This window comes from Nothobranchius furzeri, chromosome 3 (assembly GCF_043380555.1).
Source record: "Nothobranchius furzeri strain GRZ-AD chromosome 3, NfurGRZ-RIMD1, whole genome shotgun sequence".
NCBI classification, from domain to species: domain Eukaryota; kingdom Metazoa; phylum Chordata; class Actinopteri; order Cyprinodontiformes; family Nothobranchiidae; genus Nothobranchius; species Nothobranchius furzeri.
This window is the reverse complement of record NC_091743.1, coordinates 68,554,644-69,066,439: the sequence shown is the minus strand read 5'-3', so window position 1 is coordinate 69,066,439 and position 511,796 is coordinate 68,554,644. Positions and strand designations below refer to the sequence as shown.

Sequence of the window (511,796 nt, the reverse complement as noted above, 5' to 3'; positions counted from 1 at the left end):
AAAACACACACACACACACAGAGTGATGCTCAACTTGCTGCTTCAGAATTCCCCACAGGTGTTCGACTGGGTTCAGATCAGGAGACATAATTGGCCGTTCAGTCACCTTCACCCTGTTCTTCAGAACTGCAACAGTTGCTTTAGATGTGTGTTGTGGATCATTGGTGTGTTGGAAAAGTGCACGACGACCAAGTGCATGGTGTGATGGCAGCATCTTCTCCTTCAGTAGGCAATCAGTTTCATCAAATGATCTGAGTTGAACTCAGCAGGTTTTACAGCGTGGAACACTGGACCAGCTCTATACCCTTAGGGGGCCCCTGGAGGGTGCGTGGGAGTTCGCCCAACCTATCTAACTGTGTTTTGTGGATTTGGAGAAGGCATTCAACCGCCCCCCACCGAGGGCCCTGTGGGGTACTGCGGGAGTATGGGGTACCAGGTCATCTGATACGGGCTGTTAGGTCCCTGCATGACCGGTGTCAGAGCTTGGTCCGCATTGCTGGCAGTAAGTCGAGCTTGTTTCTGGTGAGAGTTGGACTCTGCCCTTTGTTATCGTTTATGTTCATAACTTTTATGGACAGGATTTCTAGGCGCAGCCAAGGTGTTAAGGGGATCCATTTTGGTGGCTTAAGGGTCAGGTCTCTGCCTTTTCTAGATGATGTGGTCCTGTTGGCTTCATCAGAACGTGATCTCCGGCTCTCTGGAGTGGTTAGCAGTCGAGTGTGAAGCAGCTGGCATGAGAATCAGCTCCTCTGAATCTAAGACCATGGCCTTGAGTCGGAAAAGGGTAGAAATGCAGGATGAGGTCCTGCCCCAAGTGGATAAATACCTTGGAGTCTTGTTTACGAGTGAGAGAAAGATGGAGCACGAGATCAATAGGCGGATTGGTGCTGCATCTGCAGTGATACGGGCGTTGTTCCCAGTCGGGGTGATGTGGTGGCAGGTGAAGAGGTCCACTTGGTAGGAAGCTTGAGCTGAAAGGAGAGCGGCATAAAAGGGAACATACCTAATATGTTGAAGGTTGTCGCTCACAGTCATGAGGTGGACCAAAGTTGAGGTAATGTAATCCATTTTCATATTTGCACGTGTTAGCGAGCTAACACAATAACTTAAGATGAGATCTTCTATTATTCCGATAGCAGCTATCTTAAGGGCAAAGACTAGACGAAATAGAACAACATGTTTTTATCATTCAAAGGTTATGATCCTCCTCTCCTATTCCTCAAATTTGTATGGTCCACACAAGCTTTTTCTGCCTGTTGGTGGAGAGAATGACACAAAGGTGTGCTGCTGAAGCCAGTAAATTAATCACCACATCACCATTTTTTCCACTGGTACTAAATATAATTTTCTGTGCTAAATTTTCAAAATTTCTTGGTAAAATGTCCATTAAGTGTCAAGTTTGCAGTTCTGTTTTAAATATACAGGATTTTGTTCTCTTTTTCAAATAGTTTTCCATGTTTTATTGCTAAAGATGTTAATAAAATGAAGCTTTACAGAGAGTTACAGTGTTGCTGGATGACGACAGCGGGAGTATAATTCACAACACCTGTTCAAAATAGTTCAGTCAAAAAACATTTAAATAAAATAATTCATATCAGGTCAAAGGACACAGAGGCGTTTGCAGCAAAATTTGTTTAATAGAAATGTTTGTAAAAACAAATACAGAAATAAAGTTGTGAAAAATGATTGACAAAAATATGTTTATGTACAAATTCTTGCTTATGTAGAAAAAAACAGATTGGGTTCATGCTGTAACAGATTAATCACATTTTATTTTCTGTAATAAAAGTTGAGAAAATAAGAAGGCACAGGTGGTTTAGTAATATATATATATATATATATATATATATATATATATGTGTGTGTGTGTGTGTGTATATATATATATATATATATGTATATACACACACACATATATTCTGATTTATATCAACCAAAGCTACCTCATTATAGCATTCCAAATATATGTTTTATTGTTCAGTTTAACTAAACCAAGATGAAACAGTTAATTATGAAACCACACGATTTATAAATCATTTGAAGTAAAAAGATTTTTTTCTGTGGTTGAGAAATAAAAAACCTGGTGACATGGCATCGCTCTGCAATAGTGATATTTAAAATTAATAATAATAGATTTGAATCATATAGCGCTTTTTTAGGCACTGAAAGCACTTTCCATTATTCATGCACTCACACATTGGCACGCTGCGTGTGATGGTATGATACTACGTAGCCACAGACACCCTGGGGCGGTCTGACAGGTGAGGCGGTTATTCGTGCCATCGGTACCTCTGACCACCACCAAGTCGGGTCAATTTATTTATAAGTTGTTCTTAGATTTTGAAAATCTATCATTAGCAGTTTGCTAGATGGAAACGTGTAGGATACATCCAGGCAAAGTTTCACATTTAAACTTGTCTGCATAAATGTGTTTTAAAATAATTTATTATCTTAAAAAGTTAGTTGTACTTGGTAAAAAAATTATCTGAAGATTCATCCTATCAAAATTTGGATGAATCATCATCAATAATTTACATTAAAACATTTGATTTATTAAAACACCATCATGCCAAGTTTTAAATACTTTAATAGTTAAACTTAAATTGGACCCTTAAAACTTAAAAGGTATCATTTTATAGTTTTTTTAGTAAATTAATAATTTAATAGAAATTAAAGAGTTACAAAAAAAGACCAGTTGAGTTAAATTACAGGAGATTAAAATCCAATTAAGTAAAAAATAAAAAAAAGACCAAAGTTCTACAAAATGTAAAATAATACAAACATAAAAACAGGAATTAGGAAACATTTAGTTTTAAAAGGCAGCTGTCTTGGTAATGGGAGATGTCTGGGTCAGAACCAGGTGATTTCCTCTTTGATCTGGTTGTGTTTGAATGATTTTTACCAGCTGCTGCAGCTTAATGATCAGAAACTTGTTCAGTCATCAAAAGGAGCTCCATGTTCGTCAGAAAGATCCGAAAACAGTAAATCTGACTTTTAAAAAATCTATTTTAAAATGTTCTGATGCAAAAGTGATCTTTTTAAAGCCAGACTAAGAGACTAGTTTCTACCCAAACACAGCAATCCTCCCCAACTTCCTTCTCCAGCTTTGTTCTGGACGTTAAGCTCACTGGTTCTGGTCCGGTTAAGGTTGGTTTATGCTTGATGTGTCCACGAGGTTCGCACGGCTCTGCGCGGCAAAATTGCGTCATTTTAATAACCACGCCCTAGGAAATTTTCTAACCACGCAGACGGTCGAACACGGAAAAACATGGCGGACTGGCAAGAACTAGTTATGGCAGAGTTTGTAAATACAGACATTTGTATGATTGGGCTCTCAAAGATCACCGTGACCAACATGTTGTTAATAATTCTTGGAGAGAAATAGTTTGCACTGTCAGAAAAGACGAGGATGCTGTTAAAAAATGCTGGAAAAACATGAGGGACCAATGTGTGAAGGCAAGGAAGGGGAACAAACGGAAAAGCAGTGATCCTGGTGGAAACAAGAACTCCACCAATTCTAAAAGAGCTGAATTGGCTCTCAACTTTCATTAACAACTATAAACAACAGTAATTTCTACTTCTACTATTGGTGTAGTGTTGGATGCATGCCGTAGAGCTCCATGCTGCCCCCTACAGTTTGGGAGAATATTGGCTCACCACAGAGACAAGCCGCATGAACCATAAACGCTGCACGTTGTGAAGCGCGTTCCATCCGCGAGCCGCATCACCAAGCGGAACGTGAATGCGTCAAGCATAAACCAAGCTTTACTCCAGCAGCTGGTTTATGGTGCTGAAACACCCAAGCAGCAACGCTCTAATTCCGGCTTTAGTCTCGATCAGAGAAGGATGGTTTGTTTAAGTTCCCTTCAGTTTCCTGCTACGAGTCCAGAACTTCTGTCTGACAGGTCACCTGTCGGTCCAAACACCTGTCCATGCTCCCAGCATCCCCTCCTTCCTTGCTCTGTCTCTTAGCAAGATCGCTAGCGATGGCCAGCGCTCCTCCTTTCAGGAACCGAACAAAGTTCTCCCCAACCAATGGGCCAATGGCGTACAAGCCCGGGCCATCCGCCGCCAGCACCCTGTTGGTGAACGGGTCCACATCAATTGGGTTTCGCCGGCATGAGATGGGCTCATCTGGGTTGATGCCTAACGAACGTCCGTTATTGTTCAGGAAGGAAAGATTTGGGTGTGCACCGATCAGAACCAGCACCTTGGACACTATGACCACTGTCTCCTCTCCGGAGTCTGACACTAGGACGCACTTTCGGTCAGGTCGGATCGCCGCAACCCTGTGGCACGGGAAACTCAGGTACCCTGGATAAGAGGAGGGGGGTGTAAATCTGCTGAAAGATGTAACGAGAGGGTTCTGGTCATGTTCTGGTGTGGAAGGCATTGGTTGGTGCTGCTGCTGGGTCATCATCTGATGAACCTGGTGGAAAAAGGGAAGAAGGCAGAGATTAGATCTGTAGAAACAAAGATGATCAGGCTTTAGAACACAGAAAATGGAGGACAAGACTCACCTTGTGGTACTCCGGGTAGAGCAGTTTAGGCAGCTGGTTGAAGATGAGACCACGGTCAGAGACGGAGCGTCTGAAAGCATGGTACACAGGCGTGTTGAGATGGTGGGCAGCCAGCACAGCGTCAGCCGCTGTTAGTCCTGCCCCCACAACAAGGACTGGGTCTGACGACTGGTCTAGCTCGCCGCGGGAAATGGCCATCTCCAGCTCCCAGAAGGAGTGGCATACAAAGGGCAGGGACTCCCCCTCCACGCCGAGCCGGGCCGGGATGTCGTGTGTGCCTGTTGCCAAAACCACATTGTGGGCCAACAGGGAGAACGGAACCTCCTCTGAAACTGTGGAACCATCTAGAAGCAGGAGGAAAATGTTCGTGACTTCTTAACTAAACTTCAATCAAACATTTAAGACAAATCAGGATTTTATGTACCTCCTAGCGCCTCTCCCTCCCTGCGCTGCAGTCCCAGTATTCTCCAGCAGGGCGGCAATCCCTTCTGATCTCCAGGCTCTCTGGTTACCGAGGTAACAGTGGTCCCACAGGCAAAGCTCTGCTCCAGTGACATTTGGGTAACATAGTGTTGGTAGTAGGAGGCGATCTCAGCAGGAGTGGCTCGGTCATTTCTCACATTTCTGGAACAAAAACAACTTTTTAACACATTTAAACACAAAAAGAAAAATTATTATTTATTTTCTAGGTAAATTATTATCAGGAAAATGAGATTAAAATAGGAGCATAAAAACTAAGAGGCATATTGTTTTTTTATGGAAACAAATGTTGACTTCATGGAAACCAGGCAGCAATCAGCTGATTGGATAAACAAACACAGCTTCCATTACTGACGGATTCTTCTGGCAGCACATCATCAGAACATTTCCTAATCACATTTTTATTTCATAAATTATTTTATATTTATGAATGAATATTTTTTTTATTATAAAAACACGAAATCAAAATAGCATATTTTGTTTTCAGCACATGTTATAATCCAGGACATTTTTTGTGAACTTTTTAAAAAAAATCAGTGTCAGACCTGCGTTTTTCTCTCATCCAGTCCTTCAGCTTGAGCCCTGGAAGCTCCATCCAGTTGGCCAGGCTCAGAGTCAGCATGGAGCCCTCCATGGCCTGCAGGAAGCACACAGAATGAGTGTTACGTATGTACCTATGGTTCTATGAAACCCGGATAACAGACAGAGGGTGGTGCAAATCAGGTGTCACAATGTGAAAGTAGGCATCCTTCAGGTTGAAGCACGTGAACCAAAAGCAGCTGTAGCACGAATATAGTTAACAGCTAAGCTATGATAATCAGTAGGGCTGAACCCAGGTGGAAAGAACTCACACAAGCTACAGTGACACAGGCACGGAGCGGAAAAAGCGTTCGCTGCCGAACAATAAACGGCAAGGAACGAAGCTCGTACACCGCAGACATTGACATAAAGGAGAAGGCAAAGTCCCTTGTGCAGGGCCTTGAGTCAGGGTCGGCGGGTGCAAATGAGGGGCTGATAGGGTGGAATTAAGTTACTAGAAATGAAGCATCTGTGCTAAACTCAGCCTGATGTGTTTTATCTTCATCTCGCCGGAAGACTCCCGACTCAGCAAGTCCACAAAAAAATGCAAGAAGTTAAAAATGTGAAATTTTCTGCACAGAAGTTTTGACATTTATTACAAAATAAGTAAATCAAACTTATATCATTTAACATGTTAGTTTTGTGCATAAAAAGTTGTGAACTTATGATAAAAGCAGTTTAGTCTAAAATGAGCAAACAAGAACAAAGTGAAGTTCAGACATGTTTTCTAAAAACACCATCTGAAGTTTGTGTGTGAGAAGCTATTTTTGATTTGCTTTAACACTGCTCATGTTTGCTCTAAATACGGCTCGACAGAAGCCCATTTAGATTATTCTGAGTGAGAGAGACTAAATGAGTTTGTTCTGTGTGAATACAGGACTTCATTCTTCCCATTTTTTGAGTTTGTGGAAGTTCCTTTCAGATGTTTTATTTCCCAAACCTCAATTTTCCTCACATTTACAGAAATGTGTAATTAATAATCAGGAATTTCAGCTGCGTACATGCCAGGCTCCTCCAGGTGGGCCCTTCCCCAGAACCAGGTGAGGAATGGCCCGCTCGGGCTCATGTCGCCATTCCAAAGGAGATGTGTGGTCCAATCCGAAGTCGCTGTCGGGCAGCAGCAGCGCATCAAAGAGCACCGCCACCGGATTGGATGAGCGCCCTTCCAGCCCCTCGCACAGGTATTCCAGATCCTAAATAGACACCACAACAGGAGAGTTGACATTTTAGTGAACAGAAGATCAGTGTGTGTGTGTGTGTGTGTGTGTGTGTGTGTGTGTGTGTGTGTGTGTGTGTGTGTGTGTGTGTGTGTGTGTGTGTGTGTGTGTGTGTGTGTGTGTGTGTGTGTGTGTGTGTGTGTGTGTGTGTGTGTGTGTGTGTGTGTGTGTGTGTGTGTGTGTGTGTGTTTTACCTGCTCCAGCAGCGACAAGTGAGGCTGCTCTGCCAACTTGCTGTTCAGCAGGGGGTTCGGGTGCCAGGCCTCGGGTGACAGGTAGGGGGTGTGACCCGACAGCAGGTATGACAGGCAGATCCCTGACGGGCCGTTACCTAGGAAACAAAGGGATAAAACAAAGGTGAGTCCTGGTGAGACTGTGATGCCGGTTCTAGTTACAAGAATAAACAATGATCTGGTTACACTCGCTGTGTTTCTACACCTTAGCTGCTGTAATTACACCTGACCAAGGTAATTTATGCAAAGTTTCCTTTACTCATATCAGATCTGAAGACAAGTTTGAATTAAACTCATAAAATAATTAGGGGACAGAAAATAGTTAAATCTCATTCAGCTACCAGGAAATAAATCAGTACATCTGGTTATAGCCAAGTAACGGGGGACGGAGGGGTATTGAAGTAAACTGGACATGAGAATGACGCAGCAGGTTTGAATGGATTTCACATTAAGCCAATGACTCAGCAGTTTCAGGCACACAGAGCAAATAACGAGAAGTAAAACCCTCTGACATCCTCACTGCTCCCGCTTCTAATGGCTCGCGTTATAAAATAAATTCAAGTACATTTTTATTTGTTTTAATGATTTTTCATGAAGTCTCATTTACTCTGGGTTTATTTACACTCCTCCTACATCCAACCACTTTCTTTACAGAGATGAGTGTGTCTCAGTCTAAAAGCCAAGGTCAGACACTTAAACATCCACAACAGGAAGACAGTTGTGCTCATCTTGAGAGCTGTTGCCCTTGGCAACCATCCCAACATGCATCTTGTAGGCTTTAAAGCTGATCACACTTACACTATGGCAGGTAAAAAGTCACAAAACGTGTGTGTGTGTGTGTGTGTGTGTGTGTGTGTGTGTGTGTGTGTGTGTGTGTGTGTGTGTGTGTGTGTGTGTGTGTGTGTGTGTATTACCAATGATAACTACAGGCAAGGGCTCTCCAGGTGTCCTCTCTTTATCACGAAGATCCATTTTACTGCAAAGAGAAAAAAAATTAGGGATGCACCGATATGAAAATTTTGTGCCGATACTGATATTCGATATCACTGTTATGGCCAATAACCGATATTTGCCAATACCGATGTGCTGACATTAATAGTTCTACAGCAAATTTTGTATAGAATGAAAATGATTAAAGCTGAATTTACGTTATGTACACACACCACACACATTTACGCTTCTGAAATGATTACAATCACTGTCACATGACTAAACTATTACACATCACCCCCCTCACCCTCTGAAACTGATAGACAAATGGAGACAAGATGGAAAAAAAAATTCGGTTGTTAATATCGGCCCAATTTTATTTATCGGATCGATACCGATGTGTTAAAAAATGACAAACTGCCGATACCAATATTGATGCCTATTTATCGTGCATCTCTACAAGTTATTCCTGTTATTCTGGTCTTAGATCTCATTCAGGTGAATAAGTAATGACAAAGTTATTGATAATGGTGAGAAAGTAAAGTTTCAAATGATCTCTCTCTCACACACACACACACCCTCATTTGACCTCAAAGTTAAAGGCAGCAGCGTAACCTCGACAAAAACAGAGATGTTAAAATTACAGCAACACTGAACCACAGGAAATGTGTGTGTGTGTGTTAGGGATGCACCGATGGATCGGCATTTGATCGTAATCGGCCGATAGCGCCCCTATCGGTTTTGATCGGAATTTTCAAAATAGATCAAAGCAAACCGATCAGGTAGGGTTGTCACGGTAACCAGTGTAGCGCTAAACCCCGGCTAAAAAAAAAAAAAGTTGACAATAATAACCGTCTTGTTTTTAAAAAACTATATTATCTTGGTGGGTTTACCGTGGCTGCGGTGTAGGAGCGGTGACCCTTACCAGCCACTGTATCATCTGCAGAAATTGCTGGCGGCACATGCACGCTTTGTTTACAACAAAACTTTCTTGAAGCTAAAGCTGAAATAATGGTCAAAGGAGGAGACGGCAGCGCTCAGGAGGACATTTATTATCCCTCAAAAAAGACAAAGTCGGAAGTACGGGCATATTTTAGATATTTGAAGAATGCCGAGGGAGTTTATAGAAGACGGGCGGCTATCCTGTTTGCAGCACAAGCAGAAAAAGTGTCTGTGAAAGGCAGCAACGCTTCTTATCTCATGACACATCTGCGTGACCATCACCCACAACTCTACAGTCAACGCAAGGCAAGTTAACGTTAGCGTTTTAGCTAAAATGCGTGATCCGAGGATTTGGGTTGAGGGAGAATGCAACGAGTCGCTATATAAAGCAGCCGCAGCGCCGCTACCTGCATATGTAACCGGGTCACCTTAGTCTAGGTCACACATATAAACCGTGTCACGGACACCCCCATGTTGAAATGACGCTATGCATTACGGGGCTTCCAGGGGCAGATAAGAGTTGGTCTCTCTCCGAGAATAATTATGAATTTAACAGTGATTACTGCCTGATGACATTTTCCCTAATCTGCAAATCTCACTGGTAAGGACACAAACCGAGGACAATATTTTCCTGAAATACGGATTGCTCAAGTAAGGGTAAAAAAAAAAAAGTATCTGATTAGAAGGCTACTTGAGTACTGAGTATCATCTGATCTAATATTTTTAAATGATGACATCAAACAGACATAAAATACGAAGTTATGGGCAAATATTGGTATTTTAAAGACTAAAGGGGAAAAATGTAAACAAATAAACAACATAATTACAAAATAACACATTTTAGGCAAAATTTAGACACAAACTGAGGACAATATTTCCTGACATACAGGGTTTATTTAATAGTGTGAAAATGTAGCACGTTTAAAAAAATACCGCGATAATACCACAAACCGTGGTAATTTTGGTCACAATAACCGTGAGGTTAAATTTTCACACTGTGACAACCTTAATACAGACCATTTTAGATTAGGTTACATTTCCTTTATTCCCAGATTATGTAGTTTGTAGCACTCATTATAATGTTGTAGAAAATTTCTGGCCAATCCACGTGATCGGTATCGGTGATAGGTATCGGTGATCAGCATTCTTTGATATCGGTATCGGTGATCGGCAGCAAAAAACCTGATCGGTGCATCCCTAGTGTGTGTGTGTGTGTGTGTGTGTGTGTGTGTGTGTGTGTGTGTGTGTGTGTGTGTGTGTGTGTGTGTGTGTGTGTGTGTGTGTGTGTGTGTGTGTGTGTGTGTGTGTGTGTCGATTTGAATAGAAAGGGTCTAAATCACGATATCCTTTTTCTTTGACAGATTCTTAAGAGTTTAAACCCTGGTGTGACTCACGCATCATTGTTGCTCAAAATTAATGCCACGAATTAAAATTTAAAACAAAGGAAAATGTGAATTAGTGGAGAAGCTGCCCCGACCCACATCAGATCAGATGGTTTCGTCCACCTTTCACAGCAGTCGGATCAGGTTTCACAAAGCGCTCCTCCTCTTCCTCAGTTTATTTTTAAAAAAGAGCAGAGAAACACCAGACAATCGACTCTTATCTAACAGTTCATCTTTGATGTTATCCTATAATGCCCTTTAATATTTTCCCTGAAAAGAATATGATCCAAGCTCCAGATTCAGATTATGATTCAGGCTCAAAAACAGCCCTGAGCTTCAATGTTTCTAAACGAGACAAAAGTGAAAGTGAGGTGCCATCATTTCCACTCAGGGGTCATTTACTCAGTCACTTATTTCCTGTTTCTGCTCCTGCATGTGAAAGCTGCAGCTGTAGGATGTTTTCTAGGTGGCGGAGAGGTTTATGTGCTGCTAAATGAGGCCAGCCATGATCTCATTCATGCACACGGTCATGCAAGGCAGGGCAAGCCCAGGGCAGCGGTGTCAGTTGCTTTTGAGAAACTGCCGAGTCATGCTTACAAAGACGAACTCAGACATGTGAGAAGAAAGCTGATGAGAGAAAATGGGAAGAAAAAAAAGGCCACAAAAAGAGGAAAAGATGTGAGGTTAAGACTGAGGAACAAAAAAGAGGAATGAAGGAATGAGAAAGCGAGAAGACGACTGGACGAGCGAGTTGGCACTAGAGATAAAAATCATTACATAAGCTCGGCGGAGAGGCTGGCGTCGAGCCCAGACTCAAGTGGGGTTTACATCCAGAGGTTACTGAACTCAGACATGACACAGGACTACGTGCAGGCCTAGTAACACAGTTTCCTTCTGGAATTATTGTGATCAAAAGTTTCCTTTATGCTTTGTGTGGAACTCCTGATCATCTAAAAGCTCGACTAACACCAGATTTACAGCAGAGCTTCTCAGAGTCAGAGGAGCCTTTTGTTTCCAGTGTTTATTCTACAACAAAGATGATTATTCTTAGTTAAAATAGGTCTGAGTAATGCATGCTGAACCAGATCCTGCACCAAACTGGAGATGATCTGAGCTTTGTATTTACTGTAAATCCTCTGCTTCATGGAATCATCACACACACACACACACACACACACACACACACACACACACACACACACACACACACACACACACACACACACACACACACACACACACACACACACACACACACACACACACACACACACACACACACACACACACACACCCCAAGTAAAACAACCGATGAGTCATGTAAACTGTGTTTAATTCCCTTTCACACACAGGTTCTTATTCTTGTCCTCAGGTGATGAACTCAGATCAGGAGGCTTTGAGACATCGTAAATTCTCGCTCTTGCAAAAACACAAAACCAATCAATCCAATCAAAGCTGGTCATCGTCCAAGATCCGTGACCTGCACGACAGGCGAATATTTCCCTGTGTTAAACATTTACCATCCACCACTGGCTGCCATCGCCTGATGCAAGACAAGACCAAATGCAGCTTCAGCCGTTTGCACAAAACTGAAATATGAACTAAATATGTACACTGCCCAGATGCATGCACAATAAAAACGATGACACTTAATGAGCGCATAAATTCCTGTCTTGATTAAACACACTGTACCTGAAACGTGATACACCTTAGGGGGCAGAACTAGATGTGGGAGCACAATGTTAAAATCGAAGCCCAAAAGAACCAAAACACCCCCTAGTGGCTGGCTGCAGTACATGTTTTAAGCCCCACCCCTCCATGTAAACTAATTAGACAATGCCCTGATTAAATAATAGAAAAAGTCTTTTAGATTTCCATTTTCAGGTATGGATTCACATCTTTCTCATTTCTCAAATGGATATATATTTTTTCTAAATAATTATGTGAAGCTTAAAAACTACCATAATAGTGTGCAGATGAGTGGGCGGGACTGTAAGACTTGTTCCAAAATCACAACATGGTGGAGATTTTAACCGCAATTTGGATGAACATAAATAAATGCATGAAGATGTCATTCAACTACTAAATTGATTGTTATTCTGAATTTATCCTTTAAAAAAATTAAAATTGTGGTGATAAAAATCTGACTGGTGTGAAGCTTCTGGGCTCATGATGTGCCTTCTATTCAAGGTTAAATATAAAAAAGGAATACCGTCATTTCCGTACTATAGAGCACAACTCAATATAAGCCGCACCAACAAAAAAAAAGGTTTTCTACACACTCAAGCCGCGGCACAGCAGCCACATGCAGGTCTCCGGCGCACAGCGCATGTATGGCCATGACATTAGATAATTAGACAGAAAGACGCTACACGTAGGTTTTTCATTGTTGTTTTAATTCAACAAAACAAATTTTAAACACGGGTGAACGTGTCTGCAAGTTTAGAAAAGAAAACAGCACTGATAGCATTCATATTTCTGGATGGTTATAAAATAAAAACAGAACTGACACGTTATTACAGGTAATTTGCATGCATGTTTAGAAGAAAAGAACAGCGCTGACAGTATTAATAAGCCCTGGATGATTAGAAAATAAAAACTGCACACAAAACATGCCTGGTTAGTAAATAAACACACTTGCCTACCAGAAAAAGTCATTCGCTCTCATCTTCCTCTTGCGCACTAAAGCCATTAAAGTCATCTTCTTCAGTGGCGGAGTTGAACAGCCTCAGAAGAGCTTCATCACCTTTTCTGTGGCGATGTCAGTGTCACTGTCCGTGTTGCTGTCATCATCCCTGGGTGAAGCTGGTTTGAATGAGTTCTTCCTGCTGCCGTCTCCAGCGCTGAACCATGGATTCATTCATGCCAAGCTTACGTGCGACAGCACTGTTTCCCTCCTTTACTGCCAGATCGATGGCCTTCAACTTAAATCATACTCATACGTGTAGTTACCATGATGAGGGGGTATGGATTTGAAAGAAATTCTTCGTCGTGCCGGCTGCTTGCATGTGCTAAATTAAAATGAGCACTTTCTTCGATTTCCACTTTTGACTTCCACCTGTTTCACTTTCTGCTAAAGCGCCCCCTGGCAGGTGAAGGAAAATCTTCAGTAAAGCCGCACCTCATTATAAGTCGCATGGTTCAAAGCTTGGGAAAAAAGTAGCGGCTTATAGTCCGGAAAATACGGAAATGCTATTTTTAATGGATATTCTAAGAAAAAAGCTAATTAAAATGATGTTTGTTGCATTTCTCTGCCTTATCTTTTATTTCTGGATGTCATCAGATTTAATCTGCAGATATGCAAATTATTTCTCCACTCAAATAGAATATACCTGTAAAACAGGTTCTCTCTCAGATACCTGGTATATGTGCTTTATTTTTAAACAGATACTCATCTCTTTTTACAGTTTCTAAATTTTGCTGATCTTAAAAAAATTCTAAATGACCCAAATAGCATTTATTTATTGAGTCAAAGGCCATCCATCAGGTTGTTCTTTAACAGAACCATGACGCAGCATTAATGCTTTTGCTCAAACAGGAAGAACGTATAGGAAGGTGTGCACAAACACAACACACCAGATCCCTGTTATGCAAGTTGCTTCTTTTTTTTGCAATTTAAAACTTATGCATGTGTCGACTTCCTCTGAGGAGAAAGACTGGATTAATGTGAAAATATCCGGATATAAAAGAACATCCCTCAGTGAGAATATTCTTGTGATAAAGAAAACCACAGGAAAACTGAACTACAAACCTACAGTTCAACTATGAAAACATGTAAAGTGCAGCAAAATTATCTCAAAGCTACTAATTAAGCCAACTTTGTGTTTTATAGCTGATTAACTTCTGATCCAGTTTCCTTGGGTCTTATCTGCTCTGTGACCTCGCAGGAAGCCATTAGACAAAAAGAGCCTTGAGCGTTCCAAGATCATGACTTCTGGGTTATTGATTTCACCAACGTGATGTTTTAAGCACTCAGTTCATCGAACCCTTAGGAGGAGTGCCAAACATGATGCTGGAGGTAGAACAGATTTATTATTGCTCCTGATTTTATTATGTAATTATTGAACTTAGTGCATCATCTCTGGAAGACGCTCCTGGTCTAGCGCTAGTGAGAATCACCACTCCAGCACTTCTAGGAAAAACGAATTTGTTTGCTGTTGGTGGAAGATGTTAATATTTTAGTCAAACACACCGCAGCAGGAGGAGGTAAAACACAACAGATTGTCACACTCCAAACCTTTCACTTGCAACAAAGCCTCACATTTTATGTAGCACTCTCTCCATGATTCAGCCTCAAACCTGCTCTGGCGCTGACCTAAAACTACCTCACAGCTGGCCGGCCCCATCCGCACCAGCCAGCCGGCTAATGACATTTTATTTATGACCACACAAGATCAACAAAAGGAGTTTCTTAGGACTCCAGTTTCCTTCTATACACACATACTCCTTTCTGTAAGTTCTTCGAAAATTTTAGCTAGTAAAATACCTGCAATTCTATGTTTTTTACTGGATTGTTTCTCAAAGTACATTTAATTTTTAAAAGCCAAATATACACTAAAACGCCACACAAGACTTGTGTTGCAATAGCAGCTGAACAAATATGATCCTGAAGCATCATCTTTGAAGGTTGGGTGTTGCCTTTGACCCCTGACCTTAGCATTCATCTCCTGTAACTCCAGCCTCTACAGTGCACACAGACACAAAACCAAACTAACTGGAAGTTTTTCGGTAAAAGTTCATCACAAAAATGTCAAGAATGAAAATAATGAGCAGTCGAAATTCTAGGAAATGTTAACAAAACCTTTTAAACAAACAGATATATTGCTGCTTTAAATATGATTACACACACCAACATGGTTCAGATAAGTGAACAATAACATATATAACACATTCATACGTGAGGCATAAACCTGGACTGTTATTTACAACATATTCGGTTGTGATCATTAGTTATTGATGATTTATTGGTGCTTTCAAATTTTGTGCTTTAAAATTGTGAACTTGCTGCAGTTAGATACAAATCGTGATTTATTTTAAATTGTTTTTACAAATAAACCAGAAGTAGGCTATTCCCTCTTTGTATTGCAACAATATTCCTTGACGAAGAAAGGCTATGGACTGAACCATTTGTGTAAATTTAGCAGGAAACCTGGCAGGAGTCCCGCTGGGTGGATGGGTCTGTGAGCTGACCACTCCTCCGGCTCCCACCCACCAGCCAGCCGGCCGGTAAACCCCATGACTCACGCCTAGGTGCCGTGAGCTTCATTCACATCCCCTCAGCCTTCAGCTGCTGTATAATCTGACCCGATGACGCCAAGCGGAGCCGGTGGGCCGCACACCCTCATGGCTGCAAGCGAGCGTGATAAACGACCGTTACTCACCGATACTTCCTTGTGACCCGGCTCCGTCCGCGTGCTCGACCGCCTCTCACAAAGGTATAAATCTCCCCTTTCTTTTATCAGCGGCTTCTCAGACTGTCATGTCGCAGATTCTTGCCTGCTTCTCATTCATCTTCCTCTTACGTCGGTTGCGCGAAGCTTCTACGAGCCTCGAGCAGCACGTTCACAATTTATACGGTCATTTCAGCTAAGCCCGCCAGCCAATCAGCGGCGGTCTCGCGCAGTGTGGCTCTTCCGACACGCCCACTCCTTCAGCCGCTCTGTCGTAACTGACAAAGATGGTTTATTAGGGAAAGATGGCTCAGACACGTGAGTAAAGTCTTATTTGGTGAAAATACTTTCCAGATTGTTTTAATTACCTGGAAAAGCAGTGGCTCATCATTAAGCGTCAAACGATTTAATTTTCTCCATGGTTAAAAATTGTGAATTATAATTAGTTGCTGAATAAAACAATCACCTAGTGTTTGGTGTAATTTGGATCAAGTGCAGATTCTCTCTCCAAAGGAGAACTAGGAGAGACCATTAAATCAGAACTTTAAAGGAGGGGTGTGAGATGTTTTTGCCAATTCGGCAATTACTTGCACCCTTGTGCAACACTCACTGGAAGCCTTACTGCGCACTTCCTCCAACTCTGCGAGTATTGGGATTGGGTCCTAGCCTAGCCTGAATCTTTGCACCCCAAAAATTTGAGATTTATTTATTTATTTATCTATTAGCACGCTGGTAAAATATAGAAACCATGCAGTAACTTGAAATGTTATATTTTACAAACAAAAATACAGCAAATTCCCCTTGATTTGATCCAGCTCACCTTTCCCTGCTCTGTGCACAGAGCTATGTGCTGCCTTCCCGATTGGCTGATATGCTGTAGTTAGGGTGCACTTCCATTGAGACACTGTCCCGAATTGTTGACTGTCTCCCGTTTCATGTTTAAATCTTGCATAAACTGATTGTGTGGTGAAAGCAGTGGTTGTAAATCAAACTAGGAGGCGGGACTTTAACGCATGTCCAGAGCGCGTGGAGCGTGCACAAGAACCTTCCAAACAAGATGTAGCAGGACTGGTTTGCTTCTCCACCAGTTAATTGGTTGGCCTATTGCCTTTGGGAGAGCTCAAATGGACAGCAGTGACTGTCTTCGCACTAGCTGTTAGCACATTGGTCCAAAAATGACATAAACACTATTTCTCCAAACAGAGGCTCTTTTAATAATAATAATGTCTTCGTCTTCGTCTTCCTCCGCTTATCCGGGTCCGGGTCGCGGGGGCAGCATCCCAATTAGGGAGCTCCAGGCCGTCCTCTCCCCGGCCTTGTCCACCAGCTCCTCCGGCAGGACCCCAAGGCGTTCCCGGACCAGATTGGAGATGTAACCTCTCCAACGTGTCCTGGGTCGACCCGGGGGCCTTCTGCCGGCAGGACATGCCCGAAACACCTCCCCGGGGAGGCGTCCAGGAGGCATCCTGACCAGATGCCCAAACCACCTCAACTGGCTCCTTTCGATCCGGAGGAGCAGCGGTTCTACTCCGAGTCCCTCCCGAATGTCCGAGCTCCTCACCCTATCTCTAAGGCTGAGCCCGGCCACCCTATGGAGGAAACTCATTTCGGCTGCTTGTATCCGCGATCTCGTTCTTTCGGTCATTACCCAAAGCTCATGACCATAGGTGAGGATTGGGACGTAGATCGACCGGTAAATCGAGAGCCTGGCTTTCTGGCTCAGCTCCCGCTTCCCCACGACAGATCGGCTCAGCGTCCGCATCACTGCAGACGCCGAACCAATCCGCCTGTCGATCTCCCGATCCCTCCTACCCTCACTCGTGAACAAGACCCCGAGATACTTAAACTCCTCCACTTGAGGTAGGACCTCTCCCCCGACCCGGAGGTGGCAAGCCACCCTTTTCCGGTCGAGAACCATGGTCTCAGATTTGGAGGTGCTGATCCTCATCCCAGCCGCTTCACATTCGGCCGCGAACCTACCCAGCAAGAGCTGAAGGTCAGAGCTGGATGAAGCTAGGAGGACCACATCATCCGCAAAAAGCAGAGACGAGATTCTCCTGCCACCAAACTCGACACACTCCACACCACGGCTGCGTCTAGAAATTCTGTCCATAAAAGTGATGAACAGAACCGGTGACAAAGGGCAGCCCTGGCGGAGTCCAACCCTCACTGGGAACAGGTCCGACTTACTACCGGCTATGCGGACCAAACTCACGCTCCTCTGGTAAAGGGACTGAATGGCCCTTAACAGAAAGCCACCCACCCCATACTCCTGGAGCGTCCCCCACAGGGTGCCCCTGGGGACACGGTCATAAGCCTTCTCCAAATCCACAAAGCACATGTGGATTGGTTGGGCAAACTCCCATGCCCCCTCCATCACCCTTGCAAGGGTATAGAGCTGGTCCACAGTTCCACGGCCAGGACGAAAACCACATTGCTCCTCCTCTATCTGAGATTCAACTATCGATCGGACCCTCCTCTCCAGTACCTTGGAGTAGACATTTCCAGGGAGGCTGAGGAGTGTGATCCCCCTATAGTTGGAACACACCCTCAGGTCACCCTTCTTAAAGATGGGGACCACCACCCCGGTCTGCCACTCCCTAGGAACTGCCCCCGATGACCACGCAATGTTGTAGAGACGTGTCAACCATGACAGCCCTACAACATCCATAGCCTTAAGATACACAGGACGAACCTCATCCGCCCCCGGGGCTCCGCCGCTGTGTAGTTGTTTGACTACCTCAGCAACTTCTGCCCCCGAGATCAGACAGTCCATCCCCAGGCCTCCCAGCTCTGGTTCCTCCTCGGAATGCGCATTGGTGGGATTGAGGAGCTCCTCAAAGTATTCCTTCCACCGTCCGACTATAGCCTCAGTTGACGTCAGCAGCTCCCCATCCCCACTGTAAACAGTGTGAGCGAGTTGCTGCCTTCCTCTCCTGAGGCGCCGGACAGTTTGCCAGAACCTCTTTGGAGCCGATCGATAGTCTTTCTCCATGGCCTCACCAAACTCCTCCCACGCCCGAGATTTTGCCTCGGCAACTGCCACTGCTGCACCCCGCTTGGCTATCCGGTACCTGTCTGCTGCCTCCGGAGACCCACAGACCAGCCACGCCCTGTAGGCCTCCTTCTTCAGCCTGACGGCTCCCCGAACCTCTGGTGTCCACCAGCGGGTACGGGGGTTGCCACCACGACTGGCACCGGCCACCTTACGACCACAGCTAGCAACAGCCGCCTCGACAATCGCAGAGTGGAACAAGGCCCACTCGGACTCAATGTCCCCCACTGCTCTCGGGACGTGGTCAAAGCTCTGCCGGAGGTGGGAGTTGAAAACCGTCTTGACAGGTTCTTCTGCCAGGCGTTCCCAGCAGACCCTCACTATGCGTTTGGGTCTGCCAGGTCTACGCGGCATGTTCCCTTGCCATCTGATCCAACTCACCACCAGGTGGTGATCAGTTGACAGCTCCGCCCCTCTCTTCACTCGGGTGTCCAAAACATACGGCCGCAGGTCAGATGATACGACTACAAAATCTATCATCGACCTGTGACCTAGGCTGCCCTGGTACCAAGTGTACCGGTGGGCATCCTTATGTTCGAACATGGTGTTCGTTATGGCCAAACTGCGGCTTGCACAGAAGTCCAATAACAAAACACCGCTCGAGTTCAGATTAGGTGGGCCGTTCCTCCCAATCACACCCCTCCAGGTCAAGCTGTCATTGCCCACGTGAGCATTGAAGTCCCCCAGACAATGGAGTCCCCTGATGGAGCACTATCTAGCACTCGTCCCAGGGACTCCAAAAAGGGTGGGTACTCTGAACTGATATTTGGCCCATAAGCACAAACAACAGTCAGGACCCGTTCCCCGACCCGAAGGCGCAAGGAAGCTACCCTCTTGTCCCCCGGGGTAAACCCCAACACACAGGCAGAGAGTCTCGGGGCTAACAAAAAGCCAACCCCAGCCCTCCGCCTCTCACCCGGAGCAACTCCAGCAAAGTAGAGTGTCCAACCCCTCTCCAGGTCTCGGGTTCCAGAGCCAATGCAATGTGTCGAGGTGAGTCCGACTATATCTAGCCGGTACCGCTCAACCTCTGCCACAAGCTCCGGCTCCTTCCCCGCCAGCGAGGTGACGTTCCATGTCCCAAAAACTAGTTTTCTTGTCCGGGGATTGGACCGCCAAGGCTCCCGCCTTGGTCTGCCACCCGATTCGCATTGCACCGGACCCTTCATGTTCCTCCTGCGGGTGGTGGGTCCACAGTTGGACGAGCCCATGTATCTGGTTCGGGCTGGGCCCGGCCGGGCCCCATGGGCGAAAGCCCGGCCACCAGGCGCTCGCTCACGGGCCCCAACCCCAGGCCTGGCTCCAGGGTGGGACCCCGGTAACCCTCCGGGCCGGGTACTCCGACTCTTCGTTTTAACCGCCATGAAAGATCCTTCGAACCGTTCTTTGTCTCACCCTTCACCTAAGACCAATTTGTCATGGGAGACCCTACCAGGGGCACTAAGTGCCCCAGACAACATAGCTCCTAGGATCATTAGGGCACTCAAACTCCTCCACCACGATAAGGTGACGATAAGGTGACGGTTCAATAATGTATTGAACTTATATAGCGCTTTTCTAGACACCCAAAGACGCTTTCACACACTCTCACATTCACACACTGCTAGTGATGGTAAGCTACATGTAGCCACAGCCGTCCTGGGGAGGTCTGACAGAGGCGAGGCTGCCATTTGGTGCCGTCGGCCCCTCTGACCACCACTAACACAGGCAAGTTGGGTGAAGTGTCTTGCCCAAGGACACAACAGCAGGATACCCCTGGCGGGAGCTGGATTCGAACCCATGACCCTCCGATCATGAGGCAACCCGCTCTACCACCTGAGCTACTGCTGCCCCGTTTTTGGAGGGTGTCTATAGAAGGCTGGAAATATTTATATTTTTTTACACAGAAAAACACTTAAAAATGACCCAAAATTTATTTAAACATGTGTTTCGGGTATCTGGTAATGTTTTGTGACCCTGAACAAGATAAAGCATGATTAAAAACATAAACAAATAACATCCGACGTTTTATTGACATTCTTTGATTCCTATTGTGATCATCACTGTGCTTCGCAGCTGTCTCCCAATCATAAGATTAAGCTTTCAGCTCCAGCCATGTGTTTAAATGTCTTTAATCTTCTTTCCCTTTTAGTTTGCCTGTCAGTGTGTGACAGAAAGTAAAAACAGTGTTTGCATGAATCCAGATATGTGACAGACGAACTTTACAAGGTTTTGTGTTTGAAAGTGTGACTGAAAAACAGAAAAGGATAAATTACTGAACTGTTTATTTATCATTTAATTATGTTTAATAATTTATAATGATTAACTGAAAATCTAAATCATACAAAAAGGATGAACAGTGATGCTCAGGGTTTAAAATAAAGTCACAAAATAAAATTAGAACGTGAGATTATGAGTAGTTTTCATTTATAATTTACACCTTATTTCCCTTTTCATGACCCATAATAAGGTGCTTATCCCAATTTTGGGAACCACTGTCCAATCCAAGCGACTCAGAAGGAGCCAGACTGTAAACCATTTAGCTTTTGTGGTATTTTTATGGATTTTAAACATGCTCATGATAAACTTTCAGCTCAGGTCTCTGTCTGGTGACATTTTGCTGCCTTCCAGCAAAGGTTGAGCAGCTCTGTTTGTTTTTCTACGATGACCTGGAGTTCTTTTTTTTTTCAACCCGAGCTCCAGAATCATGAGGACGCTGTGTGATGCGTCTCTTGTGAATCCTGTGTTTTATAGTTCAGACAGATAAAAAAACAATTCTTCTGTAAATGTCTTCATGCCATGTGATCAGAGCTGATAGAAACTTTGCTTGGAGCCTGTAGTGAGTGAGATCAGTGATCTGGTCTGCAGCAGCAGAGCCATACTACAGTTAAAGGTGCAATTTGTGCATATATAGTAAGATTTTTACAGGGAAATAATACCAAAACAGTCTCATGTTTCAATCATGTTGGAGGAAAGATTATACTGACACATATTTCATTCTCAGCCAACTGCGGGGGTTGCCAGTTTTTCTCCTTTCAAAATAAAGGAAGGAGGGACGTAGTTACAATTTACCATCAATGAGTGTGAGGTTGCCATGTCTCCTGCGAGCTAATACAGCAGCGCCGGCATTTGTAATTAACTGGTAAATAACAGCGGCCAGCAAAAAGCAGAGTTGTTAAAAGAACCGAAGCAAGTAAACAAGAGCAACCCAACAGTTATTTCTTGTAACTTCTAAGCCACGGCACCCTTTTGTTTTACTCTCATTTCAGCAGACTAGAGGCTAACATAGAGCTAACAAGGCTAACTGTGTATTAGAAGCAAATAGTCAGCTCTAAAAATATCTCAAGCCACTTTTGATAATGAATTGATATTACAGTGAAATGTGTGTGTGAAGTGAATAATGAGTCAATCGTGGCGTTTTACTTTCTGTAAAGAGTCATTCAGAACTCTAATAGCAAGCTAAAAGCAAGATGGTAAACAATCACACTTTCTCTATGACAGAGGCATATTACCATAATAAATGTAGTAAATGCTCCCTACTGTAAAACACCCAAAAGTGCTAACACCAGATATGGCGATGTATTTATACTTATCAACGTACTGTGTATGACCCGTTTCTGTTTGTCATCTAGAACCTTCTGGTTCTGATCCAGTAGTAAGAGAGTGAGTGTAGTAACCAAATTTGACCACAGGACGTCATTTGTATTTTATTCCTACATATTGCTAGCCTAGTGAACTAGACCAAAATCTTGCTTTGCAAAGTTTGGTCTAGGCACGCTCCATTGGAACCTCCGCAGCTCCTACCAGGACTCTGGCTAGCCAATCACAGCTCTCTAGAGGGGTTTCAAACACATACAGAGCTGTGATTGGTCCATAATGGTGGGCCAATCATAGTGCTCTGTCTGCTTAGTGAACAAATCACAGAGCTTTATCCGCTTTGTGGGCCAATCAGGACACTCTATATGCCTGGTGGGTGGGATGATGCAACAGAGTGAAACAAGAGTATGTCACATTCATTGTCCAGTGGAATGCGGAGATCATTTGAAAGACAACGGCAGAACCCGCCCCACAACCGAGAGCCGTCAATGGAGCATGGCCAGACTAAATAATACATTTATTTAGTCTGGCTTGCCAGGCTAACATATTGCACCTTTAGAAAGAAGTTTTTCATCCGTTTTTATTTTGCAGGTTCAGTTTGTCTGTTGGGATCCTGGTCTAGTAAAATGTATTGTGTTCTAATAAGTATTTTCATTCTTTCTTGTGATTTTTTCAAATAAAGCAAAACAAAAATAAACAACCTTTTCTCTGCACACACATGCATGAATTCATGTCTGTTTGGAGCTGAGCTAGTCAGCTGCAAATCTGATAAGTTATCAGTTGTAAAATCTGGAAGAGGAATGAGGAAAAACTCAGACAATGCATGAGTTTTGTCTTCGTTATGTGTCAGTAAAATACATTAAAAACTGTATCAGGCTGAGACTTGTTCTGAACTTGTTCCTACAGCAGAGTTTGAAGATGCTTTTGGGTAAACTCATCGCCGGTTTGTATAATCCCGTCTTTTGTCCGTCAGTGGGCTTCGGAGCGCTGACATCACTGGGATCTGCTTCAACCAGCAGAGATCACAGGCAGGATGAACAGATCAGAGGCAGACAAAAGGGCCTCCGAAGAGTTAAAAGTACACAATGCATTCCTCCTCAGCCTTTTTTCCAGGAACAGACAGCATTTACACAAGATGGAGACAGAATGAGGTATATCATGCAGGAAAGGATTTTAAACTTTGTACAGACAAAAGAAAACAGTGAATCAGCATCTTACATCTAAAAAGATGGATGCTTAAATCAACATTAATATGTTCTGTGTTTGTTTTATCCACACAGTTCAGAAACGGAACAATAAACCAACTGGTTAAACTCAGTGTCAAATTTTACACAAATAATGACTAAAACATTAAAAAAAAGAGTATCATAAAACATGATTTCACCTTTAAAATGGCTGAGGAAACTAGGATTTGTTTTCAATACACTAGTAAAAACAAAAACCACAAAAATAATTACCAAACAAAAATCTAAATGAGAAAATTTAAATTTTAAATAAATTATGTAATATGAATAATCCACATGTGACATTTTCTGGCAACGTCTGGGGGACTTTTTAGGTCAACTTCAGCTACTTTTTGTCGGGGGCAGTTTGCAACACAGAGCAGAACTCCTCCAGGCTTGTGTTATTTGTGGAGATAAAACGTCAACGTTGCTGAGCAAACAGAGTCAGTGAGAGTCTCGTTGCTGTCATCCAATCAGAGGCAAGATGTCCAAATATCAGGAAATAAGACTCCAGATTCTGCTGTCTGAAGCTACTTTCTGCTCCAGCTGAATTCTACATCCTCAAACAGGCACACTGGAGCTTTTTTCCCACAGAGAACAACTTACAAGGCATTCATTCATACAAGAGCTGAAAATGTATCAAAATATGAGTAAAGTTGACCTTTAAACCGTGGTGTTTTTATGGAAAACAACTTGTAAAACATTCATTAATTAAGAAATACGTATATGACTTAATTGAAATAATGAAAAAAAAACATATTTAAGGAGGGATACTATTATTTTATACAAAATTATGCTATTTGTTTGGCTTTTATAGCTTGAATCCTTGAATTGCTGTGTTTCTCACCATCGGATGAAAAACCAGCTCTAATACTACATGCTGAATCCTAATTATGACTTCAAACATCCGAAAACCTTCTTATTTAGTTTACTGTGATTTAGGTTTCGGTTACAACGGTCAGCACGGACGTGCTGCAGGTTTAGATAATGAGATTAGGATCTGTAATCCCAGTGTTTCTGATCACATGCTGTAACAGGTCTAGGATTTGACCCCTGACCTCCTTTTAGCTCCGCCACTCCCACCAGATCTCTTTATGAATCGAGGAGTTTGTTGACAAGTGGATTAAAATGTTATATAAGCAAAGTTATGTAAAAAGTTTTATTATGAAATGTGTTTATTTTAAATTATTTTTTATTCTACTTGCACTGATTCTTCTTCATGCTGAGACTTGGAGTTTTTTTATTTGTTCACAAACTTTAAAACGTGACTCTGAGTCTTAAATTTAATAAAAACTGAAGCTTTAACAAAGCTGGACTTTTACACTGTGGGTTGAAGGCCAACAGGGTGATTTGTTGGTAGATGGGTGTGAAAGAAACTTCTGATTTATTATTTTTCCCCACCCATGGAGGACCGTTGCTCAGATAGATTTGAGGTTTCAATTCCTGTTCTCTGTTGCTTCTTGAAGTGTAATACCACCCTTTTTTTCTTTTTATTACCAAAGTCTTAACTTGTAGATGTGATTGATGCGCTTAAGTCGTGTTGAAGGCCAAGCCCTACAGAGCCTTTATAATTCTGAGCTCGTGTTTCAGCAACTGCACGTTTTGTTTATTCAGCAATTCAAGGATGGCTGAGTGAAGTTTGCAGATGATGATATCAGAAATCTTCCCATGGGCTCACCACTCATGAGACAGGCCAAAAGGATCAGGTCCATACTGTGATGGGGGGGGGGGGGTAACCAAAAGTGGGGACCTTGGCAGGTTGATCATCAGCTACAAATCTAGCTCTCGGTATGTGGAATGTCAGGTGGGGGTAGAGACTGGGCTATTGTTTGAGGTTGGGAGTTTCCAGTTAGATACAGCTGGACTCACTTGACACATGGCTCTGGCTCTGGAACCAGTTTCCTTGAGAGGGGTTGCATACTGTACCAATCTGGCGGAAACCGCTGAACCCGTTGGTGAACACCGGTGGTTACGGATGCTGTCAAGCTGAAGAAAGAGTTCTATCAGGTCTTTTTGGCCTGTGGGACTCCAGAAGCAGCTGATAGGTACCGGTAGTCCAAGTGGAATGTGGCTCAGATGGTCATGCAGGCCAAAACCTGCGTAGGAGGAGTTCGGTGACATCATGGAGCAAGACTTCCAAATGGCTTTGAGGAGATTCAGGTCCACCATCCGGCACCTCAGGAGGGAAAAACAGTGTGTTGCAACACTGTTTATAGTGGGGACGGTATGCTGCTATCCTCGACTTGGGACGTTGTGGACCAGTGGGAGGAGTACTTTGAAGACTTCCTCAGTCCCACCAGCATGACTTTCAGTGAGGAAGCTGAGTTGGGGTAGCCTGGCAAGCCAGACTAAATAAATGTATTATTTACTGAATTTATTAATTTACAAACTTTGCAAAGCAAGAATTTGGTCTAGTTCACTAGGCTAGAGTTGGGGGACTTTGGGTTGGGCTTTCCTATCGCTGGTGCTGAGGTCAGAGGTTGTCAAAAAAGCTCTGCCCGGAGTTCCTTAAGGCTCTGGATGTCATAGGGCTGTGTTGGTTGATGCGGTTTTGCAATATCACGTGGACATCGGGGGCAGTTCCACTGGACTGGCAAACTGGGGTGGTGGTGCCCCTATTTAAAAAGGGGGGTTGCAGGGTGTGTTCCAACTACAGAGGGATCACACTCCTGAGCCTCCCTCGTAAGGTCTATTCAGGGGTTCTGGAGATAAGGGGCTGTCGGATTGTCAAACCTCTGATTCAGGAGGAGCAATGTGGTTTTTGTCCTGGCCATGGAATCCTGGACCAGCTAGTGGGTTTCTGGGGGGTGTGTGGGAGTTCGCCCAACCAATCTACATGTGTTTTATGAATTTGGAGAAGGTGCTCGACCGCGTCCCTTAGGGGGCCCTGTGGGGGGTACTTCGGGAGTATGGGGTACCAGGCCCTCTGATAGGACCGGTGTCAGAGCTTGGTCCGCATTGCCGTCAGTAAGACGAGTTTGTTCCCAGTGAGAGTTGGACTCCGCCAAGGCTGTCCTTTGTCACCGACAGGATTTCTAGGTGCAGCCAAGGTGTTGAGGGGGATCCGTTTTGGTGGCCTGAGGATCAGGATACTATAATGCACTATATGCTGGTTTGAGTAAGGCAGCATTGAAGCATTTACAATTGGTCCAAAATTTAGCAGCTATTTTTGACTGGAACAAGGAGCAGAAAACATATTACCACCTCGATGACCTCGTTGCACTGGTTACTTTTGTGTTATAGAGCTAAATTTTAGATCTTTCGGTCCTTGCTGCGGTGTGCTCCGTCTTACTGGACTGCGTTGTTGAAAAGGCATGTCCCATCATGGTCTCTTCAGTCGGCTGACTGGGGCCTGTTGACTGTCCCACATGCTAGCTAGGCATAGGTGCAGATGTAAACTGTTGATTAATTAGATGAATCAATCAATCAATCAATCAATGAGGCCCAGTCTGTTGTTTACCAGCTGTTTTTTGGAGGGATTTTAGTAAAAAATCGGGGTCAGATTCATGGGATCATATTTCAGTAAAGGTTAATTAGATTCCTTCTGAAATGCGTCTGGACTTTGAAACTTTAAAAGTGAAGGAATGCATCCAAGGTCTTTAATCCAGTCTAGCGTTACACATTCTGAACTAAATATTTCTTCTCCTCTTTCTGACTGATGCAGAAAAAACTGCTTCAGCTGAAGAGTATAAAAAACATCCTGCAGTTTACAGAAAGTAGAGCCAGCAGACTAAGATTAATTAGATAAATTATTTAACTACCTATAACTATGCTGGTTATTAAGACTCCAATGAAAGCCTCAGTGTTCCTCAAAAGAACATTTTGAACTGTGGGAATGCTGAGAAGCTTTGTGTTTCTTTACTTAAACATAGAGAAAAGATCAGCTGTCAGTTTCTGATCTTTACTTTTTTTAAAGAAAAAAGTTGTTTAATCCGTCAAAACATTTCTTAATTGTCAGTCAGTGCCAGCATCAGGGAGGAGTTTTCAACTCAACCCAAACGAGCAGAAAGAAACAAATAAGCTTCAGCCAGCGAGTCTTCACCTGTTACAGCAAGTCAGGTTACGACTCGTCATGACCTCCAGCCACTCAGATGCATGAAGACTTTACAAAGATTTAGGATTTTCCAGTTCAAGTCTTTATTTGTTTCATAGAAACATGTTTTTTTGTGGGAAGAGTTCTTACTTGAGAAGTCCTTCCTGTGTTTATAGCTATTCTGATCATTTCATCAGCTGATTTAACCCTCGGGTCGACAAATAAAATATTATTTTAGAAGTTTGTGTGTGGAACTTTTTAATGCCCTGCAGACTTGAATGCCTCTTCATGAAAGTTAAAGCCAGAGAAAACGTTCCCACACCCATCACCTCTCAAAGCGGTCTTCACAGAGATAAAAGGACAAAACACACACTCCCTCATGGTTGACCCCATGACCCCGGGGGAACATCTCACCCCCCCAGTCTCTCAGAGCGTTGAACTTGATGACCCTGGAGGTCCAATGCAATGACTCTAAACTAACTTAAGCGTAAATGAATAAAAGTAAGCATTTTTGCTCTCAGAGTTCCTCATTTTAGATCATCTTGAATGAATGAATGAATGAATGAATGAATGAGATGTTTCTTTATTTGGAGTTTAAAATCAGCAGCATTAGTCATTAGGACCTCTTGACTGGTGTTAATAAGACTGAAAACCTCTGAAATGATTTGAGCGTTTACAGATTGATGCTGATGACTGATAAAAGTTTAATTTACTGACTTGAATTCAAAGGTCCTCAGCAGCAAATGCAGCATCACACTTCTGACCCCAACAGAAGAATTTGTTTTGGAGCAAAAATGAACAGCCACGTCCGAGAAACATTAGAGCCTTTCTCTGTAAAAATGTGCAAATCTCTATACACCTTCTGCCCTTTCATTTCTACATCAAGACTAAAGCCTTTTTATTTGTTTGTGGCGAAAAGGTGATTTTACATGATAGTATCGTAATGTGGGTTATAATTACAGGTAAAATCTTTAAAGGTGTGGTTGACTGAAATTTTTTAAAAATGATTTCTTCTGATTATAATCAGTCACTATGTGTTTTTCATACATGCTGAACATGAAAATAGTCTCCTACACCTATCTCCTGCAGGTTTAGGTCTAGGTACTAGGATTAGAAAAGCCTGACAGATCTACGTCACACTGTCACTTCATCCATGGAATCACTGATCTTGACTCAATTCAATTAAATTCTTTATTCAGGACAATGCACATTAATAAACAATCAAATACATTGTATCGATCGTAAATGGGCCAGATTATAGCATAGTTGCTAATTTGCATCTGTAGTCCGTCAACAATCTAACTAAGTAAAACAAGTAACACTATACAGTTTAAAAACAGTCAGATATAAACATTCCATTAAAATAGACAAACAAAAAATGAGAATAACTAAAGATGCAAACATGTCTGGGAACCTTTAAGATGTAGTTTGAGGTGCTTTTTGAAGGTGCTATAAGTGGGAAACTCTCTGATATTCGCTGGGATGTTGTTCCAAAATTGACTCCCTCTAACGGACAGTACCATTTGTCCGAACGTCGTTTTCCTGTAGGGGTTCTGAAGGTCTCCTCTAGTGGAGGCTCTAGTACCATAGCCTTTGTCTGGTCTTAATTTTATGTATGCGGAAAGTGGAGGTGGAGCTAGTCCATTAAGTGCTCTGTAGATTAAACAACTATTTTTGAACTTAATAACATTTTTAAAATTAAGCATGTTGTACTTTGCCAGAATATTACAATGGTGATATGACAAAGGCTTTTGATCCAAGATTTTTATAGACTTTTTGAATAATATTTCTATTGGTTTTAAAAGTGTCCCCAGTGAATGACCAGGTTGTGATGCAGTAGTCTATATGAGAGAAAATCATGGAGTGCAAAAACATTGTAGCTGAAATTGTAGTCATTGAAGATCTAATTTGTTTAAATATATTTATATTGAATTTAATTGTGTTCATTGTATGTTTAATGTTTTTTAAAGGATAGTGTCGGATCCACGGTGATTCCAAGGTACTTGAACTCTTGCACCAGGTCCAGCTCTACCTCCCCCAAGAACACGTTGGACCGCTCCAGATTTATGGATTTTTTTGTGAATATCATTGCAACTGTTTTTTTATTATTCAGTAACAGGCATGACTGATGGAGCCAAAGCTGTATGTTCTCCAATGCTAATGTGAGAATAGATGATGCTTCCTGTATACTTTTAGCAGGTGTAAAAATAACCGCATCATCCGCATACATTTGGAAGTGTACATTTTTACACACATTAGGCATTTTTACTATTTCCGACAGGCCGAGGAAGTCAATATTGGAGTTGCACAATAGATGCTCCAACTGTTCACGTTTTGGTCTCATACTACGAATGTTCAAATGTCCACCTAATAAACCTTTTATCCTTGATTGCGGGTCCCAGACTACCTTAGCCTGGTTTAGAGTGCGGAATATTTTGGTGATCCTGTGCCGTTTGAGGACTGATTCCTGTGTCCTTTTGGAAATGTCTGTCTACTACCATCACAATAGGTGGCAGGAGTAGTTATTTTGGTGATATGGTGCCTATTAAATAATGCATTCCTTCTAGATGTTGATTGAGGCCCGGCTGGCGATGAATGAAGTTCGTCTGGTGGTAGTTGGGGTCTAGCTGGTGATGGTTGGGGTCCAGCTGGTATTGGTTGGGGTCTAGCTGGTGTTGGTTGAGGTCCAGCAGGTGGCGGTTGGGGGCCAGCTGGCATTAGTTGGGGCTAGCTGATGTTGGTTGGGGTCTAACGAATAATGGTTGGGGTCCAGCTGGTGGTGATTGGGGTCCAGCTGGTATTGGTGGGGGTCCAGCTGGTATTGGCTGAGGTCCAGCTGGTGGTGGTTGGGATCTAGCTGGTGTTGGTAGAGGCCCATGCAGCAGTGGTGAGGGACAGGGAAGAATGTTGTTTTAATGCTAGTTTAAGCTAACCGTTAGCATTAGCAACACCACCACATGGCAGAAGCTCCTCCATACTTGTGTTATTTGTTGAGATAAAACATCCATGTTGCAAATCAGTGGTAGAGTCACGTTGCTGTTATCTAATCTGGGGTGAGATCTCCAAATATCAGGATATAAGACTCCACAACCTACCGTCTGAAGCTCAGCTCTGATGAGGGCAACTTTTAGGTCAGAGAAATGGTGCACTAGGATCCGGCAACTGTCTTATTTTGAAAGGACACGTTCCGGTAATTGTTTGCAAGGATTCGTTAACCTCCGTGTTTACCATAGGTTATCAAAGTAGTGATGTGACATTCACAAACGAATCAAATCTTTTGAACAGGCATTCAAAGTGAACAATGAGAGCCGAGTCCTTGAAGAGAACCGTTCATCTTGTCTTCCAGGGATGCCCACCAAACCAATAGAGTGCTGTGAATGGATTGCTACAGATGTCAGTCAACGAGGCAGTCCATGATACATAGTGGAAGAAGTATGGAAGAAGACAAAAATCTATCCTTTTTTCTAAAAGACGTGTTGTGATAGGCCAGCCACACTACTGTTCGGGGCTGCGGAGGTTCCAATGATGTGTTGCTAGATTGACATGCAAAGCAAAATAATTTTGCAAATGATCAAAATCCTAGGCTACCAATCCACTGCTTGATTTCCTTCATCCTTTCCTCACTCATGCACCTCCTCCCCTTGAGGAGCAGGATTCTTCCCCCAGACCCGGAGCAGGAAGTGCACCTATGTTGGTCTCACATTTGGAGGTGCTGATCCTTATCCTGGCTGCTTCACGCTCACATAACGGGTTAATCTCAGTGTAAACTTTTCATCATTTTTAATTTTGTCAGCGTGTTTCTGACAAAACCTTTCCACCAAACCTTTCTGTGGTGGACTGGTCTGGTGACCCATGAAGCTCCGCCTCTTATCTGAACCCTGGAGAAAGGCTTCAGCGCTCATCAACCCTGAACAAAGACAATGCAAAACTTTTATTCAACAATTTTGTATCGTACAAATTTGGTTTTATAGCTAAACTCTTGACCTGCATAGATTAGATATCTGTGAGAAAACAGTCCTCTTGCACAATGTGGACAATAATCAGACTTATAACCTACTGTTTCTTATCTGACTCAACAGAAACTACACATCCTGTAATAAAACCAAAAGATAACATACATAATAAAGTCATAGCTGAAATTAGATTCACAAATATCAGGTCCAAAGACCCAAAGAAGATCAGAAATTTACCAAACATGTACTGTAAAACTAATAAACATTTTTTCTGTTAAATAATATATATTTTTATTTTAAATCACAGCCAAAGTTTTGTCAAATTTTACACAGTGGTATCAGTAACTTATTATGACCCACAAAGCAATCAGGGTCAATGATTAGACATGTTTATGCCTGAGATCTGAAAAGCTTTCCACCGCTGTGTTGTAATTGCCATGAATCTACGGGATTATAGAATTTTTTTGTTCTTATAAAAACTCAGGAGTTTTGCTTTTACTGTTTTTATTTTTCAGGTTTCTAGTTATTATTTTTTAGTTTCAGTTAAAACATTTTAGCTTTATTATACAGATTTTTTTTCAATAACTTATTTTTTTCAAATGTTTTCAAAATTTGTGTTTAGGCTTCAAACCAAGACATAAAAAGATCAAATTTGGCCACTGGTCCTATAAAGTGAGAAGCGGGTATTTAACATGTCTTTTGAAATGTGACATCACACCCCTGGCACCTCCTCATAGACCACTGTTGTGGGCTGCATGGTGGCGCAGTTGTTAGCACTGTTGCCTCGCAGCACAAAGGTTGCAGGTTCGAAACTCGGCTGCGGGCTTTCTGCGTGGAGTTGCGTGTTCTCCCCATGCATGCGTGGGTTTCCTCCGGGTACTCCGGTTTCCCTCACAGATCACAACATGCCCTATAGGTTATAAATTGTAAGTCGCTTTGGATAAAAGTGTCTGCCAAATAAATGAACATAAACAATAAAACAGTAAATGTTAAATTTTCAAGGCAGCTTTATTTTTAAAGCAAATTTCCTACGCAAAGGCTACTTAATGTAGGGTTCTACAACCCCCCAAGGTGCTTCACAATACAATTAGTCAATACACACATTCACACACTGGTGGGGGAGCTATGGTGTAGCCACAGCTGCTCTGGGGCACTGGGAGGTGAGGCCTGCCATTCACTGGTGCCACCAGTCCCACCGATCGCCTCCAGCAGGCAAGGTGGGTTGCGTGTCTTGCCCAAGGACACAACAGCAGCATGGTCGGAGCCAGGATCGAACCTGCAACCTTCCATTTTCTGGACAGCCTGCTCTACCTCCAGAGCTACTGCTGTCCCTAATGTGCTTTACAGCAGTAAGAACAGACAAAACCAACAAACTCAAAAATGAACTATGGAGTTGCATATTCTAAAACTGGACTAACATATTATCAATAAAACTTTGAGAAGAGAACTAAATGTGGTCAACCAGGAATTATTAAGGAAGTGAAAACAAAGATTAAGCTGAAATTGTTCAGGTTTCCAGCTGATAAAATAAGTCAAAGGCAATGGTTAACAGCCAATTCTAGTGGATAAATCATCCAGACAAAATCTTGACAGAATAAAAAGTACAATATCTGTCCTATTATCTAAAACTGTGAATTTCATTTTATGATCTAAGACTTTTATGGTCTATAAACTTTTAACATCATAGAGGCCTGAATATCTCCTAAGTGTTTGATCTTATTCTGTGCAGATCGTTGCAGAGACTGAATTTCATCACGGGAACATCCTGACCTGAATTTTCACTCCTATTGTTGTGGACAAAGGTTAATGACACAAGAGTGGGTTTCACATCCCATCAGTTGGTCATACTTTTACATTTGCCTAACAAATGTAAAGTGCTATATGAATAAAAATATATAATTATTACTATTATTATTATTATTATTATTATTATACTACATTATTTATTTTTATTTATTTATTTATTTTGCCTTTATTTAACCAGGTTGGTCCCACTGAGATACAAGATCTCTTTTGCAAGGGAGACCTGGCCAAGACACACAGAGCAGCAGCACAAGTTACAACATCAATACATTCACATTTAAATACATTTCCACATAAACTCAATTAAAACATGAACACACTGATAGTCTGGATTCCAATGACCTAATCAGTCTTAAATCCACTCAAGGAAACCAAATCCTGGATTTTTAGATCTTTCGGTAGTGAATTCCATGTAGATGGAGCAGCAAAGCTAAGAGCCGTCTTTCCCAGCTCTGTGCGAACCTTAGGAACAACAAATTGCAAAACTTCACTTGAGCGGAGTCTGAGCTGCTTCTGCTTTCTTGATAAAAGTGACACAACAGGAACAACATACTGCAAAAATCTGTGACTTGAGGAGACCAGACACAGGAAAGACTGAAGACTGCATTGCATCATTACCATGTATGTCACAACGTGGGTTTATCATTAAAGATTTACTAGAAAACAAACTTTGGTATGGAATATGAAACTTTTTTGAGGCGTAAGATGTCCCAGGAGCCCTGGTCAGGGCCGGATGATCATTGCAGGGGCTCCAAGTCAAAATAGTTTTATAGCTTAATCACAAACACTCATACCTGATGATTTTCCTGTTGTGCCTCACTCATTTGTCTTTCTTCCTCTGTCTTCTCTCTTTTCTCCTCTTTTTCTGTCTCTCTCTCTTCCTCACAGTGCTCCTGTCTTCTCTTCTGTCTGTACTACTAACAAAAATGTTGTCAGTCTGTGGGACAGTGGGGGCAAGAGTCTGCTGTAAAAGAGATCCCACTGTCAAAGTACAACAGAAAGTAATGCAGGATTATTTAAAAGATTATACAGTTTTTGAAAAGTTTGCAAAGACGAAATATCTGCATGTTTTTTGTTTGCCTTCTGTCTCCTTCCTCCTCTTGTCTCCTCAGGGCTGCATGACTTAATTTGTTTTAAAGTCGACCGTCAAGTAATGAAAATCGAGTGTGTGGTGTGTGTGGTGTGGGGGTGGGGGTTGTTCGCTGGAGTTTTTGACAATTAAAATTGCACCCACATTTTCTAAGTTAAACACATCTCTTTTAACAGCGGTAGTTTCTGCATCTATACTGCTCCCCAGCTGCTTCAGCCCTCTCCCCCCTCCCTCTAGGCAGCGGCCGCAAACTCACTGATGCGCCTGCAGCCTCTCAGAGTTCCTGCTGCTCTAAACATTAAAATAATTATTTCATTTTCTGTTCCTCACTTCTGATTACCTTCAATGGTGTCTGTTTGTTGCAACCACCAGGTACAAAAACTAACTTGTTTTTATTTGACTATTTTTCTGTCCTGTCTCTGTTCACGTATTATCTTCCTGCATCTCCTCTCAAAGAAAAACTGCTGCCTGGCTTCATATATATTCACCTTATGAGTTACTTTTGAACTCCAGTTCTAAAAGATCTACCGACCGCAAAAACAGCAGAGTGCGTGCTGCGCGCCGGCCGCAACACAGGTGTGGTGAGGTGCGTCACCGGAGGACAAAACAGGTGATGTGCCCCGCTCCACAGCAGCGAAACACATCAGGCACATAAAAGACAGAAAACATAAAAGGAAATGAGCCGACATGAACGATCTGTTATTAAATTTGTTTTTGAGGTGGCAACACCTAATTTGATAATGTTACTGTGGCCGTGCTCAGGACGCAGATGTCTGGAGCGCGTCAACGATCAGAGCTTTGCATGCGCAAGCTGGTTAAGGTTAGGATGGGGGTGAGGGGAAGGTTAAATTGCAAGAGGATAAAGGTCACAATTCGGTCAAATGTCCGTTTTAAGGCGGGCGTCAGATGCCGACACTCTGGCACAGCGCATGGCCTCCCAACGTCGGGGCTAAGTCACCTGCTGTCTTTTCCGAGGAATGCATCTTTTCGATCATTATCACGTCACAGCGACTAGTCTATAAGTCTATAAGTCATAAAATGTCACTACAGAGCAGTGAAGTTGACTAGTCGACTAGTTGATACAACCCCTAGCGCAGAGCTCTGATCGTTGACGCGCTCCAGACAGCAGCGTCCTGAGCACGGCCAAAGCGTCGCCACCTCAAAAAGTTAACACGCGATCGTTCATGTCGGCTCATATCCTTTCATGCTTTCTGTCTTCTATTTATGCCTGACGCGTTTCGCTGCTGTGGAGCGGAGCGCTTCACCTGTTTTGTCATTCGGTGAATTCACCACACCGGTGCAGCCCGCGCGCGGCGCACACTCCCGCTACTTTTGCAGTCAGATCATTTTTAACTGCAGTTCAAAGGTAACTCATGAGGTGAAAAAATATGAAGCCAGGTAGCAATTTTTCTTTAGGACTGAGAGGAGAAGCAGGAAGATAATAAACAGGCAGGACAGAAAAATAGTCAAATAAAAACAAACTCGTTTTTGTACCTGGTGGTTGCAAGAAAAATACATGTGAAAATAATCAGAATTGAGGAACAGAAAATGAAATGATTCACTGTTTAGATCAGCACTCAGCAGGGACTCTGAGAGGCTGCAGGCGCATCAGTGAGTTTGCGGCCGCTGCACAGGGGGAGGGGGAGAGGGCTGAAGCAGCTGGGGAATGCAGAAACTACCATTGTTAAAAGAAATGTGTTAACTTAGAAAATGTGGGCACATTTTAATTACTTGTCAACTTGTTTCTCCAATGTTAAGACTGCTGCACAAAAAAAGACTGCTGCTCGAGTGCGCCCCCATGTGGCTGTGGGCCCCTGGGCCTGTGCCCAGTTTGGCCATATTATAATCTGGCCTTGGCCCTGGTAAATGGCCAAATAAAATATGCCATAACAAAAAACAAGGGGTGACACGCCATGGTTGAAGGTTTAAATTAATTTATTAAATGAATTAATTTATAAGAAGCTTTTAAAAGTGGGGCTTTTAAAGGGGATTGACACCGGGCCCAGGTTTCTCCAATCACCATCAGCGACAGTCTCCTATTTTTCTCTTCGTATGAGAAGTTCACGTGTTTAAAGAGTCTTCATCTTTAATTGAAGCTTCAACAGTTATTTTTCGGTCTTTGGACAAATGTAACGAGCAAAGGAGCAAAAAGGACTCGTATAATTGTAAATTTGACACAAAGCTGCACACGAGGACTGCAGGGAGGTGATGAATACTGCCATTATGTAGTCATTGAGACCCGGTACTTGCTTGGTTTCTCAGCACAAAGAAAAACACAGAAGAAGCTAAATGTTTCATAGATCTGTGATATGTGGATACCAGAAATCCCCAACACCTCACGCAACAGGACAGACTGACACATGTGTTGCATCAGGGATAACATCAAAGCACAAGATTATGTTTAAGTGCCAGCTAAATCATAAATATGTCACATTTTTTCTGGACATGTACACAGAAGAATGAAAATAAACAGAAATATTATAAAAATGTATTTTTCTATTTTCAATAAATCCCTACTATGTTGCTGTAGAGGGCTGCGCAGTGGAGCAGTGGTTAGAGCTGTTGCCTTGCAGCAAGAAGGTCCTGGGTTTGCTTCCCGGCCTGGGGTCTTTCTGCATGGAGTTTGCATGTTCTCCCTGTGCATGCGTGGGTTCTCTCCGGGTGCTCTTCCTCCCACAGTCCAAAAACATGATTGTTAGGTTGATTGGTTTGTCTAAATTGTCCTTGGGTGTGTGTGTGTGTGTGTGTGTATGGTTGTTTGTCCTGTGTGTCTCTGTGTTGCCCTGCGATGGACCGGCTCTCTGTCCTGGGTGTACCCCGCCTGATTGCCCATTGACCGCTGGAGATAGGCACCAGCCCCCCCGCGACCCTACCTGGACAAAGCGGGTTCAGACAATGGATGGATGTTGCTGTAGAAGCTATTTGCATTACATAAAAACTTCTATAAATTATGCTTAAATATTATCTTGTTATTTGAAACAAGACTTTGTCCTTTGCTACTCTTTGCTGGCTGCTACTGGAACCAGCCACAGTTTTACGAACTGATTAATGATGACTTATTGTGTAAAAATGTTAAAACACGAAACAGGTGATGTTATTGGGAATAATCGGTTCAGGAAATTAGAAAATGCCTCTTGTCAAATTTATTTCCCATTTGACTGTTTAATGAAAAGTTATCATCCAGCTCAGTGCACAACACACTCAAGGAGTACAGGATCAGAAAGTGTTTTACTGCAGAGAAACAACTCTAAACATCCTCAGGGCAGTTTGGGCCTGACTTTTTTTTTTATCTTCAGCTTCCAGTAGAAAGAGAACTTTTTTTTAAAGATGTCAGCTTTTTGAAGAGACTTTGAAACTTCTTCATTTGAACAACTTTCAACATATTTTTAAAAATCAGTCAGAACTGCTGCTGTTCCTTCTGGTGTTGGTAGTTAAAGCAACCATATTTAAATCATCATCTCATAAATTCTGCAGAAATCTGTCTCTACGGCTCTGATTTGGTGTGATCCTGAACAGATCCGGACCCTCTGAGGTTCAGGTAGGTAAGGACTGCCAGCATTCAGACAGAGGTAGAATTCTGGGTTCCTACACATGCTAATGTGGCTTTAGCAAAACACTGAATCCCTGTTTGCATCTGAAGGCAACAAGCCGCCTGCAGGAAAAACGAAAGGTCAAACAAAAGAGAAGAGGTAGAGAATTAAAGAACTTAGTTTGGTATTGACCTTAGTGGAAGACCGTGCCCTGCCGTATGTTTAATCCATCAGACAAAAAGGCAGGATTCCAAAGTAAAAGCTGTGGCTAATCCATGATAAATACTAACATGTTAGGGTTTTAGTCTGAAAAGCAGCCACAGCTGCAATCAGGAGTGCAGCTAAGATCCAAATCACACACCTGTACCTAATTGATTAAACTGAGTTAATTAATCTTATAAATTATTCTAGATGATTGCTCCCAGAGACCATTAGCATTATAAAACTTAAGCTGTGCCTAACCAGTTCCTCTGAGCAGCAGGTAAACTGCACAGATGGTGACAGCAGTGGCGGCGGAGGTAAGCACAGCATTATAAACCGTGTTTGTCCTGATTTGCTCTCCCAGTGTCCTCTTTGTGTCCTCCAGACTCCTCATCACTGTCTCAGACCCCCACCGGTCCTCTGTCCCTGGACTCGGAAACGACGGCTGACCAGTTCCTGTTTCAGGCTGAGGTTTGGTCTCCAGCAGTTTTCTCACCGTTAACAGTTCACCCTCGACACGACCAAGGCCTTTTTCCAGTTGTCCCAGCTGAGGTGGGAGGGACTCCAGCAGGGTCTGGCTTCTCTGGCTTCCCATGTTGAGGGCTTTTAGGGCTGAAATGGATAACGGAGGAGGAGATCTGGTTTGCCCTTCCTCCCGAGGAGCGCTGCTCTGCTGTGTGAAAGCTTCAGCCAGAGCAACTCTGAGGCTGTCGATCAGACCTCTGAGCTCGTCCTGCTGGGAACGGTGGTTTCCAGCCTGGACTTTGAGGGCCTCTTGTAGGCTCTCTGGTCCTTTCTGGGCCTCCAGAAGTAGATTCTTCAACTCCTACAGAGACAATTCATATAATTTCTATGTAGGATCCCAAGCTGAGTGTCAGCAGTGGACTAAACTCACTCCATTACTGAGAAAATTGTTCTGAAATCCTTATTTTGCTTTCCTGTTGTTTGTTTTACCAGCATTAACTAACCCACAAGGGCATGTCAGTAATGACATATTTAGTTTTAACTGACATGAAATGCATCAACTGGACTGACTACACAAAAAAATCCAACAGATTCCTGGTTTTTGATTACGTCATTTCTGCTTTTAAGGGAAAAAAAAGCAAGCCTCTTTTACCTGAAGGCGAACACGGTTGATGTATGTTGACCCCATGACCCCGATCAGCGCTCCGAGCACAGAGCCGATGATGGACCAGTTCTTGGTGCGCTCTGCTCTTGTCCTCTCCTTCTCGTGGCTTTCCCTGACAGCTGCTGAAAACAAAGAGAACTTCTCCCTCTCTGAGCTCTCTGCGTTCTCGTACGTGGTTCGGAGGCGACGCTCCTCCTAAAAGAGGCGGCGTGAGGGATGAGTGTTTCTTAAATGATTACATCATACATACAGTACAACATAAATGAATGCTCTTCTCCTTCTGAACTCCAACCATGTTAATCAAAAATACTGTAAAACCCAAACAAACAGTTTTTCATGCTGCTAGTGTTTGCCTAGGCTAACCTGCAACAGCTTGTGCTCCAGTGTGGCGAGTTCCAGATAGTGAGCCTCCTCCCTGGATACTCTGTCTAGTCGATCTCTGACCTCCTTCAGACGAACCTGCAGGGCCTCCAGGCTTGCATGAGCCTCGCGAACAATCCCTCTGGCCACCATGAACGCCTCTTCAGCCTGAAGAGACACACATCTGCTGCTTTTACACAAATACTGTTTGCTCATGCTTGTTCAACATAAGATACTTCAAATTTTGTTAGTTTCTAGTGCCATCCACAAATCAGTGTAGATCTTAGGTCTGCTGACCTCGGTGACTTTAGTTTGAGCCACTCGGACCTCATTGAGGCCTACGAACTCCTCATATCTCCCCCACCAGTAATTCAGTGTGGCTGTGGCTGCCTGAGCTGACCTCTGACTCCACTGCCGACCAAACTCTCCAGCATGCTGAAAAAAAATGAGGAATGGAGGAAAAGAATGATGAATACAAGTTGCAAAGATAGCAAAAATTAACAAACAACAAAAATATATTTTATGTACCTGCAAGATTAACAGGGTGTATTCCTTTACCACCTCAGCTCTGCCCTTTTGTTCAGAAGTGGAGGAGTTAGTGGGTGGTCCAGGATGCTTCTGGGTGCTGTAGGCTTGGATCTGAGAGATTCTGCCAGGCTGGTAGTTCCGGGACAGACAGCATGAGCCCCGAGCCCAAAGACAGATCTGAGTTCCTCTGTAACTGAGACAGTCGAGATTAGATTAGATTAGACCTCTGTGACAGAATTTTAACACTCCAATGGCCTATACGGGGCAGACGTACTTCATTTGTCAACCAAAGAAGTTGTGTGTGTTACCACAGCTACAGGGTCAACTCTGGAAAATGCACCTTTAAAAACAAGAAAACGGTTACAATGTTTTCATTCTCTCACATTCAAATGGATTAAAATTTTATTTTCATTCAAGTAAACCAATTAGTTACAAGAGGGTTGCCATTTAACAAATCTATTGCAAAATCTCAGACAAAATTTAATAAATTTTCTTACTTAGTGTTTTTGTTGCTTTATATTATTTAAAGTTCTGAGATTATTCAGCACCAAATCCTTTACAGTGTAATTACTTTACTATAGGTTTTATAGAGTGTTTTTAAATAATCCCCTTTTTGTAGTATATTTTAACTGTTTAAGTCTGCCGCACCAAAACATCTATCTATCTATAAAGGACTAAGATTGTTGCGTTTTCATTCAACGCCTTTGCAGTGAATTAGTTGCAACTGTCCTCCAGCTGAAAATGTTCAGTAAAACAACTGACAACTTTCTGTCCAATTATAATATTCAAAATAAGCTACTCATATCTCGTAGAACAGCCTTAGATTTTTACTCTTTATTCACTGTAACATGACAATAACTAAAAAAAAAACTCTACTAAGACCTTGAAATGAACTTCATATTTATTTAAAATTATTTACTTCGGGTTACAAAATAAAAGACTCCTTTGCCTAATAATGGGTAAAACTGGAAGGCAAGCTTTGTAAACACAACTTTTAGCTGACACTGTTAACACGAAGGACTCAAAACTAGCAAGTGTTTGAAATTGTATCGGCAAAACATGAAACTGTTGAAACAATCTTCTGTACTTAGTGTATTCAGTTTTCTCCCTAGAGTTTTGTTGAATTTTCAACTAGCTTCCATTGCTAACCACAGACCTACCTCAGCATGACAAGTGCCACGAGATTTTCTGTGACATTGCCGGCTTAAAAAGCTAAATGTTAAAATAAATGCACCTGTTTGCCCCAAAGTTGCCAAGGCATTTAGATGCCTAAAATTGCTTCGTAAGAGAAATTTGTCTGAATCTTGATTATTGAATGAAGCAGTAGTTGGAAGTTTTATTCAGGCACATAACGAGGATTCTGTTTCCGGCACTTTGGGGTCCTGAGAGCGCGAAGTAGAACGACGGTTGACAGTTTATTCGCTGTAAAATTACATTTATTTTTATTTTTTCCGTGTTATATCACGTTGTGATCATGTCTGGAAGAGAAGGTGAGAAATTGTGTTATTTTAAAATGATCTGTGGTTAAAAACTGAGTGTTCACAGCGTTTTAAATCTTGATGTCCCGTTTTCAGAGTGGATTAAGCTAATATGCTAAAGCGACGTGAGCCGACCAAACTCAGTTGTAAATTTCCCACATTAACATTATAGAATTACAGATGTTAGCTAGATAATATCTACAAACTGCTGGTAAGTGTACACCAATCACTTGATAATTCGGCCTTGAAAATTTCTTGAAACAGCTAAACAATTCTCAAAAAAGGCTGAGCACGAACATGTTTAGAGATCAACGTGTGCTGTGACAGTGCCTTCTTGAATAACGGTCTGGTTTCCTGACTGATATTCTCTATTTTATTTTTCAGGTGGCAAAAAGAAACCACTAAAGGCACCTAAAAAAACCAACAAGGAAATGGATGAAGTAAGTATTGTTGTGCTTTGTTTTCACCTTTATAGTTATTCTAACTAAATGGTAAATGGCCTGTATTTGATATAGCGCCTTCTAGAGTCATGGAACCCCTCAAAGCGCTTTACAACACAATCAGTCATTCACCCATTCACACACACATTCACACACTGGTGGGGATGAGCTACGATGTAGCCACAGCTGCCCTGGGGGGCACTGACAGAGGCGAGGCTGCCGAGCACTGACGCCACCTGTCCCTCTGACCACCACCAGCAGGCAACGTGGGTTAAGTGACTTGCCCAAGGACACAACGACAGCGACAGATTGAGCGGGACTCGAACCTGCAACATTCCGATTACAGGGCGAGCACTAAACTCCTGTGCCACCGTTGCCCAAGAAAAATGACTGGCCCTTCAGCATCTCAAGAGTTCGCATGTTTTCAAATGTTAGCTGTTGAGAATCTGGTGTAAAACTTCAGTTATTCTTTTTTATTATTATTATAACAGATGGTTGTAAACAACAACTTATAATAAATGAGGCTTTTTGTTGATGAGACGTGCTGTCTTCAGCAGCATCTTCTGCAGCAGAACCCCAAAGAATTTCCTTTAGTTCTTCACAACAAGTGCCTCAAACATCTGAACTTTTTAACATTTTAATATAACTCCTATGTTTATTTTGTCAGAGAGCAAAGTTAATAAACTTTTATAAGTTTTAAATGATTCTAGAAAGAACTTTGCTATTAATGTTGTATCAATTTATGTCTGCAGGATGATCTTGCCTACAAGCAGAAGCAAAAGGAAGAACAAAAGGCCATGGAGGCAATGAAGGCTAAAGCCTCAGGAAAAGGACCTCTAGGTGAGACCAGTTGAGAGGAATGCGGATGCATCAGTCTCTTGTGTCCTTGGAAAGATTTGCTATTGTCCTGAGATTTGTAATCTCTGATCAGTTTATGTGCATCCTGCCTTATTTGTGTTTTCAACAAAGGCAGTTCTGGTGCCATTTGACATGTTTATGTGTAAATATGACATGCAAAAACACCACTTTAGTTTCACTACATCTAATAACAGGCTCGCTCATCTTGATTAGACTCGTTTGTTTCAGGGAAAATTGTATTTGTACAGTTTTTATCTCTTAAACAAAAATGATAAAAGTTCTGCCCTATTTCATTTAAAAATGAAGCATGTTTAAACTCAAAAGCTCAATCGCAACTACCCTGAGGAATTTACATGTTCTTATACAGCTTATTTTAACCACAGCACATATATTTTTTCCCCTTGCAGCTAGTGGCGGGATCAAGAAGTCGGGGAAGAAGTAAACTCTGGACATGACTCTTCTTTTTTTGTTTTTTTTGGATTCCTGCTTGACTTCCTTTATGACTAAAACCCTCAGTTAGATCAGCTCTATTGAACCTGAACCTGTTCAGGCTCAGAATTTGTCCTGGTTCTGAGTTCTTTCAGCTCTGAAACCATAACAGTGATTGACATCATTTTGAGGAGTGTAAAGACGAACAGCTGTTAGCCGAAAGACAAAAAATGACTCCCTTCTGATTATTTACTAGAATTTAGCTCATATTTTAGTCAGACAAAAATCTGCAATAGAAATAAAATAAAAGCATTTGCACAACTTGCTCAAATGCATAAACACAGGTCATCCCAGTTGTGTTTTCTTTTCTTTTTTGTTGTGTTGTAAAGGGAGAGATGTCAATAAAGATTTTTTTTGTATTTGCTGCTCAGTTTAAGTATTGGTTTGTTGGAAGTAAAAAATGACAAATCTATCATTCTCAGCCTTATTAAAAGCCTGTTCTGAAGCAGTGTTACCCAGAATTTGTCATACCTGCATCATGTTAGCTACAGTTTGTAAGTCTGGTTTGGATAAGAGATAAAAATCAGTTTCATTTTGGGTTCATGCGCTGACATTGTTTGGTGATGCCTGGATTTCCTACAGCTAATGTAATGTTGGACCTGTTTTCAAACATCGGTTCTGTTGAGTGCTTGCTAGTGTATTTCCAGAACTTCCGGTTCATTCTCAATAACACATGCTGCGATCAGATTCACGTTCACTGAAAAGTTTCTCTTTAAGCAATCTCTAAACAATCCCCTTACATTTCTTCCTTGTTAAAATAAAAATGGAATAAAACTGCTTAATTTTCCAAACCTGATGATAAAATCATAGCATTTATTTAGTGAAGCAGGACAAAAGTATGTTAAAATTGAAGTCCAATGACTAAGTGATTAAAACGTACAAAAACACATTAGAATAGTTTATTATGCTATTTCACAAAGACGGGAGCTTCCCAATCATTCTCGACCAAAGGCATCTTGGGTATTGTAGTTACTTTTGGGTGTTTATTTATTGTTGCGCTTTTTAATTTAAGATTTAAACTGATTCTGCAACATCTTTCCATTTCAGTGTAAAAGTACACATCGAGTACTACATCCTAAAGTTTATAAGGATCTGATGTGGCATTTGAAAATAAAGTGCAATCAAAGTTGGTTATGAAACCGATTTTCAGCATATTCAATGGTGCATTTCTCAAAAACGGATTCTGCAACATCATTTCAGTGTAAAGGTACACATCGAGTACTAGTCTGATGTGGCATTTCAAAATAAAGTGCAATCAAAGTTGGCTATAAAAACAAATTTCACTATATCCAATGGTTTTATTTTCTCAACTGTCTGATTCTGCAACAACAGTCCACATAAGTCTTAAAGTACACATCGAGTACTAGATCCTGTCCGACTTTCATAAGGATCTGATGTGGCATTTCAAAATAAAGTGCTAACAAATGTGACTATTGTTAGGTTATATCCCCTGCTACCACTCAGCTTAAGGCTCAGATAATCACACAATGAGATAGAATAGTTATTTGATATCTAATAATCACTTTTGAGTATTTTATAATCACTTAAGATCCATAAGTTTAGCTGATTTTGTAATTGCACAATGCCATAAAGAATGCTGACGCTGTGACTCAATCATTTAATCATTGTATTGGAGTACACATCGAGTACTACGTCCTACCCATTTTTCTAAGTGTCACACAGAATGACCAGTGTGCGGATTCAAAAAGACTTTCCAGGGTGAGACAGGTCAGCTGTTATCCTGCATGCCTCAATGTCCTGGAGGTGTACAGGTGTATGGAGGTGTCTGCAGCCAATGACCTTCTCAGCAGAGCGTGCAACACGCTGCAGCTTCTTCTTGTCCCTGATGGTGGCTCCAGCGTTCCACATGGTGATTTCAAAACGAGACATAAAACAGTTTTCTTTTCATCATGGTTGCAGTTCTCTGTAGGCTAACCTATAAGCTGCTTGATGATCAAATTTCAGAAAGAACATTTTGAAGCATAATTGGATCCTGGATAAGGAATAAATATTGAATTTTACTAAGAAAGAAACACATTTAATGATGTTTTAATTTTCAGCATATTTATAGTTTTCATACATAATGATATTTTATGCACAATTCATATTTTTTCATGCAAGCTTTTACATGAAGCTGACAGCGTGACCTCTCCTTATTCTGCTCTTTCTACCTGTTCCGCCTTTCCCGGGATCCACTGATTCCCCTCTTTCCTATTCATTTTAACACTCCATGTCCTTACTTTTTTTCTCATTTCAACCATACTTTTTAATCCTTTTTTAAAACCCCTTTCATATTTGTGAAGCACCTCATGATTTTTATCTCGAGAGGTGCTATTTTCTTTCTTTCTTTTAAAGTAAACAACATGCTCTTGAACAGTGATTGTTTCCTGCTCTTCATTTAGCTCAAATAAAAAAAATGTTAAACATGCAGCTTTTCATTTCTCCACTTCATCTGAAAATAAACCAGTTATATTTGACCCAAACTGGAAATGGATCGTAGTAAAGCAGGGTTTACGTGTAGAAAATTCATTTATATTAGGTGTGTGTGATCAGGAAGGATGCTGGTTAGGATTCTCCTGATTTTTCCAAAGTAACAGCTTTAGGTCCTGATTTTAGGATTCAGACTGAATAAACTTTGACATTTTGTTTGTAAATAATCTCATTAAACCAACAGCTGGATTAGCTAAAAATCAAACAACAAAAACATTTTATAAATCTGACTTCAGGTCAGCAGCTCTGGAGGGTTCTTCTTCCCGTCAGATTATGGGTTTCGTTTCCTGTCTGACTCTGTTCATGTGTGTGTGTGTGTGTGTGTGTGTGTTTGCGCGCGTCCAGACTCAAACCACTCAGTTATTCCTCCTCAGTAAAATAAGAAGGAAACATCGACCTTTTATCAAAACAGTCAAATGGTGAGTAAAAATAATCTTTTAGCAAAAGTAGAAAAGAAAAAAATGAAGAATTTCAGATTTTTAGCAAAGTTTGTTTTTTAATCTGTAATCCTGCAGGTTGTATTTAGGATTTAAGCAAAATCTGATAAAAGGGATGAATGACTGAGTACTTTATACATTTTGATGGTTTTTGTTTTAGAAACACAAAGATTTTTATTAGATCGGTCAGTAAATTCTTCATTTTATTCCACCAACAAACTTTGTGTAAATGTATGTGATTTTTCTGTTATTACATTTTTTAGATTATGTCTTAATTAATATTTTAAAGTCACAAAGGGAAATATCTGACCTTATTCTCATGCATAAATGATCATTTACTGGTAATTAATCTTTCATTCACTTTAATAAATATATTTTTAGATTTCTGTTTTATCAGAGTGGATTTCTGCCCGTTTGTGTTTCTTTTAATTTTTGCCCTTTTTGCTTGTTTTGACATTTTCGGCCTCCAGAGTTTTGGATCATGGCAGGATTTATTGGACTAGTAGTTCTGGTTGGTGTGGCCGGGTTTCTGTCGGCTGTCCGATGTAATCCGGGCTGCAAAGGAACGGACGGTCATCCGGGAGAAGCTGGATCTCCTGGACGGGACGGACTGTCTGGGATGAAAGGAGAGAAAGGAGCGCCAGGTAACAACTTCCTGTAGTACAGAAATGTTTCTGCTACTGTGAACGTGTTTGAGACATGTAATCTGTGCTCATCATTCATAATTTATGTATTGATGATATACAGTATAATCTATGAATTCTTGGGTTAGAGTTGTTTATTGACTAAATACGTCTTTGTGTATTCTCAGGCTGATGTCAGGAGTTGAGAAATGATTTTCCTTCGTCTACACATTTTGTGTGTTTGTGTCCAGCTGTGTCTGTGGACGGTCCAGGGGATCAACCGGTCCTGCTGAGGCTCAAAGGGGACAGGGGGAGTCCAGGCGTGGTTGGACCAATGGGTCCTAAAGGTTTTCGGGGTCATGTAGGAGCAAGTGGTCTTCCTGGAGAGCCCGGTCCACTGGGGCAACATGGGAGGAACATCGGCGCGGGTAAGCACACGCGTGACTGACCCTCCCGTCCCTTTTTTAATCATAATTACAGTAAAGAACTGCAGAGTGGCCCAGCTGGGTTAAACACAAACGTTTAAATTTATAAGGTCCCAGTGAGCACCATAGTCAGATTTATTCTTTGAAAATTCCCCAAAAAACAACAGCATGCTGATTTTGTCAATAATACCTGGAGCAGACATTCCAACCGACTTCTTCCTTCTCTGAGCAACATAAAAACACTGACGGATGCCAGATCAGATGTCTGTCCAACGCTTTTCCAACTCAAACACAATTAGCGTCGTTCTGAGTTCAGGTTTACAGGAGAAACAGAGAATCTCAGCATTTATTTATTAACTCATGTTAACATTCAGGACAGCAACAACAGAGTGAAACATGTCCTCCATGAGATGGGTTCGTTTTTGACTTCCTGGTGTTTAAACTTCATTTTTAGAAACTCACAGGTGGATTTGAAATATTCCTCTTTCATTCAGAGCTGATTTTAACCCTTTAATCAGCTCCTACTCACTGGTCGGTGCTTTTGAGGAACTAAAATAGTCCATTTGGGATGTTTTGATTTGTTTGTTTGCTATTAAAAAAATCAAATCAAATCACTTTTATTGTCACGTCACATGTGCAGGTACACTGGTACAGTACATGTGAGTGAAATTCTTGTGTGCGAGCTTCACAGCAACAGAGTTGTGCAAAAATACAGTAACGTAAAAACATGTAAAATATAAAAATGGCTAATCTAAATATACAAATGAATAAAGTAAACAATAAGATAAGAGATATAAAATATATAGAGGCTGGTATGTGCAAAACAGTGGCATTAATGTACAGTATGGAATGTGTAATGTTGGAGTTTCAGTAGTGAGGGTGAGGTGTCTGTGAAGTGTTCAGCAGTCTGATGGCCTGATGGAAAAAGCTATCTCTCAGTCTGCTGGTTCTGGACCGGATGCTGCAGAACCTCCTTCCTGATGGAAGTAGTCTGAACAGTTTATGGCTGGGGTGACTTGAGTCCTTGATGTCCTTGAGTCTATTAGACTAGATTTTGGTAGTTTAGACCAATAACATTAAGAGAATGGACTCCTCTGTCATCTAAAACAGTAAAGAGAAACTTTAACTACATCATGTTTGTGTGTTTTTTCTTACCAGGTCAAAGTGTTTCTCAACAGGAGGCTCAATTTTCATCTTTCTCTGTGATCAGGAACGACAGCACCTATCCACCCTTCAAGGTTCTGTCTGACGCCAGCATGACCGTCATCCCTACGTCCTGATGAACAGAAAAAGCAATTTTCCATTTACTTACTGATTTGGGGGCAAACAGATGTTGGATAAAAATAATGCAGACTCAATGATTACGTTGCATAATTAAGTGTCACTTTTAAATGGATTTTCTAAATTAGTTCAGTGCTTACATAAAAGGGACTAAACATGTTTAACCTGCCAGTCAAAGACTTAAAAATGACCTCCCAACCTGAATCATCCCCATCGTCTTCCACCGGGACACAGATGGTTTTATTTGTCTGAATAATTGTTTCATATTCTGTTTCTTCACATAAATAATCTACTTTTCCAAACCCAAGCAATCATGAATGTTTAATCCAGCTGTTAACTTATGTTTTAATCCAAATAAACAAACGGGACTCATTTTTTGTGTTTGAATCAGAAAATCAGCTTCCAGAGTGTGGTGGTCAACAATCCCGGTGATTTCAACATGACTGGAGGAACCTTTGTGTGCAGGATACCTGGGGTTTACTATTTCACCTTCCACTCTGTTGCCAAGGTAACGCACCTTTGTTTTCCCCCTCATGCCTGTGCGCACGGGTTGATCGGAGTCAAACTCAGACATTTTTCTGCCTTCAGCTGTGATTTCTTTGTGTCTGCAGGTCAGCATGTGTCTGTCATTAGTCGCCGACTCAGCGGACGACAAACTCACTTTTTGTGATTACAACAGCAACAGGATTTATGAGCACGTAAGTTCCCAGACTTTCCTCACCTGTAGGCTGATGCTGCACAACGCCATCATGAGCCAGTCTCTTTATGCTTCAGATGCTCTCCGGCGGCGCGGTCCTGAAGTTGGCTGCTAACAACAAAGTTTGGCTGGAGTCCTTCCAGGACGAGCAGTCAGCATCTGACACACAAGACATCCGGGACAAATATATCATCTTCAACGGGTTTCTGCTGTTCTCTAATCCAGAATAAAGTTCATCCATACTGTAGCATCAACAGAGCCCAGCTCACGAATTCAAAAACGAGTACAGTTTTATCAGATTGTTCATTTTTCTGTTGCTTTGAATTCAAACAGCTCAGGATTTAACCTCTGGTGTGAAACACAACAGGTCAGGCTCATAGAGCAGATACTAAAGGTACTTTTGGATGTTATTTTGCTCCACTGAGCTCAGGTTTCAACTATTTCTTGCAGCTATTGGTACTGTTAGGCAGATGGATCAGAACTATCATGCTTCATGTGCATCCATTAAATTTTTTTAATTTCTATTTGTTTTGTGTTTATTGTTGTGTGTTTTTGTGTAGATCTGAACAGATAGAATCACATCTGTTTCACATCTGGAAAACAGCCGAGTCATTAGATCCAAGGAATCGGATGCTTTTCCTTGTTTAAGGCCCCTTTCACGTCTCATTTCTGCAAAGATGATCAGATCGTTTTCTGCTAAAATATGAATACAAAGTTCTCTTCAATACAGCATTTAATATTTAAACAGTTTATCAATAGAAATGCATAAAATGTGTTAGGGTTAGGGTCTCATTTTTGTGACCCGTGAGTTTCCAACTTGATTTTGGTCCTCGTCTGGAAAAACACCAACCTTCAGACCTTCAGACCTTCAAATCCGAAACTCATCTGGTGACTCATACGAGTATCTGAGTCACTTTAAAATGTCCTTCCCTCCTTCTCAACCTCCCAGTTTATCCCAGAAGTTTATTTTGGCCCTGCTGCTGGTGAAAAGTGGAGGAAGTGAAACATGTTTGGTTTCTGTTCTTCTTCTCGGTGAGTTTTGGCAACTTTTCAGACAAACTTTTCAATGGAACTTAAACATTTTTGCAATCACGTAGAAACTTCTGCTTCAGCATATTTACAACCAAAAATGAATTCAGGTATTCCTGTGAGTCCCTGACATTAATAATAGAAGTAAAAACTTGTATTTGATCATTTATTCTGCTGGTAGAAAAAGCCAAATCTGAGTGTGTCGACCCTTTGGGACAGATGTGTTCTGTTTATAAACCTGCTCTCCTGGTGTTTGAAGAGTTTTAAAGCAAATTGCATTTAAATGTGTAGAGCACAGATCTACATCACACTGTCATTCATGGACGCCCATCTTGGCTCACGATAGGGAAGGCTGCTGTTGTTTTAGCATCCAGGAAACAGCGGAGAATGCCCTGGCTAGTAGAAGCTAACCGTTAGCATTACTAACTCAACCACACAGCAGAACTCCACCAGGCTTGTGTTATTTGTGGAGATAAAACATCAACGTTGCAGAGAAAACGGAGTCAGTGGTGATCACACTGCTGTTATCCAATCAGCGGCAAGATGTCCAAATATCAGGAAATAAGACTCGAAATCCTGTCATCTGAACCATAGACATGAATGTGTAGACGCCCCGTTGGGCGCTGGAGAGCATAACAGCACCACCGCCATATTGGGCGTAGTCCTCACTCTCCAAACCCACCTGGAGTCATAGCAGAGTGAGCAACAATGCCTGTTTTTTTGTGTGCAGCATACAGTTGCAACAACTGGCTATTGAAAACAGATCACGTGGGATTACAATAGACTTTTCTTGCCTACCTGTTGGGATTTTATATTTAATTTTTTTTTATTTTATTTATAATGCCTTACCATACGTTAGATTTAGTTTAAAATCATAATATAATGTGTTTTTTTGTTGTTGGGTAAACACCTTCTTCAGTAGAAATAAATGATGCTCGCTACTACAGTCAGCCCAGTCCACGTTGCGTCTATGTCTATGTCTGTCTATGTCTGTGGTCTGAAGCTACTTTCTCCTCCGGCTGAAACAATCAGCATGTGACAAAGTAACCTCAAAGTGGGCAGAGTATAGAACATACTCTGACTGAGGCTATGCTTTTGGCTAGCTAGACTAGACAGCAGTTCAGAGGGCCAATCAGATTCCAGCAGGGGCCAATGACCCTGTGGCCCCACCAGTAGAACCAGTATTTTTAAAAACTCTCGCCCAAAAAGTCACACCAGTGCATTACAATAGTATTTAACCTGTTTTTAGACCTTTACTGTATTGTGTAAGAATGCTTGTTTAGTTTATGCTGCTGTATTTCTCAGACCGGGTTTAGATATTTTAGTTGTTTGATATGTTATAACTTTGGCAGTTCAACTCCAGAAGAGTGTAAATCTCCTCTGTTCAGAGACTTTCTGCAACTTTAAGCAACGCCTCAGGAAAGCAGAAGTTTGAGATCAGAAATCAGACGTGACACATATTTGGGCGGACTTCCTCCTGGGTTTCTCTTCTGCTTCATTTGAACTCCTGCAGAAAGTTTTCATTTGTGATCAGGTGAGTGTTTCTCATTTTACTACATTTAAAGAACATTCATGACTAAAATTATTTATTTGTGTAACAAAAAGATTTCCCTGAAGAAGAATCAGTTGATTGTGATTTTATGGGTACGATTAAAATTAAATCATGAGTTTTCATTGGGTTTCTCCTGTTTACAACTCCCCTTAAAACTCCCATATTTTTAGTCTTAATATTTTCCTCTTTTTTAACTTTTTCTCCCCGTCATCCTCTTTTTGTATTTTTGCACATATCCTAAGATATTTTTTCACCCTACTTCTCTTTTTTCATCAACTTTATTCTTTCATTTGACTCCCATCCTAAACTTTCCTACTCTCTTTTATACTTATTATCCCACTTCCATCTGTTTTTCTCTCCTCTTCTCTTTTTCTCTTCTCTTCTTCCTTCTCTCACATCCTCTCCTCATTTTGCCTTCCCTTATGTCTCCTTTCCTCACCAGAACCTCCATCATGCTGCTCCATTGTCTCCTCCTGGTGGGAGCTCTGCTCTCATTGGCTGTACCATTGCTGGTTGCCCAGGAGACATGTCCCTCTACAGGACTGCCTGGGATGCCAGGTTTGTGGATGTGTGTGAAACAGGGACGTTTAGTTTGAGTATCTGATTTTTGTTTTGATTATTCTGGACTCAGGTATTCCTGGACTTCCTGGCAGAGATGGTCGTGATGGAGAGAAAGGAGAGAAAGGAGAGCCAGGTATCAAAAACACACAGTTCTAACAAAAAGGCTTATTTTTCCACTGAAATTTATCTTTTACAAATAAAACTGATAAAAGTGACATTTTATGAAATACCGAATGTAAGAAAGCACGTTGATAATTTAGTGAGTGGATTTTAAAAAATACATTTAAATTTGCTCAACTCGTTTTAGATCAAGCTGTGAGCTTCTTGTCTTTTAAAGGTCTGGTTCACCAATAACCCATTTTTCACGATTAATTCTGATTACATAATCTGTCACTATAGGTTTTTCATGCAGGCTGAAAGTGAAAATAGTCTCCTACACCTATCTCCTGCATTAGCTTCTGATAAAAAACAGATGGTGAAACTCCAGGATTAGAAAATCCTGACAGATCTACGTCACACTGTCACTTAACATTCATGGACTCGCCCATCTGGACTCACAAAGGAGAAGGACGTTGTTGGTTTAGTGTCCAGGAAACAGCAGAGAACGTCTCGGCTACTATGAGCTAACCGTTCATAACGTTCATGATCACACAGCAGAATCCTCCAGGCTTGTGTTGTTTGTGGAAATAAAACATCAACGTTGCAGAGCTAACTGAGTCAGTGGAGGAGTCGTGTTGCTGTTAGCCAATCTGGGGCGAGATGTCCAAATGTCAGGAAATAAGACTCCAAATCCTGCCGTCTGAAGCTCAACTCTGAGGTGGCTCACTTTTAGTTCCTGGAAATGGTTCACTGGTATATTTTTGTCCCCAAGAACGACTTACAAGGCATTTCTGCGTACTAGAGACCAATGCAGATGTATTGATTAAACGATTGAACAACATTTAAGACTCATTAGTCGAACGTTTTAGTCACAAATCTGCGTGACACCAGATCAAACCAGTGATACTCATCTCTGTTGTTGTTTCCCAGGACAACAGTGGAGAGGCGGCCTCGGGTCTCAGAAGGGCCTGATGGGTGAACAAGGACCGACAGGACCTCCGGGTAAACGAGGTCAATTAGGAGAGCTCGGCGCACCAGGCACTCCCGGGGATGTGGGCTATCCAGGCGATCCTGGAGAACCCGGGTGATTAATAATGTCTGAAAATTATATTATAGTTGTCAGCTAACACACCTGAGCTTCACTCTGGCACCATCTACATTCAAATCAGGAGAATTCTAAGCTCAAATAATGTAAATGATCAGGAAGTTATTTATTTTCTGCCATTTTGATTGGATTTCATTCAAGTGAACCCAAATAGAAGAAAACTGAATGTTAAAGCACAAATGGACTTAGTTGCATCCTTATTTACCCGTTTGAGAACCAGAACCTTGTTTTGTTCTGATGTCTGTGGTTGCAGGACTGTCGGAGCTCAGCAGCAGGCAGCTTTCAGTGTGGCCAGAGGAACCGGCGACTTCCCAGAAAAATTCAGCATCATTCGCTTCACTAAAGTCATCACTAACATCAACAACGTCTACAACACGGCAACGGGGCGCTTCAGGTGAGGAGACGTGAAAAGAAGCGGTCTAATCCGAGAACCAAAGACTGGAACAAAAAATGTGCACGAATCCTCAGATGCAAACAAAGAATACAACTTATGGGTGAATGTCGAGAAGTGAGGAGGTGCAGACATCACTTGCCATCAGAGGACGAGATGTTGTGGGCTTGCATTTTTGACTAATTCAAGATGGCTGCCACAGTTGATCAAAATTGGAAAACATATAGATGACCACAAATCAATCTGTTTAACAAATATTGGTATAAAATTTGGTATCATAGTAGCTGAGAGTCATTCATAAAACTTACTTTAAACAGATCATATGAAGTACTGCAGAACTGCTTTAGACTGCTCCTTTTCCAGACTGGACCAAAAAGGCTTTAACCATCATTCCACCCTTCTGTCACACTGGAGAAAACCGAAGCTCAGTTTTGGCTGATTCAGATCAAACTGAGTAAAAAATGAATGACTTTAAGTCTGTGTGCTGTTCTTTAGGTGTCAAGTGTCGGGAATGTACTACTTTGAGTTTCACGCCTCCTTAGAGGAACGACTCGCAGTGCTGATGAAGCTCGACAACCAACTGTTGATACCGTTCAGTGACCACCGGCGCCGGAGACAGGTACAAACAGACGCCCGTTGTTTCAGAGCATTTCAACATAATCCCACATATGAGGGAGGGTACTCACCTGTGCTGATTCCAGGTGACTTCTGGAGGTCTGGCAGTCTACCTGTCAGCAGGTCAGGAGGTCTGGCTCGAGACTAAAGACTACAGAGGGATGACAGGGAAACATAACGGTTACAGCATCTTCTCTGGATTTCTGCTGCATCCTTACTGAGCCACAACATGTCTGACATCATAGCGACTGCACGACCAGGCAGACCAGCTGATCCTTTTCACCTTTGACACTGGAACTAAGGCCGAGTACATGCGAATGTGGCTTTTGTAAAACCAAATATCCTTCCTTGTTCATTTAGAAAAAAAAACTTGGATTTTCAGTTAAAAAGAAAAAAATATATATATATATATTTACATTTATCAGGTGCATTGTAAAGCACATTCATTGGCATGCCAGGCCTGTAGGTGGCAATAGTTCCCCAAATCTTTGTGGTCTTTGCAGAAAAACATTCTTTGGACATAGGATTACTAGCCACAGACTTAACGTAGACTGTGGTCTTCTACACAGAGCAGTATTTGTAATAACAGGCGAGAGCAAACACAGACGACTTTTGTCGCAGGCAGTGATGTTGCAAAAGCTAAAGCAAATGCTGACAACTCAGAATTTGCAAATTTCCACTTAGGTCTAAGTTTTTGAGAGTAATTTTTTGGGCTGTATGTGTTCAGTTTTTGTGTGGATGACAGGCTAAATCAGCTATGTGCACAGGGTCTTTGTTACTTTTCCTTGCCTCCAGAATAAACTAAATAAAACAAGAGAAAAGTGGGTGGGATTCATTGGACTCGTTCATTAAAGCACCTTTGTGTCATAAAGGGGTTTATAAGGTCAGCTCTTGTTGTTAGCTATGTGGAATCAACCTAAATTTGACAGTTTCTGAAAACAATAAAACAAACTCAAGAGCTGAGAAACAACAAGATGTCTGTGTGGTTTGTTTTTCTCACCTTAGTTTAATTTAACTGGCATCAAAAAAAATTTTAGAAAACAGATTTGGAAAATTTTTCATGTAACTTCGGTGTGTTGAAGCAGAGTTAAAACTGTTGTTTGATGCCCTCAGAGCATTAGCTTTGATGTTTCTGCTCTCATTTGTTCATTTATTAACCCATTTCCTTCCATCTAGTCAGGAAAAATTATTAGATATTAATAATTAAAATAAGATTATTATGAGAAATCTGAATGTGTTTTTAACCTGTAGACCAGGGCTATTCAATTCCGGGCCGTGAGGGCCGGTATCCAGCACGTTTTAGTGGTTTCTCTAGTCCAGCGTACTAGATTCAGTGGTTGAATCACCTTTGCAGCAGCTCATCAGGCTCTGCAGATGCCTGTTAATCACCTGCCGATTGAAATCAGGTGTGTTGAAGCAGAGTTAAAACTAAAACGTGCTGGATACCAACCCTCAAGGCAAGATTGAAATTGAATAGCCCTGCTGTAGATCAACAGAGCACAGTTTAGTCCCTAAACATTACTGAAGCATGCACTGAAATAAACAGGAAAGCAACACAAGAACCGAGGGCATATGGTTGAATTTGTTGAGGCAAAAACAGCAAATCCATCGTAATCCTTAAACGGGTGATGCTGAAAGTTTAGATCATGATTAGTTTCAGCTGATGGCATAAAAAAGATTTGTTTAGCAAAACTTAATGAATCGTCCAATACCCAGAACCAGGGGAAAGTACAAGGAACTCCGGGAAGAAAGAAGAAGGAAATTACACAGAGCTTCTCGGAACAACTTTTACTCACCGAGCACCGAGGAGACGAGGCAGAGCTAGAGGTAGCAGAGATTCTCTTTAAGAGCATCAAAGATGGATAGGATCAAAAATGAGTTTATCAGAGGGACAGCTCATGTTGGATGTTTATGAGATAAGAGCTGAGAGGCTAGACTGGGATAGACATGTAGAGATGGGCGTTAGTTGATCTACTGGCAGAAGGTTGGTCCTGCAAAGCAAGACCCCTTTAGAGGACCAAAGAGGACATCACGCTAACTGGTGGAAGAGTGTAGGATATAGAAGATGAGATTAAATGGAGCCAGATGACTTACTGGGATGGCACCTGAAGTGAAATGCTGAAAGGAATAGTAGACAGGTGTAGCCCAGTGTTTTACCAAGTTATGGTGAATTCCTACACTCTTCTGTCATTTAATGGACCATGCCTAAGTCATGTGACGTTGATCACATGATCAAAGGCCTGCACTGGCCTCCTCCCTGCAGACATGTGGGGGAAAGCCAAGTGACAGAGCTGTTGCAGGTCAGTACATCAAAAACCAAAGCTTTTCTTATCTCAAATGCATTTGTTTGACATTCACTAAGATATTACTTGACTCAGACACAGACAACTGTGAGCTGGAGCCTTGTAGGGTCATCATACACCATACAGAAGCTGGAATTGGTGAGTTTTAAGATGACTGTGTGTGTTTGTGTCATATTAGCAACTAGCATGCTAGTGGTTTGCATGCTGATAGCAAATGCAATACCATGTTTTATGAATGCTGTTTCAAACAATTGAGCTTGATCTTGTTTTTAAATACCACCAATGAACTCAAAGCTAAGTTCTTGTTTGCTATTTTTGTGGGATACTAACTTTGTCCAAGCTATGTAGTATTTATATAGCGGTATATTGGTTTGGATAAAGCTTTACTGATATTCTAAAATATTATGGGTTTGTATTGAATGTACAGTTCATGCACATTGATTTTAACACCATGTATTTATAAGAATTGTGTACACAAGAAACAAAGGGAAAAAGGACACCTTATTTGCAATAAGATGTCTTACTAGTCCTGTTTGTTTAATACAGGCCAGGTGACCCTTTAAGGGTTTAAGGATGGCGAGCTAACGATTGGCCAGGGGCCAGAAGACCTCTCCTTCATCTTCCTACTGGTCTGGTAGGAAGTTGTCTCAGACAACGTTCTGTCCACCCCCAACTCCTTAATCAATTCTTGGATTCGCACACCTCCCTTTTCAGTACTCTTTGACAAAGCACTTGGATAATTTTCATGGACACTCGGATCACATCCTGGACAATTAATTTGATGTGAATCCATTGGGTCTTCAAGTCCTGCAAAGGAGTGTTGACTATTCAGGGGATCAGACCGAAGTCAGAGTGTTCCTCTAGAACTTTCACTAGAACTAGAACTTTCAAAGTGCACTTTAACTTATTTATCAGTGCTGCAGCAGTGGAACCTGTTAATTTGTGTTTGTTTATTTTATTTATAATTATTCAATATATTGTCTTTGCAAACTATTTCAACGTGTTGTGTATTCTTTTATTATTGACAACCAGCTCCAGCAGTCGTTCCTGGGTTCTGAAAAAGTCAGTATACACTAGCCACACTTCATTTAACTTAATTCGTTAGTGCTTCCAAAGTGTTACACATGAGATTCCAAGGTCATCAGATAAAATATTATCCGACCATCCATTTTCCTCCGCTTAGCCGGGGTCAGGTTGTGGGGGCAGCAACCTAAGCAAAAAGGCCCAGACTTCCCTTTCCCCAGCTACTTGGGCCAGCTCCTCCAGTGGAATCTCAAGCTGTTCCCTGGCTAGCTGAGAAACATAGGTCTTCCAGCGTGTCCTTGGTCTTCCCTCGGATCTCCTGCCAGTTGGAAGTCCCAGAAAACCTCGCCAGGGAGGCGTCCAGAATGCATCCTAACTAGATGCCCAAACCACCTCAACTGGCCCCTCTGAATGTAGAGAAGCAGTGGCTCTACTCCAAGCCCCTCCCAGATGACCGAGCTTCTCACCCTATCTCTAAGAGATAGCCCAGCCACAATGTGGAGACAACTTAATTTGGCTGCTTGTTTCTGCAATGTCGTTCTTTCGGTCACTACCCAAAGCTCGTTGTTACACCCCAGCCCAGCTAGGAGGTCCAGGAAGGAGGAGCACAGATAATATCGGACTACCGGAATAACTGAAGGGAAGGCATGGTCACAAGGCATGGCCACTTCTTAGCAAAAGTATTTATTTAACAGAAATAGTCCCTCGACAGTGTTGAGTGCATAAAACATTACAAAGCAACATAGCAGAAATTTTAAGGAATAAAACTAAAGGAGGTTGTTAGAAAACACAACATATCTAGAGCCAGTGAGAAGAGCAACTAGTGAAGTGATCACAGAATGATCACTACAATAAAGTAAAGATCAGCAAGCTGTGGCAACACTAACAGACTTAACTAAAACCAACGGCAAGCGATAAGCTCTCACATTTTACCACAAAGAAGTCTAAAAGTATCCTAGTTCCAAAAGTATCAAGTCTAAGGCAAAGCTATCCAGCAGCAACGGAGGACAACAGACTGAATCTGAGACCTCCCCAACGGTAAGCTTCTTGCTAGAGGGCCGCTCTCCATGGTGCTGAACCTCAAGTTGCGGGATCTGGTATGTAGCCTCTTCTGGGGGTCGCTCTCCATGGTGCTGAACCAGCAGGAAACCGCCCTGAAATGGTCCACTGGGCCGCTGGACTTTTCATGTGGGGACCGCAACGCACAGGGCTCGTAACACTCGTGACCATGGGTGAGGGTAAGAGTGTAGATCGACTGGTAAATTAAGTGCTTTGCCTTTCGGCTCAGCTCTCTCTTCACCATGACAGACTGATACAATGCCCACATGGGCTGCATGGTGGTGCAGTTGTTAGCACTGCTGCCTCGCAGCAAGAAGGTTGCAGGTTCGAAACTCGGCTGTGGCCTTTCTGCGTGGAGTTGCGTGTTCTCCCCATGCATGCATGGGTTTCCACCGGGTACTCCGGTTTCCCCTACAGATCACAACATGCTCTATAGGTTATAAATTGTAAGTCGCTTTGGATAAAAGCTTCTGCCAAATAATTAAACATAAACATCCTAGTAGACGCAGCACCAATCCACCTATTGTTCTCACACTCCACCTTGCCCTCCACCCATCCTCGTGAACAAGACCCAGAGATATTGAAACTCCTCCACTTGGGGCAGGACCTCGTGCCTGACCTGGAGGAGGCATTCTACCCGTTTCCGATTCAAGACCATGGTCTTGGATTTAGAGGAGCTGATTCTCATCCCAGCTGCTTCACACTCGCCTGCGAACTGCTCCATCAAAAGCTGGAGAAAACCGTCTGAAGCCAACAGAACCACATCATCTGCATTAAGCAGAGACCCGATCCTCAGGCCACCAAAGCGGATCCCCTCACCACCTTGGCTGTGCCTAGAAATTCTGTCCATAAAAGTTATGAACAGAATCTGTGACAAAGGGCAGCCTTGGAGGAGTTTAACTCTCACTGGAAATGAGCCTGTATCTAACAGCCCGTATAAGAGGGCCTGGTACCCCGTACTCCCCCACAGGGCCTCCCGAGGGACGTGGTTCAACGCCTTCTCCAAATCCACAAAACGCATGCAGGGTGACATCCCACACACCCTCCAGGACCCCTCTTAAAGTATGGAGCTGGAGTAAAATCTGCAGCTGTCAGCATGGACAAAGTCAGTATTTTCTAGAGCAATGGTCTCTAACCCTGGTACTGGAGATGTCCTATACAGCACATTCTAGTTGTTTCTCTGCTCCATCACACCTGCTTCAATGGCTGAAACACCTGTTCAGCAGCTCATGAAGCTCTACAGAGACCTGTTAACCTAAAATTAGATGCGTTGGAGAGCAGAAAAACAACTAAAACACGCCGCCTAGCAGAACTCAAGGACCAGGGTTGAAGAGTATCATTCAGGAGAACAGTTTAATGTTCAGATGAGACAAAGATCGAGTGAGAAATATGTATGAAGGAGGAATTCTGTAGCAACTGTCAGGCATGGTGGTGGTAGCTTCATGCTGTGGAACTGGTGCCTCTACAAGCTTAACCTGAACTCATCAAATAAATGCTTGAAACAGTGCTCCAGCAGGACAATGACCCCAAATATTTACCAAGAATTAACCGAGTATTATTGAAGATGTGTGATAATATTTGAGCTTCTATGTAAAATCTGCGTAATTTTTTTTTAAGTTTTGGGTTTTTAACCCATTTACTGCCACACCAAGAAAAAGCTAATAAATTCTTCTAAAAAGATCTATAAATTTTGGGTGATATAATTTATTTTTATAATTTCAGAGAAAAATGTTGTTACAATAATCATTTTGATAAGTAGTAATCATCTTAAATCCTGGGATTTATTTATTTTTGTTTGTTTTCAATGAAGTTTAGTTCAGGCTGCAGTAAAATATGGGGATTAAGCTGTTCCCTACATAGCAAGTTAAAACGTTAAAAGGACATTATGTATCGAACCCAAATGTAAATCTGAAAAACTGGATGAGAAGACAAACCCAAACAGAATCTTTTTTTAAAAAGTGTAAGAGGATCTGAGAACGAGAGAAAATGACCAAGCAGCACTTTTCACAGGAAGTTATTATCAAAAACAGCCATCACCAAGGTGGTTTATTTGTTCATCACTCAGATACTGCTGAGAAGATTAAATAATTTGTGGAACAGATACTCAGATCATCGCCTCTATTTCAGACATCAGACAGGAAGTTCAGATTAAAACAGAACAAAACGCTGATCTGGAGGAACCCTATTTGAACTTATTTCAAAATGCAGATTCATCATCGGCTTTTAATAAGGTGGAGTTTTCCTGGAGTTCATGTTGAAATATTTCACTTCTGCATATATTTAGATGGGGCCGAGAAAATGCTTTTAAATGACAGAAAGGGTCATATTGGGAAAGGGACTTATTGGGTCATGTAACTCACAGAAGAGCTAATAGTAATCCAAAATAAATATTAAGAAACATATTAAAATACGAGTCATTATGCAAATGGCTTTAGCAGATATAAACCCCTTCATCCCTTTATCTTGACATTGGAAAGACTGATGTTGTTTTTAAAGCAACACCGAGCCGTTTCCAGTGCCTTCACCCTACTGGCTGAAAGTGGAATTACAACTGTTGTGCACAATCCTGCTGCAGCTTGCTGTAGCTAGTGCTAACAACAAGCTAACACCAACATGAGTCAACTAATACTAAAATAACCCACAAATTTAAAAGATCCACACTGTTGGACAAAAAACAACAAAGTTAGGTCACAATAAGTCCATGATTTTTGTAGCCTCTTTTAGCTCCCTCAAACTAGCGTAGGCCGTGCCAATGTTCACACATGCATCCATAACATTATTCTCTTACTTTTACTACCAGGCTTTGTCATGATGCCAACAAAAAGCAAATTTCTTTTTCTTCTTCTTGTACTTTTAATTGACAATCGGCAAACAGAAAATGCTAACAGTCGTTAAGCAGGTAAAGAGTGCCCCCTGGAACACCTACCAGCTCCACTAAATGATTAAGAGAAATATCTGGCCAGCAGAGTAGTGGCAAATATGAAACTGGACAAGTTTCTAACCAAACAATCACTGAGATCAATGTTAAAGCTCTAGCTCAAAGCATAAAAAAACTATCTGTTGTTATGTAACATGGCAGGATTTAGAGGCTTATTTCCCGATAGTTTTACGTTGACGGTTTATCTCCAGCTAGAGGAGAAGCCTAGAGGAGTTCTGCCATGTGGTGAAATAGCTAATGCTAGCTGTTAGCTTCTACTAGTCGAGACGTTCTCCGCTGTTTTTGCTGGACACTAAACCAACAACAGCGTTCACCGTCGTAAGTCAAGATGGCTGAGTCCATGAATGCTAAATGATAATGATAAATGACCTGCACTTGTATAGCGCCTTTCAGAGTCAGAAGACTCCAAAGCACTTTACACTACAGTGTATCATTCATCCATTCACACACACACATTCACAACTGGCCGTGATGAGCTCCGATGTAGCCACAGCTGTCCTGGGGCACAATGACACCGGTCCCTCCGACCACCACCAGCAGCAGGCAAGGCGGATTAAGAATCTTGCCCAAGGACACAACAGCAGAATTCTCTGTGGGGATTTAACCTGCAACCTTCAGATTACTGGACAACCCGCTCAACTTGTTGAGCTACTGCTCTAGTGTGATGTAGATCTGTCAGGATTTTTTAAGTTTCACCGTCTATTTTCTGTCATAAGCTAATGCAGGAGATAGGTGTAGGAGACTATTTTCATGTTCAGCCTGCATGAGAAACTCAGAGTGACCCATTATAATCAGAAATAATCATTAAAATTTGTTTTTCAGTGAACTGCACCTTTAATCTGCAAGTTGTGTTTTCTCTGAAACGGTTAGAGGACATAAATTCTCTTCCACTCTGACACCAGATGTTCCTTCATGCTTCCAGAAAATGACGTCCCAACTTTAACCCTCTCAGGCTCAAAATAAGTTTTGATAAAAGGACGAACAACTAAGTCCTTCAGGGGTCCTTCCAAGTTAAAAAATGCTCATGAAATACGTATGTGGAGCAACCAGGTAGGTTTTAACGTTGCAAATCTGCAACACCTGCCTCCAGAAGGTTAAACATTTTTAAAACATAATTTTTTAACTGATGCAAACAATTTAGACCTCACCATGATCTACTTATTGGAGGTAAGAGAAATTAATAAAAAATCTGACTTGCTTACTTTTGATCTTTTTTTTCGAATTGACCCAAATTGCATCATAAATGTATTGTTTGGATTAAATTTCTTTACTTTTTACAATAAAGTATCAAATATCTGGACATTTGTACCCTCCAGAGTTTCACTTCCTGTTTGAGCTGCAGCTCTTTCTGCAACGCCCGACAGCAGCTCTCCGTCGACTTATTGCTGCTCTGCAGGAGCAGACTTCTTCAGAGATGGTGAGACCATTTCATCTTATATAAACAAGAAAAAGTCTTTGAATGTGCCTTAGAAGGATGTTTTGGGTTTCCTGCATGGCATTTATTCTGAGTGTTCTCTTTGTTAATAGAAATGTTAAAAAGTAGATATTTACCCTTCATTCAATGATTTGATGTGTTTTTATTTGAGATTAGAGGAATTCGGGACAAATCTGAGAGGTTTAACAGGTGATTGGTTCAGATGAGCCATTTTTAAATGATATAAAAGTTTTTTATAACAGGTTTTTAACTTTCTGTTTAATCAAAATGCAAAACAAAAGGGGAAAGCATAAACTCAATAACATGAACTACAGTAAATATGAACAAACAGAATAATTTCATTAAATTTTGGTTTCTACTAAACTATTTGTTTTATTTGTATATAATTTTATTTATTCTCATGGTAAAACTAGTCTTTGTGTCCAGGCCCTCCGATGGCTGACCTGTGTCACTGCAGCGTTCCTCCTACTGGTTTACTTGATCCCAGTCCAAACGCAGATGTCCTGCTCCGAAGGCTTTCCTGGGATTCCTGGGATACCCGGTTCCCACGGATCCAACGGGAAAGATGGCCGAAAGGGAGAGAAAGGAGATCCAGGTGAGTGCTTCTGACTTTTCCATCTTCTTCTCATGTTTTATTCTTCGTGTTGCCACAATGTCTCACTGTCAAAGTGTCTGGTTTTACGTGAATTAGTCACTTTTAGAAGTAGCTTGAAATCATCGACATATATACCTTGAAATACAATTTACAATAAGTCTGTTATTTTCCCTTTTTTGAGTTTTATTTTAGTTTCAGATACTTTGAAATCATAACGCTACGGTGGCCCAGAAGGTTCAATTAAATGCAAAAGCTACAAGACATAACAAAGAACTTATATTAAAATAATTCTAATGAACCTAAAAATAACTTCTGTTTCATTTGTACTTTGCTTTTAGGTTTTGATGTTGAGGTTGTTGTGTTTCACTGAATCTTCTGGGCCTCCGTAAAAGTGACCAAAAACCAAATTTTAACCTCCAAAGTCCTTTTCAGGTTCAGATCTGACTTTCCAAAGGTGCTCGTGTCTTTGACCAGGTGAGGCAGCTCAGCCTATCAGGGGCCAGAAAGGAGTACCAGGTCTGCAGGGCCAGCCTGGACGGCCCGGTTTAAAGGGGGACGTCGGTGAGCCTGGGCCGAAGGGAACTCTGGGTCGGAAAGGAGAGAAAGGAAGGCCGTTCAACCCGTCCAACCGTCAGAAATCCTTCTTCTCCTACAAACGGGAGATCTCAAGTTTACCAGAGTTAAACAAGAACATTAACTTCAACAGGTCAGAGTGAAGTCTGATGGGGTTTACAGCGAGGAAACATGTAATCAGGAAAATATTTACTCATTTAATTGTATGAAGTTTTGATACATGAGAAGTATCCTGACAGGTTAAATGCTCAGAATGAAAAAGGAATAATCAAAACCCTTTGTGTCTTGGTGTGGGCGTGAATAAAGTTAAAGCCAATTAAAACCTGCAGAAATTGTTTCCTACAGAGAGATTTTGCCCAACCTGCAGCCACAGTTTCGAGGGGAAATTCTGGAAAACGGGACGTTTGTGAGCAAAATTCCAGGCGTCTATTTCTTCAGTTATCACATCTCAGCAAAGAGCAGAGTGAGTTTTTGCAGCATTTTAATTAATCTAATAGCACAAAAATGTCAGAAAACGTGCTGGGATGGATGAGATGACTGATGTTTCCATGGTTACCCAGGTGTGTGTGAGGCTGATGAAGAACAGCGATGGTCACATGACCCTGTGTGACGTGTCCGAAGGTTTCCTGGTCATCTCCGGGTCGATTCTGCTGCAGCTGGAGGTCGGAGACACCGTGTCACTGCAGACGACCAAGTACAACAACATTGTGACAATGCAAGGAAGCACCAGCCACACTTTCACTGGCTTCCTCGTCTTCCCAACAGCCTAACCTGACCCTGAAACAAAATCACAACATTACTTGGACTTTCATTAGAATAAGTGTGAAATAATTCTGTCCTGTAAAAGCAGAACGATCATTTGAACTAATAAAGGTTGGATCAACATGTTTTATTCTAATACGTGGTTCTTTTGTCTAAGCTCCAGTACCTTAACTTTTTAACATTTGTTTAAATTTAAAGAAATCTGCTCAGACTCATATACCAGCTTAGTGGCCTAGTGGTAGAGTGTCTGCCCTGAGACAGCCCTTCATTGTTCAATGCAGACATAAATAAACTGTCAAGATCTCCCGCAAAAGCCCTCATCTCTAATTCATTGATTTAAGCACAGGTCATTCAAACATTTGATTTAAACTTATTCATTCATCACATATGATTATTTAACTTATAAGTTGTAATGCCTTGTAGGATTCGTGTGGATTCACTTTTATTCAGAGTGAGGAATCCAGCAGTCTGACTTTTAGCAGAGAGATTAGGCTTTTGCGGGAGACCTTGACAGTTTATGTCTGCATTGAAGAAGAAGAAAATATCATTTCTATAGCGCCTCTCAAGATAAAAATCACGAGGCGGTTCACAAAAACAAAAAAATGTAAAAATATAAAGCATTTAAAAAATGTTTAAAAACTATATTTAAAATGAGCAAAAATAGGCAATTGTGATTTAAAAAAAATGTTAAGAAAAGAGAGAGTGAAAAGGAAAGAGGGAAATCAGTGGATCCTGAGGAAGGTGGAATAGGTGGGAGAGCAGAATAAAAGAGAGGTGAAGAAGGTCATACAAAAGCCACTTTGAACAGGTGAGTCTTCAGCTGCTTTTTGAAGGAGACCACTGAGTCCACTGATCTCAGGCTCAGTGGGAGAGAGTTCCAGAGTCTGGGGGCCACAGCAGCAGATGATCTGTCACCTTTGGTCTTTAGCCTGGTGCTGCGCAACCAGTAGGCTTTGATCACTGGACCTCAGGGACCTGCTGGGGGTGTAGGGACTAAGAAGATCACCAATGTAAGAACAATGAGTGAGCAAAAGGTTGATCTGTGCCGTGCGTCTGGATCCTCCAGCTGGTGTAACCTTGACTTTGCAGCACTGGTGTGCATGAAAGGTTACTGTGTCAATTCAATGGTGAAAATTGACCCTTTTGATAAATTACATTGCCAACCACAGCCTTAAGACGTGTATAAAATGCCCAAGTCCATACTTATGAGAGCACGATGTGAGCACCTGTGTGCATTCATGCGCTTGCATATGTAAGGTTTCTCTATATGAGCATCCAATAGTGTGTGAGGAGCCACAGATCTGCCCCCCAAAGGTGTAGGAGATGGAAGGAGCTCTGGAAGGAGCTCCAAGCCCCATCCAGGAACTGCCCAAAGAAGGGTGCTAGAACGATGGGAAGTGACGCCCTCCAGTGACGTCAAGTTGGAACTACACTCTGGTTGCATTTAGAAGAGAACATTTTAGCTTTTTTTTTCTTTTATCTCAGTGAAGCAGGAAAATATTCTCATCTTAATTTTTGTTCTCTTGTGGATAAATGATAGAAAAGAGTAAACTACATTTGTAAAGTTACAATAGTTACGCAGTAAAAACCCTCATTAGCATTAGCAACTGGGGAACTCTCTCTTAACTGCTTAGTTAAAAATAAAAAATTGGATTCAGCATTTTAGATTGCAGTTTAATTTTATTATCAAATTTACAGTACATCAGAATTTAGTTTCACATTAAAAACACACTCCCTAATACAAAATGAGAAGCTTCTCCCACCAGCAGTACAAAGTTTCTTTCAGACAGTGAGGAGGTTTAGGACACAAAAACAGACTTTCCTCAACATTTAAACACAAACTGAAAACCTGACCTGATCCTGCCGGTCTGATCAGCTAATCAGAGATCTGAATAGCTGGGTCAAAACGGATCAGAACCAAACAGATTCAGATTCGTTCGTGTTACAATTCAGGATGGGACGGATGACAAATACGTTCCCAAAACTCTGAACTCTGACTCAGTCTGCTGAGCAGGACAGGAAACAGCAGTTGGAAGGCAGCATAAACAGTCCCGATATATGGCAACATTAAAGGAGCACGGAATTCTGGGAGCTGAAGTTCAATAACAAAAACCAAAACAAAACAAAAATTTCAGTAGTTGCACAAACTTTGACTTTGATTTTTAGAGTTAAAATGTGAACTCCAGTTAAGACCTTTTAATTCACAAAACCTTAAAGCAGTTGTATTCATTATTGGCCGGTTTCTCGGGGCATCTTTGTTCCTGACAAACATCCAGTAGGAAGGTGCTGCGGTATTCCAGTTTTTAACAGTGTTGGTCATTTAGAGAATTTTCTAAATTCAGTTCCACATTAATTGAAAAATAAGAGACAAATATATCGAGATCCTTAGTTAATAGTATTAAATGTGGTAAGTGCAAACTGATTTCACTCCTAATTCCAGGGCAGCAGTAATCAACTCGTTAGATTTTGTTACTCAACTTTACAATAGATTCAATTTACCTTTTTGTTTCCTGGATTTACAGCAAAACAAAAACTGTTTTAGAGTTAAAAGATCCTGCGTTTTTAAACTGACACCTTTTTCCGGAGCCGTTAAGGAATTGTACCAAACATCAACCATCTTCCAGAAAAACTCGATTTTTTTTCTCTGAGATGAAGAAACTCAGCGCAGAGCTTTTTGTTCAGCAGCAGCGTTCTCGTTGATTCACAGTGCAGCTTCTGTTGTTGCAGTGCATCATGGGACGGTGACGTTAAACGGAGACCCTGGGATGTGATCGTCGCCCCACTTGACCACCAGGATGTAACTGCCCCGCTCCTTCAGCAGGTAGCTGACGTTGTACTGCAGGTTACCCAGGTGTTTGACTAGGACCTCCTCACAGGGAACCTGAGGGCCGTGAACGCCCACCAGCAGCATGTTCTTACCTGAGAAAAAGGGTCAGCAGGTTGAATTTAGATCTAGATGTTTTAGCTCTGATGTTTTAGGAAAGTCTCTTACCAGCGTTGCTGCAGTCTACCGAGAAGCTGCTCCTCTGACCCACAAAGGCCTTGCTGAGGCCAGGTCCTCGGCTCAGAACTTTGCTGGCATCGGAGTCTCCTGGTCTGGGCACGGAACTCTGAGTGAGGCTGCTGCTGGACGAACGCACGGCCGGATCCAGAGTCAGGGTGGACGTCTCACTGGCGTTTGTCACGTTCACCAGCCGAGGGCCTGATGGTGAAACAGTAAAGCTTTACGTTGTTTTCTAACCAGACCAAGTAGCTTCTAGCAGCTGTGGTGTCCTGGTTCTGGAGAAGACTGGACTGTGTGACCTTCATCACCGTACCTGTGACTCTGGCCTTGAAGGGACTACCAGAGATGTGGTTCGGCCCACCATATTTGATGCTGATCAGGTAGTTTCCAGGTGCCATGGGGGTGTAGTGCACTTTATAGCCTTCTGGAATCTCCTGGCAGTCCATCTTAACTTTAGACGGACCCTCGATCGTCACAGCCAAGGCCCCGGGGCCCGCTTTAGTGTTGTTGATGATGAACTCTGACTGAGTACCTACAAGAATCAGACAGCTTCTGTAAAAATCAGCCTGAAGGTGTTTGGATTCTGTTCACTCGTGTTTTGGTCTCTGTAAAAGGTCAAAGGTCAACAGCAGACAAGTAACCCACCTGTGGTGCCTCGCTCCAGTCCAGCTCCATATGCTGAAACCAGACCGGGCTCTCCAGTCTGTCCCGGCTCTCCAACCCGAACCTGGAAAGGACTTCCTGGAATGTGAGAACCATTGAATTTCACGTCGATGGTGTGGATGCCGTTCTCCCTCGGGATGAAGCGAACCGCATATTTATCTATAAAAACACCCAGAGCGCATCGATTAGTAGAAAACCCTTTAAGCTACTCTTTTTGGTACCGACTGGACCAAAAACGGACCTCTGTCCAACTCTGTGACTACACACTCCTCCAGAGCTCCGGATGGACTGTGGACTTTGGCCTCCATCTTGCCCTGCGCTCCATTCAGACGCACAGCAAAGGATGCTGGGTGATTCACTTTGAGACCGGATTCCTGCCGAGTGGCACACACAGTCAGAGTCTCAACCTCCAACAACAACAAAACGTCAATAGAAATAATGTAGAATAAATGGTGGTGATGAGCATGCTGACACCCCATCCATCCACCCCACCATGACAGAGGAGCTGTTAAAAGCCTTTAAATGAAACACAAGAGAAACACCAACAGATCCACACCAAACAGGAGCGGGGATGAACAGAACCAGGCAAAACGCTGAGAGATGATGTCACAATCAGCTGATTCTAACCTGTTTTAAATAATTAAATCATGTTGCTTATAGAGCTAAAATACAAAATAAAATGTATGAATTTCATTAGTCAATTTCTCCTCATTATTCTAGCCAACAACAATAAATATCACTTTTGTTCTACGTCCTAAAACTGTTTAGCGGTTTTATTTCTTGTAGTAAATATTAAATGACAAAAAGAAAGTAGAAAATATGTTTGTTTATTTTTACATGAAATCATTAAAAAATATTTCCTCCACACATTTTTGATCGTTTTCTGTGGCACGTCTCTCGGCTCAACCTGTGCTTTTGTCTGGCTGCGTTCACGTCTGAGGTCAGCTGCATAAAGGAAATGATTCCCGTCACCATCATCAGATTTAACTACACCGATCGGCTGCATCAGGCTGCTCGTCAGGCTTAGTTTGAACAAGTTTGCTGCCGATTTATTGGAGTTTTAATAATTTTGATGCAACCTTGAGCCCAAACCACCAGAAATGACAGGAACATCGGTTTTCGTTTCCTTTTTTATGCAGCGGAGCCTCTGACCCCTTTGGAAAAAAGCAGGAATGTTTTGGGTGTGGAGGTGTCTCCTCGTGCCTCACCTGAAGGCCGGCAACAGTGAGGCGCCGGGCGTCGTTCACCGGAGCGACAACAGGAACCAGGTAGGGGCTGTCTGGGATGTGCTGGTCATTAAACTTCACCGAAATCTCATAATCACCTAGAGAGGAGGCAGCGGGAACATCAGGAATGCCAGAAATCTTAAAGTTTAGGAAAAGCTGGAGGTGTTTTATCTACCAGGCTCTGTAGCTACATAAGAGATGCCACAAGATCCGTCTTTACGGTCGTCGAAGGAGATCTCAGCCCTGCTAGGACCCTCCACCGCCACGGACAGACCACCGGCTCCCGCCTCCCTGGTCCAGATGCTAAACTCCGCTGGAGGGTCAAGGAGAGCAGAGAGATTATTATTGTAACGTCCAGTAATGGTCAGTTTTTAGGTACAGTTTGACCATTCAACATCTGGTCAAAAAGGAGACATGAGACTGCATGTGTTCCCTTTAAAATCAGCCTGCCTTCATCCCATCAGCTGGAGCTCAGAGCCGCTCTGCAGCTCTGAACACATGATAACGAATTGTCAACAATGATGTTCTCTCCTTAAGGTCCAAGCTTCCCTTACCGTCCTACAGGATTCCTCATGCCTCCAAATAAGTGAACACTCGCAGCTCGGATCAGTTACTAAATCAAAGAATGATTTCCTAATTTAAATATGAACTTCTAAAACTTATAAGCTAGATAATCATTAAATAAACGTTTGTTTATTGCTGCTTATAATAATAATAGTATAATGAAATGTTTTCATTAATCTGTGCTCAATGACTGAAGTTTGAAATTAATGTTATGTTATGTTATGATTCCCTATCCCAGCCTGGGTGGGACTGCGACCGGAGAAAGCCGCTGAATCGTTCCAGGAGTCACTGTGCTCTCTAAATCCTACGTCTGCGTCTGATGTGTTTTTGATCATAATCAACTTCATAGCTTAACACAAACCAAATTCTTTTACATCCAGAACTCAGCTCTCCTAGATACGCAAGTTCTGATAACATCGCATTTGTCGAGAGGAGTCGTAAGCTTGGAACTTTGGCTGAGATTCAGACTCTGGCACAGAAGGTTGATTCGATCAAGGAGCGAGTTGACGGATCAGCGCGGATTGGAAAAGGATTAATTACGCCATTATTGGATTCAGAGGGGTTGAGGACCAACGGAACTTTAAGACAGAGAGGAAATTATCTCTGTCAGGCCCCAAAACAAGTTCTTATCTGAATCTGGTGCCCTTGAGCCTGTGAGGCTGAAGCTACTCCCCCTCAGAAGAAATGTGGAATGCTGCCGTCACCATGGCAACTGTCTCCCTATCCCAGCCTGGGCGGGACTGCGACCAAAGGCCGTTGAATCGTTCCAGGAGTCACTGTGCTCTCAAAAAAACCAAAGACCTCCCTCCCCTGTCCAAACGGAGGTGACGAGCGCTGCTCATCATGGCTGCATGTACTGATGTGTGGAGAGTCCCCAACCCTATTGCCCCACCTAGTGGACACTTATGTTGTGTGATGTCTGTTGCATCTCTGTCTGAGGTGTTTTTTTGCATAGCAAAGCTGCCCTCCCTGTGGAGGGTAACTCTGAAGTGCCTTTTTTTCCTCCACATGACTCAATCCTCATGTAAACCCTCTGATCTCTATTAAGGTAGCGCGACTCGGGTTACGAATGACCACAGTCACCAATTCTTGTCATGTGTCTATGCCTATGTATGTCTGATCTCAGAATTGTGTGTACTGAAACTCTAATTTCCCTCTGGGATTAATAAAGTATCTTTCAATTCACACAGGTTCATACATCACATCTAGTTCCATCCATCACAGTAAATGTTAGTTAACCTGTCATGTTTTGTTTGTAAAATAAATTCTCACTTTTATAAACCTGACTCTTTTCTGAATCAAAACAAAGTGTGTACAATCCCTTAATCAAACAAAGAATCCTAGAATCTTCTGATTAAATACAGTAAAGACCAAGCAGGTTGATATTCTATATTTAGATAGAGTATCACAGCTTATAAGTAGAGGTAATATATATTGAGCTCTTAAAGCACTCAATTTACTTAACCCTACAATATTCAACAATAAAAAAAATAAATTCCCTTAATCCATTTAAGCTTCTTGAAACCCAGAATTTCCTGCTTCTTTCAGAACCCGACTGGAGTACCTGCTTCGCCTGCCAGCGCTCCCTCCAGTCCTGGACCTCCAGCTGTGACCTTGGAAGCGCCTCCCTCTCCCAGCGGCCCCACAGTGAACTGGAAGGGGCTGCCCGGCACATGCACACCCCTGTACTTCACGCTCACTCTGTGCACGCCCATCTCTGTGGGCACGAATCGGACACAGTATGTATCGTTGCCAATGGCAACCAGCTCAGCAGGCTGCCTGGATCCAGACGGCGAAGTGACTTCTGCAGTAATGTCCTGCATGTCAGCAGCTGTAAAGAAGCAGGAAGTCGTTTGTTCTCATACTTGGCACACAACCCGCCATAACATTATAACCTGTCAAAATAAACTCCGCCTCCTACCTAAAGGTCTGCTCTGAGTTGTCAACAGCAAAAGTTTCATGCAAGTTTTTTGTTTAAGCCACTATTAAACTGTTTCTGCAGAGCGGCATGATAAATGGATGAAATACACAAGATGTGGCAGACTTATTCATTTATTCCTTTGATTTGTGCTAAAAATCTAAATGGAAATGTTTAAGCCAGGATAAATATGAGGGGGGGGGAAGGATGTTGAATCATAAAATGGAAGATAAACAGTAAAACATAATAATAAAAATAATAATTACTAGGACTTTAATCAATGTAATGTGAAAGAAAACATATTTGAGCATTAAGAAATATTCTGAGCTTTTTCCACATTTTCTAAATTTGGAGACACGTTCAAATTAAAACAAAATTTTTCAAAAAATGATTAAAGCAGACAGCTGTGGGAGGCAAACCTGCTGCAAACCCAGAGATTAGAACGCACCCTCTACACCAGTTCTACTAGCTGAACCGAGGGCATCAACAACCCAAACGCCTCTCGCTGCTCTGACTCCTCCTGCTAGAACCAAACCAGAAAGGCCAGAAATGAGGCGGACCCGCCCCGGAGAGAGTTTCAAATCCTGAGCCGCGCGACGGCCGTATCCTCCAGACCACCAGAGGGAGCAGCAGGAGTGGAAGGAAGGAGAGGGACAAAGGTGGGGCCGAGACGAGACCAAGAGGAACCAACTTACTGGGGGGAAAGATGAAAGGGAGGGGAATGGAGAGATAGATAAGAAAGATGGGGAGAGAGAGAAGAGGATGAGGAGAGGCTGAGGAAGAAAAGATGAGAAAAAGAAAAAAGTTAGACAGCAGGAGTGAAGACTGAAACAAGGAAAAGACGAAAGCAACAGAGAAGTGTTTCAGACAGAAAACGAGGCTGAGAAGCTCTGATGTTCGTTCGGATCAAATCAGAGCTCCTGGTTGTAATCAGCTGTTTTGCCACACCTCTAGATCTGTGTGTGTGTGTGTGTGTGTGTGTGTACCTGGTATCTTCAGGTTGAGATCACACACACTCCCCACACCAGCAACAGATGGCCCTTTCTGCCGGCAAGTGATGCTCTCACGTATGCGCCCTTCACCAGTCACCCGCACTGTGAACGGACTTCCTGTTGGCGAGTAAATGAATGTCAGAAAAAGATTCTCCATTTTTTATTCTCGACTACCTGAAGAACGAGCGCATGCTGTTTAAACCATTTGTCTGAACCTGGGACGTGTTCCTCAGCGAATCGGACAGAGACGATGTAGTTTCCAGGTTCGGTGGGACAGTAGGTGATTCCGCAGGTCCCATCCTCCAAGTCTTCAGTCTGGATGTCCACCTTACTGGGACCTTCGATGGCCAGAGCCAGGCCACCATAGCCTGCACACACACACACACACACAAACGCACATCAGGGGTTTGCAGCGCCGCTTTAGTGGCACTCAGCTAGGCCAACTGGACTGACCGGCCTCTCGCGTGTCCACCACAAAGCTGGAGTTGTTGAAGGTGGTTCCCTGAATGAGGCCGTTGCCGTGAGCCTTGACGCGCCCGGCGTCGCCGATCTCAGACTGGACCACCATGATGGTGATGGGACTGTTGGCGACGTGCCGCCCATTCTTCAGGATGCTGACCAGGTGCTCTCCCACCTCCCGGGGGATGAAGGAGATTCCTGGGAGGAGAAAGACCAGAGATGAGACTTGGGTGAGAAGAGAGCGGAAGAGAAAAAAACTAATCTGGTACCGATGTGATTGTTGGGCATCCTCTTCAGCAGACAGGGCTCATCGCGTCCGGACGGCGCCCTGATGCTGGCGGTCAGCACACTCAGGTCTGTCTCATTAATGTCCAGGAAGTAGTCAGCAGCAGACCCCAGTTTGACCTGAGAATGCCGCTGGTTGTCCTCTGAAAGCAGAAAGACTCACATCTATGAAGCTAAACTCTTCACCACAGAAGAGATCCGGTGCCGTTTCTGCGTTCTGACCCGTTATCCTGGCGGTGAAGGGGCTGCCGGCAATGTGCTCGTCGTTATATTTAACCAGGATGTTGTAATCTCCGGGCAGAGAGGGCAGGTAGCAAACACTGCATGTCCCATCCTTGTTGTCCACACAGCTGATCTCTGCTTTGGACGGACCCTCGATGGCCAGGTCCAGACCTCCTGGAGAGACACGAAGTTCAGATAAAAGAGTAAAGTAAAAAAAAAAAACTGCAAATATTCTTGAATATTTTAAAATAATTTCATATAACCAGAGTAAATCGGGATTTAAATAAATGTAAATTAAATGAACTACTTAAAAAACCCATTTGATTTCTGTCCTAAGGGTCACAGACCAACCTTCAGAGGCGTCCTCTGTGTAGACGGTGAAGGTTGCCAGCTTGTTGGCGACGCCGTAGCTCAATCCGGGCCCGTAGGCCGTCACGCTTGGACTGCTGGCATGGTTCACGTAGAACTGGAGCGGAGACTCTGCAACACAAAGCGGCCAGAGTTTCTTTAGGATGACATAATTGCACCTTTCTTGTCTAAAACTAAGAATCCAAACTTTTCTTGGATTTGTTCTGGCCTGGCCGACCTGGTATGTGTGTGCCGTTGTACTTTATGTGCATCTCATGCAGGCCGGCCTCGGTGGGGGAGTACTGAACAGTCACCGTCCCGTCCTGATTGTCTGTGATCAGAGGCTGAGCAGATTTGCCTGAAGGCATCACCACTTCACCTGAGAGAGACGCAAACCAAAGGAAGCAGAGCTAAGTCCAGCTGGGAGAACTGGGACTGTTGATTTGTTCATTTGGAGCTTCTGCTCATTCATCTCTTTGCTTTAAATAATTTATACCTGAAACTTAGTTTTCTTATTTAAAACCAGCTGCATAAATGACACGGCTAGTTTAACACCTATAAAGGAGGATTTTACCAGTGACTTCTCCCTTCCTGAAGGAGAACGGGATCACCATGTCGAACGGTCGGAAGCCGCTGCCGTTCACGCTACTGCTGACCGATTTGTAGTTTTCCGGCATCACCTGAAGGAAGCAGACGGAGTTCAACAGGTTTACCAGATTCTCAGTGACCGCAATCAAACATGCTGCATCCAAGCCCCGCCCACTCAGCAGCATCCTAGGAAGTGAAAAGCAGTGTAGCAGGAAGGAGGAAGAAGTGTGATGATGGTGAGAAACCCTGTGAGGCAGCCACAGTGATGAGCGCACAAGGAAATTATAAACCCAATTCCCACGTCACCCTTAACTCAGTTCAACGTTACAGAGTTTTCGAGCCGGCCACTCGTAACTTTTTAACCACTAAGAACCTTGACAAGCTGGATTATAAAACCTGTTGCAAGCTACACCTGAATGCAATGCTCCTTCAGAGTAAATGCTGAACTTACTGACCCTTCAGGGTCCCGCTGACGCTGTCAAACACCTGTCGCTTACCTGGAGGCAATCCCAAGACTAGTCTGTTGTACCGTACGCCGTTTCACCGGCTCCGGTACCAAAGGGGGGTCCGATGACCTGGCATTCTGGATCTACATCGGAGGTCTCCGCAAGGGTATGTAGAATGGCAAGATAGCGTCTGAATGTGGTTTTGAAACTCCGACTGTAGTTTAGAGCAAAACATTCGCTCCCACACAGAACTAATGATTCTCCGAAAACGAGAGTTCTGATGACAACATTCCACATTACACCATCCATCTTGCCTCATTCACCTCTAGATCCATTCATCACACAGAGTGTTTAGAGTTAGTTAGCCTTATTTTAAATTGTTTAGAAATAAAACTACTTAAACTTTAAAACTTGTCTCTCTTGCTTTGGACTCTGGGTCAATACGAAGTGTTACCTAATCCCTGCAATGAAAAGTTCAGATTTTCTGTTTAACGTAATATTCAAAGATACATCAAATTAATTTCATATTTTCTATGGAATCTCACCTTTGACGGTTTATCACATAAGATGCAACTATTAAATCACTACACCTGCAACATAGTGCGTGTGTGTGTGTGTGTGTGTGTGTGTGCGTGCGTGTGTGCGTGCGTGTGTACGCGCTGGAGTACCCAAGACTGGAAGCCAACTCCAGGGGAAGCTGCCTGTTTTTGTTGGGGCATCTGCTGTTGCATGATGGGAACTTCATCAGTAGCCTAAGGACATGACAGTAAGTATTACTACATTGCTCGCATGCGCACACACACACACGCACACACACACCCACACACACGTTCATAGCTGATCTGATCAGGAGAAAGAACTGAACTGCTTTAATCCTGGTTTAGACCGTTTGCCGTCATTTAACCAGCGGCACGATGAGTTTTATAAACAGATCAAATAGGACTGTGCAGAAAAAGTGATAAAAGCATCAGATAGGTGAAGATTGTTCAGGACCCGATTTAACCAGCAGAGGTGTTTGGTAAAGCACGATGGAACGAGGTTGTTGCACCAACAAGAACAAGCAACATGTTTAGATTCTCACCATGACTTTAAACGGGCTGCGGGGGATGTTTTCCCCTCCAAACCGGACGTAGATGACGTAGTTACCGGGCGCCAGTGCGGTGTAGAAAATGTCAAAGGTGCCATCTTCATTCTCAAACACTTCAGCCTCCACTTCAGTGCCATCAGGCTGAACCACCACACAGCTCACCTTCCCCTTCCCAGCAGCCTTAGCGTTCACCACGAGGCCCAGCTCCTCCCCGATGGCCACCGTGGGACCCACGCCTGGACCTGACAAGATCAAACTTTTAGATTTTGCGTTTTCAGCGTGTTTTCTGTCAGACGGCGTGTATGTTTTGTTGGTTTACCGGTGACCGTGCACTTGCTGGCGTCTCCAGTAGGCGAGGCACGGACTCTGTACGGCGAAGCGGGGATGTCGTCTCCCCCGTATTTGATGACGATAGTGTAACGCCCGGTGCGGTCGGGGATGTAGGACACAGTGTACATCCCTGCTCCGTTGTCATGGATGCTGGGCTGCTTCAGTTTACCGTCCTGGTCCTAAAAAACAAACCCAGCTGAAACATGTCTTCTTCCAGGTGTGTGTTTAATGCTGCATCATGAGTGTTTGGTACCGACCGTGATTTGGACGCTCAGCTGGCCCTGGCCGGCGTCTCTGGCATCGATATCAAACTCGACAGGGAAGCTGGCGGGAACGCCGTTGGTCAGACCCATGCCGCTGGCTCGCACTTTACTGGCATCATGAGTCGGCAGAACTCTGAACTTAAAGGGACTGAAGAGACACAAATAAAAATGAGGAAAGATTCAGATTTCTTTAGTTTCATTTTAGCAAGTAAAATATTTAGGTATTTTGTTTATGTTCTTAATAAAGACGCATCACATAAATCATCCAGTGAGGAGATAATGGACAGTTTGATCGGCTTAATCTAATCATATAATCTGAAACTCAAAATTCTGGAGGGGTCTTTGGGTCGTGAAAGCTCCATTTACAAGCAGCTTAAAAAAATGTTCTGACCATTTTCCAGCTCGGTCATTTCATTTTAGGAATCATTACTTCATAAACGACGAATAAATAATACTTTTGTACTTTCTTTCAGCTGAAGACCTAATCTTCAGCTTCCTTACCTGTGGGGGACGTCCTCATCTGCGTACTTGACAGAGACGAAGTAGAGTCCCTCGGTTGACGGTGTGTAGGACACCGTGTGAGTGCCGTCACCATTGTCCGTCACCTCCACCGGCTCTGGGACTCCTTTAGGAGCTGTGATCACCACAGCCAGAGGGGCCTCACCAGCCTTCCTGCAGTCCACAGTGAAGGATTGTGGGATATTTGCCCTGACCCCTGACCCTACGCCTGGGCCCGACACTTTGACTTTACTGGAGTCAACCACATCTTTCACCGGGACCTTGAACGGACTTCCTGGATGGAAACAATCAAAGCATTCTGCTTTTAAAGCCTTTTGTTTACACAGCAGAGTAGCTTCATTGCATCCCAACCCTTATCGAACCACTCGTGAAGTTCTAAGTGCTGTGTAACCTTCTCTAACTTAAAATCAAAGAAAAGAATGATAAATGGGTATTTCTTATCAAAATTTTGTCCCGTTTTAAATCTGCTCATGTTCTGTAGTCAGATGGAAGAGATTCGAACTGGCGGTCTGCACCTCCAGCCAACAGACAACATGGCGTCTTTATATTAAGCAAAGTCTACAAAACTCAGCTGGCAGCCAAATATCTTCAGACACATGAATGAAACCTTTATCACTCAAACTGACTTTTACAGATAGAATTTTTCATCTTCAGCACCACAAGACTAAAAACCGCTCAAAAACAACCAGATCTTCTTTTGAGAGCAGAAACGTTCCTATAAATGTTTCCCACTGAGCTCAGAGGAATCCTCACCTGGGATGTGTTCTCCTCCGTAGGTGATGTTGACATCGTAGAGGCCCGGCATGAACGGGACGTACTCAACGCTGCAGCTGCCATCGTTGTTGTCTTTGCAGGTCATTTTGGACTCTGACGGACCCTCCACGGTGATGCCGAGCCCACCAATCCCTGCTCCCCTGTTAAAGGAGCAACACGCAGAAGTGTTTAGGAAAGGATCACAAATGCCAAAAAGCTTCAGAATTTATTTGTGAACATTAAACCCGCTCTGAAGAACCTGGTGGTGATGCTGAAGTTGTTGGGTTGGTCCGTCAGGGCCTGTTGGAGTCCTGGTCCGGCAGCGACCACCCTGCTGGGATCGCATCCGTCACACACAGAAACTCTGAATGGACTCTTAGGAACCGGAGTGTCGTCGTACAGAACATTGACACGGTGGAGACCTGAAAGATCCGGCAGAACAAAGCTGATAAATACAAAAAGCATCAGAAACAAACAGGTTCCCAGTCTGGTCTCAGCTGGTACCGTTCTCGAAGGGAGTGTACTCCACGCTGTAGGTCCCGTCGGCGTTGTCGATGACCTCACAGTTAGTCAGCGTTCCGGATGGGTTCTTGACCTCTGCCTTAATGTGGTCACCTCCTCGTCGGGTCAGAGGGCGAGCGTCCACCGAGAACTCAGTGGTGGCTTCTCTGAAAATGGCTGGAAGGAAACGACAGGATGATCGGTTTAGAGGTCCACCTAGAGACCAGCTTACACAGTCAAGTCCCACTTAACCCAGTTCAGTTCACACTGATCCTGATGGACCGTACCGCACCTTGTCCCTCCACACCAGGTCCAAACACTTTGACTTTGGAGGTGTCGACAGCCGGATCCACCGTGACTTTAGCAGGGAAACCGGGGACGGCTTTTCCTCCATACTTCAGCATCAGGGTGTACATGCCGGAGGTCAGGGGGACGTAGGTCCCCGTGTACGTCCCGTCTTTGTTGTCCACTACCTCCGTCTTCGCTTTCACACCTGGAACAGAAACAACACGGCAGTCAAATCAACTAATGTTTCAAAAGTAAAAAAAATGCTCATTTAGAATAATGATTAAAATCCTCATCAGGACTCGTGTTCTGGAGGCAGGTGGGCCTGACTAACCCCCTTTCCATCCCGTTTTTGGTGGAACTGAAGATCTGGTTTACCTGAACCCAGTCCAGAACCAGTAGGGCTACTGGGAGAGTCTGGTACTGCTTCCAGGCTGAGCTGGCCCGGTCCAGCAAGAGAGCAGTCCACGTTCAGAACACTTATCTCTCCAACCTCAAAAAAAAATTAAATTAAATAAAAAAAATGCATCACAAGATTAAAAAAAACCAAAACAATTTCACTACAATTATGATGATCTGCTAAATAATTTATATTATTATAATTTTTTATTTTTAGATACTTTCATTGTTTCAAACCAATTAAAAACATCTCAAGACCGTTTTAATCCAAATGCACTCATGAGGGACCTCACCTTTGCCCTCTTCAGACCGGAGCCTGAGGCCACCACCTTGGAAGGGTCAAAGGGCATCTGGATGTCAGCTCTGAAAGGCGAGCCGGGGATGTGGACATTTTCAAACAGAATGTTGACCAGGTAGTCTCCGGGCTCGGTGGGAAGGTAGGAGACTGAGCAGGTCCCGTCTCCATTATCAGAACACTCAATCTTAGCCTCGGTCGGACCCTCCACGGTCAGGCCCAGACCTCCGGTGCCAGCACCTTTGGTGTCGATGGCGAACTTGGCTGGGTTTCCCACCAGGCCTCCCTTCAGACCGGGTCCAGATGCCTTCACCTAGAAAAAAAAAACAAAAAAAAAAACAAAAACAACATCTCTCATTTTTAATCGTCCTCATATTTAACAAGAATGCCAAATCCTGGAGGTTTTCCAGACACTAGGAAGTCCCAAGAGGATTCTGTATCTTCTGTGGATTCTCTCTAGAAGAAGACAAAATCACTGGGATGAAGGATGTCCTGGACCTGGTACCTCCACAACCAGACCTCAGATAAATGGAAGATTGAGTGAAAACTGTGATAGTGAATTTTTCGGGGGGGGGGGGGGGGGGGGTAAACAAGTAGATAAATCCATCTGTGTCTCTTTCCCAGAGGGTAAAAACTTATTATTTTTATATCTGTCCATAAAAGCCCATCATTGTTTCCCAGGTGTTCATCTCACCTTGCTGGGGTCTGGAGGCAGGTGGGCCTCCACGGGGAAGGGGCTCCCAGGTATGGGGTGTCCATCATAGGAGACGTTGACAGCATACACCCCTTCTTCTGTTGGGGTGTAGTGGATCAAACTGACGTTTGCGTTTCCGGGTAGAGGTTCTGCCTTACAACGAACAGCTCGCTGGCTCGGACTCAGCTAAAAGACACAAGAGGTTTTTTTATTTTCAGTGTCTCATCGTGAAGATGGGGTCAAAAGGTAAACCAACGACTCACTATTTCCACCTCCAGGTGACCTTGACCTCCTGCACCTTTGGTGTTCACCTCAAACTGCTGCTTGTTGTTCACCTCCACCCCTGAGGAGTCAGAGTGATCAATCATATTTCAAAAACAAGAAACGCGGTTTCAGTGAACCAGACCTTCAAAAATAAATCAACTGAAACTTTGAAGCTTAACACTTAGTTGGACCTACTTCCATCCAGGCCATCCACGGCAACCTTGTTGAGGTCCAAAGGAGCAGCAACACCAACCATGAAGGGACTCCTGGAAACTGGATCTCCTCCAAATGTCACAAAGATGGTCATCTCCCCCTGCGGAAACAGATGTCGTGATGCTACAGAAATCAGGATGAAAGGTGCTGCTTTGGTCCAACAGAGCTTCAATACAGCAGGATATGGAGGAAAGTACTAAACCTGTTAGAGAGGTGGAGGTTGTTTGGTGTTAAACTCCTTTTTCAGGTGCAGAAACATTTGACCAACCAGCCAAAACATTATAACCACTCATAAATAAAGGAAGGGACCTTCTGCCTATGTAACCCTTAAAGCCCCAGTAATCAACCTACTAACTGATAAAATCTGACCCTTTTCACATTTTAAAGCTATGCAGCTACACTGATGTCAGTCCGATTTACCTGTTGGGCAGGTGTGTATTTGACAGTCTGAGAGTAGTCATAGTTGTCGATGATGTCAAAGTCTTTGACGGGAGAGGAGAAGGAAACATCCAGCGGTGCTTTGCCTGCTCCTTTGGTCAACACTGTGAAATGAGTCGGCTTCCCGCTCTCTACACCTGGACGGGTAGACGGGAGAGAGAAGGTTCCACATTCAGACACAAATCACCAAAACCCAATTCCTCTAAACTGGTTTGGATCGAAACCTTCTGACGGACCTTTGCGAGCGAGTCCTGGTCCTTCCGCTTTCACCTTTGATGCATCGTGGGACGGATCCACTTTTACGATGAAGGGGCTGTAAGGAACTTCCTGTGTGTGAACGATTCACCAAAGTTTCAGTCGAAAATTTCAAACCCTTTGTGATGAGTGTGTTTTTTATTTGTTTGCACCTTGTCAGTGAACAGAACTTTAACGGTCAGTCTTCCTGCAGCGGGAGGGACGTATTTGACGGTGACCGTGTCATTGGCGTTGGGGATGATGTCAAAGTCCACGTCAGCCTCTTTGCCGCCGAGCGTGCTGGAATCCCACTTAATGCCCACGCTGACGTCACCTAAACACAAATTAATAAAAAGATCAGGGGAACTAATCTCAGGGATCTGCCCGAAGGATGCGCTCGAGTGTTTAAATGATTGTCTCTGGCAGAAACCAGCAGTGCTGCATGTTCCAGGAACTCTCACCTGAGGGAAGATCAGTGTTGGGAACGTTACTTAAAGTAATTAGATATAGTTACCAATTACTTTGTCAAAAAAGTAACTCGGTTACTTACAGAGTTACAAGATTATAAAAGTAATTAATTACCAAGAAAAATAACTACTTAGTTACTTTTTTCATTAAAGAATGCAAGAAACAAGGGCTCCCCTCTCAAACTTACTTAATTTACTATAAATTACTACAATAGTGTAATATAAATGACCAATGACTGGAACATAATAAAATGTATGTCCAAATGTTTTTTATAAACCTGCATAATTTAAATAAATAAGCACTTAAAAGGAGGAACTACTAACAGGAACATTACACTTATCTGGACTATTAAAAGGTCACTGTGTGATATTTAAAGGGACCATAAGGAAGTTTGACACTCAAAACATGTATAGAAATAATAAATTTCTTCTTCATACATTCTCCAGCAATGCCCTGGTCCTGTAGAATGAGCCATGGCATTTTTTACTGTGATTGCCTGTTTTTATGTAAAATCACAGAAAAAGAGAACTGCTCAGGTCGAGCAGGCTGCTTCATGCGCGTTCACGCTCAGGCATAGCCCGTAGCATTTGCTATCCGTAGATTTAGCAGCAGAGAGAGAGGCAGTGCCAACTCAGCAACTTTGTCGCTGTTCCTAATTCTTAGTGACAAACCGATCTACATTTCTGAGGACCCTTAGCTACTTTCTGTAGAACTTTCTTCTAGATATTTCCTGCAAATTAGCAACAAAAAAGCCATTTTCGCTCTGAACCGTTCTTTGGACTGACGTTGTTTCAGCCATCATCAAGGATATAAATGTTACAGATAGATTGAATGTCGCTGGCGCTTTAGCTCACCCAGTAAGGTGTCTGACTAATGCAGAAGACCTGGGTTTGACTTCAGTTGTGAACATAATGTCATTTTGAGTTTTTACATTTATATTTTTTTTACAGTAATAAGACGGCCAAATTTTTACTTGAGACTCGCCGAACGGCATTGAATTCACGGAAAAAAAAAGAAGTGGGTTCAACTTTCATTTTGGAACAATTTTTCAAGCAAGGGAAGGGAATGATCTGGGCATGCAGGCGGACTGACCCATCATAAACCTTTGTCGGCTGTGCTGAAGAGAAAGGTCCAGAACCAAATTATTTAATTAATTAGCTTTGTGTTCTCCTGTCCTGTCCTCCGTTACCCAAAAAAAGAACGCCGTTAGTAATGCAGTTATTTTAAACGGCATTATTCCCATCACTGGGGAAGATGGACTCTTTTTCAGGACAGGTGTGTGGTTACTTAACTAAACAAAAACTTACAAACTCCAAGTGATGAAAGAGGTTTGGTCTCAGCACTGATTTCATGTGTCAGAGGAAGGAATTGCTTTGAGTCTCCTTTTGTTGTAAACCAGGCGCACACGTCTTTAAATATGACTTCTAGAAAACAAGGGCAGCAAAAAGCTGAAAAGCATGAAAGGCAGCATAAAACTCAAACCAAGTCCTAGAAGGACTTTAGGAAACTTTAGAACCCAGGTCTAAAGTGGATTTACACAGCTGTTGATATAGTTGCATTTTTTCCCTTTGAACACAACAAAACAAATAAAACATTTACCATGTTTTATATTAATTAAGGACAATCCAAAAGGCTTCAAATGAAGGTAACTGGAATTCCTTGATTTCTTGAAGATGTTTGGCTTCTCATCAGAGCAGCTTTGTAAATGCCAACTGGAATATGGGAGAGTCAAGCTTACAAACTGTAGCTGTCTATTGCTGCTCAGCAAGCAGAAACTACCTATGAGTACCCCTCCTCCCTACCCTCCAATGAGTCGTTAGCCTCTATTGTGTGGGAGTCATGATTAGACGCAGGAGGGTGTGACCTAGACTTAAACGGTTTAGGAATTAGATTCAGAGCTGCATTGTAGATGCTGGAAAGGTGAAACCTGAGGCCGCCTCCTCTAATGTACTAAAGTAATGTTCAACTTTTTAGCCAAACATCCTAATTTTTTTAGAATGTTTTTTTATATTTATTCATGTTTGTCCTGCTTAGTTGTGTTTCAGTAGGGTTTCTGAACCAAAACGATCTACAGGTCAAAGACTGATAGGGTATCAAAACAGTCCTCAGAAGAACGTGTGTGTGTGTGTGTGTGTGTGTATGTGTGTATGTGTGTGTATGTGTGTGTATGTGTGTGTGTGTACCATCTCCAGCTCCTGAACAGTCTACAGTGAAGTGTGTCGGCTCGTTGGCCTTCAGTCCGCTCCTCTCCACTCCAGGACCGAACACCTTCACCATGTCGGGATGACTTCCTTTCCCCACATTCACCTACATTACAAATAGGAAGTGACATCATTTGAAAGTATCAAGAAATTCTTAGATAAAAACTTCACACCTCAATAAATACTTGACAGTCTGATCAGTTAGGACCATTATTATTATTAGTTGTTGTAATAAAATCTAAAGCTTTTATGGTTGGAAGTTTAAAAATTGAATGCCGTTTCTTTGCCAAATTTTTTTTAGTCCGCTTGCTTTAAGGAAATCATTTCTACGGTTGTACCTTTTAATTCATTTTTATCAAACATTTCATAAACTTTATAAAACGTTTTTCTTTACAAAATTATTTAGTCTGATCCTTAAAACAAAAACTGCAAAAAGGATTGCACTTACCATGTTGATCCATTTCTGACATGTTTTTTTTTTTAGCTTTTATAGTTAAAGAAATTATCGTGGTTATTTAATTTAATTAAGATTCATGTAGTTTCTCAAGTTTTTCATGAACCAGCGAGTTCTGGACTCAAACCCGACCGGAATGACCACCAGCCTGTAGTGGCTCGTTCTGGTGTAAACATTCAGGAATCTATAAACATTCTTCCTGTTTACAACATCTCATAACAGAGAAGAGTCACTGATTTAATTCTGATCAGACCCAAACCTTCTCAAGACTCACCGGTAAACATCTTTAGTTTGATGATCTACAGGAATTAAAACAAGATGGAAACTTGTTTGCATTCATGGCTGAATCTCCTCTAATGGTGGCATCCGTTTAAGCTCCGATATTGGCTACATAAATATGATTTTACCCTGAAAATACAGATCAGAACCAATTTTTAGATTTTAACCTCCAGAGACAAAAAGTTCAAATTTAAGGACTTAATATTTCATTCTGTCTTTTTCCAGGGACATACATTTTATTGTTTTTTTATTTAACAATTTAATTGTTGCTTTTTTATTAATAATTTCAAAACTGAGTTTTTTCAATAAATATGGTTTCACTAAATTCCTAGTTAATGAAATAAAACCTCGGGTCTCTGGTGGGTAAATCATAAAATCAACTAAAAAACACAAAACACACACACAGTGTAACCTTTAGATTAAATGTCAGAATTTATTAAGGAATCACTTTGATTTAACCATTCATTAAATTACAGTTAATGATTGGAGTCAAACGGTTAGTCAAACATTCATTATCGCACAAAAAGCAGCAACAGAAATAAAATGTTAGGATGTGTTTTAGAGCAGGTCAAAGGTCAAACTCATGTATCTAAAGTGCCGGTCTGAAAAGGACTTTCAGTTCATCAGCCGTTTAAATGATTTCACCTGAGAAATGAAGTTAATTTAAGTCCATGATTGGTTTTGATTTAATTTGGAATAAACTATTTATTTTTAACCAACCACAACAAATCTAAATATTTATAACAAAACCAAAACAAATAACATGGTCTGAAAAGGAACATACAAACATTCCTATGCCCTCGTCACGTATTCATGTTTAACTCAAATATTTATCAAATTACTGTTTAAACTGGTTTTACATGTATCCATTTGCTTGCATTAAAACACACACCCACACACGATTAGAACATAGCTCCATTCACTTGCATTGATCTTTTTGTTATTCTGGGGACCCATGAGCCAACCAGAAAGAGAGGAGGAGACTTAGGATGTTACAATCCCCATTTATCAATAACAGAAAAGTCAACATTAACCAGATTAACACTGCCCTAATCAATAGAATCCCATGCAACTCACATTCCTCCTGTAATGGAGGAAAAAAGGTACAAATATCCCCAAATTCCCTTTCCAATGACCTAAATTGAGCCATTTTTGTTCCACCTCAAAACTAATTTAATGAAATGTGTTCCGAGTCGCTGATTTCCGGCAGCTCAGGGTGTGACGTTTGGTTTTTACCCAACAATGAAGTCAGAGAGCAGATCTGTCAGAACCTGCTGAAGTAAAAAACCTAAACCTGATGTAACACCAGCTAAACCTGGAATCTTCAGCAGGCTTTAATCAACAAATGTTTTCTGTAAAAGTCCTCCTGCCTGAACACCACCGCACTTCTACATATTTAATCAACTCATCTTTCAACACAAAGAAAACCTCTGCCAACTCTTGATTTCTGTTGGTGTCAACACATAGTCCTGATAAAAAATCTGAGGTGTTTTTTTTTCTTATTCTGCAGGTGAAACCAACCAGCCAAGGAGCATCTGATGAACTGATTAAAATAATGAAAATAAAACAGTGAAGAAAAATACAAAACTAAAGGTGGATCTATTTCAGAGTCATTAGTAAATGTAGAAAAAAAAAAACCTTCACACTCCAAACTGTTAATCAGAAATTCAAAAAAACTTAATGATAAACTGAATTGGTAAAAACTTCATGAGTTACTGATAAAAAAACAAATTTCGGCCCCATTGATATTTTCCAAAAATATTTTGTGCCAGCCGATTAGAACAGGAGCTAAATGTTTTCAAGGAAACGCTTAACGGAGTGTAAAGATTTTCATTCAGCAGTCAAAAAACAAACACGTGCACACAGAATAGCATGGAGGGCCTAAAGTGACAAAAAAATATTGTATTTAATATGTTTTTGGAAGAGTGGTTCATTAAAATTGGACAAATACATTAAGTTTGTCAAATAAAAATATTTACGCCATATTTATGAATTATTTTATAGTTTGTGAACATCCTGCCCATCAGTCAGTGGGCAGGGCTAACACATAAAATAATCAAGTGGTTGCCTTTAAGATTTTGGAATGACAGGATTATTTCATAAGCAGGTGAGATTTTTTTTTAAGACAGCAGATAAAAGTGTGATTAGCTGAAACACAATCCATTAAAGACCAGATTTATGAGAAGGTGCCACAGCATTTGATCAAGATATCAACTAGGATATCTGTAGCTGTTTTATTAACCAACCTGTCTTAAGTCATAATAGAATTTTACACGTTAAGTGATGTGAAAGCAGGGCGTCCCGGAGGAGACTCCAACACTGATGGGTCTTAAGTGGGAGTGATAGTTATTAAAACTGATTCTTCTTAAAAAATGTAAAAAAAAAAAAATACTTAAGACAACTATAGTCTAAAGCTAAGCACTTCGCTTGTGAGGAGGAAAAGTGTCCTTCTCTCCTCATCCAATAAGATGTAGAAATGCATCCTCCGAGTTTATTCTACATTAAAGAGATTTTTAAAATTCTCACTTTATCACAGATTCTAGATCAGTGATTTATGATTCAATTTTATCAGTCAGGTTTAAAATCTCACTCACTTCTCCATAAAAGGGAGCTGCCATGTTTGAGACTCCACCCAGAGCAGTCATCAACATTAGCCCCTCCCACCGAATTTTCTAGGTTAATTGATAATAAATTCATGAACACCACAAACTATGAAATAATTAGGATTGTTGAAAATTAAGTTTATATTTTAATGTACGAGACATAAAAAATGCATTTGTTTTAAATTGTAATTTAAAAAAAGTACCAAATACTTTATTCAATTATTGTATTGTGTCACTTTTGGCCCCAACAAAAAAAAATAAAAAATAAATAAAAACCTCCCTGATCTGAACATTTAAGCTTTCTAAAATTTGGGTTTTGGATTTTTGTACAAATGCTGACAATCAGAAGGTAAATATTGATTTAGGTGGATAAAATTAATCTGCTCTTTTTCAGAAATATTCAGCCGAGTGAAAAACAAATTTAGAGTCAAAATACAACTAAATACACAATCAGTGATTACATTTATGGAAATCTTCCATAAGAGACAATGAGACAAAAAACACTTTTTTTTAGTTTTCAGAGAGAAGAAACCAACAGATGTACAGAGGTATTAATTAGTACAATCAAATAACAAAAAATAAAATTATTCCAACACATGCTGTGTTAGTTACAGGTTTCTGATTCTTGATTAAAACAATCAAATTTAGACGGCTTTTCATTTAGGATGAACAAAAAGATGAGAAATACTAGATTTATAATACTTATCTTTAAAAATTCATTTGTAAATCTCCCATCACGTTTATCGGAGCTTAAAACTGTAACTATTCTGTTTTATTCAAAGTTTAAAATCTAGAGATGCAGCTTCATTTGAACAAATGTATCTAACTCATCCGTTTTGAGATTGTTCTTTAAAAATGTAAAAGGTGAACCAGTGGTGTCCAACCCTGGTCCTCTAGGGCTCATATCCAGCACAATATAGTCAAAACACTTGATTCAACGGTTGAATAACCTCTTCAGCAGGTAAGTGAGTCATGATGGGTGATGACTCTGGAGCACCAGGATTGGACATCACCGTGTTAAACACCCAGGGTGTGTGTCTCAGTAGCTGAACCTCTCCTCTGTGTACGTTGTGATGATAATCAGAGGTTTTTTCGTTTTTCTGACTACATTTGAACATTTCTGCTCCGATTCAGAAACTTTGATCCTTTCTGCTTTAATTAAAATCTCTGACTCTACAACCTTGGTGCTTCCTGCCTTAATCCCGTCCTTTAATCTAAACATTTTAATTCCATTTCCTGCAGTAACTGGATGCTGTGATTGGCTGCTTACCCTGAAGGGGCTGTTAAGGATGCTGACTCCTCCCCAGGTGATGGAGATGGTGTGTTTGAGAGAGGAGGAGGGTGTGTAGGAGCACTGATAGACTCCATCACCTTTACTACGGACCTTCACCTCCACAGGGAGCCCGTCGGCGTCCTAATTAAAGAAAAAATTACAAACAAAGCCACAATTACGATTCTTATTATCACAAAACTTTTTTGGATCAGATTCTTAAATCCAAAGATTTTATCTTGTTTAGTCCATTTAAAAGCTTTTTTATTGAAATCTAAATTGAACAAAAATTTAAAACTAAACCTTTTTTTTTATCTAAACACATTTTGTACACTCTTGTATCCAAGTGTGAAATACATCTGCAGAAGAACCGTGTTAGCCGTGTTAATGTGGATTCACACCTGGGCTGTAACTGTCAGAGGTCCTTTCCCGGCACCTTCAGCCTTCACGGTGAACTCGGCAGGTTGGTTCGCCAGGCAGCCGGTTTTCTCAAGACCGGGGCCATACGCCCGAACCTACAATAACAATCATATTCTTCAATTTTATTCTAAAACAGATGAGGTCACAGGCGGGGTCAGGACGCCAGTGTGGGTCGTGGAACACAAGAGTGTGGTTTGGTCCAGCTTGACTAACAGACATGATCCAAAGACAGAAAAAAGCTTTTATGAATCAACGTTGGTTTGTTTTCGCCGGGGATGTCTGGAGTCACAAGTCTTTCCATTTTGTGGGTCAGGGAGCCAGAAGACAACTAACCTTCTCAGGGTGGTTGGCGTCATTGTCGGGGATGATGTAGGCCATGAAGGGGCTGTGCTCAATGTCCTCCTCATCACAGGTCACATGGACCGCATATTCACCAGCTTCTGTTGGCCAGTAGCGGACGTCGCATGAGCCATCGTTCTGGTCCTCACACTCAATTTTAGCCTGAGAAGGCCCTTCGATGGCAAAACCTTCAAACAAACCGCAGATCGGATCAGGTGGAAGTCTGGGCGACCTGAGAAGTTAATCCCGTTCTGCAACTCACCCAGAACTCCAACATCAGTGCCAATGGACTCCACTACAAAGGAAGCTGGTTTACCCACAATGCCTCCCTCCAAACCAGGACCCCAGGCCCTGATCTGCTGAGGCCCCGCCTCCGGACCGACTGCCACATCAAACGGACTGAGAGAGAGAGATAGAGAGAAGGAAACGAGTGAAATTCTACCCAAGTTCTGTGGCTACTGATGTGGCAGTAAACCATGTATGCTGAACATGTGGCTTTTACGTGTGTGTGTGTGTGTGTGTGTGTGTGTGTGTGTGTTTTCCTTCTTCCACCCTCTCACACATCAAATCCACAGAGCAGCCCGTAGGATTATGCCCGTTTTTCATCCAAAAAGAAACAAACTTCACACCAAATTAGAGATTTTCTGCCTGAACTTCAGATAAATCACATTTCTCTGGATTTTAAACTTATGCCTCATGCTACATCTCCAACTCCTGCAGCTGCAGGGAACGTGATTTTACATGAGAGGATAACGTTTTATTAACAAGACTGTCACCTACCTGGTGAAAAAACTCCACACCAGGTCATAAATCTGCAGCAGGGCCCAGCTTGAAGCTGGTCCATTAAACATTTTTATTCTATCCATAATTTAGTTTTATGAATCCGAGCCAGTGGGAGCTTTCCTCCTGGTGACGTTTCAGTCCTGGATTGTGACTGAACTGTTGGTGTTTATATGATTCATGTCTAAATTACATGTTGCTGCTCAGAAGGGGGAGTTGTGCGTGATCACAGGACATGAAGTCTTCATTCCTCTGCAGATCCAAACAGATGAGATGAGGTAATGTTCTGAGCTAATCCTCACCTCTTTGGGATGTGCTGACCCCCCCAAGTGATGGAGACTGTGTATTTGCCAGGACTGCTGGGGTAATACTCGTAGGAGAACACACCATCCTGACTAGAGAGCTGCTTCAGCGGCTCATCGATTGCCTCTGAGAGAACAAACAAAGTTTTGCTGCTTTAGGACAAACTGGCCCAGTTTCAGATCGCCTCCACACCAAGTTCACTTACTGGGTCCTTTGACAAGCACCTTCAGGTCTCCACTTCCAGCATTCCTGGTGTCCACTTTAAAATCTCCAATCTGCTTCACCCTTAACCCTGACGGCTGCAGACCGCGACCTGTTGCCCTGCAGGCGCCTGGAGCGCAGGCTGAGAGACAAAACCCATAAAATGGTCAGACATTAGCTAAATAAAAAGGTTTATATTAAATGATTTTGGAGGAAAAAAATGATGAACCAGGTCCCACGTCCACGCTGAAGGGGCTCCGGGGGATCCCCATGCCCCCAAAGGTGACAGTGACTGTGTGCGGTCCGGCCTGCGTCGGTCGGTAGGTGCAGCGGTACACGCTGTCACCTTTATCCTCCATCATCACCTCCACGCTATTCTGGCGGTTCTGCGGGTCTCGGATCATGGCCGTCACATCTCCTGTACCGGCTCCTGTCAAGGAAAGAAGATGGGGTCACGTAGTCTTTTCTTCTCCTCCTCCCCATCGAGTAACGTCTCCTCACCTGCAGTGTAGATGTCGAAGTAGGTGGGTTTATTTGCGACGTTGCCCACAAGCTCGATTCCCGGACCCTTGGCCGTGACTTTAGAGGCATCGCCCGTCGCCTTGTCCACATTCACCTCAAACGGACTTTTGGGAATCTGCTGTCCTGCAAACAGGACCGTCACCTGGAAAACAAACGAGATTCTTTGACTATTAAACTTCAGGTGGAATTTCAGCGGACGACTCATTTTCAGATGAAACTCAGATTTAGTTGTTTTTAGCCTCCAGACGGAGGCACTTTTACCTTGTGAGGTCCCATGACCTTAGGAACGTACACGACGCTGTACGTCTTCTTTCCCTCGTTAGGCTCAGCCTTCAGCTAATTAATGCAAACAGCAAAATGGCATTAGTCAGCTCATGTCTACAATGGAATTTAATTTGTTTAGAGCTACAAAATCACTTTAACTCCAAACAAAGTATTTATGCTCCACTGTGATTATGTTTCTTACATTGTTAAGATGTGGGTAAAAATGGTAAATAAGTGACAATTGTTAATGACACTGGTTTATTCAGACACACAGCAGGGGTGTCGGACCAGAATCAGGCGTTTACCTCCTCTCGGGTGCCATCTGGATGGTCCAGGTAGACAGTGACTTGTCCCTGACCCGCGCTGAACGTGTCCACGGTGAAGACAGCCGGACGGAGAACCTGGTTTCCAGTCGGCTCGATACCTTCATCACAAACAGATCCAGTCAGCTTCAAAGGGTCTAAAATGTTCTGATCTCATGAGCTTAGGTCCTAACCAAGCAAAGACGAATTTAAGGTCAAATTCAGCTTGTTATGAAGATTTAAAACCAGTTTAGGTTTAATCAAGCCTAGTAGAGGGTCAGGTTTAGTAGTCTTCCACTGATTGTTTTTAGATGTTTTAAAGTAGTGTGAAGAAAAACAGGATGACTGTGGTGTGTGTGTGTGTGTGTGTGAGAGACAAGTGAGGGCAGCTCATTGTCCACCCAAACAGCAGCTCACTTCCTTACATTGTTGGACCAGGTTTCCCATTACCAATCACATCTGCTTTCACCTCTACAATGGTTTTATTTCCTGCAGGAAACTTAATTCCGTGCAACAAAAGATCTTTTAATTTAAAGATTTTGAAAACGTGTTTTTCTTGGGCGTTTGGTTGTGATGGTCATGGTTCAGAGTTCAAGATATGGGAAAAAAAAATGTAGTCAGCAGCACTCTAATGAAATGAAATTACATTCTCTTACCCAAGAGAACATGGAAACAAGTGTGTGTGCATGTGTACCAGGTCCATAAGCGCGGGCCTTCTTTGGGTTGAGCTTGGGTTTGAGTGGAGCTCCAGGCTTTAGTTTGGCTTTGGGGAACTGAGACAGGTAGGTCATCACTGACTGTTCATCCACACTGGGGTCGATAATCTCCTCTGGAGCAATCACCTACAAACCCCAACTCGCTCTAATTAAATGTTACGGCAAGAAAAACATCTCTAAAAGGCGTAAGCAGAAGAGACGCAATAGTAAAGCCTCTGGTTTGCGAGACCTGGGAGGGAAGCCTACCTGTGGGATGCCCAGCCACTCATCAGCGAGCTGCATGGCTTCAGTGGCATTCTCTACTGGTTTTACTGGATCCCACGTCTCCCAGTCCGGACAGAGACCTGAGAGGAGAGACCAGTCAGAGCTCAGCATCGACACACTGCCACAAAGAAACAATTGATAAAAACTAGTCTTCTGTTCTGCAGGATTTCAAACCTGGAGCACAGCTGTCCACCAGTGCTCCCAGTGCCTTCCCGTTCCTCCAGTCCTGACTGAAGTTGTTGATCGGCAGATCGGGAACTTTGTGTTGGATCCAGCCCAGCAGACGCTGTTTGGGGGTCTTTGACTCTGCCTGAACAAGACAAAATTATACGTTTTTCGTGATTGTTTTTCTTCATCTGGGTGAATTTTAGGTCAGACGAGATTCCATTACCTCTGCTTCCTCACCCTCCCACATTGGCATGGATATGGAGTAGTGCAGGATCAGAGTCCAGACCAGACCCAGGATCAGTTTCAGGTTCCCATCTACAATGGCTTTAGAGTCTGAAGACAGAAAAACAGATCTCAGGTCAGAACTGAAAATGTTTGACACCAATTTAATCTGAACACATATGAAAAAGCAGGTATTTTTATGCTTCTCAGCATCTTTTGGTTAATCACAGATCATTCCTCAGATGATGCCACTTGTATTTGACAAACAAAAACCCTATTCAGCAGAATTTAAGTCTAACCAGAAAACAAAGCCACCAAATCTTCCTTTAGGGGTAGGGTTAGGACACCCTCATGTCCACGCCACAAGCAAATCTCTACTAATGAAAATTAAAAATATGAGTTTTAATGATAACTGACCCACATAGGAAGCCTAAGTCTCCTCCCTTTCGGGTCGGCTCATGGGTCCCCGGAAGAACGAAAGCAAGTCAACGGGGCTAAAAGAGACATTTTCTAATCTGCTTTGTTTTAGACCCTGGATCTCACACATGTTGTACTTCAGTTTAAATGAAAATTAAATGGGGGTTTCGACCACACCAATCACGTACTTTGAGATTTATCAGCTTGTAAAAGTTCATATTTAGCATGACTACAAACGAGACGTCCGTACGTCACATATATATATCCTCACCACAGAATCTCCTCTCCCCTAGCGTAGCCGCTACTCTCCTTGTGGCTAGATTTATGGTGGCTCTTTCCTCCTGAAGGCTGAACTTACAACCATTTTCCCTTTGATCCCCCCCCCCCCCCCCCCGTCTGGTTTGGTGACATCACTTTGGTAAAGCGCATTTGTAGTCCAGGACTAACTTTCAAACAAAACTTTAAAAAAAAACATTTCATCCTGTTCGAAAATACGCGTTTTCTTGGCTTCAAAATGTGTCTTTAAATTTCATGGCATGTGAAATCCATCGTACATATTATAAATTATTATGAATTATAAATAAGTTATAAATATATGTTAATCAAATATATAAGCGAAATGAGAATATAGCATTTTTAGCCCCTTTGACTTGCCTTAATTTTTAATTCTTTCGGGGACCCATAGTCCAGAAGTAGATGGGTGTGACTTAGGCTCCCTTTTTGGGCCAAAATAAGACACAGCAGTTCAGAATAATTTCAGAAACCAATGAACTCAGATCAAATCCATTCTGGTTTTTTAACCTTTTAAAACGAGTCTCTACCATGACACCTAATTTTAGCGCAATATTTATTATTTTTACTTTTGTAATTTAATGCCAATATAGAGCTCTGGGAGTTGACGTCACTTCTCCCGGCATGCAACAGTTCAAATTGAAACGGCGCCATCTTGGCAGGTAGAAGCCCGCAGCTGGGCTATTTGTTATTGTCAGAAAACTCAAACGGTAAACATGGTGGATTCCTGTTGTATCCCAGGATGCCAGAACAGACGCGGACGAGATAAGGGAAGTGCCTTCTACAGGATTCCCCAAGATTGGGAATGCCGCAAACATTGGATCATTGTAATAAAACGCGCTAGTGACCGGGCTAAAATGAAACTGTGGGATCCCGAGAGTAAAGGTTTTCACTTATGCAGCGACCACTTCATATCAGGTACTTAAACGTTTCCTCGACTGTGTATGGTATTTATTTTAAATGCTTTTATTACGATTCTTAGTGGGCTTCCTAAAATTATTTTGGCGTGGCTTTTTCTGTCTTATTACTCATAGCAACAAGTAAACATCACGTAAAACGTTGCCTCGTGTTTCTGCGTGCTGCCGTTTACGTGTCTTATGATCACAGCAATTAACCGGCTAAGCTGTATTTAATTTTTAAGCAATGGTTGATCAATTGTCAGATCACACATAAAAAGCACTTTGGATTGCTATTATCCATCTCACCGAGACAGATCTCAGACAGATCCTGAGACGCTCCTGCCTGATATATTTATTTTATTCACGGAAGAAAAAGAAAATCAGACTAGTGATTTTTCTTGGCGCTCAGTTTATACATTCAAACAGCACAGCACTCTATTTAAACTACTTGCATTTAAATACGTTATTTGTGTTTTTGTTTAATCAGTTTTATAAATTATAAATGCCAGGGCATCTATAATCCGGTAAGAGGTCCGCTCTGACAGCTTCTGGCATTTTTAAAAAGTATCCCAGGGGCATGGTAAGGGTCGGAGATGTTTAGTCTAATTTCTGACTATATACAACGATTTCCTTGGTTTTAAAGTGTGAAGTAAACTCCGACGGAGTAAAATCCAAGCTGATCCCGTTCATTTTGTTCACCTTTGTTGCCTGCCAACATGGCGTCTACTCTGAGAACCACGTGACGTCCGGAGCTCTATTCTGCATTCATCTCACAAAAACAAAAGCAAAAAAATTTCTGCATGGATTCCCAGTTCACCACTGAGTGAAAATCAAACAATTTATTTACTTTTTGCCTGCACAGCAGCTGGTTTTCAAAGTAAAAGCTCACCCACCAATCGTGCTACAGTTCTGATTGCTGCAGCAAGACAACTTGACAGGTTTACTGGTGCGATCGGCAGATCTGCTGCGAGAAAATTCTTGATCCAAATGGGTTTCATTAGCTCAGGTTTAGGCTGCTGCTGCCTCGCCCCTGGTAACACAATAACTCATACACACTCACACACCCCACCCCCGGTGGAATGACGTAGCGTAGAAAACATCCAAGAGGGTTTACGACATCCTGATCCTACATTTCCTCTCCATACGCTTTCCTCTCTTCTAATTCATCAGTGTGACATCCACCTTTGAGTTTTAGTTGTGTGTGTGTGTGTGTCACTGTGAGCCAACATCCCGTTAGTGTGCAGGAGTGACCTTTAACCCCGAAACCTCCCAGAGCTGAGCTCAGTCAGCATACTGACTAAACTCACAATCACATAACACTTTGTGGTTTTTGATCCAGTCAGTTGCACTAGTGTAGTTTATGGATGTTTGTTTACTTATTTGGGCTCCAAAATCACAAACTTAAGTTTGATTTTATTAAAGCTGGATGAGCAGTCTTTCGATGATAACTGAAAATGAAGCATTTGGTTTCGTCAGAGCGGTTTTGTTTTGAATGAATCTTTGTGGACATGTCTGAGGCTAATGAGGCTGTCGCCATAGCAGCCTATTGTTCACCCTAAGGTCAACAGTTTAATAGTGGTGTGTGTGTGTGTGTGTGTGTGTGTGTGTGTGTGTGTGTGTGTGTGTGTGTGTGTGTGTGTGTGTGTGTGTGTGTGTGTGTGTGTGTGTGTGTGTGTGAGTAATGTTCTCCGTGGCATCTAAAGTGTCCAGATCTGTGTTGAGTTTCCGGCTTTAATAATCTGTTCCTGGAACCCCAATTTCTCCACTTCATCAGGCCCTCCATCCTTCTCATGTGACCCAGACTTAGCTCTGCATCTAAAGGTGGAGGTGGGGGGGGGGGGGGGGGGGGAGCATCAGGTTTAAACCTCTACCCATCATAGTCTCTGGTCTGATCTCCAACCTGTCATTTAGTTGATTTAACTACATCTACAGCCAGCTTTTAACCAGCTAGTGGCTGATCCATTTTAGAACCAAATCTGTTATTTTCCGTTTCCACCCAGCATTTACTACAGCAGAGCTCAGCTGAACATCAGCTGGCTGCAGCCTCCTTGACCCACACATCCTCACATTTACCATCACAGATGCCTCTCAGAAAGCTGCTGCTCCTGTAGATACCAGTTGATTTGTTGGCTTGTTGCTACGGAAAACAACAAGGTGGTAATGTGGGTGAAATAAGTGGGAGGGGCAAAGGAGGCAAACCTGAATGTGTTTGAGAAGAAATGGAAAGTGAGATGGAGTGTGTGTGTTTGTGGGTGTGTATATAAAGGTGAATCAGGCTGGAACAAAATGCCTCTTATCAGCGTGGCACACCCTGTTCTGCACAGGAAGTTACAGAATCAGCCGACAGCAGACTCAGAACCTGCTCTGCAATTTTACTTCAATCACGCCTTTAATAAACACTGGGAATACTAGTATTACACCACCAAAAACCAGCGGAGAACTTAGCAAATGTTAGTCATTCAGGAAAAACATAATTTCTGAGAACAAAGTTCTAATAGACTTCTACTCTGGTTTCCAGTTTTTCCTCTGGACTGCATTCCTGATCAAGTCTCCAAAACATCCCAAAGCATTTGCAAAGGGTCTGAATTTCCTAGTTTGTCGGATGAATTTGGTGTTACTTGAGCTCTGAATGTTTTCAAAATATCAGGAAACCAAATCCAGATTAGCCACTGAGCTCTGGTGTGTCCAGAATCGAACTCAAATAGTTCTTCGGGTTTTTTTTTCTGCGACTTTGAAACAAAAACTGTGGAAAAAGAATGAGAACAAGGAAATGACAGTGTGACAGATTAAAAATAAAATTAACCTTTTGTTCTGATCAAGTCAAAATGTTGAAACAATTCAAGATAAAACTCGTGACTAAAATGCATGAATTTCACAATCTTTTTGCAGTTTAAACAAATGCAACTGTGTCATATAAACAGTGTGGTCAGCAGATATGAGGCTGTGGAAACCATCCCTCTTTATAGCTCTTTTCTTATGTTTTAAAATCTGCAGAAGCAGGTCGACATCTAGGTCATAACACAGAGTTTCTGCTCCATGACTTCACCTCCACAGTCACGACTTCATCTCACGCACAGATGTACCAACGAGCATGATCACTCACACGTTCAGCTTCCTGCACAACAAATTTACAACAGACTCAAACCAAAACAAAAGTCTGGAGTCAATTTTCAGGCCAATTTTATTCTGAACACAGCTTAAAAGCTAGAGGGGATGCTGAAGATAAAGTGTGCAGAGTTTAAACCCTTCTAAATAAAAGCACTACCTGCCATCAACAGGATGGAGAACTACTCAGGATTTAACCGATCAAAAATTGATTTTTTTAGATGTGAGATCTGAACACTCACTCCACTAAAAAATGGATCTCGGATCAGATTCTGCTTGATAATCTATGTAAAGGACTTTATTTCCTTCAACCTCATTTTCTGTTTAACCAAAATCTGCATAGATTGAAAAAAAAAAAAAAGAATCAAACTGTTGCTGGACATTAAGCAAAGCAGTGATGAAACTCTTATGAATCAGGACAGAAGCTGATTCGTGTTTCTCTCATGCTGGGAGCTTTAATAAACCTGCAGAAAAGATTTGAGCTGAATAAAAAAAAATGAATTTGTACCAATATCTAAAAACCACGTTCATAGAAATCATCTAGTTAAATGTGCAAATACTCCTCCAAATAAAAAATTCTATCAAATCAAAAGATGATTTAGTGAACACGCCATTGCTAAACATCTAATTCTAAAAATCCAATGTTTTCCTGGTTCCTGAAATCATGAAGGTTCATCACATTTTAAACAAATTCAACGTGGAGTTGTTTTAACTTCGGGAAATTTAAAAAACTGCTTCCTGTTTATTTTAAATATGTATCTTGTAGTTTGGGATGCAATTATATTACACATTCTGGGTAGAAGGGCCAATACCAGTTAACCTCAAAGGCACAAAAATATTTTAAATGCCCCCCTAAAAATGTACTAAATGATCTGGCCGATCATGCCGAATGTTTGCAGATTGAAATATTCAGACTTATCTCTGGGGCATCTTTAACTTTCATAAAGTAATAATTTACCTGCTGATGACACAAACAAAAAAAGACTAAATGATTGTTTTAGAGTCAGATGACTCATGCACCAGCATCTCAGAGGGGGTGATTCCAGCAGAACTGCTCAGATTACAGCCAGAAACCCAGACGAGACGCCTTTAATGTCTCTGATTTGAGTAATGAGTGGTGAGAAGGGACTCAAGAGTGTGTGTCATTCTGTTCCCGACTGCCTTTAATCTGGTTTTGGTTGGATGCAAATAGCTGCAGGGATGAAGGAAGTTAAAGGATGATCAAAGACTGAGGAAGACTTGGTCTCCAATCTCAGAGAGGTTTTCACAAGGATCTGAAGTGAGCGAACCAGAAAAGCATTAAGGAACACGGAGAGGGACCCGTACCGAAGCAGGAGCTCAGGTTTCTGAGGAGGCGAGGGTCACACAACTTCCAGAACAAGCTCCAGAACAAAAGCAACCAGAACTAAAAAATAAAATAAAATAAACGCCTGATGCTTGAGGAGCCACAAGAGTGCACTAATGGGGCTGATTCTGCCCTGTCATTAACATCTGGCACGATGTTCTCATGAATAAACAAACACACGGCAGCGTTTAGCCCGGTATGTTTATGTTTATGTATTTAGCAGACGCTTTTGTCCAAAGCGACTTACAAGTGAAGTGATAATCGGCATGTTGCCCTTGAGGCTAACAACAACAACAACAACAACTTGACATCAATCATGGAGAGGAGGGAACAAGGAGTGGAGGGTGCTAGTTAAGAAGATGCTCTCCAAAGAGCAGCGTCTTCAGGAGTTTCTTGAAAATTGAAAAGGAAGCCGCTGTTCTGGTAGTGCTTGGTAGGTCATTCCAGATTTGTGGAACGATGCATGAGAGAGGCTGGATTGTCCTGAGCGTGGTGAAGGCATTGCCAGCAGACGATCCTGTGATGACCGGAGCGGCCGGGCTGAGACGTAAGCCTTTGCAAGAGGATTCAGGTAGATGGGAGCCGTACCATCTCGGACTTTGTATGACCTCATCCTGCCGGTTCCCAGGATATAAGGTCATCAGAACCAGACCCAACATGCAGGAAGGAAGGGTGAGACATGAGATTGAAAAACCTGTTTAATAAAAGATTTAAAAAGCCATTATGTAAATTTGATTTCATGCAAACCGATGCCAGAACTAAGTTTCATATTTAAATCATGATCACACGCCATGTTTAAACAAAAGGCTGTTCAAATGCTGATCCAAGATGGAAGGAAGGAAGACCAGAAGAAGAAAAGCTAGAGGAGGATGTTTGTAGCCGAGCCAGGCTGCAGGAGGTTCACCGCTGTGATTATCATCCAACAATCTCACTAAACCACTGCAACCACACAAACGTTTGTACTTCTGTCGCTGACATCATGCATTCCTCAACCGCATGGCAAAGACCGGCAATGAGGCTCAAACATCTGACACAACTGGTTTTATTTCAAGGGCCAAATCCCAGGGGAGACTCTGGATCAAACTTCTCCACATAGTTTTGTTCTGAGCATTTAGTGGATTTAAAACCTTTGAGAAACAATCTACTTCCTGTTGCAGTGATGAGCCATGCAGCTGATTTGTTGAGGACAATTATTTTTATGACTTAATGGGATGAAGAACAATACAAAGATGTTCCCAGATAATTAAAGCGAACATTCACAACGCTAAAGACCTAAAGGCAGAAATGCACCAATACTGGGTTTTTAGGGCCGGTACAGATTCACATTGTGACCCGTTTCGATCCAAAAGACAACATAACATAACATTTCTGGAAATTAAGTCAAATCTGCTACTGCTAGCATGAGTTGGCTCTAGCAGTAGCACCAATACCAGGATTAGTGGAGAGTTCACAGATCAGGAAACAGTCAGATTTTTGGTTAGTAATTGTGCATTCAGGGACCAGAAAAGATGATAAAAAAAATATAAAAAAAACATCTGAGTTGGAGATTGGCTGTTCACTGATCAGTGTGCTCTATGACCAATTCCAATCACCAGACAATATTTTGGTGCATCTTTAGATGAAAAAGCATAAAAACCCTGCAGGTAGAAATGCTCCATGTTCCTCATCCAGCAGGACATTTTCTGCTGACAAACTAAAGTCAAAGTAAACACATACTCCTTCAAATACACAACTTTTTAAAAGTGCTGTGAAGTTTTTTGATATGTCTAATTTAGATTAACCAATCAAACATGAGCTAGAACTTAAGAAAACTAGGAATTCAGGAACATTCCCAGCAGCTCAAACAAACAAACTGCATAACATCTGTCCTGCTCATCATCCGACACCTTCCCGGCGCTGTGATCATAATCATCCAAACCTGACCACTATGTCTGCCGCTTTCCCCAGACGATACGAGTTTGCGTTTGTTTGATTTTCACCCTGGATATCAAAGAGACAACGCACAAAGAAACCAACAAGAATCCTGCTGCCACCAGGTGACAACTGCATGACTGGAGGTAACGAGCTAGACAAAAACAACCAGCTCCCCCTGGGGATTTAATTCCATCTCCACCTTACTTTGGGCAAACAGGCGGGAAACACTGTGGACAGATTGCCAGTACTGGTAGAAATCTAAACAAAAATTGTTAAAAGCCTAGAAATCTAAAGATATCTCAGCAGAAGCAAAATATTTTGTTATGCAGGTCGGTCTAGCCATGCTCCAAAATAACCTAAGCCCGAACAATTTTAGGTCCAGCCAATCAAACCACTCTACGTTTCTAGAAACTTAGGGTGTGCTTAACGTCAGATGTGGGATGGAGAAAAACTACTAAGATGTCAGGTAAACGTTGGAGCAGATAGAGGTAATCAAGTCATTTACTTCAAAAGAGGACACATTAGATTCTTCAGGGTTGGTGTGACAAACTATCCCGACCGATCTCCGTGGTGGTGAATACATCACTTTGTTGCTCGGATTTGTCTTGGTGCTGTCCGACTGCATGCATGCAGACATCGTTTTAAAGACAACCATCGATTCTGCCTCACAACTGAGCTCCGTCTACGAGTCGTGGCCAGACTATACATATTTCATATAGGATGGTTTACCAGGCTAAAGAGTGGATAAAGAGCTTGATTTGGTCGATTAGGAGTCCAACTGATGCTGAAACAGGTTTATTTCATGAGCTGCTGCTGTTTATTTCACTAATTAAACCCATGAAGGTTTCAATGATTCAAGCCCTTTTGGACAAATTCAATAATGTGACTACAATTAATATTTCAACCTTAGGAAAGAGTCAGAAAACCCCATTAGGGAAGTTTAACCCAGTAAAAAGCTGGTGCATTAAGATTTCAACTCCACAAAGATGCTTGTTCTGCAGAGAAGCAGCGTTTGCCAGAGAGCTGGTCTAGATCTGCTATCACTGGTTTCCAGCATTAAAACAGAAGCAGTGTCTAAACACCACTGATGTGTGGGCAAAGGAGCCGAATGTAAGACATAAAGACAAATTACCACAAGAACCATTCAAAATAAAAACCCTTTTAATGCAAAACCTGCAGTAAAATCAGCTAAATGCATTTATGGGGTTTAAAAAGTTTTGAAGGAAAGTTTCCCAGCTCAGTCACACCTGAATGAGGCTTTTGGCAGAGAACTGCAGGTCAGACAGGAATGTTAGGTACAGGTGTTCTCAGGCTGGACCCCAGAAAATCCACCAGTCTGCAGAAAGAGTTTGGAAAAAGAATTAACCAAATCTAATTTCTAAAACAAATGGAAAGTTGTTCTGCAACTTAAACATGATGTGACGCTTCTGTTGGTCCACCAGCTGAACCATGAAGCCAATTGAAACGTTGTGTCGTAATGGCTGTAATAAAGTCCCAGGAGGACGCTTCCGTCATTCAATGAGAAAATGCTTAAGTCCTTCAAGCCTTAATTTGCTTATTATTCCAACGCCACTTCTTAAAATTCCTCCCAAAACCAGCAGCTGTCGTGGGAAACCAGAGCCTCCAGCAGCCTGAAGACGTTCCCAGACCGGATCCTGGTCTGAATACGAAGACTGAGATATGGTGTTGATTTTTGGATCCATCAGAAACGATGATGATGCAAGAGAAGAAAAGGACTTCTGATCAACATTCAGAAGATAAAAATAAAGTCTGAGTAAAATGATTTCCATTCTCCAAAGATCAGGAGGCGACAGGTCCAGGAGGGAAATCTCAGACATCTTTCCTCAGTAAAAATTTCCCAACTCCTTCTGGAGGATTCCAAGGCATTCCCGCACCAGGATGGATGTATTATAATCATCAGGCTTTCCTTCCAGTGGGAAAACCTCCAACCAGTTCAGCTGACTGAGCTTCATCCAGGTGTCAGAGCTCCTCACCTGAACTTTCAACGTTTTGCCTGAGGACGACTCTGGATCTTAATCAGAATCTGAAAGATCACGCCCAAGGGTAGGATGGATCAGCTCCTTCATCCACAAAACTGACCAGATCAACACCATTTTTACTGCAGAGGAACGTACCTTATGGAGAAACGATGATGTGAGCAACATCCGCCCAGATACCGAAGTAGTGCAAACCCATTGGTTTGCATGTAAAGTTTGTTGCTACTGGCCGTTTAATTAAAATTTTTACCACTGAAAAATGTATGTGCATGGTTTTGGAAGATGTTGTGCCATTTGCTGTTGTCCAAACAACTGAAAAATAAATCAAATTTGTGGCTGCAAAGGCGATGTTTAGAACATGCACCTCGGAGCATAAAGAGTGTAGCTGCGAGTGTCGATACGGTTTTCATTGCCTCTCCAGAGATGAGGAATCCAGAAGGATGTGGCTGGAAAACCACCACAAGTTTTATATGTGCCTTTGTTTAATTGTGTTGTGAAAAACCTAGAGGGGAATACCCACATCTTACGTTGTTGTTGGGATATGACAAACCTCTGCGGTAGAGAAGCCGGGTAGTAAGACCATTTAACAGCAGTCTCATGAGAACAGGTAAGATTTCTTGTGTTCAACTTTCTGAATAGTTATAATGCAACTCTGAATAGTTATAATGCAACTCTGAATAGTTATAATGCAACTCTGAATAGTTATAATGCAACTCTGAATAGTTATAATGCAACTCTGAATAGTTATAATGCAACATGCATTGAGACTGCTGTTATTACCCTGCAAGAGCCATCCTGATGCAGAAGCTAAAACCCAGGCTTGGTGACGAGGGATTTAAGGCTTTGACTCAGCTCTACATCTGTTTATATACAAGATTGTGTCCCACCGCTTTCAACAAAACACGACCAACCTTCTTACAATGCAGGTACTGATTAGCTCCAGAACTTAAGATTATTTATTGCATCGCTGTAGCCAACTAGCTAAAAATGCTACAGTGTGTTAGCTCCCACCCCTCTGCTGCAATAGATAAAGGACTGTAAAGGTATCCCATTTGAGCTGCGATAGCTGGTGTTAACATGTTTTCTGTCTCTACAAGCCCATAAGATTATTTGCGTGAAGGGATTGCATCATCTCAATGTAAACGAATGCGGACTGGAAGTTGCCCGCATCAAAGCCTCACAGGCCGTAAGAATAACTGATCAACAATCAGGTCTGACTTTAGAGGAATTCACAACAAATCAGGTAAAACCAGCTATGTTTTTTTTTTCCCTGAAGGTACCCAAACGCCTCTTGGAGCAGGTCTGAGGTTATGTGAAACCACCTCTTCATGGCCACAAAGCGCTCCAGATCACTGCAGCCAATCAGTGGATTTGCTTACAGACGTCTCCGTGACAACAGGTGGAATGTGCTTTACTCCTCCGACCTTGAGAAGCTTTTCACTGTTATCAATCACTCCTCCATGCCTGTGTGTGTGTGTTTTCATTATAGTAACAGGGAAAACAAAGTGACTGAAGAGTTTCAGCTCATTCTAGTTTCTGTGAAAGAGATTCTGCCTTCATTTTCAACAAAAATGACTCGCCTCAGCTGAGAGAAAAAAATAATTCTACAAAAGGTTCAGGAATGACTTGTCACACAAGGGAGAGAATTTAGATCTGCACAAAAAAAAATAAAGGGACAAAATGCAAACTAATGGAAACACATCTCACGGAATCTCTGAAAAAGAAATCACACACACACACACACACACACACACACACACACACACACACACACACACACACACACACACACACACACACACACACACACACACACACACACACACACACACACACACACACACACACACACACACACACACACACACACACACACACACACACACACACACACACACACACACACACACACACACACACACACACACACACACACACACACACACACACACACACACACACACACACACACACACACACACACACACACACACACACACACACACACACACACACTTTATTGTTCTCTCATAACTTGATTTCTGGAGAGGAATTCCTTTCAAACCAGAGTTTACTTTTCCTACTCCTTCGAAGTGACCTTAAACACCTCATTTTTAATCCAGGCTAATCTCCCATCTCTGTCGAGTTGACCCTTGCACATTTTTTCGTGAGCTTTTTAAGCACCAGAACAAGCACATTTATAATAACACATCCTGATAAAAACTCTTGACCAAGTCGTGTAAAAATCGTAAGGAAAAGTAATAAAATAAAAAGTCATGCCAGTTTTAGAATATGTTTGCAGAAGGTTTAGATTTCCCAGCAGTGACATCAGGCAGTCCTTTCCCACACCTCATCCGGCTCCACCCTTCTACTCTACCCTTCCCCTCACGGAGGTGAAATATCCAAAACGGGAAGTGTCCCAGCATGCCCAGTTACAGACCTGGAGAATCACAGAAAAGATGTTCCACTTGTTACAGTAAATTCCCAGAATCAGACGGACCTCTAGTCAGAACGAAGCCACGCCCTTCAGAAAACCTCTCCAACATGTTTTATCCGAGACAGTTTAACAACATCTGCAGGATCAAAATGTAAAAAGTGTTGTGACCGATGACTGGTGAGTTTAAATGCATCAGGAACTAAAGATAAAGTAATGAACACAGATGAACGTGTGAATACCTTATTCATAAGAGCAAATCACCCCCCTACCAGGGTCTTACTCAACCCACACTTTATTAAAACACGCCAAAAGGAGAAATCACCTGGCGGACCAAGAGAGAGGACGTGATGCTGACGTCTTCAGACTTTCTCCGGAGAAACAACCGGTTAACAAAAGCACACGCCAACATTGCAGAGGCTAAGCAGTCAGGAAGTGAGCCTTGATGGCCGCTCTCGTGGTCTGCCTGTATTGGTTTTGTTCTACATGTATTGCGTGTGCAACCTTGGACAGGCTGTGCTGCAGACACACATTTCTACGCTTCAGGTCTGGGGCATTGACAATAAAGTTGACCGATTCTGAAGCGTTTTCGGAAAGAGGAAAGCGGCTCTGAGATGTGTGGTTTCATATTGGCTCGTGAGTGGCTGAGCCAGCTGGAGATGTGTTGAGTCGGCTGCAGTCCATTCCACACAGCCATGTAATACGGTACCAGCAACGTCAGTGGGTGCCCATTAGCCGATGGGAATGGCTGATTAAAAAAAAAATGTATGACAGAGTTTTAACCTGAAGCGGGAGCAATAATGACCGTTTTAGACTGAATTTTAAAATTTTGACTAAGCCGCACTAAAATATAACAAGAAAAATATAAAGATAACAGATGAGCCAGTTGAGGTGGCTCGGGCATCTGGGAAGGATGCTTCTTGGACGCCTCTCTGATGAGGTTTTCCGGGTACATCCAACTGGGAGGAGACCCAAAGTAAAGACCCAGGACACGCTGGAGGGACTAGGTCTCTGCTGGCCAGGGAATGCCTCAGGATTCCCCAAGAAGAGCTGGCCCAAGTAGCTGGAGAGAGGGAAGTCTGGGCCTTCCTGCTTAGGCTGCTGCCCCTGTGACCCGACTCAACGCAAGCAGAAGAAAATGGATGGATGGATGGACTAAAAACCAAAACAACTGTTCATGTCTACAGCACTATTAGACACTCATTTATACAGTTGATTTGGGGGTGACTTACTCTTTTAGATAAGGTAAGGTCCAAATTTAAAATAAATATTCTTATAAAGACTAGAAAGACCACAATTCACTTATTAAAATGTAAATTATTTTTTAAGCGACCAAAAAAAATTCTCGTGTGTGTGTCCGTCCCACCCAGCCAGTCATTTCCTGATGTGGAAAAATAATTAGCCCCTCCCCAAAGCTCCTGGCTGCTGAACGCCCTCTGACCTCGTCTCCATTTCATCACTTTTCAGGCTCAGAGCTTGAAGTCAAACGTTTTTCCTCCTCAAATGAAAGACTGAAAATTCAGCAGATCTGAGGAGGAACCAGCCGCTGTGGTCTCAGAACCTTTAGGCCGCCGAGCCTCTGGAACAGACGAGGCGTTGGTTTGGCTGAGACTCATTTAGCTCCATCTCAGATGTTTCAGGTCTTCAGATTAGAGATCAGCCTGAAACACAGCTACTGTTCTGGTGAAAAACAAAAAAAAATAATAACGCACTCTAATCCAGAACAGTTCTGTTCTCTTTATCGGGTTTGCTTGTGGCTACTGAACTGATCTTAAATGTTTTACCGCCATCTTTTAACTCCCTCTGAGGACCAGAGCCACCCAACTGATCCAGACTTCCTAAACTTTGTGTTTTTTTTTGTAATCACCAAATGCATTCTATTCTTGTTTAATTTTTTTTTTTTTTTTTTTGCTGCACTTTGATCCAAGTTTGACTTAATTTCACACCAAGAAAACCTGCTGGAGAAGATTCAGGAATCTCAAGACACACCTGGATTAGTCTACAGGCAACTACAGGTAGATGATGAAGTCATGTGAAAAGCACTGCAGGTTACTCATAAGAAAGTGACTTGTTGACTGAAGGTAGATCTGTTTAAACACAGAACGAGGCTGCATTCACCGTCAAGACGTGTTCTGAACAGCAGGGTTTGCTTCCATTGAATCTGTGGGTCTGCATCATTTACAGGTGGGCATGTGCACAAATTTAATGTCCGACACTTCACAGGAAACCTCAGGGTTGGGAGTAAAAATGGGATTATGCAGCAGCTGGTGCATTTAAGGATCAACAGAAACCAGACAGCAACTCTGCGGCACAATGTCAATTTTTAAACAATAAACTGGATGCTTATTTTGATTTTAACCCAAATAAACTCATCATTGCTTTCTGTGATCCAATAGACCAGCAAACAAGGAAAAAAAAAAGGAGCCAGCCCCAAAAAAAGGAGGATGGGGCCCATGGCTTTTGTTTGTTCTTAAACTCTTACAGGACGAGTTGGAGCAAATCTGGTCCTCAGAGGCTCATGAAGATCAGAAGCGTTTGCCTAAAATGATGGATGTTGGGGATGTGCATGGGAGAAACATGAGAAAATATTCTCACAAAAACACAAACAGAAGACTCTGGGAGCTCCTATTGGCTTGCAGGTGGCAGCGAGAGGGGAAAACATCAGGAAAGGTCAATAAGAGGGAATTTTAAAACAAAACGTTCTGTTAAAAAGAGACAAGTCTGATCTAAACATTCTATGATGCTGACAAAGCTTCACCTCCAACATTTGTTCATAAACACACCAGAGAAAACCAAACACTCTTTGAATATCTAAAGAATGCAGCATCATTAAGACTTCAGTCCTGACAGACGTGCATCGACCTGCACTGCCGAGTTTAATCCCCAAAACTCTAGACTGCAGCAACAACCTGGACAGAAAATCTCTAATCCCATTTTACTCATTAAGAGCACCTGCAGAATTTGGTTTTCCACCATAAGACTGAAATAAAAATGTCCTTAAAAGCGACAAAATTAAAAAGCCAGATCAGGGAGTCCTCTGGCTGTGGGAAAGCTGCTCAGCAGGACTTTCTATCCAAAACAAGTTAAAGTCCATTTGAAAATGTGTCCCCCTCAACAGTGTTTTAGACAGCAGTCCATGAACGCATCATTCCCTGTGAATGCTGGGAGATGGATCATTTCTTCTGTTAAACTTCTACAGACATTTTTCAAAGACTGACTTATCTTTATGAACCTTGTCATTTTATTAATTTGTCCCATTAGTTGAAATCTTGGCACGTAGGCCAAAACAAGTACAAGATAGTGAAAATGTCATTTTTAACTGACACAAGAAATCAAATTAGACGTTTTCTCATAATTTATGTATTTATAATAAAATGATTATCTAATATGTTTAACCAAAGCAAAAAGGAAGCTTCACGTTTATAATAAACCGTCCTGTGTGGAAAGTGTGTGACAAATTGCTTTGATAAAAATTTAAATTTGAATATAAAACCAAAATTACGATGAAAAAAAGAGTAAAGCTCAAGAGCCAAACATCAAATATATTTAGCTAACTTGGGCCTTCAGTTTGGAGAAATGCTCATCATTATTTCCACTTATAAAAGTCTAGCTATTCGAGTAAATCTCTTAAAAGATAAGTTAAAAGTTTATTTTTCTACATGCGATGAGCTTCAGTTCACCATTTATGGTTAAAAAAAATCCTGGAGACTGAAGAGAACGCTTGGAAAACAACTCCTGATTGTTGCCTTTATTCCAAACTCCCAAGTAAAGCCTTTGGTTTTAAAAGGCAGTCGGAAATGTGGACACATTCGGGTACAAATCCACTAAATGATCAGTTTTGAATGTTAAGATGTTTAGATTTTAAACTTCGGCGTCATTTGCCGTAGTGTGAAGTGCTTAAACCCCCGGATAAAGTCTGACTCTGGAATTTGGACATTTGTTTCGGTTCGGACTCACCTATGGAAACCAGCTTGATGTTCTCCCGCTCCAGAAACTCCAGAGCCACCGACACGTTCTCCAGCTTCATCTGCCTGAAGTTGGGCCTGGAGTGATATTTCCTGTACATGTTCTTCTGGCTCAGGACCTCCAGGAGGGCAATGAGGCGGAGGCCGTCGCCCAGGTCCAGCTGCAGGTCCGCGATCCGTTTGTTGACGCACTTCAGGTGCTCGTTGATCCAGCGCGTGAAGGTGTTCTGCTGGATCTTTTTCCACGGAGCGTCCTCCGCCAGGTCCTTCTCGGTGACCGGCATCTTTCACCGCTCCTCTCAGCAATTTTCCTGTAACGGTTCTTGTTCAAACGGAGGCAAATAGTGGTGGAAACTGGGCCGCTGACCGAGCTTTGTCTTCCCGCGGTGCTACCTCGGAGTCGCCTCAACTTAGTTTGAAGTTTTTCCTTCGACTCACCGAGACTTTAAACAACACTGCTGCGTTCATGTCAGCTCGGAATTCTCAGAACTATTCTTATTGGTTCAGACGTCAGCAAATTTTTACCCAGGCTGCCTCGTGGAGGTTTTTGTTGCTCTTAATAAATATGTAGTTGCTTTTTTCTTTTTAAGTTTCTAAATTTAAAAAAATTATGAATCAGATAGTCATTAAACCTTTCAAAAATTCTTTAACATGTTCTCCAAGAAAGAGATTTGTGTGAAAGTTACTTTACATTTCCAATTTAAATTGTTTCTAAAATATGTTAATTTAATAATAATCTGCCAGTCTGTTTTTTCCTTGCTTTTTAGGCCAGTCAAGAGCAAGATTCTCCTGGCAAGAGGTCAAAGGTCAAGCTTTATCACTATGCCGCTCACTTTATCAGCAGACAAACTAAAATCATGTCACAGAGTTAGATATTATTTTAATGAGTTAAGTTATGAGACAAATCCCAAAGAATATGAAAGCATTTGACAAATTCTAGGTTTAATAAATTTAGCAGATTATGGTTGATTTACTTTTCACAGTGAAATCTGTTAAAAAATAAATCTTAGATTTTATGTGTGTGTGTGTGTGTGTAATCCCTTGACATGTTTGGACCTAATAAAGATGAGATCATCCTCCGTCTGAGTGATTGATGGGAGTTTGTATGTCGAGACACTCGGCCTGATGTCTGAGGACAAACACACCCATTCATGTCTGGACCTGAAATCATCTCAGGATTTCTTCATCAAGTCACCAGAACAAATTCTGTGGTTCAGACGGTGACAGATGGTGGAGATGACTAATGACATCAGACGCAACAGGTAAAATATTACAAAGCACCTCTGTACGAGGAGACACAAACAATAAAAGCATAATTATTGTTAAATTTGAAGCAAATCTACGATTTTTCTGTATTTTTCACTGAACGTTGCTGCAGCTAATATGATAAAACAAAAGAAAAACCAGTCACATTAGTGTCAGTCTAAAAATACTAATTTATTCAAAAACACGTGTGACTGCTCGGTTTTAATGACCTTTGCAAGGCAGATGCTTTATTTCAATACATGAAACACTTTAATCAGATTTATAAATTTTTATTTTTTATTTTATAATCACAACTGTTCATCTGTTTTTTTAAAACACCAACTTTGAAGTTAACATAATTTTTTATCCTCTTAAATAAAAAATCGTTTTAATGTAGATTTTTATTTTAATCACCATTTTACCAAAAACAGATCTATTCTTTGCTCTTTTTTAGTGTAACTAATGTACTGAAAAAAAACATAAGTTACATTAGTTTAGAAAAATATTGACAATTACAACTTTTTGCTCAAGTCCAAAAAAAACTTTTACTATTCCTAAATATTACTTATTTTTTACTGTTTAGTAATATTTTACGGCTAAAAACCAAAGTTTTAAAAAGTCCTCTCTTAACCGGATACACTTGCATCAGAATGAGGTTTTTAAACATGGCTGATGTCTTCCCATTGGCTTAAATCTAGATTATTAAATCTTTCCAGGTAAAAATCTGAGCAGCTTAGAAAAAACTCCCCTAAAGAGAAGAACCACTTCCTGTGTGTGTGATAGAAGAGGCTGGAGGTCGGTGTGGTGGGTCAGCTTGCTACAACTTTAATCCAAATGTTTCTCTGCATATTCATTACATCATTTCCTCTACACATACTCCCACTCCAACCCCTCCCCAATCAGATCTCTAAACAACTTTAACAAAATAAGTCTAGGTGCACATCATTCAATAACATTTTATTTTACAATTCTCTCTGCACTTTAGTGTTTTTTTTTCTCTTTTGTTCGCTGTCATTTATTATTATTATAATTATTATTCTTTTTAAACACTGAGACGAGACAGAGTACACAGACGATGACAAACGCTGCTCAAGAGTCCAAATGTGTGAACCGACACACACACAGCTCGTTAAGATTAAAGTCCGTTAAAAAAACATCTTTCAACAGAGGCCTGAAGAGTTTGAGTTGATCCCGTTTAGCTCTTATGTCTACTCTGGAAGAAAACAAAAAAATTCTGACATTTGAAGGGAAAAAGCTTCAAGGAAGACTGAAATGAGCGAAGTCGATGAGTGAGGCACCGAAAACAAACCATTTGGTTCATGTGAGGTGGGATGGATGACAACATTCAGAAAACTGATGAGGGTTGTTTGATCAGGAGTGGTTTTCTGTGATTACTCTGGAGTTATCCTAAGCCTTGCTCATTAACATGGCAGCAGGGGAGAGTCCATTTCACTTTTTCCACTCAGCATTTAAGCTAGTGTGTCCAAACAAAAAGGTCCAGAGGAGTCAATTCATTTCTGACTCTTAAAAATGATAAATGACTCACCCACTCATTTATTTTCACCATCATCCTCTGTGATATTTTAATATATGTCAAGAAAATGTGCTTTTTCTTGCTTTTAAAGCTAAAGGTTGAAAGAAGTGTTACTTTTTTGTCTCATAAGACAATAATCTGAATATTTTTATGTTAAGATTAAAAAACCTTCACACGTTACCAATCAATGTTGGAACAACTGGACTCCAGTTGATGAACAAGGTGAATTGAAGGAACTGAAAAGGTCTAAAAAGACAAAAACATGCCATTAAAGATCACCATCCTTCTAACTCGTAACACCAACAGGCCTCAGTCAAATATTCCAAGTGTGTGAGATCAAGTGGTCACACCTAAACTGTGGTGTTTGTACATCAGAAGCACTTTAAACATGTTTTCTGTGCCCCTAAGCTGAAGAATAAAGGGGAAAAAAATCTACTTTTCTTTTATTTTACTTCAAGTTTCAACCCTGAAAAAGAACGTAAAAAAATAAAAACAGTTCGCCTGGTCTAGTGGAGCAGAAGAGCTCTGAGCAGAACCAGACTTCCCGAAGCCGCCGGCGTTTCCAGCAGACGGTTACTGATGAAGACTAACCAGCAGCCTGGGTTCATGTCTAAACGATGTGGGTGTCCCTTCTCTTGCGTTTGAATGAACAGATGAGTGCTCCGATTAACCTCGGTACTGGTAAATAAAAACTACTTTACCAGAAGAGGAGAAACAGAATATGGAGGACTGAATCATTAAACTCGACGCATGTTTATATAAAGCAGGAAAACACAAAGAGCTGTTTCAACAACCCTGTGTTTAAGATGATGGCTGAATGTTTGACTGTGTGAGGCTGCTGGGAAACATCGAGTGGGTCCGTTTCAACGTCACATCGAGTCGTTTTATTTTTCTGTGTGAAGAAGCTCCCCCTGCTGAAGAACGCTTCTTTACTTGAAGAACAAAAACCCAAATTGCCCAACAACAACTCAGAGAATAAAAACGACAACAAAAATCCTCAGAAAGCAAAATAAACCAGGAAGTATCAGAGTCCTCTGTAGAAACCACAACCTTTATATTCCCTCTACAATTATTTACAATTAGACTTTATACAAGTAAAGCAGTGGTGCCATCCTCACAGCGCTCTGTGGGGTTCAGGTGGAGCTGCTCTTGGAGAAGTTAGGGTAGAGGACAGCGGCCGTCACAGCGACCATCACTGCGATGACCGGCATCCAGGGACTCCAGCCACTCTGTCGGAGAAGCAAACACGCAGAAAAAGAAAAAACAAATTAATCTACAAATCTTTCATCTGAATCAGATTAAAACCATGGCAGTTCTTCCTATGAAGCTACAGGATGAAAACTGTTGCTGTCTCAAACCTCCACCTGGTTTCCTACAGAAGCTTTCAGAAGGAGGATGAGAGGATTAATAATGTAAACAGAATAAGAAACACCCAGAGGTAGAGAAAAATTAATCAGATGAGACAACAGATGATATTTTCTCTTTGGGAATAGTTTTATTAAAAACAAAATAAAAGCACTGATTTCATTTACAAAATGAGATCTGGGTTAAACTTGGAAACTGATCTTTGAGCTTCAGTATAACATGAAACTTTGTTGGGGCTCAGAATGGTCCAGGAGGCCTGAAAATACCCTTCGCCAAGTATGGATCAAGGGTGCAAAAGGGGTGTGGTCAACTTCCGCACTTGAGGATCGAGACACCCTACACACTCTCACCCCTGGACTGGAACAGGCAATTGAAGGGCGCAAGTGTGGTAGTGTGAGTACTGGTATTGGGCCTAGCTTTAGCAGTAGCCATTTAAATTCAATTCAATTAAAAGTTTATTTATATAGCGCCAAATCACGACAATGTAGACAATGGCTATGTAACTCACGCTAGCATTGTTCTGAGGTTAGTATTACCACCACCAATATTTTTATTAGAGATGCACCGAAATGAAAATTCTTGGCTGAAACCAAAAATGAGGAAATCAAGGCCATAAACCGAAACCCCAAAAGGATTATGTCAATAATTAGAACCATAGCATTTATGGCTACGATGTGTACTAACCTCAATGAAATCAAGGCATTGCATTAAATCTATTACAAAACCATGAAAATATTTATTTAGCGCTGACATAACAATGCACAATATAAATTAAAACTAAAAATGTTTCACTTGACCACACTCATGTATACATTAAATAATAATAAGTTATAAATAAATAAAATAAGAAATTATAAATGTAAAGGTTTATAACTCAAATACCTGCTGAGGACTTTAAAATGAACCCTTTATGATCTAAAGTCACAATATTGCGTTTAATGAGCTACAGCTGCAAATATAATCCCTCATGAAGTAATTGCTTCACACCAGAAGATAGTGGAGATGTGAAACTTCAGTTTGAGCAACACTTTGGGTGTTTCTGTTGAAATTTTCAGAGTTTAAGAGGGAAAACCTCCCCCCATCAGGAGACTATCGACTGAGAAGGGAAGAGGAGGTGAGGAGCAAAGCTCACAGAGGGTGAATATTATTATATATTAATGAGGAGAAACTTACAGGTCTGTTCATTGTTGTCAAAGCTCTTTGTCGTAATGGCTGACTCTGATTCTGAGTAAAATTCATCCTCTGATGGAGATCTCATCCACTGAGGAAGAAAGTGGCGCTGCAGCTGAATGCAGCAACAGTCTGTGTGCTTCGTGAGAGTAAACGTGCTTCACACACATGATCCAAAGCTTTTTTTACCGTGTTCAGGACATGGTGGGTGTAGAAAGGTTGGTTAAAAACAAAACTAACAGTGACAGACGTAGTGGGAATGTAAAAGAAGAAGAAAAAGCCGGGCAGACGCGGTAGACGTGAAATCGAAAGTAAAGATGCGTCATGATTTATATGAATAGTGATAATAAAACAGCATTACTGTTTTTATGAAGCAAAGTACAAATTTCCACATGAGGGCGGAGCAAGATGAGCTAAAAAGGGGGTTCACCTGACGGCGTTTTATATATTGTTGAAGTTAAAGTGGGTTAGAACATATTAATTTAGGAGTGTGTGTCTAAGCTAAACCAGCTTTTCTCAAAACGAACCGTTTCTCTGGGGCCATTACAACATTACTAATTGATACAGGAAAGCATGATGGAGACAGCTCAGACTTTGGGGTACATCTGACACCCTACGTTGCCTTTACAACAACAACAATGTAAGAGTGATTTTTTTAAGCGACGGTTCAGGTTTTGTTGTCTGGATGAGATTAAACAACCCATGTAAGAATCATGAGTCAGAAAGCAAACTACGACGAGTCGCTGTAAACGGATGGAAATAAATAAGTAAAGCGTGTTTCCTAATAACCTCCAGGTATCTGCTGAAAGTCATCCAAGATCCTTCTTCATGAGAACTGATGAAAACAGACGGGCTGAATATGGTTTTTGTCCTTTTGGGACGTGTTCTGTCTTCCATATAATCACAGCTCAGGATCCAGCTCCACTAAAGCTTCATAAAAATCCGCCCGCACCTCTGCGTCTTCCAGGCTCCGCTCATTTATCGCGGATATGAGGAATGAATACGACTCAACTCTGTGTCGACCTTTGTTCAAACACACAACAGATGCGCTGCTGCTGCAGAAAACAGCGTTTCAGAAAACCACCACGATGTCATGACAAACACGAGATCTCTCCTCATCGAGGTGGTTATGACCATCGGAAAAGCAGCAAGTCGTTCACAATAAAAACAACATTTAATGTAATAAAAGAAAAAAAATAGATTTTTGGGACTGAAGGGGGGAAATTAAATGAAAGAGATAAGCAGCCTGAGGAGAAAAACAAATAATTAAAGACCAGCTTTTCCTTTACTGCAGAAACTGGACACACTGGATGAGACACTTTCAAAAAAGAGTGAACACGATGGACACATGAACCGGTTTAAACAAACCAAACCTGTAAGCAGGTAAATTAGGAGGAAACACAGCAAACAGCATGCAAGGAAATGCATTAAATGTAAAAACTGAAGCATCAAAACCTGAAGGAAGACAAAGAGAAAACTGAGGAGTGTTTGAGGCAGGATGGTAGGAGTAGTTAGAAACAGAAGATCAGTCCGAGTTTAACCTCACAGCTACAGGGACATTAAAACTAGTTTATGTTCTAGTAGGTTTAATTCTCATGTATATATTATTTTTTATGGAGGCATAGAAACTAAAACACAAACCAACAAATTTGGCTTTGGTCTTTTTAAAGTCTATAAAAAAGGGAAAATCAGCAGAAAATCGTCTCATTCGTCACCCACTGATTTTCTGACCAGGGTAAGATGAAATGCTGACGCTACAAAAATCATTTAGGCTGTAAGAAACGATTACTTGGATATATATTTGTCATATTAAATCCATGTTTTTTAATCTTATCATCATAATAATGAATAACAGGCTCCACCTGGATCACCACCTGTCCTGCGTATCTAGAGCCTTAAGAGTCCATCGGATCTGTCTACAGGCCTGGCACTTGAGATTAAATCGGCTTTGATTTATTACAAAGATTAGCTAAATATCTGTAAGATTAACTGAGTTTTGGGGCCATTAAATTTGGTGATGGCAGTTAGCCACAACGGCCATTTTTAAAGGTGCATGTGAGAATCTGACTGTAAATGAGATATTTTGTTTTCACTTTAGCGGCTCTGTGCACAGCAACGCCCGTCCCTCTTTTTTTATTTATTTATAATCAGAGAAGAAACAACAGAACAGACACAGAAGTGTGACTGATGAGCAGACAGACATGCAGTCAGAGCTGATCAAACCAGCAGACGAGGACCAGACGCATCCATGATGAAGACAATGTTCAGCCTGGAGGAGCGTGAGGAGGTGAAGGGAGCATCCTGCTAATCAGAAATCAGGGTTTCAATCCGCCAGTCTGGTTTTTCATACAAAAACAACATAAAAACACTAAACTTTAATAAACTTGATCTCAATGCTAACAGCTGAGGGAAATTATTTTCATTTTTGCTGTTTGTGGAAAATATGGACTAAACCAGATCTTAAATCTTACCAGATTATGTTACAATAGTCTGGACAGAAGAGTAAATCTCTTCATTGGTTTTAGATTAGAAAATAGAAAAAGATCTTCAGAAAAACTTAGTTACGCATTAACTGTAATAAATCTGTGTTTTGCTCTGTGTTTTAGATAAGTTGACCACAGAAAACCTGAGGGTGTTTGGATACATTTCTCAGGAGTGCTGACAGTCAGAAGATCAGGACCAGAGTCTGACTGTCATTTTAATCTGTAACCCCGAATTCCTCCCAGAACAGGGCATCAGCTTCACCTCCATCATCACTCCTTCCAGAGACGACAGACAAGTGGCAGCAGCAGAGACAGATTGATGTCATGTCGGTGTGTACCTTTCTACCATAACTGGCCGAAACACCAGTAGAGCAGAGCCAGGACAAGGCCCATGAATATGGCTTGGACAGGCTGCAATATGGATGGCTAGAGGGAGGAGGGAGGGATAAGAAAAAATAAATAAAAATCAGCTGGCAAATTAACCAAAAACAAACACAGAGGATGGAGCAGCTAGAGGAGGCAGGAGGAAGGAAGAGGAGGACAGAGAGCAGGTGACTTTCACGGCTCTTTAAAGAAAAAAAATCATGAATTTAACAAATGAAGAGAACAAAAAGCTGAGAGCAGAGAGAAAAAAGAAAAGCAGGAGTAAAAAAGGCAAAAGAAAACAGAAGCTGCTCCGCCTCATTGAGTCATTGGTTTAAGTTTCTGACAGGTTATTGATCAGGTTGGGTATCAGACAGGACAAACATCAATGTGAAATAAAATCACCACAGCTGGTGGAGTATGGAGGAATTTTACCATAAATGTTTAATATCTGGAGTTTCTGGGATGTTTTTGTGCACTCAGAGCAGGAGGCCTAGTCAGTTACGGTTAATCAGTAAGGGACAAAAGGCGTGAACTGGGTCAGAACCGAGGGGCCAGGAACAAACCCAGAACTTCATCTGCACAAAACTTTAAATAAAATCAAACTTGCTTAATCTCAGAGCCTCAAAGTTCACATATCCATGTAATATTTGGTATTTGTGAAAAGGTGCGTGTGTGAGTGAGAACTCACAGAGGTGGTCTTGTCCTGTAGCAGCTTCAGGCTGCTTCTGCACTGCTCCAGCTCCTCGTGGATGTTCAGCTTCTCCTGCTCCGTCCTTTCATAACGCTGACGAAGGTCCAGAAGCTGAGACTGAGTTTCTTCATACTACACAGACATGAGGATCCCACGCACACGCGCGCACACACACACGCGCACACACGCACACACACACACACACACACACACACACACACACACACACACACACACACACACACAAAGTTAAGTTTAGGTTCTGGAAAGAGGTAAATAAAGTCAGTGTGTGTCATCTCTTACAATGCGATATGTGTGTGTGTGTGCGCGCGCATATGTACCTCTCGCTGCAGTGTGTGTGTTCGGGCCTGGGCCTGGTCCAGCTGGCTCTTTAATCTGCTTTCATCCTGCAGATGTTGGTTTTCCATTGAACCCAGCTTGTCCTGCAGAACCTCCTTCCTCTTCTCCAGAGACTCCAGACTGCTGCTGAGGACCAGACTCTGCTCCCTGGTGCTGCACGCACGCACACACGCACACACACTTAGCCAAGTGATCTTATCTGCTCATCTCAACCAGCCTACAATAACAACATTACACTTTTGACCTTTACAGGAGAATTTTAAACAAAAATCAGCTTCTTCTCTGACTCTTATTAAATACTTTATCTAAATGAACACAGATTTAAAATGTTGCAACCTGAACACCATCTCAGCACAGAGGAGGAAGCAGACAACAGCTGCATCATTTATCAGCTCTTTTTAGAACACAATGTGATGTTTTCTCCCCAGAGAGCTTCAATCAGCTCCTCACCACCACCACCTAACCCTCCTGAACCAGCTGAACATCACATTTCCTCCCATCATTACCGTCTTCAGCACATTCTAGAAAGCTGAATCGCTGATCTGTGAACCTGGAAACTGCACAGCTCGACCTGCTCCAGGTCTCATACGTTGATTTACTCTGGAATCTGACAACTTTGTACTAAACTTGATAAAAAAAAATTATGGAACGTTTAAGCTCTTCATTATTCTGAGAGAAACAACCTGCAGGTCATACAGTGATAAGCTATCTGTGCTCATTTAACGGTGGAAAACCAAAAACTACAATTGAGACAAAAAGTAAAAAGATTTGTGAATAAAATGGAATCTTTTAGCAACCAAAGACCAGTTTAAGTTATGCCGATTAGCAGCTGATGTAAAAGCTGTGTGTTGCAGCTGTTTTGTCCCACCTCAGGGCTCTCGGTGAATGCATTAAACACTTCTAAGTAATCCAGAATTATGGATTAAATATCTAAAGTGCTGCTTTCACCTGCTCAGTTCAGCCTCCAGGAGGTGCAGTTTATCTGTGAGAGTTTTCCGTTCACTTCTCAGGCCGTCGCAGTCCTTCTGCAAGGACAAACACCGCTGCTGCAGGGTAACACACTCCACTGAGACACAGGAAAACAAAACCCAGGGTCAGTATTTATTAAGACAGTTTAAACTTGTTTAAGCGTGGGTTTAGCTGCTCACCTTGCAGCTGGCTGGCAGTGTTCTGATGCTGTTGCTGCTGCATGAAGGTCTCCTGCAGCCGGCTGATGTCCATCTCGTACTTGGCAGCTGTGGTCCTCCAGTGTTCCAGCTCAGTGCGGACGTTACCCAGGTCTGCCTGCAGGGCAGCGATCTCTCGCTCCCGCTCAGCTGTGGCCGCCTCCATGGCGTGTCGCAGGACGAGAATCTGATGGAAGAATCACAATCCTCATGAATAAACCAACAGACGACAAGTCTTTCTCTGCACAAGGGGATATCTGGGAGTCAAATACCTCCTCCTGGGCGGAGTAGAGCTCCTCTCTGGTGCTGCAGATGGTGCTCTCCCTCTGCTCCCTTAGTGCCTCCATATCTGCCTGCAGCTTCTCAAGTTGAGCTGCACGCGTGGCACATGAGAGTACAAGATGTTACACATGCCCACTGGTTGTTTTCTTCATAAATGAGTGTGTTTTTACTAACTCTGAAGGAACTGGATCTGTTTGGTCGATTCCTCAGTCAACTTGGAGTTACTCCTCCTCTCCTCCTCCAGCAGAGCTACACGACAGCAGGATCACAACATCAGACAGATAAAAGTGGAGCAACAATTCAACCGCAGCGCTTTGCTTTGTTTAATTACCTTGTAGCTCTAGACATTTCTGCTTGCCGGTGTTGGCTAATTCCTGGGCATCTAGAAGTTCTCTGTGGAGGTGGTGGATGACCTGCTCCGTGTCTCCAGGCTCTAAACCGGCCCGACTCAGCTCAGCTAAAAACAAAATCAAATTTCATGTTAAAACCCAGGTGAAAAGGTTTCCCAGACAGCGCATGGAGTCACTACTATAAGAGGACGATGCTTACTTTTAAGCTGAGCTACTCTGTTCAGTGGTTCGTTCAGCTCCTGGTCGTTCATGTTACCATCTGAAACACGTGGGGAAAAAAAAATGTTTTCAAAAATCTGAATCCCAAAAATTAACTATTTTTTACCATAAATCTAAATCTAAATATGATCTACCTTATAAAGCGTTTCTACATAAACTAGTTACTCTGACGGCTGTTGATAAAGAAAAACTGCTGAAATAAAAAACATTGAAACCTTTTGGAAACGAACCAAGGGAAGGTAGCTGTGGCTGACCTGATGTGTCGTCGCTGCTACGATCTTTGCTGGGACTCAGAGTGTCCGACATGTCTGACTCTTTGGCATCCATCTGATTCGCTGTTCAGACACAAAAAGAAAACGCTTCACATAAATACTGAAATCTGTACAAAGTTCACTTAAGGATTTAGTTTTTACAGTGCATTTATGTTTTTGAGTCTGACGGTTTGTTGACGTGACTCAACGGTTAAATCTGATCTTTAACTCATTCGCTGCCAGCTGTTTCCTGATCGGTAAAGCCCTTCACTGCCAGCGTTTCTCACCGTTTTTACGTTTTTTTAAGAGTCACAGAACGTTGCGCGCTAGGATGATGTCGACGCCAAAACAACCAAAACAAAGCCGAGACTCACCTCTTACATCAGGAAGAATCCGCGCGTTGCAAGCTTTATCCATTCTTTCATAATCTGTTGTTGAGTTGGGATCGGCAGAAGCTTTTCCGGTTCGTGCCTCACTTTTTTTACAGCAGCGGACCAAAACGATCTCCTAACACATGGATTTTCTGCTTCCTGGTCACGTGACGTGTGACGTATGCGGATGAAGATCGGCTTTAGAGCTAGGCTGTTTGTTCTCACGGTGCGGGGGCTCGTTTCGACGCCCACACAGTATTAAAATGTAAATGACGACTGGCAGTGAATGAGTTAACTTTTGTTTATTTCCTGTTTAATGTATGAGAAGTTTTAGGTGCTGGTTTTAGTTAGGAGAACTTTTGAAGGAGAATTTTGTAGATTTTCCATCACCTCAGGTCAATGATGATTTAAACCGTCAATGTTAAAAGAATACTATGGATTTGTTCCTATTTTTAAATAATTTTCATGAACCATTATGTGCTAAAATGACTCTTACAGGTTTAATGAAATCTCGCTCAGACCCTTTCTGTGGCCAGAATGTTGCACTTGCAACTTCGGGCTGGTGGCTGCCACCTGTTGGGCTTGATACATTTAGCTGACATGCCTGGTGCTGCAGTCGGCTTCCAGCATGTTTCCTGCATATTTTAGATCATGAACACAGCTGATATGTTTGATTTAGTGATGATTCATTCCTCTAAAACAGGGGTGTCGAACATACGGCCCACAAACAGTTTAAGTCCGGCCCGCGAGATGGTTGTATAAATTTTATTTTCATACTTTACAATGTAGACTGAAAATAAACTAATTTTTCAATAAAAAGCCTGCTGTTCCCAATACGTTCACTAGATGGTGTAATAGGCATTGTGTTAAGCAAGCAAGCCGTTTATCCTCAGCCAGAGCAAGTACATCAACCAAGTGCAACGGGTGTTCTGACGAGCTACTTTGTTTTGCCCCCGATATCTAATCCGGTGTCTACATTTTGTGCTTCAGCCCAAGATGTCTCTGTCAAAAAGGAGAAAAGTGGACACAGAGTGCAGATTGTTCCAAGAAAAATGGACATCCCCCTATTTTTTCATGGAAGTGAACAGAAAAGCTGTGTGTTTGGTGTGTTCACAGCATGTTGCAGTGCTGAAAGAATATAATCTTCGTCGCCATTATGCGTCTTCATGACGAAAAATATGACAAATTTGAAGGACAGCGGAGAAGAGAGAAGGTGAATGAACTGTTGGCCGGACTGAAGAAACAGCAGTCTGCGTTACTCACAGCCGAGATATCAGTGATGCTGCAGTAAAAGCTAGCTACGTACCTGATTGCTAACGAAATTGCAGTGACTTCAAAACCGCTTGGTGATGGGGAATTTGTAAAAACGTGCATGATGAAGGCAGCGAAGATTGTGTGCCCTGAAAAGCGCCAAGCTTTTGCAAATATCAGCCTGACCAGAAACACAATGTCAGACAGGATTTCTGATATTTCAGTGGATTTGGACTGCCAATTGAAGGAAAAAGTAAAGTCCTTTATTGCTTTTTCAGTTGCTATTGATGAAAGCACGGACATTACAGATGTAGCTCAACTGGCGATTTTCATCTGCGGAGTTGATGACACGTTGACTGTCATCGAGGAGTTTGTTGAGCTCGTGCCCATGACGGATACAACAACAGCAGCTGATATTTTCACTGCACTCGTTGGAGCACTGGACAGGGTCGGAGTGCAATGGTCCCGCGTTGTAAGCCTTGCTACAGATGGTGCGCCCTCAATGACTGGGAGAAAAGCAGGTTTTAATTTACCGGTCTGTCCCACTTGGAACTAGATTTTCCTCAATGTGGCCCCCTGAGCTAAAATGAGTTTGACACCCCTGCTCTAAAAGCTAATGAAGGCTGAGGAGACATTTCAGCAATTAGCTTAAGGTGTTAAAAAGACGAACACACAGCAAGGAGATGAGCCACAGAGAATTAATAACAGACACTAGACTAGAGGGTGTTAAAACTAAGCAAAACTGACAAGTGTGCCTTCAATGAGCTGTAACTAATAAAAGCTACAGATTTACATTCATGTTTGTGGGTTTGGCAGACACTTTCATCTAAAGTGACTAACACAGTGAGGAGGAACTAAGGTGGGTTGTGTCTTGCCCAAAGACACAACAGCAGAATGACTAGGAATGACCTGGGATCAAACCCCAACCTACATTTGTCTTCTTGTAATCTACCACTGTAAAATCTTGTTTTTTCCAATTCCGCCATCTGTACAAATTAAGAGCCATTATATCTAGGAAAAATTTGGAATCAGTTGTTCATGCCTTCATCACATCTAGGCTCGACTACTCGAATGCAATTTTGCTGGGTGTCAATAAGTCAACCCTTGCCCCACTTCAACTCGTTCAAAATGCAGCTGCTAGATTTCCAACGCGTACTGACAGGCGCCAGCATATAACACCAGTTCTCAAATCCCTCCTTGGTCTTGCCCCAGTGTACTTATCTGATCTTCTTTCAATTTATACTCCTGGTCGCACACTCAGGTCCTCCAGCCTGTTGCTCCTCGAGGTCCCGAAAGCGTGTTACAAATCATGCGGACAAAGATCTTTCTCTGTCGCGGGTCCTAAACTGTGGAACGAACTTCCAGTCACAGTTCGACTGGCATCCACCTTGGCAGATTTAAGTCTAAAGACACACTATTTTACCCTTGCTTTTAATAGTTAGCTGTTAGTTTGGTTTTTACTACTCTTATTTTATCATCCATTGTAAGGTTTTTATTGGTACTTTTTTATCGGCTTGTCTATTTTATTGTTGGTTGTATTTGTAAGGTTATGAAGTTCATGGTTTTCAACTCCATACAGCTGCCCCCTGGGCACAATAACACCGTGTAGAAAAACCAAGGTCGGATGTTCCTCAGACTGTTTACATTCCAGGAGAAGAGTCCGAAAGAGAAGAAGAAGCTTTACTTAATCAAAGTACTTTATTTGTGATTAAAATTATTAAGCAAAACAGATGTTGATCAATAATAATCAAGTGAATGATCTGTGAAATAAATATGTCATGAGTTATGTTTAATGAAAACAGGACTACGGCACAGACATACTGATCCTCATCTCCATAGAAACGCATGACACATTGTTCCAACCAATCAGAGCTTTTGGCTGCCGCAGGAGAATCTGGTGTTGACTTCAAGTGTCCAATCCACTTTACTCCAACTTATCAACAATTCAGAGATATAAAACAAGGCAACGCCATTTTAAGTCAGTTCCATTTTGACTTCAGTTCTATTCACCATCATCTCTCGTCTCTCGTCTTCCTCCGCTTATCCGGGTCCGGGTCGCGGGGGCAGCATCCCAACTAGGGAGCTCCAGGCCGTCCTCTCCCCGGCCTTGTCCACCAGCTCCTCCGGCAGGACCCCAAGGCGTTCCCGGACCAGATTGGAGATGTAACTTCTCCAACGTGTCCTGGGTCGACCCGGGGGCCTTCTGCCGGCAGGACATGCCCGAAACACCTCCCCAGGGAGGCGTCCAGGAGGCATCCTGACCAGATGCCCAAACCACCTCAACTGGCTCCTTTCGATCCGGAGGAGCAGCGGTTCTACTCCGAGTCCCTCCCGAATGTCCGAGCTCCTCACCCTATCTCTAAGGCTGAGCCCGGCCACCCTACGGAGGAAACTCATTTCGGCCGCTTGTATCCGCGATCTCGTTCTTTCGGTCATTACCCAAAGCTCATGACCATAGGTGAGGATTGGGACGTAGATCGACCGGTAAATCGAGAGCCTGGCTTTCTGGCTCAGCTCCCTCTTCCCCACGACAGATCGGCTCAGCGTCCGCATCACTGCAGACGCCGAACCAATCCGCCTGTCGATCTCCCGATCCCTCCTACCCTCACTCGTGAACAAGACCCCGAGATACTTAAACTCCTCCACTTGAGGTAGGACCTCTCCCCCGACCCGGAGGTGGCAAGCCACCCTTTTCCGGTCGAGAACCATGGTCTCAGATTTGGAGGTGCTGATCCTCATCCCAGCCGCTTCACATTCGGCCGCGAACCTACCCAGCAAGAGCTGAAGGTCAGAGCTGGATGAAGCTAGGAGGACCACATCATCCGCAAAAAGCAGAGACGAGATTCTCCTGCCACCAAACTCGACACACTCCACACCACGGCTGCGTCTAGAAATTCTGTCCATAAATGTGATGAACAGAACCGGTGACAAAGGGCAGCCCTGGCGGAGTCCAACCCTCACTGGGAACAGGTCCGACTTACTACCGGCTATGCGGACCAAACTCACGCTCCTCTGGTAAAGGGACTGAATGGCCCTTAACAGAAAGCCACCCACCCCATACTCCTGGAGCGTCCCCCACAGGGTGCCCCTGGGGACACGGTCATAAGCCTTCTCCAAATCCACAAAGCACATGTGGATTGGTTGGGCAAACTCCCATGCCCCCTCCATCACCCTTGCAAGGGTATAGAGCTGGTCCACAGTTCCACGGCCAGGACGAAAACCACATTGCTCCTCCTCTATCTGAGATTCAACTATCGATCGGACCCTCCTCTCCAGTACCTTGGAGTAGACCTTTCCAGGGAGGCTGAGGAGTGTGATCCCCCTATAGTTGGAACACACCCTCAGGTCACCCTTCTTAAAGATGGGGACCACCACCCCGGTCTGCCACTCCCTAGGAACTGCCCCCGATGACCACGCAATGTTGTAGAGACGTGTCAACCATGACAGCCCTACAACATCCATAGCCTTGAGATACCCAGGACGAACCTCATCCGCCCCCGGGGCTCCGCCGCTGTGTAGTTGTTTGACTACCTCAGCAACTTCTGCCCCCGAGATCGGACAGTCCATCCCCAGGCCTCCCAGCTCTGGTTCCTCCTCGGAATGCGCATTGGTGGGATTGAGGAGCTCCTCAAAGTATTCCTTCCACCGTCCGACTATAGCCTCAGTTGACGTCAGCAGCTCCCCATCCCCACTGTAAACAGTGTGAGCGAGTTGCTGCCTTCCTCTCCTGAGGCGCCGGACAGTTTGCCAGAACCTCTTTGGAGCCGATCGATAGTCTTTCTCCATGGCCTCACCAAACTCCTCCCACGCCCGAGATTTTGCCTCGGCAACTGCCACTGCTGCACCCCGCTTGGCTATCCGGTACCTGTCTGCTGCCTCCGGAGACCCACAGACCAGCCACGCCCTGTAGGCCTCCTTCTTCAGCCTGACGGCTCCCTGAACCTCTGGTGTCCACCAGCGGGTACGGGGGTTGCCACCACGACTGGCACCGACCACCTTACGACCACAGCTAGCAACAGCCGCCTCGACAATCGCAGAGTGGAACAAGGCCCACTCGGACTCAATGTCCCCCACTGCTCTCGGGACGTGGTCAAAGCTCTGCCGGAGGTGGGAGTTGAAGACCGTCTTGACAGGTTCTTCTGCCAGGCGTTCCCAGCAGACCCTCACTATGCGTTTGGGTCTGCCAGGTCTACGCGGCATGTTCCCTTGCCATCTGATCCAACTCACCACCAGGTGGTGATCAGTTGACAGCTCCGCCCCTCTCTTCACTCGGGTGTCCAAAACATACGGTCGCAGGTCAGATGATACGACTACAAAATCTATCATCGACCTGTGACCTAGGCTGCCCTGGTACCAAGTGTACCGGTGGGCATCCTTATGTTCGAACATGGTGTTCGTTATGGCCAAACTGCGGCTTGCACAGAAGTCCAATAACAAAACACCGCTCGAGTTCTGATCAGGTGGGCCGTTCCTCCCAATCACACCCCTCCAGGTCAAGCTGTCATTGCCCACGTGAGCATTGAAGTCCCCCAGCAGGACAATGGAGTCCCCTGATGGAGCACTATCTAGCACTCGTCCCAGGGACTCCAAAAAGGGTGGGTACTCTGAACTGATATTTGGCCCATACGCACAAACAACAGTCAGGACCCGTTCCCCGACCCGAAGGCGCAAGGAAGCTACCCTCTTGTCCCCCGGGGTAAACCCCAACACACAGGCAGAGAGTCTCGGGGCTAACAAAAAGCCAACCCCAGCCCTCCGCCTCTCACCCGGAGCAACTCCAGCAAAGTAGAGTGTCCAACCCCTCTCCAGGTCTCGGGTTCCAGAGCCAATGCAATGTGTCGAGGTGAGTCCGACTATATCTAGCCGGTACCGCTCAACCTCTGCCACAAGCTCCGGCTCCTTCCCCGCCAGCGAGGTGACGTTCCATGTCCCAAAAACTAGTTTCCTTGTCCGGGGATTGGACCGCCAAGGCTCCCGCCTTGGTCTGCCACCCGATTCACATTGCACCGGACCCTTCATGTTCCTCCTGCGGGTGGTGGGTCCACAGTTGGACGAGCCCATGTATCCGGTTCGGGCTGGGCCCGGCCGGGCCCCATGGGCGAAAGCCCGGCCACCAGGCGCTCGCTCACGGGCCCCAACCCCAGGCCTGGCTCCAGGGTGGGACCCCGGTAACCCTCCGGGCCGGGTACTCCGACTCTTCGTTTTCACCGCCATGAAAGATCCTTCGAACCGTTCTTTGTCTCACCCTTCACCTAAGACCAATTTGTCATGGGAGACCCTACCAGGGGCACTAAGTGCCCCAGGCAACATAGCTCCTAGGATCATTAGGGCACTCAAACTCCTCCACCACGATAAGGTGACGGTTCAACTTATCAACAATTCAGAGATATAAAACAAGGCAACGCCATTTTAAGTCAGTTCCATTTTGACTTCAGTTCTATTCACCATCATCCTAAAGAAAAGCGCAGCCTGGCCAGATGTGTTTTCTTCTTTAAACTAAGAACTGTGAAGCGGGAGATTTTCGTCGTTTAACAACCAGACGACGTCCTTTCAAAATAAGAGCACCTGCTGACGCCGACGAACGGTACCGGGGTCGACCCTCCAGACGGGCTTTGAAACGTTGTGATCGCTGCACCGACAGCTCCATCGTACATCCGAGGTCTCCAGACCTGGCATTTCCTGATCTACCTGGGAGACCCCCACTGGGTACGTACACGGCAAAATAGCGGCTCATGTCATCACTTTATAAGCCTCGTGATATCTAGTCATAACAAAGACGACCAGATTCTTTGACGTCAGCCTAGAGAATCTGAACCAGACACACACACACACACACGCACCAACACAACATCCGAATCCATTCTCATCCATCACAGAGTAGTCCTGGTAGATTGTTTAGAATTTATAATTCAGAAATTAAAGATTCTCAAACGATCCCATCTCTCTCTCTTTTCTTGTCTCAAAGTCAATACAGAGTGTTTAATTAAACTCCCTGATGATAAAAACAGCCTACTCTTCTGTTTATAAAAAGTGAACTACTAACAGTGTATTAAAATACAACTTTAGATAGTTACATCACTTCAATTCCGTTACATATTTCATAGTACTGTTTTATGTTTTCTATCTCTGTTATTGTGCGACAGTTCAGCACTTTGGTCAGCCGTATGGCTGTGTTTTTAAAGTGCTATATAAATAAAGGTGGTATGGTATGGTACCAGATTCAGTTTATGGTTCTAATGTTTGTTTACTAACGATTTGGCCCCTCGTATCTGTCTGAGCTGCTCATCCCATACGTGCCCCCTGACCAAGTACTCCTGTAAGACCAGAGGGGAAGTGAGCTTTCTCATTTGCCGTCCCAAAACTTTGGATGAACTTCCACTTCATGTGAGGCAGACCTCTTGTTAGCCCGGTTTAAAGCAGCCCTGAAATCACATAATTTTAGTCAAGCTTTTGGACATTTATTATTTTAATTGATTTGCCGTGTCAATTTTGTGATTTGTATTTTATTTTTATGCGTTCTGTTCTTATTGTTCAGCACTTGGTCAGCTGCCGTGCTGTTTTAAATGTGCTATAGAAATAAAACTGGGCTTGTTGAAACCAGTGATCCTCCGATTACTGGACGACCTGTTCCACCTCCTCGCTGCCGCCCCAACAGCAGTTTTGTTTTCAGTTTTTTTTTTTTGTAGAAATGCACAGATTTAGAGGGCAGGTCATGATTTCTGACTTGTTCAGCTTTGACCTGCTGATAGATTAGAACTATAATTTACAGAATATTTAGTTTAAATTCGATTAACTAGAAAGTCCTGATGCTGGATTGAAAAACTTTCAGGAATGAACATCTCTCGGCACTCAGCTCTGGTGTGACAGCTGGTTTAAATGGTACAGCGTTTGCTTCAAATGGGAATTTTTTTAAGCTACGAGTTAATTTAAATGGATGAAATTTAACCTGGAATGGCTCGTGCTCTATATAGCCATCAGCTCAAATCCTTGTGAACGCCTTCAAAAAGATAGAATTTCCACTCTCTTAGTTCTGTAATTTTTACCTTTTAGTCGATCAGGACTGGCCAGGATGTTGTCTTCTGTAGTTTGGTTGTTTTGCAGGTGGGAGTCCATAACTTCTGCAATCATGAATACAAAGTAGAGATGTGTTTTTATGTTTTAACCAACAATTTTACACAAGTTTCTTGTATTCACACAAGATATTTCTACCTAAATAATTATGGTTTATTAAAACGCTCACCATCAAAGTTGGCCAGTTTGTGTATTGAAGAGCTCACAGTCTCCTTCAGCTGCTTTACAGCTGCAAAGACACAAAAATCAGAGTATAAAAATTATCCCATTAAATATACTTTGCTATTTTTTCATGATTTCATGCAGAAATGTTGAAGGTTAGTATCAGGATAAAATAAATCAGCAATTATCACTGTGATGTCAATAAATGACAAAAACAACCAAAAAAACCTGCGGTGAGTTTATGAAATGATTAATTAGCTCTTGTGGATCGACAACTGATGAAATCAACAATGAGATTAACACCTGCAGGTAGACCAGATTAGAGATTATAAATGAGCAAAACATCAAAGTCTAAAATGCAGCAATACTATTTTTAATTGTCTAACTGATGTCATTTTTGCCCATCTTCTCCTAAACGCTCAGTTCACAGATTCATATTTACACTAAAACACAAATGACACCAATTGGTAAATATTGGAGCTCAGTAAAGTGGTGACAAGGCGAGAGGCCCAGACTTCCCTCTCCCCAGCCACTTGGGCCAGCTCCTCTGGGGGAATCCCAAGGTATTCCCTGGCCAGGTGAGAGACATAGTCGCTCCCCCGTGTCCTGGGTCTACCTTTAGGTCTCCTCCCGGTTGGACGTGCCCAGTAAACCTCACCAGGGAGGCGTCCAGGAGGCATCCTGACCAGATGCCCGAGCCACCTCACCTGGCTCCTCTCGATGTGGAGGAGCAACGGGTCTACTCCGAGCCCCTCCCGAATGACAGAGCTTCTCACCCCATCTCGAAGGTGAGCCCAGCCACTCTGCGGAGAAAACTCATTTCAGCCGCTTGTATCCACGATCTCGTTCTTTCGGTCACTACCCAAAGCTCATGACCATAGGTGAGGGTAGGAACGTAGATCGACCGGTAAATCGAGAGCTTTGCCTTCTGACTCAGCTCTCTTTTCACCACAACAGACCGGTACAACGCCCGCATCACTGCAGATGCAGCACCAATCCGCCTATCGATCTCACGCTCCAGTTTTCCCTCACTCGTGAACAAGACCCCGAGATACTTAAAATCCTCCACTTGGGGCAGGACCTCATCCCTGACCTGGAGAAGGCATTCTACCCTTTTCTGAACCAAGACCATGGTCTCAGATTTAGAGGAGCTGATTCTCATCCCAGCTGCTTCACACTTGGCTGCGAACCGCTCCAGCGAAAGCTGAAGATCATGTTCTGATGAAGCCAACAAGACCACATCATCCGCAAAAAGCAGAGAACTGATCCTCAGGCCACCAAAATGGATGCCCTCCACACATTGGCTGCGCCTAGAAATCCTGTCCATTAAGGTTATGAACAGAATCGGTGACAAAGGACAGCCTTGGCAGAGTCCAACTCTCTCTGGGAACGAGCCCAACTTACTCCCGGCAATGCGGACCAAGCTTTGACACCGGTCATACAGGGACCTAACAGCCCGTATCAGAGGGCCTGGTACCCCATACTCCCAGAGTACCCCCCACAGGGCCCCCCAAGGGACGCAGTCAAACGCCTTCTCAAAATCCACAAAACACATGTAGACTGGTTGGGCAAATTCCCATGCACCCTCCAGGATCCCCTAAGGGTATAGAGCTGGTCCAGTGTTCCACGGCCAGGACGAAAACCACATTGCTCCTCCTTAATCTGAGGTTCAACAATCCGATGGACCCTCCTCTCCAGAACCCCTGAATAGACCTTACCAGGAAGACTCAGGAGTGTGATCCCCCTGTAGTTGGAACACACCCTGCAGTCCTCCTTTTTAAATAAGGGAACCACCACCCCGGTCTGCCAGTCCAGTGGAACTGCCCCCGATGTCCACGAGATATTGCAGAGCCGCGTCAGCCAACACAGCCCCACAACATCCAGAGCCTTAAGGAACTCCAGGCGGATCTCATCCACCCTTGGAGCCTTGCCACAGAGGAGCTTTTTATCTACCTCAGTGACCTCAGCACCAGAGATTTGAGAGGCCAACCCAAAGTCCCCAGACTCTGCTTCCTCACTGGAAGACGCTTCTGTGGGATTGAGGAGATCTTCGAAGTATTCTGCACACTGATCCACAACGTCCTGAGTAGAGGTCAGCAGCACACCGTCCCTACTACAGATAGTGTTGGTAGTGCACTGCTTTCCCCGCCTGAGGCGCTGGATGGTGGACCAGAATCTCCTCGAAGCCATACGGAAGTCTTGCTCCATGGTCTCACCAAACTCCTCCCATGCCCAGGTTTTTGCCTTGGTGACCACCCGAGCCACGTTCCGCTCGGACTGCCGGTACCCGTCAGCTGCCTCTGGAGTCCCACAGACCAAAAGAACTGATAGGACTCTTTCTTCAGCTTGACAGCATCCCTAACCACTGGTGTCCACCAGCGGGTTCGGGGGTTGCCACCACAAAAGGCACTGACGATCCTGCGACCACAGCTCTGGTCGGCCGCCTCAACAACGGAGGCACGGAACAGGGTCCATTCAGACTCAATGTCCCCCACCACCCCCGGAACATTTTGGAAGTTCTGTTGGAGGTGAGAATTGAAGCTCCTTCTGACAGGAGACTCTGCCAGATGTTCCCAGCAGACCCTCACGATACGTTTGGGACTGCCTGGTCTGACCAGCATCCTCCCCACCATCTGAGCCAACTCACCACCAGGTAGTGGTCAGTTGACAGCTCTGCCCCCTCTTCACCCGAGTATCCAAGACATGCGGCCGCAGGTCAGATGAAACAACAACGAAGTCGATCATCGAGCATTCATTTTGCAGAACTAATCCAGCAAAAATCTATAAAAGGTTATAATATAGAGAAAAATTATGCTGCGCTAAAAATCTATTAAGCACTCAACGGATTCTTGAACACTAGTAAGACATCAGCCAGAAATCTGGCTTATCGATTTCTTTGTTTTCTTCGGAAGAATAAAGTTGGTGATTGAACGTCCAATCCTTCCACAACAGGTCATTTAGGGTCAACAATCTCCAATAAAACAGACATGAATGTGAACAAATCGTTCAGGCTTTTGTCTGACTGTGTAAATCCACGTTAAAACCATCAAAGCACCCCTGCAGTATTACCCTCCCTAAAACAGGTTGCACCTGTATGTAAACAACAATAAAAGGTGTCGTACTGCTAAATTTGCTGTTTTTTAAAAACGTGTGTGTCTTAGCATCCAGAAACTTTAAATACATTCTCTTTGTCCAGCAATTTGTTGTATGAAACTATAACTATTTTCATATATATTAACTATCTGCACCCAAACATTACAAAGAAAGTTTCCTCTCCAATAAATAAAAAAACAATTCTTAAGTTTTAATAAAGAAACACGATACTGGCCCTTAGACCAACTCTCTTCCTTGTTGACTTCTGTTTTGGTGCTCTTCCTGACAGCAACGAGCCTCCGTAGAGCAGCAGGTAGAAGATAAAGAGTGTGTATCTGTAAACATCTGAAGGGCATGTTTGTACTCACGCGGACACTCAATCAACTGTGGGGTTCTAGGTGAGTCTCCTCCACTGTTGTTGACATGACAGTTGTCTGACAGAGACACAGAGGACCACAACCATCAGACTGGAGCCGGGCAGAACTTAGACCTTACCGACTCTGCTCATCAGTACCAGATAGAGCTGGACCTCAGACACAAACGTGATCTTTGTTTGAAGCAGGGCTTCTTAATCTCATTATTATTTGTATGATAGTATAAAAATTTTAAATCAGAAAACAAATTAGTTGAATGCTGATCTTTTACATTCATACATACGTTTGTATAAAGACTAGGGGTGTAACGATACATGTATCATATTCAGAGTTCAGTAAGGGACAGAGTGTACCAGGTTCCCCCACAGACATGTAACATTAATTTTACCCAACAACACATGCAGCTGTGTCCCAATTCAGAGGCTGCATCCTTCGAAGGACCCGACCTACCCGGTCTAGGGAGGCTGGTGTCGGTACCAGACACCAGTCCTTCGTTTACTGAAAGTGAGCGACTGTGAAATTTGAAGGTCTAGCCTTCAGATTTATCCCTGCCCTAACATTGGCTTAAGTATCATCGCCTAGCAACCATGACAATGTTAAATAGAAGTTCATACTTAGCAGTGATGCAGGCTGCCTCTGTCCCCATTAGGTCTGGAGGCAAAATAAATAAAGTATTTTGAATTGAATTGAACTGCAACTACCAACAGATCTGTCCTTTCAGCAGACAATGTGGACAAATTCATATTTTTATCAAACATGTGATGGTTGAATGAACCTGATCAAGGCTACAAGCTGGAACTCCTGATGCTGCATTAAGAAAATATAGAAAGTTAATTTCCTAAACTTTTCAAAAATTCTGCCTGATGTTTCTGTTACAGCTGAGAAAATCGAACCGTGACATTGAAACCGAGGTATGTACCAAACCGGGATTACCCCTTCTTTCCACCGGAGCCGTCAGCAGCAAGTTACTGCAGCAGCACGTCTTGCTCGCGTAAGCTGCTGCTTGGCCCTTCCCACGAGACGCGAAGCAGCAGGGGAGCAGCTGTCACCGACAGAGCACGAAGTCACATGAGTGACTTCGTCAGTAAACACAACAACAAGCAGGAGAAAATTACAACATGGTTTGTGTTTTATGTTCTGTCCGTTTTATAATCGCCAAAACGGACCTGAAACACAAAGGAGACCGCTAGCTAGGTGATAACTTCTCACGGGGCCGCACAGCTAGTCACTTTTTTTTAAAGTAAAGTAACCGGAAGGCAGTACGTTTCTTTATTCTGAAAATCTCGGGAGCTTCGCTCCGTTTCCGCATCCGATTTCCTGTCTTTCCTTCCCCAAAAATGTCGAACTTGACCCGTTTCAGAGGTGTCGCGCGTAGAAAATAGAACCAGCGCGTAAGGGCCGTGACATGCTGCTCCTGAGACGCGGCCGACTCGCGCTGCTGACGGCTCCGGTGGAAAGAAGGGTTTACAGGCGTGCCGTTACACCCCTAGTGAAGCTCTCAACATTGTAATTTCCTGGACTGAAGAAGCAGAATCATAATAGAAAGATTGAAGCATAAATCCCAAACAGTAATGTTTTATGAGTAATGCCACAGTGAGGACAATGAGACAGATAAAAGCAATTAAAGCATGGCAGTGCTGACGAATTATAGACAGACAAAAACTAGATGGACAGACAGGCGCTGGCCAGACAGATGGGGAAGAAATCAAAGATAAAAAAGCAACAACTTGTTTCCGAGAGTAAAACACGGTGGTTCTGGTACCAGAACTCCTGCCAGAACAACAAACAACTGCAGACTAGCCAACCGTTTTACATTGAGATGTCTTTTGTGAGCGTGAACACTGAAACTAATTCTCAACACCCAAACATTATTTGCTTCACAACTGAAACAAAGAAAAGCATGAAGGGATTATTATTATTAATCACGTTTCTTCTGGACAGAGAACTCAAACAGGCAGCCTAATAAGCAAACCCGTTTCTTATATTTACATTTCTACTAAATTCCTCTGGAACCAAACTTTGTTCCACCTTTTAAACATGTTTGTTTTTGAATCAAATACATCACTGGTGATTAACATGAACTCTTATCTAGTTTTCTACATTTGTTTTTAACATAAATCAAATTAACAAACAATCCCTAGAAAGAACTCAAATATAACATTGATTCCTTCTTTATTTGAAAGCATAAAGGGCTTATTGTCTTTCATTCTGAAGACAAAAACGTGCTTGATATTTTATTCTGTTATGACAATTAAACTAACTACCATCAGTATCTGAATCCCGCTCATCTTCGTCTTGGCTCTCAGCCGTCTCCAGGTTCAGTTTGTCTTCGACAGGTTCCTCTACGGGTCCACGGGAGACCGTGTCGACATCTGTCATGTGACCAGATCAGACACACACCATTTTGTCGGAGGCTCTACCAGCTACACACATGCACAGCACAAAGTCTAAATGATGGAGGGCTCCTGAGAAATGTGGCTGCTGTGGCAAAGTGAGCAGTGAACAGTCACCTAAAAGGATGGCGTCGACATTCAATCACCAGGAGTCAATCAGTGACCAAAAGCTTCTTTAATTTCCCCAAGAAGAATAAACAAAAGCAGTGGACAGTTTGAAAACTGTGGAAACAACCCAGACTATCAAACAAGCCCATTAAGAGTGGACAACACGTCCCCACGGACAACCCTTCTCAGACTGAAACACACCCAGTGGCTAAAATAAATGACTGTGTTGTTTTAGAAACGCAAAACATTCCCAGAGACTTCGAAAATCCAGTTAGATTGATTTTAGCGACATGGTCACACTCACAGCTACGTTTTAAACCCACTTAGTGGGAGAAAAAGAACAATTTGTCTTTTTTTCTAATAAACATTCATGTGGACGATGACTCTGGCCTCTTACAAAGCTTTGTGTTTTTGACTGGTTTTTATTTAATGTCTAGTTTCTATATTTAATTGTTCTGAAGCCTGATATAATAAAATATTCTAATGTGAAGAGGAAACATTACTCTAAAACAAAAAACAGTTCTTTAGATCTTTAATTAAAAACATAAAATGGGGGGAGTTTGTGTCTCTCCAAGCCTGTAAAACGGAGTCAACACACTTTCAGGTGTTTGTGGATTTATCTGTAATCTCTTTATGAATCATTTCTTGTCCTATTCCTGGAAGACAGGCTGAGTGTGAACATCCCACCACCTCCAAGATGAAAACAGAAGATGAACGACCAGAATCCCACCGTAGGAAACAAATGAACAAAGAAGAGCTGCAAGAACGGTGAGCAACAGGAAAAGGAATATCATGCAGCAGGGTGGCATGCATCGTTAGTGCAGGATGAACGTGTGAAGTGAACGGCCACAGACACACAACCTTTGTCTCACAGCAGACTGGAGACACGTGGACTCACCAAGACTGTTGTTCTCTTTAATGCTTTTCTCTTGTAGCTGTTCTAACCGCACTGTAAACAACAGCAAAGTAGTAACTTACAGAAGTAGATCTGATGAGACACTGCTGATCCAGCTTCTGATCTACAAGTATTTGTCTTCATAGTGTCACATAGCACAGTGTTTCCTAACTGGTCCTCAAGGCACACTGTCCTGCATGTTTTCCATGTTGTCCTTTTTAAACATCAGTGTTTCCCTGCTGCCAGACACCTGACTTAAATGAATGAGGGATTAACAGGCATCTGCAGCACTTGATGTCCTCCTGAGGAGGCAATAAGGTGTGCGGAAGCACGGGAAACATGTAGGTCAGTGTGCCCTGAGGACCAGGGTTTGGAAACATCAACATGGAGGACATGATTCACTTTGAGGTTAATTATGGAAATTATGATAAAATATATGATTAAAGGTTGGATTAAAGAGGTTAGAAGTAAGGACAAAGTAAATCTGTCAGGGTAACTGTCTGATGAACTAATTTGTACCTTGGAGGGCCGCGAGTCTCTCGTTTGTAAAGTCGTTGTCAGCCTGCAGAGCCTCAATACGAGCCTGGAGAACCTGCTCCTTCTCCTCCATCTCTTCAATTCGCATCTCCATCTCCCTTTTCTCTGTTGCCCCCTGCTGAGTCAGCTCCTCCTGCCTGCCCTCGGCTGCCTGGAGGAGAAGAAAAGGAGCAGCAAAAATCAGGAAGGGGAGACGAGTGTGAAGCAAACCAGAAATAAAACAAGCAGATGAAATAAAAAAGAAAAGAGTTGTTTTGAAAGATAAAAGAAAGAAAACATGAGGTAAGAAATAAAATAATACATTTTAGTTTTAAACACACAAACAAAGCTTTCAAAAGACGTTTCTATGCTGACTTAATTCTCGTTAATCCTGACCTGTTTGTTTAGGTACCTTAATTTTGTCAGTGAGCTCTTTGATCTCGTTGACAGCAGCGTTGTATTTGTTAGCCAGCTCCCTCAGCTCCTCCTGGCCCCTCTCTGACATCTCCTTCAGGTGGGTACACTCATCCTCGGTGTTACTGAGAGCGCGCTGCAGAACGTAACAATTTTTTTTTATGAACAAACAGCAGCTGTGGTTCAGTGACACAACCATGTGGTTCAACCTATGAATCCTCCACAGCATCAGTGGGTGAGACAGAGACATCACGCTGCCTCTAATTAGCTCAAATTGTCTTTGTGGGGAATGAAAAGTGCTGCACCTCTACATGAGTGCAAATATGGGCATTAAACTAGGTTGTAAAGCAGTCTGCAGAGGCTAGATGAGGTTAAAGGTTATGTTCAAACTGCCGGTCTTAGAACTCAAGTCTGATTTTATGCTGAAATGCATTTATCTGTTTGTTCCCATTGTAACTAAAACAAAACAGCAATTAGACTCGTGTTATCAGTCTACAGCACTGAAGAGACCCCAGGTACACAAGATGTGATGTCACACGTGACTAGCTCTGTTCATGCGTGCGAATATGAATGCTGCACATGTTGGTGTGTTTATCAGTTGTGCTATCAGAGCTGACAGAATCATGACTACGTGGTGAACAGAACCGTGTTTGTTTATTGTTTACATTTATGATTTTTGCCTCCTCTGGTGAAGATTTGAGTCGCCAGCCAAAGATCAGGGATGTGAAAGGTGGATGTAACGTGACATGAACGTTAAGACTGAGATATGTACCTGATTAAGGATCTGATGTGAAAGCGGCTTAGATTTGAAAAAGTCAGATTTGTGACACTTTTATTTGCTGTGTGAATGTGGCTATTAACCCACCTCAACCTCTGACAACTTCCTGACCACCTCAATCTTCTCCTGCAGGACTCTCCTCAGAGACTCCTTTGCTGTTGTCTCATAGTTGTGTTTGTCCTCCTGAAGAGCCAAGAGCTCCTTACGGATCCCTTCTTCCGTCTGGGACTGTGAGAGAAAACCACACATCAATACTGAATGGTAACATGCTGATTTGAGTGAGCTAAATGTTTGACTGTGTTCACCCATCACCTTAGAGTACGCCTGTAACTGACTGCCCATCACTTCCAGTCTGGAGAGGAGGCGGTCCTCATCGATCAGAGCCTGGATGAGACAAACTAGTTACTGTGGTTGAAAACTTCTCATTTAATGAACTTGAACTCCAGACAGAAAAAGCATTTATTTTAAAGACAGCAGAGAACAGGTCTACTGAGGATAAACCCTTACACTTGGTATCTGTTTTGTCTGTAGGATGTAGGTGAAGAAGGAAGGTGACCGTTTCCTACCTGCCAGCTGCTCTCCGAGGCCTCCTGTGTGGTGCTTAGCAGGCGCTGCAGAGTGGCCAACTTCTGCTCCAACATCTGTTCTCTGTGTAAGGCCTCCTGCAGAAACGAGACAGCCAAGAAGAAGGAGTTCAATACCACAGAGAGATAAATAACATTCATCGGTCTCGATGTAGATCCACAGACCAACCAGCAGATGTCAGTGAAGTACCTGTAAATACTGGGAGAGCTGGAACAGTTCCTGAGAGTACATACTGGGAGTGTTGGCTGCAACCTAGATAACAAAAAGCAATAACAGCTCATCAATAGTTTGTTTGAACTGAAAGGTAGAGGTGCAAGCTGTTTACAGGCAATCAAATAAAACAGAAATAAGAAAAGAAATGTTTTCAACCAGGTGCTGGTGGGGTTCTGGAGCCAGTCTGATACTGGTTTAACTTCAGAGCAGAGTCAAAGCAGGAATACTCTTCCAGTCAAATTTTTGAACTTCCTTTAGGAAAATTCTGATTTTCTGTGTAAGATCAAGCGTCAGTTGGGTCAATGAAAAAAAAAATAACACGATGGTCACAGAAATAACTTGAATCTGACAAAGGTAATAACTAATAAAAATTTTATGAAATGTAACCGTTTCATTGCTTCATTGCTTTTCAACCATGCTTCAACAGAATTATAAAAAAACAAACACATGGAACAGGCCTGAACACATATGATGTTACCCTGGAAAAGACTGAGAATTATGTGACAAAAGTGACATGTTAATTCAAGGGGTGTCCGCTAATTAGCGTCATGGGTGTCTACAATCTTGTAATCAGTCAGTAGACCTACACATATAGGGCTCCAGGTAGTCACTGTGATGTCTGGTGACATGGTGTGTACCACGCACAACATGGATCAGAGGAAGCGAAAGAAGGAGTTGTCTTAGCAGATTAGAAAGAAAATTATAGACAAGCATGTTAAAGGTAAAGGCTATAAAACCATCTCCAAGCAGCTAGATGTTCCCGTGACTACAGTTGCACATATTATTCAGAAATTTAAGATCATTGGGACTGTAGCCAACCTCCCTGGACTTGGCTGCAGGAGGACAATTGATGACTAGTGAAAGAGACAGATAGTCTGAATGGTAACAAAAGAGACAGGAAAAACATCTGCAGAGATTCTAGGTGAACTTCAAGCTCAAGGAACATCAGTGTCAGATCGCATCACCTGTCAATGTCAGTGTCAAAGTGGACTATAAGGGATATGACCAAGGAGGACACCCGTTATTGAAAACAAATCATAAAAAAGCCAGACTGGAATATGCCAACCTGCATGTTGAAATGCCCCAAAGCTTCTGAGAGAATGTCCTATGGACAGATGAGACAAAAATGGAACTTTTGGCCAAGGGACATCAGCTCTATGTTCACAGATGGAAAAAATGAAGCATATCAAGAAAAGAACACTGCCCCTACTGTGAAGCATGGAGGAGGCTCTGTTATGTTCTGGGACTGCTTTGCTGCATCTGCAACAGGGTGTCTTGAATCTGTGCAGGGTACAATGAAATCTCAGGACTACCAAGAGATTCTAAAGAGAAATATGCTGGCCAGTGTCAGAAAGCTTAGTCTCAGTTGCAGGCCATGGGTCTTGCAACAGGACAATGACCCAAACCACACAGCTTAAGACACCCAAGAATGGTTAAGAGGAAAACACTGGACTATTCTAAAGTGGCCTTCTATGAGCCCGGACCTCAATTCTATTAAGCATCTGTGGAAGGAGCTGAAACATGCCATCTGGAAAAGGCTCCCTTGCTCATGATGAGTGGGCCAAAATACCTGCTGAGAGGTACAGAAGTCTCACTGACAGTTACAGGAATCATTTGATTGCAGTGATGTTAGTTGGGGTACCATCGTTTTTGTCCAGGCCTGTTCCATGAGTTTATTTAATAATTCCGTTGAAGCATGGCTGAAAAGCATTGTGTGACTTTCACTGGTTCAATTTCATAGAATTTTTATTTATTATTTCTTTTGATTCAAGTTATTTCTGTGAACATTGTGTGTTTGCCTTTCATTGACTGAAGGGCACCAACTATTTGGCCCATGTCTAGCAAAAGGATTCCTCATTTCATTGTACATCTAAAGTTTGACAGCCTGCCGATGGGAATGATCCTTCCAAACCAAGAAGACTTTTCCGATATTGACGAAAATTAGTTTCAATGTGTGATGTCTAACTGCCGTCTAGTGGAATAAAACAAGGTTTATTTAACACAGTAAAATGAAAACAGCGACTGTTTGCAGCTGCGTTATCTCAGCTGAATGAGTGCTTCTCGTCTGAGACCAAGGAGCATCAACAAATGAGATGTGGTTCAAATGTGATCACAGTTCCTTTCAAACACATCAGCCTACATTTCTCAAACAGGCTACACTGAGGCTCTGCTGTTCTCGCTGTGGAGAGGAGGCAGAGGATACAAACATTGTACACTGTTGCACTACACACAATAAACTATTAAGCCTGCCACTGTTACATGTTTGAGAGGATGCACGACCGTGCTTTCGCTAGGAAAAAAAGAGCTCATAATCGTACATGAATTTTTCTTGATAAAACTGTTACTCTGTAGAAAACAAGTACATTTGTTTGGAAACAACTTTTACAGGTTTTTCTGGTGATAATTCACTCATGAGTTCAACAACAAACACTAAATATGATAAATACCTCCCAAAAAATAGTAACATCACTTGAGTGGTATTTAAGACGTTCAACCCGCTGAGTTTAGGTTGTACAATGTGAACAGAACAGAATCAGATTAAAGCAGCCAGACAAACTTGTTTTACCAGAAATTAAAGAACGCAGCTGAACTAGAGCTTGGTCCATTTGATGTTCTCAAGTCTAATCTTGAGTTAGAAAAGGACAAGAGTGAAGGGAAATTAAAGAAGTCGTGGCATTTCAGAGCAAGGAAGATAAATCGTGTTGGATTTACTGTTAATCTAAAAAAAAAGATAAAAGATAATTCAATTTTCCCTTCATTTAAAAAATGTTTAGACTGAAGGTAAGGTAATATTAGGATAAGTACAGAACTTTTATTTAATAACTATTAAAACAAAAATTATTTAAAAAGGTCGCACAAAGGCACAAAGTGTATAAAACGGAAAAGAATGATTTTTTTTAATCTAGAAGTAATGATTGTGTTCATCTGTAGCTCTGACCAGCATTAATCCCTGCATTCCTCTATAAGACGACTATTTGTGTGTGTGTGTGTGTGTGTGTGTGTGTGTGTGTGTGTGTGTGTGTGTGTGAGTGTGTGTGTGTGTGTGAGTGAGAGAGAGAGAGAGAGCAAGAGAGAGAGCAAGAGAGAGAGAGAGGGGGGGGGGCAAATACCATATGTGTGTAATAAATTAATTGAAACAAAAACACCAGCAGATGTTTAGCAACATGTTCACCTTAAAACTGGACAGGAGATAAGAAACTAAAACAGACTTCTGGTCTTACCTTGTCTACAGGTAGTGGTAATGGAGCCTGGATGACACTGAAAGTGGAGAAAAGGAGAGAAAACAGTTTTTCACCATGGAAACAGCAGAGTGTAACAGAGAGAAACTGCAGTGAGACGATGTTTGAAGGTCCTGTGGCATTTGGTTTTCCTATTCTGCTTCAGCTAAAACTTTATTCTGAATGAAGAATACAACCTCAGCTTCAAAGTGGCTTCAATTAATGAATGAATGGTTTATTTCAAGCCAAAATATCAAGCAAAAAACACAACAAAAGATACAGTACACAATTATTTTTATATTTGAAAATACAGAAAAACAAAAACAGCTTAGAAAAGATGGGGATAAAGATAAATCTCTCTCTCTCTCTCTCTCTCTCTCTCTCTCTCTCTCTCTCTCTCTCTCTCTCTCTCTCTCTCTCTCTCTCTCTCTCTCTCTCTCTCTCTCTCTCTCTCTCTCTCTCTCTCTCTCTCTCTCTCTCTCTCTCTCTCTCTCTCTCTCTCTCTCTCTCTCTCTCTCTCTCTCTCTCTCTCTCTCTCTCTCTCTCTCTCTCTCTCTCTCTCTCTCTCTCTCTCTCTCTCTCTCTCTCTCTCTCTCTCTCTCTGGAATAAATCAATGCCATATTTACATAATATATACAATAGAATATAATAAATAGTAGAGTATGGGATAATATACATTACCCATACCCACATTATACAATACCTTAAATACAATTAGTCATCATCAACTTGAACACAGGTAGAATCATGCAGTAATTACACTACGCTCGAATAATTTAAGTTGTAGTATAACAACACCAATTTAGTTTGTTGTAAGGACATGCCTAAATAATAAATAGTATAATGTATACCTTATACACCAAACAGTACATGCAGACAGCAGTCAGTCACTAGGGACACATACAACAACATATAGCTATCTCATTATATAGTTATTATGCAATTTTGATTATTTAGTGGTTCTTGTCATTCGTTTCCCAATTCTTGTACTGAACAATCAACAAAGATTTCATATTAACCAGCTTACTCCTCCTAACAACACTATCAACCATCCACCTCCACTTCTGGGCAGTGAAGACAGTCTCTCCTTCTCCATCCTGTACACTATCACATGTACAATTACATTATAATTTATTCATCTTTACAATTATTATTAATCATCTAAATCATCCATTTTCAAATTAAAGCATCAGGTTTTAAAAGCAAACTTGACAGTTTTACTTGCTTGTAGCACTCCCTAGTGTCTATTTGTAGAACCAAAAGTGAAACCTATCTCCTCGCTGTGCGTTTGCCTTTTTAACACCTTGCTGAAGCAGCTGAAATGTCTCCCCATCCTTCATTAGTATCTACAGGAACAATTCATAACAAATCAACTGTTCATAATCTAAAACATACAGGAAAGGTGCTGGAAGCAGACTGCAGCGCCAGGTACGTCAGCTCCATTTTTTTCTAAGCCTAACAGACTTGACAGGTACGCTGAAATTGCAAGTGCAGTAATCTGGCCACAGAGTGCAGTGGGGGTCTAGGTGGCCTTTCATTAACCCTGTAAAGGGTCATTTTAGCACATACTGCTCAAGAAAATGATTAAAAACAAGAAAAAGATGCATAGTATTTAATGTATTTATTATGTATAGAAAAGTATATGGTCACAAAATACGACTTATTTCTGACTTTATAAAATGCATGGGGAATAATTCCTGACAGACCAAGCCACAATGGAAATAAAGCCTACTTAGCCCATTTGTGATTGTGGAGACGTGAGAAAACCGCAGAAACGGTGATTAGGCTTGACCACGTTTCTTTAAAACGCAGTGAAACCCAGTGATGAAAGAGAGAATCCTCTCATTCAGAAAAGCGCAGGAAAAAAGTGTTAAAACACTTCTGTCAAATCTCCTGTTGTGTAACGTTTGTTTAGAGGTGGCGTTCAGAATCATAACTGTGAGCAAATAGCATCACAGTCCAAGAATAAAACAGTCTCACATGATCAGTGATGATCTGGACTCTGCCAGGTAGAGTTTAGCACAGATGCAGAGTGCAGGAAACCTTTATATGAGCAAAACTGTCATAAAGAACTAAGAAACATAAAAAACCAGCCCGGTGATGCTTTACTTATCAGCAATCAAACAGTAAAAGACTATGTTTAAGATGCAACATCTGGCTGTAAAGTAACTCCTAACAATTGAGAAAATTCTTGTGTTTTTGGTGGACATACCGTATTTTCTGGACTATAAGCCGCTACTTTTTCCCACGCTTTGAACCATGCGGCTTATAATGAGGTGCAGCTTTAGACAACCAGAAAGGATGGATGCTGGAAAGTCTAATGAAGGAATGTTTAAAGGAGTGCTACGGAAAGCGCCCAGGAGGATTTTTTTCACAGTAAAACGGCGCTGCTTGTTTTCCCAGCTTCACCCCGGGATGATGACAGCAACACGGAGAGCGACACTGACATCGTCACAGAAAAGGTATGTGATGAAGCTCTTCTGAGGCTGTTCAACTCCGACACTGAAGAAGATGACTTCAGTAGTTTTAGTGCGCAGGAGTACGATGAATAAACTAATCAATAACTTTTCTGTTTAGTTTGATACTGATCAGTTCAGTTACATTCAGTTAAACTACGTTTTCAATTCAGTAGATATCTGCGGCTTTTAGCCCGGTGCAGCTTATATTGAGGTGCGCTCTATAGTCTGGAAATTACGGTATATAATACATCTCTTCTCATAAAAAATAACACTCATCTGAATAGTTTTGCTCTCTTGTACATTATGGCATGTGTTAAATCAGGATCAATGGGATTATTCATCGCTAAAGAGAAAAACTAAAAAATTTTTCTCCACATCTACCAACCACCAAAAACAGAGGGAGGCAGTGAAGATCATTCAGAACATTAAGAGGTACAAAATATAACTTAACTTGGTGGTTAATGTTCAACCACCAGACAGCAGGCGCAGTAGCACTAGTGCCACTTATTCTCTCTGATTTTATAAATCCTCTGTCAGGTTTTACGAGTCGTCAATCACAGTCGTACAACTTGTGCTGCATTTACATATGAACGGACATCCTAACAGCAGTTAAACATGACATCAGCACATCAGAAATGTTACACAAATCCTTTAATGTTGAATCTCTCAATAAAAGAATTATAAACATGAGTCAAATCTGAACAATCAGACGATGGAGACAAGTCTCAGGGTAGCACTGAGCTGCTAACATCACATCATATTTGTAAAGGTCTTTATTGTTCTTTTCAGAAGCGATAAAAGAGAAAGCTATCTGGTAGCTCACAAACCACGTTGAGTCAAGTAGAACAATCGGTGCAGAGTTTGTCCCAGTTCTCTGGTCTGTGTTTATTTCTGTCCTGCCCCGAAGAATGACCAGTATTTAAGTAAGATTGATGAAAACACGATCCCGCTGAAACAGCTGACTGTTTGGTTTACATAGTAAGAGATGTAAATTTGAGTGACCAGCTCTTGTTTCTATTTTGAGACTTTTCTAAGCCTTTCTGATGTTTCAGGTAAAACCTCTGGTTTTCCATCAATCAATCAGATGCAACAACTTGTTTATGTTGGAAATGTACAACTTGTAGCTGCAGCGTTGGATTCAGGAATACAAATTACAAGATGAGTCCAGATTGTTCCTGAATTCAGTCAGAAAAAATATTTTTAAGACCTATATTACAAAGTTGTAGTTTTCAGCTGTTAGTTTCAGTTTCTCATAACAATAATAACGTTGACCTCTTGAGAGCCTGTGGCCACATATTCTTACAATTACTTTATTCTCTTCAACTTAGAATTTTTTTATTATTTAGAGACACTTGATGATACTAAGTAAAAATATTTCTGTTTTGTTTCATTTGTTTCTGAGTTTTGTCAAAATGTAATAAAAATGTTTGTTTTGGTTATTGTTCACATTTAAATGTGTGGTTGACTGAAAAACATTTTAATGTTAATTAAAAATTAATGGCATGAGGATGTGAATGTGAGTGCATATGTGGTATGTGTTATATTTATTTATTTTATATCTTGTTTTATCCTCATTTATTTCTTGTTTTTATCATTTTTATGTACCATAAGAGATGGCACCACTTTTGAAATTTCGTTGTACTTGTACAATGACAATAAAGGCATTCTATTCTATTCTTGTATTTTTTATTACTATTGGTCACCCAGAGTTTTTGATCCAATCTGAACATGAAAATAGTCCCCTACACCTATCTCCTGCATTAGCTTCTGATAGAAAACAGACGGTGAAACTCTAGAATTAGAAAATTCTGACAGATCTACGTCACACCGTTACTTGACATTCATGGACTCACCCATGTTGAATCGGGAAGGCTGTTGTTGGTTTAGCGTCCAGGAAACATCAGAGAACATCTCAGCTAGTTTAAGCTAACCGTTAGCATTAGCAACTCCACCACACAGCGTAAGGTCCTCCAGGTTCGCGTTATTTGTGGAGATAAAACATTCAGTAGCAGAGTTGTGCTGTTGTTATCCAATCCTGGGGAAGATGTCCAAATATCAGAAAATAAGACTCCAAAACCTGCCATCTGAAGCTCTGCTGTGATGTGGGCAATACACCAAACACAAATTTAGGTCTCAGGAGGTTAAAACAACTAAATGAGATTGTCATAGAAGAAAAACATTTCAAAGTTTTCCTAAAGGGAGTAGCATTTAGAAAAGTAACCAAACGCAAAACATCAAATATAAGTTTAATTGTGCAAGTATATAGGAGCCGATTGCAAAGAGTCAGGTGTTAACAACCCTGTTCCAAAACAGGTCTACCACCAGAGAAAATCCTTCACTGAAGCTATAGAAGACTTGCCTAGTGAACTAGACCAAATCCTTGCTTTGCAAAGTTTGGTCTAGGAACGCTCCAATGGAACCTCTGCAGCCCCTAACAGCATTCTGGCTGGCCAATCACAGCTCTCTAGAGGGGTTTCAAACACAAAGAGCTGTGATTGGTCCATAATGGTCGGCCAACCATAGTGCTCTATATGCTTAGTGAACAAATCACAGAGCTTTATCCACTTTGTGGGCCAATCAGGGCACTCTATATGCCTGGTGGGTGGGATGATGCAACAGAGTGAAACAAGATGGCCACAGCTCGTTTGAAACGGCTTTTACATCAATTTTGGACTATTAGAACTTGGGCTTCATTAGAATCAGGAGCAGATAGATGAATTTAAGTGCTTTTTTTAAAAGAAAAAAATGTGTTTTCTCCTTCTTCAACTGTGGACCGATAGCTGTTGCAGTGAGTATGTCACATTCATTGTCCAGTAGCATGCGGAGATCATTTGAAAGACAACGGTAGAACCCGCCCCACAACAGAGAGCCTTCAATGGAGCGTTTCCAGACTAACTAATACATTTATTTAGTCTGGCTTGTCAGGCTAAGACCTTTCTAGGGAACGTTTGGAAAAATTCAAGAAAAGGCCAAAGAGATTTGGCTAATTAGCTCATTTTAATTACAAGGGCTGATATTGGTGCTTCACAATACAAGTTTAAACTTTTTTTTTATATAAATGATGCAAAGAAAAATGAAAACACTTATTATACCAAGCTAATCAATGCCCCGAGACTGCACAAACCTGCAGAATGAGGTAAAAACTAAAAGTTAAAGTTTTACAGCAAAGACCGTCAGAGCCAAAACAACAAGTCGTTCTGAGTCGTAAACATCGATGGCAGAGATAAGAGCACAAACGCTCCTTAATAAAACTTTTCCAAACGAGGGCCCAGAATCCACAGCATGACATCACCTACATCCACAGATCAACTGCAGCTCACCAGAGCATCACGTCTGTCCACACAAACAGTAAAAGTACAAACAGCCCACAGAAATCACTCATCCACGTCAGATCTAACTTGGAGTGTTTTGCATGCAGTCCAGAAGAGAGTCATGATGGAAAACACAGAAGTTTCCATCAGGGCCGAGCTCTGATAGCTGCTACTACATAGTTTTTATAATTCTGTCTGGACCCAGAGAACAACAGAAACTAGCTGCTATTGAATCCCAGAATCTTCTAGAATTTTATTTTAATTTTTTACCCAAAATTCTGCCTCGTATGTCTATGTTTTAAGACAAACTGTGTCTGGTAGGGTTTTAAGTAATGAAGAAAAAAATAAACATATTTCTCTAGTTTTGCTTCACCAGACTAAAACACAGAAGGATCTAATAAACATTAGACTTGAAAACTGCTGTCATTATTCTGTCACCAGTGTGCAAACTTTAAGTCTTCTTTGACTAAACCATGAGACCTACTGGAAGGCTTTACTACCTGCCTGAGATCACTACTCTAAAAAATCAAACTTGCTAAACAGGCATAAGCTTTGTTTCTCATGAAGCCACATAAGCTACATAACAACAAAAACTCAAGCCTACGCCACTGAGACTCCTACTTTACTTTGTTCAGTCAGCATCATTAAACCCCAACACTGCTGCTGATCAGAGCAAATCACAAATAAACTGTTTTACATTCATGGCAGGAAGGGAAACAAAGATATCTACAAAGTGGAACGTTACACTTTATGAAACACAGAATTTATATTTTAGCTTCTAAGCTTCTGAGAAGCCATCGACTCAACTAGGACCGCATGAGTTAAAGACTGACAGAAATTGGAAACGGCAGAGGCGATACCTGTCAGGTCTTCTTCCTGTGAGTGTCAGACACTTGTTTTTTTTCCTCGACAGGGCAAAGAGCGCCCTTTGGCCTCTACCTCCGCATGTTACAACAATGAATAAAGAAGCCTCTCCTTTTAAGCCTCATCTTCTGAGGTAAAAACAAACCGAGCAGCTAATTCCTTTCCTGCTTTTCCACTGAGCGTTTGTGAAGTCATTCCAGAACACAAAGTGTCTCTCTTTCTGGTTTGCTCCTCCCTTCTACACAAGCAAAGCAGCAAGCCATCTTCCTTTAACTTGTATTCAAGTAGCTCCGCCCCCTTTAGGAAGTAACTACAAGAAATAACTGAATCCATTGTTTTTAAAAAATTTTAAGATTTGCCATGTTTAAGAAAATGTTACAACATAAATTCCTTCTTAGATTATTTTCTTCTAGTGCCAAATACAAATTTAACAATCAGAATTTCTGCTCACCTGAGAGAAAATGAAACTGATTCATCCTTAGATCACATGACGAGAGATATGCGTGAATGTGGGTATTTGTAGGAAATGTAGATGGGGATAATGAAGTGATAAGGGGATCAAAAGTCCTATTGTCACTACCAAAACAATGGCCGATGATGTCAGCCTGTCTACCAGGTGAAACAGGAACTTGTCTCACATCTGTAAAGAAACAAGAACTCACTCATTTATACAGACCAACTACTTTCAATCTTTTATTTGCAACTTGCCTCAAACCATTATTCTCCTTGTTCCCTTCTGTATTAACTAAAGTGTGAAGAAAATAACTCCAACCTAAATCATGGAAGTATAAAGCTGCACATTTAAGCAGCTTCCTGGCAAAATAATACTAGTAACAACACAGCAAGAGCTTTTATAAGGTGAAAAAGAAAAAAAGAAAAATGTGTTCACACAGCTTCCTCGGTGCAACAGCACACAACTTCACAAAACTGACTCATGAACATAAAAGAACAAAGGTCTTACACCAAATCTTCTGTAATCTTTTCTTCTGAAGCAGCAACAGCCAACAGGTAAACTATTTCCTTCTTTTGAAGCTTTTAATAAACAGATCCCACCTTTTGATTAGGACTTTTCACACTATCAACAACTGTATAAGATGCATTTAACAAAGGTGGCTAATGCAAATACTAGCAAGTGGCATTAATCAGTCATTGATAAACAGACAACTATAAATTTATCTTAATCTTACTAATAGTATGGGGGGGGGGGGGGTAATATGGCGAGGCGCTAGCAGTGTTGTTTGTGATATGTCCTATGTGTTAAAACAACTTAATCTGTGACTGAGGTAATAGTGTGAACCGAGCTGCGTGTAGATGACCTTTGGGTTTCCAGACTGTGGAGTTGCAGGGTCAAAGGTCACAGTTAATGCTGCATCTTAGCCTGGTGATGTTGTAGGCCTGAGTTCATCAAAGAGGGCCACAGATACAGAAAAATGAATCCAGACACCTTTAATGACTGAATAATTTAAAGGTGAAGAATGTGTTTTAATTTAGAACCAACACAGGAAATGTCAAATAACAAATGCCCGTTTTCCAAGTTAGACTACAGGTAAAACCTTTGTTATGGAAATTTTATATTTCATTACTTTAGTCCTATTAACAGATATATTAACTGAATGTCCTGAAAGCATTCACACACACACACACACACACACACACACACACACACACACACACACACACACACACACACACACACACACACTTACTCTCTCACACATGACCCACTCCCATTCCTTTCTTATCTCCTCTGTATAAATAAACTCTGTGACCAGATGTTCGGGCCTTTGCCCTGCGCACTTGCCACAAATCATGATTTGGTTGTATGTCTGCCTTATTGCTTCTTGTCCCTCTCTCTAGCTGCAGGAAATGGGTTTATTGATAAACATATTGATAAAATCCCTAACAACCTTTAAAGGTGTAGTTCACTGAAAAAGCATTTTCAATCATTATTTCTGATTATGAGTCTCTTCGAGTTTTCCATGCAGGCTGAACATGAAAACAGTCTCCTACACCTATCCCCTGCATTAACTTCTGATAAAAGTAGACGGTGAAACCATAGTTTTAGAAAATCCTGACAGATCTACGCCACACTCTCAGTTAACATTCATTGACTCACCCATCCTGACTCAAGACAGGAAAAGCTGTTGTTTTAGCATCCAGGAAACATCAGAGCACATGTCGGCTAGCAGAAGCTAAGTGTTAGCATTAGCAACTCTGAAGCTACTTTCTCACTCCAGCTAAATTCTCCGTGCTCAAACAGGTGCTTCTGGGGTTTCTTGTCCCCCAGAAACCACTGCAAATGTATTGATTAAATGAGTGTTCAAACTGTCTTACTAGTTAAAAGTGTTGAAGGTAATTCTTGGCTGATAGAGTGCTCTTCAAGTCTGATAATTCAGGGTGGGAAAATGAGATGATGTGATCTAATCTTAACTACTAGATTATTTTGATCAAAAAGTTTTAAATTATCCTTGAACAGTGAGGTCCATGGAACTGTAATTAGCATGTAGCTAATCAGCATTTCATCACATGAACTAACAAAGCTGTTTAACACTAAGACTATATTATGCAAACAATAATAGAAACACCTTGTTCCTGAAACGGTTAAAGGCATGCTGCTTTATTGTAGTGTTCGGTATGATGGTAAAATGTGTTATGAAATTAACTGACTGTATTAAAGCATAACCAGATGACAGACAGTACTACGTTTCCCAGTGTAATTGTTTGGCACCTCCTGACTGAAAGAAGGCCAGGATGCTAGTCTGCATCATCACGACAGCTAAGCACCGGAGCAGCAGATGGCACTGCAACCCACAATGCAGTGCTCTTGGATCGCTTAGAAATACTTTCCACATGGCATCAACAGCCGCCAACAGCAAATACAAAGACAGACAGGTGGGGGACTCTGAGTACAGTAGGAAGCTCCATGCTGGGTCAGCTGATGGAGAGTGAAAGCCGGTTTCACTATAAAGAAACACACAATCACCCCCGTGAGGACAATTATCATGGTAAATAAGAAAAAAATGACACTAAACCAAAATCAGTTTTCACAAAAGTTAAATTTTCCTGACTAGTTGCTATAGGAATAGAAAAAAATATGCCTATCACATACAAGAAGAAATTATGTGTGCGCATGTGTGTGTGCGTGTGAAAACAACCAGACTCAACCTGAGGGCAGTAGTAAGACTAGTGGGAACATGTAAAGTTAGTGGATTTGTTTAGTCCAAATGTGCAGTCAGCTCATTTACAGTTTGATCCAAACAGACAAGTTGTGTGTGTTTAAAGCCATTAGAGAAGGATGCTTACTCGCTCCGCCGGCGGGCCTCCATCCCATCTGGTAGGAAGAGTTTGATTGCTGACACAATGCAGCCATGGGTGACTGACAACACAAATAATAACACTTCAGTACTGGTTGACAGAAGCCCACGTCATTTGTTGATTAGAGACAAAAATTCTATCAGCTAAAGAAAAATCAGCTCATAATCACAGCTATAATTCACCTTTAAGCTCACAGACTTTTGCTTGTTGAGACACTTTCTTAAAATGACTGTAATTATAATTTCTGTATTATGGGATGTAAAGCTTTCCCCTTCAGACAAAAAACCTGCTTTTAACCCCAAAATTCCACTATCTCCGCTCGCTTCCGAACTCAAATTATACTGTACCAGCTCTACAACGGCTCCGCTTCGGTGCGGAGACCTGAGGTGCGCAAACAGGCATGCGCGGGATTGTCGAGCTCTTGCGATACAGTCCGAGCAATAAACGCGGAAGTTAGATCCAAACACCCGTTGTGTGGGAGAAGCATCGAAATGAACTATTTAATCTGCCCATCATTTGTGTTGAGAGATCAGCAGTGTTTGGATCAACAAAGTGTGACTACTTTGATAGTGGAAACTGTATTTATGGCTTATTTTTGTGCATTTAAAGTTCAACTGCCATTGATAGTTGTTAAAAGTCGTTAAACCTGTGCATATGAAACAAAAAACGCTTTTTGTTTATCGATTTATTGTGAAATAACGATAGCTGTGCTTGCTCCCTTTCCTGTTGGGCGGTTGTGATTTCTGTCCATTGACTGTGGAGGTGCTCCGGCGTCCGGCAAAGATAGAATCGATCCTATTTTTGCCGGATGGCGGAACGGCGGGCGGCGCACTGCACCGCACGGCCGCAGTAGTGGAACAGCTCTGTTTGACTACAATGGGACCGTTTTTGCTGCGGAGTTTATACCAGAGCGGAGCGCAGCGGGGCGGAGATAGTTTAATTTTGGGTTAACAGTCAGTCTTTCAATAGAAGTAGATTGTAGTTGTGTTTATTAGAGGTGAGTGAATATTCACACATTTAAAAACGATGACTGTGCTGTTAATGTGGCTAAACTCATGTTTCACAATCTCTGTGAAATAGAAATAATTAAACACACTTGTTCTTTTGTTCCTCATTAGCTTCTTCATGTCTGCTAGATGCCCTTCTGTTTTTTTACTCTCAGCATCCCTAGCACACCTTTAATATTGGAATTGGTCAACAGAGCTGGCATGTCAGTTCCACTTTACTAAGACTACAATGGGAACAAACAGGGAGCAGCAAGAAAATTTGAACTATGAAAAAGTTGCAATCTATGCCTTTAAGGGACAGCACTGGTGAGTATGCACCCAAACATCCGTGTGTAATACTCAAAGGAGGTGAACTCACTGACCTTTACCCCCTACAGATAAAAAGGCAAGGTCAGCTGATTGAGAGTTTTGGTACATTTTTAAAACATACGTCCAAAGCTTAGAGGAGGAATGTACTGATGGCGCTAAAGGCTTCTAGGAGGAAAAGCTTGATTACCATCACGGCTTTACATCAGTTTTTTTTTATGGGTGAATCTAACGCCATCTTCAAAAACCTAAAACAGTCTAGTATTAAGATAACTCAGTTGAATTATCAGTTAAGACTCCTAATAATTCCTCCTTAAATATTTGAAGTTTAAAACGATGAATAAATGATAACACCATTACTTACATATGTCTCGCTGCCTTTTCTTTCCTTCAATTTTCAAACCAGCCAAATGACTCTGGTGTTTTTGCTGACAGCATGTTAGCAAGAATGCGCGTGTGTGTGCGCATGTGTGTGATGCACACACGAGATGTCACACTTGTGCTCCATTTTCAACATAGAACCAACTTCAGTCTATCGTCCTAAGCAACTGTTTTAATTTGCTCAAGTATTTTAGTGTTTAATTTGAACTGAATTTAGATGTTTTTTCCTTACATAAATAAGTAATTTTAAATGATTTATGTTTCATATTAAACAGTGAAAGGTTGCCCAAACATAACAAAGTAACACAATTTAGACCCCATGATTAAAATATTTTAAAAGCCTCATATTTTTTATTATTGCTGGCCGTGTTGTCTCGAGATGCACAGTAAAATTAGTACTAGTAAACTACTGGGAGGATTGAGTGATTTTTTTTTGTATGAACTAAATCCAGCACAGGTTCACTGGAATAGAGCTGAAGACCTGACCTGAATATGTGCACTGCACCATGTAAATAAAAGGCGTGTTTGTTGTAGGGTTGTCACAGTGTGAAAACTTAACCTCACAGTTATTGTGACCAAAATTATCACGGTTTTCGGTATTATCGCGGTATTTTTTTAAACGTGTTACATTTTCAGACAACTAAATAAACCCTGTATATCAGGAAAATATTGTCCTCAGTTTGTGTCTAAATTTTGTCAAAAATGTGTTATTTTGTAATTATGTTGTTTATTTGTTTAGTTTTCCCCTTTAGTCTTTAAAATACCAATATTTGACCCATAACGTCTTATTTTTTGTCTGTTTGATATCATCATTTAAAAAACATTAGATCAGATGATACTCAGTACTCAAGTAGCCTTCTAATCATATACTTTTTTTTACCCTTACTTGAGTAATAAACCCTATAATCAGGAAAATATTGTTCTCGGTTTGTGTCCTTCCGGTGCGCTTTGCAGATTTGGGAAAATGTCATCAGGCAGTAATCATTGTTAAATTCATAATTATTCTAGAAGAGAGGCCAACTCTTATCTGCCCCTGGGAGCCCCGTAATGCATAGCGTCGTTTCAATATGGGGGTGTTTGTGACACGGTTTATATGCAGGTAGCGGCGCTGCGGCTGCTTTATAGCGACTCGTTGCATTCTCCCTAAACCCAAATCCTCGGATCACGCATTTTAGCTAAAACGCTAACGTTAACTTGCCTTGCGTTGACTGTAGAGTTGAGGGTGATGGTCACGCAGATGTGTCATGAGATTTGAAGCGTTGCTGCCTTTCACAGACACTTTTTCTGCACGTGCTGCAAACAGGATAGCCGTCTTCTATCAACTGTCCCTCGGCATTCTTCAAATATCCAAAAAATGCCCGTACTTCCCACTTTGTCTTCTTTGAGAGATAATAAATGTCCTGAGCGCTGCCATCTCCTCCTTTGGCCATTATTTCAACTTTAGCTTCAAGAAAGTTTTGGCTGTAAACAACAAAGCGCGCATGTGCCGCCGGCAACTTCAGCAGATGATATGGTGGCTGGTAAGGGTTACGGCGCATACACCGCAGCCACGGTAATCCACCGAGATAGTATTTTTTAAAAACAAGAGTTATTATTTTTGTCAACTTTTTTAACGGGGTTTACCGCTACACCGGTTACCATGACAACCCTAGTTTGTTGTACGATGATCTCAGCCTAATTAGCCCACGCCATCATTGTAGGTTTGTGTGTCTCTTTTACCAGGGTTTCCTCTACATCAGGCATGGGGAACCCTGGTCCTCGAGGGCCGATATACTGCATGTCTTTGCTCCAACACTTCTGAGTCAGTGGTTGATTCACCTGTTCTGCAGCTCATCAAGCTCTGCAAAGCCTGTTAATCACCTGTTAATTGAAATTGGGTGTGTTAAAGCAGGGTTGAAACTAAAACATTCTGGATAGTGGCCCTCGATGGACCGGGGTACCCCACCCCTGCTCTACATGTAATTGATCGTGGCGCACCACCACGGCAAAATAAAAACCGCCACACCTTCGGAACAAAGGTGGGGTTTTGTTTTTGTTTGTTTTTCATGTTTTATATGTTAAAACAGTGTAGAGCAAATTATATATATATATATATATATATATATATATATATATATATATATAGGCTGTATTTGCACACTTATACTAATCATAATCAGGGTTTGTGATCATCTTAAATATCACAAAACTTGAAAATTTACTTTATTTTGAAAAACCAACACTGCCTGCTACTTCCTATCTGGCTGTGAAGCTGCTGTAAGGTGCGGGGGGTACACTTCTCAGGAGTTCAACGCTGTGAAAATGAGCCTAATGTTAACCAACTCAGACTCTGTCCTGCATTTTCATTACTTTTCTCACATCCCGCAAATTGACTCATGTCCCGCATTGTTGACAGTCTCCTGTTTTGAGTTTCAATTTTGCATAAACTGTTTGGAGAAAGCTGCCTGTTGCTGTAAATCAAACGGACTTTAACGCAGGTCCGGAGTGCGCACCCGAACCACAAACAGAAGCGTCAGCGAACAAGGACAGATGAGTGCAGTGGACAAAATGCTGTAAAGAATCATGAGTTTAAAGTGTTCAGATACTCGGACAGAGTCTTTGTTTTTTCTGAGAGACTTTTTTAAATGTCACGGCGAGGAGTCCCATATGAAACGGAGCAGAAAATCAGAGTCACAAAAAACATGTTGGTCAAAAGCAGGTTTCCCGGTAAATAGACAGGTTCATGATAAAACCCAATGGAGACAAGGTGCTGCTGAGGTTGTGTTGTCTCAGATGCAAACAAGCTAAACCCTTTTAAAGCACATTAAAGAAATAATGAGATTTGAATTGAAGCCTTGATTATTTAGTCTCAGAAGAAAAAAAGTTAAAACTAAGATTAGATCTCATGTTTCTCTCAAATTAAAGCCGGTGATGTTTTTTTTTCCCTAAATTACTTTACTATTAGATTTGACAATTTTGAACCCCATTTACATTAATGTCATTAAAATGAGTATTAACCAATGAAAGTTATGCTTTCAACTTCAATGTGCCTAATTCTACCAGTTACACAAACCTTTGCGTGTGTTCTCAGTGACGTCGACGCCAAACTGAATGATGTCGCCAGACAGGACCTCACAGGGTGGACTCTCCTCTGAGCCACGACTCAACCTCTGGCTGTTAATGAACGTCCCGTTGCTGCTTTTGGTGTCCTGCAGGTAGAACTGAAACACAAAAACAAACACAGGTAAGAATCACGCAAGTAAAATGGAAAAAACTTCACTCGAGGTGAGATAAAAATTCAGATTTATGAAACAGTAAAAACTCATTAACTGATAATTAACCACAGCAAATGACTGGGGCTCACTCATAGGGTTGGGCATCAAGCATCAATTGGAACTGGGACTAATTGTCAGTTTTCCCCGAAATCCTTCAACTTTTCTTATTTTGATACCTAGTTTCAATTTTCAGGCTTACGACCTCGGATGAAGATTGTTTGGCCGATCTCCACGGGAAAAAAAATGACCTGCAAATTCTGATCAATGCCTTTCACAGCTGATCACACCAGCTGTATGTCGCTCCTACTCTGCTGCCCGCAGAGACCCTGAGAGCAGCATCGCGTCCCCCTACCCTCCCTCACACGGCACAGGCACACAGCGGCAAACATGTAAACAAACACATCTGCCAAACTTTTACTCCATGATGTAAACTTTAATTCCTGCAGCAATAAATACGGCGTGGAGGAAGCTCATTAAAATGCGTCAGCATGGTGGATTTAATAGAAGTTTTGAAGAACAAACTCCGGGCGGTGTGAGGCGAGTTTGGCTCAATGCAGAAATAAAAACACACACAGTCAGACGCAGCCACTCACCAACGCTCATCTGTGCTAGCGTGACCGTCACAAGGCTAAGTATTAACTCAGGATCTACGCTGTATTTAGAAAAGAACCAAGCAACGGAACCACACAGATAGGTTTCCTATAGGGGGGAGCTGTTTAATTGCTTTACGACAGTTAGCAGTAATGCTTTTCCCATCTTTATATTTTAAAATAATTTTTAAATCATTTTTATTTGTAACTTTTGTTCTTGTGAAGTGCCTCGTGATTTTCATCTTGAGAGGAACTATATAAAATATTGTGTCTTCTCCCTAGCATTTTCAGATCGCCAATTGTCAATAAAAAGCACAGTAAGAAGAGAAAGTTTGCTTTTTCTGTTGGCATCATGGCGGAGCCTGGATGTAAAGGTAGGAGAGTAATGTCTTTGGAGACGAAGCAAAGAGCTAAAACCAGTGCGGCCTACACTAGTTTGAGGGAGCTAAAGGAGGCTATTAAATCACGGACTGATAGTGACCTGGCTTTGGTGCTACTGGACTTGTAAGTAATATTTTTTGTCCAACAGTGTGGATCTTTTTACTTTGTGGTTCATTTTAGCATTTGTTAGCTTATGCTAGTGTTAGCTCGTTGTTAGTGATAGCATGTTTGTTGCGTTCTACACTTGAACCACAGGAGAAAATAAACAATTGAGCAACACTGATGGACACATTACCATGTTCTGAAAATATTGTTCATTCATAAAAGTTATAAGAAGATGGTGATTTGTTCATATTCAATTATTTTTCCCTTCATGACCCACTTGTGTTACTACACCCATTTGAGAATAATACTTAAATTACTGCTTATTACTGGTTAATGAAGCTATTTTAACACAGTAACACACAAGTGCTTCATGAAGAAAACAGCCACCATCATGACAGAAAAACACAACAAACAGCAACAAACAGGGACAGAATCAAAGGTAAATACAAGAATTAAAAGACGTAAACATAAAAATGTCATGCAGGAAATTGAACACATATAAAACTGGCTAAAAAAATGTGCGGGTATACCAACAGATCCTAAGATTACAAACAAGCATTTGACATGATTCCAGTACATAAACACACAACTGTTACATTTAAACACACACAAACACACACACACAGGGTAAACAATCAAATCCGGATGTCTGAGGCTGAGGCATATCTGTCTGATGTTCCACGAGCTTCATTCATCACCTCTCAGGTCTTTGTCATGACTGAAAACAAGTGCTCTGTCCTTCTGATGATGAAGAGACTCAGATTCACAAACACACAACAGATGAAGGAGGGATGAAAACACAAAAAAAGGAAACGGCCAGCGAAGGAGAGAATGATGCGAGGCAGACTGGTTCACATCGTTGTTTACCCAAATTTAGCCACCAGTTTGCATCTCATGATGGCTATTCACTCACTAACACACACACAGCTACCTCCTGTCCCCATGGTAACATGGAGGCAGACGGGGAGGGTCCTAACTATAGAGATTTTCACCCAGCAAAACACACACACACACACACACACACACACACACACACCTCCCTTATGGGCCCTCACACACTTCTACTATAACTTATCTCTCACAGAAGATATGACATCATCCACCTGTTCGCAGCAGATTGCTGGTTTAATCTCAGTCCTGTTAAAGTCAGGTCTGTGTCGTTTCTCTTTGAACAATAACTTTGAATCACTTGACATTTAGCTTATTTCACAGCATAAATATAAATGTGACACAGGAAGGAAATAAAGGGAACCGTCTTCAGTGAACATGAACAAACATGGGGTTTGATCCAAATGATTTTTTTTCATTTTCAATCATCTAACTTTTAGTTTACTGATGCAGTTATTTATTTTCTTTCTGATGGCACAAACTCTTAAAATATTGAAATCAGTAGCTACGTTTACATGCGCCAAATTCCCCTATCCGATTCAAATCTTGTTTGATCGGAAAACACAAATCTCTGTCTGTTTACATGGACACTAACTGACATAATCCAATTATGCCGTGAGTAAATATACAGCAAGCATTCAGTCAGATTAAATAGGTTGAGCATTCGCAGAGTTGTCTTTACCGGACAAAAATTGTGAACAAACGTTATCTTGTCCGCATGTCATTCCCCTCACATTTTATTTTCGTATTCTCTAGCTTTGTCCATTGATTTTTGCCCTCGTTATGGATGTTCTTTGCATTTTTTCCTGTATGCTTTTGTTTTTACTGATGGCTTTAACTAAGCTACAGGCTCAGTACTGCTTCACCGCCACAGGAGAGGAGAGCAGGATAACATACTAATGATCACCCGTTCACACCGTCCTCCAGCTCTTCAGACTGAGTGTCTGCAAAGGCAGAAAGACGTCACGCTGAAGTAGTGCACATTTGCGCAGTGGGCATTATTTTACTCCAATAATCCGAATGGATGTGTACATGAATGTCAATCAGAATGATGATCGGACAAAACCAACCCTCTCACTCAGAATGGAATTTCATTCAGATAGGGCCGTATTTGATTTGGTTTGCATGGGAGCTGAAGGAGAATAAATCTTTGAGGAAATTATTCAACTATCAGAGTCTGGTTCTTTTCTCTTTCCTTTATTGGTCTGATTCTCCATCTGCTTATCAGTATACTTGTCATAAATACTCCCATCTGTAGCACTATATTAAATTTCTTAGACATTAAATGTATAGTCTATCAAATTAATCTTAGACTAATTGCTCATACACCAGAACATTACATCACTAAAACATCACACAAAGCTATTTAATGACAATCCAATCTGTTGCATCACTTGTATTTTCTGACAAATGTGATGCAAAACCGTGTGGTGTGGAAACTTCTCTGGTTTCTTTAGTAATCTGAGAACGAGAAGGAAACCAGGCTTCTGCTTGTGTCTGAAAACACCCCTCAGCATGAAGCACACCAGTCAGAAACTCTTAACAAACCCAGCCTCTTCTGATCCTTGTTTCTTTGTCTATAATACAAGTGAGCTACTATTTTACTACCAGCAACAACCAGCTTGGCGATGCACCAGAAGATGTTGGTCTATGGTACCAGGTAATCCAGAGTATCCATGCAACAGGAAACCTTCTTGAACTTTCAACGTGGATCTGATCAAAGTCTGATGCTCATCAACATGATGCGTTACAAGAGAAAATACTTACTGTATTATGGAATATTTTTCCTGCAAAATCTTGCATGATCTTGATGATATATAAACCACTATCCTCCTCAACAAAAACCCTGTCTCATCTCCTGCCAACAGAAGAACATTTATTTTATTATCCTAAGGTTCTTGTTTCTCTTTTCCCTTTTAGTGTCAGTCAAAGTAACATCATATTTGTGTTAAAACCGTCTTGGGCCTCCAAAACAGAGCAAACTATCAGCTAGCAGCCAAAAGACACAACCATCTTCTTATCAGTCAGCAGGTCAACACATGATACCAGTTTGCAAGGACACATCCCACACAAACACACGTTAGGACAACCTATCAGGTCATATGACTGATATTTTTTCTAAGAATCACTTGTAGGTAGCATAATAAATCTTACTAAACTACAGCTAAAAATAATTCCACCTTACGAGTAGAACATGTGATGTCCTAAACACACACTCCTCTTTGAAAGGGAAGGATTTTCCTTAAAGAAGGAAAAAGTAAAGCCTATGTTTATTATCTGTAGTGAGTCTTATCAGGTTTGAATAAATGCTAAATGCAAATTATGCCTCATTCCAGCCTTTTCAGAGGTCTTAATGAAATGTACGGGATATGGTCAATCAGAGATAAATTGCCACTATGTGCCACAGCTTTTTGTGGTTTGTGCAAAAATCAAACAGCTACATTTATTTGTGTGCTAACAATGTGCAATTGGTCTAATAGGAAAATATCTAAATGTTCCAGGTATGACTGCAACAATGCAATTTTTTGATTAAACAAAATGAAAAAGCAAAGCAGATTTTTTATTTTCTTTCAAAATTGACAAAATACAAACATAATATTGACATAATATACAAACAAGTAGTTAAGCTTTTCTTGTGTATTTATCAAATACACCTACTATTGAATATTTCAGCAAGGCTCCATCAGGTTGTGTATTTTTTAATATGAAAATTAGGAGTTCTCTCCTACATTACTTAAGTAACAGCAGAGGTTTTTTGCTGCATAATCCAGGGGGATTAATAAAATTGTATGAACAAATTTCAAGCTTTCTCATTAGTCCTGACCCTCTGTGACAGCCTCATAAGCCGGAGCAGCTCTACAGTCCCTCTACAAAATCTTTTCTTAGGAAGTGATAAAATACTTCTCCTGAAATCACGACCAAACATCTGTCACACAGAGTCCGAGGCCAGTCAGGACTCATTTCTCACTCCGAGGAGTTTGATAAGCGAGTTCCTAAACCCTCATGTTGAACCAGAAAACTTGAAAGTAAAGCACCAAAACCAAAACAGCTACCATATTCAAGTCTAGCTGGATTTTGTTTAGACGAGTACACAAATCAAGTCAAGAATGTAAAATAATGCTATACAGACAAAGAAATGTATGACATTTTTTAAAGAAAATATAAGTACTTTCAAAATACCTTTGATAAATATAATCTATTTAAATGTTACCTTTTTTGCAGCAACTGTAAATGGCTAAGAAAATAAAAGCTAAGTGAAAAGTTGAAGAAAAAAGTAATAAAAGATTTAATGTTTACAGACAAGTATTTAAAGGAGTTGTTCACTCGTTCAATCAATACATTTGCAGTGGTCTAGTAGGAATGAATGCCTTGTAAGTCATACTCTGGGGGGAAGAAATATACCGGTGCACCATTTCCAGGAACTACAAGTTACCCACATTACAGATGATATTTAGAAGGCAGGTTTTGGAGTCTTGTTTCCTTATATTTGGATATCATGTCTGTCTCGGATTGGATAACACCAACATGACTCTACCACTGACTCAGTTTGCTCTGCGACATTGATGTTTTATCTCCACAAATAACACAAGCCTGGAAGAGTTCTGCTGTGTGGTTGAGTTGATAACGTTAATGGTTAGCTTCTGCTAACAAAGATATTTAATGATGTTTCCAGGACGCTAAAACAACAACAGCCTTCCCCATCACAAGCCAAGGTGGGTAAGTCCAAGTGACCACTTGAAGTAGAGATCTGTCGGGACTTTCAAATCCTACAGTTTCACTGTCTATTTTATATCAGAAGCTAATGCAGGATATAGGTGGAGGAGACTATTTTCATGTTCGGCCTGGATGAAAAACTCGTGAGTGATTGATTATAATCAGAAAGAATCGTTAAAAATATGTTTTTTCTGTGTAACGATAAAACCTAGGGCTTAAGGACCAGTCAAGCAGAAGAAAAGGAAATACAAAATATACCTTAATAAAAATGTCATCAGTAAATGAATTTGCCACATGTCACAACCGTTCTTTCACACTGTAATTAGACAAAGGACAAGAGGAAATCACACACATCTCAAAACAAATTACACGGTTGCTGAAATACAAATGTTTTTCTCTCCAGACCCAATAGTTTAAATGTTTGTTACTCTGAATAATTTGAAACCTCATCTAAAACAAAGGCACTTAAAAGTATTAAACTTAAACAATGTCTAGACGTTATAAATACTGAACATGAAGTCAGATATATGAGGATGTCATTGTGCTTGTTTACTAGATGAACATTTACTACTCAAGGCTCTAAGAAGGTGGTATAAAGTGGAGCTTCTTCACATATTTTTTTTTCAGAGCATAGACAACGTTTGGAAGTTTTTAGAAGATTTATATGTGTGTCATTTTGGTAACAGTTTATTCTCAAAATAACCCCAAATAAACACAAGCTAACAAAAGCTAGCAGGGACATTTGTTAACCAATATCTTCCCTGAGAATCTGTGGTAAAGATAACCCTGCATCTTGACTCAGGATCAATGTTATATAAATATCAGCATCAGGTTGACTAAGGGCCGTGTTATACTTGCTGTACAAAGCGAACGCGTGGTTAAAATGGCTGCCACGCATTATTTGCATTGATTTGAAGTGTTGTTTGTGCATGTCCCCCAAAATTAACGCAACACATTCGAACTCTGCTAACCAGTAGGTGGAGTAGACAAAATGAGCAAGAAACACTCACCATGGTGACTCCGTCTCGGGTTTACAGGTCTTTCACACCTTCTTCGACACCGCTGCTGTCTCTTTTTCAGTTGTGAACTCAAAATTAAACAATTACTGATCTTTTCTATTGACGTCATATTTGTTTTGGTTGTACCCACAAACCCAGCTCTCTGTCCAGTCTGAGTGGTCTAGTGTGCCCCCAGTGGAACACTCCAGTACGATGTGCAGTGCTGTGCAGCAGCAAGTATGTGAAGAAAGACGTAGCCTTCTGCCTGCGACAACGCGGGGTCAAACAGCAAGTATAGCACAGCCCTTAAAGTGACAATGTGTATTTTCCTTGGCAATAGGGGGAAGCACATAACCTAATGCACAATGGTAAATCATTGCACGCAGTATTTTTGTGTTCGAGTAAGGCCTTAAAAACAGATGGCCATTAAGGTAAAAAATTTCTGGCAGTGCAATTTCCGAACGAGTACTTTGTCAGATTGCTCAACTGCCAGCAAAATGACAAGCAAATCAGACACCCTTTCATCACTGGTAACGAGTGAAGAGGTAAAACAACAATGTTTATAAATGGCAAAAGTTTGTAAACGCTTGTTACAAACCAGTAAATGCCTTTTGTCCTCATGAGCTCCCGTAGAAGGAAATATGGCGGCACCCCGAGACTTAGACCCGCACCCATGTAATTTTGACACAATTTTTATGGTTATGTTACGAAGCCGCCAGTATTTTTCAACAACTGGACATCATTTAATTCATTTTCAACATCTCGATGGATATTTCGAGGGATTAATGGTAAAAACTACACTTTAAAGCACTGCAAAGAAAGTAAGATATGTATAAACACTAATCGAAGTCACTGATATTTATTTAAAGTTGACTATGAGACATGATGCTGACATTTAAAACTGGGACGGTGCTTGTGAGTTTACAGTCCATCTCTGAGAAAGGCTGCAGACGGAAGAAAAGCAGGAGAGAGTTTAGTCCCGGAGTGTTTTGGTGCAGAGAGCCAGCTCACAGAAGTCTGGGCTCCTGCCAGCATTTCCTAATCAGGCTGTTAGCTACCACTGACAAACAGAATGAGCTTTTATCTGTCAACATATTCCTGCAGCAGGGAGTTAGTGTTGTCTCAAAATGTGAGTGTGAATAATTCTAGCCCCACAAGCCTACAATTAAACACACTTGGGATTGTGTAGTAAATAATGAAAATTTTATAAACTAAATTCAGTTATTTGAGGGTTTGAGGAAATGTATTTTCATGCATTTAATGAGAAAGTGTCAAAGTTTCAGGTGCACAGTAAAAAAAGTGTCCAGCAGCTCACTAGTATTGTGTTTTTTGTCCTTTGACTTCACATATTTTCATTATAATCCTCAATACAAATGGAGAAAAAACGGGTTAACAGGTTAATCTCTGGAATTATAAACTTAGACACGTTTTGAAAAAACAACGGTGAGCTCAGGAAGGTAGACGATGACAACAGCACCATCCTTCCTGTTAGGAAATGTCAGGAGGAGTTAGTTTCAACCGAATGGCACACCTGTCGACTCCCATTAATCTGGATCCACATCAAGAGTGAACATGTTTGCTCTTCCTTCTTTTCAGTGAAAACTTTGAGAATGTTCAGCTGTGGTTGGAATGCTGATCTATTATAGCACTGCTGAGATACTTAAAACTGATATAGCAGTTTACAAAAAATATTTTAAAACAGACATAAGTAGACCTGGAGCAGAAAAATGTGGTTAAAGGACATACAAACAAAAAGAAAATCGCACTTAAAAGTATTTGATAGATGGAATCGAGATCAAAATTTACAGTACTCGATCCCTGAGTTTGACTGTACTACATCAAACATGGTAAAAGAAAATAAATGTACAAAAAACTACAATACAGTAACTTGAGTTTATTAAAGTTTTATCGCTAAACTATATTCTTCAATACTTAAAGATAAAATTAAACTAAAACATCTGATAATCTCAGCATAGAGACATTTGACTATAACCACCAGCAGCTGTCTGAAGGTTAGAAAATTGTTTTAATCAAAGAGAAAGCCATCCATCTAGGGCTGCAACAAACGATTATTTGGATAATCGATTAATCGGATGGGGTCTCGACACGATTAATCGATTAATCGGATTACATGGGGAAATTTTTAAAAACTGCTAGGGAAACGTTATTTCTCTCCTTCCTTCACTTTATTTAACACAACATTATCAGAAAACAGTTCAATAGCAGAAAAACAACATGCCATCACCTAAATTGTCTTATAAGGTGTATAGACAGAGACCCTAAGCTACATCTATCTGTGACCTAACATGCTTGGTCCAAGTTAAACAGCTTAAGGGCAATTCTCATCTGTTTTGTTTGATCTCATCTGTTGACATATATTTTAAATGTAATTAAACATAGGCTGTGAATTAATCAAAATTGATCACTATTTCCAAAAATGACTGAAAAAATACCAAATAAAACAAAAGTAAATGAATGCCATCCTACTTGTGATGATGCCCTGGGCAACTGCCATAAAGTCACATCAAGAAATGCTGCTGATCATTCCAATGATCCCAAATAGACTCACATTAGGCCACATGAAAGCAACTGAACCCAAAAATATATTAACCAGTATATAACTGCACTCTCACACAACACGCCTGCAGCAACAGTTAGGACTCCTCCCTCCCTTTTAAAAGCGTTTTTGCTTCCGAGGACATTGTGGTTGTAAAACCACATGCTAGTAGTCTGGCCCCGGTGTGATCAACCAGTTTCTGCGGGAATGTGACGGCGGAACCAGGGCCAGATTAACACTTTGTTGTACCCTGGGCAACAATATTCAAGGGCTCCATCATCACGACCCAAGGATCACCATAATGTGGTCACATACAGAATATTTTACTGTAATATGCAGTAAATATACTCAATACTTGAATGCCTGACAACACGTAACCCGCCCAGAGTAACCTTTGACCCACCTCGTGTGGACTGACCAATGAGGAGAGGGTCTTAACTTGAGGCCCTCTCTTCATTGGTCATTCTGCATGAGACTGACTCTCAACTGACGTTCAGTCGTAGGCAGCGAAGCGTCTCTGTGCAGCGCAAAAGCCCGGGTGGACAGTTTGTTTAATGTAGGGTGACCATATTTCCATTTCCAAACAAGAGGACAGGGGATCTGTGCCTATGACGTCACACTATGGCAACGCCACACAAACCATGTTGGGACCCATTTTTTGTAAGAACTAAATTAATATCAGATTCTGCCAATTAAAGGGCTCTAAAACAATTCATATATAAATATTTAGCATATTTAATGCAAAATCAAATTTTTCTGCTTTAGTTCTGCAACAAGGTTTTATTAATAATAAATTATTATACCTTTTGTTTTACTACAGCATTGGTACGCTTCCTGTGCACAGATTATTAAGGATGCTTGTTTCAGCTGTGAGATTAGACGATAGGATCAATGAAAAAATAACTAGTCACACACTCCATGGAAACTTTCAGAGAATCCACAAATAGTGGCTTTCAAATGGTTTTGTTACTTTTTGCAAGTTTATAAAAGAAGCAGATGAGACAGCATGTCTGATAATTTAGTTTTTCATCTGATAATATTAGAACATGTCAGTAATGTCTGAGGGGCTTTTATAAACACCGTATAACTAACACTACTGGAGAGGGCATGAATTACACAGAGGCTTCTGGGGAGCCCAGTTATTGGGGGGGGGGGGGGGGGTCATTTTGCCTTGGCCCCCAAAATGTCTTGAAACGGCCCTGGGTGTGTGACTGAGTTTTGAAGGTGATCTGAATTGTATCAGATGTATAAATATGACATGTGTATAACTTATTGTTTTTTACTGGTAAAAACGTGTCGTGGAGATAAATCTACCTACATTTTACTTTTCAACACTTTGTTTTCAGCGCTTTGTTTCACTTTCAGCGCTTTGGGCTTCCTGACAGGGTTGCGGAAGGCGCTTTATAAATAAAGCTTTGATTGATTGATTGATTGATTGATTGATTGATTGATTTTTTGTTTTTATTGAACTATTTTCCTGTCCTGTCTGTCTCTCATCTTCCTGCATCTCCTCTTAATTCTCCAGAAAATCTGTTGCCTGGATTCTTACCTTTTCACCTCATCAGTTACTTTTGAGCAGATCAAAGGGATCTCCTGACCGAAAAGCGCAGAGCGCGTTTTCGATGCTGCGTGAGGTGACATCACCACAGCACAGGTGATGAGCTCCGCAGTAGCGAGCTTCAGGCACAAATAAGACAGAAAATAGAGAACATGTGCAGACAAGAACGATCGTGTGCTAATTATAGTTTTTTGGTTGCGCCACTTTGAGAATGGACCGTGCGCTGGAAGCAGCTGCCTGGATCGCTGTGCAACAATGCGGAACCGGTTCGCAGCAGCGCAAGTCTGCCGGCTCTCCCTCGCGCTGATCTGCCGCTACCGGCTCTCCCTCCACGCTGATCTGCGGCTCTCCCTTGCGCTGATCTGCGGCTCTCCCTCGCGCTGATCTGCCGGCTCTCCCTCGCGCTGATCTGCGGCTCTCCCTCGCGCTGATCTGCGGCTCTCCCTCGCGCTGATCTGCCGGCTCTCACTCGCGCTGATCTGCGGCTCTCCCTCGCGCTGATCTGCGGCTCTCCCTCGCGCTGATCTGCGGCTCTCCCTCGTGCTGATCTGACTTGCTCTGGTCTGCGCGCAACGGCGGGTGGGAAGGGGGGGGGGCGCTTTTGGAAGAGTTGTGCGACACAACGAATCGATGACGCAATTCGTTGCCAACGCTTTTAGTAATCGATTTTCATCGAATTTATCGATTCGTTGTTGCAGCCCTACATCCATCCATCCATTTTCATCCGCTTATCCGGAGTCGGGTTGCGGGGGCAGTAGCCTAAGGCGAGAGGCCCAGACTTCCCCTCTCCCCAGCCACATGTGCCAGCTCCTCCGGGGGAATCCCAAGGCGTTCCCTGGCCAGGTGAGAGACATAGTCCCTCCACCGTGTCCTGGGTCTACCTTTAGGTCTCCTCCCGGTTGGACGTGCCCGGAAAACCTCACCAGGGAGGCGTCCAGGAGGCATCCTGACCAGATGCTCGAGCCACCTCAACTGGCTACTCTCGATGTGGAGAAGCAGCGGGTCTACTCAGAGCCCCTCCCAAATGACAGAGCTTCTCACCCTGTCTTTAAGGGACAGCCCAGCCACTCTTCGGAGAAAACTCATGTCGGCTGCTTGTATCCGCGATCTCGTTCTTTAGGTCACTACCCAAAGCTTATGATCATAGGTGAGGGTAGGAACGTAGATTGAACGGTAAAAAGAGAGCTTCGACCGGTAAAAAGAGAGCTTTGCCTTCTGACTCAGCTCTCTCTTCACCACGACTGACCGGTACAACGCCTGCATCACTGCAGATGCAGCACCAATCCACCTATCGATCTCACGCTCCAGTTTTCCCTCACTCGTGAACAAGACCCCGAGATACTTAAACTCCTCCACTTGAGGCAGGAGCTCATCCCTGACCCGGAGAAGGCATTCTACCCTTTTCTGATGTTTCAAAGAGAAAGCCAGAACAGTTAATCACAGCAGCCTGTTACAGTTGCCCTGGTTTTCTCAGGCGTTTTGATTGGCGTCTTTAAAATAGAAAATGTGTAGTTTTCACCAATAATCTCCGGAAATATCCATTGAAATGTTGTTGAAAATTCAAATATCAATGTTTGTTCTAATGGACTTTTTCAAACTTTCAGCCTAAATAAAAAAGTCAACTCCCAAGTGAGCTGAGGAAGAATTATTTGGGAACCTAATTTACAGCAATGAAGAACGCACGAGAAATCTGACTTGTGTGGAGAATCACGTGGGTACACATCACAGGAGAACCATGGTTTCACTACTGCACTTCCCAAAGTCTAGACAAGTCCATCTGTGACATAATTTAACACAATAAACTGCAGCTTCGTTTCTTTTTTATTATCTATTAATTGAGTTCACCTGTTCACATTGCATTTAGTTGCTGCCAGAATACAACAAAAATAAATTATTTAAGTCTCTAGCAAAAAAGTATTGGTACCAAAAAACATTGCTTTACTAAAGCAATTTTATTAAGTTAAACTGTGTTAATGGAAAAGAAATACATTCAGATTGATTCAAATATTTAAGAAATAAATCGTTTCTTTTTTTTAAATTTTCCTAACAACTCAGGTGTAAAAATAAGTTTTCTAACTAAACAACGGTACGACTCTGGAATAAACCCAGTAAAGTCAGGATTACCGTATTTTCCGCACTAGCCATAAAATGTATAACGAAGAAGAAAAAAACATATATAAGTTGCATTTTGGGGGGAAATTTTATTATTTTTCTTACAAAATCTGAGACCAAGCATTTCACATGCAAGACAAGTACCGGTAACAATAACAGAATAAACAACCAGGGCGCAGCAGCAGCGCCACGGTCTCCAGCAGAGGATGGCGGTGTTTCAAACCCTGCCAGCGGGCGGGGAGGGCTCATTCCTGGGCCAGAGCCGGCCCCCAGCACCCCGTCACAGGCTGCAGCAGGTGATGGCAGTGTTTGAAACCCTCCCAGTGGGACAGGGGAGCTCATTCCTGGGTCGGAGCCGCCCAGCCCGCAGCAGCTCGCCACAGGCTCCAGCAGGTGATGGCTGTGTGTGTTTGGTTCCCTGCGGGTCAGAGGAGCTGAAACCTGGACTGGAGCCAGCCCGCAGCAGCGCGCCATGGTTTCCAGCAGGTGATGGCGGGGCAGAGGAGCTTATTCCTGGTCCGGAGCTGGTCCGCAGCAGCGCAGTATACATAATTTGGTACATAAGTCGCTCCAGAGTATGTTGCAGGACCAGCCAGACTATGAAAAAAAGTGTGACTTATAGTCCTGAAAATATGATAGTCTTTCTGCCAACAGTGAACTGTTCCCTCACAAGTAAACATTAAGATTTTGAGGTACTGCGTACCGTCGATATTATTGGTCCTGTACTCTTGGTATTACTTATGAGATTGTCGTCATGCTGTGGAATACTGATGCCAAACATCTTCCCACCAGCTGTCTAGTTGACCAAAATGCTCTTTAGCCAATTTTACTCACAAACCGACGACGATACAGCCTTAATGCTCCACACTGCCTCAATCACTGAATACTAAAGATGCAGCCTGTGTCTGTAAACTGTGTTTCCACTCTGTTGTTTAAAAGCTGCAAAACAAAAGGTGGGCATCTTCTAATGGCAATTTTGAATGCTTAAAAAACCTGTATAAAATACATACCAATGCTTTCATGCGAAAAACAATTAAAACAATTAAAAGTGAGATACTAAGACCTCGGTCTGATGGCTTTCCGAGTCATTTACCTGCAAGTCTATTTATAGCTGGTACATTTGCATTAAAGCCACATACAAATCTGCTTTTCTGAATACGAGTGAACAAATCCGAGGCCAACAGCGATGGAATGACTCATCTACAGTAAGGAGAACATGTGTTTGTCCTCATTTTAACTCAACAAGTAGACAGACAATAATGTGATCCCTCACCCAGCACAAACACCTGAAATAACCAAAAAGGCTTTGCTGTTGAGAACAGATCAACATGCAGAGGTGTGAGCAGCAGCCCTCAACACTACTGTAAATCAATGTGTATTTATTATAAAGTACTAGTACTAGATAAACAGCATTTATGGCACATCAGAAACTTAATGTCTTCCAGGAACAGAAGAGTATGAACCTTCTAAAAATGGAAAAGCTGACGTGACTGGTTATTATGCCATACCTGTAATGATCAAAGATGTCTATTGTGTTGGCCAAGACTTTTGAATCTGTGTACATCCTGAGCTGACAGTTTCGTCTAGCTCTGAAAGATGAAAAGGAAATACCTCCAATAAAAATGAATGGATCCAGTGAGTTCTGTGAGCAAAACCATCATCAAATTGTTTTCCAACATTGTCATGCGACGACCAGGACTAACGAGGCCTATTGCTTCTTCAGACCTCTTGTAACATAGCTACAGAACAACAAAACACACCAGTACTCTAGCTTTTGACGCTGTCCCAATCTAAATAAAAAAGAAAAACAGCAATATGGCATAGTTATGGATTTGAGAAACTTTCATATGTCTTTACATTCTACATATGTGACAAAAAGACCAATTTTATGTCTATCTACATCTGTTACAGAGACGGGCCTTTAAAGGGTAGCTGGTATTTAATTCTGACCAAACCAGAGGCTTTTGGCTGTTAATGAAGCCTTAATGAAACACTTGGTGTGTTTCTCCTGCACTAATTTAATTTCTTTGCTGTTAATGTTGCAAAGTGGGAAAACACGGCAAACAAAATGTAAACAGACCTTGAGGTAAGGTGCTGTATGGAGAAATACAGGGTACTAAAAACATGGAGGACAATACAGACCCAGCATCATTATATGCCATAGCTGTTGATCTAGTAGATCTGTGTGCAACTGCTGGCTCACTAAAACGAGAACGAGGGATGTTTTGCCATTTCACCTTTGATGGCATTGCTGCTGACTCACAATTCAACTAAAATTATTTGTATTGTTAAGGATTCTAAAAGCGCTTTTCAAAGTTTGGTGGTGAAGTAATGACTCATTTTTCTGATGTTTCACTTAAATTCTGATTGTTAAAAAATCTTGATGGACAAACAGTCCTTCAGACAGTTAAACCCGTGGAACTGAACATTAGTATAAAAGCAGAAGTTAATGTTTATGATAATGAATGTTAGTCACATCTTTTCAACAGTAATGCCCATGAGCCCTTACATTCAACATCAAACCCCAGGGTTTCCCTTACATAGGCGTAGCCGTGGAGGGCCGCCACGGCTGAAATCCCACCGCCACGCCTACAAGAACCCAATTTTTTTTTTGCGCTGTTTCCCGAAGAAGCAGCGGGAACTATTATGTTGTCGCTTGTGATCACAGCCGGCAGGCAGCAAGGAGGAGCAGGCAGGGCAAGGTGAAGTTACAGCATAATGGGCTCGACACACGGGAGGCAACATCGCCTCTCCTCCATTCATTTTCAATGAGACATGCGCGACAAAGCGATAATCGTGGGTCTCCCTCCTACCAAGCGAAACGCGAAAAACGTGCGCGTGAAATTTTGCGCTCGTGCACGTGTCGTGCACAGGCGACCCAGCGACGTGATCCCAGAAAGTTGAAACATTTTCAACTTTTCATCGCTGTCGCTCGGACGAGGACCAATCAACGGAGGTTTCATTCACTGACCAATGAGCGGACAGGATGCTCCGTACACCTCCGAGCAAACATGAAGGAGAAGTTGATTATTATTATGTTTTATATAATAAAATCAGAAGTAAGATTTCACATAACTCTAGCAGCACCTTGTGAAACATCATATCTACCACTTTTTTAACTCTGAACTGCTTAAATAACCTTAATTCCCTCCAACCTGACACAGCCAATCAAAACAACGGAAGTTTCGATTTCGCCATGGAACAGAACGCATAGACGGCTTTGCCGCTGGCCGCTGCCGCAGGTCGCCTCCCGTGTGTCAGGTAATAAAAGCGACGGCGACAAATTTCGCTGATTGCGGTCGTTTGTCGCCTCCAGTGTGTCGAGCCCATAAGTTACGGAGTTTAAAATTAGAAAGGTAGCAGACACTAACTGTAAACATGTTCTTATAACAGAAAATATTTTTTGTCTCTAGGAAAACTACATTTCAGTCCATAGGGCACTTTTTTAAGATTATGAAGGAAGTAACCGTTGTGAACGCTTACGTGACTCTGCACTGGCATTTGAGTTTATCCTGTCTACCTAACAGTCTATTAGTTATGGTTAAAGTTTCAACAGACAGTTTTGACATCAGCTGGATCAGATAAAGTTAAAGTTTTAATCTCTGTTTCAGCTACAAAACAATAAACCTGACTAGGATTCATCCAGCAGTTCGTGTTTATCCTGGGAAGTGATCATGTGTTGTTTCAACTACACAAAACTAAAAGACGGTTTAAAGGTCCCCCAGTTGTGTATTTGAAGTAAATCACATTTCTGTACATCCTAACAGAATCACAACAACACTATCTGTCACAAAACACAAAAGAAACTTCACTTTGGGAAAACAGCAAAGAGAAAATACAGTGAGCCATATGGCATATGCAAATAAAAAATGTAAATGTCCGTAACCTATAATGTGTTGCTTGGCATTGCCTCTTAGTTGGGTTAAACAGTGTTGTGACAGCTTAGACACATTGTACAATTACAAGAAACTTTCAAACTCCAAAGTACAGCAATGTTAAAAATAACTGTTGTATCAAAATGATATTGTAAAGAGTAGACACTTTAAGCTTTGTAGAAAATATATACAATAATTACATATTATTATTGAATGTATTATTGTTATCATTATTATCATCACTGTTAGGAGTAGGGTTGGCTATCGTTTAGTTTTGAACGATTCCGATTCTGATTCCATTTCCTCCTTTAGATTCCGGTTCCTATCGACTCCCGATTCAGATTCTTTCAAGACATGACACGCTTTACATGAACCAGCTAACCACAGGTCCAACTTGATGAAAATAATCTTAACTTCAACATGAATTTTAATTCTATGAACAATAACATCTCCTTCATTTAGACAAAAACATGTTTTGGAGAAAAAAAGAAAAAGACTTGCAAGACAATCAGTGTGTTTGTCTCTGACCACAACCAAAGTCTGGAAGAAACCTCTGGGATGAGGCTAAATGTCTCCAACATATCCAGAAACGTCCAGCTGTTTTCAGCTAAAACTCTCAGGATGATCATGTCCAGGATGACTGAGAACTACACCTCCATGCTGCAGCAGCATTCAGTCAGAACAGAAAGTGAAACTTAAATGTAGCTGCTGGCAGTAACAATCTAACAGATTTTAAACATTAAAACTCTCAACAGAAATAGTCCAGAAAGGAAATTTAAAATGTTCAAAACTTTGTGTGTGATTTATTATTATTATTATTATGATTATTTATTGTGGCAGAAGCTGGTGTGGTCCACCACAGAGAAAGCTGCTCTAGCATGATGACTTTAATTTTTCTACAGGTTAATATTCAACCTTCTGATGCTCACACACACACACACACACACACACACACACACACACACACACACGAGTAATGGTGAGCGGCTGCATCTGACTGCTGACGCTCCGTGCATGTTTTTATTTCTGCAGTGAGACAAACTCACCTCACACCGTCAAGAGTTTGTTCTTTAAAGCTTCTATTAAATCCACCATGTTGACGTTTTAACACGTTTCCTCTATGCTGCAGGAGTTAAAGTTTACATTACGAAGTAAAAGTTAGGCAGACGCGTTTGTTAATATCTGGGTGGGGGAGGGGGGACTCGGTGCTGCACACAGACAGCTGGTGTGATCAGCTCTGAAAAGCGCTGATCACAGTTTGCAGATCACGTTTATTTTTCACCGAGATCGGTCGCGGATTCCTGTTCCATCGGCATACTAGGAATCGTAACTAGGAATCGAAATAAAAAACTTTGAACGATTCCGGGAAAAACTAACAGTTGGTCCTGGTTCCAATCGATGCTCGATGCCCAACCCTAGGGAGTCAGACGGTTCACAAGGGAGTGTTGATGTGTTTTGGTTCGGCCTGTTCGGTTCGGTCCACTTGCATACCATTTCGGTTTATTTTTTCCGTTAAAATAATACATTTTTATTTGCGTGATTTAAGTGCAGCGGATAAAAGTTCCTAGATGAGTTTCTGCACGGACGCTGTATTGAGTGACGCATGATGGCTGCACTCGCCCGATCTCCGTTTAAAAAATGTAATCTGCAAATTCTGATCAACGCTTTTCAGAGTGGATGATACCAGCTGGCTGTCACTGCTACTGTGGAGTCTGTAGAGATGCTGATGGAGCGTAGCTTCGTCCCTCCCTCCCTTTGCCCCTCCTTCCATTCTCCCCACCCTCCCTTCTCTCTCACTGTGCAGGCATGTAGAGGCACAAATGTAAACAAACATGTCTGCAAAACTTTTCCCTGTGACAACTGATGTAAAGTTCTTATCCTACAATGAAAAATATGGCACGGAGAAAGCTCTTTATTTAATACGAGTGTTAAAAAAGAAACTATGGGTGGTGTGAGGTGAGTTTTTAAGGTTCACTGCAGAAACAAAAACAGGAGCATTAACAGTCAAACACAACACTTGTCTGTATGAGCATGACACTCATAGCTGCACAAATAACCTGTGAAATAATTAAAGACATCATGCTAGATCAGCAGCCTGTGGTGACACCTGTTGCTGCTCACTACAGAAGTCACTTTAGATATTAAATAAATATATAATGTACCGAAAAGTTATCGAACCAAGCACTTCAAAACACTAAACCGAACCGAATACGATTTTAGCATACCGTTACACCCCTAATCACTGTTATTATTAAGTATGGCCATACAAGCAGCTGTCAATAAAATGGCGACAGCTCTAAACCACTAAAGCCGGTGAAATAGAGATCAATGAATACAAGACTTTCCATGACTAATTTCTTTACCAACCCAGTGAATTGATCAGCCTCCAAATGTGTTACATAATCTGATAGATAATGAGCCGTGGAATAATCACTTCCCTGAAGGTGCCTGCTGGTGTCAGACAGGCTTTTCCTAAGCTGTGATTTATTACCAATGTCACAATTCCTCCCAAACTCAACGATAGGGATGTACATAGTTAACCAGTTAATTAGGGTAGGGTTGGGGTTGCCGTTAACGTTGTAACCGGGTAAAATACTTTTACCCAGTTAACTGCCAGCTGAGCCAACATCCTTCTGCTGTGCGTGAGTGTAATATACTTATTGCCACCAGGGGGCGTGACAGCACATCTATCAAAACCACAGAAGAACTTGTAAAGTGATCAACTCAAAATTTACTCAAAAATGAAGTGGTTAGGAAAATGCAAGAGGTCCTGACGGACATTTCAGCTCTCATCCCAGTAACATTGTTTTTAGTTTATGAATGTTGTAACAAGCGTGGGACGATTCTGCGTCAGAATTATGTTAAAAGCGTTTGTATTTTTTTAGAGAGGGAGCAAAGATTTGTTTGTATGTGTGTGTGTTTGTGAGTGTGCGCGCACGGAGGGGGGGGTGTTACGATTAACCGATTATTAACCGTCTAATGGCTTAAATAACCGGTTAAACAAATTTTGGAAAACATGCATCCCTAGACAATGAGATCCAGCTGCAGACTCCTTTACAAATCTAGTTAACAAATTGAAATTACTCTAGAATAATATTATGTCTGACATTTTAAAGAATTATTACACTTTTGAAAGCAGAAAAATAACAGAATAACAGACCAAAAAACATCCATGTAAAGTTTAACTTTGGCTAAAAAAGTTCCTCAAAATAAATGAACATATAAAGAAAAGGCATAAAAGAGGAATGCTGCAGTTTACTGATGATGTCCAAGATGCTCGATCCTGCTTACTTCTTAATTACATATCAAAAATATACTTTTGTTCAGCTAGTTACATATTGTAAGCCTAAATCTGTCTCTGCCTTTACGAACGGGTACCCCTTGTGTTTTAGGTTAGCATTATGAATCATTTACACCAAGTCGGTGATCAGATTAACTTCCATGATTTTAACTTATTAACTGGAAACACAAATCGAAGATGCAGCCTTTTTGTAATTCATAAAAACACTAATAACAAAATAACTTAATTAAATTTGAATTCTCACAACACACAGGTAGAACTAAAAGTTTCTACATACACACAAACATATTTTCTTAAGTAGTTAAATCAAACAATAATTGTTTGCGTGTTCTGGTCTACCTTAGTGTTTATTGCTGAAGAGAGGAAAGGGTGATGCTACTCATGTTGTTATAAATAGCTAATGCTTTGTACACACACACACACACACACACACACACACACTCACATATAGAGTCACTGCATGCTGCACAGCAAGGTAATCCTGATGTGTCCTATGCCTGTTTAACCAGTTCTCTGCAGAAGATTTAAATTTTATTTAAATTTTAATCATGTGAATTAAAATAAACCCTTAAGTCAGAGAAAAAAATAATGATACATATAGTAATATGAATGGATCCACAGCCTAAAGTAGGTTTTTTTTTGTCTAGGTCAGAAATAAACTAGAGCTGCAATTACAGACAGATAACAAGCTACAGGGGGGAAATAAGTCTCTCAAAAAGGCATGAACAAAAGGCCAGCTTCGACTATGTCTACAAAGCTCTGTAGGGATGGTTCACTTCTTAATTACTTATTTTCTTACTTATCGCCTCACATGGGGTTTCCATGAAGATCATGTCAGTAAAATAGTCCCATAGGTTTACATTAAGCTGAGAGCTGGCGACTGCAGAAACGTGTGATTCACACAGTTTTTATACAAAACCCAAGCTTCATCCTTAATGGCTGGAGGAATTCTCACTCACACACACAGCAAGGGAATGAGGGTATTTGATTTGTAACCTGAATGTATTTTGATCTTGAGCTACTCATTCACAAAACGAAAAAAACAAGACACTGGTTTATTTGTTTCATCGTGAATAAAATTAATCAGCGATATAACTTTTTAAATGCAGTTTAAAAAGACAATGTGTAGTTTTTATCATTAATCTCTGGAAATAGTCATCAAAACATTGTTGAAAATGAATAAAATGACGTCCAGTTGTTGAAAAATATTGGCAGCTTTGTACCATATAAATATCAGGTTTTAAGTACATAGGGTGCAGGTCTAGCGTCTTTGGGGGAAGCCATATTAGACGCCATGTTTTCTTCTGGCCAGCTCGGTTCCCCTAAAAAGTGGAAACTGTAATTTGTCTGAAAGAGTCTGAATAGAGTCATCATGATTTTTAAAGTAGAGTGGCATTAGGCAACAAGAGACAAATCATATCTTTTAATGAATTCAGAAGGCCTTAAGGAATGTCAAAAGTCCAGATAGTCTTGACAGGTTAAGAATAGCTTGGCCTGTCATGATCTGACTACAATAACGTTCACACAACATGATTGCAAAGCTTGGCTTGTATGACTCGTTTTGGACAGAGCTGTGTTAGGTAACTCGCCAAGAAGATAACTAGTTTATGCTGTCTCTTTCAGCTATCTCACTATTACACACCAGAGCACACCTCAGCATGAGCCTAGAAGAAAAGGAAGACCCGAAGATGAAGTCACCAACTATTAGTGTCAAGTAACCCTGAAGAGGAAAACACAGGTTTTGATGTCTCTTACCTTTCCCGTCTTGTGGTCAAACCAAACAAGGGCATGACTCCTGGACAGCACCTTGCAGTCAAAGGTGGCATTGTTCTGGGCTGGCCGACATCGAGCCACCGACCTGCCGATTTTGACCGGCTCATCCAGGTACACATGTCTCTCCTGGAATGGGTGCGAGTTGGGTCGGCAGGTGAACACAGCCAGAGCTGAAGGCATTGATTTTGGCTTAAGTGTATTACTCCAGCCAGACACAAGAGACAGGTTTTCTTGATCCAGATTTGCAGGATTTTGGTGCATTCCGCAATGAATAATCTACAATACCTATGGCCTATATACGGGCAGATTTCTAAATTGTGTAATCTTCTAGGCACTAACTGATCAGCATTGTCCACTGTACACACTCCAGATTACACAACTCCGCTCCTTTGAATCAACAAATCCTCCTGTGTTCAAAAAAACCTTAAAGTAAAAATCAAACCAACAGACATAAAAAAGACAAGACATTCCTTTCACCGACTCCCCACTAAAGCTACATAACGACACTTAAATCTGACAGCAAACACTATGTACAGACCAAGGTGCCATGTGTCAAGACATACATGACTGAGTATAGCCCTGACAGTGTGGCAAACAGCCTCTCACGTCCATCAAACTATTCAAGCAAGTGAAGCTGATAAATGAAACCAGTTAGTTGCTAAACTTGCTCTTCAGTCCTACAATGCAGCAGGAGCTCACTCCAGTTATTTGAACTACAGATCAGTCAGTCTAATGTCTACAAAAGCATGTGATCAATTTTGTGAGCTGTCACGCCTCAGCCTGCAGTGGGATAACAACAAAACCACACCAGTGTGCAACAGTCATTACTTAGTAAAGTCTGTGACATTAACGGAATATAACAAGGACCTTATTGCCCTGATACAGGGAACCTTGTGTAGGCACCTAAAGTTACCACTCCCTTCAGCAAACACCTACCAAGTCGCTAACGACACCTAAAAGACTGAAACATTGTTGGTAAATTGGGCTTGCCAACTAAAGCAATTCAGTGTCCACTTTGTCTTGATTAGCGCTTCGAAACACCGGGCCGGGTTGAATCTGGGATTAGCAGGTCGTCTTGTAGAACTAAGATGCTAATTGAAGCATACGTCTCGGCCAACGTTCTCTGGCGTTGGACCAGCAGGCTAGGCTAGGCTAGTGAGTGCTGATAAAGTTATCATTTAAGTCCTCAAATGTTATCTCTTCGCCCTTCTCAATCAGTTCGCCTACCGAGTGGAAGCGATATCCCATATTTGTCTTAAGTAGTGAATAAAACCAGCTACATATCACGTCTTTGACTACAACAGAGACCCGAAGGCAAACGATAGCATAAAGGTGAGCTAACTAGCAGCTAGCCGGCTAACTGACAGTCAGCGGAGGGAGACGCGGAAAAATCTGTTGAGTTTCTGGACTGCGGCTCTCCGCGCATCACACCAACACGAATATCTGTCCGGGAACACCTTAATGAAGGCCACCAGTTGCGGTGTCGTCGTCTATCATAGTCCAAGTCGTGTTTGCCAAGGTCGTTGTGTTTTATAGCTGTCGCCTTTCAGCAGCTTTATGGAAAGAAGACAGAAGAAGTTGTCCTCCTCCGCAAGTCTCGACCGCCATACTGAAACTGGAGAGCAGACAGGCGTGGTGCGTTCACTGCCCCAGTCACATCAACTGGAAAGCAGACCGGCGTGGTGCATTTTTTGATAAATCTGATAATTTGATTTTAAAATTTCGACTGGTAAAATGAAGACTATTAGCCTGGCAAGCCAGACTAAATAAATGTATTATTTACTTTACATTTACTTTATTATTAGTTTACAAACTTTGCAAAGCAAGAATTTGGTCTAGTTCACTAGGCTAGAAGACTATGTCTTTGACACTTTGTAGTTTCCAACATGCTTAATGTTTTTGCTACCTAATACCAACAACAACTTCATGTATTTGCAGACTGTGCAGTGTGTCCTTTTTTTAATAAAACAGAAAAAGGTGCAAAAGAAACATATAAAAATACTAAAAAATATATATCTACATGTGAATAGAGTGAAATTGAAATAAATATATATCAAAATCAGTCAATCCTCTTTGTTCATATAGCTCTTTTTCAGTTTTGTCAGTTACTTGTAGACATAACACTAATTCATGTGTAAGGTACATTTTCATTCTTGATTTCCAGAGTACTGCTAGCTGGCTTAGTGTGTGAATGTGTGTGTGCGTGGATGAGTGATTCACTGTAGTGTAAAGCACTTTAGAGTCCTCTGACTCAGAAAGGCACCGTACAAGTGCAGGTAATTTATCATTTATTAAACAAAGCCCTTCTCAGAAAATAGTTTGGTCCAAATATTTAACTGGGCATACTTGGCATAGTTATCTAATCTCCACAGAAAACCATTGAAAGACCTAAATGCCTGAATGCATGTTTTATTGGAAACACACATTCTTGAGACTTTCAATATATATATATACATTCAATTTTGCTTAAAACACTCATCATTCAGTCACAATCTTTTGCAGGAAAAAATTCAAGGTGAAATTTAGAACACAACTCCAGACACCACTGCCTCACTATTTATAGTCTTTTCACAAAAAGCTAAAATTGCAAATACTTTAGTGTGCTTTATTCAGTTGACTTTATAGACTAGAGCAACTTAGAGGTGGATGAAGTGATGGAAGGCGTGATTAAATTCTGCCTGTTGTTTGAGAAATGTTCCAGTTTTCTGGAGAGCCGACAGCTGAGACTAAATCAATGCTGCTAGGGACATCACAAAGTATTGCTGAGGTTCACTTGTTTCCTCCCCTTCTGGTCAGCTCATGGGTCCCCAGGGCAAAGAAAAAATGAATGCGTGTGAACAGGGCTGTATAAGCTTCTTATCTGCTTTGCTAGTTGTACTCCAATTTTAATGAAATATAATTATGTGTGTTTCAAATACGTCTGTCACATAATTTGAGATTTATTAGCTTGAAAAAAATTGTAATTAAAATGACTACAAATCAGCCGTTGCATATATGACATCACCACAGAGTCTGCTCCCCCCAACATAGCTGCTTGTTACCACGTGGCCAGATTTACAGTGGTTTTATCAACATTTAATGCCCCTTCTTTCATCCTGGAAGATGGATGCAAAGCTTGCTAAACTCACAGTCATTTTTGTTCTCTTCTTTGTGTCTGATTCGATGGCATAAATTTGGTGAGACAAGCATTTGTAGTCCACTACGTCATGTCACACAGAACCTAAAATACCTTTTGCCCCTGTTTGAAAATAAGTGATTTCTTGACATCAAAATGTGTCTTTAAAATCACGCACATCACATGTGGCACATATGAGACAGGATAAGAAAATAACTTTTATCAGCTCATAGACTCTCATTCATTCTTTATTGGCAGTAGGAGACCCATGGAAGTAGATGGGCATAACTTGGGCGGAACACGGCAGAACTCCATCAGGCTTGTGTAATGTAAATTGTAAAAAAAAAAAAAAATACATCTGCATATTATTTTTTTCTGTCATTATAACGCCTGTAACTACACACTTTGCTTTAAATTAATGACAAAAAATATGCTGTAATCTTTCAAAACACCCTTTACTAAGATTAATAAATATGATTACATTAAGAGGGTGTTGGCAGATCTAAGATTGATATAAGATATCAGCTTGCTCCATAAATTCCACGAATGAAGGGTGAAAGATGAGTGGAGCAACTGTAAGAATGAAAAACAAACCAGATTTCACTCTTTGAGGTCTTTCATTTTTATTGTAACGTGTTCCAAGTGGAGGTCATGGCACAGACACTGGTTCGTCTCAACCATCGACGGTCTCAACAGGCCTTCTCAGCCCTCCTGCAGAGCAAGCAGGAGACCAGCTGTCACTATACCCACAGTCTAAACATTAATGGAGCTTTAACTGCATTATTGTGTTTGGTATTACTAATTCTGGTTAGCAGACGCTTACAAAGCACTAACAACTTACTTAATGTGTGCAATAATTTTTTTTCCTTTAGGTGACATTTTTGCACTATTGTCTGATTGGTTAAACAATAGATTCATACTTTTTTCAAATGAGCTCATGCACTCTAAAAAATTTCTGTTTATTAATTTATAATTGTAATGGCACAGCATTATTTGATGTTTATTTTCATTTTTAAAGGATAAAAAGATAAATTCCTCACTAATACACGTTCATCCTGTGATAATTATTTATCCAATACAGCATTTGTAAAGATGCAGTTAATTTATTTGTTATCTTTGCTACTTTTATGTCAAGACCAGTAGACTATGTGTGTGTGTTTCCTCACAGTTTTGATTCTTAGTTTGGCAAATCCATCTGTGTGCTCAGTAAAGAAGCTATTAAAGGATTTAGATAAAGCTGATTTACTTCTTTGGTCCTCCTAACTCAGACTGACATTGAGAATACAACTGAAAAAAAGAGTAATTCAATTATGGAACAATTAGATTTGAAAATGAGCAATGTAGATCCAGCAGAGAAACCCAAAGTAAATTTAGCTTTATAACCACAAACTCTATCTAAACGAGACAGTTGAAATAACAACAAATAATCTGCCAAATCTGATTTACAGATAATACAAAGGCGACTGTACTACTACGTTAAAAATCCAGCAAGCTTTTTTCAGTCAAGTTTTTGCCTGTGTTTCACCTCTAGTGTGCCCCAGGGCAGCTGTGGCTACAGTGTAGCTTATCACCACCAGAGTGTGAATGTTTGTGTGAATGACTGTGTTGTAAAGCATCTTAGGGGGTTCCAGGACTCTAGAAGGTGCTATCATAGATATGTATATAAACCATATAAACATGTGTTTATATACATTTCTATGGGCGCTATATCAAATACAGGCCAACTTTTTGAGAAATATTATTGAAACTAAACCACCCAGGAAACATCAATAGATATTAATAAACAGATACAACGTTAAGACAAAGTGCTTGATTTTACACATCACCAACATTTTTATTGAAATGTTTATTTCAGACAGATTTCAAACATTTAACTCAGGCACAATCATGGGCACAATTACGTCAATACGTCATGACGTTTGACGTTTCTCAACAAAACGTCCCTACGCTGCAATTCAGATGCTAAATGCTAGCCTTATAACTAGTTTCTGTTGTGCGGCTTTCTCTCTGTTGCTGTTATTGTTGATGGGACAGTAATTAGACCTAAACTTACCCAGACCCCCATTAACATTCTTCAGAGCAGCTTTGTGTCTGTGTCGGGCCGTAGCCATGGCTCTGCAAGGCCCGGAGGAGGTGGGGGAGCAGGTTGAAGAGCCAGAGGATCTGGACGATCAAGATGCTAGTAGCATCTCCCCGGCCGAAGAGATAACTCTTCCCCCTGGGGCTGGCGGCGACGAAGAGTCGGAGGAGGCTTTCTTATTGCCGTGGGACCGCTTTTCCTCATGGCTGCACTGCATCTGTGTGGTCGGGTTTGACCTGGAGCTTGGGCAGGCTGTAGAGGTAAGGCAGAGGAGTCCACGGGTCGTGTAACATTTACTGAGGCTACAAATGTGAAATTTAACAGTTGTTTAGGCTCAGACTATGTCCTGGACAGTCGTACACAAACTCCCATCTCTTTTGCTTTGGCTTTGTTCACATTTGCACTCACATCAGCTAAAGGTTCTTATACTAACACTCGAAAATAGACAATGAGTTTGACAGAGGTTTTGAAAGCTGACGTTCCTGTAGTTTGCCTGATCCTTCAAACACTTTGTTTTTAATTTGACACGATTCATGAGTTATTGTTCCAAGCTCATCACAATTTTAGTGGTTTTGTCAGCACTTAAACCTTATCAAGACTAATCTAAACAAGAGTTTTTATATTTTTATTGTACATACTAAATTGTCAGAACAAACACGTGTGCCAAAGGTTTATAAACTCGTAATAGGTGTTCAAAATAATATTTAATATACATTGTTAATATAATTTTATCAAGCAAGCTGGATCTGGTCGTGTAAAAGTTATTACTCAAAATTATCCACCTTATTCAGTGAATTAAGCTACACAAATCGACTAAAATCCCACCGAGCAGAACTTGATGTTTCAATGAAAAATATATTTACTGAAAGAAATGTCATTTTAAAGCTCTTTTATTTGATGCACATGCTGGTAAATGTTGGTACTGAAACTTTTCCTTTTTTCTTTATTTAAAAAAAAATCAAATTTCAGTCATTTATTTTGTCTTCCAGGTCATTTATCCTCATCATTCAAAATTGTCTGAGAAAGAGGTGAGTTATTTAATTGTGTTGGGTATTTTTATTAAAATATTAAAATAAACAAAAAGTGAATATATATTTGTGTGTGTGTGTGTGTGTGTGTGTGTGTGTGTATAAAGGCAAAAATGAATATTTTGAATATTATAGAATAATTTTTTATAACATAATGTATAAACAAGTCCTGTAAATAATGTACAAATTTGCATAGAAACCACATGTCTGTGAATTGTGTGAAGTCATTGTTATTTTGAACAGGCATGCTAAAAAAGGAAAGTTTTTTTATTTTTTTATTTTAGAAAACAAGCATCTGCTACCTTTCTTTCCCAGACTCCAACTCAGGTGAGTTATAGAAAGATGCATTTAGGTTCCACTGCATGTCTGTTTAACTATTTCTCACATGCACTAATCCTTTTAACAGACTAGGCAACACAAGCCCAAGCAGTTATAGTGATCATTTCTAAATGCATTTATTCCTGTGGTCCTGGGTTTATCTTGGTTTCAACTTTTAAAGATGTACTGCTTTTTTTTTTCCCCTTAATTCGTTGGTCTTGGATTTTATTGTGGATTTTGGTCTTTCTCCAGACACTTTGCTTTTGGTCTGAACTTGGTCATGGCCATGATTATGACACTACCTGACTCATTTTTCACTCTGTACAGTATTTTCTGTTGGAGAGTCTCTAAACGACAACAATTTATTAATAGAAGGGGGCGCTAGTTTGAATTTAGCTGTTTTAAACATTTCTCTTGTGTATTGCTCCACGCAGCGTGACAGCTTGTGGAGGAAGTGTTCCTGCTGCATCGTTTGCTAGTGAGTCAGGAAATTTAAGTTTTGTTAAAGAAATTGAAATCAACTTATTATAATGACAAAAAAAAGTTATCTTGTCCTAATTTGACCAATTTTTACATAAAAATAAAAACATACCAATAATCAAAAATGAATTTTTGCTATTAAAAATGTTTAAAAATGTTTTTAATGCCTTTGTGGTTCTGATGGAATCTTTTTCAAATGTATAAATGAGGTTCTAATTTAGTTCCTGTTAAGAATTGGGTCTTGGTGTATAAAACTCGACCCCTTGAAGTTGTTAACATCTTTAAAATAAATACCTGACAGAAAAGGCATGGACTGTTTGATTAACACTCAGAGATGTGCAAACCCTGCTGTGGGATCAGGTGTGAATCCAGAGTGTTAGTTTGCCTTCAGGTGTGTATTTTTGTTAGCTGTGAGTCAGCATGTGGAGAGGATGAGGAACTTGCTGCTTTCAGTAGGAAGACAGGATTAGGACCAAATTCTTTTCAGTGCTGCTATATTTATAAGATTTACTGTAGGCGTGCGTCAGAAAGAGAGCTTGAACTGCAGAGCCGCAGCTCGCTTCCTGGTTTGGTGTCTCCTAAAATGTAGTCTCACATCTTTAATAAGAGTTGGCATATTTTCCTTTAATCAGCTTTCAGAGTTTTTAAAGGAACAGTGACACATGATTTGTTGTATTGGATTTACTCTCTTTAAGTGAATCTGTCACTGTGCCATCTTGGTGCTGGTTCTTTATGCTGAGGCTGTTTGAGTTAGAAGCAGGAATACTTTAGTAGCTTAGCTCAGACTTTTATCTAGACAAGAAATTTGTTTGATTTATTTTGTAGAAAACTTTGGTAAACCAATATTCTACCTGCACATGGTTTTGTTTGGGCTTGTTGGAGACCAGATCAGTGGGAAAAGAACAAATTCTAGACTTTCTGAAGATTTCATAAGTAAATACAGATAAAAGCAGTTTCACAATCTTCTTCTTCTTCTAACTATACTCAGTAAACTGATATTTAGTCAAATAAATAATCCCAAACTAGACACCATAATTCAATTAAATTTTCTGTAGTTGAACCAAAAGCAAAACTTATCTCCTCGTTGTGCGTTCGTGTTTTTAACACCTTAATCGAACAGCTGAAATATCTCCCCAGCCTTCCTTAGTTTCCACAGGAGTGATTTATCACCATATTAAAAAAAATCAGCTGTGTTTATGACCTAAAACGTGCTGGAAGCAGACTGCAGCGCCAGGTATGCCAGCTCAAATTTTTCAACAGTGACCGGATCGGCACTCTGAAGTTGCAAGTCCCACAATCTGGCCAGAGTGGGTAGTGTGGGTCTGTAAAAGGTCATTTTAGCACATGCTGACTCAAGAAAAGGATTAAAAAATATGAAATATTTGCCTAGCATCCCTTTAAGGGATAATTATGAAACAGGATTCTATTTTAAGTAACTATTGAACAAATGCCAAAAACATACAGGTAAAGAAAAAGTTAAACAGCCAGGGGTGGCAATTATCTAAATACACACAGAAAAGCACAAGTATCAAACGTTTTGGGAGCTGTTTAGTTGATGTTAGTGCCTAGCTGGTTAAACGATGGGACAAAATGTAGTTTGTCGTAGTGGAGATGCAGTAGTGTAGTAGTTCTCAATTATTTAGTGTCACGCCCTCTTAGGAAACATTTATTATTTCCTTCAATTTATTTTATTTTTTTGTAACATCTTCTGCCATTGGGGTCATAGGTAAGGTTTAAAAGTGACATCATTATTTTTAAAAGCTTAATTTCTAAAGAATATCTGCATAAAAGGCAAAGCTAAGATACAATGAGCCTAATAACAACCTGATTATCAGGCTGCCTCCACTTCTGAGTTGGACCTCCATTTATAGTTTATAATCATTCCTGTTTGCAGACAAGCACATGACCTCCTTGGTGGAGCTAATTAGTTGAAACCATAGACCGGCAGAACTGCATAAAATATGTATGTAGTCATCTGATGTCAGATATTCACCTAATGAGGAGGTCCCCACAGGTGTAACACCACCGGTAAAGAGCTCTGACTCAGAAACATCTTTTCTCCATAGATGATAAAAAGTGTTCAACTATTCTAATCACACATTTAGTTGGTCATTTCTCTTAAAATCATCGTCGATAGCTTTGTTCTTTGATTAGTCTCTTTAGGATTGAGGTAAAAATGGCACCATGACTGAGTCAGTCGGGGTTATTGTGCGGTTACATCGCCCCGTAGCACCAGTCAGCTGATTCTTTTATGTCTGTTGTTTTGCTGTTTTCAGTTTTCCATTCAAACATTCCGATTCAAACTTCTTAAAAACTACTTTATGGTTCCTAGCTGAATGATCTGTTTGATAACTTCGGTGGTTTGACTCTTTATCGGCTCATTCTCCAGTTTGCACATGAATTTTGAAGAAATCTGATGTTCATCAAGACCACATTAATGTTTATACTCTAAATCTCACACACACATTTTGGGTAAAATTTAAAGAAAACACACAATAGCTGAGTGATTAAAATGATGATAAATCAGTTTAAACAAAAAAATACCAAAGCTTCAGTTTAGGGTGATGTCATGGAGTTTTGGATGTAACTGTGTGTGTGTGTGTGTGTGTGTGTGTGTGTGTGTGTGTGTGTGTGTGTGTGTGTGTGTGTGTGTGTGTGTGTGTGTGTGTGTGTGTGTGTGTGTGTCTGGCTGAGTGGGCTCATGTTTATTTTCGGAGCATGTTAACTCTGATTATCAGTGTCTTGTTTATCCTCTCACTCTCACTTCATCCGCCTTGGGGATGAACAAAGATTGCATCAAGGTTAAATACCGGACTATGAGTCATTGTGCACCATTTTCCTTTTTCCCCTTCCTGTTAGTGCAAAGACCAGGAACCCTTAACACCAGGAAGAAACACATTAACACCCACAAACACCTACTTTCTGTTTTAAGACGTGTTTACTGATTTTATTTTTAACTCTTTAAACCCAGGTGAGCTCTTTAAAAGGCTAACCATCGCTGTGATTTGTTTCTAGGTTGCCTTGGTGACACACAGTTCTGTTTCCGCTTTCGTCAAGGTTCAAACAGGAAGTCATCACTGGGTTGTTTCCTGGAAACCACTGATAGAGACGCACCACCATGTTTGAAGGTTGGTAAACATGTAAACACAGATTTCTAGAAACATAAACTCTGCTCCCGTTTCCTGGTCTAAAGTGAGATGTTCTCCCCGTGTGTCTGGGTGTTTAATGAACCTTCTGCTGCAGTGATAACTTGGTCTGACTCTGATTTTGTGATTTTGTTGCAGCGGGAACAAGGTCATTACTACGGTTACGTGTACTTCCGTCAGGTGCGGGATAAATCCCTGAAGAGAGGATACTTTCAGAAGGTCAGTGATGAGCTGCAGCCCAAGAGAAACACCCCTGCCTCAACTTCGAGCCTTTTATTTATCTGACAAACCCAATCACATATTTTATATTATATTTGGTACAAATTCTGATTAGTCGCTTTTGTGTTTTGGCCTGAGTTTATATGATACTTTGTCATTTAAAATGAAAAGGAAATTGCAGATTTAACAGCTTTGAAAATGTGGAATTTGCAGTTCTTGGAGCTTTTTCAGGTGAAATGAATCTGTTAGTAGAAGGTATTTGATGAGAAGTGAACAAGAATAATTACTGGAGAGTTACCGAGAAATGTGTTACTGTAACCAAACAATGTTTTGAAAGCACATTTTTAGACTAAACAATGGTTTAAAACTGATTTAGGAACTCGTTAATGTGTCACAGTTGTTTGTTTCTGCTGATGAGTGTTGATTTATTAAAGGAGTGCAGGAATTCTCCTTAAAGAGCAAGTCACCCCCTACCAAAGTCTTACTCCACTCCCACTTCCGGTTTGAAAAATGCAACAAATGTTGTTGCCTGGCAGAATCAGAGGGCAAAGTCGCTAACAAATACACACACAGGCTCACAACAACATTGTGACATTATAATGTACCAGCTAACGTCATTGTGTGCCTCTTAGCCAATAGCAATGGCAGATTTAAGTTCAAATGTAGTGCAGAGTTTTTACCTGAAGACGGTGCAACACCAACAGTTTTAGGCAGAATTTAAATTTTAACTAAGATGCACTAAAGTGTCAAATTATTGACCACACGTGTCTACAGCATGATTATGCCTGGGGCGCACCGGAGGCAGTCGTGCCGCGCCGCGATTTTAAATAGAAGCCATTATAGTAAATAAGAGTGGGCACACAGGGAGCGCCGCGTCCCAGAAGCACCATGCAGAGGCGCTGAAAATAGACGTCAGCGGAATGGCTTTACGGCACAAACCCAACCACAGTTTTGATAACTTTAAAGTACTATTGATCTTAAGATATTCAAATAAATAGCGTACTTACCCACTGTTAATGAATTAGAGTCTGAGAAAACACAACGGCTAGTCTGATCACATATAAACAATAGTCACTTCTCGCTTCTTGTTCTCAAATCCTGCATGATGTTGTGACTATCCCGTGACTTTCCAAGAAGCGCTCAGCGGCGCAGGCCTTCCTGTGTGACCACTTAACGGTGTGCCCCAGGCTTTAGACGCATATATATAGTTTTTCAGCAACAAAGAAAGTTGATTTGGGGGTGACTTGCTCTTTAAACTGATGTTCTCCTGGTCTTGTTGTGTTTGGATCTTTGTTCCAGTCTCTGGTTCTGATCAGTAAGTTGCCCTATGTGACCTTCTTCCACTCGGTGTTGAAGATCTTGGCTCCAGAATACTTTGAGAAACAGGAACCGTGCCTGGAAGCAGGTCAGTCTGACTTCCTTTCTATTCAAAATTTGGTTTCTATTTAAAAGCTAGATTTTGTAACAAAAATGTGCCTAATGTTGTAGATTCAGACATTTTATTCTCTTCATACATGTTTCCAATCAAAAGAAACAGCAACAACTTACGTGTTTTAGATGTAATAAAGTCCCATTTCTAGCCTCAGAGAGCAGCCATAGGCTTCCCTCCGAGGGAGCTGTTATAAAATTATAAAAATAATCCCTGCTGCTTCAGTGGAAGTTGGCTTTAATTTGTGCTGAGTCAGGTTTACTGCTATGTCTTACCTAAGCACAAATGAGAGTTTCCTTTTCTCTTGTTGGAGTTGTAGTTAAACCTTGTTCAACGGTTCGGCACAACATCTCCGTCAGGAGCATCCAGCCTTTGAGAGGCTGAGAGCCACTTCATGGCTACTGAGCCATACGAAGGGCTGCCAGCTTGATACAATACTGACCTTTGAACTGAAATGGATCAGAGTTAAACTAACTTCATGTATAACAAACATATATTGTTTTTTTTAAAGAAAATTTTACTTTTTAAATATATATTTGTGACCAGGTTGGTAACCCCTGGTCTATGCCCTAACTTTTTAAAATCTGAAGATCAAATTGTGTCCATCCCACCAGGGAAATTAGAGATTTTATCTCAGGGCTGTTTTGTTTGTGTACAAATCGTGTTCCTAATAAACTGGCAGCTGAGGATGAGGAAACATTCTCTTATTTGGACTTTTTATTCTTATATCTGTTTTTTTAACAGCTTGTAATGACATCGACCGCTGGCCAACGCCTCATCCTGGACGAATCCTCACTCTGCCTTTAATGGGAGTCGTCATCAAGGTACTCGAGGAGGAAATCACACATGTTTGTGGTGTTTTTGTTCTGTTTTACAGCTCAATGAAACCTTTTCGTGTCTGAAACTTTGTTACTTTGGATCTGACAGAAGTCAGCTGACTGGGCTTTCAGTGACAACTGGAAGCAGAAATCACGCCAGTGTTTTGATTTTATTATCTAAAATGTTTTAATGTGCTGCAGGTTCGAATCCCAACCTGTTACGATAAACCAGGAACCTCCCAGCTGGTCCAGTCTGCCCAGGTATGTAAACACCAAGAAGGTCACAACATTTGGTGCATTTATGATATCTGTGAAAACGTGTATCTGTTGGTTTTCAGAGCGACAGCCTTGTGTCCATCGTCCTCCCAACGATCCACGAAGTTGACCTCTTCAGGTGAGACGAAAAGCTGCAGTGTGAGTCTCTATGTCTCCGTCTGCTGTCTGGTGTGGGAACTGCACCTGAATGAGGCATTATTAAAAAATGTTATACAAAAACACAAAGTTAGGGCTAGAGTAAAAAGTTTACTCTTATTTTGGTAATAAATGAACATTTCTGTATTTAGGCTGAACACAAACAGCATCCTGCTGACATTTAGGTTCATTTTTATTCTCCAGTTAAGTAAGACCAGAAAAGACCTTTAAGACAAACAAATAGAAATAATAAGTAATTTTTTTTAGAGAAATGCTTTTTGGGAAAATAAAATCCTTATTTAGAAACAAAAAAAGTAAGAAATCTCAATGACCCAGAAGATCTTCTGTGTCTGAGCTGTTTGTTAAAAGAATTAAGGTGGGCAAATAATTTCTATGGACTGGGTGGTGGGGGGATAATGATGTGCATAAAATAACCTGTATTCATGACACGCAACATGTATTTTGTACTTTATTTGCATTTAAGACACTTGGTGATTTCATTAATTTCAGTAATTTTCAAAATAAAACACCCTGCAGTGAAGAGCCATGAAAATAGAAAAAGTGGTATTTAATTTTTTTTCTGTGTGGCTTCACATATCGATTACTGGTTCATGTGGTTAAGGTCTTCTTTCTAACGGACATCATGATAAATGTTTTAGCATTTTAACGTTGGCTCATGTTCTCCCCAACCTCCTCCAGATGTTTCCATCCAGTTTACTTCCACATCCAGATGCTTTGGGAGTTGGTGCTGTTAGGGGAGGCACTTGTTGTCATGGCACCATCTCCTGCTGAGTCTTCAGACACTGTGCTGGCGCTGGTCAGGTGAGTCAAAGCAGCAGCAGCAGCAGCTCAGGATTCCAGAACTGCCTAGAGGCTTAAATCTGTTTTTTACAGCTCGACGTGTTGCAGCAAATCTAGAAACATGACATAAATATTTTAGAATGAAGATTATTTAAACCAACAAAACCCCTGAAGATGTGATGTTCTTCTCTGCGTCTGCAGCTGCATCTCTCCTCTGCGTTACTGCAGCGACTTCAGGCCGTACTTCACCATCCATGACAGCGAATTTAAAGAGTACACAACCAGAACGCAGGCTCCGTGAGTACAAATGAGCTGACACAGTTCTTACTACTATTCCAGAAGAGGCACTCTGTGTCCGTATATTCTGGTTTTTATTTTAAAACATTAAATGACTGATTAAAGCTGACTAGTTTGTTTATCTGCAGGCCGTCAGTCATTCTGGGAGTGACCAATCCCTTCTTTGCTAAAACTCTCCAGCACTGGCCGCACATCATTCGCATCGGAGACATGAAGCAAGCAGGTAGACAGCATCGTTCACCTCAGAATACTAAGATAGAATACTATTTGGATCTTTTCAATTTGTAAAGTTAACTCTTAAGACAAACACTTTATGTGTCCAAAAGGAAAATAACAACCAATATTAGATCCTATTTATATTTGTAGGTTTAATTATTTTAGAACATTTTCGAAAACACTGAATAAAATGTTTGTTCCTCCCAGGAGAGACGGCAAAGCAGATGAAGGTCAAGAAACTAAAAAACCTTAAAACTCTGGACTCTAAACCTGGTAAATATCTCAGTTTTTATTCCGCATTTGTTTTTTAATACATGTAATTTTACTGTTTTTATCTCATGGGCCCAAACTTGTCTGTGGTGTTCTACAAGGTTCTGTTTTAGAACCTTATGAAGAGAAAACTGTGGTCCTCATTTGTTCTCTGTAGTTTGGTTCCTCTGAATAATTTGGTTAATTTGTAGTTTCTTTCCCTGGTTTGGTTTATTTATCACTACAACCAGGTGAGCAGGTTTAATCTTCTGATTGGTCAGTTTGTCTAGGGGCGGGGCTACCAGTAAGAAGTAAATACTGGAAGAAGGTTGTATGTTGTGATCCTGAGCTACATGACAACAAGCTCTAACCCCCTCCACCTGAGTCATCTCACTCACTTTTACTTCCTGAAACAGGAGTGCCAGAGCAACCCCCCCCCCACCCCCCCAATAATACTAGAGACTAGGGATGTTCCAAACACACTTTTTTGCTCCCGATGCAAGTATGCTTTGCTGTTTGGTTGTATAGACATTTAGCTTACCTGAGGAGACACATTAGCTCTGCGTTAGCCTACTAGCTAACAGTTGCATGTTATGGCGTCTGAATCCCTGCCAGCTGTACATTGTGTGATGTAATGGTGTTGTTTTCTTCCAATATACAAAGAATAATGATGTAGAGCAACCTGTTGATATACAAAGAATAATGATGTAGAGCAACCTGTTGAGATCAAAACTAAGCCATAGTTGTTCCATTTGAAAATCTCAATCTCAGGATGAATTTACAAACTAATATTTGTTATTTTATAAAGTTAAATCTGATCTTTTTCACCCGATTCAGATGTTTTTTTTAAAGACGTGATCGGATTAGAGCATCCCTATTAGAGACCATTGTGAATGTGTTGGGGGAAAAATGAGTGAACTTGGTCTTTAATGTTCACTGGCTTCCTGCCATGTTCAGTCTCCACTTAAAGAGTACAGAGCTTTGGTTTTGGTCAGGATCTGCTAACAGAGCAGCTAAAACTCTTGTGAATGAGTCCTTTTTGGTTTGAATGTTTTCTTTTTAAATTGTGTTGCTGTCAAAAGCTCTTTGTTTTTTAACCATGACGCACAACCCCTACATGTATCTGATAGAAGACTCAGTCAAGCCATCACACACCTCAGCTTCTGTAACTGTACTGTGTGTGTATTTTTACAGGTGTGTACACGGCTTACAAGCCATATCTAAACAAAGATGAAGAAATCATCAAACAGCTCCAGAAGGTAAGATCAGGGCTTTCCCTCTTGTCTCCAGCTTGTTTTTACTTGTTTAAAGCACCGCTGGCTGGAATGATTCAAACACAAAAGGAAACTTTTCTGCTTGTAAAACTGACTTTAATGTTTCTGCTTTGAACATTTGAATGGTTTATCTTCTGTTTTTATTTCAGGGTATTCAGCAGAAGAGACCCTCGGCGGCCCAGAATGCAATAATTCGGCGCTACTTCTTGGAGCTCACTCAGAGCTTCATCATTCCACTGGTAACAACTCAGGAGTTTATTCAAAATGCGTCGTCGTCGTCGTCTTCCTCCGCTTATCCGGGTCCGGGTCGCGGGGGCAGCATCCCAATTAGGGAGCTCCAGGCCGTCCTCTCCCCGGCCTTGTCCACCAGCTCCTCCGGCAGGACCCCAAGGCGTTCCCGGACCAGATTGGAGATGTAACCTCTCCAACGTGTCCTAGGTCGACCCGGGGGCCTTCTGCCGGCAGGACATGCCCGAAACACCTCCCCGGGGAGGCGTCCAGGAGGCATCCTGACCAGATGCCCAAACCACCTCAACTGGCTCCTTTCGATTATTCAAAATGCTGCTCAAAAATCTTTTGGTCGACGAATTCAGATCGATAAACTAACGGAAGTTTATTGCTGCCACCCTTTCAGAATAAAGACCAGCCATGTCACATTATATCTGGATTTTATTTTGAAAGGTTGGCAGCAATATGCTTCAGTACAAACCTGTGAAGTATTTTTTCGAATCATTTAAATCTCAAACCAACTACTGGTTGCTTTTATATTTTTCGGACATCCTGATGAGTCTGTGCTCTTTACAGGAACGATACGTCGCCAGTTTGATGCCGCTCCAGAAGTCCATCAGTCCCTGGAAGAGTCCTCCTCAGCTCCGGCCGTTCAACCAGCTGGACTTCATGAAAACTTTAGAGAAGACGGGACCTCAGCTCACATCCCGACTGAAGGGAGACTGGATAGGTCTCTACAGGTATGAGCTCAGTCTGGAGCCGATCTCTCCTCCTAATTCGTCCTCTGATGCTCTTAAGCTTCATGAGAAGAAATGACACTTTACACACCTTAAAGAGCTGCGTGGTCCAACCTCCTGTCTGGGTTTCAGGCATTTCCTCAAGTCTCCCAATTTTGACGGCTGGTTCCGTAGCAGGAGAAGAGAAATGACTCAGAAACTGGACGCTTTGCATCTCGAGGCTCTGTGTGAGGAGGTGAGGAAGAGGAGGAGGTGTGGCGATCAGCAAACTTCACCTCTGAGGGATAAACCCTTTCATAGGATTTATAGAGCTTTTCTCTTGTTTCCACCCCTGGGTCAAAGCCCCTCAGTGGAAGGGAGATCATGTTTTAAAACAACTTATTTTCTCTCTGAACAGAAAAATGAGAAAGCCTTGCTGCTTTTTCTTTTCTTTACTCTGTTTATTTTACTGCAGGATCTTCAGCAGAGAATCCAGAAGCACACGGAGGTGGAGGCTGTTGATCTGGTTCTGAAGCTGAAAGATAAAATGGTCAGTAAAAACAGCCGGTTTCTCATGGCTAAGCAGCACTTTACTGCTAGTGCTGCTGTTTTCTTCTGACTCTTGTTTTGTCAATGTGACGGCTGAAGCCTGGAGGCTTTGCCGTGATAACGTTTCCCGTTTTTGTCCTGCAGACTCAGGCGGAGAGGGAGCAGCTCCCAGTTCGCCCAGGAACCCTGTCCAAGCTCAGAGCCCACATCGAAGCGGTGATCCTAGCCTTACCAGAAGACCTGCAGGGAATCCTTCACACGCCCTCCACACCGTGATCTTTAATCCTGCAGTCTGCAAAGATAACCTCTGCTTGAGCTAGCTTGGATGGGGATGCTCTTCTAGTTAACGGAGTGACTGGGTCCCGGTCTGAGGGCTGCTCGAGTCTAAAGAGAAGAGCAACTGGATACCTGCTGTAGCAGCTGTGTGGGATTGGTCTAAACGCTGGCGTCGTAGCGATCACGTGGTGATGAAGGGAACAGCTGGAATAGAGCAGACCTATCGGAACAAATCCTCTGCCAAGGTTACCTGTTAGCAGAAAAGGGCAGCTAAATGACCCTGCTGACCTTTGACCTTCTACATTTTTATTGAGACTTAATTTTTTTTGTTTTTAACAATGCTGGGCTGCAGCAGACTGGTGGAAATGAATTAAGTTTTCATTTATACTAAAGACGGGTTTTAAACAAGTGCACTTCATCCCTACCTGGACCGGCGTGCCCATCTCTCTCTCACACACACACACACACACACACACACTTTTTATGCAAGCAAACTGTATGGAGCAGAGCCAAGCAGTGCATTATATTTACATTTAACACACTTGGAGCATTAACCACCAGCAACCCAACAAGCTAAAGGGTCACTTCCTGTATTACGTATCTGCTAAACTAATCAGGTTCAATTCAAAAATACTTTATTAATCCCAGAGGGAAATTCAATTCACCGATCCTGAATCGAGTCGAGGTTTATACGACTTGTATTTGTTTCTGTCTGAAAACTGAATTTGTGTTTTTAATGTTTAAAAAAAGCAAATTTAAGGGTTTATCTGTGAAACTCTAAAGGCGTTCGTCATGTTTTAGCGAGAAAAGAGGAAAAATATGTTAGAACATGATGTGACTTTATAAAATAGGAAGGAATACATTTTAGTTTTTAAAGATTTAACATGAGAATGTTTAACTATAAAATGTTCATGAAAGGATCTGAGAAGCAATAAGATTTAAAATGTGTAAGAATTTATTACTGATGATGAAATCCTGTCTGATAATCTGTATAATTAGCTTTTAATTAGATAATTTCTTTTCTTATTTTAAAGCTGTTTGCAATAATTCTTCCCTCTCAGCTGGAGTATTTCGACCAACCAGCAGGTAAAAAAAATCCCTCAAAGTATTTATGAAGTAATCAGGTCTTCAAAGCTTCTTGATGTTCAAATTAAGATTCATAAAAGGTAATCACTTGCTGCTCTTTTCCAGATCCTGTAAATCTGAATGATGTAAACTCCTGGATTATTAATAAAATTGTTCTAGATGTAAAATCCTTTCATCCTGATGTTTCAAACACAAATAATCAGTTTTAAAAAGAGCCTCGGAGTCTCTTATAAAGGGAGAGGTCCAGCAGGAGACCAGTGGTGTTTTTATACTTTAATAGTTCATGATTATTTACTAAAACCCAACTGTCCTGGTGCCTTAGAAAGTCAAACCAAAGACCCGACTGTCTCCGGTAGGAATTACAACATTCTCAGCTTTTATTCTGAAAATACACCCACGTTTCTCCTGAGCCTCTTACAATCAAATGAAGCGTATTCTAGAAGATGGAGGCCTAGATTTATTATCTAATGAGACAAATGAACTAAGTCAAGTGAAGACGTCAAAGGGAGGATGAGCACATAAACGTAAACCTGTGTCTGTTTAAAGTGTGTCTATGCTGAATTTGTTTTTGTGGTTTCCCGTCAGCAAATCATGATCGATGATGGGAATAACGATTTTGATAATATACTGACATCCTGTAAATCACTGAAATCCATGTTTAAAGCCTCTCTGGTCCTGACTAGTTAAATTAATTTAATGTAACAATGCAATAATACCGAAGCGTCTCCTCATCTGGTGCATTTTTTTTCTTCATTTTTTATTATTTTATTTTAGGTTTGTTTGTTTTTTCCATGATGTAGAACCAATATCTGCACATCAATTTGATGCTCGAAATTTCAAACTGTTGAATTAGATTAATTTGATGTTTCTAAATGTTTTGAAGTGAAGGAAACTACTTTTAGGGACTCCTGTAGGTTTTATATTTGTAATACTTTACCATCCTGACTTTTTATGGAGAATCTAGAGTTTTGTACATAAAGGTGTGGAAGAAGTGGCCATGCAGACTGTATAAGAGTGTACAAAACATATTTTTGTTTATTAAATATGTCAAAATAGAAACATTACAAAAATGGTTCCTGGTAAGGTTTTTTTCCCCTCACGTTTAAAAAGAATAATTAGTTTTTATTGATCATGTTTTTCACAGAAGTTGTGAGGAATTCACTCCAATTGTCAACCCACGTTAATGCTCACACTGGTGCTTGAAAAGCCTAGGAAATGTTGTATTTTATTTTGGGATTTTCAAGGTTTTAAAAGTGCTTTAGTTTAAAATAAAAACTTGAAAGTGAGACAGAAATTTGCTGTAGCAATATCAAAATAAAGAAGTAAAATCATTGTATGTAAAAATGTCCAGAGAAAAACATTCTGGTGATGTTCAGGCAGGATGTTTCTGTTCATCTGAATGTAGATTATATTATAAAATCAATAAAAACCAGGTGAAACATCTGTGAAAGGTCAGCGTGTCAAGTGCCTGCACATTTTTATGTGTATTTAGCTTTTATTTACTTTTTTTAAATAATTCTACAGGGTATGATTAAAATCTGCTCTTAAGTGTCAACCAGCTAGCTTAAGGATTAAATATCACCTTTGTTTATTTTAAATGTACATTTCTACTGTTGTAAAATTATTTTCATCATCTCAGATTTCAATTGCAAAGTAAAAAGTTTTTATCATTAAATAAAACAGCTTTACACGTGGGAATTGGGTTTTACACAGGATTTAGAATGGATTGAAAATTAAAATAAGTTGATGATTAAATTTTAAAATCTGTTAGAAAATTTTTAATTTTATTCAGGATTTTTATGACATTTTCTACATTTTTTTTTCAATGCTTTATTTTTAATCCTTCAAATCCTGAACTTGTAAAATATAATAAATATAAAAACTTATTACAATGGAACTATTTTCAAGTCTTTATGTAACAATTTATTATAAATTGTATTTTATTTATTATTCATTGTAGTATATTTTATTATCTCAGTAAACAAAATTGGCCCTTGCTGGCTCCACCAGGGAGCAGCTGACATGTAGTAGGGCTGGATATGGCAGCTTTTCTGATCAAAATACTAATTCTGATGCTCCCTCTGGAGGCTTTAATGCTTAATGGTTTAATTTAAGTTTAATAATTTGCGTCAGTGGTTCATAATCCTGGTCCTGGAGGGCCAGTGTCCAGCACCTTTTAGCTGTAACCCTGCTTCAACACTCCTGATCCACAGCATTTAACAGGCTTCTGCAGAGCTTGATGAGCTGCTGAACAGGTGACACATCTTAATCTGAAAAATATTCTGTGAGCTCCTGTTAACCAGGTTTCTTCTTATGTTCATCTTTTTTTTTCTCAATTTCCTCTTGTGTGTGTTCAGTGTGTCAGAAAACTTTAGCAACTTTAAGTTTTATGATCAGATTCTGAGAGGTAAAAGTCTCTTTGGAAAGCAGAAGTCCAGCAGGTGACCATTAGTGTAGTAAAACGTTATTAGTTTATGATCATTTATAAAAATCCATCAGCTCAGAAGGAATCATTGCAGGCCCTTATACCCAGTAGATCCTCCACCAGGGGGCAGTAGACTTGTATGGGACTGGGTAGACAGGTTTGTGATGAGTGTACTAATCCTGATGCTCCATCTGGATGTTTTAAGCCTTTAAGGTGTGATGTTAATTCAAGGACAGTAATCTACAGTGTTATTGTCATGAATAGCTATGAGTTATGCTGAGTCAGTAAACATTTTAGAATTGTAGGCTGACATTTTATTGAGAAGACTAACAGACAGGTAAAACTTTTAAAACATGCATAAAGATTAAAAACACATTAAATGGTTTCTAAAACATCCATGTGGTTAAGCACAAATCTGAGGATTAGATTAATTAGTATTTCTTGTAATTATATTGATGAAATACATTTGAATATTTTCATTAATGATTTTTTCTCATTTGTTATCAACTCAGCTGTCTCCTTGCTTCTTTGCTCTTGTCCCTTCTCAGGCGGCGTCTGGGCTTCCCACCGCCAGCTGGAAGCTTCATCTGCTGCTCGAAGGTTTCCTCCAGCAGCGTGCCTCCCCTGATGGAGAAGCTGATGTAGGACCAGTTCAGCACAGATCCCTGGTATGGCCTGGAAACAAGAAATATGCTGGAGATCCTGACAGGTTTTTCCCATGTTATCATGATCCAGTCATGTTCTGGGTCTGTCTGCAGCTCTGGCCACGCCCACCCATGCTGTCTCTCTGTACTCCTGATACCCTCCACCTGTCTGACGCAATTTAAAATCCATGCCTCCTCTGTTCCAGAGCCAGATTGTGTTTTTGACTGTTCACAGCTCTCTATGTTCATCCTTTTTCCACTTTGCACTACCGATTTACAAAAACTTTCAGTTTTTGATGTTATATAATCATCACACACACACACACACACACACACAAACAAGTGTCATACCCATAGAAACCAGCGCTTGTGTAGTACAGGACTTCTTTATAACGAAGAGGATAATCCCACACCTGGACGTCGGTCACCTGACCTTCAAAATCTGAGAAATCAATCACAGGTTCACCTGACCATGTATACTGAACACACACACACACACACACACACACACACACACACACACACACACACACACACACACACACACACACACACACACACAAATTAACACATTATTTAACAATACCTTTCTTTTCATCATCCTGCTCAAAGCTACAAACAACCAGACAAAAGTGAATGAAACAGAACTTTATAGTGTTATCATTTTACAGTTTTCCAGTTATTCTGCATTTGCTTTAAATGCTTTACAGTGTGAAATAAATAAATAGCTCTGAAAAAGCACAACAATAAACAAGTAAATGTCTAATGAATGAACTGTGTCATTTCATCACCTGAGTAGGCAGCAGCTTCCTGGGGCTCATGTCAGAGTTTCTGAACATTTGAGCCACTTTCTTCACGGTATCCACGGTGAAGCAGATGCTCGTCCACATGTTCTGTCTTGAGTCTGACCAGAGCCGGATGCGGGGATACAGATTGATGTTGTTGTAGCCGTTGAACGTCAGAGTAAAGCCCTGCCCATCAGAGTACAGCCTCAGGGAGCTGCTGGATGGACTCAGGGTGAAGTAAGAGAATCTATCAAAGTCAGAGATGTACCGCAGACACACGGACACACCTGGAGATTCCACGAGAAGACAGGTGGATCAAAAACAATATACTAGTGAAAAACATAAAATTCTAATAGATATTCTGGCCTTAAAAATAAAAAGCATAAACACAATATTTAGTCTCAGCGGTCAAGTGTATACCTCTAGTGGTTGGAGCTGTGGTCCATGGAGTGTAGGGATGGGTGGTGATGTGGGGACGGGTGGTGATGTAGGAACGGGTGTTGGTGGTGTAGGGACGGGTGTTGGTGGTGTAGGGACGGGTGGTGGTGTAGGGACGGGTGTTGGTGGTGTAGGGACGGGTGTTGGTGGTGTAGGGACGGGTGTTGGTGGTGTAGGGACGGGTGGTGGTGTGTGGTGTAGTAGAGAACCAGGGGGGAGGCATATAGGGTGAAAAGAGACGTAGTCCAGCATAACCAGACAAAGTGAACATCTTCCCATTCAGATTCAGCCCAGAACCGTCTGAGGAACCAAACAAAAACACAAACATTTATTATTCAGATCCATGGTTAAAGTAATGACTGTAGTGATAGATTTGATTAATGATTTTTCATTAATACTGTGCTGAACGAAGTATTCTGTGATTTGCAAACAGCATTTTTCTTTTAGCTGATCCAAGGTCTGAGAAAACTATACACTGAAGTTTCCCAGTCTACTTCCTGGTTTCAGTCACACTTCCTTTCCCTTCAGATGTAGATAAGACCACAGATGGAGAAGTTGGAGGGGGAGCTAGTCAGTCTGCAGGACACACTCGCTGGAAACGGGATGTTTCGTGCATCTGTGTTCCTCATTTCCTTTTGCAGTAAGTATGAAAACAGAAACTTTTTCTCAATGCTTAATAAAATTCCACAACAATGGATTAAAATCTGAGCAGATCACAGTTTCTCAACCTTAAACTTGGTTCTTCTCTTCTGGGGAAACTTAACACTTTTAGGAGACAGTTGGATTTTTGCAAGAAGCATCTTCATCATTTTCTGAACTTTTTTCTCTTGTCTTAAAGTCATAAACCTTGTTATGCTTTTGTTTTTTGCATCAGAAACTATAAGAGTTCAGTAGTTTATTATTTATGATGGTTAAAAATAACCACTTAAACACATGTCACCTAACCTATTTAGAAGTCCCTAAAACAGAACAACCACTAAAATCTCCCCATGCCTAACAATGATTTGTTATGATGTTTTCTTTAAGATGTTTTCAGCAGCTCCACCTCATGGAGCAAAAGAAAACAGTAAATGTATTAGTGTTTATTTATTTACATAAAATTTAAAAAAAATGCTTCTAAGGGAAAACAGGTGAGATGCTGTATTAATCCTACTTCCTTTTCTTAATAAATAAATAAATAAATAAATAAATAAATAAATAAATAAATAAATAAATAAACCAAACAGTATTTTTGAAAAGGTGAAACATTTGAAGTTCATTTCTCACCTGGTGTGGATGCACAGTTTGTGGCGACCATCATGATGAAGAGAGGCAGCTTCATCTTCACCAGGTTCTCCAGTGTGTCCATTCTGTGTGTCCAAAAGTTTCTGTTTCTGCTGTTTTTCTACTTCAAACACCTGCAGCCACATAAGTTTCGTTTCAGAACTTCCTGTTTACCCTTGAGGGAGCAGCTGCGCCATCAGACATAGCAGGAGGCGGAGCTTTAGTTAAATTCAAACACATTTTATACAAGCATGTTTTATAAGATTTAGTTCATTTCTTCAGATGTTTCACTGATTTGAAAGTTTAAATGTTTTCTTTATTTTGATATTTTTTATATTTTTTCAACTTTTGTTTATTTTTTATAGTTTGTTAGTAGCTATAACTTAGTTAAGTTGCACACATTTGTTCATTTAGCCTCATCTTTGCTTTGATTTGTGTCTTCTCATACAAATACTTGATAAGGGTTGATAAGTTTTTGTGTTTATTCTGTGTTTTATATTACTGATTAAATCTGTAGCCGATTATTTTTTGGATTGGATGTTTCTTCATGTTTCACCCTTTGACTCAGATGTTCTTGCGTCACTTGCCTGTATTTGTTTTAAAAGGTTTCCTACATGTTTTCAGGAAAACAAAATACTCACTAAGTAATTTGTGATAAACCATGTACGCCTTTCATTTATTTCCTTTGTTTGTGTAATTTAACCCTACAGACCATCATCACAAATTCCCATTAAACCACTTCTGGCTTTAGATTACCCAGATGGGCTATCAGGATTTGTACCTTCAGCACGAACCTGCCTTACTCACCTCTATACATGTCTACCGCCCTCTAGTGGAAGGTCTACGGGTGACAAGGACCTTCTGTATTTCATTATTACTGTGTTATTCTAATAGGATTACATCATGATGTAAACTGAGTGTTTTTATTAACATTAGACAATATAGTTCAGTTTTAAAAACTAAAATTATTTTCAGATTTCAGGCTTTAAGGGGTTAAAGGTCATGAAATAAGCAGACAAAGTTGTCCTTTCTGCTCTGGTGTGATTAAATACGTGGAGAAAAACAACTCAGCTGGAGTGAAGGTCACATGATTCCTCAGTGGAAAATTTCTGAGAGCAGGTTGATCCTGTCAGCACTATAGTTATTTCATGTAGAAAAGTTATTTTTAAAAATTAGTTCTTATTTTTGAACAAATTTGTCAGAATGAATAAAGAAATATCCTTTTTGTGCATCTAAACACACAAAAATGTATTTTCTTTATTTAGTTTTAAACCAGTCTGTGCAGCTTGTCTTTCTCTGTGAACTTTATACTAATAAATTACACAACAGTTCATCTCTGACTCAGTCTGAACATAAATCACTTCCTCCTGCAGCAGGGGAACTGAAATAGTTACCAAAATAAAGGACTACAGTGTGGTGTTTTGTGTGTGGTGATCTTACTTTATTAGCTACTTCTAATCATCTCAGTATTGGGCCCAATTTTACCAATTACCAGATTTATAAATTAAAAATAAAAATCACAAGTACAGTCGATCATATGAAAGTAAATAATTAACTTTGGCTATTTGACAAATATTTACCTCTTTTAAAACTTTTTTAACATTAAAGTGACCTTTTTAACAACTGCTAAGCATTTTTCAGTAATTCCTTAATTTGAGAAGTTGATCTAAGCTTTGAAACACAGATAAGACTAAATCCCTTCTGAAAAATTGAAAAGATCATTAGGTTTTCAGTATGAAATTGTCATAGAACAATATGACATTAATGTAAAAAAAGGTATTCTTCCGATTCCTTTGTTAATTTAGGATTTTTCTCTACTTCTGTCATGTTCTGTGTCCCTTTGTTCCCCAGCCCTCCAGTTCCCACTCCAGGTTCTCCTTTTGTGTTTCATGGCGCCCTCATGTGTCCTTTGTCTGCGTCTTTCCCCATGTGTCTCCTAATGTTTCTCCATCCCTCTCTGGATTCCCTTTTGTGTTCTCTTGGCGCCCTCATGTGTCCTTTGTCTGCATCTCTGTTGTGTGTCTTAAGTTATAGCCACAGCCTCTTGTTCCCCAGTTCATAGTTTGTGTGTCTCAGTATGTGTATGTGTTTGTGTGAGTTCTTCCCTTAGTCTTTAGGTTTAGTTCTGTGTTTTACATAGTGTTAGGTTTATCTGCCCTCCACTGGTTCTCTTCCCCATCCAGATAATTGTTGTCACCTGCCTTCCCTCCAGCCTCACTCCACACACCTGCTTCCTGTTTCCCTAATTGCTCCTCCCTGTCTATATAAGCCCTCCTTGTCTCTGTGTTCTTGTCGGTCCATTGTTGTTCTTGTCAGCCTCGTCTCGTTCCTGTTCCTAGCTTCTAGTGATTCCAGTGTTTTCCAGTGTTTCTAGTTCTCTGAAGTTTTTGATTACTCAGTTTAGATTTTTGGATTTTTTGGTTTGGGCTCCCTGCTTCTTGGACTACTCCTAATAAAGGATTTTATTTTCATCATCCACCTCCTGCCTCGTTCATCTGGTTTTCTGCATTTTTGGGTCCTAAAACATCCTACCACAAAACCTGACAACTTCTTTTTATGTCTGCTGATGAACACTAACAGCTTTCTATTTTAGATACAGCTAGTTTAAGCTTTGTATGAAAAGTGCTTTATGAATAAAGTTTTGACTGACTGAATGGTATCATCTGCATCAAATGGCACAATTCAGGGGTCTCATGTCCAGACAAAATCTAGAGAAACTCATTCATGCGTTCATTTCCAGCAGGCTGGACTATTGCAATGGTCTTTTGACTGGTCTTCCCAAAACAGCTGTGAAGCAACTGCAGCTTATTCAGAATGCTGCTGCTAGAGTCTTAACAAGAATCAACAGAGCAAGCACATCGCTCCTGTTCTTAAATCTCCACACTGGTTACCAGTAAACTACAGAATATATTTCAAAGTACTTTTACTAGTTTATGAATCACTCAGTAGCATGGGGCCAGAAAAAATATCAGATCTCCTTCAAGTATATATACCCAGCAGGGCTGTGAGATCCTCAGGAATTGGTAATCTGGTAGAACCCTGGGTCAGAACCAAACAGGGTGATGCTGCTTTTAGCTACTATGCTGCTCACAGATGGAATCAGCTTCCTCATGACCTTAACTTTGCCCCAACATAAAAACTTTTAATCCAAAATTAAAAACCTTCATGTTTTCATCAGCCTTTGAATAAATGTTCTTATGCTGCACCTTCTGCACTGCATTTGCTCACCTTTTAATCTTTAACCTTTTGTTTCTTTTTAATTTTTAAACAGTATTTTCTCTCATGTTGATTTTAATGTTCTTGCTAATCGAAAGCACGTTGAATTGCCTCTGTGTATGAAATGTGCTACATAAATAAAGCTGCCTGGTTAGTTGACTATATGAACGTTGATACTTTTATTTTGAAATCCGTAAAAACGGAAATAAAGTAAAAGCAATTTCTGGTGTCGTTAGCAGTGTTTTCGTTTCAGCCGCCACCGTGTACCGTGTTGACAACTACCTGGATGACAGCATGGAGAACACCGAGACAAACAGCCCCCCACCGCCGTTGCTTTTCTACTATAAAACAGGAACGCGCGGCGGGCAGAGACACCCGAACCGAGACCCAGCTGAGACAAACGGAACCTTCTCTACCTGGGAACCTGAGACTCCTGGATGTTAGCTAGCTGAACCGTCATGGGCGTCATCATCTCTCATGTTTTCTCCAGATTCGTCTCTAAGACCCCCGTTAGGATTTTAATGGGTGAGATTTTTATTGATCTTCTTTATCTAGTCGATTTTTCTACCTAAAACTAACTAGTTAACAGGAAAATAGTAGTTTATATTGTTATTATTATTATTATTATTATTATTATTATGTGGTGTAAGGGCAGGCATCATTAATAATTAATGTTTAAACAATAATTCTGCCCTGTCTTTTGGGTCCTATCCTCGGTTTGTTCCGTTCTTATCTGGCAAATAGGTCTTTAGTGAGTGTATTGGTGACTGCCTTTCCCTGCATTCCGTTAACCAGGGGGGTACCGCAGGGTTCTGTCTTGGGGCCCCTTCTGTTCCCCATCTATCTTCTCTCTTTGGGGCAGATTTTCAAACAGCATGGCATAGGCTACCATATTTACGCCGATTACTGTCAGGTATACGTAGCAATGAAAGGATTAAACACAGATTTAATAATCAAGAACTGTCTCTATGATGTGATGGGGTGGCTGGCAGCCAATTTCCTTAAAATTAATGAGTCGAAGACTGAGGCCATTCTTTTTGACACCAAAAACCAGTCTCGCACCTCTAGGATACCGAGTTTGGACCTCAAGAGGTGTGTTAACCAGCCTTGAAGTGAAATTGGATGCAGGGTTCACAATGGTCCCGCAGATCAATTTAGTTGTAAGGTTGTGTTTCTTTCAACTTCGTCTTTTAGCTCGCCCAAAGCGAATTTTAAAAAGGTTGCAGTTGGAGTCCATGAGACATGCCTTTATCACCTCTCACCTTCATTATACAAACTCGCCATTAGTTGCAACTTTGGCCCTGAATTGTTTGCAGATTGTGCAGAACACTGCATGATTTTTAACAAACACAGGCAGACATAGCCACATGACCCCAGTTTTGGTGCACCTTCATTGGCTACCCGTTGCGTTTAGGATAAAAATTAAGAATTTGGTTTTTGCTTACACAGCTTTGAATGGTCTGGCACCTGCGTACTTGTCAGACCTTCTCATGCCCAATGTGCCAGTGCGCTTGCTATGGTCAGCTGACCGCCTGCTACTCTGCACCCCGACAATGCACTACAAGAAACGGGGAGAGCGAGCCTTCGTTTATGTACCTCCCACTCTCTGGGGTGCACTCGCTGCTAGGGCTGCAGCTATCGAATATTTTTGTAATCGAGTACTCTATCGAATCTTTTTTTCGATTAATCGAGTACTCTAATAAATTACCCTTTTGTGTTTGTAAACCTTTATATCATATATTGATGAGCCAAGATGGCGCAGAGTATGGCTGCCTCGTCGCGAGCTCCACCAAGTTCCAACATTACACGCTCCATACTGTACATTAATGCCACTGTTTTGCACATACCAACCTCTGTACATTTTATATCTCTTATCTTATTGTTTACTTTATTCATTTGTATACTTAGATTAGCCATTTTATATTTTACTTGTTTTTACATTACTGTATTTTTGCACAACTCTGTTGCTGTGAAGCTCGCACACAAGAATTTCACTCGTATGTACTGTACCAGTGTACCTGCACATGTGACGTGACAATAAAAGTGATTTGATATCAAATAGCATGTTATAATTATGAAAGACCTCTTAAAATGAGCAAGCAATTGCCAGTTATTCTTCAAGTTTTATTCAAAATTAGTTTGCATAACTTCAGCACTTCAACTTTACTTCACAGTAAACAAATGCCTGTGCAAAAAATAAGTAAACAACCTGAGCCGATTTTCCCCTCATGCGAGAATCTGCTAGCCTGCAAGCCAGACAAAAACTAGGAGGATAACGCTGCGAGCGGCTGCGGCCCAAACAGAACCAGAACCGCTCATGGCGCAAACAGCTCGCCCCTGTTTCCCTATTAACACACGTCCGTTTTAATTTCTACACTTTTTTTCTCACACTAACAAGGATTGCCAAAAGCATGTTTGCTGTGGTTTTGTCAAATTATACTGATCACACAACATGTATTTACTTTCTTTCGTTTTCCTCCGCCACTCTCATAAATACCCGTGTCCTGCTGCAGAAACCCCGAGGGACAACAGACATCAATAACACAATAAAAAATCCGACGTGTTGTGTAAAAACTGCTATTTTTTAGCACATTTTAAGTCCGACGTGTTGCTACCAAACGTACGGTGTGAGCTGAAACTGAGTGCTACAAACGAAAAAGTCACAGTGTCTGCAGAATATATAGAAATACAGGCTAAAATGCACTATCTTGTAGAGGCTCCGAGTCCGCTTGCAGAAGTGACATTTACAGGTGCTGCAGCACGGAGGATGTGGTGTTGTGCTAGGCTAAATCCATTTTACTGTATTTATACTGGACTACGTTTTCACCTTACGACGTGAAAAATGGTCCCACAACTTTGACATTTTCTGTCTTTTTCGCCCTCCACCGGGGTCAACGTTGTCCGCCATGGCTTAAGAGAAAGTTAAGTTATATTCGCTACTCGCAGTCCAGTGGGCACGTGCGTCACTTATTTCGGTCCGGGTGAAACATGACCACGGGCGATTGCAAAGCCATGAATTAATTAAATATGAATTAAACGAATCCTCGAGGCAGAGAATTTGACTCGAGGATTTTTTGTACTCGAATTATTCGAGGTACTCGAGGAATCGTTTCAGCTCTACTCGCTGCACTCACTGTCAGTCAGTCACCATCCCTTGGTGTCTTCAAGTCACAGCTGAAGACACATTTCTACAATTTGGCTTTTAGATTGTGATTTTTTTTTTACTTGTTCATTGTGTGTTTTGCTGCTTTTATCTGTTTTTACTGACTGTTTTATTGGTGTTTTGATGTGCTTGTTTTTATGTTGGGAGGTGCTATGGTCAGCTCCCATGCTGTTTTTAAATGTGCCCTCTAAATAAAATTGGTATAGTAATTAATTTAACTTTTTATCTTACAAATATTTATATAAACATATTTTAATAACAAATTTTACTTTGAAGAGCTCCAGAAAGATAGTTATTGATCAAGATCATTATGAAATAATATTTTCCATTAACTAAATGCCTTATATGTTTACTTTTTTTCAAATTTTCCACCTATACTTTACATTTGAAAAGTCATTTTTTTATCTGTGTCTCTTTGGGGTTTCTGTTGACATGTGGATTGTGCGTCCGCCTTTTAGTTGTGTTCATTTGTGTGTTTGTTGCTGCAGTGGGTCTTGACGCAGCAGGCAAAACGACTCTCCTGTACAAATTGAAGCTGGCAGAGGTCGTCACCACTATCCCAACTATCGGTGAGTTTCTGTAACCTTCCTCAGATTTGTGATTATTAAATTCACAATTCTATAAGATGGAACCACGAATGTGTTTGTGTGGTCAGGGTTCAACGTGGAGACTGTGGAGTTTAAGAACATCAGTTTCACAGTTTGGGACGTTGGTGGTCAGACCATCATCAGACCTCTGTGGAGACATTATTACACCAACACACAGGTATGAAATTTCAAATTAAAATGCTTGTTGATGGAGGTCGGTCAGTTTTGGTTACTCTGGTGTGTTTATATTTAAAATATTCACAAAATATTGATTATATGTTTTTTTAAATGTATGTTTTTCTTCAGGGTTTGATTTTTGTGGTGGACAGCAACGACCCAGAGAGGATTAAAGAAGCTGCTGATGAGCTGCACAGGATGGTGAGGAACTCTTTCTACTAAATTCACATTTTTCTGTTTGGACATTTAAACATTTTTTATTTTAAATACATTTTCCAAAATGAATATTTTTCAAATCTCAATTTTTGAGTTTTTTTGTGAACCTAAACATGAACAAAGTCAGCTCAGTAAAGATTATGTTGCTGAAGTCTGCATTAGTTTTTTTTATTGTTGACCTACATTTATCATTACTCTTCAGCTGTAGGTGCATGTACTTGATATGGTATTTGTGTTATCGCCACCTGCTGACCAGGTGTGGTTACTTCAGCATTTGTTGAATATGTGAGATTTTGTTTAAAAAAAAAAATCAAAAACAAAATGAGAATCCGCATACTTCAATCTGCGATATAGGAGTTTATTGGTCAAGCTTTTGGTCAGAGATCTTCATCAGGAATTGACAACACGAGACAATTCCTGATGAAGGTCTCTGACCGAAAGCTTGACCAATAAACTCCTACATCGCAGATTGAAGTGTGCGGATTCTCATTTTGTTTATTCCACTTTTTGATCCAGCACCTTTTCCCAGATGAGCGGGGACTCCTTCTACTCAGTTTTTTTTTAAACAAAGTTATATGTGTTGTCATGTAGGAGGCCTTAGACTAGAATCAACTTTACTATTAAGATTGTATTCCTACAAGATAAATAAAATGATGAAGAAAATAAATCCTATTTTGTGACTTTGTTTTTGTGTGTTGCAGCTGGAGGAGGACGAGCTGACGGGGGTTCCTGTTCTGGTTTTTGCTAACAAACAGGATTTGCCTAGAGCCATGTCCATCAGTGACATCACAGATGCTCTGAGCCTATCAGGAGTCCCGCATCAGGTACGTAAAAACTGATGGTCGTCGTAGATGTTCTAAAGAAGCCTGATGTGGAGATGTGTTTGTTGAAAGATTTTTACAGTACATATAAAACAGAACTACAAACATGTCCTCCAGTGAGACTCACTGATGTATTTTTGTCCATTGGTGTGTCTGTGCAGTGGTTTGTCCAACCCTCCTGTGCCGTCAGAGGGAACGGACTGGTGGAAGGTCTGGACTGGCTCTCCAACCAAATCCTAAAGAGGTAGCAGCTGAGGTTCTGATTTACGTTGCTCAGGATGAGTCTTTAAACGCCTCGTTGTCCACGAATCCGGAAGGAGCCCAAACACTCACCTGAGCAGTTAGAAGGAAACCATGTGGGGAAAATGGTGAAGATATACTGCAGGGGTTTCTTACTTTATGATTTGTTGCTGTAACAGTACTTTAAGTCAGATTTTAATTTTATCCTTGCTGTTTGGTTCAAAGACCTGATTTTTTTTAAAGCAATGAAATAAAAACAGGAGAAAATGAAAAAACTGGACTTTTTTATGTACCATAACTGTCTTTGTGTCTGAGGCGTTATTTTAATTTCTTTTGTGTGTGTGTATTTGTCTTTCATTTTCTTTCTTAATGCATCAGGTTGAACTTTTATGAAAATGAGTATTTATTGTAAAAATGTTCAAATATTTTATAATAAAGTGGTTATTATGGTCAGATGTTTGATTTATTTTGAAAGAATGATGTTAAATTTAAACCTCAATGACTTAAATGGAGGTGGGGCTTGAATTGTAAAATAACATTGCTGTTAAAGTGGATTCCATATATACACGATGTTTGAAAGAGGTCAAAACATTCTAATTACCGTTTATTTTGATTTTATAAGTGACTGATTTTGACACCCTTGCTGATGTTGAATATCACATCTCAGTAGTTTTCAAACTGTTACAGCGAGTGGTCCAGGTGCTGAAACGAAACAGACAAGCAGCCTCAGAACATCAAGCTACCACCACCGTGCTTGAATGTTGGTGTGATGTTTTAAATGGTACGGTTGAATCCAGATGGAACGGGACACGGAGGAACACCACCCAGAAAGTCTTCAGGATGAAGATGTTCTGTGTAAAAGAAATGCACGACTTTGGGTTGTTTTTTTATCTTTTAGCCTGGTTTCAGATCGGTTCTGTAGAAGGGACAGCTGCAGGTGCAGTCTAGGTGTAGCTGGTGACACAGGATTTATCTTTATGATCTGCTTCATCACATTTAATTCATTATTTAAAAAGGACAACTTAATTTTTGCATAACAACAATGTATATGATCCTTTTTTAAATACACGCCCACTAAACAACTTCTGAAGTCCCTGTTTAAGAAAACGTTTAACACAAAAAATCAGCTGGTTTAAGTTAATGTTTTTAATCACCAAAGCCTTTTATTAATCATGACACTGGAACATCAATCACAAACATTTACACCATCAATCCCATTTCCTACATCAGTAAAGTGCAGCTCCATCACTTTTACACCTGCTTACAGCACGTAACCCCCCCCCCCCCCAAAAAAACCCAGCAACGAAAATAACAAACCAGCTAATCTTTACGCTTTTAAAACAATCTGTGGCTTTAAATTAGCTGAGAACATTTTTAAGTTTCTGATTAAAAAAAAAGAAGCATATTAGTTTGTTTTTCTACATATAATCTCCAAAAACCACCAGGGAGAGGCTAATTAGTTAATGAGACATTAGAAAAACATTAAACAATAATCTCATGTGAACAAACCAGATTATGGCATCAACAGGAACTCACAGGACTATTCCGTTGTTTTAACACTGGATATAGTTGAGTCGTTCTTCAAAATGTTGACAGAAAAAAAAGGACTTCGAAATAAACTTGTGGTTGTTTCACACCTCAGAGCAGCTTCTGACAGAACATGATCACCAATTAACATCTGTAATGACAAATTAAAAGCAGACGAAAACTTAAAAGGATAAAGTTTTTATAAGAAATTATATCTGCAATGATAAAAATGGGATTTATTTTAAGTCTGATAATTGTATTCTTGTCAGATTCCAACTTGTAACTTTTCTCAAGCAAACATAGCCGCTCAGGTGTGATCTTCCTGTAAACAATCCTCTTCAGTGCCTAGTTTTAAAACATTTTGGATGAATCTGTAGATTTCGGCCTTTTCTCGTTGTTCCTTCTACTCGTTTTAACAGCCAGTCTGAACATGGCGAGTTATTTATCAGCATCAGAAATGTTTCTGTTTATGAGTAACTAAATTTAGAAATGTAAACACAGATGCAGTCTCTGGAGCTTCTGTTATTCCTCAGCGGGCTTTTTTGTAATAAAATAGATTTTTTATTTATCTCTTGACATGAATCACAAAAACACTCAGATAAGATGCTCAAACCTGAAAAAAACAAACATCAAATTTGTTTAAAAGGTTTTACTTCTTAAATTTTCTTTCTGGGTGTTTCACAAGAAAGTAAAGTTTAGTGTAAAGAGATAAGATCTAAAAAAAAAACCAACTCTTTAACAAACACATTTTATTCTCAAAAAATATTCTGTGAGCTCCTTGTTAGGTTTCTTTCATTTCCACTCGTGTGTTTGATAAGTCAGAAAACCTTAGCAACTAAGTGGTTTTATAAACAAATTCTGAAGGTTCAAACAAAAATATACACTAAAATAAACAAAAATGTAACTTATAGGTTACAACCAGAGAAAAAGTTGTGGCAGTGAGGCAGGGCGGAAGGTAAAATGTCAGCGTGAAATATAAAAGACAAAAACCCGTCTGTGAAAACTTAAATGTGTGAATTTGTGCCTGAAACTTCAACAGGAAGAAGAAGGAGCAAGATTTTCACACTTCAGTGTCTAAAACCAAGAGACAATGAAGATTTTGTTAGAAACATTCTGATTATTTTAATCATCAGTGTGGATGTTTCCTAATGAGGTTTAACTCAAATGTAAAATAAAAAAGGGAAGCTAATGACGACATCATCAGGACCAAAGCTCATCCTCAGAAGTCATGACAGGAAGGCCTCTTCAAAATAAAACCAGATAATTTCTCCCGCCACTCCGCGGGATCTTGGTGGTTCCGTAGCTTTCTGCTGAAGTGCCTTTGAGCAAGAGCTGATGCTATTCAAACCACCTCCTCCCATTTCCCTCCTACTTGTTTTACTATTCTCCATTATTTTGTTAGTAGTTAATACAAAATAAACAAAAAACTGAAACTGCTGAATTAAAATATTTTTGTTTTTGTTGTGAAGTTGGTATAAAAGCAGCATTTATTTTTTGCACACAAAAAAAAAGCATGTCCTTGTTTCTTCCTCTTACAGTGAGGGTGCATTAGGTTTAGCCTCCATCACAAACTGCAGAGTCCAGCAGAGACAGCAGAGCAGCCTTTGTTATTCCCAGTCAGCCCGAGCGAGCTGGTTATCCCATTCCTGAGCTGCTATCTCGCTTGAGAGCCAAAAACTCAAAATCCTCTTGGAGTCGTTAGGCTTCGGACTCACCCCTCTTCTTCCCCTCCTCCCCGGGGTCGCTCTCCTCTGATTGGCTGCTGCTGAGAACCAAAAACTGTCCATCAGAAGCAGGGGGGTTTGCAGGACGACTTGAGGCGGCAATCAGGCGACTCTGCTCCTCTAGATCCTGCGGGCCAGACAAAGATGATAAACATGTTCTCCTCATGACCTCCTCATGAGCAGGTTTAGTCTGAACGTCACCTTTTCTATTTGTCTTTGCTTGCTGAGTTCTTCCTTTTGTTTCTCTTTGGCCTTGTCTTGCTCCTTCTTCTTCTCCACTGCTTTACGGTCCTACACGACAACAAAAACAACACCTCCTCAATAAACACGCATCCCTGAGGAGCACCCGCTGGATTTCACAGTAAGAAGCTCCGACTGGGCCTCACCATCTCTGAGTGGAAGGCGATCTGTGTGGCCAAACCGATGCTGTCACAGATCTGAAACGTGTGAGAAACAAAGATGGGTCAGACACATACGTAACGCTGAGTCAGACCGAGTCAAACAGAAACACAACCTTCTCTCCATCGTTGTTGGACTCGAAGATGTAGCAGACGGCTCGACCGTCACCCCGCTCGCCCGCCGCCTGCAGAACAAAACCAAACAGCCTCTTGTTGTCCTGATGGGACGAACACTGGACCACGCTGGACAGCGGGAACTACAGCAGGACAGAAAATACAGTCGGCAAAGACACAATGGATGGGGAAGCCTTTGAATATGAAACCTAGTATGATCTTACCCTGAGTCGGGTGACCTGAGTCTGAGGATCGATCAGTCTGAAAAACATAAACAGCTGTTTACTTTGGAGGATAAAACCAGTTAGCACTGGGAAACTGTGAATGAATCAGGCTGATATTAGTAAAATAACCTCTAGGGGGTGCTGGTGGAGCCAAAGAGTTCTGATTTCAAGTTCAAAATAGTCACACTTGAGTTAATTAACACAGTAAAGCTAATGGAGCTGTGGTTCCTACTTGAGGCAGTCGCAGGTGACCAGCAGGTGTGACTCGGTCATCCTGAAGATGTTGTGGATTGCCCTCGCCGCCAAGATCTGCCTCATGGTCTCTGGGATGACTTCTGTTGACTCGGCAGATCTCACCTCCATGGATCCGAGGAAACGAACGATGAAGAGCTGGTGGAGAATCGAGTCTGGACCAGACACCCACCGGGTTAGTTCTAGTTTAATCTGATTAATGCTGCATTTGGGTTTTTAATGTCCACTCTAATAATCCTGATAAATATTGTATCTAATCATATCCTGCTGACAAAAAAGAACATCAGAACAGAATATACCTTCACTTTCCTCAGGCGAGTTTTCTCCCGACTCTCCAAATGGGTTACTCCTTCTGTGGACACGCACGAACCAGTCACCCTTGCATCATTCCCACCACAAAACCACAAACTAAACTCAGAACCAAACATCTGAGCCAACACCAGCTAACAAGGAAGATGCTAATTTACTAGAAATAACCTAAATGTATTAAACCCCAGACTTCCTTTCACCCACCTGCCGGGCTGCGCTGCCGTCTTGTTCTGCCCTGAGATCTCTTCGCTGACGGGGGAGATTATGTCAAACTGTATAGGCGTTTCCGGGGCAACCAGAGCATCCAGTGAGAGCACAGAAAGAGCGGGAGATGGCTCAGATCCCACAGAGCTAATGCTGCTGGCTCGGCCTGTTCGTCCTTTGCTATAACGGAGACGAAACAACTTGGATGATCTGACTGGCCACCAGGTGGCAATAGTAAGGTGGGCTTTGGCTGCTGCTCCTACCTGCAGGGCCTCATGCTCTCGTGTCGCTGTTGGAACGATGGCGAAGGCGTCACTGCTTCAAGAGCGGTTTGGTTGACTCGGGCCGCCAGCTCCTACCAAGGACAAATCAGATTAATTCAGCATCCAAGTATCTGCTAGGGCTAACTTCTATCAATACTCCCTCTAAATCGCAACCACGAACCAGCAGAAGTATGGCGGTGATCTACAGACACCCCTGATGTTATCTCTTCATGCTATTCTTGCTTATTATCACATGAATACATTAAATCTTACTCTTAAACTATAGCTAAACATGTTATTCTCATGTAAAATGTACCACATTGATGTATAAAGTGCATCAATAGAAAACGTAGCGTTCACACGTGTGGATGTTTGTTTTGCTGTTGTAGATGTAATTTCAGCCAAGTGGACACACACCTCTGCGTTTTCACTCAGGTAGATCCTCCTGGAGATGTTGTTGATGGTGGCGATCCACTGTTGGAGCAGAGATCCAGTGTGAGGAAACAACAACAATCAACACAGAGACAATGACAACAGCGAAACATCTCACCTCCTCACATTCCCTCCTGCTCTCCGCCTGCAGAGTCACCACTCTGATCCAAAGCAACGAGAAAAGATCAAACCCCAGAAATCCAAAACCTCAAAGGCAACAGAAGACACCAAGAAAACTCACTTTTTGCCATCAAAGGAAGTGACCTGAAAGCAGAACCGGCGGTCATCTGAGTCGACGGCCATGACCGAGCAGTTGTCGAGGTCTGTGACCAGTCCCCCCGCAACCTCGCCTCGACCCTGCTGCATCAGGTTCCCTCCCTGAGTGAAGAAGTATTGACGTTCCCAGGATGACGACACCAGGCCGGTCTTACTGCCACCCAAGAGCCACAACACAGTTAGACTTGTAAATAAATCGTTCACAAAGACAGAACTAAAATCCTTTAATATCATTGGTCTGATTTGTCTGTTATTGACAGAATTATTTAAAAAATTATAAGAGACATTTAAGAAATGAAAGAGTTCTTATCTATAGCAGAAAAATGACAATAATGAAATCAGAAATAAAACTGCGATCCTGCACAGAACAGGATCTAAAGTCTCCAAATACTAACAAACTGTTGCTTTAAAAGACTCTTAAATAAATGTACAAATACACTTTATCACACGATCAAATTTTTATCAATTCATATTTAACAAGGTTTAAATAGACAAAAAAAAACATTTTGCAGCTCACTCACTTGCGAATGTAGAGATATCCCTGCTTCCTAGTTAGGCTGCGGACAACAGGTGAGTGGGCGGGGTCAGGGTCGCATGGTGTATACAGAGGATCACATGACCTTTCCATCTGCTGGATGGTCTGCTGCATCTGGCCCACTTCTTCCTCCATCTCCCGACGTACACTACACACACACATATTTATTTCTGACACTTTGGTTTTTATAAGAAACTTTTCTGAGAGGTTAAAGGTCAGTTGGACGCCTACTTCTGGACGCTGGTTCCTATCGTTCCCAGGAAGTCCTCCCACTGCTGGGTGAGATTTTCTGAGCCCAGCTTAAAGAAACTGATCTGCACAGATTAAAGACACGCCAGTAGGCAGATTATTCATTCCGCCCCGCAAGTGAGCTCTCCCTATGGGTTGTGGCCTTATTACCGGTATATATAATCACATACACAGGAATCAGGATGAAATTTCACTCTTTTGCGAAAAAAAAGTTTCATAGGGAGGTAAATAAACACTCGTGTTGAATTATGGTTTCAAAACTGGTTGTTTTTTCTGACTTCTCCGGTTTAAATGAGTGTGTGTGTGTGTGTGTACCTGAGCCTGCATGTAGCCCAGCAGCGGCTCCAGCAGCGCCGTCTTCTTCTTGTACTGCAGCGTGTTCAGAGCACAGAAGTAGTGCATCATGGTCTGGTGCTGTTTCTTGCGGGAGGTGTAGAGGTCCTCCACCAACTCCGACCGCACCTGCAACAACAGCATGGTCCTCATATTTCAGGAAGACGGATAACATTATTATTTGCTGAGATAATCTTGTTTAGTAACGATAATCATGTTGCTTTCAGGTAGCTGAACCTTGGGAGAAACCTGAACCTTGAATCAAACGTGGGAAGGTCAGGAACCCCTCATCACTTCCCTCCTTTAATCCCTTTGAAATGTAGGTTTTACGTCTGTGTTGGAAGGTTTTTATAAAAACTATCTAAAAGAACTTGTTAGGCAGAAACTGAATTTGAGTGGAAGCAACACGATGGTATACGGTAACATTGAAGGGTAGGTTGGATAATTCACAAACACATAGAAATGGGTTCTATTGGCAAATAATAGTAAAATTTTTCTTTGAATTTTATAAAAATAACTTTAAATTCAAATAAAAGTTTATTTTTATTCTTTAAACATGCTTAAAAAGATGTTTTGTGTTAAATTCTGACAACGTGTGTAAAAACATCACTTATTTAAATGAAAACGTCAGGGAGAACACATTTATATATGTTTTTTTTATTTAAATAAATTATAAATCCAACTTCCCCACCTTTTCGTTGTCCTTCCTCTTAGACAGGCGACTGTATCGGTTAATGGCTGTGTCATGATCTGCAGTAAAAAAGTAAACACTTTCATTTCCACTTTTACCTTTTAGATTAAAGTCATGACTTTAGGCTCCATAAACGTGAACGCAATTACTCCATAAAGGGATAATTGGGAGAATCCCACAGACATGTTTAAACAAGAGCAGGATGACCTCAGCTGGTGAAAGTTGTTTAAACTATATTGTATAAAGTAATTCCTGTGAGGAAAATGTTGAATAATACATAGTTAAATAATTCTAAAGTAACATTTCATCCATTTATCAAAGGTGTGGAACACTGATTTATTTTATACATTTGCAGTGGTCTCTAGAAGGAATTAATACCTTGGAAGTCTTACTCTAAGGAAAAAAGCACCTGTGTGCCCTTTTCAGGAACTAGAAGTGAGCCACATCACCTGAGCTGAACACAGCAGGATCTACAGTGGTGTGAAAAACTATTTGCCCCCTTCCTGATTTCTTATTCTTTTGCATGTTTGTCACACAAAATGTTTCTGATCATCAAACACATTTAACCATTAGTCAAAGATAACACAAGTAAACACAAAATGCAGTTTTGAAATGATGGTTTTTATTATTTAGGGAGAGAACAAAATCCAAACCTTCATTGCCCTGTGTGAATAAGTAATTGTGTTAGATGGAAGTGTCCATGAATGTTTAGTGACAGTGTGACGTAGATCTGTCAGGATTTTCTAATCCTAGAGTTTCACCGTCTGTTTTCTACCAGAAGCCAAAGCAGGAGATAGGTGTAGGGGACTAATTTCATGTTCAGCCTGCATTATAATGACAAATAACCATTAAAAATGGTTTTCAGTGTTCCACACCTTTAAAGGAAACACTAAGTGGGACTATGTTTAACATAAACTGAGGTTGCCGTGTTGGATCAGTCAAAGAAGAGATGACCTCTGGGACTTCTGGGAGAGTGAGAAGACACAAACAGATGAACTCACCATCACTGGCTATCTGGAAGACTTCTTTCAGGGTCAGGATCTCTGAAGTGAAAGAAAAAATGCATAAGGGATCTTTTTCTTTTTTTTCCCTTTTTCTGCCATGTTGGCTTCTGTCTATTTTTCACAACCTTAACACAAATGATGTAACCATAGTTGTTTTTTAAATCATCTTCCAACAGTAATGTTTAAACTCCTCTATGCTTTTCCCTGATCTAATATGGAATGCAAACCAAAACACAAACCAGGTTTCTAAATCTGCCAAAAGACCTCCAGGAGCAAAAATAGCTCCTCTGACAAGCGTGATGCTAATGCTAACATGCTAATAAAACTCAACAGTGCCTGTAGCAGGTGGCTCCTACCCTTCAGGTCTCTCTCTTTAAACTGGGTGATTGGAAACATCATCGCATCGGCAAGTTGGGTGGACAGGACGGCGTGACAGGAACTCAGCTAGAAAGAGATGCCAAGTTAGAAAAGACCAGTCTTAAAGCCAAACCGTGATGTCATGAGACACACGCTCTCTCACCTCATCAATAACTTTTGCAAACTGCTGCAGAGTGGAGCTCATCACCTCATCGTCGCCCCCAAGAGGAAAACGCTATGGACCACAGAATGATGCGATAAATAAACCGCTATGAGGCTAACAATGAATGCACAGCTGAGAAACAGTAAACTAGGACATACACGGGAGATTTGTGTGGCATAACAGTCGAGGCAGATGTCTATTCTCCTTCATCGGTAAGGCTGGACAAAGGTGTCTGACACCTAGTGTTTTGTTGGTTTTGTTCTAAAACTGTTTAGGATCAACATCAAAGTCCTGAGCAGGTTGGTGCCACTGGAAATGTTTCGTTTTCAGACTTAAAGAGTTCAAAATAAGCTGCAAAAAAATAGAAAAGAAGCTCTTTTTTTTAGCATACCCCAACACATCTCATTCCTTATAATCCAACAGAGCGAGTGAGACTTAAAGAGGCTTTTACACACCTCGGAGCCTGTGGTTTAGGACTGCAGTGCGCAGGCTGTGGTTATAAAGCTAATATAAGAGTCCTAATGGATGGTGATGAGAGTAATGGAGTTGATGGCCTGGTTCTGGACGGTTGGTACGTTTACACATACCCAACATTAGAAAGTCCTTTTGTATCCACATGACTCATCAGACAAGACCATCTCCCACTGTTTCATCACCCAGTGTTTTCTGACACATTTGTGCAACAGAAGCTCAGAAATGCCTTCAGTCTCCATGTGCAACAGTGACCATGAGTCATTTCCATCTCCATCCCATAAACTGCAGTTGTGAAGGGGGATTTGATACAGAGATTTTACAGACATCATCACAATTATCTTAAATACGTACAATTATACTATTAATTTTCCATTTCAACAATTTGTTTAAAATTAAGAATGATGAAACAAAAATGACCAATGGTAGTTAAAAAAAACTTTTATCATAACATTTTAAGCACAGCTCTTGTATTTTTATATTATAATAATTCATGTAATTTTTATGTACTTTATTTGCGTTCAAAATTACTTTGAAAAATGCTCTACAAACAAGTTTTATTATCGGTTACCGAAGGCGTTGTCCAGCGTTATGAGTGCACTACGGTTTGGGGACCAGCAGAAAGTTTATACCTGTTTATCGTACTCCTTCAGCAGTCTGGAGGTCAGATGTGTCGCAGCACTTAGTTCATTCTGGGAAGAAAAAAAAAAGACAAGCTCGAGACACCTGATCTACATTGAAAACAACTCTGCTAATTCTAGGAACTCAATTTTAAAGACAAGATAAGATTTTAGCAAGATGCATGTGTATACCTGGGCATCATAAATCCTCTGCATGGCCTCATACAGCTGTGTACAGTAGTTGGCCATGGCAGCAGTGTCCTCCTCAAACACCCCCAGCAAAGAGCGAGTCTACATGCAAAAAGCAGGTAACACAGGTGGAAAATATGTCCACACCTTTTGATAAAATCTAATCTGTAAAGGCCCAAGTGATCCTTAGAGTAAAAACAAAAACCTGACCTACTATCTATGCAAATCCACGACCTCACCTGCTTGCGTCCTGTCCCCAAAGTCTAACTGTAGATACAGGGTGTGTCCTAACAGTAGTAGATACTTTTTATACTCAGCAGACGCAAATGATCCAGACAGTTTTAACAAATGTATTGGCAGATGGCAGATAGAATAAACGAATATAAAAACACGATACGGTCCAAGAAGCAAGGAGCTCAATGTAAACCATTTTATGAAAACTGTGGCAGCACCCACCCAGATTTGTAGAATAAAAGATAGAAATTAGATGTATTCTACTAAGGTAGTGCCAAACATTACCGATTAGGTGTTTGGTGACTTATAACTAATTAACTGACTGATTAAAGTGAAAGCTTATTATAACTTAAAGCATGATACAATTTTTAATCACTAATGATCAAAAACACCCATATTTAGCTGATCATATATTGATGAATTTACCTGGTGGAACAAACTAAAACTTCTTTCAATGTTTCTCAAGATATGTGTCAAATCACCATGATCATCATCAACAACAACAATGCTTGTTCCAGCTGTATATCGCAAAGGCCACGCCCCAATTTGTGATGTCAACAGCAGGTGTTCTCCCGGATTTCCTGCAGGTATAGTAACACTAACACACTGCTTTTGGCAATCTCGTTCAACTATAACAAATATCTGACACTAATGTTTGACCGTGGGATTGTTGCTGCTGGATGTAGAGGAATGATTAGCAACGCGGCTAGGGAAGTAGTCATTAACGAGTTCATTTATCAAAACTTGACAGTGCAATCGCGTCTGAACTTGTATTGATAAGACATGTTAGCAAATGTAAGCCCGGCTGAATCCACCATTGCTAAAAGATCGTTAGCAGCTGTAACTTGCCTCCACTCCGCTAGATGTTGGAAAACAGTTAGCCTAGCTGGTGGCTAACGCTAGCATGCTACTGAGGACTCTGGGAAAAACAAGTTACCTGCGGGCTATCCTCCAGCGCCTCCTCCAACGGGAGCTTTTCTATCCCGGGCATAGTTGTGACTAGTGTCTTGCTAATTAGTGCGAGCAGATGGAAAAAACGCACAACAAATCGGCCTGACTACTCCCACTCAAGATTTCTGGTTCCACGAATTCACAACACCCAAAATCAGCTCCTCCCCCTGGTGCTTTTGCCCCGCCCTTTTAGTTAATATTGATTGGCTAAATGGCATTTACCTGGCTGTGATTGGCTAGTTCTTTAAATGGGTAAAGCGCCTGTGAGATCAGTGTTTTGTCCGTGAAGAACCTTTATTAGTGTTAGTATTGCTAGGCACCAGAAACAGTGATTTATTACAGTACAACAAACAGCTGGGAAAAAGCGTAGATGTATATTAATTTAATGACGTGCACGAATAGGAGGTTTCAAATATCCCCCAACCTAAAGGAACTGCCTGTGTCTTTTAGGTTCAAGATTTTGGTTCTGGTTTTCAGAGCCCTGCATGGACAAGCTCCCTCCTACATTGGAGAACTGATCCAACCCTACACCCCTGTGCGGGCTCTGACGAGTGGGGATCTTAATCTGTTCCTCGCACTTACTATCGCACTAGAGGTGACCGCTCATTTGAAGCTGTAGCTCCTAAGCTCTGGAATAACCTACCCCTCACTCTGCGTTCTGTTGACAAGAACAAGAGTGAGCTCATTTATTTGTTCAGGCATTCTTCTAGTTATTTTAGGGCTGTAATGTTTCCTGTGTGGTCTTGGACTTTGTTTATTGCTACTCATGATAATTAATATAATGAAATGCTTTCATTAATCTGTGCTCAATGATGAAGTTGAAATTAATATTATGATTATGATTACACTGATTGATTGCATGTTTATTTGACAAGGTCATAATCATTTGCACTCACACAAGAACAAAGTAAGGTAAAGTTAAACCCATGACACATAAATAGTCTTTTACCCAGATCAGAGCACCCGGTATCAAAGAAGGCGTGTCTCCGAGATTCTTGGTAATATTCCTCAAACTTGTCAACCTCTGGTTGGCTACACAATCATAACATGAGAACATTAAAACCAGATTACTCAGGTTTTTCCTCCAGTTCTTGAGTAAGTGTCAGACTGGCCATCTGAAAGCAACATCTCATTAACCACCAAAGCTTTTGACACATCGTCAAAACCTTTTTGCACCTGCAAAGCTGATACAACAAAACAGTTCCTGAAGAACAAGCTGATGCACAGAACAGCTGATTTGTTCAATTCCTTAAGAGTTATTCCTGAGACGCAAACTAGTTCCAACTGTCGTTACCTGGAGATGACTCTGGACAGACCTGGTTGTACGGACTTCGGTACCTGGGGGCCTCTGACCCCCCTGACATCTCGGATCCAAAAAGGGCATTTCCACTTGGGTACGTAGAACACAGTGAGATTGCGTCTGATGTGGTTTTGATAATAATCAACTTCATAGCTTAACGCAAACCAAATTCTTTTACATCCAGAACTCAGCTCTCCTAGATACGGAAGTTCTGATAACATCACATTCACATATGGGTTCATACATCACATCTAGTTCCATCCATCACAGTAAATGTAGGTTAACTTGTCATGTTTTAATTGTTGGTAAAATAAATTCTTACTTTTATAAACCTGACTCTTTTCTGAATCAAAACGAAGTGTGTACAATCCCCTAATAAATAAAGAATCCTACAATCTTCTGATTAACGCACAATAAAGACCAGGTAGGGTGATATTCTATATTTAGATAGCGTATCCCAGCTTATTGGTCATAAGTAGAGGTAATATATATATATATATATATATATATATATATATATATATATATATATATATATATATATATATATATATAGCTCTTAAAGCACTCAATTTACCAAACCCTACAATGACAATATTGAGTTTTTGAAAACATTGAAATATTTAAAGATAATATTTCTAAAGCACACATGGATTTGTTGAGACCAGGCAGACTTACTTTTTTTAGTAGCAAAATGGATGCTCTAATCACTGTTTGCTTTGTTAAAAAACTAAAATGTTAATCATTTTATGAGCAAAACATTTGAAAAGAAATCAATAAAACTGTTAAAAATAGCTAATTTTTATGTACTTTAATTTCACATTGATTTTCACTGCAGAACATTTATTTCACATCATGTATTTTAAACCATTAAGCATTTACAGGTGGCCAATTCTTAACAGAAAATATATTTAAAAAATATAACAGGGAGGTTTTGATTGAAATACAGGGTTATAGGCTAAATACTGCCAGTATTTATGTTGGACTGCTCTATTGGAATGTCTTTAAAGTTTTATTGTGAACAGGAGAGATTTGGTGTTTCTTCTACCTTCATTTATTATTTTAACAACAATAAACCAAAGGGAGACAAATATCTTAGTTTTTTAATGTCTTATCAGGTGATAAAACGTTTGATTAAAAAATACATATGTATTTTTTTTAGAATTGTTCATAAGAAAAGTGACAATGAGGTAAAATGTATTCTTATATCTACGTAAAGAAATTATATATAGCTGCAATAAGATAGAAATGTAGGTATCGCAGCCAAAACAAAACAAACAAAAAACAAACAAGAGTTTGAAAAACCTTAAAAATGAATATTGGTCGAGACACTTACAATTTACAGGAAATTCTGGCTGCCTTAAATTAAAATATAAAGAAATTCTAGGTTAAATTGTTTTGCACAAAACTGGTTGCAGTAAAAATAAACTTGGATCTACAAGCTGTAGTAATTTAAGTTCTAATGAGATGGTGGCATTTTAGTTCCACTGAAGATAAATGAAAACAGTTGAAGTAGTTAAATACTGTCTTAAGAGAAATGTCAAATAATGTAAAATGCTTTTTCAAGAATAGTGGGGCGAGAACCCCATCCTGAACCAGACTGCACTTGTTTATTTTCATTAGCTTGTAAGTAGTTTCTATAATGTTGTGTACTGAACTGACACTAGGTGGCAGCAAAGTACCATGTAAATAAAGATGTGTTATAACATTCTCCTGTAATAGAGAAAGGGAATGAGAATAAAAGAGAAGAGAAATCACCAGTCTGATTTTTTTCCGTGAATAAAATAAATATGTCAGGCAGGAGCGTCTCAGGATCTGTCTGAGATCTGTCTCGGTGAGATGGATAATAGCAATCCAAAGTGCTTTTTATGTGTGATCTGACAATTGATCAACCATTGCTTAAAAATTAAATACAGCTTAGCCGGTTAATTGCTGTGATCATAAAACACGTAAACGGCAGCACGCAGAAATCAAGAGGCAACGTTTTACGTGATGTTTACTTGCTGCTATGAGTAATAAGACAGAAAAAGCCACGCCAAAATAAGTTTAGGAAGCCCACTAAGAATCGTAATAAAAGCATTTAAAATAAATACCATACACAGTTGAGGAAACGTTGTTTAAGCAGCCTACCTGATATGAAGCGGTCGCTGCATAAGCGAAAACCTTTACTCTCGGGGTCCCACAGTTTCATTTTGGCCCGGTCACTAGCGCGTTTTATTACAATGATCCAACGTTTGCGGCGTTTCTTGGGGAATCCTGTAGATTCCTTATGTCGGCATGCTGGGAGAAGTGACGTCAACTCCCGGACACATGTTTGAGACTTTTATTTTGAATAACTGAAGAAAGTTCTTACTACTAATAATAACCAAAATAAAGCACATTTAAAAAACTGTTTTATTTTATTAATGCAGTCAGAACCAGTAATTCTTTTGTTAGCAGTAATACTGAAACTGAAAACCTAAAGGCTCCTAAATTAGCTGAAAATTGAACCTTTTATTATTTGTCACTCAACCTTTAGTTTCAGAGATCACGCTAAAAAGTCCTTTCAGACACACACACACACACACACACACACACACACACACACACACACACACACACACACACACACACACACACCTCCTCCTGTGGTTTGCTCCTCCTCCTTCTCCTCCTCCTCTTCTTCCTCCTCTTCTCTCCTTCAGAGTTGTTCAGACTTGAGAGAGGAATGGCGTCCCCTCGGAGTTTCTTCACCTCTCTCTGCGGCTTATTTCTACTTTTTTATTTCTCTTTCGGATCTACGAGTTCAGGCAGCAGGAGGTCGAACCAGGATCGATGTGGATTCAAGGTAAAACTCACCAATCAGCTTCCTGCTTTATTATGACTGACTTACAACGTCTAAGTTGCAGCAGAAAGTCCTTCACCACAGTCTTTCTGTTCTGCTTTAAAACGAACATTTATTTTAATCTCAGTCTGGAGAAGTTGTGTTTTATTGCGTCAGTCATGCTCACCTTTCCTCCTCCCCACCTGTGCGGAGCTTAGTACCTTGATATCAGAAGTTTCTCCACAGGGTCTAAAACAGCGGCGTGCCCAGATCTTTTAAAATTGGGTGGCCCAGGTGAGGCACAATTTTGTGCATGGGTGGCACCAATGGTTGTGCTTTTTTTGTTTTACCTCCAAGCCTTTTGTGGACAATGAAAAGCCTATTTAAAGGTAAATTAGTGTGGTGGCACCTGGGGTGGCCAATCAGATTCCAAAGGTGGCATGTGCCACCCCAGGCCACTCCCTGGACACGCCCCTGGTCTAAAAATCAGACTCTTGTAATTTTATATGTTGAATATTTTAATTACATGCGGAAAAATAACAGCAAAAAATATATTTACACTTAACATGTCTAAAAACAAGTGTTTGTGGTGAGTTTGCAGTGGAACCCGCACTTTAGTTGGTGCTAATTGTCTTTTCTCTTCTTGTAAAGAAAACAAGTCACTTTCCACCTATAAATAACGTGAAAAAGATGTTTTTATTACTTGTAATATTCATATTTTGCTTATATTGTGAAAATAATAAGTATATAAATATAATCCACTGAAATCTCTGTGGGATAATAAAATGCAGATGCACATTTCTCATGAATCATTTCCAACATTTGTTTTGTTTTGGGCTTTATTTGGTTTTATGGCCATGAATATCAAATGCCACTAATGCCACAAAAATGCTTTCAGGAAGCTGTATGTGTGGTTTTCCTTTGAAATTTAATTCTGCAGATTTTAAGCTTTGGGTTAAACTTTTATTTCCAACTATTTAAGTTTTTTAAATTTGGATTTAGCTGATATTTTGTTTTCTTTCATTATTAGTTCAAGTTTATTACATACTGTAGTCTTCTCAGAGAGGAGAGGAAAATAGTAAGTTAATCAAATTAATAACGTATGATGTTTTTTTTTTTCTGATTAAAACAACGTGGATAGACGTGTTGATGATGCATGGTTTAGTGCCCCTTTTGGGTGTAAATTCAGGCAAATTTGTTTTTCCTGTGTTGATAGATTGCACCTACCTCGTGTGTGTGTGTGTGTGTGCGCGCGTGCGCGCGTGCTTGCGTGTGTGTTTTACCCTGTTTCCTCTCCCTGGCTTTGAAGTGTTTTCTACAGGAAGCTTCCCCCTGTTTACTCTGCAAAAACATTCCTTCCCGCAACACCCCCCCCCCTACACACACACACACACACACACACACACACACACACACACACACACACACACACACACACACACACACACACACACACACACACACACACACACCTCTGTCACCTCCCCCTCTCAACTGCTTCCTGTTCTTTTCAGACACACACACACACACATCAAAGCTCTGCAGGATGGGGGTCTGAGGACCCGCTCTTTTACAGGTGTGAGATTATTACAGCTTGTGGTTATGTGTGTGTGTGTGTGTGTGTGTGTGTGTGTGTGTGTGTGTGTGTGTGTGTGTGTGTGTGTGTGTGTTTGTGGTGTTCAGGTTGTAAGTCTTTTATATTTGTTTGTTTTATCTGTTTTATTTTTAAACAAAAAATGTTTCCAAGAACTAATTTTATAGTTATTGAGATTTATAACTTTTGAATCTCAATGAGTTGTTTTAGAGCTACTTCTTATTTCTTCCTCAGCGTCTCATACTTTGTAATTTATTTAGTTGTCAATCATAAAATACAGTAGAGGCCATTTGTGACCAAAACTTCACAGACTGGTTTAAATCCAGTGTAATCATCTATGTTTATGTTTATGTATTTAGCAGACGCTTTTGTCCAAAGCGACTTACAAGTGATAATCGGCATGTTGCCCTTGAGGCTAACAACAACAACATTGACATCAATCATGGAGAGTAGGGAACAAGGAGTGGACAGTAGAGAGGCGGGACGGGTGCAGGGAGGGTGCTAGTTTAGAAGATGCTCTCTGAAGAGCAGGGTCTTCAGGAGTTTCTTGAAAATTGAAAAGGAAGCCCCTGTTCTGGTTGTGCTTGGTAGGTCATTCCACATTTGTGGAACAATGCATGAGAAGAGTCTGGATTGTCCTGAGCGTGGTGTAGGCACTGCTAGCCGACGATCCTGTGATGACCGGGGCGGCCGGGCCGAGACGTAAGCCTTTGCAAGAGGATTCAGGTAGATGGGAGCCGTACCATCTCGGACACTGTATGCTAGTGTTAGCAATTTGAATTTGATGCGTGCTGCTAGAGGTAGCCAGTGGAGCTCAATGAGCAGAGGGATGACGTGTGCTCTTTTTGGCTGATTGAAGACCAGACGCGCCGCTGCGTTCTGGACCATTTGAAGAGGTCTCACAGTACTGCCTGGAAGACCAGTTAGAAGGGCATTGCAGTAGTCGAGGCGGGAGATGACAGTAGATTGCACCAGGAGCTGGATGGCATGTTGTGTTAGGTATGGTCTGATCTTTTGTATGTTATACAGCGCAAAGCGGCATGAACGGGCATCAGAGGTAACAAGATCTTCATGATCAGGTGTTCATCAATCACAACACCCATATTTCGAACTGCCTTTGAAGGAGCCAGAGATAGGAAGTCATTTTGGATTGAGATATTGTGCTGTATGGATGGTTTTGCTGGGATGACAAGTATTTCAGTTTTAGAGAGGTTGAGTTGGAGATGGTGGGATTTCATCCATTTTGATATGACAGAGAGACAGTTTGATATTCATGCAGAGACAGTGTGGTTGTCCGGTGGAAAGGACAAATAGAGCTGGGTGTCGTCTGCATAGCAGTGGTAGGAGAAGCCATGTGATCGAATGATCTCACCCAGTGAGGTGGTGTATGTGGCAAAGAGAAGAGGTCCTAATACAGAGCCCTGGGGGACTTCTGTGGCAAGATGGTGCACGGTAGACGATTGTCCAAGCCAAGATACACTGAATGATCATCCTGTGAGGTACGATTCAAACCAGGCGTGTGCTTTCTCTGTGATGCTCATGCTAGAGAGTGTGGACATAAGGAAGCCATGGTTGACAGTGTCAAATGCAGCCGATAAGTCGAGCAGGATAAGCACTGAGGATTTGGCAGTCGCTCTAGCTTCTTTTAAGGATTCTGTCACTGCTAACAGAGCAGTTTCAGTGGAGTGGGCCTTTTTGAACCCAGATTGGTAAGGGTCAAGCAGACAGTTTAGTGAGATGTATTCTGTGATCTGCTTGAAAGCCACCCTTTCAATGATTTTGGACAGAAAATCTAAAATCTTAAATCAGCAAATACAAACAAACAAACAAACAAACAACGAAATAACCCAAAAGCTCACAGGGAAGTTCAGTTGTTTCTTTGTCCTAATTTTCTGCTTTTGATTCGTGACCCATAAGTTGGCTCTTTGTGGATACAGATGACCACTTCTACCAGTTCCTAAAACCCTCTGTGAGCAGGACCATCAACGGAGTCTTCTCTGTTGCGTGAAAAATATAAACAAACATATTTGTAACTCAGTGTTGCTGTCAAGATAAATCTAACCAGAAAATATGCAAATATAAACAAGCCAGTCAGAAACAGTCAGATATGTGATATTTAAAGAAGAAACATGTAAAACGAGAGTTAAGCTTTTAAATTTAGCTCGATATTGCACCGGGAGCCAGTGCAGAACATCCAGCACTGGGGTAATGTGCTCTCGGTATCTAGTACCGGTCAGGAACCTAGCCACTGAGTTCTGCACAAACTGGAGCTGTGCAACCGTGCACTGGGCCGGACCAGCATACAGAGCGTTACAGTAGTCCAGGCGGGACAGGACGAAAGCATGCAACACAGACTCCAGATGAGCTCTGGACAGCAGAGGCCTGATCCTGGATAGTCTTTTCAGGTTAAAAACAATTATATAAAAATACAATATAAAATATAAATCAATATATTAACAAAGAATGAAGAAGACCTGTGTGGTGGTGAGTGCTGATTCTTTTTTTATGCCTTTAAAGGTAATATGTGGTCATCTTTGATACTGCAGTCCATTTTCTAGTTGAAAACTCACTTTCTCACCGTCGTTCTGTGAGTTTCATGGCTGTTGCCAGTTATGGATAAGCGCCACAATATTCTAGATGACAAGCGAATGTGAGTCATACACAGTGAGTTTATAAGTAAATAAACACATTGTCATATCTGGTGCTAGCACTCTTAAGCTGGGCAGACACTGTGCGACTTTTTCACTTGTAGCGTTCAGCTTCAGCTCAAACTGTATGACTTCCCTGCAGAGCAAGTCTCATGAGTCATCTGCTCACACTGTACGACCCATTTCTTGGATGCGACCTGACTGCTCACACCGTACTTCTGGTAGCAACACGTCAAACCTAAAAATATGCTAAAAATAGCAGTTTTTACACAACAGGGTTGTCATTGCCTGCGTAAAAATGTGTAGAAATAAAAATGAAGGATGTGTGTTAATAGGGAAATAGCTGGCGAGTTGCGTTGACGCATGTTTGCGCATGCGCCGTTAGCGGTTCCGGTACTTTATGGGTCGCAGCCAATCACAGTGCTCTATTGGCTTTGTGGGCCAATCAGGGCCCTTTATTCGTCTAGTGGGTGGGATGATGCGACAGAGTGGAAAAAGATGGCAACAGCTTGTTTGAAATGGCTTATACATAAATTTTGGACTATTAGAACTTGGGCTTTATTAGGATCAGGAGCAGATAGATGTATTTAAGTCCATTATTTAGAAAAAGGATGTGTTTTTGCCTTCTTTAACCACACCCTGCCTTGTTTACAGACATCTGTTGCGGTGAGTACTAACTGGTTTTGGTTCTTTAAATAACTGAAGGTTTTTGCCAACTGGTGTCGAATTACAAATGCTAGCGATGCAGCGTTAGCCTGGAACAGACTCATCAACCCTGCGGGCTCGCAGATAGAAAACAATGACCATGTCCCTCTTTAGTTTTATTTTTTAGTTTAGCTGGCTGGGAATGAAATCTATTTCATGGTAAACTTCCTTCCAACATGATTAACAGTTTGGAATGTTTTGCATTTATTTCTCTGTAAAATTCTTACACATTGCTCCTTTAAGCAAAAAATCTCAATAATTAGATATTACTCTCAGTTCAAACAGCTCTCTAAAACTTCTGGTCCAGAGAGCTGGTAAGCATCTGTCTTTACAACCATCAACCCCAAAATTACAGACCTAGTAAACTCATAAAATACTGTAAACTTCTTAGTTTGAAACTGAGTGTGTTATAAGATCCAGTTCTGAAGCAGAAATTAAAATAAGACCACTGAGGCTGTCATTTTTCAGACATAGATAAGAAATCTAGACTAAAACTGCCTCTGGTAGTTGTAACAAAAATGTTTCTGTGGCATTAAAACTCTTCAGTTTAAAGTAAATGTTTTGTGGTCAATGCATGCTTTTCTTGAAAAGCAATTTCACAGGTTATGCGTAGTATGTTTTACTTATTCTCTGAGTTAAACACACAGGCTAAATGTGAAATTAGTCTTCTACCCCTGTTTCCTGCGTTAGCCGCCAGTAGAAAATAGACGGGGAAATGCTCTGATTAGTAAAGCCAGTCAACTGCACGTTGTCAAATTAGCATTCGTGGACTTACCCAAGTTGGCCCTTGACAGGGAAGGCTGTTGTTGGTTTAGTGTCCAGGAGAGAGCAGAGCATTCAGTTAGAAGTAGACATCTAACAACTCCACCTCACGGCAGAACTCCTTCAGGCTTGTGTTAAAACATCAATGTTGCAAGTAAACAGAATCATTGCAGTCGCATCGCTGTTATCCAATCAGAGGAGAGATGTCTAAATATCAGAAAGTAAATGGTCTGAGTCCTGGAATCCCCAAGGCACTTTACAACACAATCAATTCACCCATTCACACACACATTCACACCCTGGTGGTGATGAGCTACAATGTAGCCACAGCTGCCCAGGGGCACATTGACAGGGGAGAGTCTGCCGTGCACAGGTGTCACCGGTCCTTCTGAACACCACCAGCAGGCAAGGTGGGTTAAGTGTCTTGCCCAAGGAAACAACAACAGCAGCAGACTGAGTGGGACTCAAACCTGCAACCTTCCGATTTCAGGGCCAGCCCTTAACTCTTGTGCCACAGTCGCCCACAAAATATCAAATACAAGCCAAGATTAGATTAAAGTAGAAACGTGATGCTTTTGGAAAAGATTCACCACACATACTGGCTCTGGGTTTTAAGCATTCATTCAGAGTTTTGATCAGCCCTTCACTGATTTTCTGCTGCCTTGCTGAGGCCCAACAGAGCTCCACATGAACCAGTTCACCACCTACTGCTGGTTCTGGCCGAATTGGTGAATCTCCTGGAGAGCAGAACACTGACTGCTGCTACCAACTGCAGTCAGAGACAAAGGAGTGGAGTCCATCCACTGACTGCTGGGTGACTTTAAAGACTTCTTTGGTGTGTTCTTGCTGTGTTGAAATTATAATTCCATCTTTTTGTTCTTTTTAAAACACAGGTTTTATTAAGAACTAAAAGAACTAAAAGATGGAACTTTAAAGACTTGTTATGAGTCTGACCTGCAAGAAGGGAAACAAAAGAGACTGGACTGAGCCTCTGGTGTCAGGTCACAAAAATCAGCTTTCAAAACATTTCATGAAAAATTTAGATTTCTTCACACAAAAATAATTAAAAAGACTCTTACAACAGCAGATTGACATGAAAATATCACTAAAACAATCAATTATGGTTTTTAAAACTATCAAAAGTTGGTTTTGTCACATTATTGAACCAGTTAGCGCTTCAGAATAATTAGGTTTGCATCTAAATACATTTTTTGTTTGCATATTCATGTATTAATCTGACAATGCAACTCAGCAGCTGCTCTTTCAGGTTTTGTTTTAAACGTTTCAAACTGGTTGAAATCTGTTGAAACTTTTATTCATTAAAAGCCAGTTAAGTTTAGTGTCTTTGACAGATGTGCAGACGTCTTTCTACCGGATGCTTTGGAGGATAAAATGGCACAAATGATTTTTGGAATGTCAGAGTGATGGATCTCTCTGTTCGAACACATCTGTAGAAGCTATCACATCTGTCTCTGTGGAGAACGATCAGGAAATTGTTCTGCTTCCTCCTCGTTCCGCTCTGGATTTTTCATCTTTCTTTGACTCTGGCTCAACCTGCCATCGTTTTAAATTAGCTTTCCACTCTGTTCCCACTTCGTATCGTCTTCCAGGTCGTTGGTGAGCTTTTTGGCATGAGAAGGACTCAGAGGTCGTCATGGCTGGGTGAGCCGTTCGATGTGAAACACGTGCATTTTCTGGTTTTTAGGTGATGAAAACTGGAAAAGGTGAAGGACAGAGACTGAAGTTCCCCTCTGAAAATACTTTTTATGAATGTCCCTGAGGATTTCCAAGGAAAAAATAATTTTACATTGTTCCTTTCCTGATTTTTCTTCTGCTAAAGTGAGGATTTCTATTTACCTTCATCGTTCAGATCAGGGTTTTTATGTGGTTCCACCTGGTTGCTTCCTTTGTTGATGCCCTGTTTTGATAAATCAGGTGTCACCTGAAGGTCACATGACTCTGAACCCTTTATAAAGAAGCCAGGATTTGTTCATGTTCCTGTCTTTGTACTGAGAGTGAGTGAAAGCCAAACGTCACAGCGGGAGAAGAGTAGCTCCTCCTGAGTGAGGAGGAGTTCTGATGAAGGAGGTGGGTGGTGGTGGTGGGGGGGGGGGTCATTGAGGAGCAGTCATGCAGGAGGAGGAAGCTGCAGGTTTTGTTCCTGCGGTGGGAAATCTCTGGTTGGCTGATCCTGAACACACACATTCTCACACAGCCTTTGCTTTGTTGCTCCTCACTTTGGTTTTCACCTTTTTTGTTTCTGGATTTGCTGTAGAGCAGAAATCAGCTGATACATCAAAAGATCAAACCTGATGCAAACACATCAGGTTCATTCAAATGATAAGACTGGGTAGATGTTTTAAAATGTGGAATAAAATAGATTAATATAATAAAAGGTCTGATTCTTTTGGTTTCTATTTAATGTAAAATACACAGAATCTCATTTCATTTGATGTCTCTAAGGCTCACTGTGCTGTTTTCTGTGTTCAGGCCGATGGTTCAGGCTGAAAGTCACCTGCATACAAACATGGTGTTTTGTCGTGCATCAAGTAACTGATTACAAAATAAATGAGTTAGAAAATATCAGATGATTTGACAACAGGATTTAATACAAGGTGAAAAATATCTGAAGTGTATTTTTGTTTTTAAAATGAAGAAGATGTCCCATAGGGAGCATTGGTGAAGAAAAAAAAACAAGGACGTAGTGTGAGATTATTGGCCAGTTGTCTTATAAAAAATAATTTAATCAAACAATAATGACTGATGTTATGGATAAAAGCTGTAAACCTGTTGCTGTTTTTGTTGCTGCTTCCTTCACAATAAGAGTCTAAATCATGTACACCAATCTCAAAACAGCTGAATAATAGTTTATCGCTATTGTCTAATAATAAAAATCATAATAATTAACTTGTTTTATGAGTAAGATTTTTGAAGGACGTCTGATTTAGAATTTTATTTTGAAGGACTAAAATAACCTATTTCCACTGTAGATGCTGCTATGGAACTAGCTAAAAGCTAGCTCCTCACATCCATAAAATGTCTGATTATTAATGGTTTACTGGATCAAACTAACTCAGGACCCTTGTTGAATTAATAATAATAAAATTAAACAAATAAGTATTTTCACCGTCAGCTGATTTATTGGGCTGTTCTTGAAATACCTGAGGTACCTTTGACATTTCCTCTTTAAAATCCCAAAGAAATACAATTTGCAACACAATTATATACATCATCAGTTCAACCTTTTTCATGCAAAAGTGACACATTTGTGATGAATAATCAGGGGTGGACATTAACTTCAAAACCAACCGGCCAGCCGGGCCGGTAACTCTGAAAATTTACCGGCCCCGCCAAGAATCTACCGGCCCCGCAGGTCAGCTGCCAAAACGAGTCAAAATAACAACTGAACCATTTTAAATGTAATAAACCTTTATTTTGTACACATTCACAAACATAATAACGTATTCAAGTTTGAATGTGTTTGTTCCCTCAACAAAACTCGATTTTGTCATCTCATACTTCCGGCATACAACGCAGTACATCACCTCCTCCGCTTTGCTGTACTCGAGCCATTCTCTGCTTCTCCTGTCTTCTTTAAACCGCCAAGAATCATTCCACCTACGCACACGCTTCTCTACTTCATACCGTTTTGAACGGTCTCGCTTCTCCTCACCAGTTTTAAAGCGTTTTGCCGGAGGTTTCATCAAGAAATCCCATCCCTGTGGTGGCGCCATCTTCCTGCATGCTTGTGTGTTTCTAGCGTGGTTCCACTTCATCTTTCATAGTGAACTTATAGTTCACGTGACTAGAATCGTCCAGTACGTGCACGCCCGCGCGCCTCTAGTCACATAGTGCAGTACGTGCAGTATGTGACTAGAGGCGCGCAGGTTCACGTGCGCAAAACGAAAACGGCGGCTTCCTACAGGGCGCGGCCATGATGTAGGTGAAAGCCGGTGTGTAAATGACAAACAAGGCTTGGGCGCCACCCGGGCTGTAAGTCATCAATTATTTACTGCCCGACGAGAAAATTTAGCGTCATTGGCGCTCGGGTGCTTTGAAGGCCCACCCCTGATAATGTACGTTATTTTGCTTTCTGCAGAAATCATCATGTTCTAATATTTTTTAGAGTGACTGTGATCAAATGTGATACGTTAAAATTTCATCTAAACAGATTGTTATGGTCGGCTGTTGTACCAGGAAGTAGCACAAATAGGCAGAATTCCTTTCCCAAGATTTATTCGAACCTGCATCACATGTAGCAGAATCAGGCATCCATCTTAACTCCTCTAAGCACTTATTTTCTCTCACTCACTCACTTACTTCCTATCCTAGGCTGCCCCCTGGTGGTGGATATAATGCATGTTATTATTTTTCTTCTCATGTATGAGAAAGCAATGTTGATTCAGCATAAAACACAAAGCAGTTAAATGAAGGTTTGTTTGTTAACGTAACACAGAGCAGTTTTCTGCTATTCCACCCTTGGTTGAAAGTGGGAGTACAACTGTCTTAAACGACCCTGCAGCAGCCGGCTGTAGCTAACACTAACAACCAACATGAACCAAATAAGACTAAAATAAACCCAGAAGTAAAAAGATCCACACTGTCGGAATTTTTTTTATTATTTACAAGTCCTGTAGCAACAAAGCCAGGTCACAATCAGTCCATGCTTTTGTAGCCCCTTTTAGCTCCCTCAAACTAGTGTAGGCTGCGCAGATGTTCACACTGGTTTTAGCTCACAAATCTACTGTTCAGCATTTAGGAGATAGGTGGATGTCTAGATTATGCAGAGGAAATGTTTGTTTACACAGACAGAAGAACTTGGAGTGGATTCATCTGATCTACGACTAGATATGTCAGCAACTAGAGCAGACTGTTGGCATAGAGACACTGATGTCTCATACAAAAGTTAAGGTTTTTGGATCAAATTCATTTGAATTGCTGTAATATCTTTGAGTTTTGATCTCCTTCTGGAGGCTGCTAGTGACTCTAAAGCTGTTAGTTCAACCTCTAAAACAGAAACTCTCCCTGATTCTTCTACCTGCAACCTCTGTGGTGGTAATAAACCAAAAAATGGGGAGAAAGGACAAAAGGTTTTAGAGAGGTTGAAGGTCTGCTTTATTTTTCACTGATCCTTGCACGAGGAGGCCATAATTGTGTGACTGCTGGTTGTGATTACAGGACTAGAACTGTTAACATGCTCTGACTTGGATAAAGTTTGTTTGTAAAGATCCAGACGTTATCATTAACCCCTCTACTGAAGGAGGCGAAGATGTTAGGCCTTCTGCTGCAGAAATTACAGCTCATTCTTGCTTCTGACACAAATTCTGTCAACAACTTTAGAAAAAGGTATGCGCAACAGAAGGAGCCAAAGGTCCGCAGTGTTAAACACAAGCAGCTGAACATGAAACATGCAAAAATAATAAACTGTTTAAATCGGGAGTCTTTGATTCATTTATAAATCAATATCCTGACTTGATTTTGTGTTTAATGGATATTTTCTTCTGCAAACATTGTAATTCTGCCTTGAGTGGCTGTGTATAGGTCTGCTCTTAGCAGCATGTTGATTAAAAGTCAGCTGGGAGTTTGTTCCCACATCTGGAACTGGTCTGGTCACTCTAAACAGAATGAGGGAGAGCAGAAGTCTGCTAGATGAACCTTGGAAGCTGTAATTGAAGGAGTTCCTGTTTAATCAGATCCCCCCATCTCTTCTTTCAACCTTCCGTTGCTTATTCTTTCCCTGCAGGCTCACTGATTACATCTCCTGCATCCTCCAATCCTTCTCCCTCACATCCTTTCCTCTTTCCTTTGCTTTGATTAATTGCAGTTTTAACTAACTGAGCCTGCAATTAGCTGTCTGATTACCTCAGGAGCTGAATTTGAGTCGGTGCAGCTCGGGGATTCCCGAGGGGAATTCAGCTGGCTCTTTAGATGTTTGTAGATTTTCAGTTTTTCTTTTGTTCATGCTTTTGTTGTTCATGTTAAAACTGTTTATAATCTTTTAGAGGGTGAGCTTTTGCAGAAAGTTAACTCTGCCACTTAGCACAAATACCCAACACATCTAGATGGCAAACAGCTGCTCCTCAGCTCACCTTTTTGAACTAATGATCATTTACCATCTTTTCTCTGATGTTTTGCTTCTTTTCTTCTCAGTGGGTCACCCGTGTGTCTTTTATGCCCCGGGCTCTGCCGACACATGGAGCTAACGTAATGATAATTACTATCGAGAAACACCTGGAAACTGGGGAGAAAAAGGAAAGTTTCCTTTGCCTGCTTGTGTTAAAGTTTTGTCTGTGAAACGCTTTAGTTTAAACAGCTTTTAGTTTAAACAGAAGCATGAACTCTTGTCACAACAGAAGTAAATGTTTTGGGTGAATTTTGAACCTTTCCATTTGGACTTTGATTTGAAGTTGTTACGCACCTTCAGGAAACTGATGATTGGTGTGGGGGATGGGACTCATGTTGCTGTTTGTCCCTCTAACAAACACTTGTTTATTTGCATGGAGCCACCTTGTTGGCCCACCCGGTGGGGTCCAAACACATTTGTCTGCAGCTATAAACAGTTTGGTGCTTTGGGGTGTAAAAGAACAGGACGTGTTAGCACGTTGCAAACAAGAACGGCTAGTGATGTTTAAACTAAATCAGAAATCCTTTTGTGATTTGTCTGCATTTACACCTTAACCTTCAACACAAACTGTGTTCTGAGAAATAGTTTATATTTATCAAAGTTGATGAACAATCAGCCTAGAGCCGAGGATTGCTGCTGTCTTACAACAGCTCATGTTTTTTAGAATTTGGGCAATTGTCAATGTGTAAAAGACAACAGTCCACTTTGAAGTTGTTTGCACTTGGTCAAGCCTGCGGGAGCCACAGCTAAAGTGGTTTTGCGTCCAAAAAAGTTCAAAGGTCCAACATCTGGATTCTGCTGATTTGTACCCCTGTAAATAATTGTGTAAACCAATATCAAACGTTGGAGATTGGAGCTGTTTTAAAATGGCAGCAGTACACTGTAATCTTTTTCTCAGACTAGCTGTTAGCTCATCAGTCACACGAGAGACCCCTTCCCCCAGGGACCGCTCAGGAAGCGGTCTCCATCGTGTTGTTACAGTAATTATTTATAAACTTTACATAGAAACACACAGGAAAAAGATCCTGTTAACATTTCAGTGGTAAACACATCCCAACCAATGCACAGCACCGGTGTTGTGCAAAAAATGTTCTTTTCATTTTCTCATTTTCATGACAATTTCTTAAAATTTCACATTTTAGCTGAATTTCTTTTGTCTTCAAAGTTGACAAGAATGAAAATCATATTCAGAGTGCACTTAACACAGAGCAGTTTTTTTGCTCCTCTACCCCACTTTCAAGTGGAAAAACAACTGCCGTAAACAACCCTGCTGCAGCCTGCTGTACCTAGTGCTAACACTGAGCTAACACTAACATGAGCTAACTAATAACTAATACAAAAATAAACCACAAAGTAAAAATATCCACTCTGTTGGACAAAAAAATTAAGTCTAGTAGCAACATAAGCTAACATTCACAAAGCAGGTAAAGAGGCCCCCCCCCCCCCCCCCCACACACACACACACACACACACACACCCCGAACACCTACCTGCTTCATAAAACCTTCTAATGTGGTTTTTGGTCTGCAGAGGACTGCAGAGTGGTGTCAAAAATGAAACTGGGAAAGTTTCTAACTAAATAATCACTGAGATCAATGCTTAAGCTCTAGCTTAAAGTAAAAACTTTCTATTGTTACTTTAAATTAAGTTACAAATCTGTCTTCTTGTCCTGTATTTTAACGTTTGATGAAAACGTTGCGTTGGAAGTGGTGTTTTGGGGAATGGTTTGTCGTGTTTCAGGACAAGCACATTTCAGCTCTGTCAAAGAAATTCTTCCCAGTATTTTAATTAACTCTCTCAGTTCAGGTTGCCAGCGGGACATCTGAGTACAAGCAGCATGTAAACCCCTAAATGTCAAAGGTCAACACACCAAAGGAAGGCTAACACTAAAGGCAAATTGTATAAAAAGGATGCATAGAGTAGGTTTTCACTACTAACTAACACTTAGTTAAAAATGTTTTGTTGGTTAGAGGTTGGATTTAGGTATTTTTTTAGTGTTTGTTTTACACCCTGAGGAATGCAGTTTTCCAGTGAGGTTCTTCACATGTTTATAACTTACATCATGTGCGTATGTGGTTGCATAGATGTGTTGTTGTGGTACAGTGGCTGCTAATAAGCATGGTACACCTATAACACACACAGTATGGTGTCTGTCTGATCTGTTTCAGCTGCTTGTTTGGGATTTTTGCTTGAGACCAAGGTCTGACACCTCTAACGAGCCTGGAAGTGGAAAGTTGTGTGTTCATGTTTTTAGGGCAGCATCAAAAACTATGTTACAGCATTAAAAATGTCTGATTTTGTTCCCATGAGATGCATCAAGATGATTGAAACAATAGTGCAGCTAATTGAATTGTGACCATCAACATTTGTATAGATTGTGACAGAAGAATGGTTTGCAGGTAACTGCAGCTACACAGTTTATAAGTTGCTAACATCGATTGCCATCATGGCTACTCATGCAGTGTAGCTTTTAGCTTTAATTGTAAAGAAACAACTAGTTTACAATGATTTAGTGGTGACAAGTTAACTCAGTCTGCTGAACTGAAATAGAGCTTTTGTCCACTCAGCACCCCTGGCTTGGAACACACTGGAGAATGAAAACAAAAAGTCCTAAATGTTGTCTATTTAATCTAAACAGCTGTAAATGTGTTGAGTTTTAATGTAATCTTCGTTTGTCCCCTAGTTTATCTGTGTAATCCTTGTAACTGTGTTTTGTTACCTGCTGCTGTCCATCTTGGCCTGTTTAAATAAATGTTAAATCAAAAAAGCTACAACAGCAAAACAGGAAGTGCAGTTTTCTGGTTCATGGAACCAATATGACATGGGATCACTGCATTTTATCAAGTTAGTAATAATCAGCTATTTGAAACATGCACGCATGCACGCACGCGCGCGCGCGCACACACACACACTCACACACACACACACACACACACACACACACACACACACACACACACACACACACACACACACACACACACACACACACACACACACACACACACACACACACACACACACACACAATAAACATTCAAGACAAATGTGCTGTAATTTTTCTTTATGTCTTTATGTATGAGATGTTTCCATTTATAGTTTCTAAAACACCTTTTTAGAGTCGGGTGGCCTGGTCTCTCAAAGGTGTGCTGATACTGATTTAAACTCAGATGATCACAAACACCAAGTCCAGCTGGGTTTAACCGAGTAGAGCTCAGCAGCATCACCTGATGGAAGCAGCTCTCCTCTGTTCCAGATCAGATATCATAAAACCTCCATCATGTTACCTGAGAAGAAAATCTTTTAATCAGTGGGATTCTGACCTGTTGTCATGGTTATACCTTTGTTGTGCTCTCTCGCCTCTCCAATCTGTTAAAGAACATGTTCTAATGTTGTCTCTGCTCTTGCGTGCAGGTGCAGTCTGGTGCAGATGGAGGTCGCAGGATGGCCGTCACCTTCAGAGCTGACAGTGAGTCTTACCATAACCATCAGGAAACAAGCACACCCCGCTAGCTGGCTGCAGTGTATGTTTTGAGCCATGCTCCCTCTATCCAAATAGGGAGCCCAATTCTCCTCCTCTTCCCGTCCGCTCATGGGTCCACAGAAGAACAAAAAGTGAATGCAAGTCAACGGGGCTGAAAGAGCTATTTTCTAATCCGCTTTGCCTTAAGCCGGGCGTACACTGTGCGACTTTTTCACTCGCAGCGTTCAGCTTCAGCTCAAACTGTACGACTTCCTCGCAGAGCAGATCTCACGAGTCGTGTGCTCACACTGTACGACCCAGTTCTCGCATGCGACCTGACTGCTCACACTGTACGTCTGGTAGCAACACGTCGGCCCTAAAAATGTGCTAAAAATAGCAGTTTTTACACAACACGTCAGACTTTTTTGTTTTGCCTGTTGTCCTTCGGGAGTGCTGCAGGAGGACACACAGGGATTTATGGGGGTTGGATGAGGAAAACGAAATAAAGAAAGTGAATCTGTGTTTTGTGATCAGTTTAATTTGACATGAACATGACAAACACGCTTTCTTGACAATCTTTGTGAGTAAAAAAAAACCGTGTAGAAACAAAAACGAACAGCGTGTGTTATTAGGGAAATAGCGAGCGACCGGCCGGCGTTGATGCAGGATTGCGCGCGCATGCGCCGTGAGCGGTTCTGATACTTTTTGGATCGTAGCTGCTCGCAGCTGCTCGCAGCTGCTCGCAGCGCCGCTTCAACAGTGCGATACCCTCACGAGGGACGAGCGAAATATTAAACACCCCAGAAGTCCCTGCGACCTCACGACTGCTGATCGGCGGCTGGTCACGTGGTGTTAATCGCCTCTCGTAACCCCCTGTACACTACACGACCGCTCGGCGCAAAACTCGCCCCGATGTCGTGGCTTCTCGCACGACTGGAAAATCGGCTCAAAAAAGTGAAAAAGTCGCACAGTGTACGCACGGCTTTACACCCTGGATCACACATATGTTGTACTGCATTTTTAATGAAAACTAATGATGGGTGTTTTGACCACGTCAGTCACGTACTTTGAAATTCATCAGCTTGTAAAAGTTTGTAATTAGCATGACTGCATCAGCATGTCGCATATTTAACGTCACCACAGAATCTCCTCTCCCCTAGCGTAGCTGCTACTTACCACATGGCCAGATTTATGGTGGTTCTTTCCTCCTGAAGGAAGGATTTGAAGTTCGCTGAACTTACAGCCCTTTTCCCATAGTTTTCTCCGTGTCTGGTTCGATGACGTCACTTTGGTGATGCACATTTGTAGTCCTGGACTTATTTTCGCACAAAACCTAAAATAACATTCAAAAATATGCACTTTCCTGGTATCAAAATGCGTCTTTAAAATTCACGGACATCGTATGTGAAATCCATGGAACATAACAAGCGGAATTAGAAAACAACATTTTTAGCCTCATTGATTTGCATTCATTTTTCCGTTCTTTCAGGAACCCATAGTCCAGAAGTATGGGCGTGAGTTAGGCGCCCTATAGGATGATGTCCCGAATGAAAACATATAAATGACATCCCAGATCTTTAATGACTCCAAAACATTCAACATGGCAGTTCCTATGAACAGGATCTTTTGGTTTGACAGAATCAAATTCCCTCTAAGACAGCTGCACTGGTTAGACCTTTAAGACAATTCTAAGGTTTGAGCGTAAAATTAAAAAAAATTCTTTCTGCTTGACCAGGGTCAAACCCTATAAACCCCTCACCTTGTTTCTGCCTCTCACATGTCACCCTCTTCCTCTTCCCCATCCTCTTCCTCCTCCTCTTTCTCCTCTTTTGTTCTTCCCATGCTTAAAGTCAAGTTCCTGAGCCGTGGCCAATCCCTGCCTTCTGCTTTTGTCCGTGACCATGAGCGAGGAAGCACTTTAAAATCCTTCTTTGTGTGTCTCTGCATGCAGCACCCTGTGTGTGTGTGTGTGTGTGTGTGTGTGTGTGTGTGTGTGTGTTTTGGTAAATCCCTGAACCAAAATGTCATATAGCTATTCTAAGATACTTTTATGCAAAGAAATCAAAGTTTGCATTCAGATTACTGACTATTATTCTATTTTTTTATTATTTGTTTAATTCTTAATCCAATTTTTAGTGTTTTTTCGAGCGATGATTAAACACAAAGAAAACCAGCCCAATTATTTTTATGCACTTATTTATTTACCTGCCTTTCTCTGGTGTTTATATTAAGCTAATGTTACCAAATTTGTCTCCATGATGGATGATTTATCCTCAATTTGCTCTTTTAAAAGCCAAATTGCATCACCAGTCAATGAGCAGCTGTTCTCTCCTGTCTTCTTTTCTCTGTGGAAAATGTTTTATTTAATCCTAATGAACTTTCTGTCAGGATACGGGGGTCAGGAGGTCACATGGCTTTGAATTGTTGATGCTGCTGCAGCAGAAATAAAAACGTAAAGTAAAGCAGTGGAGCTTGAGGTGCGACACACCTCAGTGGTTCTTCTCCTCCAGCTGGACGGGGAAACTTGGATTTGGGCTCCTTTTCTGTGTTCGGTGATCTCATCGAGAGCATAAAGCGAAGAGACCTTTGACCTCCTGGTTATTAATGACAGGCAGTTAGAATAAAATCCACAAAAGAAAGACCCGGCCATTGATATTTCCATAGCATTTTTAGTTGACAAAATTATTCAAAAAGCTCTATATTTATTAAGAATATTAAACACTATTGGATGATAGATAATCCACCTTTGAAGACTTCATTTTACTGCTGTTTCAACATTACTATTTAAAGACAAAATCAGCTTGTTTCATTAATTAACCACACATGTTATTTCTGTTTCATAAACCTCTATTATGATCCAGCTCTACAGGTTTTAGATGAAATTTTATTCACAATCTTCCATGAACTCCACCTGCAACATTCACAGTGACAAATGTTTAAATAAATCAGGAGTCATGGTCTGGTTGAACGGTACCCCCCTTCAATAAATTAATTTCATGTGATGTAGAGTCTTCCACATCTTTCTCCTTTTCCGATTCAGGGAAACAGAAAACTTCCCAAAAACCCTGAAGATTTACAACTAACGAGCTTTTTCATCCTTCTTCAACCTGCCCGCTTTTCTCTGAAGAAAACGATTAAATATAGAGAAAGAGGAGTGACAAATTTCCTTCCCTTTTTATTAAATTCAATGGATTTATTAAATTCAATGGAAGATGCAGGAGGAGGAAGAGGAGCATCCAGCTGTGACTTTCTCCTCCAGCCCTGAACGTGACCCAGCCATGAGGTGGATGAGGAGCGAAGAACAGGAGCAGTGACTCGTGTCGAGTCCCAGGCTCTTCCAAATTTTTCTCAATCATCACCAAACCATCTTCCTCCTCTTCATCTTCATCATCATCATCACCTCCATCAATAGGTGGTTGGCAGGAGAGAAGGGGAGCAGTCAGTCATGCCTAAGCTCACGCCTCCTTTTTTCTGGATCCAGAGTCCAGCTTTTCTCCTCACATCCTCCTCACTTCATGGCTGGCTGCTCCTCATCCTCTTCATCTTTGTCTTTTAAAAGTTAAAACAAGACAAGTGTTGGATGGGGGATCTGTGGCTGATTTAATTATAGCTTCCTTTCATAAATGTGTAGAGTGGCTGGAAATTTGTGGATCTAATCAGAATACTCAATGCAAGGCTATTTTTGTTAAAAAAATTTAATTTGAAAGAAAAAGTTCTTTCATTTGGACAAAAAGTAAAGTGGAATCGAATCTTGTCTGAATTTGCATTCACTTTTATTACCAGAAATGGAGCAGAGTGGAGTCGGTGGTAAATGAAAAATAAATTACGAACAACAAAATTAGACGCTTAAAAAACAATTTTATGAAGGCCAAGTTCACTCAGAAACAGATTTTTAATTGTTATTTTAAAAATATGATAATCACTCTGGTTTTAAAGTTAACATCCCACTAGCCGTCACACTGTTGACATTATATGTCTGTATTTGACCCATCCCCATGGGAAGCGGGGAGCTGCAGCTTTGGCTGCACTCAGGAACTATTTGATGTAGTGATGTGTTGGTTGCGAACGAACCGGCTCTAAGAGCCGGCTCTTTGAAGTGAACGACGAGAGACGGCTCGTCATTGGGAGCCGTCCCCTCCCCCCTCCCCTTTTGCTTTGGTAAAAGCCACAGGCGTTTGGTCAGCATGTGTAACTGCGTGTCCAGACTGTCCACACACAGAGCAGTAGGGGCGGGGAGGAGGGAGGATAAGCCTCAGACACACAGCAGAGCACATGCGGGCGGAGGGAGACGAGAGGGAATGAGGAGGAGGAAAAAGGCGAGCGAGAGAGAGGAGAGTGCGACGAAGACGGTGAGAAAATGAGCGCCAGCAGTCAGAAAGTGGAGATTTCTGAAAGTGTTCAGTTATTAAATCCATAGAAATGATAAATATTTGATATATAGCATTTTTTTACATTAGTAAATCATTTTACACATAGTTTTGCATTATTTTGGTTATAAATTTACTTTATGCGACAGAAAATCTGAGGAGCCACTTGGGAGCCGAAAGAGCCGGCTCTTTTTGGTGAGCTGAGCCAAAAGAACCAGCTCTCTAAAAAGAGCCAGAATTCCCATCACTAATTTGATGCCCCCCCCCCCCCCCCCCAACACCCCCACCCCCACCCCCATCACACCCCTTAAAGCTTAGTGTCAAACAGGGAGCCATTGGATCCCGATGTTAAAGTCTTTGGTATGACCCGACAGTCTATTTCAGCCCTGAACTCCCAGTCCCAGGGACGACACTCTTACCACTAGGCTGCGGAGAAGGTAAATGTGAAAATAGTCTCTTACACCTATCTTCTGCTTTAGCTTCTTATAGAAAATAAATGGTGAATCTCTGGATTAGAAAATCCTGACAGATCTACGTCACACTGTCAATTACCATTCATGGACTCACCCATCTTGACCGGTGACGAGGAAGGCTGTTGTTGGTTCAGCGTCTCGGCTAGTAGAAACTGTTAGCATTAGCAACTCCACCACACAGCAGAACTCCTCCAGGCTCGTGTTATTTTTGGAGTTAAAACAGCAGTGTTGCACAGCAGACAGTCAGTGGTAGAGTCGTGTTGCTGTTAGCCAATCAGAAGAGAGAATCGGATATCATGATTAAGACTCCACATCCTGCCCTCATCCTGCCCTCTCCTCTGGCTCATTTCTACTTCCCGAAACAGGAGTGCCAGAGCTCTTTTACCCACAAAGATTGACTCACAAGGCATTCACTTGTACTAGAGACCATTGCAGTTGTGTTGAAAAATCAAGCCCTTGATCTTAAATGAGTATGAGTCCTAAAATAGAGCCTATCCCAAAAGAGTTCTGCTGGGAGAAAAGGCTCATCTTGCCAGAAAACTGTGATATTATAAGAAAAGAAACATGAGCAAACTTTAAATAACTTACAAACCTCCTCCACCCTAACCAACAAACCCATCCCAACTCCTCCCAAACCAGTTGGCTCAAGCACAACCAGCCAACATAGCTCAACCAACCAGTAAACATATTATCTCAATAAACAGCCAACTACCAACCATCTGAGCTAGAACTAACCTATAAACCCTCCATTCTAACCAAAACCACTATAATTTGTCATAGTACCTAAGAAAGCCATAAGAATATACTGATAATTTCTTCATTCAATCAAATAATTTGAAATTAAGGGACTTTGTCAATTTGAACATTTTATTAGTTATATTTTGTTTACATTAGTTATAAACAATAAATAAATAAATACGAAGGAAAAAATGATCGATTCCTATGTATTTCTGAGTTCTGCAAGTTAACAGCCATGAAATTAGAACAGTATAAGTGTGGTTGATCTCAGATTGTCAGCTTTATGTTTCTAATCAGTGTTTCTTCAAACCGGGAGTGGACACGTATGAGAACCTGTCGCTGAACAACAACCCAGTCACAGCCTCCTGGAGTGGAACACAAACCAGTGCCCAGGGTGGTCACAGAAAACTCTGAATATAACCTTTAAAAAAGAGTAAAATAAATACCACAGATGCTGACCGCCTTGGATGTTAGTTATCTCCTCTCTTGGGAAGCTCCCACCCAGAGGCTTGAATCTTAGAGGCTGTTTACACAATACCACCTTAAACCCCCCACAAAAGACCTGGTATCATTACAGATTTCATAAACGCTAAGGAAAACTCAATGATGGACACCTGACCTTTTGATGCTGTGTAGATATTTTCTTACACAGCCTTTTGTACTAATAAATCACCAGAGAGTTTCATGTGCAGCTCTCATTTCTTCTGCATTGTTTTGAAAAGACTTTTTATATTTTCCACCTGCAACAAATCTCCACCTCGGCCACCAAAGTGATGAAAAAGAAGCTTTTTGTTCTGACAATTGCAGCGGTGTTTTGGGATCAGTGAAAGTGTCGAAATGCTGCTGCCGTCTGTAACTGAACCAGGATCAGGAAGCTCCATCGGTTTCTGTAAACTGTTTTGAGCTTTGCTGTCTGTTGTCAAAGTTTCTTGCTGCTCATCTTTCGCTTCGTGTCTTTGCAGATTGTTCCTTAAACTATCCGCTGGGGAAACACGTCATCCACGGGGTCTCCAACATCTCCTTCAGCCATCTGGCCTGTGAGGATCAGGCCGCTGTGGTCGTCCACTGGTCTGCAAGTCCCCTTGGTACAGCCTGTCCGCTCACCTGTCTTGTTACCTGTCCGGGTGTCTTGTCTGTTTACCTGAAGTGGATTTGGAGGTAAAGGAGGGAAAGTTGAGAGAGGGGAAAAGGGAGACGGTAAACCCCTCAGAGAGCTAAAATTACCCTTTGATCAGACCCGGAGCTGGAGAGAAACAGGATCACATCTCACACAACAATACCTCGATTTGACTGTGAAGGAGTGTGTGTGTGCGTGCATGTGTGTGTGTGTGTGTGTGTGTGTGTGTGTGCGTGCGTGCGTGTGTGTGTGCGCGTGCGTGCGTGCGTGTGTGTGTGGTAGGGTAAAGCCCTCCCCCTTTCTCTCTGTAACAAAACTGGCTGTTGTTTTCTGGCGGAGGCAGAAATCTTCTAGAAAATGTCGATGTCACCCTCGCACACGAACAGGAGCCCTTTGGGAGGAACCAAATATCCCAAACATACTGTTTTTGTTTGCATGATCACTAATTCCATTATCAGATTGTTGAGTTGAACAATGCTTCTTGTGGCCACTTTTACCCCGGCCTGAAGTCTTTTGAAATATTCTCGATTTAAATTAAAATCTATGTTTTTTTGTCCACATCTTTGTGTGCTGGTATCTGGTTATCTGAGTCCCAAATCGATAAATAACTCTTTTCCAGTGTTTAAGCTTCTGTCTGACTTGAACATTTAAAACTGCCTCTGTAGTGGAATCACTGCATACAGCTGCTGCTGACATCTCTAACATTATCATGGAAACTCGGGTGCCCTCTGCAGGAGTCATCTTCTGAGCACGTTAATAAAATGATGAGACTTTATGAAAAGTAGAGAAACTCGTAGACATCTACTGAGTGGTGGCACACTTGATGTTCCTCCAGCAGCTAAAATGCAAATAATCTTTGTGCCTGAGAGAGAAACAGAAACACGCTCAGAAATCTGCCTGAAGACAGGAAAACCTGTTCTTTCACTCTCTGTCAGAGCTAATAGGAAAAACATGTCCGGTGTATCTGAAGGTGTAATTACAAAACAGATGTGTTTTCAAAGAGGAGGAGGAGGAGAATAAGCAGGGAAGGAGAGAGGAGGAGTAAATGAGTAATGGGAGGGATGAGAAGGACAGGAAATAAGATCCGATCATCTGTTCCTAAATGCTTTAACTCATTTGAAAACAACTTGAGGTTAGAAAAGGTGTTTAGAAAAATTTACTTGTATTAGCTTAAAATTATGTAAAAAAAGAACCAAGTCATCGAGTCACTGATGGTTTATTTATTTCATTGACTGGAAGTTGAAAAGTTTTAGAGCAATGAACATCAAGTGGCGGCCCGCGGGCCACACCCAGACCACCAGACCTTTCCACCCAGCCCCCAATATTACTGAATCACGAAAAGAGAAAATGCATGTTCTACCTTTTTCTTTATCAACTTAAACACACTGAAAAACAAACTTTAATCACAAATGACTACAAACTCCGTTGCTGCAGGTCTTAGAATCTCCCTTTTGTGCTTCTTACTATAATAGTGCAGAACTGTCTCGACTAAAACAGCTCACGGGAAGAAAGCAACACATGTACAAGTAAACAATACGTGCAGGTTAGTAGGCAGAGCAATTAAGGGAGGAAACAAGCTGAATAAGTAAAATGGGGTTACATAAAGCGCTCCATTAGAGAAAAATAACTAAAACTCAAGCACTTTTTGGCACACAGTATGCTTGAAATGCCAGTCAAAAGTGCAAATAAGAAGCCTAATATGTTGCTTACGCCCCCTAGTGGCTTGGGTTAATAACAGTGTCTGTTGGAAGAAACTGACCCTTGAACAAATCCAGTTGAAGACCCTTGTATTTAACTCAAATTTGTCAGATTTATTTGAACTTGCTAACTTTAAACATTAGACAGATAAAACTCCGAAGGAGTGCAGGAGGAAAAAAGGATCAAAGAGGCGATGAGGGAAAGAGATAGGGTCTGACTAGGGAGGAGGAGGATAGGAAAAGGTGGATGCCGCTGAACTTCCTGTTCTGTCTCTGCAGGGATTGAGCATATTAAAGGTTTCCGTGTTTACCTGGAGGACAAAAATCCAGAAGGTAAACAGTGTCAACACCTGATCCTCAAAGACCCCCGACAGCTCAACTACTCCTACAGGAACACGGTGAGGCCAAAAAGCTTCTAGGAACAATAAAGCAAAACAATGAGCTGACAAATAACATCTATGAATGATTGTGACCTCACACAGAAGCTGAGCAGTCAGCCGTTCAGTGGTTTGACCTTTGACACCGACTACCTGGTTCGCGTCGTTCCTTTTCCATCTCTGATGAACGAAAGTTTCTTCTCCCCGTCCTTCCTCAGGACCAACTGTGAGTTGGATTCTACTTTTCTCATTTTTTAAGTTTCTGAATCAGAAAGTTTGAAACTGAACATTTTCGTGTCGGTTTCCTCCTCCAGCGTGTGAAGTTCTCCTCGGATCAGAACACCTGGTCTGTAAACCATGTAAGTTCCTCCATGGTGTCGTCATGAGCAGAGCCACATGTGGGGTGAACATCTGGATGCTTTTATCTGGTTTACGCTGGTTTTTTGTTTTGTTTTGTTTTTTACATCAGAACCATAAAACTTCCTGGAAGTGAAAGTAAACAGACATGTAAACAACATAACTCAGATTCAGAAACCTTTCTTGACTTAATTAGAATTATTGTTTAATAGAATCGGCGCCCGTCGGCACACGTCCACTGGATTTGGTCTTTAAGTTTGTCTCTGTGTCTCCAGTCTGGAAGCCAAAGAGTCTGAACGTTTCTCAGATCGGATCAAACCTTCATGTAGCCTTTGACCAGGCTCCGCCCACCTTCAGCTTCCACTTCTACTACCTGTACTACAGACTGAAGCAGGACGGTGTCTTCAGACAGCAGCGCTGCAAACCGGTGAGAAATTTCTGTCCAACGTCCAATCACATCAATTGTCTCTTCCCTTTTAAAGTCACGAAGGTGGGGTGAGCTGCATTTTATTACCTCCTCCTCCTCCTGGCTGCGTCCTCTTTGATGTCCCTCCAACAGCTTTGGCTTTTCATGTCTTTGTGTCCTCCCATCCATGAGTCATGCACACGAGGGACAACGCTGCACGTTCTTACACTGAGCACCACTTGTTCAAAGACATTTTTTACGTTTCTCCTTCAGGACAAACAGTTTTGAGATGTCAAACACAACATTTTGATTTCAGCCTCAAAAGGTGTAATGGCGAAGGCTTCGGTTTGAGTTCAAAAAGGACAGGAGAAGACTATCGTCTCCAACTAGACTCTTGTTCTTAAAATTAAAAAGCATTGTTTTCAGTCTTTTGTCATTTGCAGGATATCAACCAGGTCAGGATGACATGCATCATCCAGGACGTAACTCCAGGAACCTATGTCATTGAGGTACATAAACGAGTGGGTTCCACTAGGTTCTACTTTGTACTATCCAGATGTTGAAATGCAAAACAAATCATAGTTAGCGTTTAACAAAACACTGATTTTACTTTATTGTCTTGTTTTTAGCTGAAAGATGACAGCAACACCACAAGAAGGCAAACCCAGTTCCATGTCAGTCAGGGTGAGATGATTTAAATGATGATGTCATCCTTTACAGCTGCTTAAGGAGGTATTTCTATTAAATATGTTTAAAGAGTCCAAAAAGAGTTACTCTAAAATGATAAATCATTATATTTTTACTGGACAGCATCAGAACAACGTGGAAAATTATTTCAATATTCTCAGGTTTTATTAATTGGATGTTTTACTGGTAGTCTCATCAGACTTTTGTAAAAAATCTCTTTTTAATGAGAATTGAAAATTGTCAATCACATGAAATATTTATTTCTAATACAAGATACTTGCTTATTGTATGGCTCTATAGCAAACTTTACATAAATAATACTGTTTTAAAGCTGTTAAGAATGTCTCAGCAGTTTCTTTTATTCAGTCTTTAAAAATCCAGACCAAATCCCTTAAGAATATTTGATGTTGCAAACTTTTATATTTAAAAAAAAACTGCCGATTATTATCAGTTTTCTCACGCTGGGTGTGTTTGTTTCCTCCATCAGTCCACTCCCAGTGGGCAGGGCCTATCCGTGCTATGGCCATCACAGTGCCTATGGTCATCATGTCAGCCTTCGCTACCCTCTTCACTGTGATGTGTCGAAAGAAGCAGCAAGGTGGGTGAAACAGCAGAACATGGAGCTTCAATCAAAATGGGATTTTTGTCTCTAAAATCTGCTTGTGTCAAATATTTTTCTTTTACCTACTGTTAGAAAACATCTACAGCCAGCTGGATGAGGAGAGCAGCGAGTCGTCCAATCAGAGTGCGGCTCTGAACAGCGAGCGGCCGTGGCCCCGTCCTAAAGTATTCATCTGTTACTCCAGCAGAGATTGTTCCAAACACACCAGCGTCATCCAGAGCTTCGCCTATTTCCTGCAGGACTTCTGCGGCTGCGAGGTCAGTCTGTGATGTCATCATGTCGTCATATTTATCGCTGAGTTGTTAAACGCTTGTTTGACCATGCTCAGGTTGTGCTGGACTTGTGGGAACACCTGGAGATGTGTAAGGAGGGTCAGATGTCATGGCTTAGCCGACAGCTGGACGAAGCAAACCTCATCATCGTCGTCTGCTCTAAAGGCCTGCGGTAAATAATGTCTAAAATAATAAACTATGTTATTTATAAGGAAATTAAAAGACACTAAGGCTTGTGAGTTCAAACACCCTCAGGTTCAGTTCCACCTGTAGCCACTAGATGGTAATAAAACTCCTGCTGAGTTTTGTTCTAAATAGTTTCTCTCGTTTCAAATTTTACTCCTCTACTCTTCCATCACCCTTTCATCTGCTCCCTCTTGGCTTCCAGGTCTTCCTTTCTTTTGAAAACATTTGATCTGTAATTTTTTAACATTCTTGTAGACCTTTAATCTTTGGTATCTTTTCAAAACATCTCATTTGTTCTGCAGATACTATGTGGAGAAGAAGAGTCGTAGGGGAAAGACGCCAGTCAGTCGCCGTGGTAACAGCAGCAGCAGCAGCAGCTCTCCAACAGGTGGATCTAATGGTGACCTGTTCATAGTGGCTGTGGCCATGATCGCAGAGAAGCTGCGTCTGGCGAAGCAGAGTGAAGGAGGCGGGGACCAGGAGCTGAGCCGCTACATGGCGGTCTACTTTGATTACTCGACAGAAAACGACATTCCCACCATGCTGAGTCTGACTCCTAGGTAGGTGCGCCCCCGACAGCAGCAGACCACATGGTAGTAACCAGCACACGGTGGCTTCAAAACTCTTTACTCCCGTGGTTTAGGTTTAAGTTGATGGACCAGTTGCCTCAGCTCTACACTCGGCTCCATTCATGTCAGTCCGGTTTGGTGGATCAGGAGCAGCATCCCATCAACGTCTCAAGGAGGAACTACTTCAGGAGCAAATCTGGACGTTCGCTCTACGTTTCCATCTGCAACATGCACCAGCACATCAGCCAGAATCCAGACTGGTTCGAAAAGCAGCTTTCTCCTGCAGGGCCCTCTGAGTTCTCCGGAAAACCAGCTCCTCCTCCTGTCCCAGTTCCAAACCCCCATCTCAAGTCTTCCTGCTGCTCTGCACCTCAGTCCGGGCAGAGGTTTGACTCTGGTTTGGTCCTGAACGATGTGCTGGAGAGGACCCCGTCGTTGGATGGGGTAGACGTAGTCTCGAGGAGGAATGTGCTCCTGCTGGCGCCTGGTTCCGATTGCAGTCCTGCTTCCTGTCCCAGTCCTGGTCTTTGTCCCAGTCCAGACCTGCCACCAAAGTCCACTTCAAGGTAAGACTATCTTAAAAGCTGAATTTTTTACTTCTGGTTTGTGTTTTAGGTGTTTAAAAGTTTATTATGATGCCACTAATTCATTCTTCACATTTTCAGATCCACCACTGGAACATCTGGAGTTTTACCTGAAGACTCTTGCTCCTCCTCCCCCTCATCAGCTCCCCCCATCCTCCAGAAGGAGGTGTGTCCAGTCTCCAGCCAGGCAGAAGAGGAGCATCCTTCAGCTCCAGAGCTCCCTCCTCCTCGGGATTCTGGGATATATGATTCATCCGTCCCATCATCAGAGCTTTCCATTCCACTAATGGAGGGACTGTCGCATGACCAGGTGGACACCGCCTCCCTGGCAGACAGCGAGTCATCTTCGTCTGGGTTAGGTAAAGCTACAACACCTGACATAGTTTATTATTTATTACTAACACTTTTATCCAAATGAACAACTAAATGTGTCGCTCACACTGAGTTGCACGTGTTTCAGGTGATGAGGAGCCGCCCACTGTCACGTTGCTCCGCTGCAGCACTGTTTGCAAAGCGGAGCTGCATCATCAGCTGGACTGCAGTGACACACACGCATCATCATTGTAGGAGATGCTTGCAGCCACTCAGGTGATGGACAGGTCATGTGATGCCAACAGAAGACCATAAAAGTACCAGCCGGTGCTGTCATTGTCATGGAAACACAACCAAAAGACGTTAAAGGCATTATCATTATCATTTTAATCACTGATTCTGGGTCTGCATTGCCATGGTAACGATTGTGCCTGACAACAAGGGTAATCCCCCTAATCATTTGCTGTTGAACTGTGCATGCTTCCTGATGAGCACAGAGATAATGAAACATGCCCTGGATGTTTATGTAACCATGGTAACCACTGAACACCACTCACAGATAACCATGGTACAGGCAGCATCCTGGAACCCTTGTTTCTGGGAATGATATGGCCATGTTGGCTCTGCTTGGAGCATTTTACACTCAATGTGACCAGAGTAGAAAGACCAGACCAAAGACTGCTTCATGTGAGACTTCAGCACCAAAGCAGGATGCAGAGTCCAGCTGTCGGTTCGTGCACTTTCAGATGCAGCAATGCAAGACATGAAGAACCGTGTTCGGTATCTGAAACTAACCTGAGCAGATTAATAACTCAAAGGCTTTTATTTTGTAACAACAGGATGTCTTTTTAAATGTTTTTTTGTCAACAATTTGAACTAAACCTAGTTAAAACACTTGTTATTCCGGCCACTTTTATACTAAATATATATTTTTATACATAACAGGAAAAACCTTTGTCAGGATGAAATCGCCTTAGGTCACGTTACGTTTTATTGATACTGACAGAAAATGTCATCAGTCACATCTTTAACATCTTACTTACAACAGAATCTTTTACCATAAATCTGAGAAACCTGATAATGTGATACAACATGATGGAAAAGTGTAATTTTTGTGGATAGAAATAATTTTTTTAAATAATTTTCAGCCTTTTTATTCAAGAATCCCTTTTTTAATATCAACGTGTGTAACTGATAGGGTCACACCCACGATATGCTTGCATTACGTGTTTCTAAATGTTTTAGAAAATGGCAGGAAGCAGACGAAATAAGGGCATTTTATTAAACATTTCTTTCAGAAGTGTGAAGTTTCAATCGCAAGAAGATATTCTAAATTTAAAGATTCACTTTTCAGACTAAACTTCAGAGATGCTTTAATTTTTCATTTGAATCATGTTCTTTATTCTAGTGGCAGAAACCAGCTTGAAATCCCAGTTTTATGGCTTTCATTTATTAGTCATCAGCTGCAATTTATTTTGTCATACTGAACAAAAACGTCAAGTTATGCTATTTAAAGTATTTACGCTATTTTTCTGACTGTTTCTGTGTGTTGACTGAAGATCTAACAGGGCCTATTTGTAAATATTTTTTTGAACATCCCAGATCAGAAATATTTCATTTTGTATAGTTAGATTGTTATTTTAGTCATTTTCATGGAAATGTAATGTTTTATTGCACCACAATAAATCTGTTTCAGAAGACACGTTTGTTTTTTGAGACACTGAAAGAAGAAAGTAGTTTTTAAATTTTGTTTATTCAAAGATTGAAGGTGACCCGATGAGTGATGATTTCTAAAGAGATGAACAGAAAACCTGTCTTAGCTGTAAATTTTCCATCGCCTGCTTCAGGTTGACTAACTGGTTTGGGTTTGGGAATGTCTGAACTCTTATCTTGGCTGACATAAAAGCAGCAGACAGCCCTACAGTGCCTGAGCTGCCAGGCGTCAACGCTTAAAACAACAAAATCCGCCAAAACTCAAAAAGCTGAAAAGTCATCCAGCCCGGAAATGACCAGCCTTCAAAATAAAAGCACAAACATCTGTGACGGAACAGTTAAAAAACAATGTTTGGAATGGTAAAGTTGTGGTGCAAAAAGGCTGAATAATTTGTTCCTCCATTTTCAAGAAACTTTAAAAAAGGATGGCGCTAGTTTGTTTGTAATGTCTTTTTTTGTTCTAATTGAAGAATTTGCCTTTTAATAAGTTTAAAAAATTTTTGGGGGTAAGTTTTTGCACAAATGTGACAGGTATGTCAAACCGTTATGTGCTTGGGCTCTGCATAGCCTATACCACCTCTCTCAGAATGGATATAAAGAGCCAAAAATTCTACCTGGTCCTAAAAAAAGTTTATGTTCAAATTTGACTTTTTGTAGTTTTTAAGTCTTTAGAACAAACTTATGTCATGCTTTATCATTTAGTTAAAAATTAGAAGAACATTATCTAGTTTAGCCTACTCAAAAAAAAAACAAACAAACATGAAAACACATCAGTCTGTATGATTTTATTTATATAAATGAAATGTTGATGCCATGGTTTTTGTGTATTAATGTTTAATCCATAGTTTTGATCACAAATGATTGCCTAAAATCAAGAAGTTCCAATTAATAAAACGTTTTATCTCAATAGGCCTTATGTAGAGGTCGCCTTTATTTTCTCATCAACCTGAAGTAAAGTTTCAGCCAGCAGCCTAAGTAAGTTACGTTTCCTTTCTGACTTGTAGGCTATATGTTTAGACCTGTGACCTAGCATACGCACGCTTTGATTAAGAAAGCTTTTATTTAGAAAGGTATAAAACCGGAAAAGGAAAGAATAACTCAAACTTTGCTTTTTAAGGCTTCATGAATCTAACTCACCGTGTTGTTCGGCTCAGTCTTCACCCTAAAGTTAAACTTTTATATATAAACGTTACTTTTTACTCACCTGTGTGACGTCGACGGCTGGAAACAGCTGTTGTTTAACAAAATCAGCTGATTGTGGGTTTGTTTTTGAATTTTTGGGAGGAGCTGCAGTCCGATGCAGGCAGGTGATGGATGTCGGCGGGGTAAAAGGTAAGAGAGATAAGAGGTTGATTTATTCAGTTTTAGTAGATTTTAATACAGTAAAAGTCTAAAACCAGAACTACTACTACTAATAATTATAATAATGATGATGATGATGATATAAATCAAATTAATTGGTTTGTTACACCAATTCAAATTCAACCAAAGTATCATATCGTTGAACAGCTTCAGTTTGGAGAAACAGAGATTAGTTCTAATCAGGTTAGTCTGACTGAGGTCAGCAACTAAATGTTTAATAAATCAGTTAATGCAAATGTCCTTTAAGATTTCTCCAAACTTATCTATGCAGTTAATATTTAGTAGCCTGGCAAGCCGATATATATATATATATATCTATATATATAGATATATATATATATGAATATATAGTCTGGCTATGGCCCATTGGCTATCAGTTGTGGTGCGGAATCTATGGTAGTCTTTCAAACGGTCTTCACATGCTATTGGACAACAAACAGCGTGACGTACTCATTGCTACGGATGCCGGTCAGCGCTCTTGAAGAAGATGCAAATGCATCCTTTTTCTAAATAAACTTAAGTACCTTTATCTGCTCCTGACTCAAAGAACAGTCCAAGTCTAAAAAGTTCAATGTTGATGCCAAACAAGCCAGTGCTATCATAGCTGCTCCACTCTGTTGCATCATCCCGCCCACCAAACCGATAGAGCGCTGTGATTTCCACAACACAAGACTGGATGCAATCTCTTTATATTTTTTATTTAACTAAATAATCTTTCATAATAACCATCAAATAAGGAATCATGTAGGTTATAAAATAGCATTTGCACGAACCTTCATAAGTGGTTTTATGACATTTTCTTTTTTGTCCCATAGTTACTGTATTTCTGAGCTTGGCTGATTATCAGAACCAATCACCATGTCTCTAAACTGAGGTTGTTCAAATAGCTTTCGAAACAGATAAAAGAGTAATTATTCAAAATAATTTGTTTTGCGAGATCTGAATAAGTGTTTTAACCCACAGGTTGACGGAACTAATTTTAGTCCCTTTTTCTTATTAAAGCATGAACCGAATGCAACTGGGGAAAAAATACTATTGTAAAAAAATTCTAAACAATATGTCAATGTAACAATTAATTAATTACCAGCATTATCTCACATAATTGATACATTAAAATAATAATTACAAAAATATTGTTACATTTTATGCCCAGAGGTGAAAAAACACAAACAAAATTCTAACCTTTTATTTCTTTTGTTGAAGTTAAAGAGCTAAGCCTTGAGATGTGTCATGATAGTATACTTTTTGGTTTATCCAAGTCATATAGTCTGGATTTATGGACCCTCTAAAGAAACATTTAGTCCAGATTTGATGCAAAAATGTGAAACAGGTGAATCCTCCTCACAGCCATAAAAAGGCTCAGTTAGGTGACTTGCTGATTCTTGGAGGAATGTGGTTCAGCTGTTGTTGGAAAACTAGAAAAACGTTGTTCAGGTGAAAAAGATTAAAACTCACTTTTCCTCCAACAACAAAAATACTGAATTTCTGGCTTGAGTTTCTTATGTCCAAAGTGAAATAAATTATATAATTTATTTGCATTTCTCCTTATTTATTCTGCATTAGAGCCTCCATATTTGACATAATCTGTGACGTAAGTTATTTGAAGATCTCTTTCGGACACAGATTTTAGGGTTTTTAGTTAATTAAGCTGAAAAACGAGTCCAGAAACCAATGTTCTCCATCTCAGATTTTCCTTATTTGTCAAATATTTCAAACACAATCAAGTCTGGAGCTTCAATTGAATGATTGTTTTTTATTTTTATTGAATGCTATTTTTAAGCTGTAAAAGTTGCTATTAAAAATAGCCTTCAATCCCTAGTGACATAATTAATCACTTGCTCTCATAGACTGTACATACTTGCTCTGTAAAAGCTCCACTCTGATGGTTAAAATCCCTGAAACTGACCGTAAAAACATATTCAGGTGAGGATTATTGCTCCTGCAGGCTACATGATCCTGCATGTTGTGGACTTTTGATGAGACCTTGCTTCTGTTAGAGTCAGATGTGCTGGAGCAGAGGAACGTCTATGACATGCACGACTGTGCGTCCTGTAGGATCAGATTTCAGTTGCTCTGAAGTTCTAACAACACAAACGTGTGTTTGAGTCGGAGCATTCAGCAGCAGGGTGGGATGATTTGTACAACTCTCAGGAATGAATGAGTCACACACTTAAACACAAAGAGGGAAGGAGGCGGTTACACAGCTTGCATCAGATAGATCACTTTCCTGTCCCCCCCCCAAAAAACCCACACATGTGTCTTCTGGAAAATCAACACATCCTTCAGATCTGTTGTCTGTTTACCTGCAGTGATCGCTAACCAGGGCAGAAATTCAAAAGGTTTAACGCCTGTTTCTAATTTTCCTGCCAGCAGCAGGAGGCCAGGATGCTAAAATAGACCCAGTTATTGTTTGTTGCTCTGATCAAACACACTTGTCTTAAAGCAGGAGATGTGATGCAGCTGTGTATTATTAAGACTTATTGATCCAACACACACACACACACGCACGCACGCACACACACACACACACACACACACAAATGCTGCAGGAGGTCAAACAAGGGTAGCAGAGCAGGACCATTATCACTAACTTGCCCCAGTGTCTGCAGTTTGATCCATTTTTGGTGAACTGGGAGGAATTTTCCTCCATCTTGATTTGTGATTATATCTTCACGTCTTAATTTTCTCTGTAATATTAAAAACAAAATCAGAGTTCATTTTTTGCAGAATGAGTGTAACTTTATTAAATTTATCACTTTATTTGCCTCTTTTACTTTTCACTTCTTTGTATGCGAAGGATGTTCTGATCAGATCTGACCACATGGGGGCGCTCTTCTCAAAACTAAACTTCATCTGCTTCCTCTCTGCAGAGACAACTTTTTTTTTCATAGTCTAACGCTTGAATCTGAACCCTTAAAAATGTATCCCTCATTTTCTTCTTGTTGCAGGTGGAAGCTGCAGAGGAAATCATCCTCTCTCCTCTCTAGTGATGGCTGGTCTCTCAGAGGGGTAAGAACATGTTCCACCGATTTATGGATGGGGATGGGGTGGGGTAATCCCAACATTTCACCTGTGACCCACCTGTATGATAATATACTTTAAAACAAGGATGGATGTGTAAAAATGTACACGACCTGTTGCTTCTGGATGCAGGAGGGATAGCCTGGTTTAAGATATTCATAATTTACTATAAAAAACTGTAGCCTACAGCCTCTATATATGTCAATGATCTGAACTCATGGCTGAAAGTTATTCCTGCAAATGCATCGTAATTTGTTTCAGTTTATTGTTGTAATGAAAGCAGAAAAAACAGACTCATTGCAGCCTCAGAAGTTACACGTTAAAAAAAATTCAGGAAGAAAGAAATATGTGAACGTACATAAAAACATTATGTCCTTATCCAGTTAATGTGCATTAATAAGAAATGAGAATAAAAAAATACCCTTAATGTAGTTTTCTGACACTTCATCAGTTAAAATGTTATGTGTTATTTTTATAAATAGGAGTTATTATTTTCTAGTGTCACCGAGTCTCCTGGAGCTCCTAATAATAGACAATTGTCTCCCCACTCGATGGCTGTCGCTTCCTGTTTGTCCTGTGGGGAACACACACACACACACACACACACACACACACACACACACACACACACACACACACACACACACACACACACCCACATTGTGAAGGGGTTCCTGTTCCTAAGGGTCTGTAGATCCACTCAGGAAGGTGGAGAATCTGAGGAGGTGAAGGAGCAGAAAGCTGGAGGAGACAAACACAAGAAGGGACCAGAAGAGAGGAGGTTAAGGAGAAGAAGGCAGGATAAACTGGAGGAAGAGGAAAGCAAAACGTGAAGTTTAGAGGAGACAGAGAAAGTGGAATAAAATGTGACTGTGAAGGAGGTGATTTAAAGGACTTGAAAGGATCCAGGAGACGCTTTTGGAGGAATTGATTGGAGGAGGACGGGACAGGGATCTAATGTGACTTTGGGGTGAAAAGAAGAACTGGAGGAAGAGGAGAAGAAGAAAGGCGAGAAGAGGCATTAGAGTTAATCAGTGTGTTTGAGGAGCAGATCTGGTCCTGATGATGGGCTGTTGTCTCTTTATTTACTATCAGGTAAGTTTCTGATCAGGTGAAGGATTTCTGTGGTGCATTTCAGATAAAACCAGAACCTTAAAAAAAGATCCTGCTATAATGTTGTTTTACAGTCATTAACTGATTTATGCCCCAGTTTCATTTATATTTAGCTGTTTTGGTTTCTTTTTGATATTGAATTTTGTGGATCAAAATAAAAAATTCAAAATCTAGATTTAAGCCTAAAATATATTTGCTGTTCAGTCATTTTGGCGGATCAGAAATAATGGCAATGCATCAGAACCAAAGACAAAACAAGTGAGGGTACAGGTTCTGTGTTAAAAGGCTGCATAAGTACAGGTCTTTGTTATTTTTGGGGGACGTTTTCTCAAGTTTTGATCTGGTTTATCTGAATTTTTGGAACTATTGATGCCCATTAACATCCCATGTGAACATGAAAAGGAGTCATTATTCCAACATGATTCTTTTCCATCTTATTTATGTTTGTTTTATTTGAAAGATGTTGTGTCTCTGTTAGTTAAGAGGTGAGAGTGATGGAGGAGGAAGACTGGCCTTATATGGGTTGAAGCCCCTAAGCCCCTCCTCCTCCCCATGGTGCTTTAAAGGTAAAGTCTGCCAAACTGTGCGACGTCCGGACAACAACAAAGTCTCAACACAATGCTGAACAAACAGCAGACTTCCTGCTTTTGTGGCGCTCCGCTGCATAGATCCCAACATCCTCCTCCTTTTTTAATTCCTCCTCCTCCTCCTCTGTCCTGCCATCCTCCTGATGTTTGTGTGGTTGTTTTTTCCTCTATTCATCACCATGGCAGCAGACAAGGACATTTTGTTTATATGTCTTTCTGCAGCTAACTGTAAGTCATGGCTGTCAGAGTCAAGTGTGAAAAACCAACTCATTGTCTCAGATATGAGTCGGTGTAATACAAACATAACAGATGAGTCATTCTGAAGCTTTATTGTTTAAATGTTTATAGAACATGATTTGAAGATATCATTTTGTGCTTTTTTAAAATAAAATATGCTAAATTATTCCAAGTAATGTCAATTAAATTGCTGAAATTCCCACATGCATTCTAGCTATAATGCAGTTTTTATTTTTCTGCTGTTTTGTGTTGCAGAAAAAGAGAAAGCAGGCCAGCCGAGATGCAGATGCCCTCAGTCTCTGCAGCCTGGACATCAACGTAAGCAAAGCTTCACTAAACTAAATGGGTGCATTAGTGTGTGTGTGTGTGTTTGTGTGTGTGCGTGCATGCATGTGTGTGCGTGTGCAGGTGTGTGTGTGTCTGTGTGTGTATCCCAAAATGTGCTCTGTTGGATTGAGATCTGGTGACTGTGGAGGCCATTTGAGTACAGTGAACTCATTGTCATGTTCAAGAAACAGATCTAAAATGATTGGAGCTTTATGACATGGTGCATTATCCTGCTGGAAATAGCCATCAGAAGATGGGTACACTGTGGTCATGAAGGGATGGGCATGGTCAGCAATAATAGTCAGGTAGGCTGTGGCATTGCAACGATGATCAATTAGTATAAAGGAGCCCAAAGTGTGCCAAGAAAATGTCTCCCACACCATTATACCACCACCACCAGCCTGAATCAGTGATGCAAGGCAGGATTGACCCATGCTTTCATGTTGTTGACGCCAAATTCTGACCCTACCATCTGAATGTCGCAGAAGGAATCGAGACTTCACAGACCAGGCAACATTTTTCCAATCTTCTATTGTCCAACTTTGCCGAGTCTGTGTGATTGTAGCTTCAGTTTCCTGTTCTTATAGCTGACAGGAGTGGCACCCGGTGTGGTCTTCTGCTGCTGTAGCCCATCTGCCTCAAGGCACGACGTGTGTTGCATTCAGAGATGCTCTACTGAAGATTTGAACCCCTTGTTAACTTTTGTTCACATCAAACCACTTCTGGCCTTAAAGCTTCCAGATGGAGCATCAGGATTTGAATCCTAAAGAGGACAGCAGTAGTTCAGGAGGTAGAGCAGGTTGTCCCGCAGTTGGAAGGTTGTAGGCTCAATCCCGACTCCCACCAGAAAATACTGCTGTTGTGTCCTTGGGCAAGACACTTGACCTGCCTTGCCTGCTGGTGGTGGTCGGAGAGACTGGTGGCACCAGTGTTTGGCAGCCTCTCTGTCGTCAGTGAGCCCCAGGGCAGCTGTGGCTACATCGTAGCTCATCATCACCAGTGTGTGAATGGGTGAATGACTGATTGTGTTGTGAAGCACCTTGGGCGGTTGTAGAACCCTAAAAAAGGTGCTATACAAATACAGGCTATTTACAATTCATCATAAACATGCCATATCTTCCATCCATATCCTAAACTTGTCTATGCCCTCTGTTGGAGGATCTACAGGTGACATGGACCTATTTTATTTCTTAGACTGTATTTTTATATCATTAATTCATATTAAAAGATTTAAAGGGTTAAAGATTAAAAAATGAATGAACTCAACACATTTTTATTGTTGGTGTGATTTTCATAAAAATGAAGTTAGAGATGAGTTTTCACTGGTTTAACACTGTTTTATTTTATTTTGAGATTATTGTCAAACTTTTATTTATGAAATTATTAATAACACATCCCTTTTGGTTTTCAGATTTTTTTTGTTATTGATCTTTAGTGTTTGTTTCAACAACAGTTAGAAACTAAAATTTGCAAATTGTAGACCAAACTGTCAGATAGACAGACAATATTTATTATATTTATTATTATATATTTTATTTCATGAAAACATCTGTTCACTTTGTAGGAATCAAGTCCTTCAAATAAACTACGTTTTCTTGGCTGATTCGAGGCTTTTATCGATGTTTGAATTTTCTGCTCTGAGAAGAATTAAGCTTTTGATAGGGTTCATTTTAATGTAAAATATATGAAATTACTATTATTTTGATTTTAAATACTGATAATACATTTAAATAATTATTTATGACTGAGGGTTATATACCTCATGTTGCTCCTGTATTTTTAGCCTTGTGGCTTCAGTCCGTTGCTTCCCGGGCGTTTCCCTGTTTCTGCTCCATCTAGCACAGGATGTTCAACACACTCCAAGGCACAAATGGACCTAACACTCCATCAGTCTGACTTTGCTCAAAACTGCGCTGGCAGATAATCTAACCTGGACTCAGTTACAGTCTATTGTTTCTGTGAATCGAGTACAAACTTATTGTGTTCTCGCTCCAACTGCAGGAAGCTTTCATCTGATTCTAAAGGTCAAAGGTTGAGGCAGCTGTCTTCAACAGATCAACAACATTTTCTTTAAAAGAGCAGGTCAGCTCAGAACCTATAAAAACAAAATCACCGATCACACATCTAATTAACTGGTTGCTGTGGATGTAAATCCTACGGTTGTTTCAGGTTGTGACATATTTGGGGTTTATTTTCTCTTTGGCTTCAGAGTTCGTATTGATTTATTTTGTTTTCCAGACTAATTAATGCAGCTCTGCTGAAGGCCTGTGTGCTGGGGCATGGTGGAAGAACAGTTATCGATGTGGTTTAGGAATTACTCTGACAGAAAAAAATATATTACAATAATTTTTTATCTTCTGTTTTTAAATAGCTTTAATGTCAAATGATATGACTTAACTGAAAAAAATATTTCCACTTCAAAAATGTCAGATTGTTTGTTCAAAAAACTATTTTATGATTTCAGGAGCGTTTGTTTATTTTATTACAGGAAGAATTTTGAATTCATAATTTTATTATTCATTTGACTGAAGTTCATTATCTGTTTGACTTCTTGCACAAATGGTAAATGGCCTGTATGTGATATAGCGTTCTAGAGTTCTGGAACACCCCAAGGTGCTGTACAACAGAATCAGTCACTCACCCATTGCCATCCTGGTGATGATGAGCTACATTGTAGCCACAGCTTCCCTGGGGCACATTGACAGAGACGAGTCTGCCGACACAGGTGAAACCGGTCCCTCCAAACACCACCAGTGTCTTGCCCAAGGACACAATGACAGAGGCTTGAACCTGCAACCTTCCGGTTACAGGGCGAGCACTTAACTTCTGTGCCACTGTCGCAGCACCACACACAAAATGTGTCCAAGGTTTGGGTGTCTGAAGATCAAGTAAGTTTGAAGGAACAAAGAACATTTGTAAATTATTCTAAAACATATATATTTGAAATCTACAGTTTATTTATTACTATCAAATTGTTACATAATTACGTGTTTAAATAAAAAAGATTATTGTTATTATTTTTAATAATATTACATCAAGCTTTAAAGAGGTATTGACTAATTCCCTCATTCATACTTAAATATTTTACTCAGTATTCATTAAAATGGTTGCAATTACTGGTTATTATTATTTATTGTTCATTTAGAAGTGGCAGTATACCATTTCCTGGCACTAGGGAGCAGTACATACATCTCAGGGTTGTTTTACGCCATATTGCAGTGACTGTCACTAGTTTAAAGAAACATTACGGTAATTGTTGTTACCTGTGGAGAAGAAAGCATGTGACCTTGGCACGACTTCTTAGACTCTGATGGTCCTTTAGTTGTTTCCATCGAGAGAATTCAGTGATGATTGTAGTTTTCTGGCACTGTAGTTTCTGGATCTGCTTGGGGTCCTGTGCCTGCCGATGATGTCATCATACTACGGCAATACCACTCGGCCAAAATACATTGCATTTCTTTTCTGATTCTGTTTTTTCACATAAGTTTTAGAAAGAGTTAGTTTGTTATTAAATTCCTGTTTCTTACTACCTAAATGTTTTTGAACTTGGTAACGTAGCTTCCGTAAGTTGTATGTCCAGTCAATCATCTAGTGTGACATCATCGACAGGTGCAGGACCCTGAGCCGGCCAGAAGGAAACATGGCATCTAATATGGTGTCCCCCAAAGACGCTAGACCCGCGCTCTGTGTACTTCAACAATGTTTTTGAAGGATATTTCCAGATCTTAAGTGTAAAAGCTACACATTGTCTCTTTAAGGCTAATTGAAGTCCTGTCCTAAGGGCTTTTAAGTTTAAAAAAATATATAAAAAACAAACTAAACAAGATAGAAATTTGCAACAAAAGGATAGAAAACGTAATAGTAACAGTTTGCAATGAGGGTACCTTTATTGACATTACTTATTGCATTATTAAGCATTAATAAACAATTTTAAAAAGTATTAATAACTGCTTCATAATGTTGGTGTTAAGTGATGCAGCAGTAGATCAGGAAGTTGAACAGGTTGTTGAGTAATCCGAAGGTTGCAGGTCCAATCCCAGCACCAGACAGCATATTTTCTGTTGTGTCCTTGGGCAAGACATTTAACCAACCTTGCCTGCTAGTGGTGGTTGGAGGGACTGATGGCGTCTGTGCTCAGCAGCCTCACCTCTGTCTGTGTGCCCAGGGCAGCTGTGGCTACACCGTAGCTCATCACCATGTGTGTGTGAATGGGTGAATGATACACTGTAGTGAAAAGCACTTTGGAGTCCACTGACTCTGAAAGGTGCTATAAAAATGTGGGTCATTTATCATCATTTATTATTATCATTACTAAGTAAGCAGACCCCAGACCTTTGTCCTGACCATAAGAAACACATATTAGTTAATATCGGGAGTGTTAATGAAGGGATTCTTTGTTTATTAATGCTTAATGATGCACTAAATAACATTAATTAAAGGACCTTTATTGTAAAGTGTTACCAACATAATTAATGAAAAAACTACTAATTTTAATTTATTTTTTCTTTTAAATGACTTTACAGACTAAAATGTTGTCTGTGCTCTCTGCACACAATATAAAAATGTTCATACAGATTTAAAGCCATTTGAAAAATGGGATTAAATTAATAATATGTTTAGAATGATGTCTTAGTCTTCTACTGACCAAAAGTCAAAACACAGTGATATTTATTCGATCGTGCAGCAAAAATATAAAAATAAATAAAATAAAAGATTTTTACATTGCTTCAGATAAGCTTGCATAAGTGGGTTCATTTAAACAACGGCTGCTTAAAGCTAATTTATTAACAATAGTCCCTCCCAATTACTAAAAGTCATTTCACACAAACACACAGCAATCGATGTGGAAAGTGGTGGAAAACCAGGACACAGTTGTGTCTGCCTGCAGGCGACCATCATGCTGGCTCCAGTTGGTGTTTACAGTTTCCAGTAACACCAGCAGCAACAGTATCGCCTCCAGCAGGTGGCTGCATTTAGGTCACAATGAGACAGAACCATAAACTGCTGAGTAAAACATTTATATTTATCTATACAGCTGCATGACTCCTTATATTTCTATCATTGAAATAAAGTGTGATTTTTTATCGGTTTATGTGAAGATGTTCTTTTGTTCTGACCGATTCTTCTGTATTGTTCTACCAGAAACAGCAGATGAGGTCATTTTTGGTGTTTAATGAAGCCAAATCTGTAGTTTATCAAGTATTTTTTGTGTTAGATTATAACAAATCTTCATTGAGACGTAGCTTTTGATCCTGTTGGGCCAATCTAGTTACTACTGGGGTTTGGTCCTTTTATGAGTTCATCGTGAAAATCACATCTATGAGGGAAGTCAAGGGAGTGGCGCAAGAAATAAAAAAGAAAAGAATAGATACAAGAAAAAGAATAGAAGGAAGGAAATGAGTGAGCAAGTGGGGGAAAGGATGAATAAGTGAACCAGTGACATACAGAGAGTGATAAGAGAGTATGACCTAACAGAGGGGTGGAGGAGGGGTAGGAGTCATAGATCCAGCTTAGTCGTGGCAGCGATCACTCTCCACAGTTTAGGATCCAGACCTTTCCTGGTTCGTCTGCAGGAACAGAGCTTTCTGGACTCTCTCTGCTCTTTTTGAAAACTGGATTATTTCTGCAGACAGTATGTGAATCCCCTGCTGATGATCCTCCAACAGAACCACTTTGTTGGAAAACTCAAACGGAAACTGTTTCAGTCTTCTCTGAACTCAGAAATGTTCATCTATTTTCTCCGCTGACCTTCTCTTAATCCCAGTCAGGACCACATGCTGGATTCTGGACTCTCCTGCTCTCTCAGACATTTAACCACGTAGAGAACATTCATAGATAATCTCTTGGAGCATAGGAAGGTCTGGATGCTGCTGGTTTTTGGTGTGATCAGCATGGTGACCGGGCAGAGACCTGTAGTTGTGTCTGGACGGTCTTTTAGCTCGGAATACCCAGGAAACAGAACACAGAGCCGTGAGATGGGAAAACAAGTGGAGGTGAGATTTTTGTCCAGGAACATTTTTGGTTTCCGGATTAGGAAAGAAGAGACGGGGGTAAACGTCAGCTGCTCTCATCCGCTTGTTGATCTCCTGCTCCATCTTTCCCTCACTCGTGAACAAGATCCCGAGATACTAACAACATACAACAATGAAGAAATAAAATCAGCTTTTGCCACATTTGATTTGCTGAAAGAAATAATACTAATGCTAACTTCATCTGGACAATTTAAGCCCTGAAGTAGTTTGACAGGAATTGTCTACAAGAAGTTACTGATGACAGTTGTTGGTCATCATTCATTGAATAACGATAATAAAGATAAATTAGTTAAATTTCACCTTAAAGATCTAGAAATAAAATACAAGCTGCCTCACCTGCCTGGATTAAGAGGCCCAAATCTTTCTCATAATAAGGTCACATACAATCACACTGAAGGCCACACCTTTGTCCAGACTGGGCTATTGCAACTTTCCGTTTGCTGAACTGAGTAAATTTTTGATTATGATGTGCAGTTAGTTCAGATTAAAGCAGCTAGATTTGTATCTGGACTAAAGAGATGGGAAAACATCTCTATCCTGGCGTCTCCTATCTGCGCTTGCTTCTCGTGGAGCTTCGGACACAAGGCAAGATCTTGGTTCAGGCCTAGAAGGTTCTCACTGGAATAGGTCCTCCATATACTTCTTTCTAAACACTTCCCTTCAAGATCTCTTCGATCAGCTGATCACGGTCTCTTGGTGGTCCTGGGGACAAAACAAACACCAGGGGTGACCTGCCTTCTCTGTTTTTGTCCTAAACTTCAGTATCAATTCTCCCTCTAAGTTAAACTGGCACCATCATTACAGTGTTTTAAAGCTACACTCTTTTTTACAGACTTTCAAAGACTCTTCTCTTGCATTCTGTCAGTGGTGTACTTTGGACCAGTGGCGGATTTAGCTATTTGGGGGCCCAAGGCTAACACAAACATGAGGCCCCCTTACACTACATTTTTGACAATCTTACCTTTAACTGGATTTGCGAAACTCTCCCCTCTTCTGCCTTGAGTTGTTTTCCCTTTTTATTAGTCCTCCTCTTTTTTCCTGTCTTCCTCTCCCTTGGAGTGCCTTCAATATTTGCTCTGCTTTCTTCTTCCTGTCAGTGCTCCTGTGCTTTTGCCTTTGTTTTTTTGTTTTTGTTTTGTTTTTTCTATTTTCCATTTTGGTCTATGTTTTCTTTCCTTTAAACATTTTCCATTGTCTTTCCTTTGTGCTTCCTTTGATGTTTACATTGAAAAATTACATCATTTTCAGAAGTGAAGAAAAAAGCTTTTTGAAAGCAAGCTGCTTCTTTCTCTTATTGGAACCACTAGGATAACTCCATTTCATGCTTCATGTTTTGACTACCGCTTCGAGTTTGTTACGAACGCTCCTGCCTCTCTTCTTCTTCTGCTGCTTTCTCTTCTTATTATTATTCGTGGTCTTATTGGCACTTGGCAAAAAACAATTTGGTGCATTACTGCCACCAACTGGATTGGAGTGGAGTGACTATCAATCACTTACTGTTTGTGCATCGAGTCTTAAAGGAATGGTCCATTGTGGCATTGACAAAGGGGTGCCGGGGGGGCCCAGGCGGCCACCGACCTATGCCTAATGGTAAAACCGCCACTGCTTTGGACTACCTTGATTGGTATTATGCAAGTGCTTCATAAATAGATAAATGAATGAAGTCCTGTAGTCCTGCTGACTCAGCAAAAGCAATTAAACTGAAACCTCACAATTGGTTAAATGAGGTTTTAAATGACATCATGGTGAAATTGTTGGTCTTGTGGTGTCCTTCAGGGATCCATACTGGGTCTGATTTAAATTTGTTTATGTCAGATTTTATTAACAGTTTTACCTCTGCTGTATCCTTTAGGAGCCCAGCACCAAGCGCAGTAAGCCCATCTCCAAGGTGACGTCTCTGGTCAACCTGCTGCCGCCCGTCAAGAGCACACCTCTGAAGAGGATAGGTCAGACACTCCAGGTAAACCCAACAAATGTTTCCAGACTTTGAGCAGAATGATCATTGACTTGGATAAATTTGAAAATCACAGGCATATAAAAAGACTGTTTTGTGGAAAAGTAAAATCATCTGTAATTTTTTAATCAGTCTGCACATCAGAAATTCCAGCCGACACACAATCATGATTACTTTTTGAGCATCAAATAACAAATTAAAGCTAAATGTATTAGAAATGTCAATGTTAAAAAATACAACAGCAAGGTAAGAAATGCGTAAATCAACAAGAGTCAAAACCTGAAAAAAAGAAGTGAGAAACATTTTATTCATCAGGAAAATCCCATTTGTTTACATGGAGGGGGCGGGGCCTTAAACCTGTACTATAACCAGGCAAAAGGGGGCACTCTTGCTTCATAAAACTGTTGTAAATAGTGTGTTTAACTTTTCTTCTAAACAGTGTAAAAGTTGCACACTGATCCAAGCTGCAGGAAAGTGTTCTGTGCTTCTGAAGCAAAAAGCTTAAGAAAGTAAAACTATTTGTTGTTTACGTGTTTATTCTCTGTCTTTGCAGCGCTCCATTACTTTTCGTAATGAGAATCGCACAGAGAGAGCCATGCCTCCCCCTCCGCCTCCTCGTCCTCCAACCTCATCCATAATGAAGGCACGTGTTATGTCAGTGACGCTCCCCAACCCTTCCTCCAACATGACTGCATCACGCGTTTCCATAGCAACAGGTCCCGCCTCAAAGCGACGTGACAGCAAGTTGTGGAGCGAGACGTTTGACGTCCGACTGGGAGCAACGCAGTCCCTGAGTCCAAAGGAGATAAAAAGACAGGAGGTAAAAACAAAATCTCCCAACTGCATCTGCATTCAATTGTTTAAATTTAAACATGCCCATCACTTATGAGGTGTCTGAGCCTGAAGAGAAAAGCTGATTATGAAGACTTTAGTTTAAAACCTGGCACATGCAAACTGCCTCTATTCTTGTCCTTTATCATCAGATGATGGATTAAACACTGTTGAACTTTGTTTTGATCGTAGGCTATTTTTGAGTTGGCCCAGGGAGAACAAGACCTGGTTGAGGATTTGAGGTTGGCCAAAAAGGTAAACGCTATTAATTTGACCGGCTGAGATGATGTCACTACAAAATTATACTGTTTCAGTACTCTCAAGTGAGTGTTTGAATTTCTGTGTGTGTGTGTGTGTGTGTGTGTGTGTGTGTGTGTGTGTGTGTGTGTGTGTGTGTGTGTGTGTGTGTGTGTGTGTGTGTGTGTGTTGCAGGCCTATCACGACCCCATGCTGAAGCTGTCCATCATGACCGAGCAGGAGCTGAACCAGATCTTCGGTACTCTGGAGTCACTAATACCGCTGCATGAAGGTGAGAAGAGTAAACATGCATGTCTTTCTGCAGAGCAGCTCTTTGCATCAGTATGAGGGTAAAATTATTGTGCACATCTTCAAGTGGGTAAAGTCTTAATTTTCAGGTATGAGATGATTTTATGTCACGCTTGATACGAGGTAAAATACTTTTAGCACTTAAGTAATCATAAAAATAAATCATGTGATTTTTGTGTGTGTGTGTGTGTGTGTGTGTGTGTGTGTGTGTGTGTGTGTGTGTGTGTGTGTGTGTGTGTTTGAAAGAAAAATGCAGTAGTGTTGCTCATTCATGGGAGAGAAAAAAATGTATGATAGTCTTGGTGAATTTTGAAATCAGAATTATTTATCAGGAATATTCACTGAGTTAGGAAATAAAGTTCACATTTTCAGAAGACTAAACAGTAGTTAGAAAGAATTATAACCCATTAAAACATGAAATTTTCCGTTCTAATTTTTTTGCAGCTGTTTAATGATAAAATATTTGGTCTCTCTCCAGACCTGCTGAGTCAGCTCAGAGATGCCAGAAAACCTGATGGGTCCACAGAGCATGTAGGACACATCCTGGCTGACTGGGTATGTTAATCTGATCAACTACAGTTTTTGAGTTCACATTTAATTTAATTTAATTTTATTTTATTAGAAGTTGTCAGAGACAATTTGTAGTAAGTTTGTTTCCGTGTCCCTGCTACAGCTGCCCTGCCTCTCCTCCTACACATCATACTGCAGTAATCAGGTGAAAGCCAAGGCCTTGCTGGACCAGAAGAAGCAGGATCGACGGGTCCAGGACTTCTTGCAGCGCTGCCTCCAGTCACCTTTCAGCAGGAAATTAGACCTGTGGAACTTCTTGGACATTCCTCGCAGCCGGCTGGTGAAATATCCGCTGCTGCTCAGAGAAATCCTGAAACACACGCCCAACGACCATCCAGATCAGCAGCATCTGGAGGAGGCGGTGAGAAAAAATGTTTTTAACCTTAAGATGAGTTGAACAAAAAGGAATAATTTAGTCATAAATTTTCGTAGACAGGCCCATCGCTGTTAGATGCTAACCGATATGGGAAAATGTTACAGATGCTGATGGTTCAGAACGTTGTAGCGGACATCAACAGGCAGACAGGAGAGTCGGAGTGTCAGTACTACAAGGACCGACTGCTGTACTCAGAGGAAGGACAGAGGGACGAGCTCATCGATCGGACCAGGACCCTCAGCTGTCATGGAGAGCTGAAGAACAACAGAGGACTTGTGAGGAGATTTTTGCATTTTCTACAACTATTTTTAAAGGTGTGGAACACTGAAAAAATATTTTGAATTAATATTTCTGATTATAATCAGTCACTCTGAGTTTTTCATGCAAGCTGAACATGAAAACAGTCTCCTACACCTATCTTCTGCATTACCTTCTGATAGAAAATAGACTCTAGGATTAGAAAAGCCTGACAGATCTACATCAAATGTCACTTAACATTCATGGTCTCACCCATCTTGACTCATGACGGATCAGGCTGTTGTTGGTTTAGAGTCCAGGAAACAGTAGAGAATGTCTTGGCTAACAGAAGCTAACTGTTAGCATTAGCAACTCCACCACACAGCAGAACTCCTCCGGGCTTGTGTTATTTGTGGAGGTAAAACTTCAGAGTTGCGCATCTGAAGCTCTGTGCTATTCTGGCGCTATTCTGGCAATCTGCTAGTTCCTGAAACTGGTGCACCGGGGCTTTGTTTCCCCAGGGTATGACTTACAAGGCATTCATTCCTACTAGAGGTAACTGCAAATGTACTGATTAAATGAGTGTCCCACACCTTCAACACATTTAATCTATGCGACCCAAGGACCTAACATCTTGCAGAGGTTCTGAAACAAATACTCTTCAGAGGTTCATGTTTTATTTTATTATTTTTAAATCAGCAAATTGTAAAACAGAACAGTTAGATGTTTTTTTTTCGGCATTATAAATGTTCTGCTGCTTCATTTTGTTTAATAGTAATTTATATCCACTGCAATTAGAAAAACGCTCATTTTAAGATAAATTGCATAGAAATATACCTTATAATGTGTGTGGTATACTGCTGGTACCAAAGGTTTTGAGAATTCGAAAAATATAAAATGTCCCGAAGTTTTTATCATCAGTGTTTTTCTGTTTATGACTAAATGTACTCGTTCTCTAAATGTTTGACCCCTGCTGTAAGGTTAGTATATTTTCCACTCATAAATTAAAATTTTTTAATCTGCTGTAAGTTCACGTTACAGACAAGATTTACACGTTTAGGACAAGATTAGAAGACTAAAGGATTTAAATCTGTCATATGTGGAGGTAGATGTTAAGAAACCCTAACATCTATCTGTCTCCTTCTCCAGAAACTCCATGTGTTTCTGTTCCAGGACGTCCTGGTCATCACTAGGTTAGTCTCACTCAACAACCAGCCAGTCAGTTACCAGCTCTGCCGCCAGCCCATCCCCATTCGTCAGCTGGACCTGGAGGACCTACCAGATGGAGAGATGAGGGTGGGGGGGTCGATCAGAGGGGCCTTCAGCAACAATGAGCGAAGTCAGTACCAAGCTGGAGACCACAGTTTCTTTGTTCTGTTGGCGGAGTTAGATTCTTGTTGGGATGCGTTGTGCTGTGGGTCGATATTTTCTCAACTCAAATCATCTCTGATAAAAGCTGTACAAGAATCAGAACCTGGTATCGGCAAGATAAACCATAATTGCTGCATCTTAATTAAATTTAAATGTGCAAACATTTAACTGTGAGATTAATATAGTTTGGCTCTGATGCGGATTCTTGTTGAACAAGCAACTGAAAACCTAAAACACATGTGGGGTATTTATATTTACCAAGATTTTTATTAGAAAGAAATGGGTGAAACTATTAAAAAAGTGACCACAGGAACTGTGGAAAAGCAATCAAAAGTTCTTTGTCTGCACACAACATTTATAGCAGCATTGACAATCTCCTTGTAGAGCTTATGGTGACCTATTGACCCCACATGAATGTAGAAGATCCAGCTAAATCATGTCTGTGCAGCTCTTTCACCACATTACAGTAAAACAGCTATTCTTAAATGAATGCCATGCAGCACAATAATGCACGAATGCACACAGTATTTACAGCAGGAGGGAGTCAGCTGGCATGATGCAAACAAAATCCTTTATTAGGATTAGGATTATTAGGATGTTAATAACCTTCTGTGACTTCCATGGTTTCTGTTTGACTTTTACTTTCAGCCAAGAACTTCTTTCGGGTGTCGTACCGTGCAGGAGGACAGCTGCAGACCCTCTGCTTCCAGGCCAGCGACACCTTCAACAAACAGCAGTGGATCAACTGCATCAGACAGGCCAAAGAAGCAGCAGAGCTGACAGGAGACCAGCATGTGGATGCAGGGCTCAGAGGACAGATAGGGACATGTTTTGAGACAAGTCTCAGTGCGTGCAAAGATTCTGGCCTGGAGATGGAGGCAGGTTTAAGTTTGGAGGAACAGGCAAGTCTGAATGGAGGAGAAGATTTTGGTTTGTTTAAGGAGGACAAAGAGACGGAAGAGGGTAAAACAGGCGCAGAGGTTGAAGATGGTTTATTTGGAGATTCTGGAAAGCGTTTGGCATTAGACAGAATACTAGTGATGGACAGTGAGACAATGCCTACTGCAGTCTGGAAGATGGACGAAGGGGGAGAGACTCTTATCTCAGGTGATGATAATTTCCCTTCTTCTGTCTCCTCATCACCATTTCCTACACAAGAAGAGGGGGCTTTTGTGGAGGAGGAGGAGCAGGAAGAGGAGGAGAATGGTTCCAAAGAGGAAGAACAGGTCAGCATGGACACCGGCGAGTGTGCGGAGCTGACCTATAGGTGCTGAAAACCAGAACTGAATGATGACCCCTGTAACCAAATAATAAACATTTGAAGTTCATAAAACTAGTCACTAAAAATGACTTTTTAAACCTTTTTGAAAATGCTGCTGCTGGACATCTGGCCTTGTGCAGTCATGTTTTTGGAGCAAAAACTCCCTGAGATGTCTATAAAGGTGTGGGTGTTACGTCCAGTAACAGGCTTTTATTCCAGTAAAAGCTGCTTCCTGATTATGATCTGCTCACTGACTCATGTATTCACGTAATGCTTTCCTTTGCAGCATTTCTTTTATTCCCAACAATTAAAAAGAAAAAACATTTTAGGATGCAGCTTCTTGATTTATCAAGTTCCACGTTATTATGACTCAGAAACATGTCTGAACACACTGGAATAAAGTCACTGTAAACCTTAGACTTAAAGCACTATAGGAATCTGAATGCATTTTCTGTTTTGTAATCATTCTTGGTTCGTTGCCATGCAGAACTGAAGCAATTTACAGTTTATCTTCATTTATGTACAAGCTCTTAAAGAGCAAATCACCCCCAAATAATTTTTTTCTGATAAACTATATAAATGTTTGTCTAATCGTGCTGCAGACACGTGTAGTCAATAAATTTGCACTTCAGTGCTTTTTATTTTAATTTTCTGGCTAAAACTGTCAGTGTTGTGCTGTTGTCAGGTAAAAACTCTTCACTGCATTTGAATTAAAATCTGCATCGCTATTGGCTAGGAGGTACCCTAGAACGTTAGCTGGTACCATATGATGTCACAACGTCGTTGTGAGCCTGTGTGTGTGTATTTGTTAGCAGCTCCGCCCTCTTGGTCTGCCAGGCAACAGCATTTGTTGCATTTTTCAAACAGGAAGTGGGAGTGGAGTAAATACTCTGGTAAGGGGTGACTTGCTCTTTAAGGGAGAAAGCTGTTGTGTATGTACTGTATGTAAAATTGTATATGAGGTAAATGTTCATATGTATTGTGTTTGTTTAACTCAAGACAGTCCTTTCAATTACTGAAGAAACGACAGGATTAAAGCCAGTTTTAAAAATGTAAAAAAGATTTTTGCACATGTCAGAGACACTTACAGTTTTTCTCAGTCACTTTGGTGCGTTTCTCAGATCAGAATTAAAATTCTCACAACTATTAGTTCAACCTCCACAACATTTAGTCATTTGTGCACATCATAGTAGCAATTTCTCCTTTCTCTGAACAAACTGCAAATGATTTTGGACATGTATCAGTTGCTTTCATACATTTCTCTGCTGTTTTTTGACATTTCCATTTGCTTATGTCATGTCAGTCAAAATGAATTATACTTATGGATGCTGAATAGTCACTCTCAATAAAACTAATAGTCTTACTTTCATTGCTTGAGTCATTAAACACAAAATTGTTGAACTAGTTATCAAATGTCAAATATCAGTCATCTGTCAAGCAAATTCTATACCTTTATCATTTTTTCCTGGAAATGTCTCCTGAATTGAACAATTGATCACAGGTGAATTTCATCTGTCACTCATGAGGAGGTGAATCCTCGATTGGCAAGCATAAATGAACTGAGCAGGAGCTAGTGTGTACCATTTCTATACTTCTGTATATTTCTCCACTCCAGGAGATACTTTCCTCGCTGCATTGTGAGGGATGACATCCATTGTGATGTAGATGAAAATATGTGGCCAGACAGACAGAAACGTCTGGATGTGCCAGAATGATTTACTGTACCTGTATGTTACAGTACTGTGCAATACTGAATGTACTGTTACATGTACTGTATATTGTTCACATTTGTGCACAGCTCTACCAAAAGGGTGATTTTTTGTTTACATGTATTCTACAGTAAACAAGTGACTGTAGCATATTTTTCTTTTGCACAATACTGTAGAATTACAAACACTTCTATACAGTAAAAATGTAAAACGTACGTATTCAGTGTCTCAGTTACTCCCAAAACTCCCATAACATCTACAGTAACTTTACTGCACATTTCAAATGGCTGTACAAGTAGGGCATAGTGCTGTCTTGAGCATTAGCTGGTGTCACCAAATATTCTTGCAATGGAAAACACTGAAATTATAAACTGTCACAGTGAAAACATGACAAAGCCATTTGACTATCCTGTTCATAAAGATGGTGTCAAGACTTTTCATTTTGATGGCACTGACACTTTCATTGACATGAATACTTGCTTTTGAGGAATGGATTATCAATTTTGAGCCTGTGACGTGCTTTTGCAGGCTATCCACTAGGTTTTGCAGTTTGCACTAATTGTTTTGAGAAATGCACTAACTGCTGTGCAAATGTTAATAGTGTTCTGAGAAACGCACCAAAGCGACTGAGAAAAACTGTAATTCTTCTTCAGAATCACATTTTACTTTGTTGTGTGTAAAATAAAATGAAGATTGGCTCAATTTTGCTGAAACCAAAGAACCAATAAACTGTAAAACAAAGTTGGTCTCTGAAGGGATTTTACTTCTGAAAACAGAAATGTGTCTATGGAAAGAGAGTAAAAAAAGGCTAAAACTAGGATGTCATTAGAACAATAAAGATGATGATAGATAGATAGATAGATAGATAGATAGATAGATAGATAGATAGATAGATAGATAGATAGATAGATAGATAGATAGATAGATAGATAGATAGATAGATAGATAGATAGATAGATAGATAGATAGATAGATAGATAGATAGATAGATAGATAGATAGATAGATAGAGTCACTGACGTTTGATCAGATTTAACTGAAATTATTGTTTATTGTTAAGCAAAAAACTAAATATCATTAAGGGGCTCAGGTTATTGAATAACCAAATAATTAAGGTATGTTGCAAATTTCTTAAATGTTACTTAAATGCTTAACACTTAATAATCTGAAATTAATAAATAAATAAAAGGAAAACTGCCTCCCACAAAAATCTAAATCCTTGCAGTTTTAAATGCACCTACAATATTGTTATTTTTATTTATTTATTTGTGCTTTTTTATGAGTCATTTCACATTTTCTGTACCAGAAATTATCACACAAGTATCTGGTTCTTTACGGAAGAGGATTGGAGCCATTGAAGAGAGAGAGAGAGAGAGAGAGAGAGAGAGAGAGAGAGAGAGAGAGAGAGAGAGAGAGAGAGAGAGAGAGAGAGAGAGAACTAAAGAGAATTCAGATTTTTTTCTCAGAGTTCTGACTTTCCCCAAGAATTCTAACTTTAATAATCCTGAGGGAAAAAAAGGCAGAATTCTGAAAAGAAACGTCCGAATTCTAGATGAAAGTAAGAATTTTGAGATTAAAGTCAGAATTCTGAGATTATTATTAGAATTATTTTTCTTTTCTTTTCTTTTCTTTTCTTTTCTTTAATTTAAATTGGCCCTAATCCTCTTCCGTAGTACGGTGGCTTGTGAATAAACGCGTGTTATACAGGAGTCCAGAAGGTGGCAGTGAAGCAGCGCTTTCCCAAGCAGCCGCAGCCAAATCTCCGTGAAGAAGATTTGCACCTAGGAGCAAATCGGAGGAAATCACGGAGGAAATATGTGGGTCTGCGTCCCCGAGTCGCTGCGGGTTCTGGAGCTAATGGTGGTGTTATCACGGGACTCGAGTCAAGAAACGTTAACGGAGTAACGGACGGTCAAGAAGAGATTCGTTGCTTTGTTGGAGAATCCTATAATGGACAACGACTTTTCCCGCGGGGTGACATATCGCCAGGCTAACGCTAGCTCACATGCTAACGAAGTGGTCATCTCTACCCGAAAACACCCTACGGCGCACAGACAGAGCTCAGCCACAAAGAGGATGGAGCGGAGAAAGTCGGCACCGCAAGTGGTCCACCAGCGGCATATGCCGAAGGAGCCCAATAAGTTCCACATACCGAGGAAAAACAAAGAACAGAAATGTAGGTTGATCAGTATTTACTAAACAAAATTAAAATAACATGTTTTATTATTAATATTTCTTGAATTACCTGACACCGTAGAGTTGGCTCCCCAGCATCGCTGAGTTCCATTATTGGACAAGGCAGCTCAATTGCTAGCTTAGCAACAAGATACAACGCTACACGTTTGCTATCACTTTTCTCATCTATACACCCGTGATGATATTTTATAAAATCTTTAGGTGTTTGAAAGTTGTGCATTTTCCTTTTTTTATACTGCAGTAAACAATTTTAAATACCGTTAAACAAAAGTCAACGATGCTAAGAGCTAGCATTTAGCAAGTTACAGTTTTTCTCAGTCGCTTTGGTGCGTTTCTCAGAACACTATTAACATTTGCACAGCAGTTAGTGCATTTCTCAAAACAATTAGTGCAAACTGCAAAACCTAGTGGATAGCCTGCAAAAGCACGTCACATGCCCAAAATTGATAATCCATTCCTCAAAAGCAAGTATTCATGTCAATGAAACTGTCAGTGCCATCAAAATGAAAAGTCTTGACACCATCTCTATGAACAAGATAGTCAAATGGCTTTGTCATGTTTTCACTATGACAGTTTATAATTTCAGTGTTTTCCATTGCAAGAATATTTGGTGACACCAGAAAATGCTCAAGACAGCACTATGTCCTACTGTTACAGCCATTTGAAATGTGCAGTAAAGTTACTGTAGATGTTATGGGAGATTTGGGAGCAACTGAGACACTGAATACGTACGTTTTACATTTTTACTGTATAGAAGTGTTTGTAATTCTACAGTATTGTGCAAAAGAAAAATATGCTACAGTCACTTGTTTACTGTAGAATACATGTAAACAAAAAATCACCCTTTTGGTAGAGCTGTGCACAAATGTGAACAATATACAGTACATGTAACAGTACATTCAGTATTGCACAGTACTGTAACATACAGGTACAGTAAATCATTCTGGCACATCCAGACGTTTCTGTCTGTCTGGCCACATATTTTCATCTACATCACAACGGATGTCATCCCTCACAATGCAGCGAGGAAAGTATCTCCTGGAGTGGAGAAATATACAGAAGTATAGAAATGGTACACACTAGCTCCTGCTCAGTTCATTTATGCTTGCCAATCGAGGATTCACCTCCTCATGAGTGACAGATGAAATTCACCTGTGATCAATTGTTCAATTCAGGAGACATTTCCAGGAAAAAATGATAAAGAAAGGTATAGAATTTGCTTGACAGATGACTGATATTTGACATTTGATAACTAGTTCAACAATTTTGTGTTTAATGACTCAAGCAATGAAAGTAAGACTATTAGTTTTATTGAGAGTGACTATTCAGCATCCATAAGTATAATTCATTTTGACTGACATGACATAAGCAAATGGAAATGTCAAAAAACAGCAGAGAAATGTATGAAAGCAACTGATACATGTCCAAAATCATTTGCAGTTTGTTCAGAGAAAGGAGAAATTGCTACTATGATGTGCACAAATGACTAAATGTTGTGGAGGTTGAACTAATAGTTGTGAGAATTTTAATTCTGATCTGAGAAACGCACCAAAGCGACTGAGAAAAACTGTAACGTTAATAACAAGAAGAAGAAAATGTCATTTCTATAGCGCCTCTCAAGATAAAAATCACGAGGCGCTTCACAAAAACAAAAATATAAAAAATTGTAAAAATATAAAAAAGTACTTTAAAAATGTTTTAAAATATATTTAAAATGAGCAAGAATATGCAATTGCGATTTAAAAGAAAAAATGTTAAGAAAGAGAGAGTGAATAGGAAAGAGGGAAATCAGTGGATCCTGAGGAAGGTGGAATAGGTGGGAGAGCAGAATAAAGAGAGAGTGGTTGAAGAAGGTCAAACAAAAGCCAGCTTGAACAAGTGAGTCTTCAGCTGCTTTTTGAAGGAGACCACTGAGTCCACTGATCTCAGGCTCAGGGGGAGAGAGTTCCAGAGTCTGGGGGCCACAGCAGCAAATGATCTGTCACCTTTGGTCTTTAGCCTGGTGCGCTGCACAACCAGTAGGCTTTGATCACTGGACCTCAGCGACCTGCTGGGGGTGTAGGGACTAAGAAGATCACCAATGTAAGATGGTCCTTGTCCATGTAAAGCCCTATAGACCAGAACCAGGATCTTGAAATGAACCCTGGAGTTGACAGGCAGCCAGTGAAGCTGGAGGAGAAGCGGGGTGATGTGGGTGTATTTGGAGGACTTGGTCAGAAGCCGAGCACAGGCATTCTGAACCACCTGTAGACGGTTCAGGGAGGTTTTGCTCAGACATGTGAAAAGAGAGTTACAGTAGTCTAAGCGTGAGGAGATGAAGGTGTGGATAACTGTCTCAAGTTCAGAGCGAGACAGAATGGGACTCAGCTTAGCAATGTTCCTGAGATGGAATAAGGAAGAGCGAACAAGAGAACTGACATGATAATCCAGGGTGAGAGCTGGGTCAAAGGTCACGCCAAGATTCCTGACGGAAGGTTTGGTGTGGGAAGCAAGCTGACCAAGAGAGTCTCTGACTTTGGGAACCAGCTTGTCTGGGGCACAGATGAGGATCTCAATCTTATCTTCATTCAGCTGTAGAAAGCTCCCAGCCATCCAGGTTTTGATAGAGTCTAAGCAGGTGTGTAACAGCTGCAGCTTAGACAGCTCATAGGGCTTAAAGGAGATGTACAGTTGGATGTCATCTGCATAAAGATGGTAGGAGATTCCTTTGAAGGAGCTCAGGATGTGCTGAAGAGGAAGCAGATAGAGGAGGAAGAGTAGAGGCCCCAGCACAGAACCTTGTGGGACACCATGGGTAAGAGAGGTGGTGGAGGACCTAAACTTGGAGGCGGCCACAGAAAAGGAGCGCTCAGAGAGATAAGAGGAGAACCACTCAAGAGCAGATCCTGATAGGCCTACCCAGTCTCTCAGCCTCTCCAGTAGCAGGTGATGGTCAACAGTGTCAAAGGCTGCAGTCAGGTCCTGCAGGACCAGAACAGAACCGTCCCCTGCATCACTGTGGGTCAGAAGGTTATTAGAGACTCTAAGAAGAGCTGTTTCAGTAGAATGACCTCTACGAAAACCTGACCGGAAGCTATCATAGATGTTATGTTCATCAAGAGCAGCTGTGAGTTGTTTAGCCACAACCTTTTCCAAGATCTTGGAGATGAACAGAAGTTTAGAGAGCTTGTATGTAACCACGTAACTCCTATTTTTGTCACTGGGAAGCTGTGGTTTGGGTTTGTTGTGAGATTAAGTCACGTCCTAATGTATTCTTTTTTTAGTTAAGTGTTTTTCAGCTGTATGATGTTTAGTAGTTATATAACCCTCAATATAACTGATCCTCAAAGAGGTTTGTAAGCTGTGGGCTGTAGTCGGGTCACTGTGTTTACATTTCAGACTGGGAAAACGTGAGTGTGCTCACAAGAACTTGAGTTTCATTATTCATCTGCTGTGCTGAAAGCGGTCAAAACGACATTAAAACAAGATGAACAACAATCTGGAATGATGCTATTTTCATTTTGTTGTATTCTTACGGCTATCACAGCAGCTAAATTTTGGGATCAGACTGCTATGATTGTTAGGGGAATAATTTGGGTGTAAAATTTAGTGTTTTAGATTTTTCTGGCAAATAAATCAATGCATAAGAAGCCAATTTATGTTTTTGAGACTAATCAGTAGCTGCTTTGCACGCAATGAAGGATATGCTATTTTTGTGTAGAGCGATGCAGACATGTTTATATCTACTATGAATTTCTACTGGAGTGTAATTGGCATGTGGTGATAAACACTAGTCCTCTTAAGGTTTACATCCTTACTACCAGCAAAGTTGATGCATTTTAATAAGAGACTTGAGTTTTTGAGGTGAGGAAGAAACCCAATGTTCAGCTTTTTATACATCTGGGTTATGATTTAGAACTGATATGTGCTTGTTCTCTGTCCTGATTCTCTTATTTAAAAAAGGATATATAAAATATCATGCTGCAAGTAAACTTTGCCCTCAAAAGAAGATTTTACTGCTGTACTTTGTTGCTTTAAGCACAGTTTTGTCTAAACTTTTCTTTTCATGTTGCCATTCAGGATACTAAAGGCCATTAATTTAGAACAATATTCTTGTTAACTTGTGCGTTTGAAGCAGCAAGTTGCTTTCACACTAAAAGAGACCATCACAAACAAACTAATCTTTGGTTGTGAAAACACCCCACACTAAAACACATGGACATTTGATCCACTTATTTTTAGCTGGGAGTATGACCTTTTGTTAAATTACTGTCATGAATGTGTACAATTGCACAGTTGTCAGCTCTCTGAGGTGTTCATGCCCCAGCTGAGCCCTTAGCACATAAAAGTGTGGCAGCTGCAGGATCTGTAGTCTCCTGAGAATTTGGTGTCTGACAAATGGCCAGGTACTGATTTTTAAAATATCAAATGGTACTTTTTTGTTGGATTCTTCTCTGCACTGACCCGCATATTTCTCATTTGTCTCATACACAGCTAACCATAAGCATAAAACTGCACATATTTTTAAATGTATTGTATTTGTTGCCATGATGTTTTTTTATTATGTTTGTTATGACATTTTTGTCAGTCAGCAATTCTTTTTTTTCACCTGCTCTGTATATTTAAAGGTGTGGATCACTGAAATAACATGTTTTAAACATTATTTCTGAATATAATCAGTAGGGCTGCACGATATTAGGAAAACCTGCGATATTCGATAACGGTGATTAATATTGCGATGATTGATGATATTACTTGCGATAATAAAAACTTAACTCAGGAACTAAAAACAAAGAAATATAAAAAGTTATAAAAATGAGATAAGCAAAACGTGAAAAAGAAAGGGGAAAGAAAATAAACAAGAAAAAGCAATCCGTGGATCCCGGGAAAAGCAGAATCAGCAGAAAGAGCAGAACTAAGCTAACTCAGGTGTTTGCTAACCATCAAAATTAAGGGCCGTCCGCCTTGGGGGCGGGACTCCAACCTATGAGAACCCACCCAATTAGCCAAATGGGTGAAGAGCTCTATTTGATTTGTTAAGAAAAACGTAATTCTTTCGTTTGATTGACAGAATGCATAATGTGTAGCAAACATTTGAGCTGGCCATTCATTACGATATTTATCTGTTCTTTGCGATATGCATATTGTGCATGCTGATATCACGATTACGATATATTGTGCAGCCCTAATAACCAGTCACTATAAGTTTTTCATGCAGGCTGAACATGAACATAGTCTCCCACACCTGCATTAGCTTCTGATAGAAAATAGATGGTGAAACTCTAGGATTAGAAAAGCCTGAGATCTACGTCACACTGTCACTTAAAATTCATGGACTCTCCCATCTTCACTCACAATGGGGAAGACTGTTGGTTTAGCATCCAGGAAACGGTGGAGAATGTCTTGGCGGGTACCGTTAGCATTAGCAACTCCACCACAAGCAGAACTCCTTCAGGCTTGTGTTATTTGTGGAGATAAAACATCAGCAGAGCAAACTGGCATTTGCATGGATGACAGATCATTTGCTGCTGTGACCCCCAGACTCTGGAACTCTCTTCCCCTGAGTCTGAGATCAGTGGACTCAGGGGTCTCTTTCAAAAACAGCTGAAAACTCACCTGTTCAAGCTGGCTTTTACTTGACCTTAGTCACCACCCTCTCCTTATTCTGCTCTTTCCCTATGTTGCATTTCTCGGGATTCACCGATTTCCCTGTTTCCTATTCATTTTATCTATCTTTTTTTTCTCATTTTAAACACATTTTTCAATCATTAAAAAGAACTGACATACCTGGTGCTGCAGTTTGCTTCCAGCACGTTTCCTGCATGTTTTAGATAATGAACCCAGCTGATTTGTTTAATTTAATGATGAACTGCTCCCATAGACACTAAGGAAGGCAGGGGAGATGTTTCAGCTGTTAGATTAAGATGCTTATTTATGATAATTCCATTCTCAGCTCATCCTTTTTATCTTCTACATCTGGGGCAAGATGAATGCACAACAAGGAGATAGGTTTCACTTTTGGTATGAGCACAGAAAATTAAACTGACAAGCAAAACGGCCAAGTAGTGTGTCTATGCGTGTACAGAACTTGCCTCCTGTTGGATGGAAAGTGCTTTAAAAATAAAGTTGAAGATGATCATATATTTTAATCTCCATATGACATGGACTGATATATCGAGCCTATATTTATCATTTTTGTATACAGGTGCTGGCCAGTAAATTAGAATATCATCAAAAGGTTGAAAATATTTCAGTAATTCCATTCAAAACGTGAAACTTGTACATTATATTCATGCAATGCACACAGACCAATGTATTTCCGATGTTTATTACGTTTAATTTTGATATTTATAGGTGACAACCAATGAAAACATCAAATCTGGTATCTCAGAAAATTAGAATATTCTAAAGGCCAATGAAAAAATGTTTGTTTCTCTAATGTTGGCCAACTGAAAAGAATGAACATGAAAAGAATGTGCATGTATAGCACTCAATACTTAGTCGGGGCTCCTTTTGCCTCAATAACTGCAGTAATGCGGCGTGGCATGGACTCGATCAGTCTGTGGCACTGCTCAGGTGTTATGAGAGCCCAGGTTGCTCTGATAGTCGTCTTCAGCTCCTCTGCATTGTTGGGTCTAGCGTATTGCATCCTCCGCTTCACAATACCCCATAGATTTTCTATGGGGTTAAGGTCAGGCGAGTTTGCTGGCCAATCAAGGACAGGGATACCATGGTCCTTGAACCAGGTGCTGGTGGTTTTGGCACTGTGTGCAGGTGCCAAGTCCTGTTGAAAGGTGAAGTCTGCATCCCCATAAAGTTGGTCAGCAGCAGGAAGCATGAAGTGCTCTAAAACTTCCTGGTAGACGGCTGCATTGACCCTGGACCTCAGGAAACAGAGTGGGCCAACACCGGCAGATGACATGGCACCCCACACCATCACTGACGGTGGAAACTTTACACTGGACCTCATGCAACGTGGATTCTGTGCTTCTCCGCTCTTCCTCCAGACTCTGGGTCCTTGATTTCCAAAGGAAATGCAGAACTTGCTTTCATCAGAAAACATAACTTTGGACCACTCAGCATCAGTCCAGTCCTTTTTGTCCTTGGCCCAGGCGAGACGCTTCTTGCGCTGTTTCTTGTTCAAGAGTGGCTTGACACATGGAATGCGACACCTGAATCCCATGTCTTTCATGAGTCTCCTCGTGGTGGTTCTTGAAGCGCTGACTCCAGCTGCAGTCCACTCTTTGTGGATCTCCCCCACATTTTTGAATGGGTTTGTCGTCACAATTCTCTGCAGGGTGCGGTTATCCCTAGAGCTTGTACACTTTTTTCTACCACATTTTTTCCGTCCCTTCGCCTGTCTGTTAATGTGCTTGGACACAGAGCTCCTTGAACAGCCAGCTTCTTTAGCAATCACCTTTTGTGTCTTGCCCTCCTTGTGCAAGGTGTCAATGATTGTCTTTTGGACAGCTGTTAAGTCAGAAGTCTTCCCCATGATTGTGGTGCCTTCAAAACAAGACTGAGGGACCTTTTAAAGGCCTTTGCAGGTGTTTTGAGTAAATCAGCTGATTAGAGTGGCAGCAGGTGTCTTCTATATTCAGCCTTTTCAGAATATTCTAATTTTTTGAGATACCAAATTTGGAGTTTTCATTAGTTGTCACTTATGAATATCAAATTTAAATGTAATGAACATTGGAAATACATTGGTCTGTGTGCATTGCATGAATATAATGTACAAGTTTCACGTTTTGAATGGAATTACTGAAATATTTTCAACCTTTTGATGATATTCTAATTTACTGGCCAGCACCTGTACGTCAGCATTGGCCAATATACCTTTTTAGTAGAGAGCCAGTGTAACATCAGGCATATCTGCGGGTAGCCCAGTGCTGCTGCAGAATTTAATTTACATTTATATTCCTAAATGACATCTGCATAAGTAATAGAATAAAACTTGTCCACCGTGGTGGAAAAATTTTTTTCTTTCAGCTCTCAAGAACTAAAAAAAAAACATTCATGCATACAAACATTCTTGACACTATGTGCTCTGGTGGGTCTCATCGGTTACTTTGGTTAAGGATCAGTACAGCACTTGGTACAAATGATTTCATATATATATTTCTGGTTGCAAGAAGCGCACTAAAACCCCTTCCCGAACTCAAGGGTTCAAACTGACGGAAGAGAGGATGACTGCTGTCTGCTACAATGCTCCTCTCAGTGTTCCTCACCCTTTCAGAAGCCAACTGGGAGATAGTTTTCTGTGGTCTGCCAACTGTTTTGTCTTCCTATGAGACAATTCGTAGGAGTTTGGCCTTGGATTTGCAGTTCACATGACCAGACCAGGCTGGGTTGAGTTGACGGAATGCTCTCCACAGTTGCAAACAAACTCTAGAGTTTGCTGATTGACATCTAGACTTCTGAGCTTTCTCAAATGCTTTCTGTGAGCATTTCTTACAGATGTAAACATTATCACTTCCTTTTATTTACCTGTTTTGATACTTGCATGTATATATACAGTTTTATCGTTTGATTAACTTTAGTTATACTAATAAGAATACTGAGCAGTGCACAAAATTAAGATTCAACAGTTGGTTCAAATCAGAGTTCAAAAAAAGAGTTGAGTTCAGAAAAGTTTGCTATGCCTGCTAGACTCGCCCTCTGTCTATTCTACACAGAGGACAAGTCTGGATACTCGGAGGCAGAGAGCACCAAGAGAGGTGGGACTAACCAGCTCAAAAATAACCAATCAGAAAAAAGGTGGAAATGATGACTGTATCACACTGTAGTTTTTTAGCTTTAGTCAAAGATGGCGACAGCGCAAGCATCTTTCTTTAAAAGAAAGGCTTTTAGCAGTTCTTGTTTTGGTTTTAAAGACAAGTCCAAGTCATTTAGAACAGAGGAAAAAGCCACAGCGAACTCCGCTTCAGACGTCATCTTCGTTGTTTATGAGAAACTGAGCGTTGCGGTGTGTGACGTACGTTCAACGCTGATTGACTCGGTTAGAATTCTCAGGGGGTGGGGTTATTTGAAGGGGAGTGTTACCAGGCCCTTTGCTTCCCATAAGGAAGCATTGACATGGCTGGCCAGGTTACATAAATGTTGTGCTCCCACTGTTGTTACTTACCAGGGATATTTCAGTTGTGGTGGAAAATATTAGCCGTGAAAATTGGCCCAAAAATCAGCAGAACGTATCAGTCATCAGCTGACCGTGACCTCTACATATCATAATTATTTTCTTTTTTCTTATTTAACACAGTAAAGTAAATAGATGTTTCTTTTCCTTCGGCTGACATGTTTCGGGTGGAAGGTTGACGAAGGCGGGCTTTCCGGCTGAAACATGTCGGCCGAAGGTAAAGAAATATCTAATTACTTCACTGTGTTAAATAAGAAAAAGAAGATCATTATGGATCAACACACAGAACAAAAATACAGAAGAGCTCTACAGATCAGTATCAGCAATAGGAAAACCCATATCGGTCAGTTTCTAAACTATTTGGAACCAAAGAACATTAATGTAGTAATGTGTTACACTGATGTTTTCATTGTCCATTCCAATTCAATTCAATTCAAGTTTATTTATATAGCGCCAAATCACGACAAGAGTCGTCTCAAGGCACTTCACATAATAAACATTCCAATTCACAGTTCATTAAGCCAATCAGAAATAATGTTTCCTATATAAGGAACCCAGCAAATTGCATCAAGTCACTGACTAGTGTCAGTGACTATACAGCAATCCTCATACTAAGCAAGCATGCAGCGACAGTGGAGAGGAAAACTCCCTTTTAACAGGAAGAAACCTCCAGAGAATCCTGGCTCAGTATAAGCAGCCATCCTCCACGGCTCCAGAGTCCAGGGGCCTCATTTATCAAGCTTGCTTACGCACAAAACGGGTTCGGAAAACTGTGTAAGCAACTTTCCACGCAAACTTTGGGATTTATGGAAAAAAAACTTAGCGGAAAAATGTGCGCAACTTTAAGTTGACTAAGGACCTGGCTTACGCACATTTTGAACATGGAGAGCACCTGCAGTGCTGCTGCTGAGAAGGATAAATTATGAAGTCCTGCAGCATTATCACTTGTACTGCTTCGTTTTCACAAAGAACAAGACCCTCCCACACACGCGCACACACACACGCATGCGAGCATACAAAAACAGGCACGCACACGCGCGCACACACACACACAAACACACACCCTGAAGCGCAGAATACAGAATGCAGATTATCAGCAGGGGGACAGGTTGAGACAGAATGTCATGCGTCTGTGACAGTGTGTCCTGTCACTGTGACTTGATTGATCATGCGTCCTGGCTACTTGGACAAGGGAGATCTCCGTTTGGGTGACTGGTTAGTGCTCATGACTTTCACCCAGGAGTCTGGGGATTGAATCCCGATTGGACCATTTTTTTTATATCCGCCACAGATCTCTGAAGAATTCACAACATTGACGGCTTCAGCAACGCTGTGCCACTCCGTGGATTTTCTCTTATTTGTTTTGCTAAAGCACTTCCTTTCATTTCTCCACCTCACCCACATGTACCTCAATTTCTGCTTCTGTGAAATTGCGCTTCCTCGATCTGCCTTGATCTACGGTCGCCATCGTCATTGGCTGCAACAGCCAGCTTATGTATATGCATGAGATTCACAAGGCACTTTGCATTGACTATTTATGGCAGAAAGTGGGTGTGGTGAGGGCGGGATGTGACTAAAAAGCAGCTGAGAACCTTTCTAGATAATTTCTGATTCATGAAGCGGAGATTGCGTGCAGCTGTGCGTCCTCCATGTTTGATAGATCACAAACCTACTTGGCATAAGTACTTTTTTTTGCTGAACTGAAGTACGGTTTTAGTAAGGATTCTAGGCAATGTTTGATAAACGAGACCCCAGTTGTGTAGATATGTGTAAAACTCAAATATCAGCCTCTGTGGTAAAACTTCACACTAGAGGTGGACAATGTTTTGTTAACTTATTTCTGTAGGATCCCATTTATTATTTTTGGAACTTTTGGGGCCTGTGTCACTTTTGTCCTTGTTTTATTTTATTTATTTGTGCAGGCATCACAATTTTCCTTGTTTTTGTTCAGCTCTCTTCCAGTTTGTCTCCACTGAGTCCAGGGAGTATGAAGACATGAAGACCATCCTAATCTCCAGCTACATTGACACCAACTCTTCTAGCTGTTTCATGTACAGCAACCCGCGTCTTGTTCACAGTGAGCTGCTGGAGAAGGAGGTGAAGAAGGAACTTATTCAGATGTGTTTTAGCTCTTTAGCTTTTCTTAGAAGCTCCCAAAGATGGTTTGTTTAGGAATGATTGATTGGAAAATTTGTCTGATTAACAAACTGTTTTATGTTTGTCAGTTTGTAGAAAAAAGGAAGGAGATGAAGGCTGATGGGAGAACAGAAAAGGAGCTGGAGGAGAGTTACTGTTTCTTGTTGACTACTTTGACCAATGTGAGTTTATGTTTTGGGTTCATCAATCTCTAACTCAATGTCTAATGATTACCTTGTGTTTCCATCTGTCTGCTGTAGCTTCCTGCTCTCTGTGAGAAGGGGCTGGTCGTGGGTCAGAGCAGGATCACCATGCTGGGAGACCCTGGGAAAGGTAGGAGCTATCTGATGATTTCAGCAAAACAAAATTTTGTTTTCACTGGTGATTCTTGTTGCGGTATTAGTGCGCAAAATGGATGTCATCTCGGAGAGAGTCACTGGACGGTACGGATAAGTTTAAAACCCAAAATTGGCTTCACTGAAGGACTGGAAATGATCAGTTTAAAGACTGAAGGCAGGGAGGAAAATTATCTCAGCCTGACCCAAACAAATTCTTGTTATCTGAATCTGACGCTCTGGTAGCCTTGAGCTGCAAGCAACTAAAACCCCCACGAAGGAATGCAGACAGATGCTGTGAAAACCCGACCCCCCCCCCCCCCCCCCCCCTTTCGGTTTGGTGTACTTCAGCCTGGCGAGGTCATCAGCTGGAGGAGTCGATGTGCTCTTCGCTTCTCCCAAGATCTCCCCCCCACCTGTGACTGTACAGTAGATGAGCGCCTTAGATGGCTGCTCTCGCTGGGGGGAACAGGATCCCAGCCCCCCGCCTTCCTATTGGAGTCTCATGTTGTGAACTGTTGATGTTCGTGCTTATATGTTTGAGGTGTTTTTTTTGCATAGCAAAGCTACGCCCTGTCGGGAGCATCGACATAATATACGTGGACATCTTCTTTCCATAGGCTCCAATATCACTTTTTTGAGGCCAAATGGGAGGTGGCCACCACCGCCATTTTGACCGTGTCACAGGTACCGTCAAGCCCAGACAATTCCACAAAAGGGAAGAGAGGAGGAGCTGAGGGTGGGGCTGTAAGGCTGGGATCAACTGACGACACCTGGTCGAACTAGCTACAAGCTAACCTGAAGCTAACCCAAAGCTAACGCGGAGGTGGGAGCTAAGCTAACGAAGGTAGCAACCTAGCTACAACTGGAGTTAACTGTGCACAACACCAAAGCTTCTGAGTCAGAGATACGCCGGGCTGACCTCTGGGTAAAACCGGGTGGAACATAGAGGTCTCCGAGACCTCCACAAGCTGGCAGCCACACAGCAGACAAGCGCCGCTGCGATCTGAGATGCGCAGAGCTGCCGCTGGGGAGAACCAGGTGGAAAGGTTTCCATCCCAGAGCTCCACAAGCCGGCAACCCGCGCAGCAGACAGAAGCCACGATCAGACAGAGATGCACCGAGCTGCAGGGAGACCCAGCCGGCAGCCCAGCGCATCAAACAGAAGCCGCGATCAGACAGAGATGTGCCGAGCTGCAGGGAGAAACAGCCGGCATTCCGCGCAGCAAACAAAAGCCGCAAAGCCAGGGGAGAACCGGGTGGAAAACAGAGGTCTCCCGAGAGCTCCACAAGCCGATAGTCGGAACCCAGCTCCACCAACATGTTATATTTCAACCCATTTTCTAAAGTGCAGCATTATGTTAAATGCACTGGGTTTTACCCTATTACATTTAAATTTCATGTTTAAATAGTACATGTTAAAATCTAAGCTCAGCTCGGCAGTGACCTAAAATACATAAATATAATTTTACTTACCGAAAAAAATGAAGTGGAGACTCCTTGGACGCCAACTTGTTTTGGGGCCTGACAGAGATAATTTCCTCACTGTCTTAAAGTTCCATTGGTCCTCAGCCCCTCTGAATCCAATAATGGCCTAATTAATCCATTCCAATCCGCGCTGACCCGTCAACTTTCTCCTTGATGGAATCCACCTTCTGTGCCAGAGTCTGAATCTCAGCCAAAGTTCCATGCTTACAACTCATCTCAACAATTATATGAGTCTGTGCGTTTACAGCGCGGTGTAATCCATCCCTGAACTCCGGAAGCGAGCCAATATTCCTCGACAGCTTGTTAATTTTCCGGTAAGCCAGGTAACCTCCCAGGCCAAAAAGCAGGAAACCTGACACCAACACCACGAATATCCAGACATCTTCAGAATCCTCTACAGACAGCTGAGACAGACATACCAAGTTCCACTGTTTCCAGGAGTCCATGATATGCCCAACTGGCTCTGTCCCAGAGGGGCACCGGGGATCCCCTTCTCCCGTTCTCATTGTTGAAAATTTTTTGTCAATCGCGTTGAGAGGCCAACTGACCAGGTCCATTTTAGTCATTTCAGTTTCCAGTTTTCCAGAAAAAATGCAGAAGCGCCGTACACCCAGAGACAGACAAAGCCTTGGGATAAGATAGGGAGGAGAGGAGGAAAAAAGCATCTGTACTCTCCAAGAGCCGGAAGAAGAAAACATAGGGCATATTGTGGGCATACACGTCCTCATAGCTGGAGTTCCTTTTAAGTAATATATTTTCTTAAACCTTATATAGTCTCTTTCTTTCTTTTTTCCAGCATAGTGGGTTCTGCTGAAACCCAGCTGTGACTGTCTGTGCTGTTTGATCATTTATGTTGTAGCACAGTGTAGATCCAGTGTGAAGGGGGCCCAAAGTCACTTCTAGGTTGGGATGCGGTCTCAGACCTTGTTTTTATTACAGGTGTGTATCTTTCACGGTACTGTGACCTTCTACAGATGAATGCCTTCACACCTGGAACAGAAGGAGAGATCATTATATTCAAAGTGATGAAGGTAAATCAACTATCAGGTGGTCATCATCACCAGGTACTCTTTCAGCTGTTCTGTTGAAGCAAGGAAACAGGAAACAGTAATGTGCAGATTTTGAGGCAGAAAACATTTATGTTAAGGGAGAAGAAAAGACCCAAGTATTTGTATGTGGTTTCAGGGAAAAGTCAAGAGCTTTTATGAAAACATGAAGACTGTTCAAGATCCGACGCCTCGCTTCGACAGCCACATTGCCAAAAACGCCAGCAACGTCACCTCGCTCACTCACTTCCGCGCCTTTGAACTCACACAGGTGAGCTCATTTATACACAACAGTTATGCTTGGTGCTTAAACGGATGTCAGGCATCAAACCCTAACTCAGTTCATCACCATGGTAATGTTGGTAGTCATATAAAATGTTTTCAGATTAAAAAGGTTGTGCTGTAATGTCCTCTTTATATATATATTTTATGATTTTTTTTTTGTCCTAGCAATATTTTTATGAGTACTCATTCGACGAGCTGCGTCCACGTCCACGGCAGGTGTGCCCGTACGCCGTTGTCTCCTTCCACTTCAAAGGAAAAGACGCTTCACTTCCCAGCAAACCTGCTGCACCCATCAGGTACAAGCACATGAAGGATTCAATTAAAACTTTACATAAATGGATCAAGTGCAAAACAAAACGGGTTTGCCAGAATAATCTGGAGATTATAATTGTTTAACCCTTTAAGCATAAAAGTCGCAATATTGCGACAAGCGTCATTACTGACTTTAACAAGCCACGGTTACAAATTTTAAACAATTAAACTCTCAAAAGAAATGGTTCAGAAAGGAAATTCAAATGTTCACAGCTTTGTGTGTGATTTATTATTATAATTATAATTATTTATTGTGGCAGAAGCTGATGTGGTCCACCACAGAGAAAGCTGCTCTAGCATGATGACTTTAATTATTCTACAGGTTATTGTTCAGCCTTCTCACGCTCACACACACACACACACACACACACACACACACACACACACACACACACGAGTGTTGGTGAGCGGCTAAGTCTGACTGCTGACGCTCTGTGTGTGTTTTTATTTCTGCAGTGAGACAAACTCACCTCACACCGTCCAGAGTTTGTTCTTTAAAGCTTCTATTAAATCCACCATGTTGACGTATTTAACACGTTTCCTCTATGCTGCAGGAGTTAAAGTTTACATTACGGAGTAAAAGTTTGGCAGACGCGTTTGTTTATATTTGGCCGCTGCGGGCCGGGTGGGGGGAAGGTGGACTCGGTGCTGCACACAGACAGCTGGTGTGATCCACTCTGATCACAATTTGCAGATTACATTTATTTGTCACGGAGATCAGCCGCGGATTCCTCTTCCGGTCGGCATTCTAGGAATCGAAATAAAAAACTTTGATCGATTCCGGGAAAAACTAACAGTTGGTCCCGGTTCCAGTCGACGCTTGATGCCCAACCCAAATTCCAATACGGCAGCCTGATGATGTCATGATATGCACATTAGATGAGTGAATTTGTTCCCAACACAAACTTTGGGCCCTACTGAAGATTTTTTTATTTACAGTTTATCTTTATCTCTAACCGTTTCCAAGCTACAACCTTTTGAAATGGTCATGTCAAAATTGAATATTTTCTTGAACTCTGCCGCCCAAAGGGTTATGATAATCTCATCTGTTTACAGGTGGGAGGTGGATGTTTTTCTAGTTTGGTTTGGCTTAAATGCAATTCCTGTTGGCTTTAATTCTACCACAGAAATAATTCACTAAAGGAATCTGAAAAACAAGCTTGACAAGTCATTTTCAGGGGACTTTTAAGTTGGTTTTGGCAAAAAATGAAAGAGTCCTTATTTGTATTATGGGTAAAATAATACGAAAGAGATGCAAGTAACTTCTAACTAAGATCTATGTGAGTTAACTAGCTGTTATAAACATAATTTAGCAGAAAAAATCTCTTTAGTTTATTACATTTTCTGGTTTCTTGTATGTTTTTCTTCCTCTGAGATTTCTTTATTAATGGTTGGTAAAAATATGAATCAAAAGGAGATCTGACTGTTTACAACTGTTTGGTTCAAAGGAAATGTGTATCTTTATTCTTGCATAGACAGTTTAAAAAGCCTATCCACATTAGCATTGTGTTGACACTTCATCTGGGATCTGATCTCCTGGTTTGCAGGTCGATCAGTCAGCTGTCTGACAGGAGTAAAGGTGAGCAATCTTAACCTTAATCTGTTAATCCCAAAACTTCCAAATAACAACTGCTTAGAATGAATGAATAAAGGTCTGACTTTTGGTTAGCTAGTGATACTGAGGGTTTTTGTTCTTTTTTCAGAGACTGGTTCTTTCACGGTTTGGACGGGAGATATAGTAAAAAGAAAGCTGGTTCTTTTTCCGGCCGCTCTTCTATCCAGCTTGATCCCCTTTCTGCCTCACAGACTGTGAGTAGTGTTTAAGATCATTAGAGTCTTTAATTAGCAGTAAGCATCAGGACAAGAGTCAGACTTTGTTCCTATTAGAATTAGTCATCTAAAGTTTTTCTAGCTACTAACTTTTAAACGATTTTCTGTGTTTCTCCTTCAGACCAGAGAAGTTGGATGTGGGGAACTTGATGAGGTTTGATCAGTTGACCAAGCTGATGCCCTCTGGTCTGCTCTCCTATGACTTGTACAGCAGCAGCAAAGAAGGTGAGGTCACATTTATTCTCTAGCTTTAAAAATATAGAAATATCTAGTAGTTTTGGGCTTCCCGTATGTTATCATCATCATTCCTGTTGGAACTAAAGTTGTGTTTCTGTGTGTTCAGTCGTTGCTGATGGCTGTTACTGCAGTCTGCTGGAGGTGGTTGATAGAAGTTGCTCTTCAGTGAACATGACCAAGCTGCTTCTGCAGCTGGAGAGAAAGAGAGTGGTAGGTTCCTCAAACTTGACCTTCTTCTAACTTTAAAATCAATCCGCTTCTCCTGATCAGTCTTCATATTTTTGGAGATTTCCCATCTCCCTCAGTTTAAATCGGTCAGTAACGAAGGCTAGACCCAATTCTTCTCATTTCTGCTGCTAATTCATGACATCGACTTAAGAATGATCTGAATTTTATCATGAACAAGGCTGTTATTAATTTTAATTAGAATCTGAGATTGTATTCATCTAATCCGATGTTACAGGCGCCATGTTGGACTTTGCTACTCCTTACAGATTTGTCTATATAAATGACTTTTTCTCCTGTTTTTATTGTTTTCTCTGTCAGGTTCTGGTACGCCCTCTCTCAGAACAAGGTTTCTTCTTCCTGCTGTCCAGTGTTCAGATGACCTCACTGTCCGGTAAGTTACGGGGGGAGAGAAACTTCAGGATCATGTGTTAATTGCTGTTGAACACGTAAAACAACAGTGACGCCGATGTTTGTGTTTTCAGAGAGCGGAGAGTCCAGGAAGAGGTGCCTTCAGGCCTTATTTGTGTTCCGAGAACCCAGAGACGTGTCCGGATTTGGTGAGGAAAGTTTAGACGCGTCGGTGGTTTTTTGAGTCAAATCCACAAACGTGAAAGCTGATGTCTGATTTAAGCTGGTAGACTAACATGTTAAAGTGGTCATTAGAGGGAGGGACAAAAGTCTCTGCAGGTGATTTTATCTTTTTATTTTATTCTGCTGTAAACGTGAACTAAGCTTGCAATTTTTTCTACAAAACTTTATTAAAAACTGTTCATTTTAAGGTAAGTTTGTAATAACTTTGTGTTTATAAATTAGGTCTAAGGAGGATGAGAAGGGGAATATTTAAAACAGACTGAATCTTTGATTTATTACTGTTTTCATAATCCAACGGCTTATTTCTTCTTCAGCATCCCATTGTACCTCCTATTCCCATGAGCCACAAATGTCCAATGTCTCAGTGATGCCTCGGCTGAAAGAGTTTATTCCAGCTTTGCACCACGCTCTGATTAAAGCTCGAGCCAACCCCCCTTCTAACCTCTCTGCTGGTGTGGAGCTGCAGACGCGGGAATACCTCAGTAGCTTGAGCGATGGCAGCGTATGACCAATATCTCACACTCGCCCGTTTCCTGTGTTGCTGCAGAACGATCTGCAACACATCCTTCTGTTGTTGCCCTGCAGGCCCGACAGTACTCCATGACAGAGTACGATGCCAAAGTAGACGAAGAGGGCAAACTGCATCCTCCTCCCAAACACCATCGTGTTAACATGGACAGCTACATGAAGTCCTACCTGTCCAACCCCGCCCTCTACCTGCTGCCGGTGGCCCGTGCCGAACAGGTGGTGAATTCTGTGTGTGGCCCCGAGCAGCGACAGGAGACGGCGGCTAACAGCATAGCAGGATGCACCAATGATAGAAAGGTGAGAACTGGAACGATTTATTTCCACAAGTAACTCAGTGTTTCTTACGTGAGGCCAGAGTAACCAACCAATCCATAAGAATTATATTTGAGATGTTCAGCTCTGAAAAAACTAATTGTTTGGTTTAAATTTAGGAGCATTATTTAAAAAATAATCTAAAATTAGATAAATGTTGTTTCTTCAAATCAGCACCAGTTTTTGCCAGAATGTCTACCAAACCCACATTGTTGTATCAGCTGAACAACTTCTGGTTAAACTAATGACTGTATACAGAAGAAGGATGAACCTTCTGCACCGTCACCTGTAGGTTTCTGAAGAGCTGAATGGAAGCCCAGTGGGTGGTTCCCATCACTGCCATCTTGGCCATGTCACACATTTAGTCACTTCCAGAAAATACAAAAATGGAGCTGAGAGGGAGGCTATGAAGGTGGAAGCAGATGATTGACACCCCTCACTTTCTGAGCTGATGTAGCTCTGAGTTAACTGAGCTAAAAGCTAGTGGAGGTTGGCTGGCACTTTTAGCCAAAAAATCTCCATTGAGCAACTCTGCGACCCTCTTGTCTTCTAGGCTGTAACAGTTTTAACGTGAGGATGATGCTGAGACCTTCCTGGAGCGGGAAGACGATCTAGCGCTGATGGCTGAATGGCACATTGCCACGCCTGAACCTATGTAGGGGAAACACTGGTCTTATTCTGTCCTGCTCTCAACTTGAGACAGTTGTCCACACCTTCATCTCCTCATGCTTAGACTACTACAACTCGCTTTTCATTTGTCTGAGCAAAACCTCTCTGAACCGTCTACAGGGGGTTCAGAATGCCTGTGCTCGGCTTCTGACCAAGTCCTCCAAATACACCCACATCACACCGCTTCTACTCCAGCTTTGTTGGCTGCCAGTCAACTTCAGGGTTAATTTCAAGATCCTGGTTCTGGTCTATAGGGCCTTACATGGACAAGCACCATCATACGTTGGTGATCTTCTCAGTCCCTACACCCCCAGCAGGTCCCTGAGGTCCAGTGACCAAAGCCTTTTAACATGAGAGTCAATCAAAACTTGCTCTTTTCTGAAGCCAGCCCCTAGTGAATGGGAAGGGAACTGCAATGTTTGTCTCTTCTGCATTCTGGTAAAGGCAAAGTTTTCCCCTTGGGTTAAACACTTTGCTGATAAAATCAAGGACGGGACATGAGGAAAAAAGATGCTGCTGCTAAGTTGCATGAGTTTGTTTACCATCTGGCATGTTGACAAAACACGTGTCACCTGGCTTTTAAGTTTGGTCCACCAAACATTTACCCTGCTGCAGGATCTCTATCTGAACCAGAACTTTTTACGTATTGAAGTCTTGTGTTTGTTTTCAGATACAGCAGCTTTTGGACATGTTTTGGACCTGTAAGAGGAATGCTGAATTAGAGGTGAGGAGGGAAGGAGGTGAGGCTTTGAAGGTACCAGGAAGGAAGAGGAAGATGGAACAGGAGACGGCAGAAAGAGCACTGAAATATTTTAAAAAATCACAGGAAACCGGAAGACATGAAAAGATTCCAGGTGAGGAGACATGAATGTTGCATCAATTTGTTCAGAGAGCTGGACCTTGTGGGTTTAAAGAGGGACCGGACACCATCAGAAAATGTAACTCCACCCCTAGGCAAGATTTGAAAAATGCTATGAAAGTGGGCGTTGCCAGGAGGCACAGAGTGGCATGGCCAAGTGTGGGGAATTTCCATCCCTGGAGGGAGTGGGAGGAGACTGTACCGATGACGTGAAATTGTTCCATCCCCAGTCAGTCACTAATTTAAAATGCAGTAGCTGCTGTTCTGCCACAGGGGGCAGCACTAAGACGTTTCGAGACCTCGATTCTAGATTTAATCAAGTTTACGGAAACATGTCAAAAAATGCACAGAAACAGAAAGATTGGGTTGTAAAAACCCAGTTATACCACTTATAAGCAAAAAAAATGTTATTTTGGGGTTTAGTTGCTCTTTGAGCATCTCTATCTGAAATTAGCTTTTCACCTAATTTCATCAAGGATTTGTCTCACAAAGTGCAGTACACCTTAAAACAAAAGTGGGATTTTCAGAGATCAAATGTCTCGTTCCTTGGCAGATTTTTTCTGTGTTTTGCTGCCATTTTAAAAAATAGCTCTACCTGTACTTTTCCTGTGTGCTGTTCAAAAAAGACAGCGCTAAAGTAAAAGCTAGGTCATAAATGGGCTAACAGTGAGGTGAAGGAGGAGTCAGTGTTGGACACTTGCTTGATTCCTGCTCCAAACACTGCCACCAGCTGGTTTGGGGTGAAACGGGTTGAGCCGCAGCACGACTGTTTGATGCGCAGAAACACTCATCGTGTAGACTGAAAGGCTTCTGAGTCTACACAAAGGAAACCCCTCAACAGTGTTTGTACATTTTTTGATTCTTTTTCTTATTTTCTTTCTGGTTCTGATTTCTAGATGGAGAAAACAGAGTCCCTTCTTCTCCTTTCTCTTTTAAATCTCTGATCGACATTTTGGGCTTGAAGGATCTGAGGGAAGATAAATCTGAACTTTTGGAGAAATTTACGAGGCAGCTGAAAGGTGACTGAATACAGGAACTGTTGTGTTAACACTTTCAGCCTCTTCCTGTCTCAGAGCTCTGCAGTAGTAGTTTAGATTCGTATTTCAGTAAAAGCACATCTAAAGCAGAAGTAATGAGTTTTTCTCTCTTTTCAACTACAGGTCTGATCAAAGTAGCCAATCAGAGCTTTAGTGCACAACAAGAGGAAGAGCTGAAGGATTCTAGTCCATTTGGTGTTTTGGCCACAAAGCTGGGTCTGCCCGCTAACTGTGACATCGATCTGAGGAAGCAGGAGGAGCTGGAGGTTGCATCTATTTTAGGATTTTCTGTTTGTTTATTTTATTTTATTTTATTTTATTTACAGAAAATAGGTTACAGGCTCCCTGTTGCTCAATCTAACATCCTGTAAAAAAAGTCTTATTTTCAGTGCTTTTTTGGGTAGTGGAGCACTTCTCCGTAAAACATTGGACTTAAATCTAATTATATTCAAGTTTTTGTAAAATCAATAATCTAACACAGGAGATCCAGTTAGTCGCACATTTTAATTTTAGTGATGGAGGAACAAAAAAAACAACATTTGGATAAACTGTAAATGTAACATTTGTGTGTCTGTAGGACCAGACGGGAGGCAGCATCAGTAGTTTGGAGGGATTTAGTCCCAGTTCGCACAGCGGGGAGATGAATTACCATGGGGCAGCGGGTAGGGGAGGAGGATGGTTTGGGAGGAAGGCAGGAGCTAATGAGGAGAAGCAAGAATGGGAGATCCCATGGGTCCTTATCCCCATCACAGGTTTGCCTGCCTAATTATCCATCTGCACATCAAGATGTAAACATTTGTGTAAAGGTAAAATTTAAAGTGATGTTTGTATATTTTGCAGAATTTCATGTTATCTTTAGTTAAACGTTTTCTCATGTAGTGAAAATAAAACTTTTCTTGTTTGGTGCATTTGGAGCAGATAAGCTGTCACAGGTGTGGTCACGATAAAAACCGAGTCTTACTGTTTGCAGGTCTGTCTTTAGAGAGATATTCTCAGGGTGGCCAGAACATCCCCATGGACCCCCGTTTCCAGCACCTCACCATGGCAACAAGCATCACCACAACAACTAAACCTGCCAGAAAGAGCCCCACCATGTCTCCTGAGCACAGTTCTCATCACCTTGTCACCCGGTACCCAAGCCCCATTCCTAGCCCGACTGCTTCATCCCCACAGTATCCGTCCCCCGACCCCAGCCCTCCTACTTCACCCTTTCAGTGTCCATCTCCTGACCCCAGTCCTACTTCACCTTCACAGTGTCCATCACCTGACGACAGCCCTCCTACTTCACCCTCACAGTGTCCATCTCCTGACCCCAGCCCTCCCCCATCTCCCTCTGAGTGCCCGTCTCCAGTGCCCAGTCCTGCTAGCTCTTCTGCCCAGTCCCTATCACCTGTAATTATCCCCCATCAAACATCCTCTCAATGTCACTCCCTGGAGCTTAATAAGCTCAGCTCAGTGGAGAGTAACCACAGTGGTGCTAATGAGCCTCCGTCACCCCTCACAGGCCCCAAGGAGTTTCCAGGTAATGTCATTTAAACTTAGATGACTGTTTTTTTTTTTCATCACAAATTATTTTCTGCAGAATTCTACCTGTCACACAGAACAACACTCAGCATTGAAGTTTTCTAAATAACATTTAATAGATGTAATTATTTATAACTTTTCTGTTTTCTAAAGGAGAGTCTAGTGAGAAAGAAGAGAAACATCAGGGCAAGGAAATCACCGAAGAGTTGTCTATTCTCTCTTTCATGGACTCATCTGGTGGTCCTGCTTCAGAGTTGAGGATTAAAGCTTCACAATCTCCCAATGAGCAGGTAGAAGGAAACAGTGGAAAAAGTTCAGAAATCTGGCCAGGTGAGGAGGAGAAGAAACAAAGAGATGAAGAGGCTGATCGGTGTTTGGACATTAAGAGTGAGGAGGAGGAAATGATCATAGAGGTAGCTAATGAACACAGGGAGAAGGGAGACATGCTGGAATCAGAAGGTGGCTCTACACCTCCCCTCTCTGTCTCATCAAACACAGCTTGTCCTCTTAGAGATATTGACATCCTGGTGGACAAACATCTGGAAGACTTTACCTCTGACCTACAGCTCCTCCTGCAGGAGGAGAGTGGTATCTCCAGCTTCCCTCAGCTCTCTCACACTCCTTTAAACACAGAAGCCTCCACTTCTCAGTGCACGCTCTCATACACATTATTGCCTCCATTCTCACACTACGTGTCTTTTTTCAACCCCTGCCCCCCAGTTCAGGACTATGTGAACGCACTAAAGGACAGCATCACATGCATGCTGACAAAGCCCGATGAAAGTAGGCCAGGGCACGAGGCCGATCCCGACCGGACTGATGCTGATGCCTCATTGGCTAAAACCATCAGTGATTTTGTTTCTAGCTTCAGAGTGGCTAGTGATGTCGCAGGAAGAAACGGTGAGGAGTTTCCTGCTGCTAATGTTGAGCCACCCATCAGTGAGGTTCCGCTGCTCTCCAGAGAAGACAGAGTCTGGCAGACAGACGAGACAAACTGGAGGAGTTCCCCGTCTCCTCAGCTCTCTTCATCTTATCAAAACACCTACAAACCTGAAACCTCTTCAGAGATCAGCAGGACAATCACTCAGAATATAGAAGAAGCACAAGATAACAGTGCGATCAGGACCGTCGTCTGCTCTGCTGAAAGGGAGCGTGAAGGGAGTTCAGCTGGATTAAACTGCATTGTAATGGTTCCGGGTTACAGCCGTGCATCTGACACATCAGCAGAACCCCCCCTCTCTGAGCCAGCATCCAGCCCAAGCCCTGTTCCATCAACCACACACCTGAGCTCCATTATCCACCAGCTGAACCCAGATGTGTTGAACAAACTGGTGGAGATCGCCAAAGACATTAAACGAAAGTCCCTTCAGTTCTATGTCCACTGTACAGAGGCAGGAGACCTGGTCTGTGAAGAGGTCAAGGTAAATACAGATTAACCTTTAACAGATGGGATGTTTAGTGAGACACCTCAGGACTTCCTGATCTGTGTGCTGTTGTGTTGCAGGAGCACATTCTGAATTTGGGTAACGTGCAGCAGAGTCCTGTTGACTTTCTACACCAGGAAAACTCTGAAAATGGGCTCCTGGTTATTATTAAGAACAAAGACATTGCTGGACATGTACACGAGGTACTTCACTGTTAGTGATGCTGCTGTAGACAAATTTGAGATCAGGTCTGACTGTTTGAAATGTTTCTGCTCACCAGATCCCCGGCCTCACAGCTTTGAAACGACACTCCTCTGTAATGTTTGTGGGCATTGATTCTCTGGACGACATAAGAAACGACAGCTGCATTGAGCTTTTTGTTTCTGGAGGCCTCATCATCTCAGATGAGTTGATCTTCAGTTCAGATGTCTTCACTCATGGTAGCTCACAGATCAAAAACCTGCTTTTTCATATTAGAAATAGGATAATTTTGTTTTTTGGCCCACTGAGTTAGAGCTCTTTATGTTTGTTACCATGCAGATAGACTCTCTGCGTTGCTGAGGCTCCTGGAGCAGCACAGTTCTCTTGAGAGTGTTTGGAAGTGGCTAATCCACTGCAAAACACAGAAGAAACTGAAAAAACAAGCCAGGTAGTGAATCTCTGATTAACACCTTAAACACAGGATAGATGGATTTAATGATCATTTTTGTTTGCAGTAGAGATTTTGGAATGTTATTTGCTTGTGTTTCAGGTTCAGCAGCCATGCAGCTAACATTCTAGATTTGCTGACAACATATCAGAAGCGTCAGATCATCGAGTTCCTCCCATATCATCACTGTGACATGACGGACCATCAGTCATGCAACCTCGACTGTTTCATCGAGCTGCAGGCTCGATACACGCAGTTCCGACACACCATCTACCTCACTGGTATGCACCTGTCAGCAGCGCCGCCAAAATCTTTGCTATTAACATTGTTTTATTAAACTTTTGTTTTTAAATCAGGGCACCCTTTAGAGATGTTACCTACTTACTCCAGTAAAGGCATCATTGTGACCAGTGTTGAGGAAATTCTGCAGAACTTCAGCAGCCTGGTTGGATGCCAAAGTGTCAGAGACAAGCAGTTATTTGTAGAAGATCTTCTCGCTCCCAAAGGTCGGTTCCAGCAGTTCAAAATGTTTCCCTTTTTCTGTTTAGACAGCAAAGATTGTGTTTAAAATCTACACAGCGGTTGTGTGCATTTGTGCTTTCAAACAGTAGTACTAATATTCCATATTTGCTGTTCTTTTGTGTTCTCATTTGTCCTCAGGTCTCAGCAGGCCGCTGGTTCATCAGGACTCTGTCTCTAGCTACAAACGCTCTCCCTCCACCCTCCCTGAGCACATCCACCCCATCTCCTCCTCCAGCCTTCCTCTGGAGTTCCCTCCACAGCCAACCTCCACCCAGCTCTTTCTCCCCCAGCCGTCCAACGAGATTGTCCCAGACTCTTCTTGTAAGAACAGCCTGTCTCCGACCACCAGCAGAGACATGAAGTTCCTTCAGCAGGCCATCCAACAGCTCCGAGCACAGCGCCTGGAGCAGCAGCAGCAGCTAAAACTGGAGCAGCAGCGGCTTGAGATGCAGATGGAGTCAAGCGACTACCGCCTCCCCATTCGTGCTGAGTCAGAAACCCCTCATTTGGTCAATGAAGAACCCACAGAACCTGTCCATCTCATGGCTGGCAGGAAAACGATTGGAACCAACGTGGAGTCGGTCCTGCAACAACCTTCCACCGAGGGTCCCGGGAGACAAGGGAGTCCAGGAGGAGACGAGCTTGAGGAACAGAGAGAGAGTAACTTAGTCAGAGGGGTTCAGTTACATACAGAAAGTTGGATCTCAACTAAGAATGACTCATCTACCTACTTATCCAGTCAAACGTCTGGAGTCACAGAACCGAGTGATAAAACCGAACCGCCCCATGGCAGGAGTGCAGAGGAAATAGATCAACAAGCAGAACCTGAAACATTCACAGCAGAGGACGTCAGATCAAGGTGAGTCAGATAACCTAGAAGAGTTTTATGAGCTTCTAGATAAATCTCTCATCACCCTGAAATAGGGATCAAATATACACAGAATTACTGTAGCTTTAGACATATGCTATTAAACAACATTCAGTGTTTGTAAAGGCTCTAAAGCTTTTCTGATGTCTGGTTAGTGCTATCGATTTTGCTCCTCCAAAGGCTTGTACAAACAGGATTTATAAACACAAACTGGCATCAAAAGACCACACAAGTAATGAAAGTATCTAAATTCTTATTATCAAATGGTATTTTATCTGGTGTGACAAATTCTGTGAGAAGGTTGGTCCAATGAGTAATATGTATTGATTTATTTGATTTCCAATAGCGTATTTTACAGTTGTCACTGTGCAGGTGCTGCTGGGTGCTAATACTAGACAATCAAACCACGCTTACCAAGTGAACATACACAGACAGTGCATTTGGACAATGTTTATGCTCAAAAGTTACTCGTTACTCACAGTGCTCAAATAACTTATCTTATTTTTACTCTTAGGTCAGTATTTGTGTCACTACTTTTTATATACTCCCACTTCTCAGTGGCCTTGTGGTAGAGCGTCTGCCCTGGGACTGGGAGATCAGGGTTCAAATCCCAATCGGCCGGGTCATACCAAAGACTTGGGCTCCAATGCCTCCCTCCTTGACACTCAGTTTTAAGGGGTTTGATTGGGGGTTAAACCGTCAAATAGTTCTCAAGCACAGCTGCAGCTCACCGCTCCCCACGAGGATGGGTCAAATGCGAAGATGAATTTCACCAATGTGTGATGACTAATGGTTCTTTCTGGTCAAAAGCCTTTTTTGTCCATGTTTGGAAGCTGTCTGGCTGAGACATTTAGCTGGACTTCTTCATTTACATCGCTGCCTCTTGAGTAACTCCACATCTGAGAATTGATAAGATCGGCTCGTTAGTCTCGAACGTAGGAGCTTCTCCATCGGCAAAATGTATGAAACAAATGTACCCCATGATTTGCTCCACACTTTGGAAACCTGCTCTTCCACACAAATACTGCCACCGCTTTGCTTTGTCTGTCTTTAGCTTGACCCGTTTCCCTTTCTAGCTGTTTCATGTAGTCGTGGACCTTAACCGACTTTAGAAAATGGGTAATAAATGTCCCCTCCAACATCCTCGCCACACCTTCCTCCACTTATCCAGGTCCGGGTCATGGGGGCAGCATCCCAAGTAGGGCAGCCCAGGCAATCCTCTCCTTGGCCAAATCCGCCAGCTTCTCAGCTGGGACACTCAGGCGTTCCCTGGCCAACTTAAAGACGTATATTCTCCAGGCTGGCCTGGGTCGACCCGGGGGCCTCACGGAGGCATCCAGACCAGATGCCCGAACCATCTTAACTTGCTCCTTTCAATGCGGAGAAGCAACAGCTCCACTCCGAGTCCCTCCTGGATGTCCGAGCTCCTTGCCCTATCCCTAAGGCTGAGCCTGGCCACCCTGCGAAGGAAACTCGTTTCGGCCGCTGGGGTCACGGTTTTTTCAAATCCACAAAACATGTGGATTGATTGGGCAAACTCCAATGACCCCTCCATCACTCTAGCAAGGGTAAAGAGCGGTCCACAGTTCCACGACCAGGAGGAAAAACACATTGCTCCTCCTCAATCTAGAGGGTATCTAGAGTTTAATTAACAACACCCCGAACAGCGGTGCTTGGTTCCTTCCTGTTAGAACATCTTTAGGAGACGAAACTACAACTTTGAGGCGAGTAGAGCAACTCAGACCCATAGGTACCCATGCAAAATATGCGCTTGCTTGTCTAGGGCTACATCCCACAATGCAGTGTGACATTGTATCCCAATCTATTGTTAGCTACTGTAGAAAACACTATTTAGAATGATTGCTTTCTTTGTGATGGAGAAACAAATTGGTTTTATGTGGTTATTTGGAAGATGATCTACTTGTGTAAGATTGCCTATTAAACAAACTATGAACCCTACAGCTCAAAACAAATTATGATAGTTCCGTTACAGCTTTCCAACCCATAATCATCTTTAGGGTGCATTGTAAAGTTTTGTGTCTATAATCCCATCTGAAACATTTTCCTTTGGGGACTTCTGGCCTACCTAAAGATTTTGTATTTTGTAATGTTGTGAGGGCTATTTTGGGTTTTCTATTTTTCCATTAAGGGTTTGATTTAGTTGACTATTGATTTAAAACAGTTGTTGTAGGTGTAACGTCACGAAATGGACTGATTTGAAAGATCCCACAGGTCATATGCAGCCAGAGCAAATAACCCTGGCTGCTACATGTTCTGCTGTATCTTCCCTTGTCAGGAGTCTGTGAGTCTGCACAACTCAGATGACTTCATCAGCTGAGCACAGCTTCATCAGATAATAAAGATGAACAGTAGCATTCCTTTCCCCAAGGTTCCTTCACCAGAGAACTGTTTTAGATAAATCTATTCCCAGAAGAAAGACGATTTCATAGTTAATCATTTTATAATTTAAAATAATCATTGAAGAAAGAAGATTTTATGATTAAAAATCATGACTTATTGCCATGTATAATTAAGCAATGAAATGCTCAGGAATCCGTATTCAATGATGGTTTAGTAATTCTTGAAGTTCTGCCCTCATGAGAAAATTACTATGCAGTATTTTCTCCAAAAAACTGTCATCTGCGCCCTGAAGCAGACTATAAAAATCAGCGCCAGCAGGGACTTCATCTCCCATGATCCTCTGCAGCCGGCAGCAGCTTGATGACGTCACCAAAGCGACGCCGAACCTCGGAACCTACACAGTTTCCGTCCGCTGGATAGCCGAGCTATAAGAGCCGAAGCGCGGAGAGAAATTTCCTCTTTTGTCCAGGGTTCAACTGGTGTGAAGAGACACTCGTTTTGCTACCACTCCGGACGCGTATGCGTGGAGCTACTGGAAGCAACGGAAACAACATCTGATCTGCTCAGCGCGAACACAAAAGGGATGCCTTGGGGTTCGCTCATGCAAGATTTTTCTTTTTTTCCTCTCTCTCTTTTTTTCTCGATTCTCTTATAGCCAAAAGAAGCGGTCGACCGCGTGACCGCTTCAAATTAACAGACGGTTTCTCTTTCTTCCGTACCAAAAACGCCATCGGACCGTCAAAGTAAGATCCTTTTTGTTATTGTTTAATATCGAAGTTTGTTCATGCTGTGGCCAGGCAGACAGACTGTTTTGATATTCAACTTGCCTTTATAACTGACTTGTTGTTTTTTCTTGAGCTTGGTGAAGTGAAGTGTTTGATTAAGTTACCGTGAATGTTAAGCCACTGACTGTCTGTATTTGAGAAGACAAGCTAAAACACACACACACACACACACACGCACACACACACACCCACCCACCCACTGGTTTTCATGGTTTAGAAAGACAAGCTATATCCCACACACACATTCCACATGCACACACCCACGCGGTTCTTTGTTCAGCCAAACGAAGGATCCGCCATTTTGGTTTTTCCAAAACTCCCTCCATTTAGGGTAACCAACCTATCACTATCGAATTACATCATGTTACCCCACCTATCAGATTAGATTATCACGTCACATTATCATCTCATTGTTTCATTGCTTGTTATTAGTTTGATAAAATAAGTTGGTTGATGTTGATTGGCTAAACGCTTTGGGAGGTGCTGAAGTGATCATATTAGTTAATAAATGTTATTGCCAATTAAGTTTTGTCTCAGGTGATTTGTTTGTGTGGTATAGAATTATGACTGCTGCTCGTTAAACGAATTTTACGAACTTCAGATAAGAGTTTTTGGATTCATTTTCCCCTATAAGAGGGGTGGTGCCCCAAGGCATATCCATGGATATCCTAATTACGTAATAAATCAGTAAATATTTCCATATTTACGAATTGTATTGATGAATCCAAAGAGTAAGTAAAGCTTACAAATTATTTGTTGGCTAATAATCACAACATAATATGGAGCCCTGTGCGTGAGGCGCGATACACAGCAGATTATTTTATACAACACAGACAAATCCTTTGGTTTCTAGTAGAGCTTGGATTGAAATAACCAGTGGTCAGCCTTGAACCAGCTGGTGGCAACAGATTGGTGCTGATTTCACTAAGCAGTGTTTTTGGCTCCCTCTCCTGACCGGCCTCGGTCAGGACAGAAAGTGGCCATCTTGTTTTTGTAAAACCTAGAAGCTGCATCAAGACTCTCACCAATAACTCAGTGCTTGTTTAAAGTGATAGAGACAACTAAACAGTTGATGCTAACAATTTAAACAACTAACATATTGTTTATATTATTTTATTTGTCTTTTCCCACTGTTTGTGTGCATGTGCAGTTATTCTGTCTAACCTTTTAGATTAGACCAAACTGTTATTTTTAGCAACTTTAACTCACAGTGGTTAATTAAAACTAACCAAAACCTTCAATCAAAGACTGATTACACAGTTGCTAATATTCTGAAGGAATAAATAGCACTTTAACACGGCAAGTGTTGTAAGACGTTGCTAGGGCAACGCACCGGTACAGCTGTTTGCTAAAATACTGAAGGGAATAGTATTATATGTGTTGGTCACGGCATTAGCCGTGCATTTTAAACACTAAGACCTGTGTGCACCAAAGAGGTTAATTTAGTGTTGTCGCTATCCGATAGCAGTTGCTGCCACGAAGTGCAGCTTTGAGCTACTGCAGAGCTTTGCTAGGCTAATTTGGTTTAGTTGTTGAAAATGGAGGGTCAGAGTAGTGAACTGATCAGCTCCCAGCAACCAGGTGGCGCTGCGGCCCACGACAAATATGAACCTGGCCTATTCTCTGGACAAATGCTGTCCAAACTGGTCAGAATCACCCGGGAATCCGACTACCCCGTCAGGGGCCTCACTGAAGAACAGCGTAGCAAGGAGCTCGACACTGTGATATATCAAATAGAGAACCCAGATGGTAAGGTGCCAGTCCAGGTTCCCTTGGCTAAGTTAGTCCTCCTCCTCCATCAGAGAGAAATTCAATGTGATCTGAAGATCATGGAACTCCAGAGTATGCTAGCTGAAAAACAGCGAAATGGAAGGCTGGTGGAGGACGACGAGGACGACGACGCCTGCACCGATTCTGGGGAGAACAGGGAGAAGACCCCCCCACCCTCCCCACCTCCACCCCCACACTGGTGAGAACGGACAGTGGGGGGGGGGGGACACCATGACTCTGATGTTGAGCCAGAGTCTTTCCCCACGCTGGTACGAAAGCAAACCGGCAGAGCCGACTTGGGTCCGCTCAGGACGATCGGCGAAGAGTAATTGGTTTCCTCCACCAGAGGAAACGAGGGACAGTCGTCCCGCAGTAAAGGTTGGCCACCTCTTTCCAAGGTACCTGAAGTCAGGAGGACGCTGAGCGTGCCTCCTGATAGCCTGCCTCCTGATACATCCCCGTACAATAATCGGCAGTATGTAGTTTTGGACTCTCTGAACGGACTCATGCAGCAGGGGAGAGATGAAGCTTATCCGTCCCAACCTTCGGCCCCGTTCCCTACACACTCTATAGGGCACTCAGGACCACCCAGGGGCCGAGGGCAGTCCGCCCTCGGACCCCAGGTTGGACCACCACCCTCATCTTCACGGCCTTCTCAGTCAGTGAGAAGTCGACCAGCCGAGCAGCCCCTCTATTTAGACCGCTCCCCCAGTCCACAACGGGTGCAAGGTGCCGATTGGGGTTATGCACAGTATACCCCAGCCTGCACCTTAACCATCGGCATGCCGGCAGCCAGCTGCCTGACAAAGCATCCTACGCCAGTCCGTACCCGGATAGAGCGTATTACGTAGAAGCCCCAGTTGAAAGATGCAGGCTGCACCATGCAGACTGGCCCCGGGAGGAGGACCTCCCAGAGCACCCACATGACATGCCAGCAGCCCACCACAGCATGCCGGACCCCGATCTGGGCCCCAGGAATCAGCATTGGGAGCCCAGGACACACCAACGATATCCAGCGCACCCTGAGACAGACCGTGGGTCAGATTCAGAGGATGACGCGCGTGTACGTCAAACTGAATCGCTAGCCAAAGACATAGAACGCTTTGATCCTAACACCAGCAAATCCATCATCGAGGACTATCTCAGGGAAATAGAACGTTGTCTGCTCGATCTTCCAGCACCCTCTTCAAGGGAAAAGCTCAAGCTAATTTGGAAAACCACATCTAGGACGGTGCATGGTTTCATGGAAACTCTACCACCTGACACCCGAGATCGGTACTCCTCTCTCTGCCGACCATTGAGGGATGAATATTCTACATATGCCGACTCTGCGTCAGCTACAATGGGGGCCTTCTCCATCATACACGGAAGGAATGAGCCCCCCAGAGAGTATTATCGCCGACTCAAAAGTGCTTATTTCCAAGGTCGAAACGCCCCTGGTCTTGAGGAAGACCCTCCGTTCAGATCCCTCTTCCTTCACAACCTGCACGAGTGTGTTCGCTCCGAAGTCTCAATGTATTGTAGAATGAAAAAACTAACAACGCAGGAGATTAGGAGGTACGCTCAGCAGGCCTGGGAAGCAGGTGGGAAGCCCCACAAGCCTGACGCTCATCAACGCATCATGCACCTAGCTCCAGACGCCGAGCCGCGTTTGGAGCTGGAGGGCACAGAAGCTCCACCCGCTAAGCCAAAATCTGCTAAACCTAGACCTGCTAAACCGTAAAAGCAGTCCCAACCTCCTCCACATGGGAAGGGGGGTGCTGATTGGCAGCCACCTAGGTCTGGACAATCAGACAGGAAGTGGTCCAACCAAAACCAACGGCAAGCAGGTCGGAGCAATGGAAGGTTTAAGGAGCGCCGCCCACAGGTAGGTCCCGAACAGGAGTCCGCGGGTGAGTCCCTGACCAAAGCCGACCTCCAGGAAATGTTTCAGCGGTTCCTAACTGAACAGAAGGAACAGCTGAAATCTGCAGATGAAACCCCAGCACTGACTTCTTCTTCTAAGAAGCCAGACCCAGAGCACCCGTCCGCATGACTAGGTGTGGCTCAATCCCCCGGAGTGACCAGGACCTACCTGATCAGCTGGGGGAACACTACTGGTAGATCTCAGGAGTCTCCTGAAATCTGCCCCCCAGAGAAACCTGATACTAAATTTCTGAAGTTCCTCGGTGACTTAACCAACCATGATAATGCCCGCCGTTTGTACTGTAGCACCAATGTAGGTGGATGCATGCGGGTTGATGCTCTGCTGGATACCGGCTCAGAAATCACCCTGATATGCTCCACGCTGTTCAATCGCGTGTCCGACACCATGCGGTCGCTCGGGAAACCAGTCCAGGTTGAACCCTGTGACCTGAAAATCACCAGCTACACCCAGACCCGGGAGTGTATCACTAACCGGGCGTGGCTGGACATCACCTTCCAAGACATGACTCTGGTTCACCCGTTTTATGTCTGCCAGCTAGACACTGAACCACTTCTCATTGGTCAGGACCTGCTCGAACGTCTAGCTCCCCTCATCGACTGCCAGAAGGGTCAACTTTGGGCTCAAGTGGACACACCTAAGCCCTGGAGCCCGGACAGCAGCCGAACATCCCCCATTTTTGAAATCAGCCTACATGAGCCGCAAAACCCTTGTTCCAAGGTCATGCCCCTCCCTACGGCTCCCACAGACGAAGTCCGCCTTCAAAGGCACGGAACCGCTCCTGGAACCCCTCTCCGCACACATGCGTCTTTTCTCTACTCGCTGAAGAATGTCAGCCTGCAGCCATACGCACCACACATTGTTGGTGGTCTCACCATCAACTGCACTCACATCTCAGATGCTCGCCTTGCTCTTTGGTCAGAAAAGTCAGCCATCAGCCAGCAGACGTTTGAACTCCTGCGCCAGAAGGACCCCCTGCTGGTCAGTGTGACACGTAGCCACCAGCTCTTGTCAGCTATTTGGCCACAGAGGCTCCTGAAAGCGCCAGAAGTCTGCTCTCTGACTATCCAGCTTGGAGCAAGACAGCTCACACATACATTCAGCATCATACCACAGCTTGACCCACCTGCACTCATTGGAGCAGACCTGCTGGTTCGACTAGGTGCCCAGCTGGACACTTGCAATCAAGTCCTTTGGGCCAGCGCCATTCCCTCACCTGAGCCTCGCCCAGTAGGCCATGAACACTTGCTGTCCGGGCAGACCATTCCACAGGCCTGCCGAGCAGTGGTTGAGGCCAGCACGGTTCTGCCCCCACAGGTCAAGGGAGTGCCTGTTCGTCAGACTCTGATGAAGCATCAGAAGCTGCCAGGCACCCAGGCCTTCTTCCAGCCATCACCGCATTTCTTGAAACTCAACTTAGCTGTCTGTGGCACGCCCCTCTTGGAGCTGAACAATCGTTCTGTCTACTTGTTGGTCGAAAATCCGACCCAGAGTCCCGTCCACCTGCCGGCAGGAAAGCCCTTGGGCGTGCTGATAGATAGCTCCTTCCATGACTTTGAACTCTCAGTCCCCGTGATTGGACAACTTCCCTTGTTCGTGAACGACAGACAGATTGGGGCAGACACATTTAGTACTTTCCCCTAGGGCCTGCACGACTTTATTTTTTTTAAAGTCGACAGTCAAGTAATGAAAGTCGAGTCGACTTCGACTAGTCGTTGATGACGTCATACGCCGGAAGCGGGGGGGTGGGGGCTGGGGGGGAGGCGGGGGGTCGGTCGGTAGGTTCGCTGGAGTTTTTGACAATTAAAATTGCGCCCACATTTTCTAAGTTAACACATCTCTTTTAATAACGGTAGTTTCTGCATCCTCCTTCAGTCCTCTCCCCCCTCCCCCTGCGCAGCAGCCGCAAACTCACTGATGCACCTGCAGCCTTTCCTGCTGCTCTAAACATTAAAATAATTATTTCATTTTCTGTTCCTCACTTCTGATTACCTTCAATGGTGTCTGTTTGTTGCAACCACCAGGTACAAAAACTAACTTGTTTTTATTTGACTATTTTTCTGTCCTGTCTGTTTATTATCTTCCTGCATCTCCTCTCAATCCTAAAGAAAAACTGCTACCTGGGTTCATATATATTCACCTCATGAGTTTCCTTTGAACTGCAGTTCTAAAAGATCTACCGACCGCAAAAACAGCGGAGTGCCGCTGCTCGCCGGCCGACTACAACGGGACCGTTTTTGCTGCGGAGTTCATGCCGGAGCGGAGCGGAGCAGAGATAGTGGAATCTTGGGGGCGCGTCACCGGAGGACAACAGGTGATGCGCATCGCTCCGCAGCAGCGAAATGCATCAGGCACAAATAACAGACAGAAAACATGAAAGGAAATGAGCCGACATGAACGATCGCGTGTTTAATTGTTTTTGAGGTGGTGACACCTGATTTGGCGGTGCTCAGGATGCAATGTCTGGAGCGCACGTCAACGATCAGAGCTTTGCATGCACAAACTGGTTAAGATTAGGATGGGGGTGAGGGGAAGGTTAAATTGCAAGAGGGAAAATGTCACAGTTTGGTTAAATATCCGTTTTACCGCCGGTGTCAGTACCGCACAGCGCGTCGCCTCCGCCTCGATCCAGACGCGCAGGGGCTCATCACCTGCTGTCTTTTCCGAGGACTGCATCTTGTCAGTCATTATCACATGACAGCGACTAGTTGATGACAGGCATAAAAAGTCACTACAGAGCCGTGAAGTCGACTAGTCGACTAGTTCGTACAACCCCTACTTTCCCCTCACAAATGGTTACCATTAAGCGGCATGAAGCCCTTCCTGAGGAACCCATCTGTAGCGCCACCTTAGATACTGACAGCAGTCGGTGTCTAACGGTTTTTGCAATAAATACTCAGCCATCTGGGTCACCGGTTGAAAGCCCAGACCACCAGAGACTCTCCTCCTCTGAACCTTATGCCGGCTTTGAGGCCGAAATCAGCCAGCAGCTTGACAAAGCAGATGCGCTGGAATCAGAGGAGCAGAGAGCAGAGCTTAGAAGCCTTTTCTATGCGTTTCAGTCCATCTTATCCAGGGACTCCCTGGACTGTGGACTCACAGACCTGCACACGGTTCGTATCTCAACGAATCCGAATGCCCCTCCTACCTTTGTACGCCAGTACAAGATTCCCCTCGCTGCTTATGAGTCGATCCAGGAGATCCTCGATCAGCTGAAGGAGAAAAACATAATCCAAGACTGTAACTCCACTTACAACTCTCCTATCTGGCCGGTTCTGAAACTGACCGGGAAATGGCATCTCACCATAGACTATCGTCCACTGAACAAACAGGTACCTCTCTCGAGGTGGCCTATGATCCATTTAGATCAGGAGCTAGCCAGAGTCAGAGGTGCTCGTTTCTTCTCTACGGTTGACGTAGCCAACGGTTTCTGGACCATGAAGGTTGAGCCGGCGGACCAGTATAAGCTGGCTTTCTCCTTTGGAAATCGCCAATATACTTGGAACCGCTGCCCCTTTGGCTACTCTAACTCACCTGCTGAGTTCAACATTTTCCTCCACAAAGCCATGTGAGATGCTGCTTCCAGAGGGAACCTCATATATGTCGACGACATCTTGAGGAGTCAAACCTTCGAGGAGCACCTGGCCGAGCTCCGCCATGTGCTGCAGCAACTCGCTGCCGCCGGAGCTAAATTGGCACTTCTCAAAGGACAGTGGTGTAGAACCAAAGTGGAGTATGTTGGACTGCTGGTGGGCCCTAATGGAGTCGAGCCCCAAGCGAGACGCATTAGGGCCATTCAGGACATCAAAGTCCCAGCTAATCTGACTGAACTCAGGAGCTTCCTCGGAGTCTGCAACTACTCCAGGCAGTTCATTGAGGAGTACGCTGAAATAGCGAGGCCCCTCACTGAACTGCTTCGGAACTACACACCGTTCGTGTGGGACAGACCCCAAGAATTCTCCTTCCAGTTCCTAAAACAGAAGTTGGTGTCCGCACCCTGTCTGGCTTATCCAGACAAGGATAAAGAGTTCCACATAGAGGCTACTTTCTCCTCTCACTGCCTGAGCGCTGCCTTGAAGCAGAGGCACGATCAGGATATGAGAGTCGTGGCATACGCCAGCAAGCCTCTGAGCAAGGTGGAACTCCAGTTATCAGACTGCGAGAGAGCTCTCCTCTCTACAGTCTGGGCAGTCGAACACTTTTGTAGTTACATAGGAGGACAGAAAGTGATCATTGAAACGTGTCATCAGCCCGTCACCTTCCTAAATAGCCAGCGACTGCGTGAAGGAAGAGTGTCAAACAGCCGCATTGCGACGTGGATGATGGTGCTCCAAGGATACGACATTGAGGTCAAGTATGGTCAGAACACCAAGCTAGCGCTAGGACAAGGGCTAACAGGCTGCCAGCACTGTGACTCTGGCTCCGTCATGGGCCCCCTGGATGCACCTGCCGCTTTCTACCCAACTGCATCCAATCATCGCTACTTTGATGAGAATATTTTTCAAGAGCTTCCAAAAGTCTACACTGATGGATGTGCCTACCTTCACGAAGGCCAGCTCCGTGCTGGGGTTGGAGTCGTTTGGGTGGACTGTGACACCACGCAACCAAATCACTACTGGTTGGGCCGAAAGTCTAGTCAGTACGCCGAAATCGCTGCAGTGTTGATAACCCTCCAGCAGGCGACAGCCTTGGACATCACTCAAATCGTCCTTTGCTCGGATTCAAATTACGCTAGACACAGCTTCATTTCTCAATTCCCCATTTGGAAGGAGAACCACATGAAAAACGCCAGGAACAAAGACGTGAAACACTCGGAGTTATTCCTAGCGTGTGATCTGCTCACCACCGAGAAAGGCATAATGGTCTACTGGAAAAAGGTCAAAGGTCACTCCAGGACCCTAGGTCCGGATAAAGATGATAATGACGAAGCTGACCGCCTTGCTAAGCTCGGTGCTGACCAGGGAACCTGCTGGGAATTCAAAGACAAGTGGCTTCCACCCAAGGCCGTCCACGAGGTCTGCGCGATTACTCGTCGCCATGCTAAACAGGCAGACGAACCTCAGAACGTTGGGGGACCCTTGTTTCTAGGCAGAAAACCACAGGACGTGGACCTAGTCACCATGCAGGAACAAGATCCTGACCTGAAGCTTATCCGCAAGCTTCTCCACAAGGGCTCAATGTCTGAACAACCGTCACCACCTACTGGCGAAAGCCAAGATTTGGTAAACCTGCATCGTCAGCTCATGCACCTGAAACTACAAAACGTTTTGTTAGTTTACATGCGCAACAACCACAGCATGCCGTGCTGGGTCGTTCCAATCAACCACAGGGGAATAATGCTTGCCTACGCCCACGACACTCCTATTGGAGGTCACCGCAGAGCAAAAGCTACCCTCGCGTCACTGACAGAAGTAGCATATTGGCCGTCGATGTCCAAGGACATACACAGCTATGTCCAAGGTTGCCTCATCTGTGCCCAGTTTCAACCCTCCCAGCCGCTCGCTAGAGCACCACTGCAACGCAGGGGAATAACCATCCCTTGGTCCCACCTGCAGATCGACTACTGGGTTGGACCGGTTCCCAAATCGGCAAGAGGAAACAAATATATGCTAACTATAACTTGCAGTTTCACAAAGTGGGTGGAGTGCCTTCCAGCGCCAAACGACACAACCGTCACAACCGCTGTACTGCTGATTAATCACGTTTTCAGTCGATGGGGACTTCCACTCTGCATCGACTCTGACCGAGGAACCCATTTCACATACAGTGTAATGACGTCCCTGTTTGAACTTCTGGGAGTGGAAGTGAAATTCCACCTCCCCTATCGCCCACAGTCATCCGGACAGGTCGAACGGATGAACCACACGGTCGTCTCCATGCTCAAAAAGTACGTCTGCACCACCGGGAAGGACTGGGACGTTAAGCTCCCTCTGATCCTGATGGCCATACAGTCCACTCCCCAGCGATCCACGGGGGTTACGCCCTTTGAGATGATGACCGGCAGACCTATGACCATACCACTGCACGTCCTGTATCACCCAGAAGATGTCAGCGTTGCCACTGCCTATACCGCTCATATGTGGCAGATTTAAAAACACACCTCAGAGCTACGTTTGCACACGCTCAGAAGGAACTGGAGACCAATGTAGAAGGCGCTAAAGCCTACTACGACCAAAAGACAACCGGTTCGCCCAACCGGCAGGCAAAGCTAAGAAGTTTCTGCCCCTCTGGTTGGGACCATTTGAAATTGTGGCAAAACTCTCTCCAGTTGCATACAGGTTACGCATCACCAAAGCAAGGCAGGAGCCTGTCTACAAATGGGTGCATGCGAACCAAATCAAACCCTACGTCAAACCCTCCCCGTGGGTACAGAGACCATACTCCCCGCCGGAGGTAGACGTAGCCTCCACATAGTTCTACGCATGGAAATGGGAAAGGGGGGGGGGGGGTGCATGTCTAACCCACTAACGTGTACTAACCGACAAAGAACAAGCGCCCCCCCCCCCCCCCCCCCCCCCCCCGGCCGTCCCTTTCACTAACCACGAGTCTCTCCATTACAGGATGGAGTTACTCTGGATCTTCCGCATCCTCTTTGGATCAACGTTAGCAACTCCATCAGCTATCATTCAACCGGGACCACCAACCGGGATGGTCCTCCAGGACACCCCCGGATTGTTGATCACACACTGCCGCATACATACGCAACGTATCGTTGTCCGTTTGGACCCGTGGGACGTCTATCACAAGCACTTGATACCGGCTCCCCCTCCTCACAAATCCATTATTGGTACTGTTCAACATGCCAAGCGCACCACTACTTACATGTTGGCACAACTTCAAAAATTCATAGTCACCGAGGACGACCTCGGAAATAACCGCCCAAGAAGGTTTCTGGGTGGACTCATCGCGGTGGGTTCCCTCTTTTCAATAGGACTTTTGGCGGCCAACACAATTAGTATTAAGACTGTCCAATCACACATTGCGGAACTCCAGGACGAGATGCCAGCGATCCAAAGGAAACTCCTCCTCCTAGACCGTAAACAGGATGTACTTACTAAAACCTTACAGGGTACTCTTGTAACTGTCAACATATACTCTGCTCTGATTAATGAATCTCTACGTGCAATCAAGACTTTGTCTGAAACCATACATCATGATATTGTGTACACACGAGTGGTGAGAGATTTGATGCAGGACCTGCTCAGGGAAGTAAGTTCCACTCTGGACAGCTTGGTGGAAGGTCGCATTCCCACATACTTGGTACCACTGGACCTGCTCAAAGATATTTTGACAGCTGCTACTCCCTCTACTGTACACACTTCACAAATCCACCTAGCGTACAGCCTAGGCAGTGCAATTCCCATTCACGTTGATGCAGAGAAATTAGAACTTGGTTTCCTATTAAATGTCCCCATAATTGAGACACCTCACATCTATAGGCTTAAGTCTATGCTAAACGTTGGTTTTTGGAAAGACGGTAAGCATTTCCTCCTTAGAACTCCGAGCTTCCTAGCTTACCAAGATAATGATAACAAACTCTAACTCCTAACTTAGATCTATGCACATAGACCAAGGATATCCCCTGGGTGTGTCCTGGTAACCCATTTGTCTGGGACGTTGCCAATTATCAGTGTGGCCTCAGGAGCGACGCGCCCCTGCAGAATTGCCAAGCAACTGTTACATTAAAAGATGTGAAAATGGATACTAGAGTGGAACGTGCAGGTGACAGATGGCTTATTAGCACCCCAGCAGACTCGGCCCTTGTAACTTATGACCAGCATAACGTTGCCACTGGGTTACAAGTGCCGAACCAAACCATTTTCCTCTCAGTTCCGCCAGGTGCAATTGTACACTTGGGCAACCTGGCACTCCACCATCTCAACCTCGAACAGTATGACTCAGAGATTGAGATCATGGACGCATTCCAGGGTTATAACTTTACCATTGATTTAGAAATTGACCAACAACTGCTGACTGAAGGAACCAAACTTGTTAAGTTCACACAAACCCCACATGAACTTACTCTAACGCCCATGAATCAATACCCAAAACGCTATATAGTCACAGATTATACCACTTTAATCTGCACATTGGTCGCCCTGGGGCTGGGATGGCTCATCACGGCCGTGATAGCTTATTCCGCCTACAGGCGTGTTAATAAACTCCAGGATAAGATGCACCTGCTCACTTACGGTGTGCCTCGCGACCGCGTTCGGAGAGAGACCAAGCGTGAGTGTACCACATCGGTCTAAAGGGGGTGAGCAACATTTTCTTTGTTATTTTGTAACCCTATAAGTAGTTTAAGCTTTATTCTACCTCTACTTTTATCTAAGTTTTGCATTATGCCATATTCTTTATAAGCTACACTCTGAATGTATTACCTATGAATGTCTTTTATGATAACTCAAGGTTGCTATGAAATTTCTTGGATGTTATATGTTTTTTTTGGGGTGGGTCCCTATATTTTTGTTTCTTACTTGGTAACATTTAGCTAGTGGTTATGAGCCGGCCCAGCTCAGTCTGTCAGTGAATCTGTCAGCCGCCTAGCACAATTTAGTTCCTCTTGTTTCATGGTCCTTGTTTTAGCCCAAAGACTGTCCTGATCCACCCTTTGGACCAAAAAGTGTGGGATCTTGGGACCACATAGGCCAATGCGCGTTTGCGAACTATGGACCCTCGTACATGGACTGCTTGTCCGGGATCGCGTGCCCCAGAAACTGAACTATATGGCCGGTGGTGATATGCCCCTTTATCCCCTCACGGGTGCCCCTGTTAAGCCCATGGACTGTGGACTGCCTGATCTTCGCCCCTTTTGTCCCCTCATGGAGTCAACCGCCCGCCGGCCTCCCTCCTTCCATACTGCTACCTCGCATGGACGACGACACCCCTGGTAGAATGTGCGTACCACCTGCGTGGGTGGCTCCTCCTCGTTATGCGCGTGGGGACTATCCCGTTTCCTATCCCCTTTTGTTCTTTTGCCTGACCAGGATCCAAGACCAAGACAAAGACCAAAGGTGACCAAGGCGATCAACGTTCCTGAGGGACAAACCCATCCGTGCTTCCGACGATCAAGCTCTGGCGCGATCCCCGAAACCAAAAGAGGGAATGTTGAGGTTCTGCCCTCATGAGAAAATTACTGTGCAGTATTTTCTCCAAAAAACTGTAATCTGCGCCCTGAAGCAGACAATAAAAATCAGCGCCAGCAGGGACTTCTCCCATGATCCTCTGCAGCCGGCAGCAGCTTGATGACGTCACCAAAGCGACGCCGAACCCCAGAACCTACACAGGTTCCGCCCGCTGGATAGCCGAACTATAAGAGCCAAAGCGCGGAGAGAAATTTCCTCTTTTGTCCAGGGTTCAACTGGTGTGAAGAGACACTCATTTTGCTACCGCTCCGGACGCGTATGCGTGAAGCTGCTGGAAGCAACGGAAACAACATCTGATCTGCTCAGCGCGACCACAAAAGGGACGCCTTGGGGTTCGCTCATGCAAGATTTTTCTTTTTTTCCTCTCTCTCTTTTTCTCTCGATTCTCTTATAACCAAAAGAAGCGGTCGACCGCGTGACCGCTTCAAATTAACAGACGGTTTCTCTTTCTTCCGTACCAAAAACGCCATCGGACCGTCAAAGTAAGATCCTTTTTGTTATTGTTTAATATCGAAGTTTGTTCATGCTGTGGCCAGGCAGACAGACTGTTTTGATATTCAACTTGCCTTTATAACTGACTTGTTGTTTTTCCTTGAGCTTGGTGAAGTGAAGTGTTTGATTAAGTTGCTGTGAATGTTAAGCCACTGACTGTCTGTATTTGAGAAGACAAGCTAAAACACACACACACACACACACACACACATACACACACAGGTTTTCATGGTTTAGAAAGACAAGCTATATCCCACACACACATTCCACACGCACACACCCACGCGGTTCTTTGTTCAGCCAAGCGAAGGATCAGCCATTTTGGTTTTTCCAAAACTCCCTCCATTTAGGGTAACCAACCTATCACTATCGAATTACATCATGTTACTCCACCTATCAGATTAGATTATCACGTCACATTATCATCTCATTGTTTCATTGCTTGTTATTCGTTTGATAAAATAAGTTGGTTGATGTTGATTGGCTAAACGCTTTGGGAGGAGCTGAAGTGATCAAATAAGTTAATAAATGTTATTGCCAATTAGGTTTTGTCTCGGGTGATTTGTTTGTGTGGTTTAGAATTATGACTGCTGCTCGGTAAACGCATTTTACAAACTTCAGACAGATTGATAAGAGGTTTTGGATTCATTTTCCCCTATAAGAGGGGTGGTGCCCCAAGGCATATCCACGGATATCCTAATTACGTAATAAATGGGTAAATATTTCCATATTTACGAATTTTATTGATAAATCCAAAGAGTAAGCAAAGCTTACAAATTATTTGATGGCTAATAATCACAACAGTAATGTTTACAGGATGAGGTCATTACACCAGACAAGAAGTAAGGTTAAAATTAAGAACGCATGACACATAACTAACCTTGTCCCTAGACTCAGAGACACTGCGTCTCAGAGCATGAGTTTCTGAGATTCTTGGTAAGTTTGGTAATAGATGAGGGCGGGTATATAAACCAGCCGCTCTGCTTTCTCGTCAGTCGAGAGAGAAAGCTGGAGACTGGCCATCTCTTAGCAGATCTCAAGCTCAGAAAGATTTTTGACACGCTTTCAAAACCTTAAAGCTTTTTGCACCTGCGAAGATGAAGAACAACAAGATAGTTTTCCTGCAGAACAAAGATTATTTTGCAAAACTCCTTCAGATTTATTTTAAGACGCGTGGTTCCATCCATCTGTTGTGACCTGAGACACATCTCTAGGACTGAAAGGACGCCACCTCAGTACTCTACAGCCCTCCGGTGCCAGCGGTCATCCGACCACTCTTACTTTTGGATCCACCAAGAGGGTGCCTCTACGGTAATGTAGACACACAGATAGCGTCTTTATGCAGTTTGATAAATAACAGTTTATAGCTTATCTGCAAACCAAATTCTTTTATCCAGAACACACCTCCCTGAAGATACGGAGATTCTGATTCATCATCTCATATTCACATATTGTTTTCAGACACCCATCTTTTAGTTCCATCCACTCACAGGATAGTAGTTTAAACCATTTGTCAAGTCTTAATTGTTTGTAAAATAAATTCTTATTTGTTTGCAAACACTGACTGGTTCTTGAATCATAAACGAAGTGTGAACGATCCCTTAATAATTAAAAGAATCCTAGAACCTTCTAATTAATCATCCTAAGACCAAGCAAGGTGATATTCCATAAGTAATAGAGTATTACAGCTATTGGTCACAAGTAATGAGAATAGAAATAAATAGCTTTTAAAGCTATTTATTTAGCCCACATTACTCCACTATTTTCCATTACATAGGAGTACACCATTCCTACTGTGGAATATGGAGGTGGTTGGCTGATGTTTTGAGGATGTGTGAGTTTCCAAGGTGCTGGAAACCTGGTCAGGATTGATGGCAAGATGAATCCGGCAGCTTATCAAAAAATACTGGAGGAGAATTTGCGCTCATCAGCTCAAAAGCTGTGCGTGGGTCGCACTTGGATGTTCCTACAAGACTGATCCAAAACACAAGGCCAAATGGACCTGCCACTGACTCCAGCAGAATAAAGTGATGGTTGTGGAGTGACCATCTTAGTCTCCTGACCTCAATATCATTGAACCACTGGAAGAACTCAAACATGCTTTTCATGACGGATGGACATTGAATTTACAGGAACTGGAGGCTTTTTGCCAACATCACTGACTATAAGTGAAAAACATGTTTTTGTGTTTTCTTTCATTTTCTTTGAGAAATGGCCAGAAATCCTCAGGGTGTGTTAACTTGTTGGCACAACTATCCTCTCAGTTAAAGGATTTTTTTTTCCTGCATGTGTCAGCTGAAGGTCTTCATGTTTTCTCTCCTGCAGGGACGCACAGCTGATCCAGAACCAGCCACTGAAAGCTGGAGTGAACCCAAGGAGTAGCAGCACAGCTTGTTTCACCACAGAAAAAAAGATCCCTGTGTTGACCGCTCGAGAGTTTAAACCGGCGCTGAAGAAGCAGCACCCACAGCCGTCTTTGCAGCTGCCCAACCCATCAACACGTCAGACTCAGATGGTGGTTCCTGTCCAGCAGTCATCCATGGCTCCGTTCCAGAGCCAGCCATTCCATTCGGGTCCTTTATTGAGGCAGCTACATCCTCTGGGAGGAATTGGGTCCTTTGTGGTGCCCGCACATCTCAGGCCCCAAGTTTTGACTCCTACAGGGACCCCTCTGGTCTGGGGCTTCCAGCAGACTGGCGTGGACTTCTTGAAAGAGTACTACAAACCCGGTGGTCCGGCCGCTCATGTGTACAGAGGGGCTCGGCCAGGAGGAGGTTTTTAACAGGATGTAAGAAACTGGTTTTCTCTGTCACCTGTTCAGTCACTGATCTAGAACATTCCGCAATCTCAATTAACCCAAAGTTTCAGTCGGTATTAAAAGTAATCCATTAAGGAATTCAGATCTAAAAGAAGCGCTCATTAAAAGTTGTTATACAAATTGACACCATGAATATGATTTGAACATGTCTCGTTAGAAAAATCTGCTTCAGGCAGCTGCAGAACTTCAGGTTAAAACTTTTTTTTTTAAACACGTTGGTTCTGATCCAAACAGCTAAACATGCTGCTGTTACTTCTCTGTTCAGAATCACAAAACTAAACCAACAAGGGCATTCAGAGGAAAAAAACTTAATATTTTTTTAATTGGGTTTTATTTAGATTTTGACTAATCTCTTATTTTAATCTTACAGAAAACTCCATAATAAAACCTGTAACAGTGTGTTCTGTTGACCCCAAACTCTCACTTTAGCATCAGAAATACTAAAGAAAGGCCACAAAATATCCCAGAAAAAAATGAACCTTTCAGTGAACATTTGGCATTTAATTGATTGATGATTGCAGGTGAGGGGAAAACCTTTTGTGTTTGATATCTGGGACAGCGTGATGATCCTGATCCAGCTGTTGTGAAATGGGAGTGCTGGTGTCTGGTTGAACATTGGCATTTTAGCCCTGACCTTGAGACACAACCTCCTGGCTGAAGGGTCACTGGACTAATGAGATCAGGATCCAGCTAGATCTGGAGCTCATCCTCCTGGAAAACGAGGGGAAGTTTTTTTGTTTTGTTTTTTTGTTCCAGACACTGATGGAAACATCAGCTGCTCATTTGTAAATAAATGCCCTAACCCTGTAAAATAGAGTTTTTTTTAAAGGAACTTGGGAAAAAAAAACAACTCAAAAATAACACCTTCCAGTGGACAAGTGTAAAAAGTTCTCCCCGGTGCCGACTGTTGCGTTTGTGGTACTGGGAGCTGTTTTGTTCGGTTGTATGTTGAAAGAAACTTTGTGATGAACAGTTTTAAACTTAAAACCTTTTTATGTTTTTTGTTTTGTGTATTTTTACATCACATGTTTTGTATTAAACTTAAAAAATAACAGAAACTTTGATTTTTTTATTTATTTAGTTTAATTAGAGGTTCAAACTCAGAAATATATCTGGAGGTCTTTAGAGGAGCAGGGTTATCAAGTTCAGATAAGTGTATTAGATGCTGATATTTTGATTCTGATCTTGATTATTTTGAAGTCTTAAATCATTATGGTATTTATGGGGAATTTTCGGTCTGGTTTCCTAACAGGAACACACCTTAGCCTGGCCTGCCAGACTCATCCTCTCTGTGCAGAATTAAACAGAGGGGGAGTGTGGCAGGCCAGGCTACTTAGCCCTAGTATGAAGGCAGAAACATCTGTTCACACACACAAAATTAGAAAAGGTTTATTCTTTGTTACAAATTTTCAACTTTGAATGCATCGGACCTGTTTGCTGAGACCACCGTGTACAGATGTTAGGTATAGATCTAAGTAAAGGTTTGCTGAAAATCCTGATGTGGAGTAGAACTTTTCTCCATTCACAGGTTCAGCAGGTTTCATTTAAATGTTTTCCATGTTTCCTGCCCTTGGGTAGCTAAAGAGATGAAGATGAGACCTCCCTTTAGGGAATGGAGTTCATTTATTCCCCAGCACTCCAGATTCTGGTTCAGCCTCACATTCAGCAGGAACTTCCTGATGGGTGAAGCTGGAGGAGTGATGATGTGCCTGTTGTGTTTGGATTATTCAGAGTGAGCGTTGGCAAAGGAAGCCTGACAGAATCAGCTGATTTCATTTAGCAGTTATGCAAAACTCGCCTTCACTAAAGAGTTGTAAACGTTCTGAATATGTCAGAATGTTAGTTCAAAATAATATCTACACAGTGGATTAGAGATTGTTTATTAGTCACCATAAATAAAAACAAAACAATTAGTGCTGGAAAGAAATACAAACATCTGCCAGCAGGAGACAGAAAAAGAACATTTAATTCAAATCTGAACATTTTATACACATTTTATAAAATTATTCCTCACATGAAAGTGGTTCTGCCTGATTTGGTGGTGTGCCTGGAGCTGCTGTGTTAAGTGAGGTAGAATTTCTTCATTCTGAAAGTCTGGAGAGTCCCTGCTGAGGAAGAATCATTTTAAAGTCCTGCCTTTGTTAAATAAATGAGAACGAAATCCATTCTACTTCAGGAGAGTGAGGAGCAGCACAGATGATCAAATCACAGGTGACTAGTCCAGTTAAATCATTTCTAACGAAGTGTTGTTGGGTGGAGTTGGTGTGGCTATGGCTGTAGATGTATCACAGAGGAGGAGGAGGAGGAAGAGTGATTTGGGTTTTTACCACTTTAAAAAACATTTTTATGTGTAAAACTCATAAAACCTCTCTACGTCAGATCTTCATGGACTGACCCAATGATTTGTAACATTCAGATTCAGCCGTCTGGAACTTCTCATCCTTCTGTTTTGACACACTGAGGGTCTCTCCATAGTATCGGATGACTGAATATCGTTGTTTCCTATCAGCTCCTCACTCTCCAGGAACACACGATCATGGAACCGCGTGTGCACAGGGCACGCTGCTGTTCGTTGAAGGTCACGTGGGATGTGCTGTTGAGGGCACCCGCAGCTCGTCACGGTGATTCCAGAGAGGATTTAGATCAGTCTCCAGGTCCTTCTTCTTCTGTAATAAACCCTAAAACAACAAACACATGAGAGCCTGACACGGGCACGTTAGTCAACTGAGCTGTATTCTGGTGATAAACACTATATGAACCTTTATCCAGCTGCTGGGAGACTCCTGTAAGCATCAGTAAATTAAAATCCCCTCAGTTGGATGGTGTGTGTGTTTTACCTGCCGAAGCTGAGCCAGGCCTCGCAGGATCTCCTGCTGACGGTGTGTGTGTGTGTTACATAGCAGCTCTGGGCAGAGCTGCGGGTCTCCATGTGAAGGAGCAGGAGGAGATGCTGAACATTCAGGAGGAGCTCCTGTCCAGGAGAAAAGAGGTTAATTAGTTCCCTTCTGAAGAAAGTTAGCAGCTGGCTTGAGGGTGTGTGGGTTTGTGGAGGTGTGTCTGTACGACTAAAAGTTCTGTTGTGTCTGACCTGAGTGTGCTTGGGGTGGGGGTGTGTCAGCGGTCTCCAGTGGGTCCAGGTGGAAGACTTCATCAGTCCGAATGTAAGGAATGAACTCCAGAACCGGAGGAGTAGTAGAATCCTGCTGATTCTGAACTGCAGTTACTGGACTATAGCGCCCCCTGGAGGACCAGAGAATAACACTAAAACAACAACATTTCTAAACGCCAACAGAAATTACAACTTTGTGATGATCTGGATCAAAAATCTCAACGTTTTGGCGTTCAAACCGTTCAAATGAATGATCAAAAGAAATGTTAATGTTGTAGCCAGTAGGTCATTAGGCTAACCATGGTAACACCCCAGTGGTTCGTTAATTGCTAAGGTAACCACACACCTGTGCGTCTCACTTGCTGACAGCAAACTTAACATGAGGCAGACTGGAGCAGAAACCTCAGACAAACGATTAATGTGTGAAAAAGTGAAAAGCAGCAGAAAGCTCAGACGGTCACACATGGGAACATCTAGCCTTCTACAGTGTTTCAAAGTATTTTCTAGTATTTTCTGATTGAAACCCTGAATCAACAGAGCTGCTCACTGGTCAGAGCTGATGGTTGTTGGGTTGTTCTTTCCTCTGGAGCTGGTTTCCATCTGAAACATGAAGAATCATTAATGCACATCCACACAGCTGCAGGAACACAAACCAAACTGTGATGCAGATAAAACCATCAGGACCAGAACAGGCTTTTAGAATTCACTGAGGTTTATTGTTTACCTTCCTGGTGGAACCGGTGTTTGTTTGCTGGGTGTTGAGGCCGAGACGAGGCTCCTGGTGCTGAGGAGGAAGTGGTTCAGTTCTGACCATGTAGGTCCTTTCCTGCAGAGCGAGAAGCTCAGCTTGCCTCCTCAATCGGTTCTCCTGTCTGTTCTTCTGCAAAGCAACCGGGTAACGCTCCGAGGCTGGGACATAGCGGCAGCTAGGCCTGCAGGACCAACAAAAAAATAAATGAATATAAAATGTTACCTGGTATCGTCACAGCCATGTTAACTGCTGAAAGCAGAGTTCTTGTATTTTCATAAGTGGTTTAAATGTTGTGTTCAGACCTGTGTGTGTTCCACTCCGGCCTCTTCTTGTCTCTACGGCTCCTCTCCGTCCTGGCAAACGCCTCATATGGGTCTCCTTTTGTTGGCAAACAGATGTTCTCCTTCCTGCTTTTCACCCCACGACTCCTGCTGTTTGTAGGAGGAGCAGCCTGATAGGGAGGAGGTGGGTGGTTGTGCTCAACGGTGTCAGGAGTCTGAGCTTTCACCGCTTCGGGGACGAGAGGAGGAGTCTCATCTACAGAAGAGAAACTTTGTTATGAGAAAATATTATTTATGCAAAATTATTAAGAACATTAACGATCAGCCGGACCGCAGAGACACACATGATTCATATAAATGACAAAAATAAGGTTTTAAAATTGTCCAAAAATTACTCAAAGTGAAATTTCTTAATTTATAAAAAGAAGTCATCACCCATAACAACATGACATCATACATTTAGGTTCCTGTAAAAAAGATTATGTATCACAGGACTATACGTACCCAAATGTTTCTATTATTATCAGCATATTATTAAACATCTCCCTCTTATTAAACAGACATGAGCCAAAATAACAAATATTCCAGAGTAAATTTGAACAAAACAAACAAAAACATAAGGAGTTAAACTGCAACAGATCAAATAAACAAATAAAATCTGTCATTCAATCCACATTAAACTGTACATACAGCTTATTTTTGGTCTAGGACTTAGTGTAGTTTCTTAAATAACCCAACAATAACAAATGGGTCTCACCCGTCTGAACGGCCGTGTCTTTGTGGGAGCCGACTGAAGAGCTACTGATCTTCTGCAAACCTGAAAAACAAGAAACACAAACTGTACTGTCGTACTTTGTTTATTTATCACAAATAAACCAAACTGCGGCAACTTTAGTGATGGTGTTTCATCCAGACAAGAAGAATTTGGTTCAGCTGTTTGTGTCTGTGAATCTGAAATCTCACCGCTGGACTCCAGCGTCTCATTCCGTCTGCTGTCTCTCTGGTCTTTCTCTGGCTGTTCTGGATGTTGGACCACCACTTCCTGAAGAAACAGGATTTTTCCACACATCATGAAAAATAAAATCTCAAAGAAAAAGTTTGTGTTCTTCTTTAGACCCTCGATGCTCCCAGACCTTCTGCTTCTTCTTCAGAACTTCCAGCTCATAATGTTTCCGCAGCTTCTCCCTCTCCAGAGCAACCCTACTCTCTTCCTCCTCCTCCTCTTGTCTCCTCTTGAACTCCTCTTGCTCCTTTTGCTTTCTGCGCTCCTCCATCTGGGCCTCGATTGCCCTCTAAGTAAGAACATTGAAGGAGGTGATAAAGTAAATGTTAGGAGATGCTAAAGAAATGCTACAGCATCCTCTTACCTGCTGCTCCAGCTGTTTGAGCCTCCTTCTCTCTCGTTCCTCTATCTGAGCCGGATCCAGTAGGGAGGTCATGGTCCTCAAGTAGCTGAACAAAGTAGAGGTGAAAAAACAAAACCAGAGTCAAATACTGTTTACCTCCAGTCTGTGGGATCTGTAAACAGCAGAAAATGAGACGAGGTCCCCAGTTTGAAAATGACTGAAGGGAAAAAAAATATCCAAAGTTAATTAAAAGGGATTTATAAGTTACTGGGTTCTGGTCGGATAGCCACTTGTAGAGTTCAGGCTGGCTCCGACGACGCTGTCGGCTCCACAGCTGCTCGTGGCATCCCAGGCCAGAGATAAACTGGACGTGGGCCCCCAGTCTCCTCCCACAGAACCGTTGAGCTGCCCTGGAGGTGGCGCAGATGCAACTGGAGTCTGGATGTGAGGCCTCTTTTGGAGAGAGTCAAAATGCGCGGCCCAGCGTTCGTGATCTTCTGTCTGCACAGAAAACACCATGCTGCAGCCTCTCCACAATCCCCCTGCAAGGTTTTTGTTACGTCTCTAACACACCTGGTTCTGCAGGAGTTTTTCTCGTCTTCTGCGTTCAGCCACCTCCTTTCTCTGATGATCCAGCTCTTCCAGCCAGTGTCTCCTCTGCTCCCGTTTCCTCTCAACACTAAACACCTCCTCCATTGGAGTGACCTCCTGCACAGAAAAAATAACCATATAAAGAAAAACGTCATAATAATGATAAAAATAGTGACCGTGTAAAAATATTACATTTCCCAATTAATTTAACACAACAAATAAATAAAGGCAGCTTTACATTTTGAACATCACAGGAGCCAGACTGATGCTTGACAGCAGGAGAAACGGTTCTGACGTTAAACATTAAAACTACTTTTATTTTCTACCTTTGTTACAAAAAGTAAAAATGTAAAAAGAACCATTTTAAAATAAGAAAGGTAGGCCGGGCTTACCCCCAGTCTGAGGCTGGACCTGATGGCTGCAGGTTGCTCTCTGTGGCTGAAGCACGTCTGAACTGATGACACGCTCTCCGCGTACTCCTCAGCCTAAAACACACAAACAGTTTAAATAGAAACATTAGAAATGTGAAAAGTTAATCCAGTTTGATCCTGTGCCATTCTGCTTTTGTTAAGTCGGTGTGAGAAATAGGTTTAGCGGTTAATTTATAAACTTTTGCACATTAAAATCAATCATTCATCATTGGACGAGAACAAAAGGATGGATAAAAAACACAAACTCATAAAGACCCTGACTGTTCTGCCTGTATTCTTTTCCCCAGACGGTTTCACAACCACTCACACCTACAAACAGGTGATCTAAACCCTGATAAAAACTCAAACTAGTGTGTATTGTTTTCCTAAATTAAATGTGACAAATGTGAAGGAAAATGAGCTTGGCTCTGTGCATCTTTCTGCTTTATTTATCATGACAAACAAAAGAGTGTATGAGTGTACCTGTAGTCTGCCAGGGGCCGAATGTTGCTGCTGCTGCTGCTTCAGCGCCACCTGCTCGTCTTTAAACACATGAAACAAATAAAAATCACAGCGTTCATCTCCTCAACTGGAACCATTTAAACTAAGTGTTGTTGCTTTTATGAAAATGGAGAAACTTTGAGTTATCTCAGCTCGCAGACAAAATGTGGAGATAAGTTAATCAAAGTAAAACCAATAATAAAAGAAAAAACACATTTTAAGAAGATGTTCTGTTTTTTTTTTTTAGATTTTGCTGCATTATGTTTGTGTTTTTAGCAGCCACTTTTGTCCAAAGCAACTTACAAGTAATAATAGCATCACGGTTGTTATCATGAAGCACGTTTGCATGTGGTTCGTTGTTACCCTGCTGAACAGACGCCGTGCAGCCCGTTTTAAAACCTTGTTAACTTAAAAAAAATAACCTGAATAAATAAACATCAACACAGAGAAAGGGACAAATGCAAAGCAAACGGGTGTGTGTCCATACCGAGCTCTCTTCTCCACTGAGCCTTCCTGGCATTGATGGTCGCTCTGTCGTCTGATTGTCTCTCGTCCAGCCAGCTGAACAGAAATCTAGATGAGCTGAAAACCAAAAGAAAATCAGCTGTTACAGGATTTAGACGTTTATGCTGTTACGATCTGGCATTTAAAGGTGTGGAACACTTGTTTAATGAATATGTTTGCAGTGGTTTTTAATAGAAATGAACGCCTTGCAAGTCATACTCAGGGAAAAAAAGCTCAAATTTCTTTGTTTCAGGAACTAGAAGAATGCCACATTAGAAGAGTGCTTAACACGGCAAGATTTGGAGTCTTATTTCCTGATATTTGGACATGTCTCCTCAGAGGAGATAGGTGTAGGAGACTATTTTCATGTTCAGCCTGCATGAAAAACTTAGAGTGACTGATTACAATCAGAAATAGTCAAATGGTTTTCAGTGAACCACAAGTTGAAGTTTTAGACTTTTAGCTGTTTTTACACTGAACTTTTTTTTTTACTATTTTCATCACTTTTGTAGTCTGTAAGTTAAACTTATTTTATTATTTTATTCTCAGTAAAGTTCAGTCAGTTTTTACAAAAACCCCTTAGGTTAAAAACATCCTTTAGTTTTTAACTCCAGGCAACAGAAATCTGTTTTTCTATCAGGAAGAATCTCTGGTGAAAAAAATTCTTACTTGTTTTCTTTTCCTTGTGATCTTCTGTCTGCATCAGTTCCTCCACCCTCACTCTTTAATGCTGTTACCCCGCCTTTATCTCTCTCCTTTATGTCTTTTCCTTCTTCTTCTGCCACATGGGGGTCAGATCTGGGGTCTATTTGACTCACTTAGAAACAAAAACATACAGTTAGTAATTTTTAGTAGCCTGCATCCTGCAGGTCTCATAAGGGTCAAACGTTACTGCCACCACCTTGTACCGCCTGCTCCTCTGGTGCGTGTTGGTCACTGGTGGGGATCTTGATGACGTTGAGGATCTGCTGCAGCTCTTCATTGGTTAGACACACCACACCGTCCTTTAGCCCTTCATCTACACTGGCCAGTGCATGCTTTAAGCCTGCACTTCTGTCCCCTTGAGTCTCACTGTTCAGAGGCTGTCCCGCTTTCCCATTGGCTCCCAGGGGTCCAATACTGAGTTTGGGTTTGTTTGACTTCACCTCAAGTACACAAACACCAAAAAAGTAATGTGATGAGCAGGAAAAACCTGACATTCTTTTACTAACACATAATCTTAATCTGATATTCCTCAGTACAGCCACTCTGCATTTATAAATAGCATATCTTAAATTATTTGATTTTTTCCAAAACCATTTTTACAAAAATAAATATCAAAATAAAGTTAGACCATGTTCTTACTCCATCTTTGACTTTGTGTCTTGCTTTGACGCTGCAGTCTTTATGAGGTCCCTTAGATGAAGTCAGGAGAGTGTTCCTCCCTTCAGTGTTGGAATTGGAAGATGAAGCATCTCCTGCTGGTTTGCACTTAACCTCCCTGTGACTCCTTGCAACCTGACGGGGTGCACGCTCTTCTCCTTCTACCTCCTCCACACAAACTGGCTGTCTAAAGCTCAAGATCTGTGCTGTTCGAGGCTTGATGGACAGTTGCTGAAAACACATCACAAGCACATCACACACACACTTCAACAAAAACACCAGCATAGCTCTTCTTGTGACTCAGTATAATCTAGTGGTTGTCCTGTAAAGATGATTCCTACCTTTGCTGGATTTTTCTCAAAACCTGCAGTGAACAAAGACAAGAAAAAAGAAAATGTGATCAAATTCAATAATATTTCTGAAAGTAAACTGCAATAACTGACAATTATTGGGATCATCAGATTTTAAAGAGTAAATAATTTATATCATAATGTAATAAAGTTTTTACTGATCTGTAACAAGTTAAATGTAAAACTTTAAACTAGATTTGCATCAACAAAACAAAGAAAAATCTGTGGGAATCGTATGGCTTTAATGGAATTGTGTAATTATAAATTAAAGAGAGCAACAGAGTGGGTCAAATACGTTGAAGTCTCACCATGATTGAGTAAAATCAACTTGGGTTTTCCATTTTCAAGTTCAAACAGCAGGCCATCTCTGTTAAGAAAAAGTAGCAACTATTAGAGCACAAAACAGCTAATTAAATATTTTCTGCAGGATCCAAGCCAATGGCACTTGTTTATAAAAAATACCAATTAACCCACGAGATGCTGCAGGTTTCCTATAAAAGTCCAAACTTGAATAATTTAAACAAGACCCCCAGCTATTGATGTGTCAAAATTAACAATTACAAGTATCTCTCCTGACGAGAAATGAATTGGTAACGCAGATGGCAAATTTTACAAGCTCTATAGCTAAAGTTGTGTTTATAATTATAAAAACATACACAGAGATGGCAAAAATAATGTTCATTTCATTGGCCCACGATAGCCCTCATGCTGTATTTAGCTTAGCTAGCTATTCATAAAGACTCACCCGAGGTTCATGCTGACAGAAAATAAACAGTGACGAGCCAATACGTAAATCTACGAACTCGTGCAATAAATAAACAATCCATTGATAATTTTAGTGTTAAAAGCAGCACACCAACGGTATTTTCTGAACCGTGGCGTACGTTTGTTGTTCACGACCAATAAAAGTATCTCTCATTGGTTAATCGTGCTTGACGTAAAAAATAACCAATCAAAGTCTCTGTTTGGCTGTTTAAATTTCAGCATGCCACGTTTACGGTCACTCGGAATTCGCGTTAACATGAAGATTATTGCCAATTTACACTGTACTTTTTACATGTTTTTCTACTTTTTGTATGTACAGTCTATAACTTAAACACAAATGTACCAACTTGGTATGGCTAAAAGCTGGCTCATACTTTATGTTGGGTTACTTTTGTGAACTTAAATAGAAACAATAACAGTTTACAATGTTTTCAATACTGATAGCTTATATACCATTCATATGTTTATAATTTATATAATAAACATTGTTATATAAAATCAAACCTGGAACATTTTTTTCCTCTTGGCATTAGGGGTTCATTCTGCATCTGGTGTTATCTAACTCGCTATAGTGTACGATCAGAAATCCAGTCTGTGGGGTAAATATGATAATGTTTGAGTAATGAAATAATTTTTTTGACCTAGTCTGAATTTTAATGAAATAAAGCTACTGATGTAGATGTTCATTGTTTACAGTCCCAGACCTGGTATTCTCAGCATCTGACTGTAGGGGGCGCCAAAGCCCTGCAGTCACATTAATGAACTGTAAAATCCAAACAGTCTGCGTTAGCTTCTTCACTGTAATTTGGATGTTTTTCTCCGCCGTTAATGAGTTTGAGCACCGGGGACCGACATCCATGAGTTCTTTGATCTCTTAAGCCTACCCACTGTGGCCTCCGCCAGGGCTCATAGCGTCCACTCGATTATCCTAAAGGTGTGTTGTTATTGTAGCAGCTTGGTGCATTTTAACCGGAGACACTGCGTAAAATCAAGCCGTGATGTTAGCCAGCTAGCGTTAGCATGCAAAGCTACTTAACGACTGGTAGAGTCTGTTCATCGCCAGTGTTTTCCTACCGAGTTCGTGAGTAAGAGCGGCGCTCAGGGAACTTGGAATATTTAGCTCATGTCAAAACGAGGTGATGTTTTTATTTTTAAGCTTTTCAACAAATAATGCAGCCGACTCATTTTTCTAGCATTGCTGTCAAGCTAAGGTCAAGAAGCTACTCAGTCCGACAGCTAACTGATACCTGTCTGTAAACGTGTAATGTGGTATTTATGTGCACCAGTTACCAGCGACACGGGTGAACACGTTGGTTCCAGTAGAAACTGGACTGGTTTTGTTTAATCAGGAATGTGTTCAAAAGTTTCACTTGATGGAAGCTAATGAAAATATGGTTAACCGGAGATTGTTGTAGCCACACTGCCTTCCATCAGTTTCTGGTTGTTAGTGTTATTGGGTCGTTCATGGCATGCTGTAAACATGTACACTTTACTGATGTTTGGCTCATCAGGTTGTTTAAATACACCGGGTGTTATGCTGACTGTGTGATGGTTATTTGTGTGCAGGAGTCACCATCATCATGCTGAATGTTTGTGGTCCAAAAATAATCATAATTGAATTTTGATTTTCACGTTTATCCAGTGCGTGGTAGTACTAAAAGTTATTATATTTTATTGTATTTTTTGGATTACTGGATTTCTTCAGAAGAAACGTCAGAGGAGGTCTCATGGTTGACAACTCGTTTAAACTCAGCTCTAAATGCTTATTTGAGGATGAACCAACCCTTAGTATTACTAAGTTGGCAAAATACCAACATTTATACCTTGGGAATTGTCTGATGCACCTCCTGCGGTGCGGATGTGTCAGTGTTGATTTTCCTGCTCCCAGCCCAGTGAACAGATAAATCGGTTGCCTGACTTTGGGCCACTTGATTGAATCTTTCCAGAGAGAGAGAGAAAAACGAGTTATAATTGTTGTATAGCTGTTGACTCAAAATAAGCAGCAGGAACAATATCTGCATTTTAAATATGTGAAAACTAGGTTTTTCACACAACAGTTGCAGCCTCGTATGCTGTTTTGACACATTGGCTGTAGGTTTTCTTTTAACTGTTTTTACTGATTTATCTACACCATGTTTACTTTCATTAGCTTGCAGAAGCTTTCTAATTGTGTTAAATAGGTTTAAAATAAAAACATTACTAATATTTATGTTGTCGCTGGTGTCAAACAGCTTGTTGCTTACTTCCAGTATGAGAATGTCTGAAAATCTGTTTTAGTCATAAACTTGATGTGAGTGTGCTTCATCAACATGGCAGGCTCATCAAGTGACGAACATGCGGTGAGTTGTGGTCGTCGTGGCAACTCCACAGTTTCATGTTGTGGTGTTGAAGGAGCTCAGATGGTAGATGTGTTTATATGTGAGTTTAGACTGATGTGATCTGTCTTCTCACCCAGGCAAAGGTTAACAGGACAAACTGTTCTCCTGGTTTTCTGTGCATATCACTCAGCAGCTGTTCAGCAGTGTCAGGGGACATGGCAGCAGCTGTGTTGGTGACGGTTTTCTTTGGAGTTTGTTTTTTCCAGCTCTAGTTGTGCTTTCCCCCATATTGATGTGTGATATATTACTAAAACCTTAATACACTTTCTGAAGTCCCTCTGAAGCATATTTTTGCCATTTGCGTGCCATGTATTAATAGTTGATCCTCAGTTTCTCTCACTTCTGTTAATACCTAATTGATCAAATGTTGCTGTTAAACCAAAATATCCCTCCTCTACAGGAAATATGTTAAGATTTTTATTTAATACCCAGGATAATAGTGTGTGTCAGCTGTAAGGGACTCCAGCTCTTATTTAGCATCATTTAGCCATAATAAACAAGAGTAAAGTACAAACTACTGAGCAAAGAAACTATGATTATGTTTTTAAAAATAATGGCTTGTAGCAGTAAAGTGGGTTCTCTGTTTATTTATAATAGTGAGTTATTATAGGATGTCATATTAAGGTTGTTTTTTATTCCACCCTGATCTGAGTCATTTAGGTTTTTTAATACCTGCAGTGCCAAGTTTACATTCAGCACTTGTATTTTCTTACAGCACAGTTGCATCCTACACACTAAAGTTATTAAAATCAATGCTACTGTATTAGCCACTGTTAGCCGCAGTGTCTGTGATGCTGCACTGGAAGAGGAGGAGAGTGCACATCCAGTGTTAGTGTGTGCACTATGCAGCCCAGAGTCAACTCCCAAAGCATTCACCACTGTTATTTTACTCTCACACACCACAGGGCCACTTCACACACAAGATGCACCTGTTTGCTGTTTGGCTCAGTTTTTCTACTAATTTCAATGATGAGGGAAGTAAAAGTGGTTCAAACTTTTTTTTTTTCAATATAACTTTATTTAGCACATTTTGAACATACAATTGTAAAAAGTGGTTCAAACTCTTCTTACACCTGATCTTAAGTTGATCGTTTGACAATTAAAATTAAATTACTATAGCAAAATCTGCTCAGTTTTCTGTATAAGAGTGTTTCCGACTATTGTCACTTTGGATTTTTCTTAAAGATCTGCAGGTATTTTGTTGAAGGTGTGGTTCACCGAAAACCTAGTTTTTAATGATTATTTCTGATTGTAATGGGTCACGTTAAGTTTTTCATGCAGGCTGAACATGAAAATAGTCTCCTACACCTATCTCCTGCATTAGCTTCTGATAAAAAATAGACGGTGAAACTCTTGGATTAGAAAAGGCTGTCAGATCTACGTCAAACTGTCACTTAACTCATTCACCGCCAGCTGTTTTCTGAACAGAAAGCCCCTGACTTCCGGTGTTTTTGAACATTTTTATTGTCTTTTGAAAAGTCAGATGATATTGTGCTCTATGACCATGTAAACAAACACCAAAACTACCAAAGGACAGAGTAGACTCACTTCTTACATCAGGAACAATCAGCGTATTTCTAGCTTTTTCTGTTCTTTCACAATCCATTGTCAAAAGTGTGAGCTGCAGAAGCTTTTCCAGTTAGCACCTCGCTTTAGGCATAGCGGCCTCCCAAAATGATCTCCTAATTCATGGATTGTTCCCTTCATGATCATGTGAAGTGTGACACATGGGTGAAAAACAGCTTTAGAGCCTTGATATATATACTCTCAAGGTGCTGGAGCTCTTTCCCTGGCCCGCCCCATTAAAATGATATTTTGCAACTTTTTCATATTTTTAAATAATTTTCTTGAGCCAGTATGTGCTAAAATTACCCTTTACAAGATTACTGACCCTATCGCCCCCCCTCTGGCCAAAATATTCCACTTGCAACTTCACAGTTGCTGGTCCAGTCTGTTGGACTTAGAACAGATTGAGCTTACATAACTGCTGCTGCAGTCTGCTTCTAGCACATGTCCTGCATGTTTTAGATCATGAACACAGCTGATTTGTTTAATTTAGTGATGAATCACTCCTGTAGACACTAAGGAAGGCTGGGAGACGTTTTAGCTGTTAGATTAAGGTGTTAAAAAGACAACGGCACAGCGAGGAGATAGGTTTTGGTTCTACAAACAGACACTAGGGGGTGATAAAAGCAAGCCAAAGCTGCCTAGTCTCCTTTTAAAAAACACAGTTGACAACTTTAGTTTTCATTCACGGACTCACCCCTCTTGACTCACGCCAGGGAAGGCTGTTGTTGGTTTAGCACCCGGGAAACAGCAGAAAACATCTAGACTAGCAGAAGCCATCATTAGCATTAGCCACCCACCACATGGCAGAAGCTCCTCCAGGCTCCTATGTTATTTGTGGAGATAAAACATCTATGCTGCAGGTCAATGGTAGAGTCACGTTATTGTTATTCAATCAGAGGCGAGGTGTCTGTCGTCTGAAGCTCAACTGTGATGTGGCTCACTCCTAGTTCCTAGAAATGGTGCCCTGGTATATTTTTCCCGTCTAAGAACAACTTACAAGGCAATCAGTCCTACCAAAGACCACTGCAAATGTGTTGATTAAATGAGTGAACTACCCCTTCAAAACACTTTAGTCATCAGCATAATTTTCAGTCTGCAGCCATTGCATTAGATCCTTTTAATGCAATTTTAACAAGAGTTCTTGTTTATAAGCACCTTTTTATGAAGTTTACTTAAATAAAATATTCAGTGAGCACATGTGATTAATGAATCAGGTTAGTGTAGAAACCTGTTAGATTTAGGTGAGTAACTGATAATAAAGCAGCACAAACACTGATAATAAGAGTTTAATGGTCTTCAAACACCGGTAGTAAATGTCTTGGTTGTTTAACTTTTGTCACGATCTTGGCGAGTCTGTCTCCAGTGTTCCATTCTGGTATTTGTCACTTTTGAAAGCTGATGTCACACTCCTCATTTTTGCTCAGAGTCAAATTTAAAGGAAAAAAAGAAGTTCCTCTGAGTTTGTCAGATGCAGCGTGGTTCCAGACAGCAGAGAACACCTACGACTCTTCACCTAACCACTTCACTGAGTTAGTCCTAACAGAAATAGAAAGTAATCGCTGCAGCAGTTTCAGTAGTGTTGTGTAGCATGGATGAAACCGTGCAGAATGATGCCCATGACTCAATGTGGATGAAACTTACACTTTCTTGGCTACTTGCAGAAGTTGTTTAAATAAACTTTTGTGCCTGAGTGAATTTCTTTCTGCTGCAGCCATTTCCACATCGGAGGTAATTCACTTATTCATCCATCATTTAGAGATTCTTCATCCTGTGAGGGTCTCTGGCAGCTAAAGGGATCTAACTCCAGCAGTAACTGGGCGAGAGGTGGGAGACAGCCAGGACACCCAGGACAGGTCCCTGGTCCATCACAAAGACATATTAGAGACAAACAACCACTCACTCAGAGCTAGGGACGTAGAGTTGCTGATTAACCATACATGCATATGTTTTTTCTGTGGGAGGAAACAGGAGAAAAGCCATGTGAGAGCATGGGGAGAGCATGCAAACTTTCAGTAAGGCTGAGCTGGCTGTTGAACCTGCAACCTTCATGCTGCAGAACTTTTGATTTTGTTCTAATAAGCGAACAACTAAAATGTTTAGTAAAAAGATGTAAGTGGAAAATAAAAAAAATCTCTTTACAATCATCATCAAGAATAAAGTTTATCTTTATAAAAAGAAGTGTTAAAACCTTCGGTTTCAACAACACGTTTTAAAACTATTGGCTTGTCTTAAGAGATTCCCTGAAGTCTATAATTGGCTTTCTCATCTCTGACTTAATGAAGGACTTGAGGATTCAGGCAAACAAAATTGTGGTCAGTTTGAAATAGCAGCCTAATCAGTCCGCCAGCACTGTTGAGCTGTGGTGAGCTATCGGCTTTGTCCCAGTGATGCCTGATGACGTAAGATATGCTCACACAGATCCTATAAGCTGATTGGCTGACTGTTCAGGTTATGGAACACACCTTAAAAGACATAGGGACAGATTACATACAGAGTTGCTTGTTTCCCTGCCTGTTTGTTTGGATGTGGATTGGACCACCAAGGGGTGTGCCATGAAAGGAAAGTGTTAGACTAGTACTGCTACCAAGGTGTTTTTCTTTTACCTGCTTGGACAGAGGTCATCTTCAGAGATTCATATTTGCTTATAATTTAATAATCTTAGATAAGTGCTGAGATCATTGTTTCCTCTTTTCAGTTTCAAGGGTTAATATACTGGAGCTTAAATTTAGGTCAATTGAAATAAACGAATGCTCCTTGGATGTTACGTAAACAAGTCTAAAATGCAAAGTCAGCATTTGAAAAGCCAGGTTCTTCCTTGCTTCTTCATAGTACTGTAGGTACCATCCAGGTGATCCTGATCATGGGTTGACTAACGGTGATCAACAGCTGCTTCTATAAAAAGAAGTTGGTCGGAGTGGCATGGCGTGAAACTGCAGGATTACAAGTCTTACTCATGAATATTCAGGATATGCAAGCGTCTCGCTGAAGTTAAGATGTGGATCAGCTCTTTATCTTTAACAGCGTACTTGTTTCTCAAGAGAAATTCAAATCTCTCAAACCAGCGAGACAAACTCATCCTTCAGTATTAACTAGTTAGTCCATCCAGCGTGGTTTTAATACCACCTTTACTCTTTTATTCAATTAATGAAAGACAATGAAATTAAACATGCATTCAATCATCACCAATTCATTAGTTTCTAATCTGCAAAAAATACAATTTCTTGTTGGTCTTTTAGAGTTTGCGAGAAGAGATAAACCATTTAACATAGTCATTTGCTGCATAAGAAGGAATATTCTGATTTTAGACACAAACATATTTTTCAAGTTTTGAATATTGTCAGTTAGCATAACGTGCTGTGAGGTGCCTGCTCAGAGTAGGCAAACTGAAACGTGATTAAATGTTTTTAAATAAAATTTGTGTTAATCTGTTATCTTGACGTATTTTTAATACACAAGTTAAAACTTCTCTCTGGTGGACTTTTAAGTTCTGGATTGAGGTTTTGTTTCATCTTCTCAGAGATTTGACGAATCCCAGAGCAGATGTTACCTGATGTTTACTATTTATCTTTCTCTTTGAATCCTTTGCTCAAGGGAAACACAGTTTATGCCTCGTGTGTGTGTGTGTGTGTGTGCGTGCGTGCGTGCGTGTGTGTGTGTGTGAGTGTGTGAGACCAGACAGCCTGCATCTGAGGCTCATGCTGACTCAAGGTCAGATCGTGACTGGAGATCAGAATGTCCAATGCTGAATTTCCTTTGTGGGTAGATTTCTGCCAGTGCTGGTTTCTGAAACATGATGGGTAAAACATTTTTAACCTTGATGACACGCCAAAGGATTTATTTTCCGTTTTTTCCTTCACTCCCAATCACACCGATGACCTGATGGTGTCCTGTTCTCACTGAACTGGCTGACTGACTCGTCGGGTTTTTCCATAACAGGTTGTGGATGGTTTTGTGCTCCAGGTGTTTGTCATCCTGAGCCAGCAGAGGGTGTAAAACAAACTACAGCTAGTTGGAAAACTTAAATTTGTATGAATCAGAGCTGCATGAAATTAAGATATTACAATTGTATTAATTGTGTTGCTTTTCGTCTGATGTGGTGATTTCAGTAAAGTCTAGAGTTAATAGTTTTCATCCACTGTTTGAATACATCCATCATTTGTGTTGTTTTGTCATTGTCATTGAGCTGGGCTTCGCTCTAATTTACATTTGCGATTAAAAGCGATGCTTGTGTCGATTTCTTGTGATCTTTTATCAGTTTTAAGCAGCTGTTTGTTGGGGGAGGGATCTTTAACAAAGGCATGACACTTGTTTTGTTTCCTAAATTAAGTTTGAATATGTAGGACTGATCAGACGATGATGTGTAGATCATGAATCACAAATCCCTATGGAGCCAGGTGCTGTTGGAGGTTATTCCTGTTAAAAGGGAGTTTTCCTCTCCACTGTCGCTATATGCTTGCTTAGTATGAGGATCGTTGTAAAGTCTGACGCAACAAGTCAGTGACTCGATGCAACCTGCTGGGTTTCTTTCCATAGGAAACTTTAAACTAATTAGCATAATGATAATAATAGTGAAGGACCTTGAGACGACTCGTTGTTATAAATGCTTTATAAATAAACTGAATGAAGCAATTTTCGGCTGCAGCTTTAGCTTCTTTATTTTATGAAAGCTGAACTTAATTTATTGTTGAAGTGCGCTCATCTCTGAACACTAAATTATGGTGTTACCTCATTTCACAGGAAGCGGGGACCCAGACTGACTGACACCCTGCTTCTCCTGCCGACCCCGCTTGTCAACCCCCGCCACCATTGGACCTCTGTACTGCCGGCGGTGGATCAGACCGCTCTCATCGGAGGCTTTGTGAGGTGGTTTTTCGGTCTGGCGCCGCCTCCCCCTGGGGCCGGCGTGCGCTCCCAGCAGCCTGTGGTGCCCTGTGCTCCCCCCTCCCCATCACTGCACACCAGAGCTCATGCCCAGGGTAAGACCAGGACCCCGCCACCATCTTACATCTCTGCTAGCTACTTGGTTTAGTCAGGCAGTGGTCAAATGGTTATCATTGTGTGAAACCTGTGGTTTAGATGATCTTATTACAAATAAATATTAAATCATTAAAATATGAAAGACAATGGCTTTATTTAACTTTTATTTAATTTTCTTTTATTTAACAAATTGTATTTTACCAACTCATAATTACCCACAACCCAACTCGGCTTTCCAGGTACAGTTTAAAATCAGGAACAGCTGATTTTAAATCAGGAACTTATAATGTAAGAACAAAGAGCACTACTCGATAAGGTTAGGTTGACATGGCTGCAAATAACGAAATATGACTTAGTTTACAGCCACTGAGGTCAACTTTAGCAACCTGGGTAAAAAGTTCATCACTTATTTCTGAAAATTAGCACTTAGATGATGACAAAGCTCAGATTTTTATTCTGAAATCCATAAGAATTATGTTTATGTATTTAGCAGACGCTTTTGTCCAAAGCGACTTACAAGTGATAATCGGCATGCTGCCCTTGAGGCTAACAACAACAATAACAACAACAACTTGACATCAATCATGGAGAGAAGAGAACAAGGAGTGGACAGTAGAGAGGGGGGACGGGTGCAGGGAGGGTGCTAGTTAAGAAGATGCTCTCTGAAGAGCAGGGTCTTCAGGAGTTTCTTGAAAATTGAAAAGGAAGCCCCTGTTCTGGTAGTGCTTGGTAGGTCATTCCACATTTGTGGAACAATGCATGAGAAGAGTCTGGATTGTCCTGAGCGTGGTGTAGGCACTGCTAGCCAACGATCCTGTGATGACTGGAGCGGCCGGGCCGAGACGTAAGCCTTTGCAAGAGGATTCAGGTAGATGGGAGCCATACCATCTCGGACTTTGTATGCTAGTGTTAGCAATTTGAATTTGATGCGTGCTGCTAGCGGTAGCCAGTGGAGCTCAATGGACAGAGGGGTGACGTGTGCTCTTTTTGGCTGATTGAAGACCGCTGCATTCTGGACCATTTGAAGAGGTCTCACAGTACTGCCTGGAAGACCAGTTAGAAGGGCATTGCAGTAGTTGAGGGGGGGATGACAGTAGATTGCACCAGGAGCTGGTTGGCATGTTGTGTTAGGTATGGTCTGATCTTTCGTATGTTATACAGCGTAAAGCGGCATGAACGAGCAATAGAGGCAACATTATCTTTAAAGGTCAAGTGTTCATCATTCACAACACCCAGATTTCGAACTGCCTTTGAAGGAGCCAGAGATAGGAAGTCATTTTGGATTGAGATATTGTGCTGTATGGATGGTTTTGCTGGGATGACCCTCTCCTGATAAAAACTTTTTGATTCCTTGACGTTGGATGTGCTACTGCTAGTTTACCCGTTTAACAATAGATTCACTAGGATAAATACAATGGGGTTTATCTCTCGCCAAATGGAGTATTTGCTGGGCAGTCGCGGTGTGGCCATGGACACATTGCTTGGTGTGTGTGTGCGCGTGTGTGTGTGTGTGTGTGCGTGCGTGCGTGCGTACGTGCGTGTGTGTGTGTGTGTGTGTGTCTGTTCCTTCTTCTCGATCCCCAGTGAGTCGTGGAGGATGGCTGCTTATACTGAGCCAGGATCCTCTGGAGGTTTCTTCCTGTTAAAAGGGAGTTTTCCTCTCCACTGTCGCTTTATGCTTGCTTAGTATGAGGATTGCTGTAAAGTCAGTGACTTGATGCAATTTGCTGGGTTCCTTATATAGGAAACATTTTTTCTGATTGGCTTAATGAACTGACCTGAATTGGAATGTTTATTATGTGAAGTGCCTTGAGACGACTCTTGTCATGATTTGGCGCCATATAAATAAAATTGAATTGAATTGAATGACAGACAAGTAGTTCAGTTTTAGAGAGGTTGAGTTGGAGATGGTGGGATTTCATCCATTTTGGTATGTCAGAGAGACAGTTTGATATTCATGCAGAGACGGTGTGGTCGTCCGGTGGAAATGACAGATAGAGCTGGGTGTCGTCTGCATAGCAGTGGTAGGAGAAGCCATGTGATCGAATGATCTCACCCAGTGAGGTGGTGTATATGGCAAAGAGAAGAGGTCCTAATACAGAGCCCTGGGGGACTCCTGTGGCAAGATGGTGCACGGTAGAGGATTGTCCAAACCAAGATACACTGAATGATCGTCCTGTGAGGTACGATTCAAACCAGGTGTGTGCTTTCTCTGTGATGCCCATGCTAGAGAGTGTGGACAAAAGGAAGCCATGCAGCTGATTAGTCGAGCAGGATAAGCACTGAGGATTTGGCAGTCACTCTAGCTTCTTTTAAGGATTCCGTCACTGCTAACAGAGCAGTTTCAGTGGAGTGGCCCTTTTTGAACCAGAAATATTTGCCTGCCGACACCAAAAAAGCCCACCGCTCTTTGGAAAAGTCAAAGTTTGATCATCTGAACTAAATGATGTAAAACACTAAATGATGTAAAACACAGAGGGAATTTCAGATGTCAGGATAAAACATCTCATATTAAACTTTCAAAACCCTTGGGTTTGTTTGTTTAAAAACTCACCCTCACCTGATATAAAACAAGCTCAGTAAATCCTCACACGTCACCATTAGGGGTGTATTTACTATTAGTGCTGAAAGAGGTTCTGTAACATCCTCCCAGTATAAACGTCTCCGATTAGGATATGGATGTCCACACACACCCAGTGGGTCGGAGGATCAGGTTCCAGCTCCCTTTGAAAGTAAAATCCAGATGTTAGCAGATGTGCCTGGAGTATGCTGGAATAACAGTACAACATTTTGATTCTGAAAATTACGAAAACCACTAAGATTAAGACAAAAACTAGATGTAAAATTAACATATTTATATAATTTAGATATTGAGCGACTTGTAATGTTAAATGATCTCATAGGGAAACTAATTCCCTCTAGAGACGTAAAAGAGCAGTCCACCTCATGGATGAATTTCATCTACAGGAGGAAGCGCGGCACGTCCGCCTGGAGCCATGTGCCTCCCTCAAACCATCAACATGGACAGCAAGCTGCAGGGGGCTGGGGTGGGGGGAGGGGCTTCACTTCGACCACAAGCAGGGGGCGTTTCTCTGGAGCCGTTCATACACCAGGTGGGTGCAAGTAGCATGAATCCCGAATAAGTGAGGACTATAGTTACAAACTAAAACATCTGTAATGCAGCTGGACATGAGGAGCTTGTAAGTTGTGTTTTTGTTGCACTGAATTTCTGGTGTCTCCTTTCGTGCTCACAGGTGGGGGGTCACTCCAGCATGATGCGTTACGATGACCACACAGTGTGTAAGCCTCTGATCAGCAGAGAGCAGCGCTTCTACGAGTCTCTGCCTCCTGAGATGAAGGAGTTCACTCCAGAGTATAAAGGTCAGTCCCAGCCCACTGATGCTGAGCATCAGAGCCTGACTGCTGTTGGTGGACTCTTCATGGCTCAGTGTTTTATTATGAGTTACATCAAAAACAGAACCAAACGTATCTAAATGTCTAGTTATTTAAACACTAAAAGGTTATTATGAGATTATTTAGGCCAGTTTAATATAATATTATCATTAAGTGTAAAAGAGTTAGCCACAAAGTCACATAATCTAAAATTTATGCAATCAAATCAATGAAGTGTTTCCTGTAATAATTAGAAAATCTAAACGAAGTTGAGCGTTGAGGATCTGATGCTGACCCGATTATGAACCCTGATGCAGAACTTCAGAACCCTTTTGCTTCCGAGGAATATAACTCTGGATTAGTGTGTGTGTGGCATGTGGATTTGGACTTATTTGCTTTCATCTTTTTATGTCGATTTTTATCTTTTACCTTTGATATCTTGAGCAGTTCCCTTGAAAAAGAGGCATTAATCATGCAGGATAACCGGATAGAAATAAAAATACAATGTAAACCAGATCAGACTCCAAATTGGGCCCTTAAAACATCAATGTTTTAATGAAAATTAACTGAGTTCATGGCTACATATGGGTTTGTATTATATTCTCACGATGTTTGAAGCTAGTTAATGTGGTCAAACTTCCTCCAGTTAAACAAAGATAAAACTGAAGTTATTGTCTTTGGAAATAAGAAGGATAGGGTGGAGGTTACTGTTCAGCTTGACCCCCGAAGAATAAAGACAAAGACACAGGCTAGAAATCTTGGTGTCATAATTTATTCAGACCTGAGCTTCACTGGTCACACTAAGGCTATAACTAGATCAGTGTTTTATCCTCTTCAAATCACACAATTCAGAGGTCTCATGTCCAGACAGGACCTAGAGAAACTCATTCATGTGTTCATATCCAGCTGGCTGGAAAAAGGTGAGCCAGTTTCAGAAATTAGAAGTGAGCCATCATAATCAGAAATAATCATTAAAAATAGTTTTTCTGTAAATTGATTTTTAACAACAACCAAGAAACCCGAGTACATCACTCCTGTTCTTAAATCTCTACACTGGTTACCAGTGAACTACAGAATCAATATCAAAGTGCTAATGCTAGTTTATAAATCACTCAGTGGCATGGGGCCAAAATACATGTTGGATCTCGTTGCAGTATCAATGCCCAGCAGGGCTCAGAGATCCTTAGGAAGCAGTCAGCTGGTAGAACTCCGGGTCAGAACCAAACAGGGTGAAGCTGCTTTTAGTTACTCCTGCACACAGATGGAATCAGATCCTTGTGACTTCAAATGTGCCCCAACTCTAGAAACTTTTAAATCAGAATAGAAAAATCTGCCTTTAAATTAGGGCTGGCCAATAATTAAAAAAATTATTGTTATCGAAATTCCTGACTCTTATCGAGATAATTTTCCCCATGTCAATAAATTTGATGATTAAAAAATGTAAAAATGTGTGTAGGATGTTCCTTTAAGAAGCTGTACCACCTTGAGTCATAAAAAAATGTGACTCAACAATACATGTGACAGCCCCATCTAGTGGACAACTTTTGATCCTGCGCATACCTGTAGTTATCATCCATTTATTGTTATCAAGGTGAAATCGTCAATATATCGTGATATTGAATTTAGGCCATGTTGCCCAGCCCTAGTTTGAATGTGTCTCATGCTGTACCTTCTGCACTGTAACTGCTCACCCTTTAACTTGACTTTTTTATCTTATTTCTTACATCAAAATTTTTTAGGGTATTTTAAATTTGATTTAAAAATCTGCTGTTTTACGTTGTCAAGTTGATTTTAATGTTTTATGTTCTTGCACGGCTGCGCAGTGGTGCAGTGGTTAAAGCTGTTGCCTTGCGGCGAAAAGGTCCTGGGTTCGATTCCCGGCCTGGGATCTTTCTGCATGGAGTTTGCATGTTCTCCCTGTGTATGCGTGGGTTCTCTCTCCGGGTGCTCCTAGGGCTGCTCGATTATGGCAAAAATAATAATCACGATTTTTGTGACTGAAATTGAGATCACGATTATTTAGGACGATTTTTCAATTTATGATGATTTTATTTGTTTTTATTCAGTCATAAAATTGCTCAGGGCACAATTAGGACAAAAATAAGAAACAAGATGATCACTAAAATAACTCCTGATTCCCAGTATAAAAAGACCAATATACTTAAAGCTCATAGTCTATGACCCAAGGGCTATAGACCTTGGTTTAACTCATTTAAGTCTAACCAGTACAGACCCAAATACCAATATCTTGCAATACTGACAGCAAGAATTATACAGTGGCATTTATAACAAATAAATGCAAATAAATTGATGTTCACAAAATGTTGCATAACATTTATTGAGTCGTGTCAAGGTGCTGTAGGAGCACCGTGTCCTCAGAGAGGTTAGTTATTAGTTATCAGCGTGAGGAACTTATTTCTACCTTATTTATAAACTATTTATTTACAAGTTCATCAGTTAATGTAATAATTGTCCCAACCACAGCTGCACCCCCCACCCCCCAACCCGGTCTCACAGCAATCGGGCAAGCTGCACGTGTGTTTAGCACGCTGCACGCGCACATTTAGCTGTTTTTAGCTGCTCAGGAGTCCGCAGGTACGGTGTGTGTGTCACTCACTCTGGTTAATCCAACAGGGAGCCGGCTCCGAGAGCTGTCTTTAGCGACCGACACATCACTGCATCATTCCCTTTCCTAATGTTGTGAAGAACGGTCCGGAGCTCAGGCGGAGTGTTTAGCTAACCTGCAGGAAATGTCGACGACCGTTATCCAGAAAGTAGCTAAGGGTTACCAGAGATGTTTCTGAGGTGTTCGCTAGGTACTTTTAGGATTAAAAAGTCAAGAAGGGGGTCTGAAAAGCTGCTAGAAATAGCGTCAAAGTCGCTAAGTTGGCAACACTGTGGAGGAGCGCTTCATTTGCAACTCAGGGCAGCGCAAGCGGGAGGAGCAAATAATCGGCTTGTTTTGTTTTATATAATCGTTCAAAACTCAGATCGTAATCGTGATTAAAATTCGATTAATTGAGCAGCCCTACCTCCCACCATCCAAAAACATGACTGTTAGGTTGATTGGTCTGTCTAAATTGTCCTTAGGTGTGAGTGTGTGTGCATGGTTGTTTGTCCTGTGTGTCTCTGTGTTGCCCTGCGATGGACTGGCTCTCTGTCCAGGGTGTACCCCGCCTGATTGCCCATTGACTGCTGGAGATAGGCACCAGCCCTCCCCACGACCCTGCGTGGACAAAGCGGGTTCAGAGGATGGATGGATGGATGGATGTTCTTGCACCTGGCTAGCACACTGAATATGAAAAATGCTGTACAAATCAAGCTGCCTTGCCTTGTCTTATTAGCCCATAAAGAAATCTTCAGTAATTATTGCAGGCAAAAGATAAAGACCAGGCAACACATTGTTGAGCGCTCTGATGTTACTGAGGAGAGTCCCATTTGTTTTTCTTGCATCGTAAAATCTTTGTGAGGATTGGTACCCCTGCAGAAGTATGCTCTGGGTAGTGGAGAAGGAAGGAGCTATGGATGTTTTAGTGGAGGAGGAGTGCTCAGCTCTGCTCTTCATCACCTGACACATGCTGTAACTGTTTTCACCATGCTTTGCTGTAGTAACAGACCCAAACAGTGGGACCACACACCCACATTTTGTCTCTTTCATATGGAAATATTTCATGTTGGATAGAGCAGGTCTAACAAACAGTTTGTGAAGGCTTTTAAGTTGTGACATTGAGCCTTTTAAGCCAAATACCAGATCCTTCACACTATATGGAATGCAGCCATTTTCATCATTTGTCAGACTCAGAAAAATGCGGTGACACACAAGTCTAAATATGTAGAACCAGCACACCACGGACTTCAGGGAGAGTGACGTCACCTTCAGTGCGTGTTTTTAGCCCAGAGGCCAAACCTTTTTTAAATGAGCAACTTAAGCTTTAATGTTGTGCTGAAGCTGACGGGGGACTCGAGTCCAAATGCTAAACTGACAGTATGTGGCAGTGCTGTTGGTGCATGGGCCCGGAGAACCAAACTGTCAACCATAGATGTCAGTCACCAGCCCCTTAGCTGACAGAAAAACATGACAAGAGCCTTCAGATGGTGTTAGCAGAGCAATAACGTCCTGAAACATTAATAAAACTATATGACATGAAGTTAACAGTAGAGGCCACGATCTGTAGGAGCCATGGTCCAGGGACCATAATAAACACAGCTTTAGGCTCTAGTCTAAAAAGAGAAATATGTAGAGAAATGTCAAACACCCCACAGAGCAGCAGTGCACCCACACAGTTACTGCCATCGATTACCCCTCCCTCCTTAAAGAACGTGTGGGTGTGTAAACAAGAGCGACTAATCTTGACTGACATCTACTTCACCGTGTTGTTGGTTTATCCTGCAGCTGCTGGTTTGGGGAGAAATTACTCCGTAATCAATTACCGTATTTGTGGTAATCTGCACAGTTTGAAAGTCTAATTCTCGTCACAGCTCAATCACTCAGAAGTGGAAACACGTGTTAGTGCTTTTAGTTTTACATGGAACGTCACAGCTGTAGATATGTTTGTTCTTCAGGCGGTAAGTATACAGTTAAAGTAACAAATCATTTCTCTTTCGTTCAGACTTGAACTGTAGCTGTGAGAGGGAAATTTTTGCATGTTTTGTTATTGATTTACTGGAGTTATATCTTAAATGTCAGAAGGTGAAACAGAACACGTGAGGGCCAGGCAGCTAAAGGGACTTGATGCTTTGATCAGTGGGGCTCTGGTTTCTGATGTCTTTACAGTAGCCTGTTTACACTCTACCAGGGGTTTTTGCTTGTATGTTGTCACATTAAGATGTAATCTGTTAGGCTGGATTACTGAGTCAGACTTCTGAAATTGCATCCTCAAATTATTCTTATTATATTGCATGGGAAAGATATTGGTGCAAAAATAAATTACAGTGTGATGTGTGCAGATTAGCTTTATGCCAGACCGAAATACTATTCAGTTCTGTCTCCTAGCTTAACTTTTTAGTTTATTCTCTCCCAATTAGCCGTACAGCTCCTCCATCCATAACAGGAAGTTGGTATTCTTCCACTGATTGTTTAAAGTTGATCCAGGAACAATTCTCACTTTTATAGTTTCTGGCTGCTGTTTCCAAACAAAAGTATTTTTAAAAATTGGGTTATACTCGAGGTTTATGCTTGTAGTAGTCCAACCATCCATCCATCCATCCATTTTCATCCACTTATTTGGAGTCGGGTCGCGGGGGCAGTAGCCTAAGGCGAGATGCCCAGACTTCCCTCTCCCCAGCCACTTGGGCCAGCTCCTCCGGGGGAATCCCAAGGCGTTCCCCGGCCAGATGAGAGACGTAGTCCCTCCACCGTGTCCTGGGTCTACCTTTAGGTCTCCTCCCAGTCGGACGTGCCCCGAAAACCTCACCAGGGAGGCGTCTAGGAGGCATCCTGACCAGATGCCCGAGCCACCTCAATTGGCTCCTCTCGATGAGGAGGAGCAGCAGGTCTACTCCGAGCCCCTCCCGAATGACCAAGCTTCTCACCCTGTCTCTAAGGGAGAGCCCAGCCACTCTTCGGAGAAAACTCATTTTGGCCGCTTGTATCCACGATCTCGTTCTTTCGGTCACTACCCAAAGCTCATGACCATAGGTGAGGGTAGGAACGTAGATCGACCGGTAAATCGAGAGCTTCGCCTTCTGACTCAGCTCTCTCTTCACCACGACAGACCAGTACAATACCCGCATCACTGCAGATGCAGCACCAATCCGCCTATCAATCTCACGCTCCAGTTTTCCCTCACTCGTGAACAAGACCCCGAGATACTTAAACTCTTCCACTTGAGGCAGGAGCTCATACCTGACCCGGAGAAGGCATTCTACCCTTTTCCGAATGAATATCATGGTCTCAGATTTAGGGGAGCTGATTCTCATCCCAGCTGCTTTACGCTCGGCTGCGAACCGCTCCAGCGAAAGCTGAAGATCACGTTCTGATGAAGCCAACAGGACCACATCATCTGCAAAAAGTAGAGACCTGATCCTCAGGCCACCAAAACGGATGCCCTCCACACCTTGGCTGCACCTAGAAATTCTGTCCATAAAGGTTATGAACAGAATCGGTGACAAAGGGCAGACTTGGCGGAGTCCAACTCTCACTGCGAACGAGCCCGACTTACTGCCGGCAATGCGGACCAAGCTCCGACACCGGTCATACAGGGACCTAACAGCCCGTATCAGAGGGCCTGGTACCCCATGCTTCCGGGAGTTACCCCCCCCCCCCAACACACACACACACACACACACACAGGGCCCCCCGAGGGATGCGGTCCCTTGTAGTAGTAATTAGTTAAACTTATAGATGTATTTCACTAATTGAATTCGTTCATTATGCTTTTATTGAAAAATAATTATTTGTATAAGAAGTATTTGACTTATGTGGCTAGTATAGACATACAAACAAAAATAGTGGTACATCTGGTTATCACTCTAATTTTATTTAAGTATTTCTGTATTTAGTTTAAGTTCAACTCTAAAACGAACAAACACAACCTGTTGGATTCTTTCTTAGATGTGATGTGAGAGGAGTATGTGACATACATTTGTTTTGAATAGAAATAATAATTATACTTAACATGAGGTTATCTTTTAAACCCTCTGGGTTTGTATAAAACAGGTTCTGGCCGTGCTCCTGCTGGGTCTGCATTCCCTCTCCTCCAGCCTGCTGGTGACAACAGCGCCAGTCTAAATTTAGTCCTGGATCTCTGCCCACCACCATTGTCCTGCTGATTAAATAACAGTAGACTGACAGCTGCTCAGGAACAACTTTCTGAGGCTGTCAAGGTTGCTTTAACCACATATTGTTTGACATTATCAGATTAAATGTGTCCTTGTTTGGATTTTTTAGAGGTGGTCGTGTTTTCTGCAGACAGAACTGACTCATGAGATCTCTTCTGCTTTTGGAGAAAATGATCCTGGATGCAGAAACCTTCTGTGTCTAACTAGACATTAGATGTAGTCTTTTATATTAGGAGTTGACACGAATAAACATGAAGAATCCTGAATGTCTGACTCAAGAGGGGTGAGATGTTCTGCTGTTTATCAAACGCTGATTTCTGTTTGTTTAAAATGGAAACCATCATCTCTTATGGATTTTTTCCACAAATCCAGTGTTGGACCAGGGCTGGCGCTGGAGCCAGATCCTAATTGTTTCTGTAAAGACATCCACCCACTGTGCTATTTTTGTTGTGAACAGTTGGGTTGTGTGGATGTTGTTAACTCTGCATTTTAAAAACATACGTAAGGATTGGAATGTGTTGAAAATCTGCCAAAGCAGGAAAGATCGTAGAATCGCCGCATTCTGTCTGTTAGAAACACAAAGTCTGTTTCCATCCAGACCGTTTTAGGCGTGACACGCTGAGTGTTTGTTAAAACAAAGGAAGAAATGTTAAAGATGTTTTTTTTTTAGCTTTCGTCTATTAACGCGACTTACACTAGTGGTTCTCACACTTTTTTACCTCAAGTACCACCATGATTTTGGACACTTGAATAGTGCAAAATTTGACCGTTTTAGTTCAGGAATTATTTTGTAGAAAAGCTGGATTATGTATCGTTTAAATACTATTTATTATGTTTTTACTTCCACATCAACACATATTTTATATTGTAAATGAAGTAAATTGGAGCCAAATTAAAGCTTGTGCAAAAACCAACAAGGCCATTTACAAAATAACTGCACGAATAATCTAAGTTGCACATAAGGAAAAGCACTGAACAGAAGACTAGTAATTGTGGTATTGTGAAATGTACAGCAATAAGAAAAACAACTGGAGTGAGGCGTTTAAAACTGGAAGAACACACCGTTCATTAACCATCATTTTACTGATGTTGAAGACTCGTAGCTTACAGAAGCTAATGAGATGAACGGAGGGCAGCTTCAGCCTGAGCTCAACTTTTGCATCTAGCCTGCTTCTTCGTTTACATTCAAACAGAGTGGTGAATGAAAACAAGCCTGATGTCACATTTCAGGAGTTCGTCTCACAACAGGATGAATAACAGCTTGTGATGAATGTCAGTTTTTCTCTGTTAAAGATGCATTTTTTGTTTTGTCCAGCAGCAGAAAAGGAGGGAAGCAGCTGGTTCTTCTCACATTTGCACAAACCTGCATCTGGCTAAAGCTCCACGTCACATGTTATTTGTAAAGATGTGACCTTTAAAAAATGAAGCTGTACTTCCTTTAGTAAGAGAGAGAATTTTATTGGATACTTGAATGTTTCTGATCTTCGTGTTGGTGTCTGGTTTCCTTCTACTAGGTGTGGTGCTGGTGTGTTTTGAAGGCGACTCTGATGGCTACATCAACCTCGTGGCGTACCCTCATGTGGACAACATGGACATTGGGACAGGGGAGCACGAGGAGCGGGACACTCAAGAGAGAGAGCAGCCCAGGAGGAAACACTCCCGCCGCAGCCTCCATCGCTCATCCTCTTCTACTGAGCACAAGGAGGAGCGGGCCGACAGAAAGGAGGTGCACGACACAGGCGCCTCGGACAGGTCAGACGATCCTGCAGTAATAATTCACGTGTTTCGCTATTAAACAACTTTATGTGAGTTAGTTTTCTTAGAAAGTGTATTAAATACTTTTTTATTCCTGTATTCTAAAATCAAACCAGAACAAGCTACATTCAAATGTGAGTTTAGAGATGTTGCGGTTTTTGTAAAAGCAGTTTGAAGTGAAGAAAAAGCTAAAAGAGGTTTAACAAAGTGGATGGATAGATGGATGACTTCACAAAATAAATGATCCCCTCTCCCCACAGCCTTGCAGAACTGAAGAGTCCGAGGCTCGATGCAAAGATCCATTCAGACGTTCCGTTTCAGATGCTGGACTGGAACAGCGGGCTGACCTTAGAGAAGATCAGTCACAACCCCTGGAGCCTCCGCTGCCACAAAGAACAGCTCAGCCGCATGAGATCCGAATCAACGGACCGCAAACTCTTCAGTATCCTCTAATGGGCCTGATCATTAACACTTTTTATTAGAAATAGGCTAACCATTAGCAACTTGTGCTGATAAAATGTATAATATTGTAGCGATTGTTGTTAGCAGAGCATTCACACACAAGGCTCTGTTCTGTTCAAGGTTATCATGTTAAAGTTCATGTTTTGATCTGCAGCTTCAAAGAGAGCAGCCTGCAGCGGCTGGAGGACCAGAGACAGAGCAGCACACACTCTGACCTCTACCAGAACCATCTGTCTTCACTCACATTCAACAAGGCAGTGTGTCGCTGTGCTACACACACTTTATTTAAATCATCTGCTGAATTCTGGGGATTTTGTCAGAATGGTGATGTTTCCTCCTTAACCACAGCATTTTAATCAGAGTTCCTGTTGTTGGAGAACGTCGTCCATCACTTTTCTTACCCCTGCATCCTGGACCTGAAGATGGGCACCAGGCAGCATGGAGACGACGCCTCTGAGGAAAAAGCAGCCAGACAGATGAAGAAATGCGAACAGAGCACCTCAGCGACGCTGGGAGTCAGAGTGTGTGGCATGCAGGTAGAATAAAAATTTATGCTGTTGAACCTGATGAGACCTGCGTGTGGAGGAAGCTCAGCTCTCAGTTTACCTGTCACCCAAACCACTTTACTGGGTAGGATAACTTATGAAAACATAGAGTCCTCCTGCTTGTTATAAATTTAATCAATTTCCCTCTGGGATTAATAAAGTATTTTTGAATTGAATAAAAGCTGCTAAAGCTAAACTTTATATAGTTTGCAAAGTTTTTGGTCTTGTTTTGTCCTTGGGGAGTTGGAGGATCAGATAAATCATTACTACTCTGTATTTCCTGCCGTTTTTACTTGACTATTATGACAAAAAAAAAACATTGAGCTGCTGCTGTTTTCAGTGAGACGTTTGAGGTTCTGCTCCTCTTCCTCTGCAGGTGTTCCAGCTGAGCACGGGTCACTACCTCTGCAGGAACAAGTACTACGGCCGCAGCCTGTCAATCGAAGGCTTCCGCCAGACCCTCTACCAGTACCTGCACAGTGGAAAGGGCCTGAGGCGGGACCTCTTTGAGCCAATCCTCAACAAGCTTCGGGGCCTGAAGGCAGTTCTGGAGAGGCAGGCATCATATCGCTTCTACTCTTCCTCACTGCTCATCATCTATGAGGGAAAGGTGAGTCTGGGTGTGAATAAAAAACTCGTAAAGCCATACTATGCAACTTTTGAATATTTTTATAAAAACTTCTTGAGCCAGTATGCTCTAAAATGACCCTTTACAGTTAATGACCCCCACCGCCCCCTATAGCCAGACACAAGCTAAACACTGCATTTGCAGCTTCAGCCTGGCTGGCCGCTCTGTTGGGAGCTGATATACCTGGCAAAGCAGTCAGCTTCCAGCATGTTTTCTGCATGTTTTAGATCATGAACACAGCTGATTTGTTCAATTTAGTGATGAACCATTCCTGTAGACACTGAGGAAGACTGACAAGACATTTAAGCTGTTAGATTAAGGTGTTATAAAGATTAACTGACACTAGGGGGTGCTAAAAGCAAGCAAAACTGCCAAGAGTGCCTTTAAACTGTCTTGCTATGTTAGTTTGACCCTTGTTGATGACATACAGAAAATGTTTTTTTTTTTTTCAGAACACTTACTGGAAATAAATAAGAGCTCACACTTAATGCACTGTATTTAAAATTACCCGAGAACTGCTGAAGACAAAGACTCAGACCAGCTGTAGTTTTTGGTTTTCTTTGGCGTTTTTGTCCACAGTTTGACCGTAATACTGGTACTAACCTCTTTGCAGTGCTATTTTTGTTCTATAGCTCCCGTGGGATGATTTTTTCAAGCAGAGACAAAGAGAAAGAGTCAAACTAAATAAAGTCACAGTGAAGCTCAGTAGAATGGAGCAGGGCTGCAGTAGTTTTATTCTAATGTTGCAAATGTGCTGACATGATGCTGGTTCATATAATGTTTAGGTTTTTTAGATGTTTCTGATGATTTAGATCCCTGCTCCTGCAGAGATTCATGAAAGGTGAATAAAAGTAAATGTTTACCTGGAGTCTTCCTTCCCTCCTGTGAGTGAAATATGAAATTGTGTTTGTAGAAACCTGAGGGCTCTTTGGTCCCCAGCCCTGGACAGAATGCAGCCAGACCACAGAAGACCCCTGGGGCTCCAGAACCCAACGCTCCACCTCCCCCTGATGCTCCCCGTGAAACGGACATGTGTCAGAACCCCGACCCGGGGTCACTGTCATCTCAGGAACCTGAACACACAGCCCCACCGCCCCCCTCCCCTCACCCCCCCACCAGGTCAGACTCCATTGTCCCCCGCCCCCCCTCACCTCAAAGTCATCCGGACTTCCCCTCCCCTGCTCTAGGTTTGAGTTCCCTCCTTTCTGCCCCCGTGTCGCCACAGCCCCCCCTGGTGGACGTCCGTATGATCGACTTTGCCCATTCTACCTTCAAGGGTTTCCGTGGCGACACAGCGGTGCACGATGGGCCCGACAGGGGTTACGTGTTTGGACTGGAGAGTTTGATCCAGATCCTGGAGAGTCTTCGAGACAACAATCTGCCATAACTCAGAAACCTGTTGGTGTTTGTGTCAACCCACCAGGGATCTACCCTAACACACACACACACACACACACACACACCATCCAGTGGTGTTCTCCAGAACTGAGACATCTCAGCTGTAAACATGGAACACAGTTTTTCAGGACATCACCATAGCAACCAGGTCATTTTACAGTAAAGTTGTTACTATAGCAACGGTTTGGAGACAGGACAGTGGAGCCCAAAAAAAGCTGCAAAGGTATGAAGATGATAGATACAAAATACACACACACCGTCTTGGTTCCCTATTCTGGCGAGGACCTTCTTGGCCACAAAGCATTCCCTACATGACCTCATCACAACACGTCGTACGTTTCAGGTTGCATAAAACCCAGGATGAAGTCCAGAGGCTCCTGAGGCCACTACTTCGGCACCTTACTCATCTGGTGGATTTAATTTTTTATTGGCGTTATTTCAAAGAGCTCCTATCAACATGTTTCCATCAGTCAGATCAGTGAAAGCATGTTCCACTAAATCCATTTGTTAGTTAAAGGTATTTCCAAACTTGTATCTTAATACTAGCCAGACCGTAGAATGACTGATGATTTTATTAAAAATCAAGTAATAACAGCTTGAATTGTTTTACAGAACTAGACCATAATAATAATCAAGGTATCCAGTCAAACAGGGTTTTCTTCTTCACTGTGCAGAGTAACGAATGTTCAGAGTTTAAATGAAAAAGCTTGTTTGTGCTGGGAGCTGGCGCTGAAGACACAAACCAGCAAAACTAGACCAAAGCAGAGCATTTATATTTATTAAAACGTATCATTTAACATCAGAAGTTTTCCTGCTTAAACAGCGGCCTGTCTGTTACAATCTGTGGAGGGAATTTCAAAATAAAAGAAGATGGGACTCACTCCTGTCTTCTAAAGTCAGACTGGTCCTCACAAACACCTTCACCCTGGAAACAGCTGCTGTTGGAGCAGCACCGCAGGACACAACCGACTCGATCGGCTGGTTTTGGCCACTCTGCTCCTTTGCTGACCGTTTCTTCACCACCTCCTTTTCTTCTACAGAAACATATGAATCGACTTTTCTAGTCTTACCTCAGAGACACACCCAAGCATCTGTTAAAGCAATAGCTCTTTGTTATAGATGTGAATAACTTTTATTTTGGTGTTGCACACGGCCATGAAAAGCACCTCAGATGTCGACTTCATGGAGAGATACAGTTTTGAAATGATGTGTCAGTTTTGGGGAATACTTTAAAGCAAACAAGTGTTTGTAGTCTGTCTTGTGAGATTACGCTCTGGGTTGTCTTGTTTTATTGGAAGCAAAAGTGTTGACCTCCCAAACCTGCTGTGGTGGAACCCAGATGTTTGTTTTATTTTCATTAGTAAATCTCATGAAAGGTCAAATCTGTCCTGCTGCGTTGGATAGTTCCTGTTTTATTATCGTATGTTTCAGAAGCAAACTAAAGCATCATAAATGTACAGTTTGTTGCTCTCCTGGAGCTTTTGAATAATTGAAATTTTAAGAATCCAGAAAAACTGCTGGTTGGAGTGGTGGTACAGATGTTGAAAGTTGTTCAGAAGCAGCAGTCCGTGAATTTTTTGGACCTAATGGAGATGGGTTGTTGGTGTCTTCTAATGGGACTTGTTAACATTTAAAGAGGCATATTGTTGCCCTCATTTATCAGGGTTTGATCATATGACTGAATACTATGAGTAGAATATTTTTCACAGGAACGAAAAATCTGACCAAAAAAAAAAACAAACAAAATTATTAAGGTTCTTTAAAATGTTTGGTCGTTAACTTTGTTGAATTATCATCCAGCTTTGCCTCAAAAATAAAAATATATATATTTATATTAAAATGTTTATCATCAGTCTTCCTGTTACTGTCAGCAGCAGTGGCAACAGAGTGTGTTCTGATTGGTCCAGAGAAAAGATAATTAGCCAATCATAGGCTACTTAGCTTAAGACTGGTCTTGATGCAGCACTGCCCCCTGTTGGTCAGTAACAGGAACTAAACCCAGGAGTTAGAACGAGACAGAGCAAAAAGTAATATTTTTGTTTTATCGAGGTAATAATTTATTTTTTTAATCGTAACTTCAGAATGTTTTGTCTTTCACACGTCTCCCCTGTAGAAGTGTAACAAGAAAAAATATCAAGAAAGGAAGAGATATGATGTTTGAATTGTCTGGAGTATAAAGGCAGTATTATTAGAGCAAACTCAGGTCTGTATTTTCTGCTGCTTCAGCTCCAGATTCCAGGCTTCAGTCAGCTCACGGAGCACTTTCACCTGCTGTGGGAAACTGTGTTCAACCCATATGTGTGTGTATGTGTGTGTGTGTTAGAGGGTATGCAGTCACCATCCTTAGTCCTTGGTTTGTTCCACTTCACATCTGTCAGAGACCTGCATGCTCATCAACATCCTCCAGGTTGAGTCCATTTCCTCCATCTTGTTGCCATCATCTCAGATCCTCACGACTTCTAAAGCTGTCGTGGTTTTCTGCTTCAGAGATTTGATGGGACTCATCTAGCAACATTTCCTGCATCTGACATCATTATGAATGTTTGTTAGAACAGTGAAAGTAAGTGAGATTAAATCTTTTCAGAAGATTTTGGCTTGTGTTTTAATTTCTAAATACACTGTCACGTCTAGTCATTCTTGTACATTTGGCAGAACTTTTGTGCTGGAGTTCAAAAGAAAAGTTGCTTTTTTCCAACTGATGTCACATTTTCCAGTTGAACATTTTAATATATTTTATGTAAACATGAGTCAGAGCCTGAATAAATCAAACTAAAGCCGTAAAGGAAGCTCCAAGTTAGTTATGACTTGGATCATGTCTCCCTTTTTGTTTCTTTAACCCTAGGACAAGAATCCATATTTAGAATCACACATTTATTTTATCATGCTCCTATTTATGTTTTATTATTCATAATTTTGGCCACAAGATGGTGAAATCCACCAGCTGCATATCTGACAGGTTGAGCAGCTTCCATCCTGCTCTAAATAAAATAAAAAGCTGTCCTGATTTAACCCAGGTGAAGATGCATTACCCAGACTGCCTGTAATTAGGCATAAATCATCTCATCTGGATTGTGTATATTAGAAATGTCAAGCCGTCTAGTTAAGGTTTAATTAGGACTTTTTGGATTGACGTTCTCAACATCTGTGTGTCTGAAGATGATTTAAATTTAACAAGCATCAGGCTGCTGTGACGTAGGTTTCCATGGTGACTAATAAAGCCTGCCCTGTGTTGATGTAGTAACCTGATTAAACTGTCAACACAGCTCCAGCTGTGTGACGTGTGTAGAACGATGATCTCATTCATGTCTGAGAAAAATAGAGAATCAGGATTTCCTGATGATTCTTATTTCTATAAGCAGAACACAGGGCAGGTAAGGACCTCTTATTTGATGAGTATTACAAAAATAAACAATAAGCCTGAAAAAAAACACTTTTTACTGATTTTAAATAATTTATGAGAAAGTATCTAATTTATATATATTTTATATGTATTTCATTTTAAGATTTTTGAATTTTGTTGTTTTTTTGTAAAAATAAAAAATACCACATAATAGCAGCACATATAAACTTTTATCATCAATAGATGTTTAAATTTGGCTGAGCCATAAACAAACTGTAGTGACGATCTTCCGCCACCAGAGGGAGTCTATGGAAGCGTGTGTCTTGCAAAAATAATATTATGCAGTAGCAGAAATGATATTTCATTTTCATATTACCACTGCCAAATTTGACTCATAAATAAAATTAATAAGCAATCTTCCTAACTGCTTTTTAATTTTCTTCTTCATTGCTTATTCTGTGACTTAATGAAAAGTATAAAGAAAAAAACATTTAAGATTTAATTTTCAAATAACACTCCAGCAAAAATGTAACAAAATTCAATTTGAAAAGTGAAATTTGAAAATTAAACTGCATTAGAAGAAATGCTTTTTCATATTCACTACACAACTGCTTAGTGTGACTCACAATCAAAATGAAAAAGCATTTCTCAATTTTGCTTTTTAATTTTCTTATTCATCATTGCTAATTCTATGACTTCATGAAAATGGTAAAGAAAAAGGCATCTGAGAACTAATTTTCAAATATCACTCCTGCAAATGAGTAACAAAATTCAATTTGAAATGTCAAATCTGAAAATGGAAATGCATTTTCATTTTCACTTTACAACTGCTTAGTGTGACTCAAGATTAAAATGATATAACAATCCAGTAAACTGCTTTTTAATTTTCTTCTTCATCACTGCCCATTCTGTGACTTAATGAAAAGGATAAAGAAATTATTCTTTTAGAAAACTCATTTCCTCCAGTATAATTTAAACACAGTATTTTATTTGAGACAAATTTAATTTAGAAAACTCGTTTGGTGTGGAATTTCTTGCACAATTCATTTAATTATAATTTAGGTTTTGTGATATTTGAGTACATTTTGTAGTTTCTATTTGTCATCTAGTCAAATTTTAATTTGACAAAGCAGCAAAAGCCCAAAGATAAGAAAAAACCTTTAGAGACATTTTAATCAAGACCCATTTATTTTTTTACAATAAATACATTTTAAATATTGAAGAAATAAATGTCTATTTCAATTGCTCATGGGTCTTACTTTGTAAATTATGAGCATACATCTTTCTTCAATAGAAACATTGAAAATATAAGGTGAATGTTCAAAACATGCAAAATTGTCAAGGCTGTTCAGAATTGGCTGAAATGCATCAACTTAGTGATATAATAAAGCAGATTATTTATTCATTCTTTTGAGATGAGCAGGAGATTTCTCAAAGTAATGCACCAACCAGGTTTGACTGAATGTGATCATTTCTTGCCCTGCTGGAGCCTCAGCCTGGTGAGCTGCCCTGCTGACCCCACAGGTCGTACTCCCGGTACAGGATATAATCCTTCAGCCGATCCGGCAGAGGCACGAAGCTCATGAAGATGGGAGACCGAAGACGGAGACGGCCGAGACACCGACGGATCTGCAGCCGGCAAAGATGCTGCAGACAGCGGGCATTTTCTGAAAGTAACAAGAAGATGGTCATCCACCCCTGTTTGCTATTTTCATTGGCTGACTTTAAAGTTTTAGCCACCTTGTATGCTGCAGATTTCAGGCCACTGCTTCTGCTCCATCAGAGCCGCCTTCAGTTTGGAGCAGAGGGTCACATGATCCAGGTAATCCAGCATGATGCGAACCATGTGACCCGAAAGGTCTCTCAGCCAGTAGACAGTGATCACCTCACAGAACTGCAGTGAGACAGAAACCTTCCACTTAATGTGATGATGAGAGATTAAACCAGCAGACACGCAGCTGTTCCACAACTCTGGGAGCAAAGGTTCCCAGACTGTGGAAGCCAGTTCCTGCCACTTTAATGAAAGTCTTTATTGTAACTTAAGAGTATAATAATTATGTGAAAAATGTTCCTAAAAAATGTTAAATCCTGACATTGTGATGTTAAGTCATATTAATGACGTCATTTTCTATCTCAGTGCCAAATGGGCTTCCATACACAAGTTTTAGCTTTATACAAAAAAGGAAAAAACAACGGGGTCTTGTTCACAAGTGAGGGAAAGATGGAGCGTGAGATTGATAGGCGGATTGGTGCTGCAGTGATGCGGGCGTTGTACCGCTCTGACGTGGTGAAGAGAGAGCTGAACCAGAAGGCAGAGCTCTTGATTGACCAATCCATCTACATTCCTACCCTCACCTATGGTCATGAGCTTTGGGGAGTGACCGAAAGAACAAGATCGGGGTACAAGCGGCCGAAATGACTTTTCTCCTAAGAGTGGCTGGGCTCTCCCTTAGAGACAGGGTGAGAAGCTCTGTCATTTGGGAGGGGCTCGGAGTAGACCCGCTGCTCCTCCACATCGAGAGGAGCCAGTTGAGGTGGCTTGAGCATCTGGTCAGGATGCCTCCTGGACGCCTCCCTGGTGTGGTTTTCTGAGCACGTCCAACCGGGAGGAGACCTAAAGGTAGACCCAGGACACGGTGGAGGGACTACGTCTCTCACCTGGCCAGGGAACGCCTGGGGATTCCCCCGGAGGAGCTGGCCCAAGTGGCTGGGGAGAGGGAAGTCTGGGCCTCTCGTCTTAATTTACTGCCCCCGCGACCCGACTCCGGATGAGCAGAAGAAAATGGATGAATGAACACATACTTGTATTACTAGACTTGCATCCATTTATTCCCATGTTGGTTTTATATTAGTTACCGTAAGAAAAATCTTGTATTAGGAAGCATCTTTCAGCCATACTCCAAACTTTAATAATCCAATGTGGGAATTGTTGCACACTCATCGGTGTTTCATTAAGGTGTGTTACAGAAATTTGAATTAGAAAACTAGCAATCTTCTTTGTTACGTCCCCGACAGGAGGTGTTAAAATGTGAAGGAGGAGGTAACATAAGAAAACATGATAGTGGGTTTAAAATGGGGTTAATTGTTATAAAAGGTTCTAAAAACAAGTGCAAACAGATGGTGAGCATTATTAAAATAATGCAAAACAAAAAAATCACTATAAGGTTAACAGTTAAAAGACAACTTGTCAACTATACAGGTGCTGGCCAGTAAATTAGAATATCATCAAAAGTTTGAAAATATTTCAGTAATTCCATTCAAAACGTGAAACTTGTACATTATATTCATGCAATGCACACAGACCAATGTATTTCCGATGTTTATTACGTTTAATTTTGATATTTATAGGTGACAACCAATGAAAACATCAAATCTGGTATCTCAGAAAATTAGAATATTCTAAAGGCCAATGAAAAAATGTTTGTTTCTCTAATGTTGGCCAACTGAAAAGAATGAACATGAAAAGAATGTGCATGTATAGCACTCAATACTTAGTCGGGGCTCCTTTTGCCTCAATAACTGCAGTAATGCGGCGTGGCATGGACTCGATCAGTCTGTGGCACTGCTCAGGTGTTATGAGAGCCCAGGTTGCTCTGATAGTCGTCTTCAGCTCCTCTGCATTGTTGGGTCTAGCGTATTGCATCCTCCGCTTCACAATACCCCATAGATTTTCTATGGGGTTAAGGTCAGGCGAGTTTGCTGGCCAATCAAGGACAGGGATACCATGGTCCTTGAACCAGGTGCTGGTGGTTTTGGCACTGTGTGCAGGTGCCAAGTCCTGTTGAAAGGTGAAGTCTGCATCCCCATAAAGTTGGTCAGCAGCAGGAAGCATGAAGTGCTCTAAAACTTCCTGGTAGACGGCTGCATTGACCCTGGACCTCAGGAAACAGAGTGGGCCAACACCGGCAGATGACATGGCACCCCACACCATCACTGACGGTGGAAACTTTACACTGGACCTCATGCAACGTGGATTCTGTGCTTCTCCGCTCTTCCTCCAGACTCTGGGTCCTTGATTTCCAAAGGAAATGCAGAACTTGCTTTCATCAGAAAACATAACTTTGGACCACTCAGCATCAGTCCAGTCCTTTTTGTCCTTGGCCCAGGCGAGACGCTTCTTGCGCTGTTTCATGTTCAAGAGTGGCTTGACACACGGAATGCGACACCTGAATCCCATGTCTTTCATGAGTCTCCTCGTGGTGGTTCTTGAAGCGCTGACTCCAGCTGCAGTCCACTCTTTGTGGATCTCCCCCACATTTTTGAATGGGTTTGTCGTCACAATTCTCTGCAGGGTGCGGTTATCCCTAGAGCTTGTACACTTTTTTCTACCACATTTTTTCCGTCCCTTCGCCTGTCTGTTAATGTGCTTGGACACAGAGCTCTGCGAACAGCCAGCTTCTTTAGCAATCACCTTTTGTGTCTTGCCCTCCTTGTGCAAGGTGCCAATGATTGTCTTTTGGACAGCTGTTAAGTCAGAAGTCTTCCCCATGATTGTGGTGCCTTCAAAACAAGACTGAGGGACCTTTTAAAGGCCTTTGCAGGTGTTTTGAGTAAATCAGCTGATTAGAGTGGCAGAAGGTGTCTTCTATATTCAGCCTTTTCAGAATATTCTAATTTTTTGAGATACCAAATTTGGAGTTTTCATTAGTTGTCACTTATGAATATCAAATTTAAATGTAATGAACATTGGAAATACATTGGTCTGTGTGCATTGCATGAATATAATGTACAAGTTTCACGTTTTGAATGGAATTACTGAAATATTTTCAACCTTTTGATGATATTCTAATTTACTGGCCAGCACCTGTATAAAAACACCTGGTTAAAACTTATGTTAAAAGTTCTACCAAACAGAAGGTGTTTTTAAAAAAAAACAGAGTCAATAAAATTGTCACCAAGTTAACCTTCAAAACGATCCCTCTGGATCACTCAGAGCTTTACCCTATAAAAGCTCATCACTCAGAGTTAAAACTACCAAAGTTAAAACTCATCAAAAGAAAGGGGTTGAAACCAAAATCTGAGGCCTGGAGGACAGCAGAACCAGTGGCGTGTCTAGATCTATTAAAATGGGGTGGCCCAGGTGAGGCACAACTTTGTGCATGGGTGGCACCAATGGTTATGCTTTTTTTGTTTTACCCCCACGCCTTTTGTGGACAATGAAAAGCTTATTTACAGGTAAATTAGTGTGGTGGCACCTGGGGTGGCCAGTCAGATTCCAAGGGTGGCATGTGCTACCCCAGGCCACTCCCTGGACACGCCCCTGAGCAGAACCCCTGTACTGCTGCCTCCCAGACTGCTGAAGGCACAGCCTTTTTATCTGGCTGGCTGATCACCGGGGTTGGGTGACCCTGGCTCCTCTACCTGAAGAAGCCAGGCTGGTGGCCATAGCAGTCTTAAAAATGCAAATTTTGTCTCTACAGATTTTCTTTACCAAAGTGTCTTTAATCACAGGGCAGGTCCATCCCTCAAAGTTTTCAGGAATGTGGGAGCCGTCGCCGTAGGGACAATCGAAGCAGCGCTCAACGTGGTAACCATAGTTAAGCAGCATCCTGAGAACCACCTAACACAACAAAAAGCTGAATTTTTTTATTAGAATGTGGAAAAATAAAAAAATGTGATACACAGTCATCAGTTCAATTAGATGAATGCACATAAACTGCATGTATTCTACTCTGATATGTCAAAACAAGGGTCGTTTTAATGGCTCACCTCATCTTTGAGGGCGTACTGAAGTGCTGAGGGGAAGTGAGTGGTGTTTATTCTGCAGTAGTAGTTCACGTTGGCTCCATATCGCAGCAGCAGGTTGATCAGCTCGTAGTTCCCCAGGCGGAGCGCAACCTACAATAAATCAACAACATTTCTGGATGAACAACCCGTTTGTGTTTATTAAAGGGATTTGTGGGATGGACAGAAAGGACATGTACCCTTGTCTAAGCAAAACAAAAGGTAAAAGCTAATTTACAAGTAGGACAACTCAATAGGATCATTGACATCAACAAAGTTTTCAGAGAAAACAGGAGAAATTGCTGACACAAAAACACTTTCTCCCAGGAGCCAAGCGTTCTGAAGCAGACCCTAACTGTTACCTGCAGACATTTTACCGGGTCCTGGTTAGTCATGGCTCCAGCCTCCAGGAGAAGCTTCACCGATGCCATGTCATTGTTGGACACAGCAAAGAAGAGAGCGGACTTCCTCTCATCGTCGTAGCTCCGGCGGATCCAGGGATGGAGCATGTAGTTGGGGTCGTAGCCCACATCCAGCAAGGTCTAGTGGAAATCAATGGGTTAGCGTTACTTTTTCACCATTCTAACTGATGGATCATTGCTTCATAAAGGAACCTTGATGCAGTCTGTGTGTCCTTCTGCAGCAGCAGAGTGAAGAGGACTGATCCCGCTGTCGTTCACGTCTTCCATAGAGGTGACAGGAAGCAGCAGCTTCAGGCATCTCAAACACAAACAAAAACTAAAATTCTACAGATTCATACAAATACACACAGTCAGGTTATTTCAACTGAGCACACATTTAATCTGAAAATATGCTGGGATGCTGATAGAAATATACATTTCTTATTGAACTCTTTAAAAATTTTAGGAAAGTGCTACTGAAGGTGGGGGACTGCAGGGTGTGTCCCAACTACGGGGGGATCACTCTCCTTAGCCTCCTTAATAAGGGGTGCTTCTCAATGCCAAGGAACCTCACCTTGATGTCTTGGCCCCACCCCAGTTGCCTAGGAGATACTTTATCAGGAGCCGCCAAGATGTGTTCCAATGTTCATGTTCTACCGAGGCGTCTGTTCTCCGTTTGTTAGCCGTTTAGCTAGCTGAGCAAGTATACACAGGTGTCTTGTAGCCTAGCCTTGGTCAAAACTTACCCAAAACACACTGCTGTATTTTCAAAATGATGGCGGATCAGAAGCTGGCAGCTACTTTGGGGGCAAATTTCAAGTTTAAAAGTAAATAAACTCATTTAAAATGTTTTTCTTTAGATCCAAAGAAGTTATCTATGGTTGGTTAGTTGCTTATCAGTTGCAGCTTCGGTGGCTAATGGGTTGTAACTCACATATATTTAATTTAACAAATATTTACACAATTTAAAAAGTAAAAGTATCGTCATACATTTATATTGAAACTTATACGTATAAAACATAACATTATCTCCCGTGTCACGTGATATTATGTGACTGCCGTGGAAGCTGCGAGCTTAGTGTAGGTCCACTGCTCCTCCACACTGAGAGGAGCCAGTGGCTCTGGTATCTGGTTAGGATGCCTCCTGGACGCCTCCCTGGTAAGGTTTTCAGGCAACATCCAAATGAAAGAAGACCTAAAGGGAGACCCAGGACACGCTGGAGGGACTATGTCTCTCAGCTGGCCAGGGAACGCCTTCGGATTCCCTCGGAGGAGCTGGTCCATGTGGCTGGGGAGAGGGAAGTTTGGGCCTCTCTGCTTATGCAGCTACCCCGTGACCCAACCATGGATAAGTGAATGGCAATTGATGGATGAATTACTGAAGGTGTCCTCGGTGTGCAGCTCGGTGTATTGGCATGTGTCCCGTGTGATTGGAGACGTTGGCGTCGGCTCCACGCTCAAGCAGCAGACTGATGATATCTGGGTTTCCTGAAGCTGCAGCTTCGTAGAGGACGGAGGCTTCGTCCTGAGCCTGAGAGAGGACGTCTGCTCCTGCAGACAAACAGCAAGCTGTCTAAACTTTGTGATACATGGACTAACAGGCTGGAAGTAGATGTGGGCAACAAAAATGTGTTTTTATAAAAAAGTTAACTCTTTAAAAAATGTTTAGATTCATTGCAGTCAGTAATAGTTTTTAGGTTTGTTATGTGGATGGAAATGCTGATGTCATGTTTTGTTAAAATAAACAAAAAAGGATTCATGGTGGAAATCTAAACCTTTCTTCAGCAGAGTCTCCACCACCTCCAGGTGTCCTCCCTGAGCGGCCAGCGCCAGCGGCGTGAGGCCGTAGTTGCTGCGAGGGTCTGGATGTGCTCCGGCCTCCAGCAAAAGGGTCACCAGCCCTGGTTTACCCCCCCGTGCAGCTTCGTGGAGGGGCCGGCGGCCGTGGTAGCCCATCTGGTTCACACTGGATCCGTGCAGGAGCAGCAACTTCACTAGATCCGTTCTTTCTGAACGAATCGCTGTAGAGAGACAAAACCCAACAGATCATGTGAGCTTCACTGACCTGCCTGCAGTCCAGTTCTGAAGCATGAAGAAAATCACACAACCAGAAGAAAAATGGACCTGCAGCAACTTGTGTATTCAATAAATAAGTGTAACTAAAATCCTTTTTATTGTTTTCTGCTGAGGGATGGTGAGAGATCAGACAAAGAGCAGCCCGAAGACCTCTTATGATGAATTATATAAATGGAAACCGTGCTTCCTCGCCCAGACGTGGGTCACCGGGGCCCCCCTCAAGAGCCAGGCCTGGAGGTGGGGCACGTTGGCGAGCGCCTGGTGGCCGGGCACAGCCCGAAGAGGAAACGTGGGTCCCCTTTCCCATGGGCTCACCACTCGTGGGAGGGGCCAAAGGGGTCAGGTGCAGTGTGTGATGGGTGGTAGTCGAGGGCGGGGACCTTGGCGGTCTGATCCTCGGCTACAGAAGCTGGCTCTTGGCACATGGAATGTCACCTCTCTGGTGGGGAAGGAGCCTGAGTTGGTGTGTGAGGTTGAGAGGTTCCAACTAGATATAGTCGGACTCACCTCAACGCATGGCTCTAGCTCTGGAACCAGTTTCCTTGAGAGGGATTGGACTTTCTACCACTCTGGAGGTACTCCCACTGAGAGGCGCTGAGCAGGGGTGGGCATACTAGTTGCCCCCCATCCTGGTGCCTGTATGCTGGGGTTTACCCCAGTGAATGAGAGGGTAGCCTCCCTCCGCCTATGTGTGGGGGAACAGGTTCTGACTGGGGTCTGTGCTTATGCACCAAACTACAGTTCAGACTGCCCACCCTTTTTGGAGACCTTGGAGGGGGTGCTGGAGAGCGCTCCTTCCGGTGACTCCCTCGTTCTGCTGGGGGGCTTTAACGCTCACGTGGGCAACGACAGTGAGACCTGGAGAGGTGTGGTTGGGAGGAACGGCCCCCCTGATCTGAATTCGAGTGGTGTTTTGTTATTGGACTTCTGTGACAGTCATGGATTGTCCATAATGAACACCATGTTCAGACATAAAGGTGTCCAGATGTGCTCTTGGCACCAGGATACCTTAGGCCGCAGCTCGATGATCGACTTTGTTGTTGTTTCATCTGACCTGCAGCCGCATGTCTTGGACACTCGGGTGAAGAGAGGGGCAGAGCTGTCAACTGTCCACTACCTGGTGGTGAGTTGGCCCAGATGGTGGGGGAGGATGCCGGTCAGACCAGGCAGACCCAAACGTATCAAGAGGGTCTGCAGGAAATGTATGTCAGAGTCTCCTGTTAGAAGAAGCTTCAAATCCCACCTCCGACAGAACTTGCAAAATGTTCCGGGGGAGGCGGGGGCATTGAGTCTGAATGGACGCTGTTCCATGCCTCCATTGTTGAGGCGGCTGAGTGGAGCTGCTGTCTCAGGATCGTCGGTGCCTGTCGTGGTGGCAACCCCTGAACCCGCTGGTGGACACCGGCGGTTAGGGATGCTGTCAAGCTGAAGAAAGAGTCCTATCAGGTCTTTTTGGCCTGTGGGACTCCAGAGGCAGCTGACAGGTACCGGCAGTCCAAGCGGAACACGGCTCGGGTGGTCGCCAAGGCAAAAACCTGAGCATGGGAGGAGTTCAGTGAGACCATGGAGCAAGACTTCGAGGAGATTCTGGTCCACCATCCGGCGCCTCAGGGGGGGAAAGCAGTGCACTACCAACACTATCTATAGTGGGGACAGTGTGCTGCTGACCTCTACTCAGGATGTTGTGGATCGGTGGGTAGAATACTTTGAAGACCTCCTCAATCCCACCGACACGTCTTCCAGTGAGGAAGCAGAGTCTGGGGACTTTGGGTTGGCCTCTCAAATCTCTGATGCTGAGGTCACTGAGGTGGTTAAAAAGCTCCTCTGTGGCAAGCCTCCAGGAGTGGATGAGATCCGCCCGGAATTCCTTAAGGCTCTGGATGTTGTGGGGCTGTGTTGGCTGACGCGGCTCTGCAATATCGCGTGGACATCGGGGGCAGTCCCACTGGACTGGCAGACCGGGGTGGTGGTCCCCTTATTTAAAAAGGGGGACCACAGGGTGTGTTCCAACTACAGGGGGATCACACTCCTGAGCCTTCCTGGTAAGGTCTATTCAGGGCTTCTGGAGAGGAGGGTCCGTCGGATTGCTGAACCTCAGATTCAGGAGGACCAAAGTTGTTTTCGTCCTGGCCGTGGAACCCTGGACCAGCTCTATACCCTTAGGGGGATCCTGGAGGGTGCTTGGGAATTTGCCCAACCAGTCTACATGTGTTTCATGGATTTGGAGAAGGAGTTTGACCGCGTCCCTCGGCGGTCCCTGACGGGGGGTACTCCGGAAGCATGGGGTGCCAGGCCCTCTGATACCTGCTGTTAGATCCCTGCATGACCGGTGTCGGAGCTTGGTCCGCATTGCCGGCAGTAAGTCGGGCTCGATCCCAGTGAGAGTTGTGGGCCATTCCCATCTGTACCGGGTCGGCCCGGGCCGGGTAGCGTAGGTTGTTTACATATCTGGGTGGCCTGGTATTTTTCCGGGCCAATCAAGGCTCATTCTCAGCCCTCTTCTCGAGGGGTCTGCTTCAGGCCGACCAGGGCCAACACACCCACTGCTGACAGCAAATTCACACCTTCAATTAGAGCAAGCCTCTGATTGGTGGGTAGAATCAGTCCACATGGGCTTAAGGCAAGGATGTGTGGAATCAACCGGGCCAGGCTGGGGCCGACTGGGGCTACCCGGCCCGGGCCGACCCAGTACAGATGGGAATGGCCCATTGGACTCTGCCAAGGCTGCCCTTTGTCACCGATTCTGTTCATAACCTTTATGGACAGGATTTCTAGGTGCAGCCAAGGTGTTGAGGGCATCCGTTTTGGTGGCCTGAGGATCAGGTCTCTGCTTTTTGCAGATGATGTGGTCCTGTTGGCTTCATCAGAACGTGATCTTCAGCTTTCGCTGGAGTGGTTCGTAGCCGAGTGTGAAGCAGCTGAGATGAGAATCAGCTCCTCTAAATCTGAGACCATGGTCTTGATTCGGAAAAGGGTAGAATGTCTTCTCCGGGTCAGGGATGAGGTCCTGCCTCAAGTGGAGGAGTTTAAGTATCTCGGGGTCTTGTTCACGAGTGAGGGAAAACTGGAGCGTGAGATCGATAGGCGGATTGGTGCTGCATCTGCAGTGATGCGGGCGTTGTACCGGTCTGTCGCGGTGAAGAGAGAGCTGAGTCAGAAGGCGAAGCTCTCGATTTACCGGTCGATCTACGTTCCTACCCTCACCTATGGTAATGAGCTTTGGGTTTGTCCAAAATAACGAGATTGCGGATACAAGCGGCCAAAATGAGTTTTCTCCGAGGAGTGGCTGGGCTCTCCCTTAGAGAAAGGGTGAGAAGCTCGGTCATCCGGGAGGGGCTCGGAGTAGACCCGCTGCTCCTCCACATCGAGAGGAGCCAGTTGAGGTGGCTCGGGCATCTGGTCAGGATGCCTCCTGGACGCCTCCCTTGTGAGGTTTTCTGGGCACGTCCAACCAGGAGGAGACCTAAAGGTAGACCCAGGACACGGTGGAGGGACCATGTCTCTCACTTGGCCAGGGAACGCCTTGGGATTTCCCCGAAGGAGCTGGCCCAAGTAGCTGGGGAGAGGGAAGTCTGGGCCTCTCGCCTTAGGCTACTGCCCCCGCGACCCGACTCCGGATGAGCGGATGAAAATGGGTGGATGGATGTTTTTTGCTGCTTTGGTGTAGTCTACAATGAAAACAAGTGAATGAAGGAGTGAAATGTGTTCCAGCTCACCTACAAACAACGGGGAGTCCTGGTCCTGGTCCAGGCAGTCCGGCCTGGCTCCATGCTCCAAGAGGAATGAAGCATTTTCTATCAAACCTTGTTCTACCGCCAGGAAGAGAGGCGTCTGGCCACCAGGAGTACGACACTCCAAAGATCCTGGACCGGAAGCTGCAGGACAGACAAATGTTCCTCACCACTCAGGTAGGATCCCATCTAGGATAAATAAATCAGTGTAATGGATACTGACATTCGTATGTGAGCTGCAGGATGTTCGGGTTGCTCTGAGTTGCTGCTTCATGAAGAGGAATCCAACCTTTGCTGTCTGACTGCAGAAACTTATCTTTGTGCTTGGCACACAAGTCCTTCAGCACCTCCTCGTTACCTGCAGGGACAGATGAGGCCCACAGTCATAAAACCATCCCAACATTCAGGTTTCTGTTTGCACCAATTGGTAATCTTTAAAAAATAAAGCACAGAAGCAATTCACCATGTCCTATGGTGCTGAAGATCTTGCTGATGTCTGAAGGTGAATCAGAGCTGCATACAAAGAAATAAACAGTAAAATTCATGCAGGTCAAGAAGTAAAATCTTCACTACATGTTTATCTAATCATTGAGGCTACATATTAATGTTTTTATGCATCTTTTGTTGAACTTACTTCAAGAAAAAGCCTCAAATCTGTATTTTTTTTGTAAAACATTCTGAGGAGCTTAATCTGTCCAACACAAATGTGTAAAATGTGCATGACTGACCCGCGGCTGGTTTTCACGGTGGAGCCTCTGGGAGTTTCTTTCTGTTTGGTGCTCTCCAGCAGACTCTGTTCAATCACGTACTGAATCGCTGAATCATCTTCGTCTTCATCCTCCAGTCCAAACCGACCAAAGTCCATCAGGTTTTCATAAACTCCTCTGGCTGTCTGAGAGAACGTGCATTTATTCCTGACAGGAAGACCACCACAGAGCACACCATAGCTGTTTTCTGTTCCAAATGTGTCAAAACGTCATTAACAGGATAATCGTGCAGAAGCAGCTTGTTTTTTGGCAGAGCTGAGTTTCTTTTTACCTCTTGGGTTTGTTTTGAGTTGCTTCAAATTTGTTGTTGAAAACTGATCAGAGGTCAGTGAAAGCACAGATTTAAGTCCTCTGGTTCATTGATGCTCAGCTTCAGCATAACCCCACAGGTCTGTAATGAATGTGAACTACAGACATCAGGAAGATCTACGATTCAGCTGAGTGGCTGCAGAGTTCTGGTAGCAGGCAAATGTGATTCGATACCTTTCTATTTTTAATCACAAGGCCACGAGGACACCAACACCGTTTGACCCACTAACACTGTTTACTTCGGTTTTATTTTTGATCTGCCACTTGTTCTTACTGAAAGAAAGCTTTAGCTCTTTCAAAAGTAACAAGTTTATTTTATAAACTCGACTCCCAAATTCCAGTCAGAATTGACAAAGCTCCTCATATGAAAAGCAACATCTTCAAGAAACCAAAGAGGTCCAGTTTCCTTCATTTGAGTCCTTTGGATTGACTGAATGAAAACTCAATTCTACTAGATTTTAATGTATCAGGTATATTTATAATTCTAGCTTAAATTTGAGTCATTCTTGGTCAAATGTACTTTAAATGCACCTCAGAACGTGACTGATTATTCCCTGCGTACCCATGACTTCGCTCTAGTTGCACCGCCCCTACATAAATACCGCTATCAGCTTTTTTAACAATGCAACTGCTTCCCACCAATTTTGCAGTTAAAATATCAGAATATGACAACGTTTATCATTTCAGTGGTTATGAACAATTGTCTCACGTTTTTAAATTACCAAAGCAAATGTTTGTAGTTTAAGTCACAGCATATTTATTGTTTAACTAAATGTAAATCTACATAAACCCAATTTCATAGTTGAGATCAGCAGAAAACCGCAGGGTCATTAAATCCAAGTCATTTTACAGATTTTAACCCATAAAAAACAGAAGTAATGTGTCGTCATAAACAGCACAAGACAACAAGACTGGAACTGAAAACAAGTTTATTTGACTTTTTGTCACAACAGTTTATGATCTGGGTCTCTCCTTCTTGCCTTTGTAGAGAGCAAGTAGAGACACGTTGGCCACTTTGACCACCTTAAAACGAACTCCAGGAATATCACCAACGGCGTGACCTTTACGACCGAAACCGGCCACCAGAACTTCGTCGTTTTCCTGCGGAGACAAAGAGCGGATGTTTGAGGACAAGGCAGAGAGGAAGAGATTGAACTGACTTTATATACTTTCCTAACAAATATCAGGGCTAAATTGTTAAAAGGTGTGGGAAACTCATTTAATCAATGTTTGCAGTTGTCTGTGGTAGGAACGAATGCCTGCTAGCTGCACTTGGGGCAAAAAAAAAAAAAAAAAAAGCCCAGAACTGCTTGGATCAGCACCAACAAGTCTGTTGCTGCACAGAAAGGCAGCAGGATTTGGAGTCTCATTTCCTGATATTTGGACATCTCACCTCAGATTAGATAACAGCAACGCAACTCTGACTTGCAACGTTGATGTTTATCTCCACAAATACCACAAGCCTGGGGTAGTTTTTTCTGCGTGGTGGTGTTACTAATGCTAATGGTTAGCATGTACTAGTCAGGACTAGGGTTGTCACGGTAACCGGTGTAGGGGTAAACCCCGGTTAAAAAGTTGACAATAATAACCGTCTTGTTTTCTAAAAAATATATCATCTCGGTGGATTACCGTGGCTGCGGTGTAGGCGCCGTGACCCTTACCAGCCACCGTATCATCTGCTGAAGTTGCTGGCGGCACATGCGCACTTTGTTGTTTACAGCCAAAACTTTCTTGAAGCTAAAGCTGAAATAATGGCCAAAGGAGGAGACGGCAGCACTCAGTATGGGCTTTTTTTTTTTTTTTGGATATTTGAAGAATGCCGAGGGACAGTTGATAGAAGACGGCTATCCTGTTTGCAGCACGTGCAGAAAAAAGCTTCAAATCTCATGACACATCTGCGTGACCATCACCCACAACTCTACAGTCAACGCAAGGCAAGTTAACGTTTTAGCTAAAATAAGTGATCCGAGGATTTGGGTTGAGAGAGAATGCAACACCGCTACCTGCATATAACCGTGTCACGGACACCCCCATGTTGAAATGACGCTACGCATTACGGGGCTCCCAGGTGTAGATAAGAGTTGGTCTCTCTCTGAGAATAATTATGAATTTAACAATGATTACTGCCTGATGACATTTTCCCACATCTGCAAAGCTCACTGGAAGGACACAAACCGAGGACAATATTTTCCTGATTTCGGGTTTATTACTCAAGTAAGGGTAAAAAAAAAAGTATCTGATTAGAAGGCTACTTGAGTACTGAGTATCATCTGGTTTAATATTTTTAAAACGATGATATCAAACAGACAAAAAATAAGAAGTTATGGGCAAATATTGGTATTTTATAGACTAAAGGGGAAAAATGTAAACAAATAAACAACATAATTACAAAATAACAAATTTTAGGCAAAAGTTAGACACAAACTGAGGACAATATTTTCCTGAAATGTAACGCGTTTAAAATACAGCGATAAAACTGAAAACCGTGAAAATTTTTGTCACAATAACCATGAGGTTAAATTTTCACACCGTGACAACCCTAGTCAGGACGTTGTCTGTCTGGATTGTTAAAAAAGTTAAAACTCCACATTTTGCTTAATGACTAATGTAGAGCCGTTTACCTCAATGAAGTTGAGGCAACCATCATTGGGGACGAAGGCTGTGATCTTCTTGCCGTTCTTGATGAGCTGGACTCTCACACATTTCCTGATGGCAGAGTTGGGCTGCTTAGCCTCTACACCACTGCAGAAGAGACACAGGGCAAACTTAGAATTGGAGAATAAACAGTCGGAGACAAAGTTTTACTTCAAAACCCAGATACTATCCTTTGATGGGAGAACAAGGTCGTTTGTGTGCATGTCATGTTTGGCAGGTACAGGTAATTACGGAGAGGTACTTAATACCAGTTGCCAATTTAAACTTGATATAAATTATTCCCTTCAGAAAAAGGCTTTAAAGAAAAATTTGTTGTCTCCTGTGTTTTATCTGATATCAAAAACAATCAAAATTACCGTAATACATCTAAGAACACTCACACTTTCTCAAGGACAATTCCCTTGGCGTGAGAGGCTCCTCCGAAGGGGTTAGCCTTCAGAGCAGTTCCCAGATGGGCCTTCTTGTACTGTTTATCGTGCCATTTTTGCTCACGGCGATGATTACGGAGCTTCCTGGCGGTACGCAGACCACGACACTTTCCTAAAAAGGCAAAACAGGACATGTAGGCAGAAGTATAAATGGACATTTTAATTAATCTGCTTATTGTTTTAAATGAGGAACAAGTCAGGGATGAGATCAAGTTTATTTGGTATACAGCACCAGTCAATAGCACTGACACTGATGCTTATTCTAAATGAACGGGGAGTGTTTGACTAGTACTGTGAACAATTAAAGTTCACAATGAGTTCGAGTCAGATGTAAAGTAAAATAACAGAACTGACAATAAAGTCCCAGTTAAGCTACACGATTTCATTTGATTCAGAAGCTCAGTATTTACTGTGATGACTTAATACAGCAGTTCACGAAATACAATTACCATAAGACAGTATTTCACAGTATCTTTTTCACGATACAATTCTGAGCAGGAAACTAACCCGTGACTAAACCTGCAAACGTATGTAACGGCGTATGTCAGATGATTACTTACCAATAGAAAATACATTACAAGTCTGCTGATACCCACGCGTCTAACTCACACATATCTATCTAAATAAACTAAACTCAGACGTAACCTGTACTGAACTACCACCGGCTAACACGACGCTAGCAGCTAACATTCAGGCCGCTCCACGTTGCGGACCACGGACTCGAAAAACCGATCAAATTTTCTAACTCTTGAGTCTTATTTTACCGACATAAAAACACAATAATTGGTACACAAGACTTTCATAAACAGGATCGATAAAAACACGAAGACTAACTGGCTAATTTATGAGCATTTTGAACAAAAACACAGACATACCCATGATTGCAGAAGCGAGTCTGGGATGGAAAGGAAGGACCCAGGGTGCACCGCGGCAATCTCTACTCTGGGGACCCAAACCGGGTGTGACTAAAAAGCGCCTGAATAAAATCCACCCCAAATTTTTACATTTAAATCGTAATGTTTACAAATATTTTGATACATTTTAGTACCATATTTAATTAATCATGTTCTTTGTGTTACCTACTTACACGTAAATAAAGGCCTCCATCCTTCCCTTTTACCCACTCAGGGCAATTGGAAGTTTAATACTTTTTTTCTAAATTAAAAACGTTGTTTTAATGTGCATTTTCAATGCTATGAAAAGCTTCACAAAATGCTCAGGCAGAACTAAAGCATAATGACATATTTTAACTCTAACTGACACACACACACACACACACACACACACACACACACACACACACACACACACACACACACACACACACAAACACACGCACACACACATTTAAATTAGTGCAAACACAAACAACAAGGGGCCAGATATTTTCTTGTAAGGTCAGATTTAATCTACAGTTTTTTATATATTGAAGTGACTTTTATATTTCGACATTTAAAAACATTTAATTCAATAATTAGGTCCCAAACTGCTCACCACACTGATGCAAAATATCATAACATCAGTCTAGATTTTCAGGTTTTTGACCTTTAACCTCTGAGGCTCCAACTGATGGAAAGAGAACATGTTTGATCAGTGGGTGGAGCTTCCTCTACCTTGATGTTGTCTAATGTTTCCTGATTGGTTCATTCCTCCATCCTTGGTGCTTATAGGTGGTGGGCTGACTTAAGCAGATTAGGGATGTGCAGTGGCAGAGTGGGAGAATTTTCAGGCATCACTTTATGGTCACCACAGCGATGGCTTCTCCGTGGAAACCCTTCTGCATCCTCCTCCTCCACCTGCAGCCTTCTTCCTGCCTCCACCGACAGCCTTCTGACAGGTACGTACAGAGACTGGTGAAGGTTTATGTTCATCATCATCATTTTATGTATCTAAAACAGCTGCATGTGTTAGCTGCTTGTGTTAGCTAAATGTTCACTTATATAAAAATGTTAAAATTCTTGAGGTTTTTTAAAGTTCATTTTTTTGCATTTTGCCAAATAAAATTTTGAGTTATTTGTAACATTTCCTCCAGATTTGCTCTTTTTTTAAACTAGGTAACATTTTTCATAGCTGTATTGTGTCGCAGCGTTTTCATCTCTTTGGTTTTAATGATGTCTCCATCGCTGCTTGTCATACTCAGATTTGATGACAGAAATCTGACCCTCCTTTTCACAAACAAACAAACAAACAAATAAATAAATATATATGTTGGGGCAGAAGTTTAAGGATTTCATGACCAACTATCATTTTAACAAACTTTTGCCTTGATTTATTCAACACTTGCAACCATCAGCTCTATGCAAGCTGCCAAGTTTGACTTTTAGAACAAAGTTTTAAGATTATTTTTATAGGTACTGAAGATTTATTGCCTAACCAAGATAAATAAAATAACTGAAAATAGTTTTGTATCATGTTAATTTTTTGCATTTCATTTTATTCAACATTATACAAACAGATTTTGCAGTATAACGGGATCAGATCCTCCAAACAAATCTTTAAATGTTGACAATTTCTGCTCAGACTGCTGCATGCCTTTGCTTTTATTTAATCTCTCACAATTACATGTCTTTTTTTCCCAGTAATCCTCTTTATATCTGCTGCCTGCATGTTTACTTTCCACCAAGCAGAATTTAGGCGTATTTCTGCATTTTAAAGTACACCATCTTTGTGTCTGGATCTGCATTTAGGTCACCATCTTCACTTTACTGACCCAAAAAACATTAAACGTGGCAGGAGGTTCATTATTAAAGATAACCTTTAAATGTTGTATGTAGACTTGCATTTGATAAAACAAGGTTGTGTTGTGTTTGTGCATAGTAAAACATGTTTTCTCCAACATTTTAAATAAAAGGTGGTATGGGTCAGTGTTTCTCTCCGAAAGACATCATGCAAATTTCCCTGAATATTTAACACAAGCAGATGTTTATAAGATGTTTACTTAAGGGACCAAGCAGCTGTGAAATCTCCTCTGGCTCCGAGCCACATCTTCTGTTTTATAACCTGTGGAAACTCCTGATTGTATGATTATATAATCAGGGCAGAATCAACAATCTGCAGCTCTGACCCACAAGATCAGCTCAAATTGGTTTTAGTTGAAGGGATTTAGTGAATTGGAGTGGATTTGATTGCTCTATTGTCTATTTTTCTGAGTAATCCACATTTTTGTTTAAACACAAAAAAATTACTCAGCTCAAAGACAAGGTGCTTCAAAGACACAAAACAAAGCAAGAGAGCAGAATGAAACCAAGTAAAACATTAGAACAAAGACAGCTAAAACCAAATAAAAACTAACAATTAGGACTGAACGCCAAATCATAAAAGTACTGTAGGTCAGTCCCTTAAGGACAACCGAAGCTCATTCCAAAACATTGGACATGCCACGGAGAAAGCTCAGTCTTCTGTAGTCTTCAGACGTGTTCTGGCTGGGCACCGAGAACAGCAGAAGGTTCTTTGAAAGAAGTGTTCGTATCGGGGTATGTGGTTGTAACAGTCGCCAAATAGGATGGTGCCAACCCATGCAATGATTTCAAACTGAGAGAAGAATTTTGAAACAAATTCTAAAATCAACAGACAACCACTGTAATGCAGCCAAAATCAGGGTAATAAGATCAAAGTTTCTTTTACCCTCTAGAAATTTCGCTGCAGAATTTTGCACAAATTGCAACTTTGCTGAGGTACCTTTGCCCACCCCAATTAAAAGTGAGTTACAATAGTCGATGCGGGTTGTAATATGTGCATGAACTACTGCCTCTAAACCGTGCTGTGACAAGAACGGTTTCCCCTTAGCCAGACGTTGCAGATGATAAAAGGAGGAAGAAACAACTCCATTTACATGGGCATCAAAACAGTGTGCATTATCCAACTTCACGCCAAGCCTTACTACTGATGTAAGGAGGCATCAATGCGGCCAATTTTACTGTCATTAAGAGACAAGAAACTATCCAACATCCACCTCTCAACCTCAGCTAAACACTCCAAGAGTTTGTCAATAGAGCGAAAGCTGGACTTGTCTAGGGGAAGGTAAAGCTGACAGTCATCAGCATAAAGGCGAACGCTGATGCCGAACCTACGAACGATGTCCCCTAGAAGGGGGAAAAAAGCTAAGGCCCAAGTATAGAACCTTGCAGGACACCCTAAGGAAGATGGGAAGAGACAGAAGAGAAGCCACCCATCCTAACACAGTTTGTGCTGTTGGTCAGGCACAATCAGAACCATTCCAAAGCCAGGCCTGAAATTCCCTCATACCAATGCCGATGACAAAAATATTAAGTTAACATATTTAAATTTGCTATGATAACAAAGCCTCTATTTATCACAATTTGACAATTTTCTTGGAGTTTTATCTTGTTTAAACACCTGCCAGTGAAATGATTTTTGCTGTGTAGATCTGAACAGGTGGGATGACAGGTGGTTAACTCACTAATCTCTCACTGTCTGAACTCGGGTCAAACACTAAGCTGATCCTTCAGATTGTTTTTATGTTTTATCATCAAGAAATAAAAATGTTTATTTTTTTGTTTCATGAAACTGAAGCTACAAAATGCACAGAAGAAAAGATGCTCTTGGAGAAATCTGGGTTTTCAGACTCCTAAAGTACAGATAAAAAAAGGAGAAGTGCAGCTTTTGAGCTGAGCTGATTTCAGATTTAAAATCTGGTCCAATATTTTTATCTAGAGTTTTTTTTTTAGTTAATGTGGGTCAGTGTGGGTCCACTCAGAGCCAGACTGAACACGAGTGTTACTATAATCACTAATCCAGCGGGTCACCAGCTGGGGCACTGCCGACCAGATTAGACTAATTCACTGGTTCATTTCAAGTCACCACTTTTGTTTTAGGGTCCAAATTTTTTAGACCTAAATAATAAAAAAAATAAACACACAATTGGAATTTAATGGTTATAATAGAACTTCAGAAAATACTTATTGAGTAATTGTAAAAGTTTAATACTTTTAAGAAACCGAGGTGCAGTTATTTTTATTTAGTTTATTAGTTTAATGTTGGATTTACATATTTTATATCTTTAACAGGAAAAAAATCTATTTTTAAAAATTGTATAAAAATAGTTTTTTTAATGACCAGTCCTAATTTTAAACTGTTTGTTTCATTATTTTTAAATATTTGGCTTCATTTGTCCTTCATTTCAGGACATTCTTTCAGTTTTTATGTTAATCAAAGTTTAAAAAAACTTTAACCAATAAATGCTAAAGCTAAATGTCAGTGAGAAAAAACAGAAAACCAAAACATTTTCAAGTGAAAAAAATCTAAGTAGTTTTAGATGAAAATGTGTAAAAAATCAATAAATGTGAAGAAATTATGATTTTATACATTCTCATCTTTCATTTACAGATCAGTTTCTGTAGAACACGGTAAGATCCATCCATCCATGATCTATCCATCCATCCATCCATCATCCATGATCTATCCATCCATCCATCCATTCACCTAACCGTCCATCCGTCCGTCTATCTATCTATGTGTTCTGTTTCCTGTCTTCTGAAGGAAGCGATGGAACGATGAGGAAGGAGGAACGTTTATTATTCACAGAGGATGATCAGGTAAGCTGAGTCAAACACATTTTATATTATTTTGTATTTTATCAAATAGAAAGGAGGATCAGGATAACCAGTCCGGTCCCATAAACCACATCTTCATGTCATGAACTTTTCAAGCCAAAATAACTCAGAAATGTTATCTTTACACCGTCGAGATCAGGACGTACAAACCTGAAAACTGACAATAAACATATTTTATTTTTTGAATAATATTTCCTTCTTTATCCTTGTCTCCAGCCTCCTGAACAGAACCCACATTTATCACTGAGGAAGTTGCTTCAAACAGCAGCTGCACTCCCTTTCTCTCCTCTGAAGGTGGCTTAATGAAAAAACATATACGAAATAATCCTGTCGTTGGTAAATGTGACATTCATAATTTGGTTCCAGGTTCTCTCCAATGGAGAGCCGTGTATTCTGTTCCAGGCCAGGAAACTTTCTCTCCGTTATGAGAAGCAGAAACCTCTGGACCTGACAGAACGGACCTTTTCTCGTCAAAAACCAGCTGACACCGGCCAGTCTGTCTGTCGTCAGGACACAGCAACGTATGTTCTGTCCTCTATGCCTACATGAACATCTGATTAACACCATTTGTAAAATCCTGAGCCACTATCATATTTATCGGGAACAGTTTTCTTTGTAATTCATTTTTACCTTAATGCCTGTAAAACTATCACATGTGCACAATAAAAGCTTAAGTGTCTCATTCAGGCTGGTCATGGGCTTTGGAGATGTGGAGACTTTCAGAGGTCTGTCCATCAGGTATGTCGTGTTGATCATCAACATATTTCCTGCCTTTCAGATCTTCTTTAAACCACGATGTGATGAAAGCTAGAGTTAAATTAGTGCAGGTGGAAGATTTGAAAGCTTGTTCTCACTGCTTGTCAGTTCTGTTCTTTCCGCTTCAGACTGCAGCTATCCAATACATTTTACGAGTCTTCTGGACAGTGGTGGTTCTCGTTGGACAATGTCACTCTGACATACAACACATCTGAAGTGGCTGTGTTCAACGTAACTGACGTGTATGCTCCGGCCTTGTCCTCCTACCGCTGCCTTCATGTCAGCAGTCTGCACAGACACAGCGGTCGGTTACTGCCGAGCTCTGACAGCGCACGCCGCTGGTCTGTCACCTTTATTGACTTCCAGGTATCTATGTTCTTGTTTCCTTGAGAAATTTAAAATTTTCACATAAAAAATAAATAAAATAAAAACATAATTTTTAACGTCTTTGCTTAGATCCAAGCATTTACAGTCACCTCTGATACATTTTCTCCTGCGAGTGACTGCACCTCCATCCTGCCTCCAGCCATCCTGATGGGGCTCATCACGTCCCTCATCCTGCTGCTGGTTCTGGCCTACGCTCTGCACATGGTCATCCATCTAAAACACATTGAGAACGACGATGATCAAAAAGTCGACATCTACTTCCCTCACAGCCCAGAACCACTTGATCACTGCTGTGAGGAAACCATCACAGAGAAAAATGTTATGTGAGACAGGCACAGCTGATGTGATGACTACATGGTTTCAGCTCAGGATTTCACTTTTGGAAGCACACAAACCTCTGTTGTTTTGCAATTTGTCTGTGAATTTATGTTATCATCTTTGTTTAATAAAAATTTTATGTAAAAAGATTATTTGTTTATTTAAACTCGAATTCTTACCAAAGTCCTACAGGGCTGCCAACTCTCGCGCAAATTTTGCGCCCTCAAGTGGTGAGAAGTTGGAACTACACTCTGGTTTTGGTAAACCATAGAAGAGACTCTCTTAAACCTCTTCGGGGCTGGAAAGTAAAGTCCTGATTTTTGTTTGTGTGCAAATTGTAATATTAATGAGGAGGAAGAGAAGATGGAACTACATTGTATAAAGTTACAATAGTTACTAGCAGAAACACTTTCTGTAAATTATTTCAAAATGGAATACTATTTAGGGCATTATTACCAAGAAAATAGCTCGTTAAAAATCTAATTTTCTCGTTTAATTTAGCTTTAAACACAATTAAAAATGTATTCAAGACCAAAACCAGCTAGTTACGGCTACAAACCCAGCTTTGCAGCGCTCCCTGCCTTATTATGATGAAGGGTGGAAATAATGCCCTCTTGTGGTAACAATCTGGAACTACATTTTTGATTTGATAAACTGAAATCTTAGCCCCCTTATCTCAATGATTCTGGAATTTAAAAAAATCTTAATATTTTATTATTACTTAGAAATTTTTACATTCCATTTTTGAACAGTAGTTTAGACAGAACAAACAACTCAAAACACAGAAATAAGTTACTTCAAATTCTTGTCGTTTAAAGGACAAAATAAAAAATAAGTGAAAAAAAATAACTGACTAACTAATAAAGTGTAACATAAAATAAATGATACACTTTGTTAACAGACACACTGGTTCTGTAAAAAATGAATAAAATGAATAAATAAAATAAAAGTGTCATAGAATACGTTAAAGAAGCTAGAATAAACACATTTCTAATCACTGTTATTTGCAATAGTACAATCTTCCAATTGAGAATGTATTTGTGTTAGTTCCTACATAAAAACTGACAGTATTAAACCCTGAACATAATATTAGCAGAAAATATTTTCTGGTCATAACTGGCCACCTGTTTGCTGTAACATTACTAATTTAAAAGACATAACATAACTGTTCTGTTCTACAATGAAAATAATTGTAAAATTTAAGACTGTGTAAATATATTTTTTATATTATCTATTTCTTTTTGTATGCTTTACTTATGATTTATTAACATTGTGGCAAAAGGCGATTTCAGCATCTTTTGCCTCTGAAAAATTAAATCACCTTCAATATCACTTTATTCTTTATGTAGACCTTATTCTACTCAGCACAGCACACGGGGCCTTTGCATCATCCTAATTAACACCAAAATGGCTAAAATGTGACTTTCTCTGCCTGACTGATTGATACTTGGACTAATTGTGTGATTTTTGCCTAATACTAAATTGGAATGTCTCCATGATACATGGTTTATCACACCCCATAACTAACTAACTATATAAACAAACAAACAAATATATAAACAAACATCTCACTCTGAAACATTTTCAAAAGTTGTCTTGTACCTGTCGATGGTACCTACCTACGCCTGTCATGTTGTAATTCTAATATTGGCCGGTAGGAGGTTTTCTTGTAAAACATGTAAACATTTCTACCATATTGGAAAGCGCAGAAGAAGAAGAAAAAGCAGCAGCAGCAGAAGAAGCTCAAGCTGAATGGATCAATCTGCTTACAAGTATCATTCGAAAACTTAAAATGTGTTCAAATAAGCGGATTTCTGTCAAAACGTTTTGGATTGTTGTTTGTTAACAGTACAGATATTTCACAAAAATAAAAACAAGTTTTTCAGGAAGCTGTTAGCTAGCAGTTAGCCACCGGGGACTTCATGTTTAACTACCTGCCCGCAGCTGTCTCTCTGCTACCTCGCTGTCGCCTCCCTTTTTCATCCCGGACCTTCACTGGAGCCTGTCGTCTCCTCAGCAGGATGGAGGCGGCCGTAGTGAGGTGCCTTCCCGAGGAGCCAAAGCTCACCATCTCCTTCTGTTTGGACGGCAGCCACAAACACATGCAGCGGGACCAGGACGAGGCGCTGGGCAAAGTCTTGGCTCGAATCTCAAACTCTATTTTAAAAAAACACACAAAGGCGAAAAAGTCCAAGAAGAACTGCAGTGAAGCAGCGGAGATCCCCGCAGTGAAGCTGTTCTTTATGGGGAACGAATTACCCGGAACGCTACCTAACTCGGAGGCTTGGCAGAACGGAGCTGTTCTTCAGGTGGGAGAAGTTAGATACAATGTTCAGAGGAATCCCCCCACTTTCACCACGGCGGAACTCCCGGTGTCACTGCTGGCCGGGTTTCCAGTCTGTCCCAAACTGGAGATTGAGTTTGGGAACCTCCAAGACTGCGAGTTTACGTGGTTTCGAGAGAACCCACCAAGAACCAGGTAAAGGTCTGATGATAAAATCTAACAAAGTTGAAACATGATGAGAGTTAGCAAGAGGGAATTTTTCTTTAAAATTCCGAATAATCTTGTTTGGTATTTTTGCCAGAATTTGCTGAGTAATTGTGTACATTTTATATAATCATCAGTTTTATAAAGACCAGCAGATTTGATCAACAGTGTTATGTTTTCTTCTGAGATACAAAGTTTCTCTATTCAGGCAGTTAGGGTTGTGACGATCTGATTTCAAACATCCAATCCTCATAAGTGCATTTTTTTCTAACCAGCCCAGAAGCTGCTGAAGCAGGCCCAGATCAGGAAGACAGATGGACACCGGTGGGACGTGAGAGAGTCCATGTCCCATCCAATCAGGACATCAGCTGCAGGCTAAAACTTCGCTGCACACCCAGGGATGGAAGTTGCAGTGGTCCAGCCAAAGAGTTGGTCTCTGCTGGATCAGTGGAGGCAGGACCAGGCGTGTGCACATTTGACAACCGTCACATGTACACTGTGAAGATGGCAGAGTGGCCGGCAGTGAGAGTGATGTCTTATAACATCCTAGCTGACATCTACGCACAAACAGATCTGTCTAAAACTGTGCTGTACCCGTACTGCGCTCCCTACGCCCTGCAACTTGACTACAGGCAGAACCTGATCAAGAAGGAGCTGGCTGGATACAACGCTGACATCATCTGTCTGCAGGAGGTGGACAAAGGTGATCCCTGCTCAAAGAGAACATGCAACTTTTTTCTTTAAGTTTCATTATAATGTATTTTTTGTCTCTTGGATTATTCAGGGGTGTTTGTGGACAGTTTGATTCCAGCACTGGATGCATTTGGGCTGGATGGAGTTTTTCGTGTCAAAGAGAAGCAGCATGAAGGATTAGCTTGCTTTTACCGCAGGTTGGGTTTGCCGTCAGCCACAGTCTGACTTTTACTAGTGTTGTTTGGGTTACTCCCTCTCCCTGCTCATTACACGATGATGTTGATATTTAAATTACTCCTTTTTGTGTTTCAGGTCAAAATTTCGGCTGCTGAGCAGCCATGACATCATGCTGAGTGAAGCGTTGACCTCTGACTCCATACATGCTGAACTACTGGAGAAGGTTTCTGCAAACAGTACTTTAAAGGACAAGGTCCTGCGCAGGTCCACATCACTGCAGGTACAGCTGCTCATCTGCCACTAGTTTGGGGTAAATGTGCTGTTAGTCATCTGTAAGTTGCTCTGCAGGTCACTATCCTCGAAGACGTTATTAAACCTGGCAGGAAGGTCTGTGTGGCCAACACGCACCTGTACTGGCACCCACAAGGTAAAATGACTGCACTCTATGTGCGGACTCATCTGAGTAACTTACTTATGTACATATAATTCTCTTTGAAGGGGGGAATGTTCGCCTCATCCAAATGGGTGTGGCTCTAAAGCACCTGGGTCATGTGATCAGTGAAATAGCACCTGGAGTCCCGCTGGTGTTTTGTGGTGACTTTAACTCTACCCCAAACTCAGGTAACGTCACATCAGAAAGCACAGAGACGAGGTTCAAATAAATCTAAGATTTGAGTAAAACACTATTTTTGTGCGTTCTTTCATTTTCAGGAATCTCAGTTACACTATTGCTGATTTTGAACAGAAATAACTTCTTGGTTTTCTGTGTTTGTTTGTTTGTCTCAGGGGTGTTCCAGCTGCTAAGTGATTCTGTGATTCCTCAGCAGCATGCTGACTGGAGCAGCTCTGGTCCAGAGGAGTCCTGCAGCATTCAGCTGAACTCTGGCTTTCCTCCTCTGCTGAGTGCCTGTGGACAGCCAGCTTACACCAACTACGTGGGAGGATTCCATGGCTGCCTGGACTACATCTTCATACAACCTGAGCGCATGCAGGTAGTTTTAAACTGCTTGTTTCACACAGATGGATACAAAAAGGTAAATGTGGTTGAAGCTAACCTGCAGCTGTGTTGGTGCAGGTGGAGCAGGTGATCCCTCTGCCCAGCCTTCAGGAGGTCACCACCTACAAGGCTCTGCCCAGTGTGGCTCACCCCTCTGACCACATCGCCCTGGTCTGTGATCTGCAGTGGAACCCATGACTTCTGACCGCTACAGAAATGTTAATTCATTCCTGTTAATAAATAAATGTCCAAATTTTGAATTGATATGTTTCCTGTAGAAGTGCAGAAGCATCAATTCAACAGAAGCTGTAAAATACACTCATAAAAATGTTCTGATAAAGTAAAAACCTTCAGTTTTATCACTGATATTCAGTGTTGCAAGTACTCACACCTTTCAAATCACTTTATTTGGCAAATATTTGCTATGAATTTAATATAATATCAAAGTAACATGACTCCTTTATAAACTTCTCAAACAAACGAAGCTTCAGTTCCTTGAAATAAGCTTAATAAATACAAATATTTATTGTCACGGGTTTCCACTTGGTTGTGTGAAGTAGTGATGAGTTCAAATTAAGGCCCTTGAAAGGTTGTAAATAACAAATGTAAAAGTGACTTGATATTAGTCTTCATCACCACTTAATATAATTAAAATTTTTCATTGATGCAGATTTCTTGTTTCAACTCATGTTGATACTAGCTAACTATTTTCAGTCTCACAACGGAAAAATATAAGTTTTCCCCACTTTGGCTCGATGACCGGGCACTTATAGGCTAGCTTAAATCGGTCATGGGCAGGGATAGACTGGCCATATGGCATATCACCTATTTGATTGGAGCGGGGAGGTTGCTGTGGGGATTCTCTGATCTGATCACGTGTTTGGAACTACCTGATTTTCAAAGGATTGTTATTATTTATTTGTTTGTCTTTATCCAGATGAGTCGATTGAGGACAAGCAATCAAATCTGGAAGGATTTGATTGCTTGATCATATTTTTGCTTTGCTTGTATATATTTTGATTAGATCTGGAAATAGTTGGAAAAATTCTGATACAACCTTACGAAACAACAAGCACGACCTTTTAATTCATCCTGATGTAATGGTAATAAAAAAAACTTTACTATCTTTCAAACACAATACCAAACTATTATTTGAAATAAATTTACATTCATTGCTGCCTAAAAGTTTTAGAGCATCAACGAATTGTCCTAAAAAGAACTAATTTCATTAAAAACTACATATTTTCAGAAAAGGCACTTGGGCCTTTTGGGTGCCATAGTTGGGTGCAAAAGGGGCGGGATCAACTTCCGCATTTGAGAATCGAGACACCCTACGCACTCGCACCCCTGGTTGGGATCACGCAATTAAAGGGCGCAAGAGTGGAATTGCGAGTATTATTGAGAATGGGCCTTCGTGTTGGCGGGCGGAGTGCTCCCTTTACCGGAAATGACGAATCCGCGAAAGCAGGTTTCTGATGATCGTCACATGACTGCATATATCTAATGTGTAACTTCATCCAACAGTACAGTACGTACCACATGTAATGTCCAACAGCGTTGTTTTCATATATTTCTTTGATTATCGTTCATATCTGCCTTTATTTCGTCTGCTTCACTCCCGCTCGCGTTTGTTTACTTGTTTGTTTTGCTAACAGGGTGGCTACAGAGACTAGAAAGCTACCCTAGGCATGACCAGAAGAATGCCATCAACAAAGGACGTACATCGCAACCAACCGTCGCGGGGGTGAAACTAGCTTTATCTAAAAAGCAGGCCAACCCCCAAATAAATTTTGTTTTGCTTATAAACTGTATCTGAGTGTCTGATAGCGCTGTCTACGTGTGTAGTCATTACGTTGGCATTTTAGTTCATCTTATTTAAAAATGTTCTACCTTAATACCGTCACTGTGACGCCCCCTTCAGATCAAAATGCAAAGTGCAATTAGCCAACAGGTAATGTGTGACATCTGCTGCACTTAAACTCTTTAGTTATTATCAGGTTAGCGATTTTTTTAGCATAACATTTAGTAATTTAGATAATTACTACTTGGTCATTTGTTATTAGTGTTAGAGTAGGACATTTGTTTTTCAATATATTGAGTTTTCTCTTTAGTAGTTAGTGTATTCTGTATTAGGATGGGGAAAAGATGTAGTATAGTGGGTTGCAACAGCACTGTGGGTTTGCATCTGCTTCCACTAAACTTAGAAATTAGGCGCCAGTGGTTGCGCGCAATTGGCGTAGTGGAAAACCACAAACTCTCGCCTGATACCCGAGTTTGTAAAAGGCATTTTACTCGTGATTCATTTTCAAACGTGATGGAGGTTGAGCTGGGTTATGCTGGGCGTCTTCGTTTAAAGAGCGACGCCATCCCCACCATTGCGCTTCAACGTCCAAGTCAAAGTCTTCCACGTCCAAGTCAAAGGCCAACAGCTCTGCTGCCCCGCCATTACCGAGATTTGAGGCCCAAATCTGAGGTTAGCATGCAAAATAATTACCATAAACAGGTAATGATTTCCCTACCTTGAATTTGGCATCTATGATTGCTATATTTAAAGGTTCACACCCTTCCGCTAATATCTGTCTACTGCCTTCTGACTGTTCTGGGATATATCATTAAACATATTCATGCCTCTGATAAGCAACGCAGTTGCAGGCATATTAAAATGCACATATATTAACCTGTTGCCGATTTAGTTTGCTTATGTCCCACAACATTGTTCTGTTTTGTTTCAGCCAAAGTCTACCAAAGAGTCTGGCTGTCAGACTGAATTTGTCATCAGCAAGTCTGTACCTGTCCAGGCCGACCTGAAGCCTTATAGGCGAAGCAAAGGTTTTTTTTTAATGATCTTTGCATTTTCTAAACAAATTCTTAGTACATGAGTACTAATAATGCCTTTTATTTTCAGCATTATTTGTGTTTTTATGACTTCTTGTTTGACACTTTTTGCTGCTCATAAAATCAAACTGTAAATCCACTTGTTCTTTCTTTTTTTTTAACATAGCTACCCAGTCCAGAGCTCCTGGCCGCAGTGTGTCTTGTGACACTAGGAGCCTGATGGAAATCCCTTCTCCTGAAATTCTCAGGGCATCCTCTACGTCCTTGAAGAGACAAAGGTGTGCAGCATCTGCTTCAGATCCCAGCTTTCCTTTAAGTGAAAGTGCAAGCACCGTGAGCTGTGCAAGGTAAAAAATCAAAATAGTTTTTCATTAAAAAATCATGTGCCCTTAAATGGCAATATTCGAAATATTAAATATATATCCTTGTTCTATACAGCACTTGCATTGAGGACTGTCCTGACAAAGACAAGAATTTCAGTGTTCCAGAGCAAAAACTGCTGGGGCTTTTCAGAAATTGTCCTGTCTGCAGCAGTCATTGCCATGTTGACACAATGACTGTCGGCACAGTGCTCCGTGTGACACAATGTTGTTCATGCTGTAAGCACCGTAAACAATGGTCCAGTCAGCCCAAGGTGAAGATCATCGCGGCAGGAAACCTTCAGCTCTGAATGATTTCCCTCATGATGGGGAACTTTTATTTATACCTTGGTCGTCTCTCCGCAACATACCTGAAATGGACGTTAAGGTATAAGCTAATGTAGTTTGGGGCAGCAGGTGCACCTGTTGAGGTAGCCATATGATAGCACTTTGGCTAACCTAAATATAGCTTCATCAATAGCTACAACGAGTTAGCACTCACATGACCGACACCATTCTATGCAGCAATGCCCTGACAGGCTCCGCACCAGGGGTCTTAGGCCACTCACAAGGAATAAGAGATATGTCCTCCACCACAAATGACTGCTTTGAGGAAAAGAAGCTAGCCTCTATATATTATTCCTTTTTTTATTGTGCTTGTGACTTTGTAATTTTACCTTGAAGGGCTCAGTACAAATAACTTGTTTATGGTAATGGAAATGCACACCAACTCGAAAAGTTGTGATATTACATCAATCTATGGCACTCTGTTAAAAATGACTTAATTTTACGCATTAAAAAAACTAATTTGATTTATGATGACATAAGTCACATAGTAATTTTGAAATGAATGTTTTTTCTTTAATTTTTTTCTGTTTTTGCCAGGCAGATCTTGTCCCCCTGCTAATACTTTATAACAAATGTGTGACAACTTTTCCAGCGTTCACGTTCCACAAAATTAAACATCATTTGGATTTGTTTGCACACCAGTTGTCACAACAATAGTGAACAAATCAAATCATACTCAAATTCCTTCTCTACCAAACTTAAAATGACTGTTTCAAAATCACAGTGTAAAAATGAGTTCCGTAAATGTTATTATTTTTTTTAATCCAGTAGGGCATTCAGAGAGCGGGTACAAAAAGGATGGCCCTAAAAAAGTTGCATTCAGTTCAACCGGATATCATTCCTGGGTTCGCTTTGCTGTTTGTCTGCGATTGGTCAGATGCTTGAAGGGGCGGAGCCAGAGTGTGTTTGTTTCACGAGTATTCAGGAAAAGTTGAAGTGATTATTTTGCTACCGATCTTTTATTTTTGGTTAAAAATATCTAAAGTTTAAGGGATTTATGTTTTCCTCTGATTATTTTCGCCTCGGGTTTTATTCCGTCCCGCTTGTTCTCGACTGGTAAATGTCAAGTTTAATGTTCAGAATTCTAAACCGGAAATGACATTCTTTGATCTTTAAAATAAAAGCATTGGTAAAATGAGTGCGTGTACTGTCCAATAACACAAGAAAACTATCTTCATTTCACTTTAATTTTAATGCTGTCAACGCTGAAAAATATCCAAAAATCACATCAAATATTTTCTTGTTCATTTGAATAAGTAATCATTTGTTTTTAAAAAAGTGTGGACCTTGGGGGATAAACACTGATCTGTTATGTGCAGATTGCAGCACTGATTAGATTTTTTTTGGTTGGGGGGGGGGGGGGGGGCATTCATCTAATTTTTGTTATTTAAGCTTAATGGCATATTCTGACATTAAAACACGTAAATAATGGCGAATATGAGGAATAAAAAGTTGAGTGATGTACTCTCTAAGTAAATTAAACCATCTTTGAGGTCCAAAGCAAATTCCTTTTTATTATTCAAAACTCTTGTCTGATGTTTCAGACAACGGGCTAATGTAGTTTGGGCACTTCATTATTATTATTTTTTTACCGTTAATGGAAGACGTTTAAAAAAAGCATTTATAAAATCGTTTTATTCACTTTCCAATATGAAGCCTTGAACTTAAAAGCTCTATTGTTTTTGATAGTTTAACAGAAAATAAGTCAAACATGTACAATTTATTTTATAAATTCCTGAAAGTCTTTTTTTCGGCATCATTTGTGTTTTTCAGAACGTGTTACTTGTAACTCTTATTTTGAAAAACTAGATCGGCAACTGTTAAGTTCAGGACTTCAAATTTTACGTGACGTAAGCACACCGGAAGCCAAACATGAAATTCAACAATCTTACGTGTCATTATTAGAGTTTCAGTCATTCACAAAGCTTCTCAAGACTGAAAGGGATTTGATCCCAGTAAGTTTTCATTTGTATTTCATCCATTTAAACTCAAACAAGCACAGAAGGCTTTTATAGTCATGTGCTAACGTTTGAGGTTGTGGCTAGTCTTTTTAGATAAGTTTAGCTCAAGTTGCTAACGTTACTTCAGATATCCAAAACGGATAATTAGCTTCTGATTTATTTTCATCATTGCGCAGTTGTAAACATGCTAGTTTCAAACATAAATCTTAACTACTTGCTTTATTACATACATTATGTGTCCCCTAAAGGCAATTTACAAAGTAAACATTCCCATCGGTGCACTGAGTTCAGTTAATTATGTCAAATTAGTTTCCCATGTAAGAGAACCCAGCAGATTGTGTCGAGTCACTCACTGGCTTTAAAATTTAGATTTTAAATCTGAAAAATCTAGACCACCTTTTTTCTAGACTCATGACATCTGATTTTCTGTAATAACTCAATTATTACAAATTAAATCACATATTTGAGTATTTGTGAATGGAACCACAGATTTGTCACAGTATTTGTTGATGTAACAGATGGATGTCATTGAGCAATCTTTGGAAAATGCCAGTAAAAGAGTTTTACAGCCACACAAAGAATGAATGAAATTATTTTGTGTCTCATCAGTAGCTTTTCTCTCATATTGGTCTAATTTATGAAGAACTGGCAGTTCAGAGAGCTGTAAGGTTGTTCAGGAAGCTTTTAACAGTGATGTTTTCCCCATTCTGACCCCAAAGTAGAAAATGAAAGCATCTGGGTCTTCTCAGTACTCTGAAAAGATCTATCGAGAATTTGTCCACATCTTTTTCCCTAACATGCTGTTTTCAGACTTTCAGGATACATATTTACATTTCACTTTCATCTCAGAAGTTTCTGCATAGAGGAAAGGGTCTGATTACATCTAATTTGGTCTCATCCTTCTCACACACAGAATTTCCTATCATTGAAATAACTTATACTTCATTTCATTTTAAAAACCAATGTTTTTTTTCAGAGTGAAGAATATTATCTTGACTAAAAAGGAATTTACCTGTTTAGATCATCATGTTCAAATCCAGAGAAAGAAATTAAAACATAAACTGCACATTGATGAGATTAACATAAATAGTTTAGTGATATGTGTAAAACATCAGTATTGTTGTGAGGCAACAAAAACTACATTTGCTGGATGTTTTTAGGCATCTCAATAGGCATTCTTACAATGCTTGTTTTTCTGAAATAGAACATGTTGTTAGATCCTCTGTACTTTTGTTTTCTGCACAGATCAGCTTGATTCACACATTTCTGGAAACCAGCAAATGATGTTTCTTGTTTCTTTTTCCCAAGCTGCTCGACCTTTCACTTTTGATGAGCTGCATTCTCTTGGTTTTCTGTTGCTGACAGCCGAAGGATGAAAGCGCTGATTCTAGTTGGAGGGTACGGGACCCGGCTGCGACCACTCACACTGAGCGTCCCCAAACCTCTGGTGGAGTTCTGCAACAAGCCCATACTATTGCATCAAGTGGAGGCGCTGGTTAAGGTATGAAGGAGGCCCACGGGTTGCTGACTGGCTGATTTTGTTCTTTATTGATCAGTCAGTGTGTGTGTGTGTGTGTGTGTGTGTGTGTGTGTGTGTGTGTGTGTGTGTGTGTGTGTGTGTGTGTGTGTGTGTGTGTGTGTGTGTTGCAGGCCGGGGTGAACCATGTGGTTCTGGCTGTGAGCTACATGTCAGAGCTTCTGGAGAGAGAGATGAGAGTCCAAGAGCAGAGAGTATGTTTAATGTTTGTATTTATTATCATCATTAGATGAATTAACAGTCAAAACAGTCTTTACAGGTTCTAAGAGGGTAACGTCCGAAAGTTTTTATTGTGCTTTTGACTCATTTGATTTTGTGGTTCCTGATTATTCCGCATTGCCTTGATGTAAATTATTTTCTATTCAATTCAATTCAAATTCAAAGATACTTTATTAATCCCAGAGGGAAATTAGAGTTTCAGCACACACAATTCAGAGATCAGACATACAGACATACATAGGCATAGACACATGACAAGAATTGGTGACTGTGGTCATTCGCAACCCGAGTCGCGCTACCTTAATAGAGATCAGAGGTTTTACATGAGGATTGGTTCAGGTGGAGGAAAAAAAAAGGGGCACTTCAGAGTTACCCTCCAGAGGAAGGGCAGCTTTGCTATGCAAAAAAACACCTCAGACAGAGATGCAACAGACTTCAGACATCACACAACATAAGTGTCCACTAGGTGGGGTTGTGGGTTTGGGACTCTCCTCACATCAGTTCCTGCAGCCACGATAAGCAGCACACGTCACCTCAGTCTGGACAGGAGGTTGTTGAGGTTTCGAGGGCACAGTGACTCCTGGAACGATTCGGCGGCCTTCACAGCCCGCAGTCCCGCCCAGGCTGGGATAGGAGACAGAGTTGCCATAGCGATGGTAGCATTCCTCATTTCTTCTGAGGGGGGAGTATTCGTTGCAGCCTTACACGCTCAAGGGCACCAGATTCAGATTAGAAATTGTTTTGGGGCCAGACAGAGATAATTTCCTCTCTGTCTTAAAGTTCCGTTGGGCCTTAACCCCTCAAAATCCCAATAATGGCGTAAATTTAAAAATTTTATCAATCGCGTTAAATGACCAACTGACAATATCCATTTTAGTAATTTCAGTTTCCAGAAAAAATGCAGAAGCAGCCGTGCACCCAAAGACAGACAAAGAGCCTTGAGGGTAAGATAGGGAGGAGAGGAGGAAAAAAGCGTCTGCACTCTACAAGAGCCGGAAGAAGTTAATATTGGCGTCAGTTTTTTTCATCCTGATTGTTTCACTCTTCTCTCCTCAGCTTGGGATTCTTATCTCTCTGTCTCATGAGAAGGAGCCTCTGGGAACCGGTGAGTGTCTCGTCTCCAGACAAAACCAAAAATAATCTTGAGTGTTGTGTCCAGGATCTTTTAAAACTGGTCTAGAGACTCCAGGTAATTTATTTCACCAAAATAATTCCAGAACACTGGAATAGTTTTATCATCCGTGGATTAAAACAAAACAAAAATGAGCCTGGAAATGTTACCAAGAGTTTGATTATAAGCAGAGATGCTCCGGCGCTGGATAAATGAGTCATTTCATGAATGAATTGCTAAAAATCTCAAGTTTGAAAGGAAGAGGGAGCTCCTCTGTAATTTAAGATTAAGATCAAACAAAAATAAAAGTAAAACATCATCTCAGATTTCCTGTTTTAAATCCATTTAGACTTGGTTCAACATTTTAATAAATCTTCTGAATTTAACTAAGAAAATTTGTCTGTTTCTGCTCAGCGGGACCCCTGGCATTGGCTCGAGACCTGCTGAACGTCGATAACGAGCCATTCTTTGTCCTCAACTCTGATGTCATCTGTGATTTTCCCTTCAAAGATCTGCTGCAGTTCCACCAGAACCACGGCAAGGAGGGAACCATCGTGGTACGATGCAGACTTTGTAGAGGTTAAAGATGTGATTTCTGGTTTATCAGGCTAAAATAGGTAGAAAACATCCAGGAGCAGAAGGTCTCGTCAGACTCAACATTTATTTACATGATTTAAAATCTCATGCTTGTAGAGCCACGTGATTGATGCCTTAGAACTTCAGCTGATGCGAAACGATTTATTTGACCTTTTTCTTTCATTGAGTAGCTAATGACACACACACACACACACACACACACACACACACACACACACACACACACACACACACACACACACACACACACACACACACACACACACACGTTGCAAATTCAGTACCCACCCTGCAAACAAACTATGTTAAAGTAGAAAAAATCTTTTAATTTGTTTTGATGTTGCTGCCCCCTGGTGGCTGTAGTTGATATTGGGAATTTCATCAAATGTTTTTATTTAAAACGTAAAAACAAAAGGCCCTAATGTCTTTGTGAGTCGATCTGCTGATTTTAACCTGGGTGTGTGTTTGTTTGAAGGTGACGCGAGTGGAGGAGCCCTCCAAGTACGGTGTGGTGGTATATGAGTCCGACAGTGGGAGGATTCAGCGCTTCGTCGAGAAGCCGCAGGTCTTCGTCTCCAACAAGATTAACGCTGGCATGTACATCTTCAATCCCAGCGTGCTTAGCAGAATCCAGGTGAAGCTCACTCGCTATACTGACGTTACTGTTGTTTTTATCATGTAAAGTTAAGCAGCAGAATAGATACGTTTGGATATTTAAACACAGATTTAGTTGTTGTTCTTTGTTATTTATGGCCTGCTTTTTTGTGTTTGTGTGCAGCTCAGACCGACATCCATCGAGAAGGAAATATTTCCCATCATGGCAGAAGAGGGTCAGCTGTACACCATGGAGCTGCAGGGTAACTATTAAATACGCTTTGGTTTATTCAGCTCAGAGCTGAAGCTCTCGACATACCAGTCCTGTAACAGACAACCAACGGTTGGAACTTAGAGCAAGAAAAGAGCAAACAGAAAAAAGTACAAATGTAGCTTGGAAAGTTCAGTCTGTTTTTGATGCAAAGAAAATTAAATTGATCCTAGATTCATTTTCTAGAAGTCTCTGTAGTTAAACTAAAGACACACTCAGTGGCTTCAGTTCAAAGGAAGGTCTTGTTGGAAGCTGACACGTTTTGCTCATTCTGGTCTCAGCAGCTCCCAGCTCCACCAGACGTAAGTGTTTGGGTCTTTCCTCACATCCAAACTCATTTAGTTCAGCTTCTGCATGTAGAGAAGCACTGATGTGTTTAAAAAGACAGAACTAGATTTGCAGATGAGTCGATTTTTATCAGGAAAAGATGACTGGAGGGATTCTGGTGCTTCTGTACATCCTCCTTCCTGAGCAGTAACCCCCCCCCCCCCCCCAGTAGATAAACCAGAATTTCCTGTTCCGGATTTAATCTGAAAGTTTTACCTGCCATAATGCCCTACGTCACATCCTGAGGTTTATGAGCAGTAGTTGGTTCCTTTAAATGTTTGATTTTTTATTTTTATTTTTTTTTCAATAAATAAAAAAAAACACAGCTTATTCATATACATCCAAACCACAGAGTTGAGCTTTTATTCATGTGTATTTAGCTGAATTTCCTATAGAAGCCATAAAGTCCTGTTGCTGGTCGGTAATTTGCCTGGTGGAGATTATCTGTTGAAACCTGGTTGTTTCCATGGTAACAGCTTTTGACTGTCGGGCTGTTGTTCCGTCTGCACCTTAGGTTTCTGGATGGACATCGGTCAGCCGAAAGATTTCCTCACAGGAATGTGTATGTACCTCCAGTCGCTACGGCTACATGCTCCTGAGAGGCTTCATACAGGGCCTGGTTTCCTTGGCAACGTCCTGGTGGTCAGTTCGGCTTTTTGACCATATAGAGGAAAAAACAAAAAACGATACCTGTGGTGATGTGTAGCGTCTGTCCTCATTTTTCCTGTGAAGGACCCGTCGGCGCAGATCGGGGAGAACTGCTCCATCGGGCCCAACGTCACCATCGGTGCCGGTGTGGTCATCGAGGATGGGGTGAGGATAAAACGGTGCACGGTGCTGAAAGGATCGAGGGTTCGGTCCCACTCTTGGTTGGAGAGCTGCATCGTGGGATGGAGCTCCTCCGTTGGTCAGTGGGTGAGTAAACTTCCTTCACGTGGATCAGATTATAATTCATGTGTTGGCCTGGTTCACTGGTTCAAGACCCCGAAGAAGTCCAGGTATTCCCAGGTCATCTTTTTAAACTGGAGTCTGAATAAAGCATCATTGTTGTTTTTTAGCAGCTGGGTGACAGGAAGTCGTGAGCAGGACATGTGTTTACTTGTAAAACCTAGGATCTTGTTGTGTTTGTGTTTAGAAGTGATGACGGTTTTATGTCTCTGTTTTAAGGTGCGTATGGAGAACGTGACGGTGCTGGGGGAGGACGTGATTGTGAACGATGAGCTTTACCTGAACGGCGCCAACGTCCTGCCTCATAAATCCATCAATGAATCGGTACCAGAGCCACGAATCATCATGTAGCATCGGGAGAGAAAAGAAATATCAAAGATAATTTTATAAACTGAACGCCCAAAAATGTGCCAGAGAGATGGAGGTGATCACACAGATGGAGGAAGAACAAATGGAATTTTATTCCCTTATTAAACTGATTTGGACTCATTTTTATTCCTGCACGGCTGAATCTTCCACCTGCAAGGAGTCGTGGCACAAGTCCGAGGTAGAAATGGGAAGATTAGTTAGGACAAACGTGTCCTAAATGTGGTGGATCATACAGAGCAGAAAAGACACAGGAAGCGGGTGAGTGGAGCCGGGGGAGGGATTAGGATGAGTGAGTTTACAGGTGGTGGGATTAGAGAGCTAAACAAACACTAGATTAATAGACTCGGAACTGTTCCAGTGAAGGAGCCAACGTGATGAAATCATGACTTCTGATTTATTAAACAAACTGGAGCTGCAGGTGTTTGAAGTTTTAAAAACAGTTAAAATGTGAATGAACCGTCGGGATGAATCTGTCTGAGCAGATGAATGTAGGAGCAACACCTCTGTGTGTCTTTATTTAGTGTAAAACATGACTGGACAGATGTCCTTCTGTCTAAATAACAAACCAGTTACCCCCCAGTCCAAACCACCTCTAGTTTAGCAATCGGCTGTTTACTGATGTTTCTTTGAGTTGGTTGACTTCCTGTTATTGTTGTGGTGTCATCACCTTTTCCCAGCTTTAGCCCTTTTAACTCTGTCAGCAGATGCTCTTATGATGGGATTAAATCATTTCACAGCTGTACTTTAATCCTGTTCATTTATTTAATTTTCTCCCTTCAGGCAGGAGAAAGAATAAATAAAAAATGGAAGTACTTATCGAATGACAGCTATTTTTAGGGAGAGGTTGTGGAAGTTAGTGAACATATTTAGAGAAGTAAAAAAAGTTGTGTAGCTGTTTGTCTTACAGAATCAAATACGTACGAGGTTTAGTTTGGGTCTTTTCATGTAGATTTTTATCAGAAGTAGCAACGAAAATGAGTCGGAACTCGGAAACGTCTGAAATCGTCACTAAGGTCCCAGTAGATTCTCTGATGTGTTCAGCCTGTGGAAGTGGCTTCTTTTTATACTTTATGTAAAAATTTCAGACATTTGAAAGAATAAACAGGAAAAATCTTATTCTGCCAAATGTGCTCATCAACTTTCCTGTTAACTTTGATTATTGGTGTTTTTTTCCTGAAAGATTATTGATGACATGGTTCAAAATGTTAACAGAAACACAAAACAAGTACATATAAGTGAAAAGACCTTGTTAAAAGCCTCAATTTAGATCATTCTATCTGCTGTAGTGGTAGTTTCTTTAAATATTAAGAAATAAATCTGGCTCTAGTGTTGAGGATTTTTCAGCCAAATGGTCCCATGTTTGTGTCTAATAGTACTTAAATACACAGGATGTCTCCTCTTTATTAAAGTTTATTTTTACTGAACCGTAGCTGCTGGTGAGCCTCGTGTGGAGAAGCAGATCTCCAGATCCTTCCTGGTTTGTTCCTCTGATTAAACAGAAGTTAACTCTGTTTCAGGTATTTCCTGAATACTCACGTCTGCTCTGGTTTCAGGTGTTACTGATGAACAAACGGTGTCTGAAAGTCTTGTAATGAAAACTTGTTTTGTTGTAACAACAGTTAAAAAAACATCCGCTAAAGACATCTGGTCTGTTTTTCTGGTTTAATGTTTTAGATTTTGGATCTACATTACGTTTAGGCTTGGTTACGTCTATGCTGACTTTGGTTTGAAGATGAACACCTGAAGGCTTTAACCAAAATGACATTGTAACATCACAGGCTGCAGATGATTTATTTTTAACAAAAGGATGCACGCGCCATTTTATTGCAGTTTTTTTTTTATTTGTTATTTTTTAGGACCCAGCTTTGTCTCATTAAGACTCGTCTGGTTTAACTAATGAAGAAAAAATAACTAGCAAATTTAAACACAAAGCCAATAAAACTAAACTGTTACCATTTCTGCTCTACAGTCAATAGCTGATGTTTATGCATAAGAAGATAAATTATAATAAAATATGCAGACAGACTACAGGGAAGCAGCTTCAGAGATGGTCTGTGGTGAAATCCTCAGCGGGATTTTATTCTTGGTCGATATAAAAGGAAACAGCTTCTCCATGAACGTGTGACTGAATCTGTGAATTAGTTTGTTCGTCTCCAGATCCAAGAATGACAAGCTTCCTCCGTCCCAGTCCAGCTGGACCCGGATCCTGTGGAGCGTCTTCACTGGGAGAACTTGTTCTGGATGTGGGAAAGAGACTGCCCTGTAGTTCCCATCAAAGAGACAAACTCCCCAGTACCCCACCTGGATCGGTCCCTTCCTCAGAACCGATTTCTTCACCACTCCAACACCCCAATTGTCCTCGTTTCTCACCTCCACGTCCCAGGTATGAGCTCCTGAGGTGAAACCTTCAGAGCCAAGAACACAGTGATGTTGGTCAAACCTCTCTGGGTTGTCTGGAAGCTTCTGTCTCGGCCTGAACCTCACACTGGTCAGATCCTCAGACAGGATGAGTTCTGGATGAGCTGTGTTTGGATCCAGAATCACAGGAGTGTAGGAGACCATCTCCTTGATCTTTGTCCAGATGTTGAAGCTCAGGTTTCCGAGATGTTTTGCCTCATCTATCAGAGCTCCTGGACCTGGTTGTGGGTCATCCAGCAGGGGGTACTGCTGGATTCTCCTTTTCACCTCCTGGTAGCTTTGTAAGACAGCAACGTCTCTCAGCTCCTCCTCTGAGGCTCTGATTGTGTCTGAGAGGACCCATATGATTCTGGCCAGACCTTCAGCCTTCCTCCTTATTTCTTTACCTTTTCGTTGCTCTTCCTCCCTCAGAGCAGCGATCCTGACTTCTTCCTCCTCTTGCAGAAACTTGTGAAACCTCTGAAACTGCTCCCTGATTTGCCTCTCAGTGTGTTTGGCCTGAACCTTGATGTGTTCTGCTGTTTCCTCCCATCGTCCCTGAACTCTTTTTAAGCTCTTTAGTTTCTTCTTCAGGGGTTTCAGGGCTATCAGGATCTCCTGACGGTGGTCCTCAGCAGCCTCAGCGATGGGCCGAAACCTGTGGTTGTTATGAGATTTTGAATCTCGACAGACGAGACAAACGGGCTGCTGATGATCCAGACAGAACAGCTTAAGCTTCTCAGCGTGAAGACTGCACAGAGGCTCAGATGGAGCTGAAGCTTTCTGTTTCCTCTCCAGTGTGAAGGTCTCACACAGGTTCTTTAATGCCAGGTTACGTGGAGGATATCTAAACAGAGACATCTCCCTGCAAAGTGGACACACCTCCTTTTGTTTCTCCCACCACCATCTCTGCAGACAGCCTCTACAGAAGCTGTGGCTGCAGGACAGGACAACAGGCTCTACAAAAATGTGAAGGCAGATGGGACACGTAAGATCCTTCTCTGACTGAGAAGACATTTTACCTCAGGATGAAAACGACAACGGAACCAGCAGCAGGCAGGAAGTTCCTTCACAGTTCCTCTCGCCTCAAAACGAGGCTTCTTCTATGAAATATTATCAATAAAAGGATAATCCAGTTTAAATCTTGTCCTCTGATGCTGTGTCTCCAACACACTGATGTAAAATCTAAACATCTCTGTTTTGTTCCTCCTGAGAGCCTCGATGAGGAACAATAACAGGGAAGTTGAACACAATAAGCTACCGCACCAGTAATACCAGCAGTGGGCTCATTTTGTTGCTGGTAAAATCTTTGGAGGTAATTTATTTTTGATGCAAACATAGGGAAAGGCATGGATGTGGTTTTTGGTATAAAGATCAAAGAACGATAACTCTCCTCTATCCCAGTCTAGTTGAACCCTGGTCCATCACGGGGAGAACTTTTAAGGTAGTGGAGAAGCTGCCACGTAATTCCCATTAGAGAAATAAATTCCCCAGAATCCTTCTTGGATTTGTTTCTGTCTCTGAACTGACTTCATTATGACACTGAGACCCCAGAACTGCTCATTCCTGACCTCCTCGTACCAGATGTGTGTTCCTGAGCTGAATCCCTCACAGCTGAGAATGCATTGTCAGCGCTCAAACCTCTCTGGATTCTCAGGAAGCTTCTGCCTCTGTCCAAATGTCACACAGGTCAGATCTTCAGACAGGATAAGATTAGGCTCAGCTGTGCTTGGATCAGAATCAAAGGATAGCAGGAGACCACCTCCTTCATTTTAGTCCAGATATTGTGGGCCAGGTTGCCCAGATGTTTGGCTTCATCTATCAGAGCTCATGAAGCTGGTTGTGGATGATCCATCTGGAAGACCCGCTGGATCATGTCAACAGCAGTCTAGATGTTGTGGATCAAACAAACATCTTCAACTCTCAGCTCCTCTTCTGTGAGTGTAACCGTATCTGAAAGAGCGTCTATTTTACTCCTAAAGTCCTCAGTTTGTCCCGTCAGCATCTGACTCTTGTGCTCCTCTTCCTTCCTCAGTGCAGAGATCCTAACCTCCTCCTCCTCATGAAAAAACTGCTGAAGCATCTGAAACTGCTCTGATCTGTCTTTCTGTTCGTCGAGAATGGACCAGAGCATGTTCTGCTGTCAGATCAATGTTTTCTTGTGGTTTTGGTGTCCTTCTGAGTCTGCAGACGAGACAAACAGGCTTCTCGTGGTCCAGACAGAAGAGTTTGAGCTTCTCAGAGTGCAGGCTGCAGACAGACTCTGATTCTAATGAAGTTGTCAGAGTCTTTCCCAGTAAAATGGCCTCACACAGGTTCTTCAACTCTGAGTTACAGGGTAGATCTGTCGACAGAGGTTCCTCCTGACAACCTGGACACCTAGACCAGCAGATCTGCTGACAGTCTCAACAGAAGCTGTGGCTGCAGGACAGTAGAACCAGACTTCTAAAAATATCACAGCAGAGTTCACAGGTGGGATCCTTAACTGACTGAAGATACATTTTACCTGCAGGATAAGACCATAACTCAGCTGGCGGTCAGCTGATTTCATTCAGAGCTGATTAAAAAAAGAGCTGAATGTTGAGGTGGAGGTGTTCCAGTGATCCCATTGTTTCCACTGCTGGTGAACTTGAAGACATAAAGACAAGCTTTCACATGAAGTCCTTTACGTTTATTTATGTTTATTTATTTGGCAGACGCTTTTATCCAAAGCGACTTACAATTTATAACCTATAGGGCATGTTGTGATCTGTGGGGGAAACCGGAGTACACGGAGGAAACCCACGCATGCATGGGGAGAACACGCAACTCCACGCAGAAAGGCCGCAGCCGAGTTTCGAACCTGCAACCTTCGTGCTGCGAGGCAACAGTGCTAACCACTGCACCACGATGCAGCCCCTTTATGCAAATCCAGGTGAGCATGCACAGATCATTTATGACCTAGAAGCTATCAGACAGATTTCCAACGCAAACCTAAAGTCCACACAGATAGACTTCATGACCAGCAAGAAGGAACTGTAGAACATCATAAAACATCACCAGTTTCTGGAGCTGAAGACGCAGGAGGATCCAGAAAACATCATGCATGGCTGTCCTGGGTCAACAGAGTAAAGATAAATAACTCTCATATTGAAATCTCACAACCACAATCTGAAACCAACATCACTGTGCTGTTAGAAATAAGCAGCATCAGAAGATCCAGGTCTGCTGGTACTTCTGCTATAATGACATTACCCGATTCAAACCAAAACCCAAATTAAAGAGACATTAAACTAAAACGCAGTGATGCTAAAAGTCTCAGAAACATGTGAATGAAAAGACCAGTGAGACATTAATTTAAAACATCTTCTCACGTTTCAGCTGTGAGGACCTGAGCTGAAGCCAACATGACTGAGGAAACATCTGAACTTTCTGTTTGTGTCCAGACCTCCTCGTGGCTCAGCCTTCAGACAGGATGACGTCTGGGTGAGCCGTGTTTAGATCCATGGTCTTCACTATAGTGTAGATATCTGGCCTCAGCTAAAAGAGCTCCGGCTCATGATGATTCAAGCAACAGGTGAACAGGTGGAGAGTCTCAGACTCATAACCAAGAAGGAAGCCTCACACAGGCTCTTTTTAGAGGTTGGCTCTCTGACCCTATGGGGCATCATCTGATAGGCTGGACAGGCCTGGACCAACATCTCTGCTTTATTTAATTGTGTTTAATTACATATCTGGATGACTTCATTCAGTTTCTGGCTTTTATTCTGAAGCAAACAACCTGTTTGCTGCTTGTTTTTGCCAGAATTGTTGCAGATGTGTTCACCTGTAGCTCTTCTCTGCTCTGGTGAGTTTCTCCATCCATACCAGTTAGTCCAGGAAACAGGATCACACTAAAGGGGACTTTGACAAACCAGCTGCCTATTCACTTGACTTCTAGTGACAGACAAGTGGGTGGAGGAGGCAAAGGGAGCAGCAGGATCTCCTGGTTTGGTGGAAAACAAACTTGTAAAAGCAGATGAATCCATGACTGAGGTCAAAGATAAAACATCTGATGTGTGACATGAAAGCTTTGGGTCAAAGTTTGATGGGATGTCTGTTTGGTTGTAGTAAAGAAGGATGCCGAGCTAGCTCCTGAACTTAAACTATTAAAGAAAGTGTTCAGTTCACTGGCTCTGTCCAGACTCCTGTGTTCTATTTTCCTCAAATACAGTGAATCTGCATACTCTAACAAAGGTAAACATGTTGCAGGGATTAGGTGTTTCCTTGCCTTCAGAGAATAGCATAATCTCCTTCAGTAAAAGAAACCTTTTTGGTAAAGTTTTATATATGTAAATGAAATGAAAGATTCTGACCAATTATGACACCCAAGTATTTATAAGATGCAGTCATTTAATCAGGAAACTCTAAACTATTTGAGATTTTTAGGGCTGGGTGTGACTTTCTTACTATTTAATGACATGCATGTGCACCCTCCTGCATTCCAATACAATAGGGTCTAATGACATCAACAACTCCACAGGGGGTAGGGAGGATGAGGTATTCATAGGTTGAGGTATTCATAGGTAGTTTCTGTTTGTTAAGCAACAAAAGACAGCATCAGTTAATAAGCATGACCCTTCTGTATTCAAGTCAGAATTGACAAAGCTCCTCAGAGGAGAAGCAAAATGTCTTCAAAGAAACCAAAGAAGTCCAGTTGTCTTCATTTTAACCCCTTGGATTACCATGAGCTGGTAGCCTGGCAAGCCAGACTAAATAAATGTAAACTTTGCAAAGCAATAATTTGGTCTAGTTCACTAGGCTAATGAGCTGGATGACTGAGAACCTTCACCAGCAACATACATGTGGATTTTTCAGCATTGAGCACAAACTTTAGTTTGGTGAAATGAGACTGTACCCCCTCAAAAGCTGCCTGTAGAAATTTCAGAGTCTGAGTAATGGTGAAGGATTAAGAGTAGATAATGTCATCTGCATCAAAAATGAAGAGCAGCAATTGATACCTGATTCTGAGTCTCTCAGCCTCCAGTAGCAGGTGATGATCAACAGTGTCAACGGCTGCAGTCAGGTCCAGCAGGACCAGAACAGAACCGTCCTCTGCATCACTGTGGGTCAGAAGGTCATTGGAAACCCTAAGAATAGCTGTTTCACTAGAATGAGCTCTACAGAAACCTGAATGGAAACTATCATAGATGTTACGTTCATCAAGAGCAGCTGTGAGCTGTTTAGCCACAACCTTTTCCAAGATCTTGGAGACGTACAGAAGTTTAGAGATGGTTCTGAAGCTGCTATAATATCAGCCTTTCTGAAGAAAAATCTGAACCTAAATGCCAAATTAAATATCATCATTCATAATAAAAGACATCTAAATAAAAAAAATGAAATCCCTGGAATGATTTCAGTGCAGCAAATATGTTTCCCTTTTCTTTTATTGGTAAAAAATGTTTGACCCTTCTGCACAAACAGATGAAAAGTATAAAAAGTCAAGAGGTGTTTAATTTTATGTAGGTGGGCGCAAAGTAAACCATTTTATCTTTGACTCTGAAACATGGAATTAACCCAAAATGCAACTAAACATTCAGAGAATCTTCATGTTGATTTTAAAGAGCAAGTCAAGCCCTACCAGAGTCTAACTCCACTCCCACTTCATGTTTGAAAAATGCAACAAATGCTGTTGCCTGGCAGACCGAGAAGGCGGAGCTGCTAACAAACACACACACACACACACACACACACACACACACACACAACAGCATTGTGACATAATAATGTACCAGTTTACATCATAGCATACCTCTTAGCCAATAGCAGTGGCAGATTTAAATTCAAAGTGCAGTGCAGAGTTTTTACCTGACAACGGCACAACACTGCCAGTTTTAAGCAGAATATTTAAATTTTAACTAAGATGCACTGAAGTGCCAAATTATTGACTACACGTGTCTGCAGCATGATTAGACACTCGTTTATTTAGTTTATCAGCAAAAAAAGTTTATTTGGGGGAGACTTGCTCTTTAAAGGTTTTGTGTTATTTCATTTAATCGGAAAGCTGCATCTTTCCCAGTTCCATAAAAAAATGTGTCATATATCAGTCTGTCTAAACAGACAGCACCATTCAGACACAGTCTGGAATAAACATCTGTTGTTTAAATATGATCTGATGCGAAAATGTTAGTTTCCAAACAGTTTTGTGTTAATATAAAATGTAAAATATTGGTACCATGAAACAATGAGTTAGTTTGTAGTAAACACCGACTAGGGCTGCATCGTGGAGCAGTGGATAGCACTGTTGCCTCGCAGCACGAAGGTTGCTGGTTCGAAACTGGGCTGCGGCCTTTCTGCATGGAGTTGCGTGTTCTCCCCGTGGGTTTCCTCCGGGTACTCCAGTTTCCCCCACAGATCACAACATGCCCTATAGGTTATAAATTGTAAGTCGCTTTGGATAAAAGCGTCTGCCAAATAAATAAACATAAACATAGATTAGAATACTATAATAGTGTCATTTGGTTTTACAAAAAACTGGGAGAGTAAAAAAAGCTTTAAAAGAGTAAAACATACGAGTTTACCTTTTGTTAGGGAGTTAAATATTCATGATAATTCTTGTTTTTGTCTTGTGAAAACAATCAGGGTAGTAAATGACTTCCTGGATCTACCGGATATTGGTTTTAGTTAGGGGAGTGAGTGTGTGTTTCCTTTCTACAAAAAAAAACAAAAAAAAAAAAAAACTGACCATTCAACATTTGAAATCTGAGGTCTTTCTCACTAAAAATGCTAAATCCCCCCATTACCAAAGTAGTATCTTCTGACAACCACGTCATCCATAACCTGCATGCATACAGAAGAAGTTCATTAGAACCATTAAAATGTTTTTTTTAACTAATTATTTTTGATTACATGCAGAAACAGTGGAGACATTTCTCACAGTGATAAAACATTTGTAGGGATGGAATCAGAAGAAAACTGTAGGGCGATTTCACTTGGTCCATAATCATCATCACCATTTTTCTATGCTCCCGTACTTCAGATCAAACACATTCACTGCTGTCTGCTCTCCTCAGTTATTCAGCTTCTATCAGATGAATCTGAGACCTAATTCACAAACACAAAAGTATTATTGAAAAACAGCCTTAGGCTAATTAAAATGATCGCCATCTAAATGTTTTTGGCATCATTTCAAGTGAAGACAACTCTTGACAGATGCACCTGAAAGCACCGGGCTAACGCCACATAAAACGCCTGAGATTCCACTACTTCTGATTATTTGGATAATAAATTTGCTTGTAAAATATATCCGTGTTCATGTGGAGAAGGCCTGAGGATGAACCAATCCACACTTTTTAGGCAGCATCCCAAGTCCAGGTGGTGTTATGTGCTGTAGATAGTCCGGCTTTAAACAGGGATGAGATCCAAAACTGAGGAGATGGAGTTTATGTAATTAAAGAGTGAGAAACCTTTCATAATTCCATTTTCTCTGTTCCTAGTATAACTAAATCAGTTTAAACACAACATAACATTACGGTGAGTCAGGACCAGTAGTTTTATGTGAGAGACTCAAAAGGTTTCCTACATTTGTCAATTTTAATGAAAAGGCAGGCTTCAAAATAAAAGCCCAGCTGTATGTTCCTCTGTTGGTTCATCCACAACATGTAATAGGAGGAAATAACCTTCAAAATAAAAGTCCAGTTTCTCTAAGGTGTCAGAGGGGAGATCCTTCAGAGTAAGTTTTCCAACAGAGAAGGGGGTCACAAGTCTGAGTCTGACACATGAAGTTGTACCTCACACACTTTCTGCATGTGTGCTTTTGTTCATTCTGATGATCAGTGCAGCGCCGATGTCTCTTATTCATCTCAGTTTTTCACTTTAGGGAGAGCTTCAACAGTTTCTTCCTCCCTGTAGAGACTGTGCTTCTATTTTAGTACTAGCGTAGCCTCCGAGCCATCCTTCTTCTTTAGATAAAGTCCATGGATGAGGTGGTGTTCCCTCCTCAGGAAGGCGTAGAAGTAATCTGACACCAGAAGGATCTGAAAGGAAATAAGGGCAACAAAATGTTCTTTTGTCAAAGAATAAAAACACGGATGTGTCAGAAATTAAGATTTTCTTTTAAGCTTGTATGAAAGGTGGAAGTTTAAAGAGTAAAGTTCAATTATTGCAGAAAACCAGGGTCTTAATCTGAAGCAGCTGGATTTATTTAGGCCACCATAACTTTTAATGTCTGAATGTGCAATTTTTCATGCCACATCTGCACAGTCTTACCTGCGCCACATTGAACAGCAGAGTTATGGCGTAGTAGAAGTTGGAGTTGGCGCTGCCAGCGTAGATCCAGAGGTGCCACAGAACCGGGAACAGAACAGAACAGGCCAACAGGACACAGGACACCAGAAAGATGTTCCTCAGGACTGCAGCGAGACGGAAAACAGTTTGCTCAAGATTGCTTCTTTATATGATGTTTTTTAATATTTATATATATCAGATTGTAACTCATGCTTTCATTTTACAGTTCAACTCTTTATTATTGGACATTTAGAATTAATTAATGGGTTTTGAGATTAATGTACGCTTCATGCAAACATCACGACACTTACATCTGTGCAGGTGACTCCAGACAGGAAGCAGGGCCATGTAGAGTGCAATGTCTCCCACAGTGGGGTAAGACTTAAAGATGGAGATCACAGCTAACTGCATGAACATCAGAAACACCGGATGGTCCCTATAGCACAAACATTTGGGATAAAGAGACTGAAAGCACTGTAGCATTGCCTCACACGATCAGACTGGTGTGAGGGTAAGAAGGAGAACTTACTTGAGTTTGATGGACAGAGGGACGGTGTAAAAGAAAACATTGATCTGGAAAACACAGAGGAAGAAGAGGCGGAAATGCTCAAACATCTCAGCAAAGAAGTACCAGAAGAGGCCGATGTTCGGGGTGAGGTCAGGAACTGAAAGACTGGAGGGACAAAAACAAAAAAAATCAGTCTGGTTCTGCAAAAAGGCTCATTTTAGTCAATAGTTCAAGATGCTCTCTGGTGCGAAAACTCTACAGCTACAAAACTCCACCAGCCATGTCTCCACCCTGCAGTTGGAGAGAAGGTGCAGCTGTATCTGCTTTACACCATTAGCTTTGCTTCTACTCACATGAAGCCATAAACAGATGGCAGGTAGTCCCACGAGCCGAGCAGGAAGAAGGAAAGACAGATGAGGACAAACAGGCTACCGAGGTACATGAAGAGGTACTGAACGACAAACCACCAGAAACTGGCTCTTCGATAATTCACCGGGATGTACTGGCGCTGAAGAGACAAAAATAAAGGCGGAGGAGCAAAAGATGCAACTAAATCTTTCTAATGTTGCATTAAAATCAAAGGGAATTAAAAAGCTCATCAATACCACAACATTTATTTATGTTCATCTATGCTAAACACAACCAACCTGCATTAGGTACAGCATCGCTGGAGCACACAGTGTGAGAGGGTAGATGGACTGGTAAGTGGCCAAGCACAGGAAGACAGCACTCAGCAGGGCATTTCCTGAAACACAGAATAAAACTAAATTAACCCCTAACTCTAAAAAAACAGGAAAAATGGTTCTAGGGGTATCTTGAATAAAAAAAATAGAATTAAAAATTAAAATGATGCTGCCAACTATTTATTTCAACAACCATAAAGGTTCTAGAAAGAAACAAAGATATCTTAAAACAATGTGGGGTAATAATCTGAGGCTGACCTTTAATCGTGGTGAGGATGAACAGGGAGATGACCGCATTGTTCAGGCCGCAGGTCGACTTGGCGACGCAGGACAGGATGGTAAATGGGTTCAGCAGGTAACTGTGAGAGAACATAATTTTAATTAAAAATACTTAATTAACCCCAAAGTGAAATTAGATGCAACTCTTATTATTTAAGCTTCTTTAAAGATTAATTATTGATGTTTCTAGCGGTGGGCAGGTGTTGGAGATTTTAATGTATTACTGTCTTAAATGTTCCTTTTTAAGTAATCATATGCTAATCTTATGATTGTGAAGTAAGCCACAGGGCTTTCTCCTTTCCTCATAGCTGAGGCATGCGGCCTGATAAGCATGGGGGTTGGGGATGCTCTGCCTGACAACAGGAAAGTTAGCAGGCTGAATGAGTCACCCCTGTAACTTGAGACTTCCTTTTTAGAAGGTCCTGCCTTAGATAGAAGCAACAGTGTTATTGGTTAAGTGGGGACAGTGATGGATTGTTCTTTGTCCTTGGTTGCCCGTGTTTCAATAAAACCAGCTGGAGAGAGAGAGAACGTGCCAGAGATGATCGGACATGGGCCTTTGCAGGCTTTTGGCCGGTTGCCCTCTGCTGCCCCTCAGCAGCGTATAAAACCTACTGACTTCTCTCCTGTGTGGTTCATTCCAGGATTTAAAAATACCCAACAGCATGAAAGACCTTCTGTCTGTTGTTCTGGATCTTAAGAAGCTTCTGACTGAAGACACTGTAGCTGACTTATGTCTTGTGAAGAGGATGATCATGGTTGTACATCGTGTTCTTCGTTTTTGCAAAAAATAAAAATAAAATCCCCCAGAGCAGAGCTAGCCTTCCTTATAATCACGGGCTCTGATGCTGCTACATCAACAGTTAACTGCAGAGGTCTCCTCAACAGACCTATGGAAGATCTGGAACATCTTGCTGCAAACACTGAAGGATCTCAGCTTTAATAAGTCAGGTCTGCTCCCTTTCGCTTCACTGTTATGTCTCCAGTCTGCTTCACCAGGGTTTTCACATTCTTTCACCACTTCTACTTCTTCTCTCATGATGGAAGAAGTGTTCAACCTGCTTTTCCTGAAACTTACAACCATCTTTTTTGTTTCATTCACAATCAAGATTTTTACAAAAAATACTAAATTTTTAAACCTGCGATTCAATGACCGCTTGGTTTTAACTCCATCTAGTGGGAGTACTTACAACATGGCTACTTTCAGGGGAATGTACAACATTTCTTTGGGACTTCTGATGAGCTCCAAACAGTCTTGAGGGTATCGGTCTGCCTCCAGGGCAAACTTCTGTTTTCTGGACTGAAAAACATCAGAGAAGGCAAATGAAATGTCTCATCGCCCTTTCTACAAGGAAAATTGTGTGCATGCATGAAAACATGTGTAACTTATCCAGTCACAACTGTATGACTGATTCATCTAAATAGTCTAAATAATGAGTGGCAAACTGAGCTGCCGTTGGTTAAAATAAACTACCTTTTGTGCTAATTTGATATAAAAAAGGGCTTAATTTTCCTTAAACATTTCTCACTTTCTTACCACTTGTTTGTTGTATTCCTTCACTGCCAAGTAGAGAGCAATAGCAGAGATCACGTCTGCCAACTAACAAACAAAACAAAGAGAACTTTCATTGATTTTATTCCAGCTGAAAAAGAGCAATAGGTGTTTACTGGGGTTCATCCCGGAACTCGCTGGAAATACTCAAGCTGGGATGCCAAGTTTGTTGTGGCTCTCTCACCATAAATGTAATTTCTGCATAATCCACCAGAAAGTGGAAGAGATAGATGACGAGAGGGGTCTGGAGAAAAAACAAAAAGGTTATTTGGAATCAAAATAGGAGCATATGATGTAAACTTGGGTTGAGGGTTGTGGCAAATGTCAAATCATTATTTTAGTTTAAAAGTAAAATAATGATTTTTCATATTTAAAGTAAATTTTCACAAAAATGAAACAAAACATGCTCTCTATGTTAAAGCAGCCCTAAAGGAGGGGGGGGGGGATGCTGTAACATATAGGTTAATTATCTACCTTATGCTAATAGCTGCTAATAATGCTAACCTAATGCCACAGCTGACAGTTAACCTCACCATGATGTAAATCACCAACTCATTTTGAAGTTATGCTAACAGACCAACACTGAAAATCCTCACCAAGTAAGAACATCTTTACTTCTACTTGTTTTTTTGGGGGGAGCCTAAGCCACACCCACCCACTTCTGGTCCATGGGTGTCCCACTGCTCCCAAAAATGAATCGGAGTCTATGAGCGGATAAAAGTTATTTTCTGACCCTGTTTGATATGTGCCACGGATTTTACATTTGACGTCCGTGAATTTTAAAGACACATTTATGCCAAGACTCTGTTATTCGCTATTTTCGAACAGTGATTTTAGGTTTTGTGTGAAAAGACATTTAGGACTACAATTGTGTCTCACCATATTGACATCATTGACATGAGATTCAGACATGGAGAAGAAAATGGCTGTGTATTTTGCAAGCTTTAACGCTCTCTTCCAGGATGACAGAAGGAGCATTAAACATGGAGAAAACCAGGGCAAGCATTTCAGTCCATGTAGTAAGTGCGTAGTAAGTTCCTCTCCGTGGGCTGCCACCTTACCGTGGTGGAGGGGTTTGAGTGTTTCAATGATCCTAGGAGCTAAGTTGTCTGAGGCTTTTTGCGTCTGGTAGGGTCACCCATGGCAAACAGGTCCTAGGTGAGGGATCAGACAAAGAGCAACCCAAAGACCTCTTATGATGAATTATATAAATGGAAACTGTGTTCCCTCGCCCGGACATGGGTCACGGGGGCCCCCCTCTGGAGCCAGGCCTGGAGGTGGGGCATGTTGGCGAGCGCCTGGTGGATGGGCTTTCACCCATGGAGCCCAGCCGGGCACAGCCCGAAGAGGAAATGTGGATCCCCCTTCCCATGGGCTCACCACTCGTGGGAGGGGCCAAAGGGGTCAGGTGCAGTGTGTGACGGGTGGTAGTCGAGGGCAGGGACCTTGGCTGTCTGATCCTCGGCTACAGAAGCTGGCTCTTGGCACATGGAATGTCACCTCTCTGGTGGGGAAGGAGCCTGAGTTGGTGTGTGACGTTGAGAGGTTCCAACTAGATATAGTCTGACTCATCTCAATGCATGGCTCTGGCTCTGGAACCAGTTTCCTTGAGAGGGGTTGGACTTTCTACCACTCTGGAGTTGCTTCCACTGAGAGGCGCTGAGCAGGGGTGGGCATATTAGTTGCCCCCCATCTTGGTGCCTGTATGTTGAGGTTTACCCCAGTGAATCAGAGGGTAGCCTCCCTCCGCCTACGTGTGGGGGGACGGGTTCTGACTGTGGTCAGTGCTTATGCACCAAACTACAGTTCAGACTACCCACCCTTTTTGGAGACCCTAAATTGAAATTCATTGCCGTCCACATTAAACCTTAGTCTTAAAAAATTCACAACATGAATAAATGTCATTAATCGTCTTAAAATTTCTTTCATTTGAAAATACAAATTTTCAGAAAAGGCACTTGAGCCATTGCCCTGCCTTCTTCTCAAACTTAACACGCAGGAATAGATTGTGGGTAACTGTGGGTCACCCAAGTCCACATTGATACAGACCTGGGAAAAGTGCAGATCAAGGGTGCAAAATGAGCTTGGTCACTTCCTGCACTTGAAAATCGGGACACCCTATGCACTTGCACCCCTGGCTGGGAACATGATATTAAAAGGCACAAGTGTGGAGGTGTGAGTATTGGGACTGGGCCATAAATACCATAAATACACAATAATGTGATCAGGCCCTGAGTGTGTTGCATCCAAATCGATCTGGGCAGCAACATTTCCCAATCATTCTGATAAATAGTTTGTGACAATCCTACTATTATTACTTTGGCAGATTGGCAACACATTTAAATCCTTGAGGATTTGAAATCAGCTCATCACCTAACCCCTAAAGCAGACACAAATGCTGTCATGGCCTGATAACATGATAGGTATTTAATGTGCGGATCTCCTACCTCATGGAACACATCTCCTGAGTATGGTGAAACTCCAAGATCAAGCAGTGCCAAACCCTCAATAACTGCAAAAAACAAACAACATCTGTGTTATCCTCTATGGTAGAGCTAATATCATCAATCACCTTGTAATGATCTGGTTTTACTTTACAGGGGCTGAAGCATGACACATGTAGCATCCACACACATTATTCAACATTTTTATAAGAAATCAGCACTTGTCTAGGCTTGTCTGGATTTGTTTTTGCAAGCCGATCAGGACTCTCCGTCTTTTGTATCGGAACTGGTTTGACTTGACAGCATCGTTCAGACGAAGATGCAGGAAGGAACCGGAATTTTAACCGAACAACTGGGATCCGGACGACAGCCGCACCCGCGCTTACCTCGTTTCCAGGCGGTAATGGGTGACACCACCTCCACCCGCTCCGCGATTACCTCCGCTAGAGAGGATCTGTAAAGAGCCGCGCGGATTGTAACGGCTACAACTAAAAGTAGAGTCAAGGGAGCCGCCATCTTCACAAGGAAGCGCTTTCCGCCCTGCCGGTACAAGGCATGATGGGAAATGAAGTATGTTGTCTAAAAAGACAACTACATAAATAAAACAAAATAAAGTTCACATAAACTATTATTCGTCTTCTATTTTACTTGAAAAGGCATTACGTTCTTGTAAAATTCTGATCATAATTATTTTTTGTGTTTGGTTTTTTGCACATTTTATAATTTTTTTTTGGATTTCATTTAGAACACAGATGTAATACAGATCATTTTCATTACTTTTGTGTAAAAATACTCAGTACAAATATCTACAGAATGTATCTATAAGAGTGTTTCTCAATGTCAAGGCGCCTGGCCTTGCAACGAATTTTTTGCGGTGCTTTTACATTGAAATCCCCAGACAGGAAGTGCTAGAAGTTTCTAGGTTGCAAATGGGAAGACTTTCGTTTTCTTTTCGTCGTTTTGATGCTGTGTTGATGTCGAGACACTAAAGAAACATGGCAGGCTTGGAGGTGTTGTACACCTGTGTCGCAGGTAGCATCAGCTGCCCGCATGACGCCGTTGTGTGCTTCGTTCACTGGGAAATGATAAAGAATGGATACAGGTGTATCGGGTCTGGAGATGATGTGAGTAAAATCGGCTGTTTGAAGCTGGGTCAGATTCAGATGATGCAGAAAATGGACAAACAGTAACCTGACCTGTTGACCTGGTTTGTTATTTTTGTAACAAGGGTTTCACTATTTATGCTTCATAAAAGAAACGAACAGACAAAAGATCAGACATGAAATTACACGTTATTGAAAAAGTACAAGGTTTTAATTAAACTAATAAATGCCGATAGATCAGCAGTAAGATATTGTACAGAATAATAATGTCATTTACACAGTTTCTGACGTGATTATTTTATGTTATTGAAGGAGACATTAAGCAATCGATTTTCTAGGGGAACTTGCGCACGCTAACCTGCTATTTTGAAGTTAGCTTTAGCTTTCCAAAAGGGTATACTTTTCTGGATTTAGCTAACTTCGCTGGATTATAATGTCTAGGAGACGTCTTTTACTTATTTTCAATCAAATTGTTTCATTTAAACCCAATGATTTAAAGTAACGAACTGTCAAAACAAAACATGTCAAGTCATCTTTTAGCAGGTTAAACTAACTCACTCTGTGGGGCTGGGTCACATTGACGCACATCAGATGATTTAATAAATCTACTATTTTTTGTTCATTAACCCTTTGTTTTTTCTGTTATTCGTTTCTGTTCTTGTGTTTTTCATCCATCCTCTTCTGCAGCCTCGTAGCAGTGATAAGAAGTCTGAGCTTCTACCTGCTGACTGGAACAGCAACAAGGAGCTGTACAGTCTGCGTTATAAAGACAACAGCACAGACACACAGATGCTACTGAAGGCCATCACGGTGGACTCTGCACTAATATTCAACCTAATGGTAAACCCAGAAAGAGGGGAAACCAGTCTGCATGCTTCATGTGTGAACTCCACCAGTTTGCTACATTAGTGATTACCAAAGCTGAGGTTGGGTCCTTGTTGTTTGCAAAAATAAAGGGTCTTCTCTTACAGAAGACTATGAGATTAGATGAAATCTTACTGTAATCTCATCAAGCATTAAAAAATAACTGCATGGTGGAAGTTTGCACTTGTATCTGTTCAATAATCTTTTGAGTTTGTTTGTAGATTTCCCTGAAACCTGAAGGGCCTTTTAAAAAATGTATTTGTTTTTTGATAAGACTTGTAAGTATATTCTGTTATTTTTCTGTTTGTTTATTTAAAGAACCTCAACACGCAGCAGGTGTCAGACTTGACAGTAAACATCAGCGATCATGTGAATGCTGATCAGCTGCACACATTTGACAGGTTAGTGTGTAATCTGTTAGGACTTGGCAGAGAAAAAAAAACGAGGAAACCAGTGTTAAGAGGTGTGGAACTGAAAAACCATTTTTAACGATTATTTCTGATTCTAAGTGTTTCATGCAGGCTGAACATGAAAATAGTCTCCTACACCTACCTCCTGCAGTAGCTTCTGATAGAAAATAGACGATGAAACTCTAGGATTAGAAAAGCCTGACAGATCTACGTCACACTGTCACTTGACATTCATGACTCACCCGTCTTGACTCATGACGGGAAAGGCTGTTATTGGTTTAGCATCCAGGAGAGAACGTCTCGGCTAGTAGAAGGTAACAATTATCATTAGCAACTCCACCGTACAGCAGAACTCCTCCAGGCTTGTGTTATTTGTGGAGAGAAATCCTCAACGTTCAGAGCAACCAATCATTCCTGTCAGACACCACTTCAAATGCATTGATTAAATGAGTTTCCCACACTTCTAAAACCTGTGACATAAGGAGGTGATTCCATTACACAAATGTAGAAAAACGGGAAGTCTTTCCAAACAATGTATGACATCAACTGATAAAATGTTTTAGCAAGTGATTTATATTTTATAAGACAAGTTGTCAATGAGACAGGAGTTATTGTGTTATTTTAATCTTCTATTTTGTGGACTTACATTTATTCACATTGACAAGTAACTTATTTCATTTGAACCATTTACATTTATTAATCTGTATTTAATAATGTAGAGAGGCCAGAATGTGAGAAAAACAAAGTATCATCTGTAAAGAGTTAAAGTTTCAGTTTTTTTTTTATTTATTTTTTGCAGTGTGTTCAAAGACATGGAGGGTTTGTCACAGATGGTGACGGCTCAGCTGCTGCCTCCCCAGAAGAAGGAGACGGAACAGAAAACAGAGAGGAAGAGTAGAAGAGATGAAGAAGATGAGGCACAAAGAAGAAGGGAAGAAGGCAGCAGCCCTCTCCGTATGCCCGGCGGACATCCTCACCAGGGAACACAGCCTCACTGGTTGGTCGTCACATACAGCTGATCAGTATTCTTCTCACATAAATTCAGAAACTGGTCTTATATAGTAACCTTGACCTGAAAGCTAAAACTGCCCAAATTATACAAACCAGACAGACAGAACAGTCACTCACTCCTCTTCGTCCTCCGTCCTGGTCAGATGAGAAGCGAGGTGATGTCAACAGCACTTTATTGACCTCATGCTGTCGCCTCCCCGCTCCTTGAGAGATGGAGTGTCAAGGGGGATTAGGAAGGACAAGGACTTGATTATGGCTAGACAAAAAAGATGAGAAGATGAGAGGCTGAAGTGAGGAGAAAACAGAGAAGTGGAAGAGAAATGAAGACATGATGAATGTGTAGACTGGGTTCGCTGCTGAGGGAGATGTTAGAAAGACGAGTGTGCACAGGGAGCAGAGGAGGAGGAGGTGATAGGACCAATACAGAACAGATGAAGGTTGGATAGAACATATAGAACATTTAAAAATACAGTATAGTACAGGGAAACGGAGTAATATTCTCCTGTTTGAATTTACCATCAGTCAAACACGGTGCTCAGTTTCTGGGTCGCTGACAATGCTCTAAAAATAAAGATTTGCATTTATAGTAAACTTTTATGATCAGCAACTGAAATTCTCTTTCCCAAAACTAAAGCACAGCGTTCTTTGTCTCATATTCAGATCTTATAATACATTGTCTCAAATTTCTGCCAAATGTGGCTGTTTTTGTTCCAAAGATGCTTAAAGCCATCTCTTCACATCCTGATTTCCCTGGAGTCTGCTGTGGAAATCCCAGCCGGCTGGAACTCTGTTGTTTTACTTCAGTGTTCTGATTAGTTTGTTAGAAAACAACAAAGCTAAGGCTATCTACTGAATATGTGCTAAAAAGTGGTATTAAAAGATCAAAAATTACACTCAACAGCCTTAAAATAAGTTATGTTTATCGCAAGAAAAGCAACAAAAGGTTTTTAAGAAATATTGGCAAATTTTAACCATAAAGGAAGTTATAAATATGCTAGATTTTAAATAGTTTCATGTTTGTTTTATAATTATTTTATTTTTAGGTTAAAGAAACCAGACTGACGTCTGTGCTTTTGTTTCTTTTCAGGCCCAATCCTTTGGATCCTCCGTTTGCAGTTGGAGGAGCAGACCTGGATCCTTTTGGGTGAGTCATATCATCCCTCAGTCCTAATTATTTTAGTGTTCTCTCAGAAAAAAAGGTATTAGCAAGACTCCGAAATAATCTGTATATTTTTAAGGAAAATTTAATGTCTTAACCCTGACTGGGGGCTCGGAGTAGAGCCGCTGCTCCTCTGCATCGATTCGAGCATCCAAGGTGGCCTCCCCCTGGAGGTTTTCCGGGCCCGTCTGGAAAGACCCAGAGCCCACTGTAGGTATTGTATCTATCCTGTCTGGCGTAGGAATATTTTGGGATTCCACAAAGAGAGCTGGGGACAGGAACGTCCAGGCTTCCCATATGGACCTGACGCCCCAGTGACTGGACCTCAGATAAGCGGAACAAGATGGATCCATGGATGGATCTTGGCACTTGACTAATTCAAACTGTATATTAAAATGTTTTTGACAACATTCATAAAGCATTTCTTTACTCACCTTCTAGAATTATGTTGGATTATAGTATCTTCACATACTTTTTCTCTGTCTCATTGTTCTTCTTGCCCGGTGTTCTGTTTTTGTTCATTTATTTCACCTTTAATATAAAACTCTAATCTCTGCTCTTGAAGGATTACTAATCTTTAGAATAAAAGACCAGTTGTTGGAGTTCATGCCGGTATAATCCAATCTCAGGTATAAGCCAATTTCACTCTGTAATTAAAACAGTTAGTTTGCTTTTAAACCGTCTTCTAACATCCATCCGTCATTTTTTGTTCCAATTTTTGTATTTGAGCTCAAAAATAACAAGGAAACAAAATTAATTTTATCCCCCCCAGAACTCGTGGTGGCGGCGGGATGATAGTCGACCCGTTGAGGTCGGGGTATCCTCGCTCCGGCTTTGACCCGTCTAGCGGCATACCAGACATCCTGCCTCCTGGAGCCGTTCCCCCAGGAGCGCGCTTCGACCCGTTTGGACCCATCGGACGTCACAGACCAGGGTGAGACGCAAACGATGCTCAGCAGACGACAACCTTGGGCTGACTTCTGGGTTCGCCCCAGAAAACGGATGCTTCAGATACATTTTTAGTTCTTTCTACAGTTTCTGGACTTTTTGTTCAGATTAAACTAAGAGAAACCAGAAGAGTAATGACAGCTTTCTGACTGCTTTCTCCTCTTTGCCTCGTTTTTAGGCCAGATCCAGACCACATGCCCCCACCTGGCTACGATGACATGTTCATGTAGTGCCCACCCGTGTTTCCTGCTTTTCAACTTTCTGCTTGCTACTGATCTAAAACTGGATCCAGTTCAGAGACCTGAAAGTTTCAATCTGCTCTGAAGAGGAGGGTTATTCTTCTCATTCCTCCACTCACACAACATTAAAACTTTGATTCGACTCACAGAAGAACCCGTTAGTGATGTAAAATATTAAGTCTGATTTTTAAAGAAACTTTAGTAAAAACAAAAAATCAGATTATTGTGGTAAACATGTTCATCTTAGACTCCTAGTTTCTTGTGACCTTCATTATTCTGAATAGCGATCACACTCCGTAACTGCTTTTGAAGGACAAACAGCTCAACATGCTGACAGAACAATATGGCTTTATAATTATTTCCTGCAAAAAGTTCAAATAAAAATGACTTTGAACCCTGTCGTGTTGCTGTTTTAAGCATTTCCTTTTATTTACTTCACACATTAGCAGCTTTCTATCCAAAGAGGGTTTCTCAGCTTTGCTTCTTAGAGGAAAAGTAAAAATGACCTTCAGTCCTAAATGGTCTAAATGGGAAGTTAAGATGAAGAGGTAAACTAAAAGAAGAAGAAATGGATGAAGATTATTATTTTTATTATTATTACATGGCTTTTTAAATTAAAATCACAAGTGCAATAAAATTATTTAAAAACCAACAGTGCTGTCACCAGCATGCTAGTACTTTTATTTATTTCAGGACCATAAAATCAACATTTTATGTTGAGGACGTCCCTTTAAACAAAGAAAGTTGGTGAGGATGACCTGAATGCTTCATCCTCTGAGAAGCATGAACGACCGAGTTAAGAGAAACACACCATAACAACCAGCTCTCAGTATGTTTATTGATCTGGAATCATATGTGAGTCTGTAGTTTCCCTCAGCATCATAATTTCCCATTTTCAGTGTGACCTACTAAACCTGATGAGGTTTCCATCGTCCGTTGCACAAAGGTGGCTGAACTTTTTTCATCTACATAAAACCCAGTGAATATATAAAAAACAAAGATGATTGGTTTAATAATCCAGTCACTGCAAATGTCTAAACTTTTGTGGATTTAAAAATTAACCTTTGTACAGGATTATAAACAGTGGTTTGTCTATCATGATGATTCATATCATTAAGAAGTTATATAAGCAAATTGTCACCAGAATCAGTTCAATTCAAAAATATTTTGTTAATCCCAGAGGGAAAATGATTGCTGTAGTAGCTCATAATAATAATAATAATCAAGTCGTTAAAGAGTTGTTGTATATTACAATGGCTGTTGGCAGGAAGGATCTCCAGTAGCGGTCAGTGTTGCAGCGAAACTGAAGAAGCCTCTGACTGAAGACACTGTTCCGTTGTCGGACAGTCTTGTGAAGAGAATGCTCAGGGTTGTCCATAATTTTCTTGATTCTCTGGAGAATCCTTCTTTGCATTATCTCCTCCAGTGGTTCCACAGTCGTCCCCAGAACAGAACCAGCCTTTTTTATTAGGCTGTTGAGCCTTTTCAGGCCCCTGCTTCTGATTCTACTACCCCAACAGACGATGGCTGAAGAGATTACACTCTCAACAACAGACTTGTAGAAGATCTGCAGCATCTTGCTACAGACACTGAAGGACCCAAGCATCCTCAAGAAGTGCAGTCTGCTGTGTCCCTTCTTGTAAACGGCTTCGCTGTTCTTTCTCCAGTCCAGTCTGTTGTCCAGGTGAACTCCAAGGTATTTGTATTCCTCAACCACCTCCACTTCTTCTCCCATGATGGAAACAGTGTTTGACTCCACCCTGTTTCTTCTGAAGTCTAAAATCATCTCCTTTGTTTTGTTCACATTCAAGGTCAGATGATTGTTTCCACACCATGCCACAAAGTGCTCCACCAGCTCTCTGTACTCAGCTTCCTGTCCATCTCTGATACACCCGACAACTGCAGAGTCATCTGAGTATTCCTGTAGATGACAGGTCTCTGATTTGTACTGGAAGTCTGAGGTGTACAGGGTGAAAAGGAATGGTGAGAGTACAGTCCCCTGTGGTGCTCCAATGTTACTGATCGCCTGGTTTGATGTGCAGTTCTTCAGCCTCACAAACTGTGGTCTGTTTGTCAGGTAGTCTTTAATCCAGGCGATAGTTGAGGCCCCCACCTGTGTCTTCTGGAGTTTCTGGCAAAGTACATCAGGCTGGATTGTGTTAAATGCACTGGAGAAATCAAAGAACATGACCCTGACAGTGCTGCCTGCTTTGTCCAGATGACAGTGGGTTGGTTGAAGCAGCTGGATGATGGCATCTTCAACTCCAACTCCATGGCGATAAGCAAACTGCAGTGGGTCCTGATATGTTCTAGTTTGCTTATTCAGGTGGACCAACAGGAGTCTCTCCAGGACCTTCATGATGTGGGATGTCAGGGCAACCAGTCTGTAGTCATCACTGACTGATGGGCGAGTTTTCTTTGGAACTGGAACAAGGCAGGATGTCTTCCACAGGACTGTGGATGTCTTCCAGAGCACTTGTAAAGTAGATCCTAGATCTTAAGATTTATTAGGAATGAATTAGAATTTAATTAGATCTAGAGAATAATCTAGCCTGTATCGTACCTGCGTGGGAAGCGAGGATTTTATCTAGAAACATGAGTCACGAGTTGTGAGTCATCCTGACTCAAGAGTTCTGGCTCATCCCTGAACACATCGATGATGAATCAACAGAAAATGCTAAAAACAGAAGCAAACAAAACACAAGACTTGGAACTTTCTGCAAGGTTCCATTTCATCTGGAGTAAAACAAAAACATCAAGAGTTATACATGGAGGTGGCAGTGTGATGGTCTGGAGCTGCTTTTCTGCTTCAGCACCTGGACCACATGCTGTAACTGAAGGAAAACAGAATTCAGCTCTAAATGTTTGACCTTTGACCTTAAACAGGCTGTTCAAATAGACACCCTGTGGACTGGTGCTGCTTAGTGGAGCTGGGGTAGCAGCGGGCCGCCATCTTGGATGGGTCTCCATTCACCCTCAGTGCATTTATTTCTACTGAGGAAGATGCTTACCCAACTAAAAACACATTTTATTATGCTTTTTTCACAAAATCAGACATATGGTATGACATGATATTTAAAATATAAATATAATTACATAAAATAAATGAAAATATAAAATTCCAACAGGTAAGCTAGAAAAGTAAATAGACCTGCAGACCTGCAGGTTGATGCACTTGTAGGCTGCACATAAAAACAATAGTTGCTCACTGTGCAGTGACTCCGTTGGGTTTGGAGAGTGAGGAATCCACCCAATATGGCGGCGACGCTGTTACACTCTCCAACGCCGAATGGGGTGTCTACGTATTAATTTCTATAGTTCAAACTGGAAACAAATCTGTAAAGCAAATTTGGACTAGACAAAATTTCTCATTACCCGGTTATTTTTATCATGATGCCCAAACACATGATTGCTGTTCTGTTTGATTTCTCATCTCATCACAGGTTTCTGGTGATTCCCGCCTCACACTAGTTTTATTTCAAGTCCAGATATTTGTGCATTTTTCTTCATTTGGACATTTATCTATACAAACTGTCAGATTGGATGTTTTCTGCCACTAAACTGCTGAAAATTGGTCTCAGTCCAACTGAAAAGTAAACCCAAAAGTACAACACGCTGGATAAAAACAGCAAAACAGAAACTTTATTGATCACATAAACAGAATCGCATGTAAAAATCAGCATCATGGCTACACAGAGTACAGCTCATCAATTTGTACAACAACAAGGCATCAGACCTTCATAACGTCACACGGATTACATGCAGATTCAGTTCTGAAAACCAACACAGCAGCATCTTTTATATGTGGGTTTAAATAATCAGCACAACTTGTTGATTTAAAAAATAATGTAAAGTTGTTTCATGTTACAAGCGTTTTTCAATAAAACATCTCACTGTGCTTTTCTTTACAGCTGACCGACATTTATTCAGTGTTAACATCTGTAATTAAACCAATAATGCTGTTTAGAAAAACAGCTTTAATAAATGTTCCTCCAACATTTAAGATGAGTTGCAGAAGTGATGAAATATCTTAAATATTGAGGGAATTCTTGTATGAATCAGAAAAAGAGTTTACACCTCAGTTCTGTAAAGAAACATGATTAAACTTTGTAGAATTTCCAGAAAACGAACAACATAAATGCCCAGCAACAGGTTTTTGCATTTCTCTCTTCCTGTAGTGATTTAAATAAATATGAATCAGTTTGGCAAGTGATTAAAAATAAGAACATTTGAAGATATAACCTCTGACCTTTACTGTTAAATAATAAAAAATAAAACAATGTTGGTCTCTTTAAAACAAAAGACAAACATTTTAAATATGATTATACAATTAGCTCTGAAACTGATATAAGATCTTTTTCTTAGTTACATATCCTCAACAGAAAAATGAAATATGATTTGTAAATAGTTTTCTAGAGAGTAAATCCTTGTTTAAATACTAATAATTAGAAATAAATAGTAGACATTTTATTTTATCATCTTATTAATTATTTGACTAAAAATGTTTGTGTCGTATTTTTTCCTAAATATATTTTTAACATTATGAAGTGACTGCAAGAACAAAACATGTTTTATTAAACAGACACGTGATTATGTAGAAAGGCTGACTAATATGTTATACAGTTTGTAGAGATTTCATTTAAATGACGTTTGATATTTTTATGTTAAACCTGTTAATTCCTCCAGTGATGAAACAGGATATCTCAGGGCACCTGTTGATGTACTGATGCTTTTATTTTGAAGGCTGAAAACCTTTAGCCACTGAGTCTGAAGCATTTTTAGAAGAAATTCAAAGAAAAATCAAAGGTTTTTACTTTTAAACAAGCAGATTTTCATGTCTGAATGTGTTTAAAATAAACCACCCCATCTTGGTGAAAATTCTCATCTCAATTAATTTACATAAACCCTTCATGGACAGAAAAAGACAAGACTTTAGGTGTACACAAGCGTTTCCATGGTGACTGCACTGGCATCATGTGACAGATGTACTGTGATGGTGTGTGTGACCACGCTGTGATGCTCCCTACTGCAACACATCCATCCATACATTCATAGAGTCTCTGAGGAAAATGTAACCGCTGCGTGCTACGACTGCAGGTTTGGGTCCGGTACGTGAAAGAAAACATCCAGAAGCTCCTTGTGTGAACCCAGCTGTAAACTATTTGTTTCCTTGTTGCCATGTGACCTTAAATTGATTTCTCTGACACAGCGGGAAGGGTAAAGAATAATGAAACCAAATTCAGGGTCAGAAAGCCACGGCCTGCTGAAGTGTCCTTGAGCGTCACACTGAATCCAAAGCAGCTGTGGTTTGGTTCACCTTTGACCTCAGTGGAAGTGGTTTCTGCAGCGGAAAAAAAATTTAATCTGCAGCAGCAGCTGCAGAAACTGCAACTAATCTGCAGCTGTTCTAATTACTGAAAGAACATTTTTATCAGATATTTCAACCGTAAAAATTTAAATATGAACACTTTCAAACAGAAAATCTGAAACAATTTAATATTTCAATACAAGTTTTGAAACTTGAAGGTAATTGAATTAGTTAAATCACTGTAAAACATTATTTTCTTAGATCTCATTTGTAGCATGATTTTTTAAATCTAAAACAAACAAAATGTTATATTTGTTTATGTTCAACATAACTTTAAAAGTGCTAATTCACCAAAAAGCAAACACTTGCTTGCCACTTTATTAGGTACAACTTTTTGATAATTTATTAATCTCTAATCAGCCAATCAGATGGCAGCTTTTAGTCATCTAGACGGCCTGCTGAAGGTCCAATCGAGCATCAGAATGAGGAATAGATATGACTGGAGTCACTTTGAACATGGTATGATTGTTGTTGCCAGTCTGCTAATCTACTGGGAATCTAACTAACAACCATTTCTAGGGTTTATAGAGAACGGTCAGACTAGATGACAGAATGACAGCAGCTCAAATAACCACTGGTTCCTACCAAGGTCTGCAGAACCACACCAGCTGCTCTAGATGGACTCGGGCAGAAGACCACACAGGTGTCTCTTCTATCAGCTAAGAACAGGAAACTGAGGTTATAATTCACACAGGATCACCAGAACGGGACCAGAAGAGACTGGAAAATTCTTTCCTGGTCTGATGAGACTGGATATCAGCTGTCAGTCAGAATTAGGTGTCACCAACAAGAAAGCATGGATCCTTCCTGCCTTGTATCAACACATCAGGTTTCTGCTGTTGCAATGGTATTATTTTCATCCCACTTTGAACCCCTCAGTACCACCTGAGCCTGGTTTCAACACCACAGCCTACCTGGGTATTGTTTCTGACCATGTTCATCTCTTTATGACCACATGGCCCATCTTGCGATGGCTACTTCCAGCAGGATCATGCACTATGTCACAAAGCTCAGATAATCTCTAAATGGCTTCTAGAACATGACTATGAGTTCACTGGACAGCAACGGCTTCCACAGTCACCAGATCTCAGTCCAGCCCAGAATCTCTGGGATTTGGTGGAATGGGAGCTTGTAATCATGGATGGAGCTGATGCTGTCATACCAGAATGGACCAGAACCTCAGAGGAAGGCTTCCAGAACCTTGGTTGATCTATGTCTAACCCTGCACTAGGAAGGTGTACCTATTAAAGTGGCCAGTGAGTGTTAAGGTTTATTTAATTTGTGATGTTATTTCATAAGAAGTCTCAAAGAGACACTTTCATCCTCGTGTTGAGATTTGTTTATTTTTAAACCAACTGATTAAACTAATAGATGATCACAATGATGGCCGAGACATAAACAGGTCGACTAGATTAAATTCAGGGCATCTTTATTAAACCCCTAACATTTTAATCTCATCATAACAGAGATCCATTTACTCCCTTAGAGGCTCAGAGACCAAAGGTTTGAGGAGACTTTGAAGCATCGTCTCTCTCTTCTGTCCTCACAAGGACTTTCTGTGACATCTGAGAAGTTCTTGATATAAATAGTCTCTCTCAGTGGTAACAGAGTCACCGTGCTGCAGACAGAAAGAAGATTATTTACTCTTCTGTCTTTGAACAAGGTGCTCTTGTTTGTTTTTTCTCATTCAAACTCAGTTTTGCTCTTATGTAACCACGCTGCATCGTCCTCGTTCTGCCTTCTTCTCTAAGTTATTGTAAATATCTGCTTTTGTGTTCAGTAGCACATTTTCTCTCTTCAGAAATGGAGCAGAAAGCATTTAAACTATAAACTCAAACTACTTCTTTGCATTTTTACAGGAACTAAACTAGTACTGAATGTATTAATAAGCAAGCAGTGAGAACATAGATTCATCTTTAAAAAAGGAATTCTTTACCTTGACCATCTAAACTCACATTTTCTAAACCTCTTTATGACACAAAACTTTTAGTGAAAGGTCCTCCATTGTTACAGATTTATGACTGCACACTAGGCTGATAATTATGTCATAATCTCAGTTTTTCTACACAAAAACAACACTATGGAGGATTTATGTAGAGATGGAGATGATTTCTGTAATTGGCAGTTAAAGTCGGTGATTTCAACACTGACTCTCTAAACGAAGCTTTAGAATTCTCCCTCAGTCTGACTGCATCTATCCATCAACTAAAAGACCCCTTTTTTCCAGGTCTGAGCACCAAACCGTCCTTCCTTGCTGTTTGGCTTCTCAGCTGCTGTGTTCCTGCTGTCACTGATGACGACCTGCAGGCTGCTGCAGCAGCAGGCAGCTTCTTCACGCTTGTTAAAACCTTAAACGGAGTCGTGTCAGTCTGGTTATTCTGTCTGAGAGGTGAGCACCGCGATCCGAGTGTGTCATTAAAATGAGTCGTCTGGAGGCGCCGCGCCTCGTAGCTGTGAATCAGGAATCACCTCACGTCATCCAGCAGCCCTGCTGCCTCACCCAAAGACAAAAGAAAGCTTCTGCACCAGTTCCGTTGTCTTTGTCCTTCTGCTCGACCTCGCTGACACGACTACCTGAATCTTGACCTCCTGCTGAATGCACACATCAATCAATGCCTCAACCCAACCTTGTTGAAGGGGAATAAATCCCACGTATGTGTGAACATCTATCAAAAGATCATTTTAAGAAAAGCCCCAAAAGGCATGATCTGCTTTCTTTTAGATCACTCTAGGACATGTTGAGTCAGGACCATCAATAAGACGATAATTTTTAACAACCTCCTCATACAGGTGCCATCTTCTCCTTTAAACCAGAGATCTGAATTTTTCTTACTCAGTGACACTTCAGCAAAGTCAAACTGTAGCAGGGATTTAATCTGACAGTAAAAGAGTCTGGACAAACCTGCTGTAGCAGAGAGAATTAAACGCCCAGTAGATTCAGCTTATCCCTCAGTCTTCAGTAGGCTTTGATTTAAAGGTGTGGAACACTGAAAAACCAGCGTTAATGATTATTTCTGATTATAATGGGTCACTCTGAGTTTTTCATGCAGGTTGAAAATGAAAATAGTCTCCTACACGTATCTCCTGCATTAGCTTCTGATAGAAAACAGACGGTGAAACTCTAGGATTAGAAAATCCTGACAGATCTACATCACACTGTCACTTAACATTCATGGACTCACCCATCTGACTCACGACGGCCGGGGAAGGCTGTTGTTGGTTTAGCATACAGGAAACAGCAGAGAGCATCTCGGGTAGTAGAAGCTAACTTTTAGCATTACCAACTCCACCACACAGAACTCCTCCAGGCTTGTGTTATTTGTGGGGATAAAACATCAACGTTGCAGAGCAATCAGAGTCATGTTGGTGTTATCCAATCAGAGGAGAGATGTCCAAATATCAGGAAATAAGACTTTAAATCCTGCCGTCTGAAGATCAGCTGTGATGTGGCTGACTTCTAAGTCCTGAAAATGATGCACGAGTGCCTTTCCCCCAGAGAATGACTTACAAGGCCTTCATTCCTAGAGACCACTGCAAATGTACTGATTAAATGAGTTTTTAACATCTTTAAAATAAAAGAATTTATGCGAAATACAGCAAAGATTATTCAGATGCCGTGTTCTGGAAAAGTTAAACTTCCTAATTTGTACACAAAAATTTATTATTTTAGAAGTTAGATTTGATTAAGAAATTTTTAAATGTTTGGAGAATCTTTAAGAGCAAATATCAACAAACTCTTGTCCTCCTTTGAGTTTTATTTGCTTTTTTTAAAACATTCACTTTTTGCTCTTCTGCCTCTCACAGCGGTTTGTTTGATCCGGTTTTGGTGTCGGTTCAGTTGCTACACAGCTGAGACGAGGTTTGTCCAGTTTTGCATCCCTGTGTAGTTTTTGGTTTCTGAGCCTGTTGCTCACCCATGTCTGTACCTTTTAGTTAAAACCATGTTTGTGTCATAAATACTTTAGATTAGTGAGTGTATCGCTGCATGTTGGACTTAAAAATAGGTGCACAGTTACCAAGCTGCGAACTGATTAGTTTGTGTGTGAGTGTGAGTGTGTGTGTGTGTGTGTGTGTGTGTGTGTGTGTGTGTGTGTGTGTGTGTGTGTGTGTGTGTGTGTGTGTGGCTACATGGCCCTCGGCTAACTGTCTCAATATACAGACTGGAATATTTAGGCATAATATTATTAGTGTATACACAATATACAGTGTGATTACTCATTAAAGCATATTATCACATAAATAACATTAGTTTATATAGAAAACAGAGACGCAGGCGGTGAGTTATTTAAGGGTTGTTCCATTCAAATGCAGCTCTCAGTCCAAATAAACCTTGTTTGGACATCAAAGCACCCAAAAATCACCTTAAGGTGTCATCTTATTTAGCTCTTTGTCAAACATCTATTTTATAATCAGTGGTGGGATTTCTTTACATTCACTAAAATGCTGCATTTAAATTCACTTTTGACTGACACTATGTTGTGCTGCCTGTTGAATTTCAGCTCAATTCAAAGGAAAGTGCTTCTTGCACAACATTCATCTGACATCTGAGGTATGTTATTTATTTTTAAACAATAAAGTTGAAATGACTAATATTTTAGACCAAATGCTTCTCAAACATGAGAATTTGTTGCTTTTGCTATTGATGGACAGTTTGCACAATTGGTTGCTAAAGAAAAAACACCATAAGGATGTGAGAATAATCCAAACTATATTTGAAATTTGCAGGGATTAAAAAACTGTAGACAGTAATATTTCTTCATGATTTTCACAACAAAGAAACTTTTGTCCAAATCAACCTACAAGAGTGTAATAAGAATCTTATAAACACATAAATGCATTAACTAAATTATTAAAAAAAACTATTTTGCTTGTTCTCATATTTATTTACTTGACTTCTTAATAATTATGTGTGTAAATATTTCCTCCACCACTGATTACAACATCTCCACTCAGGACATTTTCCAAGGTCCTGGACTCCAAGAGGAAGATGTGGCTCATGGAGAATGTTTACTTCCAGTCATTCTGTGATGGTTTTTATTTAAAAAACAGCAACATTAATTGCATTAAAATCATTTTAGTTAAGGCTCTGAACTACTAGCAAAGAAAAATGGCAAGAAAAGAGAAAAACACGACTTTTTGGGACAAATTTCTCAGATTGCGGTACTCTTCAATCACACATCTCTGTAAATACCACGTTGTCAGGATTTAGACGCCACATAGATAAAATGTTTGAGTTTACTTTTATTTTACTGGAACTGGCCTAATGTAAAACTGCATTAAGCAACAATTAAAGATCAATCATTTTTGAGCAACATTGTCTGCTAAAAAACAGGAAACCAAAAGAAATGTTTTTAATTCATTATAAAAAAGCTAGAAATTCAGTTGTTTGGCTCTGAATCGCAGCTTTTAGCATTTAAAATGTATTTGTGATGTTTGTGCTAATAATTTACATCTGACTGATAATTAACTGAAACATGCTAACCCTCACCACTAACCCATGCTAATCATCTGGGAAAAACGTGTTGCTCCTGCAGAGAAAAGCTCTCATTAGTCTCTTCACGACAAAAAGCAAAAATATAGTGAAGTTAAAAGAGAGATAATAATAAAAAAAGCCAGTATAAATTAAACATTTCAACTTAAATCTTAATCAAATAAAATATTACATTAAGGCCTCTGAGTGAAACTAAACTTTACAGGATTTAAGAAGCCACAGAATTAGCTAAAACTGAGTCACAAATGTTGCTCAATGCAGATCCAAACTGGTTTAGTTTGTTCCATTAAGGTTTCAGAGCATTTAGGTTATTTCTTGTTTACTAATTCTCTTTTGTTGCCATAAATGCTGCCTTAAAACAAAGTTGCTGCTGTTGACTTACATGAAATCGAGCCACATTCATTCCAAAAAGCTTAGTTGAATAATTACGCTGTGTTTCCTGTCTAAGGGTTGTAGATTGGTGGTTATTCACAGTTAAATGTGTGCATTAGGATGAACCTTGTGATCGATGTTTCAGATGCTTCTGAGGTTGAGCATCAACTTTCAGCAGTGCTGTTTTTTTTAATTATGTGCTTTTTTGTGACAAAATTATCAGGAGCTAATGATTCAAACTTCAATATGCATTTATGTGCTCTTATCCTCATCACCAAAGGCTTACCTCTCTCTTCTTCTCTTAGCTCAAGCCCTCTGTTTTAAGGTCAAACATCCATCATGATTGGTTAGAATAAATTTCCCTTAAGCTTGGATCGAGTTCATCACAACTAGGATGAAGCTGGATCGCTCCATTTGACAGCTGAGTGCTTACGGTGTGCCTCTGCTGTTGGCACACACAGAGGACCTGCACCTGTGGACTCCCATAATCCAACTGGGCGCTCACTGAAGGTAGTAGCACATCTGCAGAAGGAGTTGTTGTAGAGTTAAACTCCACAAGTAGCAGCTGAAGTAGAAGCAGCAGGAAGTTGTCTGCTTGGTCCTGGTTCTGATTTGGAGTCGTGGCTTGACTCTGGATGTGTGTTATTGTGCATCTCAGCACGTTCTACCAAAAACTCCTCACCTCCATCTCCACCGTCACCTCCTCCAGCTTCCCCGGTGGCCAGTTGCTTCAACCTCAAGTTGATGGAGCCATAAGTCCTCTTGGGTCGAACGAATGCTGCCCTGCGCCGGTACATCTCGCCCTGGCAGATGGACACCATGAGCAGCACAGACAGGAACATTCCTCCCAAGGTCAGCAGACCCAGCCCGGCGATGATGCACTTATCCAGGTGGGAGCCCAGTTGAGCATAGTACATCTCCAGCTTCTCCATCTGACGTGCAGACACAGAGTCCGGGTCCACTTTAGCCTCCCTGGGGATGGTGTAGGCGATGACCACCAGAACGATCCCACTCACAAGGAACACCAGCGCCAGGATGAAGCCGTAGTCCGCAGAGTGGTCGTCAGCCGGGCTGAATGTTGTAAAGTCCTGGCCGTCCTCCTGCCCTGCCCCTCCCCCTGCTCCTCCTCCCTCCTCATCATAAGACTGAGGAGAAACAGGTTGCTGAAAAAAAAGGTTGGGATAGACTAAAAATAATGATGATAAAACATAGAAATGCAAAAAGACACAAAGCAATTAATATCTACATCAGTCAATAATTAAAAAATAAAATTCTCAACACGCCTGGTTTTCTTCCTTTTGGGCTGTAATTCAGAGCTTTGGCAGCTTGGTAACTCCAGTCAGCTCTGCCTTGATTATCCTGTCTTTGTCTGACTTCAGATCCTAAAAATAAGCTCATACTTAGGATTTGGCTCTGACAGTGGTGCAGTCATTGTGAGCTGTTTCAGATTCACGGTCCAGTTTTCATTTGTTTAAGAAAAGACTAAATTAAAGTTGTAAACAGCTGATTGAGTGGGATGGACAAAACATGATTATTTCAGGCATATTTTAATAAGTAGATGCCAATCAGCTGAACAGTACTGATAGTAACATTTCTACAGATGTTACTGGGAGATTAAACTCTTACAGTAGAAGGAACATTTCTATAAAGATTCTGAATCCAATCAACGAGGACCAAAGATACAACCCCGAGGAACGCCACATCTAATGATTTCAGCCGAGGTTGATTTGACAGAAATAATTCTGAAATTAGCTCTAACATGTGAATTGTATGTGATTTTTTTTCCATCCTGGTGAGAACATCTAGTTGGGTAAAAATGGAGTCTGGAGACGCAACACAGGTATTGGAAAAATTTGCACTGTCTTAAGGACTATCTGAGCACAATTCTGTTCTTATCTGCAAAAGGATACGATGCCCCCAAACCAAATTCCTCTGTGCTGAAGCTATGAAGACATGAATACCCCACCATGACATGTGTCTAACTGGTCCAATTGACGAAACCACACTCACTTTGCTGTTGTTTGACGTTGAGGGCTGACAGTTTGGTGACACGGCCGATCTCTGCTGCTCTTCCTGCTGGTGGTCCAGCTCCACGTCCTGCTGGTAGGAGGGATTCTCGAAGCCTCGGCCGGTCCAGGGTGCCGAGGCCGGCGTCGGGGACAGGCCTCTCCTACCTCCTCTCAGCTCATGGAGCTCTACTGCGTTCAGAGACGACTCCATCGGCGAGCGCTCATGTCTTCAACAGATCTTTGATCTGTTTGGTCCCCCTAACATGATGATTTAAAGAAGAGAAGAAGAAGACCATCTTTTATATAGCGCCTCTCAAGATAAAAATCATGAGGTGCTTCACAAAATGAACAAAAAATTTAAATATAAAAAGATTTTAAAAATTATTAAAATATGTTTAAAAGGAGAAAAGAACAACAAATGTAAGAAAAGGGAGAGCAAAAATGAAAAGGAAAGAGGGAAATGAATGGATCCCACAAAAGGTGGAATAAGAACAGAATAAGGAGAGGGTTGTGATGAAGATCATGCAAAAGCCTGAAGCAGTCTTCAGCAACTTTTTAAAGGAGACCACTGAGTCCCTGATATCAGGCTCAGAGGGAGAGGGTTCCAGAGTCTGGGGGCCACAGCAGCAAGTGATCTGTCACCTTTGGTCTTTAGCCTGGTGCTGCACAACCAGTAGCCTTTGATCACTGGACCTCAGGGACCTACTGGGGGTGTAGGGACTGAGAAGATCACCAATGTATGATGGTGCTTGTCCATGTAAAAGTTACGTGCACATTATAGATTTTGTTTTCTTTATGGTAATTTGACTGGAAGAAACATTAGTGTTGTCAGGGGTAGGCAATCCTAGTCCCGGAGTGCCGCTATCCAGCATGTCTTAGCTCCAACATACCTGAATGAATGGTTGATTCACCTGTTAACCAAGTTATCAAGTGCTGCAGAAGCCTGTTAATTACGTCCTACTGAATAAAATCAGATGTGTTGGAACAGGGAAAATACAAAAATGTGCTGGATATTGACACCCAGGGACCAGGATTGCCTGTTCTGCTTCAGACAGCATCTAATTCATTTATAATTATTTCCACAACTAAAATTTACAGTAGGTGAAATGCATACACTCAAAACTTTATTAATTAATCAAAAATAATCCCCATCATATCTGAAAAGTAAGTGAGTAAATGCATTTGAATAAGTTTTCAGAGGATACCATCAAAAAGACAAAAGCAAAACAAATTCAATCTAATATAAATACATTTATAAAAGACGCTTTGTGCAGTTGCAGATTTTTCTGCAACGAGGATGACTTACACGAGTCACAGGTGTCTCACCTTGGTTGTTACTTAATTCCATGTTTTGTTCCACTCACCGCCCTAGTGTTGTCACTTCCTGTGATGATAAATGACAAGTTAAGCTCTGATGATGAGAGAGATCCCCAAGCATCACGCTGATCTAAATGGATCATTGATGCAGAAAATCTGCTTAAAAACAGGACAGTTTAAAAAAAAATCCCATTGACTTTAGAAAATACAACAACTAAAAATATTTTAAACTAAAATTAGCTGAGAGTCATTCAGGACTGCGCAACAGGTCAACTCAGGATATTCAGGGACTTCTGGGCTTTTGCAAAAGCATTTGACCCACTATCTGACCTGGTTAAGACCTCAGAGTCTGTTGGATCAGGATAGAGAATTAATAAAACAGATGGATAACACCCCTTTGACACCTTTACACAAAACTGATCCACACCCAAAAGCTGCCCTTAATCATATTTAGATTTATATTTTAGGAATATAAAAACATAAATATAAAAACGAGCAGCCGGTTATTCTCTGGGAAGCTGGGAAAACTGGCCCACGGACATACCTCCTATTTATCAAGCAGGGGGGAGGGGGCACTGGGAGCCCGAGTGCCCATGAGCAAATTGCCTTCCAGCCTGCATGTGCGGCCGTCACCATCACCGTGACCTTGTGATGCGCCAAACGGCCAAAAATCTGGACCTGCGTGTGAGCGCGAGCGTGTAATAGATAATAGCACGAGCTGACAACTTACACCTGCTTAATCACCCCGACCAGGCGGCACGTCTCACGGACTGAGAGCGGAGGGAGGGACAGAATCAACGGACGGTTGTCTTCCGGAGGAAATTCACCGGAGAGAAACGCGGGGCTGGGTTTTCAGCCTGCGAGCATCCACTCCGAACATAAAAAAATATGTAAATTATATAGGCCTACGTCGCTACGCGGTAGATGAGCGGGAGACACCGGGAGCAAAGGATGGAGAGGCTGGAGGCTGACGGCGGGGACTCACCTGGAGCTGGACCGGGCGGCTGTTCACGTCGCATCCGGAGAGATGGATGCTGCTGGTGGGTGATGGTGCTGAGGGGCGGGGAGGGGAGGGGGTGGGGGGCTGACACTGACCATGCGCAAAAGCAGCTTGTAGGTTTCTGAGCTGGAGTCACACGAACCTTTGACCTACATCATCCTCCTGATCCGTCATGTGGGAATGCAGCGCCACCAAAGCCACAAAAAGACTAAAGTTAGATTTTATTTTATTTTATTGTTAAATCAACTGATCTTGTAGTTTTATTATTTTCTTACTCTGCAGTTGTTCAAAATAAAATTGGAGCAGGGTTTCTCAGATTTTTGTTTTTATATGAATATTGCTGCATCAATTCTCAGCCATTAATCCTCCAATAAGTTACTGCAAAATTAAATTTGAAATTGTAGTGGTGTCAATTTAATGTGTATAAAAAACAAGAGTGGAATTTTGGATTTTTACATTTAAAAAGTTCATTTCGGGTATGAATGATATATATATATATATGTTTTAATTAGAAAATCAAACTTTGTTTAAACCCTCAGCCTATAACTATTTATTTAAACAGTAAAGCTTAAATATAACGTTAAGATCCTGATCAAATCACTCAGTCATTAAACTAGTTTAAAAATGTTGTTTTCTCTGATTGATGCTGGAGACGGTTTTCCTCTTCACCTTGACAGGAAGCAAATCTGCACCAGGAAAATATACATATAAGATTATCACAATAAAAAATGATCCCGCAATCCAACACTGTGGGTTTTCTGTCAACAGATTAATTGCGTATAAAAACCAAGTTATGAAAGCATCCTCCTTATCTTGTGGAAAAAGCATTATTTTAAATTCTGCTTTGGATATATTTCTCTCACACATCCAACACTGATTCACTATCAGGAAAAACAACTTTTATCTTTGAAAAGAATAATCTCCATACACGTTTCCATGGCAACACACATCTAGCACATCGACAGGGATCTAGCACACACAGGGTGCGATAAACCAGAGGTCTTAAAACCTTTGGTTTGGTTCTCTGCTGATTGTCTGCAGCTGCAGCAAACACGCTGCAGGTTTTAGTTCATTCAGACAAATTCAGCATTTAAAGTCACAAAAGGGAGTTTAATTAATGATCTCAATAGCCCAGGATGCTTTGGTGAGACAGAAAATGTTAATGCTCGTAGGTTTCTTCGGTCTGCTTTTGATGGTGAATACATTTTGTTTTCTCAACAAATATGTTAAGAGCGCTTGTGTTAAACCTGTTGTTTCTGATTTCATTTCATCGGAAAGCTCCATCTTTCCCAGTTCCATAAAAAATGTGATCAGTGATCACACACTGCTTCATTACTGAACTTTCACTCTGCAGGCTGCTTGTTTTCACACAAATCTCAATTATTCTTCCAATAAAAACTGAAGCAATGTGTTAAATTAGGATGAGTTGTAGTTGTTTCAGACATCCTCACGTTGGTCGTTTACATACTGGCTTATTTGATCTGAGATGTCTTTTCTGTTCAGTGCTCTGTATGAAAGTGTTTTACCAATAAAGCTTTCATAATTATGTTTACATAGTCCAATAGTAGAGAGTTGTCTCCATCTGTTTTTGCATGCTGAGGCCTTTATCCTTATATCACTTTTTACTAGATTTACAACCGCTCGGTTCAAGGTTAACTCAGAATTCAGCAAATTAGATTGTTTTATGTTTTCATGTTTAGCTTTATAATCCTTCATCCCACTCAGCATTCAACAATAATGTTGAATGCTCTACATTAATGATTAACGAGTTAACAAATGATTGATTTATTCGGAAAAGGGTAGAATGTCTTCTCAGGGATGAGGTCCTGCCCCAAGTGGAGGAGTTTAAGTATCTCAGGATCTTGTTCACGCGGATTGGTGCTGCAGTGATGCGGGCGTTGTACCGGTCTGATGTGGTGAAGAGAGAGCTGAGTCAGAAGGCGAAGCACTCGATTTATCAGTTGATCTACGTTCCTACTCTCACCTATGGTCATGAGCTTTGGGTAGTGACCGAAAGAACGAGATCACAGATACAAGCGGACAAAATTAGTTTTCTCCGCAGGGTGGCTGGGCTCTCCCTTAGAGATAGGGTGTGAAGCTCAGTCATCCGGGAGGGGCTCCGAGTAGATTCGAGCCAGTTGAGGTGGCTCAGGCATCTGGTCAGGATGCCTCCCTGATAAGGTTTTCCAGGCACGTCCAACCGGGAGGAGGCCTAAAGGTAAACCCAGGAAATGTTGGAGGGACTATGTCTCTCACCTGGCCAGGTAATGTCTTGGGATTTCCCTGGAGGAGCTGGTTCAAGTGGTGAGGGAGACGGAAGTCTGGGCCTCTCGACTTATGGCTACTGCCCCCGCAACCCGACTCCGGATAAGTGGATGAAAATGGATAGATGGATGGACGGATGGAGTTTGTTTTATATTCTTTGGTTGTGAGGGCTCTTTTTAGCATTTTAGATTTACTGTTTTGTGTCTGCTAGTACGTCGCCCTCTTTTGTGCACTTTGGTCAGCTGACATGCTGGTTTTAAATGCGCTCTACAAATAAATATGGTAGGGTAAGATACAGTCTGACATAAACAGAATCATCATTAAATCAATCTGAGACATGAACAAATGCTGCAAACATTTACAGCTTTTTATAACTCATAATAGTATTTTTATTCATTAACACAAATGCAAATGCATTCATCTTTCTGCTGCCTATTTTCTTCTCTGTGAAACAATCAGTGTCTCAGTGAGTCTGCAAGAAGCTGTAAGCCATGTTAGTCGATGGAGGTGGCAGCTCAGAGATGATGCAGTACATGTGGTACACGTCAGCCTAGAAATGTAAAACAGTAAGAATGAGACCAGTTCAATGCTGTAAAGTCAATAACACTGGATTTAGAGCAGGCTTTGGCTGTAATAACTCTTGTTTTTGTCTTCAGGTGGGTAAAAGTCAAAGGATTGTGTGGATAATGATGATTATTGTCACATATATGATGTTTTGGTGAATGTTTTTCTATTTATGATCTCAAATTGTGCATCTGACCTTAAGGACCTGTTAGAATCTGAGCTGCATGAGTGTTTAGAGTGATGTTAGCATACATGAGCATCTTGTGGTGGAGATGCACTGCACTGCAAATAGTCAACATCGCATGAATGTGCAGATCATGTCTATATTGAATCTGTCAGACCACATCTGTAGGACGTCCAAACTAGGTCTTTGCACAGTGGGTGAGTTAACGACCTGCAGTGGTAATCATATCTATGCTCATGTTTTAGTGTTTTCAGTGAAACAGAAATGTACAACTATTAATTTCTAACTTTATATATATTTATTTCTGTTTTGTTCTATTTTGTGCAGCACCTACTTCATCGTTTTGCAGCTCTATCTGGTGAAGATTATCAGAACCTGAAAGAAAAGAAACCAAAAACTAATATCACTCTTGTCAAGAATTTAAAAAATGTTGCTATTGAATAAAATTCTTGCAAATATAAAAGATGTCCCATTGATTAATGTTTTGCATTTAATTGGTCACTTGTTGCACAAAATGTGAACTAGTTGAATCCATTCATCAATTTTCTTCTGCTTATCTGGAGTCAGGTCGCAGGGGCAGCAGCCTAAGCAGAGAGGCCCAGACTTCCCTCTCCCCAGCCACTTGGGCCAGCTCCTCTGGGGGAATCCTAAGGTTTACCCGGCCAGCTGAGAGACAAAGTACCTCCAGCGTGTCCTGGGTTTTCCTTTAGGTCTCCTCCTGGTTGGAAATGCCTGGAAAACCTCATCAGGGAGGCATCCAGAAGGCATGCCCAAGCCACCTCAACTTCCTCTTCTTCATGTGGAGGAGCAGCAGGTCTACTACAAGCACCTCCCGGATGACCAAGCTTCTCACCCTATCTCTAAGGGAGAGCCCAGACACCCTGCAGAGATAACTCACTTCGGCCGCTCGTATCTGTTCTTTCGGTCACTACCCAAAACTCGTGACCACATGTGAAGGTAGGAACGTAGATGGAATGGTAAATCGAGAGCTTCGCCTTCCAGCTCAGCTCTCTCTTCACTACGACAGATCGGTACAATACTCGCGTTACTGCAGACGCAGCGCCAATCTCATGCTCCATCTTTCCCTCACCTGTGAACAAGACCCCGAGACACTTAAACTCCTTCACGCTGAGGCATTCTACCCCTTTCAGACTCCAACAAGTTAATTTGTTTGGATAAATATATTAATCTTGAAAAAGAGCACCGTCACCGAAACTTTCTCAATAAATGTGGTAAACCATATTCTACTCAGTGACGTTTTGTTATGTTTCTTTCAGGCATGTTTTCTGGTATCGTTTTAACAGATTCTGTTCAGGTTTGAGGAATAAATTAAGTTACCTGTAGAGTCAGTCGCAGGTATGTACTCGATCATGCTGTGAACTCCAGTCTCACATGCAGATGTCTTGAAAAAAAGCATGAAGATGTGAAGAGAAATGTGAGCACAGGAATATTTGTTATGAGAAACTTTAATTAGAATTTTTTTTGTTTGCTTTGTCAACACTTACCGTGCACGTCAGTTCAGCTAAAACAAAAGATAACAGGAAGATCAATGAATCAGAACTAAAAATAACTTTACGTGACTTATAGTGATTGTTTCTGGATTTAAACATTACCTGTGAAGTTGGTTTGATTTCTGTAGAGGAATAAACAAACATCAGGAAAAGAAAAAGAAAAAGCAAAAAAAAAGTAAAAATAAAAATAAATCAGAAATAAAAATATTACCACCATTGCTTTATTCTCTGGGGTTTGTTTTATTTGGGCAACATGAATTAACTTTATCCTCACTGTATAAATGTTCATTATGGAGATTTAATTGTACTAATAAATAAATGATCTCACCTGCTTTGAACATTTTTGTCTAAAAAAAGAAAGAAACTGAGTTTTAGAACACCAAATTACCTGGTTAACTGATTGATTTTCTTTAGAAACACTAGTTTGTCTACAGTTCTGCAATTACAAAATTCTATTAGGTTTTGATGCAGGTTTACAACACAATAATATTGAAACTCATGGGCCTTCTGCTGCAAATTTAACACAATAATCAAGGCAAATGTACAATTCCTTCAAAATAAAATTTCCTGAACAGTGCTATCACATCAAGCTCAAAGTGAAATAAAACACGTTTGTGCACAATTTAGTGAAATAGCTGAGATGTTGTAAGTTTTGCTCTTAGAAATTATTTAGTATTGTTGACATGGGTGTAATTCTCACCAGATGATCGTTTGGCGCTGACACAAGCCAGCACAAATACTATAATGCCTACAGTCAGTCCAGCACCAGACACGCCCACTAGCAATGCCCATCTCAGTCTTCCTGTTTATATAACAAACAACATTTAATTTAGCAAAAAGACACTTGTGTATTTAATTCACTGAAATTCAAGTAAACGCAATATGTGCAAAAATAATGAAGAACATTTCAAAAAGGCCTTCAGTGAAAGAGGATTAATATGAAGAGACTCAGGATTAGAATACAATGGATGTTTCTGAGGTGACCATTTTTTATCTAAAATAGTTCATAGTTTGCAGAAATGAAATTCAAAGACAAAAACATTTTACAAAAGATAATTCTTTCATCATAAAATCATAAAATAATAAGGTGGCTGATTTTCCTTTTGTTCTGAGCATCCTGTTGAAGGATTCTTCAACTTCAAAATTAGGTGAGCAGTTATTTATCCTATTTCTTATTCCTCTCAGGTACTACACTCCTATCTGTGTTGTTGTCTCTTGGTGCCACATTTTCAGTGTTTTTTCCAGCAGATGTTGCCTTTGCTGCAGATGTGTGCATCTCTGCTTCTTGAACATCTGCATATTCATGTAAGAAAAGTATAAGAACTTTACCATGGAGTAGCGTGTGACTGTGTGTGTGAATGGGTGAATGACTGTGTTGTTAAGCGCCTCGGGGGGGTTGTAGAAGAAGGCGCTACACAAATAAAGGCCGTTTACCATTTATGGCACTAGTGAAATAACCCACACTCAGAAAAAAAAAAACAAAGTTCATAAACTGATGGATACTTTACCAGATGTTAGTTGTGCTGTGGTTACAGCTGCAACAGTCTGACCTACAAAACACCAAAATATGCTCTGTTAAAACACCAAAAATATAAGAACCTGTTAAACTCTGCTTTAAAAGATGGATTTCATCTTTAGGGTCATAAGTGTATTTTTGTTAGATAAAACAGGCAGCGTGTTCAGAGTTTTGCATTCCATATTTAACACACTCTGGGGCACACTGACAGAAGTGAGGTTTCCATACCAGTCATTCCGACCACCACCAGCAGGCGTGAGGGTGAAGTGTCTTGCCCAAGGTTACAACTGCAACAGACTTACTGAGACGAAAACCTGCAACCCTTCAGTCACAGGGCAGGCTTAACATCATAGACATGAATACACAGAGGTCCAATTGGACGCTAGAGAGCGTAACTGCATCGCCGTCATATTGGGTGGGTTTCCTTACTCTCCAAGCCCAACTGGAGTCAAAGCAGAGTGAGAAAATATGCCCGTTTTTTGTGCAACCTATGGTTGCAACAACCAGTGTACTATTGAAAACAGATCATGTGGGATTACTATTGACTTTTCTAGTCTACCTGTTGGGATTTTATATGGAAATTTATTTTATATTCGTTTGTTTTGTTTAATTACAATTATATTTTAATTATCATGCCATACCATGTGTCTGACTTTGTGAAAAAGCATAATAAAAAGGTGTTTTTTAGTTGGGTAAGCACCTTCCCTAGATGAAATAAATGCACTGAGGGTGAATGGAGACCCATCCAACATGGCGGCTGGCCACTACGGCAGCTCCAATATGCAGCACCAGTCCATGAGGTGTCACTGCATATGATGTCTGTGCTTCATCACCCCAGAAGTGTGAGTTGTAACAATTTTTACCTAAAACATTTGCATATGTGCAGAAAACCTCACATGTGCAACAGAATGTTCTTTTATTAGCATTACCGTAATGACTAGAATAAAACGAGATTTTCACTATTCATCTCAATCTGACGACTCACCTGGATTTCTGTATGAAGTCCTTGTTTTAGTCTGAGTAGAGATCAAAGCAACAGTGGAGTGGACAGTAACTGATAGTCAAAGATAAACAGAAAATTACATCATACTCAGAGGGGTACATCCAACATCTGACACATGACTGTAGGCATTTTGCCAAAGATTATTCTTCATTTCATACAAAATTTTTACCATAAATAATCAATACAAGTGATTTTCTTTATGTTCAGAACATCCTATTGAAGAGTCCGGCTTCTTCAAAGTCATGCTATTCCAACAGTATACCATACCATGCCGGTTTATTCATACAGCACATTTAAAAACAGCATGGGAGCTTATCAAAGCGCCTCCCAACATGGAACAGAGAATAAAAAATACTAATGAAACAGTAAAAGCAGATAAAAACAGCAATCAAATCACACAATAAATAGTAAAAAATAGCCTTCAAAAAAACAATACAGTCATAAGCCAAAAGCCATAGAAATGGGTCTTCAGTCTTGACTTGAAGACAGAGACTGACACCGTATGGAGATGGGGAGGGTATTACAAAGGACAGGTGCAGCGTGCACAAAAGCCGGCTCCCCTTGCTTTATCTTTCATTTTGGAGGTGCACAGCAGCAAGCGGTTGGCAGACGTCAGAGATTGTGCTGGCAAATAGGGTGTGAGTAGGTCTGAGGGTGCCAGGCCTTACAGAATAAGAGCAAGATTTTAAAACAGACCCTGAAGGTCATGGGCAGCCAGTGCAAATGTGCCAAAACTGGTTTAATGTGACTACGTCTGCTCATGCTTCTCAGAAACCTCACAGCAGCATTCTGCACAAACTGTACATATTATAATTTAAAATAAATTTCCTTCTCATAAACTCCAATCTAAATTCCTTAGTGCCAAAATAATCAAAACGTTTTTTCAGTTGTGCATAAACATTCATTTTGTCGCGATGTGTGGCTGGAGATGGTGGACCATGTGTGGTGGTGGGTTCCGGAGGCAGAAGAGCAGGCACGGAGAACGTAAAAACGAATTTAATCACAGAACGGGAACGGCAGGAACAAACACAACGGTGACAACAAACAACAATGATCTGACGAAGGAACAGGAGCAAAACATGTGGTATAAATATACGAGGCTGATTGGGAACACATGGGCAGGTTAACAAGGGACAGGTGAAAACAATCTGGACTAATCGGGGCAGGATAGAGACACAGTCAAGAGGGAAGGGGCAGATCGTGACACATTTACCCTGAACATTCCTACCTATGTTATCATGTCCCGGTGTCACATTTCCCATGGTCTTTCCAGAAGAGGTTGTCTTTGCTTCAGACTGATGCTTGTCTGGTGTTTGAACATCTGTAGTCATGTTAAAAGAAAGTGTAAGCCCCACTCTACCACGACACTAGTGAGAGATACTCTACACACAAACACATTTCATAAACTGCATTAAAGTGGTGAGGCTCCTTGACAGCCTGGCCTACAAAATGAAAAAGGTCATTTTGAGATATCCAGAATATTCTAAATAGATGTTTAAATATTTTGTACCTGTGGTTGAAGCTGATGCGAGACTCATCTTTAATCTGTTAAACTCTGTTAATAAAAGGATTTTAACATTTGGGTCATAAGTGCATTTTTTCCAGTCAAAAAGGGTTTAATGTTATCTGACTAACACAATAATAAATCTGATACCTGCTGTTAAAGTCACTCAGGTGTTGGGAGCTGAGATTATGGTCCAGCTATCAGCTAACTCTGTCTCATTACAGGTAAATGTACAATGTGTATTTTTATTATTGCTTTGAAGAATGAGTTATAACAACATTAAATAACGTTTTTTTTAAATCACCTTTCTGAGTTAGAAGACTACAAAGCTCTTTACAGTACAGTGTATCATTCATCCATTCACACACTGATGGTGATGAGCTACAATGTAGCCACAGCTGTCCTGGGGTGCACTGATGAAGACAAGACTTGTTTAACCAGGTGCCACCAATCCCTCTGACCACCAGCAGGCATGGAGGCTGAAATGTCTTGCTCAAGGAGACAATGACTGGATGAGCCTAGGTTTGAACTGGCAACCCACCAAGAGAACTCTTAACCCGTGCATGGGGTTGGACCCTTCAGATGAGTCCCATTTTCTTGTTAACTGACCAATGGGTGAACACACAATCTCTGATCTGGCTTCTCATGGCCAAGTCACAATCTTTTATTGTTACGTTTGAGTTCTAGCAGCAATCAGAACTATTTAGACCAGTCTAGTTGTGTAAAAATCTAATAGAGTGGAAAATGAACAGTGTTTGGTGCATTCATGTTCTCTGACTCACCAGTCAAGTTGTATGGATCACTACGAGGAGAGAAAGATTTCCCGTCACTGTAATCACAGCTGGCATCCTTCTGTTGAGCTAATTGTAGATGACTCAAGACATCTTCTTCATGGATAAAAAACTGGCAGAACCACTGATGGGGCTTGTTCTTTTTACCCCTGATGGGTTTTGTTTGGGCTGGAAGTTTTGCTTCTCCAAAGTACAGATTACATGATGTATGAGGGTCCACAAATCCAGGCAGGGAGCAGATGAAGATGAAATATGTATCAGCATCAACACTTATTTGTGGTTTTTGGCCTAAAAAAATAATTAGTGTGAAAGGATTTAATGGTGTCTGCTGTAGTGGTTAATAACTGTCACTTACTGATGGTGATGTAGGACGGATCACTGTGTGGAGACGGAGCATTTACAGCTCCATTAAGCACCGTGTAGAAACATTTGACTTCAATCACAGCAGGGGAAGTTTTCTGTGACATTAACAGCAGCTCAGTTCCTGTAAAGGTCTTCACACAGGAACAGGGCCTTGGAGTTTTTCTGTTCACATAGAAATAACACTGATGCACAGAAACAGCAGACGGAGCCCGGCAGCTGAGAGAGACTGAATCTGTTGGTTTGATCAGTGATTGATTCTCTGTCAGTTTAGCCTGAAGAAGAGCTGGACATGAAAACAGAAACGGGTCAGATGTGAGTTTGAAAGATTGTCACTATGAAACTTAAACTGATCCATTACTTTAACAGCAAATGTAAAAAAAAAAATCATAAACTGGCAGCACAACCAGATCTGATGGATAAAACTAACAATGGACTGACCTTTTGCTTGTGTTACTTGGATCTGTATGAAAGAACCTGTTAGAAATATGCCGTTAAAATAAAAACAGTTGTAACTTTAAGAAAAGTGACACAAAATCATAAGAACATTTATTTAAGTCATTTAAAGGTCAGAATCAAATGTAGAATGAAATTGTCTCCAGTTTTCTTTCAATCTCATGTCATAATAAACAACAGAACCAGGGAGAAGTCGCTAAATTAAAATGATTTGCTAAAATATTATTCATGTAGTTTTTGAAAACATAAGTAACTGATGTTGGAATGTACTTACATGTGAGGATACAAATAAACATATGTCCAGCCATCGTGAAGACTCTAACTGTACTGAAACTTTCAGAGTCTCCGACCTCACATGTGAACCAGAAGTTTCTGCTGAAGTACTTTACCACATGAGCACCTGAAAGAGTCACAATCTCAAACCACAACACGTCTACAACAAGCTCCGCCTTTGTCACGAACCTGAACACGGCTGTTCTGTCATGAAAAAGTGGATTCTCGTTTCTGCCTTCCGGTCAAAGACAACGTTGCTTCTTCTTCTTAGTTCCTTTTGTTCTTCACACATCTGACAAGGTCTCAACTTGTGCACAGTAAAGATAGTTGTTGTTATTTAGGCTACAGAAACAAAAGTTCAAATGCTGATGTGTAAAGGTTTATCAATCATGGGTCCTCACACCATCCTGTCCCCAGATAGCACACATTTAATCAAGTGTCAAGTCAGTTTTCTGCAGCTTCTAAATGTCAAACAATGATCTTAATCAACGTTCTGTTGGACATTTTCAGTATCAAGATGATGGTTCGCGTCTTTTATGTCACCATGGAAACTACAACTAAACATCTAACCTGCTCCAGGACAAACAGGTTTTAGATACATCAGAGTACCAACAAAGGTGACCAAAGATGCAAAGACAGGAAAGGCAGCATTCTCTGGTTGGAGCCGGGATCAAACCTGCAACCTTCCAAAAACTGGACAACCCACTCTACCTCCTGAGCTACTGCTGTCCCATAAAGTGGTGATGAGGCCTTCTCACCCTTCAGCTCTGTTTGACTGTAATAAGAACCTGATTCATTTCCCAGCATCATGCTTAAACAGCCTAAAATTAAAAGTGATTACTTCATAGCTGGTTCATGATGCCGGGAAATGAGAAATTATTATTATTATTATTATTATTATTATTACTGAATTCTAGTTCTAATATTTGCATTCCCTGCCTCTATGGCATTACCCCTTCATAAACATTTTTCATATGTGATCAAAAATTAAATGTGCAGTTTGTTTTAGACCAACCTAATGTTCATTTCCCCTTTCACATAAAAACTGTGTGGGCTAAAAGCAGGGGTCTAGCGCTGATGAGGTCATCGCGTCTACATTAAATAAGAAACACAAAAGGAGGAGCTACCGCTAGTGGTGTAAACACGTTTTCTTGTTCTATTTTCGAGTTTCATCGTGTTGTGTTCTGTGCTGAAGCTTTTTTCTATTTTCACTGGAATTGATTCATACGCAATCTCACGGTTTTCCAGCTATTTTAGCAATAATAACGGGGTGCACATTGTTTTATTTATTATCTAAAAGCACAGCAACCCATAGAGTAAATAAATAATCTCTGAAAAAAACAACACTAGAATTTTGACAATTTAGAGTTCTGCAAGGATCCAACGGACAGGATGTGCCGCCACCACCTATGGCCGTCCAATGAAAACTCAGTCCGCTTCAATCAGCTGCTGATGAGATTCACCTGGTCTCATCTAACCGGAAATAGAAGCATAAAGACGGACTTGCTGAAAGCTCCACAGGTTTTAGATGCTATTTAACTTCATTTTGCGCCTCACTCTTACTTTTACGCAATGCCTCCCAAAAAACGAGCCGCGGACTCAGCTAATCCAGAGCCGACTTTAAGCAAAGTTTCTGCGGAGGAAACAGCTGGGACGGAGAAATCTGGTTTGTGAGAAATGAGATGAAACCCGTTTAATTTTGATTTGCTTTAAAACTTTACTCCTTCTAGGCGCAGCCGCGGTGCGTAAACGTACTCATCCGACCACAGCCGCCATGGTGCGAGAGGCGCTGAAAGATCTGGACTCACGGAAAGGAGTGTCGTCCCAGGCGATCCAGAGCTTCATTAAGCAGAAGTACCCGTCTGCGGATGGGGTGAGGTTGAAGTACTTGATCCGCACAGCCTTGAAAAGAGGGATGGAAACCGGGACTTTGGTGAGGCCGGTCAACCCCAGTGTGACCAGCGGTGCGCTCAGAAAATTCAGGGTAGGTGTCCAAGTCTAGCCTCCAAACTGACAAAACACGATTTATTTATTTATATCTGTTTTTAATTAGCTTGCTCCAGAAAAACAGCCAAAGGCTAAAACTGAAAACACAAATCCAAATGTGCAAAAAGCACCAAAAGCAGCCAAAGATGGAGTCAAAAAGACTGAAAAAGCTGGTAAGAATAACCTGACTAAATTATATAGTTTGCAGAGCATTTGGTAAATATACGTATTTTCTACAAGGTTCCACCAAGAAGAGTTCTGCAAAAGATGAGTCTGCAGAGGTGAGACAAGTGTAGCTTTTTTATGACTTTCTTTTTGGAAGAATTGATGCACAATATTTCATTGCCCAGAGAAAAATAAAGTACTTAAACCCCAATCACCATGCTCTTTGTATGTTATATTTTGGGCTGCTAACCCTAATCATCAGATCTCTGCATTTTTTAAAATTTCTAGAACATGAAGCCTTCTAGAAAATCAAAGAAAGCTGCTGAGGCTGCATCATCAAATGTGCCGAAAGCAGCCAAAGATGGAGTCAACCAGATCCAATCAGCTGGTATGAACAAATAAAATATCTAGTTTGGGGACTATTTTGGTAAATGGACATTTTACCTTTCTAGGTGTGCCCAAGAAGAATTTTTCAGAAGTGGAGTCTGCAGAGGTGAGATGATAAAAGTTATCAGCATTTAGCTTTATCTATATGGGTTAGGGTTCTGCCTAAAACTGTCAGCGGTCTGTCGTCGGGTAAAAACTCAGCACTGCATTTGAATTTAAATCGGCCTTTGCTTTTGGCTAAGAAGTACACTGATAGATGGTACATTATGATGTCACAATGTTGTGAGTGTGTATTTGTTAGTGGCTCCACCCTCTAAGTCTGTTAGGGAAAAGCATTTGTTGCATTTTTCAAACAGGAAGTGGGAGTTGAGTAAGAATCTGGTGGGGGTGACTTGCTTTTTAAGCTTTTTTTTTTTCCAGGACATTAAGCTCTCCATGAAACCAAAGAAAGCTGGAGAATCTGCACCCTTGAAGGTTGTTCCTGCAAAGAAGCCAAAGGCGAAACAAAGCAGTGAGGGAAACTCTGATTCAACCAAATCTCAAGCTACAAAGGTGACAAAAGATGCAAAGACAGGCAAGGCAGCCCAGAGTAAAGCTGCTGAAGCACATGATGATGCTCCTGCCCCAAAGCAGCTGATAAAGCTAAATGCTGATAACTTTAATCTATTTTTTAGAGAAATTTTGCCAAATGTCAAATTGGGAAAATGCCAGTATTTAAATTCTGATCACCAAGCTCTTATTTACTTTGTATACATGCTGTTTTGCAGCTGCAGGCAGAACTTGTGAGATCTTGACTAGTTTTGTCATTAAGCTTTTATTTTGTATTCTAGGACATTAAGCTCCCCAGGAAATCAAAGAAAGCAGGAGAATCTGCATCCTTGAAGGTTGTTCCTGCAAAGAAGCCAAAGGTGAAACAAAGCAGTGAGGAAAACTCTGACTTAACCAAATCTCAAGCTACAAAGGTGACCAAAGATGAAAAGACCGGAAAGGCAGCCCAGAGTAAAGCTGCTGAAGCGCACAATGATGATCCTGCCCCCAAAGCAGCTGGAAAACGAGGAAAGAAGATGGAGTAAACTTGGGTTATGATTTTAAACAGATTTTAAACTGTTCCTTTTTCAATAAACTTAAAATCTTTAGCAATCTTGTTCTGAACTGACTGATGGGCTCTGATCTCATAATTTAACACAAGGAAGTTTCTCTGCTCTTTTCCTAAAAATCCTTTCTTATGAGGAAAGTGGATTTCTGAAGGGTAATCTGTGTTAAAAGCCTTTTAATTGACTCCTTCCCCTCTAGGGTAATTCTAGGACAGAAAATGAGTCCCAGTACTTCCAGGTGAAGTGGAGAATGATGGCAAAAACCAAAGCCAATCGTATACGACCAGATGGTTTGAGCAGGAGAACAATGTGGGATAGAGTAGTAACCAGATTTAAGGTGATGGACATAAAAACTAGAAGCACTCTGATCACCAGTTCCAGCACTGCCAGGGCCATGTCCTTTGGCCTTGCCGTCTCTGTCTGCAACGCTTGCTGTTGCTGCTCTTGCTCCAGGTGGAGGAGACGGGTGTGACAATTCTCCAGCGCCTTCTACAAACAAAAGAACCATGAGAGCAGTGATTTTTTTTTTAAATCTCTGCATTAGCTTTACAGTAGACTGTGTCTGCAGTGATACAAATGTTGTACTGATCTGTTAAGAGAGTTGAGCCGGAAGGCAAAGTTCTCGATTTACCATTTGAACTAACGTTCCTTCCCTCACCTATGGTCTCGAGCTTTGGTTAGTGATGGAAAGAATGAGATCATGGATAGCTGCCAAAATTAGTTTTCTCTGCAGGGTGGCTGGGCTCTCCCTTAGAAGGTTTTGACGCTCGGAGTAAAACCGCTGCTTCTCCACATCAAGAGGAGCCAGTTGAGGTGGCTCGGGCACCTAGTAAGGCCGCCTCCCTGGTGAGGTTTTCTGGGCATGTCCAACCAAAAGAAGACCCAGGACACGCTGGAGGAACTGTTTCTCGGCTGGCCAGGGAATGCTTTCTGATTCCCCCAGAGGAGCTAGCCCAAGTGACTGGGGAGAGGAAAGTCTGGGCCTCTGCTGAGACTACTGCCCCCACGACCCAACATCAAATTCGCGGACGTAGGTGGATGGAATTTGCTTTAAAAATGCTTTCGCACTTACAGTAACATATGTTTCTTGATGCTTGTTGTCAATCTCATCTTGTATGCAGATTAAGTCTTCTTTCATGTCTGAAAAGTTCCCCTCAAAAAGCTCTTTTGTGTTGATGAGTTTCTGTTCTAAAGCTGAATACCTAGGAAAAATAATTCAATCACAAACAGGAAGTGGAATTGTAAATGTGACGGTAAAAAGCCATTACCAACTTTTCTTTTCCTTCCTGAAATGCCTTGATGACCTCTGTTTTGTATTGCTCATGACGTTTTTGAAGGCTTTCCAACTCTTTCTTAAGGTCATCTTGGGTTTCCCACATTATTTTAATCTCACAGCAAACAGCATCTAAGTCATCAGCCATCTTTCCTCTGGAGAACCTGTCATCAGCAGAAGATAAGTCACTCTCACTAATCTGTGTCTGGTTTACCTGCAGCTCCTCAGAAGGTGTAGGTGTTCTGCTCCTGTGGTCAGAACCTTCATCTTCCTCAATATCATACAAGTCAGCAGCTAGGTTAATCTTGTGAGTGATGGATACATACCTGGTGTTAGAAAAAGTTGTCTTAAATTGGTCCACGGTCTTGAAAATGCAGGAGTTGAATTGAACTCACGGATTTTATTGCATCTTTGCATTGCCTAGCAACCAAATGCATTTTGGCTAAACAATAGTTTTTGCTCTAAATGTGCTTTATGGAACTTCTGTGGGTTTGTGCTATGAGCAACGGTACCATACCATACCAACTTTATTTCTATAGCACAATTTAAAATACTGTGAGAGCTGACCGAAGTGCTGAACAGGTGAATCAATTCAAACAGAAAAATACTAAATCAGTAAGGATCTAACAATTAATAAAAGGCATTGTTGTAAACGGAGTGATCCAAGCCAGGTTTTTTCAATATCGGCTGTACAGGTGCTGGCCAGTAAATTAGAATATCAAAAGGTTGAAAATATTTCAGTAATTCCATTCAAAACGTGAAACTTGTACATTATATTCATGCAATGCACACAGACCAATGTATTTCCAATGTTCATTACATTTAAATTTGATATTCATAAGTGACAACTAATGAAAACTCCAAATTTGGTATCTCAAAAAATTAGAATATTCTGAAAAGGCTGAATATAGAAGACACCTGCTGCCACTCTAATCAGCTGTTTCACTCAAAACACCTGCAAAGGCCTTTAAAAGGTCCCTCAGTCTTGTTTTGAAGGCACCACAATCATGGGGAAGACTTCTGACTTGACAGCTGTCCAAAAGACAATCATTGACACCTTGCACAAGGAGGGCAAGACACAAAAGGTGATTGCTAAAGAAGCTGGCTGTTCGCAGAGCTCTGTGTCCAAGCACATTAACAGACAGGCGAAGGGACGGAAAAAATGTGGTAGAAAAAAGTGTACAAGCTCTAGGGATAACCGCACCCTGCAGAGAATTGTGACGACAAACCCATTCAAAAATGTGGGGGAGATCCACAAAGAGTGGACTGCAGCTGGAGTCAGCGCTTCAAGAACCACCACGAGGAGACTCATGAAAGACATGGGATTCAGGTGTCGCATTCCGTGTGTCAAGCCACTCTTGAACAAGAAACAGCGCAAGAAGCGTCTCGCCTGGGCCAAGGACAAAAAGGACTGGACTGATGCTGAGTGGTCCAAAGTTATGTTTTCTGATGAAAGCAAGTTCTGCATTTCCTTTGGAAATCAAGGACCCAGAGTCTGGAGGAAGAGCGGAGAAGCACAGAATCCACGTTGCATGAGGTCCAGTGTAAAGTTTCCACCGTCAGTGATGGTGTGGGGTGCCATGTCATCTGCCGGTGTTGGCCCACTCTGTTTCCTGAGGTCCAGGGTCAATGCAGCCGTCTACCAGGAAGTTTTAGAGCACTTCATGCTTCCTGCTGCTGACCAACTTTATGGGGATGCAGACTTCACCTTTCAACAGGACTTGGCACCTGCACACAGTGCCAAAACCACCAGCACCTGGTTCAAGGACCATGGTATCCCTGTCCTTGATTGGCCAGCAAACTCGCCTGACCTTAACCCCATAGAAAATCTATGGGGTATTGTGAAGCGGAGGATGCAATACGCTAGACCCAACAATGCAGAGGAGCTGAAGACGACTATCAGAGCAACCTGGGCTCTCATAACACCTGAGCAGTGCCACAGACTGATCGAGTCCATGCCACGCCGCATTACTGCAGTTATTGAGGCAAAAGGAGCCCCGACTAAGTATTGAGTGCTATACATGCACATTCTTTTCATGTTCATTCTTTTCAGTTGGCCAACATTAGAGAAACAAACATTTTTTCATTGGCCTTTAGAATATTCTAATTTTCTGAGATACCAGATTTGATGTTTTCATTGGTTGTCACCTATAAATATCAAAATTAAACGTAATAAACATCGGAAATACATTGGTCTGTGTGCATTGCATGAATATAATGTACAAGTTTCACGTTTTGAATGGAATTACTGAAATATTTTCAACCTTTTGATGATATTCTAATTTACTGGCCAGCACCTGTACTGTATAACCGCACTGTAAAACCGTAGGAAACACTCCAGCGCTGAGACTAATGTTAAAATGTTCACGAGTGCTGGACTCAGTGTAGACACCGAGTCACGTACCAATTTAGACGAGAGGCAGTCCATCTGAGAGCCAGCTGGCTTCATGGAGCTAATTAACTTCATCAAGTCAGGAAGTTGAATTGGAGCAAAGTCTGAGAAATCAGGCAGGCCAGGTGGTTCCACATGGACAATTTGTCCTACAGGCTGGAGGCTGAGTCTGATATCACGGATCTTATTTTTTTTAAGTTCTGTATATCAGTGCACAACTGAGCAATGAGAGTAAGGCCAACAGACTCAGTTAACAGCAGTAAGGAATTAATTGTCTGTACAGTTCAGATTGGTCTCCATGGTGTTGTGAAATTATGTTAGAAAAACAGGTGTTTCAAGCAGTTCTCACAGCTCTCTGGTAGCAGGAAAGTGCATCAACCAGAAGCTGCCTGTCTTTTTTTTCCACCTCCTCTCCAGTACCCTGCACAGCTGCCTAAGGCTACGAGTGTAGTTGTTTAGCCAAGGGTCAGAAATGGTCCTTTTCCCCCTAAGAGGGGCAACAGCGTCCAGGGCGGCAGAGCAGGTCTCATTGAATAGATGCAGAAGGCCATCAACATCCATGCAGGAAACTGAAGGGGGTGGAATGAGGGAACCAAGATCCAGAATAGACAGAAAGTTGGAGGTTATACTTGGAGATAAGCACGTTCTAGAGTAATGAACAGCCTGTCTCCGGGCTGAAGGAAGGAGACGTGAGATGTTGAATAAAATCACAGCATGGTCAGAAAACCCCACAGAGTCCACAGACAGGTTCTGTGGGGTTTGTGCTATAAGCAGTGGTAATTTTTTTTAATCATAAATTATATTATTGATTTTTGTCAGCCTGGTGAGTTTTATTTTGCTCACAGTGGTTTGAGCTGGATAAATTAAACATTTATTTGTATAAGAAATGTAATTCCATTACAACCCACTATTTGGGTTAAGTCACGTCAAGTCAAGGTTTATTTATATAGCACATATTGTTATGAAATATTTTACTTGTTATATTTTACTTATTTTATAACTTGTTCTTATTTTGCTCACACACACACACACACACACACACACACACACACACACACACACACACACACACACACACACACACCCTGTTGTACAAACTATCATGCACATTTCTCCCATGCTTATCTTGTCATACACTTGTTTGTGTAAATAAACTTTGAAGGGGTACAGACTCTCGTAGTTGTAATTCTCAACTGCCTGAGCTGCTACCCTGATTTGCATTTCAGCGGTGTGTGTTGTCTCTCATTCGTTTGAGGTTCGGCATAAATCCATAACATAAACAAAGTGCAGAACAATAAAAGCATTGAAGTTAGAATATGGGACATTTTAATATAAAGCTATTGTAGGAACCATATGTGTTGTTTTCATTTACTTTCTGCATGCATGAGAGGAGGCTTGGCCTCATTTGATTGGTAAACTGATTGTGGAAGCACCCGCCTACTTAAGCCAACGCAGATTAGACTCGGTGTGGCTGTGACGGGACAAGCAGTTTTTTACTGTGTGGCGAGGACTGTGGCTGTGTGTAATGGACTCTGCGGACTGTCGTTGGGGCAAGTAACGCATTCATTGAAAACCACTTTAACTGCAGTGAATGGATCATGACTTTGTGGAAGAAGACAAATAAATAAACATCATCAGAAATAAACACAAGCTGCAATTTTTTAAAACGCACGTAAAGACTACCAACCGCCTCAGTAACCAGTAGTGCCAATATATAGGGCATTGGTATTACAACTATATTTGTAAAAACATAATACCTCCACACGGCGTTCAGAGATGTGCCGAATGAAGGTACAGTTTTCTCCTTTAAAAGCTAAATTTAAATAGATATATAATCAAATTGTTATTCTGTCAGGCACAACATTGTGTTTGTGTTTACATCTAACAGCCACTAGAGAGCACCGTTGCGCTAAAAAGTCCGCTCATTCAGGGAAGGTTGAGACTGTGTAAAACGGCAGACTTGATAAGTCAAGCAGCTGAGTCTGAGCCCAGAAGATGTAACGATAAACACTGTAGTAAAATAAACATATTAAGAGAAATTAGTCCTTATCCTGTACGATTTGTCTCTAAACATGATGCTGGAACGTGTCAGCAGTGAACCAACGTCGGCAGGAAAATTAGTTCTGTTGTTACAATACCACCTCTGAACACCAGAGGTCGCCAAAGTGTTCGCCAGTGTCTGTGTTCCATGTTCAACCTTTAATAACATTAAAATTTTCTAGAAAACCAAAATTTAAATCACAGACCACAAAGACAAAATGCCACTATAAGTTATAGTGGGTTGAGGGTTGTTTGTAAAGATGAATAACTTACAAAATCAACACATTATCTCAAGTTACCATTTATTCTAAGTAATAAACTGGTTAAAAATAGAACTAAATGGTATATTTTTATTGTTTTGTGTACCTCTTCTGTTAATTGGTCAATAATAAGATGCACTTTATAATTTAATTATATAACAAAAACTAATAACTAGAAAACTGAAGAAATTGCAGCATAAACATACAGAGTCTTAGCCAATTAAACCTGGATTTTCTCACGTTGTGGGCAGCGGAACCAGGGCTGCATCCCATTTTCAGAGAAATTTCTACTTGATACGTTCAGAGGAGCACAATCTGCTCAGCTGTAGAAGTGGAATGTCATCATCATTGAAACGTGATCTTCCACTTCAGCTGCAAGTCAAAATGCTCAGTAAAGCGTTTCAAAACTCCTCTACTTGCTTGACTCAAAGAACAAGCAGGATAAAACATTTTGTGTCTACATCTAACAATTGTTTTTGAAATTTAACATTTTTTGTTACAACAGTGACACCTAGTGGAGAAATTGAACACCCCCCCCCCCCACACACACACACACACACACACAAATATACACATGCTGTCACATGATTTACCCGACAAAATCTTTTGATTTCATGAGTTTAGGGGCAAAATTTATTACAGTCTTTTTAAATATTTTAAAAACTTTGATTTCCACTCCCTGGGGTGCCACCTTATAGTGGTGGAGGGGTTTGAGTGTCCAGATGATCTTGGGAGCTAGGTTGTCTGAGGCTTTATGCCCCTGGTAGGGTCACCCATGGCAAACACAGGGATCATGATAAATGGCCTGTATTTGTATAGCGCCTTCTTGTCATTCTACAACCCCTGAAAGGCACTTCCCAACACAATCAGTCATCCACCCAGTCACACGCTGGTGATGATGAACTATGTAGCCACAGCTGCCCTGCGTACTGACAGAGGCAAGGCCTGCTGAACACTGGCACCACCAGTCCCTCCGACCACCACCAGCAGGCGAGGCAGGATAAGTGTCTTGCCCAAGGACACAACAGCAGCATTCTGTTCTCAGAGACAAATTGCTACACAAAGACCCCTAATGATGATTACCACAAATGAGCAGTGTTCCCTCGCATGGACGCGGGTCACCAATCTGGAGCCAGCACTAGAGGTGGGGCATGTCGGCAAGCGCCTAGTGGCCGGGCTTTCACCTATGGAGTCCGGCCGGGTACGACCCAAAGAGGAGACTTGGGTCTCCCTTCCCATGGGCGCACCACCTGTGGCAGGGGTCAAGCGGTCGGGGGCAGTGCAAGATTGGCGCTAGCGTTAGAAGCTGGCTCTTGTAACGTGGAAAGTCACCTCTCCGGTGGGGAAAGAGTGAGCTGGTGAGTGAGGTTAAGAGGTTTTGGCTAGATATGGTCAGTGATGCATGGCCCTGGCTCCCAAACCAATTTCCTTGAGGGGGTTGGACACTTTACCACTCTGGAGTTGCTCCCAGGCACCGAGCAGAGGTGGGCATACTATTTGCTCCCCATCATAGTGCCTGTACATTGGTGTTTCCCCCAGTGAACAAGAAGGTAGCCCCCTGGCTTGGATGGATGGATAAAACTTCTATTACAAATAAAATAAGGACAAAGAGACTTTCTGCACTGTGTGTTTCTGACAAACAGAAATGAGACTTTGAATGGTACCTCTTAAAACAGCAAATTTATTTCTTTAAAAATTAAAAATAAACAACTAAAATGTATTACTATTTCATATTCACTAATAGAAACAGTACGGAAGCACTAAGTCTTTGAGCACTTTAGCCGCTCTTCAAGTATGTTAATTCAGTTCATAGATTATTGTTCTGCCCTGAAAATGCCCCCAGGAAAGTAGCATCCAGCTGGCACAGTCCCGATCCAAACACACGAAGTCTGATAGTAGTATACTGGTTGTGGCAGAACCAGTGGGTTTGACTCCACACATCCAAAAGAAACATTTCAAGAACGCACAACAGTTCGATCCAGTGACAAGTCTGATATCAAAGTGATGTATCTGATTTGCAGGCACCCTGATCTTCAGTGTGAAGATAGCTGGAAAAGGAGAACTTGGTAACAAAAGCTGTAATTAAAGAGGTAAAAAGCGGTGGGGGTGGGGGGGGGGGGGTGTTAAAAACCCAGAATCACAAGACCAAAAAGAGAAAAAATATGGTTACAAATAATAACTTGGGACATTAAAACTGCAGAACACTGTTGGCTCGTTACGGTTAAAAATGAAAATGCATTAATCAGCTGTGTTAGAAATAACCGAGACTTCAGAACAATACCACTTAAATCCACTCCAAAGTAATAAAAACTAATGTGGAAAACCAACGAGGTTTTCCACGTGTAAACAAATTCACGCAGAAGAGAGAAATCAAGTGTGCGGTTCTCTCAGACCCTCCTTCATCCGCGCTCCGTCCACTCCTACAGGATGTGCTTGTACCACCATTGCACCTAGAATTGAAGGTCCACCAACCATCCAGCCTTTAGTTTCTCCTTCATTCAGATCCCTTCTTCCCAATCCACAGGTCAGGACGTGGTCAAGAGACAAAACTTCTGATTCACTCCTGAGTGTTTTGAGATTAAGGATAATTAAAGACAGGACGATTAAGACTCCACTTCCTGTGCAGGTCCTCCCTTTACGCAGTCATCTTAGTGCCCAAAGTCCCTTTATAGATTTAGGATTTTGTCCATCCATCCTGTCAGTCATCTGGGGTGAAGCAGGAAGCGGTGCAGATAATCTGAAATAGCCTCCCAGTGCCTCCACAGAAAGGCCAGCAGGATTATCAGGAGTAACGTGGAAAGCGTGCGGCTGCGTGTTTTCATCAGGGGGACGACGCAGTTGGCCACCGTGGACACAAACACCAAAAGGACGGCCATGACAGCCAGCAGCACATTGATTAGTTTTCCGAGAAGAGTCCGTGCCGTGGCGTTCTCCAGCCCCTCCAGCTGCACCACCTGCTGCTGCTGCTGCTGAAGCTCCATCTTGGAAATGCGTGTCTGACAAGCCTCCAGCGCCTCCTGGAAGTTTAAAGACAAAACCGTCAGACAAGAAGCTGTGATAACGAAGCAGAAAGGCTGCATTTGTGATATGTGCCTGTATGTCTCTGGCTCTTTCATAAGACTGGTAGGCAATCTTCTCCTCCATGCTGGCTAGTTCCTGTTTGAGATTCAGAATCTCATTCTGGTGCAGTTCTGTTAGGTCATTGAGTTGTTCTTCTAAACGTTCACACCTGCAAAACATCCACAGTTCAGAAAACAAAACATGTCCTTGTAACACAGAACTACAGAGGAAAATCCACCCTCACCGGTATCTCTCCTCCTGCAGAGCAGCCATGATCATGGTGTAGTCCCGCTGATAGTGGGATTTTAAACTCTCAAAGGACTCCTCCAGTCGGCCTTGGTTTTCCCGGAGCTCCTGGATCTCGTGGAATATAGCATCAAAGCCCGAGGTCTGGGGATCCAGAGTGTTACCCCTGGAGCTAGGGGGGCCTCCAGGGGCTCCAGGGGTGCTGTTAGCCCCAGCAGAACCAGAAGTAGCACTAGAACAGTCATCTTCACTGCCATACTTTGGGCTGGATTGTAACTGTCCAGTACCGAGGGCTCGTGATCCCCCAGGACCAATGCCTTCATCTCCTTGTGTTTCATCCAAAGAGTCTTTCAGAGCTGCAATGTTATCAGCGCTGCCAAACTTGTTGCGGATGAGGGAAGCAATCTCTCTTGGCTTGGACACCACAGCTCCAGCTGCAGAGTGAGTGGCTTGAGAGATGCTGGACAGACCCCCTGTGACCTGGACATGAGAAAGACAAAATGTTGGTAGCAGGAAAAAGGGGAAAGTAAGAAGACAAACTTGGGCAAAAATGACTGGTTGGCTACAGTGTTTTCAATTGGACTATTAGCAAACATAGTCTTCACAAAGGGTTATGGTAACTAGTTTGGGAATATGTTTAAATATGCTGGAAAAACTCAAAAACCCTCAAACTAAAGCCTGAACAGACCTTTGTTTCAGGAAAAGCACAAATCCAAGACAAAAAGGGCCCATACCTTCGCTCCAACATCTTTCAGCCCCTGGTGCATGTCTCTGAAAACATCTTTGGGCTGGCGAGGAATGCCGTTGTGCTCCACCTCCCGGAGTTTGCGGTGGTAGTGCTCTAGCTTTCTCTGCAGCTGCTGGATAGTCTGAGCCGATTTTTGGTTCTTCTTCTCAAACACCTGCTTGATTCGTGCGCTCTGCTGCTTGTCTGCATTATTGGCAAGTTTCAGGTACTCAGCCACATTGTCATCACGAGCCGTTTGTTCTATTTTGATTTGTTCTGTGAGTTTCAGGATCTTCTGCTGCAGCTGAGCGATGGCCTGTTTGGTACGATGGGGGTCCGGGGTACTGTCTACCACATCGTAGCCCTCAGCGCCGTAAAGGAGGGCACTGGGGGAGACGGCTGGGCCCGATCCATCATACCGATCCAGCTGTTTAAAATAACAAAGAGTTTAGTGCAGGGGTCGGCAACATTTTTCTATCAAAAAAACATTACCAGTTTCCCACAGTAACGAAAACACTGGGAGTCACAGCAGCCGCGGCCCACCCTAAGACAGCCGAGAGCTGCTTTAACCGATCACAACAGGGGACAGCAACCAATGCCGTTCACTCATGTACGTCAAAGTTATTTTTCAAAGGAAGATAATTAATAAAGCAATTTGTATAAAATTGATCTAGAAGTTGTAGCCCGCCTGTGCCTCCAACATTTTGATATTTTTCACCCTGCTAATGGTTTTAATGTTGAGTAGCTGTTGCTTTTTGACGCGTTACACGCGTTTCCTTTTAAAACTGTTCAGAATGCAAATCCAGGCTCTGTCTTGTTGGATTGTTGTCATTAAACTTTGTACAGAATGAAACTTTACATCGGACCTGAAAATGTGCTATAAATTGAAGTTTTAACACAACACATCGAACCTTTGATTCTGAAAACCCGAAGACTGTTGAGTTGTTATTGACCAAGTTTGTTGTCCTACAGGCTAGCCATAGAAGGACACGCAGGGGTTTATGGAAAACATGGAAAACAAGCTTTCTTGATAATCCTCGTCATTGTGTGTGGAGTAAAGTGTAAAAATAAAAGTAAACAACATATGTGGACACAGAAATAACTGTGAAGTGTTGGTGCATGAACTTTGTAAACAGTTCTGGTACTTTTGGGTCCCAGTGCTGCTTCAACAGTGCAATACTCTCACGAGGGACAAGAAAAATATCCAACATGTTAGATATTCGTGTGACCACGATTGCTTGCGATGTTAATCGCCTCTCGTAAACCTCTGTATACAATACGACGCAAAACTCACTCTGAACTCAAAGATTCTCACACGAGAAAAACTGGTGTCGGTACAGGATCTGCTCGGGTGCAAGATCGATTCGGGGTCCTTCGACTGCCGATGACATCAAAGTAGTTGATTGGCTGAACATGAACCTTTCGGAAGTTACATAATCACGTTACGTTGTTATCACGTTACGTTGGTCCAGGCAAATCTTTCTGTTGGAAAGATGGACAACTTTTACAAAGAAATCCATCATTACCTCTTTGAAAATACACTTTTAGCATAGAGCTGCATGTATATTAAGGCTGAATGATTAACTGCATGTGCAATTAAATTGCGATGTGACAAAAGGAGATTTTCTAATCGCAAAGGTTGCAATTTCGCAGCAAGTGGTTAGCGCAATGCTAATATACATGGAAAACCCCATAGGAATGCTAATGCTAATATCACCAATTACATTCTTACAAATTATGAATTAGAAACGTGCCAAATGATTACATTTGGATTCTAATAGAAAGCAAAACTACCATCAATCAAATAAGTACAGACAGGTATTTTAGTAAGGCCAGAACACTTTTAACTCCAGAGTTTTGGCTAGCAGCTATGAACGCAAGTGAACTACGCATGGACAAGATGTCAAAAACTCTAAACACAAAATACTTCAATAAACGGGACACATTTCTTTCCTGCAAATACAATTTCACAGGTGTTGCTAATACCTATGATCCTTCAAGGGATGTGCTCAAAGGAGTTCAACATTATGAATATAGTGTTTTATTTTACAAATACCGTTATAAACACAAACTTACGTCTTAAGAAACATTATTTTAATAATGAAACTGCTAAATTCTTTCCAACAGTATAATGTGTAGTGTATTTTGTCCGAGTGGGTTTGCTGTACTTTGACGTCATCGGCAGTCGAAGGACCCCGAGCCGATCTTGCACCCGAGCAGATCCTGTACCGACACTGGCTCAAAAAAAGTGAAAATAAATAAATAAATAAAAAATCACACAAAATGATTGGTTGTCTAGAATTTGACGTCAGTAAATGATTCAGATTGTTTGAGAGCCAAGTGCTGTAGTTCTTATATCAAAAACATTTTCTCATTCTTGCTTAAAGGAGCATTATGGAAGTTTGACAGCCAAAACATGTAAAGAAATAATAAATTTCTTCTTAATACATTCTCCTGCAATGCCCTGGTCCTGTAGAATGAGCCCTGGCATTTTTACTGTGATTGCCTATTTTTCTGTAAAATCACAGTAAAAGAGAGCTGCTCGGGTCGAGCAGGCTGCTTCATGCACGTTCACGTCCAGGCATAGCCCTCCAAACCGTTCTTTGAACGTTGTTTCAGCTGTCATCAAGTATATAAATGTTACAGATACAGATGACGTCACTGGTGGTTTAGCTCGTCTAGTAAGACTTCGGGCTTTCATGCAGAAGACCCAGGTTTGATTATGGATGTGATCATAGTTGTTTTAGTGTTTCTTTTTTACATTAATGATATATCTTTTTATAGTAAGATGCCCAAATTTTTATTTGAGACTCGCCAAACGGCATTGAATTCACAGGTAAAAAAGATGTGGGTTCAACTTTCATTTTGGAACAATTTTTCAAGCAAGGGAAGGGAATGATTTGAGTATGCAGGAGGACTGACCCATCATACACCTTTGTTGGCTGTGCTGAAGAGAAAGGTACAGAACCAAATTATTTAATTAATTAGCTGCGCATTCTCCTGTCCTCTGTCCTTCGGGCCACACACACACACACACACACACACACACACACACACACACACACACACACACACACACACACACACACACACACACACACACACACACACACACAAGAGACTGTCTCAGCTGTTATTTTCATTAAGGAGTGTGCACGTACAGCATGCGCGCCTCGTGCACGTGCCTCCTATTGAAGCTGCCGTTACGCTTTTGGCCTGAGGGGGCAATAGCGAGCATAAAAATTCAAAACTCCGTAAAGTCCCTTCAAAGTAAAAACAGATAGGTTTTTAACATTGATCTCAATGATTGCTGTTCACCAGTTTCACATTTGGCATGACTCTGCAGCCCTCTGCTGATCAAAAACGGCACTAGATGGTTTTGTAGCACAGGTAGGTGTTCTAGGGGCTGCTCTTAAACCTACTTTATGGCTGTTAGCTGTAATGCTAGTGGTTAGCATTTTCATTTAGTAGATTGTCAATTAAAATCACAAGAAGAAAAAGAAGAAGTTTGCTTTTTCTGTTGGCATCATGGTGGAGCCTGGAAGTAAAAGTAAGAGAGTAATGTCGTTGGAGGCAAAGCAAAGAGCTAAGATCTAGGGCTGCAACAAACGATTATTTGGATAATCGATTAATCGGATGGGGTCTCGACACGATTAATCGGATTACATGGGGAAATTTTTAAAAACTGCTAGGGAAACGTTATTTCTCTCCTTCCTTCACTTTATTTAACACAACATTATTAGAAAACAGTTCAATAGCAGAAAAACAACATGCCATCACCTAAATTGTCTTATAAGGTGTATAGACAGAGACCCTAAGCTACATCTATCTGTGACCTAAAATGCTTGGTCCAAGTTAAACAGCTTAAGGGCAATTCTCATCTGTTTTGTTTGATCTCATCTGTTGACATTTATTTTAAATGTAATTAAACATAGGCTGTGAATTTATCAAAATTGATCACTATTTCCAAAAATGACTGAAAAAATACCAAATAAAACAAAAGTAAATGAATGCCATCCTCCTTGCGATGATGCCCTGGGCAACTGCCATAAAGTCACATCAAGAAATGCTGCTGATCATTCCAATGATCCCAAATAGACTCACATTAGGCCACATGAAAGCAACTGAACCCAAAAATATATTAACCAGTATATAACTGCACTCTCACACAACACGCCTGCAGCAACAGTTAGGACTCCTCCCTCCCTTTTAAAAGCGTTTTTGCTTCTGAGGACATTGTGGTTGTAAAACCACATGCTAGTAGTCTGGCCCCGGTGTGATCAACCAGTTTCTGCGGGAATGTGACGGCGGAACCAGGGCCAGATTAACACTTTGTTGTACCCTGGGCAACAATATTCAAGGGCTCCATCATCACGACCCAAGGATCACCATAATGTGGTCACATACAGAATATTTTACTGTAATATGCAGTAAATATACTCAATACTTGAATGCCTGACAACACGTAACCCGCCCAGAGTAACCTTTGACCCACCTCGTGTGGACTGACCAATGAGGAGAGGGTCTTAACTTGAGGCCCTCTCTTCATTGGTCAGTCTGCATGAGACTGACTCTCAACTGACGTTCAGTCGTAGGCAGCGAAGCGTCTCTGTGCAGTGCAAAAGCCCGGGTGGACAGTTTGTTTAATGTAGGGTGACCATATTTCCATTTCCAAACAAGAGGACAGGGGATCTGTGCCTATGACGTCACACTATGGCAACGCCACACAAACCATGTTGGGACCCATTTTTTGTAAGAACTAAATTAATATCAGATTCTGCCAATTAAAGGGCTCTAAAACAATTCATATGTAAATATTTTGCATATTTAATGCAAAATCTAATTTTTCTGCTTTAGTGCTGCAACAAGGTTTTATTAATAATAAATTATTATACCTTTTGTTTTACTACAGCATCGGTAAGCTTCCTGTGCACAGATTATTAAGGATGCTTGTTTCAACTGTGAGATTAGACGATAGGATCAATGAAAAAATAAGTTGTCACAAACTCCATGGAAACTTTCAGAGAATCCACAAATAGTGGCTTTCAAATGGTTTTGTTACTTTTTGCAAGTTTATAAAATAAGCAGATGAGACAGCGTGTCTGATAATTTAGTTTTTCATCTGATAATATTAGAGCATGTCAGTAATGTCTGAGGGGCTTTTATAAACACCATATAACTAACACTACTGGAGAGGGCATGAATTACACAGAGGCTTCTGGGGAGCCCAGTTATGGGGGGGGGGGGGGGGGGCATTTTGCCTTGGCCCCCAAAATGTCTTGAAACGGCCCTGGGTGTGTGACTGAGTTTTGAAGGTGATCTGAATTGTATCAGATGTATAAATATGACATGTGTATAACTTATTGTTTTTTACTGGTAAAAACGTTTAGTGGAGATAAATCTACCTACATTTTACTTTTCAACACTTTGTTTTGTTTTCTTGTTTTTATTGAACTATTTTCCTGTCCTGTCTGTCTCTCATCTTCCTGCATCTCCTCTTAATTCTCCAGAAAATCTGTTGCCTGGATTCTTACCTTTTCACCTCATCAGTTACTTTTGAGCAGGTCAAAGGGATCTCCTGACCGAAAAGCGCAGAGCGCGTTTTCGATGCTGCGTGAGGTGACATCACCACAGCACAGGTGATGAGCTCCGCAGTAGCGCGCTTCAGGCACAAATAAGACAGAAAATAGAGAACATGTGCGGACATGAACGATCGTGTGCTAATTATAGTTTTTGGGTTGCGCCACTTTGAGAATGGACCGTGCGCTGGAAGCAGCTGCCTGGATCGCTGTGCAACAATGCGGAACCGGTTCGCAGCAGCTCAAGTCTGCCGGCTCTCCCTCGCGCTGATCTGCCTGTACCGGCTCTCCCTCGCGCTGATCTGCGGCTCTCCCTCGCGCTGATCTGCGGCTCTCCCTCGCGCTGATCTGCCGGCTCTCCCTCGCGCTGATCTGCGGCTCTCCCTCGCGCTGATCTGCGGCTCTCCCTCGCGCTGATCTGCGGCTCTCCCTCGCGCTGATCTGACTTGCTCTGGTCTGCGCGCAACGGCGGGCGGGAAGGGGGGGCGCTTTTGGAAGAGTTGTGCGACACAACGAATCGATGACGCAATTCGTTGCCAACGCTTTTAGTAATCGATTTTCATCGAATTTATCGATTCGTTGTTGCAGCCCTACTAAGATCAGAGTGAACATCAGCACGACCTACACTAGTTTGAGGGAGCTAAAGGAGTCTACAAAACCATGGACTGATGGTGGCCTGGCTTTGTTGCCACAGGAAACTGTATAGTGTTAATTTAATATAAAAAATGAAGCTCTGACATTTTAAAGCACATCTTTTGCAGACATGTTGGGTTCCCATGATATTAACACATGCACTTGTAGAATTAACCAACAGAATATTGTGTCTTTGATTTTCAAGTCAAATTGCTCAATAGTCTGTCATGAGCCGGAGTGAGTAGTCCTCTCATTTTCCACCTCTGAGCTGTGTGTCGCAGGAGAGGGAGGTTTTCAGCTGCATCTCGTTGGCAATCAGTGGGTCCGGCTACATAAGGAGGAAGGAGAACACACCTCGATTCCGGATGATCATTACAGCTTGGTAGTTTCTAGCCTCCTAGTGAGTCTTGGTTTTTGTGCTCTTGTGTCTCTTGGATTATTGTGAACTTTGGATTTTGTGATTACCCATCTCCAGGTTTTTGGAATGTCTCATTCTGCAACTCCTCAGGATTACCCACCCATGCAGAGTCAGCGACACCTCAGGATTACTCACCCGTGCTTCATAGGATTTCTGGATGCAGCTCTCCACCGTTCTCCATTCCTCCTTACCGACCCACTCACCTGCCCTCCTCATGCTGCCTCTCCTGGACCCCTCTCTTGGATACACCCCGGCTCTCAACCTGTCCTCCCTCATCCTGGTACTTCCCCATCTCCCAGTAAGTCTTCTTTTCTCTGCACCCACCAAGTTAAGACTTACCTCCCTGGACTCACCTGTATCTGCTCTCCCCTCCTCAGACGCTGCGCTCCTGCTTCTCGATCCCCACTGGACTTGCCAGTGCACCTTCAGTTCCCGTTATAAAAGAAATATTTATTTTTTTTACCTTCAATCCGTGAGTTGTTGTGATTCTGCATGACTTGGGTTAGACGTATTCCCCAGACCATGACAGAATCATCTGGCCAAACCGCTAACCTCGCAGACTCAGGAATCTCCTTCAGACCATCGCCTTCACCCTTGTGCTTTTTTCTCTCGCCGTTTAACCCCCGCAGAGAGCAGATACGACGTGGGCAACAGAGAGCTTCTGGCCGTGAAGCTTGCCATTGAGGAGTGGAGACACTGGCTTGAGGGAGCAGAAACCCCCTTCATCATCTGGACGGGCCACAAAAACCTGGTCTACCTAAGAGAGGTGAAGAGACTCAACCCGCGGCAGTACCGGTGGTCCCTCTTCTTTTCACGATTCAATTTCCAGATCTCTTATCGTCCAGGCCCCAAGAATACTAAGCCAGACGCCCTCTTGAGGCAGTATGCACCGGATCTGGAGGCTGAGCTTTCCACGATCCTACCCCCAGCATTTGTAGTGGGCGGAGTCACATGGGAGATTCGGTGTTACGTGCGCTGCCCCTTTTCGGCCACAAGATGGCCTCTGTGGCTTCTGCCTCCCCGGTCTCCTGAACAGCTGTGGGTAATGGGAAATCAGGGAGCAGCTGTTAAAAGCTGCTCTCCTGCCCACTATCTACGAGAAGGTCCAGGGTAGTGTAGACTCGTCTGAGTTTATACTATTCTCTTCTCCTCATGCGCTTTTCTGGTAAAATTCGTATTGCTCTCGTTCATCTTCGGTATACACACTCATTTGGATTTGGATTTAGGATAAGACAATTTGGCAACTCGACTTCGGAACATTTATTGACATTGACCTTGGATCTCCCCTGAGTTTGCCTGCTTATCAGGAAAGCTCTTCATATTTTCGGTTGGTTAATCCCCAACCCCTTCTGGGTTGGCATTTTCCGTTCTCCCCTTCTTTTTGTAGATAGCTCTTTTTGTTTATGTACATAGATATTCCTTTTAATGTTGTAAATACTCTTTTTGTAATAAAATCCTTAGTTATTTTAGCGACACAGCACTTTATTATTTCACCCGCAGACCAATTTTATTACTTCCCTATCCTCATCTCTCCTAGAGAATCGGGGATCAGGTTCTGGAGGCCCTAAAGACTGACCCGGGTCCAGGTAAGGGTCCTCCTGGCAGTCTCTATGTGCCACAAGCCATGAGGGGCAAGGTCATCCACTGGGCACAGCCTGGCCGATTCTCGCTTCACCCCGGATCAGGACGCACAATAGCTCTCATTAAACGAACATTCTGGTGGCCAGCAATGTACAAAGATGTAAAAGACTATATCAGGATGCCACACTTGTGCTCAGCAAAAGGGAGACCAAGCGCCTCGTGATTTTTATCTTGAGAGGCGCTATAGAAATAATACTTTCTTCTTCTTTTTCTCCAGTGGGATTGCTGAATCCCCTTCCAACACTGTCTCGCCCGTGGTCTCATGTGGCCTTGGATTTTGTTTGTGGTCTGCCAAACTCCCATGGATTCAATACAATACTTACCATAGTGGACAGGTTTTCTAAAGCCTGCCACCTCATCCCCTTAAAATCTCACCCTTCCTCCTCAGTTACAGCTCAACTTCTTATCAAACATGTATTCCGCCTGCATGGTATCCCTGTGGAGATTCTTTCGGATCGTGGTCCCCAGTTCATCTCAAGGGTTTGGAAGGAGTTCACCGAGGCTCTGGGGGCTAGAGTCACCCTCACGTCTGGATACCATCCGCAGACCAACGGACAATGTGAGAGAATGAACCAGGAGTTCGGGGCAATGCTACGCTGTGTTTGTTCTGCTCACCCATCCTCCTGGAGTTCCCATCTCGCCTGGGTTGAATATGCCCATAACTACCACATCTCCACGTCAACAGGTCAGTCCCCCTTCGAATCCTCCTTGGGTTATCAACCTTTCCTGTTTCCCCTACAGCCCTCAGCTCCCTCCACGGTTCCGCAGTTTCTCCGGGGGGGCCAAGCACTTGGACCTCCACCCGGGCAGCACTCGACAGAACAGCCGACAGGAACAAGCGGACTGCAGATCGCTGGCGGCGTCCGACTCCCGTTTACGCCCCTGGTCAGGAGGTCTGGCTCTCATTGAAGGACATTCCACTCAAGGCAACCACCCACAAAATGTCACCCAGGTTCATAGGCCCGTTCCGGATTCTGGACGTCCACACTCCCCCCACGGTCCGGTTGGATCTTCCTCGCACCCTTAAGGTCCACCCGGTGTTTCACGTGTCCTTGGTGAAGCCAGTGGTTTCAAGCCCCCTCTGCCCTGCGCCTCCTCCGCCTGTGCGGCTCTACAAGGGGGGCCTTGTATATTCTTTTCGCAGGATTCTGGATTCTCGTCCCTGTGGCCGGGGTACCCAGTACCTCGTCGACTGGGAGGGTTACGGTCCGGAGGAGCGGTCCTGGGTTCCCTGCTCCTTCATTGAAGATCCATCCCTTATCCGGGACTTCGAGGTAGCATCTGCTAGGACACAAGGAGGCGTCCGTTGAGAGGGGGGTACTGTCATGAGCCGGGGTGAGTACTCCTCTCATTTTCCGCCTCTGAGCTGTGTGTTGCAGGAGAGGGAGGTTTCCAGCTGCATCTCGTTGGCAATCAGCGGGTCCGGCTAAATAAGGAGGAAGGAGAACACACCTTGGCGCTGGATGATTACTACAGCTTGGTAATTTCTAGCCTCCTAGTGATTTTTGGTTTTTGTGCTCTCGTGTCTCTTGGACTATTGTGAACTTTGGATTTTGTGATTACCCGTCTCCAGGTTTTTGGAACGTCTCTGATTCTGCGACTCCTCAGGATTACTCACCTGTGCTTCATAGGATTTCTGGACGCAGCTCTCCACCGTTCTCCATTCCTCCTTACCGACCCAATCACCTGCCCTCCTCATGCTCCCTCTCCTGGGCCCCTCTCTTGGATACACCCCGGCTCTCAACCTGCCCTCCCTCATCCTGGTTCTTCCCCATCTCCCAGTAAGTCTTTTCTCTGCACCCACCAAGTTAAGACTTACCTCCCTGGACTCAACTGTATCTGCTCTCCCCTTCTCAGACGCTGCGCTCCCGTTTCTCGATCCCCACTGGACTTACTAGTGCACTTTCAGTTCCCGTTATAAAATAAATTTTTTTTTTTTTTTACCTTCAATCCGTGAGCTGTTGTGATTCTGCATGTCTTGGGTTAGACGTATTCCCCAGACCATGACATAGTCACCAAGAATCTTTCTACTTTATCTGAGTTTATCTAAACTAAACAGGGGCACAGAGAAAGTGACAGTGTCTCTGGACTTTGCTTTGCTTCAGACAGCTGAGCATTTTTTTTCTACACAAACTGAAATGCTCTGCAACACTTTACAGATAAGTGAGTCACGGATCAATAAGTCATCAGCAGAGCTGCGTTAAAACCCAAACAATGGCTCCTTTTCAACAATTGGAAGCATAAATCTCATCAAAACAAGACTTCCTCCAGAGCTGATAAGCAACAGAGGTCTCTGTGACTGAAGAGAGCCTTTAAAAGAATCCATCCATCATTTATTATTATTAATTACTGATTTTTAAAGCATGTACGGCATCATCATCTGCAGCCCTCAGGAAATAGGAACACAGGCCAACTTACAGATTCAAGCCAGTGCATCTCCAACATCTCCACTTGGAGATTCAAAGTAAAACTAACAAATTTTACAAGTTTGAGTTTGTTTACAGCTGCAGGCGTTCGCTGACCTGAAGTGCACCGCGAGAATACAAATGCTAAATTGAGAAAAGGCTTAAAGCAAAGAGTGACTCAAGAGTCAAAAGCAATCTCTGACCTTCCAACACGGACAGCTCATCTGCCCGTTCTGTGGTGCATCCAGAGACATTTACTGTCGTGTCACACTTCACTGGGTTTGGACGTTAGTGCTTGTATTAGTATATGAATCACCTCCAAGCCTTTATTTTTTAGAACCAAATAGATAAATAAAAGCCATTTCATGCCTCATTAGCAAAAACTAACAAGTGACATGTTTAGTCTCCAGCTCTTCGAGAAATGGAACTTTTTAAGATTATATATATATATATATATATATATATATATATACACACATTTTATTAAAGGTACCAGATTATATGTTTTTGCCTGTGTACCCATAAGACGCAGCAGATATTTAAACATGAATAAATTAGTTTAGGAGTAAGTCACTGATTGGGATGTAAAAAGAGATGTAAAAACAGGAAATAAGCTTTAATGGTCTCTGAGTAAAAAATGTTTTTACCTTTTTTATTTGCATGAGGATATTTAAGTGTAGCTAATGAAGCATCTCCAGGTGCATTAAAGGCATCGGTTTCATAGGACAGACTGTGTTGTGGCACATTTCACACCAGAGATCTCACCTTGTCAGGCTCTTCAGTGGAGTGGTACCCAGAGGTCAGCAGCATGTCCACTAGGGCCGGACTGCTAGGTGTGTCTGTGGTGGAGGACGAGCGTGGCCGTCCAGCCTGCAGCAGGGCCTCATGAGTGCTCCGTCGGTGGATCTGCGGGCTTCCTTTCTGGGGAGGATCGCCAGCGGTCCCAGCCTTGCTGCGGCGACTCTGCAGACTGGTGCCTCGCTTCATCATCGGCGGACCTCGGATCTGCTGTAGAACACGGCTCAGAGCTGCAGGAGGGGCGGAAGCGGTGGGGTTGTCAGAATCCAAAGAGAGGGCCGAGGAAGCGGGAGCATCCCCCACTTCTGACCCGACATCAGTGGGTTCGGAGGGAGGGGCACTCGTGCAGGACAAGGCGGAGTCATGTGGAGAAACGGAGGAGCGTCGGCGCTGTGGCTGGAAGAACTGCTTCAGGCCATGGCCCAACGCTCCCATGTTCTCCAGGGCATTGTGTGTGATTTTGGACAAGCCGTGCTCTGACTCCGACGCCCTCCTGCCGACCTCCAGCTCCGCTCGGCCTCCAGCGTCCGGCTCCTCCGGACTCTGCTCACTACTACCCTGATCCATCAGAGGCCTCCAGTTTCACAGTGAGGCTCTACGGAGGGGGGGGGGGGGGGTTGCAGGAGACTAGCTACGCCCCGTCGACACCCCCCCCTCTGAGAGGCCAGGTAGGAGCCGGGAAGCAGAGGGGATGGTGCTCAGTTGGGCCTTTTGAGTGGGCATGCATCTGTGGCTTGGCTCAATGTCATGCTTGTCTACCACAAAAAAGGAAAATAAAACGCATTATAACACGCAGCAGTGAGGAACGGAAAAGGCAAACAAATCATATGAAAATCTCCACGCAATAAAACCCGGGCTGACAACATGGACACGACCACAATTAGCACTTTAGTGTTTGAAATATTTACTTATTATTGAAAAATAAAAGGTTTCCTCCTAGAGGAAATCAGTGGGTGTAAACTTTAGATCATATTAATGGCATGTCTCATTATGTCAACCCAGAAACACAAAAAAGTCTAAATCTACTAATAAAAAGCTTTTGTGAACAGTTTCTGAAATGCTTTTGCTTTTTATTCTGAACACGTTAGTTCAGTGTGAACTCTTCAAGCCATTTAAAGCTTGACTTCATCTAAAAAAGAAATAAAAATAAACGAATAATTACATTTCAGAAAGTATTCAGTCAAATTAACAGAGTGCTCCGATGGCACCAGCAAAAGAAAACCAGAAAATGGCGAAAAAGTAAAAATAACTAAATTAAAAATATGTGCAGTAAATGAAAAACTAAATGGAAAGTGACGACTGGCTAACTGAACAAGGTGTTCGATTATCTGGCTACGGCCCAAATCCTGCAATGAAAAGCTTTGCTTACAGTAAACACCATTTGTTTCTGTTTATCATCGTGTAGTGATACAATGCGGATATGAACCTAGAGGAGAGGAGAAACAGAGTGACGGAGAGCTTACCATCAGCCCAGCCTCTTCTCTTCTGACTCACAACTCAGGAAAAGCTAAATGAAGCACAAACAGACAAAAATAGACAGTTTTCTTTATGGAGCAGAAAGGTACCAAAAAAAAAGGCAAATAAAAGGAAACATTCAAGCCGAAACCTTCCACTCATTAGCGAGTGGAAGAGGTGGATGTGGAAGAGAACGGCAGCAGACAAAATACTTTAAAAAAAAAAAGACCTCATTAGACCCAAAAGACATTTAGTTCAAATGTTAAAAGGCGGCAATTTATTAATGCTTAACGAGGTTTATATTATTATTTATATATTTATTAATTATGTAACTGAAGCACAAAGAACGCTCACAACACAAAAACATTAACATGACATCAGCTCAACACCTCTGACAGTAACAAAACATGAAAACATGGCAGCTAAAAGGCACAAAGCCATCACTGCACACACACACACACACACGCACACGCGCGCAAACACGCAAACACACACACACACACACACACACACACGCACACGCGCGCAAACACGCAAACACACACACACACACACACACACACACACACACACACGCACACGCACGCACAGACGAGGAGGGCATTGGGGATGTTAGCATGGGAGTTATTCCTCCAGACATGCTTTGTTTCCAGACCAACAAATGTGTAAATATTTAAAAGGAACAGATCAGCTCCTCAGCTACGTTGCAGATTTATTTAGACTTTGTTTTTTTCCCTGTGTCCTGTCTGGCTGTGAAGCAAACAGAATTGATGTCTGAATGCTGGTGACAAGCCTTACAGATTTACTCTCTGGTAGAGCATCAAAGCATCTGCTTTTAATGTCACGCCTGATACTTACAAATGTATTGTTATTGTTTTTTGAATGCTTGTAATTCTGTAATTCCGACCAGACATGGAGACAGAGGTGAAAGAGAAAGGGAGTCGGGGGGGGGGGGGGGGGGGGTTCCACAAAAACAAACAATCAATGATGAACAAGAGTCTGCTTCTAGACCCGCAGAAAAGGGACGCACAACAGGAGCAAGCTATCACTACGTCAACCTGATGAGGAAATATAAAGTCAACATTGTTTTACTGAACAATCACAATAATAAATCACAGTGCATTAAGTGCCAACCACAGCCGACATGTGTTGAACGTGCCCATGTCCATACTTATGAGAGCACCATGTGTGTACCCGTGCATGTATAAGTTTATGTATTTAGCAGACCCTTTTGTCCAAAGCGACTTACAAGTGATAATCGACATGTTGCCCTTGAGGCTAACAACAACAATAACAACTTGACATCAATCTGTCAATATGTAAGGTTTCTCTATAGGAGCGTCCAATAGAGAGTGTGAGGGGCCACAGATCTGCCCCCCAAAGATGCGTAGGAGATGGAAGGAGCTCCAAGTCCCTCTGGGATTAATGAAGTATCTTTGAATTTGAAGTCTCAGAGATTCAGGAGCTGCCCTAGAGCACAGGGACCCCAGGGAGACTGACCAGAAAAGCCCCTGCCCCCCTCGAGAGGCGCAGAGGATCGCCCCGGGGGGCCACAACCAGCAGCCGGCAGAGTCCCGGGGGATATCAGCGGCAAGCCCTCAGGCCCGCCCACAGCCTCCCACCCCCAAGCCGGCCGAGCCCGGAACCCAGCGACCCGGGACCCAGGGGTGACCAGCCCCGCCGGGGACCCAGCAGAGCCCAGGAACCGAGATCCCACCAGGCAGCCATCGGGATTAATCAGGCTGACCCGGGAGCCGCTAACACTCAGGCAGACCAAGGCACCACACTCCACACCAAGTTATTTAGTCATTTTAACTGTTTTGTACAAAATTAACACTCGTGAAACAGATCACTGTAACCAAACAAACATCCATGTCCGTTACTCAAGACACACCAACAGTTCATCTGATCTTGTTGGGCCGCTCCATCCTTGTATTACATGAAACTGAAACCAAAGACCTGCTGCTTATTCATGCTAAATCAGCAGGAAATCTCAAACTGGAAGCTGGATTTTCTTGGCCTTCATACATACAAATGTCCTCCTGTGACCCTATATAACTGTTTCTGAAGATAAAAGCCTAGTTTTCACAAAGTTTAGGTTTAAAAATGAGTTGAGTTGAAAGGTTCTAGTGTTCTGTTGGGATGAATTACCCAAAATATATAGGATTATGAGCTAAAGTGTTCAGCATATTTCACAAAAAATTTAAAGGTGGCATTTTTTTGCCATTTTGCTTAAAATGCTCTTCACATACCAATGGAAACCAACAAATGAAATATTGTCAGAATCCAAAGAGAGGGCCAAGGAGGCGGGAGGGTTCGGAGGGTGGGGGCGCTTCCTGAAAAAAGGAATTATTTTAATCTCCTCTGAAACATACAAACCTGGAAAAACTACATCCAATCTCTGCGAACGTCCCATTCTTAATGATTGGATCATAACCCATCCATCACAGTGCTACTCTATCTCTCCTACCACTGCACACACCCAGAAGTGAAGCCAAAGCTGGGCTGCCTAGTGCGACAGACGGAATTTTCTGTTGTGTTTGCAATTTTTGTTTAAGTATTAAATAAGAGTACTGTTTTACATGTTCTGTTTAGAGCCTGGTTCTGTTCTTGTTGGGAAATATTTAGGTGATGGAGCTGTTGTCTGAGAATGAGCCTGTCCATTTATGGCTGGTAGAGCTGTCCGTCAATTTGTTGTCTTAGCAATGTGTGCGCATGAATGTGTGTGGAGCCATCCAAGGGGTTCAGGGTGGGTTCCGGAGGTTTTTACCCATTGTTTGTAGGGTCTTTCCAGATTGCTGGCAGCTGCTTTGATTTTGAAGTTGAAAATAAACCAAGAAAGCTAAAAACTGCGTTGTTTTCCATCATAAAAACACTACATTATATTAGCTAGCATTCTAACTTGTTATACGGTTACGTAGGTGTGTTACATTAATAATTATGGCAGAAAAGTTGCCAACAAATTGCCTGGGAGGCCATCCTTTATATGTGAATATATAGCCTGGCCATGACCTATAGACAGAACTCAGTCGTGGGGTGGAATCTACGGTCGTACAATGTGACGTATTCACAGCTACAGATTTTAGTAAACGGGGCAGTCCGCCATACACCACAGAAGAAGATGCAAATACATTATTTTTCAAAATAAGGGACTTAAAGTCTAATTTATACTTCTCTGTCAGCTCAAGTGTGGAGCTTTCCTGGATATTCATCCTGCCACCATTACAGTCCCGTATCCAGTCCAAGATAGAGCATTAACTACTTAGTTTATGTATTTCAGTGACTTTTTAAACACGAACAAAACTGTCCCTCATTCTCCTCCACCTCTTTATGTGATCGGTATTTTTAAACCCACGTTTCTCGTCATTTCCATCCATGAATAAAACACTTGTTGCATACCTTTGTACTCCTTCAGTCACGGGTGAATAAACGTTCATATATTCTGACTTTAACCATGAGATGTTTTTCAATCTGTTTCGTATGCCGCTAAGTATCTTTTTGTTTGTTGAGGGGGCAATGGGGGTGCTGTTGACAAATTTATAAGAAGCAGTACCCTGACCAATCACAAGCTTGTGATCTCTGTCACTTTTGACAGAGAGTTGGGCATGTCTCTGCCACCCTAACCCCTTCTTTCCACCGGAGCCGTCAGCAGCATGTTACTGCAGCAGCACATCATAGCTGCTGATAGGAACCGCTGTGGTCAACAGAACCTTTTCCACCAGAGCCGTCAGCAGCGCAAGTCGGCCGCGTCTCAGGAGCAGCATGTCGCGGCCCTTACGCTCCGGTTCTATTTTCTACGCGCGACGCCTCTGAAACGGGTCAAGTTCGACATTTTTGGGGAAGGAAAGACAGGAAATTGGATGCGGAAACAGAGAGAAGCTCCCGAGATTTTCAGAATAAAGAAACGTACTGCCTTCCGGTTGCTTTACTTTTAAAAAGTTACTAACTGTGCAGCCCCGTGAGAAGTTATCACCTAGCTAACGGTCTCCTTTGTTTTTCAGGTCCGTATTGGCGATTATAAAACGGACAGAACATAAAACACAAACCTTTTGGAGCCATGTTGTAATTTTCTCCTGCTTGTTATTGTGTTTACTGACGAAGTCACTCTTGTGACTTCGTGCTCTGTCGGTGACAGCTGCTCCCCTGCTGCTTCGCGTCTCGTGGGAAGGGCCAAGCAGCAGCTTACGCGAGCAAGACGTGCTGCTGCAGTAACGTGCTGCTGACGGCTCCGGTGGAAAGAAGGGGTAACCCTCTGTGTGTCTCCGTACCGACGCAGACTGAGAAGTAAAAATTAGGTGTTAGTACTCTTGACTCAAAGAAGAGCCTTAGTCTAAAAAGTTCAAAATTGATGCCAAAATTGTTTCATATGAGCCAGCGCCATCTTGGTTGTTTTCGCTCAGCCGCATCATCCCACCCACCAAACTGATAAGAGCGCTGTGATTGGCAATGCACAAGACTGTTCGGGCTTGCTGAGGTTCCAATTGAGCGTGGCTAGACCGACCTGCAAATCAAAATCATTTAGCTTCTGCTATGGTCTTTCTAGGTGTCTAGGCTAGCAAACAACAAGTTGGAAACGTAAGACAACATTGTGTTTTTATGACTATTTCACAATATCCTTGTCCCTGGGGAGAGTTATACCATTTTCTGCAACCATCAAGGAGGTCTGACCTTAGAATTGTTTTGTTTTTCCAAAACGCAGCCTTCTGGAATGGCTTTTTCCAGGAACGTTGACTCAACCTTTAATGCAGTGGGTTTAATAATGCAGTGCATGGACTGCTTTCCAGACAAATAGAAAAAAATCCTATAAGTCAGCACAGCAACAGTATCATTTAACAAGCCAGAAGAGCAATCCAACACCAAAAAGCCAATACAACACTTCATTTGAGATATGCAGTGATTTGTTTCCTACTGGTCCTGCTGGTACATCTTCCATCTCATAAGAGACACTGGCTGTGAATGGACCTCAGCCTTGTTTGTGTATGTCAACATTTTTAATCACCTCTATATGAACATGTTACTCATAAATTGTTTAAATTGTTTATGGCGTTAATGCTCACACACTAATGATCCTTAATTCACTAAAACATGAGAACCTGAAAAGTATTTTTAGAAGAGCAAAAAATATTTGTTTTCTTTCGACATTTTATGTAACAAAATGTTGTTTACAGTAAAGGCTTTGTGTTAAAATAGGATTGCCGATGCTGCTGGTAGCTGTGTGGAGGTTGTTATGGCAGCTGCTTCAAATCTCACAGAAAACATCTCAGTGACTCACAGAAAAGCGATGAGATTTCATAAATAAAAAGTCTAATAGTAAACCATTCGTTTAACCTCTGAATGTATCCTAAATAAAACAACAGGAGTGATGTATGTTACTGAGGCACGACCAGAGTGCCAAAGAAAAGTTGACTTCGCTCACAGATGTGGAACAATATCCTGCATCTGCAGTGAAAATACAATGACATCTGACTCCTCCAGGCTGAAGGGAGAGTCTAAAGTGGGTCAACCAACATTCACCTATCACTCTGTACGCAGTGTTCCAATGTCACACCATGCATGTCCACAAGCAGTTTTATTTTCACTTAGAAACATTGTTTAAACTATTTCTTTAGGATTCTTTATTTCAGACTTTCATTTTGAGAGGTTATTTATGGCACACAAAGTTAAATGATGGTTAATTTGTGACTAAAACCAGAAGAGGTTTTACTAAGAGTCTTTCTTTTACAAACATATAAAACTTACAAAAAACAGCATCCAAACAATTGCACAAAAAAACTACTAGTCAATAAAACAAGAGGTTAAATATTGTATAAATAATGTTAACCAATAACCATTGCCCACCACATTTGATGCTAGAATAACCTACCTTTATGTGTGATCATTAGCAGCAGATCTGTGCACTTATTAACACAGAAAAGGCCTAATAATTCAAGCCAAACTCCAGCCACGCTTTCTCTGGGTCACTTATCCAAACCAAGCCTTGTTTGTGGGAATTTAGAAAAACCACATGCTGCAAAAAGGAAGAAAAAAGAACAATTAGAAACTTTTATGAATCAAAATTTGATTTTGAACAGAAAATCTGTGGATATAAAAAACTGCTTGTCTCAGTTTTAAAAATGCAAAGCTGTACCCCAAGTATCGTTTACAACAACCAATAATAAATACAGTGTACAGACTTAAGTATGCTCTGTTATAATGTTGCAACACTGTATTAAATGGGATGCATGTCAGATTATTAAGGTGACTTCTTTTGTCAAACAGTAAAAAGAAAGGTTTCAAATTCAAACCCCTGAGATTCCAACTTCCCATTAAAAAGCCTAATCCCTTTTATCTGGTTTCATTTTGCGCAGCAAAGCCCCAGAGGACTTTCAGCTTAATTACCTGTGCACTGTTAATTAATAGTGCAGAAAAGTCCCTTGGAGATCTTTGCAAGACATTAACCACCAGTCTGTCTTGCTGAGGCAAAACTGGGATTCAGTGGTAAAATTAAACAAAAACGCAGTAAAAACAATGCAAATATTGCTCTAATTCTGATTATAACCAACAAGATTATAGCCAATAATTCTGAAATGTTGTATGGTTTGTGTTTCACCAAAGTCCAAAATGGGTAATAAAGCTCTATCATCCCTGTAACCTGATAGCCCAATTCACTAGACTACAAAAAGGATTAGGTGTTACGTTGGGTTACAGAAAATAACAACCAACCCGGCTAAAGGTTGAAATAGGCTGAAATTAGCAACTTGCTAGCCAATAGAGCTAGACTGAAACACGCGGAGCCTCCAGAGAAGGTTAGCATAGTTTATACGTGTTTAATAGAGTGGTGCTAACCCTCACAATAAATCAGGTCTACACAGCTAGAGGCAATTTAGATGTAGCAGCACAAGCTAACGTGGTGAGTTGGAGGGCGTTCATTTTACTGGAGAGTACACACCGGTGCCTTTGGGAGGGGCGGGCTCAAGGGGGTATTCAAACCTTCATATGTGCTACGTGCTGTCTTATTACAACGTCTTTGAGTAACACATTAAATACAATCATGTATTTGGTCAATTAATAAAAGTGTATATGTTATAAAAACTGAGCCGTAAATGCAGATTTGCTAAAATACAGCAGCGGAATTAGGACGAGGGGAGTAAACGGTCCTCACAGGTATCAAAAGCTGGAACACCCTGTTTAGATGGGAGGTATAGAGTTGCCATCTGTCACATACTCCAACCAGGTTTTCCTCTTGTGTTTCATGGTGGCTCCAATACTTAAGAGTTAACGTGTTTTACACTTTATAAAAGAAAACTACGTCGAAATTGTTCGCATTTGGTATAACGCTATCAATGCGGAAGAATCTGGGCATACAATAGTAAAGCCGACTGCTGGGTGTGTTATCGGGAAAGTTCTCCAGTCGTTTTCTTAGGACATATAAGCAGTATTTCTCTGTCATAAGCACATTTCAGTGCGCTCTGCATCGCCCACCCCGAATTTCCTGGGCGGCAAATCAGGCGCTTATTCGAAGCCTGATTAGTCAGCCTGTCAATTAGCAGGCTGGCTAAGCTCTCTGGCTAAAAAACATCGCCTCGGCTTCAGCCATGGTTAGCTACAGGCAGACCGTGACACACCGCCAGGCGGCAGCGACAACAGGATAAACAGCCTAAATCCGCCTCGGGCCCACGGCGAGATGGGCACGCGCATATGAAACATCGTTTCATTCATAAAGCTGATGGCAAAAAATGTGAGTTTTATGAGCTTCAACTTACATGAGCGCTGAGTTGATGATCGTTCATTTCTCCCGATGGTCGACACTCCCACGGTGACGTCATATTGCGTTCTCTGCGTCACAGCAGCCTTACCTGTATGGCAGGCCGTTGGTACATATAAATTTACCACACTCCAAGCAATAATTTTTAAAGGAGCATTATGTAGAAATGAAGTAAAAAAAAAATACGCTCTGTGGGAAATTTCGGTTACTAAAATCACTTTAAAAAACTGGAGCTTTTTACCGGCCATCATCAAATTACAACTTTCTGCACTGCAGTACTAGCTTGCAGGAGACATGGCAACCCCACACCCACTGATAGTATGTAGTAAACAGTAACTTCCCTCCTTCCTTGAAATATGTTTCATTATACCTTTCCTTCCGAAATGACAAACATTACTCTCGGGATTTTCTCACTGCAAAAATGTCACTATTCTTACATACAACACCTTTAATTACAATAAACTAAAATGGGGTTCTTACTTGTCAAAACGGAAATCCAAGTTATCCTAATTAGCAAACTTACTAGTAAAAGTTACACTTAAGAACTGCATACTACATGACTGAAATGGTTACTTAAAAAGTAAAAAAAAAAAAGTTTAAAACATGTTTACTGGCTAGACTTTGTTTTATTTTTTAAACATTTTAATATTTCAGAAATACACAAGTGTTTTTCTCAAATGGCATGCCATCACTTTTCTGCTTAATCTAATGAACCATCAGCTCCTGATATTTAGAACTACTTAATTCCACTGCAGATTAAACACAGTGGACATCTGAAGAAAGTTTTTTTGCTTGACAATGACAAATTTATTTGATTACATGATTGGCTTCCCTACATACCTTCACATAAACCAGTGCATTGTTCAAAGCTGTGGATTGGATTTCACAATTAAAAGACATTTAAGATTTACGGGTCTAATCATTAGACAAGAGGAGGTAATGTTAAAAATGTATTTTTCTCAAGCCATTCATCATTTTCTAATTTGGTTATGCAACATTCGCAGTTTTTAATTTCTCCCCTACCCTTGAGTCCAATTTTAGTATACAGAATTTCAACATTTCCATTTATTTAAATACATAATTTATGATTTTGCTTTCAATTTCTTACTCCTACAAGCTACTGTGACACTTAACCAGAAAAAGTTAGCAAATCTACATTTAGTGTAAACATGCAAATAATTAAATGAGTACAAAGATTATTTCCTCCCATCAAAAGTGAAATGTTTTAGAAAGTGATCCAAGTAGGACACAAACTTGAAGGACTTTAAACAGCGGCAGATTTTGTATTTTTAGAATGGGGCCACCAAAGGGCCACAATATTTATAGGAGCCAAGTATTAGTTCAACATCTTTGCGCACATTTTGACATTAGAAATTCCAATTTGGCTAAATAGCACTACTAGTGTTTGGACTTGGAATTGTATCCAACTGAGTGACAACCAGGGCACTTTAGGGAATCAGATTTCAGCAGGAACCCATATGGCCCCACCCCTAGAAACACCTGTGCTTTAAAACTACTGTTTTCTATTATTTTAATGGGCTAAACAACAAAAAGTAATTACATTTACAAGAACACATACACAAATCAACCCAACTACTAAATTAATCAAAAAGGTTTTCATACACACCCACACAAGGACCAAGTCAGTAATCTTGCAGATTTTGTCACCCTTTATTCTACCCCCCCATTTACATGTTGGCATTCTGGCATATTAAATTATAGAGAACTGATTTTTGACCCGAAACATGCTTTTAGTACAATGTTTTATTTATTTATAATAGTTTTCTAAAAAGAAACCTCTAAAGTTATGCTTTGTCTACCAAGTCCAGAAGTGTCATCAGCTTCCTGTGAGCACCATATGTCTCTGATCGGGGAGGAAAGGGTAAAACGATTGCATCGGATGGTAGACGGGTTTGTGATTGTGTTGATCCAATGGAACTGGCTGTGCCTGAGGATTGGGTGGAGGTGGAAGAAACACAGGCATGGACGCCTGTTCAGGAACGAAGTACACTGGTATGTAAGGGTGTGGCTGATAAAATGAGTTTTCAAAAGATACGATTGTCTTCGTGGGACCTGAATTGGCTGGGATTGTAGCTGGAGCAGGCACAGGAGTTGGAATGAAAGCATTCTGTCCCTGAGAAGGATAGTCAAGAGAAGAATACAACATGGGGAACTGGAAGATATGTGGATGGAGGTGTTGTGGTTTCAATTCCTCAGTTCCAGATTTGGGCTCAACAGCTTGCGTGTCATCATTTGAAGGCAATGGGTGTTTAAGGAATGTTGGAAAAAGGTGCTGAGGGAGCCCTGGGAACTGCAGTGGTACATAAAGCTGATGGTTCTCCTTGTTCACTGCTGCAGGTGCAGCTACTGGAGTCTCTGTGCTAGTGGCAGAAGGAAGAGGAGATGAGGTTATGGGTTGGAAAGTTCCAGGTACCATAGGGAATTCTGGGTAAACAGGAACCTGATATGAAGGTGACTTTGACATCTGATGAAACTGAACCTGTTTTACAGCATCATTTACAGAAAGCTGTGGTGGTGATTCAGCTCTGGGAAGTACAAAGAACTGGGACAACTGTGGCATGAATGATAAAGCGGGGCTCTGAGCTTCTGGGATTTTCTGGTTTTCAGGAGAATTCGCAGTAACAACAAAAAGCGGTGGCAGCGAAGGCACAGGTGCAAGTGCAGGACTCTGTGTTGGCCAGGGCTGCTCGATTTGAGCAAACTGTTGCATATAAGGGTGCTGAGGATGATGCTGGAACTTATTGTTGCCACTAGGTGGTGCAGTTTCAGTTGTAGAGTCTGTGCTTGGAACCGGAGGGCATGTGGTTAGGAGCTCAAAATCTGCCCACTGGAGAGAAAGGAAGTACTCCCCATCCTGCAAAAATGTATAACAGTCAGTCAAAGATGTCCATTTATGTCAGCTTCCATGTCTGACCATCATACCTTCATCTCTACACACAAGTCTCTGCTGTATGGTACAATCAGAGCCACTTCTCCAGACACCTCTTTAAAAGTCACTCCACAGCTGCTGCAGGCTGATGATAAAGGCTGCCATGTTCCAGACACTGCAACAGCATTGATACATTTAAGATTAAAACATTTCACTAGAGCTGCGAGATGACAGTATGGTACAATCTCCTACCCTTTAGTTTGAGATCCTTTGCTGCAACTCCACCAAGCTTCACCACCATCTTAGATGGGAAGCAGACAACAGCGGGTGACGTCAGCATGTTGGGGCAAGACATGGTCATAGGAGCCCCCCGAAAAAGCAACGGTAGGACGTAATCGCTATCCTACAGGAGGAAAACGTCCTTTCATTGGTTAGAGGACTTAATGTGACAGCTCTGGAAGTGCAGGTGGACCATACCTCCTTGCTGACATGACAGCTCTGATAGGATGCAGCATACTGCACATCTCGGCGAGATCTCCTCACAGAGAAGCCACATGTAGACGGCATCTGAGCAAGGGGGGTCAGAGGCTCTTCACCTGTTTTACATTGAAGAAAGAAATACTTATTGGGTGTAAACCAACATTTCCAGCTCTTGTAAGAAATACACAACTAACCAGTATCCACTAGAAAATGTGAAGCTCTAGTCCGTTTGACTGTCAGGGTCATCCGGTCGTTGCCACATTGAACTGATGGATTCATTAGCTTTAGTTTTGCAGCCAAATCACGTTGAGACACTGGAAACACCAAGAAAGTTAAAATAGTTGAAAGAACAAGACGTTCTGCCTACCTGAAACCTGTGTGAGTCCACGTGAGGTGAGCATCAACTAAAATGCTGCTTGGAAATGACCAAATTCAAAGATCTTTAGAGACACTAAATATTTCGCAGAAAGCAACCAATAAAACTACAATATAATTAAATCAGCTTCAACTGGCTAAGTAAATTACTGCCGACACCATCAGGACTCGAACCAGCGTCAGCTCATGGCAAAAGAAAAAAACCCAGGTGCATTAACCAATGGACTACCCCGCAACTAGGGGGCGACAAATGTTTTTAAATAATTTAACCATTTATTTTCTTCACTGAACTTTTTATAATTTTTCTATAGGCCTTGAGTTAATTCACTAAAATAAGAAAATGTAGCTGTTTAATTGAGCAATGGTTTAGTTCCAGATGCTTTGGACACTTAACTTTATCAACATTTAAGTGAACATAAGTTCATTTAAATGCAATTGTAACGTGACTTTTAAAGAACACTGACGTAAAACAGGTAAATAACGTCAAATACAACCTGTGCAAGTGTGCAAGAACATAAATTAAACAAACCTTGGTGTTCCTGTTTAAACTTAAGTGAACCGGGTCGAGGCAAAACCGCAGATGCGAAAGTTGAACCAGACTCCACGTGACTCAGGACATGAGCACCTTCCACCTTCCTCTCCTCCTCTTCATCGGCTCGTGCTTTACAGAGTTTGAAGGACATTAGAAGAGTCATAAAGAAACACAACAAATGATTTCTCCAATGCATCACACCTCCTGTGGGTTTATGTAAGAAGTGTGCTTAATTTGAAAAGTTGAGCAAACAACAAAGACAGAAACTATCGCGATTCAAGCCACATATAGTGTGAAATTAATTGACCAATCAGCCAGTTACGTCACAGGGCGCACCTGTTAAAGCAGACGCCGGTGAGAAGAACGTGTTGCGTTTAGGTGTAAAATAAAAAAGTATGGAAAATTTAAGTGAATGTTTATTTGTTGTTTATTTAACCTGCAATGGACTGGCTCTCTGTCCAGGGTGTACCCCGCCTGATTGCCCATTGACCGCTGGAGATAGGCACCAGCACCCCCCTCCCCCGCGACCCTACATGGACAAGCGATTTCAGAAAATGGATTTATGAATGTTTATTTGTACAGGGACACGTGAAACTTCATATTTAGCAAATAGCTCGAACTAATTAGCAAAAACAGAGGAGCATTTTTTCCAATTAAAGATGAAAAAACATTTAAAAAAGAGACTACTACTGTAGAAATTGTTATATTTCACCACAATAGCTTCAATAGGCTAATTTTTCTATTAAATATTTAAAATGTCATTTAAATATATCACATTTACATATTTAGATTAAAATCTATGTATATAACTTGTGAAATACAAATATGTATGCGATAGTTGTTCATTTTTTATCAGTTTGTGTCCCAAAAGCAGTCATCAGAATTCAATAAGATTCAAAGTGTATTTATTTACAAAACCTGTAAAAACATCACACAAATCTGAAGCAAAAAGTAGGCAAAGTCGTTTCCATCTATACCTTCAAGACAAGTTTAGACTAGACTTGAAAATTTAAAAAAACTTGTTTTTTATTGTTTTTACATAAATAACACACGCACAATATTTATTTAACTCACATGAAAATCTCATATTATCTTCAAAGAATAAACATTTGCCATTTTAATACTGTCCTTGTGGATTAAGGTGTTCTATAACATAAAGCACATATCGACAAGACACCAAAGTAACCACAAGAAGTTAAAGGGAAACTAGACAGTTTTGGTGCGCTTTTAGCACCCCTAGTGTCCGTTTGAAGAACTGAAAGCAAAACTTATCTCCTCGCTGTGCGTTTGTCTTTTTAACACCTTAATCTAACAGCTGGAATGTCTCCCAGCCTTCCTATCACTAAATTAAACAAACCAGCTGCGTTCATGATTTAAAACATGCAGGAAACGTGCTGGAAGCAGACTGCAGTGCTAGGTAGTATGTCAGCTCCATTTCAAAGTCCCAACCAGAGCAGCCCACCAGTTCGAAGATGCAAGTGGAATATTCTGGCCACAGGGGGCGATAGGGACTGGGTGGCCTTTCATTAGCCCTGCAAATGGTCAGTAGCACATACTGGATAAAGAAAATGATTTAAAAATATGAAAACGTTGTGAAGTATCCCTTTAAAACTTTTTCTACTTCCCAAAACTCATGTTAAAAGTATTGCTGAGTGACAGTGGCTGCAGTGGCTCAAGTGCAGGAGTTTTGCATGTTCATCTCTTTAAATCAAAATTAGACCATCTTAATGAACACACTCAAATTAAACTATGTCCTAAAAGAGTTCATAAAGCAGACTGATCAGTGGTGGTGGTGGTGAGTTCAGAGGTCTGTGATGTCATCCTCAGACCAGTCCTGTTGATGCATCACTGCTTGAAATTCTTCTCCCTCTTTGCCAGCAGCTGGAGACCCAATGTTGCCATCAGAACCAGGTGTAGCACTTACTGCCTGCATAGGCTCTCTTGTCTGGAAGTGGTCTAGAGATGCAGAAATGGATTCTGCATCCAGCATCCATTTGTAGCCAGCATAAGCTGGAGGTAGCGTTGTTGGACCGCTGTCCCCTTCTGACCCTGCAGACAGTGTCCAGGAGGTAGGTGGGGGAGTAAATGCACCTCCTGCTACAAACTGGCTGTGATGAAGGGCGTTGTCAATGCTGCGTCTGAGGTTAATAGGGGACGGGGGCCGCATGTCAAATTCTATAAGTGAGAGAACACATTCTCGTTCACCCACCTTTTGCCACAGGAAGGCGGTCTGAGAGTCAGAGCTGCTGCTGACAGGATCAGAGTTGTATTCTGGTTTAATGACAGATGGTTCATCAATATATGTAGCATTGCTGATTCCTGTTCGAGACAAGTTATACTTCACCCAGTTATTTGGCATCAGTTCTTCCCAGGACTTCTCTGACTTTTTCAGTGAGCCTCTCTGCATGCTGTCCAAGATCTTATCCCACAAGCTTTTCTTGTCTACCCTTTTGGAGACCTCATCTCTACCTAGCCAGTGATCACCTCTTGTGTGACCCCTCAATGGTGTCCAGAAGATCCATGAACCCAGAAACAGCATGGAGAACGCCCATGCCAACTCAAGGATTCTGGCCCAAAACTGTGTGAGCCACCAGCCCCAACCAAAGCGCCTCCAGTTCCCCAGTAAGCCATAAAGCCAGAGAAGACTATACATCTGAAGGCTGCAGCACAACACCCCAAGGAAGGAGCACACTGCTATCACTCGTTTGCCTAACCTCCCTGTCCTTTGTGAAGGAATCCACTGTGGGAAAGTGGAGCTGGGTAAGGATTGGAGATTAGAAAGGGATTTGGTGAAAATCCCCAAACAAAAAGGGATGCCCCAGCAAAGAGAGACTGTCTGCAACAAGAGAGGAAGAGCTGGGGGCAAAGCTGAGGAGTACAGGTCTGCTACAAGTAATCCTGTGCAGTGGGAAACACTGAGCCATCCAACCAGCCATGGGTACTGCAACTTGGATGGGAAAAGGATCAACTTTAACCCTTTGAGTGTGACTAGGGTGAGGACAACCTGTGCCCACAGAAGAAGATGCAGGGGAACATTTTGTAGTGCCACTAGCATGGCATGAGGCAGGAACTGACAGGTTCCATAGGGATCCAGGAGAAGGAGAGTGGTGCGTAAAGCTCCACTAATGAACAGAAGAAGGTTTGACAGCGTTAAGTTGTCACTTAGGGGGTGAGGAAGAGTGCACCCTTTAGCCATTCCCAAAACGGCTAGAGCTGCCATCAGCACGAAAAGGCCAGCAGATCCATAAACATGCAGCTCCCAGGCAAACGCCAGTGTGCGCTTCATGTCATCCCAGAGCAGAGTGGTGCCATTAAAGCTGTTAAAACCAGGACAGGGAGTGACTCCGAAAACACAGGGACGTGTGAGATCTGACTGGCTTGGGTTGTTCATGAAGGTAAAGATGCTGGTTTGGACGGAGACTCTGGGGTTGTTTCCACCTGAAAGATAAATAAGCAATTCTTATTTTTGGAATCACAAAATTTGATTGTTAGTTTTTCCAATTTGGCACCACTACACTTCCATCAACTTAAAGAAAAATGTAGCTTTTGCAGGAAACCCTTGCACACCCAGATTTATGAGACCAACAGTGTCCATTCAATTTTAGATATAGAGATGTAAGAAAATATAGATAGACTGAAATATGGCAACGGGCTCTACAGTGGTGCAGTGGCTAGCGTTGTTGCATTTCAGCAAGGAGGTCCTGGATTCAAATCCTGGCCTGGGGCCATTCTGCAAGGCATGTTCTTCCTGTGCATGCGTGGGTTCTCTCCGGGTGCTACGGCTTCCTCCAAAGTCCAAAAACATGACTGTCAGGTTGATTGGTCTCTCTGAATTGCCCTTAGGCGTGTGTTTGTGCGTGCATGGCTGTTTGTCCTGTGTGTCTCTGTGTTGCCTTGCGATGGACTGGCAACCTGTCCAGGGTGTGCCACGCCTGCCCAAAGACTGCTGGCAACATCGCAAGGATAAGCGAGTACAGGAAATGGATGGATATGCTTGTGTTATGATACTGAATCTATATTAAAAAACTGTATGGTTTTTCTAATTGAGAATTTACATCCTAACATTTACTGTATTAATTGTGTGTGGAGCAATTCAAACTCCGACATCTAGGTGGCAGCAGTTTTTCCCAACTTCATTTGGAATAAGCAAGAAAACCTTGTAAAAGGCACAGACACCGGCCAATCCCAATACTCAAACGTCCACACTTACTCCCTTCATTTGCATGAGCCAGCCAGCCAGAGGTGCAAGTGCATTGGGTGTCCCGATTCTCAAGTGAGGAAGTTTTTTAATGCCCCTTTTGCACCCTTGATCCGCACTTCGCGGATATTGCCCACAATCTATTGCTGCAAGAGAAAAGGCTTACATGCTTTTTCTGAAAATATGCAATTTCAAATGAAAGTAGTTCATTTTAGGATGATTATTTGATGCTCTGAATGTTTTAGACAAAGCAGCAATGTAAGTAAATTTATTTTAAATAACGTTATTTTTTTTTTTTTTTTTTTTTAAGTAGCACAACAACCAGCATCTGGGCATGCGTTGCAGTCGAGGACTCAATGCTCCCTGTCTCAATTCGAAACTTATTTGCACACTTTTGTACCACGCACTTGAAGGTTTACTGCGCACTTCATTCAAGTGTCCTTCACAGAAGACCGTAGGGCGCAGTGGGAGTACTGAGGTTGCGGGCCATCATATATGTAGAGCCCCATGGACTGGAGCTGCTTATTGGAGCTGCCATAGTGGCTAGCCGCCATCTTAGATGGGTCTCAATTTGCCCCCAGTGCATTTATTTTTATTGAGGAAGGTACTTACCCAACTTAAAAAACACATTTTATTATTATGCTTTTTCACAAAATCAGACATATTGTATGGCATGATAATTTAAATATAATTAAACAACATAAATTAAAATATAAAATCCCAACAGGTAGGCTAGAAAAGTCAACTGTAATCCCACAAGATCTGTTTTCATAAGTGCGCCGGTTGTTTAAAAAAACGGAAGAGTTGCTCACTCCAGTTGACTCCAGTTGGGTTTGGAGGGTGAGGAACCCATTCAGTATGGTGGCAACGCAGTTATACTCTCCAATGCCCAATGGGGCTTCTACGTATTTCTATCAATTGTAAAAAGGAGCCTAAGTCTCCTCCCCTTCCAGTCGGCTCATGGGTCCCCAGAACAAAGAAAAAGTGAATGGGGCTATAAAAGCTATTTTCTAATCTGCTTTGCCTTATACCCTGAATCGCACATATGTTGTACTTCAATTTAACTTAAAAGTAATTGTGTGTGTTTTGACTATGTCTGTCATGTAATTTACGATTCATTAGCTTGTAAAAATTTCTAATTTAAGGATTCGAAGCTTGTTAAATCTTCTCTTCTCCATTTCTGGTTCAATGACATCAATTTGGTGTGATGAACATTTGTAGTCCTACACGTCTTTTCACACAAAGCCTATAATAACTTTTGCAGTTGTTTGAAAATAAGTGCTTTCTTTGCATCAAAATGTGTTTATATAAATCACAGTCATCATATGTGAAATACATGGACCACATCAAATGGGATTAGAAAATAACTATGGCCTCATTGACTTGCATTCATTTTTGTTTTTTTGTATCCGGGGACCCATGGTCCAGAAGTAGATGGGCTTGACTTAAGACTCCCTAAAACACTGGATGTTTCTTGCAAGCGTCTGACCTGAGTTTTCCATTGAATTCAGTCTTAAAGATTGGAAATTTCATCTGTCAATCCGCCATTCACCCATTCACTCGCTGGAGGGGATGAGCTACGATGTAGCCACAGCTGCCCTGGAGTGCACTGACAGAGACAAGGCCTGCTATACACAGGTGCCACCAGTCCCTCCGACCACCACCAGCTGGCAAGGTGGAGTAAGTGCCTTGCCCAAGGACACAACAGCAGCATTCAATGGTGGGTGCTGGGATCGAACCTGCAACCTTCCAATTACTGTAAAACCTGCTCTACCTCCTGAGCTACTGCTGTCCCAAACTGACAGTAACACAATATACCATATCGTCTCCCTTGTACTGTAATGTGTGATGTTGTGATAAAGCACATTTTCCACTTATGGGGCTAATAAATCTTATCACCAATACACACCCCTATATAGTTTACTCACCATTCAGAGAAGTGGATGAATGACTTCTCTTTAGTTGTTCCTTGGTTGTTATGTGGATGTTTTCCAGAGGAGCTTCTTCTGAGCTCACAGAGGAGAGAGTTGATCCTCCAACTGAATGAGCTCTATGGTTGTGAACCTCTGAGGAGTGGACTCTAAGTGCTGGTCTTGTAGTTAATGCGATTCCAAACCCAGAATTGTTTTCATGGCTCAGCCGCTCAGGTTTTCCTTGGTTTCTGCTGTCATTACTGAGTTGTGATGAATTCTCTCCCCAAGCACTAAATCCACTGCCCTCCATAAAGTTTTCTGAGTGTAAGATCTCATCACTGGTTTCATAGTACACATCATTATTGTTTTTACTTGGGATCTGAGTTATCTTGACTGAATCAGAGATGCTGAGTAAGTGTTGAGTTGGGAAAAGGCTCCCAAATGAGCAAAAAGATGCAATTAAAGTGATGAAAAGAATGAATTGACTCTCCATTGTTGAAAAGCAAAGCCTACAGAGAAGAGGAAGAGTTAAAAGTTGTTCCCATGTATTTATGAACACAGAAACTATAGTTTAAAGTTTCAAATGAAAGAATATGTGAAAAATGACTTCATAAATAATACTTTTGTGTCATTACGTTCAACCCAGTCACTCAGGCCACAACTCCTGTAATGAAATTATCCAAAAATCCAAACCAACCATAACAAATGACACTCTTGATGTCTCAAAATTCAAGTTTATGAGGCAGATTGACAGAATCTAGCACATAAATATTATTTCAGACAGCTAAAGTGGATGATAAATCTTTACTGTTCGACGGTTCAAATGTTGATAATAGAAAGACGTTAAAGGTTGAATCCAGGTCAGGAATCACACAAATTCCCGGATTATCCTGTGTTTTAATACTGTGTAATTCCCTGTGTAATCCAGAAGGTAAGCACACTCCACAACATTTGTGGTGATAGGTTAAAAACAACAAAATGCATAAAGTCAAGAATATGAAGGTTCACATTATGACCCATTCTAATCCGTCTGTGTCTTTTGAGTCATAAATAAAACTGCTTCTGTCACTTTATGGAAATGATACCTGGTGTTTTACAAACAATAACAGTGATCTAGTTATTCTTTTCTCTTCAAAGTCTTATAAACAGGTTAGCTGACTTCATGCAATATCAGGCAAGTTTAAATGTTAAACTTTCAAACACAAAATCAAAGTCAGAAAATGTTGAGTATTCAAAACTAAATACATTCTTTTGACATTTATTCAGAAAATGAGCAAAGCTTTAGTTTTGTTCATAAACAACTTCACAAATTTATGTTACTTTTATTTAATAATTAGCATTTACATTTTTTGTTAGTGATAAAACTTTGATATACCTGTTGTGTATGCCAATCTTCTACATTCCCCTCCAGTATGTCAGAGGCTGCAGGTCTTCATAGCTGCAACACACCAACCAGGCTCTTGCTTCTTAGGTGCTGCAGAAACATCACAGTGCTCTCAATGAGTTCACAGCCACACTCACCTGTAAACCCTCAAGCTGGTGTCTTAGTCCTCTTACTGCACCAGATGGTTACTTGGTTGGCACCTTCCCGTATTAGCAGCCAAGACCAGCTTTTATGCCTCTTAGGCTATACTTTGCTCTTTTTTTAAGTATTAATGCATGATTGGGAAAAGAAATCTATTATTTGAATAGATATTTGCTTTTAAAGTAATGTTAATTAAAACTTGCAGTCCTGACCTGTGTTTTTACAACAGCTGTTTTAGTTCAATCCCTGCTCCAATGGATTACTTTAAGATTCTTAGTGGCACACGTCAGGTGAAGAGAAAATGGGAGCCAAATCAGACACACAGGTAAATAAGATGTGTCATGATGACATGTATTTGATCGACGTGACGCGTTATGTGTACAAAAATATTCAAGATAATAAATTATACATATTTTGTCAATAGCAAGAATGTTAATTTTATTACACAAAAACAGATGCAAAATTATATATTTACCTTTATCACTTTACAATAAAAACCCATGCAGAATCGTTGTTAGCCTGTAACGAGAGTGGGAATTAACTCTTTCCTATCCAGCATATGAAGCACACGGCCTATTCGGAGAGCACATCTGTCTCAGTCCACCTTAAGAGCAGCGCGGGGCAGTTTGTTGTGAGGCAAGCAGGGGGACGCCCTCAGCAGCACATGCCTGGCTCTTTAAGGCAGACTGGGGAAGTTAAATCCTGTTAAAGGGACATGCGGCCAAATGTTTCCCAGGATTCAACAGAGAAAACGTAGAAAGTAGTCCAACAATGTATCAGCTCAGCTGTGCATCAGATTTTGAATGATTTTGAGTATTTTTAATAGATGCTGCCGTATTAAACGTCAATTAAAAGTTAAATCACTTGCATATCCATAACAATCTATAATCCATATAGTTTAAACACTTTTCAGCAAAATTGAGGTCCAACTAACTGTTTTTTCTTAACAGTACGCATCTTGGTTAATCATCTGGATATAATTTGCGATTTATAGGACAGTTACACCAAAATATTGTACTGTATTTTTATTAACTACTGTATTTGGTGGAAACAGGCGAATTTATTGGATGGCAAGTTACTCGTGCCTTGTCGTACCGTGGCTATATTTTGGTTTATTTTGGTCGCATGGTTATGGTTGTTTTCGGCCCGTAGCGCTCTTTTCTAGGCCTGTACTACTTCCCACATTGTATATCGTCTGGACTAACACTAAATGTCTATTTTCTTTTTTCAAACGAAGACCGCGGGATAGTAAAGAGGTGTAATGTGTGTGGGGTTTAATAAATCCGTGCTTTGCAAGAGGTGGGGACCCATTATGCCCACCGACGGTAGCAGCCTGGAACTCAGCCTGTAAAATAAGCAGACGTCAGAGGCTTCGCCCGTTGCCTGCTGCAGTTTTATTTTACCGCGGCTGTGGAAACGCAACGTTGTTTGCGGAACATCGCAGCTGCTTCGTAGCGCTATGCTGTGGGAATGTGTGGCATGCTGGTGGTAGCTGTTAGACGTTTATCGGCTTTTTAGTTTTAAACACCGTGCCTTGGCGGAAAGGAGAGGATTTCGTTTTATTTAAGGTAGCATGACAGGATCCAGAACGGTTAGCTACCTAGCGTTTAGCACAGCGACTAGCTAGCGTCGTGTGGTTGAAATGAATGGAGTGTTGCTCTGATGCTTGTTTTTGACCTAATGTTGTTATTTAGTCGTATAACTTAGTTATCTTGACATTTATGTTTGGTAGTGTTGAGGAGAGCTAACATGTGCCAGGCAGATCAATATCCTTATGTGCTGTGTTCAAACAGCGCCTTGCTAACATCGGAAAGCTAGCATGCTAACACCTAGCTTTAATGTAAATACTGCTGCTAGTCAATCAAAAACACTTCAGGGCAAACATACTTTTGGTTACTTAGGTTATTAAACTACACAGTTAAAAATAACAAGCTTAAATTTCAGCATTTGTCTGCAAAGTCAACAAAAATAGTTAACTACAGCGTTAGCCTCATTTTAAATAAATTTAATTACAGATGTTTGCTTTATTTTCTAACGCCCCCAAAGCTTGACTTAAAATATGAAACTATTAAATATGTATACCGTAACTACTATCATGTATTAATCTTTAAACCAACGTATTACTCTTTATACCATTTTTAAGACGCATGTCATTAAACACTGGCATTAAAAAATATAAGCTGTTTGAACTGAGTTTAGTTGTCAAATGACATAAAAGCAACATTATCATTATTCAGGTCCAGTGAAGATGAACGAACAGGAGGGTGGGGTGGTGTCCTTTGACGAATATGTGCGACAGAAGGCCCGCACTGTGCCTCAGCACAAGATGAAGGAGTTTCTGGATTCTCTTGCCAAAGGCCCAGAGGTGCTGCAGGAGTTCAGCCAGCAGGAAGAAGCGACCACCACCACAGCCATGGTGTATCAGCAGCAGGGGACCAACTGTGTCTATGCAGACAGCACAGAGGTGGCTGGATCACTCCTGGAACTGGCCTGCCCAGTAAGACCCATTTTAGACCTCTTTAGTGGGAAGATCATTTGTATTTACCAGTTTACGATTTGATCTGCAAACCTGCTTTGTAATCAACCCCTGCTAGTATTTGGTTTTGAGTTTATGTTGTACTCCAAGCATTTAACACAATGTTGGTCCTAAAACATTTTCATTGTAATGCTTGATTTAATGCATGAATGTGTTTCTGACAGGTGCAAGTGACCTCAACAGAGCTGCCACCCCAGATGGCTGTACACCAAGGGGCCGAACAGCAACTTCACGTGCAGGCAGGCTTCTCACGTTTTTGTACTTCTTCAAAAATGAAATAACCGGTTGGGTTGTCTGGGTGTAGACACCTCATTGTTACTCACTGTCAACAATAAAACAAACAGTGCAGCTGCTGTGTGGTGCGTGTGTGAGTCAGTAGGCTAAAGGAAGTGCTGATGCAGTAGAAAACACTGATGAAGAGATAAATGTTTGAATTGAAACTTCAATTTTAAGGTGATGTCAAAATATAGTTATTTTTAACAAAATATTTCCCCAGTAAGATGTTTGAGTAGCCTAATTTTGTTCATCAGAATTTTATTATTATTACATAATTCAGCTTATTTCTGGCTTCTGCCTTTTGTACTGTTGCTGTTTTTATTTTTATTACTAAGACAAAACTGTTTTCCTAAGTGGATCAAAGCATCAATCTGATCATTTACTGGTGTTTTTGCTAGTGTGTTTGTAATATTTGACCCCCCTCCCTCTTTGTGTCAGGTTCAGATCCAGGAACAGCAAGGCCAGATGGTTGGACAGGTTCTTCAGGTGGCTTCTCCCACTCAGGAGGACCTGCAGGGACTCTCAACAGCCCAGCTGGTACAGCCGGGAGAGCTCACAGAGGAACAGCAACAACAGGTATAGGAACCGTGTCAGTCGTCTGTAGAAAGTCTGGTCATGTAGTGCTATTTGGTGACCGTGCTGACTATTTCCCAGATTCAAGCTCAACTCATTGCAGCTGTTGCTGGAGGACAGCAAATCCAGCTGTCTAGTGGTGAACAAATCCAGCTGCAAGGAACACAACACATTCAGCTCCCAGGAGGACAGCAAATTCAGCTGCAGGCTGGCCAGCAGATTCAGCTGCAAGGTGGGCAACAGATCCAGATCCAGACCATAGAGGCCATGTCTCCTTCCCAGCAACAGGAGTCTCCCAGGGAAGCGGAGAGGAGGCCCGGTGCCATTGCAACTGTTCTCCAACCAGCTAAGAAGCGCAAGGTGGATCTACCCCTTGCTGTTTCCTATGCCGTGCCACAGGGGCAGCAGTTAGCCACAGTTCTGACCATACCTCAAGGCCAGCAGCAGAGTTACGTGTCCCTCCGACCAGATTTGCTGACGGTTGACAGTGCTCAGCTGTACAGCACAACTGGAACAATCACAGGTCCCACAGGCGAGACCTGGACCATTCCCGTGTACTCCACTCCACAGCAGCAGGGCGTAACCCACATCGCTATACCACAGGATGCATATAGCACGGTGCAGGTTACCACCAGCAACGGCAAGGACAAGGTACCCTCCAGCTGTGCATCAAGGTCCACAGATGTTCAGTCAGCCTCTGTCACAACGCAGGAGGAAATTGTACAGACCCTGTTGCCTGCACAGTTTATGAACGGGAATATCCACATCCCCGTGGCTGTTCAGACCGTAGGAGGGACTTACAACACCACACAGTCGGTGCACATATGGGACCCAAGTCAGCAGCAGTGCCAAGGAGAGGGACAAGAGCAGCAGCTCCATCTGCAGGTTAGAAATGGGCTTCACCTTCCAGCCTTGCTCAGGGCTGGGAAGAGAAGTTCAGTTACAACGAATTATCTAAATGATTAAACTTAAATGATGATGCTTTAATCTCTCCCATTCATTAGGATTTTTTTCTCACATTACGTTGTTCTTTTGGTTTCTCTAAGACCCAAGTGGAGACTGAGGCAGACGCCGAACCGCCTACAGAGATCCTGGTTCCCGTCTCTCTGAAACCAGAGGAGGGCCTGGAGGTGTGGTGCTTATGGGCCAAGCGAAAAAACGCTGAGCTAAGCTTACAGGAAAAAACAAAACTGGCACCAATTGGACGTGAGTTAAAACTGTTCTTGACAGGATATTAAATGTTCTAACTTTACACTCAGACGTTGTTTTGTCCCGTCCTTCTCTCGTTGTGCTCAGGCCGCCAGCCTCTGCGCTTTCAGGAGGACTTGGTTTCCAGCGCTGTTGCGGAGCTCAACTTGGGTCTGTCTCTGATGACTCAGGAAGCACGAGGATCCGATGAAGAGCAACTGGCCCCTGATGTTCTATATTACGTGTTCTTGTGTATACAGAAGGTTTGTATCCTGAAACTTTAAGCAATCTTTCTGCCATTTTGAAGTGTTTCCATGAGAAAGTGATAAATTCCTGAAGGGCAGTTGTTCAGAGGTCTTGGCTGGGCTCTGATGAACCGTTAGCTGGTCAGACAAACTGTTTCTCAGAACAGAGGTCCTTCAGGAAGCAGATTAGAGTAAATATAACAATCTTCCAAATAGTCAAAATGAAGCTGTGAAAAATAATTTTTAAAAGTCAACCGTGCATAAAAATTGTCTAAATTCAATCAAATGTTTTGTTTTCTAGTATCTGTCCGATAATGGACGTGTGGACGATATTTTCTCCGATCCTTACTACACACGTTTTTGTGAGAGTATACACAAACTCTTGCAAGACTGGAAACCCAGCATCCATCCTTTAGGTGGGGCAGCGTGTAGTTTTAGGCGTTTCTTTTGTTTTACCATTTTTAAGTATTAAACTAAATTTGTTTCTCCACCCTCTCAGGTTATATCATTCCAAGCCATGTGACTGAGGAGATGTTGTGGGAGTGTAAACAGCTGGGCGCTCACTCGCCGGCCACATTACTTACAACTCTAATGTATTTCAACACTAAGTGAGTCCTCACACCTGGACTGCCTGAATTTGCTCCCCAGATTTTAGATGTAAAATGTTGTCACACGTGTTGTTTGCAGATATTTTCGCCTGACAACACCTGAACAGCACATGAAAGTAGCTTTCTCGAAGGTCTTGAGACACACGAGGAAGAACCCCACAAACGCCAAGGACAAGGCAACCAGTATTCGCCTTCTGAAAACCCAGAGTCAACACAGTGCCGGGCATAAAGGTGCTCAACCCCACCTCCCACACATGCACATTCTGAGGGTCCATGCTCTTTGTTCAGAATAACCGCTTTTAACCGTTACGTCACTTTTCTTACAGGAACTGATGACATGTATGAAGAGCAGATTGAAGATCCTGAGAACCCACTCCGCTGTCCAATTAAACTTTACGACTTTTACCTCTTCAAATGGTGAGTGCTATCAAACCCTTCAAAACTGAATTAAAAATCTCAATCACTGAAAAGGTGTTTAGGGCAACTGGTCACTGTGAGTTGAGATCGGGTCAAGTTGTTGTGTAGTGTACGTGGGGCAATAGACAGCTACTGGCTGTCTATCTGGGTTTTAAAGGCATAGTGTGCAAATTGTTCATGTTTTTAAAATAATTTTCTTGAGCCAGCATGTGTTAAAAGGACCCTTTTACAGGGTTATTCAAATGTCACACAGACCACACTGTCCTCCGTGACGAGAATACTGCAATTGCAAATTCACGGTTTCTTGGGAGCTGTGGTGTGGAGCAGAGCTGATGATATGGTGGAGCTGGAGTCTTCTTCTAACACTGCTGATTTGTTTGATTTAGTGATGAACCGATCCTGTCAACACTAAGGCTGGGGAGACATTTCAGCTGTTCGATTAAGGCAGTGGTTCCCAAACTTATTTAGCCGCGCACCCCCTTCTATGTCCCGACCATGTCGACGCAACCCCCCGCCCCCACATCGGGGCATGGCTCTCTCTCTCTCTCTCTGTATATATATATATATATATATATATATATATCAGATGTCAAGCTAAACAGACAGGGTTAAAAAAAATTCCCCATCACTTTCATTTTTTAAATAGTAATTAATAAACATTCGATATCATTACAATTTCCTTTGATTTAATATTAAATAAATATTTAGAGTGCCCAGGTAGCACATAAACAATGCAATTTAACGGTTTAGGAACGTTTAACCTGTGCGGCCAGAGCGCTCTCCTTCCTTCTGCTCTGCGTAAACCTGAACTGGTCACCTACTTGTGCGTAATCAAATGTCAATAGGGGACAACTTAAAAGTTTTTATCACGGTGGAGGCAGCACTCATTTCTGCCTTCAGTCTGACGGCGCGCCGGAGTTAAAGCAGCGTGTGCGCTTATTGAATCTGTGTGCGTGTGTGTGCACGCGCGCGCGGCACAGCCGCTCAAGTCACCGCGTCTCGCGCTATTTAAACCAATGTTGTAAAATGACTTCTGCCCAGCCCAGATGTGCTCACTTGTGCACCCGTGAGCCGTGGTTCAGCCGGAACGCATCTGACCTCTGACAGACGCACTCTGAACTTCAGATCTTCAGCGCGCTGTTAATAGCCTGAATGGGAATCATTTCTTGTTATTTTGTTACATCCACAATGTTCTGTGTGTGAGGTTTACAATGTCAGAACACCTGCATGAGACAGGTGTTAATTACAATCTGCCAGAATGACTCGCCACCTTCAGATTCCTCCAACACCGTTAAAAATGATCAAATACGGAACATATCGGCGTGCGCAGGCCAGAGTGCTGAAGCTCGGCGCATTGTTATTATGAAGCTAGGGCACATGTGGAGGGCACGCACGCGCGCGACGGAACATATCGGCGTGCGCAGGCCAGAGTGCTGAAGCTTGGCGCATTGTTATTATGAAGCTAGGGCACATGAGGACACGCGCGCGCGCAAACATATACTTGTTTTCAATTACATTTATTGTGCCCGCTTACTTTTTCTTTGGCCCACCCACAAATGAGTTTCTACGCTAATGGTGACATTTGCCATTACAGTTTTCACCTCGCGCACCCCCTAGCGGCAGCTCGTGCACCCCACACTTTGGGAATCCCTGGATTAAGGTGTTAAAAAGACGAATGTGGGGCAGGGAGATGTTTCACTTTTGCTTTGATCTCAGAATTAATAACGGACACTAGGGGGTGCTAAAAGCAAGCAAAACTGCCAAGTGTGCCTTTTAAATTCTGCTCATCCCTTGTGAGGGTAACCACTACTGCACACTGGAAGCATCAGCGTTGTGGAACGGCAGCAGAAAGGTTTATTCGCGACAGTCGCCGCAATCCAGTGCACACTGGAACAGTTCAAGCGATGAAGCGGCTTCTCAGCTGTGCTCCTCGCTCGATTTGAGAGATCACAAAATCCCTTGAGTGTATGCTGTCCACATTAAACCAAAAAGAAGAAAATCAAAAGCTGTTTGCCTTTCTGAAACGATGTAGGGAGTAAATAAGCCGCTAGGTCACTTGTATTGACGTATTCTACATAGATGTGAAGTTGCATCACTGCAATAGACTTTACCAGGTTTCTTTTTTTTTTACACTGAACCGACCTACATAGCGTGAGAACATGATTCATGAACTTTGCCCTGCGACAAGTTTTCAATGGAACTGAATAGGAAGACTGAAAACGTCGTACAGTGTACTCCCGGCTTTGGCTGTCAAAAGAAAATCTATGGGAAAACGATATGAGTCCGAAAAAGCCAGTCTCTGCTTCATCACATGGAAAATAAGCATTTGTGGCTCTGCCTGCCATGGCTTGCAACCACAGGAAAGAGAGCAGAGCACGTTGCAGCTAGTAGACGCTAACCTTTAGCAATAGCAACTCCACAACATGTCAGAACACATTCTCTTATTTGTGGAAATAAAACATCAATGTTGCATTTTTACCCAAGAAAGAGCAATCAGGTTGTGTTTCTGTTAGCCAATCAGAGATGAGATGTGTGCATATCATAATATTTAGGGGTAAGACGCACAAATCCTGTTGTTTTCCACACCTCACTCCAACAAACTTCATGCCCCTGAAACAGGAGCACAAGCTTTTTTCTTTAATATTTTCTACAAACCACTCACAAAGCATTCTCACTAGAAACTAAAGGAAATGTTTTGAAAAAACAAGTGAATGACACCTTTAATCTTGTTTGCACTTCTCTTCCAGCCCTCAAAGTGTAAAGGGACGCAATGACGCTTACTACATGACCCCTGAGCCTGTCGTGGCGCCTAACAGTCCGATGTGGTATTCGCCCCAGCCCCTCACAAGTCAGCAAGTGGAACTCCTGCTGGCTCGACTCATCGTGGTCCGAGAGATCCAGGAGATCATTGGCACTAGTCCAGAAAACTAACACAAAGGGATTGACTGGACTTCAGATTGACTATGCAGTACCCATCCTGATATACAGCTATAGCCATCGAATGAAGCAGGAGAGCTTCTAAAACAATCACATTTTTGAGGAGAGTATCCTGATTGCTTTGGCTAGTTCCAGACGTTCCCCTTGGTTTTTCAGCCGATGGGTTGGATGTTTATTTCTGGTGGATTTGTTAGAAACCAGCTACGTAATCTTTGAACCTGCTGAGCGAGATTGACTCGGGTCAAGATTGATACAACTGATCAAATTTGCTATGTTTTCATATAGAAGTCCTATCAACATGATATAAAGTTATTCGATAGTTTAAAATCTTACGCTCACGTCTAACTTCTCCCCACCGGCACAGATAGATTTAAACTCATAAATTTGCTCAGTTTTTTGTATTCTCACTGCTGTTTAAACATGTTTATTAAATCTGAAGAACTTGTGCCTTTTTTTTTTAACTCTAAATTTGGCCTGTGGGGTTTTCCAGTTGAACCTCAAAAATTCCTAAAACCAAGTGTTCTATTGTTTTTTCCCTCCATGGGTCATATTTAGGAACTCCCATCAGAATTTTGCCAACAACTTCTTTCATGTATGTGTGTATAGTAGGATATTAAAGAGGAAACAGATGGAAATGTTTTCGTTCCTGCATTCTGTAAAACAACGTGATCACATTAAAACATGTTTTTTTATATTTATTAGTAAAACACCAGGCTGTACTTTCAGAGCTGCTGACACTCAGCCTGTTCAGTTCATTTAAATGGTTATTTCCACATGCCGCAGCCTCACCTATTTCATGAGTAACTGGGACTGCAGAATTTATTCATCCTCTTTGTCATCTGGAAAAGTTAATTCTAATCTCTTCAGAGTTTGTAAGAAGTATTTGGGAAGGGGGCAAGACGCGTTGATGTCAGTGTTGTTGTGTCCCGGCAGCAGTAGCTGTCGCGCGTGCAGGTGAAGAGGAAGATGTCGGATCTTGGTCTGCTCCAGTCCGAGCCGTTTGAGCACTCGAGCTGGAAGTTTCTGTAGATTAAAAGGGAGCATTTAAAAGTGGTGAAAAGCGGCTCTAGAAGAGCTCAGAGGAATCCTTTTCTACACTGGGGCTTTAGCATTGATCAGCATGTAAAATCATGGAACAAAAAAACGCTAATAAGCGACACCTCTTTACTGCCATAATACTATATATGTTGTAAAATGACTAATCAAGATGTTTGCTGTAACTGAAGGGAAAGTACAACGTGCTGATTGTTTAAAGCACTTTGAGAACAGCCTAGAGCACAGTGCTAATGAAACACCATCTATGTGGTGTTAAGTCAGCTCATCTGTGTTATTGTGAAAGTCTCGGTTATAACCATAGCCTATTTTGTCTTTAATAACCATATATTTTAAGCCTCTTATTGTCATTGGTGCCACTCTGGTCCATTGTAAATGCACATTACCTGTGGTGCCAGTTTGTTCCAGTGGGAATATTTATGGTCACCAAGAATGGGACATGCCAGAGCAAACGCCATGTGAACCCTCAATTGGTGCTTCACTCCTGTCGGTATGAAATAAAAGTACACGTTTGTTTTCTGTGAAAAACACTGAACTGATTTGCTATAGGAACTTGTTCCCATTAATCACAGTCGAACCGGTGAAAGGCTGGAGCTCCACGAGGCTGCAGCCATTGCTGCTGTCCAGGACTCTGTACTTTGTCACTGCAGGATGTGCCTGCCGATGACGTCGGAGTTTGGTTAGCCCATCACCGGTCTCATTCATTCTGAAACATGGACTTAAGGCCATCTGAAACAAAAGTTACATATCCATAAGCTTTTAATATTCAACTGTTCATTATTAACTAAAAACCTAAATAAAAATAATGAACTAGCTGCATAATTTACTCAATGTTGTTATTCTGAGGCCCACATCTGGTGCAGATTTAGGTCTTAACAAATCAAGTGACTTTAAAAAAAAGAATCAGAAGCACCTTGAAGTGTGGCTGAGGACCTGGGACCTCTTTCTCTATAACAGGAATATCAATCAGCCCTTCAGACGGTACAGGAACACCAACTGTGACAACCCTGAGGAGGAACAAGCAAGTTATTACAAAGCATTTTATATAAACTGCTGTGATGCTGGTGATCCATCGGTTTACCAATATTTCCTCTGCACTTGGTTATTCCTATCCAGTGTGAGGATGTGTTCTGCTGCTTCTTCACTCCTGGCCAGCAAAAGAGTTCCTGTTGAGCCCTTCTCCAGACTCAGACAGGGGAGTAGCCGAGACTCAGACTTCACCTTCATCCCATCCATTATTTTTGAGAGAACAGGAAGCACCGAGGAGATGGACGTGACTCCAGACTGCTCTGAAAGAGACAAGAACAAATGCATGCTGTCGAGCTTCAGTGGAACATTTTACACTTCAGACAGCAGCCAGAATGTTAGTGTCAGTTCATTCACAATTTCAAGATTATAACTTTTAAATGTTAAATACAAATTCTAACACTTGGACCACATTTTTTGTTAGATTTTGATTTTAAAATTATACGTTTTGTTTATTTTAAACTGTAATATATTTTCCTACTTTTTATGTAGGATAAGGCTACCTAAATGTCACCGAGTAGACAGCTCTGGGTTACCTTGGACAGGGACACCATAAGGTTTATTGATGAGAACTACATCTTTATCCTGGTACAGCACGCTTCTGCTGAGGTGTTTAGCTAGCACGTTGGGATGAACGTTTTGTAGCTGCAGACTGAACCGTTTCAGCTCAGTCACTCTACCCTGCGACCCGGACACCGGAGGCGGTGTTGCTTGTGTCGCCTTCTGTTGCTGGACCTTCCGGGCCAGGTCAATCGCTCTGAGTCGCTGGGGTTTCTCTCCGCTGTCGGAGCCCGGAGCGGGACTGCTAGTGGTGCTCTGACACCGTCTGAGACACATTTGTCCACTTATCCTTGATTTGACCACCGAGAACAGAATGTAGAGACCGGAGGCTCGGTCACCCAGTGAGGATAATCTTTTACAGCCGTTCATAGTAGCTTAACGTGGAGGAGCTAATCTAGCTATATACCACCAACCACGAGAAAATCAACCATGCCCTCTCATCCGGGTATGGCCTTTCAAAGTAAAGTAATTCAAGGGGACTTCAAAGCAACCTTCAGTCATTTGTTGTTCGCAAAAAATTAAAAATAAATAAAATAAATAAAAAAACTTAAGAATTAAGTTTTGAGCACTAAATGCAATTTCGAACCGTTTTATGTTTTCTGGTTGATCCCAAACCGTTTTGATCAAGATAATCATAGTTTAGTAAGTTGAAGAGAGAGATAAAGAGAGAGAGGTATTTGCATAAACTATGACAGCACAGAAATGAAATTGATAATGTTGCAACGAAAAGAAGCTCTGAGGACGCATATTTTCTAATCTGGTGAGTCAAGTAAGATGTATTGACTAAAAACGAATAAAATAAAATTGTTTAGAACAAAATGTATTAGTAGTTTCAATATAACTCCAGATTCAAACTTAAGTAAAAGCTAATTGTTCCCTTTAATGTTTACGCTTTTATTTTTAAGATTTCCGGTTAGTGTCGTTCTTCTGTTTCCTGTTTGCAGGAGCATTGCTCGTTTTAATTATCTTTACTGCCCGCTCGGTTTAAACTCGAGAATCTGTCGTTATTATTTGAGCACCGCCCGTCTCTGGTGATAGTGGGAAAAAACAACCAATCATAGCACGTTAGAGTTGTGTTTTTGTCGGTTTACGGAAACGGGAACAGCAAGCCAGTCAAAACAAATGCTACTTCAGCAATGATTTTCGAACTTCATTAGAAAAAGATGTAACTCACATTTTTTTAAATATAGTTTTGTTTGGAGCCATGGAAATAACAGACAGAGTCTTGCGGAATTTTAAGGTTGCCAGAACGTACCAGTTTAAGTCAGAGAAAGTGAACTGTGTGGATTACAGTGTTAATGGAGACCACGCAGTATCAAGCGGCAACGACGACTGCATTGTGTTATATGACATCCAGTCAGGAAGGTAAATGGCCACGAGTGCAACGTTAAACATGAACTGATCCAACTATTTTTATTTTATCTGATCTGAGTGCACATTTTCTTCAGGGAATCACTTCACATTTATTGATATGTATAAATGTAGCCGAATCAGTTCTAGGGATGTGATTAAAGATTTTCTAATCGCAAAGGCTGCGATTTGACTGGCAGCGAGTGGTTAGCAGAATGCTGTACATGGATAACCCCTCAAGGATGCTAATATCGCCGATTACATTCTTACAAATTACAAATTAGGAACGTACCAAACGATTGTATTTGGAGTCTAATAAAAACTAAAATCTATCATTAACCAAACAACTACAGACAGATATTTTAGTAAAGCCAGAAAACCGTAAGATACTCCACTGAGTTTTGACTAGCAGCTATGGATGTAATTGAACTACGGAAGCTCTGCATGGACAATTCAATTCAAAGATACTTTATTTAATCCAAGAGGGAAATTAGAGTTTCAGTACACACAATTCTGAGATCAGACATACATAGGCATAGACACTTGACAAGAATTGGTGACTGTGGTCATTCGCTACCCGAGTCGCGCTACCTTAATAGAGATCAGACAAGACGTCAAAAACTCAACACAAAATACTTCAAAAAATGGGACACACTTTTTTCCTGCAAATACATTTTCACAGTTGATGCTAATATCTATGCTTCAAGGGATGTGCTGCTGGCTGCAAAGCATTGCACCTTCAAATACAAAATTTTGTCTTGTGTTTATGTATGTGTAGACAAATAAACTTGTTGATATGATATGTAGATAAATATGTAGATACATAAACTTGTTTATATTCAGTACATGTTACATAGATTTTTTTTAACTTCCATTAGTTGAAAAATATGAGATAAGCCCCTTGAGAAAATAATTGTGAATTAAATCGCAATTGCAAATTGAAAAAAAAAAGCAATTTGATTATTTTCCAGAATCATTCAGCCCTAATTAGTACCATGCATTTGGATGCAGCTGCTGTGACTAAGAAAAAATCCTTATGTGTACACCTGGACATAAAACTAATTATTTCTCTGTTTCAGGCCTGCAAAGACCTTGTATAGTAAGAAGTATGGAGCAGACCTGATCCGCTTCACACGTGGAGCCGCGCACACTGTGGTGTACAGCTCCAACAAACAGGATGGTAAAAACTTTGTACTGACAGTCAGCTGTCAGACCAAACCACCAAACTCACAATCCAGCTCAAACATTTGATACAATCAGGAAAAACAGAATTTGCTCTGTGCCCTTTTAGACGCAATCAGGTACCTGTCCCTCACCGACAACCAATTCATCCGATATTTCCCCGGCCACACGGCACGGTGAGTGATTCCCAGTAATGGACTAGAAGAAATGCAAATGCTGTTCATTAATGATGATGCCATATTTTAAAGGGAAAAAGGAACTCTCAAACCCAAGCTGGTTTTGTGTGAAAAGTTGAACCTAACCTTTTAG

At 41.7% G+C, this 511,796-nt stretch overlaps 35 protein-coding genes and 1 pseudogene across 60 annotated transcripts in view; 18 read left to right on the top strand and 18 right to left on the bottom strand.

Annotated features, from left to right (window-relative positions):
- Nucleotides 1-3,745: 3,745 nt before the first annotated feature.
- On the bottom strand, nucleotides 3,746-15,801 carry osgn1 (oxidative stress induced growth inhibitor 1). The gene is made up of 8 exons (XM_015958669.3): nucleotides 15,665-15,801; nucleotides 7,944-8,005; nucleotides 6,991-7,127; nucleotides 6,581-6,772; nucleotides 5,546-5,637; nucleotides 4,945-5,144; nucleotides 4,521-4,864; nucleotides 3,746-4,429 (listed from the first exon to the last, which is right to left on the bottom strand). Exons 2-8 carry the CDS (start codon nucleotides 7,999-8,001, stop codon nucleotides 3,878-3,880), a joined length of 1,575 nt encoding a protein of 524 aa, XP_015814155.3. The 5' UTR covers nucleotides 8,002-8,005; nucleotides 15,665-15,801; the 3' UTR covers nucleotides 3,746-3,877.
- Nucleotides 15,802-38,178: 22,377 nt separating this feature from the next.
- Nucleotides 38,179-41,434, bottom strand: ccdc51 (coiled-coil domain containing 51). Of its 3 annotated transcripts, none has more exons than XM_015958670.3 (7): nucleotides 41,315-41,434; nucleotides 40,429-40,494; nucleotides 40,155-40,347; nucleotides 39,924-40,061; nucleotides 39,630-39,794; nucleotides 39,255-39,461; nucleotides 38,179-38,963 (listed from the first exon to the last, which is right to left on the bottom strand). In XM_015958670.3, exons 2-7 carry the CDS (start codon nucleotides 40,431-40,433, stop codon nucleotides 38,394-38,396), a joined length of 1,278 nt encoding a protein of 425 aa, XP_015814156.3. In that variant the 5' UTR covers nucleotides 40,434-40,494; nucleotides 41,315-41,434; the 3' UTR covers nucleotides 38,179-38,393. The 3 variants fall into 3 exon arrangements, with proteins under 3 accessions (XP_015814156.3, XP_054587278.2, XP_015814157.3); XM_054731303.2 differs by having other exon boundaries at nucleotides 41,389-41,407; XM_015958671.3 differs by having other exon boundaries at nucleotides 41,242-41,322.
- Nucleotides 41,435-41,492: 58 nt separating this feature from the next.
- tma7 (translation machinery associated 7 homolog) lies at nucleotides 41,493-43,778 on the top strand. The gene is made up of 4 exons (XM_015958674.3): nucleotides 41,493-41,644; nucleotides 42,017-42,072; nucleotides 42,825-42,912; nucleotides 43,338-43,778. Exons 1-4 carry the CDS (start codon nucleotides 41,629-41,631, stop codon nucleotides 43,370-43,372), a joined length of 195 nt encoding a protein of 64 aa, XP_015814160.1. The 5' UTR covers nucleotides 41,493-41,628; the 3' UTR covers nucleotides 43,373-43,778.
- A 2,416-nt stretch (nucleotides 43,779-46,194) lies between these two features.
- On the top strand, nucleotides 46,195-49,896 carry LOC107385067 (complement C1q subcomponent subunit C). Its single transcript, XM_070549475.1, has 7 exons — nucleotides 46,195-46,328; nucleotides 46,817-46,990; nucleotides 47,221-47,397; nucleotides 48,553-48,632; nucleotides 49,067-49,183; nucleotides 49,287-49,373; nucleotides 49,450-49,896. Exons 2-7 carry the CDS (start codon nucleotides 46,828-46,830, stop codon nucleotides 49,600-49,602), a joined length of 777 nt encoding a protein of 258 aa, XP_070405576.1. The 5' UTR covers nucleotides 46,195-46,328; nucleotides 46,817-46,827; the 3' UTR covers nucleotides 49,603-49,896.
- A 1,905-nt stretch (nucleotides 49,897-51,801) lies between these two features.
- LOC107385068 (complement C1q subcomponent subunit C) lies at nucleotides 51,802-55,694 on the top strand. The gene is made up of 7 exons (XM_015958673.3): nucleotides 51,802-51,935; nucleotides 52,396-52,511; nucleotides 52,585-52,647; nucleotides 53,544-53,697; nucleotides 53,972-54,112; nucleotides 54,605-54,728; nucleotides 54,811-55,694. The coding sequence occupies exons 2-7, from the start codon at nucleotides 52,406-52,408 to the stop codon at nucleotides 54,943-54,945; spliced, it is 723 nt and encodes a 240-aa protein (XP_015814159.3). The 5' UTR covers nucleotides 51,802-51,935; nucleotides 52,396-52,405; the 3' UTR covers nucleotides 54,946-55,694.
- A 7,482-nt stretch (nucleotides 55,695-63,176) lies between these two features.
- Nucleotides 63,177-65,535, top strand: LOC107385072 (complement C1q subcomponent subunit B). Its single transcript, XM_015958675.3, has 6 exons — nucleotides 63,177-63,214; nucleotides 63,364-63,464; nucleotides 63,909-64,077; nucleotides 64,552-64,783; nucleotides 64,996-65,113; nucleotides 65,211-65,535. Exons 2-6 carry the CDS (start codon nucleotides 63,462-63,464, stop codon nucleotides 65,418-65,420), a joined length of 732 nt encoding a protein of 243 aa, XP_015814161.3. The 5' UTR covers nucleotides 63,177-63,214; nucleotides 63,364-63,461; the 3' UTR covers nucleotides 65,421-65,535.
- A 1,975-nt stretch (nucleotides 65,536-67,510) lies between these two features.
- Nucleotides 67,511-110,957, bottom strand: flnbl (filamin B, like). 2 transcript variants are annotated; one of them, XM_015958676.3, is made up of 49 exons: nucleotides 110,538-110,957; nucleotides 94,180-94,289; nucleotides 93,963-94,098; nucleotides 93,771-93,868; nucleotides 93,503-93,650; nucleotides 92,812-92,930; nucleotides 92,504-92,578; nucleotides 92,222-92,384; nucleotides 91,950-92,150; nucleotides 91,725-91,862; nucleotides 91,519-91,645; nucleotides 90,699-90,835; nucleotides 90,431-90,624; nucleotides 90,079-90,192; nucleotides 89,678-89,821; nucleotides 85,054-85,177; nucleotides 82,576-82,736; nucleotides 82,405-82,495; nucleotides 82,151-82,305; nucleotides 81,713-81,830; nucleotides 81,517-81,596; nucleotides 81,254-81,439; nucleotides 80,558-80,872; nucleotides 80,244-80,358; nucleotides 79,873-80,073; nucleotides 79,584-79,757; nucleotides 79,339-79,501; nucleotides 79,080-79,240; nucleotides 78,309-78,600; nucleotides 77,802-77,955; nucleotides 77,534-77,723; nucleotides 77,209-77,456; nucleotides 76,796-76,879; nucleotides 75,668-75,773; nucleotides 75,332-75,472; nucleotides 75,097-75,225; nucleotides 74,746-74,919; nucleotides 74,508-74,666; nucleotides 74,233-74,436; nucleotides 73,995-74,147; nucleotides 73,774-73,896; nucleotides 72,434-72,700; nucleotides 70,481-70,618; nucleotides 70,288-70,403; nucleotides 69,321-69,453; nucleotides 69,062-69,238; nucleotides 68,730-68,948; nucleotides 68,405-68,614; nucleotides 67,511-68,331 (listed from the first exon to the last, which is right to left on the bottom strand). In XM_015958676.3, exons 1-49 carry the CDS (start codon nucleotides 110,827-110,829, stop codon nucleotides 68,144-68,146), a joined length of 7,845 nt encoding a protein of 2,614 aa, XP_015814162.3. In that variant the 5' UTR covers nucleotides 110,830-110,957; the 3' UTR covers nucleotides 67,511-68,143. The 2 variants fall into 2 exon arrangements, with proteins under 2 accessions (XP_015814162.3, XP_015814163.3); XM_015958677.3 differs by lacking the exon at nucleotides 76,796-76,879.
- A 3,228-nt stretch (nucleotides 110,958-114,185) lies between these two features.
- slmapa (sarcolemma associated protein a) lies at nucleotides 114,186-180,699 on the bottom strand. 11 transcript variants are annotated; one of them, XM_070549464.1, is made up of 26 exons: nucleotides 180,202-180,699; nucleotides 158,166-158,313; nucleotides 153,408-153,480; nucleotides 143,473-143,509; nucleotides 140,228-140,290; nucleotides 140,020-140,115; nucleotides 139,766-139,837; nucleotides 139,541-139,681; nucleotides 138,674-138,811; nucleotides 138,265-138,433; nucleotides 137,749-137,799; nucleotides 136,614-136,721; nucleotides 134,344-134,409; nucleotides 130,890-130,949; nucleotides 130,693-130,767; nucleotides 122,007-122,111; nucleotides 121,757-121,816; nucleotides 121,539-121,664; nucleotides 121,382-121,456; nucleotides 121,198-121,298; nucleotides 120,908-121,112; nucleotides 120,708-120,825; nucleotides 119,741-119,912; nucleotides 119,397-119,531; nucleotides 118,681-118,768; nucleotides 114,360-114,553 (listed from the first exon to the last, which is right to left on the bottom strand). In XM_070549464.1, exons 1-25 carry the CDS (start codon nucleotides 180,478-180,480, stop codon nucleotides 118,685-118,687), a joined length of 2,757 nt encoding a protein of 918 aa, XP_070405565.1. In that variant the 5' UTR covers nucleotides 180,481-180,699; the 3' UTR covers nucleotides 114,360-114,553; nucleotides 118,681-118,684. The 11 variants fall into 11 exon arrangements, with proteins under 11 accessions (XP_070405564.1, XP_070405566.1, XP_070405567.1 ...); XM_070549463.1 differs by lacking the exon at nucleotides 118,681-118,768 and having other exon boundaries at nucleotides 114,186-114,553; XM_070549465.1 differs by lacking the exon at nucleotides 118,681-118,768 and having other exon boundaries at nucleotides 114,186-114,553; nucleotides 122,031-122,111.
- A 4,607-nt stretch (nucleotides 180,700-185,306) lies between these two features.
- dennd6aa (DENN/MADD domain containing 6Aa) lies at nucleotides 185,307-198,100 on the top strand. Its single transcript, XM_015958691.3, has 19 exons — nucleotides 185,307-185,674; nucleotides 186,404-186,442; nucleotides 186,727-186,769; nucleotides 190,256-190,368; nucleotides 190,525-190,605; nucleotides 191,905-192,010; nucleotides 192,779-192,858; nucleotides 193,054-193,113; nucleotides 193,191-193,246; nucleotides 193,963-194,085; nucleotides 194,266-194,361; nucleotides 194,490-194,584; nucleotides 194,785-194,850; nucleotides 196,021-196,085; nucleotides 196,250-196,339; nucleotides 196,905-197,068; nucleotides 197,198-197,300; nucleotides 197,520-197,594; nucleotides 197,738-198,100. The coding sequence occupies exons 1-19, from the start codon at nucleotides 185,444-185,446 to the stop codon at nucleotides 197,867-197,869; spliced, it is 1,818 nt and encodes a 605-aa protein (XP_015814177.3). The 5' UTR covers nucleotides 185,307-185,443; the 3' UTR covers nucleotides 197,870-198,100.
- Nucleotides 198,101-201,679: 3,579 nt separating this feature from the next.
- On the bottom strand, nucleotides 201,680-204,675 carry LOC107385077 (uncharacterized). The gene is made up of 5 exons (XM_070549462.1): nucleotides 204,514-204,675; nucleotides 203,230-203,547; nucleotides 202,816-203,096; nucleotides 202,376-202,503; nucleotides 201,680-202,055 (listed from the first exon to the last, which is right to left on the bottom strand). The coding sequence occupies exons 1-5, from the start codon at nucleotides 204,593-204,595 to the stop codon at nucleotides 201,884-201,886; spliced, it is 981 nt and encodes a 326-aa protein (XP_070405563.1). The 5' UTR covers nucleotides 204,596-204,675; the 3' UTR covers nucleotides 201,680-201,883.
- Nucleotides 204,676-207,972: 3,297 nt separating this feature from the next.
- LOC107385078 (ADP-ribosylation factor 4) lies at nucleotides 207,973-213,383 on the top strand. The gene is made up of 6 exons (XM_015958694.3): nucleotides 207,973-208,251; nucleotides 211,378-211,458; nucleotides 211,545-211,654; nucleotides 211,783-211,854; nucleotides 212,571-212,693; nucleotides 212,852-213,383. Exons 1-6 carry the CDS (start codon nucleotides 208,185-208,187, stop codon nucleotides 212,936-212,938), a joined length of 540 nt encoding a protein of 179 aa, XP_015814180.1. The 5' UTR covers nucleotides 207,973-208,184; the 3' UTR covers nucleotides 212,939-213,383.
- Nucleotides 213,384-215,925: 2,542 nt separating this feature from the next.
- appl1 (adaptor protein, phosphotyrosine interaction, PH domain and leucine zipper containing 1) lies at nucleotides 215,926-224,616 on the bottom strand. Its single transcript, XM_015958690.3, has 22 exons — nucleotides 224,437-224,616; nucleotides 223,269-223,367; nucleotides 223,089-223,148; nucleotides 221,986-222,057; nucleotides 221,822-221,909; nucleotides 221,463-221,504; nucleotides 220,462-220,520; nucleotides 219,753-219,899; nucleotides 219,420-219,502; nucleotides 219,175-219,336; nucleotides 218,619-218,807; nucleotides 218,496-218,538; nucleotides 218,363-218,419; nucleotides 217,946-218,037; nucleotides 217,683-217,862; nucleotides 217,469-217,521; nucleotides 217,150-217,324; nucleotides 216,918-216,954; nucleotides 216,696-216,836; nucleotides 216,568-216,618; nucleotides 216,383-216,472; nucleotides 215,926-216,308 (listed from the first exon to the last, which is right to left on the bottom strand). Exons 1-22 carry the CDS (start codon nucleotides 224,488-224,490, stop codon nucleotides 216,156-216,158), a joined length of 2,127 nt encoding a protein of 708 aa, XP_015814176.3. The 5' UTR covers nucleotides 224,491-224,616; the 3' UTR covers nucleotides 215,926-216,155.
- A 3,801-nt stretch (nucleotides 224,617-228,417) lies between these two features.
- On the top strand, nucleotides 228,418-257,094 carry il17rd (interleukin 17 receptor D). The gene is made up of 16 exons (XM_054731225.2): nucleotides 228,418-228,577; nucleotides 243,801-243,855; nucleotides 250,390-250,512; nucleotides 252,521-252,639; nucleotides 252,724-252,844; nucleotides 252,933-252,977; nucleotides 253,251-253,402; nucleotides 253,825-253,890; nucleotides 254,011-254,065; nucleotides 254,556-254,666; nucleotides 254,763-254,947; nucleotides 255,019-255,134; nucleotides 255,451-255,708; nucleotides 255,792-256,283; nucleotides 256,383-256,660; nucleotides 256,762-257,094. Exons 1-16 carry the CDS (start codon nucleotides 228,458-228,460, stop codon nucleotides 256,866-256,868), a joined length of 2,403 nt encoding a protein of 800 aa, XP_054587200.2. The 5' UTR covers nucleotides 228,418-228,457; the 3' UTR covers nucleotides 256,869-257,094.
- Nucleotides 257,095-259,530: 2,436 nt separating this feature from the next.
- arhgef3 (Rho guanine nucleotide exchange factor (GEF) 3) lies at nucleotides 259,531-278,395 on the top strand. Of its 5 annotated transcripts, none has more exons than XM_015958697.3 (12): nucleotides 259,531-259,658; nucleotides 262,637-262,697; nucleotides 264,902-264,964; nucleotides 272,858-272,965; nucleotides 273,513-273,779; nucleotides 273,983-274,045; nucleotides 274,223-274,319; nucleotides 274,815-274,891; nucleotides 275,010-275,267; nucleotides 275,387-275,557; nucleotides 276,693-276,858; nucleotides 277,539-278,395. In XM_015958697.3, exons 1-12 carry the CDS (start codon nucleotides 259,624-259,626, stop codon nucleotides 278,162-278,164), a joined length of 1,992 nt encoding a protein of 663 aa, XP_015814183.3. In that variant the 5' UTR covers nucleotides 259,531-259,623; the 3' UTR covers nucleotides 278,165-278,395. The 5 variants fall into 5 exon arrangements, with proteins under 5 accessions (XP_015814183.3, XP_015814182.3, XP_015814185.3 ...); XM_015958696.3 differs by having other exon boundaries at nucleotides 259,534-259,658; nucleotides 276,669-276,858; XM_015958699.3 differs by lacking the exons at nucleotides 259,531-259,658; nucleotides 262,637-262,697 and adding an exon at nucleotides 263,560-263,804 and having other exon boundaries at nucleotides 276,669-276,858.
- Nucleotides 278,396-281,667: 3,272 nt separating this feature from the next.
- tasora (transcription activation suppressor a) lies at nucleotides 281,668-328,087 on the top strand. Its single transcript, XM_015958701.3, has 28 exons — nucleotides 281,668-282,035; nucleotides 293,119-293,264; nucleotides 293,393-293,485; nucleotides 293,564-293,636; nucleotides 296,066-296,157; nucleotides 296,312-296,443; nucleotides 296,623-296,753; nucleotides 298,317-298,348; nucleotides 298,473-298,578; nucleotides 298,721-298,824; nucleotides 298,943-299,046; nucleotides 299,383-299,455; nucleotides 299,547-299,621; nucleotides 299,970-300,157; nucleotides 300,241-300,480; nucleotides 301,835-302,018; nucleotides 302,920-303,042; nucleotides 303,184-303,326; nucleotides 303,638-303,812; nucleotides 304,031-304,582; nucleotides 304,738-306,005; nucleotides 306,089-306,211; nucleotides 306,289-306,448; nucleotides 306,549-306,657; nucleotides 306,760-306,938; nucleotides 307,014-307,163; nucleotides 307,318-308,038; nucleotides 326,851-328,087. The coding sequence occupies exons 1-28, from the start codon at nucleotides 281,810-281,812 to the stop codon at nucleotides 327,305-327,307; spliced, it is 6,159 nt and encodes a 2,052-aa protein (XP_015814187.3). The 5' UTR covers nucleotides 281,668-281,809; the 3' UTR covers nucleotides 327,308-328,087.
- A 1,120-nt stretch (nucleotides 328,088-329,207) lies between these two features.
- ccdc66 (coiled-coil domain containing 66) lies at nucleotides 329,208-337,434 on the bottom strand. The gene is made up of 21 exons (XM_015958703.3): nucleotides 337,294-337,434; nucleotides 336,857-336,915; nucleotides 336,540-336,562; nucleotides 336,181-336,429; nucleotides 335,738-335,981; nucleotides 335,506-335,653; nucleotides 334,820-334,914; nucleotides 334,315-334,373; nucleotides 333,814-333,906; nucleotides 333,404-333,538; nucleotides 333,099-333,331; nucleotides 332,852-332,936; nucleotides 332,618-332,776; nucleotides 332,448-332,526; nucleotides 332,242-332,301; nucleotides 331,506-331,740; nucleotides 331,177-331,384; nucleotides 331,000-331,052; nucleotides 330,432-330,583; nucleotides 330,181-330,314; nucleotides 329,208-330,021 (listed from the first exon to the last, which is right to left on the bottom strand). Exons 1-21 carry the CDS (start codon nucleotides 337,302-337,304, stop codon nucleotides 329,923-329,925), a joined length of 2,613 nt encoding a protein of 870 aa, XP_015814189.3. The 5' UTR covers nucleotides 337,305-337,434; the 3' UTR covers nucleotides 329,208-329,922.
- An 8,617-nt stretch (nucleotides 337,435-346,051) lies between these two features.
- On the top strand, nucleotides 346,052-361,399 carry ip6k1 (inositol hexakisphosphate kinase 1). The gene is made up of 8 exons (XM_054731191.2): nucleotides 346,052-346,236; nucleotides 349,205-349,350; nucleotides 349,492-349,618; nucleotides 357,925-358,162; nucleotides 358,426-358,607; nucleotides 358,988-359,163; nucleotides 359,549-359,782; nucleotides 360,714-361,399. The coding sequence occupies exons 2-8, from the start codon at nucleotides 349,234-349,236 to the stop codon at nucleotides 361,185-361,187; spliced, it is 1,548 nt and encodes a 515-aa protein (XP_054587166.1). The 5' UTR covers nucleotides 346,052-346,236; nucleotides 349,205-349,233; the 3' UTR covers nucleotides 361,188-361,399.
- Nucleotides 361,400-365,798: 4,399 nt separating this feature from the next.
- Nucleotides 365,799-377,690, bottom strand: asb14a (ankyrin repeat and SOCS box containing 14a). 3 transcript variants are annotated; one of them, XM_015958705.3, is made up of 13 exons: nucleotides 377,509-377,690; nucleotides 377,199-377,384; nucleotides 376,934-376,983; nucleotides 376,694-376,828; nucleotides 376,456-376,614; nucleotides 372,439-372,684; nucleotides 372,043-372,214; nucleotides 370,877-370,982; nucleotides 370,625-370,804; nucleotides 370,248-370,376; nucleotides 369,970-370,098; nucleotides 366,279-366,432; nucleotides 365,799-366,205 (listed from the first exon to the last, which is right to left on the bottom strand). In XM_015958705.3, exons 2-13 carry the CDS (start codon nucleotides 377,333-377,335, stop codon nucleotides 366,030-366,032), a joined length of 1,773 nt encoding a protein of 590 aa, XP_015814191.3. In that variant the 5' UTR covers nucleotides 377,336-377,384; nucleotides 377,509-377,690; the 3' UTR covers nucleotides 365,799-366,029. The 3 variants fall into 3 exon arrangements, with proteins under 3 accessions (XP_015814191.3, XP_015814192.3, XP_054587153.2); XM_015958706.3 differs by having other exon boundaries at nucleotides 377,199-377,362; nucleotides 377,509-377,672; XM_054731178.2 differs by having other exon boundaries at nucleotides 377,199-377,424; nucleotides 377,509-377,621.
- A 768-nt stretch (nucleotides 377,691-378,458) lies between these two features.
- rps23 (ribosomal protein S23) lies at nucleotides 378,459-381,586 on the bottom strand. The gene is made up of 4 exons (XM_015958710.3): nucleotides 381,505-381,586; nucleotides 380,582-380,741; nucleotides 380,168-380,288; nucleotides 378,459-378,647 (listed from the first exon to the last, which is right to left on the bottom strand). Exons 1-4 carry the CDS (start codon nucleotides 381,506-381,508, stop codon nucleotides 378,501-378,503), a joined length of 432 nt encoding a protein of 143 aa, XP_015814196.1. The 5' UTR covers nucleotides 381,509-381,586; the 3' UTR covers nucleotides 378,459-378,500.
- Nucleotides 381,587-382,161: 575 nt separating this feature from the next.
- Nucleotides 382,162-387,813, top strand: atp6ap1la (ATPase H+ transporting accessory protein 1 like a). 2 transcript variants are annotated; one of them, XM_015958709.3, is made up of 8 exons: nucleotides 382,333-382,466; nucleotides 385,976-385,995; nucleotides 386,129-386,184; nucleotides 386,419-386,496; nucleotides 386,569-386,723; nucleotides 386,890-386,940; nucleotides 387,087-387,324; nucleotides 387,415-387,813. In XM_015958709.3, the coding sequence occupies exons 1-8, from the start codon at nucleotides 382,369-382,371 to the stop codon at nucleotides 387,670-387,672; spliced, it is 954 nt and encodes a 317-aa protein (XP_015814195.3). In that variant the 5' UTR covers nucleotides 382,333-382,368; the 3' UTR covers nucleotides 387,673-387,813. The 2 variants fall into 2 exon arrangements, with proteins under 2 accessions (XP_015814194.3, XP_015814195.3); XM_015958708.3 differs by lacking the exon at nucleotides 385,976-385,995 and having other exon boundaries at nucleotides 382,162-382,466.
- Nucleotides 387,814-389,381: 1,568 nt separating this feature from the next.
- Nucleotides 389,382-392,278, top strand: pde12 (phosphodiesterase 12). The gene is made up of 8 exons (XM_015958711.3): nucleotides 389,382-390,142; nucleotides 390,427-390,854; nucleotides 390,936-391,041; nucleotides 391,157-391,301; nucleotides 391,370-391,448; nucleotides 391,520-391,642; nucleotides 391,808-392,013; nucleotides 392,097-392,278. Exons 1-8 carry the CDS (start codon nucleotides 389,586-389,588, stop codon nucleotides 392,214-392,216), a joined length of 1,764 nt encoding a protein of 587 aa, XP_015814197.3. The 5' UTR covers nucleotides 389,382-389,585; the 3' UTR covers nucleotides 392,217-392,278.
- Nucleotides 392,279-393,339: 1,061 nt separating this feature from the next.
- Nucleotides 393,340-396,031, top strand: LOC139061537 (uncharacterized). Its single transcript, XM_070549461.1, has 4 exons — nucleotides 393,340-393,486; nucleotides 394,751-394,847; nucleotides 395,020-395,200; nucleotides 395,292-396,031. Exons 1-4 carry the CDS (start codon nucleotides 393,466-393,468, stop codon nucleotides 395,521-395,523), a joined length of 531 nt encoding a protein of 176 aa, XP_070405562.1. The 5' UTR covers nucleotides 393,340-393,465; the 3' UTR covers nucleotides 395,524-396,031.
- On the top strand, nucleotides 393,428-404,236 carry gmppb (GDP-mannose pyrophosphorylase B). Of its 3 annotated transcripts, none has more exons than XM_070549460.1 (10): nucleotides 393,428-393,546; nucleotides 398,887-399,022; nucleotides 399,172-399,252; nucleotides 400,334-400,382; nucleotides 400,803-400,945; nucleotides 401,461-401,619; nucleotides 401,764-401,842; nucleotides 402,692-402,819; nucleotides 402,910-403,092; nucleotides 403,345-404,236. In XM_070549460.1, the coding sequence occupies exons 2-10, from the start codon at nucleotides 398,894-398,896 to the stop codon at nucleotides 403,474-403,476; spliced, it is 1,083 nt and encodes a 360-aa protein (XP_070405561.1). In that variant the 5' UTR covers nucleotides 393,428-393,546; nucleotides 398,887-398,893; the 3' UTR covers nucleotides 403,477-404,236. The 3 variants fall into 3 exon arrangements, with proteins under 3 accessions (XP_070405561.1, XP_015814202.3, XP_015814200.3); XM_015958716.3 differs by lacking the exon at nucleotides 393,428-393,546 and adding an exon at nucleotides 397,404-397,515; XM_015958714.3 differs by lacking the exon at nucleotides 393,428-393,546 and adding an exon at nucleotides 397,404-397,515 and having other exon boundaries at nucleotides 398,830-399,022.
- Nucleotides 404,237-405,414: 1,178 nt separating this feature from the next.
- Nucleotides 405,415-407,023, bottom strand: LOC107385089 (nuclear factor 7, brain-like). Its single transcript, XM_015958713.3, has one exon. The coding sequence runs from the start codon at nucleotides 406,906-406,908 to the stop codon at nucleotides 405,520-405,522; it is 1,389 nt and encodes a 462-aa protein (XP_015814199.3). The 5' UTR covers nucleotides 406,909-407,023; the 3' UTR covers nucleotides 405,415-405,519.
- Nucleotides 407,024-407,456: 433 nt separating this feature from the next.
- LOC107385902 (E3 ubiquitin-protein ligase TRIM35-like) lies at nucleotides 407,457-408,392 on the bottom strand (annotated as a pseudogene).
- Nucleotides 408,393-413,387: 4,995 nt separating this feature from the next.
- pigu (phosphatidylinositol glycan anchor biosynthesis, class U) lies at nucleotides 413,388-420,158 on the bottom strand. The gene is made up of 12 exons (XM_015958720.3): nucleotides 419,988-420,158; nucleotides 419,605-419,669; nucleotides 417,342-417,401; nucleotides 417,143-417,205; nucleotides 416,796-416,905; nucleotides 415,585-415,685; nucleotides 415,291-415,388; nucleotides 414,997-415,151; nucleotides 414,665-414,808; nucleotides 414,447-414,571; nucleotides 414,118-414,260; nucleotides 413,388-413,885 (listed from the first exon to the last, which is right to left on the bottom strand). The coding sequence occupies exons 1-12, from the start codon at nucleotides 420,115-420,117 to the stop codon at nucleotides 413,772-413,774; spliced, it is 1,308 nt and encodes a 435-aa protein (XP_015814206.1). The 5' UTR covers nucleotides 420,118-420,158; the 3' UTR covers nucleotides 413,388-413,771.
- A 347-nt stretch (nucleotides 420,159-420,505) lies between these two features.
- psmf1 (proteasome inhibitor subunit 1) lies at nucleotides 420,506-425,734 on the top strand. The gene is made up of 7 exons (XM_015958721.3): nucleotides 420,506-420,725; nucleotides 421,392-421,544; nucleotides 421,887-421,969; nucleotides 422,778-422,975; nucleotides 424,077-424,133; nucleotides 424,921-425,082; nucleotides 425,275-425,734. Exons 1-7 carry the CDS (start codon nucleotides 420,597-420,599, stop codon nucleotides 425,324-425,326), a joined length of 834 nt encoding a protein of 277 aa, XP_015814207.3. The 5' UTR covers nucleotides 420,506-420,596; the 3' UTR covers nucleotides 425,327-425,734.
- A 14,163-nt stretch (nucleotides 425,735-439,897) lies between these two features.
- On the bottom strand, nucleotides 439,898-452,106 carry LOC129152797 (uncharacterized). Its single transcript, XM_054731146.2, has 15 exons — nucleotides 451,321-452,106; nucleotides 451,032-451,067; nucleotides 450,586-450,876; nucleotides 450,222-450,518; nucleotides 449,164-449,256; nucleotides 447,918-447,986; nucleotides 446,925-446,966; nucleotides 446,117-446,218; nucleotides 445,745-445,763; nucleotides 445,519-445,538; nucleotides 445,411-445,427; nucleotides 445,244-445,307; nucleotides 444,240-444,280; nucleotides 440,878-443,707; nucleotides 439,898-439,959 (listed from the first exon to the last, which is right to left on the bottom strand). The coding sequence occupies exons 1-14, from the start codon at nucleotides 451,352-451,354 to the stop codon at nucleotides 443,621-443,623; spliced, it is 1,212 nt and encodes a 403-aa protein (XP_054587121.2). The 5' UTR covers nucleotides 451,355-452,106; the 3' UTR covers nucleotides 439,898-439,959; nucleotides 440,878-443,620.
- Nucleotides 452,107-452,539: 433 nt separating this feature from the next.
- Nucleotides 452,540-455,013, top strand: h1m (linker histone H1M). The gene is made up of 8 exons (XM_015960088.3): nucleotides 452,540-452,985; nucleotides 453,050-453,303; nucleotides 453,373-453,478; nucleotides 453,546-453,586; nucleotides 453,759-453,858; nucleotides 453,923-453,963; nucleotides 454,278-454,409; nucleotides 454,688-455,013. Exons 1-8 carry the CDS (start codon nucleotides 452,892-452,894, stop codon nucleotides 454,928-454,930), a joined length of 1,011 nt encoding a protein of 336 aa, XP_015815574.3. The 5' UTR covers nucleotides 452,540-452,891; the 3' UTR covers nucleotides 454,931-455,013.
- LOC139068994 (transmembrane and coiled-coil domains protein 2-like) lies at nucleotides 454,931-456,635 on the bottom strand. The gene is made up of 4 exons (XM_070549937.1): nucleotides 456,551-456,635; nucleotides 456,224-456,388; nucleotides 456,024-456,153; nucleotides 454,931-455,440 (listed from the first exon to the last, which is right to left on the bottom strand). Exons 2-4 carry the CDS (start codon nucleotides 456,370-456,372, stop codon nucleotides 455,147-455,149), a joined length of 573 nt encoding a protein of 190 aa, XP_070406038.1. The 5' UTR covers nucleotides 456,373-456,388; nucleotides 456,551-456,635; the 3' UTR covers nucleotides 454,931-455,146.
- Nucleotides 456,636-463,404: 6,769 nt separating this feature from the next.
- On the bottom strand, nucleotides 463,405-485,697 carry tmcc1b (transmembrane and coiled-coil domain family 1b). Of its 2 annotated transcripts, none has more exons than XM_015958723.3 (8): nucleotides 485,621-485,697; nucleotides 483,742-483,885; nucleotides 477,887-477,930; nucleotides 476,391-477,178; nucleotides 464,957-465,376; nucleotides 464,221-464,702; nucleotides 464,010-464,145; nucleotides 463,405-463,933 (listed from the first exon to the last, which is right to left on the bottom strand). In XM_015958723.3, exons 4-8 carry the CDS (start codon nucleotides 476,988-476,990, stop codon nucleotides 463,619-463,621), a joined length of 1,953 nt encoding a protein of 650 aa, XP_015814209.1. In that variant the 5' UTR covers nucleotides 476,991-477,178; nucleotides 477,887-477,930; nucleotides 483,742-483,885; nucleotides 485,621-485,697; the 3' UTR covers nucleotides 463,405-463,618. The 2 variants fall into 2 exon arrangements, with proteins under 2 accessions (XP_015814209.1, XP_015814210.1); XM_015958724.3 differs by having other exon boundaries at nucleotides 476,391-476,653.
- Nucleotides 485,698-487,459: 1,762 nt separating this feature from the next.
- Nucleotides 487,460-490,210, bottom strand: LOC107385096 (uncharacterized). The gene is made up of 6 exons (XM_015958725.3): nucleotides 489,897-490,210; nucleotides 489,187-489,306; nucleotides 488,990-489,108; nucleotides 488,765-488,915; nucleotides 488,566-488,687; nucleotides 487,460-488,497 (listed from the first exon to the last, which is right to left on the bottom strand). Exons 1-6 carry the CDS (start codon nucleotides 490,093-490,095, stop codon nucleotides 487,460-487,462), a joined length of 1,749 nt encoding a protein of 582 aa, XP_015814211.3. The 5' UTR covers nucleotides 490,096-490,210.
- Nucleotides 490,211-490,924: 714 nt separating this feature from the next.
- LOC107385097 (proline-rich transmembrane protein 3) lies at nucleotides 490,925-497,593 on the bottom strand. 2 transcript variants are annotated; one of them, XM_054731132.2, is made up of 3 exons: nucleotides 497,386-497,593; nucleotides 496,026-496,519; nucleotides 490,925-493,337 (listed from the first exon to the last, which is right to left on the bottom strand). In XM_054731132.2, exons 2-3 carry the CDS (start codon nucleotides 496,501-496,503, stop codon nucleotides 491,701-491,703), a joined length of 2,115 nt encoding a protein of 704 aa, XP_054587107.2. In that variant the 5' UTR covers nucleotides 496,504-496,519; nucleotides 497,386-497,593; the 3' UTR covers nucleotides 490,925-491,700. The 2 variants fall into 2 exon arrangements, with proteins under 2 accessions (XP_054587107.2, XP_015814212.3); XM_015958726.3 differs by lacking the exon at nucleotides 497,386-497,593 and having other exon boundaries at nucleotides 496,026-497,367.
- Nucleotides 497,594-498,927: 1,334 nt separating this feature from the next.
- LOC107385098 (transcriptional regulator QRICH1) lies at nucleotides 498,928-506,760 on the top strand. 2 transcript variants are annotated; one of them, XM_015958727.3, is made up of 12 exons: nucleotides 498,928-499,103; nucleotides 499,773-500,032; nucleotides 500,236-500,310; nucleotides 500,786-500,923; nucleotides 501,002-501,805; nucleotides 501,967-502,126; nucleotides 502,217-502,371; nucleotides 502,655-502,769; nucleotides 502,853-502,961; nucleotides 503,041-503,192; nucleotides 503,288-503,378; nucleotides 506,126-506,760. In XM_015958727.3, the coding sequence occupies exons 2-12, from the start codon at nucleotides 499,784-499,786 to the stop codon at nucleotides 506,307-506,309; spliced, it is 2,232 nt and encodes a 743-aa protein (XP_015814213.1). In that variant the 5' UTR covers nucleotides 498,928-499,103; nucleotides 499,773-499,783; the 3' UTR covers nucleotides 506,310-506,760. The 2 variants fall into 2 exon arrangements, with proteins under 2 accessions (XP_015814213.1, XP_070406035.1); XM_070549934.1 differs by having other exon boundaries at nucleotides 499,094-499,126.
- A 229-nt stretch (nucleotides 506,761-506,989) lies between these two features.
- LOC107385099 (pseudouridylate synthase RPUSD4, mitochondrial) lies at nucleotides 506,990-509,407 on the bottom strand. Its single transcript, XM_070549935.1, has 6 exons — nucleotides 508,931-509,407; nucleotides 508,450-508,657; nucleotides 508,282-508,375; nucleotides 507,947-508,097; nucleotides 507,755-507,852; nucleotides 506,990-507,338 (listed from the first exon to the last, which is right to left on the bottom strand). The coding sequence occupies exons 1-6, from the start codon at nucleotides 509,322-509,324 to the stop codon at nucleotides 507,135-507,137; spliced, it is 1,149 nt and encodes a 382-aa protein (XP_070406036.1). The 5' UTR covers nucleotides 509,325-509,407; the 3' UTR covers nucleotides 506,990-507,134.
- A 548-nt stretch (nucleotides 509,408-509,955) lies between these two features.
- Nucleotides 509,956-511,796, top strand: part of LOC139061496 (WD repeat-containing protein 82-like) — a 12,349-nt gene continuing 10,508 nt past the window's right edge. The window contains exons 1-3 of the mRNA XM_015958729.3: nucleotides 509,956-510,320; nucleotides 511,385-511,485; nucleotides 511,597-511,663. Coding sequence (XP_015814215.1) covers nucleotides 510,160-510,320; nucleotides 511,385-511,485; nucleotides 511,597-511,663 — 329 coding nt within the window. The 5' untranslated portion in view covers nucleotides 509,956-510,159. The remainder of the gene's footprint in view (nucleotides 510,321-511,384; nucleotides 511,486-511,596; nucleotides 511,664-511,796) is intronic.

Coding starts and splice junctions, on each gene's coding strand:
- osgn1 (XM_015958669.3), bottom strand. CDS start 8,001: ATGGATCTTCGTGATAAAGAGAGGACACCTGGAGAGCCCTTGCCTGTA. Junction 6,773..6,990: donor ACTTGTCGCTGCTGGAGCAG/GTAAAACACACA, acceptor GTGTCTATTTAG/GATCTGGAATACCTGTGCGA. Junction 4,430..4,520: donor TCTACCCGGAGTACCACAAG/GTGAGTCTTGTC, acceptor TTTTTCCACCAG/GTTCATCAGATGATGACCCA.
- ccdc51 (XM_015958670.3), bottom strand. Junction 39,795..39,923: donor CTCAAACTAAAGTCACCGAG/GTCAGCAGACCT, acceptor GTGTCTCTTCAG/GCTGAAGAGGCGTTCATGGT. Junction 39,462..39,629: donor TGGAGCACAAGCTGTTGCAG/GTTAGCCTAGGC, acceptor CGCCTCTTTTAG/GAGGAGCGTCGCCTCCGAAC.
- tma7 (XM_015958674.3), top strand. Junction 42,073..42,824: donor CCAACAAGGAAATGGATGAA/GTAAGTATTGTT, acceptor TTATGTCTGCAG/GATGATCTTGCCTACAAGCA. Junction 42,913..43,337: donor CTCAGGAAAAGGACCTCTAG/GTGAGACCAGTT, acceptor TTCCCCTTGCAG/CTAGTGGCGGGATCAAGAAG.
- LOC107385067 (XM_070549475.1), top strand. CDS start 46,828: ATGGCAGGATTTATTGGACTAGTAGTTCTGGTTGGTGTGGCCGGGTTT. Junction 48,633..49,066: donor GCACCTATCCACCCTTCAAG/GTTCTGTCTGAC, acceptor TGTTTGAATCAG/AAAATCAGCTTCCAGAGTGT. Junction 49,374..49,449: donor GCAACAGGATTTATGAGCAC/GTAAGTTCCCAG, acceptor TTTATGCTTCAG/ATGCTCTCCGGCGGCGCGGT.
- LOC107385068 (XM_015958673.3), top strand. CDS start 52,406: ATGCTGCTCCATTGTCTCCTCCTGGTGGGAGCTCTGCTCTCATTGGCT. Junction 52,512..52,584: donor AGGACTGCCTGGGATGCCAG/GTTTGTGGATGT, acceptor TTCTGGACTCAG/GTATTCCTGGACTTCCTGGC. Junction 53,698..53,971: donor GGCGATCCTGGAGAACCCGG/GTGATTAATAAT, acceptor CTGTGGTTGCAG/GACTGTCGGAGCTCAGCAGC.
- LOC107385072 (XM_015958675.3), top strand. Junction 64,784..64,995: donor AAGAACATTAACTTCAACAG/GTCAGAGTGAAG, acceptor TGTTTCCTACAG/AGAGATTTTGCCCAACCTGC. Junction 65,114..65,210: donor ACATCTCAGCAAAGAGCAGA/GTGAGTTTTTGC, acceptor ATGGTTACCCAG/GTGTGTGTGAGGCTGATGAA.
- flnbl (XM_015958676.3), bottom strand. CDS start 110,829: ATGCCGGTCACCGAGAAGGACCTGGCGGAGGACGCTCCGTGGAAAAAG. Junction 91,863..91,949: donor CAGCGTGGACGTGGGACCTG/GTTCATCATTTT, acceptor TTTGTCTCTCAG/CCTGCGCTCCAGGCGCCTGC. Junction 76,880..77,208: donor GCAGCCCGTTTAAAGTCATG/GTGAGAATCTAA, acceptor TCATGTCCTTAG/GCTACTGATGAAGTTCCCAT.
- slmapa (XM_070549463.1), bottom strand. CDS start 180,480: ATGCACCAAAATCCTGCAAATCTGGATCAAGAAAACCTGTCTCTTGTG. Junction 153,481..158,165: donor CACTGAGAACACACGCAAAG/GTTTGTGTAACT, acceptor TTGTGTTGTCAG/TCACCCATGGCTGCATTGTG. Junction 121,817..122,006: donor GCCACAGCTACCTTCCCTTG/GTTCGTTTCCAA, acceptor CACGTGTTTCAG/ATGGTAACATGAACGACCAG.
- dennd6aa (XM_015958691.3), top strand. CDS start 185,444: ATGGCTCTGCAAGGCCCGGAGGAGGTGGGGGAGCAGGTTGAAGAGCCA. Junction 190,606..191,904: donor AGAGAGGATACTTTCAGAAG/GTCAGTGATGAG, acceptor TCTTTGTTCCAG/TCTCTGGTTCTGATCAGTAA. Junction 197,069..197,197: donor GACTGGATAGGTCTCTACAG/GTATGAGCTCAG, acceptor TCTGGGTTTCAG/GCATTTCCTCAAGTCTCCCA.
- LOC107385077 (XM_070549462.1), bottom strand. CDS start 204,595: ATGGACACACTGGAGAACCTGGTGAAGATGAAGCTGCCTCTCTTCATC. Junction 202,504..202,815: donor GGAAGCTGCTGCCTACTCAG/GTGATGAAATGA, acceptor GTGTGTGTTCAG/TATACATGGTCAGGTGAACC. Junction 202,056..202,375: donor ACAAGCGCTGGTTTCTATGG/GTATGACACTTG, acceptor TCTTGTTTCCAG/GCCATACCAGGGATCTGTGC.
- LOC107385078 (XM_015958694.3), top strand. CDS start 208,185: ATGGGCGTCATCATCTCTCATGTTTTCTCCAGATTCGTCTCTAAGACC. Junction 211,855..212,570: donor CTGATGAGCTGCACAGGATG/GTGAGGAACTCT, acceptor TGTGTGTTGCAG/CTGGAGGAGGACGAGCTGAC. Junction 212,694..212,851: donor TATCAGGAGTCCCGCATCAG/GTACGTAAAAAC, acceptor GTGTCTGTGCAG/TGGTTTGTCCAACCCTCCTG.
- appl1 (XM_015958690.3), bottom strand. CDS start 224,490: ATGCCCGGGATAGAAAAGCTCCCGTTGGAGGAGGCGCTGGAGGATAGC. Junction 219,900..220,461: donor AGAGGAAGGACAACGAAAAG/GTGGGGAAGTTG, acceptor CTGTTGTTGCAG/GTGCGGTCGGAGTTGGTGGA. Junction 219,337..219,419: donor ATAGGAACCAGCGTCCAGAA/GTAGGCGTCCAA, acceptor GTGTGTGTGTAG/TGTACGTCGGGAGATGGAGG.
- il17rd (XM_054731225.2), top strand. CDS start 228,458: ATGGCGTCCCCTCGGAGTTTCTTCACCTCTCTCTGCGGCTTATTTCTA. Junction 252,978..253,250: donor ACACCTGGTCTGTAAACCAT/GTAAGTTCCTCC, acceptor CTGTGTCTCCAG/TCTGGAAGCCAAAGAGTCTG. Junction 255,135..255,450: donor GTCTGCTCTAAAGGCCTGCG/GTAAATAATGTC, acceptor TTTGTTCTGCAG/ATACTATGTGGAGAAGAAGA.
- arhgef3 (XM_015958696.3), top strand. CDS start 259,624: ATGCAGGCAGGTGATGGATGTCGGCGGGGTAAAAG. Junction 274,892..275,009: donor GACACATCCTGGCTGACTGG/GTATGTTAATCT, acceptor TCCCTGCTACAG/CTGCCCTGCCTCTCCTCCTA. Junction 276,859..277,538: donor CTTCAGCAACAATGAGCGAA/GTCAGTACCAAG, acceptor TTTTACTTTCAG/CCAAGAACTTCTTTCGGGTG.
- tasora (XM_015958701.3), top strand. CDS start 281,810: ATGGACAACGACTTTTCCCGCGGGGTGACATATCGCCAGGCTAACGCT. Junction 296,754..298,316: donor AAACCTGCTGCACCCATCAG/GTACAAGCACAT, acceptor CCTGGTTTGCAG/GTCGATCAGTCAGCTGTCTG. Junction 303,043..303,183: donor ATTTACGAGGCAGCTGAAAG/GTGACTGAATAC, acceptor TTTCAACTACAG/GTCTGATCAAAGTAGCCAAT.
- ccdc66 (XM_015958703.3), bottom strand. Junction 331,741..332,241: donor AGACACGGCCGTTCAGACGG/GTGAGACCCATT, acceptor TCTCTTCTGTAG/ATGAGACTCCTCCTCTCGTC. Junction 331,053..331,176: donor ACACCGGTTCCACCAGGAAG/GTAAACAATAAA, acceptor TTCATGTTTCAG/ATGGAAACCAGCTCCAGAGG.
- ip6k1 (XM_054731191.2), top strand. CDS start 349,234: ATGTGCCTCCCTCAAACCATCAACATGGACAGCAAGCTGCAGGGGGCT. Junction 349,619..357,924: donor GTTCACTCCAGAGTATAAAG/GTCAGTCCCAGC, acceptor TCCTTCTACTAG/GTGTGGTGCTGGTGTGTTTT. Junction 359,164..359,548: donor TCAGAGTGTGTGGCATGCAG/GTAGAATAAAAA, acceptor CTTCCTCTGCAG/GTGTTCCAGCTGAGCACGGG.
- asb14a (XM_015958705.3), bottom strand. CDS start 377,335: ATGGACTTTGGTCGGTTTGGACTGGAGGATGAAGACGAAGATGATTCA. Junction 376,829..376,933: donor CTTCAGCACCATAGGACATG/GTGAATTGCTTC, acceptor CTGTCCCTGCAG/GTAACGAGGAGGTGCTGAAG. Junction 370,377..370,624: donor ACCCGGTAAAATGTCTGCAG/GTAACAGTTAGG, acceptor GATTTATTGTAG/GTTGCGCTCCGCCTGGGGAA.
- rps23 (XM_015958710.3), bottom strand. Junction 380,289..380,581: donor GGAATTGTCCTTGAGAAAGT/GTGAGTGTTCTT, acceptor TCTCTTCTGCAG/TGGTGTAGAGGCTAAGCAGC. Junction 378,648..380,167: donor GTTGCCTCAACTTCATTGAG/GTAAACGGCTCT, acceptor TTGTCTCCGCAG/GAAAACGACGAAGTTCTGGT.
- atp6ap1la (XM_015958708.3), top strand. CDS start 382,328: ATGTGCAGTGGCAGAGTGGGAGAATTTTCAGGCATCACTTTATGGTCA. Junction 386,497..386,568: donor TCCCTTTCTCTCCTCTGAAG/GTGGCTTAATGA, acceptor ATTTGGTTCCAG/GTTCTCTCCAATGGAGAGCC. Junction 386,941..387,086: donor TTCAGAGGTCTGTCCATCAG/GTATGTCGTGTT, acceptor TTTCCGCTTCAG/ACTGCAGCTATCCAATACAT.
- pde12 (XM_015958711.3), top strand. CDS start 389,586: ATGTTTAACTACCTGCCCGCAGCTGTCTCTCTGCTACCTCGCTGTCGC. Junction 390,143..390,426: donor GAGAACCCACCAAGAACCAG/GTAAAGGTCTGA, acceptor TTTTCTAACCAG/CCCAGAAGCTGCTGAAGCAG. Junction 390,855..390,935: donor TCTGCAGGAGGTGGACAAAG/GTGATCCCTGCT, acceptor TGGATTATTCAG/GGGTGTTTGTGGACAGTTTG.
- LOC139061537 (XM_070549461.1), top strand. CDS start 393,466: ATGACGAATCCGCGAAAGCAG. Junction 393,487..394,750: donor TGACGAATCCGCGAAAGCAG/GTTTCTGATGAT, acceptor GTTTTGTTTCAG/CCAAAGTCTACCAAAGAGTC. Junction 394,848..395,019: donor GCCTTATAGGCGAAGCAAAG/GTTTTTTTTTAA, acceptor TTTTTAACATAG/CTACCCAGTCCAGAGCTCCT.
- gmppb (XM_070549460.1), top strand. CDS start 398,894: ATGAAAGCGCTGATTCTAGTTGGAGGGTACGGGACCCGGCTGCGACCA. Junction 401,620..401,763: donor GCGTGCTTAGCAGAATCCAG/GTGAAGCTCACT, acceptor GTTTGTGTGCAG/CTCAGACCGACATCCATCGA. Junction 403,093..403,344: donor GCTCCTCCGTTGGTCAGTGG/GTGAGTAAACTT, acceptor CTCTGTTTTAAG/GTGCGTATGGAGAACGTGAC.
- LOC107385089 (XM_015958713.3), bottom strand. CDS start 406,908: ATGTCTTCTCAGTCAGAGAAGGATCTTACGTGTCCCATCTGCCTTCAC.
- pigu (XM_015958720.3), bottom strand. CDS start 420,117: ATGGCGGCTCCCTTGACTCTACTTTTAGTTGTAGCCGTTACAATCCGC. Junction 417,206..417,341: donor ATGCAGAAATTACATTTATG/GTGAGAGAGCCA, acceptor TTTGTTTGTTAG/TTGGCAGACGTGATCTCTGC. Junction 415,389..415,584: donor CATCCTCACCACGATTAAAG/GTCAGCCTCAGA, acceptor TCTGTGTTTCAG/GAAATGCCCTGCTGAGTGCT.
- psmf1 (XM_015958721.3), top strand. CDS start 420,597: ATGGCAGGCTTGGAGGTGTTGTACACCTGTGTCGCAGGTAGCATCAGC. Junction 420,726..421,391: donor GTATCGGGTCTGGAGATGAT/GTGAGTAAAATC, acceptor CCTCTTCTGCAG/CCTCGTAGCAGTGATAAGAA. Junction 425,083..425,274: donor ATCGGACGTCACAGACCAGG/GTGAGACGCAAA, acceptor CCTCGTTTTTAG/GCCAGATCCAGACCACATGC.
- LOC129152797 (XM_054731146.2), bottom strand. CDS start 451,354: ATGGCTGGACATATGTTTATTTGTATCCTCACAT. Junction 451,068..451,320: donor GTTTATTTGTATCCTCACAT/GTAAGTACATTC, acceptor TATTTCTAACAG/GTTCTTTCATACAGATCCAA. Junction 444,281..445,243: donor ACCTGCGACTGACTCTACAG/GTAACTTAATTT, acceptor CTTTTCTTTCAG/GTTCTGATAATCTTCACCAG.
- h1m (XM_015960088.3), top strand. CDS start 452,892: ATGCCTCCCAAAAAACGAGCCGCGGACTCAGCTAATCCAGAGCCGACT. Junction 452,986..453,049: donor AGCTGGGACGGAGAAATCTG/GTTTGTGAGAAA, acceptor TACTCCTTCTAG/GCGCAGCCGCGGTGCGTAAA. Junction 453,859..453,922: donor CAACCAGATCCAATCAGCTG/GTATGAACAAAT, acceptor TTACCTTTCTAG/GTGTGCCCAAGAAGAATTTT.
- LOC139068994 (XM_070549937.1), bottom strand. CDS start 456,372: ATGGCTGATGACTTAGATGCTGTTTGCTGTGAGATTAAAATAATGTGG. Junction 456,154..456,223: donor TTTCAGGAAGGAAAAGAAAA/GTTGGTAATGGC, acceptor TATTTTTCCTAG/GTATTCAGCTTTAGAACAGA. Junction 455,441..456,023: donor ATCAAGAAACATATGTTACT/GTAAGTGCGAAA, acceptor TTTTGTTTGTAG/AAGGCGCTGGAGAATTGTCA.
- tmcc1b (XM_015958723.3), bottom strand. CDS start 476,990: ATGGATCAGGGTAGTAGTGAGCAGAGTCCGGAGGAGCCGGACGCTGGA. Junction 464,703..464,956: donor TGAAAGATGTTGGAGCGAAG/GTATGGGCCCTT, acceptor TCTCATGTCCAG/GTCACAGGGGGTCTGTCCAG. Junction 463,934..464,009: donor AAAGAGCCAGAGACATACAG/GCACATATCACA, acceptor TTAAACTTCCAG/GAGGCGCTGGAGGCTTGTCA.
- LOC107385096 (XM_015958725.3), bottom strand. CDS start 490,095: ATGCATTGGAGAAATCATTTGTTGTGTTTCTTTATGACTCTTCTAATG. Junction 489,109..489,186: donor ACATTTTCTAGTGGATACTG/GTTAGTTGTGTA, acceptor AATGTAAAACAG/GTGAAGAGCCTCTGACCCCC. Junction 488,916..488,989: donor GCTGTCATGTCAGCAAGGAG/GTATGGTCCACC, acceptor TTCCTCCTGTAG/GATAGCGATTACGTCCTACC.
- LOC107385097 (XM_054731132.2), bottom strand. CDS start 496,503: ATGGAGAGTCAATTCATTCTTTTCATCACTTTAATTGCATCTTTTTGC. Junction 493,338..496,025: donor TTCATCCACTTCTCTGAATG/GTGAGTAAACTA, acceptor TTTATCTTTCAG/GTGGAAACAACCCCAGAGTC.
- LOC107385098 (XM_015958727.3), top strand. CDS start 499,784: ATGAACGAACAGGAGGGTGGGGTGGTGTCCTTTGACGAATATGTGCGA. Junction 500,033..500,235: donor TCCTGGAACTGGCCTGCCCA/GTAAGACCCATT, acceptor TGTTTCTGACAG/GTGCAAGTGACCTCAACAGA. Junction 502,372..502,654: donor TGTTCTTGTGTATACAGAAG/GTTTGTATCCTG, acceptor TTTGTTTTCTAG/TATCTGTCCGATAATGGACG.
- LOC107385099 (XM_070549935.1), bottom strand. CDS start 509,324: ATGAACGGCTGTAAAAGATTATCCTCACTGGGTGACCGAGCCTCCGGT. Junction 508,658..508,930: donor TTATGGTGTCCCTGTCCAAG/GTAACCCAGAGC, acceptor TGTCTCTTTCAG/AGCAGTCTGGAGTCACGTCC. Junction 507,339..507,754: donor GGAACAAACTGGCACCACAG/GTAATGTGCATT, acceptor TTTAATCTACAG/AAACTTCCAGCTCGAGTGCT.